The sequence below is a fragment of the Wyeomyia smithii genome, chromosome 1 (assembly GCF_029784165.1).
Source record: "Wyeomyia smithii strain HCP4-BCI-WySm-NY-G18 chromosome 1, ASM2978416v1, whole genome shotgun sequence".
Lineage (NCBI taxonomy): Eukaryota > Metazoa > Arthropoda > Insecta > Diptera > Culicidae > Wyeomyia > Wyeomyia smithii.
Window position 1 is genome coordinate 3,374,967 of NC_073694.1, and position 480,644 is coordinate 3,855,610.

The 480,644-nt window shown below is 39.5% G+C and overlaps 15 protein-coding genes, 1 long non-coding RNA gene and 3 other non-coding genes across 44 annotated transcripts; 10 read left to right on the top strand and 9 right to left on the bottom strand.

The window, feature by feature from the left end:
• The first annotated feature begins 1,595 nt into the window (after positions 1–1,595).
• LOC129721413 (ectopic P granules protein 5 homolog) lies at positions 1,596–19,387 on the top strand. Its single transcript, XM_055673954.1, has 10 exons — positions 1,596–2,056; positions 2,123–4,222; positions 4,286–4,587; positions 4,643–5,474; positions 14,728–16,236; positions 16,287–16,613; positions 16,670–17,099; positions 17,157–18,219; positions 18,275–18,673; positions 18,730–19,387. The coding sequence occupies exons 1-10, from the start codon at positions 2,027–2,029 to the stop codon at positions 19,256–19,258; spliced, it is 7,521 nt and encodes a 2,506-aa protein (XP_055529929.1). The 5' UTR covers positions 1,596–2,026; the 3' UTR covers positions 19,259–19,387.
• On the bottom strand, positions 19,299–20,137 carry LOC129721430 (putative lipoyltransferase 2, mitochondrial). The gene has a single exon (XM_055673989.1). It carries the CDS (start codon positions 20,135–20,137, stop codon positions 19,442–19,444), a length of 696 nt encoding a protein of 231 aa, XP_055529964.1. The 3' UTR covers positions 19,299–19,441.
• Positions 20,138–20,168: 31 nt separating this feature from the next.
• LOC129721419 (3'-5' exonuclease) lies at positions 20,169–21,547 on the bottom strand. 2 transcript variants are annotated; one of them, XM_055673968.1, is made up of 2 exons: positions 20,574–21,547; positions 20,169–20,310 (listed from the first exon to the last, which is right to left on the bottom strand). In XM_055673968.1, the coding sequence occupies exons 1-2, from the start codon at positions 21,411–21,413 to the stop codon at positions 20,206–20,208; spliced, it is 945 nt and encodes a 314-aa protein (XP_055529943.1). In that variant the 5' UTR covers positions 21,414–21,547; the 3' UTR covers positions 20,169–20,205. The 2 variants fall into 2 exon arrangements, with proteins under 2 accessions (XP_055529943.1, XP_055529952.1); XM_055673977.1 differs by having other exon boundaries at positions 20,192–20,310; positions 20,646–21,547.
• Positions 21,548–29,118: 7,571 nt separating this feature from the next.
• LOC129719027 (uncharacterized) lies at positions 29,119–30,408 on the bottom strand. Its single transcript, XM_055670354.1, has 2 exons — positions 30,390–30,408; positions 29,119–29,987 (listed from the first exon to the last, which is right to left on the bottom strand). Exons 1-2 carry the CDS (start codon positions 30,406–30,408, stop codon positions 29,119–29,121), a joined length of 888 nt encoding a protein of 295 aa, XP_055526329.1.
• A 3,739-nt stretch (positions 30,409–34,147) lies between these two features.
• Positions 34,148–35,199, top strand: LOC129718087 (60S acidic ribosomal protein P2). 2 transcript variants are annotated; one of them, XM_055668500.1, is made up of 4 exons: positions 34,148–34,276; positions 34,483–34,760; positions 34,826–34,890; positions 35,087–35,199. In XM_055668500.1, exons 2-3 carry the CDS (start codon positions 34,484–34,486, stop codon positions 34,885–34,887), a joined length of 339 nt encoding a protein of 112 aa, XP_055524475.1. In that variant the 5' UTR covers positions 34,148–34,276; position 34,483; the 3' UTR covers positions 34,888–34,890; positions 35,087–35,199. The 2 variants fall into 2 exon arrangements, with proteins under 2 accessions (XP_055524475.1, XP_055524476.1); XM_055668501.1 differs by having other exon boundaries at positions 34,183–34,221.
• LOC129719248 (small nucleolar RNA Me28S-Am982) lies at positions 34,940–35,020 on the top strand. Its single transcript, XR_008727168.1, has one exon. It is a non-coding gene; the product is annotated as a small nucleolar RNA Me28S-Am982 (small nucleolar RNA).
• A 212-nt stretch (positions 35,200–35,411) lies between the features above and the next one.
• On the top strand, positions 35,412–38,215 carry LOC129718086 (D-beta-hydroxybutyrate dehydrogenase, mitochondrial). Its single transcript, XM_055668499.1, has 3 exons — positions 35,412–35,900; positions 36,877–37,097; positions 37,153–38,215. Exons 1-3 carry the CDS (start codon positions 35,548–35,550, stop codon positions 37,842–37,844), a joined length of 1,266 nt encoding a protein of 421 aa, XP_055524474.1. The 5' UTR covers positions 35,412–35,547; the 3' UTR covers positions 37,845–38,215.
• On the top strand, positions 36,748–36,820 carry Trnat-ugu (transfer RNA threonine (anticodon UGU)). The gene has a single exon. It is a non-coding gene; the product is annotated as a tRNA-Thr (tRNA).
• Positions 38,216–55,111: 16,896 nt separating the features above from the next.
• LOC129728123 (serine/arginine repetitive matrix protein 1) lies at positions 55,112–58,555 on the bottom strand. Its single transcript, XM_055686536.1, has 5 exons — positions 58,379–58,555; positions 57,205–58,278; positions 56,445–57,142; positions 55,491–56,132; positions 55,112–55,430 (listed from the first exon to the last, which is right to left on the bottom strand). Exons 2-4 carry the CDS (start codon positions 58,275–58,277, stop codon positions 55,501–55,503), a joined length of 2,403 nt encoding a protein of 800 aa, XP_055542511.1. The 5' UTR covers position 58,278; positions 58,379–58,555; the 3' UTR covers positions 55,112–55,430; positions 55,491–55,500.
• Positions 58,556–58,843: 288 nt separating this feature from the next.
• Positions 58,844–61,780, top strand: LOC129731000 (uncharacterized). 3 transcript variants are annotated; one of them, XR_008728948.1, is made up of 7 exons: positions 58,844–58,978; positions 59,041–59,166; positions 59,222–59,781; positions 59,837–60,166; positions 60,220–60,368; positions 60,498–60,561; positions 60,642–61,780. It is a non-coding gene; the product is annotated as an uncharacterized LOC129731000 (long non-coding RNA). The 3 variants fall into 3 exon arrangements; XR_008728947.1 differs by lacking the exon at positions 60,498–60,561 and having other exon boundaries at positions 60,591–61,779; XR_008728954.1 differs by lacking the exon at positions 60,498–60,561 and having other exon boundaries at positions 60,642–61,779.
• A 6,786-nt stretch (positions 61,781–68,566) lies between these two features.
• Positions 68,567–124,057, top strand: LOC129733982 (ras-related protein Rab-27A). Of its 2 annotated transcripts, none has more exons than XM_055695638.1 (3): positions 68,567–68,921; positions 122,997–123,161; positions 123,219–124,057. In XM_055695638.1, exons 2-3 carry the CDS (start codon positions 123,009–123,011, stop codon positions 123,744–123,746), a joined length of 681 nt encoding a protein of 226 aa, XP_055551613.1. In that variant the 5' UTR covers positions 68,567–68,921; positions 122,997–123,008; the 3' UTR covers positions 123,747–124,057. The 2 variants fall into 2 exon arrangements, with proteins under 2 accessions (XP_055551613.1, XP_055551614.1); XM_055695639.1 differs by lacking the exon at positions 68,567–68,921 and adding an exon at positions 79,248–79,266.
• A 15,114-nt stretch (positions 124,058–139,171) lies between these two features.
• LOC129716941 (TNF receptor-associated factor 1) lies at positions 139,172–142,359 on the top strand. Of its 2 annotated transcripts, none has more exons than XM_055666861.1 (5): positions 139,172–139,303; positions 139,534–139,941; positions 139,995–140,335; positions 141,456–141,852; positions 141,908–142,359. In XM_055666861.1, exons 1-5 carry the CDS (start codon positions 139,205–139,207, stop codon positions 142,220–142,222), a joined length of 1,560 nt encoding a protein of 519 aa, XP_055522836.1. In that variant the 5' UTR covers positions 139,172–139,204; the 3' UTR covers positions 142,223–142,359. The 2 variants fall into 2 exon arrangements, with proteins under 2 accessions (XP_055522836.1, XP_055522781.1); XM_055666806.1 differs by lacking the exon at positions 139,172–139,303 and adding an exon at positions 139,343–139,456 and having other exon boundaries at positions 141,908–142,357.
• On the bottom strand, positions 142,249–326,014 carry LOC129733964 (otoferlin-like). Of its 11 annotated transcripts, none has more exons than XM_055666453.1 (20): positions 325,923–326,008; positions 325,370–325,732; positions 243,396–243,847; positions 243,035–243,330; positions 211,273–211,331; positions 210,914–211,100; positions 190,719–190,786; positions 180,708–181,082; positions 180,284–180,651; positions 180,038–180,221; positions 179,915–179,977; positions 178,183–178,267; positions 161,039–161,195; positions 160,795–160,981; positions 160,366–160,738; positions 157,405–160,309; positions 157,100–157,346; positions 156,790–157,040; positions 156,218–156,733; positions 142,249–143,396 (listed from the first exon to the last, which is right to left on the bottom strand). In XM_055666453.1, exons 4-20 carry the CDS (start codon positions 243,111–243,113, stop codon positions 143,216–143,218), a joined length of 6,285 nt encoding a protein of 2,094 aa, XP_055522428.1. In that variant the 5' UTR covers positions 243,114–243,330; positions 243,396–243,847; positions 325,370–325,732; positions 325,923–326,008; the 3' UTR covers positions 142,249–143,215. The 11 variants fall into 11 exon arrangements, with proteins under 11 accessions (XP_055522428.1, XP_055522373.1, XP_055522483.1 ...); XM_055666398.1 differs by having other exon boundaries at positions 325,795–326,002; XM_055666508.1 differs by having other exon boundaries at positions 325,933–325,989.
• Positions 326,015–340,005: 13,991 nt separating this feature from the next.
• On the bottom strand, positions 340,006–393,296 carry LOC129717990 (phospholipid-transporting ATPase IF). Of its 4 annotated transcripts, none has more exons than XM_055668352.1 (10): positions 392,796–393,296; positions 360,232–360,439; positions 358,582–359,714; positions 357,845–358,514; positions 357,626–357,785; positions 341,931–342,411; positions 341,179–341,877; positions 340,980–341,125; positions 340,593–340,922; positions 340,006–340,470 (listed from the first exon to the last, which is right to left on the bottom strand). In XM_055668352.1, exons 1-10 carry the CDS (start codon positions 392,796–392,798, stop codon positions 340,227–340,229), a joined length of 4,074 nt encoding a protein of 1,357 aa, XP_055524327.1. In that variant the 5' UTR covers positions 392,799–393,296; the 3' UTR covers positions 340,006–340,226. The 4 variants fall into 4 exon arrangements, with proteins under 4 accessions (XP_055524327.1, XP_055524325.1, XP_055524326.1 ...); XM_055668350.1 differs by lacking the exon at positions 392,796–393,296 and adding an exon at positions 371,350–372,253; XM_055668351.1 differs by lacking the exon at positions 392,796–393,296 and adding an exon at positions 371,350–372,252 and having other exon boundaries at positions 340,006–340,452.
• A 312-nt stretch (positions 393,297–393,608) lies between these two features.
• LOC129730948 (zinc finger protein hangover-like) lies at positions 393,609–394,927 on the bottom strand. The gene is made up of 2 exons (XM_055690621.1): positions 394,645–394,927; positions 393,609–394,583 (listed from the first exon to the last, which is right to left on the bottom strand). The coding sequence occupies exons 1-2, from the start codon at positions 394,768–394,770 to the stop codon at positions 393,771–393,773; spliced, it is 939 nt and encodes a 312-aa protein (XP_055546596.1). The 5' UTR covers positions 394,771–394,927; the 3' UTR covers positions 393,609–393,770.
• A 789-nt stretch (positions 394,928–395,716) lies between these two features.
• Positions 395,717–398,583, bottom strand: LOC129729547 (uncharacterized). Its single transcript, XM_055688195.1, has 2 exons — positions 398,511–398,583; positions 395,717–398,455 (listed from the first exon to the last, which is right to left on the bottom strand). Exon 2 carries the CDS (start codon positions 397,505–397,507, stop codon positions 396,557–396,559), a length of 951 nt encoding a protein of 316 aa, XP_055544170.1. The 5' UTR covers positions 397,508–398,455; positions 398,511–398,583; the 3' UTR covers positions 395,717–396,556.
• Positions 398,491–407,711, bottom strand: LOC129719035 (uncharacterized). The gene is made up of 7 exons (XM_055670380.1): positions 407,571–407,711; positions 405,077–405,351; positions 404,679–404,766; positions 399,471–399,615; positions 399,095–399,399; positions 398,697–399,041; positions 398,491–398,640 (listed from the first exon to the last, which is right to left on the bottom strand). Exons 1-7 carry the CDS (start codon positions 407,709–407,711, stop codon positions 398,491–398,493), a joined length of 1,449 nt encoding a protein of 482 aa, XP_055526355.1.
• Positions 407,712–410,525: 2,814 nt separating this feature from the next.
• LOC129728863 (mitogen-activated protein kinase kinase kinase 15) lies at positions 410,526–466,281 on the top strand. 7 transcript variants are annotated; one of them, XM_055687330.1, is made up of 9 exons: positions 410,526–410,696; positions 416,982–417,530; positions 452,301–455,016; positions 463,323–463,484; positions 463,754–463,858; positions 463,958–464,063; positions 464,118–465,001; positions 465,061–465,348; positions 465,409–466,281. In XM_055687330.1, the coding sequence occupies exons 2-9, from the start codon at positions 417,446–417,448 to the stop codon at positions 465,680–465,682; spliced, it is 4,620 nt and encodes a 1,539-aa protein (XP_055543305.1). In that variant the 5' UTR covers positions 410,526–410,696; positions 416,982–417,445; the 3' UTR covers positions 465,683–466,281. The 7 variants fall into 7 exon arrangements, with proteins under 7 accessions (XP_055543305.1, XP_055543322.1, XP_055543308.1 ...); XM_055687347.1 differs by having other exon boundaries at positions 417,001–417,530; XM_055687333.1 differs by having other exon boundaries at positions 417,020–417,530.
• LOC129719241 (U6 spliceosomal RNA) lies at positions 447,924–448,030 on the top strand. Its single transcript, XR_008727164.1, has one exon. It is a non-coding gene; the product is annotated as a U6 spliceosomal RNA (small nuclear RNA).
• Positions 466,282–480,644: the final 14,363 nt, after the last annotated feature.

A 480,644-nucleotide genomic window follows, 5' to 3' on the forward strand; every position in this document is an offset into this window, starting at 1 on the left:
CAACAGTGACCAAAAATCTACTAGACAGTGCTAGTAAATGGTCCTGAATTAAGCTTAAATCGGTAGAAACATGCCTTCATGGGACAGAGAATTTAAGGGGGGGTAGGGTTTTGAGGGTTCAAAAAAAGTGATTTTTGCTTTGGTCATTCTTGACGAAAGTTCTATACTCTATGGTCCCGGCATTGATGATTCTATGTGAGTAAAATAAAAAATAAATAACTTACTAAGTTTTATCGGGGTCTTTTCGCTACGAAAAACTTTAAACGCGTTTTTCTCAAATCGATGTTTTTTGAGTCGGTGCACTCTGTATCTCAAAATCTATTCAACCGATCGTTCTCAAATTTTTTACAGTATTTCCTTACATAATTTATGAGGTAACCCTGTTGAGATTTTTTCGTTTTTGATTTTTTTTTATTATTAACAACAATAGTCATGAGTTTAGGCCAAAAATCGGTATTTTCACTTTCAAGTCTTGTAAAAAAATCAAAAATTAAAAAAAAATGGAAAAACTCGACAGAGATACCTAGAGGGACATAAAAATTGAAGGAAAAACTTTGGTTACTTCATTTCAGATGATCCAGTGCTGAGGTATGACGTGCACCGCAAAAAGTATTTTTTCTGAGGCGCCTGCGAAGAATTGCTACCATTCGGTCAATTTTCAATATTTTTCAACCAATATTTTACAGAATATAGTTCAATTACTACTCTTTAATGTACAATAATCAGAAATAAATTTACTTTCACCGTACGCCAAAAAAAAATCTGTAAAAACCTGTTTTTTTCTGCCTTCAAAACCCTACCTCCCCCCCCCCCCCTTAACAAAACGAAAATTGTCACAAATTAAACTCAGATCGGCCAAAAATGCCTCTAAAAGTTAATAAAGTTTATAAAGATGGTTTCAAACAAAGAGGAATTAGAATGATTCTAACTGACCTCCAATTCAAGTGATTCAGCTCGGAATGGCAAAGAAGAAGGTTTGCAACTTTTCATACCTCATTTCAATTCCAAAGATGTTAAGGAGGCCCTTCTTTTTGATTTGACTGTAAAAATAGCTGATACTGCTTTTTTTGTGCAAGAAAGTAAACATACGAATTTCATTTGTCGATCTTTTTTAATATTTTTAAAAATCCACTGATGATCATAAATAAAGAAAGAACTTTTTGTTATGAACTGAAATCATCCGTTTCTTTACTAATAAAATTTATTTTTGATACAGAACGAGGATCGTATACCCATTTTGCTTACCTGTAAATTTGAATTCCAAATTCGTTTTTCATATTTCACCTTTCCGAATTACACATTACGAAACACATGAACTTGAGCTTGATTAATTCATGCAGTAAAACACTTTGGAACAAAACTTTTATTGGTTTCAAGCTTTAACCCAGCATTTCACAATTTCCATTTAACTTCAGTTTAACACGTGCATACTTTCCACAAATAGCATCAACTTTCCACAAACAAGAAGAATTTCAAAATCCCACACCCACCAAAAATGCTGTGAGCTACGCGCACTTTTCAAACCCGACAGCCTCTATTAGCTCTATCAGCTGCTTTTGACAGTCGGCGTCACTCATCATGAAATCACTCAGGGTTCCAGATTGAGAATCAAAACAAAGAAAATCAGAACAACTTTGTGCGATTTTTTGCGATTTTTTCGCCTTTAGATTTTGTGTGAAGGCAGTGTTAATGATATTATAGGAAGAAAAAAACAGTCGTGATTAGTGGTGGTGGCACTTTAAAACTTAATTACTCAGAAACATTGTATATTAACAAAACAAACACATTGGGGTTAATTGTTCGTATGTTTATCGGACAAATTTTGCTTCGTCTGCGTTTCTTCGGTTTCTTCCAAGTGCGACTTTGTTTACATATTGCAGATTACACTGAATCATCAAGAAACAGATTGTGACCAAATTGATTAGGCACTAGTGAAATATGCACTTCAAAATGGAGTAGGTTGTCTTCTCTTACTCATCACCGCCGGAAAAAATTTTGTTCTGCTACTAAATTGACAATCTAAGCAATGGCCACACTAGAGAAGCCAAAAGTCAAGGTAATTGTGCACGATTTGTGTAAATGCGCAGCATTTAACAGGTTTCTTTGTTTGTTCTCCCCGCAGAAACCAAAAGCCAAGCTGAAGCCGCTGGTTTTACCGGACGTTCCGACTGGCGAGCCGCTGGAAAACGACGAACCATTCGAAGCGGTGGAAATTGACTTTCCCAGCACTTCTACTTCGGAGGAAGCTCCAGTGGTTGTGGCGAATACAATTGAGGAAGACGAAGAACGGAATTTAACTGATTCGGAGAAAATCTTACACTCGGAGGGGGATGTTCGGGAGGAGGAACAACCGGTTTTTTCAACCGAACCCACGGCACCCGTTATAGAAGATCACCGCGTGGATGTGCAACCTGACGATCGGCCGGTTGTGGTTAGCACTGCTCCAGTTGAGCAGCTTTATCCTAATTTGAGTGAGCTCAAAATTAAGGATTTGCAAGTGGAAGATGTAGCCGCTGGTTCGGGGGGTCTGATGCGGCCTTTCAGCCGGCAACAGTTGGCGCTGTTCTACCGGGTGGATGATGAACTGCACCAAGCGGAGGTTTTCGAACAGGAATTTCTTGCGCGTGAGCTGAATGGGAGCGAGCACTACGCTGGTCATCCTTTGTACCAACTTCTGCAGCGATATGCTAAGGCCCGGGCAGATTACAGTCTGAATATGCTGGAGCTGGATGCCCTGCGGCGGAAGAGTAAACTGCTGGCGAAAGAACTGTGGCACGTGAAGGAGCAGATCTTTAGTACCACCGATACGTGTGTGGACATGAAGGTACTGCGAGCATCTCATAAATCCAGTGTCGCTTCAATAGACGAAACGGCCCTATCCGAGTATGTCAGCACACTCGAGGAACTGATGGAGCAGTCCTGTATTCAAAGTAGCAAAAGCGCCTATGAAGTCGACGTTAGTCGACTTAAGATTGACCAGAAAATTTTCGAAACCCTCAATCTACACCCAGTGCTGGTGGGACTGAAACCGAACGCTCCGGTTGTACTCAACCCAAGTTTCATCGATCCCAGCCAGATGACGTCTGCCATCGGAGAACTTCGGCTATGCATTTCGATCCTGTTTGGGTTTCTCCGCAAGGGTATTACCGATAAACGCTTCCTAACGGATGTGAAAGCATGGACGGGAAAACTAGTGGCGACGCAACTGCGGATCGCCACTACCCACGATCATCTGTTTATACTGTATCACGTTCTGCGCAGCCCAAGCGGGATCTCGAACTGGGCCACACAGCTTATTCAGATGCCCGTGGGAGAGCACTTCCAGTGGGGCTGTGAAGAATTCCAACATGCGTTGGTTGTGACGGCTTCCATTCTACTTCCCGTTAAGAAGAGGAACGAATTTCTGGAGCGCCTCCAGGTGGATATGAACCGTTCGATCGATGTTGTGCAGGAGGAAATGTGGGCCATCGTGGACAGCGATGGGGAAGATTGCGCTGGATCGGAATCGATTTCCGAACTCAAGGAAGCGGATATGGTGGCGCTGATCGATCAAATTCCCTTCGGAAGATTGTTTCGTGCAATCGTGCGAGCCGAGGGAAGGCTGGATGGTACCTTCCGGATTGAGGAAGAAAGTGTTAGTGGAAATTATGTTCTTAAATGTGTTGCTTTTGGTTTGATATTCGTCGAGCTGCTGGGAAACGGACTGATTACGTATGACGCCGATCGCTACCGACAGTTTGCCAAACGACTAGCTAGACTGATTAAGCATACCGTGTTTTACGTCAGTGATCTGTACCGGGTTCTAGGTGAACGCGCTAAACGTGGCCAGCTGGTGCTGGATTCCGGCCACCAGACACGAATTGGTTTGGAGTTTGATGTGTTCGTAATTAGAGCTGCACAGCACATTTACCGTTCGAGGAAGATCGGCACCTGGCAGTATCTGACGGGTTTTCCGTTCGATCAGCTCAGTATTGGGGCGCTGTGGAAACTCTACTACTGTCTGCATCTGAACGAGTTCCGCGAGGAACTGATTGCTGATACAAGTCGCGACTTTCGAACTTGTTGCACTTGGGTAGACCAACGGGAAGTGTTTCGCGGCAGCTTGCTCGAGATGCCTTCGGAAGATCTCTACTATTTGCTGCAAATCTTCTCCAACATGGCTTTGGCAAGAGAGCCTATCGATATGGAATTCATCACCGCGGTAGCGTTGAATTTATTTGACGTAAGTTTGAGGAGGTTCCAATACTGAAATAAGCTTTAAAAAATTTTCGTAAAAACCTTGCAGATCGGTTATCTGAATGAGCACACAAAAGATTTCTGCTATAAGGCCGTGAAGGATCTGCTGCTTAATATTGTCACCAGATATCCGTCGCTGGTTTCGAACCTGCTGCAGTCGCTCAAACAGGAGGTCGCTTCGGTTGACCATTCCGCGATGTACATCTTCAAATCACTGCCCCTGGATCGGTGGCATCCGCAGTGGGCCGACTTTGAGCTGCTCGCCAACTGGATCCTGAACTATGCCTTCGACGCCATCCAGAGTGCAACCGCGCGGGTTATTTTGATTCATCTAAATTACAATTTCGATCGGTGAGCAATTTGAAAAGCTTAGTTGTAATTGCAGATTAACAATTTTCCATTTTAGAAACAACGACCTCTTCCTTCCACACGACATCCACGTACGGATCGCCTGTCTGGTGACGGAAGTCTACATCAAACACGTCCCCGAACTGCTAGGGGCTTCGCAAGGTCTGGTTGCATCCGTGGGTAGCTTGGTAAAAAGCAGAGCAGCTCAAGAGCAGTTTCTAGCCTGGTGCTGGAATATAGTTGGTCTTCTGCGGCTTCACTGTATGGACCAGAGCTCGGAAGCCATAAATGGGATGATCAAAAACCCGGCACTAATCCTACGACACGTTCTCGAACTAGAGCGAGCCCAACAAATCTATCAGGGTGTCACTGAGAATCGCCCGCTCGCTGTTTATCTGGCAATTTTGATTAGTCAATGGGGACACTCAGTGCCGCAAATCTGCCACAAAGGATTCGAACAAATTCGGCTTCTATTGAACGATCATCGGTACACGGTAGTTGTGCGCTGTCTACAACTGATAACCCCTTTATTTATTGAGTGTCCCGATAGTTTGAGTCGCTGCGAAACGTTCAAATCTATTCTGTTGAATTTGATAGCAGCCGATCGGTACTACGCACGATATACCAAGGATCAATTCCGGCCGGACTCCAATGCGCCCGTGACGGAGATGCTCCAATGTATGATCCTTTCGCAGATCACTGGCTACGCGAGCTATGGGTTGAGCTCTCCTACGCTGCTCATCAACATTTGGATGCTCTGTTTCACCGAACTTCCCAACTGGACCAAAGATGCGGCCATTATCAGTCTGATAGATGCAATGTTGGGTGTTGCGTACCAATTTTCCGACGCCTGGCATTCCATGAAGGAGTTCTTTCGGCCATTTTTCTCGGTGAGTGTTAATGTTCACTTCTATTTGATTTGTGTACCACAAGGAATTGTATTGGAACCTAGCATGGTAATTATGTAAATTATTTAAATATTTAGAAAGAAGCAGTTAAAATTATTGATTTATTGTTATTTTTATATTTCAATTTCGTTTCTTCTATATCTTTAATACTTGATCGAATTGGCATTTTGACAAATATTCACTATAGGCTTCTCATCATTAACATTTATAAGAATGTGTAAATTGTCCGCTTCAGAAATACCTAGTTCTCATTTCTTCGGTACTTTTTGATTCACTGAAGCATCGTTCCATTGCTCCCGATCTTCTTGTTTAAAAAAAGCAATTCTAGCTTTCTACCATTAGGAACACTCTTGACCAAGCGTAGCCATTAACCAAAAGTAATTTACCGAAAGACCTCATATGCAAGAGATATTTTTATTTACGAAAATATAACTCAAAAATCGATGACGTCAAACGAAGAGTTGCAAGCAATTAAATGTATTTTCAGAACACAAATCACTGAGGGAAAACAATCATGATGTAATTATGATTTTTCTCAAACAATATTATCTCAGATGTTACCTGTCCTTGTTTCAAGAAGGCTCAATTATGTCCTTAAATCTGGCAAAATATTTCTCATAAAGGATTGAGTTGAATTAAATCAATCACGAGATTGCCTGGTCTACCTAACTTTTGGCAGCCTGCTAGGACTGGTGCTGTCGGAAGAAAAACGTACATATTGTATTGTATTGAACGCAGCAGCTGATGCTTGAAAACACGAGTCCTAGTCGATCAGTTTCCCTTTCCTTCAGCGTCCATGACTTTTGTTCTTGAAGGCCCATGTATTTTAAATGAGACGAGTCGTCGGAGTTTTTGTTATACTACCCATAAGTCCTTCTTATAATAACACTAACCAGAGGTATAACAGCAAGTCCTTATCAAGGAAATGTGGTATTAGCAGGAGGAGCGAGGTTTCGATAAGACTCCTTTCTCTCGACAAAATAAGTCATGTTTATAGTAAAACTGACCAGAAAATATTAATCACTTCCGAGGAATTATATTTGGCGACATCGGTACGAGGAACGAGGTTTCCATTCCATGTTTGGCAAGTGATGAAGGCCGATGAAGTGATGCACGATTGACACAAACTGTATGCATGTTAAAGATCAATCTGTTCTGTAACCATACTGAATAGTTTTATCGTGCAAATTTTCAAGTATAATTGTTTCACCTAAATTAAAGCTTGAAGATCGCTGATCAGCGACAGGTTGTGTTTGTTGAGAATGAAAGGCCGGCTCTACAACTACACTATCCTCAATGTGCACTGCCCTCAAGGAGGAAGACCCGATGTAGAGAAAAAAGCGTTCTACGCGTTGACGCACCGGTGATGCGGTGATGCGCAGCTTCCCGAGGACTGACAGTCCAAACTACATTTTTTTCACCGAAAGGACATCCACAAAACCACCTAGAGATCACCTGAGCAACGTAGAGCAAACCAAATTGACCAGGTTCTCATCGACGGCCGGTTCTTCTCAGACATTACAAACGTACGCACGAATCGCGGTGCGGATTTTGGCTCGTATCACTAACTAGTTGCGGTAACTTTGCACTCAGAACTGTCGACCGTATACCACGCACGACATAACTGTTTCTGGGCACGACCACGGCTTTCTGGGTAAACTGACTGGCGCAAGTGTTGCGGGGATACTCTCAAGCCCCTTTTAATCGTGCAGAGAGTTAAGACAAGGTTCACAATCGCCCTTGAGAATTGACACGAGGGGCTCGATTTTCACAAAGTCTGTTCAGTTTCTGAGCTTCGCGTATGACTTTGACATCAGAACATTAAACTTTGCGACGGCAGAGGAAACTTACGTCCGACTGAAAGCCGAAGTTGGACGAATCGGACTGCGAAGAAATGCGTCGAAACGAAAGAAGAACAACATCAGCCTCCCAGATCAAGTCTCTGTAGACGGCGATGAGCTTAAGGTGGTCGACGAGTTCGTGTAATGGCGACGGCGCATGAACCACGAGCTGCACGCGCTGCTTGGAGAGAACCCCATTGTTTCGTAAGGATACCGGACGACAACCCCGCGGAATCACTTCTCTGCAATAACCCTGCCGGCACCAAAAATAGAGGGGCGCAGCGTGCTCGATGACTCGACCAGATCGAAGAAGACTTGCGGGTGATTAGACGCCTGGGGAACTGGCGAAACACAGCCCAAAACCGAGCAACAAGGCAACAACTTCTTGGTACCGCACGAGCCACCACGGCCCTCGTCTGATTGGTAGGGTAAGGTAACGGAAACTTTTGCTTCAGTCGTCGACGAAGACACAGAGAACCTAAAGCAACAGTGGGAGAGAACAAACTTACCTCGACAAAATATACAGCCGACGGTCAAATTATATAAGCCTGGCTCCAAGAAAAAAGATAAGAAGGCGGCAAAAAGAACGGAGAAACAAGAGTGACGTAATGGTGTTGGTTTTTACAACTCGTACTGCATCCACAACACTGTCCGGTTCCATTCAAGCAGTTGCGATTAGGGTGTTGTCACTAGATCTGGCCTTAGTGTCTATATACATTAACTCAACCGGAAGCAACACTGAAAACGATTTATCAAAGATTTTCAGCACCTTACAACCTTACCGGAAAGTACTGATTAGTGGGGACCTTAACGTTCACCACCACCTTTGGGAAAACGACAACAATGATAAACGAGGAGAGATTCTGCCGCAACTCGTGGATGATGACGACTTCTTATTCCTAAACGATGGATCGCCTACGTACATCCCAGCCATAGATGACACTATTAGTTCGAGTAGCTTATACTTGAATGCATCTTTAAAAGTATTAGACTTGGGAATTGGAAGCCAGCCTCTCGCCGTGGAAAGAGTCACGCAAACAGGATCGACAAGCCTATCTGGAAAATATGTATTCGACTATCCTCGGTGATTTGTCTGCTAGCACAGCTTCTTCTAAACGCGAATTATTTGCTGAACATTTTAAAGCCGCTTTTTCGTCTTCAGTTACTATGCCAAATCAGATTGCCGCTGCAATAGGCGATACTACGCAGGAGAGTTTCGATTGTGGAGTTTTCCAAGTGACAGAGGCGCACGTTTTGAGTGCAATTCGAAGGCTGAAACATTCCAGTTGTCCTGGGCCAGACGGGATCCCGCTATCTTTGTTGAAAAACTGCTCGAACAAACTGGTGGCGCCCCTTGTAAAGCTGTTTAATCTTTCCCTGCAACAAGGAGTGTTTCCTGCTAGTTGGAGAAATTCATTGCTCACACCGATACACAAAAAAGGGGACAAGTGCAACATGGCTAATTACCGAGGAATTATATCATTATGTGCTTGTTCCAAAGTTTTCGAAATAGTCGTCAGTGCTGTTTCCATCGTGCAAAAACTATATTTCTAGTGACCAAAAAGATTTCTATCCTAAGAGATCCTTCACAACCAATCTGTCGCAGTTCTCTTCAATGGACGCGGGAATGCAAGTGGATGCTGTGTACACGGACTTCAAGGCTGCGTTCGATCGTGTTAATCACGACATCCTTCGACGAAAGCTGGATAAACTGGGGCTCTCCGCCAAGCTCGTGAGATGGTTTCGTTCGTACCTGACCGGCAGAATTGTATGTGTCAGTCTTGGGTCGTCCCATTCCGAGCCATTTACAACGTCTTCTGGAGTGCCGCAAGGAAGCATTCTGGGTCCACTATTATTCTCATTGTTTATTAATGACGTTGCCACTATTTTACCTCGAGGTACACGGTTCCTTTTCGCAGACGATGTAAAAATCTTTCAGATTATAGCCTGTCTTGGAGACTGTTTGGAACTACGAAAGTTGCTTGATGCTTTCAGTAATTGGAGCAACCGTAATCTTTTTACCCTGTGTGTAGAAAAAGCAGAAAGCTTCCTTAAATTAGCTTTCCATACAGCTTGTCTGGGCAAGCTCTTCAGCGGGTAAGCCAAGTTAAAAATCTTGGCGTAATTTTGGATAGTCAGCTTACATTCCGGGCACACTACGAAGATGTCATTTCAAGATCTGCCTGTTGGATTTATTTTTAGAATTACCGATGGATTCCGCGATCCACTGTGCATGAAAGCTTTGTACTGCGCCCTGGTACGATCGATGCTCGAATCAGCGGTTGTCGGTTGGTGTCCGTTCAACAAGGTCTGAATTGATCGCATGGAAGCTGTTCAGAAAAAAATCGTGCGTATGGCACTAAGGCATCTTCCTTGGCATTACGCTACGAGGCTGCCTCCCTATGAGCACCGCTGCATGTTATTGGGGATTGAGACGTTGGAGAGAAGAAGATCTAACGCACAAATTATCTTTGTTGCGAAGGTCCTGAAAAATGAAATTGATTCACCCGCTATCCTCGCGGAATTGAATCTCTACGCTCCAGAAAGGAATTTGCAAAGACGTCAGCTTTCGAACTTAGAGGCAAGGTACAGTCGGTACGGCCAGTATGAGGCAATTAGGTTTATGGCTACGAGGTTCAACGAGGTTGCAGAACCGTTCGACTTCAACGAACCCTTCAACACTTTTTAACGTTGCCTGCAGATTCGCTAATAATTTATTGTTAATCGTCTCTAGTTGGTAATTTTATTCAGTAAGACAAAAATTGTCTCAATGAATAATGGGAATTTTTAAATATAACATAACATAACATAAGCAAATAAACAAGAATTTGGCAGAACTAAGCAGCGAATCAGTAAATGGAATAAGTAAAAAGGGTTCAAGAAGTGTGCCAACAGAATAGGCGAAAGGACAATAGAGAACCGAACTGTTGGTGGTCTGAACAATTGGACAGGGCATGGAAGGAAAAACCAGGAGCGAGGCGTCAATTCAACCGTGTTTCAAGCTTAGAAAATTTGCTGGATTCAAAAAAGGCACCCAAATATCAACGAGCTAAGATACTGGAGATTGACAGAAACCTGGAAAATTTTCGAGATCAGCCCTTTGTAGGGTCAAAAAACTTTAGGCCATCAGCTCCCAGAGAAGATCGTATAACGTATGAAATGCTTCGGCAACTTTACCTCGGGGTGAGGAGAAACATCATTGCTGATTTAAATTGTATGTGGTGGAATGGAAACCATCAAAAAGGTGGCAATACCAAAGCCCGGAAAGGATCAGACAACACAGAGTTTTGGAGATTATGCAGGATTTCATCGAACCACTGAACATACTTCCTCGAACATCATTTGGCTTCGGAAAGAATGCCTATACAAGTACCTGCCTCACTTAGGTCGTTAATTGAATAAAATTTTTCAGTGAGACACGATTTTTTTAACGGCTTTTCCGCGCTTAAACGCAATTTTTTTCAGCATAAAAGTCTAATACGGGACTTCACTGTTTGGTTTCCCATCCGATCATACTTTTTTCATAGGGATATCAGAGTTGCGTTTTTTTTTTTGTTTGGAATGCTGAAAAATATCAAAGATAATTAATTCTCTATTTCAGGGAAAATCAGGAAGTTTATTTTTGAAAACTTTTTCGTCACCCTGAGAAGGAATTGATGAAAGTGATCAAAACACGGAAATGAGGGGCATTAAGGGGAAGGTGCAGACCTTTAGCGATGGAAAGGAAATTGGAGAAAGTAATTATGACGAAACATAATCTTCATACTTACTTACTTACTTAAATGGCCGTACGTCCTCAGACATGGCCTGCACACCATAATTCCGCCAACTTGATCGGTCCATGGCTGCCCGCCTCCAATCCCGCGGGCCTTCCGTACTTGCCAGATCATGAACCAATTTTGTAGGGTAACTGTCCGTTGTTCTCGCCACGTGCCCTGCCCAACGTGTTCGTCCTGACTTGGCCCCTTTCTAGATTCTGGGTTCACCGTAGAGTTGCGCGAGCTCAAGGTTCATTCTCCGTCTTCACACTCCGTTCTTCTGTACACCGCCAGAGATGGTTCTTAGCAACAGTCGTTCGAAAACTCCGAGCGCTCGCAGGTCCTATTCAAGCATTGTCCACGTCTCATGCCCTTAGAGAACAACCTGTCTAATAAGCGTTTTGTACAAGGTGCACTTTGCGCGGGAATTTAGACGTTTCGACCGTAATTTTTTGTGGAGCCCATAGTAGGCACGACTCCCGCTCATGATTCGCCTTCTAATCTCACGGCTGGTATCGTTGTTCTCAGTTACCATTAAGCCAAGGTACATGATCTCGTCAACTACCTCAAGCACATTACCGTCGATTATCACAACACTACCTAGGTGTGCCCTGTCGCACTCAGCACTACCCGCTAGCATGTACCTTGTTTTAAACGAATTTATCTTCTGTCCAATCTTCTCTGTTTCACATTTTAGTCTGGTGTACTGATCCGCCACCGCCTCAAATGTTCTGCCGACAGTGTCCACGTCATCCGCAAAGAGAATTAATTGACCGGATTTAACGAAAATCGTGCCCCGCATGTCTGTTCCCGCTCGTCTCACAACACCTCCTAGCGCAATGTTGAACAGCAGGCAGGAAAGACCATCACCTTGTCGAAGTCCTCTGCGGGATCCGAATGGGTCGGATAGACCACCCGAAATCCTCACACAACACTGCACATTCTCCATCGTAGCCTTTATCAGTCTGGTAAGCTTCCTGGGGAAGCCGTTTTCGTCAAAAATTCTCCATAGCTCTTCAGGGTTAATCGTGTCATAAGCGGCTTTGAAGTCGATGAAGAAATGATGCGTAGGAACTCTGGATTCGCGGCATTATTGGAGGATCTCTCGCAGAGTAAAGATCTGGTCCGGTGCGGACCGACCCTCCATCCTGTAGGTTAGTGGTGACAGCCGCTGGAAAATTATTTGGGGTATCACTTTGTAGGCGGCATTCAGCATAGTGATCGCTCGGTAGTTTTCCCAATCTAGCTTGTCACCTTTCTTGTAGATGGGGCAAATAACCCCATCCTTCCACTCCTCCGGTAGGCATTAGCAATCAGCCGATGCAGACAACTGGCCAACTTGCTCCGCTCCGATACCGTCCTTTCCAGCTGTCTTGTTGTTCTTAAGCCTTTGGATAGCATCATTAACTTCGCTTATCGATGGGGGTGGCACATCTCCGTTGCTTGCTGCACCGACAGAGTCTCCTGCGTCGCTGTTCTGGTCTCCTGCCTGTACGCCATTCAGATGTTTATCGAAGTGCTGTCTCCACCTTTCGATCAAATCACGATCATCCGTAAAGATATTCCCCTCCTTATCGGCTCGCGGAACAAAACCTTTGCGGGATGCGGATGCGACTCTCTGATAGAACTTTCGTGTTTCATGAAAGCGGTACAGCTGTTGTAGTTCTTCGCACTCCTCCTCCTCCTGGCGGCGTTTCTGCTTGTACCGCTCCACGTTCTGACGGGTGGCTCTCCGCAGCATTACTTCCCGCGCTGCGTTCTTTTCATCTAATATCTGCCGACATTCCTCGTCAAACCATTCAATACGTCGACTCAGTACTTCGCGACCTAAGACGTTTTCCGCTACACTGCTGATGGCTGACTTGACAATATTCCAGGCTTCTTCTAGCTCGTCCTCTTCTGGCAATGCAGCTTCGAGAGAAAGCGCGTAGTTTTCGACGACTTCGGGTTGCTTCAGCCGCGTGAGATTATACCTTGGCGGGCAACGGTACCGTATGTTGCTCACAACGGATAGTTTTTTGCGTATCTTTACCATCACTAGGTCTGAGTCGATGTTAGTAATGTCTGTAATGTCTGAATGTCTGAAAAGTGCCGACCATCTATCAAAACGTGGTCGCTGTGATTCTGTTTAGTGAGGTGATCTCCAGGTGTACCGATGTTGGAGGCTATGCTAGAAAAAGGTGCTACGTATGGACATGTTCTTGGAGGCGGCGAAATCAATTAGTCTTAGGCCATTTTCATTTGTCAGCCGGTGTGCACTGAATCGTCCAATTACCGGTCTAAATTCCTCCTCCTGACCGACCTGAGCGTTGTTATCCCCGGTTGCATTCTTAACATCATGTTTTGGGCAACGATCGTATTCACGTTCCAACTGCACGTAGAATTCGTCTTTGTCGTCATCAGTACTTCCGAGGTGAGGGCTGTGCACGTTTATAATGCTAGTGTTGAAGAATCGGCCCTTGATTCTTAACCTGCGCATTCTAGGGTTAATCGGCCACCACCCAATTACCCGCTTCTGCATCTTACCCATCACTATAAAAGCTGTGCCCAGCTCATGTGTGTCACTACAACTCTGGTAGATGGTATGTCCATCCCTATACGTACGCATCATCGTCCCTTTCCAGTATGCCTCCTGCAGCGCTACGATGTTGAACTTGCGGTTTTTCAATTCTTCTGAAGGTCTACGGGTACTTCCTGGGAAATTGAGAGAACGACAGTTCCATGTTCCGAGTATCCAATCGTTAGTCCGTTTCCGTCGCCTAGATCTTTGCCGATTATCCTGGTTCGAATTTTCTGTTATAGCGTTCGTTGCTTTTGTTTTTCGCGGTGCGAGCTTGCAAGGCCCACGACCAACCCCACTTTCTCGCAGGAGGACCGACGTAGTGCTACTGTTTTGAGTCCCGAACACAACCACGACTTGGACAAAACGCTTGGGGGTGCGTCAATTAGGGCGCTTGTGGTGGCGTTACCCGTCCAAGAAACTTCCTTCCGAGAAAGGAAGCCCGCTTCCCCTCTCAGCATACGACCGGTAGTCCCACCGGGGTTGGTTACCCAATCTTCTTACTAGTTACTCGTATCCCGGTTGGCACCAACGAGGAGGTAAGCGTTCGGTAGCTTGAAGGCTAATGGTTCGCATGTGGGAACTTTTTTGCGCCTTTGGTCCAGTCGTTCGCCAACCTCATAACATAATCTTCATGTGTTAGTTCATAGGGTTGTAGGGCCGAAGAAGAACAATCCTACGACGCAATTGAGGCAGATAGCGATTTCGGTGATGCATGAAAAACATAGCGGACGGGGAAGAGTTTTAACGGACGCCTAGTCAAGGCGGATCTGTGCGATTAGAGTCTTTGTAGAGAAATTGAACATAGAGCGCTAACTCAAGGTAGAAGGAGGTACACGCTTTAGATGTAGTATTACAGAAGGTGAAAAACGAAAAACATTTCAAAAGCGAACGATCCTTCTCAAGACGATAAAATTTTTCAATGAAGTTCAACGATTTTTTTGTTCCCAATTCCGCATCCTCAGCAGCATATAACCACTCTCAATTATATTTAATTTTTGTAAATATTGCAACTGTATAAATGTATATTTGTAAATATTGCAACATGTATAACCAAAACTCAACTTTCCTTACAGCGTTTCGAGGACATCAAGGCACCGAAACCCTCCGGACTGCTGAATCTGCTGACCGCAAGTCCCGCCGATCTGTTCACAAATCCTTCATCCAACACCGTGTTTCTTTCGCTGTTTACCCTCGAGCTGGAGTATGAAATCACCGAAATTCAAACCCGAATTTGGCTCGAAACTCTGCGGGCCGCCGCACAGCCAGGTGGTTCTTCCAAAGTATCCCTAGAAACAGCGCTCAGGAAGGCAACCTCGATTTTGGGCTACGCACCGTTTCCCGTCGGCTCGTTGACCGTGTTCAAACTCGCCAATCTAGTGGCAGACTGTTCGGTCAAAGCCTACATGTACCCGATCGTGTGCCAACTATTTTTCATCGTTTACCTCTCCCGTGTTCCGCTGGGGCAAGATGAGGAGCGTTTTGCCACCATCTTTGGTATCAGCGATCGCTTCTACGAGTATAACGTTACCCTAATGAAACGAATTAAGAAGCAACTGTACGAAGCGGAATGTTACTATAATGCAGCTTCGGTCAGTGAAAGTGAGGAACGTCAGCTTTCCTTCTACAACTACTGCACGAGACTTTTCAAAACGTTCCAGCTTTGGTTGGAGGACACCCAGCTGAATCGAGTTCGACCACAGTCGATCGATCTGCCGCCACAGTTCGACTGCCACCGGTTGGCGTCGATTTTCCGCGGCAACCGTGAGCACTGGGTAGAGTTTATAGATTATCGGGCCATGCGAGCGGATCATCGAGATCTGGCGAATAACTGGCAGAAGCTATGCTTCCGCTATAGACCGTCTCTTTCCACGACGACGATCATGGGAGGAGCCTCCCCGGTCCGAACGCTGAATCCAAGCCAGAGTAACATCGATCTACACGATCCGAAGCAATCAATCTGCAAGCGCCTCGAAGCGTACGATGCTCCCGTGCCTCCTCCGGAAGTTTTCAAACCCACCTCCCTAGTCACAGCCATCAACTTCTCCACCCAATCTTCCAGTGCTTTAGTCTCCTCACTGAAGTCCGACTTCTCCATCTTGGACAATTACGCCAAAAAAGAATTCCACCATATGTACAACGACCATCTGCAGCTGGACTCTTGCTACCTAGAACAGGTTCGAAAGCTCTACATCAACGAGGACAAAATCCTGTACAAAACTGTCAGCTGCGGCAACAAATGCCTTAGCCCACGTAAAATCATTGTTCGCTACAGTAAGGCTGTACTGGATCGCAACGTTAGCGGAAATCTGGCGGATAATCGCTCGCTCCACGATGCGCTGCTTCAGCGGGAGTCCAAAATACCCGATCGGGTCGTAAAAGCCTCGGTACGAATCGACGCGCTACTGCGGCAACTTGTGGAATCCTATCAGAGTTTCAAGCTGAGCAACGAGGCCAATTTGTGCGCGAAGCTCAACAAGGTTGGCACCGCACTATTCTACGAGTTCGTGGATAAGATGAACGACTACACCCAGCTCTGTCCGGTGACGAAGGAGGTTTGCTCGCTGGGGATCTCCCAGCTGGGGGTGAGTTTAAGATCAAATGTTAGGAGTTTTTTATAATTTTTTTTTTGCAGTTTTTCATGCAGGAAAATCAAAACACGGAAGGGATTAAGCTGCTAAACATCGCTCTCAAGCGGTCGGATCTGGTTAGTTTGATTACGGAACTGCTGGTACCGGCTAGCTGTCCGCCCCAGTACTTTCTGCGGATGTACGGCTTCATAATTGATTCGCATATCAAGAAGTGTGACACTCACGTTCTGTTTGTGCTGCTGTCGAAGTTCGACATCGTGGGTTGGATGAATCGGTACCGGCCGAAGCTGGTGGACGTCAATCAGCTGACGGAGTTGGTTCTCCGTGGGCTGGAAGGTTGGAACCAGGAGAATGCAGCAACGATACAATATGTAAGTTTAATTAGTTTTTATTTATTTCATGTCTAACTGAAAAAAAAAACTTTTAGCTCGTCCAGCGGCATCTGATGCACCTATTCGAGTATGACTTCCCTGAGCACTATGGGGACATCCTGCAGATGAGTTTGGCCGCTTTCTCGATGAAGAAGATTGAGCCGAAAATTTTGCTGGACCTGGTGAATTCGATGCGTCAGAGGGTGGGCTGCCAGCCGATGGCTTTCGGGCTGGGTTTGATAGCCATCAAGGAGGAGTTTCGCGCCTTTGCTACCAAGCAAAACATTCTGTCCTACAAGGATATAATCGATACGACCGTTCTGCTCACGCAGCACTTCCACCAGGAGCGGTTGAGCTACGGATTGCACGGTCTATATCCGAAGCACTACGATTACTGCGAAGCACTTTCACTGCTGTTGGGATCGATTGGGCACGCCGCCGTCGTTGCGGCTGTACACACCTATCCCGGTGTGCTGGCCGATGATTGTAAGTTCCATGAATTTTCCCTTCTACTTTAACTAAATGTGGTCTTTTCAAAACCAGTAATCAATTGGCTGTGGCCTGCGTTATGCGACATGTTCTCCCCCTGGCTCATCCCGTATTTCCCCCAGAACATGAAGGGCCAACAGCAGCAGCAGGTGGCCAACTGGATCCAGCAGATTGCTAGTGACAGTACAATTCTTCCCCCGTGGGGGGAACTTCATGCCGACACCGCCTTCCGGATGATAAAAGTGTTCGAACATTGCCTGCAGTACCTAATGGATACATTCCCCTCCAGTAGTGCCGTACTGGGGCATCTGTTCTACTGGTACGAGCTGAATTTCGCCCACCCGAACTGCCCTCGCTTTGTGAGCGTTCCGATTCACACGAATCTGATGAATCTGGCCTGGGATCGGTTCCGACCGGCGCCAGCTCACATCACCGGTTTCAGTCGCATTCTGCAGCAGTTCATCCCCGAAAGTCACCTCTTCGTGGGGCACATTTTTATCCGTATCGCGTGGACACCCTGGTTGCAGCAGAACATCCAAACCTGGGACTACCAGCTGCGGTATCAAATGCTGTCCTCTCTGCTGATGATTTTCATAAAAATATCCTACGAACCGAACGCTCGCGAAGGGCTTAAAATTGTAACCCTGCTGCAGGACGCCTGCAGCTATCCGTGGCACCTACTCGAATACCAAGGCGTCGAAGCGGTTCTCGATTGGTTTGTCCTGTCGGCGGAACCATCCGTCGTACTTAAGATGCCCTCCGAAGGTGAAGCGGTGGACAGTGCCGTGCTGGATCTGCTGCAAGTGGCAGCCGCAATGAAATTCAACCCAAGCAATCCGCTGGAGTCATCCACGATGCAGTCCCAGACACAGACCAAGCGGATACTGTACGTACGATCGACGGTGCGGCTGCTGAATGCCTGCGGGGCAAAGTATCACAAGCTGCTGGGCACGAAGCAGGGCGTTCAGGCATTCCACAATGCAGTGCTTGGGCTGCTCAATACGATCGAAACTGTACTGCTGCAGGTTAAGCTGACCAAAGATCGGGAATTCGAGGCAAGAAACCTGATGGCGGAGGTGATAGTTTCGTTGCAATCCCAGGGAGAGAATACTTCCAAGTAAGTATAAGAATAAGAATCTTTAATTTTTTTAAATTCACCTTCCGTCTTTTAGGTTATTCATCGAAGCGATCATCCTGTGGGCGGAGAATTGTCGAACCAGCGATAGCTTCATGATTCCCTCGATACTGGAGGCGACGGGATCGTTCAAAAGCTTCACCGTTAACCAGTACCTGCTCTTGGAGGAGATGATCTTCCATTACTTCAGTAAATCCTGGCGGGGTCAGAACGACGTTAACGGAGCTCCAATACTGGACGCAGCCTGGACGAAGGCACTGCATAAAGTGGGCTCGAAAACCGTTAGAGGATACGACGAGGAGCAGCTGGTAAAGCATCGCTTTCTGTTGGTATTGCATCTGTTAGTTCTGCAGCGGCTGCAGGACGCCCCGAGTAGCGGGGAAAAAATCCTGATTCTACAAAAGTTGTTCCGATCGATTGAGGAGTTGAAAGTGACGTTCGTATTGATGTTAATGTTTTGATAACATAATTTTAATTAATCTTTTTCTTCAGTGAATCCGAGGAGAGTAAACTGATCCTGCTGTGGAGTATGATGGTGGTAGTGGGAGTTGAGATTTTAAAGGTTTCATCAAACAGCCAAAATCACCTGCTGACCTTGGCGCGTTACCTGCAGACATGCTCCAAAGACGCCGACGGCTGGGGTGAAGGCCTGCTGGGGGCCATCGGTATTCGCAAGAACGGGGTAAGTGTTCGTCGGAAGGTTTTGGCCAAGTGTCTTTCCTGTATTGTGTTCCTGCTGTTTGGTTCGCAAGAATCGGAAGAAGTGCTAGAGGCGACCGAGGGGCCACCCTCGATCGACACCAGCAATCGATGCCGGGAGTACGTGCAAGCCATGGGCGATCTCAAGCAGACACTGGCCAACAAGCGGTACGCCGATGTACACATCAAAACCCGGGCCGCTATCAACCTGATCGAAAACACCGCCATGGTAGCGAACATTTCGGAAAATGTTTGCAAAATTTTGCGACTATTCTGTGACGAGCGGTTCTTTCACTCGGTTGAGGACGTCTGGAGGCCATAAGGTGATATTAAACGATTTTTTAGCAGCGAGCGAAGCCCGCCACGAAAAGATGCTTTTCCTGTTTCTGTTCTGCAAATATTTTTATTACGACACTCGGCTTATAAACTATTAGCTTACTGGGCTGTGAAATTCTTGAAGCATATTAGTTTGGAGATAGTTAACAAAAGAACCGCCCTCCGTAGTTTATCCTCCTTTCCCCAGCAGCACCTCCCGCTGATCATCGTTCAGCTCTTGCAAGTCACAGTCCAGCGTCACCCGAAAGGCGTCCAGAAACTCAGGTGTCACCACATCCACTCCAAGCTGCCGACCGCTTTCCACGCTCAATGATGTAACACCTTTTCCGGCGATCCCACACGGAACAATATGTTCGAACCAGCTGAGATCATTCTGGCAGTTCAGTGCCAGCCCATGCGTCGTTACATATCTACTCGCGTGAATTCCAATAGCGCAGATTTTCCGATCCTGGACCCACACGCCGGTATCTTCAGTAGTTCCAGCCTGAATCCCATAACGTCGGCACAACTCGATAGCGGTCTTCTCGATGTGACATACATACCACCGGACGCTGGGTTGAAAATTTCTGAGATTCAGCACCGGGTAGGCAACCAGCTGACCCGGACCATGAAAGGTAATCAGTCCGCCGCGATTGGTTCGATGGAATTGCGCTCCCAGAGCACGAAGCCTTTGCTCCTCCTGAGCACCGTAATCTTTCGTTCGAATCCCAACCGTATAAACCGGGTCGTGCTCCGTTAGGATCAGAACGTTCCGCAGTGGACCAGTGGGGTCGTTCAGGATGCTCGCGGACACTGTTTTCTGCAGCTGTAAAGAGCTTTGGTAGTCCAGCTTGCCGGCGCGTAATACGTGAACCAAGCGTGACATGTTTTTCTTAATGATTAACTTATAAATAAGCTGATAACAAAAGTACGAAAGTTGTGCTTGGTGTTTTGTTACTGTTCACTGGTCGGTGCTGGCAGAGCCATGTCCAGTTCCTGTCGTTCCTGTTCCAATTTCTGCTCCTTTTCCTCCAACTTGAGGTAGATTTCCTGGCCGATCTGCGAATGACAGCAATGATTTGTTATGAACTTGTTGTTGATAAGAGAATGACTGATAATTTTGTAACTCATTGAGTGCTCATGACAGTGTTTTTGAGTGATTTGTGCTGGCACTCTGGGAATAAATCGATTATTTTCGTATCGATTCTTCTAACTGAATACTACTTACAATTTTTACAAACTGTAGATAAATAGATTTTAATTACAGTCTATAGCTATTAATTTGCAGTAGTAGAATTGAATGATTTATCTTCAATACTCACGTAAGCATCCACGGCGGCGTACATCTTCTGGTCGTCACTTAGCGGCAACACGTGCCACTTACTCATCCGCACCTTCTTGTTTTTGTCGATTCGCAACCGGCAGACCTGCAGCACCAGCCGCTCCATACTCCAGAGGCCACTCGAGCCATGAATCCGATTGTACCACTGGCCCAAATCAACACACTGCCCAATCATGGTTTCCGCGTTCGCTTCGGGAAAATCCCTCGCCAGCTTGCGGAAATCATTTTTCACGTTTACTCCGTGCAGTCGAACTTTCGGGTGATGGAGAAGCTGCAACAGCGCCGCTGGGAGTTTTTTCAGACAGGAGAGCTGAAACAAATAGCAACAGTGCAGCTCCGCGCACAGCTGCATCAGGGCCGTAGGCCCTGGACCAGTTTGGAAGCTGAATGGCCACTCCAAATCGAATGCTATCGGGACAACGACTTGTGGTTGCTTGTCGACCCACTGCATTATCTCATCAGCGGCACAGGCAACATCCCGCCAATCTGTGTAGTATCGAATGGTTCCCTTGTAATCGATAAACGGAACATCCTCAATGTTGATTTTCACCGTCGCTTCGCGCTTCGGCTGTACATCGTCAGGGATTTTATAGTTGCTACGCAGCCTCCGCCGTGGAGTGTTGTCCTCTTCGGGGAGTGTTGTCGATTGATTTTCTTTCTGTTCGTCTTCTTGGACGTCCTTCACTGACTGAGTTTCTGAACCTTTGGTGATGATTCCGTTTTGCACTGCGTCCGAAAGAAAACGTGACTGCTTGGGCACACTTGGTGTTGGAGATTGCTCCGCATCTCGCATCCACAGCGGTAGTTTTCGTTTCGACATATTTTTAACACAATTAACACATCATTTTTATGTTTCGCGACGCGTAACGAACGAAATACTCCAGGAAATATTTTTCCCGCCTTTTGTTGTGTTTTGATACCGAAAACTCAAAACAAGATTCGACCGAGTTCATTCGAGCCAAGCACCAACGAACGATTTATCGGCGAGCGCCATCTGCCCTCATTTACCAGTATCAATAGAAAATAGGGTTGGTAACCGCTGGAACCTTTTTAAAGTATACAGATTTTTTACGCGATTGTTGTAACTCGGGGCATATTTCCAAATCAGTTTCCCGAGTATTCAGTATATGCTTTAAAGTGATGTAGTGTGACTGGGTGACACGCGGAGCGGAAAATGTTGGTTTCACCCCTCGGTTACCATTTTTGTCTTTCTCCTAGTTTTGTTCACAAAACATTTATTTGATGACACAATGTAAAATTACCTTGACATTACATAGTTGATGTAAGAGCCAAAATGCACTTTTTCGCTGATTCAGCTTCCTTTCCCTAAGATACATACACTACAAACGAAAAGAAAACTATTTTGTTCTGAAACTTTTGAGAAATATTGGAAAAACCTTTTGGCGTAACTGCCAATTGGTTGCAAAACTGGCGTCACTCCATACAAGGTGCAATTGTCTATGTTTAGTCGCTTTATTCGACTGTCTAACTACTGTCTGTTTGTCTAAGTGAAGTCGTTCAATTCGACAAATATTCCATGGAAAGTGGAAAGGAGGATTGAATTCTTGGATTGAATCTTAATATTTTCACAAACACTCAGCCTCAGGAAGGTCTAAAGTCATCGTGCTCTTTCCTCCTACTAGTGGATATTTGCATCAGATGAAATAATTAAAACGTGTGTTTATATTACGGTGGGTAAAGTCAATCGATTTGCCAGAAAGTTATTATGGTTCTATTTGGGGCCCCAAACAATCCTGACACTACCGGAAGCGGATTGATCGATAGCTCTTTAGGAAGAAACATGCGAAAAAGCTTTCCTATACTAAATTTTATACAAATTTATCTACATACATATGTAATGCATCAACGAGAGGCACGGTTTAGCATTGTCTGGGGACCTAATTTGAACCAAAAAAAAACTTTGTCCTGGCTCTGTGCTGTCAAGTTTGCATTTCTCTATGTAACGATTACCCACCTTAGCGTAAAAGTAAGTCTTTATGCATGTGTTTGTGTGTGTATGTGTGTGTGTTTGTATGTGTGTTTGTGCGTGCTTGTCTAATTGAAACTGCCGATGGACAATAACTGACGTTTGACCGAAACACGATTGATAAAACTGAATCAACTGCGAGGCAGAGTAGCAAGTAGTCGAGTTTTTACGCCCAGCTATGCGAACAATCTGCGAGAGAAATGCACGTTCATTCGTATAAACTGGCGTAGCGGTTTTTCTGGATCAATTACCACGGGCAGACTCGTCTAATCCATGGGGCTATATTCAAACATCAATCATCTTAAAATTGACAGACTATTTTGTTAAAATTGTATCTCAATATAATGATTTGGGTTGAAATAACAAACACTCGCAATGATGGTGTTGGTTGTTACGTCAACTATGTAAACAGGGGCAGATTAGGGCAACCTTAACAGTGCGGTACCATTTAAGTTGTTTTGACGGCTGTGTACAGCGCGGCTATTTTGCTCACTCACCCGTTTTCACATCGGTCGTTGCTATCGTTTCAGTTTGACGTTTCATCCAGCAAAAACCTTTAGCAGCGCTGTTATCGGGTTGCTAAATTTGAGAGCGCGATGCTTCCCGGAAGCTCGGCTACTATTTCTCTAGCGCGGTCAGCAGCGACCGATACGGTGTGAAGTGATGATAGAGCGCTGCCAAACGGGGTATAGAAGCGCACCGTTAAGGATGCCCTTAGTAGTTGAAATTAACATCCTGCTTAAGGTGACACGTATAAAAATCAATCGCGCGGGTGTCACCCTTCTGGGAGTGACACCTTGGCCGAACGGCCCCCGCCGCCGCCTCCATCACGCTACACCCGCGATTGAAATAGTTAAATAATGAAAAACGCAAGAGAGTACGAAAATGACGACAATAACCAACGTGGCAATAGATATAAAAACACAGAGAACAGACTAACAAGTAAACGATAAAAATGTGTAAAACAGATTGCGCACGCAAAAATATACTCTCCGAATTACACCCTCATCATGCTGAGTGGTAAACTAAGATGTGATGTCGCTACCGTGGCCGTAGAGGGAACGGCATAGCCAATATGTTTTAACGTCAGTACCAACGGGAGTGAAAAGTACATACACTAATGAAAATACAGGCTGTTTAGCGACGGTAGCGACATCACACTTTACTTTACCATTTAGCAAAACGAGGGGTTTTATTCGGAGGATAATTCGTGGCACACATGTAAAATTTTACACACTTTTTTCAGACCGTTTGTTCGTCGCCTGTTAGTCTGTTCTCTGTGGTAAAAATACAAAACCAACAAACAACAAAAATTATAAGAAAAATTGACGAAAACTTTAAACAAGAAACTGAAATTCAACCCGTCAACAACAAAAAATTTCATATAAATGCCTGAAAATAACCTTGAACGTCGAATAAAAAATAAATAAGTTAGCTTAAAAACAGCCTGAAAAATAAACAAAAACACAAAAATTGTATAAAATTGTATAGAAATTAAAATAAATGAAATAAAAATTAAAAAAATAAATAAAAACATTTTCAAACAATAGAGGTTTCCCGTCGGACCTTACCCCCTATTTTTATATTTTTTCTTCGAAGTACTTTGCATTCGAAGATTAATAGCACTAAAATCATATTTTTTCAATGAGTAATAAATTTTCTATTATTTTTTGAAAAGTTAAAAATGCATGAACGTTGAATATTTTTTTCACCTTGCATGAATGTTGAGTTTCGAAATTCACGTTCTTGCAGCACTGCAAAATATTATTCACCCCAACTTTTTGGCAACATTGTCATGTTTGACATATTCTTGATACTGGAATTGTTTACAAAACCAAGCATCGTTCTATTTAATATGCAAAAATTTCCGCGCGGAAATTCAAATAGCACATTACCTGACAAAATTCTTTTGGAACTGCTCCGAAAAAAGTCTTTCCGCAACTCGTACAATAACGAGATCAAAACTGTACTCTCGATTCGGAGGTATTCAGCATCCGTTCAGCAAGACTGATTTGTTACTGCTGCGAATGTATTTCCTTCAGAAAATGTTTCAGAAATAGTGGCAAACTTTCAAGGATAGTTTATTTCAGCTTAAAACTAGGACGATTTGAATGAAAACCTCGAAACACTTTATCTAGTCCTCCATCAGTAGAATTCCCAATATGATTTGCCTTACCAACCGCAGCTCAACTTTGGCGTTTTCCATCAGCTATCAATCTATTTATCACCTTCTGAACTAATAACACTAAATCCACCTTCGGCTATTGAATGTACAAGTAATTTGGCAAGATTCCTTACCGATGCTTGCTTCAATGCGTGTATGCTCTTCAACCGATCGGCGATCATGTTCGCAAAGTTTTTGCGAAAACGCACTATAATCCGGATTGCAGATTGACCCTTTTCTACAAACAGCAAAGTATGACCGTGACCATCACTCGCTGAATTTTAATGACCAATCAGAGAATCCTATCTAACGCGGCAGGATAATTTTCGGCTCTCATATGTATCACTTAATCACACGTACTCATTCGTTGTTTCCGGGCCAGTAATGCAACTGCTGCTGAAAAGCTTCCTCGTTGCCCTATAATACAGATCCTTCTGTACCATCGGATCCCTCTAAATCATCAAAACTGAAGCGCATGGGTTGTTAAGATAAGGCGACCAGACGTCCCGCATTTTGCGAGACAGTGCCGCGGCTCAACAAAATGTCTTGCTTAGAAAAACGTCCCGCGAAATTTCTGCCTCACTGTTTTCTCCGGTTGCATAAGCATTCACAGTTCATGCTTCGAACCTCTGTAGAAACTGAAACAAACCAGATTTTAAAATTCTAGCTTGTTTAGCCAAAATCTAGAATTAACAGCATTTTGTATTCCCAAAAAATCGATTTATTATGGATAACCGGTATAATATCTAATTAAAGTAGTTGCATTGTAATCATTATCCCTTAGTTTCTTTTACCGGACTCAGCAATCTTTTTAACGAGTTCTCAACAGCTGAGCCATCAGCAATCTGTTCAGCAATTTATTTGCTTGACGAGTGCTCGGTAATTTTTCATTCTCGCTGAAACGTCAACCATTGAAGATAGCTCAGAAAAAATTTACGAAGCGTTCATCAAAAATTGCTGCATGATTCGGTATTTACAAAGCTGGCTATTCGTCACGAATTACCGAGCGTTCTGTAAATTTACAAAGCTGACGATTCGTCACAAATTACCGAGCATTCTGTAAACGTAAAGTTTTTTCATGGTTACGAGAGAAATATGAACCATTGTGAAAGTTGCTATTGCAACTATTGAATAATTTTAGAAAGGAATTTCGGATTGTTTAGATCGATTATACTGGTGTTCCCAGTTTTTACTCGAATAACTTGATACGTTTAATGTTATGATGAATACAGGTTTTTTGTAGTAAACTGCTCTCCTGTGGTGGAAAAATTTCCATATGCTGACTGAATAGATCGTGTACCTCCACGTCGTTTTCTTGTAGATTTGAAAGTAAGATATCCATTTTTTTTTAAATCACACGCAAAACACTCAAAAACTCAGCTTCGGAACTCTGAATATTTGAAAATGGCGGACATTTGATGTTTCGTTTTGACAGATGCAGAAAAACTGCCGAACAGTATAGTAAAAAACAACAAGAGTTCAGTTAAACAATTGAAGATTTTTCAGCAACACCTAGGAAGATGCTGACAGATCGTCAAATATTTACTGAACTTTATGAAAGTGCAGAACATACTGTAGTTTACAGAAAAGGTCAGTAATGTTTTTTGCTGAGCTCGTCAAGTGCCTTTTGCATAACGGTAATTCGGTAAAAACTTGCAACCGACATCAGTTATTTTGGAGAAAATTACAAAATGATCAGTATTTTTTCAAATTTACTGAACATGACCGTAATAAAAATTACTGAACAATTAAAACGAGAATAAGTGTGTAGAGATGGTCGGATTTGACGTTTTTCAAACCCCCCAGGTAACCGATAAGCACTGTTATAAGCCGTATAAAGAACACATAACAGCATTGGAGCGCCTATTAACCGTATAGAATATTTTCAAATGTCAATAAACACTGTGAAATTGAAGCCGTGAAATAGGCCCTTTATGGGTGTATAAAGCCTTGCTCTAGAGATTTCAAGCCCTGTAGCTTTAGGCTAAGTGAGGTATACGTGAATGGCTGTTTACTGCTCTGAATTGCATATCTTTTTAAAAAAAACGTAAGCAACATAAATTTCGAAACAAAAAAAAACAATGGATGGAATGAATAAGTGGCAAAATTTTTCAAAGAGTGGAAGTTATCGAAGAAAGCTACGAAATTACGAGCGTTTCGTATTAGACAGTGAATGCAAGCCACTCACTAGTAATTTGCAATTAAGCATTGAGACAGAATCAGCAGCAGATCAGCAAACAAACGCCGATTTATATAAGGAAATTGATTTCCAAGCTGTTGAGATCGGAGACTATTCCGATAGCCTAGATGTTCATGTTGATGATTTCTATGACGAAGAGTCGTATTATAGTCCGGATGAGTCATCCCAGTTTGAGCTGGATAGTATTGATGAACTCCAGGATAATACAGTAAACTTAACTACGTTTATTAGAAATTGGAGCCTGGAGCACAAAATCACGCACTCTGCGTTGAGACCATTATTAGATCGGCTCTCTAGCATGGATCGCACTCTTCCTACAGATCCACGAAGACTTCTAGGAACTTCTCGTAAACAACCTGAACTGATAAAAATTGAAGAAGGCCAGTATTGGCTTTGGTAAAATCTTTTTGTTTTACATAAAATATAAATGTTATCAAATTCAAATACTCAACAGGTGAATGTCTTCGTCAAGCGTTTCGAGACCTTAATGAACCAAAAAAAATCTCTGTGAATATAAACATAGACGGCTTACCACTTTTCAAAAATGGTACAGACCAAGTATGGCCAATTCTATTCAACATATTCGAAATACCAGACATGAAACCGATGATAATTGGAATTTTCCACGGAAAATGTAAGCCGAACTTCATTGAGGAGTTTCTGAAGCCGTTTGCAGACGAAGCGTGTCTTATATTGCAATCTGGAATCTTCATCAACGCTAAACTGTTGACAGTAAATATTCGGGCTACGTCGTCACTTCTTAGATGAATTTGGTACTTATGAACTTCTAATTACAGGAACAGTGAACTTCAATTCGTTTCATGGGTGCATGAAATGTACCGCTGGTGGTGAACGTGAACAGGATCTGCATACAAATGTTTATCCATTAGCAAAGGCGCCCAAACGAACAGATGAAGGATTCCGCAGCTGGTCGTATGAAGATCACCACCGGGTTTATAGAAGCAGAGAAAATGGTAAATTAAAAAAAGTTTTCGTCAAATCGCCCCTGCTCCGTTTGCCAATTGACTTCATTGAAGATGTTATAGTATCAGATTCGTTGCATCTTCTACATTTAGGCATAATGAAAAAACTACTCACAATTTACAAAACAGGACAAATCTATTATACGAAGTGGACTCAATCCGAGACTGAATGTATAGATGATATTCTGAGTAAAATAAAGTTACCATCAGAAATACACCGAAAAGTACGAGGATTGCGTTATCTTTGTCATTGGAAGGCATCGGAATGCGCCTCTTTTTTAAATTATATTGGAATAGCACTTCTAAAAAAACTTGTTGATTCAAGACATTACAGTAATTTTTTTAATTTGTTTTATGCTGTTACCATCTGTTCTAGCCAACACTATCAACAATATCTATCAGTTGCTAGGAACCTTTTTGAAACCTTCATCGAGAATTACTTCAATTTCTTTCAAATAATTTCCAGTAACACGCACAATTTGATACACATTGTAGACGAAGTTGAGAGATTAGGATCATAACCGACACTGTCTTCTTACCCATTCGAGAATTATTTGTTCCAAATTAAAAACATGGTACGATCAGGACGATTACCGTTAAACCAAATAATCAATAGAATCTCTGAGAAAACCAATAACAATCATGATGAAAGTCCAAAAGATCAGCAATATCCTATTTTCAAAAATCCTTCAAACTTCGATACTAAGTTCACGTGCTGCATTTTATACGATGGATGTATGCTAACTAATAAGTTTCAAGATAAGCGGTTTCTCTCGAAGGACAAGACAGTCGTAGCAATGGACTTCGCTGTTGAAAACGGTATTACTGGCTCAAAACTTAAACATTATGAACCGCACATTAGAAGTCCATTTCCCTCCGATGTTTTCTACGTTTATCGAACTATATCAGATGCCAGTTTCAATTCATGCAAAGTTTATCCATTTCAAAGCATTTTTTGTAAGTTAGTTGCTATACAAGTTTACGAAGAAACTGTTTTTGTACCATTACATCATACTCTCCCGGCAAAATAATCTATAGAAGAAATAAAACAATATGTGATATTGATTCAAACAGAAATATGTATTTTTATTCGTCAAGTTCATAGGTCGGCAGTATTTAGAATATCTTAAAAATAAAAAACAGTTTATAACTAAACGAAAAAAAAACGAAACTGCAATTAATTGCCTCGAACTACTTCGCGACTTTTAACAATTCTGGTGGCAAATTTTGATCGTCGTCATTAACATCCAGGAATTCCACTTGCCACGACGTACACTCGATGGTGGACTCCTCTGGTGGCACTCCATCGACGCTATCCTTGATGGAATCCTTGACGTCGTCATCAAGATGGTCCACCAAGATGTTTTCGAATTTTTCATTTGTCAGTCGCTTTCGCTTCCTTGAGACAGGCTTCCGCATTCCGGATACTTCTGCGAATCTTTGCCGGGAGCTTTTCGAATAACGATGCAAAAAAGATTTGCACTCATCTAGTGAGTATTCTGGGTCAGAATACTGCACCGTATGATGAAATAAACCGATCGTCTTGTTAAATTTCATAAACGGAATTTTTTGTCTCTTCGGTTCGTTATCACCGGAAGTGCGGGTTGCTCCTGTCCATGAACATTTCAGTAGGAATTCACGAGCAAAAAAATGATCGATGATCTGCAGACTCACCGTTGCGCCTTGTTTAATGAAACGATTGCGACCGTGTATTCTCCCAATCCATGCAACCGTTGCCTTCACGAAATTTTCATCTTGGCAGCGGTCTTCCAAGGACTCCATGTCGGCCAAGCTTTTCACGGGCTCTAGAGGTGATTGAACTAGTTTTACTTTAATCGGGTCATTTGACGACGTTCCTGGTTGTTGAAACAACTGTGCTGCCAACGCATCCAACTTCGTGTTAACGTGCGACAGCAACAACAGGCACTTGTTCACCTTGATGGTCAGGTTATCGTTTTCCTCTGCTGCTTCGTTCGGTTCTGTCTGGCAAGATGAATTTTTCATCTCTGGTACTCTGCTGGCTTCTCCGGGTTCGATTTTTAAGCAGGCAGACACAAATCCTTGTTCGAGAAAAAACAGAAAAAAAACAGCATAAATCGTGAATTTTAGTTCAAGATTTCTCGTATAATTCAAAAGAACCTACTTGCTACCGGTTTCGCAATTTAAATAGGCCGTAAATATAATGTTTCGCCGAATGAGATGATGGAGCAGCGGGTAAACGCAGCAGAACAGAAAGCCTTCATTATAAAACAACACCGCGGTTCGAAACTGGATCTTCTTCGACTTCACAGAGCGATGCGAAAAAACGGAAAAAACGACGAGTAAACAGTAGCTATAGCAAGCTCTAGCGAATGCGATGGAAGGCAGTTGGTGTGAGGAAGCAAGAAAACAAATAACTTTTTTGCCCCTTCGAAAAAAATATAAAACATAAACAAAAATATTCTCCAGTGGGTAATACCAACCGAAAAAACGTTTTGACATATTCTCATAGGTGTAGTTCAAAAGTGGGGGCAGGCTGCATACAGGCCGAAATATACGCCAAAATTGGTTTTTGAACAGCTCTTAGGTAGAATATAGAACTTTTATGCTTCGTAAGGCATTTTCTATATTGAACTATAGAACCAAATTAGAACTATTTTTTACGGCTCAACGGTTACTTGGGCCGTACCCGACCCGAACCCGAATTTTTTTTTCGGTCGAAACCCGAGCCCGACCCGAACCCGAAACTTTTTTTTTTCGTTCAAACCCGAACCCGACCCGAACCCGACAATTATATTTCTTCGAAACCCGAGCCCGACCCGAATCCGAACCCGAGATTTCATAGATTTTATAGTCGGGTTTCGGGTTTTCATACCCAAACCCGACATTTTCAAACCCGAACCCGATCATGGTCGAACTCAAAACTCCGTAAGACTTTTATACAGCGGCAAATTGAAAAAAAAAGACTCGAGAAATTAGTCTGTAAAATTTGCACATCCAGTATTCCTGATGTTACTAAAAACTTCGTTTGAGTCTCGAGAAGAAAGTTACACACTATCAGAAAACGACGCATGTGCGTGTTCTCGTTTTTGAGTGTAGTATTCGTTTCTCCCTCCCAGGGGTTTACGTGTTTTTTTCACGTTAACAAAACAATGATCAATTGTGGTAAAGAATATGAAATTAAACAAAAACATAACACTTGACACCTTCTCTTTTTTCGCCGCTCATCTCTCTCTAACTATTTCTTCTCCAACTAGTTTATAGTTATTTTAAAAATAATACAAAATAAGTATGGTACAAATAAGAGCCAAATAGAAGAATTGAATAGGCCGAAATTACTCAAATTGGCATAAAATTGGCCTGATATTATATATTATAGTTCTAGTTGAAAATCGAAATAACGACTCGCGACTCCCGATTTTCTTTCCTTATGCACATTGTGCATAATGTCGCATCTAGTGCACTGTATAAATAGCGCATAAGATGCGCTAAACAGAGCACTAGATGCTACATTATGCGCATTGTGCACAGGGTTGTTACATTTAACTCTGTGTTTTCCCTTGAAAAAATCTGAGCATCTATATCTGGAACAAAAATATCTGTAAAAAAAATCTGTATTGTTTAAACATTAAGAACTTTGTATTTTTTAAGTTTTTATGGTACATAAACAAAATTTTTAGCTTAAAACGTGTGAGGAGTTGAAAATATGTTCAATTTGCTTAATATTTAATGAAATTAAATTTGGAGTGTTTATAAAAATTAATGTCAATTTCGAAAAATCTGTACTTTTCGACGAAATTCTGTATATCTGTACATACAGATTCTGTACCGTTACTTCGGCCAAAAATCTGTAAAATACAGATTAATCTGTACATGTGGCATCCCTGATTGTGCATAAGAGCAAAATCATTTCAAATCGCCTGGAAATACGCGAAAATTTAATCGACCATTTTTGATTTGAATGAAACCTTGCACACGTATTTGGCTTAGCAAACTGCGCATTTTTCACAGATGGAGAGATTTTTTACACCCATGAGTTACATTCTAAAAGGGCGTATGCCTTTGGCATAGGTTTTATTCGAAGCATTGTAGCCCAGAAACCGTTGGTAGTATAGAAAAACTGTCTGAAAATTGAGTTATAGGGAATCAAAAATGCACCATAAAAAAATACACTGTACGAAAAAAAATTTGTTTGACCAACAAAATTAAAAATAAACATCAAATTTCAATTTAAAAAAAAAGAGTTGAATTTTTTTTTATTTTTTTTTAAAAGAAATTTGACGTTAATACGCAACTTTTAAAAAAAAGTTCAGGATGGAGAAATGAAAAATAATTTTTTTATGGTAGATAAATTTTTTTATGAAAATTCTAATTCAAACATTTTTCAAAATATTTGTATTTTGATGATTTTAAAAGATGCAGAGAGTCGTATTGAATCAAAAAGCTCTTGGTAGTAAACATTCTAAAGGCATTGGTTTTCGAGTTATTTTAAATTTAAGCTCAATAAATTATCAATATTTCGGAAAATACACGTTTTTTTTTAATTTGTCCATGGTTCTCCAGTAAAAACCATACGTTCATTGGAATGCTTGATCAAAAATATACAATGTGCATAATATCGCATCTAGTGCGCTGTATAGCACATCAGATGCGCTAAATAGAGCACTAGATGCTACATTATGCGCATTGCGCATAAGGTAAAAACTTCGAAAGTCGCGATTCGTCATTCCGATTTTCAACTGGAACAATAATAGAATCATTATGAAATAAATGACCAGAAACCTCGAAATATGTCCTGATAATGATTCAAAAATAACCCGAGGAAACCATGAATAAGGCAATCCACGAGACAGTTGCGATCAGCTGATTTCAGCCTGTTTTCAACTTATGACAGCTTTATGTATGTTCGATCGGTCGCAACTTGGATGTAATCCGGATTCAGCAGCGCGAAAAACAAATATTATCCGATCGGTAGCTTTGGTATCGCGAATGCCAATCCTAAATACAACAATAGGAGGTTTTAATTTGAAAAAATACCTGATTTTTCTCTTACTAATCGATAACCGGCCTTTCAGTAGGCATTACGTAATTTGTCTAAGATCTCTACGAGCTTTCTTTGATTTTAAAATTGAAAAATTATATTTGTTTTACATATTCACTAAGTGGCAAGTAGTGCACAGAGTGACATTGCTGTTGCTGGCTTTTGGGGAATATAACCCTGATAGTAAGCAAAGTGACATTTCCGCTGCTGGCTTGTGGAAAATATAACCCTGTTTTACGTGTCATGACAGGGATGCCAGATGTAAAGACATGTCTTAATATTGAAAACATTTGAGCGCGTGTGAATAAGTGGAAGCCTAATAGTCGGTTGATTAACCGCATTCTATTTAATGTGTCACTGGAAGTTTTGTAAACTTTCAACAAGGACCGTGTTGACAGATTTCCTATGTATAAAGACATTGTTTTGTGGAGTGTGAAGATATTTGAAAAATGACCTGGCCTCCCTGTGTCATGATTTCTTCACGGTAGGGTATGTCTTAAAACCACTTACAGTTGTTAAAATTCGAAATCGTTTTTTTTTTCAATAGTTTTGTTGTTTAAATTAAGAAAAGTTAGAAGAATATGTATTTCATTTGAAATTTCTTATCAAAAGAAAAAAATATATACATACCCCTAAAACACCCTATTAAAATTTTCTTTTGATATTATTGCCGACATTAAAAGTTTTCGGTTTTGGTCGTGTTTTGGTTTTGCAACTTGAAAAACAGCAACAATGACAAACGTACAAGCGGTGAAACGTCACCCGTGGATTGCCTTATTGCCTAAAAATTCCGAACTCTAATCCGAAAAAGACATCATTTTAACATTTTCGATTGAGTGCATCTCGAACAGAGGGGATTCACTGCTGTCAAATTTCATATATGTGTGTGTTATCGCAGATCAATTCTGGTCCATGATGTTTGTAACTATGAACAATAATGGAAAATGTGAATAGCTAAACAACATTCATGAAAGTTTTCCGCGGTTTCTCGAGTTTCGATGAAAAACATTCCAATTCTATAATATTTCACATCGATCAATTTCATGACCAAAAGGAACAAAAACCAAAACAAACACCATGTTGCCGAATATGTTGGTTACACGATTTTTGACAGATAGATCCCCCCTGATCTCGAAGCAACACACATAAATACATAAAATAACGCAAGATGTCTCTTCTGTGGCTTAAATGCGTCAACTAGAATGACAGTCTGACTTCCGTTACCGATCTGCCAAACTCAGGATGTTCCTCTTTCTAGTTTGAACCTCAAACAAGTGAGTTGTGTTTTATTTCTGTGCTGCTCTCGTTTCGTGTCCCAGCGACTTAAAAGTAAGCTTTAGAGGAAATTTTAATTGTTTCTATTAGTCTAACTAGTGTTCTGATGAATTTTACAGTTAAGAGTGAATTAAATCGTTTGAAAATAGTGTTTATTTTGTGTAAATTCTTTTCGCGTTTCATTTTTCATCTATTCCAATGCTGTAGCATTATCGAATGTAGGCTCACGTTTTTCTAATTCTTTTTCCACCCGCCGGTAGAATGCGTTACGTGGCCGCATACCTTTTGGCTGTCCTCGGCGGAAATGCTTCCCCCTCGAATGCGGACATTGAGAAAATCCTCAGCTCGGTTGGTATCGAGGCGGATTCGACCCGCGTCACCAAGGTGGTGAACGAGCTGAAGGGCAAATCCGTCGAAGAACTGATCGCCTCCGGTCGCGAGAAGCTGTCCTCGATGCCCGCTGGTGGAGCTGCACCGGCTGCTGGTGCTGCTCCGGCCGCTGGCGCCGCAGCTGCTGCCCCAGCTGAGGAAAAGAAGGGTAAGCTCGGGTGGAACATAACCTCCAATGGGCATTGTTTATCTGACTTAATTGGTTTTTTACAGAGGAAAAGAAGGAAGACTCCGATTCCGAGGATGACGACATGGGCTTCGGTCTTTTTGAATAAAAGGTAAGATTTCGATATTCTGTTTTAGGGTGACCTAAATTTAAAATCATGCATTTTATGATGATTAAACTTAATCACCATCTTTCGACTGATTAGTCGTGATTGTTAATATAGTTAGTAACTGATTCAACGTTGTCTAAACAAAAATCGGGTATGTTAATCACACCTTATTAAATAAATTTTCTTCTCTATTTTACAGATTCACCTTTTTTGGTGTGTTCCGATGGATGTCAGTCGGAAGAATGCAGAGTATTTATTTCTGTGAAATAAATGTGGCATGAAGGAAATAAAGAAAATTTTCAACATCAAGAATCTTTTTCATAAATTTAAAGAACTTTGTCCCTTTACGAATAACTGCGCATATTTCTACGATGAACGTAAAATTGAGTCATTTCTTTTTAAGCCTTGTTTAGATTTGATTTAATCCTTGGAGCTCAGACTGCTTTATCGACAATTCTAAAAATACACCCTTAACCCAGTAAGCATATATTGAACGTCACTCACAGCAGGCTGATAGACGTAAAGCAAAAATAATTCAATTCCAGTTGTTCCACCCGCAGTTGAAAAATCTCTAAAGTAAATTTGAATAATTCTATTTCGAATTCATGTATTCAACGTCTTTTTGTAAGTGTTGTTCAATCTCATCGTGAGAGTGCATGAATGTCCAGTTTGGGGGTCGCCAGTAAAGTATCCCAAACGTCGTTAGTAGTCGTTGCTGGTGTCGTCTCGGAAGCGCCAGTCGTGAACGGTTTCTCGCCGCTAACGTTAGCCACGGAAACTTTGTTTTTGCTCGGATCCGGTGCCTTCGGAATGATGAGTGTCCTGCAGCACGGAAGTAGCTTCGACTGGCTTAAATATGTTACCCTTACAACGGGAGGATCGTTGCTTTTGCTGCTGATTGCCAATAACATTAGCAGTGCCGCTAAGCAGAGAAATGCCAGTAAGGGACGACGGAAAGCGAACCCACGGGAACAGTCGGTTATGATTGTGACTGGGTGTGACTCTGGACTTGGGTGAGTGCATAATTTAACCCTTAAATGCGCAATGTTGTTTTAAAACAACATTGCGACTAACATTTCAAATCAGTTTTTTTAAGAAATAAAATTCGTATAAACAGCCATCAAGGTTTTAATAAAGAAATCAAAGCCTAGATAACTGCTCCAAACTATTATAATTGTAGAAAAAATTAAAATACATACATTTTGAAACATTATTTCCAATATTTTCTGAAACAACGCTGCGCATTTAAGGGTTAAACATTGATTTCTAATCACTTAAGAACAGATTTTGTTTTTTGGCCTAACAAACATTTTTATCTTAATTGCGGATCAAGTTATATTTTCTGTTTAGTTATAGTTAAAAATGTTGATCAGAGAAAAGTCAATTTTATGCGATCGAATAATCAGTAAACTAACTTGAAAAACTTTTTAACCATCTTGAAAGTATATTCTAGTTAATAAAATATATATTTATTGGTTTTGTAACGTTTACAAGTTTGCTTTAATCGCTCGTGTAAAAAATACACACATAAGAAAGCACCTTGAAACTAACTTTGTACTTCTTTAAATCATTCTACAAAAAAATCCTGTGTTGAAATGCATGTGTTTATTGATTTCGCAATTTCCTACAACACTTCAACCCACCCTAATGCATAAAACAAGTTTTTTTTTTCAATTTCAAAATGGTAAATTCAATCTGTAGCCTTCTTTTGCTTTCTTTTTTGCTGCTCATCAAAAGCTAACGCATGAAACCGATGAAACCCGAGAAACATAATTGAATTCCATTTTCCCTTGATTCCACAGCTTCACACAAAACGGTGCTCATGTTTTTATCCCTTGCTAAGTGTTGCTAGCATCGTGAGCCTCTTTAGCTCAGTAGGCAGAGCGCTGGTCTTGTAAACCAGCGGTCGTGAGTTCGATTCTCACAGGAGGCAGTGATTATTTTTTCGCTCTCACCTCATTGTTTATTTTTTACTTCCTTATTTTTCAGTTTCAACATCGCAAAACTCTGCCACCGGCTGGGGTTTGTCGTTTTTGCCGGATGTCTCAGCAAGGACGCAGAGGGTGCCAAACTTCTGCAGCAGTTAGCACATGATGATGCCGCAGACAATGAACGGTTGTTTGTCGAGCAGCTTAATATTACGCTCGAAGAGAGTGTCCTGATGATGAACAAATCCGTTAAGGTTTTCTTCGAAAAGAATCCAACCTTCGGTAGGTACTGTTTCTATTATGCTTATAATTAATTAATTAATATCTTGTATTACAGACCTATTCGCCTTGGTTAACAACGCGGGTGTCATGTGCTTCGGAGAGTTCGAGTGGCAGCTAAGTGAACACCTTGAACAGCAAATCAATGTTAATCTACTGGGGACAATGCGTATGACTAAATCGTTTTTACCTCTCGTGCGTAAGCACCGTTCCAGGATTATCAACGTAACTAGTCACTGCTCGTTGCAAGCACTGCCCGGTTTGTCGGTCTACTCGGCTACCAAGGCGGCTCTTCGTTTCTGGACCGAAAGTCTACGCATGGAGATGTCCAGCTATGGTGTTCAGGTGATTAATTTTATCCCCGGCTCGCTGGTGATGCAAAGCAACATCTGTGCCAAGCAGAACCAATATGCCGCCCAGATGAAGGCTGGTTTCAGTGCGGAGCAGTTGGAATTCTACGGGTCCTACTTTGATGAGTACAACGCATATCTGCGGGTAATTGCCGGACCGAAGCCGGTGCAAGCGCTACCAGATAATCATGATGTTTTGCGCTGCTTTGCCGATGCCCTACTGGACGAGTGCCCCAAGAGGGTGTACAAGAGCGAACCCTGGCGCTATCGGGTGTACCATTTGCTGTTCGGTATCACACCGACGCCGATTCGTGACTGGCTGGTGCGACGCTTTATCAATATGCCCATGTACCGATCGATGGAGACGTTCCATGGGTACGGAATTGGGGCTAGCTTGTAATTTCGGTACGTACGGAACGGTACTCGTGAAATTATATGTGAAACTGGGAAAAGTTTGTTTCGACCAAATCTTCAATTGATTTTTTTTTAAATTAATTAGCTAAAAATCACTTGAATTTCTAAAAATTCCAGTTATGGATGCGTAAATTTACGTAAACTAAGAAAAATATATTTTACTAGGAACCAGGAACAACGATGAAGAATCATTTAGTAAATCTTTTGGCTGCCATACTAATTCTTGACGTAATCTTCCATAACGAACCTCAGGAAAAAATGTGTTCAGATTGCCAACCAACTTTCGATTAGTTTAGAATTTTAGCCATAACGCACAAAAACGGTTTAGGCTTTATTTGTAGGTTTGCTTCACTGAAAAGGAAATATAGAATTTTTCTAAAAATAGTATCGTCAAATTTCAAACAATTTAGTAGAATAAAAAGAAGCTGCTTTCGAAGGTCAGAAATGATCTTAATGGTTTCACGTCTTGATTGGGAATGGACTGAAATCAATTTCGTTTTTGTCAAATATCTTAGAAACATCGACCGCTTTGAGGCACAACTCTCCGAAGTCCGATTGAGCTGAATTTGTGCATAAGGACTTTACTCGAGAACACGTAATTTCTGAGCCCTACCGCTAAACGAAATTCGAAGATGAAGTTTTTCCCATATTTTCAGTCACCCAACTTAGCTGTGAGTCTGCCTTCCCGCTCGGTACGGCTAGTGGTTGACTCTAGGAGTTCAGGCAGTTTTCAGTTTTGACATGCCTCTTTAATTTGCTCAGCGTAGGGGAAACATTTTACGATTTTCCTTTGTCTTAAAGCCGATATCAATTCGGGGCGTAGCCAATCATAGACCATTTTACGAACTGACAGGTGTCACGGATCCTGCTGATATTGATACTGCTTTTACGTGCGTTATGTCAGCGGTTACGAGCTTTCTGTCAAAATTTCATTCATGAATTGAGTGCAGAAACGTCTCGTAATATGGTCAATTACCCTCCTCCGGCTATTGGGATCTAATTTCTCCCTCTTTTGGTCCGGGATCCATGCCATAGGCTTACATCCGGAGATTCGTATTTTGTCAAGTTTTGATTTCAAGTCCATTCACTTAGGGGGGATCTATCTGTCAAACATCGTGTAACCAACATATTCAGCAACATGGCGTTTGTTTTGGTTTTTGTTCTTTTTAGTCATGAAATTGATCGGTGTGATATATTATAGAATTGGAACGTTTTTTATCAAAACGCGAGAAACCGCGGAAAACTTTCATGAATGTGTTGTGTAGTGATATTTTTCTCCCATTTTTGTTCATAGTTACAAACGTCATGGACCAACAAACGTCATGGACCAGAGTTGATCTGCGATAACGCACACATGTATGAAATTTGACAGCAGTGAATCCCCTCTGCATTCACTCTTCTGCAGGGGTTACCTTTCCAGCCAGTCACCGTACGACAACGGTTTAGGAGGTTGCCACCAACGAAAAAAAAAATTTTTTTGTTGCACCAAGAATTTTGTTTATAAATTTTGCTTAAACAAGGTCTTCTGGGGGTTTCTCGCAACACTCTAAGTTTCCTAAAACTGCTATAAGTGTGCAATGTTAATTTAGGGATAAATTTTACATTTTAGTTACGTTTCACTGAACTTGTGTCGGCTCCTGGCGCAGTTTTTACGACCTTATAAAGGGTTTAGGTGAAACGGGATTGTGGCCTTTTCCTATACAATTTTGAGGTTAGAGTTCTTTTTACTTCTGTATTTTGATCGTAAAAAATGCGGATTCCACTAAATAAACAGCACTCAAATTGCTACTTCAGGCATGCAACAGTTGTGAAAACTATTGATCAAAGTTTCATGTACGTAGTCACAACTGTTGCATGCCTGAAGTAGCAATTTGAGTGCTGTTTATTTAGTGGAAGCCGAGTTTTTTACGATCAAAATACAGGAGTTAAAAGAACTCTAACCTCCAAATTGTACGGGAAAAGGCCACAATCCCGTTTCGCCTTAAAGCAAACAGAATTGATTCAACCTTTTCAACCAGCGTCTGATTGAAGCTGCCGTTTGCTTCTCCAGAACAAATTAAAGTATTTCATCCGCTACAAATCCAACGAAAATTTGGGTTGGTCTTTCTGTCGATTTGATTCCACATCAGAAAAAAAAACTTCAAGGAACAGTTTATTGAAAAACGATCTTTCACGTCTTAACTAGAAACGACTCAAAATCTTCTGAACGATCGTTTGGCAACTTCGCAATACCAACTTGGCAATACCGGCAATACCGAGCAAATTCAGTCGGCAGTACCGATTTCTTGAAAAATTAAACGTAAAATCGTAATGAATTGCTTCTAATGAAGACCAAAATAGAAAATAGTTCTTAAATCCGCTCAGAATCAAAGAAAAATGGTTTGAATGTTAGGAAAGGCTGAAACAGGTAAGTTCATCAGGGTTCGAATAGGAGAGCAAATGTTGAAATTGAGCTCGTGAAAGCCAGAAGCATGACTTTCTGCTACAATAGGTCTGCGGATTTCTCTGCTGTAGTTGTTGAACATCCTCCCGACAAAGTCCACGTCATCAGCAAAGCAGATGAACTGGCTAAATTTATTGAAAATCGTGCTGAAGGCCGCTCGTTTCATAACACCTTCAAGGGCCATGTTGAACAGGAAACAGGAAATACCGTCGCCTTGCCGAAGTCTTTGGTCCGTTATGACAACGCTAGCTTAGGCTAATTTTTTCTATGGAACTAATTTTTATTTTTACAACGACTATTTACCAGCCAACATTCAAGTTCATTAACCTCAACAAAAGAACATCACATGCCCGACGGGGTACCCACAAATTTAAACTCTTGTAACTTTGACCATTTTCATCCGATTTTAATAGTTTTAGTACTTAAAGATTCAACAACTTATCTACTTTGAAGTCAGTGACAGCGGTGCCCCAAAAAGTTTTTTCTCATTCCCGGAAATCCGTTGTTTTCGAAGATATGTTCCGAAACTGAGCTTTAGTTGTTTTCCAGAAACTGAAAGTCACCACGTCTGTAGTTGAATCCCGGTCTCTGGGTATCATCCCGATTCCGGTAATATCCATATCCGATAGTTTTCGGCCAATTTTAGTTCTCTTCCAGAAACCGGTAGTCGCCATTTTGGAATTTAAAGTCATATATGGTCGTTCTCAGGTCTCCGGATATCGTCCTGATTCTGAAACTACTCATATGAGGTGGTTTTTAGTCAGTTTTAGCTATTTTCCAGAACCCGATTTCGGAAATACCCATATTCGATGGTATTCAGCCAATTTTGTTTCTTTTACAGATATCGGAAGTCGCCATTTTGAAATCCAAATTTGCGTTGGGAGTCGTTTTGCGATCTCTAGACATCATCCCGATTCTGAAAATACCATAATTGGATGGTGTGCGACGTTGTATTATTTAATTGTTCTATGGCCATTAGAAACCCCTTAGGAATCTGTTCCGGAAGGATCAGATCAGGGCATATCACCATAACACCCAAACGCAGTTACTCTAGGCTTGAAAAAAATATACCGCATCCAGACTGAAGACGGCGAAAGGTGTTCTGGGAGAACACTTTGATTGAGGCTGCGTTGAGAATCATGATCGCCCTTTTTGTATATTGGACATATTACTCCCTCCTTCAACTCCTCCGGTAGCTGTTCTGTATCCCAAATTCTAACTATCAGCTGATTGAGACAGGAAGCCAACCTATCCGGGCCCAGCTTGATAAGCTCCGCTGCGATGCCATCTATTTCGGCTGATTTGTTATTTTTGAGCAGCATTATAGCATACTTAACTTATCGTGGGGGGCGTTATGTCTCTCTCATTCGCTGTGCTGACGAAGTCGTTCCTCCCACCGCCTTCGTCATCGGCCTCTGCGCCATTCAGATGTTTAAGGTGGTAGTGTGTAGAAGCTACCAGGTGGTCACCACGTGGTCGACTACGAATTTTCAGTGCCATCAGACTCGGGAATAGTTTATGCGTTATCCATGAAAACACTATCTTATGTTTTCGTCACCATAACAAACATGATGATATGTTCTCACAAGTGACGCATTAACTATCACCGAGTGGCAAGCATTTGAAAATTCGAAGACGTGGTGGCTCGAAGTCGGCCATTTATGGCTTCAACACACTTCCACCTTAAGCTCATGGTATCTGTCGATCACCTCACGTTCATCCGTCATGATTTCTTCATCGTTATCTCGGCACATTTTAGCTCGCAACACAAAGCCTACGCGAGATGCGTGTAGTTTCTTGTAGAATCTACGTGTTTTTCGAATCATCCAACGTACAGCGCCTTCGTGAACCATTAACCCTTAAATGCGCACGACGTTAAAAAATCATCTAAAAACATAAAATCTTTGATTAACAGATTAACTGCTCTAAAACTAACCAATATGCATGAAAAAATTGGAAGATTTAGTTTTCAATGTGCAAATATTGCCATGTTGTTTAAAACAACACTGTGACTTTATCGCAGAATAAAGTCGAAACAATTACTTTTGTTAACAGTTACTTTAAAATTGACCTTTTGTTAGTATAATTACTGATAATTCAGACATTTCCACTAACCACAAACCTTATTTTAAAATTTATTTACAAAGACAGTCAGCACCAGTCGGGAATCTCGCCATGTTTTTTTTCGTTTCCGAGATTTTGACAGCAAAAATAAAAACAAAACATTTAAATACGGTACTTCCAGCTGTTAATTTTTCTTCGTTAGAGTCAAGAGAGCTGTTCTAATGAATTATATTTCTAAAAAATACTAAAATACGTATATTTTATAACGTTTTTAAAAGTGTTGTTTTAAAACAACATTGCGCATTTAAGGGTTAACACAAACATCAGCGCTCAATGCCAGCCATTTCTCGGCTCTTGGGGTCTAATTTCGTTTCCCTGCTGGCTCGGGATACATGTAAGCATTACATCCAAAAATCCGTTTCTTGTCCATCTTGTCAAGGTCTAGTTTTCGCAGCTTTTGAATTAGGCATAATTGGCCGGCGTGCGACCAGACCGAGCCAAGCGCCAAAAACATTATTTTGAGTAAAGAGCATTTGAAATTTAACCACCCACAAATTAACCGTATTTAAAAAAAAATCTTTCATTTAAATGCTGACACGTAATTAATAGGACCTAATAGGTGTCTTGATATTGTGAATACTTCAAAACTAAGAACCATCAAACAAATATTTAGATTTTATCTATGCCATCTATGCACTCAGTTCACTCTGGTCGAACAAAAAATGAAAACAATGGTCTTTAGTTCAGTATGGTCGAACGAATTTATTATACCATATCATGGTTACTATTGAACCACCTAATCTTCTTCTATAACTAAGTCGTAATCAATATCAACAATAGCTTTATCATCCGGCACAAGATTTAGGAAGAATTCGTGGTGCATCGGAGGTATATACTTCAACAAATGTTGTATATCATTGTATTTGGCGCGAGATATATTGTGTCCGTTAGGATGCAACAATTGCATATCGATGTGTGCAAAAGAAGGAGGTTGTCCACCCAATTTTTTCCTTAAATCTAATTCGAAGAAAGGAACATTTGGATCATGAGTGTACTTGTAAAAAAGTATTCCAGGTTTAGATTTTTCCACTCGAATAACCTTCATGCCTAGCCAGTTTATTTTCTCTTTTCGTGTATCTTTCTTCCGATTCGTGATCAATTTCTGTAATACTTCAACCGAATAGAAGTCCTCGGTTGTCATTTTTCTAACCACAAACTTTTTCTTGTTCTACTTGCAAGACGAAACAGTATCGCAAAATTCATCATAGCTGTACAAGTTACCAAACTTTCGTAGCTTGTTTTCTATCTGACTGAAGTCTCTATCATTTGGTAGATAGCTGTGACCACTAACGCAAAATTTATGTTCAATTGTTTCGATAGGACAACTATCCAGTGCAACCAAATACATCCACAATATTGCAACTAGTGATGGGAAACTTATCGATACTTATCGATAATATCGATAAATGCGGGACATCGATATTATCGTTAATTTTTTGACGTTAACGATAATTATCGATATTATAAGGGTGAGCACAAGTCAGTGCGGCTGGTTACTGGAGGAGACCCAAAAGAAGGAGACCTCACCTACCCTACCCCAGGAGTTGCTTTTGCCGCTAGGTATTTGTTGGGTGCGTTGGGTGCTGAGTTTCTGAGAAAAAATGGTAACTAAAAAGGTATTTATAGTTTTTAGTTTCCTAAAAACAAATGAACTCGACAACATAGTACTGGAGAACTTTAAAAAAAAATCTAAACTTTTTGCACCATCTCATAAAAAGCAATGATACGAAATTGTAATAAAATGCATTTTCTTTGGCTTGCCAACTCTTATAATATGATGAACATGCATAGCGGTAGTCTATTGGTAACTCTCTGGTAATTGTTTAGTTTAACTGGGAACTGTTTAAGTTTAAAGTATCTGTTAGCCAACAAACAATTTTTAGTTCCACTAAAAATCCAAATCAACAAAATTGTTGCGCCAAAAAAAGTGTACTGATTTTTACAGCGGGTAGACAAAATAATTGAGATAAATAAAACTCTCTCAAATTTTAAATTGCCAGAACTTTGCGAAAAATGAATCAATTTTGATGACTGGTTTCATTTCACTGGAAAACTATCCTAGTTTCCTAGTATTACTTGGCGTGACCAACCTACACCGAAAATGTTTCGTATTTCAAGAGTGTGTGTCAAAGTGTACATTTTAGCAACGCATAGAACGTTTTAGGCAACTAAATTGTCTATCTAAAATACTTCATTTAAAAGAATCTGAGATCACCGATATTATCTAAAATCATTTTTGGTTTTTCAAATTATATATTTTTCAGAGTAGGATCCTAAAATCATTTTTTATATTTTTGAAGGAAAGTTCAGATAATGTTTACTAAGATAAATTCCTTCATAAAAAAGGTTCAAATACAGTTAGGTTTTCTTACGCGGGGGATACATGCCTCGTGAAAAAACCATGTTAAATCAAAAATCCTCTTGATAAAAAATAATCTGACCTTTTTAAATGTTAATCCAGATAAATTTTCAAACGCAAGTTTGCAAAGTTGCTCGATTTAATAAGACCTACACACCCACAATGTTCGATTGAATTCTGCTAGAGACCTGCAAGCTCAAAGAAAATAAGTACCCAACAGGGAAAAAACCGCCAAAATCAACACCCATACTTAATAAATTCATACCTCGATGATTCCTTGGCTAATTTTCAATCTATGGCTACCATTGAACTCGAGATAAATTCTGATTTATTGACAACATATAAACCTGAGTGAAACAGAATGTCAGAAAAAGTTCTACGCGTTGCAAAAATGTACACTTTGGCACGCACTTCGGAAATCTGAAACATTTCCAGTGACCCTTGGTCCAGTTCTCAAGTAATACTAGAAAACTAGGACAGTTTTCCAGTAAAATGAAACCTGTTTTGTCAAAATTGATTCATTTTTCGTAAAGTTTTGGCCATTTGAAAATTGACAGAATTTTGCCTGCTTCAATTATTTCCCTGATTATGCAACGTTCAAAACGAACTTCGGCTTGAAACTACACCGTAGAAGGCACTCCCGGCGTGAAACCCGAAGACTTTCCAAAACAAACTGCTTAACTCGTCCGGTTGTTTGAATTTTCATTCTCAGTATCGTAAGATTTGTCATTCAAGGTCTTAACACAATGGATACGTTGCGGCTGCGTTTGCGGCAATTTGACAGTTAGCCCATACATTAATTGTCAAATTAACGTCAACGCAACGTAAACGTATCCATCCTGGGTTTACCTTTAATCGCACTGACGAAACTACTCATGCATCATCAATCATAGTAACCCATGACTTAAAAAAAATTGACAGATTTATCAGTCAAACTTAACTGTGATAGTGAAAAAAGTGAAGCTACTTCGTTCAGAAGTGTGCGCGTTCAAAGAACGATACCCCGCCGCGTCAAAAACGGACATCGTGCGGCACTTTGTGGACGCCGGGAATGCTATTCTGACATCTACAACACCTTGACACTATTGGAAAACGATCAGAGCATCGAAAGAAAGCCCGGTTCCGGACGGTCAACGACCCTGAGCGACAAGAAGCTTCAAAGGATGCTGAAGAGGAAGACCGAGGGAAAAGTGCTTAATTGCTACGTGCACTTGGCCGGGAGGTTGGTGCATGCGCTGAAACAGTGAAAAAGTATCTGGAGAACATGGACATACATGTCAGAAAGCGGCAGTCTCGTCCACTCGTCCACTGGTTTCGGAGCTGCAGGCAATGACGCAGCGACAGCGGTTGGATAAGCTGGTCAAGTCGATTTTCCCGGCGAATCGCGACGCGGCAGTGGTATTGGACGACTAGACCTATCTCACCCTGGATGGCAACGACTAGCAGGGCTCTTCGTATTTTACCTCCCCCACGAAGGAACTGAGCACCGAGGTAAAGTTTATTTCACAGACCAAGTTCCCCAAGAAGGCGCGGCTGTGGTTGACAATCAGCGAGAAAGGCATGACAAAGTTGCTTTTCTTTCGTTCCGGGCTGGCCGTAAACGGGGAAATTTATAGTACGAAGTGCCTGACAGAAGTTGCGTCGTTCATCAAGAGATACCATAAGCGCGAAGACACGGTGTTCTGGCCAGATTTGACGTCGGCCAACTACTCGAAGCGATCGTTGGAAGAGATGGAGCGGCTGAATATCGATGTGGTACCGAAGTCGCCGATTTCGCCCAATGTCCCCCAGCTGCTTCCCATCGAGAATTTCTGGGCAAACTTGAAGCGCAAGATCTATTCCAACAACTGGTAGCGAAAACGGAGGAGGAGTTAATAAAAATACGAAAAAAGAGCTTAAAAAGATGACTACACGCATGTTTTCGTCCGCCATGGCGAATGTTCCGGTTAACTGCCGGAAGGCCGCACGGAAGGACGTCATATTTTTTTGCTAGGAAGCTAACATGATTACCTTTCATGGGAAAGTTATCCAACTCAATTATCTCTAAGACATCACCATCACCATCTGAAAAAAGTCCATTCTTTCTACCGCAAACGTTAGCTGTCAAATTATCGATACTTATCGATAAAATCGATAAAAGCTCCGAAATTATCGATTGTTATCGATGTTTGTTTTGGGCGATATTTCCCATCACTAATTGCAACTTTAATATTACGATTCTGGCCTCCACATGCATCAGACCACGCACTGTGGGGCAGAACCCAGAAAAGTCGCGACAAAACTAAAAAAATTAAATTCAATTATTTTGCCTCATTTTATTTTCTACTTGCAGTAGACATGTTATCGACTGGAAATCATGATAATTCACTTTGAAAAATAATTTAGAAAATGTGCTATAATATTGTAAAAGTGAGGATTTACAAGGCTTGTAAAATGGAAGAAAAAAATTTCTCAGATATTTTCCAGTAGGGCATGCAAATACTTAGAAATTAATTAGCTAACTCATATGATCCTCATGAAACAGAGTATAAACTAATAGGTAATGTGATATTAAGACAGTTTTGTTGAAAATAGGTTCGTAGGAGGCATAGTGTGTAAAACAAGTTTTTTTTTGTAATTTTTCCTCATTTTCGGCAATATGAAAAAACATAAAGTTCTACGTTGTTCTGCTATGACACTATTATTGTACTAAAATACAAGGTATTGGCTAGTACTAAACCAAAAATCAGCTGCTACTAGTTGCGACTTACCGAGTAATTCGAGTTTTCGCAACGATTGTTTTCATGTCAATTCATATAAAAAATCGTCATTCAGCAGTGTCCGTATCGATGTTTTTCCTACAATAGGCATTGCTGAATGCCGGTGTATGCAACACGACCATGATTATGTTCGGGGGTCTTTCGAAAATGACGTCCAGTAGTATTAAGACCCCTCGGAAATAATTATTAGTACTAGGAAACAGTTTGTTATTGGGTGAACAGTGTTTTAAACAAGAGTAAGCGTTTAGTGTTCATGTTAAATAGTATAAAATTAAACAAGAGGAGCTATTAGAAAGGGAACAGGACCAACTAATCTTTAATTAAACAATGTTCCTATTTGAAACATTTTATCACGACCAATAACATTAAAACTATATTTTATATTCTTTATCAAATATGATGACACATCATAGGTTGACAAAAAACTATACAGAGGCAACTACAAACCTTCAATAATTCATTTCATGATGACTCGAAAGTTCGAATATACCTGAAATTGAAATATATGTACTTAAGTCCCAGTTATAATTCATTACTGAAATTTTGGGTTTATGAATAATGAAAATAATTTTATCTCGTTAACGGTCAGTCCTACAGTTGTAATATGTTCGACAACTTTATGTCAATTGATGATATGAACAACTTTCCCGAAGAAACAAAATGGCTATCACCATTATTCAAAAGATACATGTCAGCGCCATCTGTAGAAAAAAAATTAAAGCTGCCTGAATACATTTTTCAAGAAGATGTTTTTATGGTGAACAACATTGCCAAAGATATGAACACTGTGGAAACAACTGTTAAGGAGTTATGAGGTTTTGTCGCGCCAACGGACCAATTTGCCCCACTGTGCCACGCGACAAGCTTCTTAGCGGTAACATGTTCTTTTACGTAGCGCAGCAAACAAGAGCTTACCTAGAATGGAACAGAATCATTGAAAGATCACTAGCAAGGAAGTATCTAGGCAAAGGCTTGATCTACCTCTTGTGCTCCTCGAGAAGCAATGCCTTCATGCCACACATACATAAATCCTTGTTGTGTTAGAAAGTTATGGATACCAAAGTTAAAAATAGTGAACTGGTGTTTATAATAAGCTTCCCTTGTGGTTAACTTGGGTAGAGGGAAGGTTTTTTGAAGATCAAAACAAATTACGTGCCAGCTCAAAGTCATGAGCACGCATGCTACTGGCTAGTTTTACTAGTTTGTTATGATCATCGGTTGCAATCTTAAAATTTTCAATTATCGCTGGACTTTGTTCTGCGAAATTTTTTGCGTTTTCAGCTTCAATTTGTATTTTTAATTGATCACATGTTTTGCACGTATCCTTTTTAGGTGATTGAAATTTTAAATTGTGTCGGTAAAAAAATTTTTTGTAGGTCGTCATACTTATTTCAAACTTTTTCTCAGTGTTAGGTATTGATTCCAAGTATAACGAGTGCATTTTTGCCAGGTTTAAGCCATTTGGTAAATATCGACAATCTGGAGTGTCACTCCGTCTATAATGACTAGAATAGGTCGGAAACGATTCTATGTGCGCGCGAGCTTTAGCTACAGTTTCGTTTGGTGTAGCGTTGGCTGGTGGGTGCTTTCCGCGTTGGTCTACAAAACTACCAGATTTCGCTTTTAGTATAGCGCGATGAACTCTAGCACTATTTATACTAAGAGTGTTCATAAACATGGCTTTGCAAACCGCAAGATTTACACTGTCAGCTTGCATAAAATAATGCCTTGTGTAATGCTTCTTCCATTTATTTTTATCCGAAACCCTTCTAATAATTTCTGAAACTCTAATAGATTTGGCAATAACACTGTGTTTATGTTTCCCATGAGGCGTTTGTATAAAATTGGTTGAAATGGAATAGACGTTGTTCAAACGATATTTTGCTGGAACAATAATTTCGGCAACCGCACTGGTAATCTTTATTAATCTTTCTGGCTGGTACTACAACTCCCATCGTATTGTTATACGATTTTCCAGCAGATCGATTTTGTCTGCGTACATTTTTCTGCCATAATCGCGGTTCTGCGTATTTACGCTTTTTAGCGGGAGGCAACGATTTCAAACTATCGTCTTCATCACGATTACCATATTCTTGAAATTCTAAAATTTTAAAGAAGGAAAAAAATTAACAAGACTTTTTACTTCTCGAAAGCACCAAATGTTTCTGCCTGGAGTAATATTGCGTTTTGGGCTTTCGCTGTTTATGTCAGTTGCAATATTTCTACTTGCTCCCTCATTTATTTCGGTATCTGAATCTGAAAAATAGATAATTCACATTATACAGTTTATTAACAAGCAAAACATCTTTCTCTGTTCGGCCAAAGCGTACCAAGTACACGATAATTTTTAATATAGTTTCAATGTAAAACACTTCGCTATTTTGAAGCGGGTATGGATTAATTTTATTGACTTAGCATGTATCTACTCACTACTAGTGAGTTTCACCATATGAATATAGAATTTTAGTAAAAAATAAAGCAATTGAAAATAATTTGCAGTTGGTACGGTCTGGCTCAACAAAGTTTGGAAAAAATCCAATCGGCACCCTCAAAGCAATTTGCGACCTAACGAGGGTCATTTGGCTGCTTACTTACCAGATTCTGAAGAGGACTGTATCCACGAACTGTCCGAAGCAGAAAAATCTGTATCTGATCCAGATAAATCGGCAAATTTGCTTTTGGAACACAAAAAATCACTTTGGTTCGATACCATGTTTGTGGTTGATGGTTCACTCTGGTCGAACGCAATTTTGTTTTTTTCATAGCTTGCTACAGAGAATTTCCGTTATAACACGCCTTTAAGCAGTTTAAATGACTTCGTTTTTTCCCTGAAGCATAGAGCGTCAGTTCCCACATCCAATGGTGTTATTAACTCAATTTTTAAAAAATGGCGCTTGGCTCGGTCTGGTCGCACGCCGACCAATTGATCTTAGCTTTGCAGCCAGCGTTCAGACACTCCGTTTAATTGTGAGGTGTGAGATTTCTAACTGGTTTCATAGCCCTTGAAACATCGGAATACCTTTGACTTGCGCTTGATGAAATAACGTGATACGTTCCACGGCAGCGATCCGAGTAAATGCTCTCTAAAGGACGTGTGGCTAGTTCTCTAACACTATAAAACGGCTTACGTAGCTGTGTCATATCACATGAGTCGCAGAATCCAATCGAATCCAGCTTCTATTAAAAACCAAGGGTCATCTCGTGTTTCGCAAGGTTGTTCAGTGCTTGTTGACTTGCATGACCTATACTACCGTGAGATGACATTGCAGCGTAGATCCAAGTGATCAGTTTTTCAGTACGGCCCAAAAACGATTGCATTTCTTTGCACTTTTGTATTGTACGTCACTTTTTTGATCTTATGCAGCGTACGAATAAGTAAAAACGAAAAGGAAGATACCAAAAGAAAGGTCTTTGAAAAATGAACAAATTGGCATGAAAAACTTTTCGAAAAAATGGCACTTACGTCACTTTGTCATATCACGGCAGTATACGACGATACCATCCCGGTTACGTTTGTGGCGCAGAAAAGTACATATGTCAAATAAAACATCTAAAAATGCATAGTGTATACAAAACCTTTAGATTCATGCAAATTTTGAAATGTTGAATGATTCATACGGAAGGTCCAATTTTGCATCACTTTTACCAGCAATCTGGATATGTTAATTACAAATTTTAAGATATGTTTTGGGAACTCAAGAACTTATTTCATGCTTGGCCAATTCGTTCTTGACGTTGTTGTTGAGGAGTTTACGAGCAACTCATGGTCGAGTCTTATCCCATATGCCTTGCGCTGTCTTTGCTGATTTCTCTCCATCTTGGATACAACTTACGGTCACCCTTAACCTAGGGTAGAGACATTCACTTTTGTAGTTCGTTTGGTGTTAACCCCGGATGCTCCTTGCAAATTTCCTTCTAATTCCGATTGCTAATACAACATAGGTTTTCTGTGATCGGAAACTTATTTTGAAGTTTCAATACAAACTCGCTTTTTGGTCAATCAGGAACCAAAAAAACAGTTTGAGCTCCAGGGATTGTGGGGAAATGTTTTGCGGTAGATCTTACCCAATCAATGCAATCAACGATCAAATTTTGATTTCTATCCACTGCAAAATTCATTTAAGATCTAGTCCTAATGGGACAGTTTCGGCACTATGTATCATACTTTCTTTATTTTTTTGATCAAATAGTAAAAATAAAATAGAAACATTAATATATAATCGACGGCGGTTTCAGTTCAGACCTTTGAAGATATATACGTCATTTAGTTGATTTGTGCCAACTCACCAATGGCCTTCTATTGGTCTCCAGATAACCCCGTAGTTGAACAGGGAATCTATAGGGATATAAAACTTAACAGCAACAGCCATCAGTACAGAGAGGTAGTTGCGTAAAGCAGGTCACCTATTTTTTTAATTGTTGGAAGAATTTTAGTTCACGGTTTTATTTTATCACCGGGCGTGTATTGCAATAATTCCCACGGTGATTATTTTTTTTTTTGTAGTAGTTTTAATTAAGTCCGCTGGAATGGTTATCACCATTTTCAGTTCAACGTTCGATGTCCAGACACGCAGATCCGATACGATTAGAATGGTTTTGCGGTTATACAAATAAGTCTATCAGCAATTCTGTGTCCGAATTAACGGATTCTTTCGTTTTCTCATCCCTTTATGTTGAATTTCTTTCGGTATTCGGATGTAGTCTTCCAGGCGTTCTCAGTGCTTAGTAAGCTGATTTTTCAGCTGCTGTCCAACGAATTGTTCCGTTGACAAGACAGTATTGTCAGTAATAAGTTTTTTATCCTCAAAATTGTAGGTGTCAATAGAATCCACATGCTAAACTTGTATAAATTATTGAACACATTAAAAACTTCAAGATAATCGATTCTGTTGGTGACTATCAGGAACTCTCGTAGAAAGAGTTAAGTTTCATATGGTATCCAAGAGACACATCTTGACTAGATTCATTCTTTGATTATGGTACGATACGTTCAGTCGTCATTGAAGACGGGGAAGATATAACAATAACCTTTTTCGTTAGATTAGCAATCCTAGTTTTCTCTCGTCGATGGCTTTTCAATCACCTGTCCTTTTGAGTTATTTATAAACTGTAGATCAATGATGCTAGTGTAATCAAGTTCCTTTTCCTTACCAATCAGACGAGAGCCGGGGTGGCTCATGCTGTATCAAAAAGTTGCAACTATGTTGCTCGGTTTTGGGCTGTGTTTCGCCAGTTCCCCAGGCGTCGTATCATTCGCGCCTTTTCCGTTATATGTTTTCTTGTTGAAATTTGTAGTTTGTAAAATCCATCTCGTAAAGAGATTTTTTTTTCTCTCTAAAAAAATCATTCCAAATTTCTTATTGACAACCTTGCACTTATAAAGTGCAATAATCGATGTAATTTCTATCCGTCCTGATTAAATATGTGCTTCATTATTTCTACTGCAATCACTGAAATGGGATTAAAGTTGAGTTGTCCGGTGATGTGATACGGCAACGGGCCAGAAAAATGTTGTTCTGGATAAATTGCGAATCTGCTGCGAAAATGAACTTTTCATTATCCACCACTGCAATGTAATTTAATTAGTTTGAACTTAAGAGCCTTCTTGACTTTGTCAAACTATGTCAATAATTTCATCGGCCAAAGTCGCTGCTGCTCTACTGGTTAGTTATTTTTGTTGAGTGTCTTTTCCTGTTGATACGATTATCTATTTTTCATATATGAGCTGGAACAAATAAAGCGACTGCAAAATCCTTAGAGGACACTGTTCCTGGAAAGGTTCTGATGATGGGTAACAAATTTATATAAAATCTATGGAATTTGGCATTTTCTCTGCTTCCTGCTCAGCTCTGCCGCTCTAGGAGTTTTGTAGAATTCTTTGTAGAAACTCATATCAGTTGAAAGACTTCTATGTTTCGTTCTGCTGCTACATTCTGGATCCGAAATTGCCAACCTGCACAACAAAAATATTAAATTCTCTAGAAAATAAATAATATTGCACTCGAACTGTCAGTCTTTTGTGTTGAAATCTGCTTAGCAGATAAATCATGAGAAATCCCTCGCTGAAAATAAATCTTGCTGAAATCTGCTTCACTTTCATAGTCCAACCTTTTGCGGTTGAGTTTAGTTTGTACTCAAGTTCTTAAACTTTCCATTACTGTTGTCAGGCATTTTTCTACTTTTAAATACATTAATCCTGTTTTGCTATCTGAGTAATGCAAATATCCGTCAGCTCCGCATATTGATTTTTGAGAATCCCTCGCCGAAAAAAACCTGTTGAAATCTTCTCCAATCTGCTTTGGATACGGTGTTGTCTCAAACAAATGACCTATATATACAATTCCAAACGTGATCCGTTCTGTGATGTTTTTTTAAACCAAAGATAGCTTCAGCATGTAGCTTCAGATTACATACAGTTTCTATCACTGCTTCCATACAGTTTACTGATTATAAATAGAAGATTTTTTCCTGTAAAGTTTAGATGTTTAGATTCGCGACATTCAGGCATTCGGGCATCAGGTACGCTTGTAATTTCAATTATCCTTCAGTGTAACGCATTTCTTCAGATTCTATTGAAATCTGCTCCACAGATGAATTCGTAAAAATCCCTCGCTGAATTTTTGTTTGTTTGCTGCACTTTTATTGTTTCAAGCTTTTGCGGATGCACCCGATATTGTAGTGTAATTACCCCTGCTTTCAATACGGTGTTGTCCTGAACAAGTGATATATACAATTTTAAACTTAATCCGTTCTGTGATGCTCCTTTGAACCGAAGATAGTTTTAACATGTAGCTTCAGATTACATAAAGTGTATATTACAGCTTCCATGAAGATTATTTTCTGTAAAGTTGGTTTTCTATGATTTTAACTCGTAATTTTTGTCGTCATTCCACAACAGAGTTAGTTCCTAGCTTCTGAGTAAAAGCTAATATCCCTGAGTATGATTTTTTTCTACAAGTCCCTCGATGAAATATCTCGTTCCAATCCGCTGCACTTTCATAGTCTGAACGCTTTTGCGATTAGTTCTGAGATATGTTGATATATACAATTTTGAGTTTGATCCGCTGCTGAGACCTCCTTAAAAATGATTCAGAAAACAAACAGAAGATAAATATTCTGGAGATAAACTGTCTACTTTTCCACGTCCAATGCGGCCTACAGCCGACAGCATTCTGCTTCAGATGATGTGCTCCTTTCAATCCGAGGTAGTTTTAGTTCGTAATTAAGTTGCTTAAAATATACATTTCTTTGCTTGTAAATAGTAGATTCATTTCTGTGAAGTTGAGCTGGTTTTTTCCTCGTTATTCCATAATATCCATAAGTGCTAATATTTCTCTCCATCAGACCTGTAACTTAATGTCTTTCCAGTCATCCAATTCGGCTTCAAATCGTTGTTCCCGCGCTGAGAATACTCTCGGTGCTACGATAAAAGTGACCCCTTTTCAAAAGTAAACTTACTTGGCGACTCAATCATTCATTGCGGCGCAGCCGAATTCCTGTTCATACTCCTCCTCCTCTTCGTCCATTGTTTGGTTCCGTTTCGTTTTTCAGTTCGAAAACACACCAGCCAGGCGCACACCCATCAGCTTTGGAGAGTAAGAATACTATACTTTATTGAACGCTCTTGATTTTTGTTTGTTTGTCTAAATATGCCAATACTACACACACTATGTTTGCTTTAAGTTGCAATATGTTTTTTTTTTTGCGTTGGATAGAGTAGTACTATCGTTTTTTTTTTTTCTTTGTTTGCTTTGTGGCTTGCACCTGTCTGTCCTTGCGCAGCTGCTGGGCATTGTCTTCTGCTGGTTAAAATAGCTTATAGATGCAATTAATCCAACCTAGTTCTTAAGTGTAACATGATTTATCGCTTTCGCGTGTCGATCACGTCTGTAGAAAAGAGAGAAGAAAGTTAGAAGATGGGATTCTAAACTTGACGCAATGATTTACCTCCGTCGCCTCACTCGCTCGGTTCGCGCTTGCCACGCGCATTCCCATTGCTGGTGGCCCCGCCGGTGCCGGCGCTACCACCTTTGTCATCAATAACGTCGTCATCCTCTTCGTCCTCTTTGCTGTTCTCATGCAGCAGCACGTACTCGCGGGAACTGAACCCAAACTTGAGTACGTCCTTCTCCAGCAGTTCGACAAACTTCTTCGTCTCGATCTTTTTATTGTTGACAAACGTACCGTTGGCTGACTCCAGATCAATAATATATGGCCGGACGCGTTTGCCCGTAGTTCCGTCCTCTCGGTCGTACGGTACCAGCCGGTACTGAAGAGCAGCATGCTGTTTCGAGCAGGACGGGTGATCGATGGGTAAGTCACACACTTTCCGATCACGACCAATCAGGTAGCAGCTCTGCCGGTGAATGTACAACGTTGGCAGGGCCTGTTCCCCCTTGAAGGGATACAACCGCCAACGGCGCTTGGGTTTACGGGATTCCGGCGGTTCGGCATATTTTATAACCACGCCGTTCACTTTGTTTGCTTCCTCCGTCAGCTTACCGGACAGCGCAAAGTTTGGTTTTTCTTTCTCCTCCGGGGGAGGTTTCTTCTCGGAACCGGACTCTTCACTACTACCGCGTTGGAAACCTGCGAACAGCGAGAAATGTCTGATCAGTTAACTGAGCTTCGAACTGAGAAAGCAGGACTATCGCAACGAATCTCTTCAAGCAAACAACAATACAAAAAACAATGCATTTTAATTTGTTTTATTTTGCCACTACACAAGCAGTTTTATCGAAATATAACAAAATAATGGAAAAATTCCGCTCCTTTTGTCGGAATGAGAAAAAAAAGAAAAGCGCTCGTTATTGTGACAAACACCTAAATGCAAATTAGTTCTATAATATCAACAATCCAAGCAAAAACTGTAACTCTAATAAAGAATAACAATCCGCTCACCCGGTTCCCGCTTGACTGGCTGTTTCCGTTTACCTCCCCACTCGTAATCATCACCGTCGTCTTTTTCGTCCTTGCGAGGGAATTTTCGCTGTCGCTGGGGAAGCGGAGCGGGAGCGGATCTTCGCTCCCCGATCGGACTGCGACTGCGACTACGCGACGAAGGTCCAGTCCGACGTTCAATCTTCACTGGCGGTGGACTGCTGCCACGGCCGCCCCGACTGCCACGAGCTCCCCCATTGCGGTCCATGTCGTCCCGATCACGTGATCTCGAGCGAGATGGGGATCCCCTAGGTGACGGAGGCTGCGATTTGCGAGTTGCCCAGCCCATCTTGCGGTTGTCCATTTCGCGATCCGATCCAAAATTTCGATCCGAACCACCATAACCGCCGCGACGTCCACCGCGATCACCGCCACCACGACCACCACGGTTGAAAGAGCCACGGCGCTGAAAGCGACCACGATCCGATTGCGGCGAAGGACCGTCGTACCGATCCCGGTAGCCTTCTCCACCACCACCACGACCGGCATTACCACCGTAGTCACCACGGAAGTCTTGCTGCATTGGACTACGGTCGCGACCACCGCGCGGTGGCGGTGCACCCATCGGAGAATTTCGACGTCTTTGCGGAGGACCGCCCCGATCTTCATAATCATCACGATTACCTCTCGGCATCCGATCACGAGGATTTCGATCACGTCTGGAACAATAATAAAACTCATTTTATACAATAATCCTCAACGTAACACCAGCTCAACCTACCCGGAATAATCATCATAGCGAGGCGCATGTGATGTTTGATAATGATGGGATCCGCCCCGGCGACCACCCTCAAACCTGGGCGGTTCTTCCTCGCCAAATCGTCGTCGCGGTGAGGGCTTTCTAAAATCATCCCGCCGATTACCATGCCGATCATCATCGTATCTATCGCCACCACCCCAGCGACGCTCCTGCTGGGGAGCAGCCGGCGGCGGTGAAGAATGACGATCATCATACCGGCCACCACCTCCACCTCGTCCAAGGGTTCGTCCCTGCGTTTGAGATCTACCACCCCGATCGTACTCATTTCGCACCGGTGAATCACGCGGTGGCGGTGACCTTGGAGCTTTACGATAATCTTCGTAGGTTCCTCCTCGTCCATGTCTAAAATTACCACCGCCCGATTCGCGTGGGGAATGTGACCGCTTGCGGCGATAATCTCCCCCGTCCGCTGGGCTGTCCCATTTTGAAGATGAATGAAGTTTGGCGTTCTGGCTTGTGCCCGAACGGTCATGACCGCGACTACGATCTCGATCCGCGGGAGAAGATGCGCGCCGATCACCGCCGGTATCACGCGAGGATCCGTAATCTCGCTCCTTACGATGATGATGATCGGACGACTTCGTCCGATGCCTTCGATCCGGCACCACTTCTTCGATAATCTCTTCTACTTCATCCTCTTCCTCGTCGTGTAAATCCGTTCGGTGTTTTTCATCTTCCGACGCGGCTCGGGACTTATGTTTCTTGTGCTTTTTCGCCTTCTTCTGCTTCTTATGTTTCTTGTGCTTTTTCTTGGCGGCAGCTGCCGCCACTGCGGCCTTGGTTTCCTCGTCACTAGATTGCTCACTGGCGGAGTCTAGCTCCGTTCCGGAGCTAGCATGTTGAGACTTTCCGGATGTCTTCTTATGCTTGCGACTGCTACTGCCACCACCACCACCACCGCTACCACTGCTCTTCTTCTTCTTGTTTCGTCGCTTGATTTCCACATCCTCCGAGCTGGTACTGTCGCTCGAGTCTGAGACCTCGGAAGAGCTGGAGCTGCTGCTACTGTCGTACTTTTTCTTCGATTTGCCCATTCTGAATGAGGAATGCGACACCAAAATCAATGGGATCGTCAAATTTAGGTTAGAAACTCGTTCGCTGTTAAACTTCATTTTTGAGGGTGAAAAACGCCTACCTGTTAGTTTATTTCTAGTTGAATTTAGGGACTTCGATTTACTTTACTCGATGCACGCTATTTTTACCAATTAATGTTTGGTTACAACCGTTAAAAACCAATATAGAAGCGAATTTTCCGAGGAATGATACGCCGTCGCGTAAAAATTTTCAACTTTTTTTTACGTTGTCATTCCACTTTCCGTGATGTCCGCTAGTGATGTGCGAGCGTGCATGATGATGCATATAAAAGGTGGATTCAATGGGAAGTGTGTCGCCTACAAATGACGTCCCAAAATGGAAAGCTTTCGCTGCTTTCAAACTAATCATACTGTGAAATATACTCAAAATAATTTTCCCTTAACAGTTACATGAATTTTCCCATACTTCTCCATTACTTATCATTTCTCGTGATTTATGTGATGTATATAATTTCCACGAAAACATCTCACGAGAACTATGTTTTAATCGTGTACTTTCAACGTAAACTGACAGTTGAGAAAAGAAGAAGAATAAAGCTTACGTGAATTTCCTATGTGAAAAATCAAAAATTAAATTTGGCCGATAAGTTGATTTTCCGATTTGGAACTTTCAAAGGATTTTATAAATATTTTGATGAACGGTAACGTATATTGAAAATAAGGCGGATTTTTTCATTCAATTTTGTATCATTTTTATTCTCAGATTGCGATCTCGGACTTTCCGAACTGATAAAACTTAATTTCGAGCAATTTCAAAGTTGTCTTGAGTCAACTGGAATCGATTGGTAGGAATATTTTTGATAAAATAGATGCCTGGAGACAGTGAAATGTAAGGTTATATCAACAATTTTCAAACTTCAAGGAATTAAATATATATTTTTTAGAGATCATCAATTCTCCAGTTGTTGCAAAGTAACCAAACATTAGAAGCTTTACCTGTATTGCCAGGCGCAGAAGTCGACTTGTCCGTAGCAGATAGATCACAAAAATATTTCGTTAGCAATCGAAGTATTACAACAGGGGTCGAATATTGTCGCAAGTTCTTCGAAGCAGCTAGAAAAATACACGCAAGGAACTGAATGTATTTCGAAACTAGAGGTATCAGAGTCTGCATGTTTTATAAATGAAGAATGCCAAACAAGTTGTTTAACACCAACATGCCCTGTGATTGAATTTTTGAGATTTGAACATGAAGCGTCACAGCACCGAAACAACGGTTAGACAGATATTCAGTCCTAAGGTTCTTTTCAAGCTGCTAGCAGACAGTGAAACTGGAAAAGAGGTTGTGCAACGAGCGAGTGTGGGAGAGCTATCGGTAGCCGAGCAACTACAGCTGGCGGGAATTATAGCTAAATACCATCTTAAGTTGAATAAAAAGTTAACCTCTGATGACTTACAGAACTATAGCCTTGCCGTCGTTACATTATTCAACAAAGAAAAACAGGTAACTTGAACTAATATAATAAGGGAATTAGGCTTTGAAAAAGAAACACTTGTAGGAAAACTACTACATACCACGAGGAGGGGACCGCTAAAACGCTGGAGGCAAAATTTCGAATAAGATTGGTAATTTGCGCCACAGAAAAAAAAATAATGATATGAGGGAAGAACAGCAAGCAAAAAAATTTGAAAAAAATTCGGCTACTTTGAGCAGTTCAATCAAGGAAGCGACTCAATGGCTCATGCTAAATCAGGAATCTTGGTCCGCTGTGTTAGATAGGTGGGCAACAAGTTTCTGTCATCGGCAGCATTTAATGCAAGATAAAAAAAAGACACACCGACTGTTACAGGACTTTCCATAATATAGAAATACATTTGGGTATCAATTGGTTAGTTCACATATAGGGTACCAAAATATGGGTAATATATTATAGTTTTTCAGATTGATCAAGATTTCAATAAACTTTTCCCAGACTCACCCAATGCTTAGGCATACTTAAAAAAATCAGTAAGGATATATCTGCTTTCTTTGAGTTGAAATCGGTGGTCCCTTCAGCAGCTGGATTATTTAAACATCTTAAACATGCGAAGGTACGTCACTTGCCTAACTCATGAAAATTTGTTAAAACTAAATGTTCAGTACTATTGTTTCCTATATTTCAATGTTGCTTCATGGCAAAAAGGCCTTATCGGAATATATATAGATTGCTTGTCTTTCAGTCACGCGCACGACAAACGAAAGTAACTCAAATTGCCTTTTTCCCAAGCAAACTCTGAACCTGAGGTACACTAAAGTTTGTTATTTTTTTTTAGTGAAGCAACGCAAACACTCCTGTTCTGACTACAAGTTACCTTTGCTTTTAGTCCTCCACTCACCTCCTCTCGCCTGGTTTGCAGAAAGTCGCGAAGAAATCAAAGCTAACTGCGTCATAACTAATATTCGGCACACATGTTAAATCAGCACATGGTTATAGGTTCTGATACAGGTGCATCGACGAAAACCGCCAAAAACGTAATAAAGGGCGGACGGCAGTTTTAAGATGTAAGAAAGACATAGTATTAAAGATATCAAGCATGTAAATGGAATCTAAAGTTACCCAAACCACTGTCAGGTGATTATGAACGTTACTTTATAGTTATATGTCCAATAAGTTCTGTAATGTCATGGCATTGCCATCAAAATCAGGTTGTCAAGTTATGGAATAAGTCAGTATCAGTTGTAATTCATTGAGGATAGACTATAAAAAAGTCAAGAAAATGATAGAGATTATAAACCTTTTGCTCGAGAAAATAAGCAGTTTGGATTTTTTCAAGTGTGTTGTGTAAGTGTATTCATAAAAATTGAAGAAAACCGGGTGTAACTCAGCAAAGCTATTTTATGCATAACACCATATCGAGTTTCAAGTTAAGCTTATGGCGCGTGACAACCCACTTGAAATCTATCCAACTTTCTTTCTCAAAGCTCTAATAAAATTTACAAAACTGTTCTCAAGAAGTTTTAAATAAAGATAGAGCAACATGATTTTTTTCATATTTTTAAAAATAGGAAAGACATGCCTATACAAGGCATACTGCACATATTGTACCCCAAACTAATTTTTTAAGTATACTACGACGTTCAAGATGTACGGAGAAAGGGATAATTTATTTACTGATACGTGAAAATTTTAGCTGTTACAAAAAAATTTGGAGTATAAGATAAACCCATTCCCGACGGGTGACATTCAAACTTTGATTCAAGTTCAATAATTATGCAAGAAAATTTTCACGATGAAATTATTCAGTAAGGTGAGAGAACAGATTCATCTTCAATATGCAATAGAGTTTGTGTTAATTGTGTATATAGTTGATGAGTAATAAAAGTTTGAAGTACATTTTTTGAGGTGAAAACTGACTTCTCTCCGCCGGGATCAGGTTAAACTATTGGTCATTATTTTTAAACATTATGTACTATTTTGATTTAAGATATTGTTGAATATCGACATGAAATTTTCAAAGTTTTAAAAATTTAACATATCTACTATCCTGCAAATGCGCTACAGTAAGCCAACTTTTTTACTTTTTATCAAATAATATTTGTTTGTTTATGTAGAAGATGACGAAAACAAAGAAGTAGACAAAGGTGGTAGTAATGGGATGAGGATTGTTATGTTGTTACGCAACACTAGAAAAGGTTTCTGTGATGGAACGCAGATGACAGATGTTTCATGCGCGTCATTTATCATGTGTAAAGTTATATCGGGGTATTAGAGAGGGATTTGAACTACCCATCAATGACAGTACTTCGTTATTCCAAGCTTTGCTATTGTTAGTAACAAATTGCAGAGACAAACTTTTGCATGTGTGAATAATTTTTTGAGTAATCCAATATTTTTTCATAAGCAATGGTTTTTGTAAATTGTTTTTTTTCAACCACATTCATTTTTAGTTATTTTGTAAGTTAAGTTTGAATATAACATATGTAACATCAAACAATTGAGAAAATCAACTATTATTCAAGTTATGAAATTGAAAAAAAAAAAATCGTTAGAAAACAGATTTTTGAAAATAATCAAAGAATGGAGAAAAAGTCTTTAGATATTGGAGAAAACAGCTGTGCAGATTCGTTTTCATAATCTACTGAACGAAAGATTTATCGCAATTTAGATGATTAATTAAGTTTCAAATCAGCGCTGGCCATCTGCATCGAATTGTCGATAGTATCATAGGTACATCTTGAACTTCAACTCGATTTTTCAAAAAAAAAATCATCATGTTAGATTAAATACCAACTTTTAATAGTCCAAAATGCATTTGAAAGTGGCTAGCCACTACGGGCCAACTAGTAAACAAATATTTACTCAAAAATTAAACACACTGCTATTCTTTGAGTTATATTCACTTTTTTTGTAATGTTGATAATATGTATAACAATATGCTTAACAATTTGATAATAGAAAAGAATATTTATGCATTAACCTATATTGGTTGATTGATGAGATCAGAGATGAATTTGTATATATATCATAACCATGGGCGCAACTTATAGCGAATTTCCTTTTTCCACTGTGTGCGGGCAAAACTGCCGAGTAATAATGAAACGTCAGCGCCATTTAAGACGCAAGTGAGAAAGAGATACCAGAAATTTGTTCACGAACTTAGCACGTGCGGTGGTGGGTTGAAGCTGACAAATTTTACAGTGCGCTTCGGGCAGCACGGCAGATCAAAACTGGGTCAAAATCGAGCGAATAAAGAAGGGTTTTAACAGCAGTTAGTGCACTTCCAGGCTAAAACGAGGTGAGCTGGTGAACTAAAGAAATTCGCTCACTCTGGGCTACTCAGCGGCTGAGTTGAGTTTTAATCATTTTTTTTTCAGTTGTTCGAAGACGTCAAAACAGCGTTGTTAAACTCGCTCGCAAAAAGCATGCGATACTCCAAGTGGCGTTCTCGCCGCTACCAAAATCTCACACTAGAGATACTCCTGTCGTACTGTTTCTCGTTCTCTTTTACTTTTTTTATTTCACACTACCGAGCGTTGATGCTTGCGAGTTTTCTCACACACACTCTCGCTCGTGTACTTTCCCACTCGCGAGTACCTCCCTTTCTCGCGAGCACAACCAGCGGAGTCGATTATTAAGACCGTCAAAACGCATTATGACGATACGGAGTGACAAGGCACGACGAAGCGGAGTGGCAAAAAGAATATTTCGACGAGTAGGCAGGGATGCCACATATACAGATTTATCAGTTCTTATACAGATTTTTTGTGTATTTTTCATACAGATATCTGTATATACAAGTTACAGATTTTCTAGAAATAGTACAGAACTATACAGTTTTTTTTTTGATTTTCATGAGGTCGCGAAATGAACGTTTCGATATAGTTGAAAATCGAAAATGAACTCAAATGCTATTGAGCGTGTTAGAGTTTTCATTATATTTATATGTTACGCGTAAACGTGTGCATAAATGAGTCAATGAACAAACTATGTTGCGTTTTTTTCTTCCAAGGGATATGTTGAGTAAATATGCAGAATTTTATACAGATTGAAATATCACCAAGGAGATTTCCTGAGATTCGAAATACAGATAAAAATGTGGCATCACTGCGAGTAGGTATTCCGATACCCTACACGTTCAAGCATGCGATTCTATATAGATTTATCACCCCACTTTCGGCTGTCGGTGCACGATGCAAAACTGCTTGGCATCAGTTCAGCGATTGACAAACCGCATGCGTGAGTCGGTGAACGAAGCATTTTCGTTTTCGGGCACATTTTTTCAAGCACTCCTAGTCAAGTACTCTTATTCGAGTACTCGCGTACTCAGCGTGAGTAAAAAGATAGAAGAGAATTTGCGAGCGGTTGTATGCTGGCTGCTGCTCTGGCAAGTGCGTGAATAATAAAGTGTCTCGAAGGTGTGTGTGCGAACGACTGGAGAAGCGTAGCACACATCTAATTCTCAAGCAGAAAGGAGTGGATATGTTATGCTTCTCGCTCGCTTAGCAACGCTGCGTCAAAACATGAGTAGAATAAAATTGATCATGGCGGCAAATTTCCTCAAAATTGGGTAACTGGTGCTTGCGTGTTGTTTTTGTTATTTTTTTTTGCAATTAAAAGCATACAGCAAACGAAGCAAACCGTCTGAAAAAAGGAAGAAATAGAAATGTTGGAAATTAGTTGTAATCGGTACACACTTAATCCAAAAAAAGTCGTTCGGTAATTTTTTTTACAATAATCCATCTGTAAAGTGTAATAATACCGGTATTCCTGCAAAAAAAGCATCAAATTAACGACTATTCTGTAAGATCTGTATGTTTTACCAAAGATCTGTTAACTGTTACCGGAATATTTGCTTAATTTTACATTCACCGAAATTTGTGTAACTTTTCACCGAACAACCTGTAAAAATGCCAAATTGTGAATGTGGTGGCCATTTTTCTCATACGTGCAACCGTGCAAGACGCGAATATTTTCTACTGGTGCTGCTGATTTGTTTTAATTGTTGTTGTGTGTAAACATAGGATATTTATTATTTGGAAAGTGTTAATGGATGTACGAGTCGCTAACATTTTTCGTAAGTAATCTGGTTAATTTAGTTTGATTTTAGACGGTACCGGCAGGCTCATTTATAACCGACTTTTTCTGCCACCGGTATTTTTTACAGGTGCGTTCGGTATTTTTGTTCATTTTTAAAGTTTCTTTCGGTAAACTTTACTGGCTGCTCGGTTTGGAACATTACCAAAAAGCTGCGGAAATTACCGACCACTCGGTTGGTGGTTTCACAAACTGTTCGGTAATTTTCGGAAACACCGAAGATTTCACCGAACGTTCAGCTGTTGAGATTCCGGTAAAATTTTACCGAATTCGGTGTTTTATTTTAAGTGTGTAGGTAATTCATAATTTAAAATAATTGACTGCAACTAATACCAATTTTTCTTTTTCACCAGGACGGCGAATAAATTCAAAGATCTCCCGTGTCCCGGCGAACAAAGGTAAATTTCTTGAAATAAGCCTTTTTCAAAATAAAATTCATTAAAAAGTCTATAATAATAATTGTTCCGAAATTTCCTCATTGAAGCTGAAAGTACTCATTTTTGAGTCGAAAATGAGTAACTTTTACGCATTGCGCATCAGGTATAATATGGGTAATATCTACTCAATTTTTATAACTTTCGTTGGTACTGAAAAATGAGTAAAACAACGTCTACCCAATTTTGAGTAGGGGATAGTAGGTAAAGACGGACACCCTAAGGTTTAACCTAAATAATTACTTAGGTATTGCTATTTAGATCGCAGTAGTCATACAAATTGAAACTTAAGGTCATTTGTTTTCTTAATCATTTTTGGTATAAGTGAACTTCCTCCAAGTTTTATGTGTTTTTGGTCTTCAAAAATAAGACTACAAATTGCTGTTTTTTGACATGGTTGGGAAAGACGGACACTTGGGGTGGGTAAGATGGACACTACGAAGGTAAAGGTGGACACTCACAAAAAAGATGTAGTACGTTAAGTATTCTTTTGATTTATGTGTTAAGGGATGGCCATACATTACTCTACGTTATTAGAGTCTATCTATACATCACGTGAACAGTTTGAGAGGATGGGTTTCGATGAAGGCGAAAATTCTCCGCCTATATGGCCTGTTTTAACTGATAAGTGATTAATATCTGCTGGTTTCTCTCGCGGGTGTACTTTGTGAATATCTGTAGTACACAACAGATGCTACATGTGAAAATTCTTGGAACATCCGTGTGTCCATTTTTCCCTACCTTAGTGTGTCCGTCTTGCCCGACCTGGTTGTAAATTTTTCAAACCATCGTAGCTCTTCATCGGAACATCGAAAATCTGCTGGATTTTCACTAGAAAACCGAGGAAAGACTTATTAATCACTTTACTATTGTGAACAAATGAAAGCACGTAAGTTTCACGAGTTTTTCACTATTTTCCATGGAATTAAAATTACATCAAAATGCGCGTTCAAGAAAATATTCTTTGTTTTACTCACAAATTTGACAGTTTGCTTGCTGAAAACCGATAATGCAACTCAAAAGCATTAACACACTTTAAAGAAGGTATTCGCATCACTCAACTATCATAATTCATTCTAGTTTGTGAAATATTGAAAGTGTCCATCATACCCGCAGTGTCCGTCTTTACCTACTTTCCCCTACATACGGTTTTAGCGAAACTGATTACGTTTTGACCCAGTTTTGGGTTATCCAGAGTGAGCGTGTACCCTTTTGACTCTGCTTACGTCAGTTCTTCATGTATTTCGAAAGGAAACAATAAATTTGGCAACATTAGTGTTGCCAATACCCCAGAAATCACGTAACTGACGTAAGCAGAGAAGTACGTAAATTACGATCACACATTATAGCACCCGCCATAATCGAGCGTAAAAAACTGAATAGGTTAAAAATCAAACGACAATGATAAAAATTATAAAAAAATCACGCTTTGCTCAGAAAATTACACTCTTTTAGCTGATATACAAAAATCAGAAATCCGTGAATAACTAAACAACCCAATTTGGAAATTGTTGAGCTGTTCGAAGTGCTTTTCAGAGGATTCTAAATCTTTAGTGTTGTTGGAAGAGTTTCTTACTTAAAATTGGGATCATTTTCCTTCACAAATCTTTAAAAGCGTAAGTTTCATAAGGAACAATATTATTTTTGGAATTGGGTTCTTTAGCTATCCAGCTTTTTATGCACCATAATGGCAGGTGCCATAATGCGTGTTCGTAATTTGTGAACCTCTCTGCTTACTTTAGATTCATGATTTCTGCAGTTTTAGCAACATAAATGTTGCCAGATTTATTGTTTTTCTTGCGAAATAAATGAAAAGTTAAACTGACGTAAGCAGAGTTGTCATAAGCAGTCTATGTTTATAATGAGAGTCCCGCAAAGATGAAACCAAAGGAACCAAATCAGTGTCAAACGAGGGTATCAATCGAGCAATGTAAATAAACAAAGTGATAATGTTAGGAGTGGATGAAAAGTGTTGTAATTGAGCGTAATAAAGAATATGTGTTTTCCGAAGTTTTACTTACACATTTTAATCCAACATTAAACCTGTACACTGGATCACTCAAATTTAACAAAACATCACCGGTGTAATCTTTCAAAACTGTGTACCTTGTGAAGAATTTCAAAAAATGATATTCGCTTATGCATGGTGAAAAACAAAACTGTATAGTTCTTGGCAACAAACGGCACAAAAACTGTGTTGCCGAAACGATAGATTTTCTCTTCGCGCGATTCTATATACACATAGATTCTGGTCAAAAGGATAGGCAACATATTACAAATTTTTCATTATAGCGTCCGCCATTTTGGCGCGTAAAAAGCTGGATATCAGTTTTTTATATCATCTGAAAGATCTGCATTTTCTAAGTGAAACTTGATTTAAAAAAATTCTATCGTTGTCCTTTGCTTTTTAAAGCACGATTTAAAACTGCTCGAAATCGCTACAATGACAGTTCGCCCACATACATAAGACATACGTAACACTGGCGTTTTTTTTCTGCTACACGTTGCCCCATAGTACTCCGTACCTCGTCCTGTTCAACTGCTCGACAAATATTAAACAAAATGAATTTTCTTTTTCTTGGCTTCATCGAGTCCCCAAGAAAATTCCATGAGGAACTGTCAAAAAGTTATTTACAAAATCAATGCAGCATTTTTCGAGTAGGAACAAGACAAATGCAGGGCTGCGCAGGTACACTGCCTTCAAAAACTACTCAAACAGTGATTTTATTCAGTGTGTGGTACCATTCGAGTAGTTCATTTTGTACCAACTTTTTTGGAAGATTTCTTCCTGAGTGTTACGTATGTCTTATGTATGTGGTTCGCCCATATACAAACTGTCATTGTAGCGATTTAGTGTGAATTTTTATTCTTCATTTAAAAATCGAAGGATAATGATATGAAGTTTTAAAAAATCACGTTTTGCTCAATAAATATCGGAAATCCGTGAATAGCTAAACAACCCAACTCAAAGTTTCCTATTTGAAGCTGAGTTGAATAAACTAATCTTTTTGGAGATATTTTGTAATTCAAATAAATATATTTGGTATATTTACATGAAAAGTATGAAAACTTGTGTTTGTTGTACCATAAAAAGCTTCTTTCAAGCTTCCATATCTCGGCGAACAAAGCTCCGCTAAACGCTTCCAAAGCAAGTTTCGGAAGGCTACCGGCGGGTTTCCGACTGACACGCTTCCAGCTGGTCGTTAACAGCAGTGTTTTTTTTGTTCGTGCTACTACTAAAAGAGACAATCACGGCCGCTTATCAGTCAGTAGCTATCGAGCTGCCAGTCGGTACGGTTGAGGAAAATTTTCTTTCTCCAGCTTCCGGTCAGAAAGCGTGTGGTTCACGGGCAACCTAGGTTCAGCAGACTGCCCGGTGCCGGACAGAGAACTTGTTGCTGCTTCGTGGTGAAGGCCGTTTAGCCTTTCCGCAAGGGAAAACCACGTGCTGCTCAGTAAGGGGTTTGGGTTGTCGGGGGTTTGTGTCTGTTTGCGTGCGAGCGAGTGAAGCAACAGGTTCAAACGGCCCCACCGCGGTTCGGTTTGGTGGTGTGGCGAAAAAAACCCGGGACCGGCCCGTGCTCGAGTGTAACGAACGCAGCAGGACACACAGCAGGGGATAGGCAGCAGTGTGTGTAAGTGCAGAAACGGAAAGTGAAATCATATTTTACTATGCGGACGGGTGGCTCCCTCTCCCTGTCATCACCATCATCATCGTCGTAATCATCTTGGATGCGCTACCTGGCACAGGACCTAAATGTATGCAAATTGGTGTACTATGTTGCAGCTTTTAGGCTTGTTTTGCCGCTGCATGCTATCAGCTAAGGTGCTAGGATTAGGGGGAAATTAATTGGTCACAGTAATGGGAGATCGATGCAGAGCCTCGTTAAAGTAGAATCTGAGGCCTGATGGGTGCTGCTGTGCTGGTGCAAAGCGGATCAAACAAAATCTTTGTTGAGTGCTAGATAGGGGAACGGAGAGTCTCATTAGGATAATTAGTTTGTTTGAATACTTTTGTCCATTGGCGAAGAGATGCTCGGGTGTGCTGTATATAAAATGAGCATTTTGATATGCCTCTTGGTGAAATCACTACGATTAGCGGGATGGTAAGGCTTATTCTATTATCTAGGCATTTCTTTGTGATCGATTTCGGGGGCCCGGTTTTGTTTAAGTAAACTTTTCGAGTACACACTCCACCACAACCATCAATTATGCTGGGGCTTCGTCTTCGGGGAGAGGGCAAAAATGTGCTCCCGGGCTATACAATTATGATGAATAGGATGATCACAGCCATGGAGCGAGCAGCGAAAGACGAAAGCAAAAGAACGAAAAACTACCGTGAAAGTTAGTCTATTCAACTCGCGGTAACTGGTTGGGTCCTCGCGAGTATCGGAAGCCTTTTTAGAGGACCTCGGCAGAAGGACAGGTAAATGAGGATTGCATCAATTTCCTTTTGCATCGTCGCGCTTTTCGAGCGCGACAGTTGGAAGCCAATCAAAGTAGAGGGTTTACTTTGTGTGCTGTGCTTTTCCTCTTTTTTATCGAAGCCAATTTAAAATCCGTTAAAGATAGGGGCTTGTTTTGCATCACCCCTTCGAGGACTGTCCGCTGGATGACAATCCATCAAAAACCAATCGGGTACATAGCCGTGTACGAAGGGGGAGTGAAAGACTGGCACAACATTGTAAAATTTATTACAGCCCTTGCAGGTGATTACTTCTGACAGAAATTTGGTTTATTTTTTTAAATTTATTTATCAATATTTTCAGTGTACTGATAAAAACAGTTAAAATCAGAATCACATAGAAATAAAAAATAATGCTTAAAAATAGATTTTTGTCCCTGCAAAACTCGAACAAAATTTTGTAATGTAAATGTCGGTCAAGTCTAGAAAACTACTGCTAACAAGCTGATGGAATACCTACACTTTGTTTCTAACTTCGATTGATTTTTAGCCTTTTCAATCTAAGAATTGAGGAATACTTACAGGGGCTAAATAATGCGACGGCTGAGCAGGTCGCCTAACTTTTTTTAGACTGCTATTTCTCAAAATTATCAAGTAAAAAAAATGTATAGGATTACGAACTCCGCACCACTCAAGTCATCCTGGCGGTCTATTCCTTTTCTCTCCGCGGCATGATCATTTTTCTTCTCTAGATTCTCAATTACCTTCACCAGGGGATCAAAGCTTTCGCGTAAGGTTAAGAATAGTTGAGCTAACAAGTCGTCTTCTACCATTTCTACTTCTGTTGTTTAGAATTTTGAAACTCAAAAATGTTGGAAGACACAGTGGAAATTTCCAAATGCATAAACATGGCTGATATCCTAGGAGGGAAGACCAACCTTTCTGGACATTTATTTCCCAGGTTATGTGCGACTAACCAGATCACGAGACTCGTAAGCGTTGCTCTAGTATGGGTACTCGTACCCCTGGGGGTACTCGAAAGCTTTCAGAAACCAGTAACGGCGGACAAAGCAATTTATTTTTATAATACTTCATTTGTTGTTTAATTTTGCTCCTGAAACATGACTGTAGTAATCAAACAAACCATAGTTCATTTTGAAACCTGGGATGGCATTGCCCAGCTCGATTCAACAGATTTTCGCTATTTTCGAGTAGGTCACATACTGTCAGTTATGCTTTAAGCTTAGAAGGAGCTGCCATTGTCATTTGTCCTGCGGCTCATCTAGCCCGCAAAGTCGGAAAAAACACGAAAAGCGAAGCATAACGCCTCCCAGCGATTATTTAGTTTTGTTCGAGTTGCTCGAAACGAAATGCGCAATGTCACCCCTGAACTAAACTAACGGGTGACAACTAAAAATTTGGAAAAATTTGGCAAACCCCTAGGCTTGAACCATGATTTGACAAAAAAGGAAAAGTCCTTTTCTGTTCACTACGCAGGCTGGTCTTCAGCTTTCTCCCTGGCGGATTATAGTTGAGGTTTGCAGGAAACCATAAACAATAGAAACCGGAAGATTTTCGCTTTCAAAATGGTTTACTCACCTCTTGTCGAAATTGTTTTGCAGTTCATACCGAACCGTACAATGCACTTGCGAAATGCTCCTTGTTTGGACGCCATTTTGAACCGAATTGAGCATGTATAAACAGAACACAAAATACTGACATAAAGAGGAGAAAAATATAGCTTTCATATACATATTTTCATTTCTCTCTAAGTGTTGTTGTGGAGTAAAAGAGTCCCCAGAAAAATTCCAGATTTTTAGTTGTCACCCGTTACCACTACTCTCTCCACTATGCGAGAGCATTCCAAGCCAGGGGGTACAATCGATATGAAAAATATCGTCAAGGGGTATGCGGACAAAAAAGGTTGAGAACCGCTGCACCAGAATATTCAATCGTTTATTTAACGTATTCCTTTGACGAATTTCATTCAACAATTTTGACCTATCATGCATTAACCAACATTAAACAATTTTGTTGATTCGCAGTTTTGGAGCTACAAATTATTGGATTTAATCTAGACTTAAAATTGTTCGTTAGGTAGTTAATACTTTAGTTCCAAGTTATCGGGTGGTGTCTACAACTAGGAGCTGTTCCATAAAAAATGTCCCAGTTTTATTATTTTTTTATTGTCATTTTTGAATTAGCCGAAACTTTGCATGGACGGTTCTATGGGCAAAAGATGCTATTTTGTGCAATTGGTTTGATTCTTTGAAACACGACTCCTTTTTGAGAAACTATTGAAAAATGAATGAAAAAAATGTTTCGAACAAAAAAGGTAGAAAGTTTCGGATAAAAAACACCCGGTGCGAGCCTTTACACCTCTCCCAGCAATGTTAAATCCTGTCGCACACCACCCAACATCTAACAGCAAAAGCAACTTCTGGGGTAGGGTAGGTGAGGTCTTCTTCTCTTGGGTCTCCTCCAGGGACCAAGGAAATGACATAATGCTATCTCCTTCTAAGGCAGAGTGAAGAGTTATTCCTGCATCCATTTCAAATGTAAATGAAATTTTTGCTGGACTTTTTTAACATTTGCTAGGGGAACTGCGGACCAATAAGATGTTGGATACGAAACAAATATATGAGATAAGAAACCAGCCGCCACAGATGCCAGGTGTTATTTAAAAATGTCGGCAACTGCTCGAAAAACCGGAAAAATGTGCTAGCCATCTGAATAAAATCTATCCGTGATTCGAAAAAATTTCGCTCGCGTGGGTAAAAGCATAGACTAAAGAGACATAGATATCCAAGTTGGGCTTCGCTGCATATAATCTCAAGGCAACACTATGAACTTGCCATCTGTAGGCCGTTGGGTGAACTAAAGCATATCCACTCTGAAAAATATCATGGTACTCATTATCATTTCAGTGGTGAGCTTGACCAGACTCTCACACCCAGAAAATATCATGTTACTTTCAATCTGATTTGTACGGCGGTTTTCAATCGACTTTACAATATAATCTAGATGATTTGCCATTTCAATTTATCACAACAACAATGCAAAGAAAGCTCGCGTAATTTTACAAATTGGCATGAGTCACAAAATGTAAAAATCTCATAGATACTCTCATCGAATTGTCGAAGGTGACAAAAAGAAAAAAAAGCTTCACATTCACTTAAATTATTTTAACATTGTTTTTTATGTTGTACTTGACGTTCGTGAATTTTGACGAAATAAGTTATGCTATGCTTTGCTACTCGTTGTAAGTGAATTTTGAGGATATTAGGAGACGTATATAACAACGATTTTCAACGCAGTAATGTAAAACCTTAGTTAAAAATAGCGTTTAGCAGTATTCACCAAAATAAATATTGTATCATTTTTAAATAGAACCTAAAAGGATGAGCGAAAATTTCCAAATTTGATTTTCTCAGTTCTTTGCAAATATTAATAAATCGATTTAAACATTCAAGCAAGGAATAGTGAAATTGATAATGAATGAGATCACAAACAATAATCTGCAACGGAAGCTACAAACCGAAAGGGAGAATATCCTTCAGCAACATTTGACGGCTGAGGCAGAATTATTAACCCAATCAGTTTCGCAAAGGGATTAAAGCTGTATAGTGGTTTTCAATCGACTATTAAAATTGGTACAAACAACAAATCAGTTATGCTAATGATGACTAGAGCAAGATACCTGACATCATACATTTTGCTCGCAACACCTTTATAACGGTGCCATCTGATGATCTCAAACTGCACACTTAAAACTGGATCTCGAGCAAAAAAACATCCGAGCTCACTCGGCAACTTTGGATTCAACCGATATTTCAGCAAAAAAATGCCGGTTGCGACAGTCGTCAGATCATTTTGCCGGGACTTCGTCCAAAAAACTAAGCTTGACGAATCTCGTCTCTATTTTTTGCCGAATTTGTCGTTAAACACTGTTGATGCCGAGGTCAGCAAAAACATTACTGGTATCTCGGCACAAATTTTACTCGTTGCCGTGTTTCGGCAATACAGCTGTCATTCTCATGAACGAGTTGCCGCCATTTTTCTTAGTGCAAATTTATGCGTGTTACGGGTGAGCAAACAGGAAGCAAATACAAGTTTAGCTGAAATTTGTGCAAATTACAAGTGTTTAGAATCCGGTAGCCGAAAAAAATGTAGAACAGATTGGTGGGAAGTGGCTTGAACTCAAAAAGTGTAGTTCCAAATCGTGTGAATACAATATTGTATTTGTTTTAAGGATAGGCATTAGACGTAGTTTTAGACTATATGTTTAGCTCAATGCCCCACTGGTGAGCAAGATAAAAAAAAGTATTCGAGCTTATAATTTATCTTTTGAAAGAAAACTACCAAATGCACAGTGAATCTATTCTTTGCGATTGGATTCCACTAAAAAACGGCTCTTTACTGTGCCGAACATTCAGCTTATATAACCGAATGGTCGTTAAACTGGTTTGCCGCTTCTCGGCATAAAATGACATATGTCAAATATTGATTTTCCGAGATTCTCGGCAAAAGAGATTAAGCCGAGATGGTTACCGAGTACTCGGCAGTTCAAATCTCGGCACAAACAATAACGAGATTCGGCGAAATTTTTTAAGTGTGTGTGATTATTAGCAAAATCGATTTATCATGCTCAATCCGCTAGATGAAAACGAAAACAAGATGGCAATACCGTATAAGGTTATTGAAAATTAAATGACAGGGCCATACAATGATATTGAAAAACATGCTTCACCTTTTATCACCTTGTCGTCATTAACGGTATACAAATTAGTTCAATTTTCGTTCACGCGCAGCGAAAGTCGTGTCCGCTGCATACTGCAAGAGTTACTCTTGCATAACCAAAGATGACTAGTACACAATACGTTACTCTTGAAGAGTAACGTATTGTGTACTAGTCATCTTTGGTTATGCTTAAAAACATATTGATGAAACGACTATGAACGATTAGTCATACTATCTTCAAAATAAATAATTCATATCATGGCCATCTCATACATTGACATTTATTATAGTCCTGTTGTAATAAATTATTATTATTATCTAGACCATATAGATTAGTCTGTTAAAACACCGCACAAATCTGACCAAGCCTAAAAAGATAGCAATTACCTTAATATTTTTGTCTGTGTGTGCGCATTAAATGTAGTTCACCCAACCGCCATCCTACTCGGAGGGGCGCCACATTTTTGTTGCCCGTATTGTTGGTTGAGTTGGATATCTATGTTTCAATAATCTAAGGTAAAAGTCTGTAAAAATCAGCACACGCTTTGAGAAAATCTGCGCAAAAATCTGCAGAAAGTGTGAAAAAACTGCAGATATTTGCAAATCAATAAAAATCTGCACACGGATTGTAAAAATCGTTTTGCAGACAATTCTGCACGTTTGGTGTCTCTGCCAGCCGCACTGACTGGCTCTTGCTTACCCTTATAATATCGATAATTATCGTTAATGCCAAAAAATAGCAATAATATCGATGCAGCTAAATAACGAGAAGTTCCTTATCACACTTAAGTCCAGAATCGTCAATTTTTCATGAAAATTCGGAATATTTTAATGCCAGAAACAAATATAAGTGAATAAGTCCTGAGAGCAAATAAGAAAAATTGATGGCAAACATCACTCCTCAAGATTTGAAAACAGCCGGGAAACAAAAATGATTCTCAGAATCTCTGAAAACGCTGTTAAAAAGGCCACGACCAGGCAGAGACGAGTTAAGGTGAAGGCGAAGCAGGCGGTCGCCTCCCGTCAATCATCGAAGAGCACCAAAAAAGTGGGCGAAAAAAATAAAAAAGTCGAACCACAATAGTTTGAATGTTCAGCAGTTTCAGTTTGAGTTACTCCTTTTTTAGACAACTACCTATCTCACAAAACTGTCAAGTCAGTTATAAACTGTAGGATAACATCGGACTTGGACTTGGTTGGACAAAGACGAACTCAGACAAACGTTAACGAACAAGAAATAGTTCTTTGAAAAACGATCGTAATGATTGCACGTGTTGAGTGAGAATGACTGAACATCTTCTCCATGAGTGCTTGTCAACTAGTGACCCTGTATATAAGAGAAATGATAAAGCACTCACCGTTAAGGCAACTGTCAACATCAAAACGGATAACGGCAATGCAACATTATACAGATCACTCGTTTTGATGTTGACAGTTGCTTTAACCGTGAGTGTCTTGGCGACTCTCTGTTGTATAGGCTGACTATTGTCATCGTCTCGTGGCCTGCAAGGAAGTGCCTACTTCGTCACCCCCTTTTGATTATGGAGCTCAACTCGTAGATCTTCGAATCATCCATACGGATGTACGATCACGGTTGTCCTCATAGATCGTCACCGGTTGAATAATCTCGACACTAAGATCACGTAGAGTAGAGTAGAGCTTAGTAGCCGCGAGGTTACAGAGTCCGCTTTGACAAGCGAATGGGGATAGGTTCGAATCTTAGTAGAATCAAGCCATTCGTTTGAGAAAGGACTTTAAGTATGGGATTATTCTCAGGCTTTTCCACAAAAGATCACGCAGAAGACCGGCTAGCCAAATCGCTTCAGCTACATTAGCGCTCAATACCACGTACTTGTTTGACCATTTACTGCCACTTGCTGATTTGAGGTACACTTTTGTCCGCCGCCCAATCAGCATCAGCAAATCCAACTAAAGGCTCTCGGTTACGGCGAACTCCAATCGCAATTTGTGCTTGCATCACTCGTTTCAAGGTTGTCAAATATCGCTGCGCTGGCTGTTGCTGATAAAGGTCCAGATATTCAGTACTTCACTATATGACTCTGTATTAATGCATATCAACTGCAATCCTTTTTCCATGGGCGTGTTCGATGGGTTACACTCATCTATACGAAACTTCTCCAGGAATTTCTTAATGCTTGTTACCTGCGAGAAGTTTCTTTTCCACAATTTCTAGTTGTTATCTTGAAGAACACGTCTTCTACCCTCTTGAGCTGTACTCCTAATCAACAGGTCATCGATGTATATAACTAGATAGACATTATAAATAATAGTTATTTTACGATCACTTGAACCCAAGCTTCAATCGTACTTGGTACAGCTTCTCGTTCCAATATATGGGAGCCTTAAGACCATGCAAGAACTGTAACTCCTGTAAATGGATCCGCTTCGATACCATCAGGTACAGCAATGAAAATTGTCTCTTGAAGTTCCCCATGCAGAAAGGACATCTTCACATCCATTTGGTGTATGAGTAGTCCTCTCATCGGAATGCTAGAGCGGTTGGGATCGAAACCAGGGATGAAACGCTTTTTCGATGATGGATCTGTAGAATCAGAAGCTCCACCACTTTATCATCGGATTCTTCAATAGGGACTTCATGTGGCAGAACTTGATATTGACTTGCCCAAAAGAAACGATATCCAGATTCAGTAAGTATATTGCGACGGAGTTACGTCACACCGAACAGTTCACCGCCCCTCTTAAACTCCGCGCGGTCCTGGCCACCGCGAGTAGTGAATAGTACCAGCTTGTACCAGCTTATGAGAAATGATTGGCATCCTTCATGAGATGATGACTGCATTAGGAGTCTAGGCAGAACTGGTTTCAGACTGTTGCTTCTTCTAGCCTACGACGAACGCCAAATCAGTCAAGTCACCCTGGAAGTCTTTCTCTTTTAGATTCTCGAGTGTTGTCAACAGAGGATAATAACTAAAGCATAAGGTTAAGAATAGTTGAGCTCCTAAGGTGTGCTACCAAACTGCCATTTTCGCTTCTGCGGTCTGAAGGAATGTTATGCAACTTTTCATGGTCATTGCGTATTATTGTAGTCCCATTTCTTCAGAAGTTAAACTGCATGTTTTCCGGGAGTTCCTATTTTTATCTAACAAAGCCGAATTTACGGATCGAAATCCGAATTTCTACGGTGAAATACACATGATCGATGATCGGAGAAATACACAGAAAAATGCTTACCAATTCTTATTGAAAGGCAGCAAATATAAAGAAAACGTGCAAAAATTTATCCGATATTTTGTGAAGTAAACCCTCTCAAATCACTGCTTCAATTTAAAATCTGAGTTCCGCCAAAAGGCTCAAGACAAAGAAAAGTAACTGGCGCTGTTTCAGTAATGACATTAGTTGTGCCCTTACTGTCGGCTTGGTCTTCTTTTAGTTACAGGTTTTAAATGCTTTTTTATTGCTTTATGATTATGTTTCCTTACTACTATTACACCTTATTCAAAACTGGTATGTTTTGTGTTTTTTTGGATTTTCTGTTTCTGTGTTTCTCAGAAATGTTTTATAAGGAGACATTTATAAATGAAAAATGACCTGTTAACTTATTTTTTCAAATTCATCAGAACACTTACAATTTAAAGCAATAATTTAAAAAAACCGAATACCTACCTGAATTTCGGTGCATAATTCTAGAACAAGAATAGATATGATTTAAATAGACTGACCATAAATGTTATCTGTAAAGTTTCATAGATGTTATGGACCTAAGAGGAGATTTGATTTAAAATTACATTCTTTTATTTGTGTATAATAGAATTAAATTAAGTATAAAAATTTGCTGTGAAATATTCACAGTAATATGCGAAAAATAACCTCCACCCCGCTCTCTACGAAAACCCTACACACGGCTGCGATCAGCCTCGTTGTGGTTGCTGGTGGTCACGCGCATTCCCAAGGCCGAGTTATTTTTACAAAAAGGTGGTACAACTTTCTCCCTCACTCTTTCTCTCATTTCGCGGGTAGGGGGCTAAAGTGTCAGCTTTTCCCGGGTGTAGCCTGCTTCGATAAGGGTACATCAAGTTGGACAGGAGACATGCCGTCAAGCCAACCCAATCTAAGCGGTCGTAAAAGTGGCTAAAGACCGTAGAGTGCGTCCAGCTGGAATCGCGCATCATATTCCCATTACCATACGCGGCGGCATCGTGAACCGTCCTGACACTGACATGACTCTGACGGGGCTGTCATAGAAGGAACAAAATTCACATTGTTTTTCTTTGTTTTATTTTTCATTCCTGGAAAACGGTGATTGTTCTTGTTGGATTGTAGCTAACAGGTACAGAAACTGTTACGACTTGGCCGTACATAAATGGGGGATTTCACGCCACTTGAATCGGAGAGGGGTGTTGTCAACACGACAGACGAGTTTGCGTAAAACCTCCCGAAGAGCTCGTATTACCGTATCAGTATAAGCAAGCATCAGCGAACATTATAGCAACAAAAACAAACAATGATTTCTTTGTGTCTTCTTTTCCGGCTCGTATCAGAAAACGGAAACAGTAGATACATAGGGAGAAAAGTACACACAAGCACTGGTGTAGGGTTAGTAGCATTCGAAGCTAATTATAGTAACTTAACTATTACGGAGAGAGGCGGTAATAAACAATGCTTAATAAGACGCGCTTTGCTAAATATCGAAATGAATGCGACGTGTTGGTGCGTAACAATGGTAACAACGTCGGCAACGTGGCTTACTACGATAACTGAATGCAACCCAATTTTCGCGCAACATTGTATGCAGTAATATCAGCGAGTAAACCGAGCAGAAAACACTCTCGTTAAGTTTACTTCCCTGGTTGAAGGTAGGTCCTTTTCATTGCAGTTTTTTGTGTCGAAGCTGGATAGGAAAAAAGTGTTGAACGTGAACACACTACTTTGAATTATTTTTTCTCACGGTTGAACAAAAGTTGGTTCTGACATGTTTGTCATTGTGTAACGATTTGTAACATTTTGCAAAATTTTCGACACTAGCTGCAGTGGACGATTAAAACTTCTACAGCCAAACATTTTCGATACAGTTTTAGAAACTCAAAGCGAGAGAAGAGGCGAGCCCCGAATGAGTTATTTATTTTTATTAAAAAACCGGTTTCGAGCTTTCACGTGCTAATGGAAATCGTATTTTCACGAGCGTAACCATGAAATAGTATCGCACAGCACTTCAGGCCTTTGAGTAGTTTGTTTTTTTTTTTGCGTGTTTGGAGCTTTGCAGCTAGAATCCGTGAACTTTTCGCTTGGTGGAAATTGCATACGTTCAGTTCAGAGACTATGTCAAGTAAACAAAGCTTCCCGTTATTTTTAACGTTAAAGGGACGGAAAAGTACTCATCAAAATCGCATACATTAAAATACATTCTGGTGCAGCACACCTGATGGAGTTTCCATTGAAATCATTCATTCGGAATCGGTTGATTGTAGCAAGCGGGAAAAACCCTCCCGTTTGATTAAGTGATTAGGAAAAATGTACGTGCAATATTACGATTTTAGGGTAAGTTTAACGAGAAGCCATGAAGGTTGTGGTGTACCTAACGATTGATTGTCCTCGCCGCGCAGCTTGCGTGAAAAATAAGGTTAAATAAAAAACCGGATTTATTTATAGAAGCGGAACGTGTTCACCCCACCGTCGAGCCGGGTCAGTGAGTTTTCCACGGCGACGGGTGATGAAACTGGATGTGGCTTGAATCCTTCCTTACAACGGTGGCGAGCGGGTTCACACACAAATGTATGTGCGTGTTTCTTTTATTAATTTTATTTCCGCAACTGGGGATTTGAGCCTTCGATAAAAGCGTTATGAAAATCGATCCCTCAGTCTTTGAGACAACAAGAATATACAGAAATCTCATCAAAGCAATCGGTGATATCGTTCTGCGGAGCTTTGAAACAATGTTTCTGACTCTTACCCGAGGATACATCATAAGTCGAGTAGATTTAGGTACTTATCTATTACCCGAACCTGTTTGTGCTATCAAACGAAATCCTAACACAAATTGGTTGACGTTGGAAACGACGGGGAAAAACGATCTCTGTAACGTTGTCAAGTACGAATACACGAATTTCTGGGTCTCTGCCGCCGTTGGCGGTGGTAAGAGCAATAAACCCGTACGTTTCGTGCTTTTCGCGGAATTTTCGTTCGGATATGTTAGCGCGACAAAAGTTGTTCACAGAGAGGGCAAGGGCAACAAACTGTTGCGCATTTGGTGTACACCCCCTTAAGTGAAGTTTCAAGTGAAGTTCGATAGAACGAATCAGGCACACTCTCAGGATGGAACGTTTGTACATACATAATGTGAGTGATGCTTTTTTATTAGACGATGAAACGGTTGTCGCTTGCTATGATTTGTTTTGGGAGGCAATTCGAAATGTTACTATGATGAGTTTCCATTTACCTAAATATTTGTTCCGATTCGCTCGACTGAAGCGTTTGCAGTAATTGGAAGCAGCTGGAAGAGCACCATCGAATGATTGATTGCACGTTTCGCTGTCAGTTCCGGTTCTGCGTCACTTGTCACACATCTGTTGAACAATTTTGTAACGCTATTTGCTAAATAAATCTAGTCACTCTGAATAGAAATCATACGAATGACATGTTTAATTAAAAACATGTCGGCTTAATGCCTACTTTTCTAGGGAATTCCCGTGTGAATAGAAAAAAAGGATCAAACCCAATAGTGTTTCAACGATTCAATCGTAATCCTTGATGAATGTTTTTTTTTTTGTTTTTTTTTTCTTTTCTATTCTATGCACATATGTACTCGAATCAAATCAATATGTTTGTGTTGTGGGTTTTCGCTTTCTCTCCCTCTTGTGTCGTGCTGAAATAACGGCTTCAATTGAATATGTTGTAATCTCTGGCAGAGCAGGCATTTTTTTGCTGTTACAATAAATATGATGAGTGAATTGTGTCGTTAGAGGACGATAATTTTAATGAAAATTAAAAAAGGATATTTGTTCTATTATTATATTCGAGATTTATGAATTCATAAAAAAAATTAATAACCGCAGGAATTTCTGCAATATAAAGAACTATCATGCAAGAAATTGATGCCTTAGGATATCATTTACCCCTCTTTCGATAATTGGACAAGTCTGGCGATATTAAAACAGTTACCCTATTCAGAAATCTACTCGAAAAGGGTAGAAATCGTAATCGTAGCCAAAATATAATATCAAAAGAACAGTTAAAAATACAGTTAAATAAGAATTCTAGAAAAAAAATGAAAATGGTTGAAGAAAGTAAAAATTGTATAAAAAAGATTAAAGGTTAAAATTGTGAAGCTATAAATAGCAGAGAATATTAAAAACGTACACTATTCAAATTTTCCAAAAGGAATCAAAATGTCTTCAGGTTTGTATAGAAATTCTAGATAGGTCGTCCATCACCACCGCCACTTATTCAGCCGCTGCCAATGCGTCATTGCCTGCAGCTCCAAGACCAGAGGACGGGACTGCCGCTTTCTAACTTTCGCCAGGTACTTTTCCACTGTTTGGCCGGTTGCATCGACTTTCCGGCCAAGCACACGCAGCGATGTAGCCACTTTTCCGTTGGTCTTCCTCTTCAGCATCCTTTAAAGCTTCTTGTCCCTCAGGGTCAGGATGCTCTGATTGTTGTCCAATAGCGCCAAGATGCTGTGCCCTTAGATCCACTAAGAGCCGCACGATGTCCGTTTTCGACGCGGCGGGATACCGTTCTTTGAACGTGCACACTTCCAAACGGAGTAGCTTCATTGTTTTCGCCATAACGGTTAGATTTCGACTAATAGAGCTGCCAAATTCTTCATGCTCACTCATGGGTTACTACGATTGATGCTGAATGGGTAGTTTCGTTAGTGCGTGTGAAACTATACCCATGAAAAATCGGCAATTTTTGTCCATTTTTTTAACGCAAACGTTACTACGGTAAATTTGTTCAGAACACCCACGAGTTGCATCTCCTCTGTTGCATGTTCCTGGGACGGTACTTTACGACTATGTGACGTTCCAAAAACGGGTAATTGTTCTCTAAATATCTGCTTCACCAGTTTCGCCATGGTCAAGCGTAGTGAGTGTAAGACAACCGCTAGGAGTTTCGATAGGCGATGGCTACCATCACTAGAGGTGAAGCTAAACAAAGCGTTGATATAAGGTTTAGGTGCCTCTTCAGGGAATTGCAATTAAGACGCGGTCTTGGCTGGAGGAACGAGGCTTCGATAAGACTCCTTGCTCTTGACAAAATTAGTCCTTCTTATAATAAAACAGATTTCAGGAATATTTATCCTCTCCAGGTAATTATAATTGACGATATTGGCACGGGGAACGAGGTTTCGAGGAGATTTCTTCCTCTTGACATAATAAGTCCCTCTTTAATCGGCCAGAGAGGAACGTTAGAATTAACCTGGCCAGAGAGGAACGTTAGATGTAGTCTCACTACAGGGAGTTATAATTTGGCGATATTGGTACGATAGAAAGAGGCTCGGTATAGTAGAGCAGTAAGCTGGAAACGAAAGGGTAAACTCTCACACACAAGCACGGATATGGATAAAAAGCGTATCATTTACTTCAATAGTGTTACTGCCAATATTATGAAATAGAAAACACCTGGGCAATATCACAATAGATCGAATGTCTCTGGTCACAGTGATAAGTCCACATAGAGGAATAAAAGTCTTTGGAAATCTGCCATATCCGTACGGCTCCAAATCACCCTCAGTCAAAGAGTTTGGCCTAACTGTTTGTGAATACCGTCAAGAAAAGCTCTGAAGAAATTTGTTCGGGAGAAGAGTCCCTAGCAGAAGCTCTGGAAACATTCCTTACTGTAAACCATTCCACTCCGATACCCGATCTCGATGATTAGCCACCGATCGAGAAGATGAAGGGAAGACCAATGCGAACTGTGTCAGTGCTTTTGAAACCTCCAGTTAACAACCGACAGCAAAGCAACCAGAAGAATGACTCACAACCCAGAGGCACACTTAAGTACACTACCCGTCATAAGTTTTGAATCGCTTTACTGAGTATTGCAACACCCAGTTTGAAAATTGCAACACCTTCCAAAAAATTTAGCATCACCTGGAATAGGCGATTATCACGTGTTTTTGACAACTTGAAAAGTCGCGATTTTCAGCAAACGTGTTCAGAACGTCAAAGGTTACTGTATGGTAGCCAATTCAGTGTGAAATTTTATATGAGCTGGATTTCGGAATGGTACCGCATCCTCGGGCTGGCACCTGCATCGAGCTCCCTTAGTAAAGTCGTGTGACAACGGCTTGAAATGGCGAGGTGGTACCCGGTGCAGGGGTCTCCGTCCCATAAAACCTGGCAGGCCTTCCAGTACGTTCCGAGTCTATTGCCTGGTGGGAATCAGGCAGGAGTAGGATCAGATGGTTGTTCCTGACTTGCGCCGGTCGGTGGAGTCATAGTTGCCCATAAGGCGCTATGACTGCTTACCCTAGCCATGACCTCACTGCTTCGGCATAGATCACCATGGGATCAAATAGGCGACTACTCCACCATGGACAAGGATAGCGGCTAGAAGGGGGACCCATTTAACATCAAGATGAACACATTCAAAACGAAAGAGACGAGTGCGGAGGGATTACAAAATCCCTTCGCAAGAGGTGGCATCCAGCGGTCTCCGCAGAAGGCGGAGACGGATGCGGCGAAGTCTGGAGGTGGAAAAACGGCGAATCCGTCGGTGTCCACACCAGACAGCTCGGTAGACGGTCCCTTGCTAGTAAGGCCGTCGAAAATTGTATGGACACGCGGCCAAGAGTGGCGGCGCTGTTTGAACAACTCGACGCCATAATCGAGTTCTTGGCGAACAGGCGAAACATCGCTGGCGACCTGAAGCAGAGCCTCCTTCTGCTTCGGAGCACCATTGATGAAGCCAGAAAGGAGCACGAAGAACTCGTAGCTCGCGTGAAGGCGGCCGAGAAAGCGGCCAGGACCGGGAGGGCGACTGCATCTAAAGAGGTGCAGACAGACGCCCCCTCGTTCGCGTCGGTCTGCTCCACGGGGCAGGTCGCTAAGCGAACGAGGCAGTCCCCGGGGGAAACGGCCCCCGGGAACACAAAGAAACGATTGGTCGTGCTACTCCCACGGGAACACACGCCAACCGGTTCAAGGTCCACCGCGGAAAAGGCACAGGTGGAGGCTACGGGCAACCCTTGGACTACCGTAGAGGGTAGGAAGCGTCGGGAAGGTGCGACGCGACATGATGGCGGAGCGGCCAGAGGACCAAAAAAGGTCAAAGAGGCGCGGAGTAGGGGTGATGCCCTCATACTCAAGACGGATGGGTCGAAGTACTCAGAAGTCTTGAAGAAGATGAGGGGGGAAACCCAGCTCAAGGATCTGGGGGCGGATGTGCGGAGTATCCGCCGATCTCGCACTGGCGAGATAATACTTGAGCTCCGGAAGGACGCCAAGAACAAGGGGGCTACCTACAAAACGGTAGCTGAAAAGGTCCTAGGGAAGGAGGTGCAAGTGCGGGCACTCACCTCAGAAGTGACTCTCCAGCTTAAAAACCTGGACGAAATCACTGAGGCGTGCGACATTGCACAAGCCCTAAAAGCGAAGTGCGGGGTGGAGGTGGCTAAGGAGTCAATCTGCCTCCGCAAAGGTCCGGTGGGGACCCAGATAGCTACCTTCCGACTACCGTCGGCGGACGCTAACCTGGCCCTGAAAGAGGGCAAGTTGAAGGTCGGCTGGTCTGTATGTCCTCTGGGCATACTACAGCAACCAGACATTTGCTTCCGGTGCTTCGAGGGCGGACATAAGTCCTGGACCTGCAAAGGGCCCGACAGGAGCCAGCTGTGCAGGCGATGTGGAGGTGCAGGCCATAAAGCAAAGGACTGTGGGGAGTCTCCCAAGTGCATGGTATGTTCCGGGAAACGAAACGCCAAACACTTTATGGGAGGCCCCAGGTGCCCAGCCGGTAAGCCGGCTGCGAAACCACGGGCGTAAGGGTGACGCAACTGAACCTGAACCATTGCTTCGCGGCTCAGCAGCTGCTACACCAAGCAGCCACTGAGTCGTTGTCGGACATCGCCGTCATATCGGATCCCTACCGCATCCCTCCCGGAAACGGTAACTGGGTTGCGGATAAGTCCAGTTTGGCGGCCATATGTACGACGAGCAAGTTTCCGTTTCAAGAGGTTGTCTCAACCTCAGAAGAAGGGTACGTAGTTGCTAAGGTGAACGGAGTGTTCTACTGCAGTTGCTATGCTCCGCCACGTTGGTCTACCGAAAGGTTCACCCAGATGGTCGACCTCCTATCCATGGAGCTAACGGGCCTAATGCCTTTGGTGGTGGCGGGCGACTTCAACGCTTGGGCTGTTGAGTGGGGAAGTCGCTTCACGAACCAGAGGGGCCAGACCCTGTTGGGAGCTTTTGCAAAGCTCAACCTAGATCTGGCCAACGTTGGGAACAAAAGTACATTTAGCAGAAATGGTGCGGAGTCGATCGTCGACGTGACGTTCTCCAGCCCAGGACTGATCAAGAACTGGAGGGTAGACGATGGCTACACTAGTAGCGACCACCAGGCGGTCTGTTATAGTGTAGACAACAACGAGAGGCGGCAAGCGACGGGTAGAGCCAACACTCCGACCGTTCGCGGGTGGAAGAAATCGCACTTTGATGCCGAGGTATTCAAAGAGGCAATGAGAAGGGAGCGCGAGGGGAGCAGTTGGCTCCGCCCGACCGCTGACCAACTAGTTGCTATGCAATCGCGGGCTTGCGACGCCACCATGCCTAGGACTCGCCAACCTAGAAATGGAAAGCCACCGGTTTACTGGTGGACGGACGCGATAGCCGACCTTCGCAGTGCGTGCCTCCGTGCAAGACGGAGGATGCAGCGTGCGCGAAACGAAGAAGAGAGGACAGAGCGCCGCGCAGCATTCAGTTCGGCAAGATCGATGCTAAAGAGTGCGATAAAGGCCAGCAAGAGGGCCTGCTTCGATAGGCTATGTGCGAGTGCCAATACAAATCCGTGGGGTGACGCCTACAGGATCGTAATGGCCAAGACTAAAGGCGCGCTGGCGCCTGCAGAGCGATCACCAGCGATGCTGGAGCGTATCATCGAGGGACTCTTTCCACGCCACGAGCCAAGTCCTTGGCCTCCGGCGGTCGAGTCTCACGTCCGACGTTCCAGTATCTCAGACATAGACCTGAGATGGTCGGCCAACCTGCCGAGCATCCAATCCGTGAGCGACGACAGCCGTGTCGAGGCAGGGGAGGAGGCAAGGATTACGAATGAGGAACTCATCGTGATCGCCAAATCCCTAAAGGTGAGCAAGGCACCTGGACCGGATGGTATCCCTAACCTGGCGATCAGGCTGGCGATAAAAACGGCCCCCGGGCTGTTCAGGGCAGTCATGCAGAGGTGCCTGGATGACTGTCTCTTTCCGGACAGGTGGAAGTGGCAGAGACTGGTCTTATTGCCGAAGGCTTGGAAACCGCCAGGGGACCCATCGGCATATAGGCCTATCTGCCTGCTGGACACCGCGGGCAAGGTGCTTGAGAGGATCATCCTCAACAGACTGGTGAGGTACACGGAGGGTGTACACGGTCTGGCAAGTAACCAGTTCGGCTTCCGGAAGGGCAGGTCCACGCTGGACGCAATCTCTTCCGTCATCAAGACGGCGGAGGTAGCAATCCAGCGCAAGAGAAGGGGAATACGCTACTGCGCAATCGTCACGCTCGACGTGAAGAATGCGGTCAATAGTGCCAGTTGGGACTCCATAGCGCTCGCGCTCAGGAGCATCCGTGTACCGGTGTCGCTGTACAAGATTCTGAAAAATTATTTCCAGAATCGAGTACTTGTTTACGACACGGAGGAGGGTCAGAAGTGCGTCCCAATTACCGCAGGAGTTCCGCAAGGTTCTATCCTGTGCCCAGTGTTGTGGACTGTCATGTATGTCGGAGTGTTGAAACTCAAGTTCCCTGTAGGGGTTGTGATCGTCGGCTTTGCAGACGACATAACGCTGGAGGTTTACGGCGAGTCTATCGAGGAGGTCGAGTTGACGGCCGCACACTGTATACGCAAGGTCGAGGACTGGATGCGCTCCAGGAAACTGGAGCTCGCGCATCATAAGACGGAGGTCACGGTTGTGAACAACCGTAAATCGGAGCAACAGGCGGTGGTCAGAGTCGGAGACTGCACCATCACCTCGAAGCGATCCCTGAAGCTCTTGGGGGTTATGGTGGACGACAAGCTCACGTTTGGGAGTCACGTCGACTATGCCTGTAAGAGGGCCTCATCGGCTATTGCAGCACTATCTCGTATGATGTCCAATAGCTCAGCGGTTTATGGCAGCAAACGAAGACTTCTTGCCAGCGTGGTTTCGTCCATACTTAGGTATGGTGGGCCAGTGTGGTCCAGAGCGCTAAGTACTAACAGTTACCGTGGTAAACTGGAAAGTACCTACAGGCTCATGTGCCTGAGAGTTGCGAGTGCGTATCGTACGGTGTCATACGATGCAATCTGTGTCTTGTCCGGCATGATGCCTATCAGCATCGCCATCAAGGAGGACAGAGAGTGTTTCGACCAACGTGACACAAGGGGCATACGAGGTACAGCGGGAATGGTCCAACTCCGCAAAGGGCAGATGGACGCACCGACTCATACCGGAGATATCCGGCTGGGTCGGGAGACGACATGGTGAAGTGAAATTCCACCTGACAAATCCTGTCAGGCCATGGTTGTTTCAGGCAATATCTGCACAGGTTCGGACACCCCATGTATCCCGAGTGCGTGGAGGAGGAGGAGACTGCTGAGCATGTCTTCTTCGTATGCCCCCGTTTCGTAAGAGCGAGGAGCAACATGATGGCTGTGAGCGGGCCTGGCACTACTCCGGACAATCTAGTCCGGAGGATGTGCGACGACCCGGACATCTGGAACGCGGTCTGTGCGGCCGCCTCTCAGATTGTCCTGGAGCTGCAACGTGTGTGGCGGGTCAACCACCAACACGCCAGTGGTAGCTAATTACCAGTCTCCAGGTAGTTAGCTAGGAGGTTATAAGAGTAAAGAGGGTGCATCACGCACAAAAGCCACTCCCCGACGTAATACTTAACCGTTTTTCCGGGAAGACCAGGGCTGGAGACTGGAGGGGTTTTAGTGGGTCGGGACAGGCATCGGTAGGTGCCTAGGCGAGTGTAACTACCCCAGCATCTCTCCCCTAGTCTCATCCCCACACCCTGAGTTCTCTTCTCAGGTGTCTGTTTGCAGATTTCCCCGACACCTTTAAAAAAAAGGACCCAACTCAGATTGCTTGTTTGTGAGAACTCTGCAGAGATTGCTGCTGCGGTTTCCGGATATTGCACTGCAAACTGCATCGTTCTTGTTCTTCACGCACTGGACTGGAAAAGAAGAATATTTTTTTTCTCTTCACAAATGCAAAAGAAGAATATCTCGAGCTGTAAGTATCTAAGTTCCTGATGGCCGGCGGACTTCGGTAAAATAGCGGTCTCATAGGCTTTTTCTTTGATTGCATATGTTTCCGAAAGGTGCTGGATTCGTCAGAAGTCATTGCTCTGAATATTTCATTTGATAATCAGCTTCTTATTCGCTCTCTGCAGTTCTCGATGTTGCAATGAACTGGCAGATGAAAAGAAGCTTTCTCTTTACGACCAGTTTTAAACGGTCTTAGGTCCATACAGCTGGTGAACTCTGCTGATGATTTTTAGCACTGATTCTGGGAACAATCTAATGCATGATCCTTCAGGCGATCTTGTAACCGAAGAAACTTTTCCGCAACCGTCGTTTGAAGTTTTGTTACACCCAATTAAAAGCGTATTTTGTTTGAAAATTTCCCAAATTCGATTCCCACATGTGAAAAGCAATCTTTTACTCGGTTTTAGTCTCCGAAACCAATGTCTTTTGACAAGTTCAAAGATGACTTGTACGCAGTTCATCCTACGATCAAACATGAAAATGAAATTAAAGAAAGCCACAAGCCAATAATAGAATTTCAGAAGAATAACCAACGTAAATCACCTCATGCGTAGTAGGCGTAGAAATCAGAGATACCAATCCTAATCGAAAGTTTATCATCCACCTACTGTGCACGAAACCCACGTTTGTAACAAAATCAAACCTCGTCGTAATTCTACTATCAAACCGCTGGACGCCCGCCAGATAATATCTTCTAGCGTTAGCGTCAAAAAAAAAAAAAAAAAAAAAGAAAACAGAACGGAAATGGATCATGAATGAAAGCGCGGCAGCCATAACCACCCACGGTTCAGCAACAGCACAAATGTTTTCGGAGATTCCCAAACGCGCCAACGCTTTTACTTTCCACGTTGTGGCAGATGTGGGACACGGTGGGTTTCCCATTGCATTTTCGCATTTTTCGGTGACACCGAATGATGCCCAATTCTGAGTGGCACAGTGCCACAGTGTAAGAGTATTTGAATCCCGCGAACCCGGCGTTTACGGCAGACGTTGCCGGAGTCCACCTATCTAATTGTTTTCACTTCGTTACGGATGGCTTGCAGTCCTCGGGTAAAGCAAACATTCACTGCTTCTGATAGCTTTCCTAAGCATAATGGACCAGACGGAGATTTCTTTTTTGCTCTTTAAAGAAGACCCAAACAACATGCGTTGGTTTACGCAATCATGACCTTTTTGATACACGTTACGAACACGTCATAGTAAACTAAGCTTGATGTTCAGAGCATTTTGTCCGAGAAAAGCAGTGAAACTGCTAATTTGCAAAAGGGTCTGATTGTGTGGCCGACCATGCGTCTTCATCAAAGAGATTCCACAAACAGACGTCAAGTAGGCGTCTTTGGAAAAAAAAACCTTACTTCTGCTTTGATTCAGTGTGATAAAAATATCTCTACCGCCTGCTGCAATTTAAGGCAGGTTAGCTTCTGAAGCTTGCAGAGGGACAACCAAACGGAAGGAGGGTTCCAATTTCAAAGAAAACAATTTGTTTTCCATCGATTTGAGCTTTCTCTGTCTCTTCTTCTGAAACAGACGCACCGGAAAGAAGGTTCAAAGTTAAAGTCAACGGTTTTCGAACAAAAGCATCTGCACAAACATCAGCTGGCAACTGCACAAACTTTGCTACCACAGAGAACGAAAGAGCAACAGATAATGGGAAAATCGCAGGCCATCGATCAAAAATTGAAATTATCCGTCAATCATAATTTGACTATAATTCAATACTGTTGAGGTGTCACAATAATGTGTCCATCCATTTGAATTCGGCCCACTGTAAGTTTAGTGTTTCGATGATCAGGACCAACAATTGGAAAACTTACTATACATATCAAATTCAGCATTTCAGATTCGAACAAAATTGAAAAAACGCAACCAACTGAAGAAGAAAAAATATTTACCCTATCCTGAGAGCGCTTCTTTTTATGAGTGCGGAATACACTTATGTTTGTACAACGTAAGCACCTTTTCGTATCGCCGTCGCAGCCGCATGGCCAGCTGGGATTTGATAACGTGTCTCTCGAAACACGATGATTGGATAATGTCATTGAACGGGAATGGGCAATAAAAGTTGATTGTTGTTGCAAATGTTTTACGACGCACGGTACGATCGTACGTTGCCATGGGAATGGACCCCGGGTAGAGAATCTCAGAAAGTTACGAGTGTACAGCAACAACAACAACAACAGCTTTCCACTGTCTATGTCATCCGTTCTATAAATTTTCCTTCTGAAAGGACGACATGATGAAGTGAGAGTTTTACTTTTGTAAGCGCTTTTTTTTCTTGCCTCGAAGTTAAAGCAGCAATTTTACTACCTTTTGAGGTCTATTTTCCAGTGAAATTCGGCGCGTGAAGGCTAGTCCCAGCGGGGAAGGAGGGGAAACATGAGAGATAAATCGCCAGTACCGGGTCGGAGGGGTTTTCCGCTTACCGTTATCACATCGTAGATCCACGTTTCAATTGGTAAGAGAAATATTTTCCTTCTACTCGAGGATGATTACAGCTGATGTTATTTCCGATCAAAAATGCTGTCCGTACCGTTGAGAAGTAGTTCCCGTGGGTGAGCATTTACGGTAAATAAATTACCGGTAGACTTTTCTGTAACGATGCTTATAAAGTGCCCCACATATTTAAAAATAAATAAAGCGGAAGTAATGGAGTTACGGTTACTGGCATGCAAGTGAGCGCATTGGAGTTTCAAGCACGGTTGCTCTTCAGATGGAGTTGATTGTAGTACGGTGCCGCCACCTACTTGCCTGCAGCAAGCGCATTGCAGTGTCAATCTCGGAGCGTCTAATTATTTCTATTTCTATATTTAGCTGTGGCACACGGTGGGTAAATTAGGTTTGAATTCACAACGTGTACAGAGAATTATTCTGTTTTTTGCGTTCATTTTAGACACAAAACTAGAAAAACAACTTAACAAATACTACTTAGAAGACTTCGATTTAGAAGTTGTTTTGATGTGAAGGGCTTGTACTCAAGCTCCCCCTCCACTTACCCTTTCCTTTACAATGAATTATACAATACCTTGGTGTGACTTTCTCTCAACAAAATGGGTCCCTCTCATGAATAAAACTGGCCGGAAGAAGGGACAATGAAGTTTCTCCAGAGTAAAATCATATTACGCACAAGCACGGATAAAATAAAAATAAGCAGGCCACTTCTGAATCGTGGTATTGTTAATAATAGAAATGCGGGATGCATCAGACGACACCCGGGCATATCTCACAATAGATCAACAATTCTGGTCGCAGAGAGAAAGTCCATACAGAGAAAAAAAAACACAAAATACTTTAAACGACATCAATGAAAAATACTGAAAAAGACCCAAAAATGCAAAAGTTTTAAATACATTAAATTTTAATTTTTAAACATGGTTGCAATGACTTGTATGGCAAAAATTGACGTTCGAATTTCGCTTTCCGACTTTCTGGGACTCAGAAATTGGTAAGATAAGGAAGATTTCTAGCAGTAACGTTTGCAAAACAGTTTATTTTCAATGATATGTCGGGGACATTTTTGAGCAATCGTTGGAACATTTTTTGGAATTGCTTAAAATTTTTCCGAGACATTTTGTGCCGTTTCTAAATTTTTGAAATATTATTGAGATTTCTCCGAGTCATTTTTAGGCAGTTTCATCTGGTTTTTGAGACGTTTCACAACGTTTTCCAACACTTTCATATAATTTCTGTGACATTTTAGGCACCTTGAAACTTGTTATTAAAACATCTTTGAGACCTAATGGAAACTTTTTTGAGCTATTTTAGAGATATTGTTGAACGGACATGAGTATATTATAAAACTTTTTTTGTAATTCTCTGACATTTTTGAAAGGCTACTGAACGTTGTTGATTTCATTTCGTATGGCCGGATCTTTCGGTACGTACTGTATCACGTAAAAAAGAAAAGTCGCCAATTTTTGTACACACTTCAAAGCATCGACCAGGAATGCAGTCGTATAAGGTGGAGACTGTGCCAAACCGCAATGATGAGCAGAACGTGACGGCGAAAACACGCGTTCGTTAGTTGTATCGTGAATATTTGACAGAATTTACCTGCGTTACGGTGGATGAAAATGACCGAATATCACCCCAAATGAGCATTTCTGTAATCGACATGATGTATAGAGTAGTGAGGGCCAAAAGTACGCATTGGCCTTTTCGAAACATACGAGTGAAATAAACTGGCAACATTGTATGAATTTGCAGTATTATAACGTCAGTTAATCACACATGTAAACAAATAAGATTCCGTTTAAATGGTGCAAAGCTATGAGGAAAATTGTGTTTTGAGCTGTTTTGTTCTATTTTTCTTAGTTTTGGGAACTATGAAACCTACAGAAACTCGAAATCAACAGAACCCAAAAAACTCTCGTATAATTGTGGTTTGTAGTGTGAATTTTTTTTTGCCGAAAATATTTTGAAGTTTGTCATAAAACTCAAACCAGCTGGAAAACTTATTGTGGGGCAAAAGTACGCATAGAGCGTGGGGCAAAAATACGCACTATGTGCCATTAATCGTAATGAAAGATTGTGGAAGTTAACCACTTCAATTTACTTTTATTGATCTGCTGACTAACTGTCAGCTTGATTTTTTTTAACTCTAATATTTATTTAGGCCCAACCGCGAAGCATAACGGGGCCGAATATCTTTTGGAGTAGGGAGAAGCCAGCTTGAGTTGAGCCTGTATCCCGACTGCTCCTCCTCAAACAGGCATTAAAACCCTCTCATCTTTTCTCTTTTAAAAATACAATTTAAAAATACATGTCATTTAAGCCTACGACTAACATCAACATCAAAGTTTTTTCTCTTTATAACTAAATACTAATCCTTACTACTATTCGTTGAGGGTGATGGTTCCTTATCTCTTTGAAATCAAAATCTAAGTTCGATGGATCATGTCTCTCAAAAAGAAGCGATGATACATGTTTCTATAAAAAAGATGAACGAAAGAAAGAAGATAAAAAAACGGAATTAGCGTGAAACTTTTTAAGATTTTTGTGTTGGGAGAAATTAGGAGAAAAAGCATAGAGATAATCAAATTCGATACTTGATATCTCTTAAAAAGTCGTAAATGGGTATTACAAGCGCGGGGTTGCGGCTAGCAAGCACATCCCGTACTTGCATTGTAAACGTCACTTTCTGTTTCCGGAGAGAATCTATAAGCTTGGCCCTTGCTCTGTGGTACTTAGGGCATACGAAGACTATGTGGTCAATATCTTCGTCCCCTCCACATTCGCACAGATTACTATCGACTAAGTTTATTCGATAAAGGTGTGCGTTTGCAACATAGTGATTGGACATTAGGCGCGAAATAACTCGAATGAAATCACGAGTTAAATCTAACCCTTTGAACCAAGCTTTTGTAGACACTTTGGGCGAGATCGAGTGCATCCATCGCCCAAGGTCGTCTTTATCCCATTTTTCCTGCCAGTTATCCAGAGCCAGTTGTCGGGGCAGATGAAAATACTCGGTATAGGTGATCGGTCTATCAAATATATCTCCATCTATGGCACCCCTTTTTGCTAATAAGTCAGCTTCTTCATTGCCTGGGATTGAGCAATGAGAGGGGACCCACACAAAGCAGATAATGAAAGACCGATCAACCAGCACTTCTAATATCCGTCTAATTTCCGGAAGGAAATAGGACGGGTGCTTGACCGGTTTAATCGATCGGAGAACTTCGATAGAACTGAGGCTGTCCGAGAAGATGAAGTAATTGTCTGGTGTCTTGAGCTCGATAATTCGCAGCGAATTGTGTATGGCAGCTAATTCAGCTACGTATATGGAGCAGGGCTGTGCCAGTTTGCGAGATATGCGATGATCTGTGTTGAAAACGCCATATCCGGAATGTCCATCCATCACAGATCCGTCCGTGAAAAAGGAATTCTGTTTTGGGAGGTGGCCAAATTTTGCCGAAAATATTGATGGCACAACTGTTGGTTTGAGGTGATCGGGAATTCCATGGATTTCTTGTTTCATCGTGAAATCAAATACAACAGAAGAATTGTTGAGCGATGTTGAAATCTCACGGGATGGAGCAACAACCGAAGGGCTTATCTCCATGGACATGAACCGCTGGTATACTGACATACAGGGTTTCGGAACAACTTCCAAACATTTCTCATAGTTCGCAATAAGCATTGGATTTGCTATTTCCGATCTAATGAGGAAACGAAAAGCCAACTCAAACAGCCTCTCTTTGAGTGGTAGTATTCCAGCTATGACCTCTAGGGACATGGTATGTGTCGACTGCATGCAGCCTAGAGCGATACGCAAACAACGGTATTGTATCCTCTCGAGTTTCAGCATGTGTGAAGCTGCGACACCTCTGAAGCATATGCTGCCGTATTCTATAACGGGCAGAATCGTGGTTTGATAGAGTCGTATCAAATCCTCTGGATGGGCTCCCCATGATGTTCCTGTTACCATCCGAAGAAAATTGATCCTTGGTTGGCATCTTTGCTTCAGGTAATTGATATGTTTTTCCCATGTGCACTTAGAGTCATACCATACTCCGAGATATTTAAAGCTAGGTGACTGGGTGATGGGTCTTCCGGACAGAACTAGCTCCAAACGGGGTGGTGGTCGCTTTTTTGAGAAGACAACCATCTCCGTTTTTTCAAGCGAGAACTCAATTCCAAGACAGCTGGCCCAACTGGTCAGATTATCTAGCGTTTTTTGCAGGCTGTTTTTCATATCTACAGCCAGAGACGCCGTGACTGATACTACGCAATCGTCAGCTAACTGACGCATTGTGCAGCCGTCCGTCAAGCATGTGTCGATGTCACTGATGTAGAAGTTGTACAACAGCGGACTCAGACAAGAGCCTTGGGGGAGACCCATGTAGCTTGTTCGTGTTATTGTTGAAGAACCGTGGTTGAAAAGTAAATGCTTTTCAGACAGCAGGTTGATCAAAAAGTTTGTCAATGTAGGGGAGAATCCTCTTTGATGCATTTTTTGGAAAGAATTTCGATTGAAACTGAATCAAATGCACCTGTGATATCCAGGAAAACCGAGGTCATTTGTTGTTTGCTGCCAAGAGCCATTTCTGCTTCTGTGGCTAGCAATGCCAGGCAATCGTTAGGGCCCTTGCCCCTACGAAAGCCGAACTGGGTCTCTGACAGTTGGTTAGTTGTTTCTGCCCAGTTGTCAAGTCTGCGCAGGATCATTTTTTCAAGCAATTTGCGTATGCATGAGAGCATCGCAATCGGCCTGTACGAGCGGTGATCTGCGGCAGATTTGTCTGGCTTTTTGATTGCGATAATCTTAACCTGTCTCCAAGCTTTTGGGATCACATTGTTCCTGATAAGCTTATTAAACAGTTTAAGAAATCGTATCTTGGCCGAATCCGGCAGGTTTTTCATCAAATTAAATTTGATCCTGTCCGGTCCTGGAGCCTTGTTCTTACAAGACGCGAGGGCAATTGAAAATTCCAGCATTGAAAATTCTGGTTCTTCGATCGCCGTTGTGTCGCTGAATTTCTGCTGTGGTGGGACAGCATCTGAACATACCTTTTTCGCGAAATCATAGATCCAACGTTCAAAATATTCATTAGCCTCATTGTTGACGGACCCATTGCGCATTTTCCGAGCCGTATTCCAGAGATAGCTCATAGAAGCCTCTCTGGGTAACGTGCTTATGAAATTTTGCCAGTACGATCTTTTTTTCAGTTTGTGCAGTTTAGCCTGTTTCAGTTCCAGCTCTCTAAACTGGTCAAAAAGTTGGATGGAATGATCTTTCCTGAATGCTAGGTATGCTCTTTTCAGAGTTTTTTTCATCTCGGTGCATTCTTTGTCCCACCATTGTTTGTTAGGACGAATTTTCAACTTGTTCTCAGGGGCGGGCCTCGTCTGAGATTGCAACGCGCTATCTTAAACTAATGTTGCAAGAAAGTTGTATTCGTCTGATGGAGAAAGCTCGTCGGTTGTTTCGAGCTCCTGAGATATCATGTTCGAGAATTTTTCCCAATCAATATTCCGGGTGAGATCATACTCTACTTCGACTGTGGTAACAGACTGGAGCCTGCTCATAATCGAAATACTTATTGGCAAATGATCACTACCATGGGGATCTTGAATAATCTCCCATTTACAATCCAAAGCTATTGAGGAGGAACACATAGATAAATCTAAAGTGCTCTCACGTACTGGAGGCCTTGCTATTCTTGTAGCTAACCCAGGTATGTTCAATAGGGTCATATCGAACTCGTCTAGTAAGCTTTCAATAAGAATAGCCCGGTTATCATCTCCAGGTGCTCCCCACGCCATACCGTGAGTATTGAAATCTCCCAGGATAAGGCGTGGAGTCGGCAGCAGTTCCGTTATTTGTGTCAGCTGCAACCGGTTAATAATAGCTCTAGGTGGAATGTAGACTGATGCGACCGTGAGGCTCTCACCAGCTATTGTTATATGGCAAGCAACAATTTCTATGCCATCAATTGCTGGGAGAGGAATTCGGAAGAATGGATAGCATTTTTTGATACCAAGAAGCACTCCGCCATAAGAGTTTCCTCGGTCTAAACGAATTATATTGAAATCATGAACGTCTACTGTCGTATCCGTTGATAACCATGTTTCAGATAGCGCGAAAATATCGCATTTGCTATCGTGAAGCAGGAGTTTAAATTTATCTAGTTTAGGAATCAAGCTTCTACAGTTCCATTGTATGATCCTTGTTGTCGATTCGTCACTTCTGTTGTCTGATTTAGACATCGAAGGATACGAACGAGAGGAGGGGCCATTTGGTGCTTACCCAACATGCAAATTGTTGGAAGCCAAGCCGAAATCATACTTTGAGGAGTATCGGATAAACCAAAAGTGGTAAATATCCATTCAACTATCATTTTAAATGAAATACGTCCATCAGTAGACGGTATTTCAGATTCCGGAGACAGTTTATTGGCGGGAGCAGATTTCTTTCCCGGTAGTTTAGGGAACTCTTTATCAAAAGTGTTGCCCTCAGGATTAAGTTTGAATCCTGGAGGTGACGTCTTAGCAATATTTTGCTTAGAAGGTTGACCTCTTGGGGTGTCTGTATGCGTTTTCTTCTGCTCCTTTCTGGGAAGTTCGGGGGAAGATACGCTTGATCGTTTCCGCACGGCCCCACTTGATGGAAGAGGTTGATATACCTCTTCGTCATCATTGGAATCATCCGTTTCCAAGCTGGAAAACGGATTTTCCTGTTGCTGTAAGGCAGTCTTCAACATTTGTGCAAATGACTGCTTACAGCGTTGTTTCGTAGATTTCTTCAACGCGTCTGAACGTAATTTGTATTTTGGGCACGCTTCAACTTCATGTGGGTCACCACCACAGAGACAGCATCTTGCCTGTTGATCGCCGCAAGTATGGTTAATCTCAGAGATTTCACCACACTTGGAGCATTTCGATTTATTGTTGCAGTAGGTTTTTGAGTGCCCTAACTGCAAACAATTCGTGCATGGCATAACTTTCGGTATGAAAAGTCTTACTGGGAGTCGAAGCTTGTGAAGTTCGACATAATCCGGAGGCACTTTTCCCTCGAAAGTGACTCGAAACGAGTCATTCGGGGAGTATTTTCCCGTATTATCCTTGGAATACATTTTCCTGCATTCCAGAATTTTTATTTTTGGGAGGGAGGGATTTTTAAAGCATCCCCCACCTTCCATCACGTCCTTCTCGGTAAGATCCGGTTCGGTATAACACCCTCAATTTCAACTACGAGTGCCGGTATATAAACACGGTATTCGATGTTGAAATTCGGGTCCAGGACGACATCGTTCGCTTGTCGGGGATCCGAAAATGTTGCCTTCAGTCTATCAGCTTTGACCTTGTAAACTTCGGTCAAGCTCGAATATTTTTCCTTCAGAGATTTGCACATCTGTACAACTCTAAGAGGCTTGTTTTTGGGTCGAAAATACACGATCCAACGAAGACCAGGTTGGTTCACCTGGTACATTTTAACCCGAGTTGCCCCGTCATTAGTGGATGGGGCAATTGGGGCAGTTTTACGAGGTCTTTTACGCTTTTTAACGACGTCAAAAAAAGCGTTGTTTCCATTATTCGGAATGTCAGAAAAATCCATTGCGGACTCGTCACCTTCTGAGCAAGATGAGAGGTCCGGTGGAAGAGGCAATCCACCAACCATAGCGGTTGTGAACTATATGCCGCTAATAACTAATATATGAAATATATATGAAAATATTTATATATTCAAAACTAAAAAGAATGGCTATATATAATAAAAAAGAGGAAATGCGAAATCAAAATATTTAAATTATATATATGTATATACGAGAATAAAGAAGGCAAAAAGTAAAGGTTTTGTCACTTATCTTTAAATGTATGAGAATCAGCAGCACTGCCTGCGCTGTCTCCTCAACTGCAGAGCGGCGATGCCGTCCGCTTTCCCCCCGTCGGGGTTCCACAGCACACGCGCCAACTAACCACTACCACAGCTCCGTACTTCTCTACTGCGGGAATCGACCTTCGCTGATGCTGGATCAGCACGCCTTTCAGCACTCGCGCCAAAACAAGCACGAATCACCACCTTCACACGCGAACGCAGCGCAATCGCGCCGATTAGCACCACTACCACTGGCGCTGTTCGGCAGTCGGGGCTCCCCCACCAATAACGACGCGTATTCGCACGCCACACAACCACCAACGCTAGAAAAAAGCGAGATATTAATTTCGGTAATCCACAGAGCACTCAAGAAAAACGACTTTCCTGCTCGGCTGCCGAAGCTTGATTTGAAATTGAAATTACAGTGATTATTCTCTCCACCTAATTCCTACTCTACATGGTACATTGGTGATAGCTATGTTTACTACAAGAAAATTCAAGCTAGAAACCTACAACAGTATACAAAAGGATATAATCATATACAACAGTTCAATGCTTTCATTCAAGCTTATGCACAAGAGTATAAAGTTGTATGTCAGATGTAGTCCCCGCAATTTTAACTTTTAGTTTTTCAAATAACTTTTGATGCTGAGTTTCAGGTAAAGCCTTAGTCAACGCATCTGCTAGTTGCTCTTCAATGGAAATGTATTGTAATCTTTATAATATCCCTGATGAAAACAAATTTCACGTCGATGTGTTTTATTCTTTGATGTTCCCGGGGTTCCTCAGAAAACCTGATACATGGTATGTTGTCTTCATAGATTATGAATGGCAATTCTTCACCTCCAATTCAGACACCAAATTTAAAAGCCACATTGCTTCCTTGGTCGCAGAACAGAGAGAAATGAGTTCTGCCTCAGTTGAGGATAGACTGACAGTTGGTTGACAATTGGTTTACCACGAAACGAGAATTTCTGAATACTTGGAAAACATATCCAGAAATAGATTTCCTGTCTTCTGAATCATTTCCAAAGTCTGCATCTTTGTAGCGTTGGTAAGTCGTCATTTTTGTGATATACAAGTTTTGTATTTTTAGTTCCTTGAAGATATCTCAGGATGCGCTTTAATCCAGTCCAATAATTATCATTAGCGCTAGTCTGAAATTTACTCAAAATGTTGACTGCAACATCTCCCAGATGGTCTCAAGGTACGATCCTGGCCAAACAAGCCAGTCGTCGTAGGTTTGAGTCTCGGTCTGGGAGAGACTGTTAGTGTCAGTAGGATCGTAGCGCTAACCCCGCAATTGTCCTGTACACTAAACAGTCGGCTGCGAAGTCTGTGTATAAAACAGAAGGTCAAATTTCGAGTCGGAATGTAGCACCAAGGCTTTGCTTTGGCTTTGCTTTTTTGTTGACTGCGGCGCAAATATCCGGTCTTGAAAACAACGCTAGATATTGCAAGCATCCTATCAATTCTCTGTAAGGATGCGTGGTCCTGAAGCATCATATGCTCCGCCCGTAGTTAGACTGCATCCGCTGCTACCCACAGCACCAGTACCAGCATTGCCGCTGCCACCCGCAGCGCGATCGTTACCGCCGCTACCCACAGCATGGTTACTTCCACTGCTGCCCGCAGTTTGACCGCTTCTGTTGCTACCCGCAGCTTGACCGCTTCTGTTGCTACCCGCAGCTTGACCATTTTCGCTGCTAGCCACAGCTTGGCCACTTCCGTCGCTACTCGCAGCTCTTCTGCTTCGCTGCCTCCCTCAGCTTGACCATTTCCGCTGCCAGCCGCAGCTTGGCCACTTCCGCTGCTACTCGCAGCTCCAAGATTGCAGTCCACAATCTTCTTGTCCGCCTATAGCTTCCTTTTGTGGCGTTGCCATCTCAGCCAAATAGTTCCGATGAGTTGTCCTGGGCCCATAACCTGTTGAAGTTAACCACTTCAATTTACTTTTATTGATCTGCTGACTAACTGTCAGCTTGACTTGAAATTGAAATTACAGTGATTATCCTCACCACCTAATTCCTACTCTACATGGTACATTGGCGATAGCTATGTTTACTACAAGAAAATTCAAGCTAGAAACCTACAACAGTATACAAATGGATATAATCATATACAACAGTTCAATGCTTTCATTCAAGCTTATGCACAAGAATATAAAGTTGTATGTCAGTTGTAGTAGACAAGTAATGAAAAATTGCATACTTCAACAAAAATGCGTTTAATAGCAATGTTTTTGTACAGAAATTAATCAAGAATAACCAGTGATATGCGAATATGCTCCAAACAGGGCCGGCGTTTTATGTGGGTAGTATAGGTAGTAGTACCCACTCGGAAAATATTCATGTGGGTACTTACCCACACGGAACTATCGGGAAAAACCAAAAAGAAATGTAATGTTGCGAGCGACAGATGTTTTTGATATCGTTGAGCGAGAGGTTATAAATCTACATATTTATGTACAGTTGAAACGTTTCTCAGGGAAAAGGATTATTTTTTAATTGTTTCATTTACGATAGAGTTCTAAAGTTTTGTTTTCTCGTATAAATTTCCCATGCCTAATTTGAGCTCGATCGGACTTCGGGAAGTAGAGTCTCAAAACGTTTAAAGTTACAGTTTTGAGTTTCCATGTCCCTTAATATATTTAATATTTTTTTGTTTAATTTTTGTTTTTAAAACAAATTTTTATGAAACAACATAAGATCTCTACACTTCATGCATTTTTAAGAGATTTGATATAAAAAATGATATCGGAAACTGGAAGAACTACTCTTGTGCATTTTTAGGTTGGTCAAAAATGTAAGACCTTCACGACTGAAACCATATCAGAAGTTCGATTAAGCTCAAATTTTGGATAGAGATTTTTTTCGAGAAGAAAAAATTGTTGTGCCCTGACTTTTGTATTGAAAAAATGCTCAAAAAATGCCAATTTCTCATGAGTTTACCTTGACACGCACTGACGAAACTACCCATGCAGCATCAATCATAGTAACCCATGAGTCAGCAGAAAAAAACTGACTCGAACTATAACCATAATGGCGAAAACAATGAAGCTACTCCGTTTAGAAGTGTGCGCGATCAAAGAACGTTACCCCGCCGCGAAAACAGACATCGTATGGAAAAGGGACGCTAGTTACGCTTGTTCCGGTATCTACAACATATTGGCACTGTTGGACTACAAGAAGCTCCAAAAAATGCTGAAGAGGAAGACCGAGGGGAAAGTGGCTACATTACTGCGTACGCTTGATCGGAAGGTCGGTTCAACCGGCCAAACAGTGGAAAAGTACCTGACGAACATGGACATAAGAAAGCGGCAGTCCCGTCCATTGGTCTCGCAGCTGCAGCCTGCAGGCAATGACAGCTGCTGAATAAGATGGTCGAGTCGATTTTTCCGGCGAATCGCGACGTGATGGTGGTGGTCGACACCGAGACCTATCCTGCCGTGATAAGACATTGTGACGTACATCCATATGATCAGTTTTTCAATACGGCCCAAAAACGAACGGGTTACATGTCTTTTTTTGTATGAAAATGGTGCCTACGTCACTTTTTTTTCTTGATTTTATGCAACGTACGAATAAGTAATAACTAAAAGAAAGATACCAAAAGATGAGTCTGCGAATAACGAACAAATTGGCAAAAAAACCCCATATTCGAAATAATGGTATTTACGTCACTTTGTTATCTCACGGCAGTATCTCATCTGGGATAACAACGACTGGCAGGGCACTCCGTATTTTACTTTCCCCATGAAGGAAGTGACTTCTGAGGTGAAATTCATTTCACACATCAAGTTTCCGAAGAAGGTGCTGCTGTGGCTGACAATCAGCGAGAAACTCCGTACTGGCCGTGAACGGGGAAATTTATAGTACGAAGTGCCTGCCGGAAGTTGCGTCGTTCATCAGAAAATACCATAGGGGTGAAGACGCGGTGCTCTGGCCGGATCTGGTGTCGGCCCACTACTCGAAGCAATCGTTGGAGGAGATAAGGCGGCTGAAAATTGATGCGTTACCCAGGTCTCACTCAGCGTTCCCCAGCTGCGTCCCATCTAGAGTTTCTAGGCAAACCAGGAGCGTAAAATCTACTCCAACAATTTTGACGCGAAAAATGAGGAGGAATAGATAAATAAAAGTAAGGAAGAATTCAAAAACATGCCTACAACATGTGTCCGTCCACCATGGTGAATGTTCCGGTAAACTCTCGGCAAGCCACTCGAAAATGCGTAGAATTGCTTTTGCTAATGAGGCTATATAATAACCTTCCCTAGGAAACTCATGGGAAACATTACTATTGAACGAAATTCGAATATCTAACTTCTCTTAAACATTTCATTGGCACCCTATTGCACTTTCTATTTTTATTAAAATATGTTCAGGTATCAATAGGTTGCGATACCCCCACCCCCCCGGCTACGCCTTTGTCACCCATGAACCTCCCCTACTCCTTACTACCTACTCGGGAATACAATGTGACGCCGGCCCTGATTCCGGATGGTCAATTTTCGGGGCATATCACCAAAACACCCAAAATCCAGCCTGTGGAAGTAATTTTATGACATTTGAACCAATAATTGTAAGATTCTGTTCAAATATTCATAAAGTTTCTAAGATTCGGAACATATCCCCAGAAAACCGGATTTCCGGAAATAAGTAAATTGTTTCGGGGCACCGCTCTACCGCAGCTAAACAGAATCAGTGCAAAACTAACAAAAAACAATAAACTTTGTTGAGGATAGTGTAATAAATACACTGTTCATGCGGGCGAACTTTTGCCCCGCATGCTGGGTAAAAGATCGCATTTGAGTACTTTTTCTAAAAAGTCAAATTCTCATGCTGCCAACAAAATTCGAAAAACTCTGGTAATACATTTTAAAGACAAGAGGTTCTTGTACCGCTTGGAAACAAAACCGCTTTTTATAATAATTGTTTGCAATAGTTCTGTTGCAAAAACAATTAAGTGCATACTTTTGCCCCTCACTACTCTATAGATTAAAGATTGTCCACAGACGCCATTTTGAAACTCGAGGAGGCATCTCCCAGTTGCTGGAAAACAGCTGAAAATTTTTAATCCATAGCCGAGATGATGTGTAGAGACCGGCGACTGCCGGTTACCGAAAATGCCCAATATATTGGCATTTCTGTAATCGAAATGATGCTCATAGCCCAAAAATCGTCCCAGACGCCATTCTTAAATTTGAAGTGGCAACTACAAGTTGTTGGAAAACAGCTAAAAATAGTGAATCCATAACCGAGATGATGAGACCGGAAATCATATACGTACTAGAAATACAACATGGCGTCTTCCGGTTACTGAAATGACCAAATACCACACAGTATGGCTATTTTTGGAATCAAAATAATAACCAGAGGTCGAACACGAACACGATGAATACTTCCGGTTTTCGTAAAACAACCTAATATGGTTTTTTTCTGGAATCGAAACGAAGAACTTTAGTATACAACTGAGGAGTCTTTGAGAATGAATGTCGCTATAGCGAGATTTGTCGTTATAGAAAATGTCGTTTTAGAGGGATATAATTGTATAATTGTCCTCATAGGCTAAAAGGCTCAGCAACGCGGGCCGGGTATCAGCAAGTGGGGGAATGAAGGCACTCTGACAATACACACACACTTGGTAAAAGCTGTACTCATACTTAGTAAATTATTCAGCACAGAATGCTTGCTTGCCATCAGTAGAGCTGTACATCAACCTACGGCCGAGCGAATCGGTTCGCGCCGCTTTTCGCGTCTACTATGGCAGAGGCCTTAGAGAAAGTTGCTGGCTGATGTATTCACTTCATGCAAGCCTGCTACTGATGCTTCCCGCTACCACACTGAAACAGCATTTTAGTGAAGGGAGTGTCGTTGCATCAGCTGACCCTGCTACTATCGATGCTGATATACCCGCTGCAACAGCTACGCTATGCATAGCCATGCCACAGTTGTGGCCGCTATACGCTGGCCCAACTGCTGAGCACCTGCAACGCTATCCGTATCCATGCCACAGTTGTGGCCGCCATTGGTATCCGCTGTACCTGCATCTGCTGGCCCTGCTGCTATCGATGGTGAGATCCGCTGAAACTGCTACGCTTATTCGCAGCCATGCCACAGTTGTGGCCGCTATCCGCTATCGATGGTACCCACTGCTCGCTCCCGCTGCTGCTAAGTGAGGACTGCTGTCGTCGCTGTTCAGAACTACTATGAGCGGCTTCGATTAAAACAGGCTCTTATATAGGGAAGAAAATAGGAATGAATTATTTTACGTACGTGGTGGAATGATATAACTTGAAAAATATGCGTGACTTTATTCTGGTTCAGAGCGATCATTTGATAAGCTCCACCTCTTTTTTCAGTTTCTAAAGTTTTTCCTCAGTTTCGTAGCACGGATGCACAAAAATGATTTCTTGTGAACATTCTGTCGAGCCGGACCGATAGCACTCTCATTGAAGCAACAAAATTGCGTTCAGTAGACAGTAGATAGTGTATCCAGCGAATAAACACCGATGGTGCTCTCACACACGCAACGGTTTTAACCCGTATCTTATTGCGGTTTGTAGCATCAAGCGATTTCGTTTGCTCGCTGTTGCGTGTTGCATCATGTTGCAACTTGGCAGCTGGGAGACGACGAAATTCTGTTTATGCTGATTGATTGAATCGACTTCATATTAGCTCTGCATAGTCGAACTAACTGCTTTTGTGAATGCGTACTAACAGGGCAGTTTATTATTCAATGTCGGTTATGCTGATCGCAGCCTTTGCGCTGCCCCTACAGTGGGGGGTTCACTAAATAAAGTGAAAATTAGACAACCACAACAGAATTTGATTGCATCCCGCACAGAATGTCTGCTTGCGTGATGCCAGAAAATTATTAACCTTCAAATATTTTTTTATTTGCCTTGAAAAAAGCATGTTGCGGTTTAAAATCGGTTGCTAATTACAACCTTTGAGCTGCCCTAACATTGGGGGAATTAAGATACACGGACAACATGCACTGTGGAAGCTATTTCACATTCAGTAAATTAGACGGGTGCGTCAAACTTAAATTGTTAGGATGCAACACAGAATGCTTGCTTGCGTTGACAAAAATTATTAACTTTCAATGACTTGTGTCGACTTCAGGAGTTTATCAAGGAGAACGTCTTTCTTTTAAAAAGGGTTAGATTCCTCGAGTTATCTTAACCGACGTGCAAAGGTCCTTTTCGCATTCGAAAGGCTTAAACACGCAAGGGACAACCTCTGAAATCTAACGTTCGGATCAAGAAAGATCTACGCGAGTTCGATTTTGCTAGTGGTATGATTTTATTTGGTAGCAAATCGGGTATATATACAAAATTTACAAATTCGAATCTTATGAACTATGCCTACGTATGGAAGAGAAAATGAGAGAGAAGATTCTCCGAATCTTCGTAAGGGAACAAATAAGAACGCGACAGAATTTCCATTCGCCTAGTCAGGTCAAATTTGCCTTCCCCTAATCCGGTACCTGAACGGGAAAAAGGTTTCGAACGTTATCGGCTTTCTTTACACGCGCCTACGACAACATTCATTCAGATAGTTACAATGTTTTACAAAGCGCCGGATTTGCATTCCCTATTTCCCTACATAAGATGATAATGCGTACGCAGACGCGCCGGCTGATAAAAGGACTTATCGCCCTTTTCTTTGAGCATTACTCGTCCATAATTCGCATAGTCATTGACGCTGGCTAAACCTAACAGACTAAGAAAACAGAACAGAAAATAGACCGCTTACGATTAGTGGCCTCGCACGGATCTAGAAATTCTATACCTGCTTCTAATCTAGCACCCGCACGAAGGGTCGGTCGGGGATTATTTATGTAGCAATCTCCTCTATGACGGGAACCTATTTGCGATTATTAAATCTATTCTAATTCCTTTTATAAGAACAATAATAAATGAGTTGCTGAATGACTATATTGTCAAGTTCTAAATAATGCGTTTGCTACATTCTGGACCCCATAAATCTACTAAGATTTATCAAAAAACTATTACGCATTATTACAAAATTATACATCTTTTCAAAATAAACATATTGCATTTACGGTTCGAATAAATTACTAACATATTACTACACTTCATCTTCTGTGGTGTGTTTCGCAGCCGTGTAGCGTCTTCTGGCGGTCTCCTTAATTCACGATTAGCCATGACTGTATCTAACGTAGATATACATTGCTGCTATCGCTATTTTCAGTGGCAGTATCGTAGGCTTCCCAATCGAGACAAATAGTTGAATGTTGTGGACAGTTTTTTCTGCCATCTCTATGTTGATCGCATCACGCCGAATTCGTCAAAAAACGGATTCAACTTAATTGGGAAGGATCCTTCCTGTACAATGTATTTCGATGTACCTCAGATGAGCGGCTTTGAAATTTATTCTCTTCTGCCATAATCTGATGATAAATTTGGTAGTGTAGTCTCCGCCAATCGGAGAAATCGTTTTTATTTACGAGGTCACACTCGCCGTTGAATAAGGTTTCTTCTATTTCTGTAGCAGGTTGATTACCGGGTAACGTTCAACCGTCGAACCGTAATTCGAAGTGTTTTGGCTCATTATACCATTTAATTTCTCCGACATATTCTATAGTAGCCTCATCTGCCGTATTATTTTCAGACTATACCCAACGCCATTGATCTTTGGCAGTGGTATCCAATATTTCGCCGACTCGGACGTTAATGTATGATGGATATTTTCTTTTCGTATTTGTTATCCATGCTAGCACTGTTTTCGAATCTGTCCATAATGTTGCAGATTTTATTTCCAGACGTATCTCCTTTTAAACGACGTCTAATAGTCTTGTCCCCATGACTGCCGCATGGAGTTCCAAACGCGGAATAGATACTGGTTTAATCGGCACAACTCTTGTTTTAGCTGTTATTAACTGCGTATTGATTCCAAAGCTTGTTTCAGTTCTAGCATATACACAAGCTGCAAGTGCCTTTTCAGAGGTGTCAACGAAAACATGTAACTTTATCGGAGCGTGCTCTGTTAGAATGCATCTCGGGATCGATAAGCCTTCCGCTTGTTTGAGTTTACGTAAGAAGTTCAGCCATTGATCATACAGCTCATCCGGAACAAGTATATCCCATTGTTTGGAATATTTGTGTAGTTCCTGCATTAGTATCTTACCATGCACAACTAAATGAGAAATTAGACCCAGTGGATCGTAAATACTCATAAGCAAGGATAATACTTGTTTCTTCGTAGGTATTTCGTTAATATTGAAGATTCCTGCTCCTTTATCGTTATGATTAAATCGGTAACTTAGCATGTCTCTACTGGTGTTCCAATACACACCTAATACCTTCTCAATTTGAGATTTCTTATCCTCGAACGGTTTTATATCAGCGCATAACCGTCTTGTTACAGGTATACTTCTCAGCAATTCAGTATTATTCGAGGAGAAGTTTCTAATATGGAAGCCTCCTTCCTGATGAATTTCGGTTACCTTTTGTACAAGCTCCTTTGCCTTTTTTGGATCCCAAAAACTATCAACGTAATCGTCGACGTAATGTTGTTTTATTATTGCATTTATGGCTTCAGGAAACTGTTCCAAGTATCTCTCTGCGTTATGGTTTTTTACAGCTTGCGCGCAGTACGGTGAACAAGTCGAGCCAAAAGTCATGACTTGCATGACGTAAATATCCGGTTTTTTACCACTGTTGCAGTCGCGCCATAAGAAACGTTGCGCATGTTGATCTTCACGGCGTATTTTCACTTGATGGAACATCTCCTTGATGTCTCCACATACAGCTATTTTTCCTTCTCGAAATCGTAGAAGGATCCCAAATAGTGAAGTCAGTTGATCTGGACCGGGCAGCAACATTGAGTTCAAAGATACTCCATTTACTTTTGCAGCTGCGTCGAAAACTAACCTTGGCTTCGGTGGCAATTTGTTTTGATTAAAAACGATGAAGTGCGGAAGATAATTTAAAGTTGGAAGTTTCGTAGCAATTCCTGTTGATTGAGCTTACGAATATATCTTTCTTCTTCTTCTTAGATTTTTACCCACGGAAGAACTGTTTAAGAGGCTGACCAAAATACTGTTCTAATAACGTTCAATCGTATTTCGGCCTCAATAGCGTTTACTGTCTTCAAAGCATGTTGTTGCAATTCCGATGGGTCGTGTTTATCTATAGAATACTTTAGTTTTATAATCATCGAAGGTATTGGCTTAACTTCATACAGTTCAACCTTTCAACGTGTAATCACTAGCACTTTTTATATTTGTGGATATCTTCTTATAATTTCACTGCCTTTAATTCACAGGCAGACTTCGGTTACTTCTGACAATTTTACTTCAAATTCTCCGCAGATGAGAAGCTTTTTGTTGTCGCTTTCAATTATTCTTAATGTACTACGGCGATAGAATCATTTTTTTCACTCAATAATTTTTTCTATAACTTCTATGTTGAAGATTTTAACTTTTATTGATGTCTCATCGTTTCTCCAATTTAAAAACGAAACGCTTGCAAAGTTTGTTGACAGCTTGATAAATTTTTGATGTATTAGGGTTTGTTCTTTATTTTCCTTCAAAACATCCAAATTTGCAACCTTTACGGAAGGTTGCATAAGTATTCCATAGCATTCAAATTAGCAACCGTTGACCTTTAACGGTTCCACCAATTTATTCCATTCACTTCGTTCTTTTGCCGAAGATTTCAAATTTATACGTCTTCGATTCAAAAAAGTTAACTCTTGAACCTTTTTCCAACGAGTTTTAACAAGTTTGAGAATCCTCGATTTATTATGCCATGTAAGTTTTTCAATAACCTTCTTCCTAGTTTCATCGACTGAACTTGCATTGCATTGTATCCAGCGCCTTTCTTCGATGTCTTCCTGAATTCCATCAACTTTAACATTTATTAGCGATATGACGATCTTGCTAACATCTTCATCCTGCGTTGAACATGTTTTAAATTTAGTGGATTCTAGCACCATTTTTTTCCTTGTTGATATTCTATTGCAGCTGAATATTCCAATATGTTCATCCTTTTGGCCAATTCGTCGTATCGTGTTCCAAAGCATGTCTGGAAACTTTCCAAATTGTTTCACCTTGTTGTTAGGTGATTCTGCAATTTCCGACGAATATTTTGGGCTTGAGATACATCCTAGCATTTCAATATTATTCGATAGGAATTTGCTTTTACTATTGAACCCATTTTCATAGAGGCTCTTGACAGCCGCGCTCAAAAGATGATTCTCGAGTTTTATATCCGCATTATGATGTTCAACAATTGCATTCTCTGCGTAGGAAAATTCCTCAGGACATTTAAAACCATTGCAGCTCCAAAATTTCATTGCTGTATCAAAGAATACATTGTCCTTCATGACAATTGTAAAATTTCGACGAAAATTCAATATCAAATGATCTTTTATCAATTCCACTGATCGTTGCTTCCGAGTAACGTAGTTATTCAAAACATCATTTCTGGCCACACACTGCTTTATAGTGTCTAAGTTGTTTTCAGCGTAGTTGTAGCTTATTATCGGTTTGTTGCGCCTAATTTTCCATGGTGATCCTGGAGCATATCTTCCGTTTTTGGAATTGATGGCATCTGCAGGTGATACTCTCGGTTCAATAATGTTACCAGGTCTTTGTTTTAAAACCGAAGGACTTCTCAACAATTTATTATTGTTCGATGAGAGTTTTATGCCCTTATGTTCATTTACTTGATGAATTTTAGGGTCTTTCTTTTTACTTTTGAGCTTCCCTTTTTGAGAGCTTATCTCTGGTTTTTGGCAATCTTGATAGCCTTGTTTTACTGGACATACTTTAGTGGCATTAGCTCGTGCAGGTTTCTTTTCCACAATCTTTGGGGAATTAACAAGAACCTTTCGCGGTTCTATTGATTCTTCAGAAATGTTTATTCTTTTAACTGCTTTGAATGTTTCTTCATTTCCTTTTAAAGGCTTTGGATTAGATTCGTGGTGATCAACTCTTTGGCGATTCCCGAAAATTACAACAGATGTTGTATCCTTGTCTTTGAGTGACTGTTCATCTTGTGCGCTTTTCCTGGCGCACATAGGAATTCCTGGCGGTTGTCTTGATCTCCGCCTCATTGCATGCGCTTCAACATGTGGTTTCAGCCAGTCGTTCAATTCATCTAAGTCTTTGACTTGAGACTTTTCCTTAGTCCAACAGATTTGTATGCCGAAAGAAAACTTTCCAATAATATCCTCCATCAGCTGAGGATTATTTAATAGGCGAATTTCATTCATGGCCTTTATACTAGACACAAATTTGTCTAGTGCATTGGAGCAACCCGTTAGATTCGAAGTCTTACGGATGTCATTGAGCAGGTTTTTATATTCCAACTCATCCTCGTACCGGGTGAGTTGATCCAAACATTCTGGATCTGCTAGCCTGTTCTCTCCTGGAACATGATTTGCTTCTTCACTAAAGCGAATCTGTGATGATTCAGTCTTCGTTTGATAAACTGAATACATCTTTCTTGCCATAGTTTCTCCATGGTCTTTAAATCTTTGCGATATCGTATCGCTGGTCTTTAAACATTGCATTATTGCAAGACCCATTTCGATGTTTGTGCATTTAACACAAATCCATCGTTCCTCAGGTAATGGTAGCCTTCTAAGGTGTCCACAGTTTAAATGAAATCTGCGATCGCACTCATCACATGCGACCATGTTTTCCTTAGAATCTTTCTCCTTGCACAAGCGGCAACTACCGTTAGGATTGTTAACAAAATAACTCATCGTTGAGTAATGAGGGCGGTAGCGGCTTTCTGATGATTTTTTCTGTGGCTTCGTAGGGTTGATCGTCCTGATGACTTCCAAGGTTGATCGCCGTAGAAAGAATCGTCGCAAGGTTGAAAGAAAGGACCGATACCAACTAGCTCCTCTCTGGAGCCACCAAATGTCGACTTCAGGAGTTTATCAAGGAGAACGTCTTTCTTTTAAAAAGGGTTAGATTCCTCGAGTTATCTTAACCGACGTGCAAAGGTCCTTTTCGCATTCGAAAGGCTTAAACACGCAAGGGACAACCTCTGAAATCTAACGTTCGGATCAAGAAAGATCTACGCGAGTTCGATTTTGCTAGTGGTATGATTTTATTTGGTAGCAAATCGGGTATATATACAAAATTTACAAATTCGAATCTTATGAACTATGCCTACGTATGGAAGAGAAAATGAGAGAGAAGATTCTCCGAATCTTCGTAAGGGAACAAATAAGAACGCGACAGAATTTCCATTCGCCTAGTCAGGTCAAATTTGCCTTCCCCTAATCCGGTACCTGAACGGGAAAAAGGTTTCGAACGTTATCGGCTTTCTTTACACGCGCCTACGACAACATTCATTCAGATAGTTACAATGTTTTACAAAGCGCCGGATTTGCATTCCCTATTTCCCTACATAAGATGATAATGCGTACGCAGACGCGCCGGCTGATAAAAGGACTTATCGCCCTTTTCTTTGAGCATTACTCGTCCATAATTCGCATAGTCATTGACGCTGGCTAAACCTAACAGACTAAGAAAACAGAACAGAAAATAGACCGCTTACGATTAGTGGCCTCGCACGGATCTAGAAATTCTATACCTGCTTCTAATCTAGCACCCGCACGAAGGGTCGGTCGGGGATTATTTATGTAGCAATCTCCTCTATGACGGGAACCTATTTGCGATTATTAAATCTATTCTAATTCCTTTTATAAGAACAATAATAAATGAGTTGCTGAATGACTATATTGTCAAGTTCTAAATAATGCGTTTGCTACAACTTGTTTATTTGCCTTCAAAAAGGCATTTTGATTTCCAAAATTGGATTTCCTGATGGCAATCTTCATGCTGCCCCAACACGGGGGGAATAATGGCTGTCTGGCGACACACGCTGAGAAAAACCGCGCTGCTCCTGAGACGTGGTGACCAACCACAGAGCTAGTGCTACTGCTAAGGAAGAACGACTGCTGTTGTCGCTGTCTAGAACTATTATGAGCGGCTCCGGCTGAAACAGGCTCTTATATAGGCAAAATAGCATGTTTTGAATTGCAAGGTATATGATCCTGTCGACCGTGCTTGGGAAGCAAGCATATAACGACCAATCAGAGGTCGAATTTTTCGTTTTGACAAGGCTTGACTATTTTCAATAGTACAATAGTGTGAATAATAAAATTACAATTATGTTATTTTGGGAAGAATATTTAGATTTTCCAATCTATTGCTGCAAGAACGAAGGAAATCCATCGAATACTAACCGATTTATTAGCATTTGAAATTGGACATATTTTTCACTTTTTTCGGTTTAAGATTTTCATTTCACATCCCTATGTAGCCGAACTTCCTGAGAGAAGTATTCTACTTCAAAACGAGGCGGTGGCGTAATAATAGCTGTTACGAACCGACTAAGCGCAGCTTTGCCCACAATATCTATCGACAATTCCGTTGAGCAAGCATCTTTGGGTGAATGTTTATATGAATGACAGTGTGATTGCTATCGGTGCAGTATACTTATCCCCGGATTTTTCTAGCGATGTTAGAACCTTGGAGAAGCATTTGCGATCTGCACAAGATATCAACAACTCCTTGCAATCCTGTGACTACCATCTTCTTTTGGGAGATTATAATCAGCCTGGCCTTGTCTGGTCATTCGCTTCTTCAGGATTCTTGTATGCTGATCCCAATTGCTCTAGTTTTTCACAAACCAGCTGCTGCCTTCTTGACGGATTTTCCGTACTTGACATGAACCAGATTAACTACATCAAAAACTGCCGTGATCGCATTCTAGACCTTGTGTTAATCAATGCCGACGCCACCCCAAAGTGCACAGTCCTTCCCGTAGACGATCCTTGGATCGACCCAGACCCAAGTCACCCTGCTCTTTCCATATCAGTAGCATGTAACAAACCTTTACGATATGAAGCAGCCGACGTCATAAAAGATTTTGACTTCAACAGGGCTAACTTTGAAGCTCTCAATTATGCCTTAACCAATACTGATTGGAGCTCTCTTCGGCACGTTCAAAACGTCGACAGTGCTGTTGAGTTTATTGTCAGAGTTCTCAATGAGTCATTTCACCACTACGTTCCGGCTCCGCTTCCCCGGAGGAAACCACCATGGTCCAACAATTTCTTACGAATTTTGAAGCGTCGTAGAGCAACGTAGGCACTGAAACAATATATTGATATGAGAACTCCCAATACAAAACGTATATTTAATATTGCTAGCCACAGATATAGGTCGTATAACAAACTGCTTTATGTAAGGTACACCAGGCGCATGTAATCAAATCTCAAGCAGTACCCAAAGCGTTTTTGGTCTTTTATGAATACAAAACGAAAGGACAATGGTCTACCAACTACAGTTTTTCTAAATGACGATGAAGCCAATACAAGCGAAGGAATGCGATTTCCACTCAGCTGGTCGACACTGCTTTGGCGGACGTCCCGCGGGATGTTCTGGACATTGGCAACATCAGATTCTCTGAACGTGACATCATTGAGGCAATCAAAAAAATGAAACCCTCAAGTGCTGTTGGTCCAGATGGCATTCCGTCTTTGATTTTAATAAAGTGCGCCGAATCGCTCAGTTTCCCACTCACTGTTATCTGCAATTGTTCGATAGAAGAATCTACATGCCCTACACTGTGGAAAGAGTCGTTCATGTTTCCTGTCCCCAAAAAGGAGACAAACGTAATGTGGCCAATTACCGCGGAATTACATCGCTTTGCGCAGGTTCCAAACTACTTGAGATTCTGGTGGGAAACATCATATTTTCTGCTTCCAAATCATACATATCGCCTGATCAACACGGATTATTTCCCGGGCGTTCTATTGACACGAATCTTGTTCAGTTTACGTCATATTGCCTGAAGAACATTGAAAAAGGTGATCAAATAGACACAGAATATACTGATTTAAAGGCCGCTTTCGACCGTGTTGACCATCGAATACTGATTGCAAAACTAAACCGTCTAGGAGCCCCATCATTTCTCACACGTTGGCTAGAATCTTACCTGGTTAACTGCCGCCTTTGCGTAAAGCTTACTGCGGTGAAATCCGATTATTTCACAAACAGCTCTGGCGTTCCCCAAGGTAGCAACCTTGGTCCATTATTATTCTCGTTATTTTTCAACGACATATCCCGCTTGCTTCCACCTGGAGCTAGTTTAGTGTACGCCGACGACTTAAAAATTTATCTAATAATACGGAATATTGAAGACTGCAAGGAACTTCAGCGGATGATCGATCTCTTTCAAGACTGGTGCCTGAGAAACCGCATGACTATCAGCGCCCAAAAATGTTGTATTATATCGTTCACCCGTAAAACTGCACCAATCATATGGGATTAACAAATCTGTGGCACTCAACTAGAGCGTGTAGATTCAGTAAAGGATCTGTGGGTCATCCTGGACACAAGTTTCACCTTTCGCGACCATTACTCAAACATAATTGCAAAAGCAAATCGCAATCTGGGATTCATCATGCGGACTACGAAAGATTTTACCGACCCATACAGTTTACGATCACTGTACTATTCACTTGTTCGATCATCACTCGAGACTGCATGTGTAGTATGGGGTCCTTATACGGATCTTTGGATCGCCCGGTTCGATGCTGTCCAGAAGAAATTCACGAGGTTTGCTCTCAGACTGCTTCCATGGAACAATGCAGCCAGCATACCGCATTACGACATCCGGTGCAGGCTTCTTGGAATGGAAACACTTTACAGCAGGCGTGACTCCATCAGAGCAATATTCGCGGCAAAACTGTTACTAGGTGTTGTTGACGCTCCTATAATACTGGACCAATTATATTTGTATGTGCCATCAATTCCCCTACGCCGGAGAGAGCCGCTGAGATTGGAGTTCCGGAGAACCGAATACGGACGAAATGATCCGATAATTTCGATATGTCGACGATTCAATGAAGTTCACGAGCTATTCGATTACACTATATCAGTACAGGTGTTCAAAAACAAACTGCTTTATCTCGTGAAAGCATTTGCTTCCTGTTCTCTTTTTTTCCGGTACACACTGCAACATAACCGAGAAAACCGCCTAACTACGTAGGTTCCAGACAGCAACCAAAGGGTTAGGAGCACAATTTTATTCTCCCGACAAAACTGTTTATGTATTTGATTGTAATTGTGTTATGTAATTCTGTAACAGTAATTTTATGTAAAATTGTGCAAAAGATATGGGGTTTTTACGCGTTTGTTGTAAATCTGGAAACTCCAGGTTTATACACAAAGGCTTTTCCCCATCACCCTCATTAAGACTGTGAAGTTAGATGAGGCTAAAGAAATAAACAATAAACGCTAACAAACAGTCCCAAGCCGTGGTGTAGCCTTTGCTGTACGTGAGAGTCGTCTCCATTCAATGTCGATATCGTCGGCGAAACCAAACAGTTGTACCGACTTTTGGAAAATCGTGCCACTCGTGTTAATCCCCGCTCTTCTAATGACACCTTCCAGGGCAATCTTGAACAGTAGGCACGAGAGACCATCACCAACCGCGTCAGTTTGTCCGGAAAACCGTAGTCGTGCATAATTTGCCATAGCTTGTCCCGATCGATTGTGTCGTTCGCCGATTTGAAATCGATGAACAAATGATGTGTGGGCACGTTATATTCGCGGCATTTCTGCATAACCTGCAGAACCGCGAATATCTGATCCGTGGTGGCGCGGGCACCCATAAATCCCGCCTGGTAATGCCCCACGAACTGCTTCGCAAATGGCGATAGTCGACGGCAAAGTATTTGGGAGAGTACCTTGTAGGCGGCGTTCAACAGAGTGATTGCCCAATAATTGCAGCACTCCAGTTTGTCGCCCTTTTTGTAGATGGGACACACAATACCCTCCATCCACTCCTCCGGTACTCGTTCTTCCTCCCAAACCTTGACAATGACCCAGTGCACGGCTCTAGCCAGTGTTTCTCCACCGTATTTCAATAGCTCGCTGGGAAGTTGGTCCACTCCAGCAGCTTTGTTGTTTTTCAGCCGACCAATCTCCTCCTCCACTTCCAGAATATCGGGGGCTGGAATTCTGATGTCTTCTGCTCGTGCACCAAGATCAGTTGCCATAGCGTCCTCGCGCTCTACTGCATCGCCGTTTAGATGCTCGTCGAAGTGCTGCCTCCACCTTTCGATCACCTCACACTCGTCTGTAAGGAGGTTGCCGTCCAAGCTCCTGCACATATCGGCTTGCGGCACGAAACCTTTACAGGAGCTGTTCAGCTTCTCGTAGAACTTCCGAGTGTCGTTAGCTTGGTACAGCTCTTCCATCGCTACGCGATCTCGGTCCTCTTGCTGGCGCTTCTTCCTTCGGAGGACTGAGTTTCGGCTGTTCCGTGCCTGTCGGTATCGTTCCACGTTCGCTCTCGTGCGGTGTTGCAGCATTCTCGCCCGTGCTGCAATCTTCTCCTCGACTAACCGTTTGCATTCGCCGTCAAACCAGTCATTTCTATGATTCGGGGCCCTTGTACCTAGTAGCGCTACAGCAGTGCTACCTATGGCGGATCGGATGCTCCTCCAGCCATCTTCAAGGGTAGCTGCGCCAAGCTGCTCTTCCGTGGGTAGCACTGCCTCCAGCTGCTGCGCGTATTCCTGTGCAGCCTCGGCGTCCCGCAGTTGCTCAATATTTGGTCGCGGCGTTCGACTTCGGCGGGTGTTATATGTTGAGCGCATGCACACAGCTACTAGGTAGTGGTCCGAATCTATATTCGCATTGCGGTAGGTGCGAACGTTGATGATGTCGGAGAAGAACCTGCCGTCGATTAGAACGTGGTCGATTTGGTTCTCTGTCTGTTGGTCGGGTGATCTTCAGGTGGATTTGTGGATACCTTTGCGGGGGAAGAAGGTACTTCGGACTACCATACCACGGGTGGCCGCAAAGTTTACGCACCGATGGCCGTTATCATTAGACACGACATGCAGGCTATTTGGTCCGGTTACCGACCTGTACATTGCCTCCGGGCCTTCCTTAGGATTCATGTCCCCAATAACGATTTTCACGTCCCGTCGCGGGCAGCTTTCGTAGACCTGCTCCAGCTGCGCGTAGAACGCTTCCTTCTCGTCGTCGGGTCTTCCTTCATGTGGGCAGTGCACGTTGATGCTGCTGTAGTTGAAGAACCGGCCCTTTATCCTCAACTTGCACATCCTCGCGTTGATCGGCTGCCACCCTATCACGCGTTGGCGCATCTTACCCAGTACTATGAAGCCGGTTTGCAGCTGGCTGGTTGTGCCACAGCTCTGGTAGAAAGTAGCCGCCCGGTGCCCGCTTCTCCGTACCTTCTGTCCTGTCCATCAAAGTTTCTGCAGCGCTACGACTTCGAAGTTGCGTGGATGTAGCTCGTCATAGATTATCCTGTCGCATCCTGGAAAGCAGAGCGATTTGCAGTTCCATGTCCCAAGTTTCCAATCGTAGTTCTTATTTCGTTGCCTAGGTCTATGCCGATTGTTCCGATCCGTATTATCTCTTACGTTGTTTGTAACATGTTGTTTTCCGGGGCGGCTTGTTGGGCCTTCCCCAACCCCCTGTCTCGCCGGGGGACCATCGTGTCAGCTCTGTTTAGAGTCCTACGCTGCCACCAGGACGTTGATCAGCCGCTTCTAACATGGAGATCAGACGCTGTTTTGAGCCGCACCATCTTGGTGAACAGACGCTCAGGTTGGCGAAGCATTTCCTCTACCGCCGGAATATGGTTTACGCGCCAATCATCGCGTCGCACCTTCTCACTTAGCTATTGCCGGATGACAACATTGCCCAGGCAACACCAACCAGTTGTATCCATGTTCCAACCGGCAGTCTAGTGTAATCATATGGCTCGCGGAGGTGTGAGATAGGAACTTGTGAGGGCCGAAGCAATGTTTGACGCTCCTTCCAGGTTGTCAACTCACCATTTGTTGCCCATGCTTAATATATATCAGGTTTCCCATAGAGCTTAGGATTGGCTAACTCGTGTTCAACTGCTGTTGACACGAAACCCTCCTCCACTTCAGTCATCCAAGATCTCATTCGAATATTTACTACTACCACCAAGATCTGTGCTAGTGGCGGCTCCATGTCGGCTTACGCCAGGCACTTCAACGCGCACCACCAGACCCTCCTACTCGCTGACGTCTCACAGTGGCACGGGACGCGCGAAACGTCCCGCCGGCACCGCTTGTACGTCAGCGGTAATGTATAAACAAACGACTTAAGCGCCATCCATTTTAAGGGCTAATTGCTTCGGCAGGTGAGTTGTTACACACTCCTTGGCGGATGACAACTTCCATGTCCACCGTCCTGCCGAAGCTCTCAATCGGCAAATCGAAACTTTTGCTGCTACCGCGCTGCTGCTGAAATACGTGATCAATTGACAAGTGAAATCACTTAACCCGAATCAACCCACTGTTACCATACAATTAAGCTACAATCAAGGGAAAAACTGAATTCGAGAACAAAACTGTAGAGGAGTGGTCGGTGAAGTTGGGTACGTCGCAAACTACTAGGTTTAACAACAATTCCGGTGTTCCTCAAGGCAGTATACTGGCACACGATCGTTATACGTGGACGATACTAAAATTATTCATTTCATTATTACGGATGATGACTGCAGCAGGCTTTAGGCGCTTATTGATTTGTTTAATGACTAGTGCAATCGCAATTACATGTTGACAACCGTTCTCAAGTGTACCGTAATTAGCTTCCAGCGCAAAAAACAGCCCCTATTGTATGATTATTCAATTGCTGGGACAACACTACACCCAACGCAAACGGGGAACATTTTATTACTTTAGAGCAATTTTTTATTACTTATTTTGTCTTATGACTGCGCATTATACACAAACAGTAATAACCGAAAAGTAACAAAAATTATGACGGGCAAATGTTTCTACAGGAGAACATACAGCCAAGCACCGCAGTGCATGTGTTAGCAAGACTTCACTCGCTGCATTTGTATTGATGCAACGATCAGATTCAATTTTGCTCCCTTCATCCACACATAATGAGAATCTTACCCGTCAACGTCAACCTCGAATGTCTAATAAGAAACACTTTCGTTTCGTCCCCCAGTGTTTACATGAAATGAATATATGTTATACTGTCTGAACAGAGTTGCCGAAGTTGCGAATATTGTTCTGGATGGGCACGAGTTTTGTATTTTTAAACAGGTGCAAATGATCGTGATGTCATTTAAAGACGCATTTCAAATCTTAGAAATCATCAACGTTTGCATACTCTATGATGGGGAAAATGCTGCTTGGCAGCTTTTGTCATATTCTTCCTCTACTCCGTATGCATACAACGAGCGAACTAATACACGCTCACCGGATGAATTGGAGATTGAAGAAACTTGTAACATGTGCAACATATGCGACGGTGTGTGATTTTTTTTAACTTGAGATGGAAAGGGAGCAGTTTTTGACAGAAAAAATCTTGCATGTGGTTGAAACGACCATTATTAGATAGTCGTACTCCCGTGACCAAGTATGATGATAGTTCTATAAGGTATGCTATTCACGTCGATGCATTAGTATTAGTGATCGTTATGAACTTTTTCCAATTTTGTATGAAATTTGAAATGATTTTGCATTTTAAACTAAACTTATTGAACATTCTTTCCTGAAAAGTTATAGAAATGATGTTGAAACATGTTTTATTTGTGGGGAATACAAAAACATGCTGCGGTCTAAGTAAAATATGCTGTTTTTCATCAATTTGCCGGTAACCTTTTTGCACTTTTCGTTTTTTTCTTGTACTCTAATAGCGCTTCTAAATGGAGTCGCTTATGTTTCATACAGTAACAAAAGTCATGAGCTATGACGAAGACTAAGATTATGCTCCAACTATTAGAAATATAGCATTTTTATATATTTTATTGCGACATATTGTCGCAACTTTTCACACTAAATCTAAATTGATATCAATTTCTAGTGTGTTTCAACTGGAGATTCACTCTCCAACTAAAAAAATCAGATATAAAACAACATAAAACGAGAAATTTCCAAAAATGTTCTGAATTCCATACAAAACGCGAAATTTTTCATAACGAGATATGTTTGTGTGCGTGGATAGACAAAAATGTAGCATACCTTGTAAAACTGTCATCATACTTGGCTCCCGTGACACGTGCTAAATATATGACAGTATGTGTTGTTACTTGACTGGGGAAGAATTTTATTGCCTTTTTAGTAATAGGTTTGTTACCTAAAAAGCAATTTTGCGCTATTGCTTCTAAGGTAATAGGGAAAAGTTTTGCGTGTACATCGTAGCAAAGTCATCACTACTCTAGGAGCTTTGTAAGATTCTCCAATGAAATTCAGGCAGCATTATTGGACGATTATGAATAAAGCCAATCGTAAACTTGTCTTGATTTGTTGGATCGGGAAAGAAGTTGAAGACCCAGGCACTCTACGCACCCTCTCATGCTCTTTGGTGCGGCTAATTCGGGTAACTGCGTGTTGTATGGGATCCGTATAACGATCACTAGATTCAACGAATTGAGCGTATTCTAAAGCAGTTTATTCGTAGGATCTGTCACTTATTGCCCTGAAGAAATCCGGAGCATCTCCCCTCTACTAGAGTCTCTGCTTTCTGGTTGGTACCGCACCTCTTGAACAGCACCGCAAGTACATCCTGGATATTTTACGTTTTTTTTTGTGTTTGATTTGTAATTATTGCTGTGTTATGTAATGTAACAAAATATCAAAAAATTGGTCACAGAGATGAAAATACCCAACACGAAAAAAATTGTTATGTATATGTGTGAAAAACCCAACATTTTTACGCCTGCTTGAAAAATGCCTCTAGTGCTTCTCAAGGCCGCTTTTCCTTTTCCCAGCCACATTTTTATATTACTTCGTTGAAACTTTAAGTCAGAATGATAACTTTTCAGTAGTAGTAGTAGTGATTTTCAAATTTTTGATTCATCATATTTCATTTGATAGGTGAAAAAACCAACATAGAAGTTATATTGATTTATTATACTGTGCAGGATTGATATTACTACCCGGTCAGCTTTGAAATAATTAATTACGCAAAAATGTAAGCAACAGTCGGATGCCAAACATTCTCTTTCATCTCAAAATAGCCTGAAAACCAGAAAGATTCATATAAAGCAAACATTGGCTTCATAAGTTATATGGGAATTATGTCAGCTTATGACTAAGAGTTTCAATTTGTTCCATATGCATCGTTGCACATTTTTTAATTTTGGTCTTTTGACGCATGAAACTTTGCCAGTCGGGTCGAATTCCAAAGATAAACTACCAGGCTGAAGCTTGTTTTCGCAAAGGTATACTTTTAGCTCATACTTCCTGCCAACTAAAACTGCCATAACTGCTGCCCAATCAGTGTAAATAAAACGGAACCACCGTTGATTAACCCCACATGTTCACAAAAGCTCCCCAAAATATTCTCTTCTCACGTGGCCAAACGCAAATACGAACAAACGTTCACTAAAGTTCATATTTCTATCGGTTACCTACCTTCCAGAAATATTGGCAAACAACTCTTCTCCATTCTGTTGCAGCAACGGCAGCCCATCTTCCGCTGCTGCTAGTGTTTACACGATGAATATCTTTTAATTTCCTTTTACCGCTCCGACTGCTGACTGCCTGCCCAGTTCGAATTCGCCATCCCTCGCTCCGAATCGATGATGATGATGATGATGGGAGAGCTAAAACTGACCATTTAATAAAGGTTTCAGCTTTTGCCAATTCATCCCCCTCTCGGTTCATCGAACTAAATTGTCGGGAACTATGTTCTGGAACAATTCCTTCGACTCAAATTGCAATCAGTTTTCAACGTATTTTTTGTTCTTTCTTACAGGCGGCAATAATAATGGCATCGACAGATTACGATTATTTAATTAAATTTCTGGCTGTGGGCGACTCGGGTGTCGGCAAGACCAGCTTTCTCTACCAGTACACGGACGGAGTGTTTCACACCAAATTCATCTCGACGGTTGGGATTGACTTTCGTGAGAAGCGGGTCGTAAGTTATCATCGTGCAAGCTTATGGATTTTTACTTACCTTTTTTTTTGTTCGCAGCTGTACACATCCAACGGCATCAACCATCGGGTTCACCTGCAGCTGTGGGACACAGCTGGGCAGGAACGTTTCCGTAGTTTAACGACGGCTTTCTACCGGGACTCGATGGGTTTTATTTTGATTTTTGACATCACGAACGAGCAGAGCTTTCTGGACGTACAAAACTGGATGGAGCAGCTGAAGACGCACGCCTACTGCGAGGACCCGGAGATCATACTGTGCGGAAACAAGGCCGACTTGGACCACCGGCGGGCTGTCAGTGAAACACGGGCCAAAAGTCTGGCCGATAAGTACTGTATCGATTACATCGAGACGAGTGCTTTCACCGGACACAACGTTAAGATGGCCATCGAATTGCTGCTGGACAAGGTCATGAAGCGGATCGAAACGATTGTGCTCAGTACGACGATTCAGGCGCGGCGGGGCGTTCCAAAGCTGTTCGTTGACACGAAAGATCCACCGATCAAGCTCGAGAAGGGGGAGGATGGCGAAGAGCAGCAGCCGGAGGCGTCCGGGTGCAGATGTTGAAACAAGTGTCGTTTGAAATCCAGCCACTAGTTTTTTTTATACCTAGTTGTGAGAGCAGCAGCACTTTGTTATTGAAGCAACGGAGGAATGTTGGTTTGTGAGTTTCGCCTTAAAGGCGAAACCGAAACAAAAGTAAAAAAAAAATAGTACAGAATTTTGTGAGTTAGACAATATTTACAGACAAACGCAAAACCGGATCATATTACAAGCCACATCAGTATTCAATGTTGATGGTTGAATGTAGTTGGTGTATTTAGCGAAGTAAAATATGAAAACAAACTGATGGAAAAAAAGAATAAATAAATGTCACAGATTTCAATCGTCTGAGCTGATGGATTTCACGCCGATTTTTCCAGCCGATGACTCTTTTGGATTTGATGACATTGGTGAATCAAGAAACATTGCATACTTGAGTTTGTTTGGCACTGATGTATTTTATGATTTTCTGTTGTTTGGCTATGCAACACTTTATATTTTAATTTTTTGTCAAATGTTCTTTGTCATGTTTGTCATTAATTTTGTTATTTTTATCTGTTGTCATAAAAAATTCTATATCAGAAAAACGGCTTGTTTGATTGAGATGGTGTCTTCGGCAAAGTTGTAGGTAAGTGAATTATGGTTCTTAAAAGTATATATACACCTTAACCAAATTTTCCAAATTGTCAAAAAATAGTAAATATCTTAAAAAGTACCTTTTGGAAAAATTTATTTTTTACACATTGAAGATGACTGTTAGAGTCACAATGAGGAGCAGAACCCTATTTGCTGCAATCGTGAGCGAGAGTGTTTTCGCCCTGCATCGATGACGTCAGAATCCGCAGTTTTTATCTCTCTCATTAGGCGAATCAACTTTCTTTGTTTAACTCCCTATATAAACCCCACATTGTACATCGATATACAGCTAGAATTAAATTTTGTTAGAAGTAACCACGCACGCTTTTTATTTTTATCCCGCTTGTGGAAGTTTGTCCGTCTCGTTTGTAATTTCCACGCGATTTTGGGACCTGACGCTAATATATATGGTTCTTCAAACCGGATCGCGAACATTTCGCCGTGAACCGCGTGTTCTGTGATCGCTAGTGCCCATAAAGTTGTTGTTCAAACAGAAACAGATGCCCTAAATCAACGATAATAAATTGACAGGTTAGGAGAAAGAAGCAGTTTGATTGTCTTGGTAACGAAAACATAGTAAACAAACCTGATGCTAAAACGCTTCTACGTCACAACGTCGAAGGTTTCATCACAACACACTGGTAGATATTGATAGAATAGAATTTTGAGCAAAAAATTCAACTTTTGAGAAAATCATAAAAATAATTTAAATACATCAAGAATCAAAATCCATATTATTGCTACAAAAGTGCCTAGTTTTTTTGTTATTTTTACCTGTTACCCGTACCTGTATTAATTTTTACCTGTAGTACAACGATTTATAAAATTATTATGTTGTTTAATCTCAATATTATACTTATGAATCTTTCCCTCTAGAATATTTCTTTTACTGGTTTACTCTGATATCAATATCAGAGTATGTGTGGCAACATGTTTTTTCTAAACACGGGTATAATTTCTAACCATCGTGACTCCAGTCAAAATATGCTTTCATACGATTCGATAAATCGAACCATTTTAGCCATTGTTTCATCAGCCCACCTTTTGAGAGATCTTCCGTATATCGTTTCTTCTTCTAAATAGGCTAATCATGATGTAGATTTTGTCAACTAACATGTTCTGCGTGTTTTGGTTAACTTCCATTCAACAGTTGCAGTTGAAAAGGTTGAAACTTTTTTTGACGGTAGAAGAATTTGTAAAGTATTTAAAATGATTATTGTCTTATCATTTTTAACGAGACACGGTCGATAACCAACAAGAAACCGGCCTTCGAAGTCCTCTGGTTTGCAGTGCTGGAATCGCACAAACTTGGCATCAAACTTGACAACGGACACAAAATTGAGCAAACTTTTTTGGATTGGTTCATGCCGCGGAAAACTATGCATGCTAACTGTTAGTTTGTCTTTCCGTTCCTGTTTCGTGATGAAATTTCACATGATTTAAATGAGTAAAACATTACAACACTCCGTCAACTTGGAAAAAATGGATGCACTTCCCTTTTCAAAACAAACGTTGTGACGTAATCTCCCCGAGCGCTTTGATCGGATTTTATGTCGGGCGTGTACATATAGGAAGCATGCAATATTTTCACCAATACGGCGGTAGGTATCTGCCTAACCTCTGCTTTATTAATATTGCACTGTGATAAGATCAAGGAAGACTGCCGCAGCAAAATCAACCTTATCAAGGCCCTTTCTGGACGGCAAACAAAATCAAATCTCAACGTGGCCAACATGATCATAAACTCCCGTTTAACATATGGATTGGAGCTCACAAAAATTGGTGTTCGAATTCTGGTGAAAAAACTCGGGACTTCTTACCATCACCATATTGTAAGAGCGATTTACCACCGGTCGATTAGCTTTTTTCCTTAAACCTACGGACCGGAAATGGAGGCAATCCACCTTCTCAAGGATACGACCAACCAGGAGCTCCCGCCGGTAGCTGGAGTCCAGTGGACTCACACGCTTTACGTGCATTCGTTTCTGAGTTACTTTAGATAAAATATTTGATTAGGAGTCTTCCAGACTCTCCCAGGCGGTCTCGAGGTACGACGCTGGGGTAACATTCCAGTCGTCTTGAGTTCGAATCTCGGCTTGGGAAAGGCTGTTAGTGTCAGTAGGATCGTAGCGCTAGCCCCGCAATTGTCCTGTACACTAAACAGTTGGGTGCGAAGTCTGTGTATAAATAAACAGAAGGGCGAGTTCCGAATCGGAATGTAGCACCCAAGGCTTTAGCTTTGTTAGCAGTCTCCGGTTCCGGCATCGCACCTTGTCGTCGACTCTCAGTTCAAGACAGTAGCTTCACAGCAGAAGAAATAGCAATAATTATTGTATTATCATACCCAATCGACAAAATGAAAACAAAAAGTGCATTCCAAAAGCTCAAACCGGAGTCCGGTGGTGCGAAACCAGAGGTTGGAACCAGCCAAAGATACGCATAGATCCAACGATAAAACAACAATTTCAAGGCTGGATTCAACTAACAGCTACTCTGATCTACTTTGGATAAACTATATGAGTAGGAGTCTCCGGATCTGGCATCGCATCTTGTCGTCGACTTCCAGATCAAGACAGTATCTTCATTATCATCCCCACCGAAAAAACTTATGACAACACTGGTCGACAAAATGAAAAAGAGTACATTCCAAGAGCTCAAACTAGAAAAAAAATAAAAATTATAGCTATTCAACCATTCTTGTGAATTTTGGTACCCTTAGCCATTACCAAAACACGTCAACTTACGTGAGAGTTCGCATAGTAATTGCTCGCCAGGTTCATCGCTTTAACGTTATGTTTACGAGAAAACTCATGTCTCTGAAAAAAAGAATGAAAATGCATCACAACTTGGCTCGGGTAGTATTTTTTGCCGGATGAGACGGCAACTTCAGTGTAGTTAGTAGAGGAATCTCGAAAATTTGTGTACTTCCAATACGTGATAACACTCATCAATCAACAGCAAACGGAAACTAAAATCCCTGAGTTCCCTATTGAGTGCTTTCGCAGGCTAGTTAAGTTTTTGTTTCATATGACAAATCAATAAGCTCAATTTTTGTCACCTTTTCGAAGCAGAAATCATCATTTGCGGCCATTCCTTCTCTCTCCAATAAACCATTGATTCATCGAATGCATGCATGTTGGTCTTAGTATAGAAATCATTATGGAAGGATCCAGTATCCTTGGTTTGGTAACAAGCATGAATTTCGACGCACACGGCGTTTACGATGACTGTGAAGGTCATCGTTCAATGGAAAGTAACCAGTTCCTGGAGGCAGACATGTTAAAGCCTCCCATCAGTGTCAGTCACTTGGTTGGAGTTGGGTTTTTTTTCTTAAAGGTAGCGGGGAAATCTGCGAACAGAACCTGAGGAGAGAACTCAGGGTGTGGGGATGAAACTAGGGGAGAGTTTTCCCCTGTTCCGACCCACTAAAACCCCTCCAGTTTCCAGCTCTGGTCTTCCCGGAACGACGGTTAAGTATTACGTCGAGGAGTGGCTTTTGTCCGTGATGCACCCTCTTTACTCATATAACCTAGCTGACTACCTGGAGACTGGTAGTTAGCTACCACTGGCGTGTTGGTGGTTGAGCCGCCACACACGTTGCAGCTCCAGGACGTTCTGGGAGACGGTCGCGCACCAGATATCCGGGTCGTCGTACATCCTCCGGACTAGATTATCCGGAGTAGTTCCAGACCCGCTCACAGCCATCATGTCGTTCCTAGCTCTTACTAAACGGGGGCGTACGAAGAGGACATGTTTCTCCGCTTCCCCCCCAGCAGTTTTCTCCGCTTCCCCGCACTCGGGACACATGAGGGACCCCGCGTAGCTGAACTCTACCGCCGGAGGCCAAGAGCTTGGCACGTGGCGCGGAAAGAGTCCCTCGATGATACGCTCTAGCACCGCTGGTGATCGCTCTGCAGGCGCCAGCACGCCTTTAGTCTTGGTCATTACGATCCTTGGGCGTCACCCCATGGGTTCGTATTGGCACTCGCACATAGCCTATCGAAGTAGACCTTCTTGCTAGCTTTGATCGCACTCTTTAGCATCGATCTTGCAGAACCAAACGCTGCGCGGCGGTCTGTCCTCTCTCCTTTGTTTCGCGCACGCTGCATCATCCGTCTCACACGAAGGCACGCACTGCGAAGGTCGGCTGTCGCGTCCATCCACCAGCAAACCGGTTGCTTCTCATTCCTGATTGGCGAGTCCTAGGCATGGTGGCGTCACACGCTCATGATAGCATAGCAACCAGTTGGTCAGCAGTCGGCATCCTTGGGCTGGAGAACGTCACTTCGATGCTCGACTCTGCACCGTTTCTGCTGTATGTACTTTTGTTCGCAACGTTGGCCAGATCTAGGTTGAGTTTTGCCAAAGGCTCAAACAAGATCGGACCCCTCTGGCTCCTGAAGTGACTTCCTCACTCAACAGTCAGCATTGAAGTCGCCCACCACCACCAACGGCGTTAGGCCCGTTAACACCATGGATAGTCTGGGTGAACCTTTCAGTAGACTAACGCCTTGGCAATCGACAAACTCGGCAAACAGTTTTGTAATCGAATTCTGCACAACTTTGCAGAAAGAATTATTCGTCTAGCAAGTCACGTTCAAAAGTTAGGTGTAGCGCCCTCTAAATGGTGAAAATTGAAGCGAGTTACATTGAAGCATATAAAGGACAATAGTAAACGAAACAACTTTCTAGAAGATACTGATAACATTGGACTTCAAAATTTCCTATTTCCGTCCGTTTCTAGATTTAGCCCCATTGTGGTGTCTGTACGTTGGGCATAGAAACGGAAACGTAGTGTACTATAGTGTGCTATAAAGAGCGCACAAATGCATGTAAAAATCGGTAACTTCAGTTGGCCATATATTCAAAACTACAAATAACCCACTGTAGTTTTGCTTTTCTGTTAGTCAGAAAGGTACTCTATCGAATAGCTTCATAGAAACTTGGATTCGTTTGCGCCTTTTCGAGTTTCAACTCAAATAAAAAAGCTTTTAAAACACTTTTTTCCAGTATTTATTCATGAATACTGTTTATAATAACCAATATATCACTAGAAATTGTTCATCTTGATTTACCACGTCACTCTCAAGTTTATACAGTCATGTTTTAGGCCTTAGAACATATGAATGAAAAACTTCTTTTAAAAAGCCTTTTTAGAAAACGTCTTGTAGCTCTGAAATCTCAATTTCTTGAGGTTTGAGGTATTCAGCAAATAGTTATGTAATCAAATTTTACACAACTTTGCAGAAGAAACTATTCGTCTAGCAAGTCACGCTCAAAAGTTAGGTATGGCGCCCTCTATGCGGCGAAATTCGTTACTACGTACAGTAAACGAAGCAACTTTCTAGAAGATATGGATAACATAGGACTTGAAAAAATAGTTTTGCTGTCCGTTTCTCGATTTGGACACACTGTGCGCCCGTGGTTTCGCAGCCGGCTTACCGGCTGGGCACCTGTGGTCTCCATAAAGTGGTTGGCGTCCCGTTTCCCGGAACATTCCATACACTTGGGAGACTCCCCACAGTCCTTTGCTTTATAATCTGCACCTCCACATCGCCTGCACACCTGGCTCCTATCGGGCCCCTTTCAGGTCCAGGACTTATGTCCTCCCTCAAAGCACTGGAAGCAAATGTCCGGTCGCTGTAGGATGCTTAGAGGGCATACAGACCAGCCGTTTCAATTTACCTTCCATCAGGGCCAGGTTAGCATCAGCTGACCTGGTTCCCCGGCAGGCCTTTGCGGAGGCGGATTGACTCTTTGGCCACCTCCACGCCACACTACGCTTTGAGGGCTTGTGCGACGTCGAACCCTCGGTGATTTCGTCTAGGTTTTTAAGCTTGAGAGTCACCTCCGAGGTGAGTGCCCCCACTTTCACTTCCTTCCCTAGGACCTTCTCGGATACCGTTTTGTAGGTAGCTCCCTTATTCTTGGCGTCCTTCCGGCGATCAATTATCATCTTACCGGTGCGAGATCGGTGGATACTCCGCACGTCTGCCCATACATCCGTTTTGAGTATGAGGACGTCCCCCTACCCCGAACCTTTTGACGTTGACTAACGTCTATATCGAAGTTAGGCACCTGAATTTGAAAATCTAGTAATTCAACCAGGGAAAACCAGGGAAAAGTGGTCAGGTTTTGAGCGCTTATTTTGCAGTCATCTATAATCAGGTTTTCGAGGCTTTGGCATCAATCGATCAGAAGTTCTTTTACGGTTAAATTTATATAACAAAAACAAACTATTGTTTGAGATACACTATTGAAAAATTGGTAATTAATATCGATTGTCTAAATCATACCGCGCAGCCAATCACTACCTCTCATCCCAAGCACAGTCGACACTAACGGATACAATCGATCTGACTTTGTTGTTATTGTTGTTGTCACTTTCTGCTTCCGATATTTATTTGCGTTCCTTGTCAATCCAAGCTCTTCTTAGCCCCTCCTTCTTTCTAACTAACTGACGAAGCCTTGGTATAAAACGTACCGTTCGAACATTTCACCCCATCATGATGCATCAGTTTCATTACTAAACCGTACCGATTACATGCGGACGCTAGGTGTTAGTAGCTGAAAGGAGGAAAGACAAAAGAGTACCGGTCATCTCGTGCCAGTTTCACCCGTAATGCTGGTGGCTGTTAGTAGTAAATGGCTACTGCAAAATACTAAAATGGCTGGAATTCTGAACGAAACAAGAATATAATCGGCAACTGGCACTTTTTTTTCCGCCTAAAGCAGGCAATACTGAAACAAAATCATCAAAGAAAGCTATCATATATTTCTTTGCTCTAAGTTGTCTCTTGCAAGCTTGAGAATATGTAACTTTTAATAGCGATGGTTTGCTAGGATTGAAAGCTTATAAATAGCACGTTCAGAAATGATACCCGAATGATTGTTATGCGATACGAGTTTTTCCATCCTTGGTGCTGATCCTTGCCTTATTAACACAGTGTCCAGGAGCCCAGTACAATTGAATTTGGCTTTGTCGGGTTAGTCCGTTGTGCTGTGCTGCACTCTCAATTCAATTTGGACGTACGTTTTGCGGACTCAAGTGCCATTGGTTTTCTTCAGCTACACGATTGCATCGTTGTCGGTGCAGGTCAAGTGAAGTAGATAGATGTTTGGTGAGGTAACTGTTAATGATGATGATGATGGGTTCCCTGTAGATAGTAGTAGTCCAACCCGGGAAAGGTAAACGGTGTAATGAAGGCTGTCAGATGCATCTCAGGCAGTGGAGCCATCGCTAGCGTTTTTGGGGTCGCCTTTGCTAGTCGACAGAAAGCGCAGGCGTTCGCTGCTTGGGCCAGTGCACTCCGGGTTCGTAGAGGAAGGGGGGTCCTTGAAACCAGGGATTATTTTCAGACATACTTGGACCGTTCTTCCATTTGGTGACGAGATCTGTCACGTTCTTTCTGGTTAGTACCCACCTTCACCCAGATTGTTGCATGGATGATAAGATTTCGCAACTTGAGCGGTGACAAACTTGTGATTACGCCGAAGATCAGAAGATCGCTCCCAGGCGAGCACAGCGCTCGCAGCACTCCAACAGAACCGTTGACTAATGGTGAAGCAGTGATGTTAATGGATAGTTTCCATTTGGCGAACGCCCAGAACTGCCGCTCTTAGCTAGAGACGAAAAGCGAATGCGTTTTCAACGGTGCTACTTTAGTCTCAGCACCAACATATGCCACCTCAATTTCTAGGTCAGTTTCCAAACGATAAAAAATCACACATCTAGGCGGCTGCGTTTGCTTACATAATTTGTAATTTGTAAGTTTGTCGAATGGGAGTAGTATCGCGGTACAGTTCCCGTCGCGCTACTAGGTGCCTTGTAGAACTTTGGGTTCATAAGACAGGATGCGTCGGAGAGTGAAGCCTCCTTTGGAGTGCATTAGTTTGCGGGAACGAAATAATCTCGCAGTCGTTCGCATAATTCACGATCTCTATCGAATACGGACCCGATGTGTAACCTGACAATCGCTGGTTGATGAGATTTACTTGGAACGTACCTATAAATGCATTTTGCACCAGTAGATTGTGATTGATTTAATGGGACGCATAATCTCAAATTATCCAGACCAATGAGTAATCTGGGTTCAACTGACTCTTAGTCGTTGAACGGAAGGCTACGTCGTGGTATTTCAGGATCTGTGTTGGAAGCACATGACGTCTAACCGTTCGTACGTTTGAAAGTGTGTACTATGAGAATTTATATTTGTGCTTGTGAGAAAAAATATTTTTCCGGCGATACCCGATCAGAAGAGCATAACTAAAAAATAACAAAATTCTATCAACGTGAGATACAAATAACACATTTTGATAAAATTTTGTATTTTTCCATACAGCTTTGATAACAAAATTGAATCTGAATGTGTTATAATAACAAAACCTGAAATGAAGTAGTTCTGAAACAAGTCTAACTAATTTTTCGTTTTTATCAAAACCTGTTGTTACTAACAATGTATGTTATAATATTGTTCTATATACTGTCTTATTTTGTTAGAAAGCTGATACATTAGTAACAAATTTTGATATGTGTTTGATACTAGTTTAATCATTTCTGTTATAATTTCTGTTATTTTAACACCTAACGGGATCAAATTGAAAACACAGCCTATAAGGTTTTTCCCGTAACAAACTAACAGCTTCTGTTACATTTTTGTTTTTTCTTTCTGATCGGGTACTGACCTGCACTCATAGTGACTTTGGCTCGACCCTTGTCACATTTCCAGTCCATTTTGAAGTAAGTGGCTCGGACTTCCCAGTAACTCCTAATCGTTTTGCAACCGATTCGTCCAAGAGGGTGTAGGACGACCCTTCGTCAACAAAGGCGTAAACGGTTTCGGAGGTATTGAGTATTGAGCCAATTGAATGTCCCATATAAAACAAAGCCAGAGCTCACATGGCTAAAAAAACATGGCTAAAAAACATTAAACATTCCACTAGCATCTACACCATCTACCATCTACACTAGCAGCGTTGAACTGTTGACAGTCAGTGACTTGGTGTCCTGGTCTGCCACAGGATAGGCAAGGCCTACTTGATTTGGTGCTGGTCGGAGCACTGCTTGCTGTGAAGTTCGAATTTTCATCCACGTCGGGCGGTTGTCGTATTTCCACCTCTTGGTTTGTGGTTTCTGGGTTCTTTGCAAGTGACAATTTTTTTGTGCACTATACGAAACTTTCGGTTGGCGAATGGTTGGATACGTGTCACTTAAGATCCTATTGTGCTCATACACCTTTGTCCAGCAACTCTAGCGAATCTATACATTAGAGAAATGACAAGACACTCACCGTTGCGGCAACTGTCAACATCAAAACGGATAACGGCAATGCAAAATGATACAACTCGCCCGTTTTGATGCTGACAGTTGCCTTAACGGTGAGTGTCTTGTCATTTCTCTAATGTATAGGTTCGCTAAGCAACTCCTATCCCAACCTTCACGTGGTGCTGACCGGGATATGAGTAACCTTAGCGGAGATCGGGTAACCAACCCCGGTGGAAACTTTGGTCGTATGCTGACTGGGAAGGGTGAACGGTAGCGGCTGTTTCCCCATGTTAGGGGCGGCGTACAACAGCGTCTGATCCGGAGCGGGCGGCTGAATCATGAAACGCGGTGTCTCGCCAGCTATATCAAAGACGGCAGCCCCGTCGCGAGACTAGGTATCGCAGCCCTAGTAAAACAGCATACTGAATATTAAATACTACGAACAATCCAGATATAAATACGGAACGGAATAATCGGCATGAACCTAGGCGAACGAAAAAGGACAACGATTATTGGAAACTTGGTACTTGGAATGTAAGGACTCTACTCGAACCGGCACGCGCAAGTATCCTGGGTAGAGAGCTGCGGAAGGTGAATGTGGAGGTTGCAGCTATCCAAGAGGTGCGGTGGCCGAAATCGGGAGAGCGCGAATTCCGAGCAGTAGATCCTATTGCGGACACTTCATTTAAGTACCACATCTACTATAGCGGCGGCGTGAAAGCAGAAAGAGGGGTCGGTTTCGTGCTAATTGGAAAACAGATGAAGCGTGTCATTAGATGAGGGCCGATCAGTGACCGTATATGCGTGTTGAGAATTAAGGGCAAATTCTTCAACTACAGCCTAATAAATATGTACGCACCGACCAACGAGAAACCCGATGACGAAAACGAGGAGTTCTATGAGCTCCTGGAAAAGACATACAATGAGTGCCCAGGACACGATACAATAATTATCATCGGAGATGCAAATGCACAGGTCGGGCACGAAGACTTCTTCCGCCCCGTAACTGGTAGGGAAAGCTTCTACTCTACTACGAACGACAATGGCCTGAGGCTTGTTAATTTTGCTGCAGCTAGGGGGATGGCTATCTGTAACACTTATTTTGCACGCCGGAACATACGTAAGCACACCTGGATGCACCCGAACGGAGAGTTTTGCTCTCAAATTGACCACGCTCTGATTGATGGACGGCACTTTTCAGACGTTACAGACGTGAGGCCGTTCAGAGGACCGAACGTTTACTCGGATCACTATCTCGTAGTAGCCAAAATTCGTGCCCGGCTGTCCAACGTGCTGAAATCCAAGGCAACGAGGAGGATGCAGTTGAACATCCAGCGGCTATCAACTGGAGGAGTGGCTGCAGAGTACTCGCAGAAAGTTGATGAACGGATTGAGGAAAGAGTTGAAGGGAACCTGAATGAACAGTGGAGGCACATCCACAGTTCGATCAGCACTACAGCGCGAGAAGTGTTGGAAACAACTGCGGCAGCAGCGTCCAATGAGTGGTTTGACGCTGAGTGCCAGCGATTGACGGAGGAGAAGAACTGCGCCAGGGGTCACATTTTGGCCACGGCTGTGACTCGTCAGAGCGTGGGTAGATATCGAGTTGATAGAGCCGCTGGAAAGAGACTCCATCGCCGGAAGAAACGACTGCATTGGGAGCGTATTCTTGCGAAGGCGGAAGGTTACTTCTCCAGGCACGATGCGAGGAGCTTCTGCAAGAACGTCAACGGAATTAGGAATCGAAACGTGTCAGCCCCTGTCATGTGCAACGATAGGAAGGGGAACCTGATAACCGATAAAACAGAGGTGGTCAGGCGTTGGAAGGAACATTTCAGTGTGCTGTTGAACGGTGAGGGAAACAGTGGAGTCGAAAGGAGCAGGATGACTATTGAGAATGATGGTCAAGCTGTGGATCCACCATCCATGGACGAGGTGAAGAAAGCAGTGAAAGAGCTGAGAAACTGCAAGGTAGCCGGGAAGGACGGCATTCCCGTCGAACTCTTCAAAGTCGGGAGCGAACAGCTGTATCGTGCAGCTGTAACAGCGGATCATGCTGAGAGTGTGGTCTGATGAAGAATTGCCCTCGTACTGGTTGGAGGGTCTCAAATGCCCGATCTACCAAAAAAGTCATCGCCTGGACTCTAGCAATTATCGGGGCATAACTCTTCTCAATACCGTGTACAAAATTCTCTCCCGCATCCTGTTCCACAGACTGAGGCCGTTGCAGGAGACGAATGTGGTTTTCGAGGGGGACGCTCCACGACGGACCAAATGTTTACCTTGCGACAAATCCTCGATAAATTTCGAGAATTCTAATTCTACTTGCGAACGCACCATCTGTTCGTGGACTTCAGGGCAGCGTACGATTCAGTTAAGAGAAATGAGTTATGGCAGATAATGCTCGAACATGGCTTCCCAACAAAGCTGATTAGGCTGATACGTGCCACCCTTGAAGGTTCTAGTAGAAGCATCAGGATAGCCGGTGAGTTATCGGACTCATTCGTGACGTTAGATGGTTTGAAACAGGGTGACGGGCTGTCGAAGTTATTGTTCAACATCGCATTAAAAGGTGCTGTACGGAGGGCAGGTGTGCAGAGAAGCGGCACCATCATTACGAAGTCGCACATGCTTCTCGGTTTTGCAGACGATATCGACATCATTGGTATCAGACGTAGAGCTGTGAAAGAGGCCTTCGGACTTCTCAGGAGGGAAACTGCGAGATTAGGGCTTGTCATAAACTCTGCCAAAACGAAATACATGGTGGCTGGCAGAGTGAGTGGTAGGCCGTCGGAGGTTGGTGCTGCGGTGGTGCTAGATGGGGAAACATTTGAAGTAGTCGACGAATTTGTTTACCTGGGAACATTAGTGACATGTTACAACGAGGTTAGCCGTGAGATAAAGAGGCGGATAGCAGCCGCAAACAGGGCCTTTTACGGATTACGTAACCAGCTAAGGTCTCGCAGTCTGCAAATCCGTACTAAACTTGCACTCTATAAAACACTGATTCTTCCGGTGGTTCTCTACGGCCATGAATCATAGACGCTGAAAGAGGCTGATCGGCGAGCTCTTGGTGTTTTTGAGCGTAGAATTTTGCGTTCAATCCTTGGCGGCAAAGTAGAAAATGATGTTTGGCGCAGACGCATGAACCATGAAGTGTACCAGGCATACAAATCGGCGGATATAGTCAAGCGGATAAAACACGGCAGGCTTCAGTGGGCTGGGCATGTAGCGAGAATGCCGGATGAGCGTCAAGCGAAGGCTATATTTAGCAGGAATCCTGATAGAGGTCGTCGACTTCGGGGTAGACCCCGCACTCGTTGGATGTGTGCTGTCGACGAGGATGCACGCGAAATAGGTGTTAGGGGCGATTGGAGGATAGCGATAAATTAGTTGGCGAAAAAATTGGGACAAATAAATCTCGAATTACCGTAAAACGGGGCGAATAGAAACAAAACTTCTGAGCTTGAAAAATGTTATAACAAGTCTACGATAACATTCAAGAATCATGCAGAAAAAATTTCTCGAGTAGCTCACTAGTAAATAAGTTTTCCAAACTCATCTATGAGTTAGAAGCACTACTGTCAGTTTGTTGAAAAAATTACAAAATGGAGGCTCAAGCTCAGAGTGTACCCGAGTTCATAAAAAACTTTGCGTATGGAAGCCATTTGGTTTCACTTTGAGTTTATTCGTGTGTCATACTGGGTCGGTGGTGAAGCATTCCAAGTTTTTACAGTGAATTTGTGGATTGCCGTAAGGTATTTATCAACCTTTTACTTATGTTTCACGGAAAACTCCTGGTTTGAAAATTTACGAGGCGAAGAGAAACAACGCCATAGTGAAGCACTTACTAACAATAAGGTTCAAAACCGTATAACCGTATTGCCAAATAATGGAAATGCCATTAAATTTCATTTCAGGTCGAGTGGGCTGATTCGGGTTGAAAATAGTTGAGCTACTAAACCACCTTCTACCATTCTCGTCCCTGCGGTCTTGAATTGCCGGACAAGATCATCAAATGCAACGAAAAGAGCTCGCATAAAGATTTTTTCCATAATCGTGCCAACAGTTTTTGCTTGAAACGGAAAACACAAACACAAAGTTTTTAAATAGAGCTTTGCACATCAAAATTGACTGCCTTCAAATAAAGTTTGAACTTGAGAACACCAATTTTAGAAATTCGGTTCGGTTAGTTGCGGGGTTTGTTTCTTTGAATTGCCTATAACTTCTAGGATAACTTCGGACTTCGACTTGGACGCCTCGCCGCAATTTGCGTTTCTCGTGTGGGCGTTTCCTTTCGCCAAATTCCATGTACGCTTTCGGGGTCCTGCCCTTATAACCAAACATTTACCTTTTGCTCAGAATCCACAACTAAATCACCTCTACTACTTGCTTCCGCTAGCTGACGGATTTCAGTTTCACACTTTTTGTATTGGATCATATCAGTTTCCGCAGAGTTCGGTCGCACACATGACTGCGGGGAATTTTTCTCAGCCATACTTCCGATACCCTAACAAATTTCTCTAAGAAATGTTAGATTAGGATCACCAACTCTAATTGAGCAACACGTTTGTTAATTGTATGTAAGCTTTAAGCTGCAAATAAATTTTTACTCTCTGTTAAGTCTAATAGATTTTAATTAAAGGACTTACTAGCTTGGTGTACATTTCTGGAAGTGGTACGGCCTGATATGGTGATTCTATACTTTTGGGTTCAAAATTTCGATCTTAATTAATTGTCACTATTTTTGTCGTTTTTGTCTTTTGACATCTGAGTTTCTGCCATTTTTATCTCGATTGTAATGCTCTTCTCTGTTGCGTTTTTTTGTTACTTTTTATTCATGTCATTTCTATCATTCATTTTCTTTTTGTCATTATTGACATTTACGTCCTTTTTGTCCTGCCCTTTCTGGCATTTTTGTAATTTTTGTCTTCATATTGTTTATGTCAGTTTTATCATTTTCGCAAGGGTTTTGTTTCATTTGTTTTGAATCCTGATATTTTTATCATATTCGTCATTTCCGTATTTTTGTCGTTTTTATAGTTTAGAGTTTCAAGTTCAGAGTTTATACTTTAATGTTCCGAGTTTAACGTTCAATAGTATCAATGTAGAGTTTGGTGCTTGTGTCATTTTTTCTGTTGTTCTTTTTCATCTTTTCTCAGATCTCGAGTAAAACAAAATCTGAAAATGTTAGAAATAAACTTTCATGAATTGAATCTCCGATGTCACAAAACTCACAAAGTTTCACTGCAACTTGAAACGATTTTGTTAAGCACACATAACGTAGGGTAAAATCCTTGAGCTACGGGTGCTACTAAATTTGTAATTCGATGACACTTTCCCACCTACCACCGAAGAGTGCGAATTTTGCCCGACAGTGGCGGTGGCCCTTTCTTATCAACCAGCCAAAGAAGATAAGCGCGTTCGGTCGCAGAGCTTTGTGCGCTGCGAGTGTGTATCTCGCTCGGATGATACACGAGAAGTCTTCAGCGAGAAGCCGGACCGACCGGAATGTGATATTTTGTCTAGTTTTGTTTGCTTATGTACTTTTAATTTTCTGCAGCGCGAAACTTTGCTGAAAATGTCATCGGCCTCGGCCAGCAGGAGCAGCATCAAGGTCAAGTTTAACAAAACTTCATGCTATTTTTGCGATGAATGGCTGGAGAACGAAAAAATCGAGGTAAATGAAAGTGAAAAGTTTTCGCGATTGTGTCGCGAGCGACACTCGGGGTGCGTACGGAATAAAAGTGGATTCTCTTATCAGCAGTGGGTTGCTTGTGTGTGGGGTGTCGCGCCGTATTGCGTAGTCGGACGGTAAAGATAAAGTGTGTTGGTAAACATTACTCAAAGCATTTTTTAGTACTGAATTCCACATGGCGCCCCTCGACGTTATCGTTTTTTGTGTTCTAGGCTCACCTACAGGTTTGCGGCCAGGTGTTGGAGCAGTGTTCGAATGGATGTGGAGCACGTGTGACCCGTAAGGAGATGGATCGCCACCTTAACCGTTGTCCGGAAGGTTTCGGTGAGGAACCCAGCTTGAATGGTAGCTCCCCAAAGGAACGAGAAAAACTGTTTGAGTTGGAGCAGGAGATCCTCGCTCTGCGAGAAACCTTGAATGAGGAAATTCGACAGCGTTTGGCTCTGATCACCGACATTGGACAGCTAAAAAAACGCGCCCAGCTGGGGGATGAATGGACCGGAAAGGTTGGAGACGTGCTGAATGCACTGAAGAAGTGCATCAACGAGGAAACCGAGAGCCGCTGTGTGGACATCGAACGGTGCAAAATTGACATCAATGGACTGCTAAAGCAGTTTGAGGTAAACTTTTAAATCAATGATTAAAAACAAAACTAATAATGAGATATTCTCAGAAAATAGAATCATGGCGAGTGGAACTCGTCACCCGTTTCAACCAAGCGGAAGAGGAAATGGCAAAAGTAAAGAGACAGCCTCCTCCTCAGACACATTCCCCATCGGATGAGACGGCTGAAACGCGAGCTCGGGACGCTAAGCTGGTAATGATTGAAAGCCGGCTGAATTATTTGCAATCGGAGCTGGAAAGTCTTACACTAGGCAAACCGCAGACCGCAGGCCAGGCTCAGCAGCCACCGCAAAATTTATTAGACAACGAGGCACGAGCCGCAATCGAAGAAATTGAAAACAAACTGCAGACCGTTGATGTGGTTCTAGAGGATCATCACAATTCTATTCGGTGAGTTTTTAATAATGTTACGTACCTTGTTGTCCAAAAATTTGATTCAATTTTCCTAGAGAAAAAGGGTACGTATACAAACACTCAACCATTTCAAACGCCTACTTTTTTAAAGTTGACCTTCAGCTAGGTGTGCTTGTGCAATTGTCAATTAAATTTTTTCAGTCGCACCAACACGACCAACACTAGCCGGAAGTTATTAACGGCCAGGTGATGGATTGCTTTGATCTGCTCTTTTTTGCTGTTGTTGCTCTAGAATAATTATTTTGCTACGAGCACGTTTGATGATGTCTGTCTTCTAGCCACACGCATTTTTACTCGCTTCAAATGGAAATTCACTGCACATGTGGGTCGTGTTGTGGGATGGAAAGTGTGCAAGTGGCAGCATATTTTAATTAAAATTGTGGTTTCTGTAGCCCGTTGGAATTAACTGCGGAAGATGATAATTACCGTATATAAAGCCAGACAACCGAAAAATGCAAATTCAGATACAACACAATTCATCACGCTTTTAGTGCGAGTTTCGGTATTGTTGAAACAAATATTAAAAAGTGAAAACATGTCTGCTTCTAACTCTGAAAAAGGACGAATTCGAAAATGAGAGAAAACTTACCTGCAGAAAATATTCAATTATTGCTGTGTAATTGCATTTCCTAAACGCTTTTTTTTCGTTTTGTCACTAAGCTTGCGGTTCGTAATTTCGCTGCGACCGCCGACCGACCAACGGTTGCTTCGATTGGTGGGGTAACTTTGCTCAGTAAAAAAGTGAGGAAGGGAAATTCCAAGAAATATGCTAGTAGAAATGGAAAGCGATACTCGAAAAGGGTAAATTACTTTAACAACAGAAAGATTCCCAGCATCGTTTATATACTATTCAATCATCGCCTCAGGTGGATCGAGGAAATTAAAGTAAAATTCTCTCCCTTTTATAGCTTTTACGCTGACGAGAATAATGGAGGACGTTGCTCATCGCGAAATTAGAAACAATGTTTGGCGTGGTCGGTTGTAAAAAAAAAACGCCGACGCTCTTTTCTTCCCTTCGAGTGACAATTTAAATGGCTTTCAATGGGCGATTATTTCTTTTACCTTCGTCACGTCTTTCGTTTTTTTTCTGTTTCAGTGCCTTCCAGAGTGACATAAATCGTCAGATGTTTGAGCTGGGGGGTGAATCCGATCCGATGCGGCTGGTCATCCAGGAGATGCTGGACAAGCAGGCCAAGTTGGACTACGAGTTGAAGGGGGCGCTGAATATGGCCCACGAAAGCGAAGACAGTGCCGAGCGGATCCAGAAAACGCTGGAGAAGTACCGGCGGGAAACTTACTACACCAAGCAGTGTCTGGATGATTTGCAGGTCCATCTGCAGCACCAGGAGAAGCTGGTTGTGCTGCAGAACACCGAAGGCCACCTGATCTGGCGTATCGATAAGTTCGAGCAGCGTTTCAAGGAATCGCAGGAGAATGAACTGATGCTGAAGAGTCCACTGTTCAGCAATCAACCCTTCGGGTACACTTTGAGGGTGGGTACAATAATTTTGTTTCTAGGAAGGAATAATAATCCTAAACCAATTCTAGCTGGAGGCAAGCCTAAACGGCATCGGAACCTGGCGGGGTCGTAATCTGATTGTGGGTCTGATCGTGATCAACGGCTTCTACGATAATCTACTCGAGTGGCCCTGCGTGCTGAGCGGCACGGTGACTTTGCGGGATCAGCCGGATTCGGGTGGGGCAAGGGTCGATTTTTGTAAAGCGATTCTGGCACGCCGAAAGCATCAAAACTACGAAAAGAATCAGTACATTCATATTCCGCACCAGGTGTTGCGTTCCGAGCACTACATTCGGGACGACGCCATCTTTCTGGAGGTTCGGATCGAACGGCTGCAGCAGTAGGCTGAAAAAGTGTGCTCGCGTGTGTGTGAGTTTTTTTTTCTGATAGTTCAATTTATTATCTATTCTGTTACTGTGTTTACCTTGTGTAAATGTGTTCGTTAAAATATTAAATATCTTGGTATTATTAACAAATTACGGTTCAAGAGAAAATATTTGAGAATATTCAACAAGGTGGATATTTTTTCTTTCTCATCGTTGGGAGGAAAGTTTGTCTTGTGCTTTGTTTTGTTGGTGTTGACTTTCATCCGTAGGGCGCCTGTTTTTTTTTTTTGGGTGGAAAAATAGGGTTTAACAATTTTAGTTATCAAAAGAATAGGAATAGAATGACGCTGCCGCCGTTCCGGCTCTTCGGTTTGGTGTAAAAGGTGTGATTGTTTGCTGTAGTAACTAGATTCAAACAGTTTTTAAGTAATTGGTCTGATTAGGAGCCCCTTTGATTTGAGCGATTTGAAACATTCTCCTATAGGCGAAGCTACGACTGTATGTTTGTGTGAGTGTTAAAAGTTTCTGGTGGTGTGCGGATTTTTACACTTTTCACTAACTATATTCACTAGAAAGCCCGATGATAGTTTAGAATATGAGAAAAATACGTCTCTTAACGATTGATTTCATCTCTGTCTCAGCACTAGATTTCACACGATTGTAACATTTTGAAGATAATTGATTTCTATTGGACTCTGTTTTGCTTGACGCAATAGATAATATGGAATATGAATAAATGTGTGCGAAAAAGTTAGCTAGAAAGAATATTTACACTCTCCTACTCGTAAAATTTGTCCGCAACAATCTGATCGAAAGTTTTTAATCCTCTCCTAATTAAAACTGTTTCCCCTTGTGGTGGTCTAATACTGATATGCGTAAAACGGTTCGATGTTACTAACTTTGACTATTTCTTCTCCCCCCTTGCAAAAAACCTGGTCATTTTTAAGTCTCATTGTTAAAAAAAATCAGAAATAAATAAACAAAAAAACAAACCCAAAACCGGCCGCCGGCTTACGCTCCGAGCATCTTCTTCACCGAGTAGCCCGGGATGGCGTAGAAAAACAGCAGCAACAGGATGGCCAACCCGATGATGATGAGGCCCTTGATGATGCGCCATTTGTAGTTGTGCCAGACGATGTACCGGATCGATTTGAGCGGGTTCAGGAACCACATAAACGACGCATCCGGGCGACTAGAATTGGAGAGTGAGAAAGAGAATGAGAGAGTAAGCTTCGAGGTTAGGTAAGCTTTGAACAATGGAATGAGCTTTTTTATGGCAGGAAGTCATAAGAGAGCTTTGTTGTCGTTGAATTATTATCACTTGTGTCGCTTAGTAAAGCCCTGAACCATTTCATTTTAGGATAATTTATCCTTGTGGCAACATAAAAAAATGCTAAAGAAAAACATAAATCTAAAAATCGTTGTGTCTGAAGTTTCAAAAATAAAAATTTTAATGGAAATGGTGTAAAGAGAATCCTTAAGTACAGGAATGTAAGATTCCAAACGATTAGGGTTCAAAGTAACCAGTTACCGGATCTGAAATAAAATTTATATGAATTGGAAATATACTATATACAAGTGAGACTAATTGGGTGTTATTACAAAAATTCACATCACATCACATAATTCTAATTCCCTAACAAAAAAATGGGGTGTTGGACTTGGGTTGAATTTGGGTTGGATACTGATTATAATCACTTCTGTAGTCATATTTATAGAAATTACGTCCCGAAATTTATTGAATTCCTTCATAAATTAGCTTGTCGGCTTGAGGTTTCTTGTTTTCAATGGAAAATCAAAGACCCTCCGACGACGGAAAGAAATCGGGCTTATTTTCTGTCGTACAGGAGCGAGCCTTCAATTACAGAAGAACACCGATTTTATGTATGATTATCACACCCAAACCTCGAACATACTTTACGCGTAGTGAAATAGATCGTCCCAACATGTAGTCAAATAATGTCGGTCGAACTCTTCTCGTGTACGTTATGACAAAGCATTTGCTAGCATTTATACTAAGTCCATTTCCATCATCAAGTTTTAAAAAATCGGTTATCGGTTATTGGCTTTACTCAATTCAAAATCCTCGACCACGGAAGAGAATTCACAAAGATTCGAATAAAGTAGAGAGAATATCAACGAGTTAATCCTTGGATTCCTTCACCAAGCTGTTCGGTGGTTCGTTGGTGGATCTGTTGGGAATCCATACATTGTTACCTTCGAAATTCCAGATTGATCCGTTCGAGATTCCGCTATACCAGTTTTGATATTTCCTGCACAGCGGCGTGTCAAGAGCAGGGATGTTACGGATATTTGCATCCGCATCATAAAATATCATGCAGATATAGAAAAACGCTTCAAAAATTTTATAGTAGAATTGTGGCACAGAAGTCCACTGTCAGAATGCTTTAACGGGTCAAAATCCAAGGGGCAGATCAGGCTTCCAGCAACACATGGCTTAGTATATCAAGTTGCCGAGTGACGAATATGAAGATATTTCAATTCACGATGAGCATTATTTGGCAAGTTACTCGAAAAAGCAACACATTCTATGATGGAAGGGAAAACTTTGAGTTAGTGATCAGCTGTATAACCTAATCAGGCGATATTTATCTCCACCTCTAGTATGTATTGGTAGTGTTGGCCAGATTTACGACCCGCTTTGTAGCCAGCTTATCGGTTTACTGAGGTATCAATTTCTGTATCCCAATTACTATATAGCATCCGCATCCGTATCGGTTGCTATTACATCCGCACCTGTAAACTCACATCCGCACATGCAGATGTCAGAAAAATCATATTCGTAACATCCATAGCCGAGAGTATCTTGAATTAGAAACAATAGAATTAGGCCTCCCTTGGGAAGACTTGCACAACTTCAACTCACGAGCTACGTTCTTTTTGATTAGTGGTGGATCGATTTGGATAAGTAAATCTTTTGTTAACAGCTAGACTGAATTTTGTGCCATGATGGGCGATCAACGATACCCTGCTGTTTATGTTTTCCGACACTTTCGGATTTTTCCTAATCTCAACTGGCAAACCACAAAACACTTGATTGTGTTGGCTTAACCTTTGCATTACAAAATGGACAAAAATTGCCGATTTTTTACACGCGCTGACGAAACTACCCATGCAGCATCAATCATAGTAACCCATGAGTCAGCAGAAAAAAATTGACAGCTTTATCAGTCGAAATCTAGCAATGATGGCGAATAGAGTGAAGCTAATCCGTTTGAAGTGTGCGCTACTCCTCTGAATCGAAAATCGGTCATCGTGCGGCACTTTGTAAACTTATTGGACGACAATCAGAGCATCGAAGAAAAGCCCGATTACGGAAGGCCTGGCTACATCACTGCGTTCGCTTGACCGGGAGTTCTGTGCAACCGGCCACACAGTGAAAAAGTACTTGACGAACATGGACATATACTGGTCTTGGAGCTCCAATAAGTGACGCGGCGGTAGCGGCTGAATAATCATCTTTCCCGGCGGTGGACGACGAGATCTATCTCACCCTGTAAGACAACGACTAATAGAACACTTCGTGTACTTGTCGCCGTCAAAGCAGTCCACTAATGTAAAGCAGTTTCGGTGGACAATTGCGATCAACTTGAGCAGTCTATCGTCCGCATCAAATTAGCAAACCGTTCACACATATATCTCAGACCTTTGTCCAGTCCGGACAACTATGTTGCACACACTAATGCAATCCAGAATGTATGTAAGAACGCGACAAATGACGATATCATCCTAGCATTAGGTGATTATAACCTCCCCGAGCTTAGCTGGCACTTTGACGACGATATGCACGGTTATCTCCCTACGAACGCTACATCAGAGCGAGAGGTTTCACTAACGGAATCAATGTCCATTGCTGGTCTTGTTCAGATGAATAGCCTATAGAATAATAGAATAACATTTTAGCGCGCCAACTCCACTTCTTAAATTAGACGAGTATCACATGCCTTTTATTTTAAAGCTTGACCCGCAGCTCACCGGACCGGCTTTCTACAACGCTTCAGTGAATACCACGGAATTCGACTTCAAGAGATGTGATACTAACTTGTTGAACAATGAAATTTCAGCAATCAACTGGGCACAACGACTGAGTTGTACCTCTGTAAATGAAACTGTGTCTGTTTTTTATGATACTTTTCATGGCATCTTCGAAAGACTCGTTCCTCGTCGCAATATCGGTGCATCCTCTTTTGCACGCAAACCTTGGTGGACGCAAACCTTGGCGCAACAAGCTTCGTACAGCCCGTCACCGATTCTTCAGGACAAGGTCCGAAGAAAACAACCACTTTCTTCGGCACATCGAATGTGAATATATGAACCCGTCATCATTTTAAGCTTTTATTAGGACTCAGAAATCATCGAAACGCATTCCTTCGGAGCATTCCGTTACGGACCTTTGTAACTACGTGGTCCCCGTGGCTCTGTGGTTAACGATGTCGGTCGGCTAGCTCTCCCACACGGTTGTGGTGTCGGGTTCGATTCCCGATCAGGTCGAGGATCTTTTCGAGCTGGAAATTTTCTCGACTTAGCACTGGGGCACGGTGTATCGTTGTACTTATCCTACACATGCAAAATGAGCCAAAAACAATATCGATAACGAATTCTCTAAACAAATAATCGAGTTGATCGAGACCACATTAGCCCACAGGCTAGCGTGCGATATTGTGCATTCCATCGAACGTTGAGTTGAACGGATGTCATGCAAGCACAGCTGAGGAAGCTGCTAACCTATTTGCAGGCTTTTTCAAAAGCGTGTTTCGAACCACCTCTCCCGCTTCCAACCCGGATACATTTCGGCTTACACCAACTCATGAGGTGCATCTTCCTGAATTCCGCTTTTCTGATAGGGACTGAGCACTGAGCAACCTGGAGGTTCTGGCGTTGATGGATTGACGCCACATATGCTAAAGATGTGTGCTCCCGGACTAGTTATACCGTTAACGATAATTTTCAATCGTTCCCTCGCTGAGCGTACGTTCCCGTCGATGTGGAAAACTGCCAAGATGATTCCAATCCACAAATCAGGTAGTATAAATCTAGTTGAAAACTATCGTGGAAAATCGTTACTTTGCTGTCTGGGCAAAGTCTTTGAAACAATCGTCCACGGTTTCCTGAACAACGCCGCTAAGCCGATAATCAGCGATTTTCAGCATGGTTTTGTAGCGCGTCGTTCAACTACGACTAATCTGATGGATTATACCAACACACTGTTCCCTGCTGTAGAAGCCCGTTGCCAAGTAGATATTATTTATGTAGACTTTCCGAAGGCCTTTGACGTTATTACATCCGCACCCGTGAACTCACATCCGCACATGCAGATGTCAGAAAACTCATATCCCTTAGCAAGACTTGCACAACTTCAACTTACGAGCTACGTTCTTTTTGATTAGTGGCGGATCGATTTGGATAAGTAAATCTTTTGTTAACAGCTAGACTGAATTTTGTGCCATGATGGGCGATCAACGATACCCTGCTGTTTATGTTTTCCGACAGTTTCGGATTTTTTCTAAACCCACTTCACAATTCTTGAAACACTTAAGAGCAAGATCGCGCGAAATGACCTATGGTCGAATATCGACCATTTTTGATTTGAATGAAACTTTGCACACGTGTTTGGCTTAGCAAACTGAGCATTTTTCACAGATGGAGAGATTTTTTTCACCCATGAGTTACATTTTAAAAGGGCGTATGCCTTTTGGCATAGGTTTAATTCGAAGCATTGTAGCCCAGAAACCGTTGGTTGCATAAAAAAACTGTCTGAGAATGAGTTGTAGGGAATTAGAAATGCACCAGAAAAAAAACACTGTACAAAAAAAAATTTTTTTTTGACCAAAAAACTTTAAAAATAAACATTAAATTTCAATTTAAAAAAAAAGAGTAGAATTTTTTTCTTATATTTTTTAAAGAAACTTGACGTTAATACGCAACTTTTAAAAAAAAGTCCAGGATGGAGAAATGAAAAATATTTTTTTTTATGGTAGATTAATTTTTTTTATGAAAATTCTAATTTAAACATTTTTGATGCAGAGAGTCATTTTGAATCAAAAAGCTCTTGGTATTAAACATTCTTAAGGCATCGGTTTTCGAGTTATTTTGAATTTAAGCTCAAAAAATTATTCATATTACGGAAAATACACGTTTTTCTTAATTTGTCAATGGTTCTCCAGCAAAAAAAATGCGTTCATTGGAATGCTTGATCAAAAATATACAATTCATTCTCTGACAACAAAACGATTGGATAAATAACTCAAGCGCTATACCTTAGCCTACCTACACGTTCCCCCTTGCCGAATGTTTTATAAAAAATATGTTTGTCGTGCAACACTACCTACTTGTTTTCTAAAAATAACTGTTTGTAAAGTACGCAACCAATAACTACTGGGTTACATATAATATCTGTTTTCGTTTATAAATACGATTGCACAACTCCAGATGTGTTAGTAACAGTTTGCATTTTGTGAAGAGGCATCGTACACAAATTACGTAGCGCTTGGAGGGGGGAAGGGAGGGGGGTTGAACCTGCGTTACTTATTGTTACATAGGGGGGAGGGGGGGTGGTAGGGATAGTCACGTAACTACGATGTTGGCTCGAAATTGAAAATTTTGAGGGGGGTCACGTTGTTCAGCGTTACGTAATTCGACGGGGGGGGAGTCATATCAAACGTTACTTATCGTTACATAGGGGGGGAGGGGTCTGAAATCTAGATTTTTAGCGTTACGTAATTTGTCTGGCGTCGTAGATGAATGAAGTGAAAATGGAATACACCAAGCCCAAATGCTGTAAACCCTTTCCTGATCATCGGTGCTCATCAAGCTTACGCAAATTAAACGAAAACGTTATTGCAAAATTAAAAATATTGAACAGTCAATCTCATTTTAATACGTCTTTATCAATTTGTGATTCGTGTAGTTATTGGAATGATAGTCAAGTCACCATTCATCCCTTCGTTGTTTACTATTCAGAATCTGGAACACTTAAGAATATCAGCTTCATCATAATATCGGAAGTACTCCATCATGATACTGTTGCGGTTCCAGTGTTCATTGCCAAATTGATGAGTTTTTCGAAAACAACAATAGAGTTGAAAAAGCGATATTAATGTCTGATGGAGCTGCCTCACAATATATATATACTTTGCAAGTTCGAAACAAAATATAACGTCGATGCAGAGTGGCATTTTTTGCGACTTCTCATGGTAAAGGCCCATGTGATGCAATTGGTGGCATATTAAAACGAATGGCAGGAAATGCAAGTTTAGCTAAAGGTCATGAACATCCCATTACAATCGCAAAAGAATTTTATGATTGTAATAAAAATTAATCGAAAATATCATTTAGTTCGGTTTCATATGAAGAATATGAACAAGGAGTAACAGAATGGAGCAATATTTTCAAAAAATCTATAATAATAGCTGCCACACGAAAGTATTACTCTTTTGCTCCGATTTCAGAAAATTAGATACAAACGAAGTTGTTTTCAAAAGATGACGAATCATTTACTTATGATGTATATAAAATATAAGGTGAAACTAGTTCTGTAAAGTATCTATGTCATAAAAAAATATGTTCCTGAGATAATAAAACTCGAAAATAAATATTTGATTCTTATATATATTTATATCACTTAGAACATTTAACCCTTTTCTTGAGAACCGTTCGCCCAATCGTTTTGTTGTCAAAGAATGAATTGTATATTTTTGATCAAGCATTCCAATGAACGTATGGTTTTTGCTGGAGAACCATGGACAAATTAGGGAAAACGTGTATTTTCCTAAATAATTATAATTTTTCGAGCTTAAATTAGAAATAACTCGAAAACCAATGCCTTTCGAATGTTAACTACCAAGAGCTTTTTGATTTAAAATGACTCTTTGCATCTTTTAAAATCTTCAGAACACAAATATATTGAAAAATGTTTGAATTAGAATTTTCATAAAAAAATTAATCTACCATAAAAAAAATATTTTTCATTTCTCCATCCTGGACTTTTTCTTAAAAGTTGCGTATTAACGTCAAGTTTCTTAAAAAAATAAAAAAAAAAATCAACTCTTTTTTTTTCTAAATTGAAATTTTATGTTCATTTTTAGTTTTTTTTTTGGTCTAAAAAAGTTTTTTTGGTACAGTGTATATTTTTTTATGGTGCATTTTTAATTCCCTACAACTCATTCTCAGACAGTTTTTCTATACACCCAACGGTTTCTGGGCCTCAATGCTTCGAATAAAACCTATGCCAAAAGCCATACGCCCTATTAGAATGTAACTCATGGGTGTAAAAAATCTCTCCACCTGTGAAAAATGCTCACTTTGCCAAGCCAAATACGTGTGCAAAGTTTCATTCAAATCAAAAATGGTCGATTAAATTTTCGCGTATTTCCAGGCGATTTGAAATGATTTTGCTCTTAATTGTGTGGGCTTAACCTTTGCATTAAAAAATGGACAAATATAGCCGATTTTTCACACGCACTGACGAAACTACCCACGCAGTATCAATCATAGCAACCCATGAGTCAGCAGAAAAAAATTGACAGCTTTATCAGTCGAACTCTAGCCGTGATGGTGAATACATTGAAACTAGTCCGTACGAAGTGTGCGCGTTCCAAAAACGCTACTCCACCGAATCGAAAACGGACATCGTGCGGCACTTTGTGGACTTATTGGTCAACAATCAGAGCATCGAAGGAAAGCTCCAAAGGATGCTGAAGAGGAATTAGTGGCTACATCGCTGCGTACGCTTGACCGAGAGTCCGGTGCAACCGGCCACACAGTGAAAAAGTACCTGGCGAACATGGACATATATGTTAGGAAGCGGCAGTTCCGTGCACTGGTCTTGGAGCTGCGAGAAGTGACGCAGCGGTAGCGGCTGAATAAGATGGTTAAGTCGAATTTCCCGGCTGTGGACGACGAGCCCTATCTCACCCTGTAAGGCAACGACTAATAGAACACTTCGTGTTTGGAAGGAAGTGAGCTTCGAGGTGAAGTTCTCATTTTATACACCAAGTTCCCTTAAAAGGTGCTGCTTTGACCGATAATCAGGGAGAAGAAAATGTCAAAGCCGCTTTTCTTTCCCTCCGGACTGGCCGCGAATGGAGAAATTTATAGTACGAAGTGCCTGCCGGAAGTTGCGTCGTTCATCAAAAAAATAGCATGGGAAATTTAACAAACTCAATTATTTATCTTAGGTTATTCACCACCTTCCGTAAAAAGTCAATTTATTCAATGCGTTCGATGAGCCCAATGCTTTGTGCAATTGACTGCTTATCATCAGACCCCTGCACGTTGGACACATCCAGTAGATCATCGAGATTGACTTAATTTCTGCCAACAAATTTGCCGTGAGGGGCGACCATTTTAGATGGAACGTTCCTTACGAAATTATAATTTTAAAGCTTAAAAGTACATAAATCATAGGTTATGTTGGAATTGAATTGATTTTCTTCTGAATGTAGATTAGAATAGAAAAGCATTTAAAATTGATTCAGATTGGATTTGGATTTCGTTTCCAAATCCAACACGAATCTAATTCAAATCCGATTCAAATTCAATCTAAATCAATCCAAGTTCAATTAATTAATTTTCATCTCGGAAATAAATGCTGTAGAAAATTACTCATTGGGTATTTTCTCTTGGAAATTTGGGTAGAACAAGCGTGTCTTGATAGCGTTTAAGCGGTATCTCAATGCTTCGGTCAGGAATGTGAAGGTCAAATCTGAGGAAGATGTCGATTTCGGTATAGAAAAGGCTACGGCCAGATTTTGTACAGAAACTAATGAGTGGAGTTAAGCGAAAAGTGCGAGCGTACGATTAAGGTATATGCCAAAAGGTTACTGATGTTATATTTCCTTGGCTGAGGTTTGAAAAGGATCGGCCAATTAAGCAATTTCCAATAACATATTTTCCGTGATGTAATTTTATGTGAGACACCTTTTAGGTAGAACATAAAAGTAGAGGACTCCAGGAACATAATTTATACCATTTTCACAAAATCTCAAGTTGAATGGGCTATGAATCAAATCGATTCGCCTGTAAAAGATGAACTCGAATCACCTGTAAAAGATGGTGTTATCTCAGCACTTCTTCAGAAGAATTTAATGAAGTAGGTAAACGAATAAACGACGAACCCGACGAGCAATCACTCTGCGGCCTTTTGACCAATTTCCGATGTGGCTAGGGGCACCAAAATTTATAAAAAACGGTTGCAAAGCTATATTTTTTTTCTCCCTGTTTGAGCTCTAGCGTAAAAATCCCAACCTTTCCGAGTGTCTGTTTACCAGGTTAGGGGTGGCTTACAACAGTGTTTGACCCGAAGTGGGCGGCTAAGTTAAGAATCGTGTTGTCTCGAACGCTATAGCCAGGTTGGTAACTACATCATGAGACTCGGTAGCGAGGCCCTACTAGAGCAACCCACTTGAACAATTACACTACAAATAATCAAGAAAATATAATTCGGAGCATTCGTTACGGACTTGCACAACGAAAAACAGACTGCGAATGGAAACTCGGTGTTGGTGAAGACAGGGTGCCGCTTGAGCAGTTAGTACCCTGCAAGTTCGTCGTCGTTGCTCTGCAGAAGATCTGTCGCAAAGGTGAGAAGGAGTGGGCGGCGAGGCTCAGTTCTACCAAAGAGGTGCAGCAACCATCGAGCTGGGAACGGGTTTTTGTGTGCTGGGTTCTACTGGAAGGCGATCAACGAGAAAATGTGTTTGCCAGGGATTAAAGGTCGTTTCTTCAACTACAGCATCAGCTTCGTGCACTGTCTGCTCGAAGGTAGACCTGACAGTTAACACGAACGACAACGGCCAACGATGCATACACTTCGCAGCTTCCCGATGTCTAGTGATTAGAACCACGTAAACATCTCCACAAAGCCATCTGGAGATCACCTGACAACCGAACCACACTTTAAATTAACCACGTTCTTTTTGATGGCTTAACATCACAAACGTACGCTCCCTTTGAGGTTCGAATATAGACTCGAACCACCATCTAGTAGCGTACATAAACGCTCGAAATTATCTACGAAAAAACCGACCTCGTCGACCAAACATCCGGCTGTTGCACAAGCCGCAGGCTGCCGGGAATCACGCGCGCTTACTTGAAGAGGCGATACCTTCCACGGAGGAACTATGTGCTTCGACTTTCGACGATGGATGGGGCAAGCTGCGCTCGGCCATCGGAGAGGCTGCAACCGCGGTACTAGGTGAGGTATTGTTGAGCCAACAAAACGACTGGATTGACGGGGAATGCCAGCAAACAATGGAGAGGAAAACACAGGCTAGAAAAGCTATCCATAAGCAGCGCCATATGAGAGAACTTGGCCAAATGTCGATCCTGTAAGAGCTACATACCGAGTCCAGATAAGTGTAGGGACGAGGAGGGAAACCAGATCACAAGCGAGCCCGAGGTGATCGACAGGTGGTAGCAGTTTTTCAACGAGCAACTCAATAGCGGAGCAACAGATTCTACTACGCCGTCTTTCTCCTGTAGCAAAAGGATTCGTAGGGCAGTACTAAGCGGGCTTCACTGTTCAGAAATGCCGAGAGTACTACGTGCCCACACATCATGTCTTCATGGATTTCAAGGCAGCGTATAACATCGTCGGTTTCGTGCAACACTGGGACAACTCAAAAATCATAGTTTCGAGAAAAACGCGTTTGAAAATTTGTGTCGAAAATTTATTTTTCGATTTTCAAGAAAACTTTGAAGTTTAAGATTACCAATCCTCATTTAACACTTTTAGGTCTATTATGCACATTATGAGCACGTTGTCCAAGTTATAACCTTATCTTTACTAACTTTATGGAGAAATTTCGATTTGTGCAGAAAAAGCACTTCTACTCATAACTCTGGATTTTTTGGGAATTTTGAAACGGGGTTTCGTGGGATGAAACTTCACTATATTTCTCATCGTTTGCCATCAAAAACTCAAAAATGCAAAATTTTGAGTTGTGCCAGTGTTGCACGCAACCGACGACATAGTCGATCGAGAAAGCTGTGGCAAATAATGCACGACTGCGGTGTTCTGGATAAACTGACACGACTTATCATAGCTACCTTGGATCCAGTGATGTGTTACGTGTGCGTATCGGTGACACTCTCGAATCCCGAGGTACGCAGAGGATCTAGTCCGACAGGCGGACAATCTTTCGCGTTAGTCGGGAGGCTGCGATGGGCCGGACATATCGCGAGAATTCTGGACGACAGTGCTGTAAAATTGGTTCACTTCAAGGGCTCCACAGTAAGGCGGGCTTGGAAACGTTGAAATAATTCAAAAGGTACCTACAAACGATATTGATTAGAGCGAATGCACCGAAGTTGTTATGATGTGAAGCTGTATTATCGGCCAAAGCCCGACATAAGTGTTGCCAAGAAACTGCAACCCAGTTTAGCTACAGTACCTAGAGCAGGTATGTGTCATTGGGTGTCAAGCTTATGCGTGGCTACCTAACCAACATAGAAAGTATGTGGATGCCAAAATTGCCAACTGCTCATGGATATGCATCCAATAGCTACCGACTGTGGAATAAGAATGCTCGACACATCGTGATTGCTCATGACGTCAAGTTCAACGAGAATTATTGCGTGGGCCGTGCTGTATATTATACTGAGAAAAACGATTGCAGGAGAGGGAAGAGAAGTATAGCAACCTGCGAAAAGAGCTCCAGAGGGATCCGATAGTGAGTGATGATGGAGCCCTGACCGAAGAAGAAACAGAACACGAAGATGTATCGGAATCAGGCACCTCCATGCTCCTCTTACACTCAGATCTTCTGGACATGCCTTCTGGCACGAGCGACGAGAAATCTATGGGGCGCAGCGAATAGGAGCGCAAATACTTCGGTAAGCTTCTTAATCTTCTCATCAGATGTGTCTGGAAAGTACAACAAGACTGATGTCCGAGAGGATCGTGATCGCTAGTACCAAGCGGGGCAGGACGAGCTCCAATCCATGGAGAGAAACCATGTATGGAAGCTGATGGAGTGTGCGTTCGGGTGGTGCTAGCTCATCGAAAGTGTATGGATGCTAAGATGGGTGTTTTCCGTAGAGTGCTAAAGGAAGTTCTCTACAAGGAAGTTCCTCAAGGCTCCAAAGTGAACAAAAGCACTTAAAACTTTGATTCCGCAGATCCAACCATGAATGTCGTCCCTATGTGTCCACCATTCACGGCGATAAAGTCAGCTCTGCGTGAAGGAGCTTTTGATAGTCTTCGAGATGAGTTTAAGATGACCGATTGCGAACATACAATGTTCTTACTGGGTATGCGGCTCGACTACAAATCTGACTCAATCATTGAAATTCTGGGGAAATTTTTTTTTGTTCAATTGTAAATCTGTTGAGAGCCCAATGGAGGAAGGACTTCAGACGAGCCGCGTAGGAAGTAGTCCGAGGCAGTCTAGTTGGAATTCTAGAAGACCTAGGGTACCGGTATATGCAGACAACCAAGGCGCAGCAGCAGAATAATCATATTGATATCAAGCATTACATTATCAAGGATCATTTCTCCGCTAGGACCCTTAAGTTGAAGCCAATCTCTACTACCGAGCAAAAGTTATTGATTAAGCAATCAGAGATTACTGACAAGCTCCATCACAGCGAGTAAAGTTTAAGGAGTATCACTGTTTCTCATCATCTTTACCCAAACAGTCAACCTTACAAAACATACAATAAATCATTACAAACGTTAACTATCGAACTTCTTTCAATTTTGGATTGGATTCGTTTTGAACTGAATTTTGATTGGAATTGGATTGAATTTGAATTGGATTTTAATTGAGTTTGGGTTGGATTCTGGTTGAGTTGTATTAGATTTTCATTTGATTTGGATTGGGTCAGGATAGTATTTCGATTGGTTTTTAGTTAGATTTGGATCGAATTTAGATAGGATTTAGATTGGATTGGAAATAAATTTGTCTTAAATTATTATGGGAGGAAATTTTGCAGAATTTGGCTACAACTTAGTGGAAATTAGATAATATCAATAAAAATATGGTAACTCACTTGGGTTTCTCCAAAGGATCCGGTTCATTCCGACCATAGCCGGCGGGATTCTTCTCCGCTTCCTCCTTCGTTAGCAGGTGAATTTCCGCCTCGACTTTACCGGTCAATTCCATCTCATCGTTCTCCTTCTTGATAAAAAACGGCCACCAGCCGCGAACCCGTTTCTGCTTGAAAATGTTCACCATCGGAACGTTCTCCGTCTTCAGCATATCGAGCGTACAAAGTTTGGAAGATTTCGCTCCCCTCGGGAATCGGTTTAGATTCAAAGAAATCGCTCCCAGAAAATCGTCCGCCGAAAAGTGATCTGCATCCCAAACTTGCAGCTCGAGGCGAGCTGGAATTTTGACCTCCGTTTCGTCCCAACTGAAGAGTGATTCCTTTCGAGAGAGAACAATTCGTTCTTCCGCCGCAAGATAATCGAAGGGAAAAATGAAACGCCAGTTGAAGTTTCCTTCTCCCGTCAGCGAACGGTAGTGGATGTCCGTCGCTTGGATGTCCTGTGGTCCAGTGAGCCATCTGTAATCCAAAATGTACAGATTACTTTGTTAAGAGTCACTAATAAATTTGGTTACCCTTTAACGTAAATATCAGACATCTTCTCGCCAGTGAAGAACGCATCATCTTCCAGCACAACGTCGTCGGTATTCCAGATCACAATGCGCAGCTCGTAAGATTTAGGCTTTCTGGGAGAAATGTCCACAGGTGGACCGGGCAGCGGCATATCCATCGGAAACATATCGACCCACATCTCTAGCTTGCCCTGCTCAATTCCTGGTTTGTCGCTGCTGTACAGCGATCGAGACTCGATGTGTTCAGGAACAATCTATTCAAACGAACCCTTTTTCTATTACTCGAAATAAATTGGATTTCATTGAAACTAACCTTACAACCAACTCGCGGAACCTCTTCCCAGCGGTGTAGAACCGCTAGCGCCAGGTGTTCATCGCGAAACTTGCACGTCGTTGGACTGTTCCAAGCCTGAATTTCCTCGTGGCTGAAGGTAAAACAGTACCGTCCTATCGTTACCCGATCCTGCAGGTACTGTGGCGGTTCCAGTTTATTTTCCTTACACAGTTTGGTCAGAATCTGTGTTGGTTTCATCGGATCACGCCATTGGTTGTAGCCAGTGCTGAAATATGATTATAAAAATTATCTCCAAATTGATTTGTGTTAAATTTAGAACAAACTCTTCGTATCGTGCAGCGATTCCACACAAAGCGCGGTGTTTGCTGTAGAATCGATTCTCCAGATCGATTCGGGTTTCTCCGATCAGATCGTCCGATCCGACCAGATCCCAGTCGTAGATCTGCACTGTCAGCATCGAGTCCTGCGGGAAGGTGGCTTCGATTTCGAAGCACTTACCGAACACCGGATTAAGCTGTTTGCTGACATAGTTTTCCTTATCGGAGACCCGTTTGCTGCCTAGTTGGAGCACTACGTACGGATCGGCTTTCCCATTCAAATCCATCGGATGTAAATCGGTTGCTTTTACCACGTACACTCGAACTAGGACGTGAATTGGATCGTTCAGTGGGAGCGTAGGTGCGAACGCCGGTTCCATGCCCTTCTCGATCGGAAGTTTGTACACTTTGATGGCACCCTTGAAGAAGCCCACAATACGATTCTCGTCCTCCGTGCTGTCACCAGTTTTCTTACCTCGATACAGGGGAAACGATAGCAGCCACTCCTTGAAGTTGTTGTACTCCGGCAGTGTTTCCAGCTCGCACGGATAGATTTGGCAGCTGGCAGTGTTTGGGTTGACGATTTTTTTCGGCGTCGTCTTCGGGCTGAGCTTCGAGACAAGTTTGGAAGTTTTGACGCCCAGCTTTTTGCCACCACTTTCGGCTCCGGAGCCGATGTGGTTCTCCAGCCCGCGGAAATTGGTTGCCGGTTTCGATGATTCGATTAGTTTTTCGTAGGAGAGGAAATATTTGGTCCACCAGTCTTTGCTAGATTCGTCGTCGTCATCCGTGTCGTACGTGTCTTCGTGTTCGAGCTTTTTCTTGCTTTTTTTGCCTTTGGCAAACTTGCTGACGCAAGCTGCACCGTACAGGGTTAGATTTTCGCCGGAGATGGAGTGCATTAGGGCGCTATCGCCGGGTAGGGTTGTACTATTCGGCAGCAGGTCGGTTTGTCGCGAGAGGACTATTTGTCCGCATTGATTGGCGCGTCTGGTTTCCTCCTTCGGAGGTGGCCGATGCATGTACTTGTGGATGGACGTTATCTGGTGGGTCCCCACCAGGGTGTAGCGTCCGAAAGACCGACAATCGACAGCTCGAATCGTGATGGGAGGAGCGTAACGCTCCTCCAGTGGCAGCTCCAAATCCATAAACTTCAACATGTTGGCAAAGTTGGGGTTCTTCTTCGCATTTTGAATTATACTCGAGTTCAAGATACGGCCAGAGCACTCGATGTCGATCCGAGGTTTGTCGACGGTCATAAAATGAACCCGTTTGACGTCACGAAGACCCCAGAAAAGTACCTCGATTCGGAAGCGAGCCAAATTCGGGCGTACCTCTCGTGGAACCGGAAGAATTGTCATCGTGGAAGGTCCCGTTTTGTCACCTCGGAATTCGGTGGCGATGTATTTCGGATCCGTTAGTCTAGGAATATCGTCCGATCCTAGTTCTAGCATTTCGAAAGCAGCCAGCAGCTCTCCAGCACCATCCAGGCCGCGGGTGATTTCGAACCACTCCAGCACAGGATTTTGGTAGTGATTGTCTTTCAGTTTGATTCTTGGCTTCGCCAGCGCTCGGCCGATAAACTCGGATTTCCCAACTTTGTCCTGGTCGTAGATGTCCACCACAATCGTCGGAGGATCCTTCTTTATCTCATCCTTCGCTCCATAAATCACAATTTCGTCAAACAGCAGCAGCTCGTCCCAGGTGGGACTCAACGTCTCCTCGATAACCTGCGTAGTACGGGAGAACTCCGTCACGTAAACCGTAGCGTATGGATCGCTCAAACCCGACGCATCCGAGCCGATCAACGAGCGAGCTTGGTAGACGTGGGCCCGCATCTGAAAGGCGTGCTTCTCCACGTAACGAACCTCCGATGGGGCTGAAAGGTTAGACTTCTCGGAGTTCTGCAGCTCATAGGACAGTTCAAATCCACGCGGAAGCCCCGAAAAGAAGTACTTCTTGTGCTTCAACACTCCCAACCAGAGATAAATGTGTAACTTGGCTCGTACTTGCCATCCTGCTGGACCTTCCGATAGTTTTCCAGGCAATTTCAAGAAAATCGTCTGCACTTTCCCGCAGCAAACTCCAGTTTCCTCCTCCACGGTCGAATAGATTAGATCCCTCGCACTGATCCGATGATACGCAACTCGTTTGCCGTTCGCTATCATCCAGATAAAAACATCCGGCAGCGCATGCTGCGGATCATCAACCAAGAACCGCAACTTCCCCAAGTAACTGTGTGCCGTTTTGTAGCGTTCCTTCATCGAACTCTTCGTCACGAGCGCCCGCAGATTGCGGGACATATTCCCAATCGACTCCACCTCTCGCAAACAAAGTTTCATCCGTTCCTTGTCCAGCTTGGTCTTACCCGTCCCTGGTCCCACCAACGCCCCCTTCGTAATCGAAACGTACTTATTACAGCTGGTCGCCACCTCCTCCAGTACCGAGCGCAACTTCACCTCCGCCGTCGGATCTTCATCCTCAATCAGCAGGTTTGTTTCCGCTAGCCCAATCTCCATCCGTTCGGTGATTTTCCCAATCATGTTACTATTATACATCCTCCGACGTAGATCCGGAAACGAGCAGCGCACATCCATGCACGGTTTGTTGTCCCAGTAGGGCAGGAAGAAGTGGTTTTTGTCGTGCGAAATCGGCTTCGAGGCACTTGTTGTACTGCTGTACGAGGTCGTATCCACCGTCTCCAGCTCGTCGTCATCGCTCAGGTTGGCCGCACTCTCGTTGTGCCCGTCCAAGGAGTTCCCCGCGTTGCCCATGCTCAGTTCGAAGTAAACCGGTCGATCGCACACCTTCCGGTCGATCATCGACGCCTCGAGGACACTGCCGAACATGAAGAAGTCATCGTGTTTGCAGTATGAGGACTCCGATATCGGAAGCGTAGACTCCAGTTCCACTACAAAAAGTTCATCAATTATAATTCTGTTGGAATTATGTAACTTAACAACTTACCATTTTTATCCGTCAGAAGTTCCACGTTATCAGTGATTTCCGTTCGAATCGCTATCAGCAGCCGCGCCCTATAGCTGACGCCCTCACCCAGTCCCGTGTTGAGATTGGAGTTCTGATCGATCAGATTGTAGTCCCGGGTGGAACCGTACAAATGCACGAAAGATGGTCCGTAAGTCGGAAGGAAACCTTTCTCGCCATCGTTCGAAATCTGCTTCAAATCGATGTAGTGCGTCCCGATAATCGAGGGCTTCATCGGATCCGCATCACGCAGTTGAATCTTGATCCGCTGGCACAGCGGAGGGAACATTTCCGTGAACACCAGCTGCTCGTTCCAGACCGGATTGTAGGAAGCTTTCTTGACGCTCGATTTACCCTGCAGATAAGCAACAGTAAGTTCAAAACTTTCAACCTACGGTTGAAGATATTTACCGAAAGTCCGGCAAATGAGACCTGCACGTACGGGTTAACAAGATCTTTGGTTTCACCGGTGAAAGCTCGCTTGACGTTCGCCATCAGCGAAGAGTTCATCCGCGGAAGCCCGTCCGCTCGGTAGATCTTAACAATAAACTTCGCCCGCTGTCGCTCGATTGGGACTCCATCTGGGAGCAGGAGGTTCCTACCAAATCAAAACTTTTCTCAATCAAGAACATTTAAATCAAAATGAAAAACTCACGCTTCAATATCATCGGGATCCTTCTCGGACTTGGGAGGAACTTTGACCGTGTCACCTTTGCCGATGATTCCGACGTCGCACTTCAGGTAGCCCTTCGGGCCTGACACCAGATCCTCCGGGTCGGTCAGCAGCGCCCACTTGTGGTAGAACTGATGGTCTGAAGCCACATATATTAGTTAATAAAATGACCAAAGTTCTGTACGAAATTATCTTACATTTAACAAGCACACATAAAGCGATTTGAAGAAGAAACAACAACAACAACAAACAACGGCAAGACAATTCTCGTTAGTGACGAACAAAGCAAGCCATGCAAACCGGCTCCGCGTCTGCCGCTTGGGGTTATTTATAGAGAGGAAGCACAATAAAATGGTTCAAATGATGGACGGGAAAATAAATGGGTGTCGTTAGTTTTTCTTTTCTTTTTTTTTTCATTATTGTCTTCTCACTCTGATAGAAATACTCGTCAAACGGAAGAAAGCAATCAAATGCGAAAGTTCCCGCCCTTGGTCGGCTGGGTGGCACATCCGCTGTGAGATTTGCTCCAGCAAAGCAACAAGTGGCGCGGCTTGGCACCCGGCTGCGAGCTCCGTTCGGGCGTAACACGACAACAAGTTGACGATGCGGCGCGACACGGGAGCGGGAGGGAAAATAATGACACCGGAAAATGGCTTGCTGTGCAGCAAGATTCCTCGCTGTCATTGATCACAAAGTTGTTTGCCTGGGGAGAGAGTGTGACGGACGCGCGCGCTGTCATTTTGCTGCTCTGAATGTCAGGCTAATTAATTATGGAAGGAGTTTTATTATGTATCAAGTGAGATCAAAGTTTACTTTGCAACTCGAAGGGAGCAGCTTATTTTTTATCGTATGATATTCAAGAATATTCGATTTTGTTAATTAGTATTATGTATTACCTCATTTAGAATGTCTTTGGTTGGTTCATAAAATACAAGAAGAACAATTCATATTTATTGCACCTTACATAAATAATGAGCATTAAATGATGAAAAAACTTGAAAATAAACAAGTCAAAAATTTAAAAAGATGTCGAAAAGAGGACTTGACTAACCAAAAGAAGAAGAAGAGAAATCAGAACAAGATCGAAAATGGTCAAAAAAGGCTTGTAGAAATGTAAATATCATAAAGATCCACTTTCATTTCAAAATTATCAAAAAGACCAAAATGTATCAAAAAATGATAAAAATGCATGTTATCTACATATGGAAAAAAGTTCAAATTATGTCCCAATTAAAAATGAAATGAAAAATGGTAAAAAGGGTAAAAAAAGAAATCAAAATGATATTGAGAAGAAGTCAAAAACGATTAAAACGAAGCCAAAAGAGAAACTAAAATAGAATCGAATGTAAAAACAGGTCACACTTAGTCAAGCAAACAAAAACGAGATTGAATATGAAAAAAAGAGGTCTGAAAAGACACAAATAAAGATAAAAATACAGGTTGAAAAAAAGATTGGAAAGGTTCGAAAAAAGGTCAAAAATTGTGAAAAAGAAGGACTGAAGCAAAAAATATCTCGAAGAAGTCCAGATAGATTTTTAAAAATCAAAAAATGTCAACAAGTATCGAAAAAACATCAAAAAAATAAAATAAATCCATATCATCCTCAACTGAAAAAAGGGCTAAAATTAGTAACGAAAAAATAAGTTTGAAACAAAAAAAAGAGCTCAAAAACAAATCAAACTTTTTTGTTAATACGTGGTTAAAACGATCAAAATCCAGAAAAAGTAAAATAAAATTAACAATAAAAACAGCTCAAACTTATCCAAGAAAAATGACAAAGTGGAACAAAACGAGACTAAAATGTAGAAACACAATAATAGAGGGTGATTCGATATTAGTCTCAGAATAAGTTAAAAAGGTTAAAAAGTGGTATAGAAACACTTTTCGGGGTTTCTAAGCTTAATTTGGGATCATCTTCTATTTTAGCCTCAGGAAGCAATTTTCGGCGATTTAGAGCTCAAATTAGAATCATTTTCTACTTTGGCCCTTTCTGGCCTCAGGAAGCACTTTTCGGCGATTTTGAGCTCAAATTGGGATCATTTTCTATTCTGTTCTCAGGAAGCACTTTTCGGCGATTCTGAGCCTAATTTGGGATCATTTTATTTTTTGGCCTTTTCTGGCCTTAGGAAGCACTATTCAACAATTTTTAGCTCAATTAGGGATCATTTTCTATTTTGGCCTCAGGAAGCACTGTTCGGCAATTCTGAGCTCGTCGAACTGAGTCGAGTGATATACGACATTCGGCCCTTTTAAGCACTTTTATACCTTGAGTTTTTGCAGTGATTGCTATACCTTTCTAGGAGAAAGGCGGGAAGAAATGACTTTTAATATCGAACAATTTCATCACGAGCGATACCGGGAACGTTCAAATAGTACGATACCACATTCAAATTATTTTGAGCCCATATATACCGATCAAAGCAGGTATAGTTTTAAATAGTCTTTGAATTTCTTTTCGTTTCATAACTTTTGAACTACATATCAAGTTATAATGAAGTTAGATATGCGTAAGTTTAAGAGATAACTCGTGTAATCTTTGAGATAATAGACTTTCGTTGTTATTACAATTTAATACATAACGGTTGCTTAAGTTCAATTATAATCGAATGAAATGGGAACGTATAGAGCAGCCGAATTATGAAACCACTTGTTCAATCATAATTTATCAGTTAACCCTCAACTAGCCCGTTCATCTAATATCAATATTGTTCAAATCGGTTGTGTAGTTTCTGAGATAATGAAGTTTCGCGATTTTCACATTTCGATACATTACAAACGAAGTTACAGTTCGATTACAGTTAAATTCAATAGGGTGTTATGAGGCAGCTAGACCTTTCATTTGACACTAATTTCGTGGAAATCGGTTCAGCCATCTCTGCGAAAAGTGAGTGAGTTTAAGTAGTCTTGTGAAATTTTACTTTTCATAGCAGGATTTCACATTTTTAAACATAACAGGCAAAGTTAAAGTCCGATTGCAGAAAAAAAATCACTAGGGTCTTATGGGGCAACTAGACCTTCCATTTAACACCGATTTCACGAAAATCGGTCCAGCCATCTCTGAGAAACATGAGTGAGATTAAACAGTCTCCAGAACATGTTTCTTTCCATAACTTCTGAACCACGAGTTCAATCTTCATAAAATTCAAAAATCTAGGGTTTTTAGGTAGCCCGTTTATTTGAAATTAATTTTGTTCAAATCGGTTGCGTAGTTTCTGAGATATTGTTGTTTCGTGATTTTCACATTTTTAAACATAACCTCTAAACTAAAAATTCGATTGCAATGAAATTCAATAGGGTTTTATGGGGTAACTAGACCTCTCATTTGCAATTGATTTCATGAAGATCGGTCCAGCCATCTCTGAGAAAATCGAGTGAGATTGGGAGAGCGTTACACACACACACATACACACACACATACAGAAAATGCTCAGCTCGTCGAACTGAGTCGATTGATATACGAGATTCGACCCTCTGGAGCACTTTCATACCTTTGGTTTTTGCAGTGATTGCTATACCTTTCTAGGAGAAAGGCAAAAAGGTATAAAAGATAAGAAAGAAAACAGAAAAATATCGAGACGAAGTCGATGTGATGGTGAAAAGAAGGAATAAAACGATCAAAACGGCCAAAAAGAAGTCTTTAGAAAGGAAAACTAAAAAACTAAAACTAAAACTAAGACTGAAAAGGACAAACAGAGATTTGAAAAGTCGTTGTGAAAAAGACGTGAATGAATCAAAAAAAGATCGAAAGAAATCACAACAAGATCGAAACAAGGCAAACAAGTTCAAGAATGGTCAGAAATAGAAAATAAACAGAAATTTCAAAGTCAGAAATAAAAATCGAAATCGAAATCGAAATCGAAAAAATCGTAATTACGCTAAAAAGGATCAAAAACAATAATAATGATTCCGAAAAAAAGTCCAGAAAGAGTCAAATAAAAATCAAATAAGTTTAACAAGCGAACGAATTCAAACGATTCTAATAGTTCAAATTCAAGATGAAAATATCAAAAACGTCATAATGAACGTAGAAATTCTTTCTAAAATTCAAAAAGGAAAAATACAATGAAAAACACGATAAAATAAGTCAGAAAGAGATTGAAAGAATACAAAAATATAAAAAAATAATTACGGAGTTAACATGAGGTTGGAAAGATATCAAAAATTAAAACGACACCAAAAACGGTTATAATATGTTAAATAAAGTTTTAAAAATGGTCAAAAAGATATGAAAATAAAATCTAACTATTACAAAAAAAAAAATCTGAAAGAAGTTTACAAAAAAAAAAACAAAGAAAAATGAACAACGGAAGGTCAAAAAGATATAAAAAATTTGAAGAAGAAAGGTCAAACACGATCGAGATCAAAAGAGGTCAAAAACGGTTGCAGCGAAACGGTTGCTAAAAGTCTAGAGATAGTTAAATGAAATCAAAGTTTTCAAAAAAAAAAATAATAATAATAAAAATCAAGTTTTTCTAATATGAGGAATATATCGAAAGTCTTTAAAAGTTAAAATGTTAAAAGTTATTAAACGGACCCGAATAACAAATATTAAAAGGTTAAAAATGGCGAAAAAATATCAAAAGATTCAAAATGTTAGAAGTCAAAAGCAGCGCAAAAATTTTTTCTTAAGGGTAAATTCATCTAAAAGAGGTCAAAGTAAATAACATATAAAAAAAATATTATAAAATCAACAACAAAACAAATCGAGCCCAAAAAAAATGTCAAAAAAAAAAGGATGAAAACGTTAAAAAAGTTAATTTTGAGATTAAAAAGAGATCGGAAAGATGTCCTCACAGATCACAAACAAGTAAAAAGAAATTAAACTCAAAATAAGTAAAACAGAGGTTAAAAATGGTCTAAAAGATATCAAAACCAATAGTAAAAGAAACCAAAATATCGGGAAAAACTCTGTAAGGAAAAAAATACTTATGAAAACAAAGAGAAACAAAAACAAATTAAAGCCCACGAAAAAGGCCAAAAAGGGTTGCTAAAATAAGAAATTGAAAAAGAGGGTAGATAAAATAAAAATCGTTACAAAAGGAAATTGTCAGGTAAAACACTTTTACAATTGTTAAAATTGTGCAATATGTTAAAATTTGAAAGACAATAAACCAATATCAAAGCAATCTAAAAGAAGTTACAAACAAAAATAGAAAAAAAAATTTAATTATTGAAACATGTCATGAGATCGTAGGGACGACAAATCATAAACAGGTTGAAAGAATCAAAATGACACTAAAAATATGGTGAAATAATGTCGAAAGAAGCTGAAAAAGGTAAAAAAATACCAAACCAAAATCTAACAAAACCTTAAATATCAGAATAAAAGCTAAAAAAAACATAAAGAAAAAAAATTCGTCAAAACAAAATCACAACATATTGAAGAACATAAAACGAGGTTCTAATAGACCAGAAAACAAAAAATTTTTAAAAAGGATCAAACAGAGAGAAAACGAATTCAAAACAGACCTGAAAGAAAGGCTAGAAAAAGATCGGTAAAAGATCAAAAGAAGTTAAAAATGATCCGAAAAGCTCAAGAAAAAGACCAGAGAAAGTGATATAAAATAAAAAAGAGGTCAAAACTGTTGAAGAGAAGTTAAAACGGACTCGAATCAAATCCAAAATAGAACAGAACGATCGATAAGAGATATAATAACATAATCCCTTATGATGAATCAAAAATAAAACAAGAGATGAGATGGGGTAAAAAAAGAACAAAAATACGAAAAAAAAAATCAAAAAGTGGGCCAGAAGATCAAGAAGAGAAAAAATCAGAAGAAACAAAGATGGAAGGTACTTTAAGCTCAAAAAGAAGACTAAAAAAGAGTAGAATAAAAACGAAGTTAGTCAACAAAAAAATATCGAAATTGTCAAACAGTTAAAATTATGTACAATGTCACAAATGTGTATGATGATAAAGTATCAAAAACGTTAAAAAAGGTTTGAAGAAAAAAAAATCGGATAATATTAAAAAAAAAATCAAAATTATCAACAAAACTATGAACAAAGAAGTTCAAAATTGTATGTATGTATTGTATGTGTATGTGTTATTGATGCTAGAAGAAGTTTGTTTTTATCTCCGTTTAAATAATTGTTTTATAGTGTAAATTTAACCGTTTTAACCAAAATTTTGGTAGTACGCATTCATTAGACTGCCGCGTTCTAAAAGACAGTGAAGTTAGTACATTTTGAGACGTGTGATAGTGATTTTGCTGCAATTTTTATTTCGCTTTCCGTGCTGCCACCGGCTGTATACTGTTCATTTCGCTAACACAATAGACAATAGCGGCAATGGATACGAAACTGTGCGGAGCTTGCCAGCTGATTGTTAATGATCTGGAACCAGTTCGCTGCGGATTTTGTGATACATATTTCCACATCAGCCAAAAATGCTGTGGATTCAATAATCGCGCTCACAAGGAATTGTTTGCTACTGGGCAAGCAATGTTTTTGTGCTTGCTGTGCAGAGACGAATTGCAAGGCAGAAGCATTCGTTCATATTTGGCTGATAAAACCGAACAAAACAGTGCTCCCCCGTCAAATACAAGCGACATATCAACACAAATTTATCAGCTGCAAAAATTCGTTGAACGTTTGAGCCAGAAAGTGGATTGTTTATCATTACCTCAACCGGAACCGAATATTACTCCGAAGCCACTTAGTACAGCGAAATGGCCTAGCTTAGGTGTAAAGCGACGTCGAGGAAATAACGGAACGCCGGTACGTGTTGCAGTTGCTGATCGCGGGACGAATTCAGTAGATTTGAGCGGACTGTCAGTGCCATTTATCGTTCCTGAAGCACCGCCACCTAAATTCTGGTTGTACCTTTCGGGATTTCAACCACTAATAACTGATGACGATGTATGTCAAATTGTTGCTCGCTGCCTGGACAACGAAAAACCATCGGATGTTGTCAGATTAGTTCCAAAAGGAAAGGATATCGGAACAATGACATTTGTATCATACAAAATCGGTCTCCCCCCTGCCCTGAAACAGCATGCTTTATTGCCTTCCTCATGGCCAGAAGGCATACTATTTCGTGAATTTATTGAAAAAAACTCGAATCGCGGACTGAAAGTGACCAGCAATATACACGCACTCAGCCCTGCAGTTCATTCTTGAGTAAACCGCCCAGCGACTCGTACAATGGAAACCTTTGCGTTTCTAGCCTGCTGACATCCTCTTCAAATGCTACTATCAACTTGTTGGACCCGGGACACCCTTTAACAGGCATTATGGAAGCCCCTTATCCGATCGACACAGTCGCGCTGCCTACTGATTTTCATCCTCGACATTGTCCCGGTCCTGTGTTCGGTGACGGAGACGGGGTCTTCCAGCCTGCATCGCCAGGCAAGTATAACTGTACATCTGAGCTTCCGGTCCCTCATGCTTTTTCACGTTCCAGTGCGTTGGTCCATGAATCTGTTCCTCGTGTAGCTGATATGCGGATCTATTACCACAATGTGCGTGGGCTGCGCACCAAAATCGACTCATTTTTCCTAGCAGTTTCTGAAGGAGATTATGATTTAATTGTGCTTACCGAAACATGGCTCGATGACCGTATCTTCTCAGCGCAACTTTTTGGGAACCGCTACACAGTTTTCCGGAACGACCGATCTCATCTGAACAGCCAAAAGACGCGAGGCGGAGGTGTCTTAATAGCTGTTTCAGTGAAGTTGAGTTGTCGCATCGATCCTGCACCTGTTTTCAACACTGTCGAGCAGTTGTGGGTGATAGTGGAAACGGCAAATAGCGACATTAGTATTGGTGTCGTATACATACCCCCTGATCGAAAGTCCGATTCTCAGGTGATTCAACAGCACATTGACTCGATAGGCATGGTACTATCCCGCTTGCAACTTAAAACTCCTGCTCTACTTTTTGGAGACTACAACCAATCTGGTTTGCGTTGGTTTATCTCGGACAATGGTCACCCTTCAGTGGACACGCTGCATTCTTATATGCCCGCTTATTGCTGTTCTCTTCTCGATGGACTCTACTGGCATGGTCTGACACAAGTCAACAATATTTTGATTGATAACGAACGTTTTCTGGATCTTGTATGGGTAAATGATGAAACTTTGCCAATTTGTTCTGTATCTGCTGCACACGAGCCGCTGGTCGAGCTTGAAGCTGTTCATCCTGCTATCGTTCTCTCGTTAAACCTCTCCTCGACAATAGTGTACGACGAGCCTTCGGAACTTAGGGCTTTGAATTTTCGACGTGCTGACTACGCCACACTTACTGCGGCTCTTGCGGAGATAAACTGGAATGCTGTATTGGAACCATCCATTAGTATCGACAATGCAGTTAATTCTTTCAGTAGTACGCTGGAAAGTGTGCTCGCCCAAACAGTGCCATTCTTTGAACCGCCACGAAAGCCACCATGGTCGAATCCACGACTACGCACGCTTAGGCGATTGCGATCAGCTGCGCTGCGGAAATATTGTTGTTATCGCTCTGCTTATAACAGAAATCAGTTCACCACTGCCAGCTGTCAATATCGAAACTACAACCGCTATTTGTATAATAGGTATGTAAGGCGCATACAAAGCAATCTTCGCGTACACCCGAAACAATTCTGGTCATTTGTGAATACAAAACGCAAGGAAAGGGGTTTGCCTACTTCTATGTTCCTGGGCAACAATGTAGCTAACAATGAAAATGAAAAATGCAACCTGTTTGCCGAGCAATTTCAGCAAATTTTTAATGAATCGGTGGCGTCCCCCGAACAAGTTCGTGAAGCCAGTAACGTAGTACCACGCGATGTATTATCATTCAAATTACCTCACATCAGTCCAGATGACGTAGTCGCTGCCTTGAATAAGCTAAAAAGTTCATACGCTGTTGGTCCGGATGGTATCCCTTCGGCGGTTTTGAAGCGATGTGGAGAAGTTCTTAGTACTCCGATCGCGATGCTCTTCAATTTGTCCGTGCAGCAGTGTACATTCCCTGACCGATGGAAATTTTCATATCTTTTTCCCGTCTACAAAAAAGGAAACAAACGTGACATTTCCAATTACCGAGGGATCACATCTCTGTGTGCTTGCTCAAAGTTGTTTGAGATTATTATAAATGACGCTTTGTTTGCCAGCTCTAAACACTATATTGACGCCGACCAGCACGGGTTTTTCCCTCGACGATCTGTAGCCACTAATCTTATGCAGTTTGTTTCTCGCTGTTTGCAAAGCATGGATTCTAGCTTACAAACCGATGCAATTTACCTGGATCTGAAAGCAGCGTTTGATCGGGTAGATCACGAGATATTGCTTAGTAAACTTGAACGACTCGGTGTCCAATCAGAATCCGTACGCTGGTTCAAATCTTACTTGACTAGTCGAAGTGTATGCGTGAAAATAGGTTCAGCTGTTTCGAGGTGTTTTTCAAACGTTTCAGGAGTTCCTCAAGGTAGTAACTTGGGCCCGCTACTCTTCGCTATTTTTATAAACGACGCTTCTCTCTTGTTACCACCCGGATGTCGACTGTTTTATGCGGATGATACAAAAATATTCAAAATTATACATAGCCAACGAGATTGTGTCGCGCTACAGGAGCATCTAAATACGTTCGTGAACTGGTGTGCAACAAACTGCTTAACATTGAGTGTTGGAAAATGCAACATAATTTCATTCAATAGAAAGCGTGTCCCTATCGAATACGATTATACCATATCGTCACAACATCTTCTCCGTGTACAGTGCGTGAAAGATCTTGGAGTGTACTTAGATAGCGAGCTGACATTCAAGAACCATTATAACAACATTATCGCCAAAGCAACCCGTCGATTGGGGTTCATTTTCAAGATTGCCGATGAATTCCGTGACCCATTATGTTTCAAAGCACTTTACTGTGCCCTAGTGCGATCGATTCTCGAGTCTAATTCTGTAATCTGGAGCCCATATCATGCAAACTGGTCCTACAGAATGGAAATGGTTCAGAAAAAATTCGTACGCTATGCTCTTCGTTATCTCCCATGGCAAGATCCACTGAACCTGCCATCATACGAGGACCGTTGTCGTCTGCTTGGTATTCAACCACTTGAGGTTCGCCGTCAAATAGACCAAGCTGTGTTCGCTGCTAAACTACTGACTGGCTACATCGATTGTCCAGCAATATTGGCTCAACTAAACATATACACCCCTGAAAGACCGCTGCGCCAAAGGAGTTTCTTATATCTGGAACCACGGAATCGACTATATGGTTGCCATGATCCAATTCGTGTTATTTGCCACCGTTTTAATAATGTTTTCGAGTTTTTTGACTTCGACTTACCAATGAATACGTTCCGTCATCGGCTACTTGATGCTCATAGAAGATTGTGAAGTTTTTGCTGTTTTTTTTTTTTTTTTTTATTATTCAATAAGACTTATCTTTGTCAGATGAATGTAATTGTACAAATAAATAAATAAATAAATAAATAAATAAATAAAAATAAATTTTATGAACAAAAAACAAAGAAGTTTAAAATAACAAAAGAAAGATTACAAATAGAAGAACAATTTAAATGAGGTTGAAAAAAGATCGAAAAGAGAACATAGATAGATCAAAAATGGGTGAAAAGAAAAAATTCGATATCAGAATGAGGTTAGAACAAAGTCAAAGGAGGTTTAAAATTGTCAAACAAAATCTAAAAGAAAACAAAAAGTCATAAAAGTTAAGGATAAATCAAGCGAAAAAAAGTCGAGAAAATATCGAAAACAGATTGAAAATCTCCTCTTGGAATTCTCTGTGAAAAAAAAACATGAGAAAAAGGTAAACAGGGTCCCACTTTTGGAAAAAAAATTACAAAGAGGTTTTTAATAAATGATAAAAATATGTAAAAAAGAATAAGAAATTTCAAAGAGAACCAACTCATAAGAAAACTAAAATAAGGGCTGAAGAAAATACAGAAGAGATCAAAAGAAATCAGTGTATAAAAAGCCAGACTCCCTAGAGTCTCAGAAAAAAAAAAATAAATTTAAAATTAGTTTGAAAAGTGAACGAAAAGTTAAGATTTTCAAAAACAACAAAAAATATGCAATATGTTTAAAACATCCAAAAAGTTAAAAAAAAATCGAATAAAATCTAAAAATAAAACAAAATGAGATTGAAAATAATTGATATATTGTTAAACAAATCGGAAAGAACTCAAAAATGACCTTTATGCGATGCAAAACAATTTACAATTAAAGAAACAGTTGACATGAGGTTAGCAAAAGTTCGGAAGAACGTCATAAACAGACCGGATACAGGTTAAAAGGAACCATACTAATATTACTTAAAGGTGAAACAAGTTCAAAACAACTCACAAAGGTCAAAAAGATAGCAACAAAAAAAAAAAAAAAAGATAGCAAGACACCAAATATTTCCTATAGGTGTCTAAAAATATAAAACTAAGGTCGAAAAAATTAAATAGCAGGAAAAAAAACTTGAAAGAGCTTTGAAAGATGTCTCTGATAAAAAAGAAAATCAAAAAGAGACAAAAAATGAATGACAAAATAAGATATAGATTTAAAAAGTGACACAAAAAAGGCCAGAAAAAGATCGAGATTGAAAGAAGTCAAAATACGATTACAACGAAGCAAAAAGCCAAACAGAGGCCTGGAGAGAGAGAGAGTGAAATAAAATCAGAACAAGTTCAAGAAAAGCTCGAAAAATGAAGAAATATTTCAAGAACTCTAAGAACTTCTATATGAAAATATCATAAAGTTAACGTGCTAAAAATCATAAAGCGCGCAAACATTAGTGCCAAAGTTTGAAAACAAAAATGAAAAGAGGTTAAGACAGATGAAAAGTAAAATAAAATATAAAAATTACAAAAATGAGATAAAATGAGTCTGGTTCAATGATGTCAAACCAATCAAAAAGAAGTAGAAAATTACCCAAGAGTGCTGAATAAGATAAAAATGATCAAAAACCAACAAAAATTTGAACGAGGATAAAAATATGGAAGGAGGTTGAAAATGTTCAGAAAAATAAATAAAAAAAAAAACAAAATCTAATAAAAATCTAAAAATATAAAAATTAGGTCGAAAAAATCAAATAGCGAAATAAAAAACCTAGAAAGAGGTTTGAAAGATGTCTAAAAAAATAAAAAACAAGACAAAGAGATTTAGATTTAAACAAAATACGATTACAACGAAGCAAAAACGTCAAAAAGAAGTCTAGAGAGAGTAAATAAAATCAAAACAAGTTTAAAAAAACGGTCGAAAAATAAGGAAATATTCCAAGAACTTCTATATGAAAATATCAGAAAGTTATAATGCTAAAAATCATAAATTGCGTGAACATTAATTCCAAAGGTTGAAAAAAAAATCGAAAAGAGGTCAAAACAGATGGAAATGAAAAAAAAAAATTCCAAAAATGAGACCAAATGAGTCTGGTTCAATGATCGAACCAAAAAGAAGTAGAAAATTAGCCAAAAGTAGTGAAAAAGATTCAAATCATCAAAAAACAACGCAAAACTGAAACGAGATTAAAAAAAGAATCAATTTAAGCACATTGAAAATGGGTTAGTAGTTTTCAATCCGATATTAAAACTAGGATTAAAAAATTGAAGGAAGGAGGCTAAAAATGTTCAGAAAGATAAAAAAACGGAATCTAACAAAAATCAAAATACCTAAACAAATTCTTAAAAAAAATTAAGAAACTGACAAGAGCGTCAAAAAATTATCAAAAACAGATTAGAGACCCAGAAAGAGTCAACAAGAGGTTTCCAATGAAAGTATGTAAAACGAAGAATAAGAAAGTAATTAAAAAAACAAAAAGAGTTCTAAGAGGAATACCAGAAGAAGATAGCGAAGGGATCAATTGAAGTTAAAAACGTTTCAAAAAGCTCAAAATGACGTCTAGAAAAAGCAAAATAAACGTAAATATAAGTTCAAAAAATTGCCAAGAAATGGAAAAATGAGTAAAGATAAAAAACAATAACAAAACCAGAACTAAAGGAAGAATATCGTGAAGAGATAAAAAACGATCAGAAGCGATCCCCAAAAAAAAAAAACAGTAATGAGTCTAGAAGAAGTAAAGTTCATATTAAAATAAGTTAAAAAATGTAACAAACTGCTCAAACTGTTTAAATAAGCCAAAAATGGTCGAAGAGATATTAAAAAGAACATAAACCGAAAAATCAGAGAGCAAACAATATTTAAAAAAGGAAACTACAAAACCGAAATAAGGCCAGAAGAAGATTGAGAAGGTATTAAAAGATGTTAGTAAATATTTAAAAGAAGTCAAAAAACCAGTCAAAAACCAATCAGTTTAAAAAGTGATCGAAAAGTCGAAAAGGTAAAAGTCACAAACTGTACGAAAATTGTTTCTAAAGGTTAAAAATCGTCTAAAATAGATCAATGCAGATAAGAAATCAAACACTATAAGATCCAAAAACAATCAGAAAAAATAGAAGCAATAATAATTATAAAAGAGGTTAAAAGAGATAACAAACAGATCACAAACGATTCAAAAGAAATTAAAACCAAAAGAAAGAAAAACAAGTTTGAAAGAGATTAAAAATGGTCTAAAAGATATCAAAACCGAAATCTAACAAAAATCGAAATATTAGAAAAAGTCTAGGAGAAATGAAATAATTTTAAGAAACAAAGAGAAAAAAATAACAAATTACAAACCTAGAAAAGGGCAAAGAGGCAAAAAGAAATTGAAAAAGAGGGACAAAAGAAAAAAGTACAAGGAGGCTTAGAAAAGGTTAAAAAAGGCTAGAAAAAGGTTGAGAAGAATTCCAAAACAATCCAAAAGAAAGGCCAAAGAGAAGTCTAGAGAAAGTACAATAAAATCGAAATCATTTTAAGTGGTAATCGTAAGGCAAAACACTTCCACAAATGTTAAAAATGTACACTATTTTAAAAATATCAAAAACGTCAAAACGTTAAAAATCATAAACAGTGCTCATTTTTTTTCCAAACGTCAAAAAATGTTGGAAAGAGGTCAATACAGCCATCCAAAAGAAATTGAGAAAAATGAAAATAGAACGAAAAATTCCAGAAAAATATAAACAAATGTCAAAGCAATCACAAAGAAGTTGAAAAAAAAACAAAGTAATGAAACGTAAAAAAATTTATATAAGGCTAAAAAAAGATCAGAAAGACGTCACCAAAAAGAGAGACCAAAAAGAGAGAATCAAAACATCAAAAATAGAGTAAAATAAAGTCGATAGAGGTTGAAAATGGTCAAAAAGATACCAAAACAAAATCTAACAACAACTAAAATATCAGTAAAAGTAAAAAAAAAACAAAAAGGGAAATTGAAAGAGAAAATCGCGTTGAAATAAAATCTCAATCAGATTACAGAACACAGAAATTGGTTCCTAATAGAAATAAAAATGAAAAATAAGTAAAGGAGGGCCAAACGGAGGGAAAACAAACTCAAGAGAGACCTAAAATAAGGGCTAGGAGAAGATCAGGAGAAGTTTAAAAACGGTTACCAACGCTCAAAAAGAAGACTAGAAAAAATGAATTAAAATCAAAATCAATAAAAAAGTTATTGAGCAATCAAACAGTTAAAATTTTCATCAATGTCAAAAAGGTGCAATAAGTTAAATAAAGTGTGAAAAAATAGTAGAAAAGAGATCAAAAATGTTAATAGAACTTGAAACGAACTCGAATAAATTCTAAAATTTGAACAAAGCGATTGGGAAGAATTATAAACAAATCAAAAACCGGCCAAAACAAATCAAAAAGAGAGTACGAAACAGGTAGAAAAAATAAAAATTAAAGAGTATCGAAAAAATCGAAAACAAATGAAGCAAACTAAAGAGAAATCATTATAATATACCTACTCCTTTATAAGAAATAAAAATTAGAAAAGATGTGAAAAGGGGTCAAAACAGGATAAAGTTTTTTAAAAAGACTTAACATAAGAGCTAGAGGAAAATCAAAAACAGATCGACAGAGGAAAAGATGGCAAGTTGCTTGAGAGCAAAAAAAAGACTAGAGAAAGTAAAATAAAATCAAAATCAGTCCAAAAAGAGATCGCAAGGTTGAAATTTTGTAAAATGTTACAAATGTGCATTATGTTGTACCAAAAACCGCCATGAAAAGAGGTCAAAACAGATTTGAAGAAAAAGAATACGAATAATATAAAAAACTAGCAAAAACACTAACGGAACTATACCTATAACGAAAAAGAAATTTGAAATCACAAAAGATAGATTACAAACAGAAGAAAATTTTTAATGCGGTTGGAAATAAATCGAAAAGGGAACATAAATAGATCAAAAACGAGTAAAAGTATGAATGATATCAAAACGAGATTAAAACAAATTCGAAAAGATGGAACAAATTCGAAAAGAGAATAAATCTAACAGGAAACAAAAAATTATAAAAGTCGAGGAAAAATACAAGAGAAAATCACATAAATAGAAAGAGAATAAAAAAAAGAACTCAAAAATGAAAAAAAAAAAACAACATGGGCAAAAGATGGAACAGGATCCAAAAGCGGGAAAGAAATTAAAAAGAGACTTGAGAGAAAGGACAGAATAACGATTCAAAAGTCCAATAGTGTAGCAAAAATTTAATAAAATCAACATAAATTGCAATATTAACGAAAGTCTTTTTTTTTACGCGGGGGATACGTAGCACGTAAAAAAATCCGCGTTAGAATCACTTAAATTCCGAAATTCGCATCAATAGAGATGTGTAAAAAGACTTTTGAAACGTCAGACTACTACATAGATCAGAAGAAGTAAAAAAAATGGAATAAAATAAAAACAATAAACAAAATGAGCTGTGGAAAGTTTAATAAGAATCAAAACTAGAAAAAAAAATCCTTAAAAAGGAAAAGAGAAGAGCAATAAAGATTACTTTAAAAAAAAAGAAGGGAATGGGGTAGAGAAAAAGAAGTTACACATCAAAAAATGTTGAACTTAATGAGATTGAAAAAAGGTCATAAACAGATAAAAAACAGGTCAAAAGAATCCAAATGACACCAAAAAGAGGTTAAAAAAATCGAAAGATGTTAAAAATGGTCAAAAAATATTTAACACCATTCAACAAAAAACAGAAAACCATAAAAATTCTAAAAACAGATTTAAAAACAGTCAAAACATTAAAAAGAAAAAACAAAAAATTAACGATGGATTCGACTCTCCAAAAACCCCTTATTCAGAAGATTTAAACATTACCACTTCCAATCATCTTTAAGCATTGTTGGACTGATGTACTGACTTATGTTACATTCCTGTAAGCAAATTTTTAAGCACACTTTCAAGAAAAACGAACATGAAGTGCGCCTACTTTGTCGACAATCAAACGAAAAACTTTTCCTTCGTCGCAAAGCCACGGCCGCAGATCAGTTTGAGTGACTTTTGAGGAACTTTACGATTGTTTCCTTCCCCGGTAAACTTGCTTCAGGTAATAAGCTGTGGTTTATTACAGTCATTTGCGATTGCCGACAAAGTCGGCAGGCTCAAGATATCTCAACACGATTGCATTATTTTATAAACATTATAGATATGATGTTTGTGTTTTTATGAAACACTAAAAGCGAAAACTTGACAGAAAATTCCAAGCGTGGAACGATGCCCGTCATATTTTTCCATCGCAGCAAGCGCAGCCACCGCCGGCGGTGTCTGAAGATTGAAGTGAAGGAAAAGTTTTCGTGTTGATTTAGGTTTTGTCTCACGAAAACATACAGAAGGGACAACTGCTATAAAAACATCGATAGAATTATCTACAGCTTCCTATGCAAAATTGATTACAGTGGAGGCGCTTGGTTAGCCTCCCCAGCTGATCTCGAGGTACGATGCTGGCCTAACAAGCCAGTCGTCGTAGGTTCGAGTCTTGACTCGGGAGAGACTGTTAGTGTCAGTAGGATCGTAGCGCTAGCCCCGCAATTGTCCTGTACACTTAACAGTTGGCTGCAAAGTCTGTGTATAGTAAACAGAAGGTCAAGTTCCGAATCGGAATGTAGCACCAAGGCTTTGCTTTGCTTTGGAGGCGCTTGGTAGGAAGTAAACAGAACAAATCTAGAAGGAGGCGCATAGTCATCAGTGACAGTGTGAATGCGGGTTTCTGAAAAAATATTTGTGCGAAGGAAAATCACAGGTTTGAAGCCATTTAAAGCATTCGTGCAATCAAATGGTGAATGATAAATGGGGGCTGAGTGAGTGTGTGTCCAAAAATTCCGTCTCTTACCTCTCTGGTGCCACAGGGTTGCCACGTCCAGCTTGAACGATCCTACCAGCTTGTTTGTTTGGAAGACGCCTCGGTTTTGCAGAACCTGTGCACGGGTGGTTTGTGTGTGAATGTATGTGTTTGTGTGCGTGTGCGAAAGTGTTTGGGTTTTAACGATTGTCCGGTGGAAATTTCATGGTAATGGTGGTGGTGGTGGAGAATACGAATGGTATTTGATAGCAGCACACACACACACACACAAACACGTTCATATAGTTACGGTTTTGGAGATGCCAGACCGAGGGATTAGAAAAGAGTGAGAAAAAAGAGATAAGAAGATAGCAGCGGATGAGAACGACAAACAGATGGTTTTTTAAAGTTTGATTGATTTTTTTCTGTTGAAGGATTTCACGCTCACAAAGTTTCATTAAAATTTGATAATGTGTGCTTGAGTGAGAAGTGGCGTGAAATCCCCCACATCGTCAATTCCAACTGTTCAAAGTTCATATATCAATACAAAGTATTTCCTATTCGTCCTTGTTGGATGAACACGTTAGTCGGGAAGGATGGAGCACCATCTGTTGTTGAACATAAAATGAATTATTTATTGTTGATGTTTGATCACTTGCTTGGGGTTGGGATCAATTGGATGGCAATTTTACAGCCACCTGCAAACTGGGCGGGGGTGTAAAATTGCACCTTACAAGGAGGACTGTCTATGGGCGTCCTTCTCGGTGGGGATAATAAGAAAGCCATAAAAGACGTAATAACATCGGGTAATGGCTTTATAATTGGTTCGCGTGGAGCTGCGGAGTCTGCATCTGCACAATTTTTGCTCTTTCCCCGGGGCTATTGCGCAATTTCTGTTACAATGTTCATTACCGGGCGCGCGCCATTCTTCCTCGAAAAACGATGCACTAATCGGGGGATGAGGATTACAACAGAACAGAACAAAAACCAATAACATCACATCAAACAGCAACAAACTGCAGCGGATCTCGCACCGAAACGACATTCATTTGAATAAATAGAAGAAGAGGAAAAAAACACAAAACCGTTATGGAAAGGGAATTAATTATAACGTTAATAACGAGCGAGCAACATCCACCTACGTTGAAGGAAAAAAACGAGAATAAACGGATAAGGGAAACAACAGCCAGATAGCAACAAATTGTAGGTTATGTATGCCCTGTTGTAGCAGCCATGAACTCAACTAGAGAGCTTTTCTACAGCAACAACAACAACAACAACAGCAAGTACGAGGGCTACGAACAACGACGTCGATGTTTTTTTAGTTTTCACAGCTTAGAATGCGGTTGAGTTGCATATAGAGGAAACAAAATTTGTAGAAGAAAAAAAACAATACCCGGAGCGTCGTACACCGTTTTCAGGTCGATTTTGAACGAACCGACCACCGTTCCGGAGCGCATAAATTTACGTGAGTGTATCACCTGGCCAGCAAAGTTGGGCGGGGGAGGAGAGTGGGGCGGTCATGTTTTTTTTGTTTTCAAGTTTTCGACAGGAACGGAAAAAATCGTTATTTTTTGGTTATGGTGCTAAAGATAGGTTTCAGTGCATGCAAGGTGCAGTTTTAACTGTTGTGATCGTTATTGGAAACTGTTTTTCGTAATAGTTCTTTTTTTTTTGTTTCTTTCAAAATATTCAGCAATTGTTAGGCCAATCGAATGTTTGGTTATATGTCCTATTCTGATTAGTTTGTTAGTCACAGTGAAAAAAATGTTCCGATACTTACAGACAGTGTGATGATTTTGTCGAACAACATCACCGGTGGCATGTGGAAGTCGAACACAAAATACTGCCGACGAGAGAAAAAAACTGAATAAGTTATTTAAATTCAATTGTAAAACACCTTCACCTCATTGTAGTACGGACAGTTGGTGCTCTCCTTAACGCTGGTGTACTTTTTTTGATCGCCTACTTGGATGCACACGACGGGATCCATGTTTAACCCGGGCAACTGTCGAGCTTCGATGATGGTGACACAAACCTGGAAGTCCTGTGACTTTAGATGATCGTTGCATTTCGCTAGATTTTTTATTCTAAAAAAATCAAAACAGTCATCAGATAATTGCTCGCACTCCCACGTCCAACAAAACAATACTTTTTCAACTTCTCGTTGTTGGTGGTCTCTTCACCATCGCTGGAGGCATTCGAGTGGGTACTTCCAGCCTGCGAAAGGTTCTCATAACCCGGCTGCCCGGTTCCACCGACTGTACTTGGGCTGGTCACAGCCGTTGACGGTTCATTGGTGTGCGTCCGGTGGCTTTGCTGCCCAGAACTCGCCGGACCTCCTAAGGCATCCTCGGAATCCGTGATCAACGAGCGACCTTCGTCTTCCGTGCTACTATCACCACGGCTTTCCCTCGACGGATGCCGAGATCGACCGAGCTTCATGAAGTTTCTCACCGTTCGCAGCGTCACTTTCTTATCCGCAATCGAGCGGACCGGTTTCGAGGATGATTCGTTGTCCTAGGAAAAAAATGCACAATTAAAAGCCCTACAAAGAAATCATACAAATTTCTCACCGAGGTAGCGCGATCGTACTTGGCCGCTGGATTCTGACTCTTCTCGTGCAGAGAAGTCGATCCGGAAGACATTACCCGTTTCAGGATGTTCGGTTTGCTGCTGGAAGCAGGTGCTGCTGCTTCTTCACCGGTGTCACTCACTTTACGCATTGCTCTACCATCGCCACCACCACTACTTCTCCCACCGGAACTCGATGCACCCTTTTTTAAACTCTTCTCCAGATTGGCAATATTCTGCTCGATATCCAGCAGCATTTGCTGATCGTCATCGATGCTGCTAGACTTTTGGTGCAAACTCTTGACCACGTGGGACGAGTCGAAATTACCTGCCTCATCGTCCGGACTTTGATAGCTGACATCGAAACTGACGAAGGCCTACGTGTGCGTGCGCGTGGGAGAAAGAGAAGAGAAAAACAATAAAATCAAATTTCTTCGGCGCGGCGGCGGTGTATTAATCGAAGCAACCCACGCTTCAGGTTGGCGAGATTTGTGACGTTTGACTTTTAACGCAGAGCTATTGTGCGTGTGCCGGAATCCGTGACTCGAGTGTGAAAAATTGTTTTTGATTCGATATGTTTTATGTATCCAATAAACAAGACCTTTCTGGAAGCTTTTTACACGGTAGAAACTTGCGTTTTGATTAAAGCTGTTATGTCATCACGTTTGTGACAGGTTGGAACTCGTTCATAAATTTAGAACGGTACCAGCGTTTACGGTTCCCCGAAAAGGGCTAGAATGGCAAAAACTCGCCACTAAAGGCCATAAAAGTAAAATGATTTCACCTTTTTTTGCCTTCTAAAGGCCAGAAAACACCAAATAAGAAAATGATCCCAAATTGAGCTCAGAATCGCCAAATACGCCTTCTAAAGGCCATAACAAAAAATGATCCCAAATTGAGCTCAGAATCGCCAAAAACGCCTTCTAAAGGCCAAAACAGAAAATGATCCCAAATTGAGCTCAGAATCGCCAAAAACGCCAGAATCGCCAAAACAGAAAATGATCCCAAATTGAGCTTAGAATCGCCAAAAACGCCTTATAAAGGCCAGAAAACGCCAAAACAGAAAATGATCCCAAATTGAGCTCAGAATCGCCAAAAACGCTTTCTAAAGGCCAAAACAAAAAATGATCCCAAATTGAGCTCAGAATCGCCAAAAACGCCTTATAAAGGCCAGAAAACACCAAAAAAGAAAATAATCCCAAATTGAGCTAAGAATCGGCAAAAACGCCTTCTAAAGGCCAAAACAGAAAATGATCCAAAATTGAGCTCAGAATCGCCAAAAACGCCTTCTAAAGGCCAAAACAGAAAATGATCCCAAATTGAGCTTAGAATCGCCAAAAACGCCTATAAAGGCCAGAAAACGCCAAAAAAGAAAATAATCCCAAATTGAGCTCGGAATCGCCAAAAACGCCTTTTAAAGGCCAAAACAAAAAATGATCCCAAATCGAGCTCAGAATCGCCAAAAACGCCTTCTAAAGGCGAAAACAGAAAATGATCCCAAATTGAGCTCAGAATCGCCAAAAACGCGTTCTAAAGGCCAAAACAGAAAATGATCCCAAATTGAGCTTAGAATCGCCAAAAACGCCTTATAAAGGCCAGAAAACGCCAATACAAAAAATGATCCCAAATTGAGCTCAGAATCGCCAAAAACGCTTTCTAAAGGCCAAAACAAAAAATGATCCCAAATTGAGCTTAGAATCGCCAAAAACGCCTTATAAAGGCCAGAAAACGCCAAAAAAGAAAATAATCCCAAATTGAGCTTAGAATCGCCAAAAACGCCTTATAAAGGCCAGAAAACGCCAAAACAGAAAATGATCCCAAATTGAGCTCAGAATCGCCAAAAACGCTTCTAAAGGCCAAAACAAAAAATGATCCCAAATTGAGCTTAGAATCGCCAAAAACGCCTTCTAAAGGCCAAAACAGAAAATGATCCCAAATTGAGCTTAGAATCGCCAAAAACGCCTTATAAAGGCCAGAAAACGCCAAAACAGAAAATGATCCCAAATTGAGCTCAGAATCGCCAAAAACGCTTTCTAAAGGCCAAAACAAAAAATGATCCCAAATTGAGCTCAGAATCGCCAAAAACGCTTTCTAAAGGCCAAAACAAAAAATGATCCCAAATTGAGCTTAGAATCGCCAAAAACGCCTTCTAAAGGCCAAAACAGAAAATGATCCCAAATTGAGCTTAGAATCGCCAAAAACGCCTTATAAAGGCTAGAAAACGCCAAAACAGAAAATGATCCCAAATTGAGCTCAGAATCGCCAAAAACGCCTTCTAAAGGCCAAAACAAAAAATGATCCCAAATTGAGCTTAGAATCGCCAAAAACGCCTTATAAAGGCCAGAAAACGCCAAAACAGAAAATGATCCCAAATTGAGCTCAGAATCGCCAAAAACGCTTTCTAAAGGCCAAAACAAAAAATGATCCCAAATTGAGCTCAGAATCGCCAAAAACGCCTTATAAAGGCCAGAAAACACCAAAAAAGAAAATAATCCCAAATTGAGCTAAGAATCGGCAAAAACGCCTTCTAAAGGCCAAAACAGAAAATGATCCAAAATTGAGCTCAGAATCGCCAAAAACGCCTTCTAAAGGCCAAAACAGAAAATGATCCCAAATTGAGCTTAGAATCGCCAAAAACGCCTATAAAGGCCAGAAAACGCCAAAAAAGAAAATAATCCCAAATTGAGCTCGGAATCGCCAAAAACGCCTTTTAAAGGCCAAAACAAAAAATGATCCCAAATCGAGCTCAGAATCGCCAAAAACGCCTTCTAAAGGCCAAAACAGAAAATGATCCCAAATTGAGCTCAGAATCGCCAAAAACGCGTTCTAAAGGCCAAAACAGAAAATGATCCCAAATTGAGCTTAGAATCGCCAAAAACGCCTTATAAAGGCCAGAAAACGCCAAAACAAAAAATGATTCCAAATTGAGCTCAGAATCGCCAAAAACGCTTTCTAAAGGCCAAAACAAAAAATGATCCCAAATTGAGCTTAGAATCGCCAAAAACGCCTTATAAAGGCCAGAAAACGCCAAAAAAGAAAATAATCCCAAATTGAGCTTAGAATCGCCAAAAACGCCTTATAAAGGCCAGAAAACGCCAAAACAGAAAATGATCCCAAATTGAGCTCAGAATCGCCAAAAACGCTTCTAAAGGCCAAAACAAAAAATGATCCCAAATTGAGCTTAGAATCGCCAAAAACGCCTTCTAAAGGCCAAAACAGAAAATGATCCCAAATTGAGCTTAGAATCGCCAAAAACGCCTTATAAAGGCCAGAAAACGCCAAAACAGAAAATGATCCCAAATTGAGCTCAGAATCGCCAAAAACGCTTTCTAAAGGCCAAAACAGAAAATGATCCCAAATTGAGCTCAGAATCGCCAAAAACGCTTTCTAAAGGCCAAAACAAAAAATGATCCCAAATTGAGCTTAGAATCGCCAAAAACGCCTTCTAAAGGCCAAAACAGAAAATGATCCCAAATTGAGCTTAGAATCGCCAAAAACGCCTTCTAAAGGCCAAAACAGAAAATGATCCCAAATTGAGCTTAGAATCGCCAAAAACGCCTTATAAAGGCCAGAAAACGCCAAAAAAGAAAATAATCCCAAATTGAGCTTAGAATCGCCAAAAACGCCTTATAAAGGCCAGAAAACGCCAAAACAGAAAATGATCCCAAGTTGAGCTCAGAATCGCCAAAAACGCTTTCTAAAGGCCAAAACAAAAAATGATCCCAAATTGAGCTTAGAATCGCCAAAAACGCCTTATAAAGGCCAGAAAACGCCAAAAAAGAAAATAATCCCAAATTGAGCTTAGAATGATCCCAAATTGAGCTTAGAATCGCCAAAAACGCCTTATAAAGGCCAGAAAACGCCAAAAAAGAAAATAATCCCAAATTGAGCTTAGAATCGCCAAAAACGCCTTATAAAGGCCAGAAAACGCCAAAACAGAAAATGATCCCAAATTGAGCTCGGAATCGCCAAAAACGCCTTTTAAAGGCCAAAACAAAAAATGATCCCAAATCGAGCTCAGAATCGCCAAAAACGCCTTCTAAAGGCCAAAACAGAAAATGATCCCAAATTGAGCTCAGAATCGCCAAAAACGCGTTCTAAAGGCCAAAACAGAAAATGATCCCAAATTGAGCTTAGAATCGCCAAAAACGCCTTATAAAGGCCAGAAAACGCCAATACAAAAAATGATTCCAAATTGAGCTCAGAATCGCCAAAAACGCTTTCTAAAGGCCAAAACAAAAAATGATCCCAAATTGAGCTTAGAATCGCCAAAAACGCCTTATAAAGGCCAGAAAACGCCAAAAAAGAAAATAATCCCAAATTGAGCTTAGAATCGCCAAAAACGCCTTATAAAGGCCAGAAAACGCCAAAACAGAAAATGATCCCAAGTTGAGCTCAGAATCGCCAAAAACGCTTTCTAAAGGCCAAAACAAAAAATGATCCCAAATTGAGCTTAGAATCGCCAAAAACGCCTTATAAAGGCCAGAAAACGCCAAAAAAGAAAATAATCCCAAATTGAGCTTAGAATCGCCAAAAACGCCTTATAAAGGCCAGAAAACGCCAAAAAAGAAAATAATCCCAAATTGAGCTCGGAATCGCCAAAAACGCCTTTTAAAGGCCAAAACAAAAAATGATCCCAAATCGAGCTCAGAATCGCCAAAAACGCCTTCTAAAGGCCAAAACAGAAAATGATCCCAAATTGAGCTCAGAATCGCCAAAAACGCGTTCTAAAGGCCAAAACAGAAAATGATCCCAAATTGAGCTTAGAATCGCCAAAAACGCCTTATAAAGGCCAGAAAACGCCAAAACAAAAAATGATTCCAAATTGAGCTCAGAATCGCCAAAAACGCTTTCTAAAGGCCAAAACAAAAAATGATCCCAAATTGAGCTTAGAATCGCCAAAAACGCCTTATAAAGGCCAGAAAACGCCAAAAAAGAAAATAATCCCAAATTGAGCTTAGAATCGCCAAAAACGCCTTATAAAGGCCAGAAAACGCCAAAACAGAAAATGATCCCAAGTTGAGCTCAGAATCGCCAAAAACGCTTTCTAAAGGCCAAAACAAAAAATGATCCCAAATTGAGCTCAGAATCGCCAAAAACGCCTTCTAAAGGCCAAAAAAGAAAATAATCCCAAATTGAGCTCAGAATCGCCAAAAACGCCTTCTAAAGGCCAAAAAAGAAAATGATTTCAAATTGAGCTCAGAATCGCCAAAACTCCTTCTAAAGGCCAAAAATCGCCAAAACAGAAAATAATCCCAAATTGAGCTCGGAATCGCCAAAAACGCCTTCTAAAGGCCAAATTAGAAAATGATCCTAAATTGAGCTCAGAATCGCCAAAAACGCCTTCTAAAGGCCAGAAAACGCCAAAAAAGAAAATAATCCCAAATTGAGCTCAGAATCGCCAAAAACGCATTCTAAAGGCCAAAAAAGAAAATGATTTCAAATTGAGCTCAGAATCGCCAAAAACGCCTTCTAAAGGCCAAAAAACGCCAAAAAAGAAAATGATTTCAAATTGAGCTCAGAATCGCCAAAACCGCATTCTAAAGGCCAGAAAACGCCAAAAAAGAAAATCGTGGTAGCGACTCAATTTCCAAAAATAAATTTCCTGATATTTTCTAATTTTCCCTGATGTTTCAAATTTTTTTCCCTGACTGTTCAAATTTATTTAAACTGATTTATGTTACGACTATCATGGATTTTTCCACCTAAATCTTAAAAGTCAAAACTAAAAAGGATCAGACTTAAACTGGTTCCTGCTGAAATTCTCACCAGTAATTGAAACAGTTTAGCTTCGCTTTTGCTAACTTGAATCTTGAACAAAAATATTTTTTTGTTGGGAAACACGTCCAGTTTGATAAGATTGAAACCAAAAATTACACTGGTCGACAAAAGTAGAAAATAAAACGTTCTAAAATCGAAAATTCTAAGAAGTAGCTCAGAGTAACGAAAACATTAGAAAGATTAGCTTAAAATGGTTGAAAATGCTTTTTACAGCAAAAATGACCGAAAATTGATCCCAAACTGAGCTGAGAATAGCTAGAAAAGGGAAGAGTAGATAGAAAAGGATTTTGAATTGAGCTCAAGAGGCAAAAACTCATCAAACATGATCGCAAATTAGTTAACAGAAAAAACCTTGTAAAGGCTAAAATTTGATAGACAAAAATCCTAAAACTAAAAGGAAAATAATCCCAAATTTAGCTAAAAATGTCAAAAAATTCGAGAAACGGTTCTAAGGGCCAGATAAAATCTACAAAAAAATGATTTCAGATTGAGTTCAAAATGGCGGCAAATGCTTCTCTAGGCAAGCAAACAGCAGAAAAACGTTCAAATTGATCTCAGGGAGACGGAAAACATTTACGATGGTCAAAAAATAAAATAATCTAACAAAATGCTTCTGAAAGCAAAAAAAAAATCAGCCGCGAATAGTGAAAAAGCAAGAAAAGAATCTGAATACGAATCTGAATTGAGCTAGAAATTACTAAAAATACCTTTTAGAACCGAAAAACAAAAACAGAAATAAAGCAGCAAAAAATTATTCAAAAGGTCATTAAATGACATCCAATTGTGAAACGCTACTTTTGAAGGTGAACAATATTCCGAATTTAGCTAAAACATCGAAAATCGGTGAAATATAAAAAAAAAAACGGAATATCGAGTATTTAACCAAATTGAAAATGAACATAGAATGTCAAAAGACACTTCTAAAGGGCAAAGAATATGATGTAAATTGTGATAAAAACAAGTCAAAATGATCCCAAGTTTAGACTAGAAGTGCGAGCAACACTTTTGAAAATAACAAATAATAAATTTCAATTTTAGCTTGGAATAGCGAAAAGCATTTCTTCAAACGAATAAATAAAACAACAAATTGGGATCTAAAATTGCAAATTTCAATTGAAAATTAGGCCACGTTGAGCTTATAATGGTGAAAATAGAGAATAGATAAAAGACCCGTAGAAAAATACCACGCGTTTGTGATAGCGGGAAAGTGTTTCTAAAGGTCAGACCGAAAATCTGATCAAACGATTATGAAAGCAAGAAAATATTATATCCCTTTCCGATCGAGCCCACACAATAGAGTAGGTAAAAAATGACTGATAAAAAAACCTAAATCGAAGCAAGTACTATATAAAAACACTTGCTTGCTCCTTTTTTTTTTATTTTTCGTAGCAGCTGCGATGTTGACACTAGCGCACAGTGGTTTAAAAGTCGATTTTGACGCGCTAAATTGATAACTCCACGTACGTTGGATATACAATTATGACGTCTTCAGCAAAAATGGTGGGTAAGACCTCCTGCATCTTTTGGTGCTATGAGATTTGTAATTAATCTCCCCAAAAGTGAGATGAAAAATTTATTTTTTTGCTCCATCGAGATACAGGGTTGATGTCTTCGGTAAAGTTATAGGTATAACCAATACAACCAACTTTGCCGAAGACGAAAAATTCGTATCTGCTACTCAAATTGAATTAGAGAGTTTTTATTGAAAATAGACATGTCAAAACATATTTTTAAATGAAACGATTTTTTTTATATTTTCTAGGCCTTCACTATGTTCTACAAAGTTGTTAGTAGCATCAATATACACAACTGTCTGGAAGGTACTATATTCGTATTGTTTGAAAAACTATGAGTTATGGGCTATTTTTTATTTTTTTTTCGCCATATTTCAAATCACTGTATCTTTCTTAGGGGCAGATAGATGCAGATTCGGTAATAAGCATATAAAAGTATAACAATAGAACTTTCAAACGCTGGTGGTTTTGCTAGTCCACGACTTTCTGCTGATGAGTTGTGTTCATAACAAAAAACCTCGTTTTTACTCTTTTTAATGATTTAACCAGGTAAAATACTAATATTGTAAACCAAGATACCACGTAATAAGTTCGTCTTTTACTTGCGTTCGAATTTCTCTCGATAGATTCTTTTTCGTCTGAACACTTGGCTTCTGCTTTGTGTTTTCAGAAGGCGTTCGAGAAGCAAAACAACCCTTTCGGGAATTTTTGCTCCAAAATGTTTTGGTTGGTCTCTTTTCGAGGTGTTTATCGGTGGATTTACCGAATGAGCAGTGACTTCTTTTTTAGAACCGAACACTCTTCGGTAAATCGGTGTTTTCGTAAGCGTCAATCGATTTACCTAAAGTCATCAATTCTGCGAGTGTACTCACTGGCTTCGAAATCAATACTTGCTTATAATCCGGCCTGAGGTTCCGCCTCTGCTAACCCGAGCAGGATGGTATTTCGCTACCCGTATAATTGGGCAAAGAAAACTGCACACTTGTCGGGCTTGACAGAGAATCAAGGTAAAACAACAGAAAAACAAAGGAAACGCTTTTAAAGTTTCTGATAGTTACAAAAACTATAACAGAAAATGTTCCCAAATAAAAAAAAAATTACTACTCTATCTTAAAGTACAAGTCCTTGAGAAAATTTTTCCGAATTTTTGGTAGAAATTTGAGTTGAGAAAGAAAGTTGAAACATTTTAAAATAAGTCTTATTACGAACGCATAAACTGAAATTGAATCTTCAAACCTTGAAGAAAGCTTGCGAAGGAGGCAATTAATTCCAGATAGCTCAAATAATTCCAAATAAAGCTCAGAAAGGAAGAGAACACACTTGCAAAAACCGGTCTCTCCTGGTAGATAATTTACGAGGATATAATCACGCATAAAAGAACGCTTTTAAAAGCTAAATATTAGGTTAGACTATTGACTTAAACAGGTTCGTTCTTTTCTGACGGTGAAACTAAACAGCCTACTTTTATATTCGGCTATATTTTCATCTGTCAATTTGCCTAATTTTAAACCAGCAACAACTTTTCACCAAAAATCCACTTGTCTATTTCGTGCTAAATTAGTAGAAAAAATGAAACATAACGCTGGCTGTCCTGAACTTCCACAAATTCTCGTTGCGAGACTGAGAAACAAAAATAAACTCCCGTGAAATTTACATTGTGACAGCTCGAAAGTTACCGGCGTTTTTTTTTTTTTTCAATGAATCATTAAACAAGCAACAGTTGCTGCGTAAAGAACAAATGTTCATAAACTCTCCTCAAAAACGTTGGCACGCCTGCTGCGACCAAGTGGGCGGACAATTTGATTAGATTCTCATTAGACCCATAAGAAATTGGTCCCAAACCGGAACACCCCCTGCCCGTTCGCAGCTTTAAGCTTTTTTTCTGCGTAAATAATTGCGCCATTGTCGTTTAAGTACCACCAGCAGTGCGGTTGTTCAATTCGTTCGAAAGTGGATTTGGGATTTCCCTTTCCTAATAAAAATTTACGACACGTACACACCAGTAAACATTCCCACCCCAACTTTTAAGGTTATAAGCACGCATACACACACATACTTAATAAGGTAATAAATGTAAATTCTTTTAATGGCCTTCGCTGTTTCGCGAGCGGTATGACAGCCAGCCACCCTTCCTCCCACTGGGACGCCGCTGCGAGTTGTTGAATGTGTCGAACCGATATGCTCTAAAGTGGAAAACTTTAGTCTCAATGTTGTTGCGTGTTTTTTTTACTGTCGCCGCACCTTCCTTGCCAGTAGGCTTTTGCGGTGTTTCTTGGATCGTTGTAATGAAAAAAGGGGCAAAAAAATCATACTTACTGCGTTAGTAACTTAACTTTTCAAATACGTTTTTCAGGAAATTTCAAATATTTTGAGATATTTTTTTAAAGATTTCAGAGATAACATTTTTCGAACCAAAACTTTTAAAGAGAAACACCGTGCTTGAACATCAAACTGCGTTCTGCGTTTCATGTGTGTGTGTATGTGCACGCGCGCGTGTGTATATCGCATTTCACCGCGGTCCGAGGCATGGAAAAGTTTCAAGCGAAAATTGTGACCGTTGGACGTGCCTTTTTTACTGCCCCCGCCGTGGTATTTATTGGCCGGACCGGACAAGAATTATTTTTCATTGGCTAGCTAGGAATGACTTTACAGTTGGATTCCGGCCGCTTTCAAGGAACACGCGCATTGTGAACTGTGAATTGTGTGTGCAATACTTACGTCAATTGGTTTGTTGGAGAGGTCAACAAGGCGATCCTGAATGTGAAGTCGGTTTTCCTGCAGCAGACCTGTTGATGGCATACATGGAGGACAGAGTGGAGAGAATAATAGCGTTAGTTATGGCTGGCTATACAAACTTGATAAAGTTCTTGTGTGAATGAGAGAGAGGCAGAGGCAAAGGGAGGAATAAATATTCCTTTTTCTGCTTTGCCACAACATTTTGTTGAGGTTTGCATTTGACAGTATTGCAGATTATGGGGTGATGACTGGTGGCAGCGCAGTAGGCGACGGTGGTGCACCTGTCCGAAGGAGTTTTTCGGTGATTACGGATTACGCTGTACAATATGTTGGCTTATGAATGTAAATCGACTTCGAAAGGTCGTCCGGCTTGCTTAGTTATTCATGGCGGTTTACTTTTTATGGAAAAGAGGAAAATGAAGGTGCAATGAAAAAGGAAAGCAACTGGATTTATTGGTGTGGCGCACTTGTTGAACCTGAATTTTCGGCTACCGGGAAAGTTTGATTGATGAGAATTTGACAATATCTGGGTAGAACCCATGTTGTTCCCTTGTCAATTTTCAACTAACTGTCCTCTTTTGATAAAAAGTTTTTTCTTTATCCTAGAGATATATTGATTTTTGTACGAACTTGCTTCGTCATATTTTAATTTTTTTATTGAACAAAATACAGGAGAGTCCGAAAATTCCGAAAGTCCGAAACAAGGTAAAAAGTGAAAACAAGCTATTAAAGACCAAAAAAGGTTCTGAAATTGAGCTCTGAATGGGTTAATTTTTTTCTGAAGGCCAGAAAACGCTTTAATTTATTCCAGATTGAGACATATTTTCTCAAGTGTCTGATAGTATTTCTTATACCCAATTTCTGTTAAGTTTTTATGATATTTTCCAATGCTTCAAGTTTAAACGAACATATTTTTGCAATTTGTTTTTTTTATTTTGTGTTGAAAATTGAGTGATGAATAGCATAAATTTTATGTCGGTTCGGAAGACTAAAAACTTTGATAAGAGATCGAAAATTGACCGCCATAGAGCGAAAAAGTGATTTTGAGACCCGAAATGGGAATCAAATAGAGGAATTCAAAATTATACCTGGAAAGTTCTTGAGATAAAACACACACACAAAAAAGAGCTGTAAATAGCGAAACGCAAAAAAAAAACTAAACATGCCTCAAACACGCTGCTGAAGATCGGAAGCAAAAAAAGATTTCTTGCATCTAGGGATAAAAAAGGGCAGAAAATTGTTCTCAAATTGAGTACAAACAACAAATATCGATAAAATAAGCTCCGAGAAGGCGATTCCAGATAAAGTTTAGAATAGCGAAGATTCAAAGTTACTGCAGACTAGAGAAGAACAAAAACTGATCCCAAATACAGATTAGAATATTAAAACAGCGAACTGCAAACAAGAAAATGATCCCAAATTAAAGATAGATTAGCGAGAAATACTCTCAATAATAGTCAGGAAAAGTAAAAAAATCCCAGACTGCGTTCAACCTTTCTCAAACCCAAGAGAGGACAAAACAAGGAAATGATTTAAGTTAGGCACAGAACAGAATATTGGAACGATTCTATGATATCAACGGACAATAGATCAAGCTTGTTATGAAGAAGAAGCGCTTCGTGAGGTCAGATATAGGGTGTTGGTTCCTTGTGGGGAATATTTCAGAAGCTGATAGAGGGCCACATTCGATGAAAAAATAACTCTTCCACGCATATGCTCTCACGTTAATCTACTCAGAGTTATTCAACTTTTTAGTTTCTAGAATACTCTTCCTTAAAGTAGCCCTAATTCAGAGCTACAAACAGTTCACACTGCACCCCTCTATTTCTGGTGCCAACAGGGTTGCTGAAGAGTAGTGATTTCGCAGTGTTGTTGTCCGGCATCCTTACGACGTGACCGGCCCACCGCAATCGATTGACTTTCGCCAAGTGTGCAATGGGGTTCTCTCCAAGTAGCGCGTGCAGCTCGCGGTTCATGCGCCGCCACAATTCTTCGTCGTCCGTCTGTACTCCACCGTAGATAGTCCGTAACATTTCCCGTTCGAAAACTCCGAGGGCGTTCCGTAGAGGACTACCGGTCTTATACCGGGTTTTGTACAGTGTCAACTTCGTGCGTCGTCGCAGTCGACCCGATTGAAATGTCTTCCGAAGTGAAAAGTAGGTACGATTTCCAACCTGGATACGTCTCTAGATCTCTTTTCTGGTGTTATTGTAGGCGATCACAAGTGACCCCAAATACACGAACTCGTCGACCACCTTAAGCTTATCGTTGTCTACAAAGACTTGAGATGGGAGGCTGATGTTGTTCTCCTTGGAGCATCTCGCTCGCATGTGTTCCGTTTTCGACGAATTCATTCGCAGTCCGATTCGTCCAGCTTTGGCTCCCAGTCGGGCGTAAGTTTCTTCCGCCGTCGCAAGCTATGCCATAGCTGTTCTCGATGTCATATCGAGAGGATCTGGTTAATGGTGGCACGGCCATCCATTAAAACCCGCTTGATACTGGGTCACGAACCTCCTGGTTAACGGTGATAGTCTTTTGTGGGCAGCATTGATTAGCGAGATACCGCGGTAGTTGCGGCACTTCAGCTAGTCGTCCTTCTGGCAGTCTGTCAGTTTTCCCCCCTCCCAAATCCTGAAACTGACCCATTGCAGCGCTCTAGCCAGCGTTTCTCTGCCATGTTTGGAAAGCTCGCTCGGCAGCCCGTGTTTGCATGCGGCTTTGTTGTTAGTTAGCTTCCCGACCTCACAAAGAATTTCATGAACATCGTGGGCTGGTACTCGGTCATCTGCTGCTAGTGCTCCTAGGTTTACTGTATCGCCATTCAGGTGTCCATAGAAGTACTTCTTCCACCTGTGTGTACGTTTGTTATGTCTGAGGAGGACATAACAAACGTACGGTCGGTTAGCTATACATTGGTCAGGATATCTCCAGGTGGTTTTGTGGATGTCTTTTCGGGGAAAGAAGCTACTTTGGACTACCAGTCCTCGAGAAGCTGCGAAGTTGACGCATCGCTGGCCGTTGTCGTTTGTCACCGGCTTGTATAGGTCTTCCAACCGATCTGAGCGTTCATGTCAGCGAGCAGCTATCGTAGAGTTTCTCCAGCTGTGCGTAGAACGCTTCTTTCTCTACACCGGGTCTTCCCTTGTCAGGGCAGTGTACATTAAGGATAGTGTTGATAGTTATAGAATCGGCCTTTTATTCGTAACAAATACAACCTGTCGCTGTGTATCGAGCATTCAATCGTCGTCCTTATTGTGTCGCCTAGGTCGTTGCCGATTGCCGTAGTGTTTAAATTTCGGCATACTGCTTTACTAGGGCTGCGGATGTCTAGTTCACGCAACAGGTCTGCCGTCTTGGGTGTAGCTGGCGAGATACCGCATTTCGTAATCCAGCCGTCCGTTCCGGATCACACGTTGTTTGAGCCGCCCCTGACATGGAAAACTGACGCTGTGCCCTCCGAGGAGGATAGCTCCCCCTTCCCTGTCAGCATACGACCAAGTTCTCACCGGTTCATCGATCTTCCCATGGTTGCTCGTATCCCAGTCGCTATCACGTGGAGGTAGGGATAGGAGTTTCTGGGCATTCTGCCTTGAACCACACTGCGGTCTATTTTATAACAACTAGTACGGGTGTACTGCTGATATGCAATGCCCAGCCGTTCACCAACCCAAAAAACTAATATGAGTAAAATTTCTGCTCAACTGAATAGGTTAGGGATGCCTCAAAGTGTTTAAAGTTGTGATTTTTTTGAGTCTCAAAAATCTACCAAGAGACTTCTCCCTACAGGAACATTGGAACAATCGAACTTTTTTTTGACTCAAAAATGCATAAAACGTTGAGATCTGGAGTTATCTCGTGACAGCAGCGATGCAAGAACGGCTTCGATAGCTGAAAAGACATGGAGCTTGCAGCCTCTGTGTTTTGAGGTGCGCAAGACATAATCGTAACTGATCGCAATCTAACAACAAAGTCCGAGATCAAAGACTTGCCTCTCAGTGTGTAAAAACAGAATATCTAGATTGGCTGAGTAAGTCTTCGAAATTTCTTGTCTAGCAAACGAAGCCCCAAAAATCTAGATAGATATATTTATTTCATATTATCTCTTTGTATTATAATGAACTCTTTGGTAGACTGTAGAGTAAATTTTAATTTTTCATTGGAAGTTTGCTGATTTTTTTCCTTCAACTTACTCTATAACTTTTGCTTTGTCGTTTTTTTGGTCGGATTGGAAAATAGTCAAGACGAAAATAACCTTTTAGTCATTGTTTTGAACTGAAAATGTTCTATGTATAACAAAATCAACTTTAAAAAATCACTGTGAGTTGATAATTTGTGAAACCTGAACTTATTATTATACTCCTAAGTGTAACGGACTTTTTTCAGAGTCAACCAAAACTGTGAACCAAGGGTCGATCAGCCGATGAGAATCTGGGCTTCCGTTTTGAGGGATGCGCGTGGTAGCATCGGCATAATTGAGGAACATTTGCATAAGAGTGTTAAGAAGCCTTGTTAAACAAACTTAGATCCAGACTGAGCATGATGTCATTGTAAATCTCAGGACTTTTTGGTCAATTAACTGGGTTTTCGAGGAATATTTTAGAAGCTTCTGGTACTGGTACTGTCTTCGTGGTTAGAATTGAATTTGGGACTCAAGTATTTTTCTATCACATTTTGTCAATTAACTCGGATTATTTAAAGTTACACATTTCAACACTTCGCTCAAATTTCCGTCAAATCACCAAACATCCATGGCTTACTCATTTACGGGCACCGATTATCCGATTCAAAAAAAAAAAAAATCATTAATCCGTAATGACCCGGGACGGAACTAGTTTTTTGAAAACGCTCGTTCTCAGCACTGGAACGGCCGATTTGGGAAAACATGGTATTTTATTCAAGGGGAATAGTTGCTCTAAGTTTTGGTAAAGGTGCCACCCCTCTGGACCCCTTCCCGTTTTTGTGAGACGCAAATATGTCTGTGTTTTTTTCTAATTTTGCAAACAGATTTAGCAAACACTGGGAATTTTCATACGTATCAATTGATCCATGTATCAAATCATGTCAGGTGGATGAAATATGGTATGTAGGAGTGAATTTTGAAGTTTCTAAATTATTTCAGTACAAAATCACAAAACTACGTATTTTCATAAAAATTCAAATAACAAAATCGTTCATCAAATTTTAAGCTCTACATTTTTGAAGTAAGGTCTCCTGAATCCATACGCGATGAAATATTTATTTTAGCATGCAAATATTTTGAGAAAAACGAGTTTAAGTTCACTAAAGTACATATTTTTATGGAAACCAGATTTTCTCAGTCTCCCACGGTAGGTTTCAACTTAGCTCTTCAATTTTCAAGCTCTATATTTTTAGAGTAACGTCTTCTGAATCCAAAGATCGTGAAAGATTTATTCTAGCATGCACAGATTTGGAGAAAATCAAGTTTTCATAAGAACTCGTACTTTAGTGAATTCAAACTCTTTTTTCTCTAAATCTGTACAAGCTAGAATAAATCTTTCAGCATCTTTGGATTCAGAAGACGTTACTTTAGAAATATAGAGCTTGAAAATTGAAGAGCTAAGTTATTTGATTTTTTATGAAAATACGTAGTTTGGTGATATTGTACTGAAATAATTTGAAAACTCCAAAATTCACTCTTACATACCATATTTCATCCAGCTGACATGATTCGATGCATAGAGCAATTGATACGTATGAAAATTCCCAGTGTTTGCTCAATCTGTTTGAAAAATTAGAAAAAAACACAGACATATTTGCGTCTCACAAAAACGGGGAGGGGTCCAGAGGAGTGGCACCATTACCAAAACTTAGAGCAACTATTCCCCTTGAATAAAATACCAAGTTTTCCCAAATCGGCCGTTCGAGTGCTGAGAACGAGCATTTTCAAAAAACAAGTTTCGTCTCGGGTCTTTACGGGCTAAAAAATAATTAAATTCCAAAAAACTTGCAACTTAATTTCCGAGAAACCACTATGAATCCTCTTCGATTCCAGTATGCTGTATATACAAAATTGGAAAGAGTAAGTATCCGAATAAAATGAAACTGAAAGTAGCTGCCAATATCTGCTTTTCCGCAAGAAAAATCCAAATTAAAAGATAGCGATACACTTCCTTGTTAAAAAAAAAGTGGCCATTAATTATAGTTTGAAGTTTGTAGAATACTTGAACAATGACAAAATTAAGATAAGAGCAAAAATACATTTTAAGAGGGTGGTTTACTTTTATCTATCTATCTATACCTATAAAAATGCAGTCCGGTCTGTCTGTCTGTCTGTCAATCTTTCTGATCCATATAGGCTCGGAAACTACCGAACCGATCGACGTGAAAATTTGTATGTAGGCGTTTTAGGGGCCGAGAAAGGTTCCTATGATGGTTTGAGACCCCTTCCTATTCTGGAAGGGAGGGGTCCCATACAAATGAAATACAAATTTCTGCACATCTCAAAAATTAACCAAGCAAATGGAACCAAATTCGGCATGTGGATGTTTTTAGGAGTAACAAATATGTCCATAATAGTTCGACACCCCTCCTTTTTCTAGAAGGGAGGGGTTCCATACAAATGAAACACAAATTCCTCCACATCTGGAGAACTAGCCAAGCAAATAGAACCGAATTTGGTAGGTGGATGTTTTTAGGGGTAACAAATATATTCATAATGGTTTGACACCCCTCCCTCTTCTACAAGGGAGGGGTCCCATACAAATGAAACACGAATTTCGCACAGCTCGAGAACCAATCAACCAAATACAGCCAAATTTGGTATGTGAATGTTTTTAGAGGTATCAAATACCCAAGTAACACACAAAACATGTTAGAAAATAGATTACAACGAAAGTAGTCATATAAGTGTACTACAAGCGCAATTAAAAACTTGTGTTATTATATTGTGTTTGAAGTTGTTTTTCATCAGTAATACAACCGCATTTCGTAAACAAGCTCATTTTTTCTGGTTTTGGAGATGATTTTTAACAACATGAGTTTAAGAATAACAATCACTATCACTTGGTCTTTTCGAAAAGACATTACACCATCTAATAACAACATAACGTACCTGTAAAATGCTTTTCCTTAGTACAACAGTCGTAGCATTCAACACTCAACCTAAAAATACTTGATCAAATTAATATTTAAATTATATGAACGATTTCTATATTTATTCGAAGCGGGTCAAAACGTGCCATCAAAAGATAAACAAAACGCTTGCAGTGTAACCAATATCAATTCAGTTTTTTGTTATTGTTTATCTAACAACGTTTTCTAGTTTTGTTAGATTTTATATCCAGATAACGTTGAAACTATGCGAAAACAATTTTAATATTCAAGCAAAAGAAACAACTCTTTTTGAAAGGTTGAAAATTATTTTTTGTCATCAATTTATAATCAATTAAAACTGCCACTGACAAAAGCTACTGTCGATCTAGTTGCACTGCGCCGCCACAACACATTTGCGCATGCGCTGGTTAACAGTTGTCATAGCAACAGATTTGCGCATTGCCGTATTGGTACTCGAGATGTATTTTGCCACTTAATTCTATCAAGTTGGCTTGCTTTGATGCTGTTATCGGTACTTGTTCTATTAGCCTTCATGTTTTGCGCTTTTCTGGTGATAGAGATGGCATGGAATAGGTAACGTCGCCTATTTTATACCAACGTGTGTTACTTGGGTATGTCCATAATGGTTTGACACCCCTCCCTCTTCTATAAGGAAGGGGTCCCATATAAATGAAACTCAAATTTCGCACAGCTCGAGAACCAATCAAGCAAATATAACCAAATTTGGCAAGTGAATGTTTTTAGGTGTAACAAACATGTCCATAATGTTTCGACACCCTTTCTTTTTTTTGCATATCTCCAAATACCATTTCGAAATCTAAGATGGCGAATTCCGGTTTCCGAAAAACAACGGCGAATGATCAAATACCACCCAATATGGGTATTTCCGGGATTGTTATGATGCACTGAAGCCACAAATCGACCTTAGACAACATATTGATTCATAAGAAGGCGACTTCCGGTGTCTGGAAAACAGCCAAAAGACAAAATACCAGCCAATATGAGTGTTTCTGTAACCAGAATGACGCTCGGGGGTCAGAAATTGTCTACAAATGCCATTTTAAAATCCAAGATGGCGACTTACGGTTCTTACGGCCTGAAGTGACCAAATACCACCCAGTATGTGTATCACCGGAACCAGAATGATGCAAGGAGCTAAAAATTGACCTCAGACACCAGTTTGAATTGTATAATGGCAATTTCTGGGAAACAGCCGAAAATAACCGAATACTACTACATATGGATATTTCCGTAATCGAAATGATAAATAGAAGCCAAGCATTGACCCTGGACACCTATTTGAATTCGAAAATGACCACTTTCAGTTTCTAAAAAACAACGAAAATAACTGAAATGCATTCAATATATTTCCGGAATAGAGGTGATATACAAAAGCCAAAAGTCGAGGATGTTGTCATTCCGATAAAACCAATCATTTCAAATGATATAAACAAATCGCAAGGAATCAATGAATTTGAAATGTTTAAAATTAATAAATTGAACACTAAAATAGGCGAGACGAAGTTTGTCAGGTTCAAAAATAAAATTTTCCAACCCTCTACAAACTTGCTCGAAATAGCTAGTTCTACATTGCGTCGGAAGAGAGTTACCAAGTTCATCAAGCAGTAAAAGCTGTGTAGCTCGAGTCTTCCAGCTCAAAAGTTCCCATGTCCCTGAAAGTTATTTTTTTAAACATCTTTTCATGAAAAAACGTCAGATCTCGACATTTAATGCATTTCTAAGAGGTTCTTTATAAAAAAACCGATTTCAGAAACTTCAAAAACTACTCTTGTGCATTTTTAGGTTGGTCAAAAATGTAAGACTTTCACGACTGTAATTGAAACCTTATCAGAAGTCCGATTAAGCTCAAATTTTGGATGGCGACTTTTTTCGAGAAGACAAAATTGTTTAGCCCTAACGTTTGCATTAAAAAATGCTCAAAAAATGCCGACTTTCATGGGTTTACCTTTATACGCACGGACAAAACTACCCATGCAGCATCAATCATAGTAACCCATGAGTCAGCAGACAAATATTGACTCGAACTTTGACCGTAATGGCGAAAACATTGAAGCTACCCCGCTCAGAAGTGTGCGCGATCGAAGATCGTTACCCCGCTGCGTCGAATGTGGACATCGTACGGAAAAGGGACACCGTTTACGCTTGTTTCGGTAACTACAACATTTTGGCACTGTCTACTATATAAAAATGGAATTCCATAACGCTTGATCTAATTGATATTATTCCCTCAGTCTCTGTGGTGTACAGTGATCATCATCATTTTGAATCGTTCTAAATCAAAAATAATAAGCGGTGACATGTAGGTTTTTTAACATGAAAATGTTCGCTGATGTTCAGGAAAGACATTAGTTATAAAAAATAGTTATCTAATTACTAAAACTTGAGATATTATTCACAAAACTACGTAAAACATGCAAAATAATGACTTTCTGTGCTAAATTTGCCTCTAAATCAAAATTCAAAGCGATGACATATGATTCTTTTTTCACTAAAATGTTTGTTAATGTTCAGGGAAGACATTCGAGGAAAAATAATTATTATCTGATTACTAAAACTTGAGATATTATTCACAAAACTACGTAAAACATGCAAAATTATGACTTTTTATACTTAATTCGTCTCCAAATCAAAATTCAAAGCGATGACATGTGATTCTTTTCTCATTAAAATGTTCGTTGATGTTTAAGAAAGATATTTGAGAAAAAATAATAGGTATCTAATTACTAAAACTTGAGATATTATTCACGAAACTACGTAAAACACGCAAAATTATGACTTTCTGTGCTAAATTTGCCTCTAAATCAAAATTCAAAGCGTTGACATATGATTTTTTACACTAAAATGTTTGTTAATGTTCAGGGAAGACATGTGAGAAAAAATAATTAGTATCTGACTACTAACACTTGAGATTTATTCACAAAACTACGTAAAACTTGCAAAATTATTACTTTTTATGCTGAATTTGCCTCTAAAACAAAATTTAAAGCCATGGCATGTGATTCTTTTTTCATTAAAACGTTTGTTAATGTTTAGAAAAGGCATTTGAGGAAAAATAAATAGTATATGATTACTAAAACTTGAGATATTATCACAAAACTACGTGAAACATGCAAAATTATGACTTTTTATGCTGGATTTGCCTCTAAATCAGAGAGGACGAAGCAGGCCATGGCCGGATTCGGACGTCAAAATTTTCGCTCGCGTGATTTTTCGGGAAATAAATTGTTCAATGTGATAGTGCGTGTAAGTTACAGGTGTTACCGCGAAAAGAGTTTATTCGGGAAAGTGTGTTGTGTTGTGTGTGCTGCGAAATACTCACTTGATGTGTATCGTAGTGCCGTGAAGATTAATCGATGAAATGGCTGAATTAGCATAAGGAATGGTACTACGCCACCGTCGTTTGCAGCGGATTTTGTCTTCGTTTATTGCGTCCGGAGTTGTCGCGTTTTGTCGTGATTTATAATATGTGGAGGGCGTAATTCGTGTTGTAGTCATGGTTGAGAATGTTTTGTTCAGGGTCCAGTGTGTTTAAAGTGTATTACGAATAAAAAAATAGATACTTTATTGCCGGTGTTCTTACAATTTATTGCTCTCAAAATGGCTGTCTTCGAATCGTAGTGTTGTGTTGGTGATCTTTCTCAGACATGGTTGTGTGCATGCGGAGAGCGTAATGTGTCTGAGAGTCTATCGCAGTGTGAAATAGTAGTGAAACCTTTTCTTCTTTGTCTGGTCTGCTGAGAAGCAGAAACGAGAGAGCGACAATTATCAACAAAGAAATGGTTTGTTTATGCCGGTCCGTGTGCGAGTGGCAGAAAACGCTGGTGAAATGTTTGATCTGTTTAATCCTGTTCGATATCTAAGATAAGTGAATACATTTTCCAGGAGCTTTCTTTTTAAGTCAGATGAAGTATATGGTATTTTCAGACTCAACAAAATGATTTTGTTCTTTCATAATCGTGAGTGTGTGTTATGCCTTATGATTCCTCTAGCGATGAGTTTGTACGCCATTTAGTTGGTGCCTATTATAGAATTTTCACACTGTAACTGGAATCAGAATTGCCCCAATAGGTGAGAGCTTTAAACCTTTGTACACGCTGGCTCTCACAACACGGAACTGGTAGCATTAAAATATAATTCAGAAACTTATCGCGGCCTGACCGAACGGTTACGAACATTTGGCCCAGTTTTATACCCTTGTTTTATGATTTTTCTAGCTTTTGACCAAATATTGAAACACATAGACAATTTTTATTAAAATCTTGTTGGTCGGAATAGCAACTAAATTTTGATTGCGATTGCTTTGGCATTTTATCAATCAACTTAAAATTCTTGTTCGATATGCATATTGCATTTTTTTAAATATTTGAGCTATGAGTGCATGAAACTTTGCCAGTTTTTATACTCAGTAGGTATCTTAACTTGAATACAAAACAAAAGATTATCGGGGCAAAGCACCGTGTCCTCTCGCGTATGCGTCGGTGAGAGGGAAAAAAGCGGTCGTACATAATGCTCCGGTGTAAACGTGTCTTCGGCCTTGGTGAGCTTTGCTCATTTAAGGATTCTCGGTTTATTGTGATTTCCGAGATGTACCAAATCATTATTTCGGAGACTGTACGCCCGTTGGTTCTTTTTTAGCACGTTACGATTCAGAGTAGGTTTCGTTCGTTCGATAAATATTGTAATTATTCAATCGCGACAAAGACAAACCCTACATGGATGCCAAATCTATTCCTGTTTCGCCGGTTCCCTTTTTTTTCTTTTTTATAAAACGGGTGTTTTGGCTTTTTCGTCATACCAGTGGTCGACACGCTCTTGTTTGCGTTCGGAGAAGGCAGTTCAGTTTCGCGCGCATTATTTTGACTGCGCTCAGTGTGACTATCTTAATACAGCGCTCTATCGGTTATTTGAGCTGGTACCAGTAGTTTGCGTTCGGCGTGCGGTTGTTGCGTTTTACGAAATCCATTCGTTTCTAGGTAAATTTGAATTCAGTTCACGGCATTAAAAGCGAAGTTTGGTGTGATACAGACTGACAACGATTGGTAGGTTGCCGAAGATAACTAGATCGTGGCGCGGTTCTATGTATATCGTCTCCTGGTGACCGGTTGCCCAGAGACCGAGAAGTAACCATGTCGTGCGTGAATTGGGGTAGAAAAGATCGCACCATCAACCTCGATGGATCCAGATCAATTCCTTTCCACTAACACTAATTCCTTCCTTTGATACTTGTGGTTGATGCGGAGGATTCCTCGGTCTCTAGTAGCAACAAGTATTGAACTAACACTCCCGATATCCCTTCCTCTATTGATCTGCATTGGGCGTGGCCAGCTACGTTATTGATCAGTGATAAGAAAGATCGCCAGGAATTGTACACTGAAAATGGCTTGCTACTCCTAGGCACCATTTTGACGGTTCTTTGTACAATTTCAGCTGATTCTGGTCAATCGCGGGCAACACACGGGCGATCAAATATGCTATGCTATGCTATGCTATGCTATGGATTTGCCTCTAAATCAAAATTTAAAGCGATGACATGTGATTCTTTTTTCATTAAAATGTTTGTTTATGTTAAAATATAAAATGTATGTTTGAAGATGATTTTCTGTATACAGCACAACAATATTGCAGCCTTCTAATAGCGCTCTCGATCAACCAGTTTAGTTGAGAAAATTCGTTATCGATATTGTTTTAGCACATTTTGCATGTTGCAGGATAAGAACAACGATACACCGTGCCCCAGAGCTGAGTCGAGAAAAATTGCAGCTCGAAAAGATTCTCGACCTGATCGGGGATCGAACCCGATATCACAACCGTGTGGGAGCCAATCGACATCGCTAACCATAGAGCCACGAAGACCATATACAGCATACAGAATACAGAAAATCACCGAAAAATATTTTTTTTTTAATTTATACGTTTTTATACGATTACATGCGAAACTTTGACTTTTTATGCGCAATTCGCCTCTGAATCAAAATTCAATGATTTGTTTTTTTTTTGCAATGAAATATTCGTTGTTCTTTCATCTACAATTTTTTTTGCAGAATAACCCATATCTCGAGCATGAACATTTTACATTTCTGATGTTTTCGTAGTTTTGTGAATAGTTACATTTTACGGCATTCGATTTACTTTTGTACTTTTGAATTTGAATTTGATTTTTATTAGAGAGCTTTTAACCAGAAGGTCATTCAGCTCTTAATCTTACTGTTTTACTTTTTTTGCGTTAATCCAAGCTAGAACTCACATCTAGCTGCAGGAAAGGTTACGATTCATTTGTTTGAATATCGATCAAGAGGCAGCTTAAGCATTAAAAATCTTTTATTTTCTTATTTTCTACAAAGTTTTGCGGATTAAAAAATGGCGGTTTCAGGAAAATAACCTAAAGTGATATATGGCCAACACACGACGTGGACCTCCATACGTCATTTTACAGCGATGACACATTTTTTTTTCATTAAAATGTTGGTCACGTTCAGAAAAGACATTTGAAGAAAAATAACAAGTATCTGATTACTAAATTTGATATATTATTCCCAAAACTACATGAAACATGCAAATTTATGACTTCTAAAGTGATATTTGGCCAACAATTTCAATACTTTCGAAAGTGGAACTCCATACGTCATTTTGAAATCCAAAATGGTGACTTCCAGTTTCTGTAAATCAGCCCAAAATCACAAAAAACAATCCAATATGGGTATTTCCGTTCTGCGCGTTCTCAGAATATTGAAGTAGGGTATCGAACGTCTTCGTCAGTGGTTTTCTTCGGTAGTTTTACTGGCGCAATCTTATGCAAAAAAGGTCCGAAGAAAACCACTGACGAAGACGTTCGACACCCTACTTAAAGTGATGATGGAAGTATAGTCCCGGAGCTGCAGACAATGACGCAGTTTCACACACTAAGTTCCAAAAAAGGTGCTGCTGTAGACAATCAGTGAGATGCAGGGGCGGATTAACGCGAAAGCGAAGCAGACAGTCACCTGCTTGTCAATCATCGAAGGGCGCCAAATAAGTAAGCGAAAATTGAAAAAAAAATCGAATTATAATAATAATATTGATGTTCGGCAGGTTTAGTTGACTTTTGTTTTTAGACTGCTATTCCTGAAAATTATCGAGTAAATAGAAAATTGTAGGATAACATTCGACTTGGACTCGGATGGACAAATACTAAGGCAAACATTAACGAGTGATGAACAGTTCATCGAAAAACGATCTCAATGATTGCACGTCTTCATAGGGAATGATTGAAGATCATTTCCACAGCGTCGCCAGAACTATTTGGTTAAAATCCGTAGATTCTACGGATTTCCCCTGATTTCCCCTCTTTTCTACGGATTTCCCATATAAATGTTTTTCCGTAGAAGTGAACAAATCCATAGATTTACGGATAAATTCGTATATCTGGCAAGTCTGCTTCTCCATGAGCGCTTGTCAACTTCTCAAGGCTTGCTTGGCAGCGCCTACTTCGCCACCACCTTTTGATAATGGAGCCAAAGTGTTCGTCGTAGGTCTTCGAATCAGCGTCTTCGTGAACAGCTGGTCGGTTCAAATAGGTTCCATGTTTAGGCATTCATCTGTGATCTGGTCGTATATAAAATGGTGTTCGATGTCAGGTTTTAAGCCATCCCTATGAAACTACGGTTGTCCTCATAAATCGTCACCGGTTGCACAATCTTAACACCAACATCAACCAGCAATCCGGCTAATCAAATCACTCCAGCCACATCAGCGCTCAATGCTACGTGCTTCTTGCATGACCGCGAAACTGTGGCCGTAAACTTCGAACAAGAGGCCACTTACTGATTTGCGAACCATTGAGTGCGTCTCAGTGTAAGGGAAACAATCTTCGTTGAATTTGACGTCTCTTGCAATAACGATTTCGCTCGCTAATTTGTCCCAAAGCTGGTATCTATTCGGAGTGTAGCCAATCGTAACCATTTCTCGGCTCTTGGGCTCTAATATCGTTTCTCTGCTGGTTCGGGATACATGTCATAGCATCCGGAAATCCGCATGCTGTCAAAGTCTGGTTTGCCGTTCATCCGCTTCTCTGCAAGGGTTGCGTTTCCAGCTAAAGCCACCGTAGACAACATCTCCGTGGCTTTTAAATTAGACAGAATTGATCTTGATTATTGATCTCTCAACCAGCGTCTGATTGAAGCGTTCAGCTACCCCGTTTTGCTGTGGGGTTCCATGAATCTTGTAATAGTTGAATGGCTCATTTATAAAATATTCGCGGCCTTGGTCCACGGTGAGACCTTTATTTGCGCCTAAGCTAACGGTTCCCAGCGCTGCTTTGAAATAGCACATGAGTCGCAGAATCCAATCGAATCCAGCTCCTTTACAAAACCAAGAGTCATCTTGTGTTTCGCAAGGTTGTCCAGTGCTTGTTGACTTACATGTCCCATACGACGATACTACAAGTTACGTATCTCGGCAACGCTGTTATTGGCTTGCCCAAACGAAACTATTTCCAGAGTCAGCACCTACCACCGATCAGACCATCATTTTATTCGTTCTGGTCTTCGCGAGCAGTGAATAGTACATCAATACCATCTTGTGTTGTGAAAGCTTCTTAATCGAAGGCAAGTTTCCCCTATATTGCCAAAATTTTAACCGAATGCGAGGCGCTCACAAAATTAACGAAATTCAAAAAAAAAATGTACTATCCTGTTCATTTTCTGTTATTTTAGCAACCGAAACCAGCTGGGATGAGGGTGTTCGCAGCGAAGAAGTCTTCGGTTGCCGATATAATGTCTATAGAAATGACCGTAACTATCAATTATCTGAATTGCGGTGTCAGTAGACTTTAATTCAGCGCTTATCGACACCATTCAGTTTAAAGAGTTCGAACATGTTTGGGTGAAAGCAGAACTAGCGAGAGAGACACACGTATTTGTCTCTGTCTATTTCCCTCCAAATAATGCGCGGAATGAAATCTTTGAAAAGTTTCTTCATGTTGTTGAAAATATTGCATCTAAGCTGTTACCTGAAGTAAAACTCCACATATACGGTGATTTCAACCAACGCAACATTGATTTTATTCCGGACCTCGATAACCATAGCATTTTACTTCCTATTATTGGCGAAAATGAAACGCTGCAACTTCTTTTTGATAAAACCTCTAGTCTTTGTCTTAATCAAATAAATCATGTGAAAAATGGACAAAATTGTTATCCAGATCTGTTAATGTCCAACATTAGTGAAGACTTTTGTGTGACGAATTCATTACAACCATTATGGAAGAACGAAGTTTATCATACAGCAATAGAGTTTTCTTTATTTGTGCATGTGAATAAAAGACCTGACGAATATGAATTCGAAGATGTTTTTGACTTTCAGTCAGCAAACTATGATGAATTAAAACATAAACTAAATAGTATCAACTGGCAAGATGTATTGTTTGAAGACGGAAACGTCGATTCGGCTATAGAAAATTTTTATAACATATTATCTGATTTATTTATTAGCGAAATACCATTGAAAAGAATAAGACGTCATGGCAATTCCAAATACCCAGTCTGGTACAATAGACAAATTAAAAACTTAAAAAACAAAAAACAAAAAGCACATAAAAAATACAAAACTCATAAAAATCGTGATGCTTTAACAACTTATCTTAACATTTGCGGCGAATTAAACGATGCCATTAGTAACGCATTTAAAGAGTTCACATTAATGACTGAGCTTGAAATCAAATCCTGTCCAAAAATTTTTTTCAAATTTCAAAATTCAAAATTTTGTTAAATCGAAGTTAAAATCTGAAAATTTTCCTTCAAAAATACAACTGCATGACAAAGTTGAAGAGAACCCGGCATACATCTCTGATCTATTTGCTGATTTTTTTCAACAAAATTATGCAACTTTCTCCGAATCTGATCGTGACTATACATTCTTCACCAACTTTCCTGAGTTTCCCAACTATTTCGATATTGAACATGTCGGCACACGCGAAACTGAAGATACTTTAAAAGCTCTGGATGCGTCTAAAGGTCCGGGACCAGACGGAATTCCGCCAGCATTCATGAAACATTTAGCTAAAGAGCTAACTTCCCCACTGTTCTTGATTTTCAATATGTCGCTGGAATCCGGTTGCTTCCCGAAATTCTGGAAAAACTCATATCTAGTGCCTGTGTTCAAATCTGGTAAAAAAACCGACATTAGCAACTATCGAGGCATAGCCATTCTTTCCTGTATACCTAAGCTTTTTGAAGCAATAATAAACAAAAAGTTATTCCACCAAATAAAAAATAGAATTACCCCAACGCAACACGGTTTTTTCAAAGGGCGCTCAACAACTACTAACTTACTCGAGTTTATTAACTTCTCTTTGAACGCAATGGATAAAGGTAATTATGTTGAAACCTTATATACTGACTTCAGTAAAGCTTCGATCGCATTGATATACCCCTGCTTCTCTTCAAGTTACGAAAAATCGGAATTCATCCACAATTACTCAAATGGATTGAATCGTATTTGACAGATCGTCAACAAACAGTCAAATTTAAAGGTAGAATATCGAAACCTATTCAGGTAACCTCAGGAGTTCCTCAAGGCTCTCACTTGGGCCCTCTACTATTTATATTATTTGTAAACGACATTTCCTTTATTCTAAAACATGTAAAAATTCTTATTTATGCTGACGATATTAAACTTTTCATTGAAATTAAAAACGCTGATGATGTAAATATTTTTCGTAACGGGATAAAATATTTTTACATTTGGTGTAAAAAAAGCCTTCTTCAGCTAAACGTTAAAAAATGTAGTTCGATGGCTTTTGGCAGAGAAAGAAACATGCCAAGCAATATGATTTCCTTAGGAGATCAGGTAGTAGAGAAAAGTGAACGAGTTAGGGCCTAGGAGTCATACTCGACTCAAAATTAACATTCACTGATCACTACAATACAATTATTAATAAGGCTAGTAACATGCTCAGTTTTATAAAACGTTTCTGCTATAATTTCCAAGATCCATACACAATAAAAACACTTTATAATTCCTATGTCAGGTCACTTTTAGAATACTGTAGCATTGTATGGTCTCCGTTTTCTGCAACACATGTAAACAGAATAGAATCAGTGCAAAAACAATTCCTGTTATATGCACTTCGTAATCTACGATGGACGTCATTTCCCCTACCATCATATGACGAACGCTGCAGACTTATTGACATCCAATCATTAAAAGCCCGTCGTGAATTCGCAATGATGTCATTTGTTAACGATATCGTATCTCAACGTGTCGATTCACCCGAAATATTATCAAAACTCAATCTTTATGTACCTTCTAGAAATTTACGAACTCGGACTTTGTTTTCTTTAAATCATCAACGAAACAATTATGCTAAATACGGGCCAATTAATCAAATGATGTTAGTGCATAACCAACACTGTGAAACAATTGACTTTTCTATGTCGAGAACTAAATTAAAACAATATTTCAACTCAACGCGCAATTTAAATCGATAGAAAACATTCATTGTAATAATCCGTCAAGTGAAGAAATTATTATTCAATTATGTATAAACTCTTTTTTTGCTCCTACTAGTATAAATAGCATATAGCATGTAAGTTAGTTTTAAACATATGTAGTCTACTTTTGTTTGACGAAATAAATAAATAAAATAAAAAATAAATAAAATAAAAACTTCAAGATAAAAAATCTGGTCACAATATCTCCTGCCGCGTTCTGACTTCTGACGTACACCCGTACAGGTTCCAAAAACAAGCGCTTGGTCGGAAAGGGTATGGCCTCTGTTTTTTGGCATGTACGTCATCAATTACCTGCAAAATGACTACGGGAAAATAAGTTTCCAAAAAACTTCATTCCATTAAAATTCTAAGTTTTCAATTTATGCCAAAATCGATTGAAAATTTCCAACACTTCAAGAGCATTTAAGAATAGATAATAAATTTGTTTTTTTTTTGGTTGAATGTGTAAAATTTTTGACTACTTTCGAATTTTGAATTTCAATCAACCGACGTCAGCAAAAATTAAAAGAAAATAAGACCCAACACAGATTTATACTGGCACCGTTTTTTTTCATGAATGTGAGGTATCGAATAATATTAAATTTGTTGTAATACGTTAACATTACCTTACTTTTTAGTACCTAAAACATTTTATTGTGATTCAATTGACCGAATTTTTCTGTTGAAATATTCAGCAAGTTTACATAATATTCGCCGTTGATTGACATTTTTTTGTGAGGAAGATGAAAAATGTACCACACGCATGCCAGAAAACAGATATTATAACCTCGGCATATTAACTGACAAAAAAAGCTTTCCAGATTCCAGCTTGTTAATTTATTTTCAGAATATTCATGAAGAAATGCTTAAAATGATTAATTATTAACCCAGACTCAGGAGCACTTTTTCTAGATCCATTTTTCCGCACTCCCTGCAGAATATTATAACATTCATTTTGCTTGATAAAATTTTCAATTCCAAATCAGTGTCAGCACGCTCAAAGTGTACTCGAAATTGTACATTAAGCAGAAAATGCAGTTGTCAGAGTGCCGGCGTGAACTGTCTCTCCTCTGTCCAAGACGCTGGCATGTCGAATGTAGAGCAAACGTGTCTCACTACTAATTAGTTAGTTAGCTGAAAAGTTAGACTCGAGAACGTGATCGTTCCGAGCTCAATAGACCAGAGTGCACCAGTCTACCTACACCTGTTCCGTTTTTGTTGTTTACCAAGACGAAGGAGGAAGTGTTTACAGTGAAAAGGAACCTTGATTTACGTGTCTATTTGCCAGTATCGGAGCTACTGAATCGAAATTACTTCGCTTTGTTTGTGTGTACGTTGAGGAAAGTTTCTTCGTTTCAACTGAGTAAAGGTTATAAGCTTCAGCTGCAATCAGATTATGCAGATGAGTACGTTTTATGGTTCTTTGAAGCATTCGAACTAGAGAATCGAGATATACTTAGAAAGTATTCATATCACTTTTCTATAATCAAATTTTAAGTTTCGCTTGCCAGAGAGCCAGACAGGCGATGAATTTTCTAAGAACTTGAAACTACTTCACCTGCAACTGCCGGGATTGAAACAGAAAAAGAAAGGAAAAATGAGACCCCAACTAACCTTGCATTAGCAGCACGAAGCGGCCGATAATTTTTGTGCTGCTGGTAATTGTTCCCCGGCTGCCGCCGCGACTCGTGGCCGACCCTCCGATGCCGGTTTTGAGCAGAATCTTGGTTGTCTGCTGCCGCAGCTCGACAATCACTGCCTCGTCCTCGTCGGCCGGTCGGGCCAAAGGCCAGATGAAGCTCTGCCATCGGAAACGAGAAGAAACACAAAACCGGAAGCTCGGATTAGGATCATCTTGCTTTGGGCTTTGGGCCACGCTAATGAGGTTAAACCAAAATAAGATGAAACAAGCTTTGCTGGGTAGGTTTGAGCGAAAAAAAAAACAGAGGGCTAACCATAATGTAATTGTTTACCTGGTTAACATCGACAAATTCACTGCTGCAGTTCAGCTCGGTTGTTGTGTGGGCTACACCTGAAAAGGGATGAAAGTCATCAGTTAATTGATTACACGATCAAGTTAGGAAGTTTAAAATTAAATGAAACTTTAAGTTTTGTTAATTAATACGAGCCGTTTCAATCTGGTTGTCTGTGGTTACCGGCAGTGGAAGTTTTTCGTTAAGATCCCAGCAAGCCACTCATGCAAAAGCAGTGTTAGGTACCGATAAATCAATGTCTTTTCCAAGCCGGTCCAATTCCAGGGGCAAAAACACTATGTTATTTAATCCCCGGAAAACCGGAACACGGCTTACGGTAAATGATTTCAGCAAATACGTCAAGTGGCTGGCAATTGCTTTCGCCATCAATTATGTGTGTGTTTGTGTGGCAGTCGGTAGGAATTCAATTTCGCTTCTGTCAAAGGCAATCGTTATGTTTCCAACAGTTGAAAATTTAATTTTGGATTGAAAACACAAACGAATCAAAAAATTATGCCCGTAACCGTAAAGGTAAGGTAACATTGGCAACATTATTATATTTTCATTTTTTTACTTTTTTTTATTTCGCTCTGCTGCAAAACAGTTTCATGTGAGTACAATAAAATTTTATGAATGTAGACACCATTCTCACATCTCAAAAGGAAATTGAAATCGTAGGAAGAAGGATTTCCCATTTGTAAGAAAATTTTGAAGGTTAGCGTCAGACATTATTTAAATCAGGAATTCCGTCACGAGACTGGATTTTAAAATGTCATCTATCAAGCTTTATCGATTGTTACGGAGAGCAAAGTTCGTTCCTGCCTTGGTGAGGTTTAAGTTATATTCATTTCTAAAAACCGCATTTCATTTTGTGGAGGAAAGTTAAACATGAAGCCGAGGGTTTACCAGAGTATTATGAAATTGATCCTACGTTGATTGGGTTGAGTCTCGCCAGCTAACAGTGGTGAATGGTCTATTTCAAATTCATGAAGAATTATACACCATTTGTTTCACACAATTTTATAATTAAAATTGTTGAATTATTTTAGTTTAGTCAATTGACACAAATAATGGAAATCAGTCACGTTTTGATAATCTCGTTGTGCTTTCCAGCAAATATGCAAGATAAAAATGATATTGTTGGCTGTAATTCTAGGAAGGAAAGCAATTTTTGTTCGAGAATAATAATTTACAAAATGTTTTCATCAAAGAAAATCTCGCCTCATCGGATTCGACTGGCATCGATAATGACTCAGTTCACATTTTATTTATTCAACAATAATTAATATGTAAGACATCTTTCACAGATGATCCATTTTTGGCAAATGTGGATTCTGAATCGAACATTACAACAAATCTGAAGCGGTCGATCACGATAACCAGTCATGCCTTCAGCCAGTTTTCCTGCGATAAGAGTAATGGTTGACGGAGTAATTGACCAGCTGTTGCTGGTGGAAAATAGATTGAAACCTAAATCGAGTTAAAGAAACATTGATAATTCATCTGTAAAATTGATTTTTTAGATTAACGTTCTGTTTCTATAAAGGACAACACGGAATCAATGCTTTACCGTTATTAATTTTATTCTATACCTAGCCTGGCTTTATGATCAAAGGTCAAAGAATATTAACTTTGACTTCGCATCATACTGCCTATTTTTGCAACAGACGTTATAATCAATTCCAACCTTGTTGTTGTACCTTGTTGACGTCAGCGTTTTAAAAGCGAGCCATGGAAGAAATTTATGCAGATACTCGTGTTCAACATGTAGAAAAAATATTATATTGATAATTATCCTATCATGTAAATTTTGTACATTTAACTATCAAATCATTCTGTGCCGAACACGCATCAGTACTGGACGTGTTTGGTGATCGGTCCGATAGAGTATAAAACAAAAGACGTGTGAACAAGTGTTGGCATTGTTTGCCTGGTCGAGTGAAATAAATCCGGGTTCAAGGTCGTTCCTTTGTGCAACTGTTTCGCATCGTGACTGCCAGCTGGTGCGTAAGCCGATTTGGCTGCTGGCTGGATTGTGCTACAGCAGTGGACGAGACACAAACGAGGAAAAAGAAGAAGCCATCAGTGTCAGCGAGTCGTATCGCTGTGTGGAGTGATCTCACACCTGGCTCGCTGCTGGTGGCTGTTTGGTGCTGCTGTATTGGTGCTGCTGGCTGTAACGGCTGCTACTTCGAACGATCGGACAACCAACCTTACTGGAAGGGAGAAATAAAAAGGTACGTGTTCTTGTCAGCGCTAGTGCGCTAAACATAGCGCGATGGATGTAGATCCCTCGCCTCCCGCGCCACCATCCCCGAACCCCTCTGACCCTGACCCTTCTGTTACCCCCTCCCCTGTTCATTCTTCAGTCCCCCCTCGCCCCAGGCTTTACCCAGACGGAGCCCAGGGCAGCTATACTGTTTATTTTCGGCCAAAGGCAGGACCGAAATCGAAAAAGTTGAACCTCTTGCAGATTTCTAAAGACCTGACGAAGGAGTACAAGGGCGTGACCGAAATTTCCAAGGTCCGGCCTAACAGGCTCCGTGTCGTGGTCGGTAACCTGAAAGAGGCCAACGATATAGCTTGCTCTGAGCTCTTCACACGCGAGTATCGCGTTTACATACCCGCACGAGACGTGGAGATCGACGGTGTCATAACCGATTCGAGTCTGTCCGTCGAGTGTATACTGCAAAGTGCCAAAGGGTGCTTTAAGAACAAAACGTGTCCCGAAGTAAAGGTGCTCGACTGCAAGCAATTGCGGTCAGCATCGATCATCGGTGGCAAAACAGTATACACTCCGTCAGACTCGTTTCGAGTTACGTTCGCCGGGTCTGCACTACCAAGCCACGTCTCGATCCACCGGGTTCGTCTCCCTGTGAGGCTCTACGTGCCCCGCGTCATGAACTGCCTGAATTGCAAGCAGTTAGGCCATACAGCCGCCTACTGCTGCAATAAGGCACGTTGTGGCAAGTGTGGGGAGTCTCATGCGGAAGATTCTTGCAGTGTTAACGCTGAAAAGTGTATTCACTGCGGAGAAAATCTGCATGAGCTCTCGACATGTGCGGTGTACATGCAGCGCAGGGATAAAATAAAACGGTCTCTCAAAGAGCGTTCAAAGCGTTCCTACGCTGACATGCTGAAGAAGACCGTTACCACTTCTCCCGTTACTTCGAACCCCTTCGATCTGTTGCCCTCTGAGGAAACCGATTCTGACGATTCACCAGCGGGAGCATCTTACGCCAATCCTGGGGAGTCTAGAAAGAGGAAAAGTGTTTCCTCTCCTAAACTTCCCAGAAAAGGTCCTAAGATTTCTCAAAGTGAAATGAAGGTTACAAACAAACCAAACAGTGCTGCGGAAAAACCGAAGCAAACTCCTCCTGGGCTGGCAAATTTAAAGTCCCAGAAGGAGTTCCCAGCACTGCCAGGAACATCTAAAACCCCAGTTGCTCCTTTTACACTCCCAGTTGATGAAACAAACTCTGGATTAGTGAAATTTTCTGACATTGTGGACTGGATTTTTGAAACTTTCAATGTACCCGATCCAATTAAAATTTTTCTTACAGCATTCCTCCCAACAGTTAGATCATTTTTGAAGCAGTTGACTGCCCAATGGCCTCTCCTTGCAGCGATTGTATCCTTCGATGCCTAATTCAACTGCGTATATGAAGGATTCTATCTCTGTCTTACAGTGGAATTGTAGAAGTATTTTACCAAAAATTGATTCGTTTAAAGTTTTGATAAATAAAAACAAATGCGATGCATTTTCCCTTTGTGAAACTTGGCTTACTTCAAATATTGATCTCAACTTCCATGATTTTAATATTATTCGCCTTGATCGAGACACCCCATATGGAGGAGTACTTTTAGGGATTAAAAAGTGCTATTCTTTCTATCGTATTAACCTCCCCTCGATTCCAGGCATCGAAGTTGTCGCATGTCAAATGACAATACAAGGTAAAGAGCTTTGTATTGCCTCAATATATATTCCCCCCAGAGCACAGGTTGGGCAACGGCTGCTCTTTGATTTAATAGAACTTCTTCCCTCGCCACGTTTGATTTTGGGAGACTTCAACTCTCATGGTGTGGCTTGGGGTTCCCCATACAATGATAACCGCTCCTCTTTAATCTATAACCTTTGCGATGACTTCGACATGACTATTTTAAACAACGGTGAAATGACACGTATCCCGAAACCTCCAGCGCGCCCAAGCGCTTTGGATCTATCCTTATGTTCGACGTCGCTACGGTTGGATTGCACATGGAAGGTAATCCTCGATCCTCACGGTAGCGACCATCTGCCTATTCTTATTTCAATTACTAACGGGTCAACTCGCATGCGACCAATTGACATTCCGTATGACCTCACACGAAATGTCGATTGGAAGTTATACGAGGAAATGATTTCAAAAGCGGTCGAGTCGATTCAACATCATTCACCACTTGAAGAATACAACCTCCTCGCGGGCTTGATTCTCGACGCCGCGTTGCAAGCCCAAACGAAGAAATATCCCGGCGTAACGATCAAAGAACGGCCTCCCACTCCGTGGTGGGACCAAGAGTGCTCCGATGTCTACACGCAAAGATCCGACGCGTTTAAGGCCTACCAGACGGGAGGTATACCTGGCGACTATTTACGGTATTCGGAGCTTGATACCAAGCTTAAAAGCTTGGCTAAAGCAAAGAAACGTGGATATTGGCGTCGGTTCGTGAACGAGACGTCGAGGGAGACATCGATGAGCACTCTTTGGAACACAGCCCGAAGAATGCGGAATCGCGTAACGGTCAACGAAAGCGAGGAGTCTTCAAGTAGGTGGATATTTGATTTTGCCAGGAAAGTATGTCCGGACTCTGTTCCTGAGCAAAATATTGTTCGCGATGCGTCTCCGGGCCACGACGCGATAGAATCACCTTTTACGATGGCAGAACTTTCAGTTGCCCTCCTGTCCTGTAACAATAACGCGCCTGGATTAGATAGAATCAAATTCAACTTGTTGAAGAATCTACCCGGCAATGCCAACTTTTATGTAAATGACATCGACGAATGTCTGGCAAATTCATGCACGATAAGACAACTTGCAGACGACAGTGTAATCTCTGTTACAGGAGCCAAAGCTGCCGATTTGCAAGGACCATTGCAAGATACCTTGGACAATTTGTCTGCTTGGGCTTTACAGCTAGGTATCGAATTCTCTCCGGAGAAGACTGAGATAGTAGTTTTTTCTAGGAAGCATGAACCTGCTCAGCTTCAAACACAATTAATGGGTAAAACGATTTCTCAGGTTTTGGTACACAAATATCTTGGTGTCTGGTTCGACTCTAAAGGCACCTGGGGTTGTCACGTGAGGTATCTGATGAAAAAATGTCAACAAAGAGTGAATTTTCTTCGTACAATAACCGGACAATGGTGGGGAGCCCATCCAGGAGACCTTATAAGGCTTTACCAAACAACGATATTGTCTGTTATTGAATACGGGTGTTTCTGCTTCCGCTCCGCAGCAAACACACATTTGATCAAACTGGAGCGAATACAATATCGTTGTTTGCGTATCGCCTTAGGTTGCATGCAGTCGACCCATACGATGAGTTTGGAGGTTTTAGCTGGAGTACTACCATTGAAAAACCGCTTCTGGAGCCTGTCTTCTCGTATTCTAATCAAATGTGAGGTCTTGAACCGTCCCGTGATTGAAAATTTTGAAAGGTTAATCGAACTTAATTCTCAAACCCGTTTTATGACATTGTATTTCAATCACATGTCCCAAAATATTAACCCTTCTTCGAATATTCCAAATCGTGTCGACTTATCAAATACTTCTGATTCTACTGTGTTTTTCGATACATCCATGATAGAAGAAACTCGTGGAATCCCGGATCATTTACGCGTGCAGCAGATCCCTAAAATTTTTTCCAATAAATATCGAAACATCAACTGCGACAATATGTACTACACTGACGGATCACTTCTTGATGGGTCCACTGGCTTCGGTATCTTCAATAACAATTTAACCGTCTCCCATAAGCTCGATAATCCTGCTTCTGTTTACGTCGCAGAATTAGCTGCAATTCAGTACACCCTAGGGATTATCGAAAAAATGCCCACGGACCATTATTTCATCTTTACGGACAGTCTCAGTTCCATTGAGGCTCTCCGATCGATGAAAGATGTTAAGCACTCTCCGTATTTCCTGGGGAAAATACGGGAACATCTGAGTGCTTTATCCGAAAAATCTACTCAGATTACCTTAGCGTGGGTCCCTTCTCACTGCTCGATACCGGGTAATGAGAAAGCGGACTCTTTGGCTAAGGTGGGCGCAACAAACGGTGATATTTATGAAAGACCAATTGCCTTTAATGAATTTTTCGCACTTGTACGTCAGAATACGATCATCAGTTGGCAAAATGCTTGGACCAGAGGGGAATTGGGAAGGTGGTTACATTCCATAATCCCCAAAGTATCGACGAACCCGTGGTTCAAGGGGTTGGATGTAGGTCGGGATTTCATTTGCGTGATGTCCCGGCTTATGTCCAATCACTATAGATTTGACGCGCTCCTCCGTCGTGTTGGGCTCGGGGAAAGTGGTATCTGTGCCTGTGGTGAAGGTTATCACGACATAGAGCATGTGGTTTGGTCATGCCCTGTACACCGTGACGCCAGGTCTAAATTAATAGCTTCCCTGCAGGCCGAGGGTAGACAGCCGGCTGTTCCTGTTCGTGATGTCTTGGCGAGCCGTGACCTATCCTACATGTCCCTTATATACGTTTTCCTGAAATCCATCCACGCCCCAGTCTAGTCCCGTTCCCCTCCGTCTACACCCAACAAAACGACAAGAACACGTTTGAACCTTAAGCACAAAACCAGCAACCAGACCCCGCACAACAGAACCAGGACCCAAGGACTACGAGCCTCTGTCCCAACTCACGACATCGTGGCTCAGCAGAACGAATCCATACATGCCATTCGACGATTATCAGACGACCATTGAACAACAAAACACTGATTGGAAATCCCATGCTAGTTTTAAGTTAGACTTAATTTCAGCTCGTAGTCGGCAGCGAGGATAAAAAATTTGCTTTAGTTTTTAAGTCATCAGATATAATTGGCGCCGTTAAACATTAAATTGTATTTGTGCCGTGTCAAATAAATGTTATGTGAAGAAAAAAAAAAAAAAAAAAAACTATCAAATGGCACATTGTTTATATAATTTCATACTGTTGTAGGAAAGCTAATAGCATTTGAAATCTGACCCTCTAAATGTTACATGTCTATTTTGGCTATTACAGAATGCACCTTAGTAGAATAAAAAATAGAACTGAAAAATAACACGAAGTTGATTCAGAAGCAGCAAGAAATTTTAAAGAAACTATAGTTTATTTTCCAAGACATTTTCTTAAAGCATTAGAATCACTTTGAAGCCCTTCAATAAACTATATCTATAGTTATATGGATTTTTTCTAAACTTTATTAAGTTCTTTTGAGTTCATTCTAGTTTCTTTTCGATCTTTTTAGTTCCCTCTTGCTAAATTCTTTCTAGAACTTTCTTCGTCTCTTAGGCCTTTTTTTTAGAACATTTATATTTTTTTTTGTATAATAAAACTAGACTTTCTTATATCAGATTTATATTTCCTTTCTATTTCTTCTCTTTTTATAGGACTCCTTTCAAGTGTCTTTTCAATTTTGTCCAAGCTCTCACAGTAACGTTTGCGGTAAAAAAATGGACTTTTTTCAGATGGTAATGAAAAAAACTAAGACAGATAATTGAGTTGGATAAATTTCCCATTAAGGCCGATACAAATTTCATTTTCATTTTATGTCACCCCCCCCCCCCCCCTTCAAAAATGTTTAAAATTGGAAGGGGAAGAAAATAAAAGTTCAAGCCGTTCTGTTAATGTTATTGACCTTTCGACAGCGTATTTGCTTAATTTAGCAACAAACAAGTCCAGTGACAGTGAAAGTATCATCAAAAGACAAGCCAAATGATTATTAATGATAATAATGTGATATTTTTCAACACACTTTAGCATGCAAGTCACAAACGTCGTAACTTGCACACAATTTTTTATGAAAGCTATTCCTTTTTTTTCTTCTCAGTGTTATTTATTTTTTGCCCTCCCCTTAGCTAACTTTGATAACCGTGGACATAAAAACTTTTCAAAATTTGTATCAGCTTAATGGTAATTATATTATCTTATTTGAAAAAAAAAAATTCTAAGCCCTTGCAAGCGACCTTCCAGCAGTTAACCGGAACGAAAACATGCGTGTAAGTAAGTTTTTAGGCTCTTTCTTCGTTTTTTAAAATTAATTCCCCCTCTGTTTTCGCGACAAAATTGTTGGAATAGATCTTTCGCTTCAAGTTTGCCCAGAAATTCTCGATGGGACGCAGCTGGGGTACGTTGGGCGGATTCGCCGACTTCGGTACCACATCAATATTCAGCCGCTCCATCTCCTCCAACATTCGCTTCAGGTAGTGGACCAACGCCAAATCTGGCCAGAACACCGTGTCTTCCCCCTGTAGTATTTCTTGATGAACGACGCAACTCCTGGCAGGCACTTTGTACCATAAATTTCCCCGTTCACGGCGAGCCCGGAGCGAAAGAAGAGCAACTTTGACATCCCTTTCTCGCTGATTGTCAGCCACAGCCGCACCTTCTTGGGGAACTTTGTATGGGAAATAAACTTCACCTCGGTGCTCACTTCCTTCGTGGGGGAGGTAAAATACGAAGTGCCCTGCTAATCGTTGCCATCTAGGGTGAGATAGGTCTCGCTGTCCATCAACACTGCCACGTCGCGATTCGCCGGGAACTTCGACTCGACCATCTTATTCGGCAATGACGCAGCGAGCCTGCAGCTCCGAGACCAGTTTTACCGCATGCACCAACCTCCCGGCCAAGTGCATACAGCGAATTAGCCACTTTTCCCTCGGTCTTCCTCTTCAGCTTCTTGTCGCTCAGGGTCGTTGGCCGACCGGAACAGGGCTTTCTTTCGATGCTCTGATCGTTGTTCAATAGTGTCATCACAGTTAGAGTTTGACTGATAGAGCTGTAAATTTTTTCTTTTACTAACTCATGGGTTACTATGAGTGATGATTAGGGACAGTGGTAAATCGCGATTTCGCGAAATCCAGCATTGGCCGCGAAATTAGCAACAATCCGTGAAATGCCACGAAAACCAGCAACACGGACAAATCTTAAGATTAATGGGCACCTCGATGGCAACGGGAGGCCTTTTCTACGCAACCAAAAAGATGGCTCTCCTACATAGTACAAGTAGCAAGCATTTTTGCATTTTTAAAAATACGCGACAGTGAGATTGATATTATAATTTTGGTAACTTTTCGGAACGCGGACGGTTTCTTGAACTTTTCCGGTTGGCGAATAAATATTTATCGATTCCCGGAAACTTGGTAACAATTTGAAAACAATTTGACACTGTAGTCCGTACTGCAAAGAAATCATGATTATACGAATAATTTACCGTATATTAAATTAAATAACAACAGTTTTTTATTGTTCATTGTTGCACTTAATAGACGTTTTCTAAAGAAAAGGTTGTCGTGAAATTACCGCAAATTTTTAATATTCTCTATTTTGCCACTCGCGAATTTTCAATTTTTTTGCCGCGAATTACCACTGTCTCTAGATGATGCATGAGTCATTAGTGCGATTAAAGGTAAACCCATGAAAAATAGGCAATTTTTGTCAATTTTTTTACCGTTAAAGAAGTTTTTTTAGACTTTGAGACTGCTTTTGTGATTTTTCTCACACATTTTTCAATTCTTTCTCAGATGTAAATATGTACATATGTGAGTGTCCAGAGTGTCGAAAATTACCTGCAAATATGCAAGAGTAATTCAATAGGACATTTTTTAATATGTGAAATGTTCTAGAACAATGAAAATTGAAAATTTTCTCCTATAGCAGATAATTACACTAAAAATTTCTTTTTAAATTCTGTATTTTTTTTTGTTACCGCCTCCTAAATTTCCGCTTTTATCAATTCCGTATTTTCTCTGATACCTTCTCGTTTTCTTACTGTCTCGTTTTTTTGTTTCCTCTGATTTTCTATATAGATATTTGAGTAATGCTTCCTTTCTTTTTCTTTCACTTTGTTCTTTTTTCTCTCGTTTTCTCTCTATTCCCTTTTATTTCTCTCCCAACTTCCTTTATTCTCTCTTCTCTCTTTTTCCTTGCTCTCATTCTCACTCCTCTCTTCGTTTTTTCTTACTTGCTCTCACTAACGTTCTCTCTCTCTCTTTCTCTTTCTATCGCTTTTTTTACTTTCCCCTCTCTCTCTTTCTTTAATATCTCTACCTTTTCTCATTTTATCTCTCTCTTTCTCCTCTCTTTCTACTATTTTTCTCTCTCTTCCTCCTCTCTGTCTTTCTTCTTTCTCTTTCTGTTCCTCTCCTTCCTGTCTCCTTGTCTCTCTCCCTTCTCTCTTTGTCTCTTTCCCCTCCCCTTCTCTCTTTCCCTTCCCCTTCTAATATCTTTTATCTACCTTTTCTCTTTTTCTCCTCTCTCTCTCCTTCTATCTCTCTCTCTCTCTCCCCCTCTCTCTCTCTCTCTCTCTCTCTCTCTCTCTCTCTCTCTCTCTCTCCTTCTCTCTCGATTCTCTCTCTCTCCTGCTGTTGTCTCTCTCGATCCTCTCTCTCTCCATTCTCTCCATTCTCTCTCTCCATTCTATCTCTCTTTCCATTCTCTCTCTTTCTATTCTCTTTCTCTCCATTCCCTCTCTCTCCATTATCTCTCTCTCTACATTCTTTCTCTCTCCTTTCTTTCTCTCTCCATTCTCTCTCTCTCTCCATTCTATCTCTCTCTCTCTCTCTCCATTCTCTCTCTCCCTCTCTCCATTCTCTCTCTCTCTCCATTCTCTCTCTCTCCATTTTCTCTCTCTTACATTCGTATGAATTATTTTTCAAAACTCTAGAATCTATTATGTCTAACATGAAACCAGAAGTAAAACTGCATGTCTATGGCGACTTCAACCAACGTAATGCAGACTTTATTGTAGACATTGAAAATGAATCTATCTTACTCCCAGTCGTAGGCGAAAACGAAACACTGCAGTATCTTTTTGGCAAATCCTCAGAACTCGGTCTATATCAAATCAATCATGTCAAAAACAAACAAAATGCATATTTAGACCTATTATTCACAAACTGCACTGAAGACTTCTGTGTAGATGCATCATTGACTCCCATCTGGAAAAATGAAGCATTTCACACAGCAATTGAATATTCAATAGTGATGAATAACACTTCGTACCCTAGCGACTGCCGTACGAGGATGTACCGGAATACCACAAAACTGACTTCGAACAAGTCTAACGTAGACTTCGCATAATAAATTGGCGTAGTATAATTTGTAAAGAAGGAAATGTCAACGAAGAAGTAACAAAATTTTATGAAATAATTAATCAAATTATATCAGAAAATGTACCTCTAAAGAAAAGAAGACGAACGAACACCAACAAATATCCAGTGTGGTTTAATCCACAATTGAAGAACCTAAAAAATAGAAAACAAAAAGCACATAAAATATACAAAAAAAGACAACAATAGCGAAAATCTTCAAAATTACCAAGAAATTTGCTGTCAACTTGACGCAGCCATTAAAATTGCACATGAAGAACATAATCGTAAAATCGAACATCAAATCAAGTCTTGCCCTAAGAACTTCTTTAATTACGTAAAAACAAAACTAAAAAGTAACAACTTTCCATCACGAATGCATCTTGACAGTAATGTAGGACAAACTAGTAATGAAATATGTAGTCTTTTTGCCACTTTTTTCAAGAAATTTACACCACATATGAAGAAACAGATCGCGACCGCGAATACTTCTCGTATTTTCCTGAATTTTCGAATTCTTTATCTGTCAATCAAATATCTGAATTCGAAATTCAAAACGCACTTGAAAATTTAGACGCTACGAAAGGTCCTGGACCTGACAGAATAGCTCCAATTTTTCTCAAAACTTTGGCAGAAGAACTATCTACACCCTTACAACACCTTTTTAACATGTCCCTGAAGAATGGAATTTTCCCAGAACTCTGGAAAACCTCATATTTAGTGCCAATTTTCAAATCTGGCGCTAAATCTGACATTCGTAATTATCGTGGAATTGCCATTATTTCATGCATTCCAAAATTATTTGAATCAATAATTAATGAAAAAATCTTTCAACAAGTAAAACACCAAATTACAACTCAACAGCACGGCTTTTACAAAGGCCGATCAACTACCACAAATCTATTGGAATTCATAACTTTCACTCTGACTGTAATGGACAACGGTAACCACGTAGAAGCTCTTTATACGGACTTTAGCAAGGCATTTGACAGAATCGACATACCATTATTACTCTTCAAGCTCGAAAAATACGGAACTGAAACAAAATTTTTGGAATGGCTGCAGTCATACTTAACAAAACGAACACAAATAGTCCGCTTTCAAAATTCCTTTTCAAACCCAATAGAAGTAACTTCTGGGGTTCCTCAAGGTTCCCACCTGGGCCCTCTTCTTTTTATATTATACGTAAATGACATTTCCTTTCTTCTTAAGTCAATACATGTGCTTGTATATGCTGATGACATGAAGCTTTTTATAGAAATAACCAATGAAGACTTCGAAATATTCCAGAATGAAATTAATGTATTCTACACTTGGTGCAACAAAAGCCTATTACAACTCAACATTAAAAAATGTAATTCAATAGCCTTTAGCAGAAAAACAGTAACACCACCAACAAACATTTTCTTAGGAAACCAATCAGTAGAAAAATGCAAAATCGTTAGGGACCTAGGCGTAATCTTAGACTCCAAACTTACATTCATAGAACATTATAATACAATTATCAACAAAGCAAATAGTATGCTGGGCTTTATAAAACGCTTCGGCCACAATTTTCAAGAGCCATATACAATCAAACTATTATATATTACATACGTCCGACCAATTCTGGAATATTGTAGCATTGTATGGAATCCCTATATTGCCACACATGAAGAACGCATTGAATCTGTCCAAAAACAATTTATTTTGTACGCGCTTCGTAAGCTGAATTGGACATCATTTCCCTTACCATCATATGAAGCACGCTGCATGCTTATAGACATACAAGCACTTAAAGAACGCCGCGATCTTTCAATGCTTTATTTTATCAATGACATTATTTCTCAACGCGTGCAATCTACTCAATTATTATCACAACTAAATTTTTATGCACCCAGTCGTCAATTAAGAAATCGTAAAATATTTTCGGAAAATTCTCACAGAACAAACTACTCTAAAAATGGCCCCATAAATCGCATGATGCGTCACTATAACCAGCACTGCGAAAATATCGACATCACCATGGGCAGAAATCAAATAAAAAAAACGACTGGAAACTACTGGAAATAATGTATAGAATAGAAGAAAACATTGTAACTGTAGTCTACATTTGCTTGACGAAATAAATAAATAAATAAACTATCTCTCTCTTTTTCTCTCCATTCCCTCTCTCTCTCTATTTTCTATCTCTTCATTCTCTCTCTCTCGCTCCATTCTCTCTCTCTCTCTTCATTTTTCCTATCATCTCTCCATTCTCTCTATCTTTCTCTCCATTCTCTCCATCTCTCTCTCCATTGTCTCTATTTTTCTCTCCATTCTGTACATCTCTCTCTCCATTCTCTCTATCTTTCTCTCCATTCTCTCTGTCTCCCTCCTTTCGTTCGCTTTTTCCCTGTCTCACTGCTTTCTCTCTATATCTCTCTTTCTCTTCTTTCTGTCTCTCTCCCTCTCTCTCTCTCTCTCTCTCTCTCTCTCTATCACCTAACCTCAACTTTCTGTACCTTTTCCTCCCCTGTCTCTCCCTCAAACTCTTTCTGACTCTCTCTCTCCCTTTCTCTCACACTTTCTCTCTTTAATTTTTTCTTTCATTCTCTCTCTCTCATCCTCTGGTAACATTTCCTCTCTCATTCTCTCTGTCACTTTCTCTCTCTCTCTCTCTTTTCTACGTGGTCACAAACTAATCTATTAATTCCATCATGTCATCGATAACACTGGTCAACACAGGTGTGCCCAAGAACTAGAAAACAGCAGCAGAATTTTGGGGCAGCATTGTTTTCGTTTTCGTCGACCACTGTAATCATTGGTGGAAACAACGGTGATTGACTTGTTGCGTAGAAATGTAGAATGCCGATAAATGCCAATTCACTTCCACTAGAAAATCTTTGTTTTTAGTATTTTGTATAAATGGTGGGTCATACTTAACTGTACCAACACTAAAAATCTTGAGACATCATTCACCAGCCTCTGAATGTCAACTTGCTCACAAAAACATCGATATTTGAGCATTTTCAGCATTTCACAAATTGAGAGTCGTTTCAAGGAGTCACGTCGGCTCTGGAAATAATGATATCAAAGAGAATTAAACAGTTTTCATCAGATTTTCAGAAACCGGAAGATGCTATCTTGGATTTCACGATGGCGTCGTACACCGATATTCAGTTCCTGGACATAGTTCTTTAAACATTCTAAAATTTTAAACAGCAGCAACCGGATGTCACTATCTTGGATATAAATATAACGTCCAACATTATATTTTGGTCTATGGCCATCTGCCGGCCTCCAAACATGTACGAGGATTCCCATAATCTCTCAACTTGCGATTATCTCCTTTTTTGAGGCTTGTCCCTCCCTCTTTTCAATATTTCCAATATCATTTTCGAGGTTTGGTGAAAATCGGTTCTGCCATTCAACAGTAATACTAGAACATACATACAAATATACACACATAACTTGTCTTCCAAAGTACAGAGATGGACAGATAGTTTCTCCAATCGATCAGCAAGAATCAAATAAAACTTTTTATTTTTTCAGAAGCTACTAACCCTGCCAAACAGAGCATATTATAATACTGAAAGATTATCATATAAACAAACTTATAGTGAGAAACTATAAAAGCGTTGAGACCGAATGGGAATCTTGGGAAAAAGGAGGTCCTGCAGTTCGACAAGGCTCAATAATCGTCCGTCTAAAGAAAAATTAGCGACACGCAAATGTCTGTATCTTCTCCGACAGTCAGGCAGCATCTAAAGCACATTTTCGTAAATCCGAACTAGTGTGGGAATGCATTCTTTCACTTCGGCAGCTAGCACAAAAAAAAAACAGATCTTACTATACTGGGTGCCAGGGACACAGCGAAAGGCATTGAAAAAGGCGACTCACTAGCAAGACAAGGCAGGCCCGTAGGTACCGGGAGGGCTAGGAGGGGCTTAGCCCCCCCACGCGTTTGTATTGCCCCACCACGCAATTTTCTCATGTATGTGATTGATACTAGGTGAAAAAATCCAAAAGAAAAATCTGAAATATTAGCAATAAGCATTATTGAATAGTCACCAGTTTTTTAATGTTAACGGTATCAGTATATTTTTTGGTCGAGCAAATATGCTAAAAAGGATAAGTTTTTCAATCTTTTGGTGAGCCAGTATCCTAACTTCCTGCAATATGATCTTGTGGTTCATGTTCATGTTCAGTTCAATATATTTTGGCCAGACCTTTTCACATCTCGGAAGCACAACCCAGACCGTTACCTGGCCCGAACAACTCTGTTCCGGTTCGGTTCGAAATAAAATCAGACTATAAAAATTGTAGTCTGACCGGAATTTGAACTAGGCATTCCACACTCTACCTGGTCTGATGGTAAACACTGATCAAACAAAGCCTATCGTAAAATTTAAAATTTGGGCTGACGGTTGAATCGCTCCATTCTTTCAGTATTTATTCGCGAATAGATTCTCTCAGTATCGTTGGTTGACATCGGTCGGTGACTCTCGAAGCTGGATTTATAACGCTGTAATTCTTTCAATGCATTTGTTGCTTCAGAGTAGAACTTTTAATAACTCTCTTCTGTTCTTAGTTTTTCGATCGCACATGGTCGCACCCTCAAGACATTTGAAAAAATTAAGTGGAAGATACACAGTTTCGAAGAGTTGTGGGTTCCATCATATTTTCAGTTAATTTAAGTTTCTACCTTCTTGACTACATTTTCTTCTTGAACCAAAAGATACACCGTTACGCTAATCAATAGCGGTTTTCACGTCGAGCTCGAATACAAATACCTAGCCGTAACCTGTGTATTAGGGTGCCAATGAAAATCAATTTTTCGAATTTCGTTTAACAATAGGGCTCAAAAGTTTCGTCTTCTCGAAAAAAATCATCCAAAAAAATTTTTCCCGATAAGGTGCACCAAATCTCGACGTTTCATGCATCTTTTAGACATTTGGCATAAAAAAATTCGATATCTACGATATCATAAACTTTAACCTGTGCATTTCATCAGTCAGAAAGTTGAAACATTGATCGCTTTGAGGGACGTGTTCCCAAAGGCCGATTTAGCAGTGCGTCTTGAACTGTCCTACAGATCAGACGTTTTTTCGGTTGCTTGTGGACTGGTCTTTGACTGCCTATAGCTTCAAAGTTTGTGTTTTGTCAGTGTGTCTTTTAAAGACTACCTGAAAGTTATTTCCCATCAGTCTTTCTCAAGACTACCTACTTTTAAATTTAACATTTGTTTTAACTTTTTTCGTATCACCTGAAATGGCTGGACGGAAAAAGAAACCTCGCATCGCTGCGGGGAGGAAAAGAGAGGCATCTCTTTCTGACACATCGAGTGTCTGTAGTGACAATCCTTTTGATATTTTGCCTGAGCAAGAAGCTGGTGAAATGGAAGTTATTAATAATGAAACTATACAAAATATAAAATCTTTAAAAAAGGAGAAAGTTCCACCTATTGTGGTAACTATTTCTTCTGAATTTAATATATTCAAAAAGGAACTTTCAACGTTTGTTTCTGACGTTAAAGTTACCTATCAAATTGGCCGTAGAGGTGAATGCCGCTTATTAGCCGACTCAGTAAAGGGTCGTGATCGTCTTGTTCAGTATTTAACTGACAAAGGTCTCACCAACGATCAAACCGTTGATGAGATCAAACTTACTTTAACAGAATTACTTGGCATAGCCCCTACCCAAGTAATTCTAATGAAACAAAAATCACGAGGCGAAAACAGTCAGAGAACTGGAATTTCCCTTGTTAATTATTTAATTCATTTTAACCGCAATGAGGTTAACAACTTAAAATTGTTTGAAAAAGCACATGCTTTGTATAATGTGCGTGTAAAGTGGGAAACTTATAGGAAGTATGGCGGAGGTGAAAAGCATATCACCCAATGCCGTACTTGCCAACGTTATGGCCATGGTTCCAAATTCTGTAACATGGACCAAACATGTCTTAATTGTGGAGACTCTTCTCACAAAAAGGACACATGTCCTGTGAAAGAGAGTAAAAATTTTCGCTGTGCGAATTGTAACGGCAACCATATGTCAAATTTTTATCAATGCCCAGTCCGGTTAGCAATTGTTAAGGCAAGGCAAGGTAAACAAAATTCAATTTCTCAATTAAAACCAACTTCAAAACAAAATTCTCCAAGCGTACCAGTGACGCATAGTTTACCTACTCCTTTGCATACCCGTTTAACTTATGCACAGGTTACAGGTAGTTCGAACATTATACCGCCTAGTGTTGGTAGTTCGAAAATGACCGTTAATATGGGTAAGCAAAACACGCTAGAAAATAATTGTACACCTATTACTCCAGCTAATATTGCTGCCGAAAATATTTTTTCTAATGTCAACTGCCTGGGGCCTATTACGGCAGGTAAACTTTCTTTTTTGCAACAGGCAATGTTCGATCTTATGAACGCCATGTTGCAGGCAAAATCAATGTTTGAAGCCATTCAAATAGGCACAAATTTTACTATTAAAATTGTTTCTAATTTAAAATTTAGCAATGATTTTAAATAAAACAATTAAAATATTAAATTGGAATGCTCGCTCATTGAAGGCCAATGAGAATGAGCTTTTTAATTTTTTAACAGTAAATAATGTGCATATCGCAATTATTACTGAAACATTTTTGAAACCTAACATTAAATTAAAATATGATCCCAATTACGTGGTTCATAGATATGATAGGATTCAGGGTTCCGGCGGTGGAGTTGCAATTGTTATTCATCGCCGAATCAAACATAGTGCTCTTCCCCATCTTGAGACGAAAGTTATTGAAACTTTGGGAATTGAAGTTCAAACTGAACTTGGGATTTTATTTATTGCCGCAGCATATTTACCATTTCAATGCACACGCGAGCTCAAAAATTATTTTAAAGGTGATTTACAAAAACTCACCAGAAATCGTTCGAAATTTTTCATAATCGGCGATTTTAACGCTAAACATCGTTCATGGAATAATTCTCAAAGTAATTCCAATGGCAAAATTTTATTCAATGATTGTTCTTCAGGATACTATTCTATTTTGTCTCCGAATAGTCCTACATGCTTTTCTTCTGTGAGAAACCCTTCAACAATTGATTTGGTGCTGACAGATCAAAGTCATGTATGTAGTGATTTGATCACACATGCTGACTTTGATTCTGACCATCTTCCAATAACTTTTTCTTTATCACATGAATCAGTTTTAAACGCTATGAGCTCTGTTTTTAATTATAACAAAGCTAATTGGGAAAGATACAAAAATTATATTGAGAGAAATTTCAATAATGAGCTTGATTTGCAAAACGAAGTGAATATTGATTCCGCTTTGGAAGCATTAAAATGTGCAATTGTTGATGCCAGGAATTATTCTGTTCCAAAGGCTCAAGTGAAATTTGATTCATCAATAATTGACGAAAATCTTCAACTTCTAATTCGTTTGAAAAATGTTCGCAGACGTCAATATCAACGTTCTCGTGACCCTGTTTTTAAAACTATTTATAAAGATTTACAGAAAGAGATTAAACATAGATTTACTCTTCTGAGAAATCAAAATTTTGAGACTAAAGTTGAAAAATTGAAACCATATTCAAAACCATTTTGGAAGCTGTCGAAGATTCTTAAGAAACCTTCAAAGCCTATTCCAGTTTTAAAAGATGGTGAACGTTTTCTTGTATCCAATGAACAGAAGGCTCAAAGACTTGCTCAGCAGTTTGAGAGTGTTCATAACTCAAATTTGAATTTTGTGAGTCCAATTGAAAATGAAGGCACACGTCAATTTGATTTAATTTCTTCCCAGAATTTTTTACCTGCAGAAATAATTGAAACTAACTTGAATGAGCTTAAATCAATTATTAAAAATTTCAAAAATATGAAAGCACCTGGTGACGATGGAATCTTTAATATACTAATCAAACATCTCCCTGAGAGCACAATGGAATTTTTAGTGAGAATTTTCAAAATTGCATATTTTCCCAAATTATGGAAAAATGCAAAAATTACTCCCATTTTAAAACCGGATAAGAACCCAGCTGAAGTTTCAAGTTATCGACCAATCAGTTTGCTTTCTTCAATAAGTAAACTGTTTGAGAGAGTTATTCTTAACAGAATGATGTCACACATCAACGAAAATTCAATTTTTGCAAATGAGCAGTTTGGATTTCGCCATGGGCATTCCACAACTCATCAATTGCTCAGAGTTACTAATATGATACGAGCTAACAAATCTGAAGGTTATTCCACTGGAGCTGCTCTTTTAGACATAGAAAAAGCATTCGACAGTGTTTGGCATAAAGGTTTGATTGCGAAATTGCAAACTTTTAATTTTCCAATTTTCCTAATCAAAATTTTAAAAAATTATCTTACTGATCGAACTCTGCAGGTTGTCTATCAGAATTCAAAATCTGATAGATTTCCTGTCAGAGCAGGTGTACCTCAAGGTTCAGTCTTGGGTCCAGTCCTGTACAACATATTCACTTCAGATCTTCCTGATTTGCCTCCAGGATGCACAAAGTCATTGTTCTGCGATGACACAAGCATTTCCGTAAAAGGAAAAAGTCTTCGTGTCATATGCAGTCGATTGCAGAAAAGTTTAGATATTTTTTCTTCCTACTTGCAAAAGTGGAAAACCTCTCCCAATGCTTCTAAAACTCAAATGATAATTTTTCCGCATAAGCCTAGGGCTTCTTTCCTCAAGCCAAACAATAATCACGTTGTCAAGATGAATGGGGTTATTTTAAGTTGGTCCGACAAGGTTAAGTACTTGGGACTAATTTATGATAAAAAACTTATTTTCAAAGAGCACATTGAGAGTATACAAGCCAAGTGCATCAAATATACGAGATGTTTATATCCTCTTATTAACAGGAATTCTAAACTTTGTTTAAAGAACAAACTTTTGATTTACAAACAAATTTTTAGACCAGCAATGCTTTATGCTGTACCGATCTGGTCAAGTTGCTGTTCAACAAGGAAGAAAACGCTCCAAAGGATTCAGAATAAAATTCTGAAAATGATTTTGAAGCGTCCTCCTTGGTTTAGTACACTCGAATTACATAGACTTACTGGTGTTGAACCATTAGAAGCTATGTCAAATAAAATTATTAACAATTTTCGACAAAAATCGTTGCAATCCTCAATTGCTACGATAAGCTCTCTTTATAGCCAATAAGTTAGCAATTAAGTTAGGTGTAAGTTTACTTCCCCTTTCCTGACAAGTAGGTTTAAATCCCTACGAATGATAAGTCCTAATTGCGAAAGAAAACAAATCCTAACAATTAAAATTACAAATTTCTAACAGTGTTGAAAAGTCAACATTTGTGATTGGACACACATACTCATTATTTACTAATATTTATCATAAATACTTAAGCTACTAACAAATCCCCCCTTAAATAAAAAAAAAAGTTTTAACAAAGGCCGATTTAGCTGAAATTTTGCATGGGGACTTTTGAACCCTACCGCTAAACGATATTCGAATGACCTTTTTTCATACATCTTACTGGTGCCCTACTGTATATCTTCCATTACTCGTCAATTGAGGTGAGTATTTTTACGGCTGGGTATTTGAATACAAGCTCGATATGAATATAAAGTAAATGTACGAAGCTCTTACTCAGTTAAAGTAAAACTAGCTGAACCTGCGTAAAAAATTGGTCCCCTGAAACTCAATTACACAATTTAAACCTGCTCATTTAAGTTAGCAAACTGATTAACATTTGTAGATTTTTTTTTTCTTTGATAAGGAGGGTTTTAATCACAAGCTGGCTTGCCACTGTAAGACAGAAATGATACAGTTTATATCCCTGCTTTATTTCCGGGAATTTCCGGGAATATAAACCCGGAAAACCGGATTTTCGGGAGTAAGAAAATTCTTACGGGACACCCCTAACGCTTATTTGAAAATAAATGAGCTTCTGAATCTTTAGGTGCTAAAACAATCGAAATGGGACGAAAACTGCAAACGGTATAAGAATTTTATTTTGTGAGTACCCGAGAACTCCGTTGGACGCGTAAAGATCCTTTTATTGTCGAGCACATAACGGTTTTAAACTGCTAACTCCACAAGAAAAAAATAACGTTTTATCAAATAAAAATTTACTGCCCCCCCACGCGAAACGGAGTAGCTACGACTCTGATACAAGGTTCTTCTGAAAAATAATAGGGCCAGAACCCTTCTGTGGCGTCTCATCAGAGGCATTGAAAAAGGCGACTCACTAGCAAGACAAGATTCTTCTGAAAAATAGTAGGGCTAGAACCCTTCTTTGGCGTCTCATCAAGAGCTTTAAAAACAGAACTAGATGAGTGGGAGAGGATGGCCATAAGTAAAAATTAGAATGCTGTATCTGATTTACGACAGTCGAAAAAATTCATAGAACCAAATTACGCAAAAACCATGACGCTACTAAGGCTCGTTAACAGGAGTTCTCACTGGTCAATGTCCGAGCAAGTGCCATCTGAAAAAGCTAGGCAAACTCGAAGAAGAGTGGTGCCACTTCTGCAGACTTGAGAACAAATCCTTGAAACACCTACTCCGCAAATGTCGAGTAGCAGACTGTGTCTCCTCGGTGAAAGATCTTTGAGTCCTAAAATATGAAACGAAGGCCTTCTCAGCTATCACACTTCATTCGGATTGTGATACCTGACTGGGATACACGTGCAAATCAAAATTGGATATCAACTCAATAATAGTTATGCGCCGAAATTGAATGCACCTAGATTGAGGCGGAGCGTATCACAGTAGATTTATTATCAATGGCCGCAATGGTTCATTCTACTACAGGAAAAAACTCTGCTAATGCTCATCTAAGCTAAATTAACGTGAAAGTGATGTTATCGCTACGAAATACTCTTATTGGCAGACCTGGTTTTGTACGGTTCATCCTTGTATGCAGGTTGAAGTCTCGTTAGAAAAACTAACACAGAAATCGGTGAGTTTTCAAGCCGTAATGTTTCTCTGCAGGTTATCCCTATACATGCATGAAAATATCTTTCGATTTATCTTTTATAATTATTAAACCATGCTGGTCATACTTGCTTTGAAAAAAAAAACCTTGAAAAAAATCTGCAATTTATCTTAAGTATTTTTTAGAAGTGTTTAGAGGTAATGTGTTCTAAGCGGATTTAAAAATTATCGCAGTTTTCGTGCCAATTTCGGAACTTGGACGATATTCAACCCTGATTCTGAAATTTACCCAGGTTTAAGAGTTAGTTTATATCAAATTGATTTTCAGTATGATCCTTCCAAATATTCATTTATAATATTCTCAATGGAATGGCATATAAAACGGTTTTTCTTAGTTGCAACAACTCTCAACATTTGAAAACGTTATTATTGGCTATTATTATAACATAAAAAAAAATCCAAATTTACCTACTTTACATAAAAATAAACTTGAAAAACGATTGTTTTAGAGTAATTTTTTAACATTCTCGGAGCTTTCATAGTGGTTACAAACATTTCCTTAGTATATGGTTTGGAAGGGAGTTTGAATTTGTTTCATGCATTATATTGATTCTTTTTTTTTGTCTAGACTCATAGTTTTGAGAAGTAAAAGCTTTCAAACATACAATTGATTTCAAATCCCTCTATTTTTTCATGACTTCTACACTTTTCTCTTCAAGTTTGATCTAAACTTTTACAAGATAGTAACTTAACATCTTTCAGACTCTGGTTAGCAAATAGAACCTTTCGAGACTTGTTAGGAACATCTCAACAATTCTATCCAATCCTGTTTATAAATCGTTCCAGATTTAAGGTGCCGCCACATGGACGCTCATATACCACTGCAATAGTTTCCAAGCCATAGTTGATCGTATGAAGCATTTTTTCATCACGGTATAGTAGGTTATGAACTATTCGGTCATGACTGATTAGTTCAGAGTCTCTATGTTATAGCTTTTATAGCGCCCTTTTAAGTGAATTGTTTTCCGGAAGGATTTCGTGAAACAATTGTCTCTCAAATAGATGAATTACTCTGTGCTACAAGGCAGCAACACAAGGTGGAATATTTTCCCATGATATCGAAGCAAAAAAAATCTCTAGATAGTTTTTCGTAGTCTTCCTGACATAGAAGTTAACATCTTGCCCTGCGGATGAGTCTCTGCTACCACCCTTTCTGATTTTTGATTACACTGCTTTTTTGTAGAAATATTTTAGAAACTCAAAAACTTGTAAATGCATAGTCTCTCTCTGTTACTCACAACTGCAACCATCGCTTTTACCATAACCTCAGCGGTTACCAAAAGTTAGAGGCAACTTTCTTTCCTATTCTGCCACCTTTTTCACTTCCACTCATCATATTTTCTTCTTTTCTTTTCCAATCCCTAATTTTGTCAGGTAATTGATAAGAAGAATCCCGAATTCCGTTGCAGACCTGATACCTGTTGAGAACGTTACGTTCTAAACCATGTTTTCCTTCGAAGAAGGTCAAACATTCAGGGACGAGGTCTCTTCAATTTGAGAATATCACAGCAGGCGCTGATGACGTCTGTGCGTGACGTGCTCGTGCTTGATTGAAAACTCTATCAAACATTATTATTACGATTTTCAGTGTACTCCTTGCACTCGAACTGTTTACTTTTCGTCCGAGTAAATTGACCGGTTACGCCATGCTGATTAGTTTCCTTTCGTTGGCTCCAAATGTGTCACCAGGGTGCCGGAAGACGTCATCAAACCGGATACAGCCACCCTCTAGTGTGGACGGAAAACAAATGGACAGCACCAGCACTTGAGCACGCTCGGGCTTCTTGTGTCACAGTGCTGAACGTTCGTCCCGGTTTTTAGTTTTTTTTTTGTGTGAGTGAACTGCAGTTTTAATCTTGCACTCAAAAACGGGGACACGCGTTTTTCAAACGGTGGCATAATAGACGATTAGTCATCTGGTGTCACGTATCTCCCGTTGGCTAATGGCTGCAAAAAACGTGACATTTTGGTTTCTTAAAGTGTCTGGTGAATCAAGGCTCGAGTTAGATAGTATCTTGGAAGGATATTTTTCCACCAACCAGAAAACACCATTGTGATGCTATTTGATGCTGAGTTTCTGTCTTTTTCCCCAAAAAAGTGGGTGCTGTACATGGCGACCCTTGACAATTAGAGTAACACATAAAGTATGCCACAGTTTCTGCTGTGTTTCAACGGTTTCCCACACCGAAAACATGGAACTAATTTAGCTCAGGTGCAACCGAGGTGACAAAGTACAATCTCAAGAGGTCTGTTAAAAAACAACCAGTTGCAGAGTTACTATCGTCGTGACTCGTTCCAGTTGTAGTTTCGAATGTTTATGCATCCACGTGCCAATATTCGTAGGAAAGTCCGGTGCAAAAAGCAGAAAGATGCTTAGAAAGTAGAATTCCATGTGGAATCACAATTTTGAACTGTGGCATAAAACTTCTTTGTTGCTGGAGCATGAATGCTTCCTCGTCCGCACGCAGGCGGGTGCTAAATTTAGTATTGAAATGATTCGCCTTTGGGTTGCTGGAAAACACACCTGCAGTGTTCTCACGAGTTTTCACTTCCAATTGAATCAATAAAATGTAGGATTGTGACCCCCCAGAGGAGAGAGCAGGAACGTGACGATAAGGCGTCAGGATAACTTATCGACATGTTTTGTCGAACTTTGAGCTCAAGGCTTAGCATATCTGGGTTTTACTAGCCAAACGTGAGAGGAATCTGTGGTAATAGTTACCAGCTGCCTTTTTTGTCAGTGAAATGGAATTGAAATTGAAATTGAGTCCTTCAGATTTTTTGATTATTCACGAGAGTTCATCGTGAATATTTAAATTATTGTTTTACCTCTAGTTTTCAATTTTTTTTAGATGCCTAATCCATTTATTTTTGGCCTTGTAAAATTTCAGAGCTCATAAGTGATAGAGATAGAATTTTTAATGTCTTGGGTGAGTATCAAAAGAGCCTCTAAACTCTAGTAGAAATCTTGAAACTGTTTAGAAACAACTAGATAATGCATCAAATCTCCATAAACAGGGCTCGGCAAGAATCAAAAAATGCAGGAAGACTAGAAAAAGATTAAAATCAGGAAAGAAACTCGATAAATCATTGAAAAAACCTAAAAAATGTCTCTTAGTCCTAAAACCTAAAAAATGTCCTTTGCGGCCTAGGCACATTCAAGAAAGAGTTCATTTAGAGGCTAACTAGAGATATTTTAAAAATGTCTAAAAGTGTTTTGACCAGTGGTTCCCAACCTTTTCGGCTCCGTTGCCCCTTTTTGCTCAACACAAAAAGCTCCGCGGCCTCCTTTGTGAAGCACAGAGAGCTCCGCGGCACCCCAAAAGGAATTTGGATACCGGTTTTGCAATACGAGGCTGCGTTTTTCGGTGTCATATCGTCCTCTAAGTCTAATTTGTTTCAAGTCTGAAAGTTGAAAATCTTTCTCCACAGAGATATCCGGAAACAAATTTTAGTTACTCGTCGAATTTACCAAGAGCTTCACGGTCTTCTAGATGTTTGGAACCATGGTTTAGATAATGGTTATGACCTTCTAAAAATTGTAAAAACATGTGCCTAGAAAGACCCAAAAAAGTATCAACAGAGACTAAAAGGATATGAAAATTATTCAGCGATTAATTTGTCAAAGCTAATGAAAGTCAAAAAATGAAGCAAAAATGTTTCTGCAATGATTGAAAAACTGAAGAGATTCATAAAAGAGTTCAGATAGAGCTAAAAATGTTCCTGATGAATCTCAAAAGAATTTATTTTCGATTCTGTGCTCAATTTGGGATCATTTTCTTTTTTGGCGTTTTCTGGCCTTTAGAAGGCGTTTTTGACGATTCTGAGCTCAATTTGGGATCATTTTCTTTTTTGGCGTTTTCTAGCCTTAAGAAGGCGTTTTTGACGATTCTGAGCTCAATTTGGGATCATTTTCTTTTTTTGCGTTTTCTGGCTTTTAGAAGGCGTTTTTGACGATTCTGTGCTCAATTTAGGATCATTTTCTTTTTTGGCGTTTTCTAGCCTTAAGAAGGCGTTTTTGACGATTCTGAGCTCAATTTGGGATCATTTTCTTTTTTGGCCTTTTCTGGCCTTTAGAAGGCGTTTTTAACGATTCTGAGCTCAATTTGGGATCATTTTCTTTTTTGGCGTTTTTGGCGATTCTGAGCTCAGTTTGGGATCATTTTCTTTTTTGGCGTTTTCTAGCCTTAAGAAGGCGTTTTTGACGATTCTGAGCTCAATTTGGGATCATTTTCTTTTTTGGCGTTTTCTGGCTTTTAGAAGGCGTTTTTGACGATTCTGTGCTCAATTTGGGATCATTTTCTTTTTTGGCGTTTTCTAGCCTTTAGAAGGCGTTTTTGACGATTCTGAGCTCAATTTGGGATCATTTTCTTTTTTGGCGTTTTCTAGCCTTTAGAAGGCGTTTTCGACGATTCTGAGCTCAATTTGGGATCATTTTCTTTTTTGGCGTTTTCTGGCCTTTAGAAGCCGTTTTTAACGATTCTGAGCTCAATTTGGGATCATTTTCATTTTTGGCGTTTTCTGGCTTTTAGAAGGCGTTTTTGACGATTCTGAGCTCAATTTGGGATCATTTTCTTTTTTGGCGTTTTTTGGCCTTTAGAAGGCGTTTTTGACGATTCTGAGCTCAATTTGGGATCATTTTCTTTTTTGGCCTTTGTAAGGCGTTTTTGGCGATTCTGAGCTCAATTTGGGATCATTTTCTTTTTTGGCCTTTTCCGACCTTTAGAAGCAGTTTTCGGCGATTCTGAGCTCAATTTGGGATCATTTTCTCTTTTTTCAGACACGTTTTTGCCGATTCTGAGCTCAATTTAGGATCATTTTCTTTTTTGGCCTTTTCTGGCCTTTAGAAGGCGTTTTTAACGATTCTGAGCTCAATTTGGGATCATTTTCTTTTTTGGCCTTTTCTGGCCTTTAGAAGGCGTTTTTGACGATTCTGAGCTCAATTTGGGATCATTTTCTTTTTTGGCGTTTTCTGGCCTTTAGAAGGCGTTTTTGACGATTCTGAGCTCAATTTGGGATCATTTTCTTTTTTGGCGTTTTCTGGCCTTTAGAAGGCGTTTTTGGCGATTCTGAGCTCAATTTGGGATCATTTTCTTTTTTGGCCTTTTCTGGCCTTTGGAAGGCGTTTTTGGCGATTCTGAGCCTAATTTGAGATCATTTTCTTTTTTGGCGTTTTCTGGCCTTCAGTAGGCGTTTTTGACGATTCTGAGCTCAATTTGGGATCATTTTCTTTTTTGGCGTTTTCTGGCCTTTAGAAGGCGTTTTTGGCGATTCTGAGCTCAATTTGGGATCATTTTCTTTTTTGGCCTTTAGAAGGCGTTTTTGACGATTATGAGCTCAATTTTGGATCATTTTCTTTTTTGGCGTTTTCTGGCCTTTAGAAGGCGTTTTTGACGATTCTGAGCTCAATTTGGGATCATTTTCTTTTTTGGCGTTTTCTAGCCTTAAGAAGGCGTTTTTGGCGATTCTGAGCTCAATTTGGGATCATTTTCTTTTTTGGCGTTTTCTGGCCTTTAGAAGGCGTTTTTGGCGATTCTGAGCTCAATTTGGGATCATTTTCTTTTTTGGCCTTTTCTGGCCTTCAGCAGGCGTTTTTGACGATTCTGAGCTCAATTTGGGATCATTTTCTTTTATGGCGTTTTCTAGCCTTTAGAAAACGTTTTTGACGATTCTGAGCTCAATTTGGGATCATTTTCTTTTATGGCGTTTTCTGGCCTTTAGAAGGCGTTTTTGGCGATTCTGAGCTCAATTTGGGATCATTTTCTTTTATGGCGTTTTCTGGCCTTTAGAAGGCGTTTTTGGCGATTCTGAGCTCAATTTGGGATCATTTTCTTTTTTGCGTTTTCTGGCCTTTAGAAGGCGTTTTTGGCGATTCTGAGCTCAATTTGGGATCATTTTCTTTTTTGGCCTTTAGAAGGCGTTTTTGACGATTATGAGCTCAATTTTGGATCATTTTCTTTTTTGGCCTTTTCTGGCCTTCAGAAGGCGTTTTTGACGATTCTGAGCTCAATTTGGGATCATTTTCTTTTTTGGCGTTTTCTAGCCTTTAGAAAACGTTTTTGACGATTCTGAGCTCAATTTGGGATCATTTTCTTTTTTGGCGTTTTCTGGCCTTTAGAAGGCGTTTTTGGCGATTCTGAGCTCAATTTGGGATCATTTTCTTTTTTGGCGTTTTCTGGCCTTTAGAAGGCGTTTTTGGCGATTCTGAGCTCAATTTGGGATCATATTCTTTTTTGGCGTTTTCTGGCCTTAAGAAGGCGTTTTTGGCGATTCTGAGCTCAATTTGGGATCATTTTCTTCTTGGCGTTTTCTGGCCTTTCGAAGGCGTTTTTGGCGATTCTGAGCTCAATTTGGGATCATTTTCTTTTTTGGCCTTTTCTGGCCTTCAGAAGGCGTTTTTGACGATTCTGAGCTCAATTTGGGATGATTTTCTTTTTTGGCGTTTTCTGGCCTTCAGAAGGCGTTTTTGGCGATTCTGAGCTCAATTTGGGATCATTTTCTTTTATGGCGTTTTCTGGCCTTTAGAAGGCGTCTTTGACGATTCTGAGCTCAATTTGGGATCATTTTCTTTTATGGCGTTTTCTGGCCTTTAGAAGGCGTTTTTGGCGATTCTGAGCTCAATTTGGGATCATTTTCTTTTTTGGCGTTTCCTGGCCTTTAGAAGGCGTTTTTGACGATTCTGAGCTCAATTTGGGATGATTTTCTTTTTTGGCGTTTTCTGGCCTTTAGAAGGCGTTTTTGGCGATTCTGAGCCCAATTTGGGATCATTTTCTTTTTTGGCGTTTTCTGGCCTTTAGAAGGCGTTTTTGACGATTCTGAGCTCAATTTGGGATCATTTTCTTTTTTGGCGTTTTCTGGCCTTTAGAAGGCGTTTTTGGCGATTCTGAGCTCAATTTGGGATCATTTTCTTTTTTGGCCTTTTCTGGCCTTCAGCAGGCGTTTTTGACGATTCTGAGCTCAATTTGGGATCATTTTCTTTTATGGCGTTTTCTGGCCTTTAGAAAACGTTTTTGACGATTCTGAGCTCAATTTGGGATCATTTTCTTTTATGGCGTTTTCTGGCCTTTAGAAGGCGTTTTTGGCGATTCTGAGCTCAATTTGGGATCATTTTCTTTTTTGGCCTTTTCTGGCCTTCAGCAGGCGTTTTTGACGATTCTGAGCTCAATTTGGGATCATTTTCTTTTTTGGCGTTTTCTAGCCTTTAGAAAACGTTTTTGACGATTCTGAGCTCAATTTGGGATCATTTTCTTTTTTGGCGTTTTCTGGCCTTTAGAAGGCGTTTTTGGCGATTCTGAGCTCAATTTGGGATCATTTTCTTTTTTGGCGTTTTCTGGCCTTTAGAAGGCGTTTTTGGCGATTCTGAGCTCAATTTGGGATCATTTTCTTTTTTGGCCTTTTCTGGCCTTCAGAAGGCGTTTTTGGCGATTCTGAGCTCAATTTTGGATCATTTTCTTTTTTGGCGTTTTCTAGCCTTAAGAAGGCGTTTTTGACGATTCTGAGCTCAATTTGGGATCATTTTCTTTTTTGGCGTTTTCTGGCCTTTAGAAGGCGTTTTTGGCGATTCTGAGCTCAATTTGGGATCATTTTCTTTTTTGGCCTTTTCTGGCCTTCAGCAGGCGTTTTTGACGATTCTGAGCTCAATTTGGGATCATTTTCTTTTTTGGCGTTTTCTAGCCTTTAGAAAACGTTTTTGACGATTCTGAGCTCAATTTGGGATCATTTTCTTTTATGGCGTTTTCTGGCCTTTAGAAGGCGTTTTTGGCGATTCTGAGCTCAATTTGGGATCATTTTCTTTTTTGGCGTTTTCTGGCCTTTAGAAGGCGTTTTTGGCGATTCTGAGCTCAATTTGGGATCATTTTCTTTTTTGGCGTTTTCTGGCCTTTAGAAGGCGTTTTTGGCGATTCTGAGCTCAATTTGGGATCATTTTCTTTTTTGGCGTTTTCTAGCCTTTAGAAGGCGTTTTTGACGATTCTGAGCTCAATTTGGGATCATTTTCTTTTTTGGCCTTTTCCGACCTTAAGAAGCAGTTTTCGGCGATTCTGAGCTCAATTTGGGATCATTTTCTTTTTTGGCCTTTAGAAGGCGTTTTTGCCGATTCTGAGCTCAATTTGGGATCATTCTCTTTTTTGGCGTTTTCTGGCCTTTAGAAGGCGTTTTTGGCGATTCTGAGCTCAATTTGGGATCATTTTCTTTTTTGGCGTTTTCTGGCCTTTAGAAGGCCTTTTTGACGATTCTGAGCTCAATTTGGGATCATTTTCTTTTTTGGCCTTTTCCGACCTTTAGAAGCAGTTTTCGGCGATTCTGAGCTCAATTTGGGATCATTTTCATTTTTGGTGTTTTCTGGCCTTTAGAAAGCGTTTTTAACGATTCTGAGTCTAATTTGGGATTATTTTCTTTTTTGACGTTTTCTGGCCTTTTAGGCGTTTTTGGCGATTCTGAGCTCAATTTGGGATCATATTTTATTTTGGACTTTTGTTTTATCTTTCGATGCGCTTCAGTGGTTTTCTTACAACTAAAACTATACAACGCCACAATAACATTACTCACGTAACAAAGCGTTTTGTTTTTGTTTGGGATCATTTTCTAGCCTTTAGAAGCACTTTTCGGCGATTTTGAGCTCAATTTGCATTATTTTGAAATTTCTAACATTTTTTTTATTTCTATTTTTTTGAAATTTCTAACATTATCGTTATTTCTGACTTTTCTACATTTATAACATATGAAATGTTTCGCAAATTCTAACCAAATTAGCTTCAACGTGTTTCCCTGTGTGCCCCCAATGTGCCTTTTTCGAATAGTGTTTACAATTGGTTTCGAAGCATTTCCTTGGAATTAATTACTTCATTCGAACAGCAATTAACTGTGTGAGCGTCGAACAAAATAAGAAAACCCTCCAGCGTGTCGCTGTTTTGTTGATTACCAATTATTCAGTAGCAAGCTGTGTGCTTTACGAGGGCGATAATTATTGCGCTAACAATGGCAAAAACAAAGAAACATGATATATTTCGCATTCGCATTTATTCTTAGAATGCCTCACAGCCAGCCCCCTACAATCGAAAAACTGTTTGGCAGGTGCGAATAATCACGATCAATTCGAGGCCGTGTTATATTTTTAACTTCAAAGAACATTGATTTTTCCCATCAGATTGTCGTGCTTCGAATCGCAGCAACCCGTGAGTCTAGCTTTCACAGAATGTGCCTCATTATAGAAAAAAAACTAAGACGAAGTCCTGCATCAAAAATAAATAGGATTAACTTAGAATCCATCAGCCACGAGTCGTATCTCTCTACTCGACTCGCAAAACTGGTAGCAAACTGCAGTTACGTTTAATTGAACTTCTTCCTTTAATGATACAGTTAATGGCTTTACATTCTTGATGCCGAGGGGTAATTCGGTCGAGTCAATTAGAAAGTTTTACGGTCTGAATGGTAAAAGCAACATAAAAACTGTTACGTTATCAACGCGAAAAGTGAAGCAAAAAAAAATACTCACCTCGGAATTCAACCCGCCCGAGCAGGTTGGATTTTGCCTTCGGCAGCTGGAACTTGTTGATTCGCACGGTGAGAGACATGTTTGGGCCTGAAGTTTTCTGGTCCCTGATTTACGATGTTTGCTCGTGTTTTGTTGCGACTCTGTGTTTCTACGTTCAATCGGCTGCTGTCATCGTTTGTTAGTACACACAAACTGACAGCTGCTGATGGTTCTGATAGTAGTTAAACAAATGTTTGGTTAGAGTTTTTTGCCGCTTCCCTGTCACTCGTATCCATGCTTCGAGAGTAAATATTTATCTACAGTAAAAGAATAGAATCAATAGATGAAGAAGGAAAACAAATCGTATCGCGAAATGTCACACCAGCTGGAAACTTCACTCGATTCACGGATGCACCGCAACCCATCACTTTCAAAGTGAACCCGGGGCCGGAAAAACCACTCACTGCTGTGACGCACTGCTGTTGACTATCCAAACAGCTGTCCACCCACCCGAAAATCACCGATAAACACTCCACCGGCACTCGACCGACCGACCGATAACACACCGCCGTAGCTTCGTGTGGCAATAATGGCGCTGTTTTTTTCACCACCGCCTACTGCCCCGTTTTCGATTACACATCATAGCAGCGCGATATTTTACGCCGATTTGCACTTTCACCCGATGCTCGCTCTGGTCGTGGTTTCCATAGCCTCCTGCGTGTTCTGCGTTTAATTATCCCTCGCAAGCGTTACGGTCGCCGTGGTGCAATGTGGTGGTAATGGCACACACTTAGGTTTTGGGGTTCTCCTGCTATTAGCGGTCTCTACGTTGGTCTAGAACAGGTAATGAGAGAGAGAAAGGAAAATGCTTGTAGTTAATTATTGTGATAATCTGGTGCGAATCAGCTATTATTATAAATCAATAAAGGACCAGAGAAGTATTTTTATATTAATTCAGTACACCCTAGGGATTATCGAAAAAATGCCCACGGACCATTATTTCATCTTTACGGACAGTCTCAGTTCCATTGAGGCTCTCCGATCGATGAAAGATGTTAAGCACTCTCCGTATTTCCTGGGGAAAATACGGGAACATCTTAGTGCTTATCCGAAAAATCTACTCAGATTACCTTAGCGTGGGTCCCTTCTCACTGCTCGATACCGGGCAATGAGAAAGCGGACTCTTTGGCTAAGGTGGCGCAACAAACGGTGATATTTATGAAAGACCAATTGCCTTTGATGAATTTTTCGCATTTGTACGTCAGAATACGATCATCAGTTGGCAAAATTCTTGGACCAAGGGGGAACTGGGAAGGTGGTTACATTCCATAATCCCCAAGGTATCGACGAACCCGTGGTTCATGGGGTTGGATGTAGGTCGGGATTTCATTTGCGTGATGTCCCGGCTTATGTCCAATCACTATAGATTTGACGCGCATCTCCGTCGTGTTGGGCGTTGTTTGGTCATGCCCTGTACACCGTGACGCCAGGTCTAGATTAATAGCTTCCCTGCAGGCCGAAGGTAGGCAGCCGGCTGTTCCTGTTCGTGATGTCTTGGCGAGCCGTGACCTATCCTACATGTCCCTTATATACGTTTTCCTGAAATCCATCCACACCCCAGCTTAGTCATATCCCCTTCCGCCTACATCCAACCAAACGACAAGAACACGTTAAGACCCCGTATCCGGAAACAGCAATCAGACCCGCACGATACTCTCAAGGCCCGATGGAAACAACCCAATATGCCAGTCCGTAATATCTTGGCCTAGCAGCGAAACAAATTTAATATGCTGCTTACCTATGGCAATGAAAACCATCAAACAGCAAACCTGTGCTTTTAATGCAAAATATTCTAGCTTTAAGTTAGATTTAGTTTCAGCTCGTAGTCGGCAGCGAGGATAAAAAATTTGCTTTTAGTTATTAAGATACTTTAGAAAGTAAGCTACCAGATATAATTGGCGCCGTTAAACATTGAATTGTATTTGTGCCGTGTCAAATAAGCTATAGATGAAGAAAAAAACAAGTATTTTTATTCACATAAAGAGTGCAGCACTTCAACATCGTCACGGCATAAGACTTCCGCTTTTAAACCATAACCGAGCTGTGTGCGAATGATGTGACCATAAAAGCAGCACTGCACATAGAAGTAACGAACGCAAACTCATGAAACTTTTACCACCTCTTTACATTTATATGGCTCCTGTCTGTTAATTGCAAACTTGCCTAATGTCTCTATTATAGACGTCTTCGTCTCGCTGTCAGTGCCCTTCTCTATTAGACAACACAATGCTTTGCGCTTCCATGACAACTGAGGAGGCAGCTATGCAACCTAATGCCTGCATCGAATGTTAGTCTTTTTTCTTCCCCCCGCAGGGAAAAAGCTACAGGAAAACCGTTTGTTTAATGAGGGTATTGATGACTTAGTTGTTGCGAGCTGACGGGGGGAAAACGTTAAGTGTTTATTTCTTAATTATCTCCATATCCCAAATAGCGGGGGGTCGTCGCCTATTGATATTACGTGATTATTTTCTCCCATCCTGGGGTTTTTTCATCTGACAATGGAGCAGCGACTTTAGGCCGGTAATAAATAAACGATCTTTTAGCCGGAGATTAGTGGAGATAAATGGCAACTGGCAACAAGTCAAAATACGATAAGCTCGTCCCACCAGAGAGAGAGAGAGGGGAAACTCAATTTGGTTTGCAATCTGTCGGGCAAGTTACTTCGGTTATTAATGGTACCAAATGCCAAAAGTTATACCTGAAAGTATAAAATAATCTACAAAAATTAAGTCCGGACTTGATTGATAAGAGCAGATGGCGGTAATTTATTTCGCCGCATCTTCCGCTTTTCTTTGATACTGTCAAACACTTCCATCCAGTTTGCCATGGAAAGTAACCTTAACAGACAAGACAAATCGTGCCTGCTGCTCTCAGTTTATTTCTGTTGCTAGTTTGTGGAATTGACACAAAGGCACACGCCTGCTGGGTATTGCTTTAAGAGCTTGACTAATGGTTTGCAATTTTTAGGCTGGAATTTGAAAATAACCATGCGTCCTCTCCTTATTTCAAACGATGGAGGTGCCTTGTTTCCCACAACATCAAGTTGAAAAATACAATCAAAAAAATTTTCTTAGTTGAAGCACACTCGAATACAATGACGCGAATTGTAATTGAAGTACAAATTGCTAAATCACGCTGATCGATAAACACGTCGTCGTAGGGCTCTGAAGCTCCAAGCACCCATTTGATGGTGCGAAAATTAAACAAAAGTAATCGAACGAAGTCATAAAACCTGTGGTACTCTTATCTTTCCACCAACCAATTACGCCCCCTCATCTGGGTCCTAGCTTTTCTTCTTTGCTCGCTAAACCAAACAAAAAAAACGCCACTCATCCCCCATCATCATCTCGATACGATCTCTCGAAATGATGGAAAATATCGAATTCTATCCACTACGCACGGCGCGGCTCAGCAGGCTCCACGCGGATTAGGATGGTAGCCTACTGGGATGCACGTGTTCTTTTATTCTACCAGAACGAGAAATGAAATGTTTCTCGCATCTTAGCTTTCACCTTCAAGGTGAACAGGGCGCCGCCTTCTCAGCAGGTGTGTGTACTGTACGATGTGCCCTCTCGAGAATACCCTCGTGAGGAGTTTCGCTGCGGGTGAAGAAACCACAGATGGAGATTCGATCGATTGTTGTTAAAGCGGAAACAATATCGTGAGCTATGAAATTAATTTTTCAGCAGCACCGCAGTGTGCCATGATTTACGAACCATAACTGACAGATCAGTCAATAACAATAACAGCGGCGTTGCTTGCTAGCTGATGGAATGGACGGTATTTTCACAAAGCTTTCCACCATTCGGTGGGTTGATGGCATTTGCCCGAAACATTCCTGGCCCAGACCAAACGTAAAATATTTTCTTTTGCGGTCCAGGACGACGACGACGACGACGGCATTCTTGGTGTGCACCAAGTAGAAGCGGAAAAATATTTCCGTTTCCCAATGTCTTCTGGCTTTGATGGAGGGCAACCGTATTAAGGGGTAACAATGTAGTTTTTCACTGGTATGGAAGAGTGCATTTTGCGCACACTGGCTGGACAACGCCTGCGTTTTACTGTTCATGGTCGGAAAATCAAATTGCAAATCTGTAAAAGCAAGCTGATTATTTTTCTTTAAAGTTGTACGGCCTCCAGCTGATCTACTAGGAAAGAAAGCTTCGGCTCCGGCTTTTTTTTTGCTACAACCATCGCATTAAAGCGTAACCTAATAACATAACATGGCCTCGAATTTATTTCGATTATTTATACCTGCCCATTAAAACAGTCATTCTTCGACTGCGGGGGGCTGTGAGGCATTCTAAGAATAAGCGAAAGCGAATAATATCATGTTTCTTTGTTTTTGTCATACTAGCGCAATAATTATCGCCATCGTAAAGCTCGCAACTGGCTGCTAAATAATTGGTAATCACGAAGAGGCCACACGCTAGAGGGATTCCTTATGTTGTTTGACGCTTACAGTTGACTGCTGTTGTTGGAATGAAGTAATTCATTCGAAGGAAAAAAACTCTTGAAACACTTCAGAAATTCAAAATATTTAGGATAAAAAAAATCAATCTTAATAAGTCAGAATTCTCAATGGCACACACCATATCGCTACTTGAACGAACAGTAACTCAGAATCACTGGTTAAAAGAACATGTTCGTTTTATTTTAGATTTAATTTTAGCTCGTAGTCGGCAGCGAGAATAAAAGGTTTTTCTTAATTCATATGATGATTTAAAATTAAGATACTAGATATACTGGCGCCGTTAAACATTATTGTGCCGTTGTTGTGCAAACAAAAAAAAAACCAGAACTTTAAAAGCTAGAAATTAAAGAGTGAAAAGGTAAGGACATTTAAAATATCACAATAAATTGTTTTTATCTTAAAATTTAAAAATTTAAATCAATAGTTAAAAAATTTAATTCAAAAATCGCAACTCGAAAATCAAAAATTAGAACCAGAAAAACTATACAAAAATTGAAAGTCAAGTCTAAAATTGAAAATATAAAAAAAAACATGAATATAAGTAGTACATAATTTTCAAATAACAGAAAAATGGAAATAAGATAGACAAATCTACGAATATATCAAGAATACTTAAAACAATTAAAAATTTAAACAGGTCAACAAACAGCAAAACAAGAGTATAAAAGGCAAAAAAAAAAAAATCAAAAATCAAATAATGGCTGAGAAAGGGGAACAATGTTTTAAAAACAAAACATGATTGTAACTCGTAAATAAATCAGGTAAAGGTTATCAAACAACAGAATAGGCCATAAACAGTAGCTGGAAAAGTAAACCAGTCAATAAAAATACTTATTATTTAAATCTTCAAAAATTTATTACAGCTAAACAAAGTCGACAAAACATAAATCAATTTCGAAAAACTGAATTTGAAACTACAACAATAAATCAATCAGACCAAATTGAGAACTGTAAAATATTGTAAAACTAATTGAACAGCATACAAAGTCAGAAAAAAGGCGAAAGAGTGAAAAATATAAAATTAGGGAAAAAAAATATCAGAACACGTACAAACAAAATTGGAATAAAAATTCAAATTTTCATTTTCTGCTTATTGTCTTGATGTTTTTAATTTTGTTCTTCTGCTTTCATTTAACTGTATTTATATTCTCAAGTTCATCAATATTTTTGCTACTCTGGTTTTCTGTGTCTTCAGCCAATTTTGCCAACCTGTGCTGCTCCATTGTTTCTATTATTTACTTTTTGATTTGGTGTTTTCTCTTTTAATATTTATTTTGTTTTCTGGGTTTTCATCCTCCCATTCATTTGTGCATTTTTTTTTCAAACTATTATTATCTTTTATCTTTTTGTTGATCGTAGTATTTTTTTTGCCAATTTTTATTGAAAAAAAAAACTTTCTTTTCTTCTGATTATTCGTTATCCTGGTTTTCTGTAGTTCTATTGTACTATCTCTCAGTTTCATTTTATTATTTTAATGTGTGATGTGTTTCTGTTGCTGACTTTTTTGCTTCTTTCCTCTGTTCCAATTTTCTGTTATTCTGATTTTTTCATTCTTTTTTAGTGTTCACTCCTATTTTTTTATTGGTTTTTCTATCTATTGTTAGGTTTTTCTTCTGTCTGGTTTTTTGTTTTTGGGTTTTTTGGTTTTCTGTTTTCAGTATTTGATTTTTTTCTTCCTCATATTTGTTTCCTTCGTTCTTTTGAGTTATTGCTTTCCTGTTTTTTTGTTTTTTCTTCTTCTTATTTGTATGATTTTCCGTTCAATTATTGAACGTTTTTTTGTTATTTTTTACAGTTTTTCTTCGCTTCTTATTTTTGTTTCTGTTCTTCGCATTCATATTCATCTAAAATTGTGGTTTCCTTACTTTTTTTCTTCTTATTATTAATTTCTTGTTTCCTTTTGCAGTGTTTTTCCGTTGTTCTGTATAAGTGTTTCTAGTTCTTTTGTTTGTTTGTTTGCATTTTTCTCTTTTCTGTTTTTGCTATTCTGTACTTTTCGATTTTTGTTTTATAATTTAGTATTCTCTTATATTTTCTATTTATTTCTCTTTTATTGTTTACCTGTTCTTTTGTTTTTGTTCGTTGGGTTTCTGGTTTTCTCAATATAGACGCAAATATTAGCAAAAAACCTTTTCATTTTCTAATTTCCCTGTTTTTTCGTTTTTCCAATGTTCTTGTCGTCTCTCCTATTTATCTGTTTTTCTATTTTTGATTTTTTTTATTTTTCGATTTTTCTTGCTTTTTTTCTTTTTCTTATTCATTCAATCTGGTTATCTGTTTTAAATCCTTTTTCTTTGTTATTAAACGGCTTATTTTTTTATTTTTCTACAGTTATGTTTCTTATTACTTTTGGTGTTGTGTTTCTAATTTTTTCTCAAATTGATGGTTGCCTGATTTTTTTTCTTCTAATTATTTATTTCTGGTTTTTTTAGCTGCTGTATTTTGTCACTGTGTATTTGTGTTCTTATTTGTTCTGTTTTTTTTTGTATCTGCAAAATATCTGTTGTTTATGCATTTTTCTTTTCTTTTGGCGTTTTGTTTGTTCACTCTTCACTTTTTGTGTTATAATTCAATTTTTGTAGTTTCCTGTTTACAATTCTCGTTCTTTACTTGTTGGTCTTTCTGGATTTTTCATAATAAAAAGAGTTTTTGTTTTTACGTTTTCCAATTTCCCTACTTTTTTCGTTTTTCCAATGTTCTGTACGTCTCCCCTGTTTATCTGTTTTTTCTGGTTATCCTTTTTCTTTTGTTCTAATTTGTTATGTTAATTTTGCCTTTTCTTCTTTTGCTAGTTTTCGGCTTCTTTCCTGTGTTTTTATTTTCTATTGCTCTGATTTCTGTTACTGCGTGTTTTATTTCGTTCTCTTCTTTTCTATTTCATTTTGATATTTTGTTTTTATTTTTCTGTTGTTCGTGCTGTTTTTTTTTGTTTCTTTTTCATTCTATCTGGTTTTCTATTTTAATTTTTTTTCGTTATTGAACGGCTTTTCCTTCATTTTTTTCTACAGTTATTTTAATCCTTTTGTTCTTAATTTTATAATTTTCTTTTTACTGAAATTATGGTTGTCTTTTTTTTTTAATTATTTATTTTTGGTTTTTTTGCTGTATTTTTTCGTTGCACTGTATTTGTGTTTTTCTCTTTTCTTTCAATCTATTTGCTAATTATTCGCTTGTTTGTTTTATAGTCCAGTTTTTATAGTTTCCTGTTTACTATTCGTTGGCTTTCTAGTTTTCTGTTTTTTTTTTATTATTTGCCTGTTGTTATGTTCTTCAGTTTTTTCTTGTTAGTTTTTCTGGTTTTCTTATTCTGGAAAGGTTGTTTTGTTTTATTTTCTTTTTCCATTTTTCTTATTTTTCGCTTCTCTTATGTTTTGTTCTTCTATCCTGTTTATTTGGTTTTTCTTTTGGTTATCTATTTTCTTTTTTTCTGATTGTTTACGTGATTTTTTTTATCGTTTTCTTTTCTGCTTTTTTCCTTCCATTTCTACTTCCAGGTATTCTGATTTTCTGTAACTATGTGTTTATTTTCTCTTTTATATTCTTTTTTGATTTATTTTTCAATCTAGTTTTCTATTTTTATGTTACCCTTATTTTTATTCTCGCCTATTTTTCGTCGGTCTAGTTCTGCCACTGTTGTTGTGCCAATCACCGACGCCCGGGCCTTCGGTTTTTGTATATTTCTGTTCTTCTCTACATCTTTTTTACTTTTATTATGCTATTCATGAGCTTATAATTTTTTCTTTAGATGATTGAATGATTTCTTCTTCATTTCTTGCCTTTTCGCTCTTCTATTGCACTGTTTTTCGTTATTTCAGTTTTTTATTATTTTTCTTTCATGGGTTATCTGAGTTTATATGTTTCTTTCGGTTTTTCTGATCTTGATTCTTTTCCATCGGTGATATTAAACCAATTTGTTAACTGTTTTCCCTGTACCTGCTTTTAGATTTTTGTTTTTCTATTTCCTGTTCTCTGTCTTTCTACCTCTTCGTTCGTTTTTTTTTGTTGAGTTTGTCTTTTCTTCTCCTATTTCCTGTTGTTCTGATTCTCAGATATTGTTTTATTCTTTCGAACTTGTTTTCTCTAATTTCTGTTCAATATTTTTTCTAAGGCGTGTTCTGTTTTGCTGTTTTTGGTTTCTTCTGTCTTTGTCTGGTCTGCTGTTTTAATGATACTGTTTTACGTATGACTTCTACTATCTTTTTATAACTTCGTGAGATTTTTATTTGATAAGTTTAATATTTTTCTATGTTTATGTAAACTTTGTTCTGTGATTCATGTCCATTGTTTCTTTTTTGTTTTTCTATTTTCCTTGTGATGATCGGTTTTTATGTTTTGCTGTTTTTTCTATTTGACGTTTTTGCATTCATCGGATTGTTTTCGCTTTTGTTTCTCTTTTTGTGTATCTTTATTATGTTTTTAAACCATTTCTTCCACTTTGTTTTACTATTGCATGTTTTTTATTTGTTATATTTCGCGGAAATGCGCTGAAAGTTTTATAATAATGTCTAATTTCTTTTTAAATCCTCAAATAATGCCCTAAATATATCATCAAAAATGTTCCAAAAATTGCTCAAATATGTCCCAAAAGTTGGCTTAAATGTTCGAAAGTATTTCAAAAATGTTCAAAATATTGATACTCTGCAATATTGTCAAATAATTTAAATACAAAAATGTTGCCAAAATTTGTCATTTTTAAAGCAGTTTTTTCGATATAATTATTCTTTTGCATTACTGTTTTCTATTGATACGATGTTTTGTTCCTATAAATACAAAACAGTAATATAAACATTTTACTTTTGCTTTTCTTTTTGCTTTTCTTTTTTTTTCTTTTGGTTTTCTGCTTTTTCTTTGCCTTTTTGTTTTTGCATTCTCGTTTCGGTGTAATTTTTTCTTCCATTTTTCTTCCATTTTTATGTGTTTTCATTTTTAAAATTGCCTTTCGCTTTTATGCTTTTATATTCTTTTTTTTTTTTGTTTGCTCTGTTTTCGTATTTCTGTTCACTTTGTCCTGTTTTTTTGTGCGCTTTCCTTTTTATTGTTGTCGGTTTTAGGATATGATACAGTTTTTTGAAGTTTTCAGTTTATTCTTCTGCTGCTCATTTCTGTTTGTTTTTGCTTCTCTTGTCTTTATTTTTCCCTATTTTTTTTTCGTTTTTCGAGGCTTCCTTGTCTTAATAATCTGATTTACTGATTTGTTTTTTTTTTCTGTCGTTAATTTTTTACTTGTCGCTTGTGTTTCTATTTTATGTTGTCCTGGCTAGCTTTGTGATTCCTTTTGTTTATTTGCGTTCTTATATTTTCTCGTTCTATATATTTTAACTGTTGTTTTTGTGTTCTGTTTCTAATCCTTATAATTGATTCGGTCTTTTGTCTATATGATTGTACGGTTTTATATATGTATTCTTCTTCTGTTTTATTTTACTGTCCTTCTAAGTGCCACTGTTTCTCTGCTTTTTATTTGTTTTCTTCCTGTTTTTATTTACGTCTTTTTCAGTAATGTTTTTGTTATTTTACTCTTTTTTTGATCATATCCTTTTCTGTTTTTTTTTCTGGTAATCGGCTTTTGAATTTGCATTTTTCTTATGGATTTCTTTCATGATTCTTTGTTACCTCTTGTTTTCTTTTATTGAACATATATGGCAAATAAATCATGTAAATATCAACACTCACATTTAAATATTTCATATCTCGATGATTTCTTGACGGATTTCCGGTTACCAAACCGGTTTTGCTCAAAAAAAGTTTTACCCCCACAATTTTTTTTTTTTCAATAAAACAAATTCATCCTTTAAATCATAATTGCACAAAAGCTTTTTAGCTTCAGTCCTGAAACTATTTGTAAGATTAAGTATTGTAAGAACTTTTTCTATGTTTCAAAAGGATCAATGCAAACTCTTACCACGCACTAGTCTGGTGGTAGAATGACGCTCAAATCAAATAAAAAGGTCGAGTGGTAATGATTAAAAGTTAATTGATAGAAATGGGACTTAAAGTTGAGTTGACACTCAACAAACCAAAAGATTATAGCTCAAACTTGGTCACGGTCGCCATGAAGAACATGTTGGTCAATGACTTCACTACTCCTCGCCTTACGGTCTAGCGATAAATATTATAGGGGATTAGCAAAATGGTTATGGTAACATAGGAACGTGAGTAGGGTATTGTCTTGTGAAATAACTACTCTCATCTAGATAACAGCTATCAGCCTGAAAGTGGCTAGCGAGGGAAAATTCTGCGTGGGTGTGAACCCTGGTACCCAATATCTAATTCGTACGAGTAAACATGCCGATTAGCTATTTTCCGCCTACATTTATATTCAAAATACCCAAACATTTCGGCGAACGAAAATCCCCCAGCGTACGCGTATTTATAATTAAAATAATTTCGCCACATAGCCAAGCTTTACCGCACTGGATGAAGTTGGGACGGTCAAAATCTCACGGGAAACCGAGAGAGGACCAAAGTAGGTTTTGGAAGGGTCGTACCGCCTATAATTAGCGTTAATCACGGAACAAAAGCACGAACCACGAGGACGCACACCACCAGAGACGGAGGAGGGGGAGTAAGGAAAAAGGGACCATCCCCTTGACATGCATGGACCCGAGCGAACACATACTGTAAACTCATGCAAATCCATCCGAACCGAACTGAACTGGTTTTGTGACGTGCTCCCGGCCAGGATTTTACATAATTCATGTTGCACGATTCGCACGAACGAACGCTGTGTAGTTTTAACGCTGCTCCAGTTGATAGAAACCTTTTTACTCAACTTTCAGAGAGAAAAAAAAAACCACGCTTCCCATATCATAAAATGCCCTATTTACTTTGTTTTAAAATCCCATAAATTCCTCTCCCCACTCAATGTCATAAATTTCCACAGCGCAAACCGTTAGCTCTCAGCAGCAATGTTCAGTTGATTACCCATTCATCTTTCATCGATACAGGATAAAGTGTTTTTTTTTCTCTGTGTGCTTCCTATCGAACGAACGAGAAATGCGTCCGATCTGCTAGATCTGCATTCTATTCTGGATTTTGCATATTTTAATCAATCAGATGGTCAATTTCAGCACCCACACCACAATATACACATTCCGAGCCTAGCAGGCGTCGGATGCAATTTCAGTGAAACGTCACGTACGGTGCTTCACGATATGTGCAAAACCTAGCAATCCGAGAGCCGTACGAGTTTCCGCCCAGTCATCAGAGGGTGCCCTGCTTTTGAATGGCGAGTCGAGTGTCACCTGAAGGTTGAATGTTTTAGTAGGCCGAGAACTACTGAGCTGCCAGCAGCCGGCAGTTTAAAATGCAAAACACAACCCGTTGGGGAAAAGACCACCCTAAGGTCCAGCAAAGTACGGGCACATGTCCATACAGCATCCGGACAAGGCAAAAGGCAAAATTACGTTTTCATTCAGGTTTGATAGCGAAACCACTCTACTGGATAATCGCCCCTTCTATCGGAGCAAGAATGGCCACAAAAACGTGATGAAGATAGGGTTAATCAACGAATTCACTGAGAAACTGTTGCGAGGTTTTTAAATTAAACCGATAAAACCATCCGAAGGCAGCTCTATCTTGACATGCGACATCCAGGCAGACAGCAGCAGCAGCAGTTTATGTGCGCACTTTATGCTATCTCAGATGAGCACAACCAGGAAGCTGGATGCTGTTCCCGAAGGCAATGACATTCTTCTGCCACTGCTCGGATGTTTCTGCGTGACAACTGATGTGTTGATGGAGTTGATGAAAAGTATTTATTCAAACATTTATTCCATCGCAATTCAGTCGGGGAAGTCAAATGCTTGGAGATGCTTTTCTCATTCCAGTGGTGAACTTGAACTTGAAACAGTGCGAAATTAAAGTCTTTTATAAAGTTTTCCCCGTTGTTTCGAAGTTTAAAATTGAAGTCAGATAAACGAAAAGTAAGCTCAGAGCTTCTTATTCGGAGATTTCGTTCCCCAGCTGCAAATTATTTTGCAAATATAACCTAAAAAAAGAAAGGCTTATAGGATTATTTATTCCACGCGCCAACTTTGTTTACCTACAGCAGATGAGCAAACACAGTCTGGCAGCAGCCCTTCGAAAGCTGCTTTGTTCGCTGTCATATTTGCTGCGAAAAATAATCGATACAATTTTTTCGTTCACCTACATCCTGCTCTTGCTGTTGAATCAAAAATTATCACAACATTGTTGATATCTTTCCAACATTTATAAAACTTTTTCTACATTTTTAAAGTTTTGAAAGAATTAGAACTATTGTGTTCTCAAAAGCACAAACGAAATATTGACAAAAAATTTTAAAAAAAAGTCACATTTGCAACTAAAGAAGAGGAAAATTAAGTTAAATTATGAGGAAAGAAGTAAATAAACATTAAAAAAAAATAAAAGAAACATGAAATGAGAATAGGAAAATTGATATGATCGAAAATCGTTAAATAAATTTGAATATCGTAGTAAAAATACATTTTGAATTAAGTGGAAATTATAGCAAAACTCGAAACAAATTTCGAAGTACGAGAAATGAAAATAAACCTGGAAAAGGGAATCTTTAACTGGAGTTTGATAACCGAAAGTCGAGTGAAAATTTTTATCAAGTCTGGAAAAGAAAAAGAAAAATCGTAGATTCGAAATGCATTAGCAAAAAAGGTACAAAACACAGACAAGAAAATGTCAGAAGAAGTTGAGAAATTCATAGCGGTATTCTTGATTAACGAAATATTTCAAAAAGTTACAATTCGATAGGAAAGAAAACAAAAATATTTCTGAAAATCGCAAAAAAAATCAATGGAACAATGAAAAAGTTAAAAAATCAATACTCACGAAAAGTAGTCAAACAAAATCAATCAAAATAAAATGGTAAAAAAATTAAAACGAAGTCAGAAAGGACATAGAAGCAGTATAGTCTTGTAAAAATACATGTATGTACCATTTGAAACATTTTCGAGACGTTTTCAGGATGTTTTTGAGATATTTTTAGTACATTTCATGGATTTTTCACCAATTATGATAAATGTTTTTTTTTTGTGATATATTCAAGACTTTTTTTGCCAGCTTGGACAAACTTGAATTAAACATTTCCCATCTTAGGTAAAATTAATCAATTCTGAGAGATATTCAAAACGTCTATGACATTTTTGTGATATTCATGAATCATTTTCGGGTCACTTTTCAATCATTTTTGTAACATTGTTGAGTCCTTTCTGAGACATTTTCTAAAGCATTTATGCATAGCTGATATATTTAAGATTTTTTTTACATTCTTGAGACATTTTTAGGAATATATAGTTTTAGAACATTCCGAAAACAATCCTGGCGAATTTTTGAAACAGTTTTGGGACATTTTATTGATTTTCTAAGCATTTTTCCAACGTTCTCAAAAATATTTTAGTGCCATCTTTAGAGTTATCTCGAGAACATTACAGATAAATTTTCGAACGTTTCTGAACATTTTTTTGAACAAAATGTCAATACATAAAAAATAATTAAATATTAAAGCTAAATAAATTTAAAATGAAGAAAAAGTTGTTTTAAAAACGAAAAAACGAACGAAAAATATAAAAAAAAAACATTGGGAGAGAAGGCTGCAAAAATGTACTCAAAATACACAAACAGATGAAAAGAAGTAAGAACAATTAGAAAATGTCAATCAAAAAATCGGAAAGAGAAAGAAGAAACGTAGATTGAAATCATAGATTGCAGAATAAAAAACAGAAAAACGAGAAAAAGAACAACTAAAGATAGTCATACAGAATAAGCCACTCAGGAGAAAAAACACTTATAAAACAGTAGAAACATTAAGACAAAATACCAGATAAAACCAGACATGGGCATAAGAAATAAAAAGAAAATATTATACAGAACAATACTAATTCAAAGCTAAAGAACCAGAAATTGAAACAAAAAAACAAATTTTTTTTTCAAAAGTATATAAAAATAGAGGGAAACAGAGAAGACAGGAAGATTGAAAACCAAAAAAAAAAACAACGATTGGCGAAACATTGTTGCTTGACTAACATTCTGAAAAAAAAAATTAAAGCCCGAACATAAAAAATGTATGAAAATACAGAGTAATAGAAAGATAAGAATAAATGAAAAAATCAATGATTCAAAAGCAGAGAAATATGAAATCAATGAAATAGAAGCGAATTTGCAAAAAAAAATATATCAAAAAACTGAACAAAACTCAAAACACCAAGATAAAGCCAACAAAATACAAACGAAGAATGACAGAAAACAGCAATTGAGATGCGAAAAACCAGCTAATGAAATAGCAGACTATCAGTAACATAAAAATTTAAAATCCAAACTCAAATAAATAAAAATTTATAAAAAAGAAAAATATTAAACTGGATAGACGGAAAACAGAAAAATTGAAAAACGTTCTAGAAGAAAAAAATATTCGTCATCTGAGGAAAAAAAAACTTAAATAGATAAACAGTATGTATAATAGTAAGGTAAAGAAGTAAAAAGAGTGAGGTAATAGAACACAAAAGGAAAGAGCTTAACAAAAAAGGCAGAAAAATCTTTGAAGAGAAGAATGAAATATTCATTAAACAAAAGTAACATAAAAACAGAAAACAAGATTGAACAAAATAGAGATAGAAAACAAAAAATAAAAAACAAAAGGAAACTAATAAAAAAAAATCAAGACAAAATTTAAAATTTATAAGAAAAAAAAACACACAGTACGTGAAATTCAAAGCAACATCAAATGAAATAAAGAAAAAAAGGTTAGATAATTTCCGACGTTCTTAAAAATATTTTAGTGCCATCTTTAGAGTTATCTCAAGAACATTACAGATAAATTTCTGAACGTTTCTGAACATTTTTTGAACAAAATATCAATACAAAATAAATATAAATATTAAAGCTAAATAAATTCGAAATAAAGAAAAAGTTGTTTTAAAACATAAAAAAACAAACGAAAAATATAAAAAAAACATTGGAGAGAAGGCTGCAAAAATGTACTCAAAATACACAAACAAATGAAAAGAAGTAAGAACATATAGAAAATGTCAAACAAAAAATCGGAAGAAGAACGAATAAACGTAGATTGAAACCATAGATTGCAGAATAAAAAAACAGAAAAACGAGAAAAAGAACAACTAAAGATAGTCATACAGAATAAGCCACTTATTGAAAAAGGAGAAAAAAACACATATAAAACAGTAGAAACATTAAGACAAAATACCAGATAACACCAGACAAAGGCATAAGAAAAAAAAATAATACAGAACAATACTAATTCAAAGCTAAAGAACCAGAAATCGAAACTAAAGTAAAACTTTTAATAGTATATAACAATAGAGGGAAACAGAGAAGACAGGAAAATTGAAAACCAAAAAAAAACCACGATTAGCGGAACATTGTTGGTTGACTGAAAATGGTGAAATGGGAAAAAAAGTTAAAATTTTCTGAAAAAAAATTAAAGCCCGAACGAAAAAATATGCATGAGAATACAGAGTCATAGAATGATAAAAAAAATAAAAAAAACCAATGATTTAAGAGTAGGAGAATATAAAATCAATAAAATAGAAATGAATTAGAAAAAAAAAATATCAGAAAAAATTGAACAAAACTCAATCACCAAGTTAACCAAAATACAAACGAAGAATGACAGAAAACAGCAAAATAAGAAGCGAGAAACCAGCTAATGAATTAGCAGAACATCAGTAACATAAAAATTAAAAATCCAAACTCAAATAAATGAAAGAAAGAACACTCAGTAAAGAAGAAAAATACAAAACTGGATAGACGGAAAACAGAAAAATAGAAAAACGAAAAAACAGAAAAATAGAAAAACTTTCTAGAAGAAAAAAATCGTCCGATCATTTGAGGAAAAAAAATCTTAAATTGATATATAATAATAGTAAGGTAAAAAAGAAAAAAAGAGTGAAATAATAGAACACAAAAGGAAAGAGCTTAACAAAAAGGCAGTAAAATCTTTGAAGAGAAGAATGAAATATTCATAAAACAAAAGTAACATAAAAAGAGAAAACAAGATTGAACAAAATAGAGATAGAAAACAGAAATTAAAAACAACAGAAAACTGAAAAAAAACAATAAGACAGTATAAAAATTTAAAGGAAAAAAACACACAGTACGTGAAAATCAAAGCAAATAAAAAAAGGAAAAAAGGGGATAGTTTCCAGCCGAAAATAATCTAAAGAATGGCAAACCAGAAAAACAAGTGAATAGGATGACCGAACAGAACATTGTTGAAATGAAACAGAAATAGGGAAACAAAAGAATAAAGAAGAAAAACAAACATTCATATAAAACTGAAAAACTGAAAAGCTAAATCTGAAGCACATTACAACAGATAAACAATAAAAAAAAAAAACAGAAAAATAAATAACAAAAATATCACAAAAAAAAATGAAGAATTATAAAACAAAAAGGAAAAGTAAACAATTTTATTGACAAAAAGAGAAAAATGCGCAGAAAAAATAACAAATTTTCAAATACAAACGAATAAATTAAATTAAAAAAAAACACAAATAACAACACAAGAAAAAAATTTAACACCTAGAAAGTTACAAAAAAGGGAAATAAATTTAAAAAAGCAGCAAACAAAATAGCAGAAAACTAACGAAAACCTAATCTCAGACATAAAGATAAAAAACAATGCAGAGGAATAGAACAGGAAACAAAAAGAACAGTGCTATAAAAAAGGCAGAAAAAAATCCAGAAAAATGGAAAACAGAAAAACAAACAAAAAATACAGAAAAATAAAAGAACAGGAAATTAAAAATCGAGTGAAATAGAAGTAGAAAAATAAAATTGATAGTAGCAATGAACAAATAACAAATACAGGAAAGAAAAAAATAGCATAAAATCAGAAAAACAAGATAAAGATGGGCAGAAAATTCACGGCAAAAAATAAAGACGAAAACATATAAAAAGGAGGGAAGAATAGAAAACCGAAGAAAAGAAAAAGTTGAAGAAGTTGTATTTGAGACACGGCCGTAAGGTTAACGTAGTATTAATTGTCTAATACACGATCAATTCAAACAAACAAATAAAAACAGAACAACACTACGATCGCATTGTTTTGAGTTACGGGCGCCATTCACATTCCACATGGACAACTTAGGGGTGGGTACGCAAATGTTCACATGACAATGTAATTCTTGCTACAGGTTTGGGAAGACACTCGATTGGGGTTTATCAATTTGGTGGTGGGAAGCGGTAAATTCCAGTAAAGATTTTCTTTCAACTCTCAATTAGCACTGTTTAACTGGCTTGAAGTCACTTGAAAATAATGTTGAAGGTTTCTGAAACACAGGAGATAAACTCAACAAAAAACAAACGAAGAATCAGAAAAACATAAAAAAGAGGAACGAAAAACCGAGAACAAGTTCAAGAAAAGCAGCTAAGAAAATGAATATCAGCAATATAAAAAAAAAGACAAAAGAAAAGACATGAAAACTCTGATAAATTTAGAAACCCAGAGGAGAAGAATAATAGAAAACTGGAGAAACACAGTACAACAGAAGAACGCAAACACACAAATAAATAGAAAATCATTCTAAAAGCAAAAAATCATCCGATTATCAAAAGAAAAATATCCCAATTTCATAAATAGTAGAAGAAGCAGGTAAAAAATTAAAAGTTTTGAAAAAAGGGAAAATTGAATGAAAAATCACATACAAAAAAAACAGTACAATAAAAAAATGAACAAACCATACACAAAATTAAAGATTGAACAAAATTAAGATTGAACAAAATAGAGACAGAAAAAAAAACAAAGGAAAACATTAGGAGACTGGAAATGGAAATATCAAGACAAAAAAAGTAAAAGAAATAGGCCCACAGTAACAAAAAAACAGAGCAACAGGAAATAGTAAAACAAGAAAATTAACGACAAAAGAAATCCGCAAAAATTAAGAAAAGAAAATCAGAAAAACAAATGAACAAGAGGATCGAACAGAACATTGGAAAAACGGAAAAGAAGTAGGAGAATAAAAAAATAGAAAAGGAACAAAATAAAAAAATACTCAACATAAGAAAAAAATCAGAAAAACCGAAGAACATGACGATTAACAATAAGGGACAACACAACAAACAGATTATCAATAAGGGACACAAAAATGAAGAATCATTATTTTTTTATAATGAATAAACAGTAAACAAACAGCATGACAGAAAAAAAAACTGCACAAAAACATCTTTTGTAGATCCAAACAAACCAAATAGCGAAAAACATAAACACCAGGCAAAGAAAGGAAAAAAAAAACCATGAATTAGAAAGTCAGGCATCAAGATATAGAAAACTAAAAAAGCAGCAAATAAAATAACAGAAAATTAGGAAAGCAGAACCGGCAATAGCAAGAAAAAATAAAACAGAAAGTAGAAATATCAACAAATCTGAGCGACAGGATATAGAAAAGCAGAAAATTGACTGTAGAACAAGAATCAAATCAGAAAAATTTGAATTGTTGCAAATCGAAAGGGAAGGAAAAAACTTTTAAACAGGAGGTAAAAAAGAAAACTGAAGAAAGAAAACAAGAAAACAAAAAACAGAAAGGCAAAAACAGAAAACCTTTCTGTATGAAGCAAACCAAGAAAACCGTACAATAAAATCCTGAAGAACAAAAAAAAAAAAAAGAATAGAATACAGAAAAAAACGAACAGAAAAATAAAATAAAACTTAATACAAACAAAAATTTTTTTTAAAAAAATCAAACAATCAGAAAGTCAGAACACAGGGAATAAAAAACTAAATAAGCAGCAAATGAAATAGCAGTGAACTAGCGAAAATCTAAGCTGAGATATGAAGAAAAGAATTAACACAATGCAGAAGAAACTAGAGAAACAAAATACTGTGCAATAGGTAAGGTAGAAGAAAGTCCAAAAACTAGAAAACTACAGAAGAATAAATTATAAAATAACCTTTTTGGTTAGAAGAACAGGAATATATAAATTCAGTAGAAAAAAAGCAAAAAATAAAAACTAGACATAGCGACAAAGAAAAGCAGAAAATCGTAGCTGGATATAGAAAAGCTTAATATTAACGGCAGAAAAAATCAAATTAGAAAAGCGAAGGAAAAACTTATCAACAGGAGAGAGAAAGAGAAAACTGAAGAAACGAAAAAAAAAAGAGAAACAAAAAAAACGGAAACGCCCAAAACAGCAAAAAATTCTAAAAGAAGTAAACCAGAAAAATTAAAGAACACCAGAAATAGAAATTGAATAGAGAGCGAACACAAGTCAAAAAAATACGGAGAACTACAGCAAAGGAAAATAACAGGAAAAAATAACATTAAAATTAGAGTCGTTAGAAAAATAGGAAAATACATGAAAAATATAAGATAGGAAAAACAGAATATAAGAATGCAAAATTGAAAAGAAAAATATAGAAACAAAGAAACAGAAAAGAAGCAAATCACAAAACAATTATTTCAAAAATAGAAAAACAAAAATAGGCAAAAAACAATGAACAAGAAAATAGTGACACAGAAAAAAAGAAAATAGGGAACTTGAGGCAAGAAACAGGAGGTCAGCAAAACATAAAAAGCAGAAAATTAGTGACAGGAAAAAAAACTTCTCCTGAGTATCGAAAAGGAACAAAGGGAAATCAGAAAAACAAATAAACAGAAGGGGAAAAAAGAAAACTTAGAAAACTTAGAAAACTCAGAAAACAAGAAAACTGAAAAACGGAAAGATATAAAAACAGAAAAATTTTCTAGAAGAAGAACTGAAAAGTAAAAAACTAGAAAAGGAAAACAAACAAAAATGAAAAAACCAAAAAACAGACAGGGACATAACGGAAAAATGCACAAAGAAACATATATTTCAATGATAAAAAAATGCAAAATACACAGAAACGCTCATGTAAATAAAAAAACACAGTAGAAGAACACTAGGAGAACAGAGAAGCAGAAAAAACATTGAAAAATCGCACTAAAACAATTGAAAACATAAAATCACGAGAGTGAAACAAGAAACTACAAAAATTTAATGAACAAATAAAACTGGAGAGTAGAAAAATATGATGAAATTATTAAATTAAACCCAAATATTTCACAGAAACTAAGAAAAATAGAAAAAAAACCATTGAAGATGTGAGAAAAATTTTTTAAGTTGATATAGAACATTATAGATCACTCCACATCCACAGCAAGTTCCTGAAGGACTCACCCTTGCATAAACATCAATATGCATATCAACAGAGTAAATTGGTTGAAACTGCTCTGCATGGCTTAGTAACGATAATTAAGAAGTCGCTAAAGTATATTTCTTGATATTGAGGGAGCTTCCGATAACACGTTTAAGCTCTACAAAATAAAGAAGTCACAATGGTACAATGAGCTGAATCCAATCACTGCTTTCAACAAGGAAAATCACAGCTGTATTGAGAGACATATTCTTAACAGTAGAGGCAACCAGAGGGTGTCCTCAGTCCGAAGTCACAAGGAGTCACATTAGCATCCCAATGTAGTTCGAGCTAATAGCTTTAGTAACGATTGGATGAATGCGTAGCCCAAAATGGACGTTCCATACAGAAAGCTGAACAATTAAGGGCCAAGACTTCCATCGGCCACCATCCGTTTCCACATGGACGGCTCAAACATCGGGTACCAGGCAGACATACAGAAGACTTGCACTCCTTAATTATGCACACCAAATTCTTTCCCGCATACTGTTACATAGACTGAGACCCTTGAATGAAAGTCTTTGGTGGAGAGTACCTACCAGTACAATTAATTGAGTTTAGTTGTCTACTGTTAATCAAATGAAGTGGTAGCGATTGGAAAGTAGATAAACTTTGGATGTTCAACAGATAACAGATACTTCTGATTTTCTTTCTTTTCATATCCGCACATCGACCGCCAATATGTAAAGAAACGGTCAACAACCGCGTTCGTGAGCTTTTCATCCTTTGAGAAATCGAGAACAAGCAACAGATTGCTGCCATATATTTCGAGTCCTCTACAAAATGCCACACGCTATTGTATTATTCATCAACGGTTTGTGCTTTCCACTCGAACCTGGGAAGCCGATGAAATTAATCATGGAAAAATGTAATGTACCTACCTCTCCGGAGGTTTTTATTAGTCATAATTACTTTTATTTTTTGTGATGCTTTTTCTGAAACCAGTTCAAAGGTCTCAATACGGAATGTTTTCCACACCTTTTTTGGCTCCTGGTAACCATACATATAAAACAAGCAGCATTAAAATACAAAAGGTCAACCAGAAGGTTCAGATCAGAATCTGTTTTGAGTCCGTCATTATTCTTCGTCGTTCATTCTGTGACTTTCGAACCCTCAACCAACCATGTTCTGCACGTTACTGTTATCCTCCTCACACATTTTTTCCAACAGAATCGGATAATGTATACTTTATTTTGCTTTAAAATTTCCACCTTCATCCAAAAAAGAGACACTTCTATTACAATTATTTTCCACTGTCAAATAACAAGGTGCTCAAGCAACACACGAGTGTCTGTCTGTTGTTGTCATTTAAATCAAATTAAAATGGTTGTGAAACATGCGATTCACTCGAACAAGGGTGAGGGAAGACAGACAACCGAAACCCAACATTCGATGTTGTTTTTGGAATCTACTGTTTTCATATTGATTCGAAGGAATTCCAATGAAAACCTTTTTTCGGTTCTGGTTTTGTATTGCTCTTACGAACGTCTCAAGTATTCTTTAAAAATTGAGTGAAACTTGCCTCGAAAATAGAAAAAAAATATCAAAAAATCGTCAAAAAAAGAAAAAAAATGAAATTCAAACAATAAGATCAATAAAACTATAGAATACAATTGTTACAAAATAAAAAATTCTATAAAAACTGAAACAAAATTCTATTAAACTAAATCACTCAGGAAACCAAAGTAACAGTTTCAACTTTAGACTTTTGATTTGTCTGTACAATCTGTACAACATCGGTTGTCAAAAAACGTGTCTGTAATAAAACACAGAAAGTCTGTGGTCACACAAGGGTAAGCTTCACGCCAACGTAAGAGGAATTTTTTTCGCAGTCATTGCAGGAATTTTGACAGCGCAGCTTGTTTATCTCATTTTTAATTCGATTCGCAGCATTAATGTGTCCCAATACAAACATAATTGGAAAGCCCCACTGTTAGGTAAGCAAGCGGAAAATAACAGCGAATCTTTCCCTCTGATGTACGAAGCCTTCTCGGACCTTCACATTAACCGTAATTATATTTTCATAAGTAAAAAAATATGGCGAGAAGTTCGTGTTTAAAATTAGCTTAACTCCGCTGCAAATCACATGGTTGTGGGATCGGTGATGTCAAGGGTAAAAAAAAAGAAAACAACAATTACGCTTCGCTTCGCCGGCTAGCAGCTTCTGTTTGGTTTCCGTCTGTGACAGGATGTCACAAACGCGTATGCAAGGGAGAAACACGCGCTCCAGTGGGAATTTACTACGCGAAACATGGAATCGCAATTCTGTTTCTACGAATTCTGTCCCCGTGCTGGAGAGAACTTGAGCAAACATTGCGTGTGCCCTAATTTGCAAATGGGTTCCCCAAGGTTGTGTTGCCATGTTTTGATTTGCACTGTTAATTTTTAACGCACTTTGCGGGAGTAAATATTATTAAAACTCGAGCCAGTTGTCACCACTGCGTGGTTAATGACACCCATTAGTGTGAAAAATGTTCGTAATTTGTTTTCGATTTTTTTTTGCACAACGTATACTATAGCATAATTGGTGCTATTGAATAAATTGAAAACTAAATGGAACCGAACGGTGGATGATAAACTTACTGTCGGGGTATAAAATGGCGTTCCATTAATTTTGCAGTGCTGTTGACATTTCGGGGCAGCCTGAGTTACAACCCACAATACCTAGAACCCGAGCCCGGGATCAATTTATCATAATACCGCTTTCCATGAAAAGGCTAACGAGCAACGTGTCCAAGCAGGAACATTCCGGTCCGGTCTCAATTAATGCTGATCTCTCCAGTTATTATACCACCGTCATAATCCTCCGGTAGTTGCTTTTGCTATCCATACAACAAACAGACTACTTCTCGAGAAGAAGTGACAGATAACATCATCCACCGCTCGAGAGGAGGAGCGTAGCTAAGGGGAAAGCGTTGAGGTTTTTTTCAAATTGTTATAAGCAGCTTGGCTGGGATGTGTTCTCCACTTGAACTTTAACCGTAACGGAACAAAAAAAAAACGTCATTCGGTTATGATGTGCTAATTAGCTAAGCGAGTTGTGTTGGCGAAGCACCCCTCTGGTGTATCTGTTGAAAACAGCTTTTATAGAATGATTTTCTTCCTTTCATCAACGAAAGACGGTGGAAAAAAAAACCTTCCTTCCAAGAAGTCAACTCCAAGTGGCGTATTTTTAAAATTGTTATTAAGATAAAAGCTTTTTGCTTCGCCTGCTTTGACCAAGGATTGCGCTGTTTGATTTCACCTCTCCACACAGTATCGGATTACCTTTATTTACCTACTCGCAGAGGATGTGAAAAATAAGCTTTCGTGTTTTTTTTTTTCGGGTGAAATTCTCCGCCACCAAACTTTTTACAGCTGAGATTAAATTCGACTTCGGGCAGACGAAATTGAGTTTGCGTTCAAAATGTGAAAGTTGTTTCGGGCAAACAAGAAGCTCAAAAGAAGGGAAGTGAGTTCAAGTAATGGATTTTTTTCTTTAAGTTTACTGACTACGGAGCACTACATCTTATACAGAATGCTTTTTGAATAAATAAATTTAGTGTAAATTAGTGATGCATTGGGTTTGGATTGGATTCAAAATTTTTACAACCTTTCCAATAAAGTTACGCTACGAATAAACACAGTTGATTCTCTAACTGTTGCAATTAGGTGTAGATTGCCTATAGGTTCAGCGTATGATTTTAATGGGCAAAACTTTTCTAGTTTTGTTTCACTCGTGCCTTGAATTGCCCGGTTTCAGTTCTATTTTTTTTTGACGTAGGACTACGTCTAACCGCACTATATCGAGATACATTCTGAGGAAACTAAAAACCAAGATGTAACGTCGGAATGAAAGATTTTAAATGGTAATACTGATGTAACCACATGATGGATCACAATAATCAATATGTCGTTGGATTGATAAAACGATGGACAATTTTGTGATTCTTCATATATCATTGTTACTTAATTTTTAAACAGTGAAAATTGATGAAAAGTTTCAAGGTCGTATTTTTACGAACAATGTACCAATCACATGCGAGCACTCCTGGCACAGACTTCATGAGTGGACACCAACTGCCTGCTATGACAACCTCTATTCAGTGGCAAAAAAAAATTTGACAGAATCTCCCCGTCCCAATAGGTCAACTAACATTTGCTTCTATGAACCTAGACTATTTTCATGTCTTGAAAGTAAAGCTTTTTCGGAAAGTTACAAAGTAACAACCTCCTTTATCAGACAATTAAACGATCTGTTGTGAGAATGTTATTAAAACTGATGTCTTGAAAGAAAACATGCTGACACAGGCAACAGTACTGCCCCGGCTATGTATGAGAAGACGGTCGCTCGTCGTCAGTGCAGTAGCACTCGATTGCCATTTGTGTGCAGTCAAGCCAAGTGGAAACAATGTAGCTGCTGTCGACGTACTGTGGTGCGTGTTCGCACCAGAGCTGCGGAAAGTCAATATCATACTACTGACATTACGCCAAAATGATGCAACACCAGAATCAGCCAACTACGATGCATGGTTCATTACAAAAGAGTTTGCGATGTTACAATGATTCTCTTAGCGTCAACTCTCACTCTCATTTTTTTCTTGCTATCTTTCTCGATCATTCAGGTATGGCTGTACTGAGATTGAACCAGCAGAAATATCAAGTTCATTTTGACAGCATGATGTTATGAGGATAGCAAACATAAAATCAATGATTTTTCTTTAATTGATATGTATGATATTGATATATGGTCGGCATGCGATCAGACCGAACTAAGCGCCATTTTCTCAGATTGAGTTATTGACACCCAGTGGATATGAGAAGTAATAATTTATCTATTATGAAGTAACGAAATCGTTTGAGCATTTGATAACGATATTATAACAAAAATTCTCTGTAACAGCTTGTACACAGTAATTGCGGCGGTAAATGTTATTCGACGCTTGGTTCGGTTTGGCTGCACGCCGACTAAAAGCATTGTCAATAAGCAACTATTACTTCGTTTTGTAACTGAGCGTATTTTAGTTTGGTACATTTTGAATCTGTATGATCATTCATTTTTTTTTCTAAGTAGAGAATATGCTTCTTCATAACACCAATTGTAATAAAAAGAATTCTATTAATATTTTTCAAATGATCTCATATCTGAAAAATAATATTGTATTTTTATTTGTTTTTTTGACAGCATGAGTTTATTAATTTGATTCTTAAATATTGTGCTTGTTGTAGGTTAAACTAAAGACAGTGTTAGTTCGCGGCAAAAAATGAATCGCGAGTGGCAAAAAAGAAACCATTTGAATATGTATGGGTATGTATATTTATATACAGATCCTGTTAAATTTTGGCACGGTTCAACTTTGAAACTGTTCAATTTCGGTTCGGAACGGTTTTGCTTTTCTCCTAGTTTTCATTCATATTTTCTTTTAACGAAGAGGATGGCCGGAGTTAATCGACTGGTTTCGGATATATGGCCGGAGTATGTTTCAGTAACATGGTAACGATGATCAAAGCAGTGCTTAGAAGCGCTAAAAATCATTACATTCCTTTCATTGAAAAATGTAAAAATGCGGATCTGTTCCGGTTATATTCCGAATACTCGGGGTTGTTGTGCCAGCCCATCAAGCGACACCTGTAACCACTAGTTTGAAATTATAAACCTAGTTCATTGTTGGCCATATCTTGAATTGGGATCGTCACGGACCGCAAAGCAGATCAAATTTAAAAAAGTGATATTTCCGAGTTAACTCTGTATATTCACGACGATTGCCAATGAGAACCCGAAAATGGCAACAGAGACAAGATATTGAATCACTTGTCGGATCTCCACGCTTACTGTGATGGTTGCTGGCTATTCATGAGAGAAAGAAACGAGTGCGATGATATTTTCTCTCTCGTCATAGTCAGCATGTTGCTTGGATTAATCGCAGCTCTGGTTCGCACACTACACTGTGCGACCGGGGATAAAATAATTTTGTACGCAACAGTATATCACGATGTTGGATGTTGCATCCAATATGTGATTACAACTGAACAGATTTTGACCACCAATGCTTTGATCGAACGACGACGGTTGCCAAAGCATGTGATACAATAATTGGCATATCATTGTTCGTTGTACATTGTACGATGAATAGTAAATTAGTAAAAAGTTCATTTGAAATCCACTTCTTCTAGTCCAGTTTCGAAGCTTCCAACCAATCACGAGCTCGCTTTATATAGCTGCAACAGATGTTTTCTCATCGTTTTAAAGTGCTTATTGTATTACTATCCCTGAACAGATTTCAAACGCCGATGTCTTAATCGACAGGTAGAATATTGCGAAAGATTGTTATATAATAATTAAAATATCTCTCCAACAAAAGTTGTGTTAACATTCTACTAATCAGAAGTTTGCTACATTTGTGATAAACACTTCTTTCAAATTCCTAAAATTAGAAGTTGCATTGGGTTGTTGTCTTTTCGAATTTTACACTCTGTTTTTCTCAGATTTATTTAAATGATCAACTATAGGCTATTTAAAAGACAATAGAAAACCAATATGCTTCGTAAAGATTTTTAAACAAATATTTCAGATAGCTCGTTTAAGCTGTACTGATGGTTATATTTTTCCAGTTAAATAAATTTAATTCAATATGACAATCCTAGTTGCATTACGCGGTTGTGGTATAGAGAAAACCCAAATTATATGCATCTTGACGTTAGGTTTTAAACATTCATATTCATATTTTTTAATTACAAAAATATTACATCAGCATCTGCAGGAAAATATTACTAAACATATAAACACAACCTGTCGCACAACACAACATATAAACACAACCGTGTAAAGATACTAAACATATGAACACAACCTGTCATTGCCAGACTTGTAATATGCAAACATCAGTTGGAGAAGTTAATGTTGTTTATCAAACCGAGCTAGGTTTATTAACTTATTGTTTATTGACTTTTAAATATGGCATTTTGTTGTTTGTTTTTTCGTTGGTATCTTAAAATTTATTGATTTTTTTCTGGTTCTGCTCAATGAATAAATGTTTCAATTGGCCTAAAATGAAAAAAAAATTAATGTTACATGTTACATCCTCATAAATTCCAATGTCAATTTCAAAATTTTTGTGAATAAAGATTTTCCACTAAAAACTGCAACTCTTTATCGTCACTTTTCCAACGAACTTGTAAATACAGGATTTTTTTAAGTGACTTCTTTGCTAAGCAGTTGTAAGAAACTGACAATGATACTGCTTTGGAATCGGTGAGTGAGCTATCTTTCGCAAGCGCAATTGAAGATGAAAGGAAGTTTGCTTTCTACTAAATCGTTCTTAATTAGGACCTATATAAAAAATTGCCTTTTCGCGTGTTAAAGAAATTTGACTGCATTAGGATGAAAGGTATTCATCAATGTTAAAAACAGTATTTTTTTCTTCTTAAATAGATGTCTGCAAATAAATAATCTAAATTATTTTTAAAAATAAACGCTTTTCTTTCTATGACTTTCTGGTGGAATATGACCTTAACAATATGTGGCCACCAATGAACTAGTTTTAGGATTGTAAGTTGTTAGAGGTGTCGTTTGATGGATTTAGGCTCAATAATCTGGAAGTATCCGGAACGCAACGCCCGCATGAAGCCCTCAACGACTTAGACACTTGATATGACCCTTCCGAGTAATTAGAAGTATAGCACGGTATTAAGTACTGCTTTGATCATGTCTATTTTGGTTTCGGTTTCGGCAACATAATGGACAAAATGCCTTTCTCTTGGTGGTTGTTGAGTTTGAATTGTTTAAAAGCAAAACAAGAAAACTATAAATTATGATTAAACATAACCGTTCGTTTTTGGCTCATGTGTACCAAAGTCAAACCGTGTCGAATGTGAAACGAGGGCAAATCGAATAAAGTCTGAATTCTTTAAATGAAATATAAAACTATCGTAGTCCTACGTCAAACATGCGGTCGTGTCTTGGATACCACCCTCGTACTATTTTTTTTTATTAAACTCTAATATTTATTTAGGCCCAACCGCGAAGCAAAACGGGGCCGAATATCTTTTGGAGTAGGGAAAAGCCAGCTTGAGTTGAGCCTGTATCCCGACTGCTCCTCCTCAAACAGGCATAAAAACCCTCTCATCTTTTCTCTTTCAAAAATACAATTTAAAAATACATGTCATTTGAGCCTACGACTAACATTAACATCAAAGTTTTTCTCTTTATAACTAAATACTAATCCTTACTACTATTCGTTGAGGGTGATGGTTCCTTATCTCTTTGAAATCAAAACTTATATCTAAGTTCGGTGGATCATGTCTCTCAAAAAGAAGCGATGATTCATGTTTCTATAAAAAAGATGAACGAAAGAAAGAAGAAAAAAAAACAGAATTAGTGTGAAACTTTCTAAGATTGTTGTGTTAGGAGAAATTAGGAGAGAAAGCATAGAGATAATCAAATTCGATACTTGATATCTCTTAAAAAGTCGTAAATGGGTATTACAAGCGCGGGGTTGCGGCTAGCAAGCACATCCCGTACTTGCATTGTAAACGTCACTTTCTGTTTCCGGAGAGAATCTATAAGCTTGGCCCTTGCTCTGTGGTCCTCAGGGCATACGAAGACTATATGGTCAATATCTTCGTGCCCTCCACATTCGCACAGATTACTATCGACTAAGTTTATTCGATAGAGGTGTGCGTTTGCAACATAGTGATTGGACATTAGGCGCGAAATAACTCGAATGAAATCACGAGTTAAATCTAACCCTTTGAACCAAGCTTTTGTAGACACTTTGGGCGAGATCGAGTGCATCCATCGCCCAAGGTCGTCTTTATCCCACTTTTCCTGCCAGTTTTCCAGAGCCAGTTGTCGGGGCAGATGAAAATACACGGTATTGGTGATCGGTCTATCAAATATCTCTCCTTCTATGGCACCCCTTTTTGCTAATAAATCAGCTTCTTCATTGCCTGGGATTGAGCAATGAGAGGGGACCCACACAAAGCAGATAATGAAAGACCGATCAACCAGCACTTCTAATATCCGTCTAATTTCCGGAAGGAAATAGGACGGGTGCTTGACCGGTTTAATCGATCGGAGAGCTTCGATAGAACTGAGGCTGTCCGAGAAGATGAAGTAATTGTCTGGTGTCTTGAGCTCGATAATTCGCAGCGAATTGTGTATGGCAGCTAATTCAGCTACGTATATGGAGCAGGGCTGTGCCAGTTTGCGAGATATGCGATGATCTGTGTTGAAAACGCCATATCCGGATTGTCCATCCATCACAGATCCGTCCGTGAAAAAGGAATTCTGTTTTGGGAGGTGGCCAAATTTTGCCGAAAATATTGATGGCACAACTGTTGGTTTGGGGTGATCGGGAATTCCATGGATTCCTTGTTTCATCGTCAAATCAAATACAACAGAAGAATTGTTGAGCGATGTTGAAATCTCATGGGATGGAGCAACAACCGAAGGGTTTATCTCCATGGACATGAACCGCTGGTATACTGACATACAGGGTTTCTGAACAACTTCCAAACATTTCTCATAGTTCGCAATAAGCATTGGATTTGCTATTTCCGATCTAATGAGGAAACGAAAAGCCAACTCAAACAGCCTCTCTTTGAGTGGTAGTATTCCAGCTATGACCTCTAGGGACATGGTATGTGTCGACTGCATGCAGCCTAGAGCGATACGCAAACAACGGTATTGTATCCTTTCTAGCTTCAGCATGTGTGAAGCTGCGACACCTCTGAAGCATATGCTGCCGTATTCTATTACGGGCAGAATCGTGGTTTGATAGAGTCGTATCAAATCCTCTGGATGGGCTCCCCATGATGTTCCTGTTACCATTCGAAGGAAATTGATCCTTGGTTGGTATATTTGCTTCAGGTAATTGACATGTTTTTCCCATGTGCACTTAGAGTCATACCATACTCCGAGATATTTGAAGCTAGGTGACTGAGTGATGGGTCTTCCGGACAGAACTAGCTCAAAACGAGGTGGTGGTCGCTTTTTTGAAAAGACTACCATCTCCCTTTTTTCAAGCGAGAACTCGATTCCAAGACAACTGGCCCAAACGGTCAGATTGTCTTCAGTTCTATTTTGCGGGAGGCCACACTGGACCTCGGTATAGTCTACTCACAAAGCGCTCCGGATGCCGGGTGTTTCCGAAACGCATCGGTGGAGAAAGTTACCTCCGCTTGAACGTACAGAACAGAAAAAAAGGACGCTTCATTCATGGTACAAAGTTTCCCAGCTTAAGAAAATGTATAACTTTACGAGTTTTTTTTTTTTTTTTGCTTTCATTTTCCCCGTGATAAACTTTCGCATTTAAGTTGCGTCCGGAAAATTGGTTAAAGGATCGGGAAACCGGTTCGGCTTGGTAAAGGGTAATTATCTGTGTTAAGGAAGCCACGCTCAGCTGCGAACAGTTGCATCGCAGCAGACTGGGTGCAGTGATGCAGAAATATTTGAGGTTGAAATTCAGTGGGGTAAAAAGAAGATGATATGGTATCGAAGTAGACTGTGTGTTGTTTGAATTATTAAATGTTTTCAGATTGAACTTTTCTAAAGGGATTTGCGGCCATGAGCTGCTTGTAAACAACTACGATTTTCAAGCACAAAGGCTTGTTTGTTTCATGTCGTGATTGCACGGAGAGCTAATCTTAGCGCACGTGTTGACAGTGTTTCAAATCAGCAAACGCTCTGGTTAGTTCCGTAAGCGTACATCACGAACGCGAGTGCACACAGTTTAATTCCCGGTCTGCTTGGTCCAGTGTATGAAAAGCATTGTCACAACCAGGCGCAGGCTCTGGCTTTTCGCTAGTGTCCACGACATCACCAGAACCAGACGGCGAACATTAGTGGAAGAGCTTCCGAACCACCATGCCTGCCCTTCCGGAACGAGGAACCTCCGGGGCAAATGTTTTCAGTCGTTAAACCGTGAACGTGCCTTTTCTTTGTGTGAAAGTTCGCTTTGTTCACATCGTGTAGCGAAACACCGCAGCATATTTTTTCCTCTTTCGTTTATTAACTTGTCCGTTTTAGAGCAACACTCCTATTAAATGTCTGAACCCGTCGGGGTGCGAAGCCGCACGAAAGAAGAAAATTTGACCCCTCGGGCGGATTGGTTGAAGCGCAGTTTTTTTATGTTCCTTCGCGCGAGCATCAATATATCCTCCGGTACAATTTTGCAGCAGCAAATTTATCAAAACTAAAAAGCCAACTCATAACAGCTTTCATAACAATCTATAATTGGGTAGAATCCGTTTACCGTGTTTTTTTCTTTCGCTGTCAGTGAAGGTACGCGCCTGCTACGTTTCGTATTCGATTGAAAGGGGAAACTCAATAAGCGTGAACAGCAAATCATTCATTTAAGGGCTATTCCCACTGCTTCCGTTCCGGGGCCGGGCCGGATCCGGGCCGTGTCCGTGTCCCGTCCGGGACTATAATGCATTCACACTGTGCCGTGTACGAACCGTGCCTGCGCTGCGCTCTGGCTGAGAAAACACAACACTTTTTTAACACAACACTTTTCCCGAACTATATTCAACGTTTGTCACAGGCAATATGCATGAATGCAAATGCAAAGCAAAACCGAAAATATGTTACTACTATATACACGTATCTACCCGAATGCCTTCCGTGCACTCTCCCGGCAACACAAAGTATCGTCGGCAACGATAGTTTTTTTCTCGCACGGCGGCAGCACGACGGCAACTCAGCGCTGCTCAGGTCTGGGCACGTCGCGTCGGTGTGAATGCGTTCGTAAGAACGCATGCAATCAATCTCAAACGAGCCCGGATGACACACGGATCAGCCACGGCCCGGTCCCGGATCGGAAGCAGTGGGAATAGCCCTTTAATCACGGGATTAAAAAACAAACCGAACACGGCTGGCAAACATTCTCACGCAGTGAGGCCACCGTTCGAGGCAAGGAAAAGGTCAACCGACCAACTTCCACGAGGGACGGCCGCAGACAGCCAACCCCAAAAGTTGCGTCCGCCTGCTCCGGGGAAGTAATTTGATTAAGCCTACTCTGCCCACTCGAAGAAAAAGCTTCTCATTCAGACAAACCTCCCATTTGTTGCACACGAACACCTTCGTTCGGCTCGGCTGTGTCTGCTGATTCCTAACTGATACCGTTGAAACGGATATCATCGCATGTGTCGCACCAACATCGGGTGTTTTTATTTCCCGCCTGGAAGTGTCAAGTAAGCGAGCGAGCGAACGCAGCTACGCTTGATTGGAAATGAATGAGAGAGAAAAAAAAAGTTGGAAACACATTCCGGAAACAGTACAACAGCAGCTTTTTTATTTATTGCTTGTAGGTACTAATTTCGGTTCAGTTTGAAATGACATCAAAGCTCGTTCCCTTGATTCGGTTGAAACTTTGGCACACACAGAAAGGGTTCACCTGTGGCAGCTTACAAGGTTAGGTTGTTGGTTAGAGGCAAACAAATTGCTGCCAAATGAAAAAGTTGTTTGCATTCTCGAGGAAGCGCAAGCGGAAAACTCGAAGAACAACTGAGCCGTGAGAAAGAGCAATACAGAACCAGAACTGAAAACAGTTTTCATGGGAATTCCTTCGAATCAATATCGAAACAGTAGAATTCAAAATCAACAATGACAACAACAGACAGACACTTGTGTGTTGCATGAGCATTGTTATTTGACAGTGAAAAATAATTGCAATAGAAGTGTCCCTTTTTGGGATAAATTAGAATTAGAAAGAATGTGTGAAGATAACAGCACCAAGCAGAAGACGGTTGGTAGGAAGTTCAATCACGGTCGCCATATACAATTTCATATACCTGAGAAACTTTGTGGAAACTGGAATGAAATTCGGAAATCACGACGACGAAAAATAATGACGGGCTCGAAACTGATTCTGATCTGAACCTTCTTGCTGACCTTTTTTCATATTCTAATGCTGTTTATTTTATAAGAATGGTTGTCGGAAGCCAACAAGGTGCTACAAAAGGTGCGGAAACATTTCGTGTGGAGGCTTTTAGACTGGTTTCAAAAATAAATACATCCAGGTGTTGAGATGAGAGCAAAACAATAATAACTATTACTAATAACACATTGAAATGTCCAAATGGCTGAACTAAAATCAGCACAAAACCGAATGAGAAAAAATTTTACTACGGACGTTAACGGTCGCCATGAATTTAACCATAAACATAAAATGGAATGGATTTACATTTTTTATATGGTTAATTTCATCCCGTTTTAAGGTATTATCGGCTTTCAAGATTTGAGTAGAAAGCACAGACCGTTGATGAATAATACAAATATGAGTGGGCGTACAATGAACTCATTTCACGCTCAGACGGATAGGGGCGCTGCTAATCCATAAACCAGAGTGAAAAACTCTAATTCAGCTACAGCAATATCGTGTGATGTTTTGTCGAACGCTCGAAATATATGACAGCCATCTGTTGCTTGTTTTCGATTTTTCAAAGGATTGTGAACGTCGTTGTTGACCGTTTCTTTACAAATCGGTGGTAGATGTTATTTTAATTATGGCGGCTGAGAACGTGGATGCTCAAAATCACTATATTTACATCCAAGACATGCAAAATACAACTTCAAATATACCTTAATGAATAGCCAATAGACTCGAACACTTTACATTACTCTAAACCCTTCAAAAAAAATTACGAAAAATCATTATTTTTCGCCCTTAAGAGTAGGGCCCCTTAAGAAGAGCGCTTTGATTGCCTCTACCGTTGAGAACATGTTTACAAAACGACTCCAGCTCATTGTATCATTGTAGACTTCTTTATTTTGTAGAGCCGTGTGTAAAGATACAAAGAACTTGATATCAAAAGCTTCCTGAATATCAATACAATTTTGGAAACCACCCTTCGTTCAGAAAAAGTCACAAAGTAGGAGAAATGGAAGTTGTTTGTGCTGTCCCTTTGATCCATTTTCATGCTTCTTTCTTGCCTTATTTTCTATACTTTTTGTTATTTTTTTCTTCTTTTTCTGTGCCTAATTAAACAATCTGTTTACATTTTTTAACCTCTTGATTTTTTTAAATTTTCTTCTTAATTTTTCTTACATTTGCCTCTCTGCCATTTAATGTTTTCAATTTTTATTTTCCGTAGTTTTCTCTGTCGGTTTTGTGTTTCCTATTTCCGTTTTTTCTGTTTCCAGTTTTTGTTTGCATTGCTTTCTCGTTTTCCTTCTTGGCCGTTTCTACAGATTTCTTCACTAATTACCTTTTTAACCTGAGTTCGTATTTTATTGTTATCTTTTTTTAAACTTTTAGATTTCATTACAAATTATGTTCTATTTTATTCACTACTTTTCACACGTTTGTTTTACTTTTTGTGCTTCTGTATTTGCTGTTTTCTAATTTTCTGAATTTGGCATGTTTTTTCAATTTTCAAACCTTGAATTTTCCTGTTATTTAATTTTTATGTTATTCCTTGTATTCGGTTTAGTGTTTTGCATATGTTTTATTCCCCATTTTCCGGTCCATGTTGCATAACTTTTGTCGTTATTTTTCGTATTTCTACTTGATATTCTATTTTCTTGAATTTTAATCAATTATTGTAGAGTAGTGAGGGGCAAAAGTACGCACTTAATTGTTTTTACAACAGAACTATCGCAAACAATTATAAAAAATCGGTTTTGTTTCCAAGCGGTACATGAACCTTTTGTCTTTAAAATGTTTTACCAGAGTTTTTCGAATTTTGTTTGTAGCATGAGAATTTCACTTTTTAGAAAAAATACTCAAATGCGAACTTTTACCCATCATGCGGGGCAAAAGTACGCAGTTTACGGGGCGAAAATTCGCACTGCATGAACAGTGCATTTATTACGCTATCCTCAATAAAGTTAATTTTTTTTTGCTTGTTTTGCACTGATTCTTTTCTGCTGCGTTAGAGCGGTGCCCCGAAACAATTTTCTTATTTCCGGAAATCCGGTTTTCTGGGGATATGTTCCGAATCCTAGAAACTTTAAGAATATTTGAACAGAATCTTACAATTATTGGTTCAAAGGTCATAAAATTACTTCCACAGGCCGGGTTTTGGGTGTTTTGGTGATAGGCCCCAAAAATGGACCGTCAGGAATAGATTCCACTGGGGCTTCTAGAGACCCGAATACGACACTAGATGCCATACTAAATTCCAAAATAGCGACTTATGGTGTCCGCTAGACAACCATAAATGATTGAATAGCACCCGATGTGGGTATTTCTAAAATCGAATTGATGCTCTGAGGTCAAAAATCAATTTCAGACGCCATTTTTCAATTAAAGATGGTGACTTCCGGTTTGCAGTAAACACCATCTAAAATTTTAAAATGGCGTCACCATCTATAATTTTAAATTGGCATCTGAAGTCAATTTCCAGTCTCAGGGCATCATTTTATTTCCAGCAATACACATATTGAGGGGTACTCGACCATTTTGGGTTGTTTCCTAGAAACCGGAAGTCAACATCTTGGAACCCAAAATGGAGTCTGGTATCCGTAAATAGTCTCAGATCTCGATTCCGAAAATACCCATATTATTTTCCAGAAACACGAAGTCGTCTCTTGGAATACAAAATGTCGTTATCCACGCTCTGGAAATCATCTCGATTACGAAAAAATCATGAAACCATAATATTCCTCAGTTTCGGAGCACATCCGCATGTCACTAGTTATTTTTGAGTAGCTTCTGTAGAAAAACATAGTTATTAAACACATTTTTTCATTACGGTTAATGGCACTTAGTGCGTACTTTTGCCCCACTATGAGTTTTCCAGCTGGTTTGAGTTTTATGATAAACTTCAAAATATTTTCAGCAAAACAAATTCACACTACAAACCACAATTATACAAGAGTTTTTTGGGTTCTGTTGATTTCGAGTTTCTGTAGTTTTCCAATAGGTCAATCATAGTTCCTAAAACTAAGATAATTAAATTAAAACAGCCTAAAATACAATTTTCCTCATAACTTTGCACCATTTAAACGGAATCTTATGTGTCCACATGTGTGATTAACTGACATTATAATACTGCAAATTCATACAATGTTGCCAGTTTATTTTGCTCGTATGCTTCGAAAAGGCCAATGCGTAGTTTTACCCCTTGCGTACTTTTGCCCCTCACTATTCTAATGGTTTTTGTTTCCTTTTTATCCATTTTTTCATTGTTTTTTTGCGTATTTGTTTTTCGATATTGACTTATTTGTTTATTTTTTAGTTCTTTTCTTCTACACCGTGACAAAAAAGTCCGGTCACACTTTTTGGGGTCGCCTGTAGCCTACACGTTGCATCTCTCTGGTGCCATCTATATGTCAAATAAAAGGGTTAACTTTGCTGCCCAAAGTGGAAGAGTTTCGTTTCTGTGCAGTTTGTTTACATTGAGTTGTGAACCATGGCAGAGTTAAGTGCAGCTGTTATCGCTGAATATGTGAAAGAGTACAAACCCGGACACATATTCAAACACCTAAAACCGCTCGGAATCAACCGGAAATTCGTGTACCGGACCATAAATCGGTACCTAGAGACCGGAGGCACCGAAGACAAGGCACGATCTGGACGACCAAGGTCTGTGAGAACTCCAAGGCTGAAAAAGATTATACGAGACCGGATTCGCCGGAATCCCGCCCAATCTGCACGGAAGCTGGCCAGGAACCTTAAAATGAACCGAGAATCAATCCGCCTGCTTCTGCGCAAGGATTTAAAACTTACACCGTACAAAAGAAAAACAGGTGGTTCATGGGGTTACCAAAGCTACAAGGGACAAGAGGTACCAACGGTCGCGGGAGTTGTTCGGTTGGCGCGCTTAATAGCAATACCGCTATTGAGAAGTGGCATGCTTATTATTATTGTTCTTCAGTGCTTGTGTGATACTCTTTCCTGTGTAACCGCAAAAAAGTCCGGTAAAAAGTCACCCTGTAAATGTCAGCTTTGAAAATTACGTTGTTTTGAGAATGTTTCTGTTTTGCTTCTAGTATTTTTTCCGTTTTTTTATTGGCTTTTCTATTTTTCTAATTTCTGTTGTTATTGTCATTATAATTGCGGTTTCTTCGCTGTTAAATTTCTCAATTTTTTTTTTCTTTTTTAACCTGATTTTCAATTAAACCAAGTTTCTTGTTATCTGTTTCTTTGCTTAAATCTCTTTTCTTTTGCTTACAATTTTTGTCATTCTTTTTTAATGATTATCCTCCATTTTCTATCATTAATTTAATTTTCCGCGGTTTCATTATAGTTTTATTTTCAAGATCTTCCGTTCTCATATATGTTTTTTTTTAATCAATTAGCATTTATTTGACACGGCACAATTTCATATATGGTAATTGTATTGTATACTAGCTGAATGTATCCGGCCTTGCTCGTGTAAAAATTTCTGCTTTTTTTATAATTTTCTATATTTCCATATATTTTTTCCAGCCCCAGCATTTCAAATAATATTTCTATTTTAGTAATAAACTTGCTTATATACCACCTTTTTCGTTGATTCACAATCGATGCGGAGGCATTCCAATTGGGTCGAGTGTGTTCAAAAATTCCGTTGGAAAATGGATTGCCTCATCAGCATCTTCGACGGTATCGATTAACTTACAATAAACTCAAATTACACTCAAATTACATAATCAATAGCCTAGGCTCATCTCTAATAGTTAAAATTATTGCTTGCTATGTCTTCTCGTTTTACTTTTTTTTGTGTAAACAATATCAATATCATCCTTATAGTTGAACATCAGTCTTCATGAATTAATTAATAATTTGGAGATACGGGGACTATCTCCAGATTTTTCTCAAGTTTTGAATAACTTCCAGTGCAGAAGAAAACCTTCGCTATACCAAACGTTCGGACACCAATTTTCGGTTTTGGGGCTCAGCTCTGACCTATGAACCTAATATCAGGGAGTATTTGAATATTTTTCTTCAGGAATTTGAAAATAGCGTTGGACGCCCGTTGTCATTTTCTGAACATAGTACTCTTTCTAGAAATAGGTCGCTTTTTACGCGGGTTCCGGAATTTACGAGGATTCCGGAATTTACGCGGTTTTTCTACGCGGATTCCGGAACTTACGCGGTATTTATTTTTGCGCGGATTTCGGTTTCCCTTCACTCGGAATGCAGAATTAACGCTGGTTTTTTTAATGCGGATTCCGGAATTTACGCGGTTTTTTCACGAGGCATGTATCCCCCGCGTAAAAAGCGACTTGTATTGACATTAGTTAACCATTTTACTTAGTTTTACATAGCTTGACAGAAAGCAGAAATCGCGGAATTTATTTCTAAACAACGTTTCAATATTACGTCCAAGCCTTCTTCTGTATTCTAGTAACCTTTCCAGAAAATGTAATCCGCCATGTACGATTAACAAATTTGCGCCGGAGATGAATATTTGGATTCTGGACGTCGTCTTGATTTCGAAATTATACATATTGCAGAGAATATATTCGTTTTTCATAAAACTCTAAAACCGGAAGTAACCATATTGAATTTAAAAAATTTCATGGGATTTTTAGTTCTGCTTTCTAAAGTTCATCCTGGTTCCGGAAATACCAATGTTTGGAGGTTTGTAAACGTTTTCTACAGTTGTATACAGCTTCCCAGCAACCAAAAGTCGTTACAAACATCGGAAATCATATTCCGGTCCCTAGACATCAACTTCTGGCCATGACCGACCGAGGCCATGGAAGTTATCATACTTTTTCAAAAAGTTCCCATAGGGCACTAAAGACCTTATTTTCTTATAAATTAAGACCCCCTCCCTCTTTGATAGCTGCCCCTTTCTCTTTTCGACATCATGTTCCGGTCTCTGGAAATCAATTTCCGGTCTCCAGATATGACCAAAGGCACATCTGTTCAACTGAAGAACCAAAAACGAGGCAAAATCTCTTTATTTTAAGTATCGACATCTAGCGGTGGAGAGCATGCATTTTTCACTCGAAATTTCATTACGCTTATATTCCATTCATTCAACAAAAGGACTGTATGAGCTCTCGCCGCTTTTTCATCGAGAGAATCCTTTGTTCTCCCCGGTACTGGTATAGCGAGGGTGCCTTTCCATGATAAACGTACAGTACCACCCGCATACGTGCAACGGTTTTAATGTAGATATATTTTTAATGAATTTCATTGTTGCCCAAGTTGAAAACTGAATATCTTGACTAACGACAATCAATTTTTACATTGTACCTAATGAAGTAAGCAGTGCTTGTACAGCGCATCTGATATGCATTTCTAGCAATGTTAGGTATAAAAAACGGTACGAGAAATGAATATTGTCGTTGATCGAGAAATTCGGTTTCCAAGTCCAACGAAAATATTCAACTAACAGGTTAAAATAGTTTTAGCAGTCGTGAGGTGTACGATCCATGAAAATTTGTTAGACAATGTTTGAATGGTTGAAAGATTTTTAGTTTAATTTGTTTCGTTGACGTTGATTGTGAATTGTTACTGAATTTCCACTTTAAAGATCTCTTAAATGCGATCCTGTCTTAACTTGATTTTGATAGATTCAACTGTTCAAGATCACCTTTTTGCCTGGTCATTGAAGCAAAAAAAAAATAGTTTTTTGGTACATGTTCAAACTATTGGAGCGAACTGTTCGAACGATGCACTGTAAAATCAATGTAGGATGGAACAGCAAAAAATGAATGCGAAAGCTTGGGTACCGATTTGCTGCAGAGTTTTGTTCGAAGTTGCATATCTGTTCTGTGCCAAAGGCCTAAAAACTTCGTATTCATTCAGAAAGTTTCCATAATGCATGAAAATAGATTTTTTGATCAATTAAGACCCTCTCCTCCTCTGGGGGTTGCATCTCCTTCTTCACACTATTTCTATGACCACTTTCTCTGTACAAAGAACACGTATGTCAAGTTTGGTTAAAATCGGTACAATCATTCGAGAGTTATGCTGGAACATACATACATACATACAAAACTTTTTTTTAAATAAAAAGCTGGATTGTAGGAGCTCTTATCTTATTTGATCGATGCTCTTAACTAAATTTTTATTCAGTAATAGTTGAGCTTCCGTTATCAAATTATGCAAGAAATATGTCAAGAAATCGTTCCAAAAACGGATCAAAGCAGGTTGGATGTTTTGGAACACTTCTCTAGAAACATTTGCACGAAAGCCAATTTTCGGCTGCAAACAGACGTCACTACGTTTCAAAAAAGGCCATTATTTGGAAATATATGATCGATTTTCGTATGACGACGTCATTCCGATTCTGAAAATACCCATATTGCCAAGCATATAATTCAATTATTAATATTCGCAGATTTCCAGAAACCGGAAGTCGGCAACCCAAGTTTCAAAGTATCGTCAGATAACGATAACCGGTTCTTAAGAGTCATTTTTGCTCCGAAAACTGCAACATTGGGGGGTTTGTGAGTGTTTTCCACAGCTTTAAATGGCTTCCCAGAAACCGGAAGTCGCCATCTTGGATTGAAAATGGCATCGAACATCATGTTTCGGTCTCTGGACATCAACTTCCGGCCTCCGAATATGACCAAGAACCCGAAAATCATCAAATTTCAATGAAAGGTTTCCATTTATATGAAAATTTATTACTTTTGACCCCCTCCTTCTTTAAGGGTGACCCCTCCCCCTATCCAATATTTCTATGACCACTTCCTTTATACAAAGAACACGTATGCCAAGTTTGGTTGAAATCGGTTCAGGCCTTCGAGAGTTATGCTGGAACATACATACATACATACATACAAAACTTCTCTTTTATATAAATAGAAGAAGAAGATAGAAGATAGATAGATGGTAATTGTATTCTATTTGTATACTTTCTGTTCAATCTCCTTCTTCGTGTCTTCCTGTCGTTTTTCTCTTTCACTGTTTGTTATTTTAGGTTATTGCGGTTTTCTATTTTTGAGTTTTCTTCATTACGTGTTTAACTCCAGTTTTTCTATTATTTTTCTTTTTCTTGTTTTCTTTTTTTGTTTCTCTATTTCCTTTCTTGTGACTTTCTGTTTTTTTTTCTGGTATTTTTATTTTAGTTCTTCCACTGTTTTTGATTTTTTCCTCTGCAGTGTACTTCTATTTTACCATCTTCGAACTTTACTACTTTACTCTTTCTTCCGTTTTTGTTTGTTCCTATTCAATATATCCGGGCGCAACTGGCAAAAGATGAACAATGGGGAATATCAGTTTGAAAATTGCAAGTACTTTTTCAAATCGTAATTTCAAAGGAAGTGACTAACATTAACATCAATACTAAAAATCGACGTAAAATAAACCTGGCTTATAGTCTTAACAATACTACATTAAATTTGTGCGTTCATGGCTTAAATCTGCGCTTTTCTTCTAACCTTTTCCTAATGAGAGCCTCAAAGCATTCTGACAACGAGATTCGCCCATCTTTCTTTCGCCTTGTTTTTATTTTTTCTTCAGTTGCGCCTCTTTAAATACGCTTTTATTTTGAAAACAAAAGTTGATCCGCCCTTTACTGTCGCCTGTTTACGAAATATTTCGCAAATAAGCCCGTTGCTTCAAAACAATGTAAAGGGCCTAGTTCCAAAGTATCTTTTGTTTTGGGTAAACTGTTTTATCGCCCTTTACTAAAAACTTGATTTAAATAATTTTATCGATTTATACAAAAGAAAGGATTCTTGCCATGAATTGTGTGTGTCTTTTCGAAACCAATGGTGTAATAAAACGATTTGTTTACATTTTGTTAGTTGCGCCCTAAACGCGAATCACTCCGGATATCTGTATATCATTTTCTCTCATTCTTCTTCTGCCATTCTGTGTTTCCACTTCTAGCTGTTCTTCATTCATCATTAAATTTTTGTAGTTTTCTGTTTCGTTTTTATGTTCGTGAATGTTTTTATTTTCATTTTACTTGTATTTGTTCGTTTATTTTGTTTTCTCTCTGTTATTTTTTCGTCAGAATTTTTCATCCTTTTCCACGGTCCTTTTTTTATTTTTGTCGTTTTTATGTTCGCCAGCGTTTATTTTGGAATCGTGACATTTCTTTCGTTTTCATTTATTTTTGTTTATATTTTTTTCTTTGTTTGTATGATTTTCGCCAACTTTCATTTTTCTTCTTATGTGTGTTTCTCTCATTTTGTTTTTCAACCTTTTATTATTATTCAGTTCATTATTTAGTTTTTAAAATTTTCTGGTTCATTTTTTCATATTTTGTGATTATTTACTTTCAGTTTTTCAATTGTTTTTTACTTTGTTTTTTTTTTTCCGATTGTTATTCTTTAGAGTGTATTTCTGTTTATTTTTTGTCTTTCTGTTGTCTGTTTTGCAATTTATTTTTATGATTTCTCCCACGTTCTATTTTTTTACTTGGAACCTTCATGTTGTTGAATTTTATAATTTCTGTTATCTATTGCTTTGTTTTCTGTTTGTCTGTTGTTCAGTTTTCCTTCTTCCTGGTTTTCTGTTTATTATTTTTTGTTTCTGTTTCTTCATTTTTGTGTCCTTCTTTAACATTTTTATATTCATATTTGGTCAAATAACAACTGTTGGTCTACCCCTTTTTGTTTCTGCCTTTGACGGATTTCATATATTTTAATGAACCTATAATTTTTGTTAAAGAACCACGGACAAATTAAGAAAAACGTGTATTTTCCAAAATAATAAATAAATTCGAATTTAAATCAAAAATAACTTGTTTAGAATGTCAATGGGACACCGCCGCTAATTTTTGCTAATAAATCACACCAGTGAGCGCAACTGTTTGTGTATTGCCGTCTATTAAACAATTGCTAAAACTATCAATTTTTTCATTCACACTAGAACTAGATGTCGTTGCTTGGCTAAGAGTATTAAAGCGGTTCATCGTCAGATGGAAATGTTAAAACTTGATAGCAAAGAGCCAGAACAAAATTTTATTGCTTCCATTTGAGCTCTTAAAAATCCTAAACTTATCGGAAGTCAATTACTGGTGACTCCGCTTATCGTATTGCATTTTAAATTTGTATGAAGATTTCTAAGAGATAACTTGCTTTTTGCAATCTTGAACCACCTTAATAAGTATTGTGCGCATCCGCATTTAACCACACGGCTCTCGCCCTAATTTTGAGCCGTTGTCAAAATCAATACCTACCACGGCCTCATGGACGAATGGTAGTAAGACGCAATGGAGTTATACAGGAAAAATATGTGTTTTGATAAAAATAGATTGCGTTTAGTGAAAGTAAGTACCAGAAAGTTAGAATAAAATGTATAGAAGACATTTGATAGCTGTATTTTCGGTCAATGAGCAAAATACTCGGAAAAATTTTGAGTTTGCTACCACTGAAAAAGCGCCATCTCTTGCTATTGGACATTTTTTCAGGTGTCCTATTACAAAGGCCTTTTTTTGTTTTCTAATAACTGTTTGAATCTTTTGAAGAACACAAAAACTCTTAAAAAGTGTTGAAATTAGAATTTTAAAATATGATCTTCCATAAAAAAATTGATTGCTTTCGTCCATCCTGGACTCTTTTTCTAAGTTGCGTAATAATTTCAAGTTTCTCTTAAAGAATGCAACTTTATTTCTTTTAAATTGAAATATTATGTTTATTTTCAATTCAATGTTTTTTTACGGTGTATTTTCATATAAGACACTGTTAATTCTCTACAGCTCATTCTCATACAGTGTTTCTATACAACCAACGATTTCTGAGCTACGATGCATTCAATAAAACCTGTGCTAAAATGCATACGCCATTTTAGAAACTCATGGGTCTAAAAAAGTCTTCCAAATGTTCAGTTTGCTAAGGCAATACGTGTGCAAAGTTTCATTCAAATCCAAAAATGGTCGATGTTCGAATATAGCTCATTTGGCGCGAATGATAGACCAGCAACGCTCTCCTTCACTTGTACTATACGATACCATCAGGTGCTCTTTCAAGACATCAATTTTTATTAGGTTCAACTAGCAGGGTATCATCGTATGCTCAGGAAAAAGGGCTGTTTCAAACTTTCAAAAAAACCTTTACGTTGGAGACATCAAACTAATCTAAGTTCATGAAAACAAATATCAATTGTCCTGTTGGGACAGGGAGACTACAATATTTTATCCGTCCAACAACATATTGGTTATTGTTCTCCATCATGTGGCTATGCTGTTATTATCGTTTGAAATCTGACGGTACACGGTACTAGTTTCATTTCGAATACTACTGAATGCCCACGTCACGTCAGAAACTACTTTACAGTTTTACTTCAACGTTCGGTCGGTTAATCGACTTAGAAAACATCGATTTTGTAAAAAAAAACGGTCGATCCTCACCCATTGTTTATTCTTATGTTCGTACCGGCAGTGCTAGTTTTTCAACGTTTCAACACGTGAAACGTAGGCATGCATGTTTAGAGTAAATTCCCTCTTTTCAAAGACGTCGTAAGTTTGACAAACGCGACATTCTTCAGAATGATGGTCTCTTTGGGGTAGGCTTTCAGCTGAGTTCAGACATTCTTCAGCAGGACAGTAGCTGTAGTAAGGAATACCTTACCGTGCCAAGGAAAATAGACTGTACAGAAAAACATAAGACATTGGTAGTGCAGCAGCCACCACTACCAGCCGCGTATCGATCAAAAGAGCGCATTTCGGATTTTCGTTTCGCCCTTCTAGTGGACACCGTACACCGCTGTACTATACTGTGTTGCCCCCATTCATAGGAGCTTTCAACTTGGTCAGCGAATCGAGCACAAATTAAATTACAAGAACCACTGGACACTTGCACAGACAATGGAACAAGTAAAAGCTCCACCGCTATCCGGGGATACACAAGACCAAGACCAAGTTCTACTTTCTTACTACTGCTAGTAGTGCTTAGTATCTATATATGTTTAATGCTACAAAAATGGAAACATTGAATTATTATTATGTCCTCGTTTCATCCGTACAGCATAAACCTATCTAATCGCGGTAATTTGAGCTAACGGATTAGATAGGAATCAGTTTTCTCATTTTAGTTTTGTTTTTTGTTGAAATGAGTACTACAACTAATAATACTTCGGAGAAACTGTTGATCTTTCTCTTCTAAGTTCAGGATGCATCATTGTCAGCACTGAATACAGTGTCGCCGCTCCCGCTGGATGCACTTAACCAGAATCTGCATGCGAGGCCGCGTTATACAAGTCGGATGATACATAATATTTTAGGTGTGAACTTTTCATCTAGAGGATGTATAACTGCCAATTTTTTTCCAGGATAAAAACTTACATTTCGCTCTTCTCTTATAACTTTCTTAGTCGATGAAGCGTTTTTCGCGATCTTTCTCCACTAGCTCCACCGTTGCGTACAGCTTGCTGCATGTTCATGAGTATTTCCAGAATCAAGAATAATTTGATTAAGAATAACTTCCCAGATCGTACCTTCCTTAAACGATTATTTATTCATTTTATTAACGAGGTTTTAACCATGTGTTCGTCATTCGCCTCGAGCCTTAAACGATTTGTAAACCTGCTGTTAATATGTAATAAAAACTGATGTCTTGAAAGAAAACATGCTCCGATAAAGGCAGAAGTACCGTACATTGTATAACATGTGAAGCAGAGCGCCGCTGGTCTCTCGTCGTCTAGAGTTGCAGCGGTCCCCGACTTGTATTCGTGTGCAATCAAGCAAAAAGTCGCAATTGTGAAATAGTATGAATATGGTTACCATAGAAACCATAAATCAACAAGAATTGAACATTTTTGCAACGGTTCATTTCGTCTTCGATGTGCATTGAATGACCAGCAAAATATCAAAGAAGTGAATTTCTAAAAATAAAAGCCGGTGAATGCTTGTGAACATTTTGTCCATTCGCCAATTAAATTAATTATTATTATTATTATTATTATTATCCATCTCAATTATTATTATTATTAAAATTATTATTATTTTTAGAAATGATAATTATTTTGTGAGTCGTTGTAGTTAATACATGTTACCATGAATGAGAATCATCCATTCACAAAAATACAAACACTACATTTTCAACACATCATTCTCTGCGTTTAGTTTTGCAATTATTATATTAGCCTATTAGTACCTATGTAGCTACAGATTAGACCCAGCGGTGCTCGGGATCAAGCAAGCACAATTAATACATTTTTGTTCTTATATTGTTTTGTGAATATCTCTTTTTTTTTGTATAATCAGATCAGATCGCAGCGCTCTAGCACGAAAGCGAATCAAAGTATCAACGTTTAATGTGGAATAATCACATAGCCTTTCACTTTGAATTAGGATTTTAGAGACCAATCGAACACGTCGTGATTTTGTCGTGTTTTACGCCATTCTGTGAATAATATTTCAATTTACGTAGGTAAACCAGCTCGACAAATTGAAAGCAGGAAACTAGAAAGAATATTAGAATATATAGAAATATATTCATAATTTACTAAAAGAGAAATTTCTTTGACTGGTATCCCAAGTTGTCTTCAAATTTCACTTGAAATATCAACGAACTGTTTTTCTGTTGATGTAAAATAACTGCATGTCATCGATTCGATTTTTTTGTGCTTTTGAGCGTGCAAAATTTTAAAATCGCGAATTACTTTAAAGGTTGAATAAAATGCGCACAATTTTCTACAGTACAATACTGTACAATTGGGAAACTCACCACCAGTGATGTCCGAGATTATTTACCGTTTTGATTGGACATGATTCGCATATACATAAAGCACACGTGCAGCGGCACATAACGGGGCGGATATTATGTATATGTGTATGTATAATAGGGATGCAAAAAACGGTACTAAGGGCTTTCGGCAAATCGAAATCGGGGGAGCAGAGCAGAGTTAGTTGATCAGTGCACGAAACCTAACGAGGGGAAATGTCTGGAGGGTAAAGTTCGGCTTTTCCGTGTAACATGACGGTAGGAGGAACTAAGGGGGTGAAGAAACGAAAATCTTGAATGGCGAAAGCGGGGGGGCACCATTGCTACTACCGGGGAAGCATCAGTTAGTGGTCAGTGATTTTGCGCGCGACGTAGTTAAGGTTTTTCGAAAATTTTCTCATATATTTCTCTCTTTCGTATTTTAAGAAGATCTTTAGCCTTCAGCGAAGATGTACTCCTCCATTGAGAATGAAAATCAAAGAAAATTAAATTCATACGAGAGCCATTCCGTGCCAGATCGTACCTTTCTTGAACAGTTTTAGAACCTTCTGTTGGAAAACGTAATAAAAACTGATGTCTTGAAAGAAAATCATACTCTAAGAAAGGAAACAGTACCGTACAGTATAATATGTGGAGCAGAGCGCCGCTGGACTCTCGTCGTCTATCATTGCAGTGGTATACGACTTCTATTTGTGTGTAATCAAGCAAAGAGTTACAATGCTGCTGCTGATACCGTTGGATACAACAGCTAGTCGTTCAAATAAAAAAACCGTTCAATCAACGTTAATTTTCTACCGAAAACATATTAAAGGTTCCTGATTTTGTTCAATAATTTAATAACCATCTAATAACCAGAATCCTTATTCACATTTCCAATTTTGTTATTTTTGAGTTAACAAATGATATACGTATATTAGCACTGTCTTCGTAATACAGTAAATGTTATTGTTGGCAAATGAAAAAAAAACCTCGTCAAGCAAAAAAAATTGAATCGCAAGCGCGTTTTTTGTGCATCTGCAACACTCAATCCAATCTGAGAAATGATAAGAAGAATATTGCAAACAATGAAAACGACACAAAATTTTACAGTTTACTATTCAGTATGTCGTGAGTTAATAACAAGTAGAGTCTGGAAACTTCTTGCTCAGGTAATAAAGAGATCATGGGTTGCATTGCGCATTTCGTTTCGAGTGGTTTTTGTTCGTTTCGACCACATTCGACATTGCCGATTTTGATTCGTGCTCGTAACGAGTAGATGGCGTATTATTGTAGGTGATCCTCGAGCAAAACTGGCATTACGTAATGGCTTAATCGAGCTTTTTTTGGCGCGAAAGTAATCAAAATTGGTCACTATATGGACTCTATTGGTCACTATTTTAATGCAAAAAGTCACTAAAGTCACTATTATTTGATACTAGCCCTCATATTTCACGAGAAAATCGTAACCAAATATCGCTAGCGGCGAAGATGTGTTGTGTGAAAGTTTTCTTCGGCCGGGAAAAATATCTAGATGTGTGAAAGTGGCAGTTTAAATTTTGTCAAAAAAACAATAAAAATGTTTGAGTTTTTTAATGGAGTGATTCATTCATGCGAACAGAAAAACTTCAACGTCAAAGGTAAGTTAATACACATTGAGTTTCTGAGTGGAATAAAAGCAGTAGAGCTTGGCAAACTGAATCCTGCCCACAATACATATCCATATCACATGATGAAGCCGTCAGTTACCCTATATATATATATATATATATATATATATATATATATATATATATATATATATATATATATATATATATATATTTATATATATATATATATATATATATATATATATATATATATATATATATATATATATATATATATATATATATATATATATATATATATATATATATATTAAATACGGGTCAATTCTTTTGATATTGATATGTCAAATGAATTGAAAGTCTGAGAATAATAATAGAATCTATTAGATTCTAATATTATTTTGAGGCGGGGCTTACCGAATGGAAATTGACTTCGGAATGCGCTGCAAGTACTCAGTCATTCTGCAAAGGGTCTTTGGAAGGTCGGTAGAGCTAACACCTTCTAGGTTCCGAAAACAAGACAGAAGCAGAAACAAGAATCAACAGCATTGTCTTTTTTCACCCTATCACTGCCAGACAGTGGAATCTAGAAGGTCATACATACATACATACAGAAAGTAATCAAAATTGGTCGATAAGTTGAAGACGTTCGTTTGTGCCTAGCAGCAACATAAAAAATCTCTCGATTTTTTTAAATATAGGTATTTGAAGTAAATTGTACCGTATCTATTCTAAAAATGCTTCAGATCTTTCCAGGGCTAACGAATCATTAAGAAATGCACTGGGCATTAACTCATCTCAAATAGAGACAATGACTTGCTTCATGGAGGGGCATTCGAATTTTGCTCGGAATTCTTTGAAAGCACCGGATAGCACAAAACACTGCCATAAATTATGGAACAAGCTGAAGAATTTGTTAGAAAATCTGGAAGTCATGGGTTTAAAACGTTTTGTTACATTGGACACTTCACACAGGATATATTTCATTGGTTTTGCGTTGTTTGAAACTATTGATGATGATCTAAAAAAATTTTGTCATTCGTAATTTACCTACATCCTCATTAAGGCGAATTGAATATGATTGAAAATAGCGTACAAATTGTACAATAACGAGTGAGATATTTCAGTGCAATGAATGATTGCAACGAATGGTCATGAACTGAGAGCGACTTTTAGTTGAGCGGTCAAAGTTTAGAACAATATACGGTGATAACAGTTTTGGAATTTGCAGTAAACATATGAAGAGCATTAACACTTACATCACGATGTGTATCATGAACATTCGTTTTATAGCATATTGACGGTTGCACACAACTGTGAATCCGATTTATATGAACGATCCAAGGTAACCTTGGAATTCAATGAAAAAGCTATCAATTGAATCGTATGAGAAATTATTTTCCTTCATTTTGAGCAGATTCTTTCAACTTTTAAACGTAGTTTTACAGCGCAGCACAAGACAAATCGAATAAAAAAAAGTGCAAATCCATCAAGCGGTTCTCGGGTTATGCGCGGTCGTACGTACGTAACTTTGTTTCATATATAGAAGAAGATATATGTATAACATACATTGTAATTTAAGGAATACCACTTACTATCATAACATGTATGCTGCGAAATCTCATTCCATTGAAGTACATATGCCTCAGTTGATTTTAAAATGGGCATGTGAGTTCCGTCTACACATCCTACTACGCCAGGTATTTTGATTTTGTGTTGTTGAATGAAGCTGGATCTAAATGAAACCAATTTTCACACAGTTTGTTCTCCAAAATATGAACAGTTTCACTGGAAATCTGTGACACGGTAGATTGAGCCATTCCCAACAAAAAATTGCCTCCCACATTGATTTGGTAGGATCCGCTTGCAAGTAAATTTAAAGTAATCCTGCAACTTGCTGAAAAAATGTTGCTTTCAGAATATGCTCGAATGCTTCCCGGTTTATTTAACTTGCACTTACTTTGTTTCATCCAATATGAGTGGATTACTAGTTACCACTACTTATTATTTTTCGTATCTCTCAACTGACGTCTTTGCATATTTATTACACTATCTTCATCACTAGAAGAATCGTTAAAAACATTTGCAATCTTCTTAAGAAAGCAAACAATACAACTTTGACATTAACTTTCGAGTCAATGTTTACTCAAAATCAACTACAAAGGTGTCTAAAAAAATACGCAATGCCTATCCCACCTCGAAACGAGTTTGATTTCTTTCGATCCGAGTTAAGCGTGGTACGCAGTTGAAAAGAAAAGAGGTTCGCGAAATTTTGCCCTTTTTACCAAACGGAATTTTGACAGCTGAGAATACCTCACAGTAACGATATCTGACGTCAGTGAGCGCATGATTTTTGCTTTTTTTCTAGAACACGAACACACTTGTTTACCGCGATCTGGTGTGAGACCAGGGATGCCAGGTATTTTTTCAAAAGTCTTCATGGTCCGCGAAAAAATGTTCTTTCTACCCGAAGCCCGAAGGCTGATGAAACTTTCCGGCAAATCTAAAACTGTCGAGCAAAAAAAAAGGTCACCACTAATGCACTAATGCAAAATTCGGGTCGTTCACATATTTTTCAATGTCTTCACATGTTTTCTCCAATGTCTTCACGCTGTCGTCACAAAAATGGATGTCTTCATCATACTTTTGAAATATTTTTCACGTTATTGTTACGTGAAAGTTTCTATACTTGTTTATTTTCTGTCATTTTGCATGATTTATGTGACAAACATAACATCTACGTGAAAATCCCATGCATACTATGGTTAATCACGTACCATCTACGTGAACTTGCGACGTCAAACAGGATGTATCACGTGGATTCTTTGTGCGGAAATAACCAGAAATCAAAATGGCGAAGCTGTTATCTGATTCTGAACATAACACAGAATTTCTGGATGGCTTGCAAATAAGTGAATTTTCGAAAAATCCTAATAAACTCGAGACTTGAGCTTACAGGTTTCACACAGCTTCTGTTCAAAGGTGGAAGAGTTACCTGAACGAAAACAGCTGCAGCGGACAATAACAATCCCCGAGAATGTCGTAATATTTATCAGTTTTTATGTTGTTTCATTCATTTACGAATTGACGAGTTTGCATACCTGAGTGATATCTGATAGCAATCACGTTTTACGAAATGTACAATTTTCATTTATTTCTCTAATTTTTATGAGCTAGGAAACGGGTTTTAGAAATTATCAAAATATGTTGCGTAAAAAGATATGCAAATTCGTCGTTTACCAGTAGATGATTTTTACGTGTAACTCACATGAATTGCATGCATCTACTGAATAAGTTTCAAAGGATAATTCATCTCACCAGGTCATGATGAACTCAAATAACAATCACGTAGAATCTACTAGAAAACGATAGTGGAAAATATTCACGTAACTTTTCCGGTAACTATAACGTGAAAAATATTTTGGATGTAGGCTAATGTCTTCCAATCTGGCATCGCTGGGTGTGAGACGACCAACCAACTGCCTGGCACTTTCAGTACCTGAATAATGTGACATTTTGCTTCACAGCAGTGTTCACAGCGAGTGAACTTTGTTTTCCCTTTCAGTTTATGATTTCTTTTTAGCTGCGTACTAGCTACCAGAAGAAATTTCATTTCCTGATTCAGTGCCTGAATTTTACATGGGATTGAGATAGGAAAATAAATTCCTTTTTGAACTCTGCATACTGCGCTTTACTCGAAACGAAATGCGCTATGTCACCCCGGTTTTGATCGATTACCCCAAGGTTTATGGGCCTTTCTCTAACCGCGACGTTTACGTTGTCCAAAGGCCACGCTGAAGTTTAGTAAAGACCGAACTGAAAATTATCAAAGGCCGCGTGGCATTCCATCCCCACCGAGACGAGAATTTTGAAAATTATAGAATGGCTGAAGTTCTTACGATTCCCTACTATAGAGGGGACTAACTCCAGAGTATTTTACGATAGTTGAGAGCAGTCATTAGAAAAAGAAAATGCAACAAAGAATAGTAGAGTATAGTAATGAAATATCACCAAGATAAACAAGAAAGGAACCTACTTATGTTTGGGGAAAAAATCAAAGTGAGGTGAGTTACGTCGATTTTCAGCTTTCCCTTAATTTTTTTAGAGTTTCGTTCACATTTGGTGATATTGTACGTGTACCACCATATACATGAGATAAACTCACCTTATGCAGCAGCATTGCTGTTTCTTTTTGGTTGCACACGATTAGAAATCGTGTACCGTTGCAATGATAGACTAGTAACGCTCTACGTCACCCGTACTGCACGGTAACTCTTAGTTTTACCACTATGTTTTCTTTCGAGACATCAGTTTTTATTGGATTCAACTAGCAGACTAACTAATTGTTCAGGAAAGAGCGCTGTTTCAAGCTTCTCGAAAGTTGTTTACATTCGAGACATCAAATCAGTCTAAGTTCATGGAAGCAAATATTAGTTGTTGTCCTGTTGGGACGGGGAAACTGTGTAATTTTTTTTTTTTTGATACTGATATGGAGAATTTTGCAGTAAATGATTGATAACTATTCATGTCGTCTGTGCTAGGCATTCTCGCATGTGACTGGTTCACTGTTCGCGTAAATTTTTTCTTGTATTTTTTTATCATTTTTTACCGCTGAGCAATAAAATCCATCATGCGGCTATGCTGTTATTATCATATGAAGTATGACGAACATTTGCCAGTTTTATTTCGAATTTTGCAGAATGCATCCTAGTATAGCAAACAAAGACGTTGTCCCACGTCAATAATTATTTTATAGTTTTATTTAAACGTTTGGTCGACTTAAAAAACATCGATTTTACAAACACAACAATTCAGTTTTCTCTTCCCAGTTTTGCTTTTTTGTAGAAATGAGTACTACAAATAATACTTAATTTAGACCAGGGGCACTGCGTGATATTGACGTTTATCGGTATTTTAAGAAAACGTTGCTTATCCTTTTCTAGCTAATTTCTTCGACTTTTTACCCGATCATTCCCAATACACTGTCCGACGGACGGAAAGTTGGAATCACACACTCGATTCATTCGATTTTCGCTTTTTATGATTATTCAACACTCCCAACAGACATCGTTTGAGAACCGAATGTTTACGAGAGCAATTTATCTCGGGCACTTCGAATCCAAACCCATCCATCGTCACTCGATTTCAGGGGTGTTAATTTTATGTTTTGCTGTCATCGCCTACTGCAGCGCCATGACAGCCATCAATCACCGGGCGACCGGGCGAACGATGTAGTTTCGCCCCTAAAAGTGAACACGACGACAGTGTTCCTTTGGGAACATTTATTACACGTCAATTCAAAACTGCGCACAGTATCACACGTTTTCCCAATTATGCTTGACAATTCGTTCGGTAGCTTCGAACGGCGCCAGTAGTGGAAGTAACGCGACAGGTTGTTTACTCGCCTTTTGAAGCGAGTAAACTTATCACTGAAATAGTACTGACTAAGTGCTCGAAAGGTACGAGAACTGGAGCTCCTTCTAGCTAGGAGTGCTAAACAAACCGAAAGGAAAAGACATTCCAAACGACGGAACTGCTGAGGTAACTAACCAGAGCAATATCCGACAACGAATATGGCGAGCGAGTACACACTGAACGAAAACGTTACGTCGGATTTGACTTGTGAAAAACTAATTTAAAAATAAGAATTGCTGACAGTAATGCAAGAAAAACTTTCTTTGAGGAATCAATTTCACTCAAAAAAAAAAAACTTTTTTTTTCTTTCAGTGCACCTCCCCAGTGCCAAGCTGGAATGAAGTTCGTAACAGGAGACACTCTTCCACCAGGCCTGGGCCTGTGTGATTTTGCATATAGATGCATCGTTTAGCTGGGACCGTGCGGTCTGGAAGGGGGTGCATTTTTTTCTCGTTCTTTCTCACACCTCTTGGCAGCAGTAGGCAGCACGGCGCTTTGCGGAGGATTTCCTAATGTGTTCCGCTAAAAGTACTCTCGAGTATACTCGGATGCAAATTTTGAATTGTCATTCAAATGGGAATCGAGTGTACGCGGGTCGGTCGTGTGCTGAGTGATAAGGAAACGTATACTGTAAATAGCTTAATTGGTACTTATCACTGAAAGGGATTTAACTTTAGAAAGTTAGATCGGGTTCAAGTCCTTGCGAAGAAGGATTAAACAGCATATCTCAACCGTAGCAAATCTGTCCCTCGTTTTCTTGTCGTCTTATTGCAACAATCGGACGACGACGGTCCGTGACCGTTCTCCCATTACTCGGAAGCCAAACGACAAACGATGAAGCCTCTGTGTGTAAACACAATCTTCGCCAAACCATTCACACACACTCGACTCGACGCTTTTGTCATAAGAAACAAATTTACACCGCCTCCGCTTCCGGCCTGATCCAAGCAGTCCGGGACGTTTTTGGGTCGTAAAAAGCACAAATATATTTACGCATCGCTTGGTGGAAAATTTAACGACCGAACGCAAAAGGGGTTTGTTTGCTTCGGGGAAACTATTCCTTTATTGTGACAACACGGAGTGTGACTTTGTAGCAGCTCAAAACCCCAACATTTTCAAAACCTCCAGGTCACCGAAATTCGACCAACTTGTTCAGGTTTAAATTCCAAGAGTAGAGTCAGACAGTCGAATTATTTCCCTATAATTCTCTATTGGCACTCACAGCAAGCCATGGATTGTGACAACGCAGCGGGAACAAATTCGAACAGCATTATCAAACGGATGGACAGGCGGACGGGTGCGGTTGGAAAAGAGCCTGCCTGCTGCGGTGCAAATTCGTTTCCGCTTGGTTTTGCGATTGCTGCTCCATTTGACACTCGAGCGTTTCCAGCCAGAATGATCTGAAAATACGTAAAAATGTTGTTGACCATTTTTGATGTGAATGAATCTTTGCACATGTGTTTGGTTGAAGCAAACTGAGTGTTTTCCGCGAACGGAAAGTTTTTTAGACAACATTTTTTTCTGTTTATTCTGTTAAGATGAAATTAATAAACGAAAAATTTTAAAATATTCTACAAAAATTTGTCCCAGAATGGGATATTTTACAAAAATGTACTGATAAATTTGTAAAAACTGTCCCGAAAGTGACCAAAAACTATTTCTAAAATGTCTCAATGTTCCAAAATAGTCACGAAAAATATCTAAAACTGGCCCTAAAATGCAAGGAAAATAATCCGACAATGAACCACAATAGAACTAAACTGTCCCAGGGATATATAATGTAAGATCACAAAACAAGCCAAGCTTTGGTGCTACATTCCGATTCGGAACTCGACCTTCTTGTTTATTATACACAGACTTCACAACCAACTGTTTTAGTGTACAGGACAATTGCGGGGCTAGCGCTACGATTCTACTGACAGCCTTAGAAAATGTACAGTACTACGACAGCCGTTAGACGACAGGAGTAACAGTCCATGGAAACAGAATTGTGCGACTTGCAGCGTTGCCGTTGCGTTCGCCATGGACTTCAGTGATTATACTACTGTTATGCTTCTTGCCTGTGCGCGATGCAAAGCATGCCTTTTGTAGTGTTTCATTTGAACTTAGATACATGCATCGTAATACAGCGAATTTGTCAATGATTTTTCTTTCCATCATAGCATGCCTGTCGTTATCATTAAGCGTTGTAAAAGCTTATGTTAGCGATGGGTAAGATGAATCAATTGCAAGCGGCTGTGTGTTTATTCGCAAAAGCACATAGAAGAATTTTAGGTGCGCTACTTCTCCGGGTTTCCCCTGAAGTTTCCGGGTCTGGGAGGTAGTCTTCGGGGTTTCGGGGGGAAGCGAATTTTCTCCATACCAACGAAATTATTTTCAACCTTCAACCTGGACACGGCATAAACCAAAACGTGAACGAAAAACAGCAACCTATTTGGACGATTCCTTTCCAATTCCTACAACTCTAATCTTCTAGATTCTCATAATTTAGAAAATTAGCGTAACAGCTTAGTAAAAGTTTTTGGCGGTTATTTTTAAATTTTTTTTGCCTAGGAAGATTTTAAGGCTTTTGGGTTGACAGCAATTCTGTACAACTTATCAATTTTAATAGCTAATAATACATGTCACAAGAATCAGTGAACTCTATCGGATGCTGTGAATTGCAACAAACAAAATAAATAAATCATTGAAATCTTATGGAACAACTTGATGTTTTTTTGTGGTTACGATGAAGAAATATACTAGCTTTTTGGGTAATATCTGTATTATGTTAGCTGAAGTGTAAGTGGTGTTTGATAAATATTTCAACTCATTAGTTTATTTTATATTTCGCAAGTCAATGCATGCCTTCCCGCTGTCTACTTTTGACAATCTCTGGGCCATATATCCTTGTAAAGTGGCCACCGTAGCTTCCAATTACAATTTGAAACGGCGAGAAAATGAAAATAAAACAACAATAATTACGGTAATTTTCTTATATCTTGGTTTAGAGGATGTGTCAGCTTGTTTTATGATCAAGAATCCACAATTTGCACCTATTCAATCGATATAAATTGAACACATGACAGTTCATAACAGTCCCTCATAACAGTCGTCTATCGACAAATCGAAGGATGTTACCATAGCAAAACGGCTGTTACCGCTACATACTGGTTATGGAAGAAGACTTACAGAATTTAGCGCGTAACAGTAGCAAAAGGTTTACAACGATCGGTGTACGGAAACGCTTTTAATTAAATATGGGTCATTCCATACGAAGTGACCACGGAAAAGAATAAACTTGGACACGCCCATCACGGATTGGGCTCAAAGCTGGGGGAATTATTCATCTAGGTTCACTATGTAAAATCCCAATTTTGGTGTCGATTGGAATACCCCCCGCTCTGTGGGACCCTCCTATTTGTGACAAAGTCAGGCAATTTTTGTTCAGAATTCCGTTTTTCTTTTTCTTACAATTCATAGATGTAGGACGTCCGCAAAATACCGCAAAAAATATTATTTTTGACTGGAAGTGTTGCCAGATAGATTATTTTTGTATTTGAAAACTAAATTTACATTTTTCGGCAAATGCAGCCATTTTTATTTTAAATTTGATAATTTCATCGTGTTCCGTGGAAAATTTCACGTAAGAAACAACTATCATCCCGAGGTAATATGAGCCAATCTCGAGATATAACATTTTTACGAAAATAGTTGTAAATTTCGTAATTAATTTATTTTATAGTTTATAGCCGTAAGACACCCGAAAAATAGTGGTGAGTGAATTTTGAAGAAAATAAACCAAGGAATCCAGAAAAAAATATTATTTTTGACCGGAAGTGTTACCAGATAGATTATTTTTCTATTTTAAAACTAAATTTGCAGTTTTCGGCAAATGTAGCTGAGTTTATTTTAAATTTGAAGGTTTTATCGTGTTTCTTGGAAAATTTTACATAAGAATTACTTATCACCCCGTGGTAATATCAGCCAATCTCGAGATATAGCATTTTTACCAAAATGGTTTTTAATTTCGTAATTAGTTTTTCGTAAAAATGCTATATCTCGAGATTGGCTCATAATACCACGGGGTGATAAGTGTTTCTTACATAAAATTTTCCAAGAAACACGATGAAACCATCAAATTTAAAATAAACTCAGTTACATTTGCCGAAAAATGCAAATTTAGTTTTAAAATAGAAAAATAATCTATCTGGCAACACTTCCGGTCAAAAATAATATTTTTTTCTGGATTCCTTGGTTTATTTTCTTCAAAATTCACTCATCACTATTTTTCGGGTGTCTTATGGCTATAAACTATAAAATAAATTAATTACGAAATTTACAACTATTTTCGTAAAAATGTTATATCTCGAGATTGGCTCAAATTACCTCGGGATGATAGTTGTTTCTTACGTGAAATTTTCCAAGGAACACGATGAAATTATCAAATTTAAAATAAAAATGGCTGCATTTGCCGAAAAATGTAAATTTAGTTTTCAAATACAAAAATAATCTATCTGGCAACACTTCCAGTCAAAAATAATATTTTTTTTTGGATTCCTTGGTTTATTTTCTTTAAAAATCATCTATTAGTATTTTGCGGACGTCCTACATCTATGAATTGTAAGAAAAAGAAAAACGGAATTTTGAACAAAAATTACCTGACTTTGTCACAAAGAGGGGGGTCCCACAGAGCGGTGGGTGTTCCAATCGACACCAAAATTGGGATTTTTTCATAGTGAAACTAGATTAATAATTCCCTGAGCTTTGAGACAAATCCGTGATGGTCGTGTCCAAGTGGCATGTACACTTCGTATGGAATGACCCATAACGAATAAGTAGGCGTTGAACAGTGTCAGCATGTTTATCAACTTTTCCAATGCCAATATGCTTTGCACAGTTTCGTAACAGCTAACTTTGATGGATGTAGAGTTTAGTCACCAGCAGTTAATACTCGTTTAAAACGACAGTAGGAAAAAAGCAGTACTTTTTCGTAGGCTGCCTACTGACATTAACAGTCTCTCCCGAGACGAGACTCGAACCTACGACGACTGGCTTGTTAGGCCAGCATCGTACCTCGAGACCAGCTGTGAGGGTAATGTAAGATCACAAAAAAACTGCTAAAAAGGAATTTCTTTAAAACTTTCAGAAAATGTTTCATAACATGTCAATTAATTCCCAAATTAAAAATGGGTGTCCACAACAATCCACAGCTAAGCTGAAACATGCATTAGAAATGTACCAAAAGTGTTCTAAAAATGTTTCTAAATGCTCCAGAAGTAACACCTTCCACAGTGGGCCACCTGACCGAAATAAGACGTGGTCCTACATCAAAAGATTGTTATACATCTCGCTTAGAATAGTCTGCTGACTTCTTTCTCCACTATTTCGATTTCGATGGATCGTTTGTTTCTATTAATCTTTGGTGGTTACTGGAGAATCACGAATAACTCACCGAAAATGTGTTTATTGAAGAAACTTTTCACCGAAATTTTTGTTTTAGGTTCAGGTTTTCTTAAAAAAAAAAAAAAACTAAAAATATCACCTTTTTTTGTATCGAAAATTTAGTGTTAATTATATTTTTTTTTTGTAAAAATCCCAAATTCCTAACGCTTAATTTTTCTATAAAATGTTTTCTTTGTTAAAATTCACATGTCTAAAGTTCAAAAATTACGAAATCTAAAAATGTTGAATTCTTCAAATTCTGAAATCTTTAAACCGTAGTATTCTAGATCCTTAAAACCATGAAATCAATTTCATGGTTTTAAGGATCTAGAATACTACGGTTTTTATATCCTTAGATCTCATGGATATCACAAGCTTGAACATTTTTGAAGGTCTTAGTTTTGAAAACCCTAATCTTGTAAAATATAAAGCTCCAAAAACCTGGACACCATGAAATTGTAAAAACACTGACATAAATAAATCTGAAGTCTCGAAATTCTTACATCCCTAAGTCTTGAAGTACTCAGTCGGAATTCTTCTATATTTCTCAGATTCCAGAAACGTTAAATGATGGAATCTTCAATTTCTCTTGAAATCTTGGAGTCCTAAAACACCGAAATCTTTAAATTCTACAATCCCAATGTACAAAGCTAATTTACATAAACATTCCTGGTCTCTAAAAGCTAAAAAAAATTAAAATGCAAAATCCACATCCAAAAACCTACAATTTTTATGACTTTATTCGAAAAAATGAGACACAAAAATGGTCGGAAAAAGATAATTTTATGTTGGATTTTCTACAAACTTTTATATCCTCATCACTATTTTGTTGGATCTCCTTTCGATATTCGGACTTTGTTCTTGACGTACTCATAAGGTTTTGGGCAATATAGGGATTGACTACTTTTGATACTTGTACCTACTGTTTCTTTAAAGTCAGCTTGCTTCGCAATCACGCGGAGGTCTGACGAGTTAGGCGAATTGCCCACCAACTGCTTCGTGTCCACCTTGATGTAAGTTTCGTCGTTCATCAGTGCGGGTTTTTAGCGGGTACAAAAGATTCGGCTAACGGATGAGTAAACTCAACACCTTCCGGGTCTTCACCAACTATACTGTCCTCGGTTTTGTGGCGCTGTCTCACTCCCGCTAAGTCTTCTCGACTTCACCACCCTGGACACCGTCGAATGAATGATTCCCTGATGTTTCCCGACCCATGGGGTCATTTGATCACAATTTTCCAGCTGGTGGCTGGCTGAACGGCTGGATAATGCGTACCATCGGGGCCAAGTGCACCTACAGGAATAAAATCGACCCCACATGTGGTCCTTAGCCTCTTATCCAGCCACTCCTATCCCGACCTCCACGCGGTGCCAGCTGGGATACGAGTAACCAAGGGAAGATCGGGTAACCAACTCCGGTGGGAACTTGGTCGTATGCTGACAGGTAAGGAGGGCTCTTTTGAGTTTCCGAGCGTCTGTCCTCCATGTTAGGAGCGGCTCAAAACGGCGTCTGTACTCCAGGTTAGGAGCGGCCGATTACCGTCCTCGTGCCAACATGGGACTCACACACATGTAATGAACGAGGAACAAAGAAATTCGGACTGGAACAATCGGCACAGACCCATGCGACGAAAACGGACTAACGATTGGAAACTCGGGACGTGGAACTGCCGGGCTCTCAATTTCCAAGGGAGCACACGAGTGCTTTCCGAAGTATTGAAATTTTGCAGATTCGACGTCGTAGCGCTGCTGGATGGGATGGTCATGCCATCTACCAGAGCTGCGGCAACACGCATGAGCTGGGAACAGCTTTTATAGTGATGGGCGAGATGCGAAAACGGGTGATTGGGTGGTGTGCCAATCAGTCCTCGAATGTGCAGGTTGAGAATCAAGGGCCGTTTCTTCAATATCAGCATCGTGCACAGCCCTCACCTCGAAAGTACCGAAGACGACAAGGATGAATTCTACGCGCAGTTGGGGCGTGAGTACGACCGCTGCCCAAAACATGATATCAAGAACGCTCAGGTCGGTCAGGAGGAGGAATACAAACCGGTGATTGGAAGGTTCAGCGCGCACCAGATGACCAACGAAATGGGCCTCCAAGAACATGGCCGTGCGTTGTACTTGCTTCCAGCACAACCTTCTACACAAGTACACCTGGAGGTCACCAAATCAGACGGAAACACAGATCGACCACGTTCTGATTGGCTCTCGGCACTTCTCAGACATCATCGACGTCAGATCCTATAGGAGCGCTAACGTCGACTCGGATCACTACCTAGATGCGCCCAAAACTCTCCGTTGTTAACAACATTCGGTATCGACGCCCGCACTCGCTCGAAGGTGCGCTGCCGGAAGAGGACCAGCTGGAGAAAGCTCCTCTCGAGGACTGTTGGAACACCTTCAGAACAGCCATCAACGGCGTAGCGGCGAACGTCATCGGGCATGTGGGATGAACCCAACGAAAAGAGTGGTTCGACGACGTATGTAGGAGGGTCATGGATGAGGAGAACGCTGCGCGGGCGGCGAAGATGCGCAGTGCCACTCGTCAGAACGTGGAAAGACATAGACAGAAGAAGGTGCAGCGAACCCAAATCTTCCGGGAGAAAAAGCGCCGCCTGGAGGAGGAGGAGTTTGCAGAGCTGGAACAGCTGCATCATTCTCAGAAAACGCGAAAGTATTATCAGAAGCTCAACGCATCCCGCAGAGGCTTTGTGCCGCGAGCCGAAATGTGCCGGGATAAAGATGGTAGTATTCTGACGGACGATCGTGAGGTGACCGAAAGGTGGAAGCAGCACTGCGACGAACACCTGAATGGCGCCCAGGCAGGAGACCACGGCGGCGGAAAAAGCGATCCCGCCGGTGCAACAAATGTAGAAGACGTGCCAGCCCCAACGATAGGCGAAGTTAAGGATGCCATCAAGCAGCTGAAATACAATAAATCGGCTGGAAAGGATGGCGTCGGAGTGGAGCTTATTAAGATGGGCCCGGAGAGGCTGGCCACCTGTTTGCACCGGCTGATTGTAAGAATTTGGGATACAGAACAACTACCGGAGGAGTGGAAGGATGGGTTTATCTGCCCTATCTATAAAAAAACGACAAATTGGACTGTGGGAACTATCGTGCGATCACCGTCCTGAATGCCGCTTAGAAAGTGCTGTCCCAAATCATTTTCCGTCGCCTCTCACCCCTAGCCAACAGATTTGTGGGAAGTTATCAGGCCGGCTTCGTGGAAGGACGGTCTACGACTGACCAAATCTTTACCATACGGCAGATCCTCCATAAATGCCGTGAATACAGAACACCCACACACCACCTATTCATCGACTTTAAAGCCGCGTATGACACTATCAACCGAAAAGAGCTATGGAAGTTCATGGACGAAAACGGCTTTCCGGGGAAGCTTATTAGACTGATATAGGCTACGGTGGATGGGACGCAGTGCTGTGTGCGGATTTCAGGTGGATTGTCGGGTCCATTTGAATCCCGCAGGGGGCTTCGACAGGGTGATAGGCTTTCCTGCCTGCTATTCAATATTGCGATACAGGGTGTCGAGCGGACATCAACACGCGGGGTACGATTTTCAACAAATCCAGTCAATTCGTTTGCTTTGCTGATGACATGGACATTGTCGGCAGAACAACTGCGGCGGTGGCAGAACAGTACACCAGACTAAAACACGAAGCAGCGAGGATTGTTTGTCTATCTTGGCTCACTGGTAACCGAGGACAATGATACCAGCCGTGAGATCCGGAGGCGTATTATCAGCGGAAGTCGTGCCTACTATGGGCTCCACAAGCAATTGCGGTCGAACAGACTAAGCCCGTACGAAGTGTAACCTGTACAAAACGCTCATACGACCGGTTGTTCTCTACGGACATGAAACGTGGACCTGCGAGTGCTCGGAGTTTTCGAACGACGGGTACCAAGGACGATTTTTGGCGGCGTGCAGGAGAACGGAATATGGAGGCGAAGGATGAACCATGAGCTCGCGCAACTCTACGGCGAACCCAGTATTCAAAAGGTGGCCAAAGCTGGACGGATACGCTGGGCAGGGCACGTTGCAAGAATGCCGGACAACTACCCTGCGAAGATGGTGTTTGCCTCGAACCCGGCAGGAAGAAGACGACCTGGGACGCAGCGAGCAAGATGGGTAGACCAGGTGGAGCGAGATCTGGCGGAGAGTACACGGTGTCCCAGGGATTTGAGAGCAGCAGCTAATAACCGAGTGAATTGGAGAAACTTTGTTTATCAGGCTATGTCATGACGGAATGCCAAATAAATTAATGAATAATTTCCAGCTGGTATAGTACCTCTCCAGAGCACCCAGGCCTCCCTGCAGTCTGCGTGTCAGAGAGAGGATGATGCGACCTTTGCACATTATCGCGGTATCATCCGTGAATGGAGACAATACTCCACCCCCCGGGAGAAGTGGGATATCCGAGGTGTAGATGTTGTGCAGTAGTGGACCCAAGTTACTGCCTCGGGGCACTTCTGCATCAATGTTGAGCTGCTTCGATATTGTGCAATTAAGTCGATCTTCGCTGAAGTATCTTAGGGGTTGTCAATATTGGTGTTCTCCTCAACGATGCGCTGGAACAGAACCCAGTTGGCGCGATGGTAGTTTCACATAGGATGATTGGTCACCGTCTCAGTAGTGACACCCAAGGTCAGCACCACCACATAGTGGTCAGATGATGATACGAGGAGCTTAACATTACTGGAACCTCGGAGATGGCCAAGTTGGACAGGAAGATGTCCTGGACAGTGTGAACCCCAAACCGGAAGATTCTGGAAGGGCACTCCGATGCCAAGATGTTGTAGTACCCGGTCACAAGGTTTTCCGCCAGGATGATGCCATTCCGGCTTTGTCTTTGGTTACCCCACACCTCGTGGCGGGTGTTCAGGTCCTTCACAATGATGTATTTCGCTCGCCACCGAGCCAGTTTAGTTAGATTGTGTCATATTTGTGCAGCGGTACCGCCTCGAGTGTTGATTTACTTGGAACACAGTAGGCTGCGATGATGATAATTGGGCCTAGCGAGGTTTCGACTTCGACCCCGAAGCTTGGTACTTAGTAAATGGTAGCTGATTTAATGCCGAAGAGCAGTAGCCACACCCCCTCCAGGAGAAAGTGGTCGATCTAGCCGGACAAACCGAAAATCGGGAAGGTAAACTTTCATATTAGGTCTGAGATGCGTTTCCGTTTATTTGGTGTTTATTGAGGAAGTCAAGAAGCTGATGATTCTTGTTTCTGAAGGAGCAAATGTTCCAATTTGCGATTTTGCTGATTTCACGGAACTTACTTAGAAGCGGTCATCACCGCAGATTGCAGTTGTTCGGTTTGCCCAGGTACGAAAAGTGTTGATGCATTCCACGACCAGCAAAACCCATTGCTCCATGGTGAAGGTCATTTCAGACGAGTTTCCTTGGAGATCCGGTGGGAGGAATGCCTACCGGATTTCGTTGCTTCGGCATACGTTATGGCACTTATGACAGGTCTGATGGTTGGATTCAGCAGTTGCGGGGCAAGCAACGGTATGGGGTGACGGGAGCCAACGACTGGGAACTCCTTCGTGTTGTTCGAAATTTTGTGCAGTAACTTGCAGTCGCTTTCAATGCCAGATACTGTTATTGTATTACCTAAAAGTTTCAAAAGGATCGATCAATTAAATATTTTTTACATCGCTTTTTTTTTTAAGGAAGCCCCTGACAGTAAATGTAATAGCTGAATTCGATTAGAGTAATCTTTCGGCTGAAAATAATTACAGAGAACTTGGTAACACTGATAGTGTGACGGTTACAAACACATCTTCCATGGAATATGTCAATCAACTGCTGTAGTTTTATAAGGCCACAGGTACCGAGAAAACTACAAAAAAGATGTTGAGGTCATCAGCATACACGATCTTGCATCCTAGAGGAAGTGTCAAGCAGACATCGTTGTAATACAGCGAGAATGTCAATGGTCCTACGTTGCTACCCTGAGGAACGAGAACTACTGACCGAAAAGGTTACAGATGTCGTCAGTATCGCTTGAAAATTGATCACAAAGTGTTATTTGAGCCGTGAAAAATTAGTACTTTCTCAGTGCGGTGGATTGCTTAAGTTTTAAACGACGGAGCAGTAGATTTGACCAGGTCGAGGAACGAATTCATGGAAGAGTGACAAGAGCAGTTGGTTGAGAAGAGACAGCCACCTTGACATCTTTACAAAGCTACATTCACTTAGGAACATCAATACGGAAGAAGGTACCTTGTAATACAATATAAGAGAGAGAGGATGTAAAGGTTCATCTTTGGAAACACCTTTAGGTGCTTGCTTAGCCAAACAACGTCTTGCTTTTTTTTCCTCATTCTGGTTGGAAACGCTCGACAGTATCTTTGACGCCTGTTTCCCCAAACTGGGCCACGTTCATTTATTTCCTGGTAATTTCACACTACTAAGACGTTGAAAAACCATGTTGCGTATTTGAACTCATGCGAAGTACAGATATATATTTCGAGAAGTACAAGCAAAGTAAAAGTGGAGCAGCTGTTCTCTTGTCTGACGGCGATGGTTTCCTTCCCAGTCACAACACCATGTCATCTTTCGCTGGAAATGAACCCATCCAAGCAATCATAATATTTATTACATCTTTACAGTGTCTGCACGGCGACGTAGGCGGCCATGAAACAGCCAGCTTAAAATCAGGCAAGTGGATGCACATCGTTGGCAAAATAGCCAAACCGACTTCAACCAAGCAACCTAACGGTGAGGCGGGAAACTTTCTCATAATAGTTTCTTAAAGTTTTGTGACACTTTAAAACAAAATGTTCAAAGACTACGTCAACAACGTCTGAGATGTCGAAAAATATCATCAGCACGAAAACTCGTGTTAAGGTTATGTTCGGAGAGAACATGACAGCCGTTCGACACAAGAATAGCAAATAAAATACCTACAAAAGCATCAGTGAGCAAGCGAGCGACGTATTTCGTTCGCATCCTCGGAGACCAATTTAGGGGGGGGGGGAGGAGAAGGCCCTAATGAGATTCTTGTTCGCCGTCATTTTTGTCTGTTTGCGACGAAACGACACGAAAATCTTTTTATTTCTGGTATGGTGGGAAGGCTGAATGGATGTGACGATTCTGCTATAGCCTAGTAGCTGCCGATAAAATCGACCAGACTTTTGTGAACGGTTTTGGGAGTACCTTAATTCCGTACTGGAAGGTTCCTTTCAACAAATCCTTTCTCGGGTATCGAAGGCTCAACTAAAGCTAGCTATTATAGCACTGAATGTGAGTGAATTTGGAAATCGACCTTTTTTGGTTCTGGGATGTGACATTAAACATGAAAAAAGTAATCAGTTTTCCTGGCTTTATTTGGGCGGAAATCGGAACGATTTCTGCAGTTCGGTGGAAAACAATTCCAAAATTTAATTATTCGATTGTCAAATTTAATTTAAAGCATAGCTCCGAAATGGAACTGAAATCATTGCCAGAGCGAGGTCGATTAATATAACCTAAATTGAATCGTGACGTGGTAAATCATTGCGTCCCATTCTCGGCTCGCTTGTTGCTTCGCAGTTTGATCATCTTTTTTGCATGTGCATGTATATTTTATTTATTCATGCTTTCGAGCCACTTCAAAGCGAGTGGCGCCACTGGCGCTCCGTGTACTTTGAAAAATATTTTTCTGTACTTGTTTTGTGTTATTTCGACACAAATAGTTCTACAACCACAACGAACAGTTGAACGGAAAAGTAAATAATGTCCACTTCATACAACTAAATGGGACCACTGTTCACATCTGTGTCCGTTAGTAAAATTCCAGTTAGGGTGCGGAATATTGGCATGCATTCCTAGTTGCCTTCCAGCGTATCTTGAACGGATTTCTCTGTGAGAAAAGAAGATATCGATTAACATTAAATATAGACGTGGCCTAAGACATGTGGTTACGGTTGGAATGTTTTCAATGCAGTACGCGGTCTAAAATCACAAAAAACACTACTGAATATTTCATTTTCCATTCTCTTATTAATAGCCAGCAGCTTTCTTGAGATAATGAAAGTACCTTCCTACAATTCCGGCACCTATCAGATCAAAGGAATTCACTGGAATACTGGTGTTCGCAGTTATGAACAAGATAAAACAAAAATTAAGCAAATAAGTATAAGCGCAAAAAACTCGCACTCCGAAAGCTTCGAGCAGAAGCAACATATAACCATGAAAAAAAAGTAGGAGGGTGGTATTCAAGACACGACCGCATGACGTTGACTACCGTATTCTTAAAAAAAAAAATATTCCATTGAAGCAAATAGTATAGGGAATTGCAACGCTTCTTTTACAAAACTTCTGTAACAAAATTTCGAGGCTCCAAAAGGTACCAGTTTCCGATTATTTTCGTCCAGAATTCCAGCCATTTGAGTATTTTGCAGTAGCCATTTATTACTAACAGCCACCAGCATAACGGGTGAAACCGGCACGAGATGACCGGTACTATTTTGTCTTTCCTCCTTTCAGCTGCTAACACCTAGCGCTGTCGTGAAATTAACATCAACATGAACATGCATTTTTGCAAGATTTTTTTTTCCGCTAGCAACAGCAATTGTAAAACATAAAATTCAACTAACCGCTTCTATTATAAAACTGCGAGGCACCAAAAGGTGCCAGTTGCCGATTTCTTGTTTACTGGTTTCCGTCCAGAATTCCAGCCATTTTAGTACTTTGCAGTAGCCACCAGCATCACGGATCAAACCGGCACGAGATGACCGGTACTATTTTGTTTTTCCTCCGAGCGTCCGTATGTATCCGGTACGGTTTAATAATGAAACTGATGGGGTGAAATGTTCGAACGATACGTTTTATACCAAGGCTTCGTCAGATAAATAGAAAGAGGGATGGGCTACATAGATGATGAAATGGCAGAGACAAATGTTTCTTGAAAGCTGCGCCGGCCGCTGTCATAATATTAACACCAACACAAACATGCATTTCTGCAAGGTTTTTTCCGCTAGCAGCATCATTTGGTAAAACAGAAAATTCAATTAGCCGCTTCTGTACCAAAATTTCGAGGCACCAAAAGGTGCCAGTTGCCGATTATAGTTTCCTGGTTAGTCCGTCCAGAATTCCAGCCATTTAAGTGTTTTGCAGTAGCCATTTACTACTAAAGCCACCAGCATTACGGGTGAAACCGGCACGAGATGACCGGTACTATTTTGTATTTCCTCCTTTCAGCTGCTATCACCTAGCGTCCGCATGTCACTGGTGCGGTTTTGGAATCAGAATGATGGGGCGCCGGCCGCTGTCGTAAAATTAACACCAACAAAAAGATGCATATTTGCAAGGTTTTTTCCGCTAGCAGCAGCATTTTGTAATAAAACAGAAAATTCAATTAGCCGCTTCTGTAACAAAATTTCGAGGCACCAAAAGGGGCCAGGTGCCGAATATATCCATGCTTTTGGTCAGTCCGTCCAGAATTCTTTCAAGATAGCGTCCGTATGTAGCCGGTACGGTTTAGTAATGAAACTGATGGGGTGAAATGTTCGAACGGTACGTTTTATACCAAGGCTTCGTCAGATAAATTAAAAGAGGGATGGGCTACGCAAATTATGGAATGGAAGAGACAAATGTTTCTTGAAAGCTGCGCCGGCCGCTGTCATAATATTAACACCAACACAAACATGCATTTTTGCAAGGTTTTTTCCGCTAGCAGCATCATTTGGTAAAACAGAAAATTCAATTTGCCGCTTCTGTAACAAAATTTAGAGGCACCAAAAGGTGCCAGTTGCCGATTACATTGTTGTTTTCTGGTTAATCTACTAAAAGCCACCAGCATAACGGGTGAAACCGGCACGAGATGACCGGTACTATTTTGTATTTCCTCCTTTCAGCTGCTAACACCTAGCGCTGTCGTGAAATTTACATCAACATGAACATGCATTTTTGCAAGGTTTTTTTTCCGCTAGCAACAGCAATTGTAAAACATAAAATTCAACTAACTGCTTCTATTATAAAACTGCGAGGCACCAAAAGGTGCCAGTTGCCGATTTCTTGTTTACTGGTTTCCGTCCAGAATTCCAGCCATTTTAGTACTTTGCAGTAGCCACCAGCATCACGGATCAAACCGGCACGAGATGACCGGTACTATTTTGTTTTTCCTCCGAGCGTCCGTATGTATCCGGTACGGTTTAATAATGAAACTGATGGGGTGAAATGTTCGAACGGTACGTTTTATACCAAGGCTTCGTCAGATAAATTAAAAGAGGGATGGGCTACGCAAATTATGAAATGGAAGAGACAAATGTTTCTTGAAAGCTGCGCCGGCCGCTGTCATAATATTAACACCAACACAAACATGCATTTTTGCAAGGTTTTTTCCGCTAGCAGCATCATTTGGTAAAACAGAAAATTCAATTTGCCGCTTCTGTAACAAAATTTAGAGGCACCAAAAGGTGCCAGTTGCCGATTACATTGTTGTTTTCTGGTTAATCTACTAAAAGCCACCAGCATAACGGGTGAAACCGGCACGAGATGACCGGTACTATTTTGTATTTCCTCCTTTCAGCTGCTAACACCTAGCGCTGTCGTGAAATTAACATCAACATGAACATGCATTTTTGCAAGGTTTTTTTTCCGCTAGCAACAGCAATTGTAAAACATAAAATTCAACTAACCGCTTCTATTATAAAACTGCGAGGCACCAAAAGGTGCCAGTTGCCGATTTCTTGTTTACTGGTTTCCGTCCAGAATTCCAGCCATTTTAGTACTTTGCAGTAGCCACCAGCATCACGGATCAAACCGGCACGAGATGACCGGTACTATTTTGTTTTTCCTCCGAGCGTCCGTATGTATCCGGTACGGTTTAATAATGAAACTGATGGGGTGAAATGTTCGAACGGTACGTTTTATACCAAGGCTTCGTCAGATAAATTAAAAGAGGGATGGGCTACGCAAATTATGAAATGGAAGAGACAAATGTTTCTTGAAAGCTGCGCCGGCCGCTGTCATAATATTAACACCAACACAAACATGCATTTTTGCAAGGTTTTTTCCGCTAGCAGCATCATTTGGTAAAACAGAAAATTCAATTTGCCGCTTCTGTAACAAAATTTAGAGGCACCAAAAGGTGCCAGTTGCCGATTACATTGTTGTTTTCTGGTTAATCTACTAAAAGCCACCAGCATAACGGGTGAAACCGGCACGAGATGACCGGTACTATTTTGTATTTCCTCCTTTCAGCTGCTAACACCTAGCGCTGTCGTGAAATTAACATCAACATGAACATGCATTTTTGCAAGGTTTTTTTTCCGCTAGCAACAGCAATTGTAAAACATAAAATTCAACTAACCGCTTCTATTATAAAACTGCGAGGCACCAAAAGGTGCCAGTTGCCGATTTCTTGTTTACTGGTTTCCGTCCAGAATTCCAGCCATTTTAGTACTTTGCAGTAGCCACCAGCATCACGGATCAAACCGGCACGAGATGACCGGTACTATTTTGTTTTTCCTCCGAGCGTCCGTATGTATCCGGTACGGTTTAATAATGAAACTGATGGGGTGAAATGTTCGAACGGTACGTTTTATACCAAGGCTTCGTCAGATAAATTAAAAGAGGGATGGGCTACGCAAATTATGAAATGGAAGAGACAAATGTTTCTTGAAAGCTGCGCCGGCCGCTGTCATAATATTAACACCAACACAAACATGCATTTTTGCAAGGTTTTTTCCGCTAGCAGCATCATTTGGTAAAACAGAAAATTCAATTTGCCGCTTCTGTAACAAAATTTAGAGGCACCAAAAGGTGCCAGTTGCCGATTACATTGTTGTTTTCTGGTTAATCTACTAAAAGCCACCAGCATAACGGGTGAAACCGGCACGAGATGACCGGTACTATTTTGTATTTCCTCCTTTCAGCTGCTAACACCTAGCGCTGTCGTGAAATTTACATCAACATGAACATGCATTTTTGCAAGGTTTTTTTTCCGCTAGCAACAGCAATTGTAAAACATAAAATTCAACTAACTGCTTCTATTATAAAACTGCGAGGCACCAAAAGGTGCCAGTTGCCGATTTCTTGTTTACTGGTTTCCGTCCAGAATTCCAGCCATTTTAGTACTTTGCAGTAGCCACCAGCATCACGGATCAAACCGGCACGAGATGACCGGTACTATTTTGTTTTTCCTCCGAGCGTCCGTATGTATCCGGTACGGTTTAATAATGAAACTGATGGGGTGAAATGTTCGAACGGTACGTTTTATACCAAGGCTTCGTCAGATAAATTAAAAGAGGGATGGGCTACGCAAATTATGAAATGGAAGAGACAAATGTTTCTTGAAAGCTGCGCCGGCCGCTGTCATAATATTAACACCAACACAAACATGCATTTTTGCAAGGTTTTTTCCGCTAGCAGCATCATTTGGTAAAACAGAAAATTCAATTTGCCGCTTCTGTAACAAAATTTAGAGGCACCAAAAGGTGCCAGTTGCCGATTACATTGTTGTTTTCTGGTTAATCTACTAAAAGCCACCAGCATAACGGGTGAAACCGGCACGAGATGACCGGTACTATTTTGTATTTCCTCCTTTCAGCTGCTAACACCTAGCGCTGTCGTGAAATTAACATCAACATGAACATGCATTTTTGCAAGGTTTTTTTTCCGCTAGCAACAGCAATTGTAAAACATAAAATTCAACTAACCGCTTCTATTATAAAACTGCGAGGCACCAAAAGGTGCCAGTTGCCGATTTCTTGTTTACTGGTTTCCGTCCAGAATTCCAGCCATTTTAGTACTTTGCAGTAGCCACCAGCATCACGGATCAAACCGGCACGAGATGACCGGTACTATTTTGTTTTTCCTCCTTTTAGCTGCTAACACCGAGCGTCCGTATGTATCCGGTACGGTTTAATAATGAAACTGATGGGGTGAAATGTTCGAACGATACGTTTTATACCAAGGCTTCGTCAGATAAATTAAAAGAGGGATGGGCTACGCAAATTATGGAATGGAAGAGACAAATGTTTCTTGAAAGCTGCGCCGGCCGCTGTCATAATATTAACACCAACACAAACATGCATTTTTGCAAGGTTTTTTCCGCTAGCAGCATCATTTGGTAAAACAGAAAATTCAATTTGCCGCTTCTGTAACAAAATTTAGAGGCACCAAAAGGTGCCAGTTGCCGATTATAGTTTCCTGGTTGGTCCGTCCAGAATTCCAGCCATTTAAGTGTTTTGCAGTAGCCATTTACTACTAAAGCCACCAGCATTACGGGTGAAACCGGCACGAGATGACCGGTACTATATTGTATTTCCTCCTTTCAGCTGCTATCACCTAGCGTCCGCATGTCACTGGTGCGGTTTTGGAATCAGAATGATGGGGCGCCGGCCGCTGTCGTAAAATTAACACCAACAAAAAGATGCATATTTGCAAGGTTTTTTCCGCTAGCAGCAGCATAAACATCGGAAACAGAAAGTGACAACAACAATAACAACAAAGTCAGATCGATTGTATCCGTTAGTGTCGACTGTGCTTGGGAAGAGAGGTAGTGATTGGCTGCGCGGTATGATTTAGACAATCGATATTAATTACCAATTTTTCAATAGTGTATCTCAAACAATAGTTTGTTTTTGTTACATAAATTTAACCGTAAAAGAATTTCTGATCGATTGATGCCAAAACCTCGAAAACCTGATTATAGATGACTGCAAAATAAGCGCTCAAAACCTGACCACTTTTCTCTGGTTTTCCCTGGTTGAATTACTAGATTTTTAAATTCAGGGGCCTAACTTCGATATAGACGTTAGTCAACGTCAAAAAACTGAAAACAGTCTTGCCAATTAATCTTCTCCAGGTTGCTTTCTACAGTCCAAACTAAATACCCGGCAGTATTGGCCAGATTACTATCCTTGGAAACCACAATCGTCTCTGGCAGATCGTTTCATCGTTCAAAGCGATGCAACCGTGCTTCAGGTAATTCTCGTTTCTCTTTGCCTCCAGATCAACAGATCCTGGATTACATCAAACCAGCACTTTAAGTCTTGCTTTTCGGCAGAAAAACTGTGAAACATGAGCCATTTTTACCGCGTCGATGACTTGAGAAAAGTAAACACAGCTAATGCCTACTGTGATTCTGAACACTCTCGTTCAAGAGTACGTGAAATTTAAATAACACTTATCTCTTGCTCAACCGCTAAATAATTAGAGAATCAAACCATAAGTCCTTATTTCTTCAGCTACTTGGATAAAGTTAAAAATCGCGTCGAAAACCATCCGAGGAAAAATCCCAAAGCGAAAAACAGCACAAAGCAAAAACCCGAAGTAAAATAAAAAAAATAACATAATAAAAAGTCACATTAATAGTTAAAAAAAAACTAGATAACAGAAATACAAAAAAAAACAGAAAAAAGAATTTGATAAACATATTTAAAATAGGACAACTCCAGATTTTAAATATGGACAACTCGTAGATAGACCATTATAAGTAGTATTCATACAGAGAAAATTTTTGGTGTTTTTTAATAAAATAAAAACTTTAAACCTTTTCAAAGATCATAATAAACTAACGAAAATGAAGTGAATGAAGTTACCGTTATTTATTTATTTATTTATTTATTTATTTATTTATTTATTTCACAATCTATATTCATCTGACAATGATAAGTTTTAATGAATTATTAAATTAAAAATATAGTCAGGTTGTTCGTAAAATATCAATAACTCGCTGACGAAAAGCGTTGATCGGCATATTGAAGTCAAATAACTCATAAAACTCATTAAAGCGGCGTGATATGGCGCGAATCGGATCGTGGGAACCATAAAGTCGGCTGCGCGGTTCCAAATAAAAAAAGTTTCTGTTACGCAGTGATCTTTTAGGAGCGTATAGATTGAGCTGGGTCAAAATACTTGGGCAGTCGATGTGGCCAGTCAATAGTTTAGCAGCAAAGACGGCCTGTGCGATTTGTCGTCGATGTTCTAATGGTTGAATACCAAGAAGTCGGCAGCGGTTTTCGTATGGTGGTAGGTTCTGTGGATCCCGCCAAGGGAGAAAGCGGAGAGCATAGCGGATGAATTTTTTCTGCACCATTTCCATTCTGTGTGACCAATTTGCATGGAAAGGACTCCATACCACAGAACTGGTCTCTAGGATTGATCTCACAAGGGAACAGTACAATGATTTGAAGCATAACGGATCACGAAATTCATCAGCAATCTTGAATATAAACCCAAGTTGTCGGTTTGCCTTAGCGATAATGCTGTCATAATGGGTTTTAAATGTCAGTTCGCGGTCCAAAATTACTCCGAGGTCTTTTACACACTCCACACGGAGAAGATGTTGATTTTCAATAGAATATGCAAATTCGATTTGCGTACGCTTCCTATTAAAAGAGATCGTGTTGCATTTATCTATGCTTAGCGTTAAGCAGTTCGTTCCACACCAACTCGCAAACGTGTCCAGGTAGTTCTGTAGCTCCATACAATCACGCAAACACTTAATTTTTTTTAAACAGTTTCGTGTCGTCAGCATAAAACAGCCGGCAGCCTGGTGGCAGCAGAAGAGCAGCGTCGTTGATGAAGATAGAGAAGAGTAGCGGACCCAGGTTACTACCTTGAGGAACTCCTGACATATTGGAAAAGCGGTCTGAAACAACAGATCCTACTTTCACACAAACTCTACGCTCAGTCAAATACGAGTCAAACCAGCGTACGGAATCCGATGTTATACCGAGCCTAAGCATTTTACCAAGCAGTATCCCGTGGTCCACTTTATCGAACGCAGCCTTCAAGTCCAGATAAATTGCATCAGTTTGAAAACCACAATCCATGGTTTATACACAGCGAGACACGAACTGCATTAAGTTTGTGGTTACTGACCGTTTAGGAAAAAATCCGTGCTGCTCGGTGTCAATATAATGTTTACAGCTAGCGAATAAAGCGTCGTAAATAATTATCTCGAACAACTTAGAGCAAGCGCACAAGGATGTGATGCCACGATAATTAGAGATGTTGCGTTTATCACCTTTCTTGTGAATTGGAAACAAATACGAGAATTTCCAACGGTCAGGAAATTTACATTGCTGCACAGATAAATTAAATAGCTTAGCGATTGGCGAGCAGAGAACTTCTCCACATCGCTTGAGAACCGCTGAAGGAATACCATTAGGTCCAGCGGTATACGAAGCTTTCAGCTTACTCAGGGCAATGACAACATCCTCTGTATTAATAAGCGGCAGTCGAAATGAAAACACGTCTCGGGGAGCTGCATTGCTGGCTATACTGATTTGTTCGGGAGAGGCAACAAAACCGTTGAAAACTTGCTGGAACTGCTGGGCAAATAGATCGCATTTTTCACGTTCGTTGTTAGCAACGGAATCGCCCAGAAACATGGAAGAGGGTAATCCGGCTTCCTTCCGTTTATTATTCACGAACGACCAGAACTGTTTTGGGTGTGTGCAAAGATTATTTTGAATGGGTTTCACGTACCGGTTGTACAAATATCGGTTGTAGTTGCGATACTGACGGCTAGCGATGTTCAATCGATTTTTGTTGTATGACGAGCGATGTGAACAGTATTTCCGAAGCGCAGCAGACCGCAAGCGCTTGAGCGAACGGAGGTAAAGATTCGACCACACTGGTTTTCGAGGTGGATCACAAGCTGGCACTGTCTGGTTGATTACGCCCTCAATTGCACTGTTGAAAGAGTCAACCGCTTCGTCGATACAGGAAGACCGATCCAATAAAGCATCCCAGTTTACTTCCGATAGTGCTGCGCAAAGTGCAGAATAGTCAGCACGACGAAAATTCAAAGACCTGCTTTCTGAAGCTTGATCGAAAACCATTGGTTGAGAAAGGCTCACTGATATAACGACCGCAGGATGCACAGCTTCAAGATTTACCAGTGGCTCGTGGGGAACAGACACAGAACAATTTTGCATTGCTTGGTCGTTTGCAAATATGAGATCTAGCATGCGTTCGTCATCAATCAAAGCAGTGTTGATTTGGGTCAGTCCTTGTAGACAAAAACCATCAAGAAGAGAGCAACAGCCAGTCGGCATGTGGGAACGCAGTGTGTTCACTAACGGTAGTCCATTAGGCGAAATAAACCATCGCAAACCAGACTGATTATAGTCGCCGAAAACTAATGCTTGAGCATGAGGCTTCAAACGTGACAGAACCATTTCTATCGAATCGATATGTTGCTGAATTAGCTGTGAATCCGATTTTCGGTCAGGGGGCAAATACACAACACCCACGCTGACGTCACTGCAGGATGTTTCCACAATTACCCACACTTGCTCAAGAGTATCATGAATAGGTGCAGCATCAATACGGCAGTTCAGTCTCACCGAAACAGCTATCAACACACCTCCACCGCGCGTCTTTTTGCTATTCAAATCAGAACGGTCGGTCCGGAACACAGTATAGCGATTTCCAAACAATTGTGTTGAGAGAATGCGATCGTCGAGCCATGTTTCAGTAAGAACAATGATATCGTAATCACCTTCGGAGACTGCCAAAAAGAATGAATCTATTTTGGTGCGCAACCCACGCACATTTTGGTAGTAAATCCACAACTGGTGTGAATACGAAACGGATCCATGCGCCAAAACACTGGAAATGTGGAAAGCATGAGGTGCCGAAAGGTCGGAAATACAATTATACATGCCTGACGATGCAGGCTGGAAGACCCCGTTCCCATTTCCGAACACAGGACCGGGACGATGAGGAAGGCGGATTTCAGCAGGTAGCACGACTGTGTCGGAGGGGTCAGGGGCTTCCATAGTGCCTGTTAAAGGGTGTCCCGGATCCGAAAAATCAGCAGTGGCATATGTAGATGAAATCAAGTCATCAGAAACGCAGTTTCCATTGTCCGTGTTACAATGTGGAGTGATCAGGTGTGAACAGCAGGGCTGCAAACGTACTTTTCATGGGCTGAGCTCGGCCCGCGACTGGCGTTTTTTTATTTATTTATTTATTTATTTATTTATTTATTTATTTATTTATTTATTTATATCATCTGACGTAAAGTCTTAATGAATGTTAAAAGAGCCATTAAAAGTTTCTACAATTAATTAATCTATGTTTAAAAATATGACTAGGCTCACCATACTCAAATAAATGCTCTACACTCGTGAAAGTTCTTACACTAAACGCAGCAGGTTCATAAAAACCAAAGTTTGTACGATGGTATTGGTTTGCAAGCATAGAAAAGGGCCTTAGCATGCGTTGTGATGCACGAAAATTCATCATGGACAGCAGCTTCGGGGAATCCAGTTCAGAATTCAAAATCTTGGCGATAAATACAGCCTGCTGTAACTTACGGCGGCGGTCAAGAGTGTCAAGTCCAAGTAGGCGGCAACGGTCCGGATAGGGTGGTAGGTTGGTAGGATCACGCCAAGGTAAATCTCTCAGGGCCAGTCGAATGAATCGTCTTTGTACACGCTCAAGGCGCAGGTTCCATGAAAGTTGGTGCGGAGTCCAGACTACACTAACGTTTTCAAGTAAGGGGCGCACTAGCGAACAATACAGTGCTTTCATACAGTGAGGGTCCTTGAAGTCGCGCGCAACTTTAGCGATGAATCCCAATTGCCTACTTGCTCTCGAAATAACTGCAGCGCGATGTTTATCAAAAGTTAGCTTTCGGTCAAGAATAACTCCAAGATCAGTTACGCAATCTACTCTACGCAGCACTTCTCCATCGACAGTATAGTTGAAAATGATTGGTGTTTGAGTGCGATGAAATGTTATCACTTCACATTTTGCAGTACTTATAATCAGAGAGTTTAGTTTACACCACGTCACAAATGTATTTAAAAGTGATTGCAAACGATAACAATCCTCGGTGTTGCGAATCGTCAAGTATATTTTCAAATCATCGGCGTAAACTAATCTGCAACCGATCCCAAGAGTATCAGCGACATCGTTGAAGAAAATAATGAAGAGAAGCGGCCCAAGGTTACTACCTTGTGGTACACCAGACTTATTTGTGAACGCAGACGATACACCGAATCCCAGCTTGACTTGTAAAATTCTATCACGCAGGAACGATTCAAGCCACTTAACGAACCGAGATGAGGCACCAAGACGGGAGATTTTGTTTAACAATGTTTTATGGTCGATTCGGTCAAAAGCAGCCTTGAGGTCTGTGTAAATGACATCGACTTGTACTTTACGTTCGAGTTCTGAAATGCAATGCGACGTGAAATGCATGAGATTTGTTGTCACAGATCGTCCGGGGAGAAAACCATGCTGGTCCGAAGAAATGTAGTTGCGTGCGCTACTCAATATAACAGAGCTTACAACGATCTCGAAAAGTTTAGACGCGGCAGACAAATTGGTTATTCCACGGTAATTTTTGACATTACGACGATCACCACTTTTGAAGACCGGGAACATATAGGAGGGCTTCCAGATCTCGGGGAACTTCCCTTGTACCAAAGACTTGTTGAATATGGTGCAAAGTGGAGCGGCTAGAATATCAATGCATCGGCACAAAAGCACGGCAGGTATTCCATCGGGACCAACAGTGTACGAACATTTGAGTTTCTTAGCGGCGGCAGTAACCATATCATGTGTAACTTCGAAGATGTCAAGATCAACAAGATCTGCAGGAACATTCGCAGCGGCGCGAGCAGCATCGTCATTCGAGGCACAATCGGAGGCGAATACAGAAGAGAAAAATTTCGCAAAAAGCTCGCAAGAATCAGAATCAGAATAAAATCATACTTCGATTCATCTGACCGTAAACGACGGAGTTTGCGCAAACATGCGTTCCGTTTACGTTTCAAAACTCTCAAACTGTGATTACTCCAAGCAGGGGAAGAAGGTCGTCTAACAAATGGCAAATTATCTGCAAGCCATGATCCAACAAGTGCGCAAAAATTTGCTGCCATCGAGTCCGCATCGTTACTGTCTGGCCACAGCTACAAAATCAATTTTTCTATAATTTAATACTCGCCTCGCGGAAGGGAGACTAGAACCAGCCATCGCATTTTTAGTGGTGGGAGTCGAGATTGTCAATGGAGGATGGTGTAAATCAACGGGCAGCATCGGGGCAACACACTCCTCTACGGAAATTTCGCAATCAGAGTTGTAAAACACCAAATCTAGCACGCGTCCAAGGTGATTTCGAATTAAATTTGCCTGGTTTAGATTTAGAAAATCCATGCCGTCAATGAGAGTAGCACTTGCATTCGGTAGCTGCGTAGACTCATCATGTTTTATGACACCATTACAGTTATCCCATGCTAAACGCGGTTGATTATAGTCGCCGCATACCATCAACGTGCAATCGTCTGCGCTGCGCGCAAAAAAGTCTCGAACGGAAGCGACGTGAGCATCAACGATAGTACTATCGTTACTCTTGTCAGGAGGAATGTATATCGCGCATAGTAGGAGTTTTAGGCCATGGATTGAGGCTTTTACGCATACCTGCTCAAGACAGTTTGCATGTACAGATTCAAAGATTGTGCTAGTGTGATGCCGTGCGACAGCGATCAAAACACCTCCGAAAGAACGTTTATTGCTGTTCATTGGACTCCGATCGCATCGAAATACGTTGAAGGCACTGCCGAATAGCTGTGGTGAGAGTATACTGTCATTCAATCCCGTCTCGGTTAGCATAATCACATCGTAGTTGCAGTCATTGGTCGCCAAAAAGATATCGTCAATCTTCGTTCTCAATCCACGCACGTTCTGGTAGTACATACTAACGTTGGTCACATCACAAACGGTGTTCTGAAAAGACGAGCCATACAGCACAGGGGGCGCAAAAGAATTTACGGAATACTCGCCTCTGGTGGGAGCCCGTAAGCTCCCACCGTCAATGAAAGAACGCAAAATAGTAGGTTCGGTTACAGCAAATGATGTAGCAGACTGTGTTCTGCTTCCAGGAGTTGGTTTTTTGGACGGTCGACGAATTCCCTAAATAACAGTCCAGCTGGCCAAGAAGCAGGATCCAGGGTAATAGATTTCACATCCGGGTCCAATCCGATTTTATGCGAAACGTACGAAAAATTGCTTGTATCAGCACCTCGCTGTACTAGTCGAATTACTGCAATGGGCTCAATTCCATTCAAGCAACGTGATACAATTTTTTGCAAATCGCCGTCGCTTATTTTTGGGTTTAAACCAGATAAATAAAGCCAAAAACATTTCTGTGCTGCTGCAGAAGTAATAGACGGCACAGAGAGATCGCTGATGTCGATGGTGTTAGTGCCGCGGTCAGATGCAATTTCCACTGGCAAACGATCAGCACGACGGCGCTTAGGATTTCGTGCTGGCCAGACTGGTGTCGCTGATAAATTTATAGGGGTGCTAGCAGAACCATCAATATTCAGTGGTTTATGAGGCATGTTGTCAATTTTCTTACTCAAATTTCTCTTTTCGATGAATTCACGGAACAACAGACCTTCTGGCCAAGTAGAGGGCATCAGCGCTTGATGTTTTAGGTCAGGAGAGAGGCCTACTTTGTAGGACACAAATGTCAGCGTACCAATATCCTTGCCTTTGGGAACCAATCTGACAACATCTACTGGGTTATCATCAACTAAACAGCGAGCAACAATCTGGCAAACATCATCGTTTGTAACAAGTGGTTGAAATCCCGAAAGGTATAACAAAAACTTAGGAGCAGGTGCTGCAGGAATAATAAATGGGACTGATAGGCCACTTAAATCGACTGCTTTCGTTCCACGATCAGTAGTGGTAGTACGTAGTGGCGTTCCGTTATTACCTCGTCTTCTTTTAACACCTAGGTTTGGCCAAATTGTATTACTTATTGGCCGCGGAGTAATATTTTGTTCCGGTTGGGTACGGTCTAATGCCAAACTGTCAACTTTGCGGCTCAAACATTCGACAAACTTGTGTAGCTCATGAATTTGTGATGAGATGTTACCAGTATCAAAATCAGTAGGTACAGCAGTACTCGGTTCGATTTTATCAGCCAAATATGAACGAATGCTTCTGCCTTGCAATTCGTCTCTGCATTCTAAACACAAAAACATAGCTTGTTTGCTGCTAACAGTTCCTTATGTGCGCGATTATTAAATCCACAGCACTTTTGGCTGATGTGGAAATAAGTTTCACAAAAGCCGCACCAGCAGCTGACATGCACCACACTGCTTCGTATCCATCACTGCTATAGTCTATTGTTTGCGAGATGAACTGATGAATCGAACACAACCGACGGTAGTGTGTAGCGGCAAAATAAAAATCGCAGCGAAAGAACTTTTACACTTCGAAATATGTACAAACTTTAATGTTCAGTTGTACTACGCACAGAGTAGAATGACCAGTAATAAAATTTACAAAAAAACGACGGAAAATTCACTAAATAAATAGAAATTAAACGGAGCTTAAAAAACCAAAACAACTGCTTGTCGTGATTACACACACACATATGATGATTCATCTCGAACCATATTGCACTCAACATCTATTGTTTCTAGATAGTGTCATTCAAAACAAAAAGAGACAATCAATGAAGCAAAATGAATATCGTTTCAATAGACTTCCGGCTGGCGCACTGTATCTATCGTCCGGTACAATCGTGCCTCCAGGGGTGCTAGATGATGATATCCTCATCCACCTTTCCTCCCGAGCACTATTAATCATTCGCAATCATTTGCATGCAGACGGAAGAAGCAAATCACCGTTTCTTTTGTGCCGTGAATGTGAAAGTTAGTCTCAAAAGGCACGGAATTTGACGAATAGGTGGAAAGAGAAAAGGGAATCAATATCCATCGCGCTTAAGGGCTAATTAGAGCACCTACCGTGCACGGTTTTAATCCATCCGTCCGTCCTGTACAGCGTTTGTTCAGCAACAGCGCACACTCTTCAAAGGCTTTTCACTTTTTTCCTCCGCAGTTACAACTGTAACACTTTTTTTTTTCTTTCAAGCCCTACCGTCACGACCAACGAGAGAAACGTCACAACAAAAGGGCCGTTTTCTTGCTGATGAAAGCCTTAGAACTACTCTGCAACAACAACAAAAAACGCACACTCACAATTTTACACCACAATTCCTCTCGCCTTAGCCTTCGGAGCTGTTTGTATTCACTTCAGCTTCTCGACCTTCACGATGACAGCCTATTGTTGTTATCCTTTTGCTTGTTTCGCACTAATTTCCACGAAATCTGAAAATGGACAGGATAAGAGGAATAACACTCGCAGTAAACTGGCCGCTTTAATCACACACTTGATTATCCCTCCCCCCGGGGCTTCAGCGCTTCTCTTCAGTTTGACGTTTCGATTGCGACAGTTTTCCTTCACTTCGGTCGCGTCATACAGCTTCCAGCTGTGGTGGTCACCTCACTACTCACTCACCCCACTTCACCTCAGTAGGCCTCACAGACAGCTGTCCGGGAAAGCGAAGCGCGGATTTTCCGTTCCGATACCGTTCAAAGTTCACTCAGGACTGAGCTCGGTTCGGTCCGGTGGTGAGCTTTTTGTGCTGTCGTTGTTCGGGGAAAAAGCTTTTCGGCTGCAGTTTCCGGTGAGAAACGGCGCAATCTGCTTCGGTAAGGTCGGGAATAGAGAGTGAGTTACTCACTCTCTTTGGTATTGTTGCTGTCATATGCGGCATGGCCTGCTTGTTGATATCCAAAAAGCACATGTTGCGTGTAGAAGTGTAATTTAACCCTAGGAGCGATTTTTAGGATCTGTCGAGAGAAAAACCGGAGCAAATAAAAGCGAGTCAATGTAAGTTTTTCCGCTGCTTTTACGCTTGTTGCTTTTGGTGAACCGCTGGCACTGGCACTGATATAGCGTGTCAGTCTAAAATAAAGAAACAAGTATATTTAACGCGAATCAATTGCTACCAGTGGACTTGGTTGGTCATGTTGTTTTCCTCATTTTCAATTCGCGTTACAATATTCTCCAACCCCCTTTGGGAAGAGGGCGATTCTCTCAAAAGCGTCATTCTGAGCGCGATTTGGAACGTTCGCCGTTCTGAGCTTAGTTTAGATCATTGCTTGCCTTTTCCAGACACGTGAAAACCTTTCTGCACCGTTCGTCGCTCAATTTGTAATCATTTTCATTTTTGCCCTTCTCTGGCCTTAAGAATGGATTTTAGAATTATATTGACGTTTTTTCCCGCCTTTAAAAGTGTTTTAGGCTATTGTGAGCTCACCATAGGATCCATAGATTTTGGTCTTGCTAAGCGTTCTTTGACCATTATATGCTCAAGTTTGGATTATTTTCTTTTTAACATTTTGAAGCCTGTGGATGCTTTTTTGTCGTTCTGAGTTTTATTGAGAATTAGGTTATTTTTTTTTTTACTTTTTTTTGGTCTCAAGAAACTTTTTCTGCTCAAATTAGAATAATTTTGGTCAATTGTAAAATATTAGACATAGACCCTTTTGAAGGAATTCGTGTGACGCGAAAGCTCGAATGCGAGTCGGCTCCGGATATTATAAATATATAGATACTTCACTGGACTGTTCGGTGGCACAATCAGAAAAGGAATGAATCTTTTATTGATATGTTGCTTAGTATCTTAGATTTCAAAGCTTACTATTGTGCATTACACAGGGTATTCAATTAGTTTGAATACAACTTTTGTTCGTTGTGTAGGTGCGTATCATGCGCGTTCTGTATATTGACATTGATGTCAGTTTTAGCCTCATATATAGGCTAACCGATACATACGATGTCGACTTGCCTGCAGTCATAAGTAATGAGCGAGCGGGTTCGTCGAAAAATGAACCGCTCGACCCGGAAGACCGGTGCTGATCTGGATGTGTCGATCGGGAGTGCCAACGCCATAATGACAAAAGACCTGGGCTGCGAGCCGTACAAGAAACGCAAAAGCACGCAGGGTAACGGCTCCGTCGATGATGTTTTGGGGGCCGTATCTAGATGTAGCAAGCTCTAGTGTTTAGCGAGAAATACGTGAAAATCAACGCCGCGTACTAAAATCAAAGCCTTTTACATTCCGATTCGGAACTTGGCCCTGTGTTTATTGTGCACAGACTTCACAACCAACTGTTTGATGTACAGGACAATTGCTGGGCTAGCGCTATGATCCTACTGACACCAACAGTCTCTCTTTGAGGCTTCAAAGCTCTCCGGGCTTTGATCCCTTGGACTTTTATGTATGTCCGTACATGCTGGCCAGGCAGAGCGAATTCAAAGTGAGCACTAGGGACCAATTTTAAAGGCTCAGTTCAAAGATCTGGGACTCCTCTAGCTTAGGGATCTCGGTTGTAGATTGCATCAGAAAGAAACGAATACCTCGACCAGCTTGTTAGTGATCATATCGATGAACTTGCAGGGCTTATGGTTACTAGAATATCCAACGAACGTCATTGCTTTTTGTAAGCATTGCTAGTTCAGTAACGAAGGAGGTAGGGGCACAAGGATTTTCCTGGTAGGGATGGGCGATACTATCTGAAGTATCGATACCTGAGTACTCTAATACTTTTGCACAAAACGATACCAAGTATCGTGGTATCGGTATAGAAAGTATCAATGCCAAAATACTCGATGTTTTTGGCCCAAGTATCGATACCGTTGGTATCGATACTGGAATTGCTTATCCCCATTAGAAAGCATCGGTGGTATCGGTATCGTTTCAAAGTATCGTTGGCAAAGTATCGAAACCGCCACTCATCGCCAGCAACGAGTATCGATGCCAAAATACTCGATACTTCTGCTTCTGGTATCGATACCGTTGGTATCGATACAAGTATCGCCCATCCCTATTTCCTGGAACTCGCGGAATTTCCCTCAAGCAGTTAATCAGGGAGTCCCTACAGCGCTCGCTGCTGAGACTGTCGCTACTTACACTTTTGCGCCCCACGTGAGGCTATGCGCTTACAATTTTCATTTCCAGCTTTCGACCTCCAACTTTCTTATCTCCATCTAACCTTTTCAACTTTTTTTTTCTCCGGGGCCCCGTTTCCACCTTCAGCACACTGTCTACCTGCTCGTTCCATCCTCCTTTCAGTTCCACCAAGTTTCTGCACCAATACGTCCTTTCCAGGGATTTTCTTGCGGCCTTTGCCGCAAAAATGGCTCCTGATCGGTGTCCTCATTCACCGGCGAAGAATCCAACGTGAGTTCCCGGTGTACTCGCCATTTTCTCAACAAAATACAGCGGGGTTCTGCTGTCTACTATAATCACATACTTTTTACTTTCTCTGGGCTTATACATTTTCTCAGATCGCGACCGTTCACTTTGGACTGTGCTGCCCAAGCTTTCTTCGCTGTTTTCGGGGCACGAACCACTCCGAATTGATTCTCCTCCAGTAGCAGCTTGTAGTCCACGCCATCCCGCTGCGGCGTCATCATCAGCCATCAGAAGCTTTCAGACCTCGTAAGTGGAGATACTGAGTTTCGAGACCGCAGGGATTGGCTCCGCCAATAACGTGTAGAAGAATGAACCAACCATTTAAGATAATCTATTTGTAATTTTCTGCAATCCAGAAACAAATTTTCGATATTGTTAGCGAACTGTTCTGACTTGAGGCGTATCTTCAGCCTTTTGAGTTTATTTTGGAATGCATTTTTTCATTATTCGTAACTCAGATCATTTTTGATCTTTTGTGGCTTTCAGTAGCGTTTTCACGCTTGTTGTTTTTGATTTAAATCCTTGTCTTTGTTGTTGTTTTTAAAGCCCTCTTCTTTGAAGTCTTTCCGTTTGGGAAAATTTTGTCTTCATTTCCATTGTTTTTCAACCATTCCGAATTCAATTTAGGAACAAGTTGTCCCAAGTTTGTTGTCATTTTGAGGTTCTTTTCACTATTCTGAGCTTAGACTTAAATCTTTTATTAACCTCTTGTTATCAGAAAAAAATTTTTTTTCTGGGCTCAGTAAAGGATCAAATTTTCTTACCATTTTCTTGATTTTGTAAGCGGTTTTTTGCTCTCCTGAACCCAATATAGTACAGATTTGGTGTTTTCTTTTATGGACATTAGAAAACTTTTTTATAATCCTTTGACAATTTTCGAGTTTTTCATTTTTTACCATGTTTATCCATTTTTAACATTTTTGTTTATTTGGAATCTGGGAAGTGAAATGCGAAGTGCCCTGCCAGTCGTTGCCATCCAGGGCGAGAAAGGTCCCGTCCTCCATGACTACACCACGTCGCACTTGCCGGTAAAATCGACTTGACCATCTTATTCAGTTGCTGCCGCTGCGCCATTGCCTGCAGCTTCGAGACCAGTGGACAGGAATACCGCTCCCTGACATGTATGTCCATGTTCTCCCAGCCAATCGCACGCAGCGATGTAGTCACTTTTCGCTCGGTCATCCTCTTCAGCATCCTTTGGAGCGTTTTGTCGCTCACGATCGTCGGCAGTTCCGATGTTCTGAATGTTGTCCAATAGCGCCAAGATGTTATAGAGGCCGAAACGGGCGTATCCTCAAAGTGCCGCACGATGTCCGTTTTCGTCGCGGCGGAGTACTGTGCTTTGAACGCTCACACTCCAAAAACAGAATAGCTCCAATTTTTCAACATCATTGTTAGAATTCGACTGATAGAGCTGTCAAATTTTTCCTGCTGACTCATGGTTTACTATGATTGATGCTGCATGGGTCGTTTTGTCAATGCGTGTGAGGGTAAGGTATTTTAAAATACCAACGTTAGTAGCGTTTTCACGTCGTTATTCTGAGTTTAGTTTGACCGTAATTTTCTAAAGTTGTTCTGGTCGCAGAAATACTTATTTGCTGTTCTGTCACATTTTCTTTCCTTCACGATTCTTTTATCTTATTAATTTGGGCTGATTTTCTTTCATACCCTTTACTGACTTTGAGAGACGTTTTTCAACCTTCTAGACTGGATTTGAGATTATTATAGTTTCGGCACATTTTTGGGCTTTTCTATCCGCTCTGGACCTGCTTAGTCACAAAATGCTTAGTCTACAGAAACCGCTGGAAAAATAAACAATAAAATTGTAAAAAATAATCAACAATTTGAAAAAAATATATTCAAATTGAGTTTTAGAGAAATGCTATCGATATTAAAAACAACAAAAGCATCATCCACATCAACGAAACAATCAATCTCTATCTATTCCCCAACATTTATTTACATAAACGGTTTGACGACTTGTTAGCTTTTTGGTGACTAATATGCTATGCTTATTCCCTCCCAACTGATCTTGAGGTCCGATGTCGCACTGTGGTCCAGAAATGAAAAAAGGTGGTCAAAAGTCATTTTCTCATAAACGTTACATTTTAGAGCAATACTGTCTTCGGGTAAGTTTTAGAGTAAAACAAGACCCTTCATTGGATATTAACAGATCCGTGATGAATCCCCCTACAAGTGAGATAAAAAGAACATTTTCTCTAAAAATCAATATTTTTTATTACCGTCTTTGGCAAAGTTTTCCAAAATAACATAACAAAAACTTTGCTGAAGACACTAGGTAGCTATTTCTCAATCTTACTGCGCTATCTGATTATGTTCAATGATGTTTTAAAAAAAAGGTTTTTGCCGTTAAAATTCATATTTTATACCACTATACCTCTGATATTCTTACTGAACTTTCAAAACAACATCAGACCTTTATTTTTTATATGTTATAGCAGACTTTTATTTACCATCATAAGGTTTCTATTAATTTTTCCTGCCAAAAAATTAATCTTTGACAAGTAATTTTCAATTTTCTGCCGTTTCCCAACACATCCCAGGGCAAGATTACCACCAATTGAATCGTCCATGTGCTCTGCACACACGGCAGTTAAAATTTCTTGCAGAAATTTGCAGTAACTTATAAAATCATGGAACAAAACAACTTTAACGTAAATTCCTTTACGTCACGTTGATCAATAGCGGATCTTTGTTGGGAAAAACATAGCAAGCTTTGCATTTTTACGTTGTGATGCATCTTTCAAAGTATTATCAATGCATGTAAACAATAGCTAATTATTATTGTTGCCTACTGAAGATAAATTATATGAGCGGTGCACCTATTCGGGAACATTTGAGCTGAAATTTGAGTTTTCAAAAACCACGTGTTTACATGCATCGATTATACTTCTAAAGATGCATCAAAACGTAAAAATGCAAGCTTGCTATGTTTTTCCCAACAATGATCCGCTATTGACCAACATGACATGAATGAACTTACTTTAAAGTTGTTTTGTTCCATGGTTTTATAAGTTACTGCAAATTTCTGCAAGAAATTTTAACTGCCGTGTGTGCAGAGCACATGGACAATTCAATTGGTGGTAATCTTGCCGTGGGATGTGTTGGGAAACGACAGAAAATTGAAAATTACTTGTCAAAAGTTAATTTTTTGGCAGGAAAAACTAATAGAAACCTTATTATGGTAAATAAAAGTCTGCTATAACATATAAAAAATAAAGGTCTGATGTTGTTTTGAAAGTTCAGTGAGAATATCAGAGGTATAGTGGTATAAAATATGAATTTTAACGGCAAAAACCTTTTTTTCAAAACGTCATTGAACATAATCAGATAGCTCAGTAAGATTGAGAAATAGCTACCTAGTGTCTTCAGCAAAGTTTTTTGTTATGTTATTTTGGAAAACTTTGCCAAAGACAGCGATAAAAAATATTGATTTTTAGAGAAAATGTTCTTTTTATCTCACTTGTAGGGGAATTCATCACGGATCTGTTAATGTCCAATGAAGGGTCTTGTTTTACTCTAAAACTTTCCCGAAGACAGTATTGCTCTAAAATGTAACGTTTACGAGAAAATGGCTTTTGACCACCTTTTTTCTTTTCTGGACCACAGTGTGTCGGCCTAAAAGACCAGTCGACGTATTGCTTGAATATTGCGAATGATGATTTTTAGCGCAAAATTGTAGCAGTGGAACATTTTCGTTGCTGACGTTGTGATAAGACGGCTTATATAAAATAACGACCCCGCCTTTTCGCAAAATTTTGCATCACGCCCTAGAACAAAAAATTGCGCACAGAACTTTTGTTCTCTATTTGTTGGTACTACAGGCGACTAAAATCCTCGGTTTATCTCAATAAAACAGTTTCAATTATCCAAAAAAAGTACTTTCAAGAAATTTAATCATTAAAAAAGAGTTGAAAAACTTTAATTGAAATATTGATAGTGAATAAGTTTAATTTTTCAAGTGTCTTCTTCTCAGTGACCATTTTTCTGCCGTTACTGTAGAAATGTCGAAGAAGAACTGAAATATAAATATTTAAAACCAACTTGTTTATGAGTTCTTTTTAGAATCATTCATATTTTTGTTTTGAAGGCTGTCCAAAGTAATAATCTTAATGGGATCTAGTTTTATTTAAATTTTATGGTAGTGTTATCAAAATATTACTGAGTATATCGAGATTTATCTCAAAGTTTTTTTTAAGAACTTGTGGTTTCTATTTATCAGCAGTTTCCAAGAGTAATTAACGAACACTTGAAGGGTCCTCCGTAAAACTTCTTCATCAATAAAACTAATGAACCTGAAGAGCGGTTTTTAAATCCATTTAATATGCCTTTCAAAATACCTATGAATTTCATTAAACTTCATGAGTGTTTTACGATAGTTTTATGGTACATATCTTGAATGAATCTATTATGAAAATGTGCCCAAAAGTTTTTCTGAACCCATTTTGTCTCATGAAAGAGAAAACATTCGTGAAAGAAAAAAATCCTAATAACCGAACATTTTTCAGCTCATTCAAGCAACTAACTCCTTAAGTCAAGTCAAGTCAACCTACTCCATATTATATCAAATCATTTAAGCGTGTATACTTTCGTTGTGAATAAGCATCAAAAAATGGTATTAATGTCCCTACTTCATTTCTTCATTTTGCTCATTCATGTTTTAAGGCCCTAGTCTATAACCGATTTTAGAAATTAAAAACATGTAAAAGGAACAAGAAGCTTAACCCGTAAAGACCCGGGACTTGTCTTTTGAAAATGCTCGTGCTCAGCACTGGAACGGCCGATTTGGGAAAACTTGGAATTTTATTCAAGAGGAATAGTTACTCTAAGTTTTGGTAAAGGTACCACCCCTCTGGTCCCCTCCCCGTTTCTGTGAGACGCGAATATGTCTGTGTTTTTTTTCAAATTTTTTAAACAGATTGAGCAAACACTGGGAATTTTCATATGTATCAATTGCTCCATGTATCAAATCATGTCAGGTGGATGAAATATGTTATGTAAGAGTGAATTTTGGAGTTTCCAAATAATTTCAGTTCAAATTCACAACACTACGTATTTTTATAAAAAATCAAACAACAAAACCGTTCTTCAAATTTTAAGCTCTGCATTTTTGCGGGAAGATCTTCTGAATCCATACACGAGGTAAAATTTATTTTAGCTTGCAACATTTCAAAAAACTAGTTCCGTCCCGGGTCTTTACGGGTAAGCAATCAACCATGGCCATGGATGCAGTATTAGGCTGTCCCAAAAAAAATCGATGTTGAAAAAGTCAAGGTGCTCAGCCCCAAATTGAAAGATAATGTTATTTATAGCATTTTTGTAGAACATTTCGACTTTCTAAAAGGTCGTTTCCAGGTTGCCCAAACGTGATTTACGAAAAAATGACTTTTTCAAGCTACAAAACCACCCTTTTGCACTTTTTTCAAATCTGTTTGATTCCTACATTTTTCCATACATTTTTTTATTTTTGTGGGGTTGTTTTTGAATATTTTGCATGGTTTTGTTCAGCATCGCATTCAATTATTTGACTCACAGGACCCATTGAACATCACAAAAAAGTGAACTTTTCTCGTAATTTTCAGATAAATCCCTTCAAAACACATAAAAAATTTTTTTGATCAAGAACTGAAACTTTTACTGCTAAGCGGGTTTCAAGACGAAAATTCACATGAAAAAAGATCCTTGATATCTTATCGGGGGGCTGAGATATTGGCGATTTAACATGTAATGGAAAACTATGCATTTTGTCAAAAATGCCACTAAAGCTCAATATCTCCATTGCAATGTCTCAAATGTTGATTATAGCCATAAGGTATGTTCGGAGAAGTTTCAGGATATTCAAGAATGCATCTTTTAATATAGGAAGATGGGTGATCAATCCACCAATGAGTGAGATAAACATTTACTTTTCAATCAGAATGAGATAGACGCAAGGTGTCTTAGGTTAATTTTAAACAAGAAACTTTACCGAAGACATCATGTTTCTATCTTTTACATATTACGAGCAATATTGAGTTTTCTATTAGAAGGCACTAAAAATCACAATTTTCGTTCTAACTTTTTTCGCAGATTTTTCCTAATTTTCAAACCTTCTACTAAGTTATCAGCCATCTAAAAACACATTTGTTTTCTAAAAATTGTTATTTTCTATCTCCCAAAATGAAACAGTTATTTGTTCAAATGCATAGTTTTCCATCATATTTGAAAATATAATTTTTTTCTTTGTGTTTTGAAGGGTTTTGTCTAAAAATTATTAGAAAAAGTAATTTTTCTGTGCTGTTTAATGGGCTCTGGTAACCAAAAAACTAAAGGCAATGCTGAACTGAACCACGAAAAATATTCAAAAACAACCCACAAAAATAAAAAAATATATGGAAAAATGTAGGAATCGTACAGAATTGAAAAAAATGCAAAAGAGTGGGTTTGTAGCTTGAAAAAGTCATTTTTCCATAAATCATGTTTGGGCAACCTGAAAACATTTTTTTAGAAAGTCAGCAGGTGGTTCTACAAAAATGCTATCAATAACATTATCTTTCAATTTAGGGCTGAGCACCTTGACTTTTTCAACATCGATTTTTTTGGTACACCCTGCTGTATAAATAATTTTAAGAGCATTGAACCATTGATTGTAAGATTCTGTTCGAATATGCATAAAATTCCCCAGTTTCGGAATATATGCCTTACAAACCGGATATCCAGCTATGAGAAAATTTTTTCGGGGCACTGCTAACGCTGATTTGAAAGTAGATAAGTTACTGAATCTCTTGGTGCTACCAGTATCAAATCAAGTATCAAGTATCGAATGAAAATTCGTAAAAGTTAAAAGTACTTTAATGTGAGGTACTCAAGAACCCCGTCGAGCACATAACGGTTAAAGTGGAAGGTTTCGTATCCTAAGAATTCTCCTAACACCGTTCTCCTTCAAGAATCCAAGCCCCATAAACAGGGCATTCCTGAGGATTCCTTTTTGAGAATTCCTCAATCGATTTCAATGTGAGGAATCCTAGGGAATCCGAAAGATTCATATTACACGATTCTCATTCAAGAATCCTAACCGCATAGACAGGGCAGTCTTGAGGATTTCATTTCAGGATTCCTTATCAAGGACGATTCACGATTCCAATGTAATGAATCCTAGGGAATCTGAAGGATTCTCATTACACGATTCTCATTCAAAAATTTTTGCACCATAGACAGGGCATTCCTGAGGATTCCTTTTTCAGAATTCCTCATTAAGGATGCTTCACGATTTCTATTTGAGGAATCCTAGGGAATCCGACGGATTTTCATTACACGATTCCCATTCAAGAATCCCAACCACATAGACAGGACAGTCTTGAGGATTTCTTTTCAGGATTCCTTATCAAGGACGATTTACGATTCCAATGTGAGGAATTCAAGGGAATCTGAAGGATTCTCATTACACGATTCTCATTCAGGAATCCTAGCCCTATACACTGGGCATTCTCGAGGATTCTTTTTTCAGGATTCCTTGTCGAGGACGCTTCATGATTCCAATGTAAGGAATCCTACGGAATCCATGCGAATCTTATGTTTCCGTCCGGGTAGTTTTATGAACTTAATTTATTTGATCAATTTTTTGAGACAACCAAGTGTCACATTGGTTACAATTTATTTGTGTCATAATTTTGAGAAAAATGAACTGTAAGTTGACTTTGGAGCAAAATTTACGTATGATTCAAGCAGTTGAGAAAGATGATCTGTTAGCAGCTCAAATAGCCCTACAGTTGAAAAATTTAGTGGTTCCTCAATTTCACATAAACAAGCATTAGACCCTCCTACCCGATCAACCACTCTTTATGAACCTTTATGAAACGACAACAACTGAAATCAATCGATATAGGTTCAAAACTAATCGATAGCGATCGTTCTCGTTTCATGAAGAAACTTAAAGAGTGGTTGGTCGGGTAGCTATGCTAAAGAATAAGCAGTAAAAAACATAATAATATTGCATGTATAAACCCGTGAGAAAGTTCGCAAAAGTGCTGTGGAGAAAAATATTATGAACTTTTTTTTTGTTCATTCATTTGTACCTTGAACTCCTATTCCATTGAACTATGAAAGTGCATCATTTTACTCAAAATGTTATAAATTTCAATTGAATACAACACAAAAAATCCAATTTGACCGTGATGAAATCGAAAAAGCACTGTATAACAATTCATCTGGTGTGAAATGTCGAAAAAGAACTGAAATATAAGTATTCAGAACCAACTTTTTCTGAGTTCTTTTTAGAATCATTCATATTTTTGTTTTTGAGGTTGTGTTTTTCTCCTTCTTTTGATCGTAGTTGGCATTTGCTCAGTCACGGTATCCTGCTGGGCCTTCATTTGAGGCAATAAATGAAGCAAAGTTTTGCTACGGTTGAAGGCACTGTAGTACACACTGTTCAGTTTTTGGATTTGCCATCAAGCTGTCAGATAAGTTTTGTGCATTCTGCTACCGGGGTAGCGATTCAAATCAAAGTAGTCCTGGGATTACCGAGTCAAGCAATATTTTCGATTCCTGTATTAGCCTTTGAATACTTGTTAGAGTTTCCATTTTATTCTGAGCAGTTTCAAAGTGCTGAATTTTCTTGAAGCAAAAACCGATGATTTACTCAACATAAGCGGAGATTAAATAGTTCATAAGAGAGAAGCAGAGTGGCTCTTTTGGATTAGGCTCACCGGGCTAACTTTCGACTGTTGATTCTCGAAATGCGAAGACCTTTTCAGGCAACAACCTGGCCTACCCGGTTAAAATCCGTTGCACAACCTCAGTGTTTGATTTCTCATGAACTTTTTGAATTACTTCAATTACGCGATACATGTAAATGTATACGATAATCGGAATATATATAGTTTGCTTGTCTTTCAGTCACGCGCACGACAAACGAAAGTTACTCAAATTGCTTTTTTCCCAAGCAAACTCTGAAGCTGAGGTACACTAAAGTTTGTTATTTTTTTGTGGGTAGCAGCGCAAACTCTCCTATTCTGACTACAAGTTACCTTTGCTTTTAGTCCTCCACTCACCTCCTCTCGCCTGGTATGAAGCCAGTCGTAAGGAAATCAAAGCTAACTGCGTCTTAACTAATATTCGGCACACGTGTTAAATCAGCACATGGCTATAGTTTCTGATGCAGGTGCATCGACAAAAACCGCCAAAAACGTAAGAAAGACATAGTATCAAAGATATCAAGCATGTAGATAAAATCTAAAGTTAGCCAAACCACTGTCGGTTAATTATGAACGTTATTTTATAGTTACATGTCCAATAAGTTCTGTAATGACATGGCATTACCATCAAAATTTGGTTGTCAAGTGATGGAATAAAGCAGTACCTGTTTTAGTTCATTGAGGATAGACTATGAAAAAGTCAAGAAAATAATGGGGACTATAAACCTTTTTTCTCGAGAAAATAAGCAATTTGGTTTTTCAAAGTGTGTAGCAAATTTTTATATACATTGAAATTGTAATTTTTCAATAGTACAGTTATTCGATAACAAAAAGTTGACCGAAGACGTTTATAACGAACATTTATTAAAAATTGAAGAAAACCGGCTGTAACTCGCCGAAGCCATTTTATGCAAAACATCATATCGAGTTTCAAGTTTAGCTTATGGCGCGTGACAAGCCGCACTTGAAATCTATCCAACTTTCTCCCCATTACTCAAAGCTCTAACAAAATTTACAAAAATGTTCTCTCAAGAAGTTGAACTCAAAGATAAAGCAATATAATTTTTTTTTCGATATTTTCAAAAATAGAAAAGACATTTAACCTACACAAGACATGCTGCACATATTGTACCCCAAATTAATTCTTTAAGTATACTACGACGTTCAAAATGTACAGAGAAAGGGATAATTATTTTGCTGATACGTGAAAATTTTAGCTGTTTCAAAAAAAACTTAGAGTATAAGATAAACCCATTCCCTACGAGAGACATTCAAACTTTAATTCAAGTTCAACAATTATACTTGAAAATTTTCACGATGAAATTATTCAGTAAGGTACAGATTGATCTTAAATTTGCAATACAGTTTGTGTTAATTATGTTTATAGTTGATGAGTAATAAGAGTTTGAAGTTCATTCTTTGAGGTAAAAACTGATTTCTCTCCGCCGGGATCGGGTTGAGCTATTGGCCATTATTTTTGAACATTATGTAAGATCTGATCAACAGTTTTGATTTAAGATATTTTGATATATCGACATAAAATTTTCAAAGTTTTAAAAATTAAACATAGGTTTATCTACTATCCTGCAAATGCGCTACAGTAAGCCAACTTTTTTTTATCTTTTATCAAATAATATTTGTTTGCTTTTGTAGAAGAAGACGAAAACAAAGAAGTAGACAAAGGTGGTGGTGATGGGATGAGGATTGTTATGTTGTTACGCAACACTATAAAAGGTTTCTGTGATGGAACGCAGATGACAGATGTTTCATGCGCGTCATGTATCATGTGTGAAGTTTTATCGGATTATTGGAAAGGGATTTGACTACCCATCAATGATTAAAAGAGGACAGTACTTCGTTATTCCAAGTTTTGCTATTGTTATTAACAAATTGCAGAGACAAACTTTTACATGTGTGAATATTTTTTTGAGCAATCCGGCATTTTTTCATGAGCAATGGTTTTTGTAAATTGTTTTTTTTTTTCAATCACATTCATTTTTAGTTATTTTGTAAGTTTAGTTTGAATATAACATATGTAATATCAAACAATTGAGAAAATGAACTATTATTCAAGTTCTGAAATTTAAAAAAAAATTAAATCGTTAGAAAACAATTCTTCGAAAATAATCATATAATGGAGAAAAAGTCTTCAGATATTGGAGAAAACAGCAGTGCAGTGGATCCGTGTAATACCCGTTAGGAAAAATCGATGAATATTGGGTAATTTGATTTTTTTTTTATTTAGTGAACACTCTGCATGGACGAATTGAAATAAAAAAAAAAACAATAAAACGCGTAGAACCGACATTTCTGAGAAATATAAAGTAGCGTAACAAAAAACTTTAGCGTATACGACTAGCGGTGATATATCTTTTTTGAAGTGTGCCCAAAATCTGCAAATTCTCCTAGAAAATCGGTAAATTTGACGTGTATGTGAATCATCGTAGAAAATAATTCCAAATTATACTATACTGAACAGATGAAAGAATTACAGCGGTAATAAATCTTCGGCTGGTGCCCCATTGGTTAAATAAGGTTTCACTCGGATAGCTTTTACTCCATAAACTTTATTAGAACATAAATCAATGAACAAAACAGTTGAGAAAAAGGACGGTTTCTCAATAAAATTCAAAACTCTTCATTTGGAATGTAAAAAAGTCTCACAAAAACGTGTATTTTTCGTAAAATACTGGTAACTCTGGCTAGGAACTGTCAATCACACCACATTCCGATCGCGGGGTTTTTCTATAATAATACTCTCACTAGGTGGCAAATTAATAACTTAAAGCACACAGTACGACGTTCTAGCTCTTAACCTAGTTTTGGCACTCTCTTGCATGTCATGCAATTTCGCAAAAAGCATCACAGGTACGTACTTTCCACGCCCCGGTTCCGGCGCTGGAAGAACGTGCTCCGGTACTTGGCACCACCGGGGAAGATGTGACCGATCTTGATGCCGATGGCCCGTCCGGCGAACATCGTAAAGTCCGGCACGAAGGCCGCCACCAGGATCAGCAGACTCAGCACCCAGAAGGTCATCGACGACAGCAGATTGTTGTAGACTTGCAGCATGTCGCCGTCGTAGTTTCTGGAAATGAGGCCGAATCTGTCGATTTTCCGTGTTTGGCAATGATGACGGACAGATAGGTAGACGAGGCAAAAAAAACAAGCAACGACAACGGTACAACATTCAACAGCGAAAGCGGTTCGATTAAGCAAGCAACTTACATATTGAACAGATTGTAGATGAAGGTTGTCCCCATGAAACCGAAGATCGACAGCCAGATGGAGGCGATGAAGATGTAACTTTTGTAGATCGCCTCCAGCAGGAGCTTCAGGTTCGCGAGCACAACAACGTTGTGGATCGCGATCGTCCCGAAGCAGGCGAAGTTTGCCGTCGCAGGCCACCACGCGTAGATGGCCGGATTGTTACCCCAAATCGCCCAGCAGAACACGTAGATGACGGTGGAATGGTACAACGCCAGGAACATCCAGCCGATGAAGTACTTCCAGGCGTACTGCTTATTACCAGCTACTCGCTGGTACAGTGAAGGTTCCCTACAATTGCGAAGACATTAGAGATACTAATTTTTAAGAACTGATTTTTAAGCTTACTTCATCAAAATCTCCTCTTTGAAAGGCTTCTCAGTTAACGAAAGAACCAACACCGGCAGGGAAGTGTACAGAAAGTTATACAGCGTGAGAAAAACGGAGTCGTAGACCGACTGCGATGAGAACATGCTGTGGATTTGGAAGAAAAACTACGAAAAATTTTAAGTTAGAATCCTCCCAAACTTCGTATTCACTAGATTACCTGGATCCCCATGAAGATCAAATTTTTGTAGAAGAAGTACAACACCAAAATAGACAACCGTGTGGAGAAAAAATGTCCATGAACAAGGAACAGCTTCTTGATCATGCAGAACTTGGCAAGTGCGTAATCGGCACACCGTGCCGCTTGGCGGCCTTCCTTTCCGACGATTCCAATTCCAACATGCGCTTCCAGAATCATTGAAACGTCATTCGCACCATCGCCGATCGCAGCCGTCACCGGAGCGCTGTCCACAGTCTTCATCAGCTGCACCACTTCGCACTTTTGTAGTGGGCTCAAACGACAGCACAACACAGCCCGGCACTTGATGGACACGTCCCGGAATACCTCTTTCAGGTGTTCCAACGCAATCGCTAGACTAGCGCCGTCGATAAGAAGAGCATACTCCCGATTCGGTGCACGAAACATTTCGAACGAAAACACATCGAAGTGTTGCTGGACCTCGTCTACCGTAGTGCATTCCGTCACGAAGTACCGAAAAGCGTTATCCGGAATGTGACCACAGCTAAGCGCAATATTTAGGGCCGTTTCCACCTTGTCACCGGTGAGCACCCAAACCTTGACGCCGGCCTTTCGCAGCGATTCCAGCGTATCTCGGACGTCATCCTGGAGTGCATCTTCCACGGCAGTCGCTCCGAGCAGCTCCAGGCCCATCTCGATTTTACGCTGGCACTCCTCAACCTACAAAAATACATTTTAAATAGGACAATCTCCAAAAGAGAGAGAAAACTCACCTTCGCGACTCGATCGGTCAACGAATTACCGGCCTGTATCAGTTCATTTCGGTAGTTGGCGAACTCCAACTGCGTCAGTCTTCGTCTCGCAACGGCTAGCGTACGGAGTCCCTGTTTGGCAAACTCGTTGATGTGCTTCTGGGTGGACGCCACCAGCGCGCTCGATGTCTTCGTGCACAGTGGCAGTACGTGACTCTCGGCCCCTTTGGTATACAGCCATATCTGGCCCTGGCTGTCCCGGACGATTACACTCATTCGCTTTCGGTCGGAGGTGAACTCTAGCACACCTAATCTTTGGTACTTTACAAGATCCTCCTTAGGTACTTCCCCGTAGACGGATTTTACGTTGCGTTTCACGCACGACTCGCGCAGCTTAATGCTCAGCACTTCGGAATCGTCACCAACGAAGACCAGACCCATCTTGGCGCAGGCCTCCACCAGGGCCTTCTCGTCCGGGCTGGATGCTTGGTAGTCCATTTTACTGTGGAGAGAGAATGTGAAATTAGTTGAAAGTTGAAATTAGTCTGTAACGAATATATCAACCGAAAATGTCACAATCGTTAAATGTGCCGAAAACTGACAAAATTTGAAAAAAAGGTAAAGTTAAAAATTAAGTCTGAAACTAATTGAAAAATTTCAAAAAATGTCAAACAGATCTAAAAAAAACATTTTTGGATATTTGTCGGATATCCGAGGTCGGATATCCGGATATTTAAATCCGGATAGTCCCAGCACTAATTTTGACCATAACTTCAAATTTTAGAGGGGTTTGGAAAATTTCTAGTATGAGCGAATGTTCAACTCAACAAGACCTAAAACCAACACTAGGTCGCTTAAGAAGTTCTTGCATTTTTTCTCCATTTGTAGCACCGTGAAATAATTGTGCGATAGAAGCCAAAAATTCTGGTTTTCTTAAAAAATATATAACTCAGCTAAATATTCACCGATTTTCACAAAACCACTTTTGTTCGATTCGTCATTGAATATGCTTTCAAAATTTTAGAATATTTGTAGTACCTTTCTCACAAAAACAGGTGTCAAATTTCAAGTTTGGTTGAGAAATTGCTTGAAAAAGTCTAAAAAATTAGATCTAAACACAAATAGCTCAACATGTTTCGGTGATATTAGTACAAACCGGTATATATTTTGAAAGCTCTGTTTATTTTCTTTCCAAAACTGTTAAGATATTGAAAATCGGTTCAGAAATGACTGAGTTAAAAAAAAGTTATATGGACTGAGGTCCAAAAAACCGTATTTTGTCCATAACTTCAGATTTTGGGGGTGTTTGAAAAATTTCTAGTATGAGCGAATGCTACACTCAACAAGAGCTACAACCTACACTAGGTCACTTCAGAAGTTCTAAATCGCTGTAGCACAGTGTTATCCACCTAGCGGTAAGACCTAGTCTTTCCTATTCGCACTTTTTTATTTGTTGAAACAAATTTGCCAAAAACTTGAGTTTTTAGAAAAAAACATCTTTTCAACTTCTGCTATTATTATTATTCACTCTAAATAATACATTTTGATAGCCAACAGCGCAATTACGTCAAACATTTTTACCTACACATTCATATTATTTTTGAATAAATAAGTTTCGAATATATCACGCGCAAATTGCGACTTCCGGTTTCTAGAAGACATTCTAAAATTGCCAAATTCATTCCAAAGAAGGTATTTCCACACTTAGCGTTCCAAAAATAGTGATGTTGTATTTAAAGTAATAACTACAGAAAAATGTGTGAAATTTGACGAAATATTTTTGAAATGAGTTGATGAAATGAGAAGATGAAAAAAAGGATGAGGCCACATATTTTGTTCCAAGCAATTGGTTTCAAACAGTCTTTACGGTCTTTATTACGCTTTTTCCTAATCATTTAAGCCATACAATACATTAATGTGAAATCAATTACTTGTGAGTTTGAGAGACAAGCCGTTCGTTTGACACTCGTTCTGTTCGAATGATTCATGTAACCGTTGAGATGACAGACTTTCGTTATTTTTACATTATGATACATAATGATCATCTCCAAGAAAAGTGAGTGAGTTTAAAAAGTCTTCGTAGCACGTTTCTTTTTCTAACTTTTGGTTAAGGTTGTGTAGTTTCTGAGGTAATGATACAGAACAGATAAAGTTACAGTCCAATTTGATGGGGTCTTATGGGGCAGCTAGACCTTTCATCTGCGTCTAATTTCATGAGAATCAGTCCTGCCATCTCTGAGAAAAGTGAGTGAAGCAATCCCTGAGAAAAGTTGCACATATACACACATACACATACACGTCGAACTTCGGCCATTCGGGTCACTTTTCTACATTAAGTTTTGCCTTTGATTGCTATACAAAACTATAAAAAAGAACTAAAATGTGAATATTATCAAGGCTAGCTCGATCTATTTAATATTTGGACGCACGTAAAATTTTCTTGAGATATCGTTTTGCAGCAAATTTATTGACCTTTAGAAGAAAAATACAGAAAAAATTATTCGTCTAAGTTTCGGATGAATTCACGCACTTTTCGTTTTATATCGCTCATCATCTTCTGCACAGTGGAACTGTCAACTCGATTAGTCATTTTCTTCCACCATTTATGTGAATCAATTGGTTTTTTTAACGTTCTGCCTCTTTTCTTCAACTTGCTCTTGATTATCACCCAATTGGACGACAATCTGGGCATTTTGGTTTGTTGATAGCTTTTTCGATGATATCAACTCCATCCAAATCAAGTCAGAACTTTACCGGACCGTCAAGTGATTGAATGAACGGCAAAAATCCGCTTTTGGAGGCACTGTTCCTAGCCATTCATGGTTGATCCGGTGATGGAAACCTTGTTTTTTACCACAGCTGCAGATCCCCCGCCACACCATCGTCTTCCGAGCGAACTTGTCAGCAAACAGCAATTTGAATCGTTTGGCGAAATCACCCTTGCGCTTGGAAATATAGAAACTTTATCCTGGGAGATGCATAAAATCCATTCTTACATATGTCTCATTGTCCATTAAAATGCAGCCGTCGAATTTGGTTGAAACTTTCTCATACAGCTTCCTAGCGCGGCGTTTTGCAACGAGATTCCGATTGAGTGAGGGTCCTGCTGGGGTGCTTGCTGACGTGGATCGACCCAGACGTTCACGCCGACAGATTCGTCGAACAGTGCTGTACGGTGACGAGCACTTCTTAGCCAGATCGTGCACGGTGATCCCAGGGTTCGTCCGAACTGCTCTGCAGACTTTCGGTCGTAGCTGCCTGTCAATCGTTCCACTTCTGTGGTTGCTGTGATCAGCGCGATCCAGCGTTAGAGTTTCATCAAATCGTTTTGAGCACGCTGTTTACGGTTGATTTGAGGAATTTGAGGCGCTGCGCAATTTTTCGGTTTTTTAACGTGAGTGTGTAAAATTTTCACACGTATTTCACGTTCTAGCGTCGAAAACTTTTGATCCGCTGACTCAAATTTGATGAAACTTTCACCACTATCTAAACAAACCTTCCTCATCACTGCACTGTCATTGGTTTCTCGTAATCACCACTAGAGGCGACACAGTAAATAGAAATCAGCGACCTAACCTTATCTAACAGTGTCATGTATCATCAATGTCAAGTATCAAAAAATACTTGTTGAGAAGCAAGGCAACCGTCGACTCTTCACCACCTGACAGTAATCATTAAACTCACGAAAGGATTTAGAACACCTCATTCCTATTAAAGCTGGCAGTTCCGCGTTAAGATGTTTCTGCGAAGGTTTGGATGTTATCACGAATCCACGATCCACCGACGGCTGAAGCGGGTTGTAAAGCTAAGTCACTCCTGGTGAGTTTTATTGCGGACGAGTAATGTGTCCGTGATATGGACATTGCGAAGCACATGTGGAAGACTTTGGAGGATACTTTCGCGAAGAAATCGACGGGACCTCAGTCGCTGATCTGCAAGCAAATCGCGAGGATACACCTGAAGGTGGAGTTCAAAGACCTAATAAGGTGACTTCGCACAACCAGTTCAAAGCTGGAGGAGAGTGATGTTTGCTCGTCGCTCAGTCTCATGCTACCCGAATCATACGATCCCTCGGTTACGGTCCTCGAAAACTTGCCAGAAAAAGAACTTACCTATGACGTGATAAAGATGCGATTAATTGACGAGTCAAAATGGAAAGAGCTTGGAGGAAAAGCCGGTTGCGTTCGTTGGAGAAAATCAAAAGAAGTTTTTCAAGAAGTTCAATGGGAAAGGCCAATTCTGCGGAAAACGAGGCCATTGCCGATTGCAAAAACAACAGAGGTAACGTCAATTTATCAACGGACCAAACGTCGATGGTGTTTATGGCAGACTGGAGTGGTACGTCCAAGCAAGACGTATTTCCAATATAAATAAAACTTAAAATTGTTACAGAGTTCCCTTCTCTTCTTGACTCTTTGTCGGATATCGTCAATCAAGTCAATCGTCAAATATATACAGGGTGATTGGTTCCTTGTTGGGACTATTTCAGGGGTTGCTAGAGAGCCACATTTGATGAAAAAAAAAGCAGAAGGTTGTATCCAAAGCACGACCGCGTGACTGACGTTGAATAACGCGCATTTGGCGTTAACGAATGCATGATTGAGTACTTAAATAAGTACTACAAATGCAAAATTACTACTGTTTATATTTTAATAAATTAACCAGCTGGTCAAAACTTTATCGCGGGACATCAGTTGGAAGAATTATTCTGAGGATGGAATGGGTTGTGTTAAACAAAGCAATACACTTGAGTAATTTTAAAGCGTTTTTTGCGATTTTTGTAAGCGTTTTTGTTACGTCCTTTTCAAGGAGATGACGGTTCAATCAATATCAAAATTTGCCACCACCCGCTTTCTGCTGCTCCAGAAAGAACCTTCGCTTTGCCGGCCGATGCGTGCGGTGCAGCAAAAACCATACAAACAAGAAATCATCGCCTGCTGCGCTGTAGCACTGGCAAGTCTGCTTGCTACTGGTCGATTCGGTTTCCAGTAAAGCACCCTTTTACTACAATGATCGGAAGATCAATGAAGACTAGATTGTTGCATACTAACTTTTATATGTGACTGTTGTTTGTTGTTTTCCTTTGAAGCATCCCTCAGGATTTCACCTGCGTCACAATGTTACACCAACGTCCTCGGTCCATAGCAGCTTGTCTCCAATTTCTTGAGGGTCCCACACTTTCAAAATCTTGCTCCACTTGGTCTAACCACCTAGCTCGTTGTGCACCTCTTCGTCTTGTACCGGCCGGATTCGAGACGAACACCGTTTTTGCAGGATTGTTGTCCGGCATTCTTACAACATGTCCCGTCCTTTGTACTCTTCCGGCTTTCGCAATATTATATGTAACTAATGACAGTTATAATTCCGGTGTGCGGGTCGTTGTGCACTCGAGCGAACAAAGCATCAACAGCAACTACAAATCGTTTGCAAAGTCAAATCGTTTGTGTTAAGCTTCAGTGTCGGCTGGTCTGGGGAAGCGCTTGGATTGCAACATTGCGGGTACGTGATAGGTTGAATTAAAATCAAGTTTGCTGTGAATTTCAACCACTTTACTATGAAAAAATGTAAGTAAAAATGATTTTATGAACTAGAATAGTTTGTTTACTATTCAACGAGATATCAATGACTGAAATCTTTTCAGTGGTAACAAAGTAGTAAGCGTTTGCAATCTTTCATTCTGTTTCGTTTCACTCTATTCTCGATTTTTTTGGAATGCCACCCAACTAAAGTAGGACGTTATTCAACGTCAAAAACTCTTCTATGCATATGCCCTAGTGTGCATCAACTCGGAGTTATTCAACTTTGAAGTTTCTCGAATACTTGATTATGATTCGTGTCTTGATTTATGCGGCCCTGGAAGTCGCTACTTCGTTACGTTCGTGGACGATGTCAGCAAGAAGGTAGGCGTATACTTTCTCGAATTCAAAGCTAGTGCTGAGAGACAACAAGGAAAGAAGTTGAAGATTTTGCGTACTGATGATTAGACAGAGAACGTTAACATAGGCTCCACGGGCTTCTGGAACATAAAAATATCCGGCATCAAAACAAGAACCAAGGCGCGGCGTTCGGGAGCGCTGTTATCCAGCCAATTAAACAGATTTTGGAGTATATTCTGGTGATAGCCTCTTCCTCCAACTACCTCATAATTCAATCAACGGAGATTTTGCGATGGATGATCCAAAAACCTATGAAGCACTTCTGCAAAAATGATTCAAGCGATTCAACGACGAGTTGGTGTCACTGAGCGATAACAACACGGTTCGGTTCGGATTCGTTCTTCAGTATATAAGGTAAAAACTGATGTTCATCACCGTGAGTATTCACTACCATTTTGTGCACGATAGTCTACAGGAAGGAGTGGCGTAGCTTTTCTTCGTACCGACAAACAACAAACAGAAGCAACATGGTTTAAATTAGGATGAGGTGTTGAAAATCACAGCGGGCGCAGATAATCCAAGGCTTTGACATCAAACGATTTTAATATTTCAATGTCGATTGGGTGGGCTCAGAAAACAGCACAGAATGGCGAAATGTACTGTGATCCGACGAAATGATGATCAACTTGATCAATTTTGATGGAAAAAGCTAAGTTCATCATCAACCACAGTACACGAGAATACTTCAAACACGGAGGGGGTATGACAATGGAGTGCTTCGCCTGGTACGGGGTTGGTCCTCCGTATAGGATTGACAAGATGATAGATCAGTATTTTTACGATCAAATACTAGAAAACTCGGAATAAGAAAAGCCGGCCGTTAAAATGGCAATTCATTCACGATAACGACCCCAAATACACTGCCCGAACTGTGTAAAGATGGTCTACTGATCACAAGGTTGACTTCATGGAGTGGCCAACCAAATCACTAGACTGGTCTATCGAGAAACTGAGGCAGACCGTTGGGGATCATTCAAATAATACATAACGCGCTCAGGGGTGGGGGGGTATTTAGCGAAGCGTTATATTGCGTGTGGCAAACATGTAAAATTGCGTTACATGGGGGTGGGTGAGTATTGAAAATTGCCAAATTCCGCGTTATGTAATATTTGAATGGTTCCTTAAGAAATCAGTTTATAGGGAAAAATCTAAAAACAAGCAGGAGCTATGGGAAAGAATCTAAGCAACCTGGTATGCGATTCCTGTCAGCACCTGACAAAAGCTGATTCATTCTATACTGAACACGGTGCGGGAAGTCATTCGAAACAAAGGTTCACTGTATTGAGCTTATTGTCGACATGTCTGCTTCGACATGACACTATAATATGCTGGCAACACTGAGTTCGGTTGTTCTTCCTCAAAGTTTTCCAACTTAATTTTTGCATTTGCAAAAAATCCAAAATCTGCTTTAAAAATATTCAGAAAATGCTTGTGAAAAAGTGTCTAAAGTAGTACGAAAACAGTGACAAATAGTGTGTCTAAAAAGTACAAAATAGTGTTAAAAAGAATACAAAAACTATTTACAAATTGTGTCAAAAAGTGTTTAAAAATGTCGAAAAACTTTTAAAAAAGTGAAAGTGTCATAGCAGTTGACAAATTCCAAAAAGTGTCAATGCTTTTTCAAAAAGGTCAGAAAAGTGTTAAAAAACTCTTAATCGATTTCAAGACACCAAAAAATGTGTAAAGTGTTCACAAAACGGTAGAAAACTTTTCTAAAAGTAACAGAAAATGCTTGGTAGAAGAACGTTAAAAGGTTGCAGGATTAAAAAAACTGTCTAAAATAGTAGTAAATTTTAAAAATTGTGTTCTAAAGCTTTGAAAAATTCATCAAAATTTACAAAATACAATGGAAAAATAGTTGAAAGATTGTTAAAATTGTGTTAAAACACTTCAATTAGAGAGACGAAAAAGTAACAAAAGAGGAACACGTCCTAAAAAAAAGTATCAAAAATGTAAAGATATTTTGCGAAAAAAAGGTTAAAAACAATCGAAAATAACAGAAATGTCATAGCGCAAGAAAAGTTTGAAAAATGTCAAAATGTGAATGATAAGATATTCAAATATATCTCAAAATTATGCTAAATATGTCAACAAAGAGTAATACTTCTTAGAAAACTTCTTTAAGCTGTATAGCATTAGATAAAAAAGTCAATAAAAAATGTTTAAAATGATGACACCCCGTTAAGCATACGGACGCGAGGCATACGGACGCTAGGCATAATGGATGGCAGCCATACGGACACGAGGCATATGGACACGAGGCATATGGACGCGAGGCCGAATGGACGCGAGGCCGAATGGACGCGAGGCCGAAAGGACACAAGGTCAAGGGGAAGTGATGCGGAATATGTTATTATCGTCATCATCATCACAGCATTCAATAACATGTATTTCGCATCAAAGTGTCATTTGAAAAGCAATACACTCGCGGCCTTCGGCCGACTCGCTGTTCGAGCGAATGCTGTCCTTACTCGCTACCGCTCGTTCGGACTTAACTAAGGGAGAAAACTCTGTTTGAGTAGACCTAGCAAACCAGTAGATCAGTCGTTTGGGTGCGAGAGGCCGCCGCTTCCGACGGCGAGTCAGCGGCCGGCTCGGACTACGGAAACCACGGCGGCTTAGTGCCGCCTCGTTTCCTTGCCCTCGATTATGCGTCTTCGCCGCATGATTTCAAGAAAAGTATTATACTCAACTTAAACTCTTTAGGAATATAATAACACCTGAACTACATAATTGGATCTCATGCGATCATACAACATCGCATTCGGCCTCGCGTCCATTCGGCCTCGCGTCCATTCGGCCTCCCGTCCATTCGGCCTCCCGTCCATTCGGCCTCGCGTCCATTCGGCCTCGCGTCCATTCGGCCTTGTGTCCATTCGGCCTTGCGTCCATTCGGCCTTGCGTCCGTTATGCCTTTTCGCAGTATGCCTCGTATCCATTATGCCTCACATCCATTATGCCTCGCGTCTGTATACCTAGCATACTATGCTTAACATCCATATGCCTAGCGTCCATATGCCTAGCGTCCTTATGCCTCGTGTCCCGTCCCCGTTTAAAAAGTATAAAAACAAGCATCAAAACAGCTTCAAAAACTATGAAAACTGGAAATTTTTTTTTCGAAGGTACAAAAAGCATTGAAAGGTTTGAAAAGATTACTAAATGATTAAAAAGGTAAAGAAAAATCTAAAATGTCTCAAAATTGGAAAAGCGTCATTGCGTGCATTTTTGTATGTTACAAAAGAGCTCAAAGTGGTCTAGAAATTCATAAAAAAAATGCCAAAAGTAAGGAAAAATTCAAAGCAATTGCAAAAATATGAACGATACTATGAATTGTCAAAAACATCACCAAAAGTAAATCAAACAAATTTCAAAATAATGACAAAAATGACAGTGAAACTGCTAAAATACTGTAATAAACAGGTCAAAGGAATTTTAAAGAAATCCAGAAAAACAAAAACGTTGAAAAGCCTCCATAAAATGTTACAGGTAATAAACTGTTTAAACTGACGAAAAATGTCAAAAAAGTATCAAAATGTGTCAACAAAGTGACAAAATATATTGAAAAAATCACAAGAAGGTTGTATGCAAAGCCACGGCCGCAAGGTTGAAGTAGAATACTTTTACAAGAAAGATAACCCGGCTGCTTGCGTGTCAGTCATTTTTCTAGTAAATAAACGTTGACCGTTCATTGGCAGTATTGTAATTTCTTTTTGTCTGATATTTTGAATGAAGTTCATTGAATATTTCTAAATTTTGTGCAAATGAGAAGTTGAAGTGCTGCCGAATTGTAATATGCACATTTAATACGACATCATTAAACGGGAACGGAACAAAGGCTACGGTTATGCAGAACGCGAATGCCGGCGAGATGCGATTCGCCTTACCGTGGTGAAATGTACAGCTCTTTTTAAGGCGAAGTAGAGCTATACATTTCAACAGATTTCGTCTTGCCGAATCGCATCGCGCCGTTATTTGCGTTCTGCATGACCGTAGTCAAACACTAAGCGACGCAAACACGTAATAATAATCAGAGTAAGCATGTAGATGAAGATAATTAACTTTGTATTATAGCGCAAAACGAGAAAATATTAACTCTTCAAATAATCATTTGTGTTCTTCAAATTTCAGTTGTTCAATTTAATATCCGATGAAATGTTTGTTTATTATCCGATGAAGCTCTTATATAGGCCAAATGATGCATTCCCAATTTACTAGGTCCATAACTTTGCCGACCGTGCTTGGGAAAGCGCGGTATAACGACCAATCAGAGGTCGAATTTTGTGTTTTGACAAGGCTTAAGAGTTTTCAATAGTACAATAGTTCGAATGATAAAATTGCAATTTCATGCATTTGGTAGGAATCTTAGAAGATTTTTTAATCTATTGCTGCAAGAACGAAGGAAATCCATCGAATACTAACCGATTTATTAGCATTTGAAATTGGACATATTTTTCACTTTTTTCGGTTTTAGATTTTCATTTCACATCCCTATGTAGCCGAACTTCCTGAGAGAAGTATTCTAATTCAAAATTAAATCTTCATTAATTCATTTGTTGTCCTTATAAGGACAATTGTTCAATTTATCATAGGATGTAGTGTTTATCTTACATCTCTGTGTTACCTTGATAGTGAGGACTAAGGCGCACGGTCAACACAATGAGAAAGGTGTTTTCACATTGAAAACTAGACACGGCTTTACTGGAGGAAGTGTTGGCAAATGCATCTACCGCTAATACCACCGCTATCATACGAAAGCGCGTCGTTTCATGTGGGGAATATCAACAACGAAAAATGACGCGCGTCTAAGCATAACCCGAACTGTTTCGCCGTGCTGCTCCCATTTACCTTTACATCGGCCTCAGGGAAGTACCGGCTGCATCTGCATCTACCGCTGAGGCTGTCACTATACTGCTATTGGTACCAAAAGCTATTAACTCTTCAAATAAGTGTTTTATTTGTTCTCAAAAGAACAATTGTTCAATTCAAAATCGGATTTACGCAATCGCATCTATGTAATATTACCGACAATAATATTCTTCTGAACAAAATGATACAACTTTTCCATTAGGCCTCTGCCATAATAGACGCGAAAAGCGACGCGAACCGATTCGCTCGGCTGTAGGTTAATGTACAGCCATCAGTAGAGCCGCTTTTCGCGTCTACTATGGCAGAGGCCTTAGAAAAAGTTGCTGGCTGATGTATTCACTTCATGCAAGCCTGCTGCTGATGCTTCCCGCTACCACACTGAAACAGCATTTTAGTGAAGGGAGTGTCGTTGCATCAGCTGACCCTGCTACTATCGATGCTGATATACCCGCTGCAACAGCTACGCTATGCATAGCCATGCCACAGTTGTGGCCGCTATACACTGGCCCAACTGCTGAGCAACTGCAACGCTATCCGTAGCCATGCCACAGTTGTGGCCGCCATTGGTATCCGCTGTACCTGTATCTGCTGGCCCTGCTGCTATCGATGGTGAGATCCGCTGAAACTGCTACGCTTATCCGCAGCCATGCCACAGTTGTGGCCGCTATCCGTTATCGATGGTACCCACTGCTCGCTCCCGCTGCTGCTAAGGGAGGACTGCTGTCGTCGCTGTTCAGAACTAATATGAGCGGCTTCGACTAAAACAGGCTCTTATATAGGGATGAAAATAGGAATGAATTATTTTTCGTACGTGGTGGAATGATATAACTTGAAAAATATGTGTGACTTCATTCCGGCTCAGAGCGATCATTTGATAAGCTCCACCTGTTTTTCCAGTTTCTAAAGTTTTTCCTCAGTTTCGTAGCACGGATGCACAAAAATGATTTCTTGTCGAGCCGGACCGATAGCACTCTCATTGAAGCAACAAAATAACATGTTTTGTGTCGTGTTGTGCAGCTTGGTTGAAGAAAATGTTCCCGTCCCCGTGTCGCATGTAAGCAGATTATTGCGTTCAGTAGACAGTAGATAGTGTATCCAGCAAATAAACACCGATCTCACACACGCAACGGTTTTAACCCGTATCTTATTGCGGTTTGTAACATCAAGCGATTTCGTTTGCTCGCTGTTGCGTGTTGCATCATGTTGCAACTTGGCAGCTGGGAGACGACGAAATTCTGTTTATGCTGATTGATTGAATCGACTTCATATTAGCTCTGCATAGTCGAACTAACTGCTTTTGTGAATGCGTTCTAACAGGGCAGTTAATTATTCAATGTCGGTTATGCTGATCGCGCCTTTGCGCTGCCCCTACAGTGGGGGGTTTACTAAATAAAGTGAAAATTAGACAACTACAATAGTATTTGATTGCATCCCGCACAGAATGTCTGCTTGTGTTGATGCCAGAAAATTATTAACCTTCAATTATTTTTTTATTTGCCTTGAAAACAGCATGTTGCGGTTCAAAATCGGTTGGTAATTACAACCTTTGAGCTGCCCTAACATTGGGGGAGTTAAGATACACGGACAACATGCACTGTGGAAGCTATTTCACATTCAGTAAATTAGACGGGTGCGACAAATTTAAATTGCTAGGATGCAACACAGAATGCTTGCTTGCGTTGACAAAAATTATTAACTTTCAATGACTTGTTTATTTGCCTTGAAAAAGGCATTATGATTTCCAAAATTGGATTTCCTGATGGCAATCTTCATGTTGCCCTGACAGTGGTGGAAAAATGGCAGTCTGGCGACACACGTTGAGAAAAACCGCGCTGTTCCTGAGACGTGGTGACCAACCACAGGGCTAGTGCTGCTGCTAAGGAAGGACGACTGCTGTTGTCGCTGTCTAGAACTATTATGAGCGGCTCCGGCTGAAACAGGCTCTTATATAGGCCAAATAGCATGTTTTCAATTGCAAGGTATATGATCCTGTCGACCGTGCTTGGGAAGCAAGCATATAACGACCATTCAGAGGTCGAATTTTTCGTTCTGACAAGGCTTGACTATTTTCAATAGTACAATAGTGTGAATAATAAAATTACAATTATCTTATTTTGGGAAGAATCTTAGAAGATTTTCCAATCTATTGCTGCAAGAACGAAGGAAATCCATCGAATACTAACCGATTTATTAGCATTTGAAATTGGACATATTTTTCACTTTTTTCGGTTTTAGATTTTCATTTCACATCCCTATGTAGCCGAACTTCCTGAGAGAAGTATTCTACTTCAATAAAATAACTAACATGTTGAACCTTCAAAATCGACGAGAAAAGTCATTTTTAGTTGATTTTTTTGTGCAAGAAGTTATATCGTAGCTTAAGTGTTCGAAATTTTATGCATTACGGTATATATTTATCGTGCGTTCTTGCTAATGGCTAAATGGCTTAATCTATATACTGCATCAGTCTTTCGATGTGATACATTTTGTTTATACTTATCCGTCCCATCAAATGTAATGCAACAAAAATATCATTTGTGAGCCCCATCATTTGATCAATTAAGAATACTTTCGGTATAGTCTAAGTTGAGCTAGCAATGCGATCTTCGAATTTCGAATCAGGTGCGGATATCGCAAAGGAAAGAACTGTCTATGCAGGTTATTAACAGACCAACTAGTAGAGTTAGAGTTATTACAGACCAACTAAAGAGAAATAAGAACACTGAAACCCATGCATCAGTTTACCAAGAACTTCCTGGAACCTTCTCAAAAGATTTATGAAAACGAGATGCGTGTGAGCATGTCATTCGAAAATGCACAAATGTCAACAAGATGGAACCATTTTCATCCAAAACAACATACTTACATGCCCAATAGAAACACTTTCCAACATCGAGATTTTTTTTTTTAATAACAGAAACAATTATCACAATAAAACAAGAGACGGAAGATACAACGCAAACATGCAACGTCGCAACATGCAACCAATTTGGTCACCTTCAAGATTGATTTGTTTGACAAATATAAACGCTGTAAATGTCACTGAATAACAGTTTACGACAATGTGTAGGCGTAGTAATCCACCCAGTTAGCAATGCCGCTACTAGATTGATATCAGCATGTAAAATAAAAATACGACATTATATTTACCTAGAATCTAAAATATTAATTAATTCGATTTCGACTCGATTTTTTTTTATCTGAAGAGATTTCGACGGATATAGCTTAAATCAGTTCGGTATCTTTGAAGTATTGAATAACGCATTTGATTTCAAACTTTATTACTTTTTTGTAAATAAACTCTTCCAAGATAGTCAGATTCCAATTCAGTTTTTGTGATTTTTTTTAGCGACGGTTTAGCTTTCCAAAAGGGAAAACAGCCAGTATATAATTCATTCTGTACAATAAGACTTCGGGCCGAAGGTAGAACAATTATTTAGAATGCACAGGTATTGCATATCTATATAGAGACTTGGTTCAGCTTACAATATTTTTAATGCGACCGAACAATCGTAACAAAACTTTGGTTCTTGAAAGACTAATAAAAATTATTATGAAAACTTATGGCTTATAAAACCAACTTTGAATATTTGAGTAATATACGCAGCTATAACCTGGAAGTGCCAAAATGCCGGATTTAAAGAAGATCATCGAAGTATATTCAATTGATCGATTGATTGAAATGCTTTTTAGTTTGCAACAGCTGGTTTTGAGTTTGACCCCTTGAAGAAATTCAGTTGTGGGTTCAAACATTTTGTAAAGGTTGTAAGGAAATATGATAGCACAATCAAAAACTTCCTTTATCACAAAATCATTGTTTAAAATCATCCTTTTCAGTAACAAAATCCTGATATTTCAAAAGCTAGGGTTTCAAAGGGATTCTGCTGAATCTGTCGGAATTAAATTCCGTTTTTGGCTATTGGTTATTGGCTAATTGTCAATTTCCAAGCCACTGGTACGCACACGCATACAACGGAAACGACAGTTACTCTACATTCTTCCACAACTATCATATAACTATGAAACTATGATTCATAGTGAAACATGAAACAGGCTCTTATATAGGCCAAATAGCATGTTTTCAATTGCAAGGTATATGATCCTGTCGACCGTGCTTGGGAAGCAAGCATATAACGACCAATCAGAGGTCGAATTTTTCGTTTTGACAAGGCTTGACTATTTTCAATAGTACAATAGTGTGAATAATAAAATTACAATTATCTTATTTTGGGAAGAATCTTAGAAGATTTTACAATCTATTGCTGCAAGAACGAAGGAAATCCATCGAATACTAACCGATTTATTAGCATTTGAAATTGGACATATTTTTCACTTTTTTCGGTTTTAGATTTTCATTTCACATCCCTATGTAGCCGAACTTCCTGAGAGAAGTATTCTACTTCAAAAAATGTCGAAAATAATCAACGAACACATTGGCAATAAAATCATAACAAAGCATCAAAAATATTTCAAACTAAAACCAAAAATATCTAAAATGTGTCATCAGCTTGACAATATGAAGTCTGAAACACACTGAAAAACTTCAACAGTTAAAAATGACAGAAAAGTGTCCACAAATTTTGAAAATAGGTACCAAAAAAGTGTTGAGAACACGTCGATAACATATCACGAGAGTCAAACTAATTGTAAAGTGACAGAAAAGTATCAAAAAGTGTAAAAGAAATATCAAAAAACTATCAGAGAGGATACAACAAACTTCCAAACATTACTCAAAAATGTCATATGTGTTAAACAGTATCGAAAAGGAACTGAAAAGTGTCGACATGTATAACAGAAAAACGCGTTAACAAAGTGTTCAGTAAGTATCAAAAAAGGGTCTAAAACATATTAAAAAGGTGTCTTATGGGCTAAAGAGATGTCAAAAATGGTATAAAAAAAATTAAGCAGACATACCGAATAAACGAGAGCACCTCCTGCTGCTTCATGACGGACTGCTGTCGTTCCACGAGCGAAGCCTCCGTGTAGGAAGGAGCAGCGTAGTACTCCCTGGCGGTTGATCGAATGGAGGGACGATCCCTGCGTAAAGCGATCGACCCTCGGCCAGTTCCGATCGCTACAAATATGGAATCAACTCAAATCAAACTAATCAATCCACTTGAAAAACGCACTCACCACCATTCGCCGCTCGGTTGGTCATCCCGGGTGGAATGTGGGACTGCGTTCGACGGTGTGTTTTTATCACACCATCCGTGACGGATTTCTCCTCGTACGCCGAAACGGCACGTTTCAGTTCCATCGATTGAAGTGAACTATTCAGGTGACCATTGCTGGCATTTTGAAGCACACTCGCGCCGTCCACCCGCTCATCCGAGGTGACCGATTCTACCAGACTCTGCGGTCGTGACGATCGACGGGAAGAGGAATTCGATATGGACCGTCCGAAGGGCGGAATCTGCAGTGATGCTGGATGGATGCGATTGTCCTGTCCGGTGAAAAGGCTACCGGAGCGACGAACGATCGGGTCGCTTGTTGGTCTGAATTCGGTTTCCTCATGAGTACCGGTCACCGCCACCACCGGGGAGCGATTCCTTGGAGCTAGATGCTTCAACTGAATGAAGTCCGTCTCATCGAGGGTCGAACGACTGTTCAGACTATTTTCGATCTCTTCGGAAATGTGCGAAAAGTTTCGAACCGAACGATTGTTGTTCGGCTCCTCCTGATGTTCGCCTTCCTCTGAGTCATCTTTGTCAGCTTCCGGGTCATCAGCTTCGTTGGTGTAGTCTCCGGCTACCTGGACGGTATGACAGACGGCTAGGGCTTCGAAGAAGTTGTAAACGTGCCGCTGGAAAGGGAGGAAATTTGTTACTAAAAACAAGAAACGTTTCATCTAAAACTAATCACTCACTCACCGAACACTCGTTGATCTTGAGGGCGTAAGTACGGCCAACTTCCTGCAATCTACGGCCCTTCTGGCCGTACATTTTTCCGTTGATTGAACACTGCTGGAAGATCATGATGTTTTTCGTTAAAGTGCCCGTTTTGTCTGAGAATAGGAGGGAAACTTGACCCAGTTCTTCGTTGATATCCGAAGTGTTCACGATGCACGGTTGGTCTGTTTCTTCATCGTACATATCGAAGTCCCACTCTAGGTAGAATCCACCTAAGAACTTCGCCATTTCTATTGTCACGTAGAGTGAAATCGGAATTAGGTAATTGAACAAGATTAGGGAGGAGAAAAAATCCTGTAGAAACTGCGACACTTGGTAGGTTTGTAGATGTTCGCCTAGATAGCGGTTGTGTTCGTCGTGATATCGATCATTGTAGCGCTTCATGAAGAAGGAAACAGTGACGATCGCTACCAGTAGTACCAGGAAGAACACTAAGTACCTGTTGATGAACCCCTCGCTGGAACTCATCTTGTTGCTGGTCATCTTGCTGTTCAACGCCAGCTTCGTGTTCTGTCCAGTATAAACGGCACAGCCAATAGCCCATTCGGTGTTTTTCAGTCGCGAACCCCGAAGCAATAAGTTCTCCGCCATCAGCGGAAGTACATGGAATTCGGTTTCCACACCGTCTATGACGGTCACATCGTGCTGCTGGTGATGCATTTCCGCTAGTTCTATTCTTCCGTTAAATGTATATAAGTCGGTTTTTGGCAGCTCGCACTCGATCCTCCCCAGTGTGTGCAGTTTATCGACAGGGAGATCGGGAATTCCCTTCGGGACGGACATCGTCTTCAGGTTCGTTTCACCGTCCAAGTTTGCCGTGGTCACGAAGCACTTGCCACTTTCGTCCGAAGATTTCAACAGCACCAGATCGCACGGAATGTCGCAATCCCGCGCCGTCAACACGATATCCCCCTGGCGGATATCCTGGCTGCGAATGTCCGCCTCGACACCGTTCCGAACGACCGTCACCAGAGAGTAGTTAACCACATTGTCCGCCCTGTACCGGAGGTAGTTTTCATAACCCTGCTTCGCAGCGGTAACGGAGATCACGAAAACCAGTGGAATCAGTGAGGTTAGCGGGGATACTGGACTGTCTGTGAATTAAGAAACGAAAACCGAATTCGACAATTATTTTGTTCCAGTGCATGCAAAGTAGCCCAAATTAGCGTAAAAAATTGGTGACGTTTATACTAGCACAGCCGCCTTAGATGCACCACCTCCACCACCCACGCAAAAGCGACAACCGACGGCTGTTCGACTGTGACGAAGCGCGTTCTGTGTACACATTCGGAGCCGAACGCACAAACCGTCGTGGCCACGTGTTGAGAATAGTTTGCAACACAAACTGTCCCCTCTTCGTGCAAACACGGAACGACAAACATTGACATTGAACTCAAAGTGTCGCACCTTCTTCGCGTTAATGAAAGAGAACCGCCCGTTGCTCCCGTTTTTTTTTTCTTACACCCGGGGGGGGGGGGGGGGGGGGGCGTGTTTCTAGTAAATAGAACGATCGCGTCGTCATCGGGGGGAATTTAGAAACAATCAAATCAATTCAAAACTCAACCCGCGAGCAAACTTTATCGGCTCGACACACAGTGCCTTCGAACTTACCGATCACGATCGAAATGATCGTCATGCAGAGAAAGTAGAAGTTGGCCACCCGTCGGAACTGTTCGGCCAAATTCAGCGGCAGGAACGTCAGCAGCGTGTACTTAGTCGACTTGATCCGATTCGTTTCGTGCCGTTTCGGCTTCTTGTCATGGTTTTCGCCGCCCACTTTGATGCTGAGGGAGTCCGCCTCCTGTGATACTCGGTTACCCTGTGAAAAGTGTCAATAGAGAAAACCAAAAAATTAGTTTAGTATATTAGAAGCAAATTTTGCAAAGACACTAACCATCGCTTTGCCATGAAACAAAATCGAAAAATTCGCAATGAACAACAAGAAATAAAAAGCTGCCAGCGCGACGGTGAGCAAAAATCGACTGATCGGCGTCCGTCACTTAAACCGTAGCTTCAAGTACCCACCACCTCTTACCCAAGCCTCTATCGATGTATGATTCATACCGCGTGTTAGTCAAATTTTTCTGATAATGTGTACCTTTCCGTACAACCCCGCATGCGGCGGGGTCTGTCTGTCATATCATCATCATAATACACTGCCACCGCCTGCTTGGTTTGACTTGGCGAGGAGGAATTGCATTTATACCTACAAGATAAAGATCACGTTGGTTTGCGAAGCGGTTTTCTTGGTGATAAAAATGGTTCTCTTATCAACGCTAGGCGGTGATTTGTTCAATATCGCAAGCTCATGCTTCGTGCGAAGGCAACGGTATCGTGGGATTGTTGGTGCTGTTGGAGCTGTCTAATGTTGGGTGAATAAACATTTCATTACGGGCAGTCAATCCGTAGAGTTTATTAATCAGGATAAAATTGCTAAATAACGACACCCTTCTGGTTTGATATGGTGAAACGGTTCTAATTGCAAAAAGTAAAAATGATCCTAAATAAAAGTTTTATGTTGATTGACGAAAACTAAGTCTGGAGATGAGTAAAATTATAATAGAAAATTATCTAAATTTGAGCTTTCAATTGATAAAAAAGTGTTAAAAATATACAAAATGGTATTAAGTTAAGCTCTACATCGCAAAAATTGAAAAGTTTTATACATCATAGTGTAATTTTAGATACGGGATTCCAATCCCAATGTAGTATTATTTGCTGAACATGCTACCTATGGTAACTGCAATAAACCAAACAGGCTTATAATTTGAAACTTCATGGATTTGAACCACTGTTTATTATAAGAAACGCCAAAAAATGATTCATCTTATGTACTACTCGAGTAACAAAACTGGCGATATCAAAGATTTATAGCGCTTTTTTGGCTCTATTAACGTTTGCGGTAAAAAAATGGACAAAAATTGCCGATTTTTCATGGGTTTATCTTCAATCGCACTGAAGAAACTACTCATGCATCATCGATCATAGTAACCCATGAGTAAGCATAAAAAAAATTCGACACTGTATCAGTCAAACTCTAACTGTGATGGCGAAAAAAGTTATGCTATTCGGTTCAGAAGTGTGCGCATTCAAAGAACGGTACCCCGCCGCGTCAAAAACACTACTGAACAGCGATCAGAGCATTGGAAGAAAGCCTGGTTCCGGACGGCCAACGACCCTGAGCGACAAGAAGCTTCAAAGGATGCTGAAGAGGAAGACCGAGGGAAAAGTGACTAAATCGCTGCGTGCACTTGGCCGGAAGGTTGGTGCATGTGGTAAAGCAGTGAAAAAGTATCTGGAGAACATGGACATACATGTCAGGAAGCGGCAGTCCCGTCCACTGATCTCGGGGCTACAGGCAATGACGCAGCGACAGCGGTTGAATAAAATGCTGAAGTCGATTTTCCAGGCGAATCGCGACGTGGTAGTGGTGATGGACGACGAGACCTATCTCACCCTGGATAGCAACGACTGGCAGGGTACTTCGTATTTCACTTTTCCCATGAATGAAGTGAGCTCCGAGGTGAAATTTATTTCACACACCAAGTTCCACAAGAAGGTGCTGCTGTGGCTGACAATCAGTGAGTCGCTCTTCTTTCGCTCCGGGCTGGCCGTTAATGGGGAAATGAAAATGCCAGAAGATGCGTCGTCATCAAGAAATATGTGAAACACGGTGAGAACAAGGTGTTCTGGCCAGATTTGGCGTCGGCTCACCGCTCGAAGCGATCGAGGTCGGCGATTCCGCCCAACGTCCCCCAGCTGCGTCCCATCGAGATTTTCTGAACAAACCTGAAGCGCAAGATCTATTCCAACAATTTTGTCGCGAAAACGGAGGAGGAATAATATAAAAACGAAGAAAGAGCTTAAAAACATGCCTACACGCATGTTTTCGTCCGCCATGGCGAATGTTCCGGTCAACTGCCGGAAAGCCGCTCGCAAGGGCGTAGATTTTTTTTTGCAAATAAGATAATATAATTACCAATAATGGGAAATTTATCCAACTTAATTATCTGTCTTAGCGTTTTGAAATTCCAGTAGCATATTCAGCCATTTCCAGTGAATTAGCTCAAAGCTATAAATTTATTTAAATAAAAATTCGTTGCGATAGAGTACAGGATTTATAATACTCACAAGGCACTTCATTAACTTTTATATTATTTTTTTTCGTGAATCAATTTTCGCTGCTACCCCTAACCAATAAAAAAACAATTACACGTGTGTTTCCCGACCACAAGCAATAATCTGACAGTTCTTCACATACCAGCATATTCCCACATCATTTTCGCCTTTATGTAAACTTTCCCAGGATTATCCTAGGATCATTTCTTAGTTTGACTATTTCTGAAATCCAGGATATTCATCCCGATTTTTCAGGTCTCCGTGATTTCCTGAAGGCCACCCCGAATCTACGTCGGGCCTCGAAAAACGTGCAAAATTCATCCCGAATGTTTCGGGTTTTGCTAATGAGGTCGATGTTTATTCCGTGTATTACGAGTTTCATTTCAGTTTAAATTCCTATGAAAATCATCCCGTTTTTATAGGTCTCACTTATACATCTCGAGGGCCATCCCGACTATCTCGGGCCTCGCTTGTCATAATTTTTTTTTTTTAAGACAGGATTCTATTTTTCGAAATATGATTTTTTTTACGTACCATGGAGAACGCCATCGATTCAGTAATCTACGAAATCTTCTAGAGTTCAAGATTAATCAACTGTAATTTCTGAAATATTTTTCTCCTCGTCGCCAAAATGTAGTGATTAAGACAACAGTTGGTAATAGAATGAATCTATATCTAGAGAAACATTTCAAAAGGTCCTATCTGCTTCGATCGATTTTTTGATCGATCACTTTCATTCAATCATCACAACTTATTTAACACCTTTTATGACAAGTTTTTTGCACAAGTTGATAGCGGAGGGTTCACTTTAGCCTTTTGAACGAAAACTACAGTTGGGAGAGATACTAAAGCTGAATCATTACCAAAATGAAAAGACGCTCCGAACTAATCAAAATTGAGAATGACACAAAAGAGCTCTAAAAAGCAGCTTAGATATAAGAATGCCGCAAAATGGCTCAAAATGTTACAAAAATGATATGAAACAACTTAAAAATGATTTGTAAAAGATTCAAAACGTACTGGAAAATAACTTGGAAGGAAAAATGGCACAAAAGGAATTAAAATTCATCAAAAAGTCTTGCTAGAAACTTATTGAATTTTATAGAAAAGTTAGAATAGTCATCCATAACTCCATACATCATAAGGACATTAAATATTTCCATACATTAAAAGGACATTAAGTAAGTTAAGCAAAAAAGCAAAAAAAGCAAAGCCTTGGTGCTACATTTCGATTCGGAACTCGACCTTCTGTTTTATTATACACAGACTTCGCAGCCAACTGTAAAGTGTACAGGACAATTGCGGGGCTAGCGCTACGATCCTATTGACACTAACAGTCTCTCCTGAGCCGAGACTCGAACCTACGACAACTGGCTTGTTAGGCCAGCATCGTACCTCGAGACCAGCTGGTAGGGTCAAGTTGAGCATACTTCCAAAAAACTCACGAAATGCGGCGAAAAATCATTGAATACTATGAAAAACTTGAATATTTATTATGAAATCATTACAAACTTATCAAAAAGCTATTACAAAATCAAAAAAAACATATCGAAAAAAAGCGTCAGAAAGTAATCTAGGAGTCCATGAGAAGTCATACAAAAGTTATCAGAAATTCATCTGGAAAATGTCATGAAAAAATCGTCGAGTGATCTTGAAGTCGTCTGAAAATCTTAAAAAAAAAAATACATCAAGAAATCATCAAAAAGTCCTAAGAAAACTATAAAAAAGTAATAAAAAGATCGACAAAATTATACCAAAAAGTCTTACATTAAAACTTCCACAAAAAGTCACACAAGACGACTAAACGACCTAAAAATCATCCAAAACTAACTTAAAAATGATACGAAACTGGTTGTAAAAATAATAAAAACTGACCTCAAAAGAAAACAACACCTATGATTATGTCTAATCCAAAGTCGTAAAATATCCTAAAATGTTACAAAAATGGTATAAAATTACTCAAAACTTAGCCGCAAGGTTACAGAGTCCGCTTTGGTAAGCGGGTGGTCGTGGGTTCGAATCTTAGTAGAATCAGGCCATTTGGTTGTCAAAGGACTTTAAGCATGGCTTTATTCTCAGGCTCCCCACCACGTATCCTTTCTTCAATCTGGATTCTACAGTACCCCTGTTGACTCTCCTCCTAACAAAAATAAGTCCCTATTATAATAGAACTGGTGTGAGTAATATATAAAAGTTCTCTCCAGGGAATTGTAACTAGGCGATACCTATTAGGATGAACAGAGGCTCGGTATAGTAGAGCAGTAAGCTTGAAACGGAAAGGTAATTACACACAAGCACTGATATGAATGATAAGCGTATCACTTACTTCAATAGTGTTACTGCTAATAATATGAAGTGCGGAGTACAGAAAACACCTGGGCAATATCACAATAGATCTAAGCTCTGGTCGCAGTGATGAGTCCACACAGAAAATTAATTACTCAAAGCTAACTTTTACATTTGCGAAAATTGATTTGAAAATCATTTTGAAATAAAAATTGCACAAAATAATTCAAAACAATTAAAAAAATTCCAAAAATTCCGTCAAACAGTAATATAAAATAAAAAAAATGCCTTATGAGTTTGTAATCTATATCTATAAATGCGAATGTCTGTCTGTCTGTCTATCTGTTCCCTATAGACTCAAAAACTACTGGACCGATTACCGTGAAAATTTTAACATAGGGGTTTTCGAGTACGGGGAGTAATCGTAAAACATTAGTTTTGCTCTATCTCATAAGCGTAGCAAGGATGGGGTGAATTTGTGGTTCATGAACGTGAAAACTTCCTTCCCGATAACCGTGTAAATTTATATCAAGATGTGTTTGAATCTGAGATGATATTGTCAATCAATTTTTAAAACGCTTAACCGACTATTATTTAATTCGGTAAATACAGTTCGTGTAATAGGGTATATGTTTCAATAACTTTAAATTATATCTATTTTTTTTCTTCATATTATATCTATCTCATAAGTGTGTACAGAAAAGAGGGTAGCAAATTTGTTCGTTGTAAACTTCAAACGCCAATTGAGTGAACAACGGTGGAATAGTAAGGATAATCTCAGGAAAACTTTCGAAAAATATTCAAATATCTGTTAAAATTAGCATAAAATATGTAAATATTTATACAAACTATTTGTTTTGAATAAAAAAGGCCAAATATGAACACTTCTAAATACCAAACATGATCACTGTGTTATTCTGTATGCGTGGGTTCTCAAATACAAGGTATATCGGTTTTTCTTTTTCTCTATCTTAGTGGCGTAGTTAAAAAGAGGGGGTAGTTACAACAACCTTCACCATTTATTAACAGTCTACTAGTTTATCTCGAACATTTGTATCTAGAAGTTCTCGAGTATCGGACATGTTTCTGAATTATTATTGTCGCTTTATTCCATTAGCGTGTGCAGGAAGGGAGAAAGGGGGGAATTGTCGCATTGCAAAGTAAAGATCGTTAATTTTTATCATCATTAAAAATTTGATTGCAAGGTGTTTCAAGCTTTCATGATTTTGGTTTTCAACGGATTTCTTTCGTTTTTGCAACAATCAATTGAATAATTACTTACGCCTCCATCAACATCCGGCAAAATTGTAATGTTTTGACGTGAACTGAAATACCACACAGTATGGTTATTTTTGAATCAAAACAATAGCCACGGCCGAACATCGACTCCACGGACCATTTTGAAGTCCACGATGATTACCTCCGGTTCCCGTAAAACGACCTCTAATGACCGAACACTTATTATTTAAGGTATATCTGGAATCGAAATGATGTCAAGAGTCCAGAAATTAACTCAACTGAAATCCAAGATGGTGACTTTCGGTTTCCAGAAATCACCAAATACCACCAAAAATGGGTATTCCCGTAAGACGCCAGGCACAGAGCACAGACGTCAAAAATGATAACTTAAAGTCTGGAATTGCAACGTCGAAATTGCTGGAAAACAGCCAAAAATGATCATTCCGGAATCGCTATGATACCTAGAGAACAAAAAACGAATCCAGGCGCTTTTTTCAAATCCAAAATGGCGATATCCGGCTGCCGAAAACTACCGAATACTTGGGTGGTATTTATTAGTTGTTTTTGAAACCAAAATGGAATGATAGGTCGGAAAACGACTTCAAGCACCAAATCCAAGATGGCGATTTTCGGTTTCTGGATAACAGCCAAAAATGATTAGTAAAGGTTATTGACATAGACATGATGATACAAGATAATCTATCGTAATCTTATCGACTATCATTAAAAGAATTATTGAAAAGAAGAATTTTTCGTCGAGTTTATCCCTTGCGATCGTTCTCACATGTAATAATGCAAGCTCTGTAACAAACAGCCTTATGTAGTTCTACGTCAAATTTGCTGCTGTGGCTTTGCAAACAGATTTACGGATACTACTGATTTAGCTGATTCAGAAATATAGGCCCCAACATTTTTATTACTGGGACAAATAAAGTTTACTTCATAATGATAGAAACAGTTCTTTACCACCCAACATAAACATGTGTAGGTAGTGATCAAAGTGAATGGATATTCATAAAACAAAAACACTTTTTAATTATTTTGAATCGAAAAGCACCTTAGTCCTTTTTCACGCGTTGCTTGATTAAAGATTAAGACAAAGCTGAATCTATCACTGGTCAAACAAATATGCTAGGATTCCCGAAAAATTTACAACTAATTTTATTACAAATGAAAAAACATAATGGTTTCTACTTCTAATGATTTGGTTTCCGATGTTCTTTTTATGTGTATGTGAACAAATGTAAATTTACGCGTTTTTTACTGTATGGTAATGTTAATATATTTTTGAAATTATGTCACATTCAAGAGATACATATTCGTCGTCATTAACTAAGAGGCACAGCAACGCGGGCCGGGTATTAGCTAGTGGATTCATAAAAAACAATCAAAAAATCATCAATCATATCAGAGTTGTGTAAGTGTCATGAAAAACTCGTTGGAAAGTGATCAAAAATTTATCCAAAAATTTGTGAAAAATCTTACGGAAGTTATTAAAAAATTTTCAAGAAAATAACAAGTTAAAAATATAATCAAAAAGTCATCCAAAATTCATGAAATAAGTTATTAAAAATAAATAAAACATTGGAATATTATTTTTACCATTTACAAAACAACACAGACAAACAAACGTTCCACTTCTAAGAGACATCTCGAAAAACGTTCGTCCTAGTTTGAAACATTACACTTCTGCGTCACCATGTGAGCTTACTGCCTACTAACTAATTTTCGTAAAAATGGTTTTTGTCTTAGCTTATAGCGACAGCGAGGGATTATTGCCAGTTTTTGTCTTTGCTTGGTCTCGAGGTACGATGCTGGCCTAACAAGTCAGTCGTCGTAGGTTTGAGGCTCGGCTAGGGAAAGACTGTTAGTGTCAGTAGAATCGTGGCGCTAGCCCCGCAATTGTCCTGTACACTAAACAGTCGGCTGCGAAGTCTGTGTATTAAAAACAGAAGGTCAAGTTCCGAATCAGAAGGTAGCACCAAAGCATTGCTTTGTCTTTGCTTATGAGTGTGCACGCTTACTCATAGCGACACCAGCGACATTACTGCCTACTAAGCAAAATTTTGAAATAGTCGTTATTTTTCTGGACGATGAATTCGTCATCGAGTGGTACGCCTGTTTGTCTGTGACTTGAATCAAGGTTCAACATATCGTCAGGATGTCTTCAAAAACCATTCAAAATTCTTTGAGAACTCATTGCAAACTGAAAAATATCGCAAAATTATCTAAATGGCGTGAAAACTCGTCAAAAACAAATCAAAAGGGCATTCCAAAAATAATCAGCAAAGGTTAGTATAAAAGTCATCAAAAACTCATAGAGAAATATCAAGAAATCAACAAAAGATGATTAAAATGTCACCTAAATGTCATGAAAAAAAAAAGATCGCCAAAGAGGTCATAACAAAACTATCGAAAAGACTGCTAAAAATCATTGAGAAGTTATTAAAAAATAATCAAAAAGTCATTGGAAAATTACAAAAAAGTAATCCGAGCATCCACAAAATGTTATCAGAAAGTCAAAAAACTCCAAAACATTGGTGCTTATTACGGGAGTCACTTCACGGTGAAATCAGAGTGAAGTGAACAAAATCCTATTACGGGACTCACGTGAGAGAAACGTCGCGAAGTGACATCTGCCGTGGAATCTGGGTTATTATGAGTGTCATATCAGTGAAGTGAGAACGGAAAAAGCGACGTTTCGCGTGGAATTATTTCACGACCATTTTGAACGGTGAAATGATTCCACGAAGATGCCATAAGTCTTAAAGTTGATTGATTTGTGATCTAATGGTAAATATTGGCTTTATTCTTCAGTAACGAAACGAATCCGAATTTGATCCGTGCCTTAAAGCGGTAAAATTTTCATTTTTTTGCCCGATGAAAAAAATGCAAACTAGTTCAGGAAATTTTCGATACCGAAAAAAACATTATTTTTGATGCCGAATGTCTTAGAAATGCAGAACACGTCACGATCTGGTGTTATCAAAAAAAAAAAACGAAAAAAAACGACTTTCTGGGACTTAGAGATTTTTGAGCTGGGAAACAATCTCATTTCACTTGTCCTATTCTCAATTTCACTTCACTGTCAATCTCACCCCACGGAGGTGATTTTTGTCACCTCACTTGAGGTGGAATCGGGAATAGGTCTAAAAAAGTGAAGTGAGCGTGAGAGTGAAATATATTTCACCGTGAAGTGACTGCCGTAATAAGCACCATTAACAGAGAGTCATGAAAGATAACACAGAAAAGCTCAAAGCCTAGAAATAAACCAACAATGACTTGAAAATAGACCAAGATGTAGCTGAAATAGAACTACTTGAAACTGATTTGTAAATAATCCAAAACGCATCTGAAAATGCTCCAGAAATAAAATAGGCACAAGAATAACTCAACTTAACGTCAAACGTACGCGTCAAAATTGAAGCAGATATCAAAGACCACTTTGAATCTAATTACGTGCTTTGGATAGCATCTTGACTGTGAGTCAATGTTTGATCAAGTTTTTTTTAAATAAGGGTGGTTTGTTAGTTGCTTAGGTATTTATGTTAAATATTAGTAAATAATGAGTTTGTGTGGCCAATCACAAATGGTGACTTCTCAACACTGTTAGAAATTTGTAATTTTTCATTGTTAGGATTTGCTTGCTTTCGCAATGAGTACTTATCATTCGTAGGGATTTAAACTTACTTGTCGAAAAAGGAAAATAAACTTACAACTAACTTAAAGAGAGCTCATCGCAGCAATTGAGAATTTCAACAGTTTTTGTCTAAAATTGATAATAATTTTATTCGACATAGCTTCTAAATTCCAAACCAGTTAGTTTATGTAATTTGAGTGTACCAAAAGAGGAGGGCGCTTCAAAATCATTTTCAGAACTTTATTCTGAATTCTCTGAAGCGTTTTCTTCCTTGTTAAACATCAATTTGACCAAATCGGTACAGCACAAAGTATTGCTGGTCTAAATTTTTTTTTGTAAATCAAAAGTTTATTCTTTAAACAAAGTTTATAATTCCTGTTAATGAGAGGATATAAACATCTCGTATATTCGATGCACTTTGCTTGTACACTCTAAATGTGCTCTTTAAAAATAGGTTTTTTATCGTAAATTAGTCCCAAGTACTTAACCTTGTCAGAGCAACTCGAAAGAACCCCATTCATCTTGACAACGTAAGTATTGTTTGGCATGAGGAAAGAATCCCAAGTCTTATGCGGAAAAATTATCAATTAAGTTTTAGAAGCATTGGAAGAAATTTTCCATCTTTGCAAATAGGAAGAGAAAATATCTAAACTTCACTGCAACCGACTGCAGGTGACACGAAGACTTTTCCTTTCACGGAAATTCTTGTGTCATCACAGAACAATGACTTTGTGCATCCTGAAGGTAAATCAGGAAGATCGGAAGATGTTTGTTTCATTAATAAGGGTCAGATCATCGCAACAGTTTATTGGTGAAGAATTTTCGTATTGAAATATTTGTTTCTAGGTTTTTGCTAAAGTATGGCTTAATATATCCGGATAGAATTATACAAAGTTTGTATTTATTGCACATTCGAGTCGATAACTGTTATCAATCGTATTTGCCTCTCAGGGGCTTTCGAGATCTAAGGAAGCTTCGAAACTGCACTTTATGGAAAAGTGCAAATGATAGCGAGAATAAATAGCAACTGAAGTAGGCGTTGATGAAATCATCGAACCGCAAATCGTAGCAAGCGTTTCATTTGAGTGATATAGAAGTGACATTTTACCGCAATGCCATTTTCTGTTTTCCCAGTTTATTTAGCGCAGGTTACAAACCTTTTCCGTTTTCGCTGACTAATTTTCACGAAGTTTGCTAAACGATAACAAATTCTTCGGAAACCCACACCAGAGATATCGAGTGACAGAAGGCCGAAGGGCCTTCTACCCTCGGGGGTATCGTGATAGCAGCGAATTTGTAGCTCAACAATACCGATTTAAATCTGTATGTCTATGTGTGTTTCCTGTATACGACACTGATAAGATAACTTGAATGAAAAAATCCATCAAATGCCAAAGCTTTAATACTGGCTCGCTTCGCTAACCTGCTATTACAACCAAAATTACCTTTCCCCAGCACCAGAACGATCGCCGGTACGTTTCCCCCTGGACCGGTGCCTGAAGTTCATTCAAACCGAGCTCATCTCCCTCCGTAAGGCTGCTTCGATCCATGCCAGCACGAGGACTAACTGCTTTTTCTAGTTGTTTCTCTTTCGAAATCACTGTGGCCTTACACTGCACTGATCATATGAGTGAAATTACGCACATCCAGGTGGCCAAATTTTGCACGCCTAATTTCGTCCCTTTCGCTAATCGCGGGTGCAAATATTTTCCACCAAACCGTGACGCGGCGGGAAAGGCACCATTGTACTTTTTCTTGTATCACTCCGCGCACTGGCTGACCGATCAACAGTCTAATTAGCACCTCGTAAAGTGAAGAGTAGCCACTAACTGTTTCGAAAATATACTAGCGATCTTCCACCGTTATAGTAGGCCACTCACTGTGTGAAATACGAACCGAGCGCCGTATTCCGGGGCGGCCTGCTATCTGCTGCACTGTTTCTGTATCTGCAGTCGGATAAGTCGATTCCGGGAAGCTCGCCCCGAGCGAGAGATAACAAAATCATGTCCAGGGTCGAACCAGGTGAAACACGGTATAGTAAACTACCCTTTCACAATCGCGACGTTGCGGCACATTTTCACGAAACGAGATAAGATAAGGGAGGGCTTTTTCGCCCGTAACTAGACGTGCGACACTTTTGCTGCGCGAATAAACCACTAAACATTAAACAAAAACAAAGCAGCTTTGAACCTCACTCATTTAGCGCTGCGACCTGCTGCTGCCTCGAACTGAACCGAATCGAACCAAGTAGACTGCGCCTCCATTGGGCGCACACCTAGGCAACGGCAAACAAACTGCAAGCGATTTACAGCGACTCTCCACGCTTAACAAACGACGGAATCATTTCAAGTTCACAGCTACTTGATAACTGAACTCCGCGCTCCGACGCTTCGCGCTCTGACCACCACCAGAGTGAGTGACGCCGTTGATTTTGAAAAAAAAAAAACAAACGAAGGCAACGAAGATCGTTCAATATTTGGAGATCAAACTATCGTTGTCGTCGCCATCGTCGTCATCGCCATCATCATCATCATCATCATCTTGATTGGGTTGTGATTCTGCTTCTAATTGCAGGTGGGTGTGTGCGGTCGAATTGTCCGAGTTCGCCGATGGCTGTGACGCGGTCATGTGCTATCAGGACTGTGTCGGTAGTTGTGTATCCGAATAGAAGGTGACGAATCCCCTGACAGCCCTTATCGGAGCTAAGTTCGCGAGTTATGGATTTTCTTTTACTCGTAAATCGGAATTAGACGGATAATTTCCGATTGCATACTGAAATCAAAGTTGGCCCTGGATGGGGCTTTGACTACTTTTTTCGATACTGTAAACCAAGAGTTGATGGTGAAAGCAATTAAAATCAGGCGAAATATATTCCAATTTTGAATTGAAACTAAGGTAAATTTTTCTGACACTCTACACGCAAAAATTCAAGCTTTAATCATCCAATGTGTCCTTTCAATTCGCACAGAATTTGCTCTGACTTCGCACAACCAATGCGTGATACGCATAACGCAAAAGTTGTACAAGGAATACATTGACAGAGATCAAAATCAGAATATGTATCGTATACACAAAAATCGTAATGTCTTGGTGAACTTCGGCTTCGGGCGAACGATCAGTTTCGAGGCGCTCAAAAAAATCGTTCTTTAATTTCGCGAGCCGGTGCGTTTCAACGGCTCGTGCATCCCTAAAAATCGTCAGCAACCGAAACAGCCGATAACGAGCCTTGTTGCCGCGGAAGTCATTGACGCTGGTGCCAGTAACGCAGAACCGAATGCATGTGAATGAAACCAGAGTCATAATTAAATGCAAAATGTTTTGGACTAATCTCATGTTTTTGTTTATTGTTAATGATTGAAAGATGTTTTCAAATGACCTGATTCATGAAAGTGAATCGATCACACAATAATTTCTTCAATGGAATCAGTACCCAACTTATCAGTATTGATTGCTGGTTGCACTGTTTTAACGATGCCAACCTTCTGAACATCGGTTGATGCTTTATAAATGTAGTGGTTTGGAGCTGCGCAATACATTCAAAATACTCTAGAGCATCAAATGCGTTATGCCCAACGCACATGCGTTGTACTGGTTCCAATTTTAATCAGTAAATGCGCTAATTTCGCTCATAAATGATCTGGTTACGCAAACTCCAACTTTTGCGTGTATTGACATATTCTTGACACCTTTTAATGGTTTTTAACTCTTTTTGGCATTTCATAGTTTGTTGTTTAGATTAGTTTTTAATATTTTTTGGAAATACTTGACGCTTTTTGGATATTTTCTCAACATTTTGACACTTCCGGAAGCAGTTTAGAATTATTTTAAAATCGTCCAAACAATCAGAATGTTGGTTTATAAAACATTCTTCAACAACTGATTGATCTGTTTGTTTGAAGGGAGAACAATTCACGGCGAAATTTTCCTCGTCGAAGCCCGATCATTTCACCCCGAAAGCAGCATCCGAATTGTGCAACCTCACGCCTCTCGATCATAAATTCAACAATTAATTTAGCAAATCACAGGCCGGTACAGGCTCTGCCTGTCCTGCGCTGTATACCATGGAATGTCAAATCTCTACCCCTCCTACCTACCACAGCCAAGTCTTTGAGAATACGTTTATTTTTCGGTGCAAAACCCATAAAATATCATCACACTCTCGTTCGATCAATTCAAACCAATTAGCAGCTGATAGTGGGGTAAGGCAGCGACGACGTGACGAAATCGTACCTCGCCTTGACGCAGCAGGCGTAATTTGATTGCTGGTTCGTGCAGGCAATTGGCGAAAAAAAATTCGGTTACATATTCGCCTACTATTTAGAACTAGAGATCTGGGGTTGACAAGTGAAAGCACGAGAATACGACAGCAATAATAAATCATCACAATCGTGGCACTTGGTTGCATAAACCAGGCGCCATGGCTGCGAGGTCACCTTGGTTCTCGGTTCATAGCGTGTAGAGTGTAAGTTCCGGTTCGCTGCTGAGTTTAATATTCTAATGTTAATTGCGTCATTGCGTTACAGGAGCATTTCTACATGCCTACTTAATTGAGCAACGAGTTTGGTGTTGTGAAAGTGTTACGACAATTGAGTTATGGCTGTAATTATTAACTGATCTTGAGCAAGGTTAGAGAAGCAATATTTTAAAATTCAAGTTGAGCAACAGAAATTACCTACTACTCGTACCTATTACGACATTCAAATACGTGGAAACCCAAATCACGATTGAAAAAAAGAACGATCAAATCTAATCTCTGTTGTTGGTCAATTATTGCTCAAGAATCGATAAGCGTAACTTGTTGTTACAGGTTTTGCGAAATCGTACCGATTATGCACTCGAGCAATTGTGAGGACGAATGACGTCCATTTACATCGAAAATTCTCGGATTGACAAACCTAACTAAAGTAGCCAACGTCCAATTTAAGCATTAAAGCACATAAAAAAATAAGATCCATTTTTAGTGCTATGTTTAACAAGACCTCCAAGAACTACCGGTCTTGAAGTGTTTTCTCCATGATACACGTACTATGCAGGTCTTGGTCCATTCATGGGTTCATATTGGTAACCCCATCTTATCAATCAAAACCCATAATCCGATACTGAAGGCTATGCTGATAGTACGTACTACGTATGCTCTCGTGTGCTCTCCACTCATTCTGGCCATTCTGAGCGTTAAGATCTCCAATGAATCGTTTTCGTTACTTTGTTCCTGTATGGACCACTTGCTGCGACCAGAAACATTTATCTTTTGAGATATCACCCTTGCTTATGTCGAGCCTCGTTCTTTCTGCCAATGTTATCGTCTTTTATAATTCCCTGGAAAGATTTTTATTAACTGGGCCAGTTTTGTTGTATGGATTCATTTGTGTCAATCCGAAAGTCATCGGAGCACTTTAGAATTAATCGTGAAGGAAGAATTAATTGGGTTCCTGAGAATAAACTCATGCTCAAGTCCGTTCACATCAAATGGCCTGGATTCTATTAATATTCGAACCCACGATCACTCGCTTGTCAAAGGAGTCTCTGCAACCTTGCGGCTACGAAGTTTCTATTGTTCTGGTCTGTCTTTCTGGTCTTCATAAGCATTTTTTGGCTGGCTTTTAGGGCTAGCACGTGGACGGTGAGTGGCCACCACTAGCATGACGAGCAGACGCCTTTTAGAGCCGCTCTTACCATGGGAAACAGAGGGATAAGTTACACTCTCCGATGAGAGAAGTTCTGCTTCCCTGTCATCATACACCGAGGTTGGTTACCAGATCTTCCCTATGATTACTCGTGTGGTGCCGCGAGAGACAAGGGCTACTGGACAATAGGCTATGTAAAGCGTCACAAAACGAAATTTGCCCTCGAGAGTTTTTCAGATGTAAAAAAAAAGACCCAAAACGTGAGGCCGATTTGTGTAACATTTCTATTCTCACAACCATAGTCTGAAATAGTAACTGCGCGCGTTCATGCATTATAAGTGCTTTTAACGCACCTTACATTTTTGAAGTAGAATACTTCTCTCAGGAAGTTCGGCTACATAGGGATGTGAAATGAAAATCTAAAACCGAAAAAAGTGAAAAATATGTCCAATTTCAAATGCTAATAAATCGGTTAGTATTCGATGGATTTCCTTCGTTCTTGCAGCAATAGATTGTAAAATCTTCTAAGATTCTTCCCAAATGCAGAAAATTGTAATTTTATTTTTCAAACTATTGAAATATTGAAAATAGTCAAGCCTTGTCAAAACGAAAATTTCGGCCTATGATTGGTCGTTATATGATTGCTTTCCAAGCACGGTCGACAGAATCATAGACCTTGCCATTTGAAATGAGTTATTTGGCCTATATAAGAGTCTGTTTCACCCGAAGCCGCTCATTATAATTCTAGACTGCAACAACAGCAGTCCTTCCTTAGCAACAGCAGTGCGGCGAACAACGGCCACAGCTGTGGTATGGCAACGGATAGCGCAGCGCGTCTCAGCATCGATAGCAGGACCAGGTGATGCAGGGCAGCGGATACCAATAGCAACGGAAGCGTCCGCTACGGTGACAACGGAGCTAGCGCAGCAGTTGACGATGGTCTCAGCATCTATATAAGCAGGGCCAGCTGATGCAGCGTGGCATTTTAGTGAAATGCTGTCTCTGAGCGATAGCAAGCACACTAGCAAATGCATACAATTAAAAAAACGTTCTGGAAAGCTTTTCGGTGTTTATTTTCCCCCAAGAAATAATTTATTCGCACTGCCAGTGATAACGCAAGGATGTGATCGGCATCTTATCGAACATTGAATTAAACAAAAAATTGTCGTTTTCAGGATGAAATAAAAACCTAATTGAAAAGTTAAAATTTTCTCTTAAATCAATTTACACTTTCAAGAAATATAGAACAGATACATATTTGGCTTCATCTCCGTGTCTCAAAACGTACTGAATTATCTTTTCCATCAGTCATGAGCCCAACATCCGAAAAACTTTCATTATCAGCATAAAAAATAATTTTTCGCATAATTAAAATTCAAAAATTATCAAGTCTAAATCATGACAAGCAACTATATTATTGAGAATGGTCAATCCTTGCTAAAGCGCAAAATTCGACTGATCTGATTAGTCGTTAACATGATTGCTTCTCAAGCACGGTCGACAGAATCATAGGCCTTGTCATTTTGATTTTGTTATTTGTCTGTATAAAAGTAAGGATGGGAAATATCGATTGGAATGGCTATCGATAGTTATCAATGATTTCCTACTACTATCGATAACTATCGATAGGTTTTTCATCCCTATATAAGAGCCTGTTTCAGTCGAAGCCGCTCATAATAGTTCTAGACAGCGACAACAGCAGTCTTCCCTTCGCAGCAGCAGTAACAGTGCAGTGGATACCAGGCGGATAGCGGCCACAACTGTGGCATGGCAATGGATAGTGCACTAGTTGCAGCGGATCTCAGTATCGATAGCAGCTGGGCCAGCTGATGCAGGGACAGCGGATACCAATAGCAGCGTATAGCGGCCAAAATATTAGCATGGCTACGGATAGCGTAGCAGTTGCAGCGGGTTCAGCATCGATAGCAGCTGATGCAGTGAGGCACTTTAGTGAAATGCAGTCTCTGTGCGATAGCGGGCACTAGTAAATTTGATAAATCAGCTTTTCACTGTTTATTTTATCACAAGGAATAATTTATTCGCACTGTCATTGATAACGCCAAGATGTGATCGGTATTTTATCCGATATAAAATTGAACAACAAATTAAAAAATGACTGACACGCAAGCAGCCGGGTTTTCTTGTAAAAGTATTCTACTTCATCCTTGCGGTCGTGGCTTTGCACACAACCCTCCTGTGATTTTTTTAGTCCCCATAAGAAAAAAGGACATCGGGTGCATGGCCTAAATCGAACAAAAAAATAGCGGCCGCATGGCCACGGCTATGCAGAACGAATGATGGAGAATAACTGAGCCGAATAAGTAAATAACAGTTGTATGTTTGCGATTATGATCGGGAACAACAGAGGTTAGGGTTTTCTTTTCATAGTATTTAGGAGCGATAGGGTTAGAAAAGAACAAGGAGAAGAATCGGACAAAAAAACTGTTTCTCTCCAATTCTTAGGTCTTTTTTTTTCCTTTTTCCATTTCATGGTTAGGGAATTAAAATTACGTTGTCCATTGATGTGAATTTTTGTAATATTTAGGTACCTGCACCGACATGCTCCCAGTCAGGTAAAATATGGTTTTTGAAACCAATCAACTTCCCAGGATTCAAAGACCAAATCTCTTTGGTCTGTAAACAGCCACTGCCAAAAAATCTTGATCTGCATTTAAATAATGCACCACAACTGCACAACAGATGCTCCGATGACTCGCTTTTCAAACTACGAAAGCGACAGAACCCGGCCAATGTTCTTCAAATCATATCTACTCGGACAGTGCCCCGTTACTAGGCCGACGTATAGCTTTTTTGTTGAGCTCTAGGAGCTTTTTCGAATGATTCTCGTTTGGTGTTATAAATCTTTTAGATTGGGAACACTTCTTGACATCCAACCAATCGGTTATCACTTTTTGTTCCTCCCAGCGTTTAAGCTCCATTTTAAATGCACAGTTTGATATACCGCAGAAAGGTTCTGGGCCGATAAGCTGTGTGTTAGATCCTTGTTTTGCAAGTTTCGTCTGCCCCTTCATTTCCACCAATACCACAATGTCCTGGAACTCAATAAAAATTTACTGAGTGTGTCTGACACAGCTGTCGTAATGTGAGAATATATTCCCAGACAATCTTGGATGTACATTTGAAAGCACCAAGTGCTTTCAAAGCTGCCTGACTGTCAGAGAAAATAAAAATATTTACCTGTCGGTATTTTCTAGTCAGACAAGCAGTCGCACATTCAAGAATCGCAAAAATCTCCGCTTGAAATACTGTTGGCCAATGTCCCATTGCCACCGAAATATTCATTTCCAGGGCCGAAGATTCCTGCACCAGTGTTTGTACCTATAAAAATATCGTTGATCCTGGGCGGACATCAGGAACTCCGACTTTCCAATCTGTACACGTCGTTTCGCATACCTTGTAGGGAATATCATCATTTTTTTCAGCACCCGAAGTGGCTCCTGAATGGCTGCAATATAGGTCGGTTTGTTTCAATTACTGTTTGCTCACAGATTTCTTTGTCAAACTTTCTTCTCACCAAGATGACTATGAGCAATTCTCGCTGAAACTAGGCCACTAGGTGCACAAGGTCCTTCAAATTTGATATAAATGCACATATTTATTAGAAATAGAGAAAAAATGATAATGCCATTTTTGTTTGATCGAATTTGTTGACCCCTTGGTCATCAAGGGGCGACACAGTTTTCAGAAAAGTTGAAATTTTAGCAATTCTTGATGTATTATTTGAGCTATACCTGTAAAATTCGTTTTGTAAAGTACTACAAGTAGCGTAGCACTTTTCTGTAAAGAGGAATGATAGGGCTTTCATTTTAAGTGATCAGAATCAGGCCGCCATCTTGAATTCGGCCGCCATCATGAATTATATCAGAAAAATGCAATTATGACCGTGTTCGCGACTACCGATTTTCGATCTGAGACCAGCATTGGAAAGCTGAGAAAAAATACTATAAGATGCAAGAGAAAAATTAGGTGAGCATCAGTGTTAACCCATCAATTGAATCAATTGAAATATTCCAAGCTGAGTTTTAAAATATTTAACGTACACCGCGCGATCAACGTAGTAACCTGTCTACTGAGACCAAGTGGATGCACATGTTATAACCCTACTAGCTCCATAAATCACAATCAATTGATGCTACAACTAGTACGCAACTGCTGTTTTTTTTTTTTTCGAGTTTAATGAGAATAATGATTACAACACTAGCATGTTTGTTACTAACAAAGCGATAGGTTTTTTATTACTGAGCAGTTTCACAAAAAATGTGCCAGTTTTAATATTTCATTCATATTGTCATTTTTAATTTGACTAATACTTTGCATAGACGTTTCTATAGGCGAAAGATGTCATTTTATGTTCTTGGTTCAATTTTTTGGAACACGACTCATTTTTGAGAAGCTATTGAAAGTGCTTTTTTGATGATTACAAATATTTTTAGGGCCAGAACGGTTTGTTTGATCGGTATGACATCTTCGATAAAGTTGTAGATAATATATAGATACTAACAAAGCGATAGGTTTTTTATTACTGAGCAGTTCCACAAGAATGTCCCAGTTTTAAAGTTTCATTTAAATTGTCATTTTTAATTTGGCTGCAACTTTGCATAGACGTTTCTATAGGCAAAAGATGCCATTTTGTGCTACTGGTTTAATTTTTTGCAACACGACTCATTTTGTTGTATTCATTATTTTCACTAAACTCAAAAAAAAAACAGTTGTGGCGTACTAGTTGTAGCATCAATTTATTATAATATATGGAGCTAGTAGGGTTATAACATGTGCATCCACTTGGTCTCAGTAGACAGGTGACTACTTTGATCGCGCGGTGTACGTTGAATATTTTAAAACTCAGCTTGGAAAATAGGTTCAATTGATGGGTTAACACTGATGCTCACCTAATTTTTTTTCTTACATCTTGTAGCATTTTTTCTCAGCTTTCCAATGCTCAGTCTCAGATCGAAAATCGGTAGTTGCAAACACGGTCAAAATTGCATTTTTCTGATATAATCCAAGATGGCGGCCAAATTCAAGATGGCGGCCTAAATTCTGATCACTTCAAATAAAAGCCCAATCATTCCTCTTTACAGAAAAGTGCTACTTGTAGTACTTTACATAACGAATTTTAGAGATTAAGCTCAAACAATACAACAGGAATTGCTAAAATTTCAACTTTTCTGAAAACTGTTTCGCCCCTTGGTGACCAAGGGGTCAACAAATTCGATCAAACAAAAATGGCATTATCATTTTTTCTCTATTTCTAACAACTATGTGCATTTATATCAAATTTGAAGAACCTTGTGCACCTAGTGGCCTAGTTTCAGCGAGAATTGCTAATTATTCATGAAGAATCCAAGTCACTTAAATAGTCGTCACTGACGAGATGAGCAAAATGTTATATTAGAGAATACGAGTGAAACTTGGCTGGTGACAGCTGAGTCGAACAGTCCAAAATCCAGCCGACTCACCATCTGCAATATCAAAATTGGTCAGGCGACTCGTCACTCGCCTCGTTTTCTGTAATAAGCCCCTATAACAAAAAATCCCTAAACGCGATTACTCGCAATAATGTTTTTGGAGCTTGGTTCGACTGCTGTATTATGGGCAGGAATGGAATGGACTATATGGAGGCATGATGATGTTATAACCGCACGCAACCATTCACAAGCCGATAAGACAACATTAGCCGGAAACGATACACGATACAGTCGTCGTTCGCTGACTGCAACATGTTTACATTGCAGTTATCGAATGCCGTTCGATAACTGCAACACTTGACACATGCTAAAATTTAGAGGAGGGTCCGTCACTACCATTTTTGTTTCCAATGATGTCGAAATGTTTTTTTTTTTAATGGAATAGTGGCAAAAATAGCAGAAAACTAAAATAGGCAAGCTTTTTGATTAATCAATTTGATAGTCATATTTCCGCATCGTAATTTATTGCCTTTTAGTAACTACTTTACATAACCAATATGAAGGCGAAGGTAAAGTTCATCACTACAGAAGACCATTTTACGAGACGTTTCTGAACTCAATTAAAAAAAAAATTTCAAAAGATCGAAAAAAGCGATCTTTTCAATTTTTCCAGGGCTGAAGAATCGATCAAAAAATTGAGAATCGGGGTTGAAATGATCGATCCTCCGTAGATCGATTCAAGATCGACCAATCCCAGCAAGGACCAGGGCTGCCAAGTATACAGATTTTTCTGTATTATACAGATTTTTTGACCACGATACAGAAATGATACAGAATACAGAATTCATACAGAATTTTGATTTTTATTACAGATTTGTACAGAATTTTAGCAATCGATTTTTTTTAATTCTTGCTTATTTTCCGTCGATCTGATTCCGCCACTGGTGGAGGCGACTCTACCCAGGACTCTAACTCTTCAACGGACCGGCGCCAACGGCTTTACTTCCTCATGCGATGGAATGCGTGATCCCAGAGTTTTTTCGCCTCAGAAAATCTCCCGGTGTCGGCTAGGACTAAACCTAGACCTGTTGGGTTGGTTGTGGGTGGATCACGCCACCCCACAACCATCGACACCTGTGTCGGCGTTGGGATTCTAACCCAGGCATCGAGCGTGGTTGTTCGAGTTCTGCTGGGCGTTTGGCATTTACTAAGCGGGAAATTCCTTTTGTTTGATTTCTTCTGGACATTCGACAGTTGGCTAAGCGGGAAAGCTTTGGAACAAAAATACCGGATTCTATTGCCTTTCTAGCAAAAAAAAAAATAGTTGATCTAAATTAGGATTATTATCAGAATTGGTGGTGTTCAAAATGTTTCTGAAGAGAAGAGTGAATCAAAAAAAAAAAAAAACAATTCCAATATAAGGTCAAAATCGCAGGGCAATGTTTCTGAAGGTTAGATAAGGAAATATTAGGAGGGTGGTATTCAAGACACGACCGCATGACGTTGACTACCGTATTCTTATATTCCATTGAAGCAAATAGTAGAGGGAATCGCAACGCTTCTTTTACAAAACGTCTGTAACAAAATTTCGAGGCACCAAAAGGTACCAGTTGCCGATTATTCTCGTTTACTGGTTAGTCCGTCCAGAATTCCAGCCATTTTAGTATTTTGCAGTAGCAATTTATTACTAACAGCCACCAGCATAACGGGTGAAACCGGCACGAGATGACCGGTACTATTTTGTCTTTCCTCCTTTCAGCTGCTAACACCTAGCGCTGTCGTGCAATTAACATCAACACAAACATGCATTTTTGCAAGGTTTTTTCCGCTAGCAGCAGCATTTTGTAAAACAGAAAATTCAACTAACCGCTTCTATTATAAAACTGCAAGGCACCAAAAGGTACCAGTTGCCGATTACTCTCGTTAACTGGTAGTCCGTCCAGAATTCCAGCCATTTTAGTATTTTGCAGTAGCTATTTATTACTAACAGCCACCAGCATAACAGGTGAAACCGGCAAGAGATGACCGGTACTATTTTGTTTTTCCTCCGTTTAGCTGCTAACACCTAGCGTCCGTATGTAACCGGTACGATTTAGGAATGAAACTGATGGGGTGAAATGTTCGAACGATACGTTTTATACCAAGGCTTCGTCAGATAATTAAAAAGAAGGAGGGGCTACATAGATGATGAAATAGTAGAGACAAATGTTTCTTGAAAGCTGCGCCGGCCGCTGTCGTAATATTAACACCAACACAAACATGCATTTTTGCAAGGTTTTTTCCGCTAGCAGCAGCATTTGGTAAAACAGAAAATTCAATTAGCCGCTTCTGTACCAAAATTTCGAGGCACCAAAAGGTGCCAGTTGCCGATTATAGTTTCCTGGTTAGTCCGTCCAGAATTCCAGCCATTTAAGTGTTTTGCAGTAGCCATTTACTACTAAAACCACCAGCATTACGGGTGAAACCGGCACGAGATGAGCGGTACTCTTTTGTATTTCCTCCTTTCAGCTGCTATCACCTAGAATCCGCATGTCACTGGTGCGGTTTTGGAATCAGAATGATGGGGCGCCGGCCGCTGTCGTAAAATTAACACCAACAAAAAGATGCATATTTGCAAGGTTTATTCCGCTAGCAGCAGCATAAACATCGGAAACAGAAAGTGACAACAACAATAACAACAAAGTCAGATCGATTGTATCCGTTAGTGTCGACTGTGCTTGGGAAGAGAGGTAGTGATTGGCTGCGCGGTATGATTTAGACAATCGATATTAATTACCAATTTTTCAATAGTGTATCTCAAACAATAGTTTGTTTTTGTTACATAAATTTAACCGTAGAAGAATTTCTGATCGATTGATGCCAAAACCTCGAAAACCTTATTATAGATGACTGCAAAATAAGCGCTCAAAACCTGACCACTTTTCTCTGGTTTTCCCTGGTTGAAATACTAGATTTTCAAATTCAGGGGCCTAACTTCGATATAGACGTTAGTCAACGTCAAAAAAACACGGTTATAGACCTAAGTTTTCTTTCAGGAACTTTACCCAACCTTTTTACGGTTTCAGGCAAAGTTTCAGGTTGGATGCCAAGCCCAGTTACCCCAAACCTGAGCACTTGTAAGCACACGAACAAAATACAGAAAAATACAGATTTTTTTACGGGTGCATACAGATTTTTCAAAATAAAATCTGGCAGTTCTGGTAAGGACGATCTTTAGTGGCGTGCGAAAGAACGGAATATAGACCATTTTACGAGACGTTTCTGAACTGATTTCATGAATGAAATTTTGACAGAAAGCTTGGAGCCGCTGACATAATGCACGCAAAAGCAACATCAACACCAGCAGGATCCGTGACACCTGTCAGTTCGTAAAATGGTCTATGGAGACGGAGGATGAACCCAGTATTGTCGCTGCAGCGATATACTCTGCAATTCGCTGGTGAGCAGCGATGCCAGATTTTTTTTTGGCAAGTCTGTATGATCCATAAAAATGTCTGTATAAGTCTGTATACCGCTGCGAAAAAAAGATACCTAATTATTTGTCGACCTGTCAGATTGTTTTGTTTTATTGCTTGTTTTGATTGTTCTTTTTCGAGTCTATCATAGTTGGTCGATTAATCGATAGCTAATTTATCTTTTTAATCTAAGTAACACATAGAAGTAAGAGTCTTTCCCGTGATAAAAATCGTCGTTCGTCGTAATGTAGCTAAACTGATACATGATGGCAGAAGTCTCGCAGTTATAAAAATAGTACCTTCAAGGTTTGGGACATTTTAAGTAATTCTTCAACGTTGGATATTGCTCCGAATAGAACAAACGGTCTTTTCACCAATATAACCTGCATGGCAATCGATCGAGACAATCAGCTGTTTGTTACTGGGGGCGAAACAGGCAGATTAGTGCCCACGGGGCCGATAAAAACCCCGATAGCCTGACTCGATTCCCGTTGTCATGATTTCACTCTCAAAAACGCAAGATTAATATGTTCAGCAAAGTGTTCAGTTCCTAGTTCACTTTTTCCAGCAACGGCTACAGTGACTTTTGGTTTTTGTGTTCGTTTTTTTGTGTATACTAGTAAAACCATTATGTAGAATATCAGATATCTGTGTAATATCTGTATTATACTAAATGTCTGTATAAAATCTGTAGGCTTATGCGTGTCTGTATCGCAACACAGAAAGTCTGTATAATACAGATTTGTCTGTATATCTGGCATCTCTGCTGGTGAGTCCAGCGACGCGAAGATTTCTAGGGATGTCATTTTGTATGATTATTTCTCGCACAGTACAATGCAGTTTTAATGTTCTTTGACTAAATTGACATAGTTTTGCGACCATAAAACAATTAAAGCTATTAGAAAATATTACAGTCACATATTCCGGGACATTTTATGTTGAATCAAAGCAAAGATGACTAGAACAAGATACCTGACTCTTGCAGAACTCATCGGACATGATTGTCGCTGCGCGTGAGCAAAAGTCGAACTCATTTATACACTGTTAATATGATGTATACTTAACGTCAAAATCAACTGACGACAAGGCCAAGGCATGACTGCTGAAAGGTGAAACAATTTTGTCAGTGTCCATGTGGACGACTGTACGGTGCTGCCATCCGAAAAATGATAATAGTGTGTACGAATGTTTAGTTCTAAAACATGAAACTTTCCGGAAGAATCAAGAATTATCGGCGCATCATTTAAAATAAAGCGTATCATCAGAACTTCCTGATAACCGCTATGAGCACACTCTACCTCTTGCCGAGGTTAATAAAACAAAAATCGGGTGTCCCGGTGAACCTGACCATATGTACAATGGTTCTGAAACCTGACTTGCGAAATATCAAACTTTGTTTTGGTAGAATTGGACCTGAAAATAACTTTAACCCCTCAATACAAACAGTCAATTTCACACTTTTCTTTCGTACTTTGAAGTGCAAAAAATATGGCAATAGCATTAAGTGCAAAAAATTACAATTTCATTAATCTGCATGTTATCTTAAGCGTCGAGCTGACCAAACTGCTACACCTTTTTCATATACAATCTTGAACAGCTCAACGATCGATGACGGACTATGCACGATAAATCGGTTTTGCTCATAGTGACAATTTTATGAGAATTTAAGTCATCAGATGGCAGCACTAGCCGTCGGAAATCGGTCGTGTTCAAAACGTATGAAAAATATGGAAGTTAGGTATCTTGTTCTAGTTATCTTTGATCAAAGACTACATTTTGTTAAAATACTACGAAATTCGCTGGAAAATCCTTGTCAGACGAGCGACTCGTCGCTTCCGATTTCTCTCTGCATGCACAATGTTCAAAAGGTGCCTAAAGCTGTCGCTTGCTATTAGAACACTGTTAAAACACTTTAAAAACATGTCTAAAGCTTTTTCAAGACATTGATGTTGAATAATTTTCAGCCATTGATAAGGGTACCATCCGTCCTGATTTAGCAGGACATGTCCTGATTTTGAAGTCCTATTTTGGCGTCCTGATTTATTTTTTATATTTTAGCATTTGTCCTGATTTTCTTGAGATATTTAACTGAATTGAGAACAGAATTGCTCAATAAGTGTTTTCGATTCTAGGTCGCAACGCTCACTGCGATCGAGATTTTTCATTGCTTGAATCTCACTAGAGTAATAAGACGAATCTCTCACGCGTTGACTGTTATTATTAAGTAGGGGTAAACAGGGTAAGACCGCTCACCGTAGTTTTACTACCAAGTTATAAAATAATTGAAAAATTTCTTTAACGTGTCTATTACAGTATAATTACATAACATTTTGCACGTTTTTTCTGTTTTGATAGTGCACGAACGGTCGCAGAAATAATCAAAAACAACCTTTCAGCTGGCAACCAGTCAATGTGCTATTGTTTTGCGGCAACGGGACTTAATGTTTTTCAGTCTAAAAATCTATTGTTTTGTTCGTGAATATACGTTCAATCGCTTGCCTGAATCTATCTTCTTTCGGAAATATCGAAGGCCGTGAGTAATCTTGTAATTTTGACTACTTTTTCGGTCAAATATGAAAATGTTCCACTGGGGGTAAAGTCGCCCACTATACAAGGGGTAAAACCGCCACGAATCCAACTGCTTGTTGTTTTACTTCAAGACCCAAATGCCTCGACGCTACAAAGGGAATATTTACAGGATCAGTAAAGCAATTTCAAGCCACATAAGACATCGATGTTAATCGACCATTTTCGATTTGGTTTAAGCTTTTCTTGTAATATATTTTAACAAAACTTATTTTTGAAAAAAGTAAACCTGTGTGAAAATAGTGTTAATGAACCAAAATAATTTTAGAGCCAGGACGGTGTGTTTGATATGTATGACGTCTCCGGCAGAATTGAAAATAGTAGTTTTTTACTTTCGGAAAAAGTACACACTCTAAAAAAATTTAAAGAAAAAATATAGAAATAGAATTAAGAACATTTTTTTTTCAATTTTTTTTGAAAAAACCTGTTTTTGCCTGTAAAATCTACAGAAGGTAAGCTAAAATTTTATGGTTGTTGGATCATGGAGTAATAGAAATATTAAGCTCCATTTTTGTGACGAATTTTTTTTTTGGACGGTTTATTTGGTGTATAGAGTCGTTGGTAATTTTGTTCTTCAAAAAAAAACATAGAAAATTGAAAATATAAATAAAAGAAATAATAATTATTAGTATTTTTCTATACATAATAAGTCTTAAAAAGAATCATACAGATAGGTTTAATGAGTTTTAATTTTTAGCTTAAAGATAGGTATATTATGAATTCAATATCTTGAAAAACCCCAATTCTGAAAAATCTATTTATTTTGAAAACCAAAAAAGTTACCTAAACATTGATTTGAACTTGAATAATCAGAAAACAAAATAAGTTAAAACATAGAAAAAAATTTTTTTCAGATTTTTCACAGTGTATATTTTATTTAAAAAGAAAAAAAATACCATCTACAACTTTGTCAGAGACACTCAACCGATAGAATCAACCGTTTCGGCCCTAAAAATATTGTTTATCCTCAAAAAATGGTGGGCGATCTTACCCCGCTGGTGGGCGGGCTTACCTCGCATGAAAAAGATCTGCACATTTTCAATGAATTTTTAAAATTAAAAAAAAAGCTGGAAAATAAACAAAAATATTTCAGTTCTTATTTTTTAAATGCGGGTATTGAATAGAAGAACCTCTTAGCGAAGAAAAAATGAAATTGCAGCCGCAACTTTTTTTTCTATAAACAGAATTGCTTAAGGGGGCGGTCTTACCCCGCTTACCCCTATCTGGCATTTGTTAAGTTCAAGTTGAAACAGTTTACGTGTTTTGAATTTTTAAAGTATCTACTAATGCGTAATAATTCAAAGTGGTTTGATGAGAGTGGATCTCCAGAGATACACTCGGATTTGTTACTAGGTATTTTTCTACACGGATTTTCGAATTAACGGTTTTATCACGCGGATTTTTAAATCAAGGGATTTTCAAATTACGCGTTTTCATACGCGTATTTTTTTTATTAACTCGTTTTTCCGCGAGGTACGTATCCCCGCGTAAAAAAAAAACTAAGTAAATCAAATATCACGTGTTATAGGGTAGGGAACATATTCTAAGCAGCTTTAGGAACCGCCTGTGTATTCTGACGAAATACTCGAAATGTGTTGGGTGAAACTCAAACAGTAGTATATCAATCTGTTCTCTATCGTTTTCTCTGTTTTCTCTGTTAGCAAACTATAAATATCATCAATCAAAGTTACCAATCGAGGGACACTATTCCAATCACCCCGAACCTATTTTAAGCAGTTTCCATTTGTTTTGCAGGCGTTTTTTTTTAGCACCCGAAGTAGCAATATAGGTCGATTTGTTTCAATTGCAATTGTTCACAGATTTATTTGTGATTAACGGTATTTTTTTTTATTCGTAAGACAGCAAGTTGTCGTTTCCATCATTGAAATTGTCGATATTGATCAAAATGCATGAGTTTGAGGCCTGTTTTCTTCGACTGATTAAAATAGGCGCTACTGCTTAAGCCGTTCCCTACCCTATTTGCTCATACTTCGAAGAATAGAATAACTTAGTCGAATTTGTGCCCAGAAAAGGTGTCCTGATTTCTAACTTCGACCAGATGGTATCCCTAGCCTTTGAGTATTTGAAAAATTATCGACACATTATTGAGACAATTTTGACATTTCTTTTAATGTTTTGAACATGATTCAAAATCTTGTAACCGTACTTTTCTTGATTAATTTTTTATGTAATGATTACCGATTACGCTATAACGATGAATACCTCTATGTTCGTAACATTTTAGGAAAGTCTTTTAATTTGTTTTAGGTATAGAGTTTCAGCAGACTCTAATTGCACCAAGTGCAGATAGGTTTATTTCTTCCTAGGATTTTACTGTTTCACTAAAATTGCTCCTAAAATTGTCCATGACACAAGTAAAAGAGATTTTTAAGGCTGTTCGCACCTACGCAAATTCTCATATGCAATTGTCAATTTATGTGTGAAAACAAAAGCAAAAATATTTCCCTCCTTCGCTTTCGCAAGTAAAAAACCAAACCAATATCAACAGAGTCGGTCGTGCGAACAGCCTTAAAAATCTCTTTTACTTGTGTCAGGGCCAATTATGTTAAAATAAGATGTGACGATAACTATTGACAGAACACCCTAATTACACACCATCAGACATCAGAAAAGCTTTTCAAATGCGAAAAAAATCACAGGAAGGTTGTGTGCAAAGCCACGACCGCAAGGTTGAAGTAGAATACTTCTACACAGCTCTACTTACGGCCGGCTGTACATTAACCTACGGCCGGGCGAATCGGTTCGCGCCGCTTTTCGCGTTTAGCCTGGCACGCCCAACACAATAGAAAGATGTTTTCGCATTGAAATTAGACACGGCTTTACTAAAGTAAGTGTTGGCAATTGCATCTACCGCTAATACCGCCGCTAACGTACGAAAGCGCGTCGTTTCATGTGGGGAATAATATCAACAACGAAAAATGACGCGCATCTAAGCACACCCGAACTGTTTCGCCGTGCCGCTTCCATTTTCCCTTATAACATCGGCCTCAGGGAAGTACTGGCTCCACCTACTGCTGAGGCTGTTACAATACTGCTACTGGTACCCAAAGCTATTAACTCTTTAAACTAAGTGTTTTATTTGTCCTCAAAAGAACAATTGTTCAATTACATATCGGATATAATGCAATCGCATCTCTCTAATATTACCGACAGTAATATTCTTCTGAACAAAATGATCCAAATTTTCCATTAAAGGGAGTGCCGGCTGATGTACGGCAAAAATCTCACCCGATCGCTCGCGTTGGCGTTCAGCATGGCAGAGGCCTGAGACGTGGTGACCAACCACAGGGCTAGTGATTTGTTTAATTTGAGGGCAGCTACAGGCGCAACCCGCTGCTATCCTCTGTTACTGCTGAGTGCTGATATCTGCAGCTACTGCTGTCAACGTTGTGGACAGCTCACCTTCCGACTAATGAATGTAGCTAGATTTCCCTGAAACACTCTTTTATAGTCGAATAGTGCTACGAAATAGGCCACGCCTTTCAGTTCAGTTTTTCCATTCTCTAATGTTCTTCAGACGAATTATTCCACAATTCGCAATTGATTTTTGTATCCAGCGAATAAACACCGATGGTACTCTCACACACGCAAAGATTCATCCCTAACCGTATTGCGGCTTATAACATCAAGTGATTACGTTTGCTTGCTGTTGCGTGTTGCATCATGTTGCAACTTGGCAGCTGGGAGACGACGAAATTCTGTTCATGCTGATTGATTGAATCGACTTCATATTAGCTCAGCATAGTCGAACTAACTGCTTTCGTGAATGCGTTCTAACAGGGCAGTTTGTTATTCAAAATCGATTATGCTGATCACAGCCTTTGCGCTGCCCCAACAGTGGGGGGTTAACTCAATAAAGTAAAAATTAGACAACTACAACAGAATTTGATTGCATCCCGCACAGAATGTCTGCTTGTGTTGATGCCAGAAAATTATTAACCTTCAATTATTTGTTTATTTGCCTTGAAAAAGGCATTTTGTGGTTCAAAGTCGGTTGTTAATCGCAACCTTCGAGCTGCCCTAACAGTAGGGGAATTAATGTCGTTTTCGTTTTTGCGGTGTAGCAACCCCGCGAACTACACGTTGTCCTATCACTGTTTTTTTTTACATTTTCCGGATTATCCCGGACTACCCTTTTTCTGTCCCGGACAGTCCGCGCAAGAAACAGAGTGTAGTTTTGAAGACACCAACACATTCACACGTATGTGTCAAAATAAAAAAAAATGTGTCAAAATCGGTTTGCTTTGATTATCGTTCTTCGCGTGTCAACCATCAGGTTGAATTTTATTTTGTTATTTTGTCATTTTTCAGTAAATTGGCAAATTTTCCGTACAGTAGCACAAATGCGATAAAAGACATTGGCGATAATGACCAAAACAAAAGTAACAGTTACCTCTGGTATTACGCACACCATTGCAACTGCTCGGAAAGTGTTTTTTTTTTTTTTTTTTTTGCTGCAAAGCGTAGTCCGGGACGGGATAGTCCTGCCGTAAAAACGAATTCGACATAAGATACACGGACAACATGCACTGTGGAAAATATTTCACATTCAGTTAATTAGACGGGTGCGACAGATTTAAATTGCTAGGATCCAACACAGAATGCTTGCTTGCGTTGTCGAAAATTATTAACTTTCAATAACTTGTTTATTTGCCTTGAAAAGGGCATTTTAATGTTCAAAATTGGATTTCCTGATGGCAATCTTCATGCTGCCCCAACACGGGACAATAATGGCAGTCTGGCTACACACGCTGAGAAGAACCGCGCTGCTCCTGAGACGTGGAGACCAACCACAGGGCTAGTGCTGCTGCTAAGGAAGGACGACTGCTGTTGTCACTGTCTAGAACTATTATGAGCGGCTTCGGCTGAAACAGGCTCTTATTTTGGGCAAATAGCATGTTTTCAATTGCAAGGTATATGATTCTGTCGACCGTGCTTAGGAAGCAATCATCTAACGACCAATCAGAGGTCGAATTTTCCGTTTTGACAAGGCTTGACTATTTTCAATAGTACAATAGTGCGAATAATAAAATTACAATTATCTTCTTTTAGGAAGAATCTTAGAAGATTTTCCAATCTATTGCTACAAGAACGAAGGAAATCCATCGAATACTAACCGATTAATTAGCATTCGAAATTGGACATATTTTTCACTTTTTTTTGGTTTTAAATTTTCATTTCACATCCCTATGTAGCCGAACTTCCTGAGAGAAGTATTCTACTTCAAAACGAACAATCAGCTCTCCTGCTCCCCTGAAAGAAAATTCAGCGAAAACGATTGGCTCGTTTGGTGGTAGTCGTACCCCAATTAACGAACTCGGACTATATTTGAAAAGGGAAAGTAAGAATGCTTTTCAAAAACTTTAAAGGAAGAATTGTTGATTTTTTGGGAATAAAACGAAATTATACGATAACGGTTAAGTGCCTTGAGATGGCCGAGAAAACATCTTGGATATATTCCTTTTTAATTGAAGCAGCAATTAGTTTAGTTAAAAAAGACACATACTAAACGAGCTTTCTGTAGTATAACAGGAATTGGGTTTACAACCCTATAAATAAATCTAAAACCTATTCTTGTAATGTATTCCAAAGGAGTTCAAGAATTCAGTATTGAAAAACGGAACTACAGTGGCAAGCTTATTTTTGTTACTCTTCAGCAAATTTAGCGAAATACCGTGTACAAGGTCGCTAAACAGCTTAAAAATCGAGAAAATCGCTCACTAAAATTAGCGTCACTGTTTAGGTATAGTTGAAACATTCAGCATTTTCCACTTACCATATTTTATTTGATTTGAATTAAAACGCATCGATCCGCATGCTATTTCCTAAGTCTATAAATTAACCAAACTGGCACGGCATTTTTCCAACAAACATCTAAATTGATAAACAACAGAAAAACAACACTTCTCATAGTTTTTCCATCATGATGCGCATTTGTTTCACTAAGCTACAGAAGCACAACTAAATCAAAGCGGGAACAACTAAACAGCACCGACTGACAGCTCGAACAATAGATTTCATTCATCCCTTTCTAAACACACGCCACGCAGAACAACTGGCAATCTGGATTACGCGCACCCGAAACTATCCAGCAAATAAAATAAGCGTGCCTTCCATTCCCACACTGAAATGATGAACTACATGAACAAGCACCGTCGATAGATGGCTGACAACTTCCCTGCGGACCTCGCGAGTGAGGACTACGCGCAACATTCGCGCAGTAATTGAATCGATATCGCGTTTCGCCTCCGCTCGTGCGTGCTTCCTTCTTCATTTTCTAACCCACACTCGAACGCAACTCAACGCGATTGATAAGAGCGTGAGGCACACACAATCGAACGATTTATCACTCGGGTGGACAAATTAGCCATCGGCGGTTCGACACGTTTTTTAGGACGACAATTTTCCACCCCTACCGTGATATCAATCGAGTTTTGGCTAATAATCGCTACCGATTGCCTTTACAGAGAACCACTTGAACTGAACTGATAACTGACAAGCGATGCAGTTTTAATTTCCTGACAAAGAACGGTTTTTTTTTTCTTGAACATGAAACAGAAGCTTAGTTTTTAATACTAAATAAACCGGCTTTATTGCTAGGCTTTTGTCAGGTTTCCTGACGAATTAAAATAGTAAAAAAAAAAACAGTTCGTTGTTGCGTATAGAGTAGAAGTTTGATTGCATGATAACCGACCGTGTGGTTAGGCGCGAGTATAAGTTTCGATTGCAGCAGCTGGATTTTGTTAGTCATCTACCTTCTCCGCTTCGTCTCCATGTGGGCGAGCAATTCGTCCACGGTGTAATACAGTACCGTGGAATGGACGCATTTACTGTGCCAGCAGCGTACTGGCTGCGGGAATGGCTGTCCAGGATGCTGCGACCGAAGGTGCCGTATCATCTGCAGGACAATCCATTTACCACAAACCAGACACTTCATACGGTTTTCCGAGTGTAGCTTTTCGTGTGTTCGGAGCTTCCGCTCTGAAGAGTAGCGCCGTTTGCAGAAAGTACATCCGAACAGTTCCTTCTCGTACATTCCCTGTTCCGCTTCCTCCAGCAGGGAATTGCTGCTCTCGTCGTCATCCAGCAGGATCGATGTGAGGATGGCACTGTTATCCATCGGTGGATAAACCTCCAGAGATGTTGGGTAGGGATCTTCCACCTCCTGTCCTTCGATTAGCTCGTAATCGTCCAGTGATGCATCGTCTTGATAATAAAGTTGAGCAGCATTGTAGAGTCCGTTGTTATCGGCCGCGGTTTGTGATTCCTCCTCATCATCGTCAATTACAACCTGAACCACCTCTTTTTGAGGTGGAAATTCCTCTTTAGCGGCCGTTACGACGGGTTGCGGTTCCGCTCGTTGTTCGTCTTCACTATCTTCGTCATCTAGGCAGACGACTTCCGGCGTTGCCTGCTGCTTGATCAACTGTATCCGCATCTCAAGCTGTTTCCTCCGATAGAAGTCATTGTTTACGATACACTGGATTTTAAAGGTGGACCACTCATTAAGCTTCTGGAGGCAGTCGGAGCAAATCGAGGACGGATAATCATCTGCGACATTTAACTGTAAAACGAAATTTAGAATTAACTAAGGTGTTGCATATACTAAAAACTAATTTACGCACCTTAATGGAAATACATTCTACCACCTTCTGGAGGACGAGGACGTTCGGTTCCATGGTGCGCTCGTTAAACAACGGAACGGTGCCGGAATTCGGCGTTAGACATAGGCGGCACATCAGCGGATCCATTGTGTTCACTGTGCGGCATTCAGTTAAGTACACCTTACCTAGTTTACCTTTAGAAGGAATGAAAACTGGTGAAAAATCATCTATAACAGAAGGAATGCATAAAAATAACTTCAGTTTGTACTGCTAATGCTGCAATGTAAATATGTGTACAAACAAGTTTTTTGTTTTGACAGCTTTTGGGCTTGGGGTCGACGTTGCTCGGCGAATGCCCACCCTATGTCGGCTACGGGGCGGACAACGTCGACATTCACCATAGTTGGTGTCATTTTGAACTGTACTTTCTAGTTTAATTCTGCGGTCTTATTTTTAAATTCACAAGATATGAATAAACATTTAAATTTATTATTTTTTATGTAATTTTTATCTGATTTCATTTTCATAAATCTAAAAGAGGATTTAAAACTGAAACGTACAAGAATAGTGAATGGCATAAAAGGCATAGAAAGCTAAAATCTCTTCAAAAAGCATACAAAAGTCACTAACAGACAGCAGGATTTTTTTATCAACCGTTGTAGAAAAGGTACACTCAAAAAATAAATCTCGTAGTATTCACTTGAAAAGTTACGTAGATTTTTTCCACCTAGTTTTTCAGGTGAATGTAACGTGTTCTGGATATGATTTATTGTGTAACGTTACTCAGGTAAAAATTAAGTAGTTTTCAAATAGAATTCACTGGAAAAAATAATAACAATTGCGTTGATTTCATTTAAAGGTTACGTGTTTGTACAGTGAATCTTATTGAATATCGTAGTATCATCTATGTGAATTAAATTTTAAAATCTGGTACATATGAAAACTAAGTTACATTCAGGCGAATTTCATCTGCTTTCTCAATAATTTTCTGTGGGTCAAAAAATTCCACAATTAACGAGATTTTTTTGTACTGCGGTTTCGAACATTCATTTTTTATTCTATATAAATCTTTTACTTAATTTGAATAGCAACAAATTATTCATCAGTTATAACATTAAATCTATTCTTAATTCTAAACATATAACTACTATTGATCTGGTGCAGCGTAACTGGTAGCGTGCTAAACGTATCAATATTTATTATTTCAACTACAGGAATTCTTTTCCCAGCTTCATATGCCATAAAATGATCATTATAATCAGTTATTTCCCAAAGCTGACTAATGACGTAAACGGTGCCTTCTAATAAAATAAATTCTAAAATTTCATAGAGATGCATTGTTTTTTCTATTAATATTGTTAAGAAATTGCCTGTATTGAATTTGGTGCCTTTGTAATCAATTGCGTTGGATAACATTAAAATAAAACCTGCATTCAATTGTAACGGTTGTAAAAGAGTACTAAAGTAGTGTCTTAGTCGGAGATCTCCTACGTTGAAAACACCAATAGAACTTCGTTTCATGAAAGTTTTGTTGGATAAATCGTAGTAAAATTGCAAACCAGCTTTTATCCCCAACGTGTAGCATAGATTTTTTCTGGACGACATGACATGTGAATATTGTTTGAATCCTCTATGCTTGGCTTCATAACGGAAGCACATCATTTTATCAATTGGTCCTGAAGTACGAATAATTGAGGGGTAGTGAACGATGAAGTGATGTTTCGGCTTTAGGTCTTTTTTGAATAAATTAATGTATAAAGTATGGTGATAATTAACACTCTCCTGTAATTCATGAATTTCTTCTATTGAAAATGAACGTTTGAGACACAAGTCAACGAGAGTTATCAGAGACTTGCAATAAGTCCATACTCGATCTTCAATAGGAACGTAACGACCAACAATCAATGTGAAATAATGAGTGAAGCAGCGCATTTCACTGGAAGTCATTCGCAATGAAATGGTTTTTTTTTCGTTCTTTGCTATTATAGGTTTCAGTTATATCTGGCATACGTTTGATTTCGTTGTCTAAGCACAATTTAGCAAGATTTTGTCGGTTTGAATTAAATTGATTAACCGTAAAATACTTTTTCTCGAAGATAAAATAATCCAGTGCAACAGTAAATCCGTATTTACAAATGCCGTTGCTGAAGATATCATGCATAGCGTCCACGCTGCGATTTTCCATTACATGAAAAGAAGGTAGGGTATTGAATATAGAGTTTCCTGAGATACCAGCTTCGCTATGTTGATTAATTATAATATCTTCGTTATAATCTTGCCTACGGCGAATACAATCTGCATGTTCCTTAACATCGCGTTTAAGTAACTCTTTCGGCCTCCTGCAAAAACGGCAGTAGAACGTAGCATTGAAACTGTGTGATGAATGCAGCATTGTATGCATTCCCAAATTATCACCTTGAACTAAACACAGTACGAACCGTACCACAGTTTCTCGACCATTCAGCGTAAATGTGATTCCAACTTCTTCTAGTTCTTTAAATTTGTCTACGAGTGCTGATATCAACTTATTGATTCCCAACGTTTTGATATCTACCTTCTTTAACATACCTGCCACGAAAATATTACATAACTTTCCTTGAAATTCTTCAGGGAAAGTTGGGAAACTATAATATATGCCACATATTGAGTGCCTATTACTGTGTGAACTTTGAGTGTCGTTGACTCCAAATTCATCACTGTATAACCATATTGGTATTATTACATCATTTTCGTATTTTTCTCTGATTTGTTTCCATTTACTGGCAGCAACAAAATTTAAAATATTAACGGACTTTTCCAGTTTCGTTGTGTTAAAAACAGTTTTTTCCAACAAATCCTCACATTGGAAAAAAATTTTAATTTGATACTCAAGAGGCATTAACATTTAATAACTACAGTTTCGTTCAGTATCTAAATCATCTACCGTACCGGCTAGTGTTCGATTAATACTATCATTTTCAATAGTAACCATTATAGGTAATTGAAATCCTTCGTTTGTATTCAAATATTTGAAAAAATTGTGATCAGTACTTATAAAGGAAAACATTTTCTTTAGCTTAGATATATAACACTTAAAATTAAATTCCTTCTCTGGTTCGTTAAATTGCATGTCCAGCTCTAGCAAAAGGTGAGCAACTTCATTGAACATAACAGAGACATGTTTTTGTATCTCATAAACATCCTTTCTGGTAAAATTGTTCTTCATGTGCATACTTAGTACGATACGAACAGCTGATTTATCAATGTCTTCTAATTTACTAAATGATGTGTTTGAGATCGAATTTGATGCATTCTCAATTATCGTTAGTTTTTGTTTCTTTTCAGGTATTTGGTTCTCTATGTTCAAAATACTATGATCCCTGCTTGGATAACTCGACGGTCCTAAATATTTATCAGTTTTTTGCAGTGTTGGGTTCACCAATGTCGAATGTCTTAACATGTTTTTCTTGAATGGATACTGTTTGGAAAATATTTGGTTGCAATTCGTCATGCGAAAATGCGATTCCGAATACGACAGATAGTTTCAAAAGTACGTCAGTGGCTCTAGCAGCTGTGTTCAATTCGTAGCAAATCTCGTTGTAACAAACATAAAAAGGACCATCGATTTGGGATACCCCTTCTCCAATAGCTATCAACTTAGGAACAAGCGGTAGATTTCGTTCTTGGTAACTCGAATTGATGACATCAATTTTTTCCTTAGCAATAATAAGTGATTTTGCAAAAACGACTGTATCCTCCTGCGTCTCACAAATGGTGGGTTTGTATCGTGACCCAGCTGCAATAGGAGGCAGCACAGTATGCAATGCTAGCAGTATATCACAGTGTTTGGTGTCTGTAAATTAAATTTGAAAAATTTCTGACAAATTCTTAACTATTTTTTGAGTCACCTTCACTGGTATTATTGTTTCTCAACAGATGCAATAAAGTTTTCGCTGAAGGATCCGCTGCCCTTTCCGATATATATTTGTTCAAACCATCAGTCGCACCCAGCGCCAAAAGCCGAAAGTCTATATCAATCTTAAAACCAAAAATATATCAGTAAATAGTACAACAGAAATAAAAAGTTTACAGACCAGCTGGAAACCATGCGAACTCTTATAATATGGGCACGCCTTCAAAATTTTTATGATAGATTTTCTCTGCCCCAATAATTTCTTGCGGTAATCATGACTCACTGACCATTTGTCAATCACTGCTGACCACGGTGCCTCATTAAGAGCAAGCCATTCGTATGCTTCAATAGATTGTTGACTGACAAAATCCTCACAACCCGTTTGTTTATCAGCTTGAATTTTTTTTAAATGTTCTTCTTCTCTTTCTTCGAGTTTACGTTTTTTCTGTTTTAAATTTCCGATTTTATTGATAATTTTGCCTCCGTGATTACGGCGGTCTCCACCTCGAGGAAGATAATAACTTTCCTGAATTGAGAAATATGTTACATTATGCCTTAAAATATTAAATGTTTGATTACCTTGCGTTCGAATTTGAATAGCGAAGTTATGGCTGACGCGTATCGTTCCAAATCACCAGAACGCAGTTTTTTCTCTTTTGCCAGATGATATTTAGCGATGATATCCGCTAATGATAGTTGCTTTGCTTCACTGAGCTCTCCAAACGACGACTTTTGCAAGATATCTTTTCCTTCTTCAGTTGCATTCAGAAGTACTGTAAGTACATTTGGGGAAAACAAACCGATGGACGATGATAAAGGCTCATTGTTTTTGTAATGCTTCGTTGTTTCGTTAAGAACGTCAGGTTCCTGATAAATAGTGCTTGCTGTGATCACCAATAATTAAACAAAAAAGTTACCTCTGTAGATTTCAAAATTATACTGATATATATCTCACCAGATGTACCAGCAAATTCTAAATCACCATTTCCATTTTCTCTTATTGGAGATGTGGTATATTCCACCAAATTTTCTTTCGCTGCAGCTAACTTTGGCTCATTTTCGCAGAAAAATACTGGGGGCTCAGCTTCGTTTCCACACACCTTTCAGCTGTCTCGCTCGAAGTCTCGTGTCTGCTTAATGCTCTTATTATTGCGGCTTTCTGTTAAAAAAAAGTTATGTTATTAGTTTTGGATGCATAAATTTCTAGTATTTTAAACTTACATTTTGTTTTCGCCAAGAGCGGATGAGTTCAAACACGACCGTCAGGTTCCACTGGATATCTGTTCTGTCTGAATATTCTTTCAGTTCCTCAACTGAAATTGTGACCAGCTCAAACAATCCGATACCACATTCTGTTGAAGTATTATAACTTTAATTATAATTCGCTACCTCGGACTACGATGGTTACTTACGGTTAAAAACATCAAGCAAACCTTCTGGAAATCCACTCTCGTTTAGCAACGAAAAACCAGTGCACTCACCAACACGCACGTAACATATATTTTAAGTTCACGTAACATTTACTAGTATGACACTTGAATATCAAATGAAAATCCATTGATGTTTACTGCGATGCGAATAAGATTTATGTGACACAAGTAACTCTTATTGGATTCCAATTTTTTGTCGTTTATGTGACATTTCAGGTGAATCTTACGTTTGTCGTTGGTTCAGTGTACAAAAGTGCAAAACGAAAGAAATTAAGAAAAAGGGCAAAAAAACAGTATAAAAATAACACAAGTAAATACCAAAAACAAAAAACGTCTCAAAGAGACAGGAAAACAATACAAATGTGTTCAAAATTAATACCAAACTTAGCAAAAAATTAGCGAAGGATTTTTTTCGAAAGCTAGCAAAAAAACTTAAAATCTTTTGTTCAGAAAACGTAGAAAATTTTTTCCTAATTCAGTCTATCACACTTAAAATAAAGCACCGAATTCAGTAAAATTTTACCGGAGTCTCAACAGCTGAACGTTAGGTGAAACCTTCGGTGCTTTCGAAAATTACCGAACAGTTTGTGAAACCTAGGGATACCATCTGGTCAGAGGTACAAATCAGTACATCTATTTTTTCGGCACAAATTTAATCCAAATAATTTTTATTCTAGTTTAAAATGGTGGTATGTGATTTGCACTTCAAAATGCTATTCGGTTGATAATTTATTCAACATGTATCTCGAACGATCCAATTTTATCAAGCAACACGTAAACTGTTTAAAATTAAATATAAAAATTGTCAAATGTTTAACACTATTCACTTTACTCAGGCTTAACCAAAGAAATAATTTACGCAGTGAGCGTTGTGTGGTCTGGATCGAGATTTATCTGAATTATCTACATAATTAAACATGTATCAAGATAGACAGGTTTAATGTGTAATCTCCCAGATATTTCAAAAATAATGCAGATTTTTCCTGATTTTGGGACCGATTACAGGTAACGAGGCGAGCAATTTGCCTTGCCTAGAGTCGCTGACAAGCAAAATGTTGTATTAGGAAACGCGAGTGAAACTTGGCTGGTGACAGCTGAGTGGAGCAGTTTCTCAGACAAGCTACTCGTCCGAGATCCAGCCGACTCACCTTCTGTTATATCTAAAATAGTCAGGCGAGTAACTCATTGCTCACCTCGTTGACTGTAATAGGCCCCTTTATTTCCTTTAGCCCGCAAAACGGTCATCACTTCAAGTTTTACAATTTTACCTCATAAAATGTTACTTTAAGATTTTCATCGGAGAAAATTGTCCTTTTGAAATGTTCCAAACCGAGCCGCCAGTAAAATTTACCGAAAGAAACTGTAAAAATGAACAAAAATACCGAACGCACCTGTAAAAAATACCGGTGGCAGAAAATGTCGGTTATAAATGAGCCTGCCGGTACCGTCTCTAAAATCAAACTAAATTAACCCGATTACTTACGAAAAATGTTAGCGACTCGTACATCCTGTTTCAGTAATTCACCATAAACACTTTCCAAATTAAAAATATCCTATGTTTACACACAACAACAATTAAAACAAACCAGCAGCCCCAGTAGAAAATATTCGGGTCTTGCACGGTTGCACGTACGAGAAAAATGGCCACCACATTCATAATTTGGCATTTTTTCAGATTGTTCGGTAAAAAGTTATACAGATTTCGGTGAATGTGTATTAAGCAAATATTTCGGTAAAAATAAACAAAATTATTGTAAAACTTACAGATCGTACTTTCTCACCTTTCTGTTGATTTAATTTTGATTTATTGACTTGCCGATTTGAACTCAGAAAACACTATGAGACAAAATCTGATCCCAAACTCGGCAGAAAATTTCGAAAGGCAAGGATAAAAGCATGGGCGCAACTAAGGAAAATTTCTAGGGGGAGCTAGTTTTCATATATGTCATTTTAAAAAAGAGAAAAAAGAGTTTGTATATGCTTATTTAATAACGCTTAAAATAGTATCGTAAAATCAGAAACAAATCACTTAGGGATAGAATCTCCGAAGATGTACTGAATATCTTGAACACACCGTCAACGCCAAGCTCTTTCAGCAACACTGATTTGTTATTGAGGAGAGCCAGATTTGGTAAATGGCTGGGCAGTGTTTTTTAACAGTTCACCCGTACTAGTTAGATTAAAATAGAGCCCAGTGTGGTTCAAGGCATAATGCCCTATTCCTCCCTCCACGTGGTACCGACTGGGATACGAGCAACCAAGGAAAAACCGGTGAACCGGTAGGAACTTGGTCGTATGCTGACAGGAAGGGGTAGTCTGCGCGTCTACCCCACAGGCTAAGGGCGGCTCAAACAGCGACTGATCCGGACCGGACGGTTGAACTATGAAATGCGGTGTCTCGCCAGCTACATCTATGGCGGCAGCTCCGTCGCGAGACTAGGCATCGCAGCCCTAGTAAGGCAGCATACTAAAATCAACATACTACGGAGAATCAAGAATTCAAAACCCAGCCGACGAAATAAAGCAGGCATTAGACGAAGCAAATATTTGCTATTTTTTTAATACAGAATTTATTTTGTGCAAATCAAAATCGTACCAAAAATAGCAAATATTTGCGTCGTCTAATACCTGCTTAAGGACGACGATTAGAAGCTCAGTACATGTAACAGTAGATCGCTTAACGACCCGGATCCTGGATCGTTGCGCTCCAGGAGCTTTGACGGAAAGGAGAGAAGGTACGGTGGATTTGTGGCCGCAGGGCACGATAGCTGCTCGCGTAGAGACATCAAGATCGTCGTTGGGGACATGAACGGAAGGAAAGACTTATATAAGCCGGTTATCGGCCCGCACAGCCTGCTATGCACCAACTTCGCAGCTTCCCGCGGATTAGCAGTCCAAAGTCCTTTCTTTACTCGACCAACGTGCAGCAAAACAAATTGACCACGTTCTCAACGACGGCCCGTTCTTCTCAGACATTAAGAACGTACGCACCTATCACGGTGATGATCGGACATGACCACTTCGATACAAAAAACTACAAACCCCTGATATAACCGGTAGTCCTCTACGGAAGTCCTTTTGGTGTTTTCGAACAGAAGGTGCCTATCGGCGAACAGAAGGTGACTATCTACGGTGGAGCACAAGCGGACGACGGATAATGGCGACAGCGCATGAACCATGAGCTACAAGCGCTGCTTGGAGAGAACCCCATTGCACACCTGGCGAAAGACAACAGGTTGCGGTGGGCCGGTCACATCGTAAGAATGCCGGACGACAACCCTGTGAAATCACTTCTCTTCAGCAACCCTACCGTCACAAGAAATTAAAGGGCGCAGCGTGCATGATGGCTCGACCAGATCGAAAGAGACTTGCGAGTGATGAGACGTCTGGGGAACGGGTGAAACACAGCCCAAAACCAAGTAAAATGGCGACTTCTTGATACAACACGAGTTATTACAGCTCTCGTCTGACTGGTAAGGTGAGTAAGAGAGCATGGGTTGAGAATCGATTCTGGGTGCAGAACTAGTTCTTAGCCAATGAATGACGATATCTCAATTTGTGTTGATTTTGATGCTCTGATAAGTAATATGGAATGTAGATATATTGAATACAATCATTTTCCCAGAGAATTCTAGGGGGGGCTAAACACTTTCTAGGGGGGGCTTCATTCCCGGGGTAACACGGCACAAAAGCGACGACGAGTAATCGCGAGTGAGGGTTGTTTTTTAGCGAAAGAAAACAGCCAATATTTCTCCTCCCACGCAGAAGAAGAAGAAAGAGTGGAGCGGAAGTGCGATGGCGAGAAACGATGGACAAAGTGGTGCCGGTGCTGCGGCGAATCACGTGCACCAGCAGCAGCAACCGCCTTCATTCCAATTTCTACAGCTCAGCGGCAGCATTTTGTGTTCATCCCGCCCTAGCAACTAGAGGTGAGCAATTCGCTCACGAACTGAGCTAAAGAGCTGGTTCTTCAAAGTGAGTGAGTTTTTACCGCTCTTTTTTTTAAAGAGCTGTAACTCTGCTGCTTTGTTGATCAGACACCGCAAGCGAGAGTCATATGAAAGCTTTACACTTCTCTAGGAATGGGCGAAACGGCTCTTTTGCAAGAGCGGCTCTGAACCGCTCACTCAACGTTCCGAACCGACTCACATGAACGGCTCATGGTTTACAATAAATCACGAGCGTTGACAGTTCGTGTTTTCTCGGTAAACTTCGGGTTCGCGCGAACCCATCAGTTCTGGTGCGCTCAAAGAACCGTAGCTCTTTTTCGTGAGCCGTTCGTTCTTTCGCTCTTTTCTAAGAATCGGTTCATTTGAACGGCTCGTGAGCCGTTCGCCCATCCCTACACTTCTCTTACCAAGCGCAAAACCACGCACAAAACTGCAATAGAACTCCCAGCAACCAGCTGCCACCGGCTGTCTGCTCTACAATACATATTTCGTTTTTTTTCAAGGAATTGACTCTTCTGATCAGCTCGCAAGCGGCCTGCATCTATATAGATTCAGAAGATCATTGAACCAGTTCTTACGTTCATTTCGTTGGTGAATGGTGGCAAGTTAATTTTTGTTTGCTCTCGCGGTTGGTGGATGGTTATGCATAGCAGAGCGTAGCTATTCGCTCGGTAAGTGTAAAGCTTTCACGTAGCTTTCGCATGCGGTGTATGATAATAAACTATACTGATCAAAGAAAATTATGTAGAACGAAGAGAGCGAGTAACGATTGGTGCGTGTTACTCGAGATATGATATTCTCTTCGAGAAGGATGCTGCTACGCTGGACGACGAAGCAAAAGTTTGCCTTCTTCTGCGGACGCTGGGTGCATCTGAGCATGAGAGGTATGTAAGTTACATTTTACAAGTGATCAGTTCTCACTCAACCCAGCTAGCTCTTTATGGGGTTATCTCAGGGTCGGCAACCGACTGTTGGGGGACTCATGCAACCCGACGACTTACCGTTAGCGAAGCGGAACAACCAAGAGACGTTTAGGAAAGTGTAACTGGCTCTTTATATACAAAAAAAAGGGAAATTCATGCTATATACTATTTATTACGCATCATCGATACAGCGCAAACCGACACGAACGTTGGGGCCCTTTGATGAACGACGCACAGAAGAAGAGGAGAGGGACACACCTTGATGACACGATGATGATGACACGCGGTCCGGTCGATGACGAAGGGTCGGGAGATTCCCACGGCTCGCACGGGAAGTCCGAAGTATCACCTGGCTCACCCAGAAGATCCGCCGCAGCAGGATAGAAGGCCTCAGAACCAGGTGGACCGCCTCCACAACGTCCACGTGTTCGAACGACGATAAAGATGCCAACGATCGGGAGTTGATTCCGGCCACTCGTGGCCTTGTGCTGAAGTCCACGGGGGAGAGTCGGACGGCTCCCGGTAGTCGCCCTCTGACGAATGTCGATCCTCGGAACTGGGATGGATTACACTCCGGCTTAACCGCCAACTCTGGCTAACAAAACTTGTCACAACTTCAGCCAGTTTTTTATCACCTTTTTAAATTTTCCGTTTACTTTAACTTTCTTCGACTGTCTTTCTTGATGGCTTTCTTCAGACTATCCCTTCTCGATCTGTCACCTTCCCGATCGTGTCCTCTCTCTCACTCTCCTATCTCCATACCGGATACCAAATTTTCGTGCAGTTGCACAAGTGGTATAAACTTCTTCCTGGATCGTTTTAAGGGGTGGGTTATTTTAGTGCGGACTTTTTGCCGTCTTATCGTTGCGGTCTTTCCGTTACATATATATATATATATATATATATATATATATATATATATATATATATATATATATATATATATATATATATATATATATATATATATATATATATATATATATATATATATATATATATATATATATATATATATATATATATGTGTATATCTGGGGTTATTACCGTTTAAGGAGTGAGGCTGTCCCTTCCCTGGGCTATGTTTTACGTCGGCTTTAGTGCCTTCGTGCTAAGCCCCAACACCTGGTCTGGATGTTCCGGGGTGGACACGGAAGGTCTCTTTTACGGGCCCAGGGATTGCATTTTAGACAGTGCCCCTCACTTCCTCAAACGGTAACGTTCACATCGAATATTTTTCCGCAATTTTTCAAAGCCTAATTATCGGTTGGAATTAGTTTATTGGTTAGTACACTTACACTATGTTAAACAAAAATACAAAATGATTCAGCAAAAAAAAATAACTAACAACAATTAACAGAAAAGAGCCAGAAAAACAACAAAAACTACTTTACTTAACCTACCTTACATACTAATATTTAACCTCTAACATTTAATTTTACAAAAACCCACACCAAAACGTCTTACATTCGTTACTGTTTCATTTTAACCAAATGTCCGGTAACAATTTTGCCCAAATTCTCAAAAAAATTTCAGTTTTCCGTAACGGTGGCTAAGCTCGAGACCCTGTTCAGAGCTAAACAATTGGTAATTGGCCGTCGTTAGCGATGCCTGCAGATTGCAATTGAAGAGTTAGCTTACTTGCAAAAAAAATCTACGATTTGCGTGCAGCCTTCCGGCAGTTAACCGGAACATTCGCCATGGCGGACGAAAACATGCGTGTAGGCATGTCTTTAAATTCTTTTTTCGTTTTATTTATCAATTCCTCCTGAAATTTCGCGACAAAATTGTTGAAGTAGATCTTACGCTTCAGGCTTGCCAGAAATCCTCGATAAGACGCAACTTGGGAACGTTGGGCGGGTTCGCCCCCTTGGGTACCACATCGACATTTAGCCGTTCCATCTCCTCAAACGATCGCCTCGAATAGTGAGCCAACTCCAGATCCGGCCGAAACACTGTGTCTGCGGCCTTTTTTGGTATTTTTTGGTGAACGACGCAACTTCCGGCAGGTACTTCGTACTAGTGCTGGGATTAAAATATCCAGATATCCGGCATCGGATATTCGACAAATATCCTAAATCCGGATCAAACGGATATCCGAATATTATCCGACAGGACATCCGGATTCTCGGATAGTCGGATATCCGGATTTTGTATCCAAACATAGTTTAAAGAGAGTTATGCAAATAATTACTCACGAGGGGATGGGGGATTGTGAAAAAAGTCATTTTTCGTGTTACGTTTTATTTGGCGGGGTTTCAAAAGACAGAAAAAAATTATGGATATCCGGATAATAAATATCCGGATACCCGAATATCCGACTAATGTCCGAGTATCCGGATAGTATTCGGTTACCCATCCGTGATCCGAGCTTCGGATAACCGGATCTCGATTATATCCGGTCGAAGATCCCCTCCGCACTATAAATTCCCCCGTTCACTGCCCCCCTCTGGCTACGCCCATGCAGGATCACCTACGTCAACGAGTGCGCTTCGTCATTTCCGGAAGCTTTTCGCGAGAATCTCGGCATGTGCACCAAAACTAAAATAAAGTTAGAGCTCAAAGAACACGTTAAACCTGTGTCTTGCCTGAAGTGATGGCTACGCCCGGATCCGGCCAAAATCGTGCGTTCTTCATGCTATGCTACGAAAACCTCCTCAACTCAGATGTGAAGTTCCACTTGAGTTTGGGGTGCCAAAGTTCGTTCGACTAATTTAAATAGATCCTCTCGTCGATGCATTTTATGCATTACGATCCGAGGCGGGAGATCATCGTTTCTGCTGACGTTTCTTCCGTTGGTCAAGGGGCTACCATTAGCCACAGGTTGCCCGATGGCACTCACGAAGGCAGAGCAAGGCAACAACCAGCCCGTTCGTGAAGATTTGGCCGTCATTTTCGCCATCACTAAGTTCCATAAGATGCTCTTCGGCCGGGATTTCCGACTGCAAATTGTTGTTCTACGGTTTCGAGATCGAGTAACGCGGACGTGCTCTCCCGCTCAATCAATTAGAGTGGATTGGTGCATCTTATTTGCCGAACGACTCGTCATCCCATCGCTGCATAGAAAGCGGTGCCTCAAACAGCTTCACACCGTGAGAATTTTCTGCAATGCGTGAAGTAAAGTCGTCATTCATCATGTCTTTTTCCTACAAATCTTTTTAAGGTGAAACCTCATTGAATCCAAAAATGGCCGACTTCGAGTCAACACTTCGAATTTTCGAGAGCACAAGACTCGGAAATAGTTAATGCGTTCCCTGTGAAAATGATATTTTATGTTTGCTATGGTGAAGCAATCATGAAATAGAATTTTTATAGGGAATGCAATGAGTATTTTACTCCAATCGGTAATTCATTATCGTCTCCCGAACCGATCGAGCCGTGGAACAAAAATCTTTGATTTAAATCACCTTGTGAGTGAGAGTGTCCCGATAATCGTAAAATTGTATCGCAAAAGGCAGCGTAAAACAGGGACACCAGATTTACAGAATTGTCTGTGAAATGCAGATTTTCAGAGTCCGTGGCCGATTTTGTTTTTTCTAATGGCAAATATTTGTTGTTACTTTTTGCATAGTTTGCAAATTTTTTTTTTGATTCTATTTATATTTGCGAATTTTTTTTCCAAAATGTATGCAGGTTTTTGCTTGTTTAAAAAAACTTCGATATCGGCCAACATACATCAGTGAACAAACCTTCGATGCAAATAAAACCGACGAACAAAGATACATTGAGACAATGACAACAGCAAGCAACGTTTTGTTGAACGATGAAAAACCTATTTTACTATCAACACTTGCGACTCAGAAAGAAAGGGGGATAATTGTTCAAGCGATCGCAATCACTTCTCTTTTCCGATAATTATCGTCTCGCGATTCTTCTTCTTTGTTTCGACACTGGGATTCTATCAGCGAATAGTGAATCATCGGTTTGTAGAACTATTGGAAATTCCATCTCTGAGAGAGAATGAATTATCTCAGCGAATCTCCGAATTGGCTCACTCGGACTGGCGTATCGTACGATAAATGTTAGAACCGACTGAGAGACGAAGTTGACTAATACGCTGATACTGCCGATTTTATCGCCGATCACCATCATTGGATGCCGCTTATGATTCGCTGCCACCTTCTTCATCGTCGCCGCTACGTCTGAATTACGATTGCCGCCGCTTCCAGGCTTCCAGGCGGTCGACAGACGCTCCCCAAACCTGTTTGAAATATATGTTACGGTCGATTTGGCCACATCCAGCAATTTTGCCAATTTGGCGTGCGCGAACGTCGCATTCTCTTGCTGCGCGAGCAAAATTTTGACACGCTGTTCTTCTTGCTTGGACGCCATTTTGAAAATTGGAGAGCAATGGGTGAAAACTCATTTTAGCAACCATTGCATATACACTCAACTTCCAAATGCAACATTTCATGTTTTTTTTTTGATGCATTTTTAACAGAAATGCACCAATTTGAAGTCGACCAATTTTTGCGCGTTCCAGTCTCTATATGAGTTTGTAACTGCATAAACGCTTCTTAAAACTAAACATAGCGAAAAAATGTTTCTGTAGATCAGAGATGGTTACAAAATAATTTCTAATTTAGCTCGAAAGGACAAAAAAATTTTCTCAATGTTAGATGAGGACAAAAAAGATATAATTCCCAATTAAGCTTATAGTAGCAAAAGAAAAACGCTTCATGAAACCAGGAAAGAGCAAAATATAAGTTGATGCTAATTCAAGCGCAGAACGCCGGAATAACGCATTTAAAGGCTAGAGAAAGGTAAAAAATGATCTCAAACAGAGCTTATAAAATGCGCATAAATTTTACCAAATTGAACTTCGAACGGCGAAAAGATTACTGAAAGTAAATTGAACTCAGAATGGCGAGAAACGCTTCTGAAGGTCAGGAAAGTAAAAAATGAAAGTGAAAAAATACACTTCTTGTTGTAATTTTCTCAACATCATGTCAAGGTTGTAGAATAAATCAAAATAAAACACAAAACGAAAAGTCCCCAATAAATCACGTGTCAGTTCGGATTTAATGCAGTTTTCAAGATTTCTTATATCGCGTTAAGAAACGCTTGATTTGAGAATATTGTAGATAAGTTGTTTTTAAAATTTAGAAGGAAATAAAAGTGTCGGATTTGACAATGCGTTAAAAATGCTGCTATAAATACTTGGTTTTCAATTTAAATACCAAGAAGTAAACAATTAAAGTAGAAAACATTAAAAATTTAGGAATTCAAATAAATAAAATGTCAAAAACAACAATTTATCCATAAAAAATTAGAAAAAAATATCTTGAAAATAACTTGATTTTGGTTGCTGATGCTTTTGCAATAGGGATGGGCGAACGGCTCACGAGCCGTTCAAATGAACCGGTTCTTAGTACAGAGCGAAAAAACGAGCGGCTCACGAAAAAGAGCTTTTTGAGTTCTTTGAGCGCACTAGAACTGATGGGTTCGCGCGAACCCGAAGTTTACCGGGAAAACACGAACTGTCAACGCTCGTGAATCATTGTGAACCATGAGCCGTTCATGTGAGTCGGTTCGGAACGGTGAGTGAGTGGTTCAGAGCCGCTCTTGCAAAAGAGCCGTTTTGTTTTGCCCACCCCTATTTTGTAATGCTGATGCACGAGAAATAAAAAGGTGCAGAGCAACGTACGTCGACTCCGAAACCGAAATGTCAACCCACACACGCACACATCGTTGCACGCAATTTGCTAACATTTTCTCAGTGCGGTTAGGTTGCGGCTCTCGTGCGTCAAAAAAGGTGAATATTTTGCTGGAAAATTAAACCCAAGCTGGTCAAAACATGGGTTCAAGTGTGCCGGAACAAGTTAACGTTAATGTTCTGCTGTGAAAAGTAGGTTTAATGTGTGGATTTTATCATACGGTGAGTTTTTTGCTGGTTGCGAAGTACATCGCGATAGAGGCTGGCGTTCGGTCGGCGAAAAGGAACTCCCCTTTCGGCTGTGTTCGTGCAGAAAAAGTGTGACATAATAGTGCAATCGTGTTTGTGTGTTGTACGCAGCGCGTGGTTTGCCATGTGGAAGAGCAACAATAAAAACAATGCAAAAAATTCGAATTGTCTCGATCCGCGTTCCGTTCTGATAGGTGCACAGCAGAAATAGAAGAAAAACAATCCAAGAGTGGAGTGTGGCTAAATTTAGTGACTACAGATCGTTAGTTAGCCTGTAATGTAGTAATAATAACTTGGTGGTTTATTGAGCGCGTTTGTTGGCCTTGTAAATGTCGTTCTGTGTGCGCTGGTGTGCGTTGACCTGCGAGCAGTGCGAGCCATTTGTTGCATGTGTACAAAATCAAAACAAACAGAAGTTGCTGTAGGCAGGTGTAGGAATGGTTCATAAAATTAATCAAAATTATGTTTGTCTAGCAAAAAGAAAAAATGTTACAGGCTCTATTATTCTGCTTAATAATTTTAATTTCGGTCAAATGATTGAGTTTAATGAACGCTGAACTTTACGGACGTCATCTCAGTATCGCATGCTCTGCTCCATAGGCAACGTATAAGGCAATCCACGAGACAGTTGCGATCAGTTATGACAGCTTTATGTATGTTCGATCGGTCTCAACTTGGATGCAATCCGGATCCAGAAGCGTGAAAAACAAATGTTATCCGATCGGTAGCTCTAGTATCGCGAGTGCCAAACCTAAATACAACAATATAAAATCACTTGATATTATTGCCGACATTAAAAGATTTCGGTTTTGGTCGTGTTTTGGTTTTGCAGCTTGAAAAACAGCAACAAAAACAAACGTACAAGCAAAGAAACGTCACCCGTGGATTGCCTTATACACCTGAGAGTATACACTAAGCTCTCATTTTACTCATAACCAGTGATGACAGATCTGCTAGAAAAACTGTTGATCTTTAAAATTAACTGCTTTTTGCAGAAATAGGTATAAACAAAAATTATAAAAAATATACAAGAAAAGTTATGCTCTTAATAATAATAAAACAAGCCTCTTGGGACTCTCGGAGAATTCATACGGCCGGGCCAGACGACGACAACGACAACAGTCACGGACATTTGCGTCGTCGGAAAGAAACGAGAGGCGCAAACCTCTATATGCACACTCGTATAAATACAGTAATCACCCGATTATATCTGTACCCGATTTTATCTGCCCCCGATTTCATCTGCCCCCGATTTTATCACATTTTTTACCCGATTATATCATCATAAAACATTTCATTAAAAAAATGTCAGGGTGAACTGATTTCCTATTACGCTTCAATATTTAAGATATTTTTCATAATTCTGTGTATCATTCTGGATGCAGTTTACATTAAAAATTCAACCGATGCGCAATGTTACATTTTGCTGTTATCGTGCGAATAATTGAATAGTGATACAAATGTTTATTATAACTGTATAATATGTTCGGAGAAGTTTCAAAATATTTGAAAACGTATCTTTTAAAGTAGAAAGCTGGGTTATCAATCCTCCTAAAAGTGAGATATTTACTTTTTCATTAGATAAAGATAGACGCTTGGTGTCTTAGGCAAAGTATTAGGTGATTGCATTGGGCGATACGACGGAGAGTATCGATACTTCAGTATCGATACCCGAAGAACCAAAAGTATCGAGATACTCAAAATATCGGTCAAAAAGTATCGCTACCAAAAGTATCGATACTATAGCTGAGATCATTTTTTGAATTTTTGATAAATACATTTACTCAGGGTGGCCACTTTACCGGAAAAACGGGAAAAGCGGGAAAAAGCTGGGAATTTTAAATCACCGGGAAAAAAATACGGGAAAACCGGGAAATTAGGCTTCACGCCGGGAAAATCATACTCCTTCATGTCTGCCGCTTTATTTGTACAACAGTTTCTGAGGAAATGTCAACATGAGACCCTGTTTTTTTTATGTTTACCTAACTGGCATGATTCTTCCGGATAGGGGAAAGCTGGTTGTTGGTTTCAGTTAAAGTCGACAGCGGCTTCGCAGCAAGATCTGCGTCAAATAAAATCAGGCTTGATCAGGTGGATCAATTTACTGTTCCGTAACATATATTGTCAGATTTTAAAGAAGTCAAAAAGTTATCAGCGTCGCGGGAGGCGTATTGAAACTTCTTGTGAATAGTGTTCGACATCGCATCGGGGAGAATCCGGTCAAAAGTCAAATAGGACCGGAAACTTCGAGTCTCGATTTTATTTCGAACCGGACTGGAACGGAGCTACCCGGTTTGTACTTCCCGATTTTTGGTATGATTTTAACCACAAGCAGCAAAAAGCAGCAAAAAAAATTTTTTCATTCTGTGTTGGACCTTTTGACTACTTGATTTTGTTGGGGAAAGACGCCACCTTGAAGTGCTATTTGTTTAAGATTTCTCAGATTTTTTCTATATCAAAAACAAACAGTAGCTAAATTATTTTTTTTTTTTTCAAATTGTTTATTCAGAGTGTCAGTGGAATTTATTTTACGAACCAAGACAAAATTTCTTATACATTACATTGACCCCAGCTCGAAAATTTTAAAGTCCCAGGATCGAAGTTTTACGAAAAAAAAAATTGTTTTGAAATAACAGATCTCAACGTTTCATGCATTTTGCAAAATGCATCTAGACAGTTTTATGTGCAATTTTTTTCATTGGTCACTCTGAGGCTCTTCTTATCAAAGTCCGCTTGAAGTTTTGCCTGAGGACATTTTTCTAGAAGACAAAAACTCTATGCCCCAACTCTTGAATTTATCCCACGCATTTCATTGGCATCCTGATACAGAAGCACTGCAAGCTCGAGAGAAGGTTGACAGAGAAAGATGCAGAAGGAAGCAAAAACGCGCGAGAAGGCAAAGATTGTCAACGATTTGGAGATAAAGAGGGCGAAAATTGTGCAGCAGATCACCATGAAGGTACTTGCTTAAGTCGACAAACAGCTAAACACGATGAAGGAGGAATGTTTTTCATAGTTTTGTAACACTATTTTTGCAAGGCACAAATAAGCATGTGAAAATTGATTTTTTTCTCATATGTTTTAAAAATAAAACACCGGGAAATTTCACTAAATATCATCGGGAAAACCGGGAAATTGAAAATTGATATTGAGTGGTTCGCGGATTCAGTGATTCGCGAAAATACAGCAAAACTATTTGCTGAACAGAAAACAGTAAATGAATGGTTGCTGGAATCCAGCAAAAGAATTGATATGTCAAAAAATTTACGTCAAGCTGTCATTAGTAAAACGTGCCAAATCGCTGTGCAGCTGGAACGGGATCATCGCTAAGCTCCTGATAGCGAATATGGGACCATAGCTAAGTCCTTGTTGGGCTAGATGAACTTAAAAGTTGAAATGATAATCATACATCCCTAGTTCAACAGTAATTTGCCTATGATCCGATGGGCGGATGGAATCTGGTGCCTGACGGAAACATGGTTCCCTTGAATTAACTGGTTAACCAGCAAATTGATTTATGCTTTGCTGAATGAACAGCAAATTGTCATAGCTGACAACCAGCAAGTTGTATTTTGTTTTACCGAACATGCAGCAAACGACCTGTCACTTTTATGCAATTGAGCATTACTGAATAATTAGCAAATTTCATTTTGCTGAACAGATTGCTGGAAGCACAGCACACCAAAAATCAGCAAAATTTTGGTGGTTTCCAGCAATGAAAATTTGATGTGCCGACTTTTTGTTGTTTTTTTCTGGTATCTATCCGCATTCTCTAGAGCAGCATGAATCAAATGACTTCACAAACAAATACATACAGGTAATGCAGAAATTCTGAGCTTTGGCAAACAAATGAATTAAACAACTTATATCTTCAAGATTTGTATTCACTGGCCCAATGGGCTGTGAAGCTCCCGTCTTATTTGTATAAATTATTGAAACACTTCCATATTAATTGATGAGGAAGTTGATGACATAAAAAAGTTAGATATGTCAGCGAAAGTAAGATAGTGAAGTCTACCGCTGATTTTTTCTAACTAAGAAATATTGCAATTTTTTTTTTCACTTGTACTCTAACTTGTGTCGTCGGAAAGCATGAGTTAGTTTCCGCTTCCAAATATTCGATCTGAACAGTATAACTAGAAAACTTATATTCGTTTTTAAAATACAGTCAAATTTCGCTCGTTGGACTATGTTTAGTTGGGCTACGATTTAGTTGGGCTCCCGCTCGTTGGGTTATAGCCCAACTAAATCGAAGCCAAACATCATTTCTGATAACGTTGAATTTCGTTTGAGGGGTTTGTGGATGCATTTTAACGCAGAAAGTAGAATTAATTGAAATAAAAACAAATGAAGCTGAGTATAAATGTAAACAAACAATATTTTAATCAATTGTCAGAGAAACAATATAAGTTTTGTGCTTTAATAATGCAACGTAGAGCTATGCCTATTTTTGAAAGTATTTGAGAACACGTTATTATTGAGCACTCCTTTTTGGCTTTAAATGTGTGGCTTAAGTAAAACAAATTTCGAATTTGGCCCTATGCTGCGTTTGGCTCAGATTTTGACAGTTCGTTTGGCTCACAACATTCTATCTATTCCTCCATCTAAAGCCTGTAGTACACTCTTTGTTTAATGGTCAAATTTTTGACCTTCTGACATAATGGTCAAATTTATTTGACATCATGGTTGTTGTTTGCCCGTGTTTGCCTCATGTTAAAATTGGAGAGTGACAAATAATTATCTTCGACCAAATTTTTATCTGTCAAAAAGTGCCAAATATTCGACGCTTGGTCAAAGAGTGTAATACAGGCTTAAGTCTTGCTAGTGCAAATAGACTTGTGCGATTCTTATACTGACAGTGGCAGCTTTTCAGTGGTTCCAGCTCGTATCAACTAGCTGGCATCTCCATCCGATTTGCTTTGCTTTATCGCAGACAACATCGCAGCGGTTCTACGATGTGTGGGCTCCACTGACGCTGACAGACAGCATAACATAGCGTATCAAAAGTGGCGGTGATCTCGTGTACACATTGAGATGTTAGCCCTTGTAACATGTCAGCTAGCTGGTCCGTATGCATAAAAGAATATCGATACAAATATCGCGGTTTTCAGTATCGATACGGTCGAGTATCGGACGCTTGTGTATCGATCCAAAAAATCGAAATATCGTCTCAAAAGTATCAATATTTCCGATACCGATACAATATCGCCCATTGCTATTAGGTGATCTCAAGACAAGAAACTTTACAGAAGACATCATGTTTCTATCTCTTACATATTGCAAGCAACATAAAGTTTTCTATGAGAAGGCATTAAAAATCGTTATTTACATTTTAAGATTTTTCTGGTTGCAATATGTGAGAGATATCAGCATGCTGTCTTCGGCAAAGTTTAGTGTTGTGAGGACATCTAATATTTTGCTTATGGTACTGCGCTACAAAAAAGCAAGTAATTCATTTTACCAATTCAAACAAAAACATGAACGAATAAAAAACTCAATTGTAATTTATTTGCAACTTTACATCGGTTTTTTTAGGTTTTTTATTTTTTTAGGTTTGTTCAGAAAAGGTTCAGGCAACTGAATTATCTATCTAAAAAAATGTTTTAAAAAAATAGTGATGATGATGGTAGTCCCTTTTTGTTTCTGAATTTTTTTTTAGTACAGGATCTCAAATTGAGTTTTTTAAATATCGTTTATAAAAGCTCAGACAGTTTTCTCAAATTCATCCCTTGACAACTTTTCTCTATCTTTTGTCATTATTCAGATATATCGATTTATGAAAAAACAACTGCAGCTTTTTTCATATGTTTGTACAGATAAATTTTCCAAAAAAATTAAAATCGCTGATTTTACGTATTTAGTTATTGATTTAACATCTTCAATAAAAAAAAATAAAATTTTAAAAATTTCCCGATTATATCACTTTCCCTATTTTATCACGCCAAAAATCATCAGGGTGAGATATAATCGGGTGATCACTGTATAAAACAAAACACGACACGGCCCATTTCGGTTGATGCAGGCACGGCTCGGCTCAACTCCCTCCTGCTGTTGCTGCTGAACAACAAACGCACCACTCGCGGACGGGTTTAGTCTAGTCTAGTCGTTCAGTCGTCGATCTCGCGAAGCACCAGTAGCAGCACCACCGGTTTTCTTCTTCTGCAATACAGCTTCTAGGACGGAACGTGACTTTCGACAATTCGAACCACTCAATGGCGATAGATTCTTCGCTCAAGTGTTGATTTATTTTGCCTCAAGTGTTTGATCTATCGCGAAGTGTCTGTGTATTTGTGTAGATTTTGCTCTGGAGACAACAAAGTGCCTCTTCTAGAGTGTAATCGCACTGAAGGCGCCATTAGCGAACGTGGGTGTCATTAACCAACACTCCAGAACATCACTTTAAGCTTAACAACAAGAAAAAATTGTGCTGTGGGAGGAAATCCCCACTGTTGCTTCGGCTTGAACCAGATACATAAATTTTACGTGATTCGAGAGTGTAGAATAAAGCTGTTCAAAAGAATAAATCCGGATGTAGCCGCCGTCGACTTCGTCGTCGTCGTCGTAGGACAGAACACAGCATGATGAGTGCAAATTAAAGTCAAAACCTGTGCTCGCCCGAAAAACGGATACCCACTTGAGAGAGTAGTGCAGTTTTGTGTTTGTGCAAAAGCGAAGCGGCAGCAAAGCTGGAGACCGAGCCGGAAATAGCAACGCAACCGGTGATGGAGGAGGAGGAGGATGTCGAGGCAACGCTAGACGACGTAGTCGAATCGACCGACGAGACGATGGACGAGACTGCAGCAGCAGGTAAGCAGGTTTTGTTTTTGTTTCGATTCGAATTTTTCATTGTATTGAGTTCGGTTGGTTCTGGTGGCGGTGTTGAATTATTTATAGAACTCAAAGTTGGGGCTTTAAATAACCTGCAACGCCGCGGCAGCCGTCGCCTGAAACAAAACCGAAAGGGTGAATTCAAGTTTCGCACTTGACCACCGGCGGTGTTAAGAAACCGGTGTAGTTGGGGGTCAGGTAAACTGGGTAGTGAAATTGGGAATCTGCCTAAATACGTAGTCACATCAAGGCCAAAATATATTTGATCCCAATCTATGCTCAGTCAGCTATATGATAGAACGATACATGAAATTGTCTTGAACTGACTCCCTAATAAACCCGAAAAACTCCATTGTAGAGATTTCGAACATTTTTTATAATCGACATTTGCTACAAATGCGATCAAAATCGATTCAGAATCACAAAACATGCTTCCAAAGGACAGAAAGGGTCAAATCAGAAAACAATCACAAATTGAGCGATTCGAATCGCCGGTACATGTGATGCCACTTAAGTCGAAGGTGTTTATTGGCTATCATGAGAGAAAAAAAAAAACACAACTCACGCTAGCAGTTCCTAGAAAAATTTCCTACTTGTAAATTGTCGCAGCCGCACACCGCGAACATACGTCAATTAGCGAAAATTTGTCACCTCACGCATTCGCGCGCTGATAAATAATTCCGATACCGCAACGTTGGTAAACAAGGCCAGGGATACCGTAAAACCCCCGCCGCATAGTCTTATCTTTTTGCCGACTGTCCGCTGGTATCAAAACTGATTTAGTAGGAAATTTACACCCTAGAGATGTTTGAGTCTGAGGAATGCCCGGAATGTGGTTCTGTGGGAATTGTGAAAACATTCGAACAAATTGTCACTAAATGATACACGTTATGTGACCGCCACACACGGTATTGCTCTGTTTCTAATGCGTGTGTGTTTGTGTGGCGCGTTTTGACGGCGCCAATGAACAAAATTGGTCTGTCACTTAGGTGGCGCCCCTCTATCGTCCCTCTCGATCCCTCCGGTGATATCGATTTTCATCATACTAGCGATAATTGCTTGACTGCCTGCCTGCGGTTGGTTGCGTGTGGACGCGACCCACACACCGCTCTCGTATGATGTTATGATTCGGACACGTGCTCTAATACATGATCGGATGTTGCCCTAGAATCGATCGGATTTAGCCTTTCACTTTTTTGCTGAATGGGTAGAAGTGGCATTGGGTATGTTACTTCGAATGATTGTCAGGCCAGGTAATAGCGACTCACGAGTGGTCCATTGTTTTCCTGAATGATAAAGTCAAACAAAATTAGATCCCATAATGACAATAATCTTTAAATCAAGGAGATCGGATCTGACTATTAAAATCAGATTTCAAGGCAGCACATGATACAGTTAACTGCACAGTAAATTTTAGCAGATAATGAGCAAATATTCTTTTTCTCTGTCTCCGAAATCGACGATATATTGAAGGCATTTTTCATTGCATGAAATCAGAACTTTTTGGCTAATGTTGTTATTTTTGAGATAAGATGAAGGTGCTATTTAAACTATTCAAAAGCACCCTAATAACTAAGTAATTTAGAGTTGCCAAATGAAAAAAATTATTTAAAAAATTACAAGATGGTTAAGCCTTAAGTAGTGGGCCGATGCCTAACGCCGAAGCAACTTCTGGCAGGCACTTCGTACTATAAATTTCCCCGTTCACGGCCAGCCCGGAGCAAAAGAAGAGCAACTTGGACATCCCTTTCTTGCTGATTGTCAGCCACAGCCGCACCTTCTTGGGGAACTTGGTCTGTGAAATAAACTTCACCTCGGTGCTCACTTCCTTCGTGGGGGAGGTAAAATACGAAATGCCCTGCTAATCGGCTTGAACATCTTATTCAACCGCTGTCGCTACGTTATTGCCTGCACCTCTGAGACCAGTGGAAGACCAGTGAATACTTTTTCACTGTTTTACCGCATGCACCAACCTCCCGGCCTTGTGCACGCAGTGATTTAGTCACTTTTTCCTCGGTCTTCCTCTTCAGCATCCTCTGAAGCTTCTTTTCGCTCAGGGTTGTTGGCCGTCCGGAACCGGGCTTTCTTTCGATGCTCTGATCGTTGTCCAATAGTGTCAAGATGTTTTAGATGCCGGAACGGGCATACCCGGCGTTCACAAGGTGCCCCACGATGTCCGTTTTTTGAACGCGCAAACTTCTGAACGGAGTAGCTTTGCTTTTTTCGTCATCACAGTTAGAGTTTGGCTGATAGAGCTGTCAATTTTTTTTGAAGTAGAATACTTCTCTCAGGAAGTTCGGCTACATGGGGATGTGAAATGAAAATCTAAAACCGAAAAAAGTGAAAAATATGTCCAATTTCAAATGCTAATAAATCGGTTAGTATTCGATGGATTTCCTTCGTTCTTGCAGCAATAGATTGAAAAATCTTTTAAGATTCTTCCCAAATGCAGAAAATTGTAATTTTATTTTTCAAACTATTGAAATATTGAAAATAGTCAAGCCTTGTCAAAACGAAAATTTCGGCCTATGATTGGTCGTTATATGATTGCTTCCCAAGCACGGTCGACAGAATCATAGACCTTGCCATTTGAAATGAGTTATTTGGCCTATATAAGAGTCTGTTTCACCCGAAGCCGCTCATTATAATTCTAGACTGCAACAACAGCAGTCCTTCCTTAGCAACAGCAGTGCGGCGAACAACGGCCACAGCTGTGGTATGGCAACGGATAGCGCAGCGCGTCTCAGCATCGATAGCAGGACCAGGTGATGCAGGGCAGCGGATACCAATAGCAACGGAAGCGTCCGCTACGGTGACAACGGAGCTAGCGCAGCAGTTGACGATGGTCTCAGCATCTATATAAGCAGGGCCAGCTGATGCAGTGTGGCATTTTAGTGAAATGCTGTCTCTGAGCGATAGCAAGCACACTAGCAAATGCATACAATTAAAAAAACGTTCTGGAAAGCTTTTCGGTGTTTATTTTCCCCCAAGAAATAATTTATTCGCACTGCCAGTGATAACGCAAGGATGTGATCGGCATCTTATCAAACATTGAATTAAACAAAAAATTGTCCTTTTCAGGATGAAATGAAAACCTAATTGAAAAGTTAAAATTTTCTCTTAAATCAATTTACACTTTCAAGAAATTTAGAACAGATACATATTTGGCTTCATCTCCGTGTCTCAAAACGTACTGAATTATCTTTTCCATCAGTCATGAGCCCAACATCCGAAAAACTTTCATTATCAGCATAAAAAATAATTTTTCGCATAATTAAAATTCAAAAATTATCAAGTCTAAATCATGACAAGCAACTATGTTATTGAGAATGGTCAATCCTTGCTAAAGCGCAAAATTCGACTGATCTGATTAGTCGTTAACATGATTGCTTCCCAAGCACGGTCGACAGAATCATAGGCCTTGTCATTTTGATTTTGCTATTTGTCTGTATAAGAGTAAGGATGGGAAATATCGATTGGAATGGCTATCGATAGTTATCAATGATTTCCTACTACTATCGATAACTATCGATAGGTTTTTCATCCCTATATAAGAGCCTGTTTCAGTCGAAGCCGCTCATAATAGTTCTAGACAGCGACAACAGCAGTCTTCCCTTCGCAGCAGCAGTTACAGTGCAGTGGATACCAGGCGGATAGCGGCCACAACTGTGGCATGGCAATGGATAGTGCACTAGTTGCAGCGGATCTCAGTATCGATAGCAGCTGGGCCAGCTGATGCAGGGACAGCGGATACCAATAGCAGCGTATAGCGGCCAAAATATTAGCATGGCTACGGATAGCGTAGCAGTTGCAGCGGGTTTAGCATCGATAGCAGCTGATGCAGTGAGGCACTTTAGTGAAATGCAGTCTCTGTGCGATAGCGGGCACTAGTAAATGCATTCAATGAAAAGTTGACTCATTTTGATAAATCAGCTTTTCACTGTTTATTTTATCACAAGGAATAATTTAGTCGCACTGTCATTGATAACGCCAAGATGTGATCGGTATTTTATCCGATATAAAATTGAACAACAAATTAAAAAATGACTGACACACAAGCAGCCGGGTTTTCTTGTAAAAGTATTCTACTTCATCCTTGCGGTCGTGGCTTTGCACACAACCCTCCTGTGATTTTTTCTAACTAACAGGGTTACTATGATTGATGATGCATGAGTAGTTTCGTCAGTGCGATTAAAGGTAAACCCATAAAGAATCGGTAATTTTTGTCTATTATTTTACCGCAAACGTTAATAATGCTTCTATCATATTACGATACCCCGTTGTATTCTCAAACGGTTCACCACGATCGTCCAGCTTCAAATAAACGCTGTCTTTCATCCGGAAACAATCTGCCAATTGGTCGACAAAGCCACCAAGACTGATGCTATACATTCCATTGGCTCCCTTCACTTGCATATCCAAGAAGAAGCTCAAATCTCCCAAGTACGCTGTGACAAAGATTTGTTTCAGGCTTCATACACTGTCACGGTTTCAGCATCAACTTTGTACCCAACTACTATGTCGTCAAAGTATGTCAACATATACACGATTTTATTATTAACAACTTTCATATACAGGCGCTGATCCGATTGACTTGGTTAGAATTTCATCCTGCTCAGCGCTTCGTTTTCGGTTCCAGCATCTTGCCGACTGTTAGGCGTTTTTTTGGGATCATTTTCTTTTTTGGCGTTTTCTGGCCTTTAGAAGGCGTTTTTGGCAATTCTGAGCTCAATTTGGGATCATTTTCTTTTCTGGCCTTTGAAAGGCGTTTTTGGCGATTCTGAGCTCAGTTTGGGATCATTTTCTTTTTTGCCGTTCTCTGGCCTTTAGAAGGCGTTTTTGGCGATCTGAGTTCAATTTGGGATCTTTTTCTTATTTTGCGTTTTCTGGCCTTTAGAAGGCGTTTTGGCGATTCTGAGTTCAATTTGGGATCATTTTCTTTCTTGGCATTTTCTGGCCTTTAGAACGCGTTTTTTGCGATTCTAAGCTCAATTTGGGATCATTTTCTTTTTTGGCCTTTTCTGGCCTTTAGAAGGCGTTTTTAGCGATTCTGAGCTCAATTTGGGATCATTTTATTTGTTGACTATTTTTGGCCTTTAGAAGGCGTTTTTGGCAATTCTGAGCTCAATTTGTGATCATTTTCTTATTTGGGCGTTTTCTGGCCTTTAGAAGGCGTTTTTGGCGATTCTGAGCTCAATTTGGGATCATTTTCTTTTTTGGCCTTTTCTGGCCTTTAGGAGGCGTTTTTGACGATTCTGAGCTCAATTTGGGATCATTTTTTTTTTGGCCTTTAGAAGGCATTTTAGGGGATCATTTTCTTTTTTGGCTTTTAGAAGGCGTTTTTGGCTCAATTTTGGATCATTTTCTTTTTTGGCCTTTAGAAGGCGTTTTTTGCGATTCTGAGCTCAATTTGGGATCATTTTCTTTTTTATCCTTTTCTGGCCTTTAGAAGGCGATTATGAGCTCAATTTGGGATCATTTTCTGTTTTGGCCTTTAGAAGGCGTTTTTGGCGATTCTGAGCTCAATTTGGGATCGTTTTCTTATTTGGCGTTTTCTGGCCTTTACAAGGCGTTTTTGGTGATTCTGAGCTCAATTTGGGATCATATTCTTTTTTGGGGTTTAGAAGGCGTTTTTGGCGATTCTGAGCTCAATTTGGGATCATTTTCTTTTTTGGCCTTTTCTGGCCTTTAGAAGGCGATTATGAGCTCAATTTGGGATCATTTTCTGTTTTGGCCTTTTCCTGAAAAGCTGAGCCTGAGCTCAATTTGGGATTATTTTCTTTTTTGGCCTTTTCTGGGCTTTAGAAGGCGTTTTTGGTGATTATGGGCTCAATTTGGGATTATTTTTTTTTGAGCCTTTAGAAGGCGTTTTTGGCGATTCTGAGCTCAATTTGGGATCATTTTCTTTTTTGGCGTTTTCTGGCATTTAGAAGGCGTTTTTGGCAATTCTGAGCTCAATTTGGGATCATTTTCTTTTTTGGCGTTTTTTGGCCTGTAGAAGGCGTTTTTGGCGATTCTGAGCTCAATTCGGGATCATTTTCGTTTATGGCCTTTAGAAGGCGTTTTTGACGATTCTGAGCTCAATTTGGGATCATTTTCTTTTTTGGCGTTTTCTGGCATTTAGAAGGCGTTTTTGGCAATTCTGAGCTCAATTTGGGATCATTTTCTTTTTTGGCGTTTTTTGGCCTGTAAAAGGCGTTTTTGGCGATTCTGAGCTCAATTTGGGATCATTTTCTTTTTTGGCCTTTAGAAGGCGTTTTTGGCGATTCTGGGCTCAATTTGGGATCATTTTCTGTTTTGGCCTTTTCTGGCCTTTAGAAGGCGTTTTTGGCAATTCTGAGCTCAATTTGGGATCATTTTCTTTTTTGGCGTTTTTTAGCCTGTAGAAGGCATTTTGGCGATTCTGAGCTCAATTTGGGATCATTTTTTCTTTGGCCTTTAGAAGGCGTTTTTGGCGATTCTGGGCTCAATTTGGGATCATATTCTGTTTTGGCCTTTTCTGGCCTTTAAAAGGCGTTTTTGGCGATTCTGAGCTCAATTTGGGATCAATTTCTTTTTTGGCGTTTTCTGGCCTTTAGAAGACGTTTTTGGCGATTATGAGCTCAATTTGGGATAGTATATTTTTTTGGCGTTTTCTGGCATTTAGAAGGCGTTTTTAGCGATTCTTAGCTCAATTTGGGATCATTTTCTTTTTTGGCCTTTAGAAGGCGTTTTTAGTGATTCTGAGCTCAATTTGGGATCATTTTTTTTATGGTGTTTTCTGACCTTAGAAGGCGTTTTTGGCGATTCTGAGCTCAATTTGGGATCATTTTCTTTTTTGGCCTTTTCTGGCCTTTAGAAGGCGTTTTTCGCGATTCTGAGCTCAATTTGGGATCATTTTCTTTTTTGGCCTTTTCTGGCCTTTAGAAGGCGTTTCTGGTGATTCAGAGCTCAATTTGGGATTATTTTCTTTTTAAGCCTTTAGAAGGCGTTTCTGGCGATTCTAAGCTCAATTTGGGATCATTTTCGTTTTTGGCCTTTAGAAGGCGTTTTTGACGATTCTGAGCTCAATTTGGGATCATTTTCTTTTTTGGCGTTTTCTGGCCTTTAGAAGACGTTTTTGGCGATTCTGAGCGCAATTTGGGATAATTTATTTTTTTGGCGTTTTCTGGCATTTAGAAGGCGTTTTTAGCGATTCTTAGCTCAATTTGGGATCATTTTCTTTTTTGGCCTTTAGAAGGTGTTTTTGGCGATTCTGAACTCAATTTGGGATCATTTTCTTTTTTGGCCTTTTCTGGCCTTTAGAAGGCGTTTTTCGCGATTCTGAGCTCAATTTGGGATCATTTTCTTTATTGGCCTTTGCTGGCCTTCAGAAGGCGTTTTAGTGATTCTGAGCTTAATCTGGGATCATTTTCTTTTTTGGTGTTTTCTGACCTTAGAAGGCGTTTTTGGCGATTCTGAGCTCAATTTGGGATCATTTTCTTTTTTGGCGTTTTCTGGCCTTTAGAAGGCGTTTTTGGCGATTCTGAGCTCAATTTGGGATCATTTTCTTTTTTGGCCTTTAGAAGGCGTTTTTAGCGGTTCTGAGTTCAATTTGGGATCATTTTCTTTTTTGGCCTTTGCTGGCCTTTAGAAGGCGTTTTTGGCGATTCTGAGCTCAATTTTTGATCATATTCGTTTTTGGCCTTTTCTGGCCTTTAGAAGGCGTTTTTGGCGATTCTGAGCTCGATTTGGGATTCGCGATTCTGAGCTCAATTTGGGATCATTTTCTTTTTTGGCTTTAGAAGGCGTTTCTGGTGATTCTGAGCTCAATTTGGGATTATTTTCTTTCTGAGCTTTTAGGAGGCGTTTTTGGCGATTCTGAGCTCAATTTGGGATAATTTATTTTTTTGGCGTTTTCTGGCATTTAGAAGGCGTTTTTAGCGATTCTTAGCTCAATTTGGGATCATTTTCATTTTTGGCCTTTAGAAGGTGTTTTTGGCGATTCTGAACTCAATTTGGGATCATTTTCTTTTTTGGCCTTTTCTGGCCTTTAGAAGGCGTTTTTCGCGATTCTGAGCTCAATTTGGGATCATTTTCTTTTTTGGCCTTTTCTGGCCTTTAGAAGGCGTTTTTCGCGATTCTGAGCTCAATTTGGGATCATTTTCTTTTTTTGGCCTTTTCTGGCCTTTAGAAGGCGTTTTTGGCGATTCTGAGCTCAATTTGGGATCATTTTCTTTTTTGGCCTTTTCTGGCCTTTAGAAGGCGTTTTTCGCGATTCTGAGCTCAATTTGGGATCATTTTCTTTTTTGGCCTTTAGAAGGCGTTTTTAGCGATTCTGAGTTCAATTTGGGATCATTTTCTTTTTTGGCCTTTGCTGGCCTTTAGAAGGCGTTTTTGGCGATTCTGAGCTCGATTTGGGATTATTTTCTTTTTTGATCTTTAGAAGGCGTTTTTAGCGATTCTGAGCTCAATTTTTGATCATATTCGTTTTTGGCCTTTTCTGGCTTTTAGAAGGCGTTTTTGGCGATTCTGAGCTCAATTTGGGATCATTTTCTTTTTTGGCCTTTAGAAGGCGTTTTTAGCGATTCTGAGTTCAATTTGGGATCATTTTCTTTTTTGGCCTTTGCTGGCCTTTAGAAGGCGTTTTTGGCGATTCTGAGCTCAATTTTTGATCATATTCGTTTTTGGCCTTTTCTGGCCTTTAGAAGGCGTTTTTGGCGATTCTGAGCTCGATTTGGGATTATTTTCTTTTTTGGCCTTTAGAAGGCGTTTTTCGCTATTCTGAGCTCAATTTGGGATCATTTTCTTTTTTGGCTTTAGAAGGCGTTTATGGTGATTCTGAGCTCAATTTGGGATTATTTTCTTTTTGAGCTTTTAGGAGGCGTTTTTGGCGATTCTGAGCTCAATTTGGGATCATTTTCTTTTTTGGCGTTTTCTGGCCTTTAGAAGACGTTTTTGACGATTCTGAGCTCAATTTGGGATCATTTTCTTTTTTGGCGTTTTCTGGCCTTTAGAAGACGTTTTTGGCGATTCTGAGCGCAATTTGGGATAATTTATTTTTTTGGCGTTTTCTGGCATTTAGAAGGCGTTTTTAGCGATTCTTAGCTCAATTTGGGATCATTTTCCTTTTTGGCCTTTAGAAGGTGTTTTTGGCGATTCTGAACTCAATTTGGGATCATTTTCTTTTTTGGCCTTTTCTGGCCTTTAGAAGGCGTTTTTCGCGATTCTGAGCTCAATTTGGGATCATTTTCTTTTTTGGCTTTAGAAGGCGTTGCTGGTGATTCTGAGCTCAATTTGGGATTATTTTCTTTTTGAGCTTTTAGGAGGCGTTTTTGGCGATTCTGAGCTCAATTTGGGATCATTTTCTTTTTTGGCGTTTTCTGGCCTTTAGAAGACGTTTTTGACGATTCTGAGCTCAATTTGGGATCATTTTCTTTTTTGGCGTTTTCTGGCCTTTAGAAGACGTTTTTGGCGATTCTGAGCGCAATTTGGGATAATTTATTTTTTTGGCGTTTTCTGGCATTTAGAAGGCGTTTTTAGCGATTCTTAGCTCAATTTGGGATCATTTTCCTTTTTGGCCTTTAGAAGGTGTTTTTGGCGATTCTGAACTCAATTTGGGATCATTTTCTTTTTTGGCCTTTTCTGGCCTTTAGAAGGCGTTTTTCGCGATTCTGAGCTCAATTTGGGATCATTTTCTTTTTTGGCCTTTTCTGGCCTTTAGAAGGCGTTTTTAGCGATTCTGAGTTCAATTTGGGATCATTTTCTTTTTTTGGCCTTTTCTGGCCTTTAGAAGGCGTTTTTGGCGATTCTGAGCTCAATTTGGGATCATTTTCTTTTCTGGCATTTAAAAGGCGTTTTTGGCGATTCTGAGCTCAATTTGGGATCATTTTCTTTTCTGGCATTTAAAAGGCGTTTTTGGCGATTCTGAGCTCAATTTGGGATCATTTTCTTTTTTGGCGTTCTGGCAGTCCTGAAATAAATTAAAGGATTCAGTCAAACGAATCATGTTTTTATCATAGCGTATTTTACTTACTAATGTGGTCATACACTGTACCGAGTTGTAACAGAATCGGTCCATATCAATTCGCTAAGTTGCGTCAAATGCGTCATTAATAAAACAGATTTTATACGTGAATGTATTTTATTTGCACTCTCATACCTACCATAAATTCTACCCAAGGTAGATCTGCTCCGCATATTTCACTAAATCCCTACCCCCGCGTCAGAAAAATTTACATAACTTTGTTTACATCTGCAAATACCCGCTTCTTATCGAAATAAAACGACGCCAGCCAGTTAGCCGCTAGTAGTAATGACGACGCTCTTAGTCTTTCCTTTTCTTGCGACCGCGGTCACCCACTTGTAGCACGTGTACTAGAGCGAGAGTAAACATTTCTGGATCACGGTTGGTAAACTCAGTGCTCTCAACTTCGGAACTCACTCGCTCACTCAGCACCCACAGACAGCAGCGGCACCGAACGCGGCACAGTCTTTCACTCACGGCTCCATCCGACGGTTGTGTTTTTTTTCGTTCGTTAGCGCCCATAATAATAACTCCAGCAGTGCGCCGGGGGAGTTCAAGTTCAAGATCTTCTTGTATCTTAGCGGTACTTCTTTGGTCAACCAACCAAAGTAAGGTCGGTCATCTTCGAAGCCATCAACGTGCTATTAGTCATCAGTTAACGACACTTCTAGTGTGGGATTTCTGCCCCGATGTGTAACGGTTAAAAAGCAGTGAAATATTTGAATCCTGAATCAATCACAGTTATTTTAATCAAGCCAAAAGTGATGTAAATGAAAAGTGTCCACTGTTCATGTGAGGAAAAAAAGTTTCAATTACCTGTACAGAAGTGAGCAGAGAAGCAAAAAAAAAGTTCAATCCATCTTTTATTTGAGCGAAGCGTTACTGAGCGATGTGATCATCGTCCGGAAATAGATCTGCTTTTGGTTTTGTTATTCAACAACGCATCGGTGGCGGTTTGGGACTACGCTGCTGTGGAGAGTAAAAAAAAAGAGATTACCCCTAGATCAGCAGCTTCCCGTAGCCGAGTTGATTTCGAGGATTTTGGATTATAAAGTTATAGGATGTATTCCAATCAACTGTACAAAAGTGAGTTACCACTACCTGGCATTACCGGTAGCGTGAAGATAACGAATATTACACCTATTTTGTGTCGTTTCGGATAGGCAGCTATGGCTGTTATCTTGATTTTTGGGAAGCTTGTTAGACGATTCGGCTACACACACCCAGGATTTTTGCTATTCAATATTGCGAGATAAGAGTCAAGTCGGGTTAGAAGTTTTTTGAAGAAATGGTTGAGTCAATCGTTAGTACAAATATAAGACTTCCGCTAAAAAAATTATTTTAGTCACCTACGTTCTGAGTGTTTTCCGAAATAAACTTGGTGGCGAAAGTGATGATGAGCATGGATTGGAAAACACTGTTGGACTTAGTTTAAGGTCAAAATTTTACTATTCTTACTCTAAAAATGGTACTTTCTGGCAAGCCAGCATTCTTTTGCCATTTTGTACTTAGTTTAAGATCAATAAATCAAAAACGTATGAACGTTTTTGATTAATTAAGTGAAAAATTTAAATATTATGCTGTTTCGTAAAATTTTTCAAACATATATCTGGACAAAGTATAGTATGTTTGCAACTAGGGATTATTTTCTATGCCGGAATAATTCTTTGCTCTATTTAACATTATTTTTGGGCGTTTTTTGGCCAACAGAAATATTCTTTGTTTATTTTACGCACAAATTGAGGTTTTCTTTACTTTTTGTTTTAGCTGTAAAACTGCAAAACTGCAAAAAATTTGTAGTTGTTAGGATTCTTATTGCGACCAGAAACAGTCTCGTGAGCCTCGTTTTTTCTGCTAATATTATCGCCAATTCAAATATCCTGGAGAGGCTTCAACTAAATATCCATCTGGCTAGTTTTATTGTAAGAGGGACTTTTTTATAAACTAAAAATCATTAAGGCTTTACAGAATGCAATGTGAAGGAAGGGTTAGTGGAAAACCTGAGAATGAACAGATGACATACCGCTTGTCAAAGCGGACATTGTAACTTTACGGATACGCAGCTCCAACAATTTTTCTGAGCGAAAAATTGTTCACTGAAGTCGTTCTTATTTAAAATCTTTTTGTTTTTGATAGACTTTAGGAGCCTGTTTTCGATTTATAAAGTTTTTTTTCTTGTTAGTCCTTTCTGGCAATTTGAAAGAGTTTCCTGCTTATGTGAGCTTAATTTGAGATAGTTTTCTATTTGGTGTTCAGCAGAGGCGTCTCGTCCACCTGTTCAACCTGTTCATAGGACAGGTAGACAATCTCAGAAAAAAAGTGATTTTTTCACATTTGTAGAGTGGATGAAAAATCATCGAAGGTAATTTATTTGTAATTTCAATAGGGGGATTCATGTCGAGCTCGTAAACAAATACCCAGCCGTAAAAATACTCACCTCCATTGACGAGTAATGGAAGATACGCAGTTTACGGCTCGGTATTCGTATACGAGCTCGATGTGAAGACCCCTAATGTTATCCCGAACATTCTTATTTTATTTTCTACATAGTTGAAATTTATGCACCGTGAAGAATGTAACCTGATGGGCTACACTTCAGACTACGCCATACAACTCAAACGAAACGCAACCCACACGGCCACACGCAATAATGACTACCGTTTGTTCAGACCTTTCGCCTGAACTAACCGTCGTTCAACACTTCTCTGCACCTTCAAGTGCGGCAGGGTAGATGCAGTCATTTATGCTCACCACTACTAATGCGACGCCTCGCGTAAAAATGACATTTTTGGTTCAAACTTTCTGCTGAACAAAACCGATGTCAACGAGAGAAAACATTCATTACACACCACCTCTCTTCAGTGTCTGGTAATCTGTTTCGTTATACCTTTCTGTTTCTTCTCTCGACGTCATTGAAATTTGAGATAGACCACGTGGCCGCGAGAGTTCGCAGATCCATCTTAGAGCTTTCGTAGTGCAAATGAAAAACGAGCAAATTCATTATTTCTGTCAATGTGGTGGAATTCTTCCGTCGATGTAGAGTTTCATTCATACCTCTACACCCATTTTGTTCATTCGAAAACTTGAACCTCGCATAGTCCGCATAGTATACGTTTGTCTTCTTACGCGCTGCTTTCTTTTTAGTTTAAAATTTTAACATCGTCAAAGGAAACGCTTTAGCATTGAACTAAGATCTGATAAACAAAGATAGGTTTTTTACTCATGCGAAAAGTTTCGAGGCAAAAAGATCATAAACATAATTTTAATTATCGTTGGACAAAACCTGAATGATACTGACATTGCATATCACAACGCCGTCCGTCGAGATAACTTTTCTAGTTCTTCGACGGATCAAGAGTTATTTACGACTAAAACCGATCATTGAAAATCATGATGTGATAAATGTGGAAAAAGATTTCCTCTATGAAATGATGCAGATATCATTATTCTACGAGAAAATTATCGGAAAACTCGCGGTCATTATAGACCGTAGAATTTCTTTGCCATATAGTGATAAAAGTTTTCGAAACGGTTATCACGATACTGTTGTTTCAGTGTTGCAAATGTTGATTGAACAGGTAGCCCACTTGGTCACGCGTCGCCTCTGGTGTTCAGAGGTTTTCTTTTACTATTTATAGCTAAGTTTAAGATCGCTTTCCTTTTTTCTTAATGACAAAAAAAAAAAAAATACTTCCGCGATCTGTTGAGCCTTTATTAATATTTATTTTTTTGTAGATCAAAGGGGAAAACTTGAATTTATAAGAAATTTTAAATGACTTTTTGAAAAGAACAACAATTTTTTTTTGTTAAAAAAATTTTGGAAGATCGAAAGAAAGATTGAAATTTATTTTCTAATTGATATTCAGAACGATTAAATCGATTTAATACTAACTTTGTCTCCAATTTGTTTAATTGGGGTTCATTTTCTTTTTTGCACTTCTCTAGCTTTAAAAGCATATTTTCGCCATTGATTCAATATACAGGGTGCGCCAAAATTATTGCAACAAGAAATAGAGGACCGTTAACGTAGACTCTTTACCAGAAGAGTTAACCCAGATTCTTTACCGAGAAACTCTTTACCGTTAGCAGGCTCACAACCCTCAAAACGACCGGGTGGTCGCACAAACATCAGGAGATGCTGATTCAGTTAAAAGAGCAATCCTTCGCTAATCTCACCCAACTTCTGTGATGGTTTTTGCTGGAGTGACCGACGATTCGCATACCGAGCTGCTTTTCGTCAAAAAAGGAGTGAGAATCGATAGTGATTACTACCTGGATGAAGTTTTGAAGAAGAATGTGATGGATTGGGCCCAGAAAACGAATAACAATCTAAACTGTATGTTCATGCAAGACGGTGCCCCGGCTCACACAAAGAAAACCGTTCAAGACTGGTGAAAGTTCTACTTTTCCTCTGTCAGCACCAAGGAACAGTGGTCTCCAAACTCGCCTCGTTTCAACGTGATGGACTTCTCGAATAGGGGGTGTTAGGAGCAAAGGCCTGCTCACGAAAACACACAAGTTTGGACGAGTTGAAGAAGTCTTTGCACAAAGTTTGGAAGGAAATGACATTCGGTCCGCCGTCGAATCTTATCCCAAGCGTCTTTGGAATTATATCTTTAGTCTATTTATATTGTCTTTCCTAGCTTTCGTCACCCTGAACACATGTTAGAGGGGTTTTTTGCTTCTTTCTGATCTTTAGAAGTACTTATTTTTCTTTTAGAGCTAAAGTTTGGATCATTGTTATGCTGTCTTTTCTTTCACCATTCTGTATTCAATGTTGGCATATTTATTTTTAGGCTTTGCTGGTCATTAGAAGCATATTTTCTTCATTCTGAGCTCGATGCTAGACTATTTTCTTTTTTGGATGAATTTTTGGCCATTCTGAGTTCAACTTGTGATTTCTTGGACTTCCTTGGCCTTGGAAAACATTTTTCGTAAATCAGAGCTCATTTCGGGATTATTTTGGCAAACTATTTTTCAACATTTTTAGATCTACTTGAGATCATTTCATTCTTTAAATTTTGTTGGTTTTAAAAGCAGTTTTTCGCCATTTTGATATTACATTTAAAAGTTATTTCGATATTGATTTCGCATCTGATCAATTTGAGAAAGACCAAAATTGTCTTTCCCTACTCCTTTTAAGCCTTTCTGGTTTTCTCATTTCAAACAAAATTTTACTTTTTTCTGTTCTTGTTTTGTCATTTTTCCTTAACAATTAGGGGTTCTTTTGCTCGGCGGAGCACTTTTTCAAACCAGAATATTTGGTGAAGCACCGGGATTTTTCAATCGATGAGCAAGCTGATGCAAAAATCAAGGTTGGTTAGCAAATTTTGATAAGTGTAACTCAAGGTACCGCTGCAACCTGCCAGCTGTAGCAAGAACGTCTCAATCTCAACTTCCTCAGCGTGCTAAGGATACAAGCAACCTTAATGAAGATCCGGTCCCAACCCCGGTGAAAATTTTGGTTCTATGCTAACTGAGGAGGGTTTTGGTAATCGCCATATAGAGCGGCATATAACTGCGTCTGGTTCTAAGCGGGCGGATGAAATGCAGTGTCTCGCCAGTTACATTCAAGGCAGGGCCCTGTCACGAGAGTAGGCATCGCAGCCCTAGTAAGACCGTATGTTGGAACTACCCTACTGTGAACACTTCAGAAGTAATCTCGACAATAAATTTCGAAACAGGCGGACGAATAGGAGCAATGATTTTGAAATTCGGTCCTTGTAACATCAGAGTTTTACTTGAACTGGTACTCATGGACATCGTAACCGGAGAACTGTGAATAGTATAGGTTAAAGTCGCAGCCATCCAGGAAGTGCGGTCACCAAAGAGGGGCAAGCGTGGGTCCCGAGCCAGAGATCTGGCAAACTGTAGCACATATTTTGCTTGAACAGATATCCGAGAACACACGGTGCTACACCCTACTGGCACAGCCTGCTCTTAGATCGACCTTATTCTTGTAGATAGATGGCGTTTCTCAGACATCTATCCTTCCGAGATTCGAACGTCGAAGGGAACCTAATAGCCGATGGGACTGGTGGCCAAGCGTCAAAAACAACATTTTGAGGTTGAACGGTGAAGAAAAAAGGGTTGTCGACAAAAACGGGAGAAAGATGAGTAAGCTGTGGATCGAGTGGTTAAGAAAGCTTGGAAAGAATTAAAGAGCCAATTTTTTTTTATTTTTCATTTTAAATTTGGAAGCGATCTTGACCATTGTGAGCTTATTTTGGAATGATTTGTTGTTTCCTCTTTTGTAATCTTTAAAGGTCTCCATTTGTTCCATTTTCCTGAGACCTTTTTGGAACTATTTACATTTTTGGCCTTTTCTTCTAGTTCTCAAAGGTGTATAGTTTCGTTTTGGTATTGTCTAATTTCAAAAATGATATTTCTGCTTTTGGTTTTTCTGGTCTTCAGCGACATTTTTGCACCATCTTGAGTTCAATTTGGGACTTTTCGAGTTTTCTACACCTTCGTAGTTCTAAGCACAAATCGGGATGATTATATTTTTTTATTTGTTTTGTACGTTAGGGATGATCCATTAATGATGTCACGCAAAATTTGGAAAAAATTAACTCCCCCCCCTTAATTACGTCACGTTTTTATATCCCCTTCCCCCTTCTTTGGTGATTGATTGATTGAAAATAGAAAATGTATTGTTAGGAATGTATTTTTTTCTGATAAGAACGATTTTACTGAAAGAAAAACTGGAACTAGAAAAGAAGATTATAGAAGATAACTAGAAAAGGCGTTTAGTTCTGCTCATTTCAAGATGGCTTGACAAAGTATTTTTTTTCAATTCTTTTAGCACCAATGTTTATTGGTTAATTTGTGGTTTCGAAATCCAATTTGTGGTAATTTGTGGTTGAATAATTTCTGAGAAATTTTCAGAAAACTGAGTCAAGCCATCTCTGAAAATGATTTCGCTTCAAATGAATCGGACAACGATGATATATACATCAATCGAAAGCTCTTAATTTGTGGTTCACGAAAATGTAATTTTTGTAGGCATAGTTCAAATTAAAATAATTAAAAAAAAACTATTATTTAAATTTTTGAACATTGTTTAACTCTTGTTGTCAACACCGATTTTTTTTTTTTTTTTTTTTTTAAGGGGGGATTTGTTAGTAGCTTAAGTATTTATGATAAATATTAGTAAATAATGAGTATGTGTGTCCAATCACAAATGGTGACTTCTCAACACTGTTAGAAATTTGAAATTTTAATTGTTAGGATTTGTTTGCTTTCGCAATAAGGACTTATCATTCGTAGGGATTTAAACCTACTTGTCAGAAAAGGGGAAGTAAACTTACAACTAACTTAATTGCTAACTTATTGGCTATAAAGAGAGCTTATCGTAGCAATTGAGGATTGCAACGATTTTTGTCGAAAATTGTTAATAATTTTATTTGACATAGCTTCTAATGGTTCAACACCAGTAAGTCTATGTAATTCGAGTGTACCAAACCAAGGAGGACGCTTCAAAATCATTTTCAGAATTTTATTCTGAATCCTTTGGAGCGTTTTCTTCCTTGTTGAACAGCAACTTGACCAGATCGGTACAGCATAAAGCATTGCTGGTCTAAAAATTTGTTTGTAAATCAAAAGTTTGTTCTTTAAACAAAGTTTAGAATTCTTGTTAATGAGAGGATATAAACATCTCGTATATTTGATGCACTTGGCTTGTATACTCTCAATGTGCTCTTTGAAAATAAGTTTTTTATCATAAATTAGTCCCAAGTACTTAACCTTGTCGGACCAACTTAAAATAACCCCATTCATCTTGACAACGTGATTATTGTTTGGCTTGAGGAAAGACGCCCTAGGCTTATGCGGAAAAATTATCATTTGAGTTTTAGAAGCATTGGGAGAGATTTTCCACTTTTGCAAGTAGGAAGAAAAAATATCTAAACTTTTCTGCAATCGACTGCATATGACACGAAGGCTTTTTCCTTTTACGGAAATGCTTGTGTCATCGCAGAACAATGACTTTGTGCATCCTGGAGGCAAATCAGGAAGATCTGAAGTGAATATGTTGTACAGGACTGGCCCCAAGACTGAACCTTGAGGTACACCTGCTCTGACAGGAAATCTATCAGATTTTGAATTCTGATAGACAACCTGCAGAGTTCGATCAGTAAGATAATTTTTTAAAATTTTGATAAGGAAAATCGGAAAATTAAAAGTTTGCAATTTCGCAATCAAACCTTTATGCCAAACACTGTCGAATGCTTTTTCTATGTCTAAAAGAGCAGCTCCAGTGGAATAACCTTCAGATTTGTTAGCTCGTATCATATTAGTAACTCTGAGCAATTGATGAGTTGTGGAATGCCCATGGCGAAATCCAAACTGTTCATTTGCAAAAATTGAATTTTCGTTGATGTGTGACATCATTCTGTTAAGAATAATTCTCTCAAACAATTTACTTATTGAAGAAAGCAAACTGATTGGTCGGTAACTTGAAACTTCAGCTGGATTCTTATCCGGCTTTAAAATTGGAGTAATTTTTGCATTTTCCATAATTTGGGAAAATATGCAATTTTGAAGCAGCAATTGAAAAGTTTCACTAAAAATTCCATTGTGCTCTCAGGGAGATGTTTGATTAGTATATTAAAGATTCCATCGTCACCAGGTGCTTTCATATTTTTGAAATTTTTAATAATTGATTTAATCTCATTCAAGTTAGTTTCAATTATTTCTACAGGTAAAAAATTCTGGGAAGAAATTAAATCAAATTGACGTGTGCCTTCATTTTCAATTGGACTCACAAAATTCAAATTTGAGTTATGAACACTCTCAAACTGCTGAGCAAGTCTTTGAGCCTTTTGTTCATTGGATACAAGAAAACGTTCACCATCTTTTAAAACTGGAATAGGCTTTGAAGGTTTCTTAAGAATCTTCGACAGCTTCCAAAATGGTTTTGAATATGGTTTCAATTTTTCAACTTTAGTCTCAAAATTTTGATTTCTCAGAAGAGTAAATCTATGTTTAATCTCTTTTTGTAAATCTTTATAAATAGTTTTAAAAACAGGGTCACGAGAACGTTGATATTGACGTCTGCGGACATTTTTCAAAAGAATTAGAAGTTGAAGATTTTCGTCAATTATTGATGAATCAAATTTCACTTGAGCCTTTGGAACAGAATAATTCCTGGCATCAACAATTGCACATTTTAATGCTTCCAAAGCGGAATCAATATTCACTTCGTTTTGCAAATCAAGCTCATTATTGAAATTTCTCTCAATATGAGTTTTGTATCTTTCCCAATTAGCCTTGTTATTATTAAAAACAGAGCTCATAGGGTTTAAAACTGATTCATGTGATAAAGAAAAAGTTATTGGAAGATGGTCAGAATAAAAGTCAGCATGTGTGATCAAATCACTACACACATGACTTTGATCTGTTAGCACCAAATCAATTGTTGAAGGGTTTCTTACAGAAGAAAAGCATGTAGGACTATTCGGAGACAAAATAGAATAGTATCCTGAAGAACAATCATTGAATAAAATTTTTCCATTGGAATTACTTTGAGAATTATTCCATGAACGATGTTTAGCGTTAAAATCGCCGATTATGAAAAATTTCGAACGATTTCTGGTGAGTTATTGTAAATCACCTTTAAAATAATTTTTGAGCTCGCGTGTGCATTGAAATGGTAAATATGCTGCGGCAATAAATAAAATCCCAAGTTCAGTTTGAACTTCAATTCCCAAAGTTTCAATAACTTTCGTCTCAAGATGGGGAAGAGCACGATGTTTGATTCGGCGATGAATAACAATTGCAACTCCACCGCCGGAACCCTGAATCCTATCATATCTATGAACCACGTAATTGGGATCATATTTTAATTTTATGTTAGGTTTCAAAAATGTTTCAGTAATAATTGCAATATGCACATTATTTACTGTTAAAAAATTAAAAAGCTCATTCTCATTGGCCTTCATTGAGCGAGCATTCCAATTTAATATTTTAATTGTTTTATTTAAAATCATTGCTAAATTTTAAATTAGAAACAATTTTAATAGTAAAATTTGTGCCTATTTGAATGGCTTCAAACATTGATTTTGCCTGCAACATGGCGTTCATAAGATCGAACATTGCCTGTTGCAAAAAAGGAAGTTTACCTGCCGTAATAGGCCCCAGGCAGTTGACATTAGAAAAAATATTTTCGGTAGCAATATTAGCTGGAGTGATAGGTGTACAATTATTTTCTAGCGTGTTTTGCTTACCCATATTAACGGTCATTTTCGAACTACCAACACTAGGCGGTATAATGTTCGAACTACCTGTAACCTGTGCATAAGTTAAACGGGTATGCAAAGGAGTAGGTAAACTATGCGTCACTGGTACGCTTGGAGAATTTTGTTTTGAAGTTGGTTTTAATTGAGAAATTGAATTTTGTTTACCTTGCCTTGCCTTAACAATTGCTAACCGGACTGGGCATTGATAAAAATTTGACATATGGTTGCCGTTACAATTCGCACAGCGAAAATTTTTACTCTCTTTCACAGGACATGTGTCCTTTTTGTGAGAAGAGTCTCCACAATAAAGACATTTTTGGTTCATGTTACAGAATTTAGAACCATGGCCATAACGTTGGCAAGTACGGCATTGGGTGATATGCTTTTCACCTCCGCCATACTTCCTATAAGTTTCCCACTTTACACGCACATTATACAAAGCATGTGCTTTTTCAAAAAATTTTAAGTTGTTAACCTCATTGCGGTTAAAATGAATTAAATAATTAACAAGGGAAATTCCAGTTCTCTGACTGTTTTCGCCTTGTGATCTTTGTTTCATTAGAATTACTTGGGTAGGGGCTATGCCAAGTAATTCTGTTAAAGTAAGTTTGATCTCATCAACGGTTTGATCGTTGGTGAGACCTTTCAAGACAACCTTGAACGGCTTGGCGTTCTTGGTGTCATATGTAAAAAATTTGTACATCTTGTCAGTTAAATACTGAACAAGACGATCACGACCCTTTACTGAGTCGGCTAATAAGCGGCATTCACCTCTACGGCCAATTTGATAGGTAACTTTAACGTCAGAAACAAACGTTGAAAGTTCCTTTTTGAATATATTAAATTCAGAAGAAATAGTTACCACAATAGGTGGAACTTTCTCCTTTTTTAAAGATTTTATATTTTGTATAGTTTCATTATTGGTAACTTCCATTTCACCAGCTTCTTGCTCAGGCAAAATATCAAAAGGATTGTCACTACAGACACTCGATGTGTCAGAAAGAGATGCCTCTCTTTTCCTCCCCGCAGCGATGCGAGGTTTCTTTTTCCGTCCAGCCATTTCAGGTGATACGAAAAAAGTTAAAACAAATGTTAAATTCAAAAGTAGGTAGTCTTGAGAAAGACTGATGGGAAATAACTTTCAGGTAGTCTTTAAAAGGCACACTGACAAAACACAAACTTTGAAGCTATAGGCAGTCAAAGACCAGTCCACAAGCAACCGAAAAAACGTCTGATCTGTAGGACAGTTCAAGACGCACTGGGGCTTCAAACATTGATTTTGCCTGCAACATGGCGTTCATAAGATCGAACATTGCCTGTTGCAAAAAAGAAAGTTTACCTACCGTAATAGGCCCCAGGCAGTTGACATTAGAAAAAATATTTTCGGCAACAATATTAGCTGGAGTGATAGGTGTACTATTATTTTCTAGCGTGTTTTGCTTACCCATATTAACGGTCATTTTCGAACTACCAACACTAGGCGGTATAATGTTCGAACTACCTGTAACCTGTGCATAAGTTAAACGGGTATGCAAAGGAGTAGGTAAACTATGCGTCACTGGTACGCTTGGAGAATTTTGTTTTGAAGTTGGTTTTAATTGAGAAATTAAATTTTGTTTACCTTGCCTTGCCTTGACAATTGCTAACCGGACTGGGCATTGATAAAAATTTGACATATGGTTGCCGTTACAATTCGCACAGCGAAAATTTTTATTCTCTTTCACAGGACATGTGTCCTTTTTGTGAGAAGAGTCTCCACAATTAAGACATTTTTGGTCCATGTTACAGAATTTGGAACCATGGCCATAACGTTGGCAAGTACGGCATTGGGTGATATGCTTTTCACCTCCGCCATACTTCCTATAAGTTTCCCACTTTACACGCACATTATACAAAGCATGTGCTTTTTCAAAAAATTTTAAGTTGTTAACCTCATTGCGGTTAAAATGAATTAAATAATTAACAAGGGAAATTCCAGTTCTCTGACTGTTTTCGCCTCGTGATTTTTGTTTCATTAGAATTACTTGGGTAGGGGCTATGCCAAGTAATTCTGTTAAAGTAAGTTTGATCTCATCAACGGTTTGATCGTTGGTGAGACCTTTCAAGACAACCTTGAACGGCTTGGCGTTCTTGGTGTCATATGTAAAAAATTTGTACATCTTGTCAGTTAAATACTGGACAAGACGATCACGACCCTTTACTGAGTCGGCTAATAAGCGGCATTCACCTCTACGGCCAACTTGATAGGTAACTTTAACGTCAGAAACAAACGTTGAAAGTTCCTTTTTGAATATATTAAATTCAGAAGAAATAGTTACCACAATAGGTGGAACTTTCTCCTTTTTTAAAGATTTTATATTTTGTATAGTTTCATTATTAACAACTTCCATTTCACCAGCTTCTTGCTCAGGCAAAATATCAAAAGGATTGTCACTACAGACACTCGAAGTGTCAGAAAGAGATGCCTCTCTTTTCGTCCCCGCAGCGATGCGAGGTTTCTTTTTCCGTCCAGCCATTTCAGGTGGTACGAAAAAAGTTAAAACAAATGTTAAATTCAAAAGTAGGTAGTCTTGAGAAAGACTGATGGGAAATAACTTTCAGGTAGTCTTTAAAAGACACACTGACAAAACACAAACTTTGAAGCTATAGGCAGTCAAAGACCAGTCCACAAGCAACCGAAAAAACGTCTGACCTGTAGGACAGTTCAAGACGCACTGTTGTCAACACCGATCGTACGCGGCTTTGGATGAGCATAGTACTGGCACCTGCCGATGTTAGTGCTAGTGGGTTATCTAGAACATATCGACAGTCGTTCATATACTAAGGTCGTTTTTTACGCGGGGGATGTGTTCCAAATTTGTATGGGCCCGCGTAAAAAACGACTTTTTAGAGTTGCAAATATAACAAAGAAAATCGTCCTAAAACGTTAAAACCTCGTTATAATATGATAGTGGCCAATCTAGAGACCAAAATTCAATATTTTAAATTCTGAGTGTTTACACCAATAATTGTGATTTTTTTTTTAAAACTGATATATGATCACTCGTGGCCTAAAACGGAAAACGTGATTGAAATGAGGTCGATATCTTGTACCGTTTTTAGGTAATGGAGGAAAGCAACCCGCGTAAAAAAAACGCGGAAAAAGCGACTTTACTGTATACGACATACAGTTGTCGCTGCCGTTGAAAGCTTTTCTGTTTTATTATTCAGGGGGTAGTTGTAGTAGCATATTCCTGAGGCGAGAAAATATCGAATTTTAATTCTATTCAGGGCTCACACCTTTGGGCATTTACCATGCGTTTCAACCGTTCCCTACAGTTCTAAGGCCCATTCCCGACCTTCAGGCATCATTCCGGTTTCTAAAATACCCAACAGTCGAATACAGTTGCGTAGTTGGTTACCAAAATATTATTATATTTATCGAAACAAAAAATTGTTCTTTATTATTATCAGGCTGTAATTTATTCAAAGAGTTAAAACGTATGTGCTAATAGATTTTAACATATAATAGATTTTGTATGAGAAAGACCAGATCACACCCCTAGGTGTATTAATTTAGGTTTTTTTTTTTTCAAACAATCGGTGAACGGCAAAACTACATTTCCGGAAATGATTCGACCGAAGATCGAGAAATTTACGCTCGCATGTCTACGTGAAACTTCACTTATTTTGAGGAAATTTACGTAAAACACACGGAGGCTTGTCAACTACAAATACCTGCTAATTGATCAACATTTGTATTTCGCAGCAAATCTGCACATATAGTATCCCTGCTGTTTTCATACTGTTTCACCTAGAAATACTCAGAGGAAGAGATTCGCGGTGAAAAAAATCGCCAATTCGGCAGCTGGGTTTCATATGTCAGAGGTGTCAGATCTTTTCTCAAAGCGCAATGTTGACTAACATTCGACTTGTATGATCGGTGGTGACGGTGAAAGTCCCTAAGAACAGTGAAGTGCTTCGCGAAAACTGTTAAGGTGATATATTTTATGTTTATGTTTAATTTTATACACCTTCACTTATTTTGTTACCTATACACAAGGTTTGTTGAACTCCGGGTAAAAATCACTCACAGCATTCTTAATTCATTCATTGGCAATAGAACAAAAAATCGTATAGAAATAAACACGTTCTTTTTTGTACCTGATTGCAATACCTCTTAATGTGGTGTTACCTTTCTTGTTCGTTTGGCTCCAATTTTGACGGTTTGTTTGGCTCACCGCATATCTCTCCCTTTGAGTATCTCTAGTTTCACCATACTCATCACTACACGAAAGCCTTCTGGGAAAAAATCATCTTGATGGTCTACCAGCGCCGCGTACGGTCGGTGTTGACAACAAGAGGTAAACAATGTTCAAAAGTTCAAATAATAGTTTTTTAATTATTTTATTATGAAGTATGCCCACAAAAACTACATTTTCGTGAACCACAAATTAAGAGCTTTCGTTTGATGTATATATCATCGTTGTCCGATTCATTTGAAGTGAAAACATTTTCAGATATTGCTTGACTCAGTTTTCTGAAAATTTCTCAGAAATTATTCAACCACAAATTACCACAAATTGGATTTCGAAACCACAAATTAACCACTAAATATTGGTGCTAGAAGAATTAAAAAAAAAAAACTTTGTCAAGCCATCTTAAAATGAGCTTTAGTTCTTAGTCCAAGGATGCTGCTGATGGAGTCGCATATCGACGACATAGAAAGCCGAGACATTAACTGCAGCATCTTTGCTGATTTTTGAAAATCCGTCAATATTTAGTTCCTCTTCTTAAAACAATTCGCAATCCAAATCTTCTCCACATGTTACAATAACCAAGCATTTTTATTTACGTTTTGTCACAATTTTTGTATTGATTGGATTGAGAGACACTAAAAATTAATGAAATTGCGCTGTCATTCATAAATGAACATGCACAGTAACACAAAATTAAAGAACATTATGCTTTTTTAGCGAGAAAAAAATTGTCATATATTTTATCTAAAGCAAATCTTAAGCAAAAAAAGGGATCGTAGAACTATAAATGAACGATGCAAACATTATAAATGGTTCTGAGTTGATCTCTGTGGTTAGGTATGTGACTTTTTTATTTTTTTTTTTAGTTGAAATGTGTGACATACACTCAAGCTAACCCCCATATGTCACAAAATGTCACAATAATTGAAACCCCCTGCCCCCCCCCCCCCCCCCTAAACGCGTGACATCATTAATGAATGGTCCCTTATACGTTATGTTTTTCTACGTTCTAACCACAACTTGCGGTAATTTCTCAACGTGTCTGACTTTAAAAGCATTTTTAACGTAGGACTACGTTTTTCTTTAGCCTACCACATAGGGATGTAAATAGGAAAACTATAAACGAAAAGGGGACGAAAATTGTCCCTTTTTAAATGCTCGGTTTGTTTTCAACCGATTTCCTTCATTTTTGCAGCAATTGATTGGAAAATTATACACGCATCCACCCAAATGTAGAAAATTATTGATTGATTTTGCGAACTATTGTACTATTGATAATTGTCAAGCCTTGTTGAAATGAAAATTACGTCATCTGATTGGTCGCTCGCTGCCTTTCCCTAAAAAGGTCGACAGAATAGTATAGCTAATTAGCTGCAGTGTAGCGAATTGCGGAAGTAGCAGTAGCGGGTTGCGCCAGTACGCAAATCACAGTACACAGCAGCAGCGAGGTAGCACCAAACGTCTCGATTTGCCAGTTAAGGGCTTCGGCCTTCTGCCCGCAATAAAGTTTTGCTTTATCTTGGCAACAGCACATTCTGTGCTGAATCCAAGAAAACATAATCTGTCACGGCCGTCTTATTTACTGAATGCGAAAATAGCTTTTACAGATTTTGAACAGCAGAATGCCTTTCTCAAGGCAAATAATCAAGTAATTGAAGGTTAATAATTTTTGGCAATAACACAATCATTCTGTGCTGGATCCTAGCAATCAAATCCTGTCGCGGTCAAAAAATTTGCTCTATTTATTTACTGTTGGGGCAGCACGAAAGCTGCGATCAGCATAACCGATTTTGAGCAACAAACTGCCCTGTCCTGTTAGAACGCCTCAACAAAGGCGATCAATTCGACTTTACAGGAATAAATTGAAATCGATTCAATCAATCTGCATGAACAGAATTTCGTCGTATCCCAGCTGCTCAGTTACAACATGATGCAACACGCAACAGCGAGCAAACGAAATGGCTTGCTTGATCACAAGCCGTAATACGATACGAGTTAAAATCGTTGCGTGCATGAGAGCACCATAGGTGTTTATTCGCTGGATACAAAAATCAAATGCGAATTGTGGAATAATTCGTCTAAAGAAAATTACAGAATGGGAAAACTGAACAGAAAGACGTGGCCTATTTCGTAGCAACCTTCGGCTATAAAAGAGTGTCCCTGGCAAAATCAGTTACATTCTTTAGTTGGAAGGTGAACTGGACGGACGTCCAGTCCACAACGTTGACAGTGGCAGGAGCGGATACCAACAGTAGCAGCGGGTTGCGCCTGTAGCTGCTTTCGGATTAAACAAATCACTTGGCCGGTGGTTGGTCACATGTCTCAGGAGCAGCGTGTGTCGTCAGAGGGCCGTTATTTCCTCACTGTTGGGGCAGCATAAAAATTGCCATCAGCAAATCAAATTTTACACAGCAAAATGCCTTTTTCAAGACAAATAAACACGTCATTGAAGGTTAATAATTTCTGTGCTGGATCCTAGCAATTTAAATCTGTCGCGGCAACAGCGAGCAAACGAAATCGCTTGAAGCCGCAATACGATACGGGTTGCGTGTGTAAGAGCACAATCGGTGTTATTCCGCTGGATACAAAGATTAAATGCGAATTGTGGAATTATTCGTCTGAAGAACATGAGACAATGGTAAAACTTAGAAATGAGGCGTGGCCTATTTCATAGTAACCTTCGGCTATAAACGAGTTTCCTTGGTAAAATCAGTTACATTTTTTAGTCGGAAGGTAAACTGACGGACCGTCCATAACGTTGACAGTAGCAGGAGCGGATTGCAGCAGTAGCAGCGGGTTGCTTTGTAGCTGAGTTACGATTAAACAAATTACTTGCGCGGTGGTTGGTCACATGTCTCAGTAGCAGCGCGGTTCGCAGCATGTGTCGTCAGAGTACCGTTAAGCCCCCATTGTTGGGGCAGCACAAAAGTTGCCATCAGCATATCCGATTTTGAATAGCAATATGCCTTTTGAACTAGTAATTGAAGGTTAATTATTTTTGACAATACAAGCAAGTAATCTGTGCTGTATCCTTAGAATCAAATTCTGTCGCGGCCGTCTAATTTACTGAATGGAAATGGAAACAGCTTTCACAGTGCGTGTGCCTTTATTGATTTTGAACAGCAAACTGTGCCTTTCTTAAGGCAAAAAAAAAACAAATGATCGAAGATTAATCGTATTTTCGAAAGATCTCGAGCGCCAGATTTTAACAGGAATTTCTTTCAGTTTGTTCATTGACATCGTATTTTTTCATATGCGAATTAGAAGCCTATAGCACTGAAATTGCAAAAATACATCGAATTTAAAGCGTCACTGCATGTTTATTATTTTTTTTATTCGCTGTTATTCTCGTTCATGTTAAGCTAGCAACATTTAATACAGTAGTAATAAACCCTTTTCTAACCTTATGGCTGTTTTAGTTCAAGGTAAAACGCTCACTTAGCATGTGAAAAAGTACGGGGATATTGCTCAGTTGAAATGGGTCGATAGATGTGGAATTTTCTTAACCATGTGAGTTCCAGATCACACAGCCGTATATTTTGTACTCCAGCACGGCACAAAACGTGCAAAGTATTGTATTATTCTCGTACAGTAGACTTCCAGAGTTCATTCAATGAAAAGTTTCTCGATTCGAGCAAGCAAAAGTAGATTTTAAGACTCGTTAATGAAACAATGCAAACCAACCATTTGTTATTTTGTACTCCAGCACGGCACAAAACGTGCAAAGTATTGTATTATTCTCGTACAGTAGACTTCCAGAGTTCATTCAATGAAAAGTTTCTCGATTCGAGCAAGCAAAAGTAGATTTTAAGACTCGTTAATGAAACAATGCAAACCAACCATTTGTTAAAGGGGGGGTTTCTCTCGAAACCATGTTTTTCAACTGGTGGTACGTTTTTCTCAGCATCTACTGCGTCGATTTGACTGAAATTGTTTTACAGCTGCTTGTAAAATTTTAGCCAAATCGGTTCGGTAGATGCTGAGAAAAACGTACCACCAGTTGAAAAACACTGCCAATAGCGTAATACTCACTATATTTGCACCCACGGTACATAAAATACATCTTCAAATATACCTTAATCAATAGCCAAAATTCCCGAACACTTCACCTTTCTTTAAACACCTAATTTTCCAAATATAACGAAAATTTATTATTTTTCAACTTTTCAGAGTACAGTCCACTCTTAATACTGTGCGTAGTTCTACGTCGGTTATACGGTCGTGTCTTGGAAGTAACCTCCTACTTTTTTTTAAATTTGGGATAAATAGGTTCATTAGGAGGACGGTATGTGCAGTAGGGAAAGCGAAAAATAAGCGAACTGGAAATATGATACATATTTGGAAAAGTATACCGCATCCCTACGGGACTTGAACCCGCAATCTCCCTGTCTCCGACATGGTGGGTTGACCAATTGAACTACGGAGTCAGCTGATGCTGATAACTCTTATGGACCTGTGTGGTCGAGACCAAAGTCAGTCTGACTGAGTCGTGCTTGCAAGTGCGACACAACAACGAAAGGGGCTCCGTAGGGCTGAATTTTTCGAACTAAATTTTTATTTTTAACAACGGCTTTTACCATGGGCGCAACTAAGGGAAATTTCTAGGGGGCCTAGTTTTCATACATTTCATTTAAAAAAAATAGGAAAAAGAGTTACAATGCGCCTATTTGAAAACGCATAAAATAGTGTCGTAACAAAAGACAAAATCACTTCAATCGGAAATAAATCTCCGAAGATGTATTGAATATCTTGACCACCTCTTTCAGCTGACACTGATTCGATATTGAGGAGAACCAGGTTTGGTAAACGACTGGGCAGTGCGTACCAACAGTACACCTGTGCTAGTCGGCATAAAATAGATCCCAGTGTGGTTCAAGGCATAATGCCATATTCTTAATTCCACGTGAAACCGACTGGAATACGAGCAACCAAGAGAAGATTGGGAAACCGGTGGGAACTTGGCCGTATGCTGACAGGGAAGCGGTAGTTGTTTTCCTTGGAGAGCAGCTTGTCTGAGCGTCTGTTTTCCAGGATAGGGGCGGCTCGAACAGCAACTGATCCGAAGTGAACGGTGAACTATGAAATGCGGTGTCTCGCCTCTACACCCAAGACGGCGGCCTCGTCGCGAGACTAGGTATCGCAGCCCTAGTAAAGCAGCATGTTTAAATAAACATACTACGAACAATCAAGAATTGAAAACGAACCGGAATTACCCGCAATGATCTAGTGACGAAATGAGGACGACGATTAGAAGCTCGGTACATGTAACAGTAGATCGCTTAACGCCCCGGTACCAAAGGGGCAAAGTATTGATGAGACCTAGGTTTGAGAATCGATCCTGGGCACAGTACTAGTTCTCAGCCAATGAATGATGACATCTCAATTTGTGATGATTTTGATGCTCTACTAAGCAGTATGGAATGTATTTTTATTGACTACAATTATTCTCTGGGAAGTTTTAGGGGGGGGGGCTTAAAACTTTCTAGAGGGGGCTGTAGCCCCCCCTAGCCCCCCGTAGTTGCGCCCATGGCTTTTACCCGTTAACACACAAGTTCATTAAGCAGACAGTAAAGCCAAATCTGTATCATATTTCCAGTTCGCTTATTTTTCGCTTTCCCTACTGCACATACTGTCTGCTTAATGAACTTGTGTGTTAACGGGTAAAAGCCACTGTTAAAAATAGAAATTTAGTTGGGATAGATAATTTATTTTTTTATACCGGTGTAAAACTTATTTGTAAGAAATGCGATTGCAAAAAACAACATAAACTGGGAGTTTTCCTGAAATATCATGAAGACGACTATACTCAGGGATGTGCACAAACCGATCAAAATTACATCAAAAATGGTTATTTGCCGTCAAAACGTAAAATTCATGTACAAATATGGAGTTCAAAAATGTACAAAAAGTTGTCCTAGCTTCGGCTGGACATATACTTAAAGTGGAACGATACAGAGAAGATTAGCATGGCCCCTGCGCAAGGATGACACGCAAAATCGTGAAGCGTTCCACATTTTTTGTGGTCCCCGTGGTTCTGTGGTTAGCGATGTCGGACGGCTAGCTCTCCCACACGGTTGTTATATCGGGTTCGATTCCCGATCGATTCGAGGATCTTTTCGAGCTGGAAATTTTCTCGACTCAGCACTGGGGCACGTTGTATCGTTGTACTTATCCTACACATACAAAATGTGCCAAAAACATTATCGATAACGAATTCTCTCGATAAAAAAAAGTTGTTCTTCAAAAATCAATTGCGACTAATTTTTTAAAGCTTCTAAAGACATCAATCAAAGAAATAGTTATCGGTTTCCGTTATACTCTACTAAATTTTTTGGAAATAAATATTGAAATTCAGTCCGCAAACATATATTTCGACTGTGACGTACAGTCTTCCTCAGTGCTTATGTGGACTGGTAACGGAAACCGATAACTATTTCTTTGATTGATCTCAATCACCCTGCTAAGACGCTCGTTATTGATTTTCTAGATTTTTCTAAAGACATGTTTTGAAAATTTCTTCTGCGTCGTTTTCAACAACAAACTTTGAGTCAGAATTTTCTAAATACCTGGCGAAGGGTCTTGTATCCTCTAGTTAAAAATACGTACAAAGTTCATCAGAATAAGCGTTTTTTCGTCATTTTTAGCTCAATTTAGTTTTTTTTTTTTTTTTTTAAAGGGGTAAATTAGTAAAAAAAAATTAGTAAAATAAAAAATTAGTAAATTAGTAAATAATGAGTATGTGTGTCCAATCACAAATGGTGACTTCTCAACACTGTTAGAAATTTGTAATTTTAATTGTTAGGATTTGTTTGCTTTCGCAATTAGGACTTATCATTCGTAGGGATTTAAACCTACTTGTCAGAAAAGGGGAAGTAAACTTACAACTAACTTAATTGCTAACTTATTGGCTATAAAGAGAGCTTATCGTAGCAATTGAGGATTGCAACGATTTTTGTCGAAAATTGTTAATAATTTTATTTGACATAGCTTCTAATGGTTCAACACCAGTAAGTCTATGTAATTCGAGTGTACCAAACCAAGGAGGACGCTTCAAAATCATTTTCAGAATTTTATTCTGAATCCTTTGAAGCGTTTTCTTCCTTGTTGAACAGCAACTTGACCAGATCGGTACAGCATAAAGCATTGCTGGTCTAAAAATTTGTTTGTAAATCAAAAGTTTGTTCTTTAAACAAAGTTTAGAATTCCTGTTAATGAGAGGATATAAACATCTCGTATATTTGATGCACTTGGCTTGTATACTCTCAATGTGCTCTTTGAAAATAAGTTTTTTATTATAAATTAGTCCCAAGTACTTAACCTTGTTGGACCAACTTAAAATAACCCCATTCATCTTGACAACGTGATTATTGTTTGGCTTGAGGAAAGAAGCCCTAGGCTTATGCGGAAAAATTATCATTTGAGTTTTAGAAGCATTGGGGGAGATTTTCCACTTTTGCAAGTAGGAAGAAAAAATATCTAAACTTTTCTGCAATCGACTGCATATGACACGAAGACTTTTTCCTTTTACGGAAATGCTTGTGTCATCGCAGAACAATGACTTTGTGCATCCTGGAGGCAAATCAGGAAGATCTGAAGTGAATATGTTGTACAGGACTGGACCCAAGACTGAACCTTGAGGTACACCTGCTCTGACAGGAAATCTATCAGATTTTGAATTCTGATAGACAACCTGCAGAGTTTGATCAGTAAGATAATTTTTTAAAATTTTGATTAGGAAAATTGAAAAATTAAAAGTTTGCAATTTCGCAATCAAACCTTTATGCCAAACACTGTCGAATGCTTTTTCTATGTCTAAAAGAGCAGCTCCAGTGGAATAACCTTCAGATTTGTTAGCTCGTATCATATTAGTAACTCTGAGCAATTGATGAGTATGAGTTGTGGAATGCCCATGGCGAAATCCAAACTGTTCATTTGCAAAAATTGAATTTTCGTTGATGTGTGACATCATTCTGTTAAGAATAACTCTCTCAAACAGTTTACTTATTGAAGAAAGCAAACTGATTGGTCGATAACTTGAAACTTCAGCTGGGTTCTTATCCGGTTTTAAAATGGGAGTAATTTTTGCATTTTTCCATAATTTGGGAAAATATGCAATTTTGAAGCAGCAATTGAAAATTTTTACTAAAAATTCCATTGTGCTCTCAGGGAGATGTTTGATTAGTATATTAAAGATTCCATCGTCACCAGGTGCTTTCATATTTTTGAAATTTTTAATAATTGATTTAATCTCATTCAAGTTAGTTTCAATTATTTCTGCAGGTAAAAAATTCTGGGAAGAAATTAGATCAAATTGACGTGTGACTTCATTTTCAATTGGACTCACAAAATTCAAATTTGAGTTATGAACACTCTCAAACTGCTGAGCAAGTCTTTGAGCCTTTTGTTAGCTCAATTTAGTTTATTTTTGCTTTTCAAAGCCTTCTGAAGCGATTTTTCGATAAATTCTGGCCAATCTGAACTCGATTTGGAATCTTTCTCTAATTCGGCCTTTGTTGGCTTATAGAATACGAGACTTCTTTATATAAACGTCTTCCTTTTTGAGATTAGTTTGCTTCTTCGAACTTTACTTCTGGTCTTCAGCAGCAATTCTTTTGGGTGTTTTTTCATTTCTAGAAGAGTTTTTCGCTATTTTAATCCTAATTCGGCATCATAAAATGTGTCTTTCGGTTTTCAAATCGGCTTATCGCCATTCTTTTTCTTGTTTTGTGGGTTTCGAAAATATTTATTCACCTTTATGAAGTCAACTTCAGATTTATTTTTGAACTTATTCTGGTTTTAGGTAATTCTTAATCACTGTGAGCCATATTTAGAATAATTTTTTCCACCTTTTCTATACTGGTCTTAAGAGTGATTTTTTACGTTCCAAACATTAACTTGGTTTGTTCTGACCTTGGCGTTTACAGATTTTTATAGATTTATCTTATTTCGATCCCAAATCGGATCATTTCTATCTTGGCTTTGTCTGATCGCCAACTTGAGTTTGCTTTTCGACTTTCTTGTTTGGATTTTCTAGTTTTTAGTAACGTTTTTTCGTCATTTTAAGTTCAATCTCAAACGTCATATTATCGTGTTTCTGAGTTCAACTTTGTTCAGAGTTTTTTTTTATCTAGAAGTGTTTTTCTCTATTCTGATCAAATCTAAGAATACACTGGCCAACAGGTTCACTCCAAAATGAACTGTGAGTTTCCTCGTAAACTTAACGTTAAAACGACGAACCCGGCGAGCAATGTCTATACGACACTTCACGTGAGGGCTGCGTTTTGGTAATGGTTAAGGGCACCAAAATTCATAGGAATGGTTGAAAATCTATAATCTTTCATTTCTTTCGGCTTAGGCTATTGGAATGCTCTTTTTTTCCATTTTATCGACCAGTGTTATTTCGTTTTTAGTCTTAAAGTGATATTTTGAACCTAAAAAGCATTTTTCGACGTAACTCTGAATTCAATTCACGTCTTTTTTGTTTTTTTTTTTACCTTGGGAAACGTTTTTCTAGCCTTTAAAGCGATTCTTCACCATTGTTTGATTTTATTTCCTGGTCTTCAGAAACCTTTTGTCTCTTTTCTGAACTTTATTCGGGATTTATTTCTGGCCTTTCTAAACTGGCCTGAAACCGTTTTTTTTTCCATTACAAAACTAATTTGAAATAACCCAATTTTTTTCGCAATGGTGGGCTTAATGTGGAATAGCTCTTTCTGACTTCAGAAGCCTTCTTGGCAGGTTTAATATCAAATCGAGTTCATTTTTTCTATCTTCTCTGGTTCAAAAACGGGGTTTCATTGTTCTGAACCTAATTATGGATTACTTTAATTTGCTTTTTTTTGTCTTCTAGAAGCGTTCGTTGTTCTGAGCTTAATTTAATTTTTTTTTCAACATAAGAAACTTGTGTCGTGTTGCTGAGCTAAATTTTGGAAAAGTTTTTGGGCCCTTTCTACCCTTTCTAGCGAATTTTTTTTTGTTTTAGATATTTTTTTTACTTTTTTGGCCCTAAGATGCATATTTTCTCCATTCTGATTTGAGTTTTGAGTCATTTTTCTTTTTAGCGTTTTTTGGACATTTTTGCCATTGTGGATAGGATTTTGTGTATTTTTTTTTGCGTGGAATATTCATGCTTTGTTATTCCTAGCTCAATTTATGCAAATTATGCATTTAGAGGTGCTAATGTACAGCTAAAAAAATATATATATAATATATATTTAAATGCTTACGTCTTTCCAAATCTAGTTTCAAACTTTAAACTAATTATTTTTTTTCTATTTCCATGTTCCAGAGCCCCTCCCATCGCCGGGGATCAATGCGACGTCCTTCGCGGACAGCATGTCCAATCTGAGCGACATCTCCTCGACAACGGCTATCCTCAACGGGGGCAATGCTTTGTCTGGCAGTGCCAGCAATAGTGCCATTGCGGCCGCAGCAGCTGCAGCGGCTGCTGGTGGAACTGGCAGTGGATCCCAGGCCGGTTCCAGCCGGCCGCGTATGGATATAGCCTGTGTAATTGACACTCACCAGGCGCAGCGAAAGGCCGCTTTCGAAGAGCTTAAGTTAGCATGCATTCAGGTTTGCGCCAATATGCAGCTGCTCGAGTTTGAGAAGCTGGACTTTGGCGAACTCAATTCGGTGGATTGCTTCTATAATGCTGATGTGGCCGTGGTGGATCTTAGTGTCCAAGCACAGCAGAGTACCCTTAGTTACCATCTGGGCGTCCGGGAGAGCTTCGAGATGAAAGAAAATATTGTGATTTACAACGACGTAGAAAGTGAAGCGACACTGAGGATGAAGATTTCCTGTGGTAATTATACGTTTGTGCCTTACCGGGCTGTGGAGGGGGCCGGTTGTGTAGTGACCAATCCCGGAAAAGGTGGTTATTTGGAGGAGGTTGAATCAAAGGTCGCTTTGCTGGGTCGGCTGAGAAAGATCTTTCAGGATGTGGAGATTCAATCGAAAGCTCATCTAAGGGAGAAATTTCTGGCGGACTTACGCAGTCTGAGGGACCAGTATGCCGGAAATGTGGAAGAGCTACAAAAGATGCTGCGCAATATGCGCAAGAGGTTGGACGATCCTCATGTACTGTCGAAGGAAATTGTACAAACCTACATGCTATCCCTGCGGGATGTTCAAGACTATGACGCCATGGTTCAAGTGGTAGACGATTTGCAAACGGTTCCAAACAAGCAAAACTACATTAACACCGGTAATATGAACTATCTGTACGCGTTCGCCCTGAACCGGAGAAACAAGGAAGGCGACCGAGATGCTGCGCTGAAAACATGCATCAAAGCTCTGGAAAAGAAAGAAAATCATTTCCCGGATATGCTCTGCTTGTGTGGTCGAATCTACAAAGACATTTTTGTAGAGTCAAATCGAACCGATAAGGAATCGCTAAAAAACGCCATCACTTGGTACAGAAAAAGTTTCGAAATTCAACCGAACGAATTCGCTGGGATAAATCTGGCCACCCTCCTCGTTATCGAGGGGAAAGATTTCACGGACTCGGAACTGCAGCACATTGGAATGGTACTGAACAATCTGATCGGCAAGAAAGGATCTCTCTCCTCCATCAAAGACTACTGGAACGTGGCGACGTTCTTCGAAATCTCTGTACTAGCCGAGAACTACGCCAAAGCCATCCAAGCCGCGGAATGCATGTTCCGGCTGAAACCCCCCAAGTGGTATCTCAAATCCACGATCGGAAACATCACACTAATCGATTGCTGCCGTCGCAAATCGGAAGAATCACTAACCTCAATCGAGCAGCAAATCTTCCAATTTTGGATGGAATTTTTCCTCGAAGCCACCAACGCCGAACCTTCCTCCACGGTTCGCTTCCCCATTCTCATCCAAGAAACTCAGAAGATCCTCATGCCCTCGTACGTGGCAATTCACATGAACGCCGAGCAAAAATCAATTGACATCACAAATATCTGCCAGCAGCACGAGAAGGACAAATGCCGAAAGGTGCATGATTTCAACTTTCTCGCCAGCCAAATCAAATCGGTTAGCTTGTACAAACGGGACGAACGGTGCGCCTATCTTTACGTACAGCAAAATTCCGATGATTTCCAGATGTATTTCCCGTCGGTCCAGTGCCGGCAGCAGTTTTACGATCTGATTCTGCAGATGACAGCCGAACAGGGCTGTGGATTTATCGATCTTTCCACCGAAACTACCAACGACGAAATCAACTACGAGTACGAGTTGGACGATAAGAATCGACGGATCGTGCTGGGTCGGGGTACGTACGGCTCGGTTTATGCCGCTCGCGATCTCAACACGCAGGTGAAAATCGCCGTTAAAGAAGTGCCGGAGAAATTTAGTCATGAAGTGCAGCCGCTGCATGAGGAAATCAAACTGCACTCGCAGTTGCGCCATCGGAACATTGTTCAGTATTGGGGCTCCAAATCGGAGGATAATTTCTTCAAAATTTTCATGGAGCAGGTGCCAGGAGGCTCGCTTTCCGCTTTGCTGCGTTCCAAGTGGGGTCCGTTGAAGGATAATGAAGCGACAATCGCTTTCTACTCGAAGCAAATCCTCGAGGGCTTGAAGTATCTACACGATCAGAAGATCGTGCACCGAGATATTAAGGGAGATAATGTGTTGGTTAACACGTACAGTGGGGTGGTGAAGATTTCCGACTTTGGAACTTCGAAGCGTCTAGCTGGGATCAATCCCATCACGGAAACTTTTACCGGAACGCTGCAGTACATGGCTCCGGAGGTTATCGATCAGGGTGTGCGTGGTTATGGTCCTGCTGCTGATATTTGGTCCTTTGGGTGTACCATCGTCGAGATGGCAACCGGAAAGCCACCGTTTGTAGAACTTGGTTCTCCCCAGGCTGCCATGTTTAAGGTGGGATTCTATAAGAAGCACCCGGAAATACCGGCCGAGCTGTCGCCGGTGGCGAAGAATTTTATCAAGCGCTGCTTCGAAGTGGACGTGGATAAACGAGCGACGGCGGCCGATCTGCTGGAGGATCCGTTTTTGTCGGAGTAAGTAATGAAATTGGTATTGAGAGGTTATATAAAAATTGATGTGAAACTGTAGACCACTTGGTTGTAACACGCCCTGAAGTATGCATTTATTTTTAGTTCATGAAAACGCAGTATTCGAAAGATTTTGGAAATTTCAAAGAAATACTCTGGGATGATGATGTGTAGTACTTATGAAAAAATAATTCATTCTAGTGTAAAAAACTAGTGGATATCTATCGTAACTATTTTCCACGTTTAGTCATTCAGAAGTTAAACCTGCACCGTCCTGATTGTATCCTGATTGAATCTCGGATGTACAACCTGCAAACAAAGCGATTGCCCCAGACTGAACACTGATTGACAATCTTAAGATGTAATTGATTATTCCCGGGAAACAATATTGATTCTAATAGATCCAAGATCAATTCTCCCTGGGATTGGTGGTTAGCCTATAGGGCGCGTACTCCCGGGTGGCGGATGGGAGTGAGAGATGAAGAGAGTTGGTCATCTGTAAATTTCTTTTTTTCCTATTATGACTTCTCTTGGCTATCTCCTATGTGGGAGAATTCCACAAAATAAAATATGCTTTTAATTTTACAAAAGGCTAGTTTTGAAGAATGGATCTAACACGTGGACCAAACCACCGTTTTATTGTTTTTGTTTTTGTCTTTTTTTCTTTTTTTTTTCTCTCTTTTTCTTCTTTCTATGTTTCCTTTCTTTTTTCCTTCTACCTTTCCTAAGAATGAATCCTTGTTCATATCGTCGGTTGGATTCGGTGTTGGCGCGGCTTAGGGTTTTGCAGTTTTGAGTTTTTAATGACAAACGATGCAAAATACTATTAAATTTCATCTCACAAGGACCCGTTTTAAAATTCACAAAAAACCAGGTGTTGTAGGTGGATGTGCCTTTATGGCTCATGTTTGGAATGTCTTAAAAGGAACCACTGAGTGAGGTTGCAACTCGTATAACTTGCTCGTTATAGACCTGAACAGGTTCAATAGGGGTGGGAAGTCTTAGAATTTTGGGTTTTCACGGAGATGAAAGGGGTTTTCGATGCTGATCCTTAAACGCGGTTTTCTCAAAGCTGTGAGTTTTGAGTTGTGCCGGGGTGGAGTTCATTCTGACAGTAATGTACATTGAAGTCTTTTATATACGGGGAATGGCGCGTAAAAAACCGCATAAGTTCGAAATCCGCGTAAAAAATAAACCGGGTGAATTCTGGAGTCCGCATAAGTTCCGAAATCCGCGTAAAACGATGCGTTGAAAACCGTGTAAGGGGAGACCTTAGTGTACCGATATTTATTATATCCTTTCTTCTCTTTTCTCATTTTATATAAAATAATGAGTCGGTTTCAGGTCAAACTAGAAAGAGAGAGGGATGAAAGAAGGAGGTGAACAAAAAAAAACAAGGAGTACACTAGAACGACCAAATGAAGAACAATCTTGATACATAAGATCCTTGAAAGGATAGCAAACATGATGCATGAAGGATCAGAGATATAACAATATAGAGATATAACAAGGCAAATTAATGCGAAACGACTCGTAAATGAAAGTATGAACGACTACACATAAGGTAAAAAATCCATACAAATAAAATTTGACGGCAATCACACCACACAGGGCGAAAAGATTACCTTCACAGATGTATATATTCCTCAGTCGACATTGACTCACCTCTGCCTGTGAAGGCCGATAATACAAACAATTCATTCGTCAAAGATAACATTCTTTGACCTTTTAACACATTTAATTTTCAGATTATAACAATGGTAAGAATGGTAGAAAGTGATCAAATTTAAATAAGATTGCGTCAATGTAGCATATATGTTGTCTTCTGTCCATACATATTACATAGTAAGTGGGCCGTGTGGGGGATGGCAGCTAAACAGTGTTTTAGTGGGTGACATTACCCGTTCCGTCTGGTATGCTACAACGCAAATCTGAAGAGTCCTACTTAGTTACCCCCAGCCCTCCGGCTCCAGCAGAATTAGGCTCTCCAAAAGACAAAAAGAAAAAAGACAAAATAGATCCAAGATCAATTCCGAAGGAACAACTAGTAAGCTCACCTTCGGTTGGTGGATTTTAACTCGGCGTACGATCCATTTGGGAAATTAGCTTTGAAACATAATGTATAACGGTAGTTTTCCGATGAAATTGATCAAAACGCTGAACTGGATGGATTAAAGTCATTGGAATGCCAGGCCAACCCCATGGGTCCACGTATGGCTGGGGCCTAACTCACACTTGGTAACGCGTAGACCACGGAGGTTCCACTGCAACGCGAGGCGTCTCTCTGAAGGCCTATGTTGGACATCCGGAATCGATGCAGATGATGATGGTGATGAATACGGTGAATTATCTATTTTTATTGTTGTTGGAGTGGTTGGGAGCGGGTTGGGGATTGTCTGTGGATATATAGGGGGGTGTGCTAGAGGTTGTTCTTAGTTTCTGGGCTTTGTTCTTGATGGGGATCGGGAACGGGGGATGGGTTGTGTAGAACGGTTCCCATTATCGATGTTGTTTGTAGCTGACTGTTGTTTGTTGTGTTTTCGTTCATTGTTGCTGTTGTTTAGTTCAGCGATGGGAAAACCGAAGAAAAGTGGTGATTCGATGCCTTTAGTGTCCGCTGTGTCCATTCCGTTGGTGTCTTCTGTATTGTGAGATGTCGATGCCGCTGCAGATTCTGGGGATGTGACATTCTCCAAGCCGAGCTTGCCCACTGGCGTCTCGGTTGGGAATTCGGTCGAGGAGATGGAAATTTGACTAGCAATTGAAACGGCGGACTTGGATCTATCCCGTTTTGTATTTTTGTCGACAGTTTTGTTGGTTTTACTGCGCCTAGCTCGCTTGATTTCGGTGAAATCCATGTAGGGATCGAAGCTGTTTTCCGCCGAGTTTCCAGCGTCAGCGCTGCTCACGGTGTTGCAATGATTAAGCATATTCAGCGCAGATTTGGGTAAAGTGTACATTTCGGTTACATTGTTTGCACGTCGCTACTTGCCCGCGGTAGGTGACGAGTGACATCTCCGTATCGATATGTACGTAAGATGGGATCGGTTTGGAGAGGATCATTCGTAAAATACGAACGCCGTTAGGTACGCCAAGCCAAAAATCATTCCAGGTCTCTTCTCGCACAGAGTGAATTTGGCCGTATTCATTCATCCTTTGTACCAGTTGATGGTTGGTAATTTTCGGTCGAATGTCATGGATCCTAACCTCAATTGTGCCGTCCTCCATGGATAGAGGAATGCGATAAAGTTTTCCGTCGTGTTCCAGCTCGTGTTGCATGTTGTGACTCTGGACCGTGTTGTCTATGTTTCATTTACTTGTTTTACATTTCGGTTCAATTTTGGTCACTCGTTACAATATTTCTATTAGTTTCTTGTCATTTCCGTCAATTTGTTTATATTTTACTGGCCTTGAGGCGTGATACACTATTAGAATATTTGTGGCTTTGGTGCGATTTCGAGAGTAAAGGAGGTAGAAATAGGAAAGAGAGTCAAAAACTACAAGGTATACAGCCCTAGGGGTTGTATGGAATGGTGACGTAGGACTAAATATTTAATATATGCTAAACTAAATATTGTTATATGCTGCGCTTAACTGTTCATAGGTAACACTACCGTTTATTTTTGATAGTCGTTATTTTAAAACTAACGATGCATGAATACATGAAAATTTTACACTAGTAGTAGTTGCGAAAATTCTCATAACTCTTATCTTCAAGCATCTATAGTTCTGAAAAGAACCGATTCCATAATATTCAGTTAAAAATTCGTGCTACAGAACGCTGATAATCGCACCATGAATATTTTGAGTTGACTCGTATGCAGCTCTCGTTTCTCAATGTCGCGTACCTTTAACAGCTGCACTCCTCTCGCTTATGTGTAACAAACTAAACTGAAGCTGAATTTTCTACACGCAGTCTTTTGTATCGAGTTCAGAGCAGATTTCTGCAATTAAGGCGTGGCTACGTAGCTTCGAGAAAGAGGAACAAACCAAAACACCTTCGATACTACTGAGAAAGGTTACTACAAAAGAAAGGTTTTGCTTTCCCGATGCGCAAATCACTCTGGTTCTTAGATTAACTAATTTTCGTTTCTAACATTTGACTGATAACGGTGTTCGAGTGAACACAAACGAACAATTAAACCGGAAAATCACTCAATTTAGCAGTGCAAATTCTTGAAATGAGGGTTATATCTTGTTGTGATAAACTATTCATAGGTAACACTACCGTTTATATTTGGTGCGTCCTGGTCGTTATTGTAAAAATGATTATTTAGAAATAGATAAAAATTTCACACTAGTAGTAGTTGTGAAAATTCTCATAACTCTTATCTTCATCATTTTATAGTTCTGAAAAGAACCGATTCGATAATCTTCAGCTCGAAATGTATGCTACAGAATGCTGATAATCACACCACCACCGGTAGCATCGATTATTTTGTTGGCCGCGTATAAAATTTGCTCTCCGCTGTGCCCTCCAGCAGCTGTGCCAGCAAAATATCCTGCAGCGTACGATGGTTATTGTTGCTGCCATGTGCAGAATACAGGTAACATGCTTCGCGGTGCCTGGAAGTTGACTCGTATGCAACTCTCGTTTCTCAATGTCGCAAAGCTTTAACAGCTGCACCGCAATCGCTATTGTGGAACAAACTAAACTGAAGCTGAATTTTCCACACGCAGTCTTTTGTATCGAGTTCAGCGTAGATTTTTACCATTAAGGCGTGGCCACGTAGCTTATAGAAAGAAAGAGAAACAAACCAATACATCTTCAATACTACTGAGTGATTTTCATAAGCATCAAAAGAAAGTTTTTGCTTTCCCGCTGCGAAAATCACTCTGGTTCTTAGATTAACTAGTTTTCGTTGCTAATATTTGACTGATAACGGTGTTCGAGTGAACACAAACAAACAATTAAACCGGAAAATCACTCAATTTAGCAGTGAAAATTCTTGAAATGAGGGTTATGTCTTGTTGTGATAAACTATTCATAGGCAACACTACCGTTTATTTTTGGTGCGCCCTGGTCGTTATTGTAAAAATGATTATTGAGAAATAGATGGACATTTCACACTAGGAGTAGTTGTGAAAGTTCTCGTAACTCTTATCTTCAAGCATTTATAGTTCTAAAAAGAACCGATTCGATAATCTTCAGCTCGAAATGTATGCTACAGAATGCTGATAATCACACCACCACCAGCTGTGCCCTCCAGCAGCTGTGCCAGCAAAATATCCTGCAGCGTACAATGGTTATTATTGCTGCCGTGTGCAGAATACAGGTAACATACTCCGCGGTGCCTGGAAGTTGACTCGTATGCAGCTCTCGTTTCTCAATGTCGCAAAAGTGCTGCACCGCACTCGCTATTGTGGAACAAACTAAACTGAAGCTAAATTTTCCACACGCAGTCTTTTGTATCGAGTTCAGCGTAGATTTTTACCATTAAGGCGTGGCCACACAGCTTGGAGAAAGCGGAACAAACCAAAACACTTTGTTGAGTCAAAATATGTGGGCAGTGGAATTTATTTCGTCCATGTTATTGTTATCTGTGCTTGGGAAGCAAGCCAAGAACAAGGGAAATGTATGGGAAAGCTTGACCTTGGAACTTTTCACCTTTTTCCACCATTAAGCAGTAAAGCAACAATGTTGAACATAATATCAAAAAATTGTTACACATTTTATCTATCCACCGAAATATAAATGACTAAGATGCATTAAGTCGTTCGCTTGCTATAACCGTTTGAAATCTGACGCATTATTTGCCAGTTTCATTTTCACAAAGTGTAATCTAGTATAGAAAACAAAGACGTAGTCCTACGTCAAAAATTGTACAGATTTTTCAAAATCAAGATCAAAAATACACCAAAATGATGCCAAACTCAGGTTCCTTTTGCTATTCCAAATTTTGTAGCAAAAAGTTAAAACTGATGCCGAAAATCGCTTTCAAACCAGTAAAATAAAATACATTTCCCACTTTCAGAGCCAATAAATGGTAAAAATTAATTTCGAATTCTGCTTGACAAAATTTTTTTTTGTCGGCAAATGCTAAATTATGTGCAAAGTGTTCTCAAATACTAGAATTGAAAAATAACCTTCCAAAGGCATGCCAAGAACGAGATACAGAAAAAAAGAATAGACAATATCAAGAGAAAGAGATAGAAAGAGAGAGAATGGTGAGAGAAGGAGAGAGTATGGAGAGAGAGGGGCAGAGTATGGAGAGAGAGAGGGAGAATGGAGAGAGCGAGAATGAAGAAAGAGGGAAAGCAAAGAGGCATAGAGAGAGAGCGTGAGAATGCATAGAGAGAGAGAACGGATAGAAAGAGAGGACGGATAGAGAGAGAGAGAACGGATAGAGAGAGAGAGAGCGGATAGAGAGAGAGAGAGAGAGAGAGAGAGAGAGAGAACGGATAGAGAGAGAGAACGGATAGAGAGAGAGAGAGAGAGAGAGAGAGAACGGATAGAGAGAAAGGGAATGGATAGAGAGAAAGAGAATAGATAGAGAGAGAGAGAATGGATAGAGAGAAAAAGAATGGATATGGAGAGAGAGAATGGATAGAGAGAAAGAGAATGGATAGAGAGAGAGAATGGATAGAGAAAGAGAATGGATAGAGAGAGAGAATTGGTAAAGAAAGAGAATGGATAGAGAGAGAGAGAGAGAGAAAATGGATAGGGAGAGAGAGAGAATGGATAGAGAGAAAGAGTATGGATAAAGAGAGAAAATCGATAGAGAGAGAGAGAATCGATAGAGAGAGAGAATGGAGAAAGAGAGGGAGAAAGAGTGGAGAGAGAAAGAGTAGAGAGAGAGAGAGAATAGAGAGAGACAGATAATAGAGAGAGACAGGAAATTGAGAGAGAGAGAATGGAGAGGACAAGAGAATGGGGAGAGAGAGAAAGCGAAAAAGAAGAGAGAAAATGGAGATAGAAAGATACATTTTATGTTAACATCTTTTGGCCTTTATTTGCTCCTCTTTCCTTATAGTTTTTATTTTTCTTCATGATATTGTGTTATAAGTGGTTTTTGTAAGAATCTAAGATAATTTCAACATTTTTTGCATTATATTGTATTTAACTCAATGATTTTCCATATTTTTTCTAATTAGTCAAAATTCACAATGTTCAAATTATCGTTGCTTTTCATCGTAGGATTGCCATTTTATAATTGTTCCAGATACTACATTTTTTTCACTTTTTAATCAAGCTTTTTAATGTTTCTCTACGGTTGTATGCCTTATAGTTGTAGAAAGTACATAATAAGTTATTCGATTTGTGTTATATGTATTATTTCGTTGCTATTCACGTACGCAATTTTGCCATTGCAAATTAAAATGTTCAAAAACTTGATCGGAATATGCAGTTTTCATTCAACTCAAATACAGTTGAACGGATATTGTTTTAGTTTTAGTGAAAATTGAAATGGTAGAGTTTACCATTAGGAGTCGTCAGGAATGGCTGCAGATATACTATCAGAATGTTCGCGGTTCCATGGCTCTTTGAGAGGGGGTGAGATAGACAAAAGTGATAGTGAAAAAGGACACAAAGAGAACGTCAGAAAAATAGAAATAAGTGAGATAGAAAAGGGCAGAAAGATATCAAAGGGAGAGAGAAAACAAAGAAAGAGAAAAAAGAAGGAAGAAAAAGGCGAAAATAGAAACAGAGAGAAAGTGAAAGAGATAGAAGGAGCGATAGAGAGAGAGAGAGAGAGAGAGAAATAGGTAAAGATGAATAGAGAAAGAAATAGAGAGAGAAAAATGAAAGATAGAGAGAAAAAATGAGAAATAGAGAGAGATGAGGAATAGAGAGAACTGAGAGTGAAATAGAAATAGAGAGTGAGAAATGAGTGATAGAGAGAAGAAAAAATAGAAAATTGATAGAAAATCACACATAGCAAACAAGAAGAAAAGAAGGAGAAAAAAAGAAAAAAAAAACGGAAAAAAAGAGTGAGAAATAAAGAAAAGTGAAATGATAAAAGAGAGAGGAAAAATGAGATAGATAGAAAAAAGAGAGCGATTGAGAAAAAAAGAAGAGAGAGAATGATATTTTTATACAGAAGAAAGAGAAACTACTGCTATCCCGTAATAGTTCAATGGTTGTTTGATACTCTTTCAATTCGAATAAATGGGTTTGAATTGAACATTTACTGATCTCTCTATCAGTTTCGCTAAAAACTTTAAGCTTCGTTTGTTAGGTCATGAAGTAAAAATAAATCATGATGAAGATTGGTTCTTGAAAGAGCATGCTAGAATATATTCAGGCGTTCAATCAATGTTGTTGTATTTTACTCTCAATCATCGATAACCACGTGATTTCTGCATTCCAGCAAACACAAGAAGATGCGCGCCTCCATCAGCATTCCTAACACAATCAGCACGGCCGAATTCTCCCGTAGCGTCAGCATGCCAGTGGATCGTCACATCAGCAAAACTCTCACATCACAGCAAAGTTCAGCCAGCTGCAACACACCAACAAACTCGGAGTCAGAGTAAGTTTCGATTCTTTTCCTTTCTCTCTAGTTGTCCTTTTTTAAAGTTCCCTCTTTTTCTTCGAAGTAGAGTTAAAATTAAGCTTTCACGATTATTTTTGCTCATTTTTAACGGCCTTATTTTCGATGTTGTGTTCTTGTTTCTATGTTCTCCTTTTCTGTTCATTGATCAATCATCACGATCATACGATAAAATAACAACCACCAACAACATGTACCAACTAAATCAACAACAAAACAAAACAAAAACAAAACAAATGCTACGACAGCGCTCCGCCAACATTTGCCTCGTCCCGATCGGCCTCCATCCGGAAGAACAAACATCTCGCCCATCTGACACCGATCCAAATGCCAAACCATGTCAGTAGCATTGGGTAAGTAAGCGACACTTTTCCCAAGAACTCTCCTGGTTGAAGCTCTCTCAACAGCCAATGTAAGATCTTGTTTTTAATGTGATATTTTTTCACTTTCAGGAATCTCGCAGAGACCCCATCGTTGGAAATTGAATCTATCGACCCGACTCCCGCTGGTTTTCAGTTGAACCGAAGGAGTTCCTCCGGGGGTTTGCTTTCGCCGGAGGTGAGCTTGCTCTCTTGCTTCGACTATCCCGTGACTGAATTTATCTTCTTGTAGGTTGAGCTTCTATCCAGCTCGAGTAAATCACCGCTCGGCGGTGAAGCGAACGAAAGCGATGGGTTCTATCTGCTCAAGAAGGACTCCCAGCGGCGGGCCACTCTGCACAAGGTTCTCGAGCATGACGAGCGCAAAATCTGCCAGGTTTGGATGGAGAAGATTGTGTCCGATCGGAAGGAGGCGGTCGTTATTAGTCTCTCGCACTTGGAGACGTTGATCAAAGCGCTGCGAACGTACATCACAGAGCAGAAGAAGGAGCAGCTGGAGGCCGTCATCAGTGGGCTGAAGAAGAGTTTGGATTTCGATTCGACGGCGATCGATCATCTGCATTTGGCGATGTATTCGTTCCAGGATGCGGTCATAACGGTACTGCGGTCGCACAATATCAAGCCTCACTGGATGTTTGCGTTGGACAATCTGGTTAAGAGTGCTGTTCAGGCGGCGATTATGATTCTATCGCCGGAGTTGGGTCGTAATTTGGCTGGGCATTTCCGTAATGATGAAGATGACGATGACGATGATGACACCAATGATACGCCGGGTGCTCGGCACGGGGCTGGTGGGGCGAGAGGTAATCGCGGACAGGCGGTCGACGATGACGATGACGACGGTGAACTGTCCACTTCGGGTGTGGGTACCGTGAATTCTGTGACACTAGCCAAGCCTGCTAAGCTGAGCCGCACGAAGGTGGTCACCGATCAGATAACGGCACTGCGTGCCGAAAACATAAGACTGATGGAAGATCTGTACGAATCTCACAAGACTTACCATGGCATTTTCAAAACTGCCCTCGAGGGCCAGTCCACGAACGTGGAAATGGTACGAACGTTGGCCGTTCAGCTTGCGTCGGTGGCCGGGCGGTATGACAGTCGAGTTTCGCAGGGGTATTAACAATTTATATATGTGTTAAGAATGTCATTAAAAAACGTCTTTTCAATTTTAGTTACGCTAGCGATCTAACGGACAGTCCCGGAATTACAGACGAAGCGGACTCAGCTAATAACAATTTTCTCCGACCGGCTCCTGTACGGAGCGGAGCGACCCGAAACACACAGGACCGACGGGCAACAGTTCGAGTTTCGAGGCCACAATCGGATGCCCGGCTAGACGAGTGGCTTATTCAGCAGGGTTTCGATGTGAATGTTCGGGAAGTTATCCACGGCGAAGATTTCAGCTACGATGATTTCGTGTACGAAATGGATCAGGAAGATCTGCGTCGCATTGGACTAAAGTAATTTGATCTTATAATAAACAAATATAACTTATTAATTATATTTTTAAACGTTGTTAGGATCGGCATCGAAGTCCGGTTATGGCGTGCAATTCGTGCCCATCGTCTCACGCATCCACGCTCTGTCTGGGCGCCGCTTCCAAATGCCGGCTCCCCATTGTCGCATTCCTCCTCCTCACTGGCAACGGTTCTGCTCACTAACGGCACAACACCGGCAGACGACCGTTTCGCGCAGCCCAAACCGATCTCTAACTCGAGCAGCTATGACTCAAGTCACTCGCTCGAAACGGCAGCTTCGTCCGATTACGATTCCTGTCCGGGGACCGACTCATGAGGCCGCGTGGCTAAGCGCCGGAAGCGATCATCCGGCTGCGTTGGCCACAATTCAAACAACGATAAATCTGTCCAGAAGCAATAAGAGGACATAAAGAAACATACATCATGATGAAGCCGACACTAAGGTAAGAAACTCCTATTATCTCATGCACAAAACAACGTAACGCAGAAGTCTCTCTTGAGTCGGGAGATCGAGAGAAAAGCTAGTGATTAAGTTAAACAGTAAAGAAAAAAAAATCAAGATAATCAAATTAACAATCAAAACTGTTCGAAGCAAAGCTTTCCTACATTGTGGTAGTATTTTTGTTTAGTGTTTCCAAATTCTCCACTCTTTCAATTGGATCTAATTTTTGTTTCTGTTTCTGTCTGTGCTTTTTTTGCTACTTACTAGTTTGTTGATATTATTGTAAGATATTTTAACCTTGTTAAAAGTTAAATACAAGTAGAAATGTAAGTCGCGCAACAGCAAAAAAACATGTGCTAGTGATTGCCATATATTATACACACACACACATACGCACATATTTTGTTATCGCTTATCGTCGTGTTACAAACTGTTCCCAGTGATGAACACCAGCAATAAAGCAGCGCTTCTAATCGCTGATTAGTAACTTCATTGGTTCGGTTTTGATCGGTAATATCACAGTCCGATTATTTTGTTTGAAAGTTCTATATCAGACTGAAGAGTGAACCTACTATAGTCTTCAATTCACTGTGTAATCTCTTCTCTTCGTAGTTTCCTGTTGCGACTTCCTTTCTCCTGTGTATCTAGTTTCTTCAGTTTCATTCGAACAAAAAAACTCTAAAATACATTTTTTACAGATTCCTTGGAATTACAGGTTTTTTATGGTAAAATTACTTAGTATATAATCTTGACATGAGTTTGATTTTGCAGGTTATGTATGTTGAAAAAAAAATATGTAAAAATCGATCAGAAGTATGCTTGGAAAAGTCCTGAGTCATCGACGTAGAAATACATTTCATACTAAATTTATCCACGAGCTAAGATTATTCAATGTTCCCCAAATTAGGGTCAAAATAAGCGAAAAAGATTTCGAGCTTGATTGAAGCTTGAAAATAAAAAATTAACAGATCAGAACTTGTGATAAGAAATTTATGTCGAAAAAAAACTGAGATTGGATGTAAAAAATAACTCCAAAAATCGCACTTTTAAGATCGAAAAAGTTTGAGGTTAGGAATGCCAAGAAATCCCCGGGCTTGGTAGTTGAGCTCCAATCTTGGGTTCTTATAGCTTTACAGAACCCTTCAAGATAGAGCCACAAAGTTGATTCAGCTTTAATAGCCCAAGGGCGCGTGCTTCCGGGTGGCGAATGGGAGCTAAGGGAGATCGTGAGAATCAGATATCTATGTTGTAGCTCTTCCTACTCTGATTTCGGCAGTCTCCTATGTGGGGAGAATTCATCACAATATTAATTGATAGTTTTGGCAAATTCTTTTTGCAAATTCTTTTTGCAAGCTCTGTTCTCATCTAGAAAGTGATACTTACCTACTTCTTAATTCTGTGTAGTTGGCTACTACAACTAGTACATAGTAGAAACAAGAGTTTGTGTTGTAAGCAGGGTTGATATTTGTTGACACTCTTGAGTGAAAGTGAAAAAAAGCATTCATAAACGTTATTTTTTTACAATCCTTTCAGAGTTCTCCCTTCCCGCTTCTTGCATGGAAGTGAACTGTCAAAACACCTCATTATATTTCATGCGATGAAAGTAAGACAACAAAATCAGTTTATCAGTTAACGAAGATTGTCAAGGCATCGGTCAGTGACAGTGAAAAAGTGTTTCGGTGAGGTTAATTTGGTTGAGTGGACTATTTGTTTTTCTTTTTCGCTTTGAAGTGAAGATCATTTGGTTGGATTTGTCGTCAACTTTTATTCCGTAATCGTGAACGTATGCGCGATCTATTTCATCTGAGTATAACAGTACGTTACAAGGACGAAAATCTAGTGTATCTGAAAGAGTGCTGCGATCATTGGAAGTGAAAATTGAAAAAGATTGGCTGTAATTTTCGAAGAATTTTGCTGGGGAAAATGACTTTTATCAGCACTGGTTGTAAGACGAGGTGCGCAAAAAGAAGAGCAGTAAACCCGGCAGTGCGTCTTGAACTGTCCTACAGATCAGACGTTTTTTCGGTTGCTTGTGGACTGGTCTTTGACTGCCTATAGCTTCAAAGTTTGTGTTTTGTCAGTGTGCCTTTTAAAGACTACCTGAAAGTTATTTCCCATCAGTCTTTCTCAAGACTACCTACTTTTGAATTTAACATTTGTTTTAACTTTTTTCGTATCACCTGAAATGGCTGGACGGAAAAAGAAACCTCGCATCGCTGCGGGGAGGAAAAGAGAGGCATCTCTTTCTGACACTTCGAGTGTCTGTAGTGACAATCCTTTTGATATTTTGCCTGAGCAAGAAGCTGGTGAAATGGAAGTTATGAGTAATGAAACTATACAAAATGTCAATTCTTTAAAAAAGGAAAAAGTTACACCTATTGTGGTAACTATTTCTTCTGAATTCAATATTTTCAAAAAGGAGCTTTCAACGTTTGTTTCTGACGTTAAAGTTACCTATCAAATTGGCCGTAGAGGCGAATGCCGCTTATTAGCCGACTCTATAAAGGGTCGTAATCGTCTTATTCAGTATTTAACTGAAAAGATGTATAAATTTTTTACATATGACACGATGAGCGCCAAGCCGTTCAAGGTCGTATTGAAAGGTCTCACCAACGATCAAACCGTTGATGAGATCAAACTTACTTTAACAGAATTACTTGGCATAGCCCCTGTTAATTATTTAATTCATTTTAACCGCAGTGAGGTTAATAACTTAAAATTTTTTGAAAAAGCACATGCTTTACTTAATGTGCGTGTAAAGTGGGAAATCTATGGGAAGTATGGCGGAGGTGAAAAGCATATCACCCAATGCCGTACTTGCCAACGTTATGGCCATGGTTCCAAATTCTGTAACATGAACCAAAAATGTCTTTATTGTGGAGACTCTTCTCACAAAAAGGACACATGTCCTGTGAAAGAGAGTAAAAATTTTCGCTGTGCGAATTGTAACGGCAACCATATGTCGAATTTTTATCAATGCCCAGTCCGTTTAGCAATTGTTAAGGCAAGGCAAGGTCAACAAAATTCAATTTCTCAATTAAAACCAACTCCAAAACAAAATTCTCCAAGCGTACCAGTGACGCATAGTTTACCTACTCCTTTGCATACCCGTTTAACTTATGCACAGGTTGCAGGTAGTTCGAACATTATACCGCCTAGTGTTGGTAGTTCGAAAATGACCGTTAATATGGGTAAGCAAAACTCGCTAGAAAATAATTGTACACCTATCACTCCAGCTAATATTGCTGCCGAAAATATTTTTTCTAATGTCAACTGCCTGGGGCCTATTACGGCAGGTAAACTTCCTTTTTTGCAACAGGCAATGTTCGATCTTATGAACGCCATGTTGCAGGCAAAATCAATGTTTGAAGCCATTCAAATGGGCACAAATTTTACTATTAAAATTGTTTCTAATTTAAAATTTAGCAATGATTTTAAATAAAACAATTAAAATATTAAATTGGAACGCTCGCTCATTGAAGGCCAATGAGAATGAGCTTTTTAATTTTTTAACAGTAAATAATGTGCATATTGCAATTATTACTGAAACATTTTTGAAACCTAACATAAAATTAAAATATGATCCCAATTACGTGGTTCATAGATATGATAGGATTCAGGGTTCCGGCGGTGAAGTTGCAATTGTTATTCATCGCCGAATCAAACATCGTGCTCTTCCCCATCTTGAGACGGAAGTTATTGAAACTTTGGGAATTGCAGTTCAAACTGAACTTGGGATTTTATTTATTGCCGCAGCATATTTACCATTTCAATGCACACGCGAGCACAAAAATTATTTTAAAGGTGATTTACAAAAACTCACCAGAAATCGTTCGAAATTTTTTATAATCGGCGATTTCAACGCTAAACATCGTTCATGGAATAATTCTCAAAGTAATTCCAATGGCAAAATTTTATTCAATGATTGTTCTTCAGGATACTATTATATTTTGTCTCCGAATAGTCCTACATGCTTTTCTTCTGTGAGAAACCCTTCAACAATTGATTTGGTGCTAACAGATCAAAGTCATGTATGTAGTGATTTGATCACACATGCTGACTTTGATTCTGACCATCTTCCAATAACTTTTTCTTTATCACATGAATCAGTTTTAAACCCTATGAGCTCTGTTTTTAATTATAACAAGGCTAATTGGGAAAGATACAAAACTTATATTGAGAGCAATTTCAATAATGAGCTTGATTTGCAAAACGAAGTGAATATTGATTCCGCTTTGGAAGCATTAAAATGTGCAATTGTTGATGCCAGGAATTATTCTGTTCCAAAGGCTCAAGTGAAATTTGATTCACCAATAATTGACGAAAATCTTCAACTTCTAATTCGTTTGAAAAATGTCCGCAGACGTCAATATCAACGTTCTCGTGACCCTGTTTTTAAAACTATTTATAAAGATTTACAGAAAGAGATTAAACAAAGATTTACTCTTCTGAGAAATCAAAATTTTGAGACTAAAGTTGAAAAATTGAAACCATATTCAAAACCTTTTTGGAAGCCGTCGAAGATTTTTAAGAAACCTTCAAAGCCTATTCCAGTTTTAAAAGATGGTGAACGTTTTCTTGTATCCAATGAACAAAAGGCTCAAAGACTTGCTCAGCAGTTTGAGAGTGTTCATAACTCAAATTTGAATTTTGTGAGTCCAATTGAAAATAAAGTCACACGTCAATTTGGTTTAATTTCTTCCCAGAATTTTTTACCTGCAGAAATAATTGAAACTAACTTGAATGAGATTAAATCAATTATTAAAAATTTCAAAAATATGAAAGCACCTGGTGACGATGGAATCTTTAATATACTAATCAAACATCTCCCTGAGAGCACAATGGAATTTTTAGTGAAAATTTTCAATTGCTGCTTCAAAATTGCATATTTTCCCAAATTATGGAAAAATGCAAAAATTACTCCCATTTTAAAACCGGATAAGAACCCAGCTGAAGTTTCAAGTTATCGACCAATCAGTTTGCTTTCTTCAATAAGTAAACTGTTTGAGAGATTTATTCTTAACAGAATGATGTCACACATCAACGAAAATTCAATTTTTGCAAATGAACAGTTTGGATTTCGCCATGGGCATTCCACAACTCATCAATTGCTCAGAGTTACTAATATGATACGAGCTAACAAATCTGAGGGTTTTTCTACTGGAACTGCTCTTTTAGACATAGAAAAAGCATTCGACAGTGTTTGGCATAAAGGTTTGATTGCGAAATTGCAAACTTTTAATTTTCCAATTTTTCTAATCAAAATTTTAAAAAATTATCTTACTGATCGAACTCTGCAGGTTGTCTATCAGTATTCAAAATCTGATAGATTTCCTGTCAGAGCAGGTGTACCTCAAGGCTCAGTCTTGGGTCCAGTCCTGTACAACATATTCACTTCAGATCTTCCTGATTTGCCTCTAGGATGCACAAAGTCATTGTTCTGCGATGACACAAGCATTTCCGCAAAAGGAAAAAGTCTTCGTGTCATATGCAGTCGATTGCAGAAAAGTTTAGATATTTTTTCTTCCTACTTGCAAAAGTGGAAAATCTCTCCCAATGCTTCTGAAACTCAAATGATAATTTTTCCGCATAAGCCTAGGGCTTCTTTCCTCAACCAAACAATAATCACGTTATCAAGATGAATGGGGTTATTTTACGTTGGTCTGACAAGGTTAAGTACTTGGGACTAATTTACGATAAAAAACTTATTTTCAAAGAGCACATTGAGAGTATACAAGCCAAGTGCATCAAATATACGAGATGTTTATATCCTCTCATTAACAGGAATTCTAAACTTTGTTTAAAGAACAAACTTTTGATTTACAAACAAATTTTAAGACCAGCAATGCTTTATGCTGTACCGATCTGGTCAAGTTGCTGTTCAACAAGGAAGAAAACGCTCCAAAGGATTCAGAATAAAATTCTGAAAATGATTTTGAAGCGTCCTCCTTGGTTTGGTACACTCGAATTACATAGACTTACTGGTGTTGAACCATTAGAAGCTATGTCAAAGAAAATTATTAACAATTTTCGACAAAAATCGTTGCCATCCTCAGTTGCTACGGTAAGCTCTCTTTATAGCCAATAAGTTAGTTGTAAGTTTACTTCCCCTTTTCTGACAAGTAGGTTTAAATTCCTACGAATGATAAGTCCTAATTGCGAAAGCAAACAAATCCTAACAATTAAAATTACAAATTTCTAACAGTGTTGAGAAGTCACCATTTGTGATTGGACACACATACTCATTATTTACTAATATTTATCATAAATACTTAAGCTACTAACAAATCCCCTCCTTAAAAAAAAAAAAAAAAAAAAACAGTAAACCCGGCAACCATCTGCTAATGTTTTATTTTATTTGAACAGTTCTAGTAAATCAGATTTAACTTTGCATGACCGCACTGGAAGGTGTCATGAATTTCGTAAAAATAAATAAATTTTGAGGTTTGTTCCACTGAATACTCGCAAAGTTTGAGTTCAAATGCATCACTCACAATATTGAGCACAACTTAAAGATATTTTGTTGAACCACAATTTATTTATTTATTTATTTTTTATTCTATTTTTTGTAGGTAATCGCTCCATTATTCATCTCAACAGTTTGTTGCACCTACATTCATCTTATTTCTCTCATTTGTCCAATTTACCGTCAAATTTCTACAAATTTTTGAAAGTAAATCTATTTGCTTCTCGATTTTCTCAAGTGGCTGAAAGTTTTACGTTGAAAATATGGTAAGATTTGACGATAAATTGATCAAAAAGGCGTGATGAGATGAATATAGGTACTGAGATGATTATAGGAGCGGTTACCCTATTTTTATTTATTTATTGTTTTTTTTTTTTTTTTTTTTTTGAACGCTCAAATACCTTCCCAATCTTTCCCCAATCCCTCCCAATGGCATTTATACAATCCCGCAAGTGGTAATCAGCTATTATCCTTCCTTAAATATCGGGGTTGGACAGACTTGGCTCCAACTGCCCCACCATCGAACGCAAAATGAAAATGAAATGAAAAATGGCAAAAAATGCTAACCAACTTCAGCTTATCAAACGGGAAGCTTTTTTTGAGATGGTAAAAGCGCAAAATAGAAGTCAAGTAAAAATGGCTCTACGATCGCGCAGACCGGATGCAGTTTGAAGGGCAAACCTTAGCTTAAATCCGACCCGGTGCTTTGGTCGACGTGGACATCTTCTTGGAGCAAATACTATCGACAGCAGAAGCAAGCATTCTACAGACAAGCAGAAAGACGAACTCCATGGTTTTAGAATTAATATGGGCAAATGTTAACGGGAGGGGGGGGGGGACTGGGGGGTGTTTCAAAATCGTTTAAAATCTGTTCACGAGGAATGTGAATGGCCCCTTAACAGATCGCGTCGCTGGATAATTCCAAGGTGTATGACACAATCTGGAGGCATTGGATCCTACGGACGTTGAAGAAATGGCCTCTATTATGGCGGTTGTTCAACATACTGGCCAGCTTCCTATCGAATCGTACGTTTCAAGTAGTGGTAACTGGGCACCTATCATAGGCTCTGTTCTATCGGTCACTCAATTCCTCGTGGCAATGCAACCAGTCTTTCAAGTTGTTTCAAATGGAGTCCATATTCTTCTCTGCGTCGATGACATGTTGCTGGTTGTGCCTGACTCTAGGAATCATCGGCTAGGTTAAAAACTACAAACTGCAATCAACGCGGCATTAAATGGGCAAAAAGCATCAGGTAATTCGACCGTGAAACGACTAGCACCAACCTACAACCGGATGGTCAGACTCGCTTCCGAAGCCTTCGTCACTAGCCATACACTCACTATAATGGCCGAGACTCGAGTGCTAGCTTTTGACCTGCTTATCCTTCAATCTCTAGCACGACTAACAGTCCAACTGCAAGAAAAAAATACGACGCTTCGAACTTCCCAGTTGGTCCGCAGAAGTCTAGATATGTTCACTGGAAAACCAAATTCGATCATTCCCGAAATCTGCCGAAGGCCTAGGTCAGCAGACCGTGAAACCGCTCATCACATGAGATGTAAAGCGGATGACCAGATAACGTTCGCCTCGGATACTCCATGCTCTACACCGGTATCCAAGAAAATGCCATAGCAGATCATCTGGTGGAGCAAGCCAGAAATAACAACCCACAGGAGATCCCTATACCAGCCATGGATGCAGTAAGGGAAATCAAACACACCATACTGATCCGCCTGAATGTGGATGTTGTGGGCAAGAATGTAAATTATCGTTTTTTCCGCAAGCTGATAGCTTATTTAATAAGCACAATTCTGAACAACTTTGCTGGTGGTTGAGAAGCTTGGGAGCCGGATGCAGTCTTCTTAATTTAACTGGCGACGAATGGAATCTATCAACAAAAACTTAGTTAGCCGGCGAAGAGAAATAAGTCAGGAAAACTGGATAGCAGTGTGTTCGGTCTAACCACAAGCTTCTCTCAACAAAAAATCCCACTGAATCCAGGCTGAACCGCCACCGACCAGAACCGGTTTAATGCAGCCTGTGAGGTCGTAGTTGTCCTGGACAGGAACTACGACAGGCAGTCGTCCCAGGCTACGGAGAGATCGACCATCGACAAGCATCGTGCCGTGCAGCAGCGAACTTTCGGGCTTACCTAGCAGAGTTACAACTTGTTTGAATAAAATGCATAGTAAAAGTTAACAGCGGACTTGATTTCTTGATCCCGAAGTAAACTCGGAGCCAACCCTGAGAACCTCCAAATCTCTTACGGCCGACAGGGAGTAGATAAGAGAGATCTTGGGAACCCAACCCAAACCTCGTCTTTTCGCTTCGGAGAAACACTACAGGGTAAGAGATTATATTTCATTGCGCAAACAACTACTCTCACACTGCTGAGCAAAGTGACGCACTTGCGCGAAGAGAGCAGCGAATCGTGTGTATCTGAGGAGCTCGCAAAAACATCACTGTAAAATCTGAAATATTTCTTTAGCGAGGTAAGAAACTGGTGTGATCTTTCTCACACGAAAGAATAATACGCTCTGAATAACAGAACTCACTGCATTGTTTTTACTGCGTATCAAATGAGGGGAAAATCTAAGTAGGAAAATGTAAAACGTTGTTTGCTTGCATCTCGAAACTGAATAAAAATCCAGCCGCCCGTCACTTGCTTGCTTTTTTGCACGCTTGCTTTTCGATTTCAATCGAATCGATCTGAGCAGTGTACTCCGCGGCGTAGTTCTGTGTATTTTCTCTAGAGAGATTCACAAAATTCACAAAACTGAAAGAAAAGTGTAGTGCGAAAACTTGCTACACACAGCTCTCATACTGGACTACAGTAAATGGTGAATATTCACTCTCCTCTTTTCATATGTTGAGGAGAATACCAAGCATGCCTCTAAGAGCTGAAAAACTCTTCAGGCTGAGCTGTGACATTCTTTATTTAGTTTAAAATAGGCTTATAAGCTTAAAATGATTTTAGATCGAACTAATTTGAGCATAGAGGAGAGGAAAAAAATTTTGCCAACCTAACAAATCGCAAAACACACAAGTGGGATAAATACTACAAGGTATACAGCCCTAGGGGTTGTATGAAATGGTGACGTAGGAATAAATGTATATATTATATGCTGCGTTAAACTGTTCATAGGCAGCACTACCGTTTATATTTGATGGTCGTTATTGTAAAACTCACGTTGCATAAATACATGAAAATTTTACACTAGTAGTAGTTGCGAAAATTCTCATAACTATTATCTTCAAGCATCCATAGTTCTGAAAAGAACCGATTCCATAATCTTCAGTATGGAATTCGTGCTACAGAACGCTGATAATCGCACCACCACCGGTAGTATTAAATATTTTTTTGGCCGCGCATAAAATTTTCTCTCCGCTGTGTCCTCCAGTAGCTGTGCCAGCAAAATATCCTGCAGCGTACGATGGTAAGTGTTGCTGCCGTATGAAAAATAAAGGTAACATGCTCCGCGGTGCCTGGAAGTTGACTCGTATGCAGCTCTCGTTTATCAATGTCGCGTACCTCTAACAGCTATACTCCACTCGCAGTTGTGTGACGAACTAGACTGAAGCTGAATTTTCTACACGCAGTCTTTTGTATCGAGTTCAGCGTAGATTTTTGCCATTAGGGCGTGGCCACACAGCTTGGAGAAAGCGGAACAAACCAAAACACTTTGTTGAGTCAAAATATGTGGGCAGTGGAATTTATTTCGTCCATGTTATTGTTATCTGTGCTCGGGAAGCAAGCCAATAACGAGGGAAATGTATGGGAAAGCTTGACCTTGGAACTTTCCACCTTTTTCCACCATTAAACAGTAAAGCAACAATGTTGAACATTATATCAAACAATTGTTACACATTTTATCTATCCACCGACATATAAATGACTGCATTAAGTCGTTCGCTCGCTATAAAAAAATTATCGAATACAATCAGGGACAGAAGAATCGATTTATGAAATGAACAAAAACAAGTAAAATAGCAGACCAAGTGATGATATGATGATTATATATATTCTCTGGTTGCTACTCCGCGATTGATTCGAATCGGTAAAATTTCACAGTGAATCAATTTTTTTCCTACCCGTCTCTTTTTAGTTCCATCAGTTTATTTATACTTGGTACCGACTTAGACCAATAGACCTTAAGAGTGCTTTATTCCAGTAAAAAGTTGTTTAACTTTTTGATTTGAGACCAATTCAAATAGAAATACAAAAGAATGCGCAGGTGTGTGTGGTATATCTCAATGAGATGCAAAATATTATACTACCCGTTCCGGACCAGATTTTAACCAACATACTATAGGGATGCTGTTGGAGCCACGCACAAATGTGCGTGGATATTGAAAAGTGAACAGTGAACAATAAGAATGTTGTAGTGCCACGCACAAATTTACGTACTTTGTTTAGTTAATGTCTAATTCCTGAACATAAAAATTTCTAAATCTCGGAAAGTCGATTTTTTTCGATGTAACATTAGATCACGATGTTTCATGCAATTCTAGGACATTTGGCATCAACAAAAAAATTACGATAGTGACAATTTCGATAACTACTACCTGTGCTTTATTAGTCGAAAGAGTGAAACTTTGACCACTTTGAGGTACGCGTTCTCGAAAACCGATTGAGTTGATTGAGTCTTTTCAAGAAGACGAAACTTTTGAGCCTCCCTTTTAAACGAAATTTTGAGGTCAAAATTTTCTTATATATTCCAAGCTCAAATACATGCATTTTTAAGACATTTCTCGCGTAATTTTTCAAAAGAACCTAAGAAACAATGAGAGATTCTCTCCTCTCTTTCTTTGTTTCGTTAATTACGTCGTCATTATAAATGTTTTCCAAGCTTTCTTCCCCTTAATCGAGAGGCTGTAATACTGTCTTGCTTACTGTGCATTGAGTGTTATGAAATATGGAAAAAATAACATAGTTATTGATCAAAGAGAAAGTATACAAAAAGAGTCTTTCAATGTTAGATAGGTCCTTTTGGAAAATTACGCGAGATGTGGCATCACAAAAAAAAATTACCTCGGTGATTTTAAAAAATACCTGTGCATTTTTTATGTCGATCAAAAAAATATAATCTTTGACCGCTTCGAGGCACGTGTTCCCAAAGTGTGATTGAGCCGGAATTTTCCACGGAGGCTTTTTCCGAGAAGATGAAACTTATGAGCACCACTTCTAGGCAAAATTCGAAAAGTCAATTTTTATTGCCACCCTAATATATACAGTGATAGGCATAAATGAAAGCCCACCTTGAGTATTTAGAAACATTTCTCGATTTCTGGACTTTTATATACAAATCTGCAGCCGTCATTCCACACGATTGTTTGTAATTTATCTTTTTTTCAGATAATTAACGAGTTTTGTCATTTTTTTTGGATTTCGTTTACTCCATTACATGACTTCTTGAATGTGTGCAAAAATGCGTTGACAAAAATAAAAGCCCACTCCCAAAAATTTATATGGAAATCATTGGAAATCTTTGAGTAACTCGTCGTTTTCACATGTTATGACAGCTAGGGCTGTGCGATATTATTTACAATCACTCAGTGGTTCAGTTGACGCGATATAAACAAAGTGTTGTTCACATTGGCACATAAAAGTCGATTTTTGTTGTTTGCACAAAGAGTTTTCATCAACATTAAAATGGGTGGGAAAAAAATCAGCTTGCAAGTCCAAAATCTAGTAGATCACGATCATTTCGCAGCGGAAGATTGCAGAGAAGTTTGGAATAAGCCGGGAAGCAGTCTGTAAAATTGTGCAGAAGCATAATACTTACGGTTCGCTTGCTGACAGATCCCGAAGAAGCCGTCGTCGGAAGACCGATAGCTGGACGGATCAACGAATCATCCAGGAAGTGAAGAAATCTCCAAAAATATCGGTCAAAGTGATTCAGGAAAACCTCTCGTTGGCGGTTTCGGCTAGAACCATACGCCGCAGATTAGTTGAGCATAGACTCAAGAGCAGATTCACATTTTTATATAAAAGTCCAGAAATCGAGAAATGTTTCTAAATACTCAAGGTGGGCTTTTATTTATGCCTATCACTGTACGCCACTAGCACGGAATTTCATGGTCAAGTCATGGTATTCGCTCTTGCACCAAACACCACACTTTCACAAATAAAATGCACTGAATCGGTTCTACTCTCTTTCTTGCACGCAAAAGTTGGATGGTGCGAAACCAGTACAAAATTGTGCGTTTTTAGCGCAATTGTTGATGTAATTCGGAACCAGTTCAATGATTGCGTGTTGGGCATAACGCAATTAATGCTCTAGCGTTTCTCCAATGTATTTGGCAGCTCCAAACTACTACACCTAAACAGTTTCAACTGGTATCAAGCAGCATTGCAAAGCGAGCGAGAAGCAAAACCATTCTCCTCCTTTCTGCTTGAGGACGAGACATATGCTACGCTTTTCAAGTCTTTTGCACACACGCTTTCGAGATACTTTTTCTTCTTCATGCATTTCTCTGAATAACAGCAAGCACGCACCGACAGTATGAGTGAGACTAACAACACTGGTATCAAATCAAGTATGTACAGCACGGGTGTCTCGCTCATTTCTTGAAGCAACGAGATATCGCCTTGCGCGTCGCAATCCGAACCGAAAGAGAAGCGAAAGAGCAACCTACAGATTGTATGTGATGTGTCTAGTCTAGTCACTAATACACTCGACGTGAGAAATAAAGTGTCGGTATATGATACATATTCTGATTTCATTCTATGTCAATGTATTCGCAGTACAACTGTTGCGTTATGCGTTTCACACATTTATTGTGCGATTTCTGTGCAACATTTGTGCGAATCGGGAAGACAATGAATGTGAAAACTGTCGTTTCCGGTTTATACTCTAATCAATCGGCTGATTAGAGAAACATAATTAGCTTATGTTTGGTACCAGTTTAACCCAACAGTTAGTAAGAATGCTGCTGGGGCCGCGCACAATTGTGTGTGATCTATTTCTATAGAGCACAAAGTTGTTTATCTTTTTGATTTGAGACCAATTCAATTCAAAAGACAATAGAAGAGTGCACAGATGTGCGTTTGGCATATTTCAGTGCGAAGCGAAATATTACACAACCCGATTCGGATCCGATTTAAAACAACACATCGTAGGAAGGCTGTTTGGGCAACGCACAAAGTGCATGGTTTTCCAAAAAAATAAAAGTTTTTATTTCTGAAACTGAATTGAACCAATAGACAATAAGAATGTTGAAGGGACCACGCAATTTTATTCTGCAAATATCGCGTGAGCGAAAAAATACCACGTCCGACCTCGCCCATGACCTGCTGCGATCGATCGCTCTAGAAGAATCGATGCTTAACGCCAAATTTAAAATAATAATAGTGCAGCCTGAATCCGACTTTGGAAAAGCTCTAAGATTATGTTAAACTCCTAAATCTCAAGGTGTGATACACAAATTCAGAAAAGGCAAATTTATTAAATTAGTTTTGGAAATATAGGCACCATCGTTTAGGAAATCGTTTTTAACTAGCAAACTAAAAAGCAGGTCCCAAATTGAGGCTAAAAATGGCGCAACTTAATTTAATTCTGGCTTCCAACTGAAACACGCAAAAAATGATTCCAAAAACCGTCAAAAATATCACAGCTGAAAAAAGTTTCCATTTTGAAGTTCGAATATCCAAAATCGCTTCTATAATCTCCAAGAATATGATTTAAAATATCAACACATACCAAAAGTAATATTCACGGTCCATACAGATTTTTTAGAATTTATATGGGCAGTTGTCCACGGAGAGCGAGGGCGGTCAAAATCGTTAAAAATTTGTCCACGTGATTTTTGAAAAGTTACGCGAGTTTTCGAGCCATTTACATTCCACGTGGACATACTTTTGAAAAGTTTTGAAAAAATTGTGAATTTTAAATTCAAGAAGATAGAGAAATACACTGGAGTCGCTTTTGACGCGGGTTGCTTATTTTTACTCGATTCGGAAGATTATTTGTACGCGGTATCAAATAAGTTTAGTATAAGTATATCTAATCTAATCTTTTAAATGCGGTACAACCAACCAATTCTGAGGCGATAAAAAATACATTGCCGATTTTTTTGGTTGAATTGAGCTTGAAGTTGTCAAAAAATGCATTAAAAAATTAAAAATAACAAGAACGCGGAAACGAACCCAAATTAAGCTTAAAATCATCGGTAAAACTAGAAAATGACTTCTTATTTCTGCATAACATTGCAAAAAAATAAATCTTTCAAAACTAAGAATAGAGTAAATAATTCTCAGTTGAAGGTAAGTAAAAAAAATTAAATTGAAATTTAAAAACACTTAAACCTGAACAGAATCTCAATTTAAGTTTCAAATCGCCCTAATTAATGTTACCGAAAAACAGAAA

Excerpts from the sequence above, each read along its gene's own strand:
- LOC129719035 (XM_055670380.1), bottom strand. The coding sequence starts at position 407,711 with ATGACGGCCAAATCTTCACGAACGGGCTGGTTGTTGCCTTGCTCTGCC. Across the intron at positions 399,400-399,470 it reads AGAATTTGCTGGTACATCTG|CAAGCACTATTTATCAGGAA; the intron begins GTGAGATATATA and ends TGGTGATCACAG. Across the intron at positions 399,042-399,094 it reads TATTCAAATTCGAACGCAAG|GAAAGTTATTATCTTCCTCG; the intron begins GTAATCAAACAT and ends TTCTCAATTCAG.
- LOC129728863 (XM_055687330.1), top strand. The coding sequence starts at position 417,446 with ATGGAGGAGGAGGAGGATGTCGAGGCAACGCTAGACGACGTAGTCGAA. Across the intron at positions 463,485-463,753 it reads CCAACAAACTCGGAGTCAGA|CGCTCCGCCAACATTTGCCT; the intron begins GTAAGTTTCGAT and ends ATGCTACGACAG. Across the intron at positions 465,349-465,408 it reads CTGCGTCGCATTGGACTAAA|GATCGGCATCGAAGTCCGGT; the intron begins GTAATTTGATCT and ends AAACGTTGTTAG.
- LOC129733964 (XM_055666704.1), bottom strand. The coding sequence starts at position 243,113 with ATGTCTCTCACCGTGCGAATCAACAAGTTCCAGCTGCCGAAGGCAAAA. Across the intron at positions 211,101-211,272 it reads AATTTGTCGATGTTAACCAG|AGCTTCATCTGGCCTTTGGC; the intron begins GTAAACAATTAC and ends TTCCGATGGCAG. Across the intron at positions 160,739-160,794 it reads TCTCATTTGCCGGACTTTCG|GGTAAATCGAGCGTCAAGAA; the intron begins GTAAATATCTTC and ends GCTTATCTGCAG.
- LOC129718086 (XM_055668499.1), top strand. The coding sequence starts at position 35,548 with ATGTCCAGTTTGGGGGTCGCCAGTAAAGTATCCCAAACGTCGTTAGTA. Across the intron at positions 35,901-36,876 it reads GGGTGTGACTCTGGACTTGG|TTTCAACATCGCAAAACTCT; the intron begins GTGAGTGCATAA and ends CTTATTTTTCAG. Across the intron at positions 37,098-37,152 it reads CGAAAAGAATCCAACCTTCG|ACCTATTCGCCTTGGTTAAC; the intron begins GTAGGTACTGTT and ends CTTGTATTACAG.
- LOC129729547 (XM_055688195.1), bottom strand. The coding sequence starts at position 397,507 with ATGTTAATGCCTCTTGAGTATCAAATTAAAATTTTTTTCCAATGTGAG.
- LOC129718087 (XM_055668500.1), top strand. The coding sequence starts at position 34,484 with ATGCGTTACGTGGCCGCATACCTTTTGGCTGTCCTCGGCGGAAATGCT. Across the intron at positions 34,761-34,825 it reads CCCAGCTGAGGAAAAGAAGG|AGGAAAAGAAGGAAGACTCC; the intron begins GTAAGCTCGGGT and ends GGTTTTTTACAG.
- LOC129728123 (XM_055686536.1), bottom strand. The coding sequence starts at position 58,277 with ATGGGCAAATCGAAGAAAAAGTACGACAGTAGCAGCAGCTCCAGCTCT. Across the intron at positions 57,143-57,204 it reads CGCTATGATGATTATTCCGG|ACGTGATCGAAATCCTCGTG; the intron begins GTAGGTTGAGCT and ends TTATTGTTCCAG. Across the intron at positions 56,133-56,444 it reads GCCAGTCAAGCGGGAACCGG|GTTTCCAACGCGGTAGTAGT; the intron begins GTGAGCGGATTG and ends CGCTGTTCGCAG.
- LOC129717990 (XM_055668350.1), bottom strand. The coding sequence starts at position 371,454 with ATGGATCGAAGCAGCCTTACGGAGGGAGATGAGCTCGGTTTGAATGAA. Across the intron at positions 342,412-357,625 it reads GAGGTGCTCTCGTTTATTCG|TAAAATGGACTACCAAGCAT; the intron begins GTATGTCTGCTT and ends CTCTCTCCACAG. Across the intron at positions 341,126-341,178 it reads TGATCTTCATGGGGATCCAG|TTTTTCTTCCAAATCCACAG; the intron begins GTAATCTAGTGA and ends AATTTTTCGTAG.
- LOC129733982 (XM_055695638.1), top strand. The coding sequence starts at position 123,009 with ATGGCATCGACAGATTACGATTATTTAATTAAATTTCTGGCTGTGGGC. Across the intron at positions 123,162-123,218 it reads ACTTTCGTGAGAAGCGGGTC|CTGTACACATCCAACGGCAT; the intron begins GTAAGTTATCAT and ends TTTTGTTCGCAG.
- LOC129716941 (XM_055666861.1), top strand. The coding sequence starts at position 139,205 with ATGTCATCGGCCTCGGCCAGCAGGAGCAGCATCAAGGTCAAGTTTAAC. Across the intron at positions 140,336-141,455 it reads GATCATCACAATTCTATTCG|TGCCTTCCAGAGTGACATAA; the intron begins GTGAGTTTTTAA and ends TTTCTGTTTCAG. Across the intron at positions 141,853-141,907 it reads CCTTCGGGTACACTTTGAGG|CTGGAGGCAAGCCTAAACGG; the intron begins GTGGGTACAATA and ends AACCAATTCTAG.
- LOC129721413 (XM_055673954.1), top strand. The coding sequence starts at position 2,027 with ATGGCCACACTAGAGAAGCCAAAAGTCAAG. Across the intron at positions 2,057-2,122 it reads TAGAGAAGCCAAAAGTCAAG|AAACCAAAAGCCAAGCTGAA; the intron begins GTAATTGTGCAC and ends TTCTCCCCGCAG. Across the intron at positions 16,614-16,669 it reads ATGCAGCAACGATACAATAT|CTCGTCCAGCGGCATCTGAT; the intron begins GTAAGTTTAATT and ends AAAAACTTTTAG.
- LOC129730948 (XM_055690621.1), bottom strand. The coding sequence starts at position 394,770 with ATGGATCCGCTGATGTGCCGCCTATGTCTAACGCCGAATTCCGGCACC. Across the intron at positions 394,584-394,644 it reads TAGAATGTATTTCCATTAAG|TTAAATGTCGCAGATGATTA; the intron begins GTGCGTAAATTA and ends TTCGTTTTACAG.
- LOC129721430 (XM_055673989.1), bottom strand. The coding sequence starts at position 20,137 with ATGTCACGCTTGGTTCACGTATTACGCGCCGGCAAGCTGGACTACCAA.
- LOC129721419 (XM_055673968.1), bottom strand. The coding sequence starts at position 21,413 with ATGTCGAAACGAAAACTACCGCTGTGGATGCGAGATGCGGAGCAATCT. Across the intron at positions 20,311-20,573 it reads ACGCCGCCGTGGATGCTTAC|ATCGGCCAGGAAATCTACCT; the intron begins GTGAGTATTGAA and ends TGTCATTCGCAG.